This window comes from Pseudophryne corroboree, chromosome 3 (genome assembly GCF_028390025.1).
Source record: "Pseudophryne corroboree isolate aPseCor3 chromosome 3, aPseCor3.hap2, whole genome shotgun sequence".
In the NCBI taxonomy this organism is placed as follows: domain Eukaryota; kingdom Metazoa; phylum Chordata; class Amphibia; order Anura; family Myobatrachidae; genus Pseudophryne; species Pseudophryne corroboree.
Genome location: NC_086446.1, coordinates 629945467 through 630522182, shown reverse-complemented (window position 1 = coordinate 630522182; position 576716 = coordinate 629945467). Strand labels below are relative to the sequence as shown.

Genomic DNA, 576716 nt, shown 5'->3' with positions numbered 1-576716 from the left:
AATAATAATAAATAAATAAAATAAAATAAAAATAAATTAAAATATAAAATATAAAAATTATATATTGAAATTAATATGGTTGATTGAGTGTAAGTGAAGAGATATGGGCATATGTGTGAAAAATTGTTATTCTAGGCATTGTTGGTGTTTCATAAGCGCCAAATGTCAGTAGGGATGTGCAAGAAATGTGTTGAATGATGTATCATCATAGTGATGTGTGAGAGTCTGCTCAGTGCTGACCTAGCAGTACAATTAGACCTAACTAAGTGTGACCAGGTGATTGCTATTGTGTATATAAATAAATGAGTGATGTGCCTCACATCAAAAAAACGGGTGCAAACGTGAGAAAACCAAAACTGAAGGTTATTAACGTGAGAAAAGGTGTGTTGATAATGTGCTAAATTCAGTAATAAAAGAGAGTGTTAATATGCAGTGAAATTAAAAGAACTAAGTGAAGGAAAAGAAGAGGGAAAAAGTGAACCTGATATAAAGGAAAAAGAGGGAAAAGGAATGAGTGGTGAATAACATTGTGATGGTGATCTTACGCATTTATATTAGGTGAGTCATGGTATTATTGTATTGATGAGTGGATGTTGCTTATCTGTCTTTGTAAGTCTAAGGGAGATATCTCCATTAGACACAGAATATGATCATAAGAACACAGTATAGTTTATGTGCTCATTGAGACCTGATGGTGCTAAACTCCCCAATAAATAGGTCCACTGGCTCTCCTTTTTGAGTAATTCCTGCATTGTATCACCCCCTCTGATTCCAAGTTTGACCTTTTCCAAGCCAAACGCTTGCATTCGATGGGTATTATCATTATGATGGAGATGGAAGTGTCTGGCCACCGTCGTTATTTGTCGGAAGTTCTGCATATCTCTATTCACATTCCGAATCGTACCAGCATGTTCCAAGATCCGCTGTTTGAACATTCGTGTGGTTATTCCCACATATCTTTTTCCACACAGGCACTGTAAACAGTACACCACATTCATAGTTTTCCAATTGAAGTAGTCCACAATCCTGTGTTGATTACCAAATTTGTCTGTAATCTCTTGTATTGGCCTCATGTATTCACAGGCCCTGCAGGTCCCACATGGGTATGTACCTCTTACCGAGGGAGAGATGGAAGGATGTCGTAGGTAATGACTCTGTACCCAATGATCCCTAAGGTTTGGTGACCTTCTCCAGCTCATCGAGACTTTGTCACCCAGGTTAATTGCTAAATCTGGGTCTGATAGCAGGACATGCCAGTGTTTCTGGATGCCTTCTTTGAGTTGTCTCCACTCCTGACAAAAGTCTCCCACAAATCTCAATTCTTCTTGATCCCTGACTTTCTTTTCTTGGAAGATGAGCGAGTTCCTATCTGTTTTCAATAAGGAATTACGAGCCCTTTTAATGGACCGATTGCTATAGCCCCGTTCTTTCAAACGGACTGTCACTTCCTCACTTTTATGTCGGTAAGTTGCCTCATCCGAACAGTTCCTTTTCAATCTTAGGAACTCCCCTTTGGGTATATTGGCTATAGTTGGGGGGAAATGTGAGCTAGAATTATGAAGAATGCTGTTAGTCGCAGTCTTCTTTCGATATAATTCTGTAGCCAACATATTGCTCCCATCTCTATAGATTTTAAGATCAAGGAAAGAGATTTCCTGGCTGCTGTGGTTCATCGTCAATCTTAGATTCAGATTGTTGTGGTTCAGATCTGTGAGGAACTCAAAGAGTTCACTTTCAGAACCGTCCCAGATGATGAACACATCATCAATATAACGCAGCCATGTAATGATGTGCTGTGTGTGTCGGTCAGTCCTGTCGGAAAAGACATATTCTCTTTCCCACCACCCCAGGAAGAGGTTGGCATATGTGGGCGCACAGGCCGCCCCCATAGCTGTCCCTCTCACCTGGAGGTAGTAACGGTCATCGAAAACAAAATAATTTTTGTATAGTACAAATTTCAACAAATTCAATAGGAAAATTTGAAAATCACCCATCCCTTTACATGGAAGGGATGGGTGATTTTCAAATTTTCCTATTGAATTTGTTTGAAATTTGTACTATACAAAAATTATTTTGTTTTCGATGACCGTTACTACCTCCAGGTGAGAGGGACAGCTATGGGGGCGGCCTGTGCGCCCACATATGCCAACCTCTTCCTGGGGTGGTGGGAAAGAGAATATGTCTTTTCCGACAGGACTGACCGACACACACAGCACATCATTACATGGCTGCGTTATATTGATGATGTGTTCATCATCTGGGACGGTTCTGAAAGTGAACTCTTTGAGTTCCTCACAGATCTGAACCACAACAATCTGAATCTAAGATTGACGATGAACCACAGCAGCCAGGAAATCTCTTTCCTTGATCTTAAAATCTATAGAGATGGGAGCAATATGTTGGCTACAGAATTATATCGAAAGAAGACTGCGACTAACAGCATTCTTCATAATTCTAGCTCACATTTCCCCCCAACTATAGCCAATATACCCAAAGGGGAGTTCCTAAGATTGAAAAGGAACTGTTCGGATGAGGCAACTTACCGACCTAAAAGTGAGGAAGTGACAGTCCGTTTGAAAGAACGGGGCTATAGCAATCGGTCCATTAAAAGGGCTCGTAATTCCTTATTGAAAACAGATAGGAACTCGCTCATCTTCCAAGAAAAGAAAGTCAGGGATCAAGAAGAATTGAGATTTGTGGGAGACTTTTGTCAGGAGTGGAGACAACTCAAAGAAGGCATCCAGAAACACTGACATGTCCTGCTATCAGACCCAGATTTAGCAATTAACCTGGGTGACAAAGTCTCGATGAGCTGGAGAAGGTCACCAAACCTTAGGGATCATTGGGTACAGAGTCATTACCTACGACATCCTTCCATCTCTCCCTCGGTAAGAGGTACATACCCATGTGGGACCTGCAGGGCCTGTGAATACATGAGGCCAATACAAGAGATTACAGACAAATTTGGTAATCAACACAGGATTGTGGACTACTTCAATTGCAAAACTATGAATGTGGTGTACTGTTTACAGTGCCTGTGTGGAAAAAGATATGTGGGAATAACCACACGAATGTTCAAACAGCGGATCTTGGAACATGCTGGTACGATTCGGAATGTGAATAGAGATATGCAGAACTTCCGACAAATAACGACGGTGGCCAGACACTTCCATCTCCATCATAATGATAATACCCATCGAATGCAAGCGTTTGGCTTGGAAAAGGTCAAACTTGGAATCAGAGGGGGTGATACAATGCAGGAATTACTCAAAAAGGAGAGCCAGTGGACCTATTTATTGGGGAGTTTAGCACCATCGGGTCTCAATGAGCACATAAACTATACTGTGTTCTTATGATCATATTCTGTGTCTAATGGAGATATCTCCCTTAGACTTACAAAGACAGATAAGCAACATCCACTCATCAATACAATAATACCATGACTCACCTAATATAAATGCGTAAGATCACCATCACAATGTTATTCACCACTCATTCCTTTTCCCTCTTTTTCCTTTATATCAGGTTCACTTTTTCCCTCTTCTTTTCCTTCACTTAGTTCTTTTAATTTCACTGCATATTAACACTCTCTTTTATTACTGAATTTAGCACATTATCAACACACCTTTTCTCACGTTAATAACCTTCAGTTTTGGTTTTCTCACGTTTGCACCCGTTTTTTTGATGTGAGGCACATCACTCATTTATTTATATACACAATAGCAATCACCTGGTCACACTTAGTTAGGTCTAATTGTACTGCTAGGTCAGCACTGAGCAGACTCTCACACATCACTATGATGATACATCATTCAACACATTTCTTGCACATCCCTACTGACATTTGGCGCTTATGAAACACCAACAATGCCTAGAATAACAATTTTTCACACATATGCCCATATCTCTTCACTTACACTCAATCAACCATATTAATTTCAATATATAATTTTTATATTTTATATTTTAATGTATTTTTATTTTATTTTATTTATTTATTATTATTTTTATATTTATATATTTATTTTTCTTTTTCTTTAAATTCTTACGCAGGCATTAATATGTATTTAATAGACACAGTATGAGGTAGGGACCTCCCTTTGAGGACATTATAATCACTAAAATGCTAGGTCCCCCTTCATCTTCCTGTTAATAAACAGCAATCTCATCAGTGCTTATCATTTACAATATAGTCTAATTAGGGTATGTACCCGTATCACTGCTCTCATTATTATTCTGATCATTACCATTATCATTATTACTTTTATCACCATTATTACTTTATTTTATTTTCAATTCTATGCCTACTAATAATAATATATATTGTTCTTTATATTTTATTATCAGTTTTTATTCATATCAATTAATTATAGTAAGAAGTTATTATTTCAACACTTCTATTACTCTTTTTATTATCTAAATTTATATAACTTCTTACGGTTTACTTAATTAAATTTATTCTACTTCACTATAGAATTTTCTTATCAAATGAACACATAATAAACTGATATCCCAAACAATAATTTTATTATTTTAAGTTTGTCTGCCCATCAGTTCATCCAATTTAACATTGTCAATATTGTTATTATTACTATAATCAATAGTATAATAATTGGTATATTTGTATACTTGTATTTTCTTTTATCTTCAGTAACTCTGTTTTTCTGATTTAACAACGAATGACCTTTTTAGTGATCAAGTCTGGGCTTTAACCCAGACTGTCGGATAATTAGACCCATATTAGCTGCCTGTCTTTTCTGCTCATTCACTCTAAAAGTCTGTGATGAATGAACGGTATACATGATTAATGTAGTATTAACATGGATCAGTGTGACATCGTTAAGATGTACTTATGCCGTTCCACACGAATCATTTCCGTATATAACCTAAATCCTATATCCACCTCTGCAATGATTACTGGTTAATTGACACGTCCCTTGACCTGTGCAGGATTTGTGGCACGCAAGGGAGAGAACAGCTGAATCTATTCATGCCATAATTGAGCTCATAACACTCTAGAAATCTAATTGGCTAAAGATCCCTTTTTAAGGGAACCATTTGAACACCACTATAGGCTGCTAGGTGAGCAAGCCCAGGTGGTGAAACGTACGTCCTACTAATTACGGCCTCACACACGGTCTCCTCACTGCAGGGGGAGCCGTGATCAGCGGCAGCAGCGATCAGCCATCAAGCGGTGGTAATTCACTGACCAAAAGCCGGCAGCGGGGAAAACCATGACCAGCAGCAGTAGCCTTTAATGACCTAGCGGCTGGGATCTACGGACCGCCATGACCGGCGGTGAGGTATAGTGAGTTACACTTCAGAGACAACGATCTGGTACTCCTCACAATCCCTGTCCTCTCTCCCTGCTTCTTTTCACGGACGGACAGTTGATACCCGGTGGCGCATCCGGACCCTGCAAGGCTCATTAGCATCAGGGCCCACCTAACACCACCTACGGGTTTTCAAGGTACCCTCCGCTTTTTTCCTTAATTCTTGGCACAGCCCACGATCCCACTCTCATCTGTCCTCCGCTCTAATTGATGAGGCCAGACAGCAGATGGGAATAGTGAACTGGAGTGCCTACTATCCTTTTTTCGGTCTATATATGGGTATATCTCTACCAGAATTTTTTCTTAATTTTTTCTTAATTTTTTCTTAATAAATATATACCGCTTTTTGAAAAATATGGCAATTGGCAAGGTGCAACCAAGGTGGTTATATTTACACTAGAGATACCAATATAAGGATTTCTATATCTTAAATTTGATAATAAAACAGATGTATTGATCTTAATACCTATAATCTTTAACTTAATACTCATAATCTTTGTTGAGAGTATATTTCGGCCCCTGGCTCGGGCTCAAGTGGCGCATTTAGACCCTGCAAGGCTCATTAGCATCAGGGCCTATCTAACACCACGACGGGGCCCTTAGCCAGAGTGCCTGTTTCCTCATTTCTACGGCACAGTTGACGGTCCTACTCTCATCTTTCCTCCGCTCTTGGATGAGGTTGGACAGCAGATGGGATCATTCGACTAGAGTGTCTATCTTTTTGTCTCTTTTTCCCCCCTTCCCTCCATATTTGGTATACAACACATCCACTGACTATGTAGCAATGTACTTCCAGATCTTGGATTATTAATTTTTGAACAAATTACAGAATTGCAATGCATACTCTGTTTATTTTGAATGTTACTGAATGTCTATTGACTCATATGATCTTGTTATTTAGTGATTGGAATTTAGCCCCAATACAAGGTGGCTATTTACGCATCCATATCTGCTCCATACAATTATGATACAACATATGCCATAATACTAGATATGGATAATATTTCTGTTACATGATAAAGGATCAGTCCCTTCTTTGTGTATAATTTTGATTAAGGTCGGGGGATTAGCCGATCCAATGAATTCATATAGAAAGAGGTACACCGCTTGATGAAACTCAGACGCATATTAATAGTCTGAACTCACTGGTGATACTCCAATGGCCATGAATCCTCTGACCATATGAGAGTATAGAAAAATCACCACTGCTGTCTGTCTGAATGGTCGGATAGATTACTATCACTTTTATTTTACTATTTGAGCAATCACATCAATATATAATTCACTATTGTTTTTGCTCCTATTTTATATTCTACCACTGTTTATATAGGGATACAATAATTTGAGATATATATACCAATCCCTTTCAAATTTTAGTTAAGTAAGGAATAATAAAAGTTAAGTGTTAATAAATTCAATTTTTCATTTCAATCCACATTTAATGTTTAAAAGAGTGCTCCAAACAAAGGAATTTCTTTTCTTTTGGTGAGATGTGGGTTCTTCCACTCCCACTGAATTAACATGTATCTGGTACATATTCCTAGGAGCACCTCCAACGTCAAAATAGCCGCTGATGCGGGTTTAATTGGTTTTTTTGTTTAGTTGGTTTTCGTTATCAAATTAATTAATCATATTTAGTCTGGTGCAGGATAAACTCTGTTTTGTCCCATTATGTACAATGTAAAACATCATTTTTTATTGGCTTCAGTACCTAAGTTTCACATTTACACTGCCCGCCTCCCAAGCGGACACAGTAAAATAAGTAGTGCTGAACTGCTCATGCTAAAGAGGTGATTAGATATATCTCTGTCATTAGCTCTACATGGTCCCATGTAAGGGAAATAAAAGCCCAGAGCAGAAAGTCTATAGTGTGCCTCGGCTAGCATCTGTATCTCTATGTTAAAGTGTTAGCTATTGTGTGAAGTCAAGCAAGATATGAGGGAAAGTGTAATAACCCACACTGAATTATTCATCCGTCTGCTGAAATCCTGTATGTTCCGCCCTCCGCTTCTAAAACAGGAGTAATGTTAATGGAAGGTGGAGACAGCAGTGATTCCCAGTGGAAGGACTTTCACAGCAGCAAAGTTGGATTGGTGTCCAAACCCTAACACCAATGAAGTTTGAGCTGTGGAAGATGCTAAATAATATTAAAAGAAAAATCATAATATCCAGATTTGAATACATTAGGATGTTACTAATAGTGGAAAAGGCCTTGCAGCTGGTTAAAAAGTCTCTATGATATAAAACTCTCTAAAATGCAGTTAGCAGGCAACGTAATAGCTCTGTAAATCCTTTACTTTTTTTTTTATTAAAAAAAAAAAAAAAAACATTGCTAAATTCATTGAACATTCTGGTTTCCATAATGCAATGTATCGTAGCTTTAATAGTGGTGAAGTGTAGCAATTCATTAAAAAAAAAAAAAAACTTACCTGGGCTTGCAGCAGTGGCTCAGTCTGTCTGTCAGAGTAACATAGTAACGTAGTCGGTGAGGATGAAAAAAGACAAGTAGTCCATCGAGTTCAACCTGAGTTATATTGCATCCCCTAGTCTCTGCTGATTTATAAGGCTATATCCTCGTATTTCTTTTTCCGTTAGGAATGTATCTAACCCATTTTTAAACTCATTGACTGAGTCCGCCATTACAACCTTCTCTGGCAGTGCATTCCATATTCGTATTGCCCTTACAGTGAAGAATCCCTTCCTGCGCAGAGTATGAAATTTCCTCTCTTCAAGCCTTAGCGGGTGTCCGCGCGTTTTGTGTAGAGGTCTCTTAGTAAACAACTCACATGACAGCTCTGCATATTGCCCCTTTATATATTTGTAAATATTAATCATATCTCCTCTTAGTCGTCTCATTTCTAGTGTAAACATATCTAACCTAGAAAGCCTCTTCTCATAGTCCAGTGTCTCCAACCCCTTAATACATTTGGTAGCTCACCTCTGAACCTTTTCAAGTTTTAATATGTCTCTTTTATAGTGTGGTGCCCAGAACGCTACACAATACACAAGATGCGGGCGTACCAATGACTTGCACAGTGGCAGGATTACACTCTCATCCCTTGTCTCAATTCCCCTTTTAATGCATGCTAACACCTTATTTGCCTTTGTTGCTGCACTTTGATATTGTTTGTTGCTGCTAAATCTACTATCAATGAACACCCTCAAATTCTTTTCTAATACAGTTTCCCCTATTTGTTCCCCAATTAATAGGTAGGTTGCATGTTTATTCTTTGTCCCAAAGTGCATAGCTTTCCACTTTTCCACATTAAACCTCATACACCATTTCATTACCCAAACTTCCAGTTTAAATAAAACGCTCTGAAGAGACTCCACATCCACATCTGACTATGATTACCCTACATATTTTAGTATCATCTGCAAAAATTGACACTGTGCTTTCTAGTCCTTCTCCTAAATCATTAATAAATATATTAAACAATAGTGGCCCAGCACAGAAACCTGTGGTATTCCACTAATTATTTTAGACCAGGTAGAAAACATCCCATTAATCACCACTCGCTGTTCCCTGTTATCAAGCCAATTACTCACCCATGTACAAATAGTGTCTCCTATACCGTGCTCCCTTAATTTGAAAGTCAGCCTCCTGTGATGTACTGTGTCGAATGCTTTTGCAAAATCTAGATAAACCACATCAACTGCGTTTCCCTGGTCGAGATTGTCGCCTACCATCTCATAGAAGCTAATCAAATTAGTTTGGCATGACATATTTCTCACAAAACCGTGCTAGTTCTTATTAATAGCATAGGGAGTTCTCCAAGTAATCCTGTATGCTGTCCCTTAGTATACTTTCCAATAGTTTCCCCACTATTGATGTCAGACTAACCAGTCTATAGTTACCAGGATGAAGTTTAATACCCTTTTTAAATATTGGGACTACATCCGCTATACGCTAATCCTTTGGTACCACAACTGATTTAAGTTACTCAGTGAAAATCAGATACAGTGGTCTTCCTATTTCAGCATTTAGCTCCATCAGAACCCTATGATGTAGGCCATCTGGACCAGGACATTTATTAGTCTTAATTTTTTTAAATAATTCACAGACTACTTCCTCAGACAGATAAGTATTAAGCAATGGGCCTTTATCAATACTATTGTTATTGTTACTCACTAATCCCACAATCTAGTCCTCTCTAGTAAACACTGATGAGAATAATTTAATATTTCAGCTTTTTCTTTGTCGTCATTTATCAGGAATCCCAGGTCGCCTTTTAATGGTCCTATATTTTCATTTTTTAGCCTCTTGACATTTATGTACTTAAAGAATTTTTTAGGGTTAGTTTTATTCTCTTTAGCTATTTGCTTTCGTTTTCTATTTTAGCTGCTCTGATTTCCTTTTTGCATTTTTTGTTACATTCCTTGAAGTACTGGAATTACTCTTCCCATCTGATTTGAAAGCTTTGAATGCTCGCCTCATTTTATCCATTTCTTCCTTTACCTATTTGTTTAACCACATTGGTTTAAATTTTATACTCTTATTTTCACTGCCTAAGAGGATGCACTTAAGGGTATATTTGTCTAGCATAATTTTAAAAACATCCCACATTTCAGCAGTGTTCTTTGCCTGAAACAAAGTTCCCCAATCTATGTCCTTTAGTGCATGTTTCAGCATGTTAAAATTTGCTTTTTTAAAGTTAAGAGTCCTAGTTGTACCCTTAGAGTGCTGCTTTTGAATGCTAATGTTGAAAGTGATCATATTATGATCACTGCTACCCAAGGTCTCTCCTACTGCAGTATTCGCTATTATCTCCATGTTGTTAGTACGAGGTCTAGTATAGTTCCTACTATGGTTGGTTCCTCGACTATTTGCGACAAGTAGTTATCCTTTAGCATACTTAAGAACCTTTTACCTCTAGCTGTATTACATGATTCACTGGCCCAATTTATGTCCAGATAATTAAAGTCCCAAATTATTAGGACCTCCCCTAGTCCTGTAGCTTTCTCGATTTGCATCAAAAGTTGTGCTTCCTCAGTCAGACTAATATCAAGTGGTTATTAACATGTCCTTATTAAAAGTTTTTTTGTACATTTCTTTCCCATAGAAATTTCAACCCAAAATGTCTCCACAATATATCCAGTTCCCTACCGTCCTTTAAGTATGGTTTTAGAAATGTCTAACATAAAGACATACACCACCCCCTCTTTTAATAGCCCTGTCTCTCTTGAAAAGAGTATAACCCTCCAAGTTAGCTACCCAATCGTGAGAATCAACCCACCATGTTTCTGTGATACGTATAATATCGTATTGTTCCTTCATTACAAGCATTTCTAATTCCCGCATTTTGCCTGAAATACTTCTTGCATTTGCAAGCATACATTTTAGGTTAGTAATACACTTATCTATTTGTCTGTTCATTGGTATCCTTTCCCTTCTTACTTTAGCATTCCCTGATTTTCCAATTCTTGCTGTTCTTCCCCACCTCCCTGCTCCACTCCCATTATATAGAATACCTCCCCCCTTGCTGCACTCACTAAGAGTAGGACTAGAGAAGTGAGCGGGAAAGGGTTTATTGGCAATCACGCAATATAATGATAACATTATAGAGGCTGACAGTTCTGCGGACACTTCTCTACAAAGAGAGAAGCATGGCAGCTAATGTGACTGGCCGCTAGGCTGTCTGTCACAGGCATGTCTCCATCAAGTCCCGCACCAATTAGTAAGTCCCAACTGTCTTCCAGGGTGGAAAAAAAGAACTGGTAAAGAAAAATGTTTGGGGGTAAAGAAACAAAATATAACCAGCAGGTTGTTGGCCCTGTCACGGTATCCCACTAGAGGGCTGCAGTTTGGGAATGGCTGCAGTAGAGTAACATGTGACCAATCTAAGAAACTAAAGGGTTAAACAGCAGCACATAAAATCAGCACTAGAAAATTGTCACGTTAATATCCAGCTTGCTACACTTTTCATATGACTGGGAGGAATAAAAAAACTTGAACTCCAGGATGATGGTTTTACAGGATAACTTAATCTGAACCACTCAGAACACACTGGCATTTCCGTGCCCACCATGAGAAATGAATAAAGAGTCCACTCAAGACATTCTTGTGCTAATCAAATGCAATTTGTTATATGGTAAGTGGCACTTGAAGTCATCTGCTATGGAAAATGACTCCTTTCCAAGTATCTGGGTTTGTGAAAATAGTTTATAAGCCGTTTTCACCCTTCAGAATTTCCCCAATAAATATACTCAGCTTCAATACACCCAGGCTTGTGTCTGGTTGGGGGGAATTCAATTGTTTTAACACAGTCGCAGCTTCAGTCTAAACTGATGGGAACTATTGTTTATGCCGCTAGGAGAGCAGGAATCCGCCAAAAATCTGATTTTTGGTTGCCCAAGCTGACTTTTGTGTAGTGTGCCCAGTAGTTTGAAGAAGTTTAGCTGCTCTTCCTGGCTAATTCTGGTGCATCTGGGCGCAACATGCCAGTAAGTAAGAAACGTATGCAGCATTCACGTCCAGCAGCAAAACAACTGAATATTGCCCATCACTTTAGATGGAACTAGGGACGCCCAAAAACAACTGTATTCCTCCCCCCTCCCCCCCCCCACCCCCATTGATACTAAACAAAAACAGCCTACAAGGCAAATATGAATTTGGAGACATAGAACTGCCCATGAAAACCTCTTGTACGTCACTTTGTTATATGACAAAATGTTAGGGCTTGGAGCCTTGTAAACAACTAAAAGTCCTTTGTACGCAGGGAAACCAGATATGAAACCTAACCTGCCAATCGAACACATCAGGCATTTTATCAAACAAGAAAGTCAGCTGCCAGTCACAATCATGTGCTAAACATTTGCGTTGTCCATACTGTCGCTGAGAAAGTTACGATGCACAGTGAGCAGTGGGTTATTACGCTGGGTGATGGAACCTGGGCTGTCATGGGGATAATTGGGCTATTCTACTGCATTGTAGGCTATTATGCCAGGCACTGGGGCTTATAAGCTTCCATGTGGCTATTACACTGCGCAACATGCTACAATTCTATACGCTGTGCTGCACATTTATATGAGCTGTTCTTCCATTCAGGTAGTAGTTGGGGCAATAATAGGCTTATTTAATAACCTGGTTCAACATGCACTTATAACTGGTTGTTACCCTTTGATAACTGATTAACCCTACTGTTGTGGAGAATAGCTGTGGGATCTGAGACACTGGTGCCATGTTTTCTGCATACAGCTTTGCAAATATAGGATGAGACACACCTGCATTTTTGCCACCACTCTCCATTATCTCCCCCAAACGTTCCCTGATTGTCAATCACTTTACCAAGAAATGCTCACTGCTAGCGCCATCGCTAAGGTACCTTAGCATGTGCGCAATGCAACCTTTGTCGCATGCACAGCTGGACGATGATCACTTAACTCCTGAAAATATAGGCATTGCGTGCATCTATGAATCAGCCCCAATCTACCATGTTATTAAACAATCACAAAGGAATAATGGGAGGGTTTAAATCAGAGTAGTGCCTTTGCATAAGAAATACTACCTTAGCAATACACTGCTGCTGTTCAACAATCCAATGTCTATGTATACGTATAAAAACGTATGTATGATAACCTCCTATGACGAGTTGGGTATGGGATCCCGTCTGCTAGAATGCCAGCGGGGGGGTCGAGCGCAACGAAGCCCCTTGCGGGCTCGATGGCTTGCTATGCTCGCCACAGATTCTATTCCCACTCTATGTGTGTCAGGATTCCGTCTGGCGGCATTGTCAGTGGTCGGAATTCCGGCGTCTGTATCCTTACCACCGGGATACCGACTGCCGACAATGTAACTACATCCCTCTATTACATGGTATTAGCGCTGTGCTCCTTTCTTTAGCAAATTGCAAATAAATATACATTTTTTTTTAAATAATGTACCGAGCAATCTGATGACGTCTAGATATGAACGGCAACAAAATATTTCGCAGCAGCTCATCAAATTCTATCCAGATAAGAGAGCTGTGACTGTAAGAACCGGGAACGAGCCCCCCATGCTGCATCAGATAAAGTCCCAGCAGGTCTCGATAAGTGAGAGTTGGAAATACAAAGCAGAACTGGGAGGAAAGTTCGGGAACCTGAGGGAGGCATTGGAGATATATAAATACGTAAATCGGCTTGTCTCTTTCATGCAAAGCATTCCTTCCATCTAGAAAAACATTATTTACAGAAACCTATAGTACTTTTCACTCAAACTTTCAGTCACTTCCTTTGCAGGAAAATAATGTACCAGTAGCTTATGCCACAGACATCAACAACATTCAGTATTTATTATCTGGCAGAAGTCACATAGATGTAGATGGAGAATAGCTGAAAATCATGTACCAAAAATAACATCCTTAAACTTATGTAAGATGCTTCCTGAGCAATTAAACAGTTGAGCTCCTTGAAGCAAGCATGATAATTTGGGATGAGTTATTGTTGCACTGTACTATTGCAGTCTACAAATGGTGCTTTATGTCAGCTCAATAAACAAAGTCTAAATACTGCATGTACGTCAGGGTAAGCAGATGTGATCAGCACTCTAAATGGAACAAACAGGTGATTTACAAAATCAGTTATCTTTGGTCACTGCTTCCTAAACAGCCTTTGTTGCCCCATCTGGATTATGCAGGTGCGTTAATTATAAAGATAAGGTGCAAAGTGATGGGATTCTAATTCAAGGGATACAAAGAAAAGGTCATAGAAGGTGAAGTACAGAATATCCGTAAACTTGCAGACTGTTTAAAATTGATCTAGATTAAAATATTAAAAACGGAACACTGGATGCTAATGTTGAGATTTCACCAGGTGGTGTCATATTCGCTGCTGTGCAGATTGTCTCCAGGAGAACAGGCTAAAGGTTTGGCTGCTGCAGTTAGGTGCCCTTATCTGTACAAATATGGATATTAAAAGGCAAGTCTGCGAAATCTGTATATGTCCACTGCAATAATACTCTATAGTAATAGGGACAGAACATATGATATTTTTGCAGTAACTTTAGTGGCAGATAATACACAGATGGGATATGGCAAATTATACTGCCACACTATCAAAAATAACACATGATAACACAGGACTAAATGGAATAGCCTCAGGGCTGGTGAAAGTGCAGATGTTTGAGGCTATTACATTTATAACCTTACAATTAAATATGTAAAGACTGATCATCATGAAAGCCACAAAGGTGAATTCACTTTTTACCCTAAAGGACTAGGGGGCAGATATTTGAAACCTCCTAAAGTAGACAGGTAAAAAAGCTGCCCAGGCCCTAGCTATCATTTTTTTTTTAAATTCAATAACGTTTTTATTAGTTTTTAGATATTTTTACAACAAAACAATGTAAAAGCAGTGCAAAACAAATTACACTAAAACAGATTTAAAAAAAAGGTACAGAACAAAAACAGCAGGCTTACAGTTGTACATTTAGAGCACAGTGGTACATGCGGATATGTCTCCCAATCAGAGTCAGATATCAATAGAGCACTGGTGATATACCATTATTATATATTTAATATCTCGTACCATGGTAATGCAGTGGTACCGACCACATTAACCCGGCTGGCCGCGGGCCACACACCCCACAAACCTCCCACAGAAGACACGTAGAGCAGTTAATTAGATAACTCTAAGTCTCGCAGTATTTATCTATGTAGTAGCGAGAACTCATCCACCTTCCCCATATAGCAATAAACTTTTTTTCCGCATTCCTGGCCAGAAATACAAATTTTTCATGTGAAACAGAAGCATTAATCAGATAGATCCAGGATTTTGGGGCCGGGGCTTCATTAGCCAACCACAATCTGGCTATGCAAACCTTGGCCAAAGCACAGAGGTTCGCAACGTAGCGTCGGCCAGGTGGATCCAGAGCCTCCTCATCTATAGCCGCTAATACGCAAGTTATAGGTGTAAGTATGGAAGAAGGGACACCCGTATCAACTATAGTACGTGTAACCTCCCCCCAAAAGGCCGACACCATAGGACACAGCCAGAGCATATGCCAAAAGTCCGCTCCTAGATTACCACACTTGGGGCATTTTGAACTATGGGATCCCCCTATATGCGACAGCCTCACCGGGGTCATATACACCCTATGTAATATGAACAGTTGAATTTGCTGATATCGGACAGAGGATGTTGATAACCGACAAGATCCCAGAGCCCCCTCCCATATGTCATCCGACAATGGACCCAAATCAGATTCCCACTTAGTCCTAAGGGATACAAGGGGGTCTATAGGATACCTTAGGAGTATATGACCGTATAATTTGGAGACTAAATGTCCAGATCCCACCGTTTGCAGTAGTAATTTAACCGGGGAATCAGCAAGAACCGGGGGGCCATCCGGGAATTGGGCAGAAACAGCATGTCGCATTTGGAGGAAGCGAAAAAAGTACACTCGTGTTGAAACTGCTGAAATGATCTAAAAACCCCATCAGTGTATAATTGTCCTATTGAGGACACTCCCCATGGCTCCCATACCCTCCTGACTTGAAGCTGACACAACTCGGGCAATCCATATTTATTGTCCAATGGAGTGTCAGGGTCAATACCATGTCCCTGCAGTATAGAGTGCACCAGCCTCCAGATAATAATATATTGTTTAATGAGTGGCAGTGATGACATTTTGACATTTCCGCAGAGAAGCAGTCGCAGTGGGGAGCCACCTGGATACTCCTGTAGCACCAGCTGCGAGTGCAAACTCGAGTTATCAGAATCATTAACCCATTCCCAGAGATGCGCTAACTGTGCTGCCAGGTAATAAAAACGAAAGTTGGGAAGAGCCAGACCCCCCAAGGCTTTTGTCCTGGTCAAAGTATCAAGTTTCAACCGTGCCCGTTTACTAGCCCAAATTAATGAAGAAAGCAGACCATCAATACTTTTAAAAATCTTCTGGGGGATGTATACGGGAGATTGCTGCAGAATATACAAAAGTTTGGGCTGAAAGACCATTTTCACCATGTTAACCCTCCCTGTAACCGTCAAAGGTAGTTTCCCCCAGACCTTTACTTTACCCCGGAGATAAGTTATTTGCGGTGTAATATTGAGGGAGGTGAACTGGCGGGGATCATTAGATACCCAAACACCCAGATATTTAAAGGAGTTCACCCATCGTAATGGGAGAGGAACCAACGGGGAGGCAGGGATCTCACCTCGAAGCGGGGTAATAGAGGATTTCTCCCAATTAATCAGGAGCCCAGAATAACACCCAAATTCATTGATTATCTCTAGTATCTTAGGCATAGACTCAGCATAGCGGTCCACAAACAACAAAATGTCGTCAGCATATAGAGCTATTCTCTCCTCCCTGTTGCCTACTTTAAAACCCAAAATCTCCGAACTTGCCCGCAGAAGGCACGCAAGAGGTTCTATGGCCAGAGCAAACAGGGTAGGGGACAGTGGGCACCCCTGACGTGTACCTCTAGACAGGGGGAAGGAGTGAGATACAAAGCCATTCACTGCCACCCTGGCCAGGGGAGAGGAATACATCAACCGAACAAATTTAATAAATTTGGGGCCTATACCAAATTTACTCATTACATTCCACAAGTAATCCCACTCCACGGAATCAAAGGCCTTAGCGGCATCCAATGACACCACAATGGAGGAGGAGCCCTCACGGGGGATCTGCAAATGGGTAAATAAGCGTCTGAGATTAATGGACGTAGATTTATTGGGCATAAACCCTGTCTGATCTGGATGGATAAGCTGCGTAATAACCTGATTCAGTCTAGACGCCAGGATCTTGGCCAGTAGTTTAATGTCGGTGGGCAGGAGGGAGATAGGGCGATAAGAGTCAACCTTCCTGTGATCCTTATCGGGTTTAGGAAGGACAACAATCAATGCCTCTGCCAAAGACAAGGGCAGGGATTCTTGTGCGAATATCTGATTGTATAGCTCCAATAGTTGGGGGACAAAAAAATCTAAATGACTCTTATAGAGTTCAGACGGTATACCGTCCAGTCCTGAAGCCTTCCCGTTGGGAGCTGCCTTAATAGCAGCCACGATCTCCTCCGGCGAAATAGGTGCCTCGAGGAAATCGCGTGCCTCACTAGTCAGTAAGGGGACTTGTACAGTCTGTAAGTAGTCGTCCATTTGCACCGAGGTACAGTTTAATTTGGAGCTATACAGACACCTATAATAGGACACAAATTCCGACGCAATTTGCGGAGTCTGCAATAAAGTGGTACCATCTGAGGTCTCAATTTCAGCCACAATATTAGAAGACCTCTCACCTCTTGCCAGGGAAGCTAAATATGAACTCGGCCTATCCCCAGAAGCATAAAGGGCATGGGAGGAGAAAAGGAGTCTATGCTGAGTCTTTTCCATGAGATAGTCTTTCCACTCCCCCTGGGCCGACAACCATGCCGATCTGGAGCTGTCCAGACCATCCCGCAGATATTGTGCCTCCGCAGCTAAACTTAGGGTTTCCAACTCAGACTCCCGGCGCCTAAAAAAGGATTTTAGGTTAGCCACCCTTTTAATTAAGGTTCCCCTTAAAAAAGCCTTAAACGCATCCCATAAAATAGATATAGACTGCCCAGCCTTATTCATCTCAAAAAATTCCCGCCATGCAGCTACTAAATCAGAACCATTGCCCATATGTGTGAGCCAGAACGGATTAAACTTCCATACGGCCTGGCTTCTAGAGCAGTTAAAATCCAAGACCAGGGTTAATGGGGAGTGATCCGATATACCTCTAGTTTCATATCTACTATCTAGAACCCTGGGGACCAAATCGCTCGACAGGAGGGCCAGGTCAATCCGAGAGAACGAGGAGTGAGAGTGTGAAAAGCAGGAGTATTGCTTAACAGACGGGTGTCTCAGTCTCCAGGGATCGACCAGGCCCAACCCCGACACAATATCAGCAAAACCAGATCCCCCAGATCGCGGACCAGAGGGAATGGTAGAGAGCCTATCCAGCACTGCATCTAGCACATTATTGAAATCCCCCAAACAGATTACAGGTGTTCCCGGTGACGTGGCCATAAACCCTGCAGCTTTTTTCAGGATATCGGAAGAGTATGGGGGAGGTACATATACTGACAACAGAAGCAAAGGGGCGCAATGGATTCTGCATTTTAAAAACACAAATCTCCCCCATGGATCCGATTGTATAGTGTCCAACACAAAAGGAACGGTCTTTTTTATAAGGACAGGGACCCCCCGAGAGGCGGAAGTGTGCATAGAGTGGAATGCCCAACCTACCCACGGTCTCTTAAGGGAAAGGATCCTGCTGCCCACCAGGTGAGTTTCCATAAGGCATACTACGTCAGCGGCATACTGCTTAATTTGTCTAAGCACCAAAGAACGCTTAATCCTATCATTGAGTCCCCGCACATTCCATGATAACAGCCTAAGACCCGCTATAGGAGATCACAATGAAAATAGGGGCCCTAGCCCGCAGCCAGCCAGATCCACCCACACGGTACACATTCGCAAAGCACCAGTGCTCTATGTTTAATTTAGTAAGCCACATATACACAAACCCAAAACAGCCATACAAACGCCAGCCGTAACCTAGAATATAATGGCCTCGAGAAAAGAGAAAAAGGTAAGAAAAAAAAAAAGGGGAACACAAAAAACAAAAGCATACTCCCAGCCACTAAACTAGAGTACCCCTAGAAAAAAGAAAAAAAGGGGGTGAAGCATATGTAATCTCCCCCCGGGGCTAAAGAGTGTAATGCAATCGGATATGGCAGGACAGCAGTAGAAACATTATTAACTTATACAGGATACGGAGAGAACAGACAAAAAATTATCCTTCCTCCCTCCCCCGCCTTCGTGTAACAGATATGCATAAATTCGCAGCATACATAACAAACGACCTATATCCACAGTTCCAGGATATATCAAGGATCTGCGAGGGCCCGCCTCGCTGGGAAACGACAGTCCAGCCAGAGCGATGCCTCACGTGGAGTCGTAAAGAATTTAGTCTCGCCATCAGCCACCACCCGTAATCTGGAGGGGAAGAGCATAGCATATGGCAGGTCAAGCTCACGAAGCCTCCGCTTAACAGGCAGAAATTGAGCCCTATCCTTTTGTACATCCACCGCAAAGTCCGGGAAGACAGATATTGGGGATCCATTCCATTTAAGAGGGCCTTTCGTGCGAGCTAGCTTTAAAACCGGTGGCAACGGGCGCATCGGCACCCTATGGGCTCGTTCCACTGAAAAGTAGGATGAAAATTCCTCAGACCCAAATGCATCCCTAAGCCATGTTTCAAGGAATTCTTCGGGTGACGATCCCTCCTCTTTTTCAGGTAGGCCGACGAAACGGATATTATTACGCCGTAAGCGTCCCTCCATATCCGTTCATTTCCTACGCACATCAGTCATCTGGGATTCTAGTGCATCAGTACGCCTCCCCAGCGGAGTGACAGAGTCCTCAACAGTGGATATACGGGTCTCAACCTCCCCCACTCGCTCCCTCACCCTCTGAAGGTCATGGTGAATAATAGAGAGGTCAGTCTGTACTTGCCCAATCTTATCGGCCAAGCGAGTCTCGCTGGCGGTCACAGCATCCAATACTCTCTATAAAGCAGCATCAGGTATTTCAGAGGAAGTAGAGCTATTTGCGGGAGATGGGGGTGAAGCCTCAGACCGCCCATCCTCTCTTCTCTGCAGCGGAGGAGCAGGATTTCTAACAAACTTTTCTATCGTACCGGCCACGGCGCTCTGCCGGCGGCCCGGCACCATTTTGGATAACACGGTGCCACAGTAGGAGTCCAGTAGCTAATATCAAAGCAAACGCAGGTGTGAGGATTAGCAGAGGTGCCAGCACAGAATTAAAGACTCAAACGGCGTAGCAGATGCATGCACAAGACCCACAGGCAACGAATGAGTGAGACAAATACCTTGATCCTCAGGCCGTGGTCCTTAGTAAGAGGGGACCAGATAGGGTTAATCTCCTCTGTATAAGATCCAGTACATGAGTAGGGATCCCGATCCTTGATACTTAATATGCAGTTGTAGATATGCCAGTTTGTGATGTATATGAGGGCCAGACCAACTCCAGGCACAGATGGGACAGGAAAATCAAAGTAGAATCTATATATGGTGCGCACAATAAGCTCCAGGCACAGAGCTCTTCTGATCTCCCCTTCCACAGCAACAGCCTTAGACCCTGTGACCAGGTATAGGCAGCACAACGAGCAGGGAGCGGGCGGCGGCCGGGTAGTAGGAGAAGGGGGAGCGTACACCCACGGGCAGCGCGGTGGAGGAGGCAGCGGTTGCAGAGAGTGCTCGCTCCGGCGTCACGATCTTGGCTGGCGCCAGTGAGCAGCGGCCGGCAGAGGGACTTCCGGGTTGGAGGAGAGCGCCCTGCTGCAGCATCCCACGTAGGCCCAGCTCCGGAAGTCACAGACAAATGAGCCGCAGCGCGGCAATCCCGGGTCTCACAGCCGCTCAAACGGGGTTGAGGGGAGCACCAGTAGTTCATCCAGCTGTAGTCCAACAGGGAGCCCCAGGGGGGGAATCAGGATACAGATTAAGGATATTGTGGCTGGAGAGCTGCACTAGATACGTGCTACTCCATGCCCGTCTTGGCCACGCCCCCCTAGCTATCATTTTATTTGCTCTTCAGTGCCTTTATTTTTACTACACTGCTATAGTTTAATTAAGCTGGACTTGCTGCAGTGTCATGGTCCTTTGAATGACTTCTTGATTAGGATCTGTTCTATTGGCTATTATCAATAGCACAACCAGCAAAGACTAAAGACTTTTAAGGTGTTTGAAGTGGTACTACAAAGCCAAGACCGTGACTTTTTGCTCAACATGCCTTGTAAATAAGTGATCGACACTAATTAAAAACCATTACAACTTACAACTTACATGGGTAGGGGTCTCAACACCTAACCTCCACCATTCTGCTAGATGTTTGGGAAAGGGGATGTGATGCTATCATTTACTATTCAAAAACAATTAGATTACTATACAGCATGCAGGCAAATGCAGTGAAAAGACTGTTTAAAGCCCTTGGCATTGCTCTGGAAGTAATCCAAGTTATTAACCATTTACTAAATAATGTCTGAGTCAGTGCATGTGCGGCCAAAGTGGACAGAGATCCAGTTACTAAGCAACAAATCTATCAAGGAATGGTTTCAAAGTAATATTTGTAGTTCTTGAGCACTGTATTTGTCATGGTGATGTACTACTAGTTTCCTAAGCCACATACTTGCCCATATGGTCAGCTTCTATTGCTTAATACATACAGTGGGGCAAAAAAGTATTTGGACAGCCACCGATTGTGCAAGTTGACCCACTTAAAAAGATGAGAAAGGTTTGTAATTTTCATCATAGGTATACTTCAACTGTGAGAGACAGAATCTGAAAAAAAAAAACAGGAAATCACATTGTATGATTTTTAAACAATTTATTTGTATATTCTCGCGGAAAATAAATATTTGGACAATCAAAAAGTTTAACTCAATACTTTGTAATATAACCTCGGTTGGCAATTACAGAGGTCAAACGTTTTCTGTAGTTCTTGACCAGGTTTGCACACACTGTAGCAGGTATTTTGGGCCACTCTTACATGCAGATCTTCTCTAGATCTGTCATGTTTTGGGGCTGTCACCGGGCAACACGGACTTTCAACTCCCTCCACAGATTTTCTATTGGGTTGAGGTCTGGAAACTGGCTAGGCCACTCCAGGACCTTGAATTGCTTCTTACGGAGCCACTCCTTAGTTGCCCGGGAGGTGTGTTTGGGGTCATTGTCATGCTGGAAGACCGAGCCACGTTCCATCTTCATGCTCTTACTGAGGGAAGGAGTTTTTTGCCCAAAATCTCACGATACATGGCCCCATTCATCCTCCTTAATACGGATCAGTCGTCCTGTCCCCTTTTTAGAAAAGCAGCCCCAAAGCATGATGTTTCCACCCCTATGCTTCACAGTGGGTATGGTGTTCTTGGGATGCCATTCATCATTCTTCTCCCTCCAAACACGGCAAGTGGAGTTTATACCAAAAAGTTCTATTTTGCTCTCATTTGACCACATTACATTCTCCTAATCCTCCTCTGGATCATCCAGATGGTCACTGGCAAACTTTAGATGGGCCTGGTCATGTGCTGGCTTAAGCAGGGGGACCTTTCGGGCACTGCAGGATTTCAATCCATGACGACGTAGTGTGTTACTAATGGTAACCTTTGTGACTGTGGTCCCAGCACTCTTGAGGTCATTGACCAGGTCCCCCCGTGTAGTTCTGGGCTGATTCCTCACCGTTCTCAAGATCATTGATACCCCACGAGGTGAGATCTTGCATGCAGCCCTAGGTCGACGGAGATTGTCAGTGATCTTGTATTTCTTCCATTTTTTAATAATTGCGCCAACAGTTGATCTCTTCTCACCAAGCTGCTTGCCTATTGTCGAGTAGCTCATCCCAGCCTTGTGCAGCTCTACAATTTTGTCCCTGGTGTCCTTAGACAGCTCTCTGGTCTTGGCCATGATGGAGAGGTAGCAGTCTGACTGTTTGGGTGTGGACAGGTGTCTTTTCTACAGATAACCAGTTCAAACAGGTGCCATTAATACAGGTAACGAGTGGAGGATAGAAGAGCTTCTTAAAGAAGAAGTAACAGGTCTGTGAGAGCCAGAAATCTTACTGCTTGGTAGGTGTCCAAATATTTATTTTCCACACGACTATGCAAGTAAATTGTTTAAAAATCATACAATGTGATTTCCTGTTTTTTTCCTTCAGATTCTGTCTGTTCAAGTGTACCTATGATGGAAATTACAGACCTCTCTCATCTTTTTAAGTGGGTCAACTTGCACAATCGGTGGCTGTCCAAATACTTTTTTGCCCCACTGTATCAAGCACGTGGCCACTGACAGCTTAAGCGAATTAACAATTAAATTATATTTTCATCCTTGGTGGATACAGTGTTCCAGAGAGAAAAGAAAGGGAAACCCTTTTGTAATGCCTGGAAGGCTATATCGATAATATTCCTAGGGATTTATGCACTCTAATATGCATATCAATACCTTGGACATACCACTTGGTATACCATACAAATTTTAGGTATATACCAGCAGCTTGATTTTACCCTAATTTATGGACTGTTGTTCTAATATACAAATAAGCTTTAGATCAACTTAAATGACACATATTTGAGGTCTACGTCATTTTAAAAATGGGAGCTTAGCATAGCAATAAACACAAATATGAATTTGTGCAACCCGGCTCTACTTCCACTGGTCACAGAGGCCACAGATCTGATTGCATGGGCCAAACAATCAGCAAGTGTAGCCAGTTGAGAGTGCAGCACAGTGGAGGACAGTGCTTCCTAATGGTGTTGCCCAGTTTAGTCAACAGCCCCCAGTATAGTAATTCAGTGGATGGTCCTCACCAGTAACTCATTACCATTGCATACCAGCACTGCACACAACTGCCAATCAAAACCTTCAGCTTGAGTTCTGCTGGATTTGTATCTCCTCTGCTCTGTTATCTCCTTCGCTCCCAATTCTCTGTCCCATAATCCAATGTGAACATGAGCTCCTGTTATTGAAAGTAAACTCACTGTAAGACATGAAAATAAACCAAAACTAGTACTTCTGAGATAAACAACGTACCTGAAATAGTTTACAATGCAAACACAATAAGACTGACAATTTTTTTTCTGTGGCAAATTACAACTTTTTTATTTCCCCCCCCACACTAACTATATCCCATAGTAAAACATAATTCATCCAATAAAGGTAGTAACGGCAGTTCTACTGATCATACAGAGATATTGGGCAAGCCCAATAAACAGCTCTAGTTTCTGAAAAGACATCTAACAAACATCCACAAAAAAAACAAGCATGCAGTGCCACCGGTATGCTGTGGGTTAATAAGAGCGTTGAATGCAAAAATATTCATGACTGTAAACCATTCAAATAATGGGTTACTTAACAAATGAGTTGGGAATTGCAGAGCAGTAAACAAGACTCACCATCATTATCATAAAAAGAAAATCTCAAGCGAATAAAATGATAAAGTGTGTGCTAAATCCAATCTGAGAGCATCTTACCTTTATGACGCCATTACTCTCACTACTTGACAATCATAATTAATATACCAATTACCAGGGCCTCTATTTTGTGATTTATTCCTGTCGCCACCTGCAGACTTTGCTGCAACCCTATCCCCGCCGTTAATGCTGCACAACCAAAATACATCAATAGCAGCTGTAAGAATTTCTCTGTTTGCCTACAAAAAAGGTTCTTGAGCTTTTAATACAATCAATATAGAACTGGAGATGGCTTTCTATCTTAAGCTTTCTTTAAAGTCACAGCACCACTATGATAATGTAATACAGGAAAACATTGCACTAGAAAGCAGACTGGGATTCGTTATGCCGACAGCGGGGCGAGTGCTAGAAAGCCCCTTGTTGGCTCACTGCGCTCACCACGCTGTGGGCACGGTGGCTCGCTGCGCTTGCCACAGGTTATATTCTCTCTATATGGGTGTCATGGAGTACAGCCTGGGACGCCGTTATTCTGGCAGCGGCTTTTCACCGCTAGTCGGGATTCTGGTGTTGGCATTATGACCGCCGGATTCCGACTTGTGGTATTTTAACCGCTTCCTGCAGAGTGGGGACGGACTTAAAAAAAAGAGGGTGTTTAAAGGAGAAATTACACAGTTCTCCCCATGTAAGGGACTGCATCATAAACAAACGTAATAAGAAAAATGATGGAAAACAGACGGCAGCTATGATGTGAATGCATCCGGGTGACATCATATTGTGTGTATCAACTTTCAGCAACGCTGCTCAGTGTCCATGGAAAGAAGACCTGTCGTTTTGGATGTACTTTTGGGCCCTACACACTGGCAGATCCGCTGCCGACGGATATGGCCGACGGGAGACCCGGCGGCGGGGGGGGGGCAGTGACGGGTGTAGTGAAGTTTCTTCACTCCCCCCGTCACCCGGCTCCATAGCAGTGCAGGCAAATATGGACGAGATTGTCCATATTGGCCTGCATGCACAAGCGACGGGGCACCAGCGATGAACGAGCGCGGGACCGCGCTTCGTTTATCGCTGCTGCCTCCACACTGAAAGATATTAACGGTATCTCCTTCATTAATAAACAAGATCGTTCATATCTTTCAGTATTATCGCCCAGTGTGTAGGGCCTATGTGATGGATGACTGCAGGGCAGGTAAATCATATTCAATCAAATACAGCGGAGATACATCAAACTTTCTAGAGAGATAAAGTAGAGAAGTTGCCCGTAGCATCCTATCAACTTCTGTCATTTTTAAACTGTGTTAGATAAATGATAGCTTGAAGCTATATGCAACTTCTCCATTTTATCTCTCATCTCCCCTTCAATGTCCATTATGCACGTACACATTAATTTTTTTCTGATGGTTGCCGCACCTTTTTTTGTGGTATAATTTCTAATTCGTACAATTAGTTCCAGAAATGGAAAATATTCTGTGAAATTATTTCAGAAATGAATACAATACGCATCTGAAGACTTGCCCAGAGTACAGAAGCTACTGCAGATCTTGTATCCACTTGTAACTTTGAGAGAGAAAAAAAAGCAAAATTGCACTGAATGTACATTCATACATGAGGAAACACCAACCCAAAGTGTTAAAGGATCCTACTCCTCTCCCCAGCACCCTGGGGGCTATAAAAGGTACGACATTCCCTTACATTTATTCAACTGTATTATTTATTAACAGCTATTTCTACAGCGCGCACACATATTCTGCAGTGCTATAGAGAGAATATTTTGTCAGTAATATCAGTCCGTGCCCCAGTGGAGCTTACACTCTATGATTACCTAGCACATGCAAACAAAATAGGAGAGACAGGGTTATTTCAGCCTGGAAATTTTGGACACAAACACAAAATTTATATATATATATATATATATATAATGTAAAGACTGCTCTATTTAAAAAAAAAGCAATTCAATTAGACTATGTAAAAATGTATTTGTATTCTACTTTACACTTGCTGCAAAATTCCTTTGGATGTAAACATAAACAGCTAGACAATCATTACTAGTATATTCTTGGTATGTGCTACTTTTATTTTAGCGACAGCTTCCAAAGCACTGAGAGCACTGCCCTCTTCTGGCTGTATATAACACTTGCTGCTCAGCCTGTCCTCTCTCCTATCTTGGATTCCTCAGTGAAGAGAAGAGACTCACCCAGAAATGCAGCTGGACTCATAAAACCACCAATTGGTGTGTCTTTAAAGGAACTTTCATTTTTTTTAAAAACCCACACATTTTAGAAGTATATACCTATAATTTGAGCCATGCTTAGTCAACAGGCTTCATGGAAAACAAATATCTTCCAATTCTTTAGATTTTGAGTCAGTATTTGGAATATATTAAAATGTTTACTTTGGTAAAAATAAGAATTTACTTACCGATAATTCTATTTCTCGTAGTCCGTAGTGGATGCTGGGGACTCCGTCAGGACCATGGGGTTTAGCGGCTCCGCAGGAGACAGGGCACAATAATAAAAGCTTTAGGATCAGGTGGTGTGCACTGGCTCCTCCCCCTATGACCCTCCTCCAAGCCTCAGTTAGGATACTGTGCCCGGACGAGCGTGCATAATAAGGAAGGATATTGAATCCCGGGTAAGACTCATACCAGCCACACCAATCACACCGTACAACCTGTGATCTGAACCCAGTTAACAGTATGATAACAACGAAGGAGCCTCTGAAAAGATGGCTCACAACAAGAATAACCCGATTTTTGTAACAATAACTATGTACAAGTATTGCAGACAATCCGCACTTGGGATGGGCGCCCAGCATCCACTACGGACTACGAGAAATAGAATTATCGGTAAGTAAATTCTTATTTTCTCTAACGTCCTAAGTGGATGCTGGGGACTCCGTCAGGACCATGGGGATTATACCAAAGCTCCCAAACGGGCGGGAGAGTGCGGATGACTCTGCAGCACCGAATGAGAGAACTCCAGGTCCTCCTCAGTCAGGGTGTGCCCCTGACCAAGTAGCAGCTCGGCAAAGTTGTAAAGCCGAGACCCCTCGGGCAGCCGCCCAAGATGAGCCCACTTCCTTGTGGAATGGGCTTTTACTGATTTTGGCTGTGGCAAGCCTGCCACAGAATGTGCAAGCTGAATTGTACTACAAATCCAGCGAGCAATCGTCTGCTTAGAAGCAGGAACACCCATCTTGTTGGGTGCATACAGGCTAAACAGCGAGTCAGATTTTCTGACTCCAGTCGTCCTGGAAACATATATTTTCAGGGCCCTGACAACGTCAAGTAACTTGGAGTCCTCCAAGTCCCTAGTAGCCGCAGGTACCACAATAGGTTGGTTCATGTGAAAAACAGAAAACACCTTAAGGAGAAATTGAGGACGAGTCCTCAATTCTGCCCTGTCAGAATGAAAAATTAAGTAAGGGCTTTTATATGATAAAGCCGCCCATTCTGACACACGCCTGGCTGAAGCCAAGGCTAATAGAATCTTCACCTTCCATGTGAAATATTTTAATTCCACAGTGGTGAGTGGATCAAACCAATGTGACTTTAGGAAACTCAAAAGAACATTGAGATCCCAAGGTGCCACTGGGGGCACAAAAGGAGGCTGTATATGCAGTACCCCTTTTACAAACGTCTGAACTTCAGGCACTGAAGCCAGTTCTTTCTGGAAGAAATTCGACAGGGTCGAAATTTGAACCTTAATGGACCCTAATTTTAGGCCCATAGACAGTCCTGTTTTCAGGAAATGTAGGAAACGACCCAGTTGGAATTCCTCTGTAGGGACCTTCTTGGCCTCACACCACGCAACATATTTTCGCCAAATGCGGTGAAAATGTTTTGCGGTTACATCCTTCCTGGCTTCGACCAGGGTAGGGATGACTTCATCTGGAATGCCCTTTCAGGATCCGGCGTTCAACTGCCATGCCGTCAAACGCAGCCGCGGTAAGTCTTGGAAAAGACAAGGCCCCTGCTGGAGCAGGTCCTCTCTTAAAGGTAGAGGCCACGGTTCTTCCGTGAGCATCTCTTGAAGTTCCGGGTACCAAGTCCTTCTTGACCCATCCGGAACCACGAGTATCGTTCTTACTCATCTCCTTCTTATGATTCTCAGTACTTTTGGTATGAGATGCATAGGAGGGAACACATACCCTGACTGGTACACCCACAGTGTTACCAGAGCGTCCACCGCTATTGCCTGAGGGTCCCTTGACCTGGCGCAATATTTGTCTAGTTTTTTGTTCAGGCGGAACGCCATCATGTCCACCTTTGGTTTTTCCCAACGGTTTACAATCATGTGGAAGACTTCCCGCTGAAGTCCCCACTCTCCCGGGTGGAGGTTATGCCTGCTGAGGAAGTCTGCTTCCCAGTTTTCCACTCCCGGAATTAACACTGCTGAGAGTGTTATCACATGATTTTTCGCCCAGCGAAGAATCCTTGCAGTTTCTGCCATTTCCCTCCTGCTTCATGTGCCGCCCTGTCTGTTTACGTGGGCGACTGCCGTGATGTTGTCCCACTGGATCAATACCGGCTGACCTTGAAGCAGAGGTCTTGCTAAGCTTAGAGCCTTGTAAATTGCCCTTAGCTCCAGTATATTTATGTGGAGAGAAGTCTCCAGACTTGATCACACTCCCTGGAAATGTTTTCCTTGTGTGACTGCTCCCCAGCCACTCAGGCTGGCATCCGTGGTCACCAGGACCCAGTCCTGAATGTCGAATCTGCGGCCCTTTCATAGATGAGCACTCTGCAGCCACCGCAGAAGAAAACACCCTTGTCCTTGGAGACAGGGTTATCCGCTGATGCATCTGAAGATGCGATCCGGACCATTTTCCCAGCAGATTCCACTGAAAGGTTCTTGCGTGAAATCTACCGAATGGGATCGCTTTGTAAGAAACCACCATTTTTCACAGGACCCTTGTGCAATGATGCACTGATACTTTTCCTGGTTTTAGGAGGTTCCTGACTAGCTCGGATAACTGGACAAACAATTGAATGGGAGGCATTGAATGGGAGCAGCATTTGGAAGGCATGCTGTTCCTTGTAGTGCCAATGGGAGATCCTGGGGGTGGCTCCCTGGTAAGTTAGCTCTCTGTCTGGAAATGTTTTAGTATTGACCTTTATCATGAGGCGTACTGTGACAAATTACATGGCCCAATGTGGGCACTGCTATTAAGTAGTTAGGACTGCTGTATCAGAGAAGCCGTGAAGTGGCCAGCAGCTTAAACATGTGTTTGCAAACATTTGTGACAAATTCTCTGAATTTTATTACCAGATAGATTCAGGGATGGTTACAGGTAATTTTCAGTGTGCGGAAGGGAATTTGGGGGTGGGGATTTGCACCCCCCTTCCTCCTCTTTGTTTGTCTGTCTATGACCCCTCCCCCTTCCAGCACCTGATATATAATTATCTCCAGGTATGATTGAGCAGCTTCCAAATTGTTTGTCTGCTTGTGAGCATGAGGCATTGAATGGGAGCAGCATTTGGAAGGCATGCTGTTCCTTGTAGTGCCAATGGGAGATCCTGGGGGTGGCTCCCTGGTAAGTTAGCTCTCTGTCTGGAAATGTTTTAGTATTGACCTTTATCATGAGGCGTACTGTGACAAATTACATGGCCCAATGTGGGCACTGCTATTAAGTAGTTAGGACTGCTGTATCAGAGAAGCCGTGAAGTGGCCAGCAGCTTAAACATGTGTTTGCAAACATTTGTGACAAATTCTCTGAATTTTATTACCAGATAGATTCAGGGATGGTTACAGGTAATTTTCAGTGTGCGGAAGGGAATTTGGGGGTGGGGATTTGCACCCCCCTTCCTCCTCTTTGTTTGTCTGTCTATGACCCCTCCCCCTTCCAGCACCTGATATATAATTATCTCCAGGTATGATTGAGCAGCTTCCAAATTGTTTGTCTGCTTGTGAGCATGAGGCATTGAATGGGAGCAGCATTTGGAAGGCATGCTGTTCCTTGTAGTGCCAATGGGAGATCCTGGGGGTGGCTCCCTGGTAAGTTAGCTCTCTGTCTGGAAATGTTTTAGTATTGACCTTTATCATGAGGCGTACTGTGACAAATTACATGGCCCAATGTGGGCACTGCTATTAAGTAGTTAGGACTGCTGTATCAGAGAAGCCGTGAAGTGGCCAGCAGCTTAAACATGTGTTTGCAAACATTTGTGACAAATTCTCTGAATTTTATTACCAGATAGATTCAGGGATGGTTACAGGTAATTTTCAGTGTGCGGAAGGGAATTTGGGGGTGGGGATTTGCACCCCCCTTCCTCCTCTTTGTTTGTCTGTCTATGACCCCTCCCCCTTCCAGCACCTGATATATAATTATCTCCAGGTATGATTGAGCAGCTTCCAAATTGTTTGTCTGCTTGTGAGCATGAGGCATTGAATGGGAGCAGCATTTGGAAGGCATGCTGTTCCTTGTAGTGCCAATGGGAGATCCTGGGGGTGGCTCCCTGGTAAGTTAGCTCTCTGTCTGGAAATGTTTTAGTATTGACCTTTATCATGAGGCGTACTGTGACAAATTACATGGCCCAATGTGGGCACTGCTATTAAGTAGTTAGGACTGCTGTATCAGAGAAGCCGTGAAGTGGCCAGCAGCTTAAACATGTGTTTGCAAACATTTGTGACAAATTCTCTGAATTTTATTACCAGATAGATTCAGGGATGGTTACAGGTAATTTTCAGTGTGCGGAAGGGAATTTGGGGGTGGGGATTTGCACCCCCCTTCCTCCTCTTTGTTTGTCTGTCTATGACCCCTCCCCCTTCCAGCACCTGATATATAATTATCTCCAGGTATGATTGAGCAGCTTCCAAATTGTTTGTCTGCTTGTGAGCATGAGGCATTGAATGGGAGCAGCATTTGGAAGGCATGCTGTTCCTTGTAGTGCCAATGGGAGATCCTGGGGGTGGCTCCCTGGTAAGTTAGCTCTCTGTCTGGAAATGTTTTAGTATTGACCTTTATCATGAGGCGTACTGTGACAAATTACATGGCCCAATGTGGGCACTGCTATTAAGTAGTTAGGACTGCTGTATCAGAGAAGCCGTGAAGTGGCCAGCAGCTTAAACATGTGTTTGCAAACATTTGTGACAAATTCTCTGAATTTTATTACCAGATAGATTCAGGGATGGTTACAGGTAATTTTCAGTGTGCGGAAGGGAATTTGGGGGTGGGGATTTGCACCCCCCTTCCTCCTCTTTGTTTGTCTGTCTATGACCCCTCCCCCTTCCAGCACCTGATATATAATTATCTCCAGGTATGATTGAGCAGCTTCCAAATTGTTTGTCTGCTTGTGAGCATGAGGCATTGAATGGGAGCAGCATTTGGAAGGCATGCTGTTCCTTGTAGTGCCAATGGGAGATCCTGGGGGTGGCTCCCTGGTAAGTTAGCTCTCTGTCTGGAAATGTTTTAGTATTGACCTTTATCATGAGGCGTACTGTGACAAATTACATGGCCCAATGTGGGCACTGCTATTAAGTAGTTAGGACTGCTGTATCAGAGAAGCCGTGAAGTGGCCAGCAGCTTAAACATGTGTTTGCAAACATTTGTGACAAATTCTCTGAATTTTATTACCAGATAGATTCAGGGATGGTTACAGGTAATTTTCAGTGTGCGGAAGGGAATTTGGGGGTGGGGATTTGCACCCCCCTTCCTCCTCTTTGTTTGTCTGTCTATGACCCCTCCCCCTTCCAGCACCTGATATATAATTATCTCCAGGTATGATTGAGCAGCTTCCAAATTGTTTGTCTGCTTGTGAGCATGAGGCATTGAATGGGAGCAGCATTTGGAAGGCATGCTGTTCCTTGTAGTGCCAATGGGAGATCCTGGGGGTGGCTCCCTGGTAAGTTAGCTCTCTGTCTGGAAATGTTTTAGTATTGACCTTTATCATGAGGCGTACTGTGACAAATTACATGGCCCAATGTGGGCACTGCTATTAAGTAGTTAGGACTGCTGTATCAGAGAAGCCGTGAAGTGGCCAGCAGCTTAAACATGTGTTTGCAAACATTTGTGACAAATTCTCTGAATTTTATTACCAGATAGATTCAGGGATGGTTACAGGTAATTTTCAGTGTGCGGAAGGGAATTTGGGGGTGGGGATTTGCACCCCCCTTCCTCCTCTTTGTTTGTCTGTCTATGACCCCTCCCCCTTCCAGCACCTGATATATAATTATCTCCAGGTATGATTGAGCAGCTTCCAAATTGTTTGTCTGCTTGTGAGCATGAGGCATTGAATGGGAGCAGCATTTGGAAGGCATGCTGTTCCTTGTAGTGCCAATGGGAGATCCTGGGGGTGGCTCCCTGGTAAGTTAGCTCTCTGTCTGGAAATGTTTTAGTATTGACCTTTATCATGAGGCGTACTGTGACAAATTACATGGCCCAATGTGGGCACTGCTATTAAGTAGTTAGGACTGCTGTATCAGAGAAGCCGTGAAGTGGCCAGCAGCTTAAACATGTGTTTGCAAACATTTGTGACAAATTCTCTGAATTTTATTACCAGATAGATTCAGGGATGGTTACAGGTAATTTTCAGTGTGCGGAAGGGAATTTGGGGGTGGGGATTTGCACCCCCCTTCCTCCTCTTTGTTTGTCTGTCTATGACCCCTCCCCCTTCCAGCACCTGATATATAATTATCTCCAGGTATGATTGAGCAGCTTCCAAATTGTTTGTCTGCTTGTGAGCATGAGGCATTGAATGGGAGCAGCATTTGGAAGGCATGCTGTTCCTTGTAGTGCCAATGGGAGATCCTGGGGGTGGCTCCCTGGTAAGTTAGCTCTCTGTCTGGAAATGTTTTAGTATTGACCTTTATCATGAGGCGTACTGTGACAAATTACATGGCCCAATGTGGGCACTGCTATTAAGTAGTTAGGACTGCTGTATCAGAGAAGCCGTGAAGTGGCCAGCAGCTTAAACATGTGTTTGCAAACATTTGTGACAAATTCTCTGAATTTTATTACCAGATAGATTCAGGGATGGTTACAGGTAATTTTCAGTGTGCGGAAGGGAATTTGGGGGTGGGGATTTGCACCCCCCTTCCTCCTCTTTGTTTGTCTGTCTATGACCCCTCCCCCTTCCAGCACCTGATATATAATTATCTCCAGGTATGATTGAGCAGCTTCCAAATTGTTTGTCTGCTTGTGAGCATGAGGCATTGAATGGGAGCAGCATTTGGAAGGCATGCTGTTCCTTGTAGTGCCAATGGGAGATCCTGGGGGTGGCTCCCTGGTAAGTTAGCTCTCTGTCTGGAAATGTTTTAGTATTGACCTTTATTATGAGGCGTACTGTGACAAATTACATGGCCCAATGTGGGCACTGCTATTAAGTAGTTAGGACTGCTGTATCAGAGAAGCCGTGAAGTGGCCAGCAGCTTAAACATGTGTTTGCAAACATTTGTGACAAATTCTCTGAATTTTATTACCAGATAGATTCAGGGATGGTTACAGGTAATTTTCAGTGTGCGGAAGGGAATTTGGGGGTGGGGATTTGCACCCCCCTTCCTCCTCTTTGTTTGTCTAGCTCGGATAACTCCCTGGCCTTCTTCTCCGGGAGAAAACATCCTTTTCTGGACTGTGTCCAGAATCATTCCTAGGAACATTAGACGTGTCGTCGGAAAAAAGCTGCGATTTTGGAATATTTAGAATCCACTCGTGCTGTCGTAGAACTACTTGAGATAGTGCTACTCCGACCGCCAACTGTTCTCTGGACCTTGCCCTTATCAGGAAAGCGTCCATATTTCTTTTAGGAAGAATCATCATTTCGGCCATTACCATGGTAAAGACCCGGGGTGCCGTGGACAATCCAAACGGCAGCGTCTGAACTGATAGTGACAGTTCTGTACCACGAACCTGAGATACCCTTGGTTAGAAGGGCATAATTTGGACATGTAGGTAAGCGTCCCTGATATCCAGTGACACCATATCGTCCTGGTTCGCTATCACTGCTCTGAGTGACTCCATCTTGATTTGAACCCTTGTATGTAATTGTTCAAATCTTTTAGATCTCACCGAGCCGTTTGGCTTCAGTACCACAATATAGTGTGGAAAAATACCCCTTCCCTTGTTGTAGGAGGGGTACTTTGATTATCACCTGCTGGGAATACAGCCTGTGAATTTTTTCCCAATACTGCCTCCCTGTCGGAGGGAGACGTTGGTAAAGCAGACTTCAGGAACTTGTGAGGGGAAGACGTCTCGAATTTCCAATGTACACCTGGGATACTACGTGTAGGATCCAGGAGTCCACTTGCGAGTGAGCCCACTGCGTGCTGAAACTCTTGAGATGACCCCCCACCGCACCTGAGTCCGCTTGTATGGCCCCAGCGTCATGCTGCGGACTTGGCAGAAGCTGTGGAGGACTTCTGTTCCTGGGAATGGGCTGCCTGCTGCAGTCTTCTTCCCTTTCCTCTAACCCTGGGCAGATATGACTGGCCTTTTGCCCGCCTGCCTTTATGGGTACGAAAGGACTGAGACTGAAAAGACTGTGTCCTTTTCTGCTGAGATGTGACTTGGGGTAACAAAAGTGGATTTTCCAGCTGTTGCCATGGCCACCAGGTCCGATGGACCGCCCCTTTATACGGCAATACTTCCATGTGCCGTCTGGAATCTGCATCACCTGACCACTGTCGTGTCTATAAACATCGTCTGGCAGATATGGACATCACATCTACTCTTGATGTCAGAATGCAAATATCCCTCTGCGCATCTCGCATATATAGAAATGCATCCTTAAAATGCTCTATAGTCAATAAAATATTGTTCCTGTCAAGGGTATCAATATTTTCAGTCAGGAAATCCGACCAAGCCCCCCCCAGCGCTGCACATCCAGGCTGAGGCGATTGCTGGTCGTAGTATAACACCAGTATGTGTGTATATACTTTTTAGGATATTTTTCAGCTTCCTATCAGCTGGCTCCTTGAGGGCGGCCGTATCTGGAGACGGTAACGCCACTTGTTTTTATAAGCGTGTGAGCGCCTTATCCACCCTAAGGTGTGTTTCCCAACTCGCCCTCACTTCTGGCGGGAAAAGGTATACCTCCAATAATTTTCTATCGGAGGAAACCCACGTATCATCACACCCTTTAATTTATCTGATTCAGGAAAAACTACAAGTAGATTATTCCCACCCTACATAATACCCTTATTTGTGGTACTTGTAGTATCAGAAATATGTAACACCTCCTTCATTGCCCTTAACATGTAACATGTGGCCCTAAAGGAAAATACGTTTGTTTCTTCACCGTCGACACTGAAGTCAGTGTCCGTGTCTGTGTCTGTGTCGACCAACTGAGGTAAATGGGCGTTTTTACAAGCCCCTGACGGTGTCTGAGACGCCTGGACAGGTACTAATTTGCTTGCCGGCCGTCTCATGTCGTCAACCGACCTTGCATCGTGTTGACATTATCACGTAATTCCTAAATAAGCCATCCATTCCGGTGTCGACTCCCTAGAGAGTGACATCACCAATACAGGCAATTTGCTCCGCCTCCTCACCAACATCGTCCTTCTACATGTCGACACACACGTACCGACACACAGCACACACACAGGGAATGCTCTGATAGAGGACAGGACCCCACTAGCCCTTTGGGGAGACAGAGGGAGAGTTTGCCAGCACACACCAAAAACGCTATAATTATACAGGGACAACCCCTTATACAAGTGTTTTCCCTTATAGCATTTTCACATATGTAGTCATATCGCCAAATAAGTGCCCCCCCTCTCTGTTTTAACCCTGTTTCTGTAGTGCAGTGCAGGGGAGAGCCTGGGAGCCTTCCTCACAGCAGAGCTGAGCAGGAAAATGGCGCCGTGTGCTGAGGAGAATAGGCCCCGCCCCCTAAAACGGCGGGCTCTTCTCCCGGAGTTTGTGAGATCTGGCAGGGGTTAAATACATCCATATAGCCTCAAGGGCTATATGTGATGTATTTTAGCCATAAAAAAGGTATAATACATTGCTGCCCAGGGCGCCCCCCCCCAGCGCCCTGCACCCTCAGTGACCGCTGGTATGAAGTGTGCTGACAACAATGGCGCACAGCTGCAGTGCTGTGCGCTACCTTATGAAGACTGAAAGTCTTCTGCCGCCTGTTTCTGGACCTCTGGACCTCTTCAACTTCGGCATCTGCAAGGGGGGTCGGCGGCACGGACCTGTGTTCCCTGTGTTCCGACTCCCTCTGGAGCTAATGGTGTCCAGTAGCCTAAGAAGCAAATCCATCCTGCACGCAGGTGAGTTTACTTCTCTCCCCTAAGTCCCTCGTAGCAGTGAGCCTGTTGCCAGCAGGACTCACTGAAAATAAAAAACCTAACTTAAACTTTTATTCTAAGCAGCTCAGGAGAGCCACCTAGATTGCACCCTTCTCGGCCGGGCACAAAAATCTAACTGAGGCTTGGAGGAGGGTCATAGGGGGAGGAGCCAGTGCACACCACCTGATCCTAAAGCTTTTATTATTGTGCCCTGTCTCCTGCGGAGCCGCTAAACCCCATGGTCCTGACGGAGTCCCCAGCATCCACTTAGGACGTTAGAGAAACATATGATTAAACTTCCCACTCAAAAATGAATACACAAAAAACTAAAGCACTGTGCATAATAACTGCATTACAGTGGGTTACCCTAAATACTATAGATGCAAATTGCAAACAACTGACTGAATTTTGTGAATGGTTTGTACTGCACAAGTATGTTATACTAGGTGCTTCATCGCGCCCTACGGGCGCTCTTCACACCGTCGTAAGGGGCTACGCCCCCTTAACCCCTGTACGCCATTCACTATATGTATTATATTAAGTATTACCTGCATTCCTAGTTTTGTGAGTGGTTAAATATTGCACAATGAAAGGGCGTTGGATGGTGAAGAGGGCGTAGGCCTTTGCGACGGTGTGAACAGCGCCTGCAGGGCACACTGTACAGAATGCAGTGGGTGTGGGGGGGAACGCGGATGGGATCGTGAGGCGCTGCGGGTGGGGATGTGCGGGGAAGTGGGATCCGGAAGCGGTATGGGTGGGGGAGGGCGGGGGGTTTGGTGGGTAGGGGAGGGGCAGGTACGGGGATCTGGGGGGTGAGTGAGGGGGTTCTGGAGGCACTGCAGGTGGGGAAGGGGCGAGTGCGCCGCAGGTGGGGTAGGGGGTCTGGAAGCGACGCGCGTGGGGGAGGGGCAGGTGGGGGGGTGCGGCAGATAAGGTCGGGAGGAGCAGCGGGTAGTGGAGGAGCGGGTGCAGTGGGGCCGTGCGGGTGGGGTAGGAGCGAGTGCGCTGCGGGTGGGGTAGGGGGTTCAGAAGAGATGTGCGTGGGGGAGGGGCAGGTGGGGGAGGGGGTCCGGAGGCGGTGCAGGTGGTTGAGAGGCGGGTGCAGTGGGGCAGCGGGTGGGGTAGGGGGTCAGGATGTGCTGCGGATGAGGGAGGGGCGGTTGCGGGGGTTGACGGCGGATGGGGGAGTGTGTCTGTAGATGCTGTGGGTGGAGGGGGGGTGGATGGGGGGGCTGTGGTTGGGAGGGTCTGTGGTTGAGGGATGGGCAGGGGAGTGGGGGCCGTGGCTGGTGTAGGAGGTCTGGAGGGGCCGCATGTGAGGGAGGGGTGGTGATGCGGCGGATGGTGGAAGGATTCAAAGGCGCTACAGGTGGTGGATGGGTAGGTGCGGCGGGTAGGGGAGGGGCAGGTACGGGGATATGGGGGAGGGGGTTCCGGAGGCGCTGCAGGTGGGGAAGGGGCGAGTGCGCCGTGTGTGGGGGATGGGAAGGTGCGGCACATGGGGGAGGGGGTTGTGAGGCGCTGCGGGTGTTGGAGGGGCGGGTGCAGTGGGGCAGGGTGTTGGGAGGTGGTGCGGGTGGGGAGGGGGCGAGTGCGCTGCGGGTGGGGTAGGTGGTCCATAAGCGACGCGTGTGAGTGGAGGGGCAGGTGCGGGGGTGGGGTCTGGAGGCGCTGCGGGTGGTTGAGGGGTGGGTGCAGTGGGGTCGCGGGTGGAGTAGGAGGTCAGGAGGTGGTGCGGATGGGGGTGTGCGGTTGGGAGGTTCTGTGGATGAGGGAGGGGCAGCGGAGTGGGGGGCGTGGGTGGTGTAGAGGGTCTGGAGGCGCCGCGTGTGGGGGAGTGTCGTGTGGTGGAGTGGCAGGTGCGGCGGATGGTGGAAGGGTCCGAAGGCACAGCGGTGGTGGATGGGCGGGTGCGGGGGTGCTGCAGGTGCGGTATGGGGTGAGGAGGCGCTGCGGGTGGGGGATGGGAGGCTGCGGGGGTTGACGGTGGATGGGGGAGGGTGTCTGTACAGGCTGTGGGTGGAGGGGGGGGGGGGGGGGAGTATGGGGGCTGTGATTGTGAGGGTCTGTGGTTGAGGGAGGGGCAGGGGAGTGGGGGCAGGGGAGTGGGGGCCGTGGGTAGTCTGGAGGCGCGGCATGTGGGGGAGGGGTGGTGGTGCAGCGGATGGTGGAAGGAGCTGCAGGTGGAGGATGGGCGGGTGCGGGGGTGCCGCAGGTGGGGTAGGGGGTCAGGAGGCGCTGGGGGTGCTTGTCCATCAGCAGGGCCGCAGGTCACCCGGGTGCAGTGTAAGGGTAACTGTATTGCGGGCACCCGGGGAGCACACCAGAGTGGGGTGTCCCTGCGTGAGGCGCTCTGCCTCACATTCCCCCCCCCCCCCAGCCAGGCACATGTCCCCCTTCCCCCAGCCAGGCACATGTCTCCCCCCCCCCCCCCCAGCCAGGCACATGTCCCCCTTCCCCCAGCCAGGCACATCTCTTCCCCCAACAGGCACATGTCCAGCCCCCCCAGGCCAGGCACATGTCAACCCCAGCCAGGCACATCTCTTCCCCCAGCCAGGCACATGTCCCGCCCCCCCTTCGTCAGGCACATCTCCCTCGGAAGCCGGGGGGGAACACACCAGTGTGCACTGTCCCCGCTGCCACACATCTCCCCCCCCCCCCCCCCGCGCGAGGCACATGTCCCCCCGCCAGGCACACCTTCGCCCTCTGCAGGCACATCTCCCCCACAGGGCACCAGGCACATTTCCTCCCCCCCCCCAGGCAGCCGGGGACCCGCTGTACCTGGAGGACCGGACCGAGGGCTGTGCCGACAATAGGAGCGCTGTGCAGGGTTGCCTCTCTCCTCGCTGGGGCAGACGGCAGGGGAGAGGCGCCGGGGCTCAGGCGGGGAGCGGGAGTGACAGGCGCTCGGCTTCAGACAGAGAGTCGCCTCCCGCCCTCACATCTTCGGCGCGGGACGATGGAAGACTGGGGAGATGTGCGCCGAGAAGGTGCATGGTGTGTGACGTCACTGATTTGCATACAGTAGCTTAGCCCATCTGTGACTCCACCCAGCGTTACGGCCAGGCACAGAGTCACAGATGTAGGCAAATATATAGGAGATTATACTAGTTACCAGCCCATCAAAATGACAGAACATCATAACAGTAATGTCAGAGGCACTGAAGTGAGCGCCCAAATGGAGGAACACAGAAATTGCTCTGTTGGGCACCATCTAGTGGCCGCCGGTGCACAAAATACTTGAATTTCCCTCAGAGATGAGGAGCAGTGTTAGCCCTTTACTATATAGGATATTCTTTATTTGCATCTTCTCCACTCCAAGCCTTGATATATCTCTGTGATTGTCTTTAAGGTTTAATTGTCTGTTTCGTTGAAAAGCACAAAACAACCTATTAATATCATCCATAAAGCCCATTGCCAGGGCCGGCGACAGGGGATACAAAGGGGACAACTGTACCGGGCTCCAATGATCAGAAGAGACCCAAGTATATGCTCATAAGTACCTCGGAGGGATGTGAGCCGTCTTGTCCAAATAGGGCAGCGAGCTGTAGGAGGTGTGGGTTCTGCCTCAGTGTATCAGAAGCCTCTCATACACAGTAATTGTGGGCCGTGAGAGTAGGTCCGCTCTTCCGGGTACTGCTCTGTTGCAGGCAGTTACGGGACATGGCAGCAGCTTCGCTGGCCAGGATTCCCATGCCCTGCACTTGCCTCTTCTGGTAGAGTCTGCTGTGCAGTGTTCGGGTCTGGGGAGTGCAGCACAGGTGAGTCTCTCCCTGGGGTAAGAGTGGCTTGGTGAAGGGATACAGGGCTTTGGGATGTGCTGGAGGAGCTGGGAATGGTAATGGAGTCATTGGGGAGAGACAGACTGTGGGGTGTGTGGGAGGAAGGAAAGAGGGAGACGCAGACTGTGGGGTGTGTGGGAGGAAGGAAAGAGGGAGACGCAGACTGTGGGGTGTGTGGGAGGAAGGAAAGAGGGAGACGCAGACTGTGGTGTATGGGAGAGGAAGATATATATTTCAACAGTTTCTTATGTAGCGCACATTCTGTTGCACATATATATATATATATATATATATATATACACACACACACAAACACACACACACACACACAATATATCACTGTACAAGGCCCCAAGATTTCTGTTGACGGCCCTGCCCATTGCTACAACCTTTGAAACCATTCGCAAAAGGCATCTCAAAGTCAATAAAGGAAGATATGTACACTGCTCAAAAAAATAAAGGGAACACTTAAACAACACAATGTAACTCCAAGTCAATCACACTTCTGTGAAATCAAACTGTCCACTTAGGAAGCAACACTGATTGACAATCACTTTCATATGCTGTTGTGCAAATGGAATAGACAACGGGTGGAAATTATAGGCAATTAGCAAGACACCCCCAATAAAGGAGTTGTTCTGCAGGTGGTGACCACAGACCACTTCTCAGCTCCTATGCTTACTGGCTGATGTTTTGGTCACTTTTGAAAGCTGGCGGTGCTTTCACTCTAGTGGTAGCATAAGACGGAGTCTACAACCCACACAAGTGGCTCAGGTAGTGCAGCTCATCCAGGACGGCACATCAATGCGAGCTGTGTCAAGAAGGTTTGCTGTGTCTGTCAGCGTAGTGTCCAGAGCATGGAGGCGCTACCAGGAGACAGGCCAGTACATCAGGAGACGTGGAGGAGGCCGTAGGAGGGCAACAACCCAGCAGCAGGACCGCTACCTCCGCCTTTGTGCAAGCAGGAACAGGAGGAGCACTGCCAGAGCCCTGCAAAATGACCTCCAGCAAGTCACAAATGTGCATGTGTCTCCTTAAACGATCAGAAACAGACTCCATGAGGGTGGTATGAGGGCCCGACGTCCACAGGTGGGGGTTGTGCTTACAGCCCAACACCGTGCAGGACGTTTGGCATTTGCCAGAGAACACCAAGATTGGCAAATTCGCCACTGGCGCCCTGTGCTCTTCACAGATGAAAGCAGGTTCTCACTGAATACATGTGACAGACGTGACAGAGTCTGGAGACGCCAAGGAGAACGTTCTGCTGCCTGCAACAGCCTCCATCATGACCGTTTTGGCAGTGGGTCAGTAATGGTGTGGGGTGGCATTTCTTTGGGGGGCCGCACAGCCCTCCATGTGCTCGCCAGAGGTAGCCTGACTGCCATTAGGTACCGAGATGAGATCCTCAGACCCCTTGTGAGACCATATGCTGGTGCGGTTGGCCCTGGGTTCCTCCTAATGCAAGACAATGCTAGACCTCATGTGGCTGGAGTGTGTCAGCAGTTCCTGCAAGACGAAGGCATTGATGCTATGGACTGGCCCGCCCGTTCCCCAGACCTGAATCCAATTGAGCACATCTGGGACATCATGTATCACTCCATCCACCAACGCCACGTTGCACCACAGACTGTCCAGGAGTTGGCGGATGCTTTAGTCCAGGTCTGGGAGGAGATCCCTCAGGAGACCATCCGCCACCTCATCAGGAGCATGCCCAGGCGTTGTAGGGAGGTCATACAGGCACGTGGAGGCCACACACACTACTGAGCCTCATTTTGACTTGTTTTAAGGACATTACATCAAAGTTGGATCAGCCTTTAGTGTGTTTTTCCACTTTAATTTTGAGTGTGACTCAAAATCCAGACCTCCATGGGTTAATAAATTTGATTTCCATTGATAATTTTTGTGTGATTTTGTTGTCAGCACATTCAACTATGTAAAGAACAAAGTATTTAACAAGAATATTTCATTCATTCAGATCTAGGATGTGTTGTTTAAGTGTCCCCTTTATTTTTTGAGCAGTGTATATGTTGCCACTGTCAGAAGGTATGACAAGTAAATTTGATTTTTATGTTGTATAGGTGTATTATTGTCAGATTCCAAAAACAGCGCTAAAGGCAAAAAATGGATATGTAACAATCTTCCTCTGTACTGAGAACAAGTATCAACAATGGTGGTCATTCCGAGTTGATCGCTACCAGAAAATGTTCGCTGCGCAGCGATGATGGAAAAAAATGGCACTTCTGCACATGCGGCGCAGTGCGCACGCGCGACGTACTTTCACAATGGCCGATGTAGTTTCACACAAGGTCTAGCGAAGCTTTTCAGTCACACTGCTGGCTGCAGAGTGATTGACATGAAGTGGGCGTTTCTGGGTGTCAACTGACCATTTTCATGGAGTGTTCGAAAAAACACAGGCGTGCCAGGAAAAACGCAGGCGTGGCTGGGCGAACGCAGGGCGTGTTTGTGACGTCAAATCCGGAAATAAATGGTCTCAAGTGATCGCAATCGCTGAGTAGGTCTGAAGCTACTCAGAAACTGCACAATATTTTTTTGTAGCCGTTCTGCGATCCTTTTGTTCGCACTTCTGCTAAGCTAAGATACACTCCCAGAGGGCGGTGGCTTAGCGCTTGCACGGCTGCTAAAAACTGCTAGCGAGCGAACAACTCGGAATGACCCCCATAGTACAGTAAACAGCTAAAATGGATTATATTTAGATATCAATATTAATTAGAAATGGGAGAGCCACAGTTACATTATTCCAACATGAAAACAATGATACTTACAAAACCATCTCTAATGTTTTAAAAGGCCACAGTAATTATATTTAGGGAGAACGAGCTGGTCAGACAATCTGATATCTTTAGGCTGATGGACAGCAAAGCTCCAATATCAAACTTAATAGTTTAGGACCCTAATCATGATCTATAACCAGGCGGCATTTCAAAGTGACTTGATAGTTCCCATTAAAAATGCTTCAATGGATATTTCAGGTCAGTAAAACAAACAAACAAAAAAAAAAAAAAACCCCATAACAAATCCGGTAGGCACAGATAGTTTATTGCCAACAAAGGATATTAAATTGCTTGAAACTGTAGATTAAACTCACGATATGCTATGTGACTAAATTTACCATTATTTATTTTTTATACGAAACTTATACAGCATTACACACACTTTGCAATCTTCATATTGAGAGATGTACAGGGTAAAGCAATGCTCGGGGAAAGGTGCGCAAAGTCTACCTAACCACGGGGTGGGGGAAAACTGGGATAAGGGTGACAAATGTTATCCTTGGTAATGATCTTTACAATATTTTAGACGAGCTCTTCCTTAATATAATAAAACTGTAAAGGTTGGGTCTGTACATGGCAATTTTTTTGAGAAAGGAAAAACCAGACGATTGACACTCAGCGCGTGCATTGTGCAGGCTCCTGAAGGCCATAATGAATATGTATATAGATATGACTATATATCCACCACTAATCGGGCATGTTATCTTCACTTATGACGTTTCAGTTTACACATCAATTCAGTAGACTGCGCACCAATATAAATGCTACACGCTATGGTTACACACGATGCAAGTTGATCTATATCATAGAATCGTTGGTCATGTTACTTGCGATCTCTCAGTGTTGGGTTAAGTAGCAACTGATTGGTACTATTGACTTTGTAAAATTAATTCCGCTGAGCAATAACAGACATCAACGCAAGCAAAACCGCAAGCAAACACTAGTGTATGTATGTATATGAAGTGAAAATATCTATATATGCAGTTTTGTTCCTCATAGGGCCTAATTCTGACCTGAACGCAAAAGCTTTCTCTAATGGGTAAAACCATGTGCATTACAGGTGGGGTAGAGATAACATTTGCAGAGAGCGTTAGATTTGGGTGGGTTATATTGTTTCTGTGCAGGGTAAATACTGGCTGCTTTATTTTTACACTGCAATTTAGATTTCAGTTTGAACACACCCCACCCAAATCTAACTCTTCCCCACCTGCAGTGCACATGGTTTTGCCCATTAGAGATAAAGTTTGCTGCTGCGATCAGGTCTGAATTAGGCTCATAGGCCCCTACATGGCTTGATAGATCTGGACCAAACTTGGTGCACATACCCTTCATTATCCAACTTGAAATACTGGCAGGGTTTCAACTAAAAAAATCCACCCCTTTTAGGGCCAGGCCCATATATTTAAAATATATAAATTGATTGGTCTGTTCAATTATGCATTCGAACACCCCTGCACTGATGGGGATGAAACCAATATGAGGTGGTCCAGTTGGACCCTGGCCAGGTTTTAGGGGGGTTAGTGTCCTAGGCAAACCTCCTGTTCGTGTATACTGGCCAGAACTTTGACCCAAGAAGCCTGTTCTGGGCCTTTCACTGGATGGATTTGGAAGACAATTTCACAGTGTCACGGTCCGGCGGATCGGGTTCCGGGACCAGCGGTACTTACCTGTCCGGATGCTCTGGCGCGGTCCCTCCGGTGGGGGTGCGGGCTGCTGGCGAGGGGCACAACTTGCAGGCATGTCTGGGAGGAGAGGTCTCAGAGGCAGCTGGCGAGGGGCACAACTTGCAGGCATGTCTGGGAGGAGAGGTCTCAGAGGCAGCAGCAAACATTCGTGCAGCTTCCAGATGCAGAGGTCCGGGATGGGCGTCGACGCCTTGGAAGGGTCAGCTAATCTAAAACACTCAGTCACCTGCAAGGTTTGCAAAATCAATGGGAAACAGTCTGCAGGTATAAATCTAGGGATTTCTGGGTAAGCAAATTGCCAGTGCAACGTCTCTCACACAGCCTTGTGTGTGCTAGTTCCCTGTGCTCCACAGCATTGCTTCTAAAGCATCCTGTTCCCTGAGTTCTCACCTGGATTGCTGGATCTACACCCGGTTATTTCTCCTCGCATGCTGACCTCTCCGAGTCACCATCTCTCTCAGCGAGTCTCAGTTACCCCAGTCTACAGTCTTCCTATCCGGGTTTCCGCCAGACGTTCGTCCACAGACGTACAGGTCCTGCCGACGCAACCGCTCTAACAAGTAAACAGCTAGGGCACCTGTGGAACCTCCTTTAAAGCTCTATGAAAAGACTTTCATTCAACCTGCTCGGCTAATCCTGCCTAAAGTCACCGATACCAAACCGCACGCCACAATTCCGGATTCACAAAACCCAGTCCCCGTGACAGTTTGCACTGGCCATATGGATCCAGAGGGTGCTCATGGTTCCGGTACGGATCTTCTGCAGGGCATAGCAGCTCGTCTGGAGAGTCTAGAGGAATCCCAGCGCCAATTAGCTCAATTTATTCAAGGGATTGCTACCCGCCAGGATTCCATGCAAGCCGACATTGCTCATGTCGCCACTGGTCGACGCCCAGAGACTCAGCAAGTGCCGACCGCCCCAGTTCCTATGGTAGCTTCCCCTTCATCCCTGCGACTACCGACGCCCACCAAATTCGACGGGAACCCGAAGATGTGCCGCTGGTTCTTAAACCAGTGTGAGATTCATTTCTCTTTACAGCCCTTTAACTTCCCATCACAGAAGGCAAAGGTAGCATATATCGTCTCCCTCCTGGCCGGTCCAGCCCTGGATTGGATGTCACCCCTGTGGGAGAGAGCTGATTCTCTATTTGACAAATATGATGAATTCATCGCTACCTTCCGAAAAATTTTCGATGAGCCCGGAAGAACCACGTCGGCATCAATCGAGATAATGCGTCTCCGGCAGGGAAACCGGTCTGTGGGACAGTATGTAGTACAATTCCAGACCTATGCTTCAGAATTACGGTGGAATGAGGAGGCACTAGTATCGGCCTTCTGGAAAGGTCTGTCTGACAAAATCAAGGACGAGTTGGCTACCCGGGACCTTCCGCCCAAATTAGACGACTTGATTTCCCTTTGTATCAAGATTGACCTTCGTTTTAGAGAGCGCCAGTTAGAGAAGAATCGTGGGGAGCGCCCAAGGTTCCGTCCTCCTCCGCCTTCTTCCTCGAGTGTGTCAGCTGAAGCGTCCCAGGATGAGTCTATGCAGATCAATAGGGCTCGTCTCTCGCCAGAGGAGCGTCAGAGAAGGCGCAGGGAGAACTTGTGCCTATACTGCGGAGGTTCAGGACATTTGGTAGCCTCTTGCACCCAGCGTCCAGAAAACTAGCGCTCCTAACCAGAAGAGGAGACATTAGGTTAGGAGTGGTGACATCGTCTCCATCTCGTTCTGAGCCTGTCCTAGAGGTTTCTTTGGGCCTGCCACAGGGTTCTAAAGGGTTTTTCTCTCTCCTAGATTCGGGAGCTGCTGAAAACTTTATCACGGCAGATGTGGTACAGCGACTACGGATTCCTACAGTTGAGCTTTCCCGACCATTTGCCCTTTCCGCTGTAGATGGAAGTCGAATCTGCAGTGGAGTAGTTACCCACCAGACTCTTCCCCTTCAGCTATGTGTAGGAGCTCTCCATAAGGAGTTACTTAATTTCTTAGTCATTCCAATAGCTACTCATTAAATTGTTTTGGGACTTCCTCGGGTCCAGAAGCACAACCCAAGAATCGATTGGGTGAATATGCAAATTTTGGCCTGGGGAGAGTCGTATGCTCAAACTTGTCTTACCAGTGTTAAACATGTGAATAAGAGCCAACTGGAGATCCTACCACAAATTCCGTCTCAGTATTCCTCCTTTTCTGATGTCTTCAGCAAACAGGCAGCAGAAGTCTTACCACCCCACAGACCCTGGGACTGCCTTATTGACCTGATTCCGGGAAAGATTCCTCCTAGAGGGCGAATATATCCTCTCTCGGCCCCCGAGACCGACTCCATGTCGCAATACATCAAGGAAAATCTAGCTAGAGGATTTATTCGGCCTTCTACTTCTCCAGCCGGTGCAAGGTTCTTTTTCGTCCAAAGAAAGGATGGTGGTCTTCGTCCCTGCATCGCTAACCGAGGTCTGAACGACATAACAATAAAAAATCGTTACCCGTTGCCCTTGATCTCAGAGCTATTTGACCGGGTGCCTCTGTCTTCACCAAGTTGGACCTCAGGGGAGCATACAACCTGATCCGGATCAGAGCGGGTGACGAATGGAAAACGGCGTTCAACACTCGTGATGGGCACTTCGAGTATTTAGTCATGCCCTTCGGGCTTAGCAACGCACCAGCAGTTTTCCAAAATTTTGTAAATGACATTTTCAGTGATTTACTCTATAGTTCTGTAGTAGTCTATTTAGATGACATACTAATTTTCTCGACCAACCTGAAAGATCACCGTTCTCAAGTCCAAGAGGTGCTGCGGAGGCTTCGCCAACATCATTTGTACTGCAAATTGGAAAAATGTCTTTTCGAACAATCCTCCATGCCCTTCCTGGGCTACATAATATCTGGTTCAGGATTAGAGATGGATCCAGCCAAGGTACAAGCGGTTCTAAATTGGTCCAAACCCACCACCCTTAAAGCAATCCAACGCTTTTTGGGTTTTGCAAATTTCTACCGGAGATTTATCAAAGGATTTTCTTCTATAGTGACACCCAGTCTACAGTCTTCCTATCTGGGTTTCCGCCAGACGTTCGTCCACAGACGTACAGGTCCTGCCGATGCAACCGCTCTAACAAGTAAACAGCTAGGGCACCTGTGGAACCTCCTTTAAAGCTCTATGAAAAGACTTTCATTCAACCTGCTCGGCTAATCCTGCCTAAAGTCACCGATACCAAACCGCACGCCACAATTCCGGATTCACAAAACCCAGTCCCCGTGACACACAGTGTGGTAACACTGTATCCCATAGTTGGAGGTTGGGGTCCCAGTCAGACCTTCCATTGATGTACGCTGGCAAGAACTTTGACACAGAGAGCCTGTTCGGGTGGGTCTGTCACTGGGTGGATTTGGAATTAAACTTCACAGACTGGTAACATTGGATAATAGAAGACATACTAGACATACTAGGGGGTTGATGTCCCAGTCGGAACTCCCGTTGATGTACTTCAATGAACTGTAGTAACTGACACAAATAATAAGAATTTACTTACCGATAATTCTATTTCTCGGAGTCCGTAGTGGATGCTGGGGTTCCTGAAAGGACCATGGGGAATAGCGGCTCCGCAGGAGACAGGGCACAAAAAGTAAAGCTTTACGATCAGGTGGTGTGTACTGGCTCCTCCCCCTATGACCCTCCTCCAAGCCTCAGTTAGGTACTGTGCCCGGACGAGCGTACACAATAAGGAAGGATTTTGAATCCCGGGTAAGACTCATACCAGCCACACCAATCACACTGTACAACCTGTGATCTGAACCCAGTTAACAGTATGATAACAGCGGAGCCTCTGAAAAGATGGCTCACAACAATAATAACCCGATTTTTGTAACTATGTACAAGTATTGCAGACAATCCGCACTTGGGATGGGCGCCCAGCATCCACTACGGACTCCGAGAAATAGAATTATCGGTAAGTAAATTCTTATTTTCTCTATCGTCCTAGTGGATGCTGGGGTTCCTGAAAGGACCATGGGGATAATACCAAAGCTCCCAAACGGGCGGGAGAGTGCGGATGACTCTGCAGCACCGAATGAGAGAACTCCAGGTCCTCCTTAGCCAGGGTATCAAATTTGTAGGATTTTACAAACGTGTTTGCCCCTGACTAAATAACCGCTCGGCAAAGTTGTAAAGCCGAGACCCCTCGGGCAGCCGCCCAAGATGAGCCCACCTTCCTTGTGGAATGGGCATTTACATATTTTGGCTGTGGCAGGCCTGCCACAGAATGTGCAAGCTGAATTGTATTACACATCCAACTAGCAATAGTCTGCTTAGAAGCAAGAGCACCCAGTTTGTTGGGTGCATACAGGATAACAGCAAGTCAGTTTTCCTGACTCCAGCCGTCCTGGAACATATTTTCAGGGCCCTGACAACATCTAGCAACTTGGAGTCCTCCAAGTCCCTAGTAGGTGCAAGGCACCACAATAAGCTGGTTCAGGTGAAACACTGACACCACCTTAGGGAGAGAACTGGGGACGAGTCCGCAGCTCTGCCCTGTCCGAATGGACAAACAGATATGGGCTTTTTTGAGAAAAAAACACCAATTTGACACTCGCCTGGTCCAGGCCAGGGCCAAGAGCATGGTCACTTTTCATGTGAGATGCTTCAAATCCACAGATTTGACTGGTTTTAAACCAATGTGATTTGAGGAATCCCAGAACTACGTTGAGATCCCACAGTGCCACTGGAGGCACAAAAGGGGGTTGTATATGCAATACTCCCTTGACAAACTTCTGGACTTCAGGAACTGAAGCCAATTCTTTCTGGAAGAAAATCGACAGGGCCGAAATTTGAACCTTAATGGACCCCAATTTGCGGCCCATAGACACTCCTGTTTGCAGGAAATGCAGGAAACGACCGAGTTGAAATTTCTTTGTGGGGCCATCCTGGCCTCACACCACGCAACATATTTTCGCCACATGTGGTGATAATGTTGTGCGGTCACCTCCTTTCTGGCTTTGACCAGGGTAGGAATGACCTCTTCCGGAATGCCTTTTTCCCTTAGGATCCGGCGTTCCACCGCCATGCCGACAAACGCAGCTGCGGTAAGTCTTGGAACAGACATGGTACTTGCTGAAGCAAATCCCTTCTTAGCAGCAGAGGCCATAAGACCTCTGTAAGCATCTCTTGAAGTTCCGGGTACCAAGTCCTTCTTGGCCAATCCGGAGCCATGAGTATAGTTCTTACTCCTCTACGTCTTATAATTCTCAGCACCTTAGGTATGAGAAGCAGAGGAGGGAACACATACACCGACTGGTACACCCACGGTGTTACCAGAACGTCCACAGCTATTGCCTGAGGGTCTCTTGACCTGGCGCAATACCTGTCCCGTTTTTTGTTCAGACGGGACGCCATCATGTCCACCTTTGGTATTTCCCAACGGTTTACAATCATGTGGAAAAAACTTCCCGATGAAGTTTCCACTCTCCCGGGTGGAGGTCGTGCCTGCTGAGGAAGTCTGCTTCCCAGTTTCCATTCCCGGGATGAAACACTGCTGACAGTGCTATCACATGATTTTCCGCCCAGCGAAAAGTCCTTGCAGTTTTTGCCATTGCCCTCCTGCTTCTTGTGTCGCCCTGTCTGTTTACGTGGGCGACTGCCGTGATGTTTTTCCCACTGGATCAATACCGGCTGACCTTGAAGCAGAGGTCTTGCTAAGCTTAGAGCATTATAAATTTACCCTTAGCTCCAGTATATTTATGTGGAGAAAAGTCTCCAGACTTGATCACACTCCCTGGAAATTTTTTCCTTGTGTGACTGCTCCCCAGCCTCTCGGGCTGGGCTCCGTGGTCACCAGCATCCAATCCTGAATGCCGAATCTGCGGCCCTCTAGAAGATGAGCACTCTATAACCACCACAGGAGAGACACCCTTGTCCTTGGATATAGGGTTATCCGCTGATGCATCTGAAGATGCGATCCGGACCATTTGTCCAGCAGATCCCACTGAAAAGTTCTTGCGTGAAATCTGCCGAATGGAATTGCTTCGTAGGAAGCCACCATTTTTACCAGGACCCTTGTGCAATGATGCACTGTTTTTAGGAGGTTCCTGACTAGCTCGGATAACTCCCTGGCTTTCTCTTCCGGGAGAAACACCTTTTTCTGGACTGTGTCCAGAATCATCCCTAGGCACAGCAGACGTGTCGTCGGGATCAGCTGCGATTTTGGAATATTTAGAATCCACCCGTGCTGTTGTAGCAGTATCCGAGATAGTGCTACTCCGACCTCCAACTGTTCCCTGGACTATGCCCTTATCAGGAGATCGTCCAAGTAAGGGATAATTAAGACGCCTTTTCTTCGAAGAAGAATCATCATTTCGGCCATTACCTTGGTAAAGACCCGGGGTGCCGTGGACAATCCAAACGGCAGCGTCTGAAACTGATAGTGACAGTTCTGCACCACGAACCTGAGGTACCCTTAGTGAGAAGGGCAAATTTGGGACATAGAGGTAAGCATCCCTGATGTCCCGGGACACTATATAGTCCCCTTCTTCCTGGTTCGTTATCACTGCTCTGAGTGACTCCATCTTGATTTGAACCTTTGTAAGTGTTCAAAAAATTTTTATTTTATTTTTTTATTTTTTTTTTAGAATAAGTCTCACCTAGCCTTCTGGCTTCAGTACCACAATATAGTGTGGAATAATACCCCTTTTCTTGTAGTAGGAGGGGTAATTTAATTATCACCTGCTGGGAATACAGCTTGTGAATTTTTTCCCATACTGCCTCCTTGTCGGAGGCAAATATTCCTCTGTGCATCTCGCATATATAGAAATGCATCCTTTAAATGCTCTATAGTCAATAAAATACTGTCCCTGTCAAGGGTATCAATATTTTTAGTCAGGGAATCCGACCAAGCCACCCCAGCTCTGCACATCCAGGCTGAGGCGATCGCTGGTCGCAGTATAACACCAGTATGTGTGTATATACTTTTTATGATATTTTCCAGCCTCCTGTCAGCTGGTCCTTGAGGACGGCCCTATCTATAGACGGTACCGCCACTTGTTTTGATAAGCGTGTGAGCGCCTTATCCACCCTAAGGGGTGTTTCCCAACGCGCCCTAACTTCTGGCGGGAAAGGGTATACCGCCCATCATTTTCTATCGGGGGGAACCCACGCATCATCACACACTTTATTTAATTTATCTGATTCAGGAAAAACTACGGTAGTTTTTTCACATCCCACATAATACCCTCTTTTGTGGTACTTGTAGTATCAGAAATATGTAACACCTCCTTCATTGCCTTTAACGTGTGGCCCTAATAAGGAATACGTTTGTTTATTCACCGTCGACACTGGATTCAGTGTCCCTGTCTGTGTCTGTGTCGACCGACTAAAGTAAACGGGCGTTTTAAAACCCCTGACGGTGTTTTTGAGACGTCTGGACCGGTACTAATTGTTTGTCGGCCGTCTCATGTCGTCAACCGACCTTGCAGCGTGTTGACATTATCACGTAATTCCCTAAATAAGCCATCCATTCCGGTGTCGACTCCCTAGAGAGTGACATCACCATTACAGGCAATTGCTCCGCCTCCTCACCAACATCGTCCTCATACATGTCGACACACACGTACCGACACACAGCACACACACAGGGAATGCTCTGATAGAGGACAGGACCCACTAGCCCTTTGGAGAGACAGAGGGAGAGTTTGCCAGCACACACCAAAAACGCTATAATTATATAGGGACAACCTTATATAAGTGTTTTCCCTTATAGCATCTTTTTTATATATTTCTAACGCCAAATTAGTGCCCCCCCTCTCTGTTTTAACCCTGTTTCTGTAGTGCAGTGCAGGGGAGAGCCTGGGAGCCTTCCCTCCAGCCTTTCTGTGAGGGAAAATGGCGCTGTGTGCTGAGTAGATAGGCCCTGCCCCTTTTTCGGCGGCCTCGTCTCCCGCTCTTAACGGATTCTGGCAGGGGTTAAATATCTCCATATAGCCTCCGGAGGCTATATGTGAGGTATTTTTAGCCAAAATAGGTTTTCATTTGCCTCCCAGGGCGCCCCCCTCCCAGCGCCCTGCACCCTCAGTGACTGCCGTGTGAAGTGTGCTGAGAGGAAAATGGCGCACAGCTGCAGTGCTGTGCGCTACCTTTAGAAGACTGAGGAGTCTTCTGCCGCCGATTCTGGACCTCTTCTTACTTCAGCATCTGCAAGGGGGCCGGCGGCAAGGCTCCGGTGACCATCCAGGCTGTACCTGTGATCGTCCCTCTGGAGCTGATGTCCAGTAGCCAAGAAGCCAATCCATCCTGCACGCAGGTGAGTTCACTTCTTCTCCCCTAAGTCCCTCGTTGCAGTGATCCTGTTGCCAGCAGGACTCACTGTAAAATAAAAAACCTAAGCTAAACTTTTCTAAGCAGCTCTTTAGGAGAGCCACCTAGATTGCACCCTTCTCGGCCGGGCACAAAAATCTAACTGAGGCTTGGAGGAGGGTCATAGGGGGAGGAGCCAGTACACACCACCTGATCGTAAAGCTTTACTTTTTGTGCCCTGTCTCCTGCGGAGCCGCTATTCCCCATGGTCCTTTCAGGAACCCCAGCATCCACTAGGACGATAGAGAAATTTATAATTCAATTACCTAAAATAACTGATTGAAATAGAGGTGGGAAGACAAAAAAAGTTGCCTGTCACGCTCGGGGCAAGTTGGGGATCCGACAACCAAGTTTTGGCTGAAGGGGCAGCTACCTGTGAGGAGAGTAAATGAGGTGGCTGAATGTAATTCCTCTTCATGGGTTGGAAGCCAAACTAAGTGTTAACGTTGGCCGGAGGGCGTAAAGAAATGGAGGACTTCGTAGGAAGATAACTGTAGTTTTAATGAATAATCAGGCTGTACACGAATATTGTATACCAAAGCTCTAGAACGGGCGGGAGAGTGCGGATGACTCTGCAGCACCGATTGACCAACCATGAGGTCCTCATCAGCCAGGGTATCAAACTTGTAGAACTTCGCAAAGGTGTTTGAACCCAACCAAGTAGCCGCTCGGCAAAGTTGTAATGCCGAGACACCCCGGGCAGCCGACCAGGACGAGCCCACCTGTCTGGTAGAATGGGCCTTCACCGATTTCGGTAACGGCAATCCAGCCGTAGAATGAGCAGACTGAATCGTATGACAGATCCAGCGCGCAATAGTCTGCTTGGAAGCAGGAGCCCCAATCTCGTTGTGAGCATACAGGACAAACAGAGCCTCCGTTTTCCTAAACTGAGCCGTTCTGGCCACATAAATTTTCAAAGCTCTGACTACGTCGAGAAACTTCGATTCCAGCAAGGCGTCAGTAGCCACTGGCACCACAATAGGTTGGTTCAAGTGGAACTACGAATCCACTTTCAGCAGAAACTGCTGACGAGTCCTCAACTCTGCTCTATCTTCATGGAAGATCAAATAAGGGCTCTTGTGAGACAAGGCCGCCAATTCAGACACCCACCTGGCGGATGCCAAGGCCAATAGCATGACCACTTTCCAAGTGAGGAATTTCAACTCCCCCTTTTGTAAAGGTTCAAACCAATGAGATTGAAGGAATTGCAACACCACGTTAAGATCCCACGGTGCCACCGGGGGCACAAAGGGATGTGCAACACACCTTTCACAAAAGTCTGAACCTCTGGAAGGGAGGCCAATTGTTTTTAGAAGAAAACAGATATGGCTGAAATTTGTACTTTAATGGAGCCCAACTTTAGGCCCGCATCCATACCGGCTTGTAGAAAATGGAGAAAACGTCCTAAATGAAATTCTTCCGTAGGAGCCTTCTTGGATTCACACCAAGACACGTATTTTCTCCAAATACGGTGGTAATGTTTAGACGTTACCCCTTTTCTGGCCTAAATAAGAGTGGGGATGACTTCCTTGGGAATACCCTTTCGGGCTAGGATCCGGCGTTCAACCTCCAAGCCGTCAAACAAAGTCGCGGTAAGTCTTGGAACACACACGGCCCCTGCTGTAACAGATCCTCCCACAGAGGAAGAGGCCAGGGATCTCCTATGAGTAATTCCTGAAGATCTGTATACCAAGCCCTGCTTGGCCAGTCTGGAACAATGAGGATCGCTTGAACCTTTGTTCTTCTTATGATCTTTATTACTTTTGGAATGAGTGGAAGCGGAGGAAACACGTACACTGACTGAAACACCCACGGTGTCACTAGGGTGTCCACTGCTATTGCTTGAGGGTCCCTTGACCGGGAACAATATCTCTGAAGTTTCTTGTTGAGGCAAGACGCCATCATGTCTATTTGAGGAATTCCCCAAAGACTTGTCACTTCTACAAAGACCTCTTGATGAAGACCCCACTCTCCTTGATGGAGATCGTGTCTGCTGAGGAAGTCTGCTTCCCAGTTGTCCACTCCTGGAATGAAGATCGCTGACAGAGCGCTTGTATGCCTTTCCGCCCAACAGAGCACCTTTGTGGCCTCGGCCATTGCTGCACTGCTCTTCGTTCCGCCCTGGCGGTTTATGTACGCTACTGCTGTTATGTTGTCCGACTGAATCAAGACGGGCCGATTGCGAAGAAGATGCTCCGCTTGCAAAAGGCCGTTGTGAATGGCCCTTAACTCCAGAACGTTTAGGTGTAGACAAATTTCCTGGCTCGACCATTTTCCCTGGAAGCTTTCCCCCTGCGTGACTGCTCGCATCCGTGGTCACCAAGATCCAGTCTTGGATCCCGAACCTGCGTCCCTCTAGGAGGTGAGAGCTGTGCAGCCACCACAGGAGTGAGATTATGGTCTTGGATGAAAGGGTTACCCTTCGGTGCATATGCAGATGGGACCTGGACCACTTGTCCAACAGGTCCCACTGAAACACTCTGGCATGGAATCTGCCAAACTGAATGTCCTCGTAGGCCGCCACCATCTTCCCCAGCAACAGAGTGCATTGATGGATCAATACACTTGCTGGTTTCAGCATTTGTTTGACCAGGTTCTGAATTTCCAGAGCATTTTCAACTGGAAGAAAAACTCTCTGTAATTCTGTGTCCAGAATCATTCCCAAAAACGACAGCCGTCTCGTCGGAACCAACTGTGATTTTGGCAAGTTTAGGAGCCAACCATGTTACTGCAGAATTATCAGGGAGACCGTAATGTTCTGCATTAATTGGTCCCTGGATCTCGCCTTTATCAGGAGATCATCCAAGTACGGGATAATTGTGACTCCTTGCTTGCGAAGGAGAACCATCATTTTGGCCATTACTTTGGTGAAAACCCTCGGAGCCATGGATAGACCAAACGGCAACGTCTGAAATTGGTAATGACAATCCTGAACTGCAAACCTCAGGTAAGCCTGATGTGGGGGATAAATGGGAACATGTAAGTAGGCATCATTTATGTCTACCGACACCATAAAATCCCCCTCCTCCAGACTGGAGATCACTGCCCGGAGAGATTCCATCATGAAATTGAATTTTTTTAGGTAGAAATGGAGGGATTTGAGGTTCAGGATCGGTCTGACTGAGCCGTCTGGCTTCGGGACCACGAACAGGCTCGAATAAAAGCCTTCTCCCTGTTGCGACGGGGGAACCCTGACAATGACTTGATTGTGACACAATTTTTGTATTGCGGCGCATACCACCTCCCTGTCCGGAAGAGAAGCTGGTAAGGCGGATTTGAAAAATTGGTGAGGGGGAACGTCTTGAAACTCCAGTTTGTACCCCAGGGACACTATTTCTAAAACCCATGGGTCCAGGGCCGAACGATCCCAAAACTGACTGAAAATCTTGAGACGTGCCCCCACTGGTGCGGACTCCCGCAGAGGAGCCCCAGCGTCATGCGGTGGATTTGGCAGAAGCCGGGGAGGACTTCTGCTCCTGGGAACCGGCCACCGCCGGTGATCGTTTACCTTTTCCCTTTCCTCTAGTAGCAAGGAAGGAAGACCCTCGGCCCTTTCTGTATTTATAGAGCCGAAAGGACTGCATCTGATAGTGGTGTGCTTTCTTTTGTGCAGGCACATAAGGTAAAAATGATGACTTACCCGCGGTAGCCGTAGATACCAAATCAGCGAGGCCTTCACCAAACAACACACCACCTTTATACGGTAGAGACTCCATAGCTTTCTTAGAGTCAGCATCAGCATTCCATTGATGAATCCACAATGCTCTCCTAGCTGAGACTGCCATGGCATTGGCCCGTGATCCCAAGATGCCAATATCGCTCGCAGCTTCCTTTAGGTAGACTGCAGCGTCCCTGATATGACCTAGTGTCAAAAGAATGCTATCCCTATCCAGGGTATCCATTTCAGATGACAAGTTATCTGGCCATTTTTCGATAGCACTACTCACCCACGCCGATGCAATGGCTGGTCTGAGTAGCGTACCCGTGGTGACATAAATGGATTTTGTATTTTCCTGTCTACGATTCGCAGGATCCTTTAGGGCTGCCGTGTCAGGGGACGGAAGAGCCACCTTTTTGGACAGCGGTGACAGAGCTTTGTCCACAATGGGGGGTGACTCCCATTTTTCCCTAACTCCAGAGGGAAATGGATACGCCACTACAATCCTTTTGGGAATCTGAAACTTTTTGTCAGGATTTTCCCAAACCTTTTCACAAAGCGTGTTCAGTTCATGAGAGGGAGGAAACGTTACCTCAGGTTTCTTCCCCTTATACATACAGACCCTAGTATCAGGAACAGTAGGGTCCTCAGTGATATGTAATACGTCTGTTATTGCCACAATCATGTACTGAATGCTCTTTGCCAGTTTTGGATCTAATCTGGCATCACTATAGTCAGTGTCCGTGTCGGTATCCATGTCTGCCAGCTGGGCAAATGAACGTTTTTGTGACCCCGAGGGGGTTTGTACTTGAAACAACACATCCTCTACGGATTTCTTCCATGCCTGGTTCTGAGACTCAGATTTATCCAATCTTTTATTTATCAGAGCCACATTAGCATTCATAGCACTCAAAACATTCACCCAATCAGGTGTCGGCGATGCCGACAGGGTCACTCCCACGGCCGTTTGTGTCCCTAACAGTCTCCTCCTGGGAAGAGCACTCCGCCTCAGACATGCCGACACACGTGCACTCCAACACACGCAGACACACTGGGCCTATAGGGGACAGACCCACAGTAAAGCCTGTCAGAGACTATGGGGGAGTTTTTACCAGCTCACACCCCAGCGCCCAAACCCGGTCTGAAAACACCACAGAAATGCCCCAGACCTGCAGTGCTTTTATAATTCACATATAATGCACCAAAATAACTGTGCCCTCCCCCCCCCCCGTTTTTCACCCTGATACTTATTCAGCAGTGTGAGGAAGGACCAGCATCTCTGCAGCCTTGTGTAGAGAAATGGCGCCGGGCTGTGTGCTGTGAGGGCTAAGCTCCGCCCACGTAATGGCGCGCTTCAGACCCGCTCTTTTTAAACAAATTTTTATACTGGCAGGGGTCCGGACAGTGCCCTGGCACTTAGTCCACGCGCCCTGCACCCTGTAGTGCCGCTGTGTAGTGGGAGCATGGCGCGCAGCGTGCGATTGCTGTGCGGTACCTCAGAGCCGTCACTGAAGTCTTCTGATCGTCTTCTACTCACCTGTCTTCTGACTTCTGGCTCTGCAAGGGGGGTGATGGCGGGCTCTGGGAACGAGCATCTAGGCGTACCTAGCGATCAGACCCTCAGGAGCTAATGGTGTCCTGTAGCCAAAGAAGCAGAGCCTTTAAACTCACAGAAGTAGGTCTGACTTCTCTCCTCTAAGTCCCACGAAGCAGGGAGACTGTTGCCAGCAGTACTCCCTGAAAATAAAAAACCTAACATAAAGTCTTTTCAGAGAAACTCAGTAGAGCTCCTCAATGTGCATCCAGTCTGCCTGGGCACAGATTATAAACTGGAGTCTGGAGGAGGGGCATAGAGGGAGGAGCCAGTTCACATCCCTTTGAAAGTCTTAAAGTGCCCATGTCTCCTGCGGATCCCGTCTATACCCCATGGTTCTTGAAGTGACCCCAGCATCCTCTAGGACGTATGAGAAATTAAAGTGGAAAAACACACTAAAGGCTGATCCAACTTTGATGTAATCTCCTTAAAACAAGTCAAAATGAGGCTCAGTAGTGTGTGTGGCCTCCACGTGCCTGTATGACCTCCCTACAACGCCTGGGCATGCTCCTGATGAGGTGGCGGATGGTCTCCTGAGGGGTCTCCTCCCAGACCTGTACTAAAGCATCCGCCAACTCCTGGACAGTCTGTGGTGCAACGTGGCATTGGTGGATGGAGCGAGACATGATGTCCCAGATGTGCTCAATTGGATTCAGGTCTGGGGAACGGACGGGCCAGTCCATAGCATCAATGCCTTCGTCTTGCAGGAACTGCTGACACACTCCAGCCACATGAGGTCTAGCATTGTCTTGCATTAGGAGGAACCCAGGGCCAACCGCACCAGCATATGGTCTCACAAGGGGTCTGAGGATCTCATCTCGGTACCTAATGGCAGTCAGGCTACCTCTGGCGAGCACATGGAGGGCTGTGCGGCCCCCCAAAGAAATGCCACCCCACACCATTATTGATCCATTGCCAAACCGGTAATGCTGGAGGATGTTGCAGGCAGAACGTTCTCCTTGGCGTCTCCAGACTCGGTCACGTCTGTCACATGTGCTCAGTGAGAACCTGCTTTCATCTGTGAAGAGCACAGGGCGCCAGTGGCGAATTTGCCAATCTTGGTGTTCTCTGGCAAATGCCAAACGTCCTGCATGGTGTTGGGCTGTAAGCACAACTCCCACCTGTGGACGTCGGGCCCTCATACCACCCTCATGGAGTCTGTTTCTGATCGTTTGAGTAGACACATTCACATTTGTGGCTTGCTGGAGGTCATTTTGCAGGGCTCTGGCAGTGCTCCTCCTGTTCCTCCTTGCACAAAGGCGGAGGTAGCGGTCCTGCCGCTGGGTTGTTGCCCTCCTACGGCCTCCTCCACGTCTCCTGATGTACTGGCCTGTCTCCTGGTAGCGCCTCCATGCAAACCTTCTTGCCACAGCTCGCATTGATGTGCCATCCTGGATGAGCTGCACTACCTGAGCCACTTGTGTGGGTTGTAGACTCCGTCTCATGCTACCACTAGAGTGAGAGCACCGCCAGCTTTCAAAAGTGACCAAAACATCAGCCAGAAAGCATAGGAGCTGAGAAGTGGTCTGTGGTCACTACCTGCAGAACAACTCCTTTATTGGGGGTGTCTTGCTAATGGCCTATAATTCCCACCTGTTGTCTATTCCATTTGCACAACAGCATGTGAAATTGATTGTCAATCAGTGTTGCTTCCTAAGTGGACAGTTTGATTTCAAAGAAGTGTGATTGACTTGGAGTTACATTGTGATGTTTAAGTGTTCCCTTTATTTTTTTGAGCAGTGTATGTATATATATATATATATATATATATATATATATAGTTTTTGGTTTTTTTAAATTAATATTAACTTGCATGGTGCCCGGCACTCCCTCAAAACAATTAATAATTACCTGGGTGCCCTCTTCAGTAGAAAATAGTACAAAGTAGGCAATGAAACAGTCAAGCTGTGATGCACTTTGTTCACACCTTGACAAAGGGCCGACAGGCCCCCGAAACATTGGCTGTAATTTGTACCAAAATCCTGTTTTCATCCTTAAAGACAGACACTACAGTTGGTTGATTTACGTGAAAAGCCGAAACCACTTTCGGCAAAAAGGTCGGTCGGGTCCTCAATTCTGATCTGTCTGCATGAAAAATCAAATAAGGAGAGCGGCAAGACAATGCTCCCAATTCAGAAACTGTCCGAGCCAAAAGAAGCACCACCTTCCATGACAGAAATTTGAAATCTTGGTCTCCAGAGGTTCAAATAACGGAGACTTAAGGAATTGAAGCATCAATTTTAAGTCCCATGGTGCCGTAGGAGGTACAAAATAAGGTTGCAACCGCAACACCCCCTGTAGGAAAGTCTGAATCTCTGGGACAGTGGTTAAACGCTTCTGGGGAAAAAACAGACAAGGCAGATATCTGTACTTTTAAAGATCCTAATCGTAAACCAGCCTACAACCCTGACTGTAGAAAACGGAGGAACCGGCCTAGATGGAAAACCCATACCAGGACCTGGCGTCATTCACACCAGGTAATGTAGGATTTCCAAATCCTATAATAATGTTGCGACGTAACTTCCTGCCTAGCTCGCAGCATAGTAGAGATGACTGCTTCTGGAATACCCTTTCTCTTCAGCAGCTTCTTCTCAACAGCCACACCGTTAAACGCAGCCGCTGTCAATTTGGGTAAATGAAGGGACCTTGCTGAAGAAGGGATTCTTGCAGAGACAAAGGATATGGGTCGTCTATGAGAAGATGTACATACTATGTTCTGCGTGGACAATCTGGAGTCACCAGGATTATCGCTACATCCTTGCATTTTATCCGCTTGAGGAGACGTGGGAGTAGAGGGAATGGCGGAAGAAGATACACCATCTGAAAATGTCAGGGAGCCGTCAGCGCATCTACCGCCTTCGCCGCAGGATCTCTGGTTCTGGAAAAGTAGCACTGAAGCTTCTTGTTGTGACGGGACGCCATGAGATCTATCTGTGGATGTTCCCAGTGGGATACCAGAAGCTGGAAGACCTGGGGATGAAGAGCCCATTCCTCCAGATGTAGTTCTTGCCTACTGAGGAAATCTGCCTCCCAATTGTGTACTCCTGGAATGAAAATAGCAGAGATTGCCTCCAGATAGTGTTCTGCCTAGCGAAGAACTTTGGATACTTCTCTTATCGCCACCCAGTTCCATGTCCCGAAAGAACGGTCTGCCAGGAGATGAGGATTGTGTAACCACCACAGGAGCGCTACCATGGACTGAGGGGAGAGGCGAACCAGCCTGTGCATCTGGAGATGAGATCCCATCCATTTTGAGAGTAGATCCAACTTGAATGGCCTGGAGTGAAATCTTCCATATTGGATTGACTCGAATTTGGCCACCATCTTGCCTAGAAGACGAATACACAGATGGATGGAAAACCTGTGAGGCTTTAACACTTGTCAGACTAGAGCTTGCAGTGTTTGGGCCTTGTCCAATGGGAGAATTACCTGTTGTTCCACCGTGTCAAGGATCATGCCGAGGAGTTGGGAGTCTCTGAATAGGCATCAGGTGAGATTTTTGAAAATTCTAAATCCAACCGTGCTGGATTAGTAAATTCTGAGTCAAGGCAATACTGTTTAGAAGTAGATCCCATGACTGGGCTTTTATCAGTAAATCGTCCAATTAGGTAACAATATTTACTCCCTGCGTCCAGAGATGTCTCATCATCTCTGCCATTACTTTCGGATATACCCGCGGGTATATAGGCCGAATCGCAGGGCTTGAAATTGATAATGAGAATACCGAAGAGCAAAACGTAGAAAAGCTTGATGTGGTGTCCAGACCGGATTATGAAGATATGCATCCTTGATGTCCAAGGACACTAGGAACTCCTTTGGTTCCAGTCCGGCAATCACTGCTCTCAGAGATTCCATCTTGAACTTGAAGACTCTTAGGTACAGATTTAAGGACTTCAAGTTAAGAATCGGCCTGACGATCAGTCTGGCTTTGGGACCACAAATAAGTTTGAATAGAATCCCTTCTTTTGTTGCTAATAAGGAGCTTGAACAATTACGTTTGCCTGAAGCAACTGTGAATTGCTTCCTGTAAAATGATCTGTTTTTCTGAGGAAACTGGTAAACTGTAGGTGAAAAATCGAAATGGGGGTTGTATCTCGAAGTCTATTTTGTATCCTCTAACAATGAGATCCCTGAACCAGGCGTCTTGACATGTCTGTTCCCAAACACACCTGAAATTTCTGAAACGCGCTCCCACTCTGGGGTCCCCCAGGTGAGAGGATAGGCTGTCATGTGACAGACCTTTAGTTCAGGCGAGATCGGCTGTGATAAATTAATATAATATTTGTTTAGTCTGGCCAGACAGTTCAAATGCAAATAATCTCCCCACTCCCCACAGCACTCTACTGCTATATGTCCTCCCCGGCTGCTGGTGCTTGATAACCTTTATATGCAGTCATCTCTGGGAGATCGTAGATGGAAAGTTTCCAATATAGAGGTGCTGCGGCCAGTAGTGGAAAGCTCCGATCACAGTGGTTAGAGATCAGGTAATTGGAATCTTAACGCGTTTTTTTTGTTTCTTTTACTTAGCTGGTTGTATAATGTAATAATAATGAGATGTACTCTATGACTACCAACAATGAATATTTTTAGTTTGATACATACCAAACAAAAATGCAATTCTATGTACAATCAACGATGAAAGATTGTTTTTTTCTTCTACTTAACCGGAATGGAATCTCCTAATTAACCTTACTGGGCCTAGTTTTCGAATACAGTGTATCAGTGATATTGTCAACAGTTCACTTTTATACTCAAAAGGGGGGTATTCAATTAAGTCCGTTTTTTTGCCTAGGCAAAAAAATGCTGTTTTCACTATTTTTTAGGGTGAATGGGGATTCACCCTATTCAATAGCAGGGCCATTTTTTAACCTAGGCAAAAAACATTTGGATTAGGGAATCCACGTGTTTTTCAACCTGCGCCGGTGAAAACGCAGGCTGTTTTTGCCAATTTTGAGGCACTTTTTCGCCAATGCCTTTTCATTAAAAAAGGTGAAAAGACATTGGCAAAAATGCCTTAAAAACAGGTGACAACGGCCCACAATTGAATACGCAGGGGCGAATTCAATAGCTCTGAAAGATCGGTGCTAATTAAATACCCCCCAAAGGTTTCCTCTTTAGAGTACATACTGGATGGATCTTAAGCAATGTAACAGAGATGTATCATATACTTTCAGTAGATGAGAAATTAATAGGACCCAAAAATATAACAATATAATTTGTCTATTTCTTCATTTCTGACAATTATCATTCATTTAAAAGTTTATAAGGTTTCTTCTGATTAGAATGACTTCTATATTTTATAAGGTCACTTCTGGTTACAAAGACCCATCAACATAAGTGTTAAAGATATTTATTTGAGGCTAATTATATACACGTGGTCATACTTATTTGAGGCTAATTGTATAAACATGGCTATTATCCTTTATTATTAAATTGATATAAGTCTTAAGGTGCATACTCACGGTGCGATGTTTGCTTACGATTTTGACTATATAGTCAAAATTGTAAGAAAAGTTAGCACATATCGCGCCGCGTGTACACAGCTTGCGATACCGATGCGCATTCCCATGGGGTCGGTATCGCAAGAAAAGATAGACTGTGCAGGCAAGGCAATTTTGACTATATTGTGTATAATCTAGTTTCTAGTATAGTCAAAATTGTATATAGTCAAAATTGCAGATAGTCCGTAACGGTGGTTCTGGACCTCGGGGAGTTGCCCCCTTGATTTCAAAGGAAGGAAATAATTTATTATTGTGCATATATACTGGTTATCACTGTTTATATGGCAGTTCTGAGAAAGTGTGTGTGTGTGTGTGTGTGTGTGTGTGTGTGTGTGTGTGTGTGTGTATATATATATATATATATATACACACACACATATCTACATACATACATACATACACACACACACACACACACACACACACACACACACACACACACAGTATCTCAGAAATCAGAGATTGGATGAACCGGCACTCCTGAGTAAACTTGTAGTGCTCCAGTGCCCTCCAGGAGAATATGCACTGGAAATGGATGAAGGCGGCACTCGGAGACGGCATATATAGTAAAGATTGCTCAATTTAATGTTCTCATTAAGCCGACGTTTCGGGGCCAGACATGCCCCTTTGTCACGGTGAGGTGAAGGTGAATATATATGCAGTATCCGAGTGCCGCCTTCTTCTATTTACATTATATATTATATATATATATATATTTTTTTTTTTTTATTATTATCTTCGCCAATTATTTTTTGGCAATGAATGGGTTCATTAACATTTTCTCCCCAAAACACCAGAATGAATGTAAGAAAGATGGATGAGGGGGGAAGGGGGAGGGGGGACACGACTTTTAGGAGACAGATGGTCACATCCTCACCTCAGTAATCTCAGTGGGAATTTCCCACTGTTATGTGGGCCACTGTCTGATCCTGCGGAACTCCGTCAGCGGTCAGCCACAGAAAACTTCAAATTCTGTGTGTGGGTTGGCGGGCTGCGGGCGGGAGGACAGGACAGCGCAGGATGGGCGGGCATGAGGGAGCGCGGTGTGATGTCAGCACGTCACACCACGACCAGGAACACAGCACAGGGCGGGCAGGGGGAGCGCGATGTGACATCAGCACGTCACATCGCGAGCCGGACGGAGCTGTGTCTCGGCAGCACGCCGTCCATTACCCCCAGGAATTTCATTTTTACCCCATTTGGGGTCATTTACCCCTGTTCCCTGACTACTGCCATAGCACTATTCATCCTCATGTGCATCTTACAAAATATAAACACAAACAAAAACAATTTCTGCGCACTAATCAAGGGTATAGGACACTGTATTAGATGTCAATAAATGAAAAAATTAATGAAAAAACCATCTGTGTTAAATGTTCAGAATGGGTATACGAGAATAGTCTCAGTGGATCGATTTCAGAGACGTCTAGAGTTCAAAAAAGTGTATATGTATACTACAGTCAATCCTTTCGCAGATCTTCTCTAAATATAGAGGATCAGGCGAAATGAACCCATTTTCACAGAGAAACACGTCAAGGATTTGCCACGCTACCTACATCTTTTGCCCTGAATTCACACCAGCACTTTACCACAGGCCACAACAATACAGCGGCTTTTGCCACAGCCTGACAGTCGTGAGCTGCGCCCTCCCTCTCCAGGCACTGAGCTAAGCACCGCCGCTCCCACACATCATCTTGGACCCTGCATGCTGACGGCCGGTCTCGCTGAGACCTCCAGGAACCAGTGCTTGAGGACAAAGACAAAGAATTGAAAAACGGTTGGGTTGACTGAATTCAAGTTTTATCACGTTTACTGTTTGGTTGGAGGACCAAGAACGAGGCCAGATAAGAGAATCTACATTTGACTTTTGGAATTAATTTATTGGGACATTGCTTCAAATCATTTCGCCTGATCCTCTATATTTAGAGAAGATCTGCTAAAGGATTGACTGTAGTATACATATACACTTTTTTGAACTCTAGACGTCTCTGAAATCGATCCACTGAGACTATTCTCATATACCCATTCTGAACATTTAACACAGATGGTTTTTTCATTCATTTTTTCATTTATTGACATCTAATACAGTGTCCTATACCCTTGATTAGTGCGCAGAAATTGTTTTTGTTTGTGTTTATATTGTGTCCTAGTGATTGGTGCGAGTCACGTTTAATTTCTGCAGCCAGACTTTAAGCAAGGAGCGCAGTTGATTATCCATTTCTTTGTATCTTACAGAATATACCCCATAGCACTGTTTATCCTCCTGTGCATTTTACGGAATATACCCCATAGCACAATTCATCCTCATGTGCATCTTACAGAATATAACCCGTAGCACTATTCATCCTCATGTGCATTTTACAGAATATACCCCATAGCACTGTTTATCCTCCTGTGCATCTTACAGAATATACCCCATAGCACAATTCATCCTCATGTGCATTGTACAGAATATAACCCATAGCACTATTCATCCTCATGTGCATTGTACAGAATATAACCCATAGCACTATTTATCCTCATGTGCATGTTACAGAATATAACCCATAGCACTATTCATCCTCATGTGCATCTTACAGAATATACCCCATAGCACAATTCATCCTCATGTGCATTGTACAGAATATAACCCATAGCACTATTTATCCTCATGTGCATGTTACAGAATATAACCCATAGCACTATTCATCCTCATGTGCATCTTACAGAATATACCCCATAGCACTGTTTATCCTCCTGTGCATCTTACAGAATATACCCCATAGCACTGTTTATCCTCCTGTGCATCTTACAGAATATACCCCATAGCACTATTCATCCTCCTGTGCATCTTGGTATCTGGATGATACTTTGTGAGTAAAAAGGTTGACAGACAATAAGCCGACCCCAAATGGTCGACATGCATAAGGTCCACAGGTACAAAAGGTAGACAGGTTCAAACGTTGACATGAGAATGGTCGACAAAAGTTTTATGAAAACATTTTTTACTTTTTTTCATCTTTTTCATCCACATAGAGTACAACTGTGAAGCTTGTTTCCAAAAGGTACCAAGTCCCAAAAAATGTTACATGAGTTCTAGATGGCAGCACATTGTTGGATAAGTGTAAATTACTTCCAGACCCAAACTACCAATTTATTCCAAATCACTTTGGTACAGAGTTTGGGAAATTACATTTTATAGCAATAATTACCACATCCAGTCAGTGTTTCATAGCAAAAGGTACCAAATCGAGTTTCAGTTTCATTTAAGGAATTGTCACCCTCCCAGCACCCATTAACGCTTTCATCCACCCTATCAGCTCCCATAAAGATCTTCCCGCACAGCACCCACCAACTTATTTACCCATTAACACCCCCACTCAGCACCTAATAATTTCCCCCCACACACATACATACATACATACATACATACATACATACATACATCAATTCTCCTCAGCGGGAAGAAGTAATTTGGCAGCAGCTCCTCCTTTGTATAGCCTGGAGGGGGCGGAGCTTTTTATGTGATTGACAGGCTGAAACTAGGACCTCAAAGAAGAAAAGGGTGTCCATCACAGTGCCTGTATGTTCCATGTCACTGAAATCCAGATAACTGACAGTCAGAAAGGCTTTTTATAAGCCTCCAACCCTCCCCTAGCCCCCTGCCAACACAGCACTGCAGTCAGTGACATGGTACATGCAGGCAGTGTAGTGGCCAACCTTTGCTTTTTCTCAGGTCCTCTCCTCCTCTCCTGCTCAGAGTCCCCGACCCTGCCTGTAACAGAAAGCCGGACCCTTCTGTCATTGCCGGCGCCTGGAGTTCATGCACCATTTACTCCGCCCCTGCGGAGGAACAAGCTGTTCCTAATGATAAACCTCAGAAGAGAAACAGGTTGGTGGAGTCATTGAAACGAAATAAACAAAAAAGGAAGAAATGTACAGTAAACATGCTTTGAAGAAACCAATGATAGACTCTACTCAAATACAGACTTTTGGTGGTTTTAAAGCGGACTGATCAGCATTTCAGTAATAGAATTATGGAATACTCAAAAAACAAAGATGCTGTTAGTCAGCGAATATTTATAATATCTCTAATTCTTGTCAAAACACCAGAAAGATGAAGACCAAATCAAAGCAACAGAGAGAGCCTCTAAAACAATACCTTATCCTGTTCCAACTACTGAGGGAAATGTGCCGGTCTGTCAAAAGACATTTTTTGTCAATTTTAAATGTTGGCAGAAGAAAAGTAGAAAACGCAGCCAAAGAATAAAAGACGTCATGGGATTGCAGTTCCAGAAATTTGCTGTGGAAGAATTCAGTGAGGAATTCAAGGTTTTTGGTGTAGAGAACAGCACTGGGGACGTGATAAGACACCGCTAAAGAAATACCTGCTTTCGACTTTGAATGTTCGTCACATGGGGAGTTGGTCTTGTGTTCAGAAAGCAACACCTGCTAGTGGAGGTTGTCCTTACTCCACCTATTCACCTTACTACAAGGTATTTGTCACAAAATGTAAACTAGGATTTGGGACTGTAAAGCAGATTATCTGCAATCACTGCCATGCCTTATCAGTGCATTTGAAAGCCTCAACAGAAGAGGAGCAGAAGAAAAGCACTGTGTAGACCAACCTCTACATAAACAGAGCGAAAGATTTCTTTCAACATCTGAATCAATGTCCACCAGATTCAGTAACTATTAACTTTAAGTTAATGCTAAATCAGTTAATGCTAAATCAGGCCCTTCCCAAAATTCAGATAAGCCAAGCATACTATTCTAGGCAACTATGGTGCTACACTTTGGGTATCATATTTCATGGGGAAGACAAGATTACTCCTGAAACCACTCATTTTTATATGTGGTTTGAGAGTGAAGGGGGTAGAGGTCCTTCAGAAATTAGTATTTGTTTATGGCATTTCTACAATACAAATCTGAAACCATACTGTGATGCTTTGAAGTCGGATCAGCATTGTCGAAAATGGGCCAAAAAACTGTCAGAATTGTCCACTAATTCGACAAAACACGTGGATCCGCGGCTAATCCACCGATCCATGTGTTTTCCGACAAGTCGGAAAAATGGCAGCTCCATTGAATAGGTCGAATCCTGATTCGACCAAAAAAAGTCGGAAACTGGCGTCTTTCCGACATGATGGCAATTTCGACTTCAATTGAAAAGACCCCTATGAAAATCACATACATTAGGGTGTTTTGTGATAGTTGTGTCTCTCAGAATAAGAACCACTGTATGTTGTTCATGTTTTGTGTACTTGCGTCTTAGTATGGTTTTAACATTTAGTGGGGTTTTTTTTGCTGTCCGTGGACATTCCTACAGTATATGCCTGTAGTCAGATTATTTGGCATTGTGGAGAAAAAGTTTAGAAAAATTAAAAATATCCTTTTTCCATGGAAAGTATGATGCAGTATTTGCAAATGTTGGGACAGTTCACATTCTAGGATCAGATTTTGAATGGCTCTACTGGCAAGAAGTAGCAATATTCAATAACCAAACACAAAAAGGTTCAATATCAGAGAGGCTGAAAGACTGACAATTCAGGCAAAGTCAGGTTCGATTGGACTTTTTTCTGCTTATAGTGTGGAACACGAAACCTAAGGCAGGGATTGAGGTATGATCCTGTGATAGCAAACAAAGGAAATAAAGTCTAAAACTGGGTACACTCTTATTCGATCCCCAGCTGATCGGGTAAACGCTCCCTATCAGCCAGTCTGTGTGTGTATCCAGCTGTGACTCCCTGTGACCTCTTGTGAGGTGGGGGCAGCAGCAGGGGGGGGGGGGGGGGGCAGGCGGTTGCATGTGCAGCACATAAGATGTGGCCTCCTGGCCCTGACCATTGCAGAATCGTTTTAAAGCCATTTATCACCTAACACTCCTGCATCGGCACTGCATACACACCTATTCAGTCAATGGCCATTCACATCGGGAGAATGGGCAGACAATTGTGTAGGTGCGTATCCAGCTTCCCAACCTATTTGCAGGAGGCTAAAAGGAAAGATACAGTGGCACTGCTGGCGGTCATAGGGTACAAAGATTTAAACCAGTTGCCATTTTACAAAAACATTGTAGAGGCTATGGGGTATATGCAATTAGCGGCGAATCGCGGCAAATTATCGCCGTTTTTTAATTCGACACAATTCGACAGGTGAATTCCGGCAGGTGGCTACCGGAATTCACCATATTCAATGAAAAACGGATTCGACAGTCCCGCGGGCGAAAAACGTGCGATTTGCCGGATTTTGCCGCGATTTAAAACAACGGGGAAAAATCCGTAAAAAAATGGCGTGGGGTCCCCCCTCCAAAGCATAACCAGCCTCGGGCTCTTCGAGCTGGTCCTGGTTCTAAAAATGCGGGGGGGAAATTGACAGGGGATCCCCCGTATTTTTAAATCCAGCACCGGGCTCTGCGCCTGGTGCTGGTGCAAAAAATACGGGGGACAAAAAGAGTAGGGGTCCCCGTATTTTTTACACCAGCATCGGGCTCCACTAGCTGGACAGATAATGCCACAGCCGGGTGTCACTTTTATACAGTGCCCTACGGCCGTGGCATTAAATATCCAACTAGTCACCCCTGGCCGGGGTACCCTGGGGGAGTGGGGACCCCTTCAATCAAGGGGTCCCCCCCCCAGCCACCCAAGGGCCAGGGGTGAAGCCCGAGGCTGTCCCCCCCATCCATTGGCTGCGGATGGGAGGCTGATAGCCTTGAGTAAAATGACAGAATATTGTTTTTTCCAATAGTACTACAAGTCCCAGCAAGCCTCCCCCGCAAGCTGGTACTTGGAGAACCACAAGTACCAGCATGCGGGAGAAAAACGGGCCCGCTGGTACCTGTAGTACTACTGGGAAAAAAATACCCAAATAAAAACAGGAGACACACACCGTGACAAGTACAACTTTATTACACACTGCCGACACACATACATACTTACCTATGTTGACACGCCGACTGCCACAGTCTCCGACGATCCGAGGGTACCTGTGAAAAAAATTATACTCACCTGCCAGTGTCCAGAGATAAATCCACGTCCAGAGATAATCCTCGTACTTGGCAAAAAAAAAAAAAAAAACACGAACACCCGAACCACCGGACTGAAAGGGGTCCAATGTTGACACATGAGCACCCTTTCCCCGAATGCCGGGACATCACGTGACTCCTGTCACCTAGGTCCCTTCAGCCAATCAGGAAGCGCTACTCCGTGGCGCTCACCTGATTGGCTGTGCGCGTCTAAGCTCAGACAGCGCATCGCACAGCTGCCTCCATTACTTTCAATGGTGGGAACTTTGCCGTCAGCGGTGGGGTTACCCGCGGTCAGCCGCTGACCGCGTGTGACCCCACCACTAACCGCAAAGTTCCCACCATTGAATATAATGGAGGGAGCTGTGCGATGCGCTGACAGCTCAGACGCGCACAGAGCCAATCAGCAGAGTGCAAGGACGTTGCGCTCGCTGATTGGCTTACGAGACCTTTCAGTGACAGCAGTCACGGGGGGGTTTCTCTGCATTCTGGGAAAGGGGTACCATGTGTCAACATGGGAACTTTTTCAGTTCGCTGGTCGGGTGTTCGTTTTCTTTTTTTGACAAGTACGTGGATTTATCTCTGGACCATGGATCAGGGGAGTATAATTATCTTTTATTTTCAGGTACCCGTGGATTCTACTTGGAGAAGAGGACAGACTGCTTTGTGTCAACATAGGTAAGTATGTGTGTGTCGGCAGTGTGTAATAAAGTTGTACTTGTCACGGTGTGTGTCTCCTGTTTTTATTTGGGTATTTTTTTCCCAGTAGTACTACAGGTACCAGCGGGCCCGGTTCTCCTCCGCATGCTGGTACTTGTGGTTCTCCAAGTACCAGCTTGCGGGGGAGGCTTGCTGGGACTTGTAGTACTATTGGAAAAAACAATATTCTGTCATTTTACTCAAGGCTATCAGCCTCCCATCCGCAGCCCTTGGATGGGGGGGGGGGGGGGACAGCCTCGGGCTTCACCCCTGGCCCTTGGGTGGCTGGGGGGGGGGGGGGGACACCCCTTGATTGAAGGGGTCCCCACTCCCCCAGGGTACCCCGGCCAGGGGTGACTAGTTGGATATTTAATGCCACGGCCGCAAGGCACTGTATAAAAGTGACCCCCGGCTGTGGCATCATCTGTCCAGCTAGTGGAGCCCGATGCTGGTGTAAAAAATATGGGGGACCCCTACTCTTTTTGTCCCCCATATTTTTTGAACCAGCACCAGGCGCAGAGCCCGGTGCTGGTTTAAAAAATACAGGGTATCCCCTGTCAATTTTTTCCCCGCATTTTTAGAACCAGGACCAGCTCGAAGAGCCCGAGGCTGGTTATGCTTTGGAGGGGGGACCCCACGCCATTTTTTTTCTGAATTTTACCATTCCATCTAAAAAATAAAAAAAATATATAAATAATACTTGTGCCTCCAAAAAAGACAAACCAAGTACCTAATCCCTTCTAATATAAATAGATATGCTATTATCAATAAAAAAAAACACAAAAAAAAACATGTTTTAAATTTTTTTTATTAGTTTCACCCACCAAAGTGTGGAGGATTGAAAATGTTGAATTTACTGTCTAAAAGCACTGTTGTCGAATTTCCAAACTTCAATTGAATACACTTTGGTCGAATTGCAGCACTTGTATCATTGCAGAAAAGTCGAATTTGACAAAAGTCGAATTTCAAAAAGTCGAATTTTGAAAGTCCGTTTTTTGGACGGAAAGCACTGAATTGCATTGACGATTTTTTTTTGGGGGCGAAAAATTCCCGAAATTGTCGAATTCGACCGCAATTGCATATACCCCTATATGTAAAAGGAGAGATATTGTACACACAACTACAGCGCTCACCAAATACCATGACACCACATGTGTATGACAAAAAACATAGTGGTATGAAATGAATACATTCACCCTATAATGGATGATAGTCCTCAATGATTGAGAAGGCGAAATGGAAGAATTAGTTCTCTAAAAGATCTTTCCTTCGCATGTAGAACACAGGCAGAACTGATTAATCCTTAACAGCACCTGAAAGATAAGTACCTCTTTTCCCAATATGAATGGAAATAATAAGAGGTAAGGATACATAAAAGAAAACAGCATATCATCAAATCACACCACGGATATATCACCAGGGGGATCCTTAAAGCCACAGAAGTTGGTAATGTGGAATGCTGTCAGGCTTTCCGGATGCCTAAACAGTGTACAGGATCAATCCTCAGGCAGATGGTCAGAGTCCGTGTGTATCAGAGTCAATGCAGATTAAAAACAGGAGCGTGGCTCTGATACACACGGACTCTGACCATCTGCCTGAGGATTGATCCTGTATATTATACACCATAGCAATATCAATCCTCCTATTCATTTTACAGAATATACACCATAGGGGTTGGGTATAATATGCCAGCAGTCGATATGCTGGCGGTCAGACTGATCGTGGCTTCCCAATGGTGAAAAGCCAGACAGGGGCTAGGTTAGTATACTTACCTTCCCCTAACGCCCCACTAACTCTCCATTTACGCAGCCTAAACCTAACCTTTTCCCTCCAGCAGCATAAAACTAACCATCCCTGGTGGTGCCTAAACCTAACAACTTCCCCCCCACCCCTTCCAGCAGCCAAAACCTAACCCTATCTCTCCCGCAGTTTAAACCTAACCCTCCCCCTGGGGGTTGCCGAAACGTAAACCTCTCCCACGGCTTACCTGTCTGCAGGCCCGAGAAACCCTTGTTCCAGATCCTGGCAGTTGGGATTCCGGCACCGCAATTGTGATCCTTGTGGGGATGCCGGCGCCAGCATTTCCAGCTGTGTCAGGATTCCGATGTTAGTACAGGTTGAGTCTCCCTTATCCAAAATGCTTGGGACCAGAAGTATTTTGGATATCGGATTTTTCCGTATTTTGGAATAATTGCATGCCATAATGAGATATCATGGTGATGGGACCTAAATCTAAGCACAGAATGCATTTATGTTACATATACACCTTATACACGCAGCCTGAAGGTCATTTTAGCCAATATTTTTTATAACTTTGTGCATTAAACAAAGTGTGTGTACATTCACACAATTCATTTATGTTTCATATACACCTTATACACACAGCCTGAAGGTCATTTAATACAATATTTTTTAATAACTTTGTGTATTAAACAAAGTTTGTGTACATTGAGCCATCAAAAAACAAAGGTTTCACTATCTCACTCAAAAAAGTCCGTATTTCGGAATATTCCGTATTTCGGAATATTTGGATATGGGATACTCAACCTGTATTTTGACTGACCGGATCCCCACCATAGCAATACTGACAATATATGTGACGAGACACATATGGAGCAAAGAATATGGCAACAAGAGTCTGTGAAGCTTTCCGCGTCACAACTTCTACAACACTCACAAGCAGCGTTCTCAGAAATGTATTGCCTTCTTGTTATTTCCTCCTTATAATTTGATTTAAGTTGAAAGACAAAACTCTTCTAGAAGTAGAGCAGAAAATCTTATTTCCTGTAGAAGGAGCCCACTAATGACATTATTGCTATATACGTGAAATAATAAGATTTTAAACCTACCGGTAAATCTTTTTCTCCTAGTCCGTAGAGGATGCTGGGGACTCCGTAAGGACCATGGGGAATAGACGAGCTCTGCAGTAGACATGGGCACTAAAAAGAACTCTAGATATGGGTGTGCACTGGCTCCTCCCTCTATGCCCCTCCTCCAGACCTCAGTTAGAGAAACTGTGCCCAGAGGAGACGGACAGTACGAGGAAAGGATTTTTGTTAATCTAAGGGCAAGATTCATACCAGCCCACACCATCCACACCGTATAACATGGAATATACGAACCAGTCAACAGTATGAAACAAAACAGCATCAGCCCGAGACTGATCAAAACTGTAACATAACCCTTATGTAAGCAGAAACTATATACAAGTCTTGCAGAATTTAGTCCGCACTGGGACGGGCGCCCAGCATCCTCTACGGACTAGGAGAAAAAGATTTACCGGTAGGTTTAAAATCTTATTTTCTCTTACGTCCTAGAGGATGCTGAGGACTCCGTAAGGACCATGGGGATTATACCAAAGCTCCAAAACGGGCGGGAGAGTGCAGATGACTCTGCAGCACCGATTGAGCAAACATGAGGTCCTCATCAGCCAGGGTATCAAACTTGTAGAACTTTGCAAAGGTGTTTGAACCCGACGAAGTCGCCGCTCGGCAAAGCTGTAATGCCGAGACACCTCGGTCAGCCGCCTAAGAAGAGCCCACCTTCCTAGTGGAATGGGCCTTTACAGAATTTGGTAACGGCAATCCAGCCGTAGAATGAGCCTGCTGAATTGTGTTACAGATCCAGCGAGCAACAGTCTGCTTAGAAGCAGGAGCGCCAACCTTGTTGGCTGCATACAGGACAAACAGTGCCTCTGTTTTCCTAACCCGAGCCGTTCTGGCCACATACATTTTCAATGCCCTGACCACATCAAGGGACTTGGAATCCTCCAAGTCCCGTGTAGCCACAGGCACCACAATAGGTTGGTACATTTGAAAAAAACACCTTGGGCAAAAATTGAGGACGAGTCCGCAACTCCGCTCTATCCACATGGAAAACCAGATAGGGGCTTTTGTGAGACAAAGCCGCCAATTCCGATACTCGCCTTGCCGATGCCAAGGCCAACAACATGACCACTTTCCAAGTGAGATACTTTAATTCCACCGTTTTAAGAGGCTCAAACCAGTGAGACTTAAGGAATCACAACACCACGTTAAGGTCCCAGGGTGCCACTGGAGGTACAAATGGAGGCTGGATATGCAGCACTCCCTTCACAAAAGTCTGTACTTCTGGAAGAGAAGCCAATTCCTTCTGAAAGAAAATGGATAGGGCCGAAATCTGAACCTTAATGGAGCCTAATTTTAGGCCCAAATTCACTCCAGTCTGTAGGAAGTGAAGGAAACGGCCCAGATGTAATTCTTCCGGAGGAGCATTCCTGGACTCACACCAAGATACATACTTCCGCCATATCCGGTGATAATGTTTTGCTGTCACGTCCTTCCTAGCCTTTATCAGAGTAGGAATGACCTCATCCGGAATGCCCTTTTCCGCTAAGATCCGGCGTTCAACCGCCATGCCGTCAAACGCAGCCGCGGTAAGTCTTGGAACAGGCAGGGCCCCTGTTGTAACAGGTCCTCTCTGAGAGGAAGAGGCCACGGATCTTCTGTGAGCATTTCCTGCAGATCCGGATACCAGGCCCTTCGAGGCCAATCTGGAACAATGAGAATTGTCTGTACTCCTCTTCGTCTTATGATTCTCAATATCTTGGAGATGAGAGAAAGAGGAGGAAACACATAGACCGACTGGAACACCCACGGTGTCATCAGGGCGTCCACTGCTACCGCTTGAGGGTCCCTTGACCTGGCGCAATACCTCGGTAGTTTTTTGTTGAGGCGTGATGCCATCATGTCTATCTGAGGCAGTCCCCACTGACTTGCAATCTCTGCGAAGACTTCCTGATGAAGTCCCCACTCTCCTGGATGTAGATCGTGTCTGCTGAGGAAGTCTGCTTCCCAGTTGTCCACTCCCAGAATGAAGACTGCTGTCAGAGCGCTTACATGATTTTCCGCCCAGCGAAGAATCCTGGTGGCTTCTGCCATTGCCACTATGCTCTTTGTTCCGCCTTGGCGGTTTACATGAGCCACTACTGTGATTTTGTCTGACTGAACCAGAACCGGTAGGTCGCGAAGCAAATTGTCCGCTTGACGAAGGCCGTTGTATATGGCCCTTAATTCCAGTACGTTGATGTGAAGACAAGCCTCCTGGCTTGACCAGAGACCTTGGAAGTTTCTTCCCTGTGTGACTGCTCCTCAACCTCGGAGGCTCACGTCCGTGGTTACCAGAACCCAGTCCTGAATGCCGAACCTGCGACCCTCTAGAAGGTGAGCACTCTGCAGCCACCACAGGAGAGATACCCTGGCCCTGGGGGACAGGCTGATCATCTGATGAATCTGTAGATGTGACCCGGACCACTTGTCCAGAAGGTCCCACTGAAAAGTCCTCGCATGGAACCTGCCGAAAGGAATGGCCTCGTAAGAAGCCACCATCTTTCCCAGAACTCGAGTGCACTGATGCACCGACACCCTTTTTGGCTTCAAGAGGTCCCTGACCAAATTCATGAGTTCTTGGGCCTTTTCCATTGGGAGATAAACCCTTTTCTGGTCCGTATCCAGAATCATGCCTAAGAAAGGCAAACGGGTCGTCGGAACCAACTGTGACTTCGGGATATTGAGAATCCAGTCGTGCCGCTGCAACACCCTCAGGGAAAGTGATACGCTGTTCAGCAACTGCTCTCTTGATCTCACTTTTATTAGGAGATCATCCAAGTACGGGATAATTATGACACCCTGCTTGCGCAGGAGCACCATCATATCCGCCATTACCTTGGTGAAAATCCTCGGGGCCGTGGAAAGCCCAAACGGCAACGTCTGAAATTGGTAATGACAATCCTGTACAGCAAATCCTAGGAATGCCTGATGAGGCGGATATATGGGGACATGAAGGTATGCATCCTTTATGTCCAGGGACACTATATAATCCCCCCCTTCCAGGCTGGCGATGACCGCTCTGAGCGATTCCATCTTGAACTTGAACCTTTTTAAGTATAGGTTTAAGGATTTTAAATTTAAAATGGGTCTGACCGAACCGTCCGGTTTCGGGACCACAAACAGGGTTGAGTAATACCCCATCCCCTGCTGAAGCAGGGGAACTGTGACCACCACTTGTTGAAGACACAATTTTTGAATTGCATTTAAAACTATCTCCCTCTCTGGGGAAGAAGCCGGTAGGGCCGATTTGAAAAACCGGCAAGGAGGCACCTCTTCGAATTCCAGCTTGTAACCCTGGGAAACAATTTCTTTATGCGACTGAAAGGACTGCATCTGATAATGTGGCGTTTTCTTAGGCTGTGAGGAAACATAAGGCAAAAAAGTTGATTTACCTGCAGTAGCTGTGGAAACTAGGTCCGTGAGACCTTCCCCAAACAATTCCTCACCCTTGTAAGGCAAAACCTCCATATGCCTCTTCGAGTCGGCATCACCCGTCCATTGGCCCTCATTCCGAGTTGTTCGCTCGCAAGCTGCTTTTAGCAGTATTGCACACGCTAAGCCGCCGCCTACTGGGAGTGAATCTTAGCTTAGCAAAATTGCGAACGAAAGAGTCTCAAAATTGCGAATAGAAATTTCTTTGCAGTTTCTGAGTAGCTCGACACTTACTCTGCCACTGCGATCAGTTCAGTCACTTTCGTTCCTGGTTTGACGTCACAAACACACCCAGCGTTCGCCCAGACACTCCTCCGTTTCTCCAGGCACTCCCGCGTTTTTCCCAGAAACGGTAGCGTTTTTTCACACACTCCCATAAAACGGCCAGTTTCCGCCCAGAAACACCCACTTCCTGTCAATCACATTACGATCACTAGAACGAAGAAAAAACCTCGTAATGCCGTGAGTAAAATACCAAACTTCTTCGCAAATTTACTTGGAGCAGTGCGAACATTGCCCATGCGCAATTAGCGGAAAATCGCTGCGATGCGAAGAAAATTACCGAGCGAACAAGTCGGAATGACCACCATTGTCGGGTCCATAGGGCTCGTCTAGCAGAAATCGCCATAGCGTTGGCTCTGGAACCCAATAGGCCAACGTCTCTCTGAGCATCTCTCATATATAGGACAGCATCCTTAATATGACCCAGGGTCAATAAAATGGTTTCCTTATCCAGCGTATCTATATCAGCAGATAAGGTATCTGTCCACGCTGCTACAGGGCCACAAACCCAAGCCGACGCTATCGCCGGTCTGAGTAATGTACCAGTATGTGTGTAAATTGACTTCAAGGTAGTCTCCTGCCTGCGATCAGCAGGATCCTTGAGGGTTGCGGTATCTTGAGATGGCAGTGCTACCTTTTTGGATAAGCGTGTCAACGTTTTGTCAACCCTTGGGGAGGATTCCCACCGTATCCTGCCCTTAGCCGGGAAAGGATACGCCATAGAATCCTTTTGGGAATCTGCAGTTTTTTGTCTGGAGATTCCCAAGCCTTTTCAAATAACTCGTTCAGCTCATGAGATGGGGGAAACGTTACCTCAGGTTTCTTTTCCTTATACATGCGCACCCTCGTGTCAGGGACAGAGGGGTCATCTGTGATATGCAACACCTCTTTTATTGCAATAATCATATAATGAATACTTTTAGCCAATTTTGACTGCAACTTCGCATCATCATAGTCGACACTGGAGTCAGAATCCGTGTCGGTATCCGTGTCTACAACTTGGGATAGTGGGCGCTTTTGAGACCCAGAAGGTCCCTGCGACATAGTAAAAGGCAGGGCTAGACTCCCTGTACATTCCCTGGACTCTGCTTTGTCCAACCTTTTGTGTAATAAATTCACATTTGCACTTAAAACATTCCACATATCCACCCAGTCAGGTGTCGGCGCTGCCGACGGAGACACCACACTCATTTGCTCCACCTCCCCCCTAGAAGAGCCTTCCGCTTCAGACATGCCGACACACGCGTACCGACACCCCACACACTCAGGGAAATCTCTAATCTGGAGACAGTTCCCCCACAAGGCCCTTAGGACAGACAGAGAGAGAGTATGCCAGCACACACCCAGCGCCAATGACTTTGGAAAAAATTCCCAGATACCGCTTTTTATATATATATATTGATTGCGCCTTATGTGCCCCTCCCCCCTTCTTTAAACCCCTCTGTCACCGTGTTCAGCAGGGGAGAGTCCGGGGAGTCAGCTTCTCAGCGTGTGCTGTGGAGAAAATGGCGCTGGTTAGTGCTGAGGGAACAAGCTCCGCCCCCTCAGTGGCGGGCTTCGGTCCCGCTCGAATCCATTCAAAAACTGGCGGGGGATACTCATATACAGCCCACAGAGCCAATATATCTATTTTTACCAGTCCTAGAGGTGTAAATTGCTGCCCAGGGCGCCCCCCTGCGCCCTGCACCCATCAGTGCCGGCCGTGTGTGTTCTGTGTGGGAGCAATAGCGCGAAGCGTTACCGCTGTGCGTTACCTCAGTGAAGATCTGAAGTCTTCTGCCGCCTCTGAAGTCTTCTTATCTTCTTATACTCACCCGGCTTCTATCTTCCGGCTCTGTGAGGAGGACGGCGGCGTGGCTCCGGGACGAACAGCGAGGAGAGACCTGCATTTCGACTCCCTCTGGAGCTAATGGTCTCCAGTAGCCTAAGAAGCAGAGCCTAGCATTTAAGTAGGTCTGCTTCTCTCTCCTCAGTCCCTCGATGAAGGGAGCCTGTTGCCAGCAGGCTCCCTGAAAATAAAAAACCTAACAAAATACTTTCTTTCAGGAAATTCAGGAGAGCTCCCTGTAATGCACCCAGTCTCCTCTGGGCACAGGATCTAACTGAGGTCTGGAGGAGAGGCATAGAGGGAGGAGCCAGTGCACACCCATTCTAAAGTTCTTTTTAGTGCCCATGTCTCCTGCGGAGCCCGTCTATTCCCCATGGTCCTTACGAAGTCCCCAGCATCCTCTAGGACGTAAGAGAAAATTAACTTAGCGACTTTGTTTTTAAGGGCAAATACTATTATTGCTAAAAAACCATTATGAATTCTGCAACTACTAATTATTTTGTTTCTATTTCTCCCTTTCTGCAAACTGATAATTACAACGAAGACCTGGTGAAATGATAGAATAAAACCACTGGCAAACAAATATAACAAAAGATGAATACAGTGATAACAATGTATGCAGATGTATTGCAATATCACTAGGAAAATAGCATGGTACATGGACCGATATTACAGACACACAACGCAGGGTGTAACGGTGCAGCACTATTTCCTTGTGGTCACCTTTGCACTATAGGTCACTACGGGCTGTGTGGACAGCGTGTAAGGCAAAAGAGAGACAAAGTGATTAATACTCTGTACAGGTGCCAGAATGTCTATCATGAGGTTTTCCATTGACTGATGTATCCCTAAATGCAGCCAAAACTAATCCTAACATCATTAAATAAAATAATCGTCTATCGACAAACAGGCTATGAAGACTTTCTGACCGTATACCGTCTGTACTATGGGGCTAATTCACACCTGATCACTGCTGTACATGTTCGCACAGCAGTGATCAGGTCTGAAGTGCGCATGCGCCGGCACCACAGTGCACCAGCGCAGCGGCATCTGGGCGCCATTTAGGGGACACGGTATGGGTAATGCAGGCATGCCCGGACCATCGAGGGAGGGGGGGCGCGGCAGCTGCATGATGTCACACGCAGCCGCTGCGACCCGTGTAGTGTCGAGTAGCTCCCTGCCAGCGCGCAGGAACTGCGCTGGCTGGGAGCTACTCCTACAGTACAAAAGCATCACCACTGTGTGATGCTTTTGTACTTGTACGACGGGCTAGGGCCTGACATGCGGGGCGTACTAGCCCTGTGCTGGGCGTCCCCCTGCATATCAGGGAAGCTGATCGTAGACGTGCTAAATTTAGCACATCTACGATCAGGTCTGAATCACCCCCTATATCCCTCCACAATTCTACCATGTTATGTTCAAAACAGGACAATTATGTTTTCCTGGTGGATCCCTAAAAAGCAGAGAGAGAAACATCCCCGAACAGTGTTTACAATAAGTACCCCCCCTTACACCCTATCCAGGGCCGTCTTAGCAGCAGTGTAGGCCCCTGGGCACACCAATGCACTGGGCCCCCTACCCATCCTCCAGCGGTAGGGGTGCGGGGTACTATCAGCGGCAGCTTTGATGTCCGGCAGGCGGTGGGGGGTGTTCTATCTTTCGCTCAGCTTGTAGGACCTGGAGCAGTAATTTCTGCTAATTACTCCTTTACTGCACAGATGGGGAGGGAGGGAGAACACTAATCTGTAGAAGGGGGCATTGGGATGAATGAAGGGAACCAGGTACATGACTTCCAGGGTGGTAGGGGGTGTTTAATACATTGGGGAGGGGTGGATAGTGGAGTGGGCTTAATATTTATAATTTTCTGATGGGAGAGCAGCTTGCTTGACTGCAGATATCTCAAATTCCTGGAAATAGATTTCTTAGCTTTGCATGGGATAAAAAAAAAATCTATAGATTCCCATCTTTCAGGAGGTACTGGGGACTTGGGGATCAGAGTTCAGGAGCCAGAGTAATCTACCAATGAAAATATAAAACTGCACACCAGGCGTGTGGAGATGGAGCAGGGACCAGCTGCTGGAAGGCTGATACAGTATCTCTGGTTCTGGTCATATTAGAGACAAGCTGCCAGTGTCCACCGAAAGAGGAGAGAGGAGTCCCAGCATTTGGATTATACCCTCAGAAAAACTCTATGTCAGACAGAACCTGTGATATCTGGCTGGGAAGAGCAATTAACAGGCTTGGATGGGGACCACTGCTTTCAAGTCAGATATCTCCGGTTCCCCAGGGCCGATTTTCAAAAATTCTGGTACCACTGGAAAGAGGGGACGCTCGGCTATCAGCCTAGGACCCTTACACTCCTGAAGCCCTTGGGCAAGAGCCCATTGAGGCCATACGAAAAGACGGCCCTGGCCCTATCCTTTGCGTGACATCTCTATCGCTACCTTTATTATAAACCCCACCATTCAAGCGCGGTGTCCAGGTGTTAATTTGACCCCATCTTGTCCTTTTTATACATAATCTACATTGTGCTGCTGACAAAAGACAAATATTCCTGAAACTACCCCATTACACATGACACAGATAGGCTTCCTATCCATGCACTTACAGTATGCTGTATTCCTGTGTCACAACCTCATTTTACAGATGTATCCACCGTTATCTTGAGTAGTTTTCTATGCCTAGTCACAACATGATTTATTAGCATAAACCCTTCAGCTATTGTTCTCAACTGCAATACAATACACAAGATAAATGTAGATACATCTGTACATCATACTATAAGGCTTATAATCCGGCTTTACAAGACTTTGGGCAGTATTCAAATTATATATCATGCCCAATGTCCTTTCTAAAGTGATCCCCGTTATCGTGCATATCACACACACAGTAATCAGATTTAACTGCATAAAGGGTTTGGGCGCCTCGATACCCCGGGGGTAGTGGGCTGAAATGAGGATACCACGACCTTCAACAGAAACAGAACGGGTGTGGAAGGGGGCAGAAACTATTGAATACCCTATGTTTTCTCTGCAGCACTCCATGCATCCTCTTGTGCTATATCAGGTCATAAAACGCTACTGTTTGGGGGCCTCTCAGTGAGGTCAGGCAGGTTTCAGTTCCCTTCTTCCAAATGAATTTTTGTTCTGCCAAATGTAAAGTCTATGCTTTCCAAAGTGTGCATCTCGGTTTCATTACTGGGAGGTACTACAAGGTTTGCCCTCCAGGTTAAAGTAATTGGCCTACTACTGGAAGCTGACGGGCCATTACCACAAGTCCTGATTTATCATGTTCTAAAAACAAAGGTAACCAGACATCATTAAGTGAAAACACTTCCTCGTGGATCACTCACAAATAGTACGTTTGAGAGCAGGGCCCTGTGTCATCCATAAGTTTTCCCTGTTTGCCTGTCTGTCATATTGTAAAGAAATATGGTATACAAAATAAATATAATACAGAAACGTTGCTAATATACACATAAAGTTGCATAGAAATCGAGTTGTGATATAGAAGTCAGCACTCATCAGGAAAACTCAGGTACCACGAGTATCACAAATCCAATTGTAAATGGTTATAAATGATAGATTAATAAGGCTGGTAGCACTCTGAAGTAACCTGTATGAGAATGAGTTAATACATAAAAATGCAGACAATTGTTTTGTCAGATAACATCAAGCAGATCATCTAGACAGATATCTGGATCTGAGCCATGGAGAGCAATCATATAGCAGACAGCGCTCGTTGCCACTAATCCAAGGGAGGTGGCTCATTAATGCAGCTTGGAAATCCCGGTCCTGCCTAACATTAAGACAGCTCATTAATATTCCCACAAATACATTTGAATATGTTCCCAGAATGTAATTGAAGCTTTGTTTTAATGTATTCAATTGTAGAAGTTCCTTGTAGAGCTTGAATTGATTTATCTTTCTGCACTCTGCTTTTCAGCCATTGGGTGTAACTATTCACTTTTGCTATGGCCCGACATAAATAATCCAGTGCGATACAAAGCAAAATGTAGGTGGAGCATCTACATTCTAAAACATTCATCTGATGGGGAATTCACTTTTAGCGTTTGTATTTACTGTTCATTGCTTCCATTTATCATTAAACATGAATATAAAACAGCTTTGTGGGGCTGTTCTTGTGAAATAAAATAAAAATATTTCAAGGCCTGAGAAATAAGATTAGTTTTTATGCTATTGTTTTATAAAGGCAAAAGGGTTTTCAACCATATTTGTTCCTTTTGGGGAAAACTTACTTTGTAGTAGAAATCAGGCATTTTCATTTTAAGTTGGCAGAGGCATAAACCCATTGACACAACGTAATTACAAAAAATGGGGTGTAGTATTGTATGCCGGCGGCCGGGCTCCCGGCGACCAGCATACCAGCGCCGGAATCCCGACTGTCAGCATACCGACAGCGTGGCGAGCGCAAATAAGCCCCTTGCGGGCTCGCTGTGCTTGCCACACTATTTATTCTCCCTACAGGGGGGTCGTGGACCCCCAAGAGGGAGATAAAGTGTCGGTATGCCGGCTGTCGGGATTCCGGCGCCGGTATGCTGTGCGCCGGGATCCCGACAGCCGGCAAACTAAAGACCACCCCAAAATATGATATTTACTTATTTTTTGAGTGTCAACGGCAGTACGTAGCTTTACTGCTTGCCCAAATCAATGGTGAACGGTAAACATATGGGCACACATTTCAGTTTCATAATATACTTCATTGGAACAAAAAAAACATTAAATATGTGTGTATCTCTAATAAGTGATGACAGCATTTTTCCTGATGAGCTTGTCTGAAACTAGTATTCCAACAAAAAAGTGCACTCCATGCCCAAATGCACCACGCGGGAGCCCCAGTCATCTAGAACGGAGTCACAAGCTATGCAAATAGTCACATAGCTGAGCAATTATTTGCATCTGCACATGCGCAAATAGTTCTGAAAATCCCTATGGTGCAGGCACAACAGCATCTGACTCAGTGCAATCACCAAAAAAAGTACATAAACTCCGGGATTAGGAGTTTATGGATAAAGGCGTTCCTAATAAATAACCTTATCTACACACATAGGTGTATATTTAATAAAAGTCGGATCCATTCCGTCATGCATTTGTCGGAATGGATCTGACAACCCCTATTCAATGGCCGGCCAAATCCGACTGTGCTGTTCTGCCACTGCTGTCAGCTGTCGGGTGCGCTGACAGCGGTGGCGGGGGGAGCAGACAGCGGTGGCTGGCAGGAGGTAGGTGACGGCGGCGGGAGCTGGACGGTGGTAGTGGGAGCTGAATGGCGGTGGGGGGAGCTGCTCACATCCCCGTAGCCTGCTGCAGCGCTCCCCGTCTCCTCACCTCAACCCGACTTGTTTTCAAGCTGGATTGAGTTTGTCGGATTTGGCCCCATTTTCGACAGAAGCACGCGGATCGGCGGCTATTCCGCCGATCCGTGTGTTTTCCGACAAGTCAGGAATTCACGATTTGTCGCAAAAAAAAAATGCATTTTTAGAATTGGTCGGAACCCCTTCCGACCGAAATCTGTCGAAGCTGCTGCCTTTCCGACAAGACGGCAGCTTCCGACAGTTATTGAATATACCCCATAGGAGAGAAAGTAATAGGGTGTGAGAATCAGAAAGTGAGAGATTTTGGGAGATTTCTCCAGGTTTTTTAAAGTGGCAACCATTTAAATGGCAAAAGCAACCTGGTTTTGTCATGTAAATGATTTCCACTTTAAAATAACAGGAGAAATCTCCCAAAATCTCTCACTTTCTGATTCTCACACCTTATTACATTCCCCCCTAAGTGGGAATCATCCTCCTATGGTTACACTGCACTGACAGATATTAACAAGTTTCAGTGACTTTTTTTGAATACTCAAACACACAACAGAAACTTTTGAATTTTTCTATTTTTTAGCTTGTTTTTTTTCTACATCCTTTTTCTCTTTGCATTTGACCCCACATAACAGGGAAATAAAAGTAACATTTTATGAACTCATAATCCCTCTCATAGCTTCCTTTTCTGCATATAATTTTCATCATACCACATTTCACCCTTTACCTCCAAATACATCCCCCCCCCCCCAACATATATTCCTTTCTTCCTACCCCAGTGAAGCACAGTATCTCCATTCTCAATACTTAACAGGAATGTAAGTTGGCATCCCAACGGTCAAGATGCCAGAGGTCAGAATACTTGTGCCAGAATCTCGCCACGCTGCTCAGAATCCTGATGCCTGAATCCTGACAGTCAGCATCTCAAACATAAGTATGCCGGTGAGATTTAGGTTTAGGCTGCAGGTAGGGAGGGTTAGGTTTAGGCTGCAGGTAGGGAGGGTTAAGGTTAGAGGGAGGGTAAGGAGGAGGGTTAGCAGACATAAGGGACCCATACACTAGAGCGATAATGCCGGATTTCATCCGATTTCGGCCCGATATATCGGATGAAATCAGGCATTTTGGAGGTGTTTCCGATCCGATGCGCGTTCCCGTGAGCATCAGATCGGATCCTCCAGATTGAATGTGCTGCACATTCAATCAGGTCCGACCTGGGGGCATGGCTGGGATCGCCCAAGATACATCGTATGCAAAAGGACAGCATACGATGTATCTTGGGCGATCCTGCCCACCGGGAGGCTGCCGGGATGATCGCCTGCGACATGTGGCCGCTTAAGTGTACGGGGCCCTTTAGTCTTCATGCTAGGCTGTTTTAGCAGGGTGCTGTGCCCTGCCCGATTTTTAAACGCCAAAATGCGCCCTGGCCTGTTGTTTGTCTGTCTGTCTGATTATGCATTCCGCCACCCTATACCGATTGGGATGAAACCAACGAGAGGTGGTCCAGTTACATCCTGGCCAGTTTTTAGGGGGGACAAGTTACTATAATACTGGTCGCACAGGTAAATTCATATTTAGTAAATGACCCCCATTTTTCAAATTATCAAAGATATTCTTTATATTCTTCCAGAATTTGGGGGATGCTACCACAGGCAAGGTAGGGCGCCTAATATATTTAGGTACCTGGTGTAAGATTTACTATTACACACACACCCCGTAGGCTTAACATGATACATTAATGAACCATGTTTATAATAAGAATTTACTTACCGATAATTCTATTTCTCGGAGTCCGTAGTGGATGCTGGGGTTCCTGAAAGGACCATGGGGAATAGCGGCTCCGCAGGAGACAGGGCACAAAAGTAAAGCTTTTACAGGTCAGGTGGTGTGTACTGGCTCCTCCCCCTATGACCCTCCTCCAGACTCCAGTTAGGTACTGTGCCCGGACGAGCGTACACAATAAGGGAGGATTTTGAATCCCGGGTAAGACTCATACCAGCCACACCAATCACACCGTACAACTTGTGATCTAAACCCAGTTAACAGTATGATAACAGAGGAGCCTCTGACAGATGGCTTCCTAAACAATAACCCGAATTAGTTAACAATAACTATGTACAAGTATTGCAGATAATCCGCACTTGGGATGGGCGCCCAGCATCCACTACGGACTCCGAGAAATAGAATTATCGGTAAGTAAATTCTTATTTTCTCTATCGTCCTAAGTGGATGCTGGGGTTCCTGAAAGGACCATGGGGATTATACCAAAGCTCCCAAACGGGCGGGAGAGTGCGGATGACTCTGCAGCACCGAATGAGAGAACTCCAGGTCCTCCTTTGCCAGGGTATCAAATTTGTAAAAATTTACAAACGTGTTCTCCCCTGACCACGTAGCTGCTCGGCAGAGTAGTAATGCCGAGACCCCTCGGGCAGCCGCCCAAGATGAGCCCACCTTCCTTGCGGAATGGGCCTTAACAGATTTAGGCTGTGGCAGGCCTGCCACAGAATGTACAAGTTGAATTTTGTTACAAATCCAACGAGCAATCGACTGCTTAGAAGCAGGTGCACCCAACTTGTTGGGTGCATACAGTATAAACAGCGAGTCAGATTTTCTGACTCCAGCCGTCCTTTAAATGTATATTTTTAAGGCTCTGACAACGTCCAACAACTTGGAGTCCTTCAAGTCGTCTGTAGCCGCAGGCACTACAATAGGCTGGTTCAGGTGAAACGCTGATACCACCTTAGGGAGAAAATGCGGACGCGTCCGCAGCTCTGCCCTATGTCGAATGGAAAATTAAATAAGGGCTTTTATAAAACAAAGCCGCCAGTTCAGATACTCTCCCGGCCGAAGCCAGGGCCAGTAACATAGTCACTTTCCATGTGAGATATTTCAAATCCACCTTCTTTAGTGGTTCAAACCAATTTGATTTGAGGAAATCTAAAACTACATTTAGATCCCACGGTGCCACCTTAGGCACCACAGGAGGCTGTATATGCAGTACTCCTTTGATAAAAATCTGGACCTCAGGGACTGAGGCCAATTCTTTTTGGAAGAATATTGATAGGGCCGAAATTTGAACCTTAATAGATCCCAATTTGAGACCCATAGACAATCCTGATTGCAGGAAATGTAGGAAAACGACCCAGTTGAAATTCCTCCATCGGAGCACTCCGCTGCTCGCACCACGCAACATATTTTCGCCAAATACGGCGATAATGCTTCGCGGTGACTTCCTTCCTTGCCTTTATCAAGGTAGGAATGACTTCTTCTGGAATGCCTTTTCCTTTTAGGATCTGGCATTCAAACGCCATGCCGTCAAACGCAGCCGCGGTAAGTCTTGAAAAAGACAAGTACCCTGCTGAAGCAGGTCCCTTCTCAGAAGTAGAGGCCACGGATCGTCCGTGACCATCTCTTGAAGTTCCGGGTACCAAGTCCTTCTTGGCCAATCCGGAGCCACTAGTCTTACTCCACTTTGCCGTATAATCCTCAATACCTTTGGTATGAGAGGCAGAGGAGGAAACACATATACCGACTGGTACACCCAAGGTGTTACCAGCGCGTCCACAGCTATTGCCTGCGGATCTCTTGACCTGGCGCAATACCTGTCCAGTGTTTTGTTGAGGCGAGACGCCATCATGTCCACCATTGGTTTTACCCAACGGTTTAATAGCATGTGGAAAACTTCTGGATGAAGTCTCCACTCTCCCGGGTGAAGGTCGTGTCTGCTGAGGAAGTCTGCTTCCCAGTTGTCCACGCCCGGGATGAATACTGCTGACAGTGCTATCACGTGATTCTCCGCCCAGCGAAGGATCCTGGCAGCTTCTGCCATTGCCCTCCTGCTTCTTGTGCCGCCCTGTCTGTTTACATGGGCGACTGCCGTGATGTTGTCCGACTGGATCAACACCGGTCTTCCTTGAAGCAGAGGTTCCGCCTGGCTTAGAGCATTGTAGATTGCTCTTAGTTCCAGAATGCTTATGTGAAGAGACTTTTTCAGGCTCGACCACACTCCCTGGAAATTTCTTCCCTGTGTGACTGCTCCCCAGCCTCTCTGGCTGGCACCCGTGGTCACCAGGATCCAATCCTGCATGCCGAATCTGCGGCCCTCCAATAGATGAGCCTCCTGCAACCACCACAGAAGGGATACCCTTGTCCTCGGCGACAGGGTTATCCGCAGGTGCATCTGAAGATGCGACCCTGACCATTTGTCCAACAGATCCCTTTGCATGGAATCTGCCGAAAGGGATTGCTTCGTAAGAAGCTACCATTTTTTCCCAGGACTCTTGTGCATTGATGTACAGACACCTTTCCTGGTTTTAGGAGGTTCCTGACCAGGTCAGATAACTCCTTGGCTTTTTCTTCGGGAAGAAAAACCTTTTCTGAACTGTGTCCAGAATCATCCCCAGGAACAGCAGACGAGTTGTCGGCATTAATTGGGATTTTGGAATATTCAGAATCCATCCGTGCTGCTTTAGCACCTCTTGAGATAGTGCTAAACCCATCTCTAGCTGTTCTCTGGACCTTGCCCTTATTAGGAGATCGTCCAAGTATGGGATAATTAATACGCCTTTTCTTCGAAGAAGAAATATTATCTCGGCCATTACCTTTGTAAAGACCCGAGGTGCCGTGGACAAACCAAACGGCAGCGTCTGAAACTGATAGTGACAGTTTTGTACAACGAACCTGAGGTACCCCTGGTGTGAGGGGTAATTGGAACGTGGAGATACGCATCCTTGATGTCCAAGGATACCATAAAGTCCCCTTCTTCCAGGTTCGCTATCACTGCTCTGAGTGACTCCATCTTGAACTTGAACTTCTTTATGTACAGGTTCAAGGACTTCAGATTTAGAATAGGCCTTACCGAGCCATCCGGCTTCGGTACCACAAAAAGAGTGGAATAATACCCCTTCCCTTGTTGTAGAAGAGGTACCTTGACTATCACCTGCTGAGAATACAGCTTGTGAATGGCTTCCAAAACCGTCTCCCTTTCTGAGGGGGACGTTGGTAAAGCAGACTTCAGGAAACGGCGAGGTGGCTCTGTCTCTAATTTCAACCTGTACCCCTGAGATATTATCTGCAGGATCCAGGGATTTACCTGCGAGTGAGCCCACTGCGCGCTGTAATTCTTGAGACGACCGCCTACCGCCCCCGAGTCCGCTTGCGAAGCCCCAGCGTCATGCTGAGGCTTTTGTAGAAGCCGGGGAGGGCTTCTGTTCCTGGGAAGGAGCTGCCTGTTGCTGTCTCTTCCCTCGTCCTCTGCTTCGTGGCAGATATGAATAGCCCTTTGCTCTCTTATTTTTAAAGGAACGAAAAGGCTGCGATTGAAAGGTCGGTGCCTTTTTCTGTTGGAGAGTGACTTGAGGTAGAAAGGTGGATTTCCCGGCCGTAGCCGTGGCCACCAAATCCGATAGACAGACCCCAAATAACTCCTCTACGCATCGCCTGTCCACTGTCGTGTCCATAAAGCTCTTCTGGCCGAAATGGACATAGCACTTACCCGTGATGCCAGTGTGCAGATATCTCTCTGTGCATCACGCATATAAAGAAATGCATCCTTTATTAGTTCTAACGACAGTAAAATATTGTCCCTGTCCAGGGTATCAATATTTTCGATCAGGGACTCTGACCAAACTACCCCAGCACTGCACATCCAGGCAGTCGCAATAGCTGGTCGTAGTATAACACCTGCATGTGTGTATATACCTTTTTGGATATTTTCCATCCTCCTATCTGATGGATCTTTAAGTGCGGCCGTCTCAGGAGAGGGTAACGCCACTTGTTTTGATAAGCGTGTTAGCGCTTTGTCCACCCTAGGAGGTGTTTCCCAGCGCTCCCTAACCTCTGGCGGGAAAGGGTATAAAGCCAATAACTTCTTTGAAATTAGCAGTTTTTTATCGGGGCACCCCACGCTTCATCACACACGTCATTTAATTCTTCTGATTCGGTAAAAACTACTGGTAGTTTTTTCACACCCCACATAATACCCTGTTTAGTGGTACCTGTAGTATCAGCTAAATGTAACATCTCCTTTATTGCCAAAATCATATAACGTGTGGCCCTTTTGGAAAATACGGTTGATTCGTCACCTTCACTACCGGAATCAGTGCCTGTGTCTGGGTCTGTGTCGACCGACTGAGGCAAGGGGCGTTTTACAGCCCCTGACGGTGTTTGAGGCGCCTGGACAGGCACTAAGTGAGTGTCCGGCCGCCTCATGTCGGCAAACGACTGCTTAAGCGAGTTGACGCTATCCCGTAATTCCACAAATAAGGCATCCATTCTGGTGTCGACCCCCTAGAAGGTGACATCCTCATATTTGGCAATTGCTCCGCCTCCACACCAATAACGTCCTCATACATGTCGACACACACGTACCGACACACAGCAGACACACAGGGAATGCTCTATACGAAGACAGGACCCACTAGCCCTTTGGGGAGACAGAGGGAGAGTCTGCCAGCACACACCAAAAAGCGCTATATATGACAGGGATAGCCTTATGATTAAGTGCTCCCTTATAGCTGCTTTTATATTAATATATTGCCATTTATTTTGCCCCCCCTCTCTGTTATACCCTGTTTCTGTAGTGCAGTGCAGGGGAGAGACCTGGGAGCCTTCCTGACCAGCGGAGCTGTGACAGAAAATGGCGCCGTGTGCTGAGGAGATAGGCCCCGCCCCTTTTCCGGCGGGCTCGTCTCCCGCTATTTAGTACATTTAGGCAGGGGTAAATATCTCCATATAGCCTCTGGGGCTATATGTGAGGTATTTTTAGCCTTTTTAAAGGTTTACATTTGCCTCCCAGGGCGCCCCCCCCCAGCGCCCTGCACCCTCAGTGACTGCCGTGTGAAGTGTGCTGAGAGGAAAATGGCGCACAGCTGCAGTGCTGTGCGCTACCTTAAGAAGACTGCAGGAGTCTTCAGCCGCCGATTCTGGACCTCTTCTTGCTTCAGCATCTGTGAGGGGGCCGGCGGCGTGGCTCCGGTGACCATCCAGGCTGTACCTGTGATCGTCCCTCTGGAGCTTCATGTCCAGTAGCCAAGAAGCCAATCCATCCTGCACGCAGGTGAGTTCACTTCTTCTCCCCTCTGTCCCTCGTTGCAGTGATCCTGTTGCCAGCAGGAATCACTGTAAAATAAAAAACCTAAGCTAAACTCTCTAAGCAGCTCTTTATGAGAGCCACCTAGAATTGCACCCTTCTCGGCCGGGCACAAAAATCTAACTGGAGTCTGGAGGAGGGTCATAGGGGGAGGAGCCAGTACACACCACCTGACCTGTAAAAGCTTTACTTTTGTGCCCTGTCTCCTGCGGAGCCGCTATTCCCCATGGTCCTTTCAGGAACCCCAGCATCCACTTAGGACGATAGAGAAATAGATATTTTGAGCCTACATTCATATAAGAATGTGCTGAGCCTTTAATATTCCTATAATAACACATTGGAATAAACTACTCTTATGATCTTAAATAGATCACTAACATCTATTTGAGTATAAGGATCTCAAGGGAATGAATATGATGTACAGTAATATCTTGTTAAAAGATTTCTGACCATTTATTACCATTAATTGTCACAGCTCTCTATGAGCCATAGTGATCCTATGATAAAATCTTGTGACAACTAAAAGATTGGATACTGTCAGAGCTTAACAACTGTTTCCCTTTAGTGGATACATTTGTATCCGAATGTTTCACATGCTCCTTTATCAGTGGATACAACACTGCTCATGAAACCAGAACACACAGATATTATTGAGACCTTATAATAGAGCTTGTATATTAACTTTGAGATATAGAGAGACACAGTACACATTCAGCAATTTGATCAGTTTATTGAGAGACATTTTAGCAAAACATATAGTAAACCATTAGTATTATTATACAAGGTGACATCTGGAATTTGGCTCCAACGATCCTACATTTGGAATCCTGGGAAGGAATATATTTAATTTGTGGGACACCTATCCTTGGAGCCTTTTCAGCTGTCTAAAAAGTGTAATATAACACATATGGAATATTTCTGATACACTCTTGAGCATTTATAGATTTTGCTAGTAATATATGAGCGAATCCGGTGACATCTAGTGCGCAGCATTTTTATTTTAAGACACTATTTCTTTTCTATTTACACGACTCTACTTTCCTTTTAATATTCGCTGGTTTTAACATATATTTCAATAAAAGTTATATCTTAATACAAGATTGTGTGCACCACCTTAGGGCATTTCGAATTCTTTCTTCTTTTTTCCAGTTTTTAGGGGGGTCAGGGTCCCAGTCAGACCTCCCATTGGTGTACACTGGCCAGAATTTTGACCCAGGGAACCTGTTCTGAGCCTTCCACAGGATGGATTTGGACGAGTGGTAACATAAGATCCCAGAAGACATAATAGGGGGTTGGGGTTCTGGTCAGACCTCTTGCTGGTGTATACTGGCCAGAACTTTGACTGGGGGAGCCTGTTCGGGGGACTTCCACTGGATGGATTTGGATGAAAACTTCACAGAGTGGTAACATTGGTTCCCGGATAACTTTTAACCCATCTCGTAATGTAAAAGTAATTATAAAACTAAACAGAAAGGAAAGCTGGGGATTAGGGCATCTGGTGACACCCTAAAAAAAGAAAAAGAAAAAAAGACACTGGGCAGCACCCTCATGGGTGTGTTGGAAGACCTACTAAGCTACTACTTAGTTTAAAAATGTTCACAGTTACATCCAACTCACTGATAACTTCATAACTTGCGATATAAACCCGGGCAATGCCGGGTACTTCAGCTAGGACTGTATACCGGGAGAAAGTGTGTAACTTCTCTAGGCTCATCCGCAGCCTGTTTAACTTTTCTGCATTCTCACTGTAAAGGCCCATACACACTAGAAGATTTTGAGCTCAATGCAGTTCACTTTTGGCGTTTTGAGCTCAAAATCTACTGGTGTGTATGGGCGGGCGATTAGCGCTGATGCACGCTCGCGCATCATCGCCAGTGAGGTGGGCAATTGTGTGTTTTGCACACAATGTTTTGCCCACCTCGCTCCTTGTTCATCCATCATCGCTCAGTGTGTACGGCGCCGAGAGATGATGGATGATGTCCTCGCACTCCGGCCCCATCCCGCTCCCTCCCTCTCCCCAAGCCCCAACTCACGGAGCAGCAGCAGCTGCCAGACCCGCCCCAAGCCTCAGCTCACAGAGCAGAAGCAGCCACCGGACCCACCCTGCTCCCTCTCCAAGCCCGAACTCACGGAACAGCAGCAGCCGCCGAACCCGCCCTGCTCCCTCCCCAAGCTGCAAGTCACGCATGGAGCAGCAGCGGCACTGGCAGTCACAATACATTGTGTCCACTTCCACCAATGATTACAGTATGTATGCCAGCAATATATACATTGCTGGCAGAGGCCAGCAATGTATATATATTGCTGGCACCACTGCCCACCAATGTTTACGCATAATATATATATATATATATATATATATATATATATATATATATATATATAAACAAGAAGGTTCTGCACTCTCATCAAGGTTCCAATGGTGGGTGCTCCCGACAGACAAGGTCCGCAAATGTAGACGAGATTTCCACGTGGTGGAAGGTGCACTCTCACTGAATATAGAGTCCAAACATATCTTCACGACAAAAAGTTTTATGAGGCTACAATAAAACTTTTTGTCGTGAAGATATGTTTGGACTCTATATTTAGTGAGAGTGCACCTTCCACCACGTGGAAATCTCGTGTATATATGTATATATGTATATATATATATATATTAAAAAAAAAGATAATATTGCGTCACTTGTGTACAACAATAGTAAACAATTTAATAATCGAAGGTATGAATATACCTGAAATTAAATGACACTCCCTAGAGGCTCATGCAGGGCGTCAGCTGTCCCCCAAAAACAGGGATGGTGGTTCCCTGTAGCAAATCTAAGAAAAAACACAGGGGGGGGGGGGGGATATAGCGACCAGTGGTGTCTAAGAGAGATGCAGTAAAAATAGTTGGATAAAAATATATAATATATAGTATATAGGTGGGCAACAATAGATGTGCAATCGTTATACACATGTATAGACCACGAGAAAGGTGTAACAGCATGCAGAGAATTTATGGAAAATGACACCTCAATAACAGCCATCCATAAAGATTTTATATGTGATGTCATGTATTTTATTCTTCAGCACAATTATTTTAAGTTTTTAGATCATTTTTATTTACAACTCTGTGGGACTGCAATGGGCACGATTTTTGCACCGAGTTTCGCAAATCTTTTCATGGGTAGCTGGGAGAAGGATTTTATCTATGGTGACCATGATTTTAAGAATCACATTATCTTTTATCGTCGTTACATAGATGACATTTTAATTGTGTGGGACGGCATGGAAGAATGTTTTTATAAATTCCTGGAATTCCTGAGCACCAACAAGATGAATCTTATTTTCACATCCAAGATCAACAAAGAATCGATTGAAGTCCTCGATGTGATTTTAATGGGGATGGAAGGAAGAGTTGAAACTAAGAACTACATCAAGCAAGTTGACACGAACAGTTACCTGCATTATAAAAGTAACCACCTGAAGAAATGGAAAAAAAATATCCCCTTCTCCCAATTTAACAGAATAAAGAGAAATTGCAGCAATCAGGAATAATGTGATACCCAAATGGAGACATACAAAAAGAGATTCAAGGACAAAGAATACCCGGCAAATATTGTGGAAGAAGCAGCCATCAGAGCAAAGGCTCTAGATAGATCAACACTGCTAGAGTATAAAACTAAAGAAACCAAGAAAGACTCCGTCCCGTTTATTACTACCTATAACCGTCATGAGAAATCCATCAGAGACTCACTCAGTAACCACTGGGGAATCCTATTAATGGATCCTGTCCTTAAAGAAATCCTGCCCCCTCGCCCCGACATCGTCTTCAGGAAATCAAAAAATCTGAAAGATATGCTGGCTCCAAGCATGCTACGTAAGGAATTAAAAGAGGAGTCACGGATGCCAAAGTGCACTGGATCCTTCAAATGTGGCCGATGCAACATCTGTAGGTACCTACACCCAGTAAGGAAAACATTTACGGACACAGAAAAGAAGAAGGAGTACAAGATTAAAGACTTCATAAACTGTAACACACAATCCGTGATTTATTTATTAGAATGTGAGTGCGGAAAACAATATGTGAGAAAAACAAAGAGACCACTGAAAATAAGGATACAAGAACATGTCCGTAATATAAAGAATAAAATGGAGAATCATACAGTATCCAAACACTTTAACATTGCACATAATTCCAACCCGGAGGTATTGACTTTCAAAGCAATTGAACTTGTTAAGCAGGGAAAGAGAGGTGGCGATCTTGCCAATAAACTCTCACGTAGAGAAATGTATTGGATTTTTCAACTGCAAACACTCCATCCGAGGGGATTTAATGATTATTATAAAATTGCTCCGTTCCTGTGAATTTACACGGCCGTGGTGTCATCACGGTTTGGATCCTCAACATTTCTAGCACACACCTTTCCCTAGCCCCCCCGCCCCTCCCCCACCCCTATATTAGTGTCACTTTAGTTCTAATATCACACCCCGTATAGCACCCCGCCCCTCCAACCCCCCCCACCCCACAAACCCCCCCCCCCCTTTTTCTAAACTCCACATCACTTTATGTTCATAGTGACGGTAGAATTATGACACATGTATGGTAAGTATTAATTATTACAGTCAAACCACACTGGAAAGGCCCAATCTCGCCCGATCTTGGAAGCGAAGCAGTGTCGGGCCTGATCAGTACCAGAACAGGGAGACCACCTGGGAAGATCAGGTACTGTAACCAAACTGATTATAAAAGCCTACATGAGCATGTCATAGTGATCACTGCTGTACCATTAAGGATTCATATATCTGCACCTTATATTATTCATATGCGCAAGAATCTTGCACTATGCACTTTAAAATAAATTTATTTTGCACCTTGCACCTTAATGGTAATATATTCACATTTATATCCATGCAACCATTTATTTATTTAATATCTATTCCATAGTGGTCTATTTGATCAAAAACTTATTGTCACCAGCCTGATATAATTCATTTACTGATTAACCCCCTTTCTGATCTATTTTTATGTCTAACAAACCGGAGGATCAACAATAATGTCCCTGGACATGAACTTCATAAGCATGGCCGCCGTATGAAGAAGTCAATGTAAAAATCTATACAAAGATGGCCGCCGCAATGAATTCCCTGGGAGAAGTCTGCATAAGTGCTGCTGGTCTCTAAGAATTAGTGGAAGCCGCGGGTGCATGCGCGGTCGCGTCCCGGAAGTGGGGCGGAAGTGACGCGACGACAGAAAACTGGAAGTGGGGCGGAAGATCCGCCGGCGCATCTTTATGAGTTTTTCAAAGCTCTCATACAACAAACCTGCCTTATAAACACTGTTTTTACATCATATACATATATACTACGAAATAAGACTATTGATTAATTGTAACTAAATGCTCTTAGTCTGTTTTACATCACCATGGTCAAACTAACAGGAAATGATGTCAGAATTACTATAAGATTAGTACTGGTATAAATAGAAGCCTGTCCCATTCTACCTTTACCCCTTGATGAAGTCTGAATGACGAAACGCGTTGGACAACTTGGCAGTGACCTCATACCAAGTTAAGCAAAAATCTTTTTATTTTTTAACTGGTATTATATTGTATTGTGTATATTGTTTTTATCCCAATTTTTAAAAAAAAGTTTCTTCTGCTCAAATTTTATCTTAATTCAATTTTTATGTTTTAAAATTGTACTTAATACATTTTTTATAGATCTACCCTTTCTGATTATTCTTTTAGCACAAATACTATATACTATATATTATATATTTTTATCCAACTATTTTTACTGCATCTCTCTTAGACACCACTGGTCGCTATATCCCCCCCCCCCCCCCTGTGTGATATAGATATATATATATATATATATATACACATACACACACACACACACACACACACACACACACATATAATTATATATATACATATGCATACAGTTGTGCTCATAAGTTTACATACCCTAGCAGAATTTGTGATTTTCTGGCCATTTGTCAGACAATATGAATGATAACTCACAAACTTTTCTTTCACTCATGGTTAGTGGTTGGGTGAAGCCATGTATTGTCAAACAACTGTGTTTACTCTTTTTAAATCATAATGACAACAGAAACTACCCAAATGACCCTGATCAAAAGTTAACATACCCTGGAGATTTTGGCCTAATAACATGCACAAAAGTTGACACAAACGGGTTTGAATGGCTACTAAAGGTAACCATCCTCACCTGTGATCTGTTTGCTTGTGATTAGTGTGTGTGTATAAAAGGTCAGTGAGTTTCTGGACTCCTGAAAGACCCTTGCATCTTTCATCCAGTGCTGCACTGACATGTCTGGATTCTTAGTCATGGGGAAAGCAAACGAATTGTCAAAGGATCTGCGGGAAAAGGTAATTGAACTGTATAAAACAGGAAAGGGATATAAAAAGATAGCCAAGTAATTGAGAATGCCAATCAGCAGTGTTCAAACTCTAATTAAGAAGTGGAAAATGAGGGATTCTGTGGAAACCAAATCACGTTCACGTAGACCAAGAAAAATTTCAGCCACAACTGCCGGGAAAATTGTTCGGGATGCAAAGAAAAATCCACAAATAACTTCAGCTGAAATACAGGACTCTCTGAAAAAAATAAGAATTTACTTACCGATAATTCTATTTCTCATAGTCCGTAGTGGATGCTGGGGACTCCGAAAGGACCATGGGGAATAGCGGCTCCGCAGGAGACTGGGCACAAAAGTAAAAGCTTTAGGACTAGCTGGTGTGCACTGGCTCCTCCCCCTATGACCCTCCTCCAAGCCTCAGTTAGGATACTGTGCCCGGACGAGCGTACACAATAAGGAAGGATTTCGAATCCCGGGTAAGACTCATACCAGCCACACCAATCACACCGTACAACCTGTGATCTGAACCCAGTTAACAGCATGATAACAGAGGAGCCTCTGAAAAGATGGCTCACAACAATAATAACCCGATTTTTGTAACTATGTACAAGTATTGCAGACAATCCGCACTTGGGATGGGCGCCCAGCATCCACTACGGACTATGAGAAATAGAATTATCGGTAAGTAAATTCTTATTTTCTCTAACGTCCTAGTGGATGCTGGGGACTCCGAAAGGACCATGGGGATTATACCAAAGCTCCCAAACGGGCGGGAGAGTGCGGATGACTTTGCAGCACCGAATGAGAGAACTCCAGGTCCTCCTCAGCCAGGGTATCAAATTTGTAGAATTTAGCAAACGTGTTTGCCCCTGACCAAGTAGCTGCTCGGCAAAGTTGTAAAGCCGAGACCCCTCGGGCAGCCGCCCAAGATGAGCCCACTTTCCGTGTGGAATGGGCTTTTACAGATTTTGGCTGTGGCAGGCCTGCCACAGAATGTGCAAGCTGAATTGTACTACAAATCCAACGAGCAATCATCTGCTTAGAAGCAGGAGCACCCAGCTTGTTGGGTGCATACAGGATAAACAGTGAATCAGATTTTCTGACTCCAGCCGTCCTGGAAACATATATTTTCAGGGCCCTGACTACGTCCAGCAACTTGGAATCCTCCAAGTCCCTAGTAGCCGCAGGCACCACAATAGGCTGGTTTAAGTGAAAAGCTGAAACCACCTTAGAGAGAAATTGAGGACGAGTCCTCAATTCTGCCCTGTCCGTATGAAAAATTAGGTAAGGGCTTTTATAGGATAAAGCCGCCAATTCTGAGACACGCCTGGCTGAAGCCAGGGCTAACAGCATTACCACTTTCCATGTGAGATATTTTAAGTCCACAGTGGTGAGTGGTTCAAACCAATGTGATTTTAGGAATCCCAAAACTACATTGAGATCCCAAGGTGCCACTGGAGGCACAAAAGGAGGCTGTATATGCAGTACTCCCTTGACAAACGTCTGAACTTCAGGAACAGAAGCCAGTTCTTTTTGGAAGAATATTGACAGGGCCGAATTTTGAACCTTAATTGACCCTAATTTGAGGCCCATAGACAGTCCTGTTTGCAGGAAATGCAGGAAACGACCCAGTTGAAATTTCTCTGTAGGGGCCTTCCTGGCCTCGCACCACGCAACATATTTACGCCAAATACGGTGATAATGTTGTACGGTTACATCCTTCCTGGCTTTGATCAGGGTAGGGATGACTTCATCCGGAATGCCTTTTTCCTTCAGGATCCGGCGTTCAACCGCCATGCCGTCAAACGCAGCCGCGGTAAGTCTTGGAACAGACATGGTCCCTGCTGGAGCAGGTCCTTTCTTAGAGGTAGAGGCCACGGGTCCTTGAATTTCCGGGTACCAAGTCCTTCTTGGCCAATCCGGAGCCACGAGTATAGTCTTTACTCCTCTCCTTCTTATGATTCTCAGTACTTTTGGTATGAGAGGAAGAGGAGGGAACACATACACTGACTGGTACACCCACGGTGTTACCAGAGCGTCCACAGCTATTGCCTGAGGGTCCCTTGACCTGGCGCAATATCTGTCCAGTTTTTTGTTGAGGCGGGACGCCATCATGTCCACCTTTGGTTTTTCCCAACGGTTCACAATCATGTGGAAGACTTCTGGGTGAAGTCCCCACTCCCCCGGGTGAAGATCGTGTCTGCTGAGGAAGTCTGCTTCCCAGTTGTCCACTCCCGGAATGAACACTGCTGACAGTGCTATCACATGATTTTCCGCCCAGCGAAGAATCCTTGCCACTTCCATCATTGCCCTCCTGCTTCTTGTGCCGCCCTGTCTGTTTACGTGGGCGACTGCCGTGATGTTGTCCGACTGGATCAACACCGGCTGACCCTGAAGCAGAGGTCTTGCCTGACTTAGGGCATTGTAAATGGCCCTTAGTTCCAGGATATTTATGTGAAGTGACGTTTCCATGCTTGACCACAAGCCCTGGAAATTTTTTCCCTGTGTGACTGCTCCCCAGCCTCTCAGGCTGGCATCCGTGGTCACCAGGACCCAATCCTGAATGCCGAATCTGCGGCCCTCTAGGAGATGAGCACTCTGTAACCACCACAGGAGAGACACCCTTGTCCTTGGAGACAGGGTTATCCGCTGATGCATTTGAAGATGCGATCCGGACCATTTGTCCAGCAGATCCCACTGAAAAGTTCTTGCGTGGAATCTGCCGAATGGAATCGCTTCGTAAGAAGCCACCATCTTTCCCAGGACCCTTGTGCATTGATGTACTGACACTTGGCCTGGTCTTAGGAGGTTCCTGACTAGGTCGGATAACTCCTTGGCCTTCTCCTCCGGGAGAAACACCTTTTTCTGTACTGTGTCCAGAATCATCCCTAGGAACAGCAGACGTGTCGTCGGAATCAGCTGCGATTTTGGAATATTTAGAATCCATCCGTGCTGTCGTAGTACTACTTGAGATAGTGCTACTCCGACCTCTAACTGTTCTCTGGACCTTGCCCTTATCAGGAGATCGTCAAAGTAAGGGATAATTAAGACGCCTTTTCTTCGAAGAAGAATCATCATTTCGGCCATTACCTTGGTAAAGACCCGGGGTGCCGTGGACAATCCAAACGGCAGCGTCTGAAACTGATAGTGACAGTTCTGTACCACAAACCTGAGGTACCCTTGGTGAGAAGGGCAAATTGGGACATGGAGGTAAGCATCCTTGATGTCCAGAGACACCATATAGTCCCCTTCTTCCAGGTTCGCTATCACTGCTCTGAGTGACTCCATCTTGAACTTGAACCTTTTTATGTAAGTGTTCAAGGATTTCAGATTTAAAATGGGTCTCACCGAGCCGTCCGGCTTCGGTACCACAAACAGCGTGGAATAATACCCCTTTCCCTGTTGTAGGAGGGGTACCTTGATTATCACCTGCTGGGAATACAGCTTGTGAATGGCTTCCAATACCGCCTCCCTGTCTGGGGGAGACGTTGGTAAAGCAGACTTCAGGAACCGGCGAGGGGGAGACGTCTCGAATTCCAATTTGTACCCCTGAGATACTACCTGCAGGATCCAGGGGTCCACTTGCGAGTGAGCCCACTGCGCGCTGAAATTCTTGAGACGGGCCCCCACCGTGCCTGAGTCCGCTTGTAAGGCCCCAGCGTCATGCTGAGGACTTGGCAGAAGCGGGGGAGGGCTTCTGTTCGTGGGAAGAGGCTGTCTGCTGCAGTCTTTTTCCCCTTCCTCTGCCCCGGGGCAGATATGAGTGGCCTTTTGCCCGCTTGCCCTTATGGGGACGAAAGGACTGAGCCTGAAAAGACGGTATCTTTTTCTGCTGCGAGGTGACTTGGGGTAAAAAGGTGGATTTTCCAGCCGTTGCTGTGGCCACCAGGTCCGATAGACCGACCCCAAATAACTCCTCCCCTTTATACGGCAATACTTCCATATGCCGTTTGGAATCCGCATCCCTGACCACTGTCGCGTCCATAATCCTCTTCTGGCAGAAATGGACATCGCACTTACTCTTGATGCCAGAGTGCAAATATCCCTCTGTGCATCTCGCATATATAGAAATGCATCCTTTAAATGCTCTATAGTCAATAATATATTGTCCCTGTCCAGGGTATCAATATTTTCAGTCAGGGAATCCGACCAAGCCACCCCAGCACTGCACATCCAGGCTGAGGCGATTGCTGGTCGCAGTATAATACCAGTATGTGTGTATATACTTTTAAGGATATTTTCCAGCTTCCTATCAGCTGGTTCCTTGAGGGCGGCCGTATCAGGGGACGGTAACGCCACTTGTTTTGATAAGCGTGTGAGCGCCTTATCTACGCTAGGGGGTGTTTCCCAACGCGCCCTAACCTCTGGCGGGAAAGGGTATAATGCCAATAACTTTTTAGAAATTAGCAGTTTTTTATCGGGGGAAACCCACGCTTCATCACACACCTCATTTAATTCATCTGATTCGGGAAAAACTACGGGTAGTTTTTTCACACCCCACATAATACCCTTTTTTGTGGTACTTGTAGTATCAGAAATGTTCAAAACCTCCTTCATTGCCGTGATCATGTAACGTGTGGCCCTACTGGAAAATACGTTTGTTTCCTCACCGTCGACACTGGAGTCAGTGTCCGTGTCTGTGTCTGTATCGACCTGAGGTAACGGGCGCTTTAGAGCCCCTGACGGTGCTTGAGACGCCTGTACAGGTATTAACTGATTTGCCGGCTGTCTCATGTCGTCAACAGTCTTTTGTAAAGTGCTGACACGATCACGTAATTCTTTCCATAAGACCATCCAGTCAGGTGTCGACTCCCTAGGGGGTGACATCACTAACACAGGCAATTGCTCCGCCTCCACACCATTTTCCTCCTCATACATGCGACACAACGTACCGACACACAGCACACACACAGGGAATGCTCTGATAGAGGACAGGACCCCACTAGCCCTTTGGGGAGACAGAGGGAGAGTTTGCCAGCACACACCAGAGCGCCATATATATATATAGGGATAACCTTATATAAGTGTTTTTCCCTAATATAGCTGCTGTATATATTTATATGCCAATTTAGTGCCCCCCCTCTCTTGTTTTACCCTGTTTCTGTAGTGCAGGACTGCAGGGGAGAGTCAGGGAGCCTTCCTCCAACGGAGCTGTGTGGAAAAAATGGCGCCAGTGTGCTGAGGAGATAGGCTCCGCCCCTTTTTCGGCGGCCTTTCTCCCGCTTTTTTATGTAAAATTAGGCAGGGGTTAAATACATCCATATAGCCCAGGAGCTATATGTGATGTATTTTTTGCCAAAAAAGGTGTTTTTATTGCGTCTCAGGGCGCCCCCCCCCCCCCCAGCGCCCTGCACCCTCAGTGACCGGAGTGTGAAGTGTGCTGAGAGCAATGGCGCACAGCTGCGGTGCTGTGCGCTACCTTAGTGAAGACAGGACGTCTTCTGCCGCCGATTTTCCGGACCTCTTCAGTCTTCTGGCTCTGTAAGGGGGATGGCGGCGCGGCTCCGGGACCCATCCATGGCTGGGCCTGTGATCGTCCCTCTGGAGCTAATGTCCAGTAGCCTAAGAAGCCCAATCCACTCTGCACGCAGGTGAGTTCGCTTCTTCTCCCCTTAGTCCCTCGATGCAGTGAGCCTGTTGCCAGCAGGTCTCACTGAAAATAAAAAAACCTATTTAAACTTTTACTCTAAGCAGCTCAGGAGAGCCACCTAGATTGCACCCTTCTCGTTCGGGCACAAAATCTTAACTGAGGCTTGGAGGAGGGTCATAGGGGGAGGAGCCAGTGCACACCAGCTAGTCCTAAAGCTTTTACTTTTGTGCCCAGTCTCCTGCGGAGCCGCTATTCCCCATGGTCCTTTCGGAGTCCCCAGCATCCACTAGGACGTTAGAGAAAAGTGGTGTGGTTGTTTCAAGATGCACAATAAGGAGGCATTTGAAGAAAAATGGGCTGCATGGTCGAGTCGCCAGAAGAAAGCCATTACTACACAAATGCCACAAAGCATCCCGCTTACAATACTCCAAACAGCACAGAGACAAGCCTCAAAACTTCTGAAACAAAGTAATTTGGAGTGATGAGACCAAAATTTAACTATTTGGCCACAACCATCAGCGTTACATTTGGAGAGGAGTCAACAAGGCCTATGAAGAAAGGTACACCATTCCTACTGTGAAACACGGAGGTGGATCGCTGATGTTTTGGGGATGTGTGAGCTACAAAGGCGTTGGAAACTTGGTCAAAATTGATGGCAAGATGAATGCAGCATGTGATCAGAAAATACTGGAGGAAAATTTGCACTCATCAGCCCGGAAGCTGCGCATGGGACGTACTTGGACGTTCCAACATGACAATGATCCAAAACACAGGGCCAAGTCGACCTGTCATTGGCTACAGCAGAATAAAGTGAAGGTTCTGGAGTGGCCATCTCAGTCTCCTGACCTCAATATCATTGAGCCACTCAAGGGAGATCTCAAACGTGCAGTTCATGCAAGACAGCCCAAGAATTTACAGGAACTGGAGGCTTTTTGCCAAGAAGAATGGCCAGCTTTACCATCTGAGAAAATAAAGAGACTCATCCACAACTACCACAGAAGACTTCTAGCTGTCATTGATGTTAAAGGGGGCAATACACGGTATTAAGAACTGGGGTATGTAAACTTTTGATCAGGGTCATTTGGGTAGTTTCTGTTGTCATTATGATTTAAAAAGAGTAAACACAGTTGTTTGACAATAAATGGCTTCACCCAACCACTAACCATGAGTGAAAGAAAAGTTTGTGAGTTATCATTCATATTCTCTGACAAATGGCCAGAAAATCACAAATTCTGCTAGGGTATGTAAACTTATGAGCACAACTGTATATATATATATATATATATATATATATATATATATATATATATACACACACACACACACATATATATATATATACACACACACTATATATATATATATATATATATATATATATATATATATATATAAAATGCAGGCAGTGTCCACATCTATACACATTAAGGCAGCAGTGTCCCCCGGTTTACACACATTACGGCAGCAGTGTCCTCCTTTTTACACACATTACGACAGCAGTCCCCCTTTTTACACATTACGGCAGCAGTGTCCCCTTGGAATTTAAACCCAGATTATTATGTAAATAGCCTTTCTAATGAAAGATTTTCAGCAAAGTCTTTCGCCTCCTGAAAATCTCTTGCGCTATGGGAAAATAGCTCAGTGTGTGTGCACTACTTTGGTGAAAGATATATCTTTCAGAGATGTAGTCAAAGTGTCTACTAGTGTGTATGGACCTTAAGCCTTACATTAGAGATAATGTTATACTCACACAATCAGAGCACAAAGGTAGACTAGTGAACAGCAGCAATGACAGCATTAAGAATAGGCTCGGAGACAGGACAACAGACAGGCTGTGTATAAAGGCCCATACACACTGGGCGATTTTGAGCTGAAATCAGGTCACTTTTGGTGTGTTGAGCTGCTTTCAGCTCAAAACCGCCCAGTGTGTATGTCCCGGCGATGAGCAATGAGCGCTGATGCGCACTCACACTTCATCGCCGGTGGCCGCCGTTCATCTGCTTGTATTACTAGTAGATGAACGGCGGGGTGAACGGCTTTCCATAGCGTCCTACTATGGAAAGCCGTTCACCCCCGCTGACATCGCTAGGCAGGGGGAAAAACGCCCAGTGTGTATGCACCTTTAGAGCTATCTCTTAAGAGATGCTTTGGAAGTAACGTGCAGTTAAGCAGAGCACCGGGAACAGGACATCTCCCTGAATTACGGATATAACTGTACAGTTATTGGAAACTCATACCCCTGTCACATCGCTATGCCTGGTTGCACCCAGAATTTTGTACACAGGTCCTTCCCGGGTGCGACGTGGCCTAGACCCCTGTCCGACCCGGCTTATTGTCGGGTTGGTGATGTCACCACTGCCACGCTCCGAGCCAGCGATAGGAAATGAGATCATCTCCGAGCGTCGACTCTTCCTAAAGTGTGAACTGGTGCCGGATCGCATCGACACTGCACCGCAATCCGGGTTCAACCTGTGTTCAACCCTGCTCACTAACCAGGTTGAAATGCCAGCTCGCTCGACTTGGATAATTTCAACAGGGTGCTATCACACTGCACAATGGGCCTAATTCAGACCTGATCATAGCACCAAATTTGTTAGCAGATGGGCAAAACCATGTGCACTGCAGGGGGGTCAGCTATAACATTTGCAGAGAGAATTAGATTTGGGTGGGTTATTTTGTTTCTGTGCAGGGTAAATACTGGCTGCTTTATTTCTACACTGCAATTTAGATCTCAGTTTGAACACACCCCACCCAAATCTAACTCTCTCTGCACATGTTGTATCTGCCCCTCCTACAGTGCACATGGTTTTGCCCATCTGCTAACAAATTTGCTGCTACGATCAGGTCTGAATTAGGGGGTCATTCCGAGTTGATCGCACGCTAGCTATTTTTTGCAGCGCTGCGATCAGGACAAAACTCGCCAAAACTGCGCATGTGTATGCACCGCAATGCACAGGCGCATCGTACGGGTATAAAGCGGATTGGTGCTGGGTGATGGATTTAACGAAGAATCCATTCACATAGCCGATTGCAAGCAGATTGACAGGAAGAAGACGTTTATGGGTGTCAACTGACCGTTTTCAGGGAGTGGTTGGAAAAACGCAGGCGTGTCCAAGCGTTTGCAGGGCGGGTGTCTGACATCAATTCCGGGACTGGATAGGCTGACGTGATCGCAGTGGCTGAGTAAGTTCAGACCTACTCAGAAACTGCACAAACTGTTTTTGTACCACTCGACTGCACAAGCGTTCGCACACTATCCCATAGGCGGCGACTATCTGATCGCAGCGCTGCAAAAAATAGCTAGCGATCAACTCAAAATGACGCCCTAGGTCCAATATCCTGGGTTGCTGTGACTAGTTCTACATGCTGTTATTATACAAAAGTAGCATTTAGCAGAGTGAAAGTTACCCCGTTTTCTCCCTTCTTTATAATGATGTAATTTTCCTTTCAGACTATACACTCATCTAAACTCAGCCGGATCTACCAGGTGTGCAAGCCAAGCATGGTTTATTTATTGATACGTCACAATCTGTTATGTTCCTATTTTTAGAAAGAAACACCTATTGCATTTTATCTATATAAATGATGAGGATAATAATAATAATAATGCTGATTGGCAAATATAATCATAAATAACAAATTACTGAGGACTATTTACAAACACTGCTGTGAGTTGCAAAACCATTCTAAAATCATAGTAACATATAAGCAATTAATATAAAAATACTGGGGCTGATTTATCAACGAGTGTATCATATGCAACGCGTTTTAAAACTCTGCATATGATAAATCGACAGTTCTCCATGTGTTTGAAAAATGATAGTTGGGAGTTGATTGGCTGGAGATCCATTTACATATGCAACACGTTTAAAAACTTGCTGTGTATGATAAATCAGGCCCAATATTTTATAAAATTCTCAATGGATAGAATAGTATTCTCATATCAGAGAGGGGCTTGGTTCGGAATCATTTCTTAGATGAAGCCAAGTACATACAGTATGTAACCATTAAAAAAGTGAACCTGTGGAGAAGTTGCCCAGCTGTTCCGTACAATTGTATAGTATGCAAATTATAAAGGTTACTTCAATGCTGATTGGTTGCCATGGGCAACTTCTCCACTGGCTCACTTCTCCACACTTTCACTGCTTCATGAATAGACCCCTAGACACTTTAAATCAGGGTAGTAATCAGTTTGGCATCTTCACAGTAAGCAGTGTAACAGATCCAAATGAGACATCAGTGCAAGGGCAGGATCAGGATGAAGCAGAACGGTCCAACATAAAAATGGAAGCTAGAGACTTCAATGCAGACCTTGGAGAAACAAATGGACCGCATACCCAGGTATGTATACCCTTGAAAGAAATACAGTCACCAAATAAAAAACACAGTGGAATATGGTGTGCTATACATTAAAATGATAACGGTGTTTGTATCTTTATGGCATTATGACCACCATTACATTTTCCATGGAACCCTAAATGCAGGAAGCTACATACTGTACATTTAGAATGACAAAAAACAAAAAGACACTTTGCTCTTCCTTCCGAGTGTGCATTGTTAGCCGACTTTGTCACATATGCAGCTGGACGGCATTTCCCAATGCTGGGATGTCACATTGTCATACTGAGGCGGAGGGTGGTTTTGGAGGGGTGGGGGCATGTAATACAGTGCACATGATTAGCGAAACGGGTTTCTTGACTTCCACATATGTGGAAATAAAATATACATACATATATATATATATATATATATATATATATATATATATATATATATATGTTGTGCATCTGCGTCCCATATTAAACCACTTCAAGCTGGTTTTTATGGCCTGCTAATTCAGTGCATGATGACTTACAGACAGCCTGATTACAAAAATTTGATACAGTGGCTAATAAAAAGTAATCACACAATGATTTTTTTTTTTTTTACTTTTGGTTTTGTTTCATGGTGGAATCCAAATGGATTGGTTTAGGGATTCTTAACCCTAATCAACAAAAAATAAGATTTTACTCACCGGTAAATCTATTTCTCGTAGTCCGTAGTGGATGCTGGGACTCCGTAAGGACCATGGGGAAGAGCGGCTCCGCAGGAGACTGGGCACAACTAAAGAAAGCTTTAGGACTACCTGGTGTGCACTGGCTCCTCCCACTATGACCCTCCTCCAGACCTCAGTTAGGATACTGTGCCCGGAAGAGCTGACACAATAAGGAAGGATTTTGAATCCCGGGTAAGACTCATACCAGCCACACCAATCACACCGTATAACTCGTGATACTATACCCAGTTAACAGTATGAAATATAACTGAGCCTCTCAACAGATGGCTCAACAATAACCCTTTAGTTAGGCAATAACTATAAACAAGTATTGCAGACAATCCGCACTTGGGATGGGCGCCCAGCATCCACTACGGACTACGAGAAATAGATTTACCGGTGAGTAAAATCTTATTTTCTCTGACGTCCTAAGTGGATGCTGGGACTCCGTAAGGACCATGGGGATTATACCAAAGCTCCCAAACGGGCGGGAGAGTGCGGATGACTCTGCAGCACCGAATGAGCAAACTCTAGGTCCTCCTCAGCCAGGGTATCAAACTTGTAGACTCTTACAAAAATGTTTTAACCCGACCAAGTAACAGCTCGGCAAAGTTGTAAAGCCGAGACCCCTCGGGCAGCCGCCCAAGAAGAGCCCACTTTCCTTCGTGGAATGGGCTTTTACAGATTTATGGTGCGGCAGTCCAGCCGCAGAATGTGCAAGTTGAATCGTGCTACAGATCCAGCGAGCAATAGTCTGCTTAGAAGCAGGAGCACCCAGCTTGTTGGGTGCATACAGGAGAAATAGCGAGTCAGTTTTCCTGACTCCAGCTGTCCTGGAAACATATACTTTTCAGGGCCCTGACTACGTCCAGTAACTTGGAAGCCTCCAAGTCCCAAGTAGCCGCAGGCACCACAATAGGTTGGTTCACATGAAAAACTGATACCACCTTAGGAAGGAATTGGGAACGAGTCCTCAATTCCGCCTTATCCATATAAAATACAGATAAGGGCTATTGTATGACAAAGCCGCCAATTCTGATACATGCCTGGCCGACGCCAAGGCCCACAGCATGACCACTTTCCACGTGAGGTATTATAGCTCCACGGATTTAAGTGGCTCAACCCAATGCGACTTCAGGAAATCCAACACCACGTTGAGATCCCACGGTGCCACTGGAGGCACAAACGGGGGCTGACTATGCAGCACTCCCTTAACAAAAGTCCGAACTTCAGGCAGTGAAGCCAGTTCTATTTTGGAAGAAAATCGATAGAGCCGAAATCTGGACCTTAATGGAACCCAATTTTAGGCCCATAGTCACCTCTGACTGTAGGAAGTGCAGAAATCGACCTAGCTGAAATTTCTCCTTTGGGGCCTTCCTGGCCTCACAGCACGCAACATATTTCCGCCATATGCGGTGATAATGGTTTGCGTTCACTTCTTTCCTAGCTTTAAATAGCGTAGGGATAACTTTCTCCGGAATGCCCTTTTCCTTCAGGATCCGGCGTTCAACCGTCATGCCGTCAAACGCAGCCGCGGTACGTCTTGGAACAGACAGGCCCCCTGCTGCAGCAGGTCCTGTCTGAGCGGCAGAGGCCATGGGTCCTCTGAGATCATTTCTTGGAGTTCTGGTTACCAAGCTCTTCTTGGCCAACCCGGAACAATGAGTATAGTTCTTACTCCTCTCCTTCTTATTATTCTCATTACCCACGGTGTTACCAGAGCGTCCACAGCTATCGCCTGAGGGTCCCTTGACCTGGCGCAATATCTTTGTAGCTTTTAGTTGAGGCGGGACGCCATCATGTCCACCTGTGGCCTTTCCCAACGGTGTACAATCATTTGGAAGACTTCTGGATGAAGTCCCACTCTCCCGGGTGGAGGTCGTGTCTGCTGAGAAAGTCTGCTTCTCAGTTGTCCACTCCCGGAATGAACACTGCTGACAGTGCTAACACATGATTTTCCGCCCATCTGAGAATCCTTGTGGCTTCTGCCATCGCCATCCTGCTTCTTGTGCCGCCCTGTCGGTTTACATGAGCGACCGCCGTGATGTTGTCTGACTGGATCAGCACCGGCCGGTGTTGAAGCAGGGGTCTAGCCTGACTTAGGGCATTGTAAATGGCCCTTAGTTCCAGAATGTTTATGTGTAGGGAAGTCTCCTGACTTTTCCATAGCCTTGGAAGTTTCTTCCCTGTGTGACTGCCCCCCAGCCCCGAAGGCTGGCATCCGTGGTCACCAGGACCCAGTCCTGTATGCCGAATCTGCGGCCCCCTAGAAGATGAGCACTCTGCAGCCACCACAACAGCGACACCCTGGCCCATGGAGATAGGGTTATCCACCGATGCATCTGAAGATGCGACCCGGACCACTTGTCCAACAGATCCCACTGGAAAATCCTTGCATGGGACCTGGCGAATGGAATTTCTTCGTAAGAAGCTACCATCTTTCCCAGGGCTCGCGTGCATTGATGCACCGACACCTGTATTTGTATTAGGAGGTCTCTGTCTAGAGACGACAACTCCTTGGACTTCTCCTCCGGGAGAAACCCTTTTTATCCTGTTCTGTGTCCAGAACCATACCCAGGAACAGTAGACGCGTCGTAGGAACCAGCTGCGACTTTGGAATATTCAGAATCCAGCCGTGCTGTTGTAGCACTTCCCGAGATAGTGCTACTCCGACGAACAACTGCTCCCTGGACCTCGCCTTTATAAGGAGATCGTCCAAGTACGGGATAATTATTTCGGCCATTACCTTGGTAAATACCTCGGTGCCGGGGACAGACCAACGGCAACGTCTGGAATTGGTAATGACAATCCTGTACCACAATTTTGAGGTACTCCTGGTGAAGAGGGTAAATAGGGACATGCAGGTAAGCATCCTTGATGTCCAGTGATACCATGAAATTCTCCAGGCTTGCAATAATCGCCCTGAGCGATTCCATTTTGAACTTGAACCTTCGTATATAAAAGTGTTCAAGGCTTTCAATTTTAGAATGGGTCTCACCGAACCGTCTGGTTTCGGTACCACAACATTTTGGAATAGTAACCCCGGCCTTGTTGAAGGAGGGGTACCTTGATTTCACCTGCTGGAAGTACAGCTTGTGAATTGCCGCCAGTACTACCTTTCTCCGAGGGCAGCAGGCAAGGCTGATGTGAGGTAACGGCGAGGGGGAGTCGCCTCGAACTCCAGCCTGTATCCCTGTGATACTATTTGCAGAACCTAGGTATCCACCTGTGGGCAAGCCCACTGGTCCCTGAAGTTCCCGAGACGCGCCCCCTACCGCACCTGTCTCCACCTGTGGAGCCCCAGCGTCATGCGGTGGACTCAGAGGAAGCGGGGGAAGATTTTTGATCCTGGGAACTGGCTGCTGGTGCAGCTTTTTCCTTCTTCCCTTGTCTCTGTGCAGAAAGGAAGCGCCTTTGACCCGCTTGCTTTTCTGAAGCCGAAAGGACTGTACCTGAAAATACGGTGCTTTCTTAGCACCTGTGGCGGGAAAGGGTACGCCATCAGTAACTTTTTAGAAATTACCAGTTTCTTATCGTGGGAACCCACGCTTCTTTACACACTTCATTCACTCATCTGATGGGGGAACAAAACACTGGCTGCTTTTTCTCCCCAAAAATAAAACCCCTTTTATGTGGTACTTGGGTTCATGTCAGAAATGTGTAACACATTTTTCATTGCCGAGATCATGTAACGGATGTTCCTAGTGGATTGTGTATATATCTCAACCTCGTCGACACTGGAGTCAGACTCCGTGTCGACATCTGTGTCTGCCATCTGAGGTAACGGGCGTTTTTTTGAGCCCCTGATGGCCTTTGAGACGCCTGGGCAGGCGCGGGCTGAGAAGCCGGCTGTCCCACAGCTGTTACGTCATTCAGCCTTTTATGTAAGGAGTTGACATTGTCAGTTAATACCTTCCACCTATCCATCCACTCTGGTGTCGGCCGCACAAGGGGCGACATCCCATTTATCGGCCTCTGCTCCGCCTCCACGTAACCTTCCTCATCCAACATGTCGACAGCCGTACCGACACACCGCACACACACAGGGAATGCTCTGACTGAGGACAGGACCCCACAAAGTCCTTTGGGGAGACAGAGAGAGAGTATGCCAGCACACACCAGAGCGCTATATAATGCAGGGATTAACACTATAACTGAGTGATTTTTCCCCCAATAGCTGCTTGTATACATATATTGCGCCTAAATTTAGTGCCCCCCCTCTCTTTTTAACCCTTTGAGCCTGAAAACTACAGGGGAGAGCCTGGGGAGCTGTCTTCCAGCTGCACTGTGAAGAAAAAATGGCGCCAGTGTGCTGAGGGAGATAGCCCCGCCCCTTTTCGGCTGACTTTTCTCACGCTTTTTTATGGATTCTGGCAGGGGTAATTTATCACATATATAGCCCTGGGACTATATATTGTGATGATTTGCCAGCCAAGGTGTCTTATATTGCCCTCAGGGCGCCCCCCCCCCCCCCCAGCGCCCTGCACCCATCAGTGACCGGAGTGTGAGGTGTGCATGAGGAGCAATGGCGCACAGCTGCAGTGCTGTGCGCTACCTTGTTGAAGACAGAAGTCTTCTGCCGCCGATTTTCCGGAACACTTCTTGCTTCTGGCTCTGTAAGGGGGCCGGCGGCGCGGCTCCGGGAACGAACACCAAGGTCGGGTCCTGTGGTCGATCCCTCTGGAGCTAATGGTGTCCAGTATCCTAAGAAGCCCAAACTACCACCTGTTAGGTAGGTTCGCTTCTTCTCCCCTTAGTCCCTCGCTGCAGTGAGTCTGTTGCCAGCAGATCTCACTGTAAAATAAAAAACCTAAATATACTTTCTTTCTAGGAGCTCAGGAGAGCCCCTAGTGTGCATCCAGCTCAGCCGGGCACAAGAATCTAACTGAGGTCTGGAGGAGGGTCATAGTGGGAGGAGCCAGTGCACACCAGGTAGTCCTAAAGCTTTCTTTAGTTGTGCCCAGTCTCCTGCGGAGCCGCTATTCCCCATGGTCCTTACGGAGTCCCAGCATCCACTTAGGACGTCAGAGAAACGTCTATTTAAGCTGCCAGATAGAAAAATCTTCAGTTCTTTTTTTTTATTGAATATAAATCAAACACAGAATACACAAATATCCACTCAATTATTTCTCTTCAGAGGCCACACAATTACTTGATTGGATTCCACCAGTGTACAACTGCAGCATTTAAATGAATTTCAAGTAAATGTACCCATATGTGAGAGGTCCCATAGTTGGTTACGGTTTTTCCAAGCAAGAGCTTCATCATGAGTATCATAGCGTTCAAAGCAAAATTATTTTGAAACTTACAGATAAGTGAAAAGATATAAAAAAGATTTTATAGACCCAGTATCCCATTGAACACTGTGAGGTACATCATAACGAAATGGAGATCAAATAGCTCAACTGTGAATTTGTTCAGAACAGGCCGTTCTTTAAAGTGACAAGGCAGAAGAGGTTTATGGAAATGTATGTAGTCTTCTATGGTGAAGATGGAAAACACTCTCCAAGAGACAGCAATGGTATTTCTAAAATATGTGTTTATGGCTACAAAAGAAAGACCTTGGGCCCGTATGGGGGGGGGGGGGGGGGGGGGGGGCTAGGGCTAAATTACACAAACTGACACATTTTAGCCCTGCCCCCACCCCACAGACCTGCAAATCTCAGCTTATGACATGGAGAGCCAGTACCGTCCCCACAGCGCATTACAAAGTAGGTACACTGCAAGAATGGCGTGTAGCGGCTTTGTGACATATTTTAACTGATATTTGCTCACAGCCTATATGATTGAATTCACGAGCGCTACATGAATTGCGGGCAACAGCATCTGAAAAGCATGCCTACCAAGTATTGAATGAGAGATGGGATCAATACTAATGTAATAAATTATTAGAGTAATCAATTAACTTCTAGGTTTGTTTATTTGTTTTATTTAATTTAATTATAAATATTTTGAGTTTGTGTTAATTTCCAAGTAAATTAATATTAACTATTAGGAGTCAAATCAATTCTCATTTTCAAAAATAATGAGGCAATTTCAGAAATGATGTCACAGTTAACTATTAATAACATTAAAATCACAGTCCCAATTTCATTAGTACAAATGTATGATTAGGAATCAAAACTTACAATGGTAGGTTCATTTGCTCCTGACAAAAATGAACCCTACTGTGTGTCTACATGTGGTAGGGGATATAGAGTGTAAGCTCCACTGGGGCAAGGACTTATGTGAGTGACAAAATATTCTCTGTATAGCGCAGCAGAATATGTATGCGCCATATAAATTGCTGTTAACAAACAAATACTCTTTAAAGGACAAAAATAAAAACCATGCCTAATTGTTATGATAAAGTGTAATAGTGTCATTATTTTTATTGGGTTTACACTAATAATAAACATACAATTCTAAACATAGGATCATTTATATGAAAGTATTACCATTCCCTACTGTTCAGTGACATAAGTAAGCAAAACTGAAGCGCGCAGCTTTGTATGTTCAATGTCGGCACTGACCCCACATAAACACACTTCAGATCACTTTCTTTATGTAATGCATGCCCCCGTGTACAACGTTGTAATAGAAACTCAGAACGCTCTTCATGCATCTGGATAACTGCCAAATACACCATAGTACCAGCAACGTGCTGCCACGATCACTCCCAGGAGAAGGCTACGTGAATGCATCTAACTAGCACGGGAGTTCACAGTGAAAGACAGTTTGAAAATAAACTAAATCATAAACAAAATATCAGCTATAGCAGATAGGACACACACACACATGATAAACTGATATATACTAAGAACTGACACTAAAATTAGGCATATTGGGTAGTTTGTAATTATAATAAGGAACTATCAAAAATATTGGTCACTTGTTAACAATTGTTTTGTGCTATAGTAAATTTTGATGAAGTGATTTCACTGTAACAGTGGGGGTAATTCCAAGTTGATCGCAGCAGGATTTTTGATAGCAATTGGGCAAAACCATGTGCATTGCAGGGGGGGCAGATATAACATTTGCAGAGAGAGTTAGATTTGGGTGGGTTATTTTGTTTCTGTGCAGGGTAAATACTGGCTGCTTTATATTTACACTGCAATTTAGATTGCAGATTGAACTCACCACACCCAAATCTATCTCTCCCTGCAGTGCACATGGTTTTGCCCAACTGCTACAAAAGTTCCTGCTGCGATCAACTTGGAATTACCCCCAGTGCTATTCATTTTGCTAAGCAACCATACATTTTTCTTAGTAGCCTATAGTTTTAGATAAAAAACACATAGTAACAGCAGTTGTATCACTATGGTGAATCATTTGCATTTCACAATAAATGCTGAAGAAGTTACTCCAAGTCATTTCTTAGGTCTAAATATTTTGAAAGCATAAAAATATCTTGTCCAAGGAGCACTGTCAGACTCTCCAAGCATGAACACAGCAGCAACGCCAGCTTCCCCAGTCTGATCGGAGGAGCACTGCCAGCCTCTCCAGCTTGCACCCAAGAGCACTGCAGGCCCCTCCAGCTTGCACCCAGGGGTACTGACTGACTCCCCAGAATGCACCCATAAGCACTGCCAGCTTCTCCAGCATTAACGCAGCAGCACTGACAGCTTCCCCTGCCTGATCCCAGGAGCACTGCCAGCCTCCCCAAGCCTGATCCCAGGAGCACTGCCAGCCTCCCCAAGCCTGATCCCAGGAGCACTGCCAGCCTCCCCAAGCCTGATCCCAGGAGCACTGCCAGCCTCCCCAAGCCTAATCAGATGAGCACTGCCAGCCTCACCAAGCCTAATCGCATGAGCACTGCCAGCCTCCCAAAGCCTGATCACAGGAGCACTGCCAGCCTCCCCAAGCCTGATCACAGGAGCACTGCCAGCCTCCCCAAGCCTGATCACAGGAGCACTGCCAGCCTCCCCAAGCCTGATCACAGGAGCACTGCCAGCCACCACAAGCCTAATCAGATGAGCACTGACAACCTCACCAAGCCTAATCGCATAAGCACTGCCAGCCTCCCCAAGCCTGATCACAAGAGCACTGCCTCCCCAAGCCTGATCACAAGAGCACTGCCAGCCTCCCCAAGCCTGATCACAGGAGCACTGCCAGCCTCCCCAAGCCTAATCGCATAAGCACTGCCAGCCTCCCCAAGCCTGATCACAAGAGCACTGCCAGCCTCCCCAAGCCTGATCACAGGAGCACTGCCAGCCTCCCCAAGCCTGATCACAGGAGCACTGCCAGCCTCCCCAAGCCTGATCACAGGAGCACTGCCAGCCTCCCCAAGCCTGATCACAGGAGCACTGCCAGCCTCCCCAAGCCTGATCACAAGAGCACTGCCAGCCTCCCCAAGCCTGATCACAGGAGCACTGCCAGCCTCTCCAAGCCTGATCCAGGGAGCACTGCCAGCCTCCCAAAGTCTGATGTTAGGAGCACTGCCATCTGCCCCAATCCTGATCCTAGGAGCACTGCCAGACAGATTCAAGGAGCATTGCCATGCACCCAAAAGCACTGCCAGCCTGCACCCATGAGCACTACCAACCTCCCCAGCCTATTCCAAGAAGCACTACCCTCCTCCCCAGCCTGATCCAAGGAGCCTGCAACCAGTAGCACCTCCAGCACTGCCAGCCTGCACGCATGAGCACTGTCACCCTCCCCAACCTGCACCCAGGAGAACTGCCAGCCAATACAGCCTGCACCCAGCAGCACTGCCAGCAGAGCCGGCCCTAGGCATAGGTGAACTAGACAAATGCCTAGGGGCACAAGAACCTTCTGCTGATTAAAATGATATGCAGCATGCCTATATTCTGTGTGCGACTGCGGCTGTATCTGCATACGAAATGCTACATTACAGTGTATTCCTGGAAATAACTGTAACGTAGCAAATCGTATGCAGATACAGCCACAGTCGCACACAGAATGTAGGCATGCTGCATATCATTGTAATCAGCAGAAGCTGCCTGTGTGTCCTAGTCACATAGCAATGCAAAAACAAGCATTTACGGCAAAAAAGGCGTTCAAAGTTAGCAGAGCTGCCAGCTGACTCACGCCAGGCATCTCCTGCTGCATGGCGTATTAAGGCAAGATGTATGAGGACACATCTCTATCCAGGCAGAGGTCACAGCGTTAGCAGCCGTGTGAGTGCTTTGTGCAGGTTGGTTGTGCAATAGTGTTCGGCATATGTGTAAGGGGCATTATGTGCGTCATTATGTGCATAACTGCTTTAACAGTGTTTGGCATATGTGTAAGGGACACTATGTGTGTCATTATGTGTATAAGGGCATTAATAATGTGCGACGTATGTTTAAGGGACACTATGTGCGTCATTATGTGTATAAGGGCATTAATAATGTGTGGCATATGTGTAAGGGACATTATAGGGTATATGCAATTGCGGTCGAATTCGACCGTTTTTTAATTCGACAGTCAGACACCCTGCCGCCGGGACCCGAATTAGACATATTCAATAAAAAACGGATTCGACAGTCCCGCTGTTGAAAAACGGACCAATTGACTGATAGTGTGCGTCCTGGATTCGACTTTTTGGACGGCACAAAAGTGTTTAAAAAACCCAGAAAAAAATTGCGAGGGGTCCCCCCTCCTAAGCATAACCAGCCTCGGGCTCTTTGAGCCGGTCCTGGTTGTAAAATTATGAGAAAAAAATTGACAGGGGATCCCCTGTATTTTTACAACCAGCACCGGGCTCTGCGTCCGGTCCTGGTGCTAAAAATACGGGGGGGGAAAGCGTAGGAGTCCCCCGTATTTTTAACACCAGCACCGGGCTCCACTAGTCAGAGAGATAATGCCACAGCCGGGGGACACTTTTATACCGGTCCCTGCGGCCCTGGCATTAAATCACTAACTAGTCACCCTGGCCGGGGTACCCTGGAGGAGTAGGGACCCCTTAAATCAAGGGGTCCCCCCCTCTCCAGCCACCCAAGGGCCAGGTGTGAAGCCCGAGGCTGTCCCCCCCCATCCAAGGGCTGCGGATGGGGGGGCTGATAGCCTTGTGTCAAATAAAAGAATAGTTTTTTTGTAGCAGAACTACAAGTCCCAGCAAGCCTCCCCCGCAAGCTGGCACTTGGAGAACCACAAGTACCAGCATGCGGGGGGGAAACGGGCCCACTGGTACCTGTAGTTCTACTGCAATAAAAATACCCAAATAAAAACAGTACACGCACACTGTGAAAGTAAAACTTTATTACATACATGCATGCCGACACACACATACTTACCTATGTTCACACGCCGACTCTGTCCACTTCTCCATGTAGAATCCACGGGGTACCTGAAAATAAAATTATACTCACCAAAATCCAGTGTAGCATCTGTCCTCTTCTCCTTATAATCCACGTACTTGGCAAAAAAACAAACCGCATTACCCGGACCACGCACTGAAAGGGGTCCCATGTTTAACCTCACCGCTGACTGCAAAGTTCCCACCATTGAAGATAATGGAGCGGCATAGTGCTATGCGCTGTCTGACAGCTCAGACGCGCACAGCCAATCAGGAGAGTGCCACGACGTGGCGCTCCCTGATTGGCTGAAGAGACCCTCTGTGACAGGAGTCACGGGGGTCCTGGTATTCGGGGAAAGGGGTCCCATGTGTAAACATGGGACCCCTTTCAGTGCGTGGTCCGGGTTTTGCGTTTTATTTTTTTGCCAAGTACGTGGATTCCAAAAAAGAAGAGGACAGATCTACACTGGATTATGGTGAGTATCATTTTATTTTCAGGTACCCCGTGAATTCTACTTGGAGAAGTGGACCGAGTCGGCGTGTCAACATAGGTAAGTATGTGTGTGTCGGCATGCATGTATGTAATAAAGTTTTACTTTCACGGTGTGCGTGTACTGTTTTTATTTGGGTATTTTTTTGCAGTAGAACTACAGGTACCAGCGGGCCCGTTTCCCCCCCGCATGCTGGTAATTGTGGTTCTCCAAGTACCAGCTTGCGGGGAGGCTTGCTGGGACTTGTAGTTCTGCTACAAAAAACAATATTCTTTTATTTGACACAAGGCTATCAGCCCCCCATCCGGAGCCCTTGGATGGGGGAGGGGGGGGGGGGGGTAGCCTCGGGCTTCACCCCTGGCCCTTGGGTGGCTGGAGGGGGGACCCCTTGATTTAAGGGGTCCCCACTCCTCCAGGGTACCCTGGCCAGGGGTGACTAGTTGGGGATTTAATGCCACGGCCGCAGGGACCGGTATAAAAGTGTCCCCCGGCTGTGACATTATCTCTCCAGCTAGTGGAGCCCGGTGCTGGTGTTGAAAATACAGGGGACCCCAACGTCTTTTGTCCCCCGTATTTTTTGCATCAGGACCGGACGCAGAGCCCGGTGCTGGTTGTAAAAATACGGGGGATCCCCTGTCAATTTTACCCCCGTATTTTTACAACCAGGACCGGCTCAGAGAGCCCGAGGCTAGTTATGCTTAGGAGGGGGGACCCCACGCATTTTTTTTCTTGATTTTTAACCCATTCCCACTGAAAAACATGCTCTGATCTCTCCATATTATTTTAGTCAGTAAAAAAAAAAATATATATTCTTTTAAAAAATATATAAATAATACTTGTGGCTCCTAATAGACAAACCATGTAGATAATCCCTTCTAATATAAATAGATATGCTATTAGCAACAACAAAAAACACGAAAAAAAACATGTTTCTAAAAATTTTTATTAGATTCCGCCACCAAAATGAGGCGGACTGAAATTGACGAAATGACTGTCGAAAAGCGCTGTTGTCGAATAGACATTCTTCAATTGAATATACTTTTGTCGAAAAGCCGCATTTTTACCATTGCAGACATGTCGAATTTGACAACTGGCGAATTTCAAAAAGTCGAATCTGAAACGGACGTTTTTTTTGTCGAAAAGTACTGTATTGCATTGTCGATTTTTTTTTTATTTGTGTCGAAAATGCCCCGTTTTTCGACATTTGCGGCAATTCGTCCGCAATTGCATATACCCCTATGTGTGTCATTATGTCTATTTATGTGTAAGGGACATTATGTGTGTCATTACGTGTATAAGAGCATTAATAATGTGCGACATAAGGGACATTACTGTATGTGTATAAGGCCATTAATAAAGGCTGGCATAATGTGTAAGATGCATTATGTTTATAAGGACATTAATAATGTGCGGCATATTTGTAAGGGACATTATGTGTATCATTATATGTATAAGGGTATTAATAATGTAATAATGTGCGGCATATATGTAAGGGACATTATGTGTATAAGGGCATTAATAAAGGCTGGCATAATGTGTAAGGCGCATTATGTTTACAAGGACATTAATAATGTGTGGCATATGTGTAAATGACATTATGTGTATCATTATATGTATAAGGGCATTAATAATGTACAGCATATATGTAAGGGACATTATGTGTATAAGGGCATTAATAAAGGTTGGCATAATGTGTAAGGCGCATTATGTTTATAAGGACATTAATAATGTGTGTCATATGTGTAAAGGGCATTACTGTGTGGTATTATGTGTATAAAGGCATTACTTACACTACTTGTGGCAGTATGTGTATAATGTGCTCTACTGTGTGGCGTAACATATAGAAAGGGCACTACTGTGTGGTCTAATGTGAATAAAGAGCAATATGGTGCGGTGTAATGTGAATAAGGAGCAATTCAGTGTGATGTAATATGAATAAGGGGCACTACTGTGAAGAGTAAAGTATATAAGGTAAAATGGTACTACTGTGTGATGTAACGTGAATAAGCGACACTATCGCATGATATAATGTTAATAAAGTTGCACTACTGTGTGGTGTAATTTGAATTGGGGGTACTAATGTGTGGCCATGCCCCTTCCCAGTAAGAACACGCCCCTTTTTGGGCATCACGCTGAATGTTCGCACTGTTTCTATGTACAATATAGGGGGTAGGAGCACCAAAATTAGGATTGCTATGGGCGAGTGATGGTGCTTGGAAAGGGGTTCAGTGTCAGAGGTGGAACTAGCGGTGGTGCTAGGGGGGACCAGCCAAAATCTTTTCTAGGGCATCATATTGGTTATGGCTGGCTCTGACTACCAGCCTCCAGAGAATGCTCCCAGGAGAACTGGCAGCCTCCCCAACTTCCATGCAGCAGCACTGCCATCCTCCCCAAACTGCACCCAGGAGTACTGACAGCCTCCCTAGTTTGCACCTTGTAGCACTGCCAGCCTCCAGAGAATGCACCATGGAGAGCTGCCAGCCTCCAGAGAATGCTCCCGGGTGAACTGCCAGCCTCCCCAACTTCCAGGCAGGAGTACTGCCAGCCTCCCCAAACTGCCCCAGTAGCACTGCCAGCCTCCAGAGAATGCACCCGGGAGTACTGCCAGCCTCCAGAGAATGCTCCCGGGAGAACTGCCAGCCTCCAGAGAATGCTCCCGGGAGAACTGCCAGCCTCCAGAGAATGCTCCCGGGAGAACTGCCAGCCTCCCCAACTTCCACGCAGTAGTACTGCCAGCCTTCCCAGTTTTCACCTGGGAGTAGTGTCAGCCTTCCCAGTTTGCACCTGGGAGCACTGACAGCCTCCCCAGCCTGCACCTGGGGGTACAGCCAGCCTCCCCAGCCTGCACATGGGAGCACTGCCAGCCTCCCCAGTTTGCACCCTGTAGCACTGCCAGCCTCCCCAGCCTGATCACAAGCACACTGACAGCCTTCCCAGCCTGACCCCAGGAGCACTGCCAGCCTCCCCAGCCCGCACACAGTCCCTGCAACCTGATCACACCATCCGTGGCCACTGCCAGCCGTGCTTATGTACTCACTTGTGCAAGGAGGAGCAGGTCCCGTGAATCGGCTGCAGTGATGCCAGTTCTGTGCTGCCCAGCGGGCAGACGCTTGGAGGAGGCGGCTGTCCCCGGCGCGCTGCTGCTGGGCGGGTGACTCGAGAATGTCTCCCAAGGGTTCCCGGAGTGTGGGTGACAGAGAGGGCGGCGATGATATCTCCTGCCCACAATCCACAGCGTTACTATAATCACACAGGGAGACTCCAGTGATGGCAGCAGCGAGATGAGCTGAGCAGCAACATGCCAGACGGGAAAAGTCTGGCGCCATCTAGCGGACAACGCCCTCCCCTACAGCCTCCCTGGCAGCATATTGCCAGAGCCCAACTGTGTACACAGCGCAGTCACTGTACCAGGGGAATCTGGGCTGGGAAAGTGGCAATAAGACACCTGCTGTATGTACATTATTACATGCAAGATTCCCCTAACATGAGAATGATTTCTATATACTACTGTAACAAACATTACTTGTTCTGTAATTTTCCACAGTGACTGCACTTCTCATATTTGCTCTTTCTAGATTAGTGGATCTCAATCACAGTCCTCAAATACCCCAAACAGGTCAAATTTTCAGGATTTATTTGCAAAGGTGAATGTATCTAGCTTGCTGGGTCAGTGATTATGCAACTTGCTTCCAGACAGAAATCCTGAAAAAACATGACCTGACCTGTTGGATGGAGATGCTTGTGAACCACTGTTCTAGACTAAGCTGATATTTACTGAAGATGATTATTCATTAATGAGCCATATATGCTATTAGAACCATAGGCAGTGAACATCTCCCCCTCTGGGAATGAGATGTACATACTGTAATGTGCTGAAATGCTTTCACCCTGCAGCAAAGTGGCCATGCAAATTATATTTAAAATGTTGGCAATTAATATGGTACGCTGTGTACATTTGTTGGTACTCTGTATGTAAAAATCACTACTGGGAAACTGCATGTGTGGATCTAAGGGAAAGACTAGGGTGCCTAGTTATCACCATCCGCATCCAGGATGCGGATGACAGGTGATAAAATTGCCCCAACTCGCACTGCGATAATTGATTACATCGCAGGGATGTATCAATTATCGCATGCAGGAACAGAGCTTGCGGTCAAGCTCTGTCCCTGCGATGCCTCTTCACAGCATCATCGGGTATTTTTCGTAAAAAACAACCCGATGTCCTGCTGCGCATGCACCACCCCCACCGACATCGCCACTACCGTCGCCGCCGCCCGGTCAACCCCCCTCCCCGTCGCGACTACCCCCGCAACCTTTCCCTGGATGGTGCTTTTATCAGGAAATCGTCCAGGTACGGAATTATGTTCATTCCCTGTTTGTGGAGTAGAAACATCATCTCTGCCATCACCTTGGTGAACACCCTCGGTGCCGTGGAGAGACTAAACGGCAGGGCCTGGAACTGGTAGTGACAGTCCTGCAATGCAAACCGTAGGTAAGCCTGATGAGGCGGCCAGATCGGAATGTGAAGGTACACATCCTTGATATCCAGAGACACTAGAAATCCCCCCTCCTCCAGACCTGAGATCACAGCTCTCAGAGACTCCATCTTGAATTTGAACACTCGTAAGTACGGGTTCAACGACTTGAGGTTCAAAATTGGTCTTACCGAACCGTCCGGTTTCGGTACTACAAACAAGTTGGAATAGTACCCCTTGTTTAGCTGAGGAGGTAGAACTGGAACAATGACTTGAGTCTGTACCAATCTTTGGATGGAATGTTGTAAAGTTATACTTGCCTCTTGTGAAACTGGCAAGCCTGATTTGAAGAATATGTGAGGTGGGAGCTCTTGGAACTCCAGTCTGTAGACCTGAGAAATAAGATTTATGACCCAGGGATCCTGAACTAATTTGACCAGATTTGACTGAAGAATTGTAGGGGAACTCGCACCTGACAGCCTTCCAGGCATTGCGGTCCACCATCATGCTAAAGTTTTTAAGGAAGCAGGGCCTGAGCTCTGTTCCTGAGCACCAGCTGTTGCTGGTTTGCGTGGTTAACCTCTTGTGCCGCTGGAGGACGTAGAAGCACCTCTGGATTTGCCCTTGAACTTGGCCGTCCGAAAGGACTTTGACTTAGAAGCTGAATAAGTCTTCTTGGTTGGGGGGGGGGGCTGCGGAAGGAAGATACGTAGACTTACCCACAGTAGCTGTGGAGATCCATTTGTCTAATTCATCTCCGAACAAGGCCTCTCCTGTGAATGGTAGGCCTTCCACACCTTTCCTGGAATTCGCGTCGGTAGTCAACTGGCGTAGCCACAAGCCTCTGCGTGCCGACACTGCCATAGCAGTGGTGCGTGCGTTAAGCACGCCTATTTCCTTTATGGCTTCCACCATATAGTTCGCAGAGTTCTGTATATGCTGTAGGAGTAAGACAACATCCCCCCTAGATAAGGAATCTAACCCATCAATTAGGTTTGCTGACCATTTTGCAATGGCACACGCAGGGGGGGGGGGGGGGGGGGGGGGGGTTCTGAGTACCCAGAAACCCCCCGATAGCCCAAGTTTATTTTATTTTTTGTGAACAGAGGCAGGTCTGCCCTTTACACACTGCCGTCTGCTGCTCCACTTATTGAGAGCTCAGCTCATTAGAGCTCGCTGTGCTTTACAAAGCACAGCAGATGACCGAGGCAGGGAGCTGCAGGCACTCAGCAGCGGCGGCCACTCGGAAGCAGCAGTCAGCACTGGCAAGGGAGGGAGTCCCCGTCAGCGGCGGTTGGCAATAGTGGAAGCGGCGGGCGGAGGCAGTCAGCATCAGCGGCGGAGCTGCAGGTGTCAAGACATCGGCAATGATGGAAGCGGCGGATGGAGGCAGTCACCATCAGCGGCAGAGTTGCAGGATCTCGGCAAGCGTGGAAGTGTCAGGAAGGCAGATGTGAGCATGTATATTTATTTTTTACAGTTTGTGAATACAGCTATACTATATATGTACATGTATAAACCGGCGGTTTAGAGTATCAATTACTTGAATAGTCCTGGTTTAACCCTCCCCCTACCCTACATAACACTCCCTTTTAGGTGCATAACCCTAACCCCCCACCACCACCACAGCCTATCCCTAACCCCCCCTTCCCCTGGGTGGCACCTAAACCTAACTCACCCTCCCCACACACCCTAAACAGTCTCCCCCCGAGCCTAACTCCCCCCCTTCATGGTGGTGCCTAACCCCCCTCTCCCCGAACCAAACCCCCCCACCCTAACTCTAAGTCCACTGGAAGTCAACTAAACCTACCCCCCCCCCCCCCCCTCTATCCCCAGTGTAATACTTACCCACCCCACTGTCTCGACGGTCGGGATACGGCGTCATGTCCTGGCCCCTTTTGGGATTCCACTACGGACTACGAGAAATAGAATTACCGGTGAGTAAATTCTTATTTTCTCTGACGTCCTAGTGGATGCTGGGGACTCCGTAAGGACCATGGGGATTATACCAAAGCTCCCAAACGGGCGGGAGTGCGCGGATGACTCTGCAGCACCGAATGAGAGAACTCAAGGTCCTCCTCAGCCAGGGTATCAAATTTGTAGAATTTTGCAAACGTGTTTGCCCCTGACCAAGTAGCAGCTCGGCAAAGTTGTAAAGCCGAGACCCCTCGGGCAGCCGCCCAAGATGAGCCCACCTTCCGTGTGGAATGGGCTTTTACAGATTTAGGCTGCGGTAAGCCTACCGCAGAATGCGCCAGCTGAATAGTGCTACAAATCCAGCGCGCAATAGACTGCTTAGAAGCAGGAGCACCCAGCTTGGCGGGTGCATACAGGATAAACAGCGAGTCAGTCTTTCTGGAAATATAAATTTTTAGGGCCCTGACTACGTCCAGCAACTTGGAATCCTCTAAGTCCCTAGTAGCCGCAGGCACCACAATAGGTTGGTTCAAGTGAAAAGCTGAGACCACCTTTGGGAGAAACTGAGGACGAGTCCTCAATTTTGCCCTATCCATATGGAAAATCAGATAAGGGCTTTTACAAGACAAAGCCGCCAATTCTGAAAGCCGCCTGGCCGACGCCAAGGCCAACAGCATGACCACTTTCCACGTGAGATATTTTAAATCCACAGTCTTAAGTGGTTCGAACCAATGTGATTTCAGGAATGCCAAAACCACATTGAGATCCCAAGGTGCCACTGGGGGCACAAAAGGAGGCTGAATATGCAGAACTCCTTTGAGAAAAGTCTGAACTTCGGGCAGTGAAGCCAGTTCTTTTTGGAAGAAAATCGACAGAGCCGAAATCTGGACCTTTATGGACCCCAATTTGAGGCCCAACGTCACCCCTGCTTGCAGGAAGTGCAGGAATCGACCCAGTTGAAATTCCTCCGTCGGGGCCTTCATGGCCTCACACCAAGCAACATATTTTCGCCAAATGCGGTGATAATGTTTTGCGGTGACATCCTTCCTGGCTTTGATCAGGGTAGGGATGACTTCCTCCGGAATACCCTTTTCCTTCAGGATCCGGTGTTCAACCGCCATGCCGTCAAACGCAGCCGCGGTAAGCCTTGGAACAGACAGGGTCCCTGCTGCAGCAGGTCTTGTCTGAGCGGCAGAGGCCAAGGGTCCTCTGTAAGCATCTCTTGAAGTTCCGGGTACCAAGCTCTTCTTGGCCAATCCGGAACCACGAGTATGGTTTTCACTCCTCGCCTTCTTATTATTCTCAGTACCTTGGGTATGAGAGGTAGAGGAGGAAACACATAAACCGCCTGGTACACCCATGGTGTCACTAGAGCGTCCACCGCTATCGCCTGAGGGTCTCTTGACCGGGCGCAATATCTTTTCAACTTCTTGTTGAGGCGGGACGCCATCATGTCTACCTGTGTTTTTTCCCACCGGTTGACCAGCATTTGGAAAACTTCTGGATGAAGTCCCCATTCTCCCGGGTGGAGGTCGTGCCTGCTGAGGAAGTCTGCTTCCCAGTTGTCCACTCCCGGAATGAACACTGCCGTCAGTGCTAACACATGATTCTCTGCCCATCTAAGAATCCTTGTGGCTTCTGCCATCGCCATCCTGCTTCTCATGCCGCCCTGTCTGTTTACATGGGCGACCGCCGTGATGTTGTCTGACTGGATTAGTACCGGCTGGTTTTGAAGCAGGGGTCTTGCCTGGCTTAGGGCATTGTAAATGGCCCTTAGCTCCAGGATATTTATGTGAAGAGAAATCTCCTGATTTGACCACAGTCCCTGGAAATTTCTTCCCTTTGTGACTGCCCCCCAGCCCCGAAGGCTGGCATCCGTGGTCACCAGGACCCAGTCCTGTATTCCGAATCTGCGGCCCTCTAGTAGATGAGCCCTCTGCAGCCACCACAGCAGCGACACCCTGGTTCTGGCCGATAGAGTTATCCGCTGTTGCATCTGGAAATGGGACCCGGACCATTTGTCCAACAGGTCCCACTGGAACGTCCTTGCGTGGAACCTTCCGAATGGAATTGCTTCGTACGAAGCTACCATTTTTCCCAGGACTCGTGTGCATTGATGTACCGACACTTTTCCTGGTTTTAGGATGTCTCTGACCAGAGATGACAATTCCTCGGCTTTTTCCAGTGGAAGAAACACTCTTTTCTGGTCTGTGTCCAGAATCATTCCCAGGAACAGAAGACGTGTCGTCGGGACCAGCTGTGACTTTGGAATGTTTAGAATCCAGCCGTGCTGTTGTAGCACTTCCTGAGAAAGTGCCACCCCCCCTATCAACTGTTCTTTGGACCTCGCCTTTATCAGGAGATCGTCCAAGTACGGGATAATTAAAACTCCCTTCTTGCGAAGGAGTATCATCATTTCGGCCATTACCTTGGTAAAGACCCTCGGTGCCGTGGATAATCCAAACGGCAGAGTCTGGAACTGATAGTGACAGTCCTGTACCACAAATCTGAGGTACTCCTGGTGCGGAGGGTAAATGGGGACATGCAGGTACGCATCCTTGATGTCCAGGGATACCATGTAATCCCCCTCCTCCAGGCTCGCAATAACCGCCCTGAGCGATTCCATCTTGAACTTGAACCTTTTGATATAAGTGTTCAAGGCTTTTAAATTTAAGATGGGTCTCACCGAACCGTCCGGTTTCGGTACCACAAACATTGTGGAGTAGTAACCCTTTCCTTGTTGAAGGAGGGGTACCTTGGCGATCACTTTCTGTGAATACAGTTTTTGAATAGCCACCAACACTGCCTCCCTGGCAGAGGGAGTTGCCGGCAAGGCAGATTTTAGGAAACGGCGGGGGGGAGACGTCTCGAATTCCAGCCTGTACCCCTGAGATACTACTTGAAGGACCCAGGGATCCACTTGTGAGAGAGCCCACTGTGTGCTGAAAAACCTGAGACGCGCCCCCACCGTTCCCGATTCCGCCTGGGCAGCCCCAGCGTCATGCTGTGGACTTACCGGACGCAGGGGAGGACTTCTGCTCCTGGGAACTAGCTGTGCGCTGCAGCTTTTTCCCCCTTCCTCTGCCCCTCGGCAGAAAGGATGAGCCTCTAGCCCGCTTATTTTTCTGGGGCCGAAAGGACTGTATCTGATAATACGGTGCTTTCTTTTGCTGTGGGGTAGCCTGTGGCAAAAAAGTCGATTTCCCAGCAGTAGCTGTGGAAACGAGGTCTGAAAGACCTTCCCCAAAAAGTTCCACCCCTTTATAGGGTAAAACTTCCATGTGCCGCTTGGAGTCGGCATCACCTGACCATTGCCTAGTCCATAACCCCCGTCTGGCGGCAATGGACATAGCGCTTATTTTTGATGCCAGCCGGCAAATATCCCTCTGTGCATCACGCATGTATAAGACCGCGTCTTTAATATGGTCAATCGTTAGCAAAATATTGTCCCTATCCATGGTATCAATGTTTTCCGACAGGGAGTCTGACCACGCAGCAGCAGCACTGCACATCCAAGCTGATGCAATAGCGGGTCTCAATATAATGCCAGTGTGTGTGTATATAGCTTTTAGGGTACTTTCCTGCTTTCTATCAGCAGGTTCTTTTAGGGCGGCCGTATCCGGAGACGGTAGTGCCACCTTCTTTGATAAGCGTGTCAGCGCTTTATCTACCCTAGGGGGTGTTTCCCAGCGTGACCTATCCTCTGGCGGGAAAGGGTACACAGCCATTAACCGTTTAGAAATGATCAATTTCTTATCTGGGGAAGACCACGCTTCCTCACACACCTCATTTAATTCGTCAGATGCAGGAAAAACTACTGGTAGTTTTTTCTCACCAATCATAATACCCTTTTTTGTGGTACCTGGGGTATCAGAAATGTGTAATACATTTTTCATAGCCTCAATCATATAACGGGTGGATCTATTGGAGGGTACACTCGTCTCATCATCGTCGACACTGGAGTCGGTATCCGTGTCGACATCCGTATCTGTCATCTGAGGTAGCGGGCGTTTTATAGCCCCTGATGACATTTGAGACGCTTGGACAGGCACAAGCTGAGTAGCCGGCTGTCCTATGTCGTCAAACCTTTTATGTAAGGAGCTGACACTGTCACGTAATTCCTTCCATAAGTCCATCCACACTGGTGTCGACCCCGCAGGCGGTGACATCACATTCACAGGCATTTGCTCCGCCTCCACATCATTATCCTCATCATACATGTCGACACAGCAGTACCTACACACAGTAGACACACAGGGAATGCTCTTACAGAGGACAGGACCCCACAAAGCCCTTTGGGGAGACAGAGGGAGAGTATGCCAGCACACACCAGGGCGCTATATAACACAGGGATATCACTATACAGAGTGTTTTCCCCTATAGCTGCCTATATATTATATACATTGCGCCTAAATTGTGCCCCCCCTCTCTTTTTTACCCTTTCTGTAGTGCAGGACTGCAGGGGAGAGCCAGGGAGCTTCCTTCCAGCAAAGCTGTGAGGGAATAATGGCGCCAGTGTGCTGAGGGAGTTGGCTCCGCCCCTTTTTCGGCGGGCTTTCTCCCGCTATTTTATCGTTTCTGGCAGGGGTTAATATACACCTATATAGCCTCTGGGGCTATATATGGTGTAAGTTTTGCCAGCCAAGGTGTTACTATTGCTGCTCAGGGCGCCCCCCCCCCAGCGCCCTGCACCCATCAGTGACCACAGTGTGTGGTGTGCATGAGGAGCAATGGCGCACAGCTGCAGTGCTGTGCGCTACCTTGGAGAAGACAGAAGTCTTCAGCCGCCGATATTCCGGACCACCTTCTTGTTTCTGGCTCTGTAAGGGGGACGGCGGCGCGGCTCCGGGAACGGACGACGAGGTCGGGTCCTGTGTTCGATCCCTCTGGAGCTAATGGTGTCCAGTAGCCTAAGAAGCCCAAGCTACCACCACTTAGGTAGATTCGCTTCTTCTCCCCTTAGTCCCTCGATGCAGTGAGCCTGTTGCCAGCAGATCTCACTGTAAAATAAAAAACCTAAAATAAACTTTCTTCCTAGGAGCTCAGGAGAGCCCCTAGTGTGCATCCAGCTCAGCCGGGCACAGAAATCTAACTGAGGCTTGGAGGAGGGTCATAGGGGGAGGAGCCAGTGCACACCAGATAGTCCTAAATCTTTCTTTAGATGTGCCCAGTCTCCTGCGGAGCCGTCTATCCCCCCCATGGTCCTTACGGAGTCCCCAGCATCCACTAGGACATCAGAGAAAAAAATAAAAAATAAAATAAAAAAATAAATAAATAATAAATAATAATAATAATAATAATAATAATAATAATAATAATAATAAATAATAATATTATTATATATATATATATATATATATATATATATATATATATATATATATATATATATATTGCTAATCTGCTAATCTAGATACTCCCACATACATTTATATGGATTATACTGTGCAACGTAATTGAAATATTCTTCTCTAATGTTGGGTATACACTAGGCCGACGTCTGTCGACCTGAGAATTGGCAAGCACATACACACTTGCCAATCGTCTGCCCGATGTGATGGGCCTGACGCCACAAATGGGTAATCATTTACATGTACCAGCCCCGTTGAGAAGTCAGTCACCAACGGCTGTTGCAGTAAGTGTTCAGGCAAGCTGTAGACTGCCCATTCACACAGCACGATGAGCCAACTCATCCAAAGTCACTCCTAGATCTTCTAAATGGCACTGCAATAACCAGCATGCCCTTCAAACGCTGCATCAAGGTGACTACAGGTGGGTTGACTCTCAATTTAGATATATTTTTGTATGTGTTATCATGTAGCTTAACAATAAGCAATTATATGACCCATAGTGGGTGCTATTATCATGCAGCATTAGGGACCACCAGTATCAGAGAAACCTTGCCGTGGCCTGGCGGCTTAACTATATCTTTGCAAGTATATGCACCATAGAACGCAAAATTTTCTATCATGTTGTGTTGAAGTCTTTTGCTCATAGTTTGGTGTGCGAGTGGAATACTTTTCTCTTTTTCTTGTTTACAGTGGAATCCCAAGTAAATTTTGCACACAATACACTGTTCCCATTTTGATACCACTTCACCCTCACCAACCGCCGAGTACTTTCTCTGCACAACACAGGGATATTTGACCTCATTTATAAGGCTATAACACTAGTTGTGTCCCCAGTTTCAAGCTTTGTACATTACCTGTTGATATAGTCACAGACATAAAAGTATGTACAGCTTGTCAAAAATAGCATCTGACCTGGTAATTTGTTTTTCAGGCAGCAGATAAGACATGCAAATACCCCAGCGGCTACTCTGCCGTATTATCTACAAGGTCAGCTCTTACAGTAATACTGCACAAGGACAGTGTTCAAATACATTTCCATTTACTCTCATTTTCAATTCCTTTAGGGTTTTCCATATAAGTAATCAGAAGGACTAGTAAAGCTGGCCATATGGATGGGAATTGTACACACAATCAGAGTCAACCATCGTCCTGCAATGCATCTACCATTCATCCTATTGAAGTGATTTATTAAGTTATTTATATAGAGCAGACATTTCCCAGCACTTTACAGAGAATATTTCTATTATTCACATCTGTCCTTGTCCCAGTAGAGCTTACAATCTATGTTCCCACCACATGGACAAACACAGACACTAGAGTTAATTTTCTTTGTCAGCAGTCGATTAAGGTAATATGTTTTTTTAGGTTTGGGAGAAAACCGGAGCACCCAGAGGAAACCCATGCAAACACAGGGAGAACGTACAAACACCATACAGATGACTGGGAATTGATTCACCCAACTGGGTATAAAACAACCTAATACCATCCAAACTGCAATGTCACTGGGCACTTACACAGATGTGTCTTCAAACACATAGCCTCAATATTATTTTTATCATTATTACATTTTACTTATAAAGGCGCCACAAGTGTTTCGCAGCGCCGTACAAATACAGCACAAGGCGCCAGCAGGACAGAGCCGCTCCGAGAGGTGTAGTGTACAGTCTCTTTAAAGTTTGAGTCATTCACATTGCAGACGCATTGAAACATCAGTCACAGTATACTAGAAACGCGGGGCTGCGACTAAAACCGTACAGGAATATGTTTTAAACACGTACAAAGTAGCAGGTGAAGCACAATGGAACTTAGCATGAGAAAAAGCAGTGGTCGCTTCACCGTAGTATGTTGTATACAGAATCAGACTCATTCACACAAGGGTACAAATGTTGCACATAAAATTGGTAAGTGCAAAATAGTTTTTTCACTTCCAGTTTCTGCGAAATAAGATGCACATTTTGAGTGAAAAAGATGTAAAGCACAAAGGAATTTGCTGCGCTATATAAGAAACGTAATAAATAAATGCTTGGAGCAGCCACATAGCCTGGGTCCTGACATGCCGAGAGGGGCTCTTTGATGCAACTGAAGCAACCGTGTATGAGGACACATCTGTACATCACAATCAAATACTCATTTTGATAGAATTTTATCCAAGTACTGTATTACATAAATCTTGACACATCTGTGTAGATAAACAGATAAAGGGGGTTATTCAGGTTGGATTGCCGATTCTAATAAAAAACAGAATCTGCAATCCTTTCTTCTGCATGCTGGGGGCCGCCCATTGCAGGGCAGGGCCGCCCAGCGGCTGCAGTTGCACATTTTCCATGGGAAAAAGTCACACGCAGCTGCCCTGAAAATGCCACTCCCGCAACAGTCCTTTGCCACCCCGCCCGCCTGGTGAGCGCCTCTACCTTTCAATCCGGTAGAGTCGTTCACAGCTGAATGGGCAGAGCGGAACCTGCGCATGCGCACTGGCGCCACCAACAGGGAATTGCTGAATAACCCCAAAGTAGAGTACTCAGCCCACCCCTATTGGGAATGTGAACATCAGGATGGCGGCATCTGTATTATGATCGCCTGTCTGCCGGGGTCACATACCGATCACCTTTCAAGCCATATTTGTCTAGTATTGGTAAAAAAATAAAATATTGATTGAAAACATACCTCTACATCTTAAACCCGACCAAATATAGGTAAGAAAATTTGGTTTGTAGGAGTCAATGGAGTTTCATCAATGTTCTTTTCAGAAGGCTCTTAGAGTAGAATATGTGTCTAAATACCCATCCATTGGTCTTTCTTCATTATGTACCATAAACTGCTCTGCAGTATGGATTACCTAATGTACTTGTACATAGAAAGACAGCGATCCCATATTTTGTACACATGGTCATACGGTCTACAGGCTTGATGAAATAACAAAATGTTCTGGTGGTCTATCAGGGATTACCGGGTACAGCTCCCACGTTGGCTGCTGGATCTGGTGGCGATGTCACAAGGGCATCCAAGTCATCTTCCAGCAGTCTTGGCAGTGAGTATCCCTAACTGTGTACGTTCAGGATCCCGGCTGTCGGGATCCCAGCAACCGTAATACCGAAACCGGAATCCAGACAGCTGTCAGAACAGACAAAGGAATCTCAAAAGGATCAGGATCCAGACAGTCAGGATCCCGAAGGTAAGTATTAATGGCCTGACTTAGGTTTAGGCACATTCCAGGGGGGGTTGGGGTTAGGCTGCAGACAGGCGGGGTTAGGGATAGGCAGAACTGGGGGGGGGGGGGGGGGGGTTAGGTTTAGGCAACAATAGGGGAGGCTGCGGACAGGGAGGGTTAGGGGGTAGGGAGGTTATCGTACCTAATGCACCCCTGTCGGCATTGCCACGATCAGGATGCCGGCATCTGGATACTGACCACCGGCTTCTCATGCGGAATCCTCCCTAACCCTTCTCCCTCTTACCTAATTCTACCCTCCGTCCCACATCCTAACAATAACCCTCCTCCAGTCTGTGCAGAGTGTAACATTTCACATGTCTACATTCTGTAGATACCAACATTTCAACAATGTTGACATCATAACTGTTGATATTATGAATGTCAATATATTGGCTGCATCCCATTGAAACACAATACCTGAATCATATGCTTCTAAGACAAATAGAAATTCAACGAATCTCAACTATGTGACGTTATAAAAGAGATGTCCACTTCTAACAGCGCTGCTGCCTCCTGGCTACTAAAGTAGAATGACTCCTTCCTCTATGATCCTATCTGCAACCTACATACTGTAAAATGTATGAACCCACACAACAAATATTATACAGATCAAAAACTGCAGAAAATAATTAAGGGCATAGGCACAAGCAGACTTCCATATTTATTCCAATTATATAAAAGAAACAATATATTTTTTTTTTATAAATAACACAAAGCATCACTTATAAATAATTATCCTACATAACCGTACATGTTGTTAAGCATGAAACAATGGGGGTAATTCTGAGTTGATCGCAGCAGTTAGTTTGTTAGCAATTGGGCAAAACCATGTGCACTGCAGGGGGGGCAGATATAACGTGCAGAGAGAGATAAATTTGGGTGTGGCGAGTTCAATCTGCAATCTAAATTGCAGTGTAAAAATAAAGCAGTCAGTATTTACCCTGCACAGAAACAAAATAACCCACTCAAATCTAACTCTCTCTGCACATGTTATATCTGCCCCCCCTGCAGTGCACATGGTTATGCCCAACTGCTAAAAAAATTCCTGCTGCGATCAACTCAGAATTACCCCCAATATGTACTAATCAACTGAGCGGCAGCGGTGAGCTGTTGTGGTATAATTGTAATATACAGATCCTCATACACCATTGCTGCAATCACACCAAACAGCTCTTTTCGCATGCCAGGTCTTGTGGGGTTTCTTTTTCACCTGAAAATGTGAAGATGTTATCGCATCCATTTACGACTAAGACTGGGTATACCCTAGATAGAGCATTGTGTACCCAGACGATTTGGCGGCCAACATATCATATCCATAGTACACATCAGAACGATTTAATAAAGGACGGAATGAGCCCTCGCTCAGGCCTTCATTGCACTACATGGCCCCGCATGCGATATTGTCCGGTCAGCTGTGCAGCACGGCCAACTGGATCATAACGCTAACTGTTGCGGGCAGATTGGCCGGATATACTAAACCATCTGACCGATCGGTTGCTCTGGTTTGGCCAGAAACTACATAAATCGGGCCGATATCGCTCCTGTGTGTACCCAGCTTAAGACACATTTTTGGATGAAAAGGATGCAAAAAAGAGGCGAAAGCCAAGTCACACAGAACATGGCCACTCAATCGCTCCAGGCATCTCATACTGCATGGAATATGGAGTCTAGATGTATGAAGTCACATTTGTCGTATGCGAGATAATGGAGGAGATGCATCAATCATCCTAAGTAGTGAAGAAGTGGAATACATTTTATAAAATGATAGGTAGAAGCTGAATGCTAGAATCAATTTCAGTCTCAATAAGGCTCGATACATCTCCCCCAATTTCTCTAACAATATTAAGTAACCATAGTCCTAAATTAGTATTTTTTTAAAATAGGATTTTAATTACCTACCGGTAAATCCTTTTCTCGTAGTCCATAAGGTATATTGGGCGAATCTAGTACGATGGGGTACCGGCTCCTTTGGACCCCATCTATACCCCATTGTACTAGATTCCCCCAATATCCCTTATGGATGCTAGAGAAAAGATCTTAATCATACAAGCAGACCAGAAATATGCCGGAGTTTAGACAACATAGAAGTCAGTCCAAGTCAATCCCCCACGGCAGTCCACACTACCAAGATGCGACCTACATACTTTATTTTCTCCATTAACTCTGTACAGGGGACAAGAAAGGCGGCAACTGATGGGGTGGATGCAGTACATATCCAAGTGCCTGATCATACAGTCCAACAATGGTGCCTAGAGTACAAACATTTCAGATCCACAATCCTGTAATGTCAGTGATCATAGGGGAGCCAAGACTGCATTTACCGATTTACCAAATTGTCTCAACTCCTGACTCAGCCTGTGACCAAGAAGTCGTAGTTCTATTTTATAATGCACATTTTGTCACAATCTCTATGCATGGACTAGTAGCGAGTCACTCTTATGAAACCATCTGACCCTGAACTCCTCAACAGTTGGCATTGTAAAAGAGCTCAACGTCTGAGTAGTTTTTATGTCAATCTGTCCATCGTCCTTTATTCTTTCTGCTGAAAGATCTTCACCCATGACCTAAAAGGAAAAGAATATGCTGGTAAACATCAACGCACAACTCAATGTTACTATTATCTTTTATAAAATGCAGATTCTGTGAAGGGCAAACTAAGCGCCTTGAGTACTGTTGGAAAAAGAGCGCTATATAAATACAATTTTTTAATATTATTATATATGGCGTAACCAAAGTGGAGTAGTTGCCCATAACAACCAATTACATTCTAGCCATCATTTATCTAGTACATTCCATAAAATTACAGTAACCAGACTTATTTTGTAGACTGTACTAGGTAAATGATCGCTAGAATCTGATTGGTAGTTATTGGCAGCACCTCCATTTTTACCTTTTAAAATATTTAGCAGATCTATCCCTACATGTTCTTCAGAGTACACACTGGCACAGTTACAGAAACTGGTTTTGGATTGGAAATTATTGTACCAGTAGTGCTACTAAAGGAATTGCTAATAGCTCTTTTTCAGAAAGCATGAACGGAGCATCAGAGAAGATAAATGCAGACATTGAGCATATAAACTCAGTGCCTACATCGCATTAGGGACCGATTTTGTTTTGTCAATACCTGTATTTACCTACTTTCCCATTACAGTGCAGGTTTTAAGGATATCCAAGCCCAGATTGTTAAATCATATTGAGTGAGGTACTATATATATCAGCTGTGCTCATGCATGGATATCCTTAAAACCTGGACTGTAATAGCAGAGCTTGGGATTTGCAAATCCTTTAGTAGCACTAATAGGGCTTACATTTGTAGTAAGACTTGGTACTTTGTATTGGATCACATAGGCACGTTGGAGAGATCTGGCTATTCTTTATGCTTCCCAATTACCTATCTGTTTATGCTACATTTTGACCAGGAACCTGTGGTAAGGTAAATAGCTGAGGTAGCGCTGGCAAGTATCAGAGCCAGATTTATACACACATATATGTTCATATGGGAATTAAAAGTGTGGCAGTTTTCCTTGCTTGTCTACCTATTAGCTGATTGGATCTACATTAAAATTACCTTGGTGAGTGTCTAGGATGTTTTTTCTGGATTGCTTTTGGTGTAAAGTTATTACTCAAACATTCATAAGGCTGAATAAATGTGGTAAAACAAATCTGGTTATTCACCATTACCTCAATGTGACTGCTGGAACTGCCTGCACATTAGTTTAAATGGCACAAGTGTTGAAGCAGTGCTTTAAGTAAAGGCGCCACCTGATTGGTTCATCACAATGTCAGCCCAATCAGCTACCACTTTTACTTAAAGCTCTAAACTCAGGAAATTTGTGGGTCAATACGGGTAAAGTCACGCCATTTAACCTCACCTCAGCTAAGACCATTTTAGATTCTTCTACTATTCCAAACTTGTTCAGTTGAATTTCTATTTGATCTTGTGTGTTCAGATTATTTTCCAATACAAACGATGCATGTTGTGGCTGTACAAACTGCAAGAGAAGCCTGTAAAATGAAAACACAGGTAAAGCATATAGCGCATAAAATAGCATAACCCATTTTGTTCCTGCAGAACCGTGTTGTGGTTGTTCTTTTGTTCTCTGCAGCAGATCTGGTTGCATAACCCGTGCGGAGTAAATCCCATTTGTGGAAAAATAAGAATTTACTCACCGGTAATTCTATTTCTCGTAGTCCGTAGTGGATGCTGGGAACTCCGTAAGGACCATGGGGAATAGACGGGCTCCGCAGGAGACTGGGCACTCTAACAGAAAGATTAGGTACTATCTGGTGTGCACTGGCTCCTCCCTCTATGCCCCTCCTCCAGACCTCAGTTAAGGAAACTGTGCCCGGAAGAGCTGACACAACAAGGAAAGGATTTGGAATCCAGGGTAAGACTCATACCAGCCACACCAATCACACCGTACAACTCGTGATAACCATACCCAGTTAACAGTATGAACAACAACTGAGCCTCAGTAACAGATGGCTCATACCAATAACCCTTTAGTTAAGCAATAACTATATACATGTATTGCAGAGAGTCCGCACTTGGGACGGGGGCGCCCAGCATCCACTACGGACTACGAGAAATAGAATTACCGGTGAGTAAATTCTTATTTTCTCTGACGTCCTAGTGGATGCTGGGAACTCTGTAAGGACCATGGGGATTATACCAAAGCTCCCAAACGGGCGGGAGAGTGCGGATGACTCTGCAGCACCGAATGAGCAAAGGCAAGGTCCTCCTCAGCCAGGGTATCAAACTTGTAGAACTTAGCAAATGTGTTTGAACCCGACCAAGTAGCAGCTCGGCAAAGCTGTAAAGCCGAGACCCCTCGGGCAGCCGCCCAAGAAGAGCCCACCTTCCTTGTGGAATGGGCTCACACTGATTTAGGATGCGGCAATCCTGCCGCAGAATGAGCTTGCTGAATCGGGTTACAGATCCAGCGTGCAATAGTTTGCTTAGAAGCAGGAGCACCCAGCTTGTTGGGTGCATGCAGGATAAACAGCGAGTCAGTTTTCCTGACTCCAGCCGTCCTGGCTACATAGATTTTCAAAGCCCTGACTACATCTAGTAACTTGGAGTCCTCCAAGTCCCGAGTAGCCGCAGGCACCACAATAGGTTGGTTCAAATGAAACGCTGATACCACCTCAGGGAGAGATTGGGGACGGGTCCTCAATTCTGCCCTGTCCATATGGAAGATCAGATAAGAGCTTTTACAAGACAAAGCCGCCAATTCTGACACACGCCTAGCCGGAGCTAAGGCCAATAGCATGACCACTTTCCACGTGAGATATTGTAGCTCCACGGTCTTAAGTGGCTCAAACCAGTGGGATTTCAGGAAACCCAACACAACGTTAAGATCCCAAGGTGCCACTGGAGGCACAAAAGGGGGCTGAATATGCAGCACTCCCTTAACAAACGTCTGAACTTCAGGCAGTGAAGCCAGTTCTTTTTGAAAGAAAATAGATAGGGGGCGAAATCTGGACCTTTATGGATCCTAATTTTAGGCCCATAGTCACTCCTGACTGTAGGAAGTGCAGGAATCGACCCAGCTGGAATTCCTCTGTAGGGGCCTTCCTGGCCTCACACCAAGCAACATATTTTCGCCATATACGGTGATAATGTTGTGCTGTCACGTCTTTCCTAGCCTTTATCAGCGTAGGAATCACTTCATCTGGAATGCCCTTTTCCGTTAGGATCCGGCGTTCAACCGCCATGCCGTCAAACGCAGCCGTGGTAAGTCTTGGAACAGACAGGGCCCCTGCTGTAACAGGTCCTGTCTGAGAGGCAGAGGCCATGGTTCCTCTGAGATCATTTCTTGTAGTTCTAGGTACCAAGTTCTTCTTGGCCAATCCGGAACGATGAGTATAGTTCTTACTCCTCTCTTTCTTACTATCCTCAGTACCTTGGGTATGAGAGGAAGAGGAGGGAACACAAACTGAATGGTACACCCACGGTGTCACTAGTGCGTCCACAGCTATCGCCTGAGGGTCCCTTGACCTGGCGCAATATTTTTTTAGCTTTTTGTTGAGGCGGGACGCCATCATGTCCACCTGTGGCCGTTCCCAACGGTTTACAATCTGCGTGAAGACTTCTGGATGAAGTCCCCACTCTCCCGGGTGTAGGTCGTGCTTGCTGAGGAAGTCTGCTTCCCAGTTGTCCACTCCCGGAATGAACACTGCTGACAGTGCTAGCACGTGATTTTCCGCCCATCGGAGAATCCTTGTGGCTTCTGCCATCGCCATCCTGCTTCTTGTGCCGCCCTGTCGGTTTACATGGGCGACCGCCGTGATGTTGTCCGATTGAATCAGCACTGGTTGGTTCTGAAGCAGGGGCTCTGCTTAACTCAGGGCGTTGTAAATGGCCCTTAGTTCCAGTATATTTATGTGTAGTGAAGTCTCCTGACTTGACCACAGTCCCTGGAAGTTCCTTCCCTGAGTGACTGCCCCCCATCCTCGGAGGCTTGCGTCCCAGTCCTGTATGCCGAATCTGCGGCCCTCGAGAATATGAGCACTCTGCAGCCACCACAGCAGAGACCCCCTGGCCCTTGGGGACAGGGTGATCAACCGATGCATCTGAAGATGCGATCCGGACCATTTGTCTAACAGATCCCACTGAAAGATCCTTGCATGGAACCTGCCGAAGGGAATTGCTTCGTAAGAAGCCACCATCTTTCCCAGGACTCGCGTGCAGTGATGCACCGACACCTGTTTTGGTTTCAGGAGGTCCCTGACCAGAGATGACAATTCCTGGGCCTTCTCCACCGGGAGAAACACCTTCTTCTGTTCTGTGTCCAGAATCATGCCTAGGAAGAGCAGACGCGTCGCAGGAATCAGCTGCGACTTTGGGATATTCAGAATCCAGCCGTGCTGTAGCAATACTTCCCGAGAAAGTGCTACGCTGACTAACAACTGCTCTCTGGACCTCGCCTTTATGAGGTGATCGTCCAAGTACGGGATAATTATAACTCCCTTCTTCCGAAGGAGTATCATCATTTCGGCCATTACCTTGGTAAATACTCTCGGTGCCGTGGACAGACCAAACGGCAACGTCTGGAATTGGTAATGACAATCCTGTACCACAAACCTGAGGTACTCCTGGTGAGGTGGGTAAACGGGGACATGCAAGTAAGCATCCTTGATGTCCAGCGACACCATAAAATCCCCCTCTTCCAGGCTTGCAATAACCGCCCTGAGCGATTCCATTTTGAACTTGATCTTCCTTATATAAGTATTCAAGGATTTTAAATTTAGAATGGGTCTCACCGAACCGTCTGGTTTCGGTACCACAAACATTGTGGAATAGTAACCCCGTCTCTGTTGAAGGAGGGGAACCTTGATTATCACCTGCTGGAGGTACAGCTTGTGAATTGCCGCCAGTACTAACTCCCTTTCCCTGGGAGCAGCTGGCAAGGCTGATTTGAGGTAACGGCGAGGGGGAGTCGCCTCGTACTCCAGCTTGTATCCCTGAGATACAATTTGTACAGCCCAGAGATCCACTTGTGAGCGAACCCACTGGTTGCTAAAGTTTCGGAGACGCGCCCCCACCGCACCCGGCTCCGCCTGTGGAGCCCCAGCGTCATGCGGTGGACTTAGAGGAAGCGGGGGAGGATTTTTGTTCCTGGGAACTGGCTGCCTGATGCAGCTTCTTTCCTCTACCCCTGCCTCTGGGCAGAAAGGATGCGCCTCTGATCCGCTTGCCTTTCTGAGGCCGAAAGGACTGTACATGATAATACGGTGCTTTCTTAGGCTGTGAGGGAACCCGAGGTAAAAAAAGTTGACTTCCCGGCTGTTGCCGTGGATTCGAGGTCCGAGAGACCGTCCCAAAACAATTCCTCACCCTTATAAGGCAAAACCTCCATGTGTCTTTTAGAATCAGCATCACCTGTCCACTGCCGAGTCCATAATACTCTCCTGGCAGAAATGGACATTGCATTAATTCTAGATGCCAGCAGGCAAATGTCCCTCTGTGCATCCCACATATATAAGACGACGTCTTTTATATGTTCTATGGTTAGCAAAATAGTATCCCTGTCGAGGGAATCAATGTTGTCTGACAGGGTATCAGACCATGCGGCTGCAGCACTACACATCCATGCTGAAGCAATAGCAGGTCTCAGTATAGTACCTGAGTGTGTATACACAGACTTCAGGATAGCTTCCTGCTTTCTATCCGCAGGCTCCTTTAAGGCGGCCGTATCCTGAGACGGCAGTGCCACCTTTTTTGATAAGCGTGTGAGCGCTTTGTCCACCCTAGGGGATGTTTCCCAACGTAACCTATCCGTTGGCGGGAAAGGGTACGCCATCAGTAACCTCTTAGAAATCACTAGTTTCTTATCGGGGGAACTCCACGCTTCCTCACACAATTCATTTAATTCATCAGATCTCCCCAAACATAATACCCTTCTTGGTAGTAACCGGGTTAATATCAGAAATGTGCAATCCATTTTTCATTGCAGTAATCATGCATTGGATGGCTTTAGTAGACTATGCATTTGTCTCATCCTCATCTACACTGGAGTCAGACTCCGTGTCGACATCTGTGTCTACCATCTGAGCTAGCGGGCGTTTATGAGCCCCTGATGGCCTCTGAGACGCCTGGGCAGGCGCGGGTTGAGATCCCGGCTGTCCCAAGGCGGCTGCGTCATCGAACCTTTTATGTAAGGAGTTGACACTGTCGGTTAAGACCTTCCACATATCCATCCAATCCGGTGTCGGCCCCGTCGGGGGCGACACCACACTTATCTGCCCTTGCTCCGCCTCCACGTAACCCTCCTCATCAAACATGTCGACACAGCCGTACCGCACACACACAGGGAATGCTCAGACTGAGGACAGGACCCCACAAAGTCCTTTGGGGAGACAGAGAGAAAGTATGCCAGCACACACCACAGCGCTATATAACACAGGGATTTTCACTATAATGAGTGATTTTTCCCAATAGCTGCTTAATATATATTATTTGCGCCTAAATCTATGTGCCCCCCCTCTCTTTTTTACCCTTCTTGTATCAGGAATACTGCAGGGGAGAGCCTGGGGAGCTGCTTCCAGCGGAGCTGTGAAGGAAAAATGGCGCTGGTGTGCTGAGGAAGAAGGCCCCACCCCCTCAGCGGGGTTTTACACATATACAGTCACAGACTGTATTATGTGTATTTTTATGCCAAAAGGTATTTTATTGCTGCCCAGGGCGCCCCCCCCCAGCGCCCTGCACCCTACAGTGACCGGAGTGTGTGGTGTGCAGTGGGAGCAATGGCGCACAGCTGCAGTGCTGTGCGCTACCTTAATGAAGACAGGAGTCTTCTGCCGCCGATTTCATCTCCTTCTCTTCTGACTTCTGGCTCTGCAAGGGGGACGGCGGCGCGGCTCCGGGAACGGACGATCGAGGTCAGGCCCTGTGTTCGAACCCTCTGGAGCTAATGGTGTCCAGTAGCCTAAGAAGCACAAGCTAGCTGCATGCAGGTAGGTTTGCTTCTCTCCCCTCAGTCCCTCGTAGCAGTGAGTCTGTTGCCAGCAGATCTCTCTGAAAACAAAAAACCTAACAAATACTTTCTTTCTAGCAAGCTCAGGAGAGCTCACTAGGAGCACCCAGCTCTGGCCGGGCACAGATTCTAACTGAGGTCTGGAGGAGGGGCATAGAGGGAGGAGCCAGTGCACACCAGATAGTACCTAATCTTTCTTTTAGAGTGTCCAGTCTCCTGCGGAGCCAGTCTATTCCCCATGGTCCTTACGGAGTTCCCAGCATCCACTAGGACGTCAGAGAAATAAGGATGTGACTCGTCTGTTAGACCCCATGATTCAGTGATCAGTATTAGATTTTTTTATTTATTTAATAAATTCTTAAATTTAGTAGTACTGACAGACTATAGATAAGCTAATCATTTGTTTCAGATGTGCTACCCCCTCACTAGCTTCTCATAACCTCTACAAAGGCAGTGTAGCGTATGAGGTGATGACAGATTTTCTTATATTCCATCAAACCCCACAGTGAAGAAATGTCCTTTCCACAGTCATTCCACAGAGCTGCACATCCAAAACATTTAAACATCCAAAATATGTAAAAAAAAAAAACAAAAAACACACACGCACGCACAAAAAAACCCTGGCTTTTGGTTCCGGTAAATTTGCAACGATCTATACAATAGCCAATATATTTTTATTATAACTAATGTTCAACACAACTAAGGTCTTGAAAGTTGTGTTGGTTTCACACAGAATGTTCATAGCTGATGCTTTTTCATTATCTGAGGCTGGCAGAGATCATGAACGGAAAGCTGCCAACTTAGTGGTTGAGAATGGGTAACGCTTTATTGGATGACTGATTCCCTCTGCTGCACCCATCTTTTGCAGATGCTCTCAGGTAACGTGATGTTTTGAAATGGATCCAACTTCCAGCGTTGGAAATTACATCAACATGTTCTTAAGACTAAGGAGAGGGCATAGGACCCATTTATAAAAAAATAAGAATTTACTCACCGGTAATTCTATTTCTCGTAGTCCGTAGTGGATGCTGGGAACTCCGTAAGGACCATGGGGAATAGACGGGCTCCGGAGACTGGGCACTCTAAAGAAAAGATAAGGTACTATCTGGTGTGCACTGGCTCCTCCCTCTATGCCCCTCCTCCAGACCTCAGTTAGGGAAACTGTGCCCAGAAGAGCTGACATTACAAGGAAAGGATTTTTAAAATCCAGGGTAAGACTCATACCAGCCACACTAATTACACCGTACAACTTGTGATAACCTTACCCAGTTAACAGTATGAACAACAACAACTGAGCCCCACTCAACGGATGGCTCATAACAACAACCCTTATTTAAGCAATAACTATATACACGTATTGCAGAAAGTCCGCACTTGGGACGGGCGCCCAGCATCCACTACGGACTACGAGAAATAGAATTACCGGTGAGTAAATTCTTATTTTCTCTGACGTCCTAGTGGATGCTGGGAACTCCGTATGGACCATGGGGATTATACCAAAGCTCCCAAACGGGCGGGAGAGTGCGGATGACTCTGCAGCACCGAATGAGCAAACACAAGGTCCTCCTCAGCCAGGGTATCAAACTTGTAGAACTTTGCAAAGGTGTTTGAACCCGACCAAGTAGCCGCTCGGCAAAGTTGTAAAGCCGAGACCCCTCGGGCAGCCGCCCAAGAAGAGCCCACCTTCCTTGTGGAATGGGCTTTTACTGATTTTGGATGCGGCAATCCAGCCGCAGAATGAGCCAGCTGAATCGTGCTACAGATCCAGCGAGCAATAGTTTGCTTTGAAGCAGGAGCACCCAGCTTGTTGGGTGCATGCAGGATAAACAGCGAGTCAGTCTTCCTGACTCCAGCCGTTCTGGAAACATACATTTTCAAAGCCCTGACTACGTCCAGCAACTTGGAGTCCTCCAAGTCCCGAGTAGCCGCAGGCACCACAATAGGTTGGTTCAAATGAAACGATGATACCACCTTTGGGAGAAATTGGGGACGAGTCCTCAATTCTGCCCTGTCCATATGGAAGATCAGATATGGGCTTTTACATGACAAAGCCGCCAATTCCGACACACGCCTAGCCGATGCTAAGGCCAACAGCATGACCACTTTCCACGTGAGATACTTTAGTTCCACGGTCTTAAGTGGCTCAAACCAGTGGGATTTTAGGAAATCCAACACAACGTAAAGATCCCAGGGTGCCACTGGTGGCACAAAAGGGGGCTGAATATGCAGCACTCCCTTAACAAACGTCTGAACCTCAGGCAGTGAAGCCAGTTCTTTTTGAAAGAAAATGGATAGGGCCGAAATCTGGACCTTTATGGACCCCAATTTTAGGCCCATAGTCACCCCTGACTGTAGGAAGAGCAGGAATCGACCCAGCTGGAATTCCTCTGTAGGGGCCGTCCTGGCCTCACACCAAGCAACATATTTTTGCCATATACGGTGATAATGCTAGCCTTTATCAGCGTAGGAATAACTTCATCCGGAATGCCTTTTTCCGCTAGGATCCGGCGTTCAACCGCCATGCCGTCAAACGCAGCTGCGGTAAGTCTTGGAACAGACAGGGCCCTTGTTGCAGCAGGTCCTGTCTGAGAGGCAGAGGCCATGGGTCCTCTGTGCGCATTTCTTGCAGTTCCGGGTACCAAGTCCTTCTTGGCCAATCCGGAACAATGAGTATTGTTCTTATTCCTCTCTTACTTACTATTCTCAGTACCTTGGGTATGAGAGGAAGAGGAGGAAACGCATATACCGACTGGTACACCCACGGTGTCACTAGGGCGTCCACAGCTATCGCCTGAGGGTCCCTTGACCTGGCGCAATATCTTTTTAGCTTTTTGTTGAGGCGGGATGCCATCATGTCCACCTGTGGCAGTTCCCATCGCTTTGCAATCTGTGTGAAGACTTCTTGATGAAGTCCCTACTCTCCCGGGTGGAGGTCGTGTCTGCTTCCCAGTTGTCCACTCCCGGAATGAACACTGCTGACAGTGCTTGCACGTGATTCTCTGCCCACCGAAGAATCTTTGTGGCTTCCGCCATTGCCATCCTGCTTCTTGTGCCGCCCTGGCGGGTTACATGGGCGACCGCCGTGATGTTGTCTGACTGAATCAGCACTGGCCGGTTTCGAAGCAGGGGCTCTGCTTGACTCAGGGCGTTGTAAATGGCCCTTAGTTTTAGTATATTTATGTGTAGAGAAGTCTCCAGACTTGACCACAGCCCTTGGAAGTTTCTTCCCTGAGTGACTGCCCCCCATCCTCGGAGGCTTGCATCCGTGGTCACCAGGACCCAGTCCTCTATGCCGAACCTGCGGCCCTCGAGAAGGTGAGCACTCTGCAGCCACCACAGAAGAGACACCCTGGCCCTTGGGGACAGGGTGATCAGCCGATGCATCTGAAGATGCGATCCGGACCACTTGTCCAACAGATCCCACTGAAAGATCCTTGCATGGAACCTGCCGAAGGGAATGGCTTCGTATGAAGCCACCATCTTTCCCAGGACTCGCGTGCAGTGATGCACCGATACCTGTTTTGGTTTCAGGAGGTCCCTGACCAGAGATGCTAATTCCTGGGCCTTCTCCACCGGGAGAAACACCTTCTTCTGTTCTGTGTCCAGAATCATGCCCAGGAAAAGCAGACGCGTCGTAGGAATCAGCTGCGACTTTGGAACATTCAGAATCCAGCCGTGCTGTTGCAACACTTCCTGAGAGAGTGCTACGCTGATCAACAACTGCTCTCTGGACCTCGCCTTTATGAGGTGATCGTCCAAGTACGGGATAACTATAACTCCCTTCTTCCGAAGGAGTATCATCATTTCGGCCATTACCTTGGTAAATATCCTCGGTGCCGTGGACAGGCCAAACAGCAACGTCTGGAACTGGTAATGACAGTCCTGTACCACAAACCTGAGGTACTCCTGGTGAAGTGGGTAAATGGGGACATGCAAGTAAGCATCCTTGATGTCCAGCGACACCATAAAATCGCCCTCTTCCAGGCTTGCAATAACCGCTCTGAGCGATTCCATTTTGAACTTGAATTTCTTTATATAAGTGTTCAAGGATTTTAAATTCAGAATGGGTCTCACCGAACCGTCCGGTTTCGGTACCACTAACATTGTGGAATAGTAACCCCTTCCCTGTTAAAGGAGGGGGACCCTGATAATCACTTGCTGGAGGTACAGCTTGTGAATTGCCGCCAGTACTACCTCCCTTTCCATGGGGGAAGCTGGCAAGGCTGATTTGAGGTAACGGCGGGGGGGAGTCGCTTCGAATTCCAGCTTGTATCCCTGAGATACAATTTGTACAGCCCAGAGATCCACCTGTGAGCGAACCCACTGGTTGCTGAAGTTTCGGAGACACGCCCCCACCGCACCTGGCTCCGCCTGTGGAGCCCCAACGTCATGCGGTGGATTTAGTGGAAGCAGGGGAGGACTTTTGTTCCTGGGAACTGGCTGCATGGTGCAGCTTCTTACCTCTACCCCTGCCTCTGGCATGAAAGGATGCGCCCCTGACCCTCTTGCCTTTCTGAGAACGAAAGGACTGCATTTGATAATACGGTGCTTTCTTAGGCTGTGAGGAAACCTGAGGCAAGAAAGTCGACTTTCCAGCTGTCGCTGTGGACACGAGGTCCGATAGACCGTCCCCAAACAATTCCTCACCCTTATAAGGCAAAACCTCCATGTGTTTTTTAGAATCAGCATCTCCTGTCCATTGCCGAGTCCATAAGACCCTCCTGGCAGAAATGGACATAGCATTAATTCTAGAGCCCAGCAGGCAAATGTCCCTCTGAGCATCCCGCATATATAAGACGACGTCTTTTATATGGCCCAGGGTTAGCAAAACGGTATCCCTGTCGAGGGAATCTATGTCGTCTGACAGAGTATCTGTCCATGCTGCTACAGCACTACACATCCAGGCTGAAGCAATAGCAGGTCTCAGTAGAGTACCAGAGTGTGTATACACTGACTTCAGGATAGCTTCCTGCTTTCTATCCGCAGGCTCCTTTAGGGCGGCCGTATCCTGAGACGGCAGGGCCACCTTTTTAGATAAGCGTGTCAGCGCCTTGTCCACCCTAGGGGATGTTTCCCAACGTAACCTGTCCGTTGGCGGGAAAGGGTACGCCATCAGTAACCTCTTAGAAATCACTAGTTTCTTATTAGGGGAACTCCACGCTTCTTCACATAATTCATTTAATTCATCAGATGGGGGAAAAGTCACTGGCTGCTTTTTCTCCCCAAACATATAAACCCTCTCGGTATTAACAGGGTTAATCTCAGAAATGTGTAATACATCTTTCATTGCAATAATCATGTATCGGATGGCCTTGGTCATTTTAGACTGTAAATGTGCCTCATCATCGTCGACACTTGAGTCGGACTCCGTGTCGACATCTGTGTCAACCATCTGAGATAGAGGGCGTTTATGAGCCCCTGACGGTTTCTGAGTCGCCTGGGCAGGCGCGGGCTGAGACCCCGGCTGTCCCAAGGCTGCAGCGTCATCAAACCTTTTATGTAAGGAGCTTACATTGTCGTTTAAGACCTTCCACATATCCATCCAATCAGGTGTCGGCCCCGACCGGGGCGACACCACACTTATCTGCCCTTGCTCCTCCTCCACGTAACCCTCCTCATCAAACATGTCGACACAGCCGTACCGACACACCACACACACACACACACAGGGAATGCTCAGACTGAGGACAGGACCCCACAAAGTCGTTTGGGGAGACAGAGAGAGAGTTTGCCAGCACACACCACAGCGCTATATAACAGGGATTTTCACTTATAATAAGTGATTACCCAATAGCTGCCTTATATGTTTTATTTGCGCCTAAATTTATGTGCCCCCCTCTCTTTTTTACCCTTCTTGTACCTGGATACTGCAGGGGAGAGCCTGGGGAGCTGCTTCCAGCGGAGCTGTGAAGAGAAAATGGCGCTGGTGTGCTGAGGAAGAAGGCCCCGCCCCCTCAGTGGCGGGCTTCTGTCCCGCTTTCTGTGTAAAAAAATGGCGGGGGTTTTTACATATATACAGTTCCAGACTGTATATATGTATTTTTATTGCCAAAAGGTACTTCAATTGCTGCCCAGGGCGCCCCCCCCCAGCGCCCTGCACCCTACAGTGACCGGAGTGTGTAAGTGTGCTGGGAGCAATGGCGCACAGCTGCGGTGCTGTGCGCTACCTTAAATGAAGACAGGAGTCTTCTGCCGCCGATTTCGTCGTCTTCAAGCTTCTGTTCTTCTGGCTCTGCGAGGGGGACGGCGGCGCGGCTACGGGAACGGACGATCGAGGACAGGTGCCTGTGTTCGAACCCTCTGGAGCTAATGGTGTCCAGTAGCCTAAGAAGCACAAGCTAGCTGCAAGCAGGTAGGTTTGCTTCTCTCCCCTTAGTCCCACGTAGCAGTGAGTCTGTTGCCAGCAGAAGCTCACTGAAAATAAAAAACCTAATAAATACTTTCTTTACTAGTAAACTCAGGAGAGCCCACTAGGAGCACCCAGCTCTGTCCGGGCACAGATTCTAACTGAGGTCTGGAGGAGGGGCATAGAGGGAGGAGCCAGTGCACACCAGATAGTACCTAATCTTTTCTTTAGAGTGCCCAGTCTCCTGCGGAGCCCGTCTATTCCCCATGGTCCTTACGGAGTTCCCAGCATCCACTAGGACGTCAGAGAAATAAAAATAAGTAAAAATAATCAAGCTTTAGCAACAGAACTTGGGTTGAGTAGGATATGTCGAAATGTAAAAAGTGGACACCATCTAGATACTCAGAATATTAACAAATTACATGTTGCCAGTACTATTTTAACCTAAAACTAACTAACTGCAACCTAACTCTAAAGCTACCAACACACTTTGATTTTTTTGTTTGTCCTGACAATCGGGGGAAATTTTCTGCCAGTGACAGGTACCAATATTGGCAGCACACACTAAGCGATTTTTTTATATTTTTAATTATAGTGCGTGGAAAGCCAGAACTCACTGCAACCTAGTTCCATGCCTGGGTGCGTCCTCAGTACAGCAGTGTAAGTCCAGTGCTTATTTAAACATTGAAGGAAGGAGAGAGCCCTATACATTCTTTATAGAAGCAAGAAAAGTTAGTTCTTTAATCATCAATGTTCCACTTCACTGGTGTGTAAGGAACTGTGCGGCAGATGTATTAACCAGGAGACGGCATAAGGAAAATAAGATTTTACTCACCGGTAAATCTATTTCTCGTAGTCCGTAGTGGATGCTGGGGACTCCGTAAGGACCATGGGGAATAGACGGGCTCCGAAGGAGACTGGGCACTCTATAAGAAAGATTTGGTACTATCTGGTGTGCACTGGCTCCTCCCTCTATGCCCCTCCTCCAGACCTCAGTTAGGATACTGTGCCCGGAAGAGCTGACACAATAAGGAAGGATTTTGAATCCCGGGTAAGACTCATACCAGCCACACCAATCACACCGTATAACTCGTGATACTATACCCAGTTAACAGTATGAAATATAACTGAGCCTCTCAACAGATGGCTCAACAATAACCCTTTAGTTAGGCAATAACTATATACAAGTATTGCAGACAATCCGCACTTGGGATGGGCGCCCAGCATCCACTACGGACTACGAGAAATAGATTTACCGGTGAGTAAAATCTTATTTTCTCTGACGTCCTAGTGGATGCTGGGGACTCCGTAAGGACAATGGGGATTATACCAAAGCTCCCAAACGGGCGGGAGAGTGCGGATGACTCTGCAGCACCGAATGAGAGAACTCAAGGTCCTCCTCAGCCAGGGTATCAAATTTGTAGAATTTAGCAAATGTGTTTGCCCCTGACCAAGTTGCAGCTCGGCAAAGTTGTAAAGCCGAGACCCCTCAGGCAGCCGCCCAAGCTGAGCCCACTTTCCTCGTGGAATGGGCTTTCACTGATTTAGGATGCGGCAATCCAGCCGCAGAATGCGCCAGTTGAATTGTGCTACAAATCCAGCGAGCAATAGTCTGCTTAGAAGCAGGAGCACCTATCTTGTTGGGTGCATACAAGACAAAAAGCGAGTCAGTCTTCCTGACTCCAGCTGTCCTGGAAACAAAGTTTCAAGGCCCTGACTACATCCAGTAACTTGGAATCCTCCAAGTCCCTAGTAGCCGCAGGCACCACAATAGGTTGGTTCAAGTGAAAAGCAGATACCACCTTAGGGAGAAACTGGGGACGAGTCCTCAATTCTGCCCTATCCATATGAAAAATCAGATAAGGGCTTTTACAAGACAAAGCCGCCAATTCTGACACACGCCTGGCCGAAGCCAAGGCCAATAACATGACCACTTTCCACGTGAGATATTTCAGATCCACAGTTTTAAGTGGTTCAAACCAATGTGATTTTAGGAAACTCAACACCACATTGAGATCCCAAGGTGCCACGGGAGGCACAAAAGGGGGCTGAATATGAAGCACTCCCTTTACAAAAGTCTGAACTTCAGGCAGTGAAGCCAGTTCTTTCTGGAAGAAAATCGACAGGGCCGAAATCTGGACCTTAATGGAACCCAATTTTAGGCCCATAGTCACTCCCGACTGTAGGAAGTGTAGAAAGCGACCCAGCTGAAATTCCTCTGTTGGGGCCTTCCTGGCCTCACACCACGCAACATATTTTCGCCAAATACGGTGATAATGGTTCGCGGTTACTTTCCTGGCTTTTATCAGCGTAGGAATGACTTCCTCCGGAATGCCTTTTTCCTTTAGGATCCGGAATTCAATTGCCATGCCGTCAAACGCAGCCGCGGTAAGTCTTGGAACAGACAGGGCCCCTGCTGCAGCAGATCCTTTCTGAGCGGTAGAGGCCATGGGTCCTCTGATATCATTTCTTGAAGTTCTGGGTACCAAGCCCTTCTTGGCCAATCCGGAACCACGAGTATCGTTCTTACTCCTCGCCTTCTTATTATTCTCAGTACCTTTGGTATGAGAGGCAGAGGAGGGAACACATAAACCGACTGGTACACCCACGGTGTCACTAGAGCGTCCACAGCTATCGCCTGAGGGTCCCTTGACCTGGCGCAATATCTCTTTAGCTTTTTGTTGAGGCGGGACGCCATCATGTCCACCTGTGGCCTTTCCCAACGGTTTACCAACAGTAGGAAGACTTCTGGATGAAGTCCCCACTCTCCCGGGTGTAGGTCGTGTCTGCTGAGGAAGTCTGCTTCCCAGTTGTCCACTCCCGGAATGAACACTGCTGACAGTGCTAGTACGTGATTTTCCGCCCATCGGAGAATCCTTGTGGCTTCTGCCATTGCCATCCTGCTTCTTGTGCCGCCCTGTCGGTTCACATGGGCGACTGCCGTGATGTTGTCTGACTGGATCAGTACCGGCTGGTTTTGAAGCAGGGGTCTTGCCTGACTTAGGGCATTGTAAATGGCCCTCAGTTCCAGAATATTTATGTGTAGGGAAGTCTCCTGACTTGACCATAGTCCTTGGAAGTTTCTTCCCTGTGTGACTGCACCCCAGCCTCGAAGGCTGGCATCCGTGGTCACCAGGACCCAGTCCTGTATGCCGAATCTGTGGCCCTCTAGAAGATGAGCACTCTGCAGCCACCACAGTAGAGACACCCTGGTCCTTGGAGACAGGGTTATCAGTTGATGCATCTGAAGATGCGATCCCGACCACTTGTCCAAGAGGTCCCACTGGAAGGTCCTCGCATGGAACCTGCCGAATGGAATTGCTTCGTATGAAGCCACCATTTTTCCCAGGACTCGTGTGCAGTGATGCACCGATACCCGTTTTGGTTTTAGGAGGTCTCTGACGAGAGATGACAGCTCCTTGGCTTTCTCCTGCGGGAGAAACACTTTTTTCAGTTCTGTGTCCAAAATCATCCCCAGGAACAGTAAGCGAGTGGAAGGAACCAGTTGTGACTTTGGAATGTTTAGAATCCAGCCATGCTGTTGTAGCACTTCCCGAGATAGTGCTACTCCGACCAGTAACTGCTCCCTGGACTTCGCCTTTATAAGGAGATCGTCCAAGTACGGGATAATTAAAACTCCCTTTTTTCGAAGGAGTATCATCATTTCTGCCATTACTTTGGTAAACACCCTCGGTGCCGTGGACAGTCCAAACGGTAGTGTCTGGAATTGGTAATGGCAATCCTGTACCACAAATCTGAGGTACTCCTGGTGAGGAAGGTAAATAGGGACATGCAGGTAAGCATCCTTGATGTCCAGGGATACCATGTAATCCCCCTCGTCCAGGCTTGCAATAACCGCCCTGAGCGATTCCATCTTGAACTTGAATTTTGTTATGCAAGTGTTCAAGGATTTCAAATTTAAAATGGGTCTCACCGAACAGTCTGGTTTCGGTACCACAAACAGTGTGGAATAGTAGCCCCGGCCTTGTTGAAGTAGGGGTACCTTGACTATCACCTGCTGGGAATACAGCTTGTGAATGGCCTCTAGCACAGCCTCCCTGCCCGATGGAGTCGTCGGTAAGGCTGATTTGAGGAAACGGCGGGGGGGAGGCGCCTCGAATTCTAGCTTGTACCACTGAGATACTACTTGAAGGATCCAGGGATCCACCCGTGAGCGAGCCCACTGATCGCTGAAATTCTTGAGGCGGCCCCCCACCGTACCTGGCTCCACCTGTGGAGCCCCACCGTCATGCGGCGGATTTGGAAGAAGCGGGGGAGGACTTTTGGTCCTGGGAACCTGCTGTGTGTTGCAGCTTTTTCCCCCTTCCTCTGCCTCTAGACAGAAAGGACCCGCCTTTTCCCCGCCTGTTTTTCTGGGGTCGAAAGGACTGTACTTGGTAATACGGTGCTTTCTTAGGCTGTGAGGGGACATGGGGCAAAAATGCAGACTTCCCAGCTGTTGCTATGGAAACAAGGTCTGAGAGACCGTCCCCGAATAACTCCTCACCCTTATAAGGCAAAACTTCCATGTGACTTTTAGAATCTGCATCTCCTGTCCACTGCCGAGTCCATAAGCCTCTCCTAGCAGAAATGGACAAAGCACTTATTCTAGATGCAGCCGGCAGATCTCCCTCTGTGCATCTCTCATGTATAAGACTGAGTCTTTTATATGCTCTATGGTTAGCAATATAATGTCTCTGTCTAGGGTGTCAATATTTTCCGACAGGGAATCTGACCAAGCAGCAGCAGCACTGCACATCCAGGCTGAAGCAATAGCTGGTCTCAGTATAACACCAGTGTGTGTGTATATAGATTTTAGGATAGCCTCCTGCTTTCTATCAGCAGGTTCCTTTAGGGCGGCCGTATCCGGAGACGGTAGTGCCACCTTTTTAGACAAACGTGTGAGCGCTTTATCCACCCTAGGGGGAGTTTCCCAACGTGACCTATCCTCTGGCGAGAAAGGGAACACCATTAGTAATTTTTTTGAAATCACCAATTTTTTATCGGGGAAAGCCCACGCTTCTTCACACACTTCATTCAATTCCTCAGATGGGGGAAACACTATTGGTAGTTTTTTCTCCCCAAACATAATACCCTTCTTTGAGGTACCTGGGTTTATATCAGCAAGGTGTAACACCTCTTTCATTGCCTCAATCATGCCACAAATGGCCCTAGTGGACATTAAATTTGACTCATCGTCGTCGACACTTGCATCAGTATCCGTGTCGACATCTGTGTCTGCCATCTGAGGTAGTGGTCGTTTCAGGGCCCCTGACGGCCTTTGAATCGTCTGGGCAGGCACGAGCTGAGAAGCCGGCTGTCCCGCATTTGGCATGTCGTCAAATTTTTTATGTAAGGAGTCGACACTTGCACGTAATTCCTTCCATAAATCCATCCACTCAGGTGTCTGCCCCGCAGGGGGTGACATCACATTTATAGGCATCTGCTCCGCCTCCACATAAGTCTCCTCATCAAACATGTCGACACAGCCGTACCGACACACCGCGCACACACACACACACACAGGGAATGCACTTAAAGGAGACAGGACCCCACAAAAGCCCTTTGGGGAGACAGAGAGAGAGTATGCCAGCACACACCAGAGCGCTATAATAATACAGGGACTAACTGAATTATGACCCTTTATAGCTGCTTATTGTATTAAACTGCGCCCAAATTTAGTGCCCCCCTCTCTTTTTTACCCTTTCTGTAGTGTAGACTGCAGGGGAGAGTCAGGGAGCTTCCTTCCAGCGGAACTGTGAGGGAATAATGGCGCCAGTGTGCTGAGGGAGATGGCTCTGCCCCTTTTTCGGCTGCCTTTTCTCCCGCTTTTTTCTGTATTCTGGCAGGGGTAATTACCACATATATTAGCCTCTGGGGCTATATATTGTGGTTATTTTGCCAGCCAAGGTGATATTATTGCTGCTCAGGGCGCCTCCTCCCAGCGCCCTGCACCCTCAGTGACCGGAGTGTGAAGTGTGTATGAGGAGCAATGGCGCACAGCTGCAGTGCTGTGCGCTACCTTGGTGAAGACTGAAGTCTTCTGCCGCCGATTTTCTGGACCATCTTCATGCTTCTGGCTATGTAAGGGGGACGGCGGCGCGGCTCCGGGAACGAACACCAAGGACGAGTCCTGCGGTCGATCCCTCTGGAGCTAATGGTGTCCAGTAGCCTAAGAAGCCCAAGCTAGCTGCAAGCAGGTAGGTTTGCTTCTTCTCCCCTTAGTCCCTCGATGCAGTGAGCCTGTTGCCAGCAGGTCTCACTGTAAAATAAAAAACCTAATTTAAACTTTCTTTCTAGAAGCTCAGGAGAGCTCCTAGTGTGCAACCAGCTCGGGCACAGAAATCTAACTGAGGTCTGGAGGAGGGGCATAGAGGGAGGAGCCAGTGCACACCAGATAGTACCAAATCTTTCTTATAGAGTGCCCAGTCTCCTGCGGAGCCCGTCTATTCCCCATGGTCCTTACGGAGTCCCCAGCATCCACTAGGACGTCAGAGAAATGATAAACCTGTGATAAGTGCAAGGTGATAAATGCACCAGTCAATCAGCTCATCTTAATTTACATATTGGAGCTGATTTGCTGGTGCATTTATCACCTTGCACTTATCACAGGATTATCACTTCCTTATATCTTCTCCAGGTTAATACATAGACCCCTGTGCACCTTGACATGGGTCCAGTATGGGACCGAATTGTCGGCTTGTATACTGACACTGGTGGTACGTAGCTTAAAGGACTAACTTTTGTTGAATTAATCTTTTCTTTTAATATATTTTTGTACACTTTTTTTTTTTGCAATACCACACCAGTTTTCATATGTCCACCCACAAGAAGTATAAGGTAATGAAGGTAAACCACAGGAAATATGGGCAGATTATCGAGAATGCACACATATCAGGAATTTTTGCCCGATATCTTTTGTAAAGACAATCGAATCTGAGCGTTTCTGGCTGTTTTAAGTACTGTTTGGACAAAAGCTTACACACTACACAATAAAACAGGCAAATCACCTATTATTAGCAAATCAGCCCAATAATCATTTAGAGTGTAGTTAGTACTACCCTGTCTAAGTCGAAAAATATTGCAGTACACACATCAAGTACAAACTACACACCGATGGCCTCCGTGCGCGTAATTATTCTGCCGTGCGTGCACATATTCGCAATTTGCGTATGGTTGCTCCCGCGGTCCTGCGTATTAGAGCGTGGTATGAGTATTTACGGTAGTGTTTGTAGTCGCATGGAAAAGCCATAAAAACACATTACCTATTTAATCCAAATAGTGCACAATGTACACAGTCTCCCTGCATCACACCAGCAAGTTACAACAGTTTAAATGGTATCAGAACAAAGGGATTCACCTTTACAGGATAGGAGGGGACAGAACAAGGTTATAAGGTGGTGTTTGGTATCCAGCTGTAGGGTATTTTAAGGGCAATATTCCAGTGTTGGTTTGCAGAAGATCGCACGCTCCTGCGAATAGTTATGCGCAGGAGCAGAATATAAATATTAACTGTGTTTACATTAGGTATGCGGCGGGAACCCAGAGGAGACCACCTGCAAGGGCACCTTGAACAGACATCGCCCACCTATTCAAACCAACCTATGACCTTTCCTGTACTGTAAATGACCATCCCTGTGTCCAATGGACAAAGATTACAGTATCCATTGTGTTAGGTTTTGGAATATTGTATAAGAGAGCCAGCTGCATGCCCGGCCAGTACACAGACTCTGAAGGTCATCTACCTTGATGACTGAGGACCAGACTGGGAAGCGCAGGCGAAACCAAACACGTATGTACCATTGATTGTAGCCATTCGTCTATTGTATTGTATTGTTTATATTGTAACCCCCTGCAAGTAAAGAACCGTTGGTGGGTTAGACCCCAACCTAGTTTTGAATTACAATTGGTGTCGTGTTCCATTTCCTTGCTAAGGTTTAAAGTGTATTTACAGCCACTCGGGCTGCTGCATTGTGCTAACAGCGTGTAGGCTTGTGTACGCAAACTGTGTAGTCACTACGCCCTTTCGGCGTACGTACGCAGAGTGCGGACACTGTACGATCGTGTACGTAAGGTTTGTGAAAAATATAAGGGTGAAAGGTTAATTACAGCGGCCGCAGCGGCTCAATATTAAAGTGTATCAAGTGTGTTTAAAGTATAAGCTTTTTAGTCCTGTAAGTAAACCGACGTTTACAACCCTAAATGCAGATAATCCTAAACATGGAACACTTAGCACTAGCACACAGTGTGAGTATGCAACAGAGAAGGGTGTCTACTGACAGACACAAGGAAAGGATAAGATGACGTGGAGAAGAAGCTGCATCAGATTGTAATAACAGATGGAGTTATATACCTTGCTCTAATGAATGATGCACATGACCACATCCACAGTTGTTTTGTAGTTACGCAGTCTTTTGTTGAAGAAGGACACTCATCATTTTCATTACAGTGTCCCGGTTTTATTTTGGCATCTCTGCAGTTTAATATGTCCATGGTCCTGAGAGGGCCTTTTAAAGAATCTGAACTCTCTGAAGATACATTATTCTTGGAACACTCTGATATAGCTCCACAGTCACTGGCAGCAAGGAAAAGACTCATGTAGGTTTCCGCTAGACCTATCCAGAAGTGTGGATTCAATGGGTGCAAGGAAATCAGCTGTTGCAAACAGGACACCACTTCTTGTAGGTTCCCCATACAGCTGTAAATGGTTGCATGGAGATTCAAGGACCCTGTCAAGTGATCGGTGTTACTTACTCCTTTTATCTATAACAGACAAAAAATTAAACATTATATCCTGGCAGTTCAGATGAGGTTCACATTGCGATGAAGCAAAATATGTTTGGAAAAATCCACTACTCCATAAACAGAACTATGAATGTGTTTTAGCTTGTTATAAAATGTCACAATATTATGCTCATCTTGCAAAACAAGCCAGGTAGAGGAAAATAAAAGCATTTTCTGTAATAACATCTACAGTATAACCTGCTTCTCCGTTTTAGCAATAGCCCCTACACTAAAAGTATGCATTAGCTGGTATGAGGCATGTGCTAGTGGTTCTGTAATTAAATTTACCTTGAACACCAATGCTAAACAAAAGAAAAGTATGAGAAAAACTATAAGTTGTACCTAAAATACAAACTGCTTGTCTGAGTGACATTCACAGATATGTGTTTAAGTTTCCCTACAAAAATGCAGATATTATAGGTACTACTCATCACTGCTTCAATCTTTTGAGCCAGTTTGATACATATGAATGCTTAAAGGTATATACAGTTTTTTTAATGTTTTCCTTTAATGACCCAGATCTGGTGAAGATATATCCGCATATAGAAATGCATTACACAAATGTATGTACATGAATGTAAGTGATGCAGGGGAAAGAGAAACAACAGTGTTTCCAATTACAGTCCTAAAGGGTTAACAATGCATGTTTTCATGATCTCCTAGCTGGTGCACAAGTGTGTTCATTATTGGCTAATACCATTTCAAACACAAAGCCCTGGGTCCGAGACCCTTTCACTCCTTACCTGTGCCTGTCCTGCAGAACACAGTCCTCTGGGTACTACATCATTAAAGTGCTTCCGATCCACCAATGAGATTTTTCTACCATAACCCCTGTAGAGTAACCTGGTGGCCAATTTTTTATTTTTAAACAGCAGCTCATTTGGCTTAGACCCCAGAAAATCCCAGGTCATGACCAGGGGAGCAGATCTAGGTCAGATAACACAGGTTGAACCATTTACACCAACACACAACCTGAGTTCTACCCGGGCCCTTGCCTTTGTAAGAAAGGGGTATTCGCTATCTTAATAGATCCACAGGTGGAGCTAACTATTTCAAATGTGATACTGAGGAGAACTGTAAAACATGCACTGTTGGGATGGAGTTGGGAAACTCTGCTTCAGAAGCATTTGCCATCCAGATAGAAATATGTCCACAAAGCAGGCCACTGGTTCTTAAACTGTGTCCCGTGGCACCCTGGGGTGCCTCGGGACACTTGCAGGGGTGCCCTGGGTTGGTGGTCAAGGACAAATTCTAAATTATTTATGGTCAATGTAATAGGTAACCACTGCTGGTGTCTGCGAAACATAACATATGTAGACAAAAGCAAATCTTGTCCCTTAACACACAACTGAACCTTAGGATAACATATAAACGCAGTGTCTGTCCAAATCAGGATATCCGCCATAAAGGGAAGCTATCAAAAAGTTTTAGCTTAAAATAAAATGTGAGTAATATTTATATCAATATCAATTTAGATAAAAGTAACGGTATTTAAGAATTGATAAAAAAAATAAAATAAGAATTTACTTACCGATAATTCTATTTCTCGTAGTCCGTAGTGGATGCTGGGGACTCCGTCAGGACCATGGGGAATAGCGGCTCCGCAGGAGACAGGGCACAAAAATAAAGCTTTAGGATTAGGTGGTGTGTACTGGCTCCTCCCCCTATGACCCTCCTCCAAGCCTCAGTTAGGATACTGTGCCCGGACGAGCGTACACAATAAGGAAGGATATTGAATCCCGGGTAAGACTCATACCAGCCACACCAATCACACCGTATAACTTGTGATCTGAACCCAGTTAACAGTATGACAAACGTAGGAGCCTCTGAACAGACGGCTCACAACAATAACAACCCGAATTTGTTTGTAACAATAACTATGTACAAGTATTGCAGACAATCCGCACTTGGGATGGGCGCCCAGCATCCACTACGGACTACGAGAAATAGAATTATCGGTAAGTAAATTCTTATTTTCTCTAACGTCCTAAGTGGATGCTGGGGACTCCGTCAGGACCATGGGGATTATACCAAAGCTCCCAAACGGGCGGGAGAGTGCGGATGACTCTGCAGCACCGAATGAGAGAACTCAAGGTCCTCCTCAGCCAGGGTATCAAATTTGTAGAATTTTGCAAACGTGTTTGCCCCTGACCAAGTAGCAGCTCGGCAGAGTTGTAATGCCGAGACCCCCCGGACAGCCGCCCAGGATGAGCCCACTTTCCTTGTGGAATGGGCCTTGACAGATTTAGGTTGTGGCAAGCCTGCCACAGAATGTGCAAGCTGAATTGTGCTACAAATCCAACGAGCAATCGTCTGCTTAGAAGCAGGAGCACCCATCTTGTTGGGTGCATACAATATAAACAGTGAGTCAGACTTTCTGACTCCCGCCGTTCTTGAAATATATATTTTCAATGCCCGCACCACGTCCAACAACTTGGAATCCTCCAAATCGTTAGTAGCCGCAGGCACCACAATAGGCTGGTTCAGGTGAAACGCTGACACCACCTTAGGCAGAAAATGAGGACGCGTCCGCAGTTCTGCCCTGTCCGTATGGAAAATCAGATATGGGCTCTTATATGATAAAGCCGCCAATTCTGATACTCTCCTGGCTGAAGCCAGGGCCAGTAGCATGGTTACTTTCCATGTAAGATACTTCAACTCCACCGATTTGAGCGGCTCAAACCAATGGGATTTGAGAAAATCCAAGACTACATTAAGATCCCACGGTGCCACTGGGGGCACAACCGGGGGCTGTATATGTAGTACTCCTTTTACAAAAGTCTGGACTTCAGGAACTGAAGCCAATTCTTTCTGGAAGAAAATCGACAGGGCCGAAATTTGAACCTTAATGGACCCCAATTTGAGGCCCATAGACAATCCTGTTTGCAGGAAATGTAGGAATCGACCCAGTTGAAATTCCTCCGTGGGGGCCTTCCTGGCCTCACACCACGCAACATATTTCCTCCAAATGCGGTGATAATGTTGTGCAGTCACCTCCTTCCTGGCTTTTACCAGTGTAGGAATGACCTCTTCCGGAATGCCTTTTTCCCTTAGAATTCGGCGTTCAACCGCCATGCCGTCAAACGCAGCCGCGGTAAGTCTTGGAATAGACACGGTCCCTGCTGAAGCAGGTCCCGTCTTAGAGGTAGAGGCCACGGATCCTCCGTGAGCATCTCTTGAAGTTCCGGGTACCAAGTTCTTCTTGGCCAATCCGGAGCCACTAGTATCGTTCTTACTCCCTTTTGCCGTATAATTCTCAGTACTTTTGGTATGAGAGGCAGAGGAGGGAACACATACACTGACTGGAACACCCACGGTGTTACCAGAGCGTCCACAGCTATTGCCTGAGGGTCTCTTGACCTGGCGCAATACCTGTCCAGTTTTTTGTTGAGGCGGGACGCCATCATATCCACCATTGGTTTTTCCCAACGGTTCACAATCATGTGGAAGACTTCTGGATGAAGTCCCCACTCTCCCGGGTGTAGATCGTGTCTGCTGAGGAAGTCTGCTTCCCAGTTGTCCACTCCCGGAATGAATACTGCTGACAGTGCTATCACATGATCTTCCGCCCAGCGAAGAATCCTTGCAGCTTCTGCCATTGCTGTCCTGCTTCTTGTGCCGCCCTGTCTGTTTACGTGGGCGACTGCCGTGATGTTGTCCGACTGGATCAACACCGGCTGACCCTGAAGCAGGGGTTTTGCCAGACTTAGAGCATTGTAAATCGCTCTTAGCTCCAGTATATTTATGTGAAGAGACATCTCCAGGCTTGACCATACTAACTGGAAGTTTCTTCCCTGTGTGACCGCTCCCCAGCCTCTCAGACTGGCATCCGTGGTCACCAGGACCCAGTCCTGTATGCCGAATCTGCGGCCTTCTAACAGATGAGCACTCTGCAACCACCACAGAAGAGACACCCTTGTCCGTGGCGATAAGGTTATCCGCTGATGCATCTGCAGATGTGATCCGGACCATTTGTCCAGCAGATCCCACTGAAAAGTTCATGCGTGGAATCTGCCGAATGGAATCGCTTCGTAAGAAGCCACCATCTTTCCCAGGACTCTTGTGCATTGATGCACAGACACTTTCCCTGGTTTTAGGAGGTTCCTGACAAGTTCGGATAACTCCCTGGCTTTCTCCTCCGGAAGAAACACCTTTTTCTGAACCGTGTCCAGAATCATTCCCAGGAACAGCAGACGTGTCGTCGGGGTCAATTGAGATTTTGGAAGATTCAGAATCCACCCGTGTTGTTGCAGCACTAGTCGGGTTAGTGCTACTCCGTCCTCCAGCTGTTCTCTGGACCTTGCCCTTATCAGGAGATCGTCCAAGTAAGGGATAATTAATACGCCTCTTCTTCGCAGAAGAATCATCATTTCGGCCATTACCTTGGTCAAGACCCGAGGTGCCGTGGACAATCCAAACGGCAGCGTCTGAAACTGATAATGACAGTTTTGCACCACGAACCTGAGGTACCCTTGATGTGAAGGGCAAATTGGGACATGCAGGTAAGCATCCTTTATGTCCAGGGACACCATAAAGTCCCCTTCTTCCAGATTCGCTATCACTGCTCTGAGTGACTCCATCTTGAACTTGAATTTTTGTATGTACAGGTTCAAAGATTTCAGATTTAGAATAGGTCTTACCGAGCAGTCCGGCTTCGGTACCACAAATAGCGTGGAGTAATACCCCTTTCCCTGTTGTAGGAGGGGTACCTTGACTATCACCTGCTGAGAAAACAGCTTGTGAATGGCTTCCAATACCGTCGCCCTGTCTGAGGGAGACGTTGGCAAAGCAGACTTTAGGAACCTGCGAGGGGGAGACTTCTCGAATTCCAACCTGTAACCCTGAGATACTACCTGCAGGATCCAGGGGTCCACCTGTGAGCAAGCCCACTGTGCGCTGAAATTCTTGAGTCGACCCCCCACCGCTCCTGAGTCCGCTTGTAAGGCCCCAGCGTCATGCTGAGGGCTTTGCAGAACCCTGAGAGGGCTTCTGTTCCTGGGCAGGGGCTGCTTGCTGCCCTCTCTTACCCCTTCCTCTGCCCCGAGGCAGATATGACTGTCCTTTTGTCCGCTTGTTCTTATAGGACCGAAAGGACTGCGGCTGAAAAGACGGTGTCTTTTTCTGTTGGGAGGGGGTCTGAGGTAAAAAGGTGGATTTTCCGGCAGTTGCCGTGGCCACCAGATCCGATAGACCGACGCCAAATAATTCCTCCCCTTTATACGGCAATACTTCCATATGTCGTTTGGAATCCGCATCACCTGACCACTGTCGCGTCCATAAACTCCTTCTGGCAGATATGGACATCGCATTTACTCTCGATGCCAGAGTGCAAATATCTCTCTGAGCATCTCGCATATAAAGGAAAGCATCCTTTAATTGCTCTTTAGTCAATAAAATACTGTCCCTATCCAGGGTATCAATATTTTCAGTCAGGGAATCCAACCAGACGACCCCAGCACTGCACATCCAGGCTGAGGCGATGGCTGGTCGCAGTATAACACCAGTATGTGTGTATATACTTTTTAGGGTAGTTTCCAGTCTCCTATCAGCTGGATCCCTGAGGGCGGCCGTATCAGGAGACGGTAACGCCACTTGTTTTGATAAGCGTGTGAGCGCCTTATCCACCCTAGGGGGTGTTTCCCAGCGCGCCCTAACCTCTGGCGGGAAAGGGTATAATGCTAATAACTTTTTTGAAATTAGCACTTTTCTATCTGGGTTAACCCACGCTTCATCACATACATCATTTAATTCCTCTGATTCAGGAAAAACTACAGGTAGTTTTTTCACCCCCCACATAATACCCCTTTTTGTGGTACTTGCAGTATCAGAGATATGCAAAGCCTCCTTCATTGCCGTGATCATATAACGTGTGGCCCTACTTGAAAATACGTTTGTTTCATCACCGTCGACACTAGATTCAGTGTCTGTGTCTGGGTCTGTGTCGACTGACTGAGGTAAAGGGCGCTTTACAGCCCCTGACGGTGTCTGAGACGCCTGGGCAGGTACTAACTGGTTTGCCGGCCGTCTCATGTCGTCAACTGATTTTTGTAATGTGCTGACATTATCACGTAATTCCATAAACAAAGCCATCCATTCCGGTGTCGACTCCCTGGGGGGTGACATCACCATTATCGGCAATTGCTCTGCCTCCACACCAACATCGTCCTCATACATGTCGACACACACGTACCGACACAGCAGACACACAGGGAATGCTCTTATCGAAGACAGGACCCCACTAGCCCTTTGGGGAGACAGAGGGAGAGTTTGCCAGCACACACCCAAGCGCTATAATATATATGGGAACAACCTTATATAAGTGTTGTTCCTTATAGCAGCTTAAATATATCAAAATATCGCCCAAAAATGCCCCCCCTCTCTGTTTTACCCTGTTTCTGTAGTGCAGTGCAGGGGAGAGTCCTGGGAGCCTTCCTCACAGCGGAGCTGAGCAGGAAAATGGCGCTGTGTGCTGAGGAGAATAAGCCCCGCCCCCTATTTCGGCGGGCTTTTCTCCCGGAGTTTTAGATATCTGGCATGGGTTAAATACATACATATAGCCTCAATGGCTATATGTGATGTATTCTTTTGCCATAAAGGTATTAAATATTGCTGCCCAGGGCGCCCCCAGCAGCGCCCTGCACCCTCCGTGACCGCTTGGTGTGAAGTGTGTGACAACAATGGCGCACAGCTGCAGTGCTGTGCGCTACCTTCATGAAGACTGAAGAGCCTTCTGCCGCCTGTTTCCGGACCTTCAATCTTCAGCATCTGTAAGGGGGGGTCGGCGGCGCGGCTCCGGGACGAACCCCAGGGTGAGACCTGTGTTCCGACTCCCTCTGGAGCTAATGGTGTCCAGTAGCCTAAGAATCCAATCCATCCTGCACGCAAGTGAGTTGAAATTCTCTCCCCTAAGTCCCTCGATGCAGTGAGCCTGTTGCCAGCAGGACTCACTGAAAATAAAAAACCTAAAAACTTTTTCTAAGCAGCTCTTTAGGAGAGCCACCTAGATTGCACCCTGCTCGGACGGGCACAAAAACCTAACTGAGGCTTGGAGGAGGGTCATAGGGGGAGGAGCCAGTACACACCACCTAATCCTAAAGCTTTATTTTTGTGCCCTGTCTCCTGCGGAGCCGCTATTCCCCATGGTCCTGACGGAGTCCCCAGCATCCACTTAGGACGTTAGAGAAAATATATATATATAAAAATGGTATTCAAAGCAGTTTCCTTCTATAACACTAGGTCCCCCTTCCACATTAATACGGTTTATAAAGTCATTTTAGATTAATGTACCTAAACTAAGCCTCTTTCTAAGTGTGTGTGCTATTGTTGTTACTTTACATTGAACCTCAAGGCCTTAAAATGCTTTTAGATATTTATACCAGTATATCTGCAATATCCAAAGCTTCTTTGTATCTCCCCAAGCGAATTAAACAGCGCGCCTGACTCTCCTGGACATCTCTTCTCATGGCGTTGTTAGCTGGCGGCAATAGCACATAGCAGTCACTGTACTCATTAAGTGCTCTCTAAAACAGAAGGGCAAGTTACTAATCATTGTTGCTGAAATGTCCAAGCAGATGAGAACCACACCATAATTAATGTCAGTTCATATTTAGAAAAAGCTTTCATTTAAATGATTTCGCTCAAAGTACATATGTCAGAAGTTCACAAGATAGTATTGTAAGGACATAAAAATTCTAAGGTGTATTAATAAAATATACACAAGGAAATAGTATCTGAAATAAATAAAAGATAAGTCGTTTCTTTAGGCATATGTAAACTGTGACTGAAAGGGATCAGTACTAAATGCCGCCGGTCGGAATCCCGGCGGTCGAAATACCGACGCCGGAATCCCGACCACACAATCCCGACAGGGGTGGCGAGCGGAACGCAGCCCCTTGCGGGCTCGCTTCGCTCGCCACGCTGCGGGCACGGTGCCTCGCTACGCTCGGCACACTATTATATTCTCCCTGTATGGGTGTCGTGGACACCCACGGAGGGAGAATATGTCGGGATAGTGGCGGTCGGGATTCCGGCGTCGGTATTTCGACCGCCGGGATTCCGGCCGGCGGCATCTTGACTGCATCCCGACTGAAACATGTAGACATGAAAGCAAACGTGATTCTGCACCTGAAACGCTTCCTGTCTGTAAGATAAATCGGCTCTGAATTTCAGTGTTGTGGGCACATCAATAAAGTCATCATTATTCACATCTTCTGTAAACCACTGGGAAGAAACAGAAACATATTTTAACACGGAGAAGAAAGAGGATCCCTCTTCCTTGAAGCATGCTCCCACATTAACCTCCTGGTGAACTTATGACTCTTCCCTTTATCCTTCAAGCATGTCATATGCGCCCTACACACTGGGCGATAACACTAAGATATGAACGAGATAACGTTCATATCTGTCAATGTGGAGGCACCAGCGATGAACGATGCGCGGCCCTGCGCTCGTTAATCGCTGGTGCACTGTCAGCTGTGCATGCAGGCCAATATGGACGAGATCGTCCATATTTGCCTGCACTTCTACGGAGCCGGGTGAAGTAACTTCACTCCCCCCGTCACTGCCCCCCCTTCCCCCGCCACCGGGTCGCCCGTCTGCCGGATCGGCGGTCGGGCAGCTCGGCGGCATATCGCCGTGTCGGTAGGGCCCACTAGTCTACCCCATTCTTAAGACTCCCTTACTTGCCGCCCCCCCCCCTTGCTAACTACCATACCATTTCTCTGGTCCCCTTTTTCCTCCAAGCTACACCAGCAGGTAGTTTAAAACCACCTCACTTCCTTTCTCACCTCCCACTGACTACTAGACCCTCTTTAATCTTGCATTCAGTCTCCTCATTCCACAGAAAATACTCTTGCAAATGACATAGCACTATCAAATCCAAAGGCCAGTTCTTTTTTCTTCTATTCTTAATATTTTAAAAACAATTAATTATATTTCCACCGGCCAATAATAGTTGCCAACCTGATATCTGTATCACTGTTGATAACTTTCCAATCAGCCCTACCCCACAATCTCGCTGCCTAGGTGTCGTACTTGACTCTGAACTCTCCTTTGCTCCCTACATTCAATCTGTCTCTTTATCATGTTACATGCACCTAAAAATCATATCCAAAATATGACCTTATCCTACACAAGACATTGCAAAAATGTTAAACCATGCACTCATCTCCAACATACATTGCATTATGCTGCTTAACGGTCTTACCAAAAAGAGACTCACCACTACAATGCATTCTAAATGCAGCTGTGAGGCTAATCTTCTTTGCTAGACGTTCATCGACTGCGGATCTACTCTGTCAGTCTTTCCACTGACTACCTGTATTTTGCTGTATTCAATATAAAATACTTTTACTCACACACAAGACCATTAACCAATGTCAAAGTCAAAAATATTACATAGAGAGAACATACAGACTCCACACATTATGAGTAGCTAAGCTTGCAAATACGCGCAGCGAGCACAGCAATATACGGTACCATACGCATTTACACAGACATGCCACAGAGATAGATTCGACACATATTTCATACAGCACATAATTATAACATATCAAGCGCCAGACATCATAATGTTTTAAATGTATTTAATGGAGTAACGTCATGTATGTGTATTATTGGAGCAGAGCAAGATAGACATGTCGTGTTTGGTATTAAAGCAACCAGATTAATGTGTATATCAATTTGATGCCTGTTATTAAGTTGTAGCTCATTGCAACAAGTAGATATGATTAAATGTATGAAAGCTAAAGTCACTCTTATTAAAACAATGGACATTCCAAGCATGTGATGGACAGGAAACTCAGGCTGAACCTGGTTTGCATATGAATTGACCAGTGACTCATCATGAATGAGAAAGTTCCCTCCCTTAGACTAGTCTGTGCACTCCCCCAAACTACATAGTGTATTGCTGAACAGACACACAGAAGTTGCTGTTTTGTCCCAGACGATGGTGGAGATGCTGCCAGTCTGGTGCCTACATGATTTTACAGAGAGAGAGTGTGATATGGAGGGGAGACTTTATACGAGAAAGATATGGTGATGTATTTGCTGGCCTGTAACTGTATGTATTTGATTTAGTTTATATTAAACTGCTTACTGTATAAATTGTAACCATGTAACTATATATATATATATATATATATATATATATATATATATATATATATATATATATATATAAAATATATTGTACATTGTGATATATTGAATACATATCCTTTTAATAACAAATATATACATCAATGAGCTTTGGAACTCAGATAATGTGTGGGTGTATTGTTTTCTCTTAAGGGATGTAGTGTTTTGCAACGTACAGCTCACTTTTATCGTATATGGTAATAAGATGCGCCTGGTGTCCACAGTATATATTAGAGCGGGCATTTTAAATATTTGTTAGAAAGCATTTTGGTATTTACACCAAACTATACCAACATACGTGATAAACAAATTTGGAATTTGATATTCCATTTTCTGATATTAAATTTTTTTGGGGGGGGGAAAAAAAAAAAAAAAAAAAAAGGGTTTTGGTTACCCCCCAGTAAATCCTGGTGGACCCGTCTATACCCCATGGTACTAATGTGGACCCCAGCATCCTCTACGGACTACGAGAAAAGGATTTACCGGTAGGTAACCAAAATCCTATTTTCTCTTACGTACTAGTACCAAGCACATTAGTACCATGGGGATGTACAAAAGTTCCCAGAACGGGAGGGAGAGCGCGGAGGCTCCTGCAGAACTGATTGGCCTTTGATGAGCTGAATTTCAGTCAAAGTATCGAACTTGTAGAACTTTGCAAACGTGTTGGACTCGGACCAAGTTGCTGCTGGACAAAGTTGTAATGCCGAGACACCCCAGGCAGCCGCCCAGGAAGACCTCACCTTACGAGTAGAGTGGGCCTTAACAGACGTAGGACACGACAAACCTGCCGTAGAATACACATGCTGGATAGTGAATCTGATCCAGCGAAAAATTGACTGCTTAGAAGCAGAAGCAGGATACCCAATTTTCTTGGGATCATACAGGACAAACAGAGTCCGATTTTCTGTGACGAGCAGTCCTCTTCACATAGATTTTCAGAGCCCTTATAACATTCAAGGACTTTGAAGAAATTGAGGAATCAGTAGCAACTGGCACCACAATAGGTTGGTTGATATGAAATGCCGACACAACCTTCGGAAGGAACTGCTGACACGTTCGGAGCTCAGCTCTATCTTCATGGAAGATCAAGTATGGGCTTTTACATGACAAAGCACCCAACTCCGACACACGTCTAGCAGAAGCGAAGGCCAACAAAATGACAGCCTTCCACGTGAGAAACTTGAGCTCAACCTCCTGTAGAGGTTCAAACCAGTCCGACCAGAACTGCAACACCATGTTAAGGTCCCAGGGCACCGTAGGCGGTACAAAGAGAGGCTGGATGTGCAGAACTCCCTTCAAAAAAGTCTGAACCTCAGGGAGGGCAGCCAAATGTTTCTGGAAGAAAATGGATAAGGCCGAAATTTGGACCTTTATGGATCCCAACCTCAGGCCCATATCCACACCTGCTTGCAGGAAGAGGAGAAAATGTCCCAGTTGAAACTTCACCGTAGGGAACTTCTTGGACTCACACCATGATACATATTTTTTACAAATACGATGGTAATGTTTAGACGTTACTCCTTTCCTAGCCTGTATCAGGGTAGGAATAACCTTGTTTGGAATGCCCTTCTGAGCTAGTGTCTGGCGTTCAACCTCCATGCCGTCAAACTCAGCCACGGTAAGTCTTGATAGGCGAACGGCCCCTGCTGCAGCAAGTCCTTTCGAATAGGAAGAGGCCTCGGCTCTTCTAGCAGTAGATCCAGAAGATCTGCGTACCAAGACCTTCTTGGCCAGTCTGGAGCAATGAGGATCGCTTGAACCCTTGTGCTCCTTCTGAGCTTTAGCGCTTTTGGAATGAGTGGGAGTGGTGGAAACACGTACACAGACTGGAAAACCCACGGAGTCACTAGGGCGTCCACCGCCACTGCTTGCGGGTCCCTCGACCTGGAACAATATCGCCAAAGCTTCTTGTTGAGACGAGAGGCCATCCTGTCTATTTGAGGTACACCTCAAAGATCTGTTACCTCCTTGAACATCTCCGGATGGAGATTGTGTCTGCTGAGGAAGTCCTCTTCCCAGTTGTCCACTCCCGGAATGAAGATTGCCGATAGTGCCAACGCGTGTTTTTCTGCCCAGAGGAAGATTCTTGTTACCTCTGACATTGCAGCTCTGCTCTTCGTTCCGCCCTCTCGGTTGATATAAGCCACTGTCATTACATTGTCCGACTGCACTTGAATGGCCCGATTTCTCAGAAGATGGGCCGCTTGGAGAAGACCAATGTAGACGGTTCTTAGTTCTAGAATGTTTATTGGCAGGCCGGCTTCCAGACTTGACCACCTTCCTTGGAAGGTCTCCCCGTGAGTGACTGCGCCCCAGCCCTCAGAGACTTGCATCCATGGTTAGAAGGATCCAGCCCTGAATCCCGAACCTGCGGCCCTCCAGAAGGTGAGGTAGTTGCAACCACCAGAGGAGTGAAATCCTGGCCCTTGGTGACAGACGTATTCTCTGGTGCATCAGTAGATGAGATCCCGACCCCTTGTCCGGGAGATCGAGTTGGAAGGACAGAGTATCAAACCTCCTGTACTGTAGAGCCTCGTAAGAGGCCACCATCTTTCCCAGAAGTCGAATGCAGTGATGAACCGACACCCGGGCTGGCTTCAGGACATCCTGGACCATTGTTTGCATCACCAACGCTTTTTCCTGTGGAAGAAACACCCTCTGCACTTCAGTGTTGAGGATCATTCCCAGAAAGGACAACCTCCTGGTTGGTTCCAAATGTGATTTTGGAAGATTCAGGATCCAACCGTGTTCCCTGAGCAGGTGGGTCGTGAGAAAAATGGACTGTAACAGCTTCTCCTTGGACGACGCCTTTATCAGCAGATCGTCCAGATATGAATTATATTCACCCCCTGTCTGCAGAGGAGAACCATCATTTCCGCCATCACCTTGGTGAATACCCTCGGTGCTGTGGAGAGGCCAAATGGCAGGGCCTGGAACTGATAGTGACAGTCCAACAGTGCGAACCGGAGATAAGCTTGATGCGGCGGCCAAATTGGAATGTGGAGGTGGTACGCATCCTTGATATCCAGGGATACCAGAAATTGATATCACCACCCTTAGAGACTCCGTGGGTAATTCCAAGTTGATCGCAGAAGGAATTTTTTTTAGCAGTTGGGCAAAACCATGTGCACTGCAGGGGGGGGGGGCAGATATAACATGTGCAGAGAGAGTTAGATTTGGGTGTGGTGTGCTCAATCTGCAATCTAAATTGCAGTGTAAAAATAAAGCAGCCAGTATTTACCCTGCACAAAAACAAAATAACCCACCCAAATCTAACTCTCTCTGCAAATGTTATATCTGCCCCCCCTGCAGTGCACATGGTTTTGCCCAACTGCTAAAAAATATCCTGCTGCGATCAACTTGGAATTACCCCCTCCATTTTGAACTTGAACTCCTTCAAAAAGGGATTTAGCGATTTTAGGTTCAGAATGGGCCTGACCGAACCATCCGGTTTCGGCACCACGAAAAGGTTCGAATAGTAACCTTTGTTTTGCATATGAGGGGGGACCGGTACAATAACCTGTGCCTCCACCAACTTCTGGATGGCTGCCTGCAGGACCTTCCTGTCTGCCAGCAAAGCTGGCATGCCTGATTTGAAGAATCAGTGAGGAGGGAGATCTTGAAATTCCAGCCTGTACCCCTGGGACACAATATCTTGCACCCAGGGATCCAGGCCGGACGACACCCAGACGTGACTGAAATGTCTGAGTCTCGCTCCCACCGACCCCACCTCCGGGGCGTGCAGTCCACCGTCATGCGGAGGACTTTGGTGTACCTGAAGCAGGTTTCTGTTCGTGGGAACCTGCAGCAGCAGGTTTCTTGGATTTGGGCTGACCTCCCCGAAAGAAGGTGTTGGACGGCTTGGCCTTTCTGGGCTTGGCAGGCCGAAAGTGCTTTCTTCGGAGCAGGTGTAGTTGAGGGAAGAAAAGGTGACTTACCCGAAGTAGCCGTGGATATCCACGCATCTAACGCTTTCCCAAAGAGAGCCTGACCTGTGTAGGGTAGGGTCTCCACACTTCTCCTGGATTCCGCGTTGGCAGACCACTGGCGCAACCACAGTCCTCGACGAGTTGAGACAGACATGGAAGAAATTCCCGCAGCCATGGAACCCAGGTCTTTCATGGATTCTACCAGAAATCCTACCGAATCCTGAATGTTATGTAAAAACAATTTAACATTACATTTCTCCATAGTATGCAAATCCTCAAGTAACATGCCTGACCACATTACTATAGCTTTGGCAATCCAAGCACTGGCAATAGTGGGACGTAGTATTGCCACAGAATCCGTGTACATGGATTTGAGCGTATTATCAATTTTACGATCAGCCGGCTCTTTCAAGGCGGAAGATCCTGGAACAGGTAAAACCACCTTTCTTGAGAGTCTGGATACTGACGCGTCAATAATGGGCGGGTTTTCCCATTTTTTTCTATCCTCTACCGGGAAAGGAAATGCCACCAGAACCCTTTTAAGGATCTGGAATATTTTATCCGGGTTTTCCCAAGGTTTTTCAAAAATAGCATTTAATTCCTTTGACGCAGGGAAGGTTAGCGAGGCTTTCTTAATCTCAGTAAAGTAAGCCTCCTCAACCTGCCCCAGTGTTGTATCAGCAATATTCAACACATTTCTAATAGCCTTTATCATCAACTGCACCCCTTTAGCAAGAGATGCTGCGCCCCGCAACACATCCCCATCACAGTCTGCAGTGTCAGTATCGGTATCCGTGTCATCCTGCATGATCTGTGCAAGAGCACGTTTCTGGGAATATACAGCGGGGAGCTCTGAGGTACCAGAACTGGGTCAGACTGCCATAGAGTTCTGTAAAGCCTGAGTTGCAGATTCATTTTGTGCAACCCTATTTGAAATCTGAGAAATCATAGATTTGATAGAGGATAACCATTCAGACTCCCTTGCTGGTATCTGTGCTAAATCAGAGCAATCCTGACTACATAGAATAGGACATATCCTCTGCAGCACATGACACAGAGTCCCTGGACATTGCTTAATGGATACCACAGACACTCTACACACACACACACACACACACACACACACACACACACACACACACACACACACACACACACACACACACGGGAGGGCAGACAGAGTTTCACCCCCAAGGATGGCAAGAGAGACACAGAGATTAGAGCGTAAAAGGTGATCCCCTATCAGCGCCGACTGTGCAGCTTAATAAATTACCCAGTCTGTATTTTGTCTCCCCCCTCTTCTACAACCCCCTGGTACCGTGACAGATAGCTGGTGTTGCTGCGGAGGGACTTGCTCTTCCTTGACAGCGCTGTGCAGGCAGGAAAATGCCGCTGAACACTGATGGGTCTGCTCTGAGAAGCTCCGCCCCCAAAATGGAGCCGTCTTCCCGCTCTTCACAATGATTATACTGGCCTGAGGATAATGCTGGCTGAGATCGACGGAACCCGACAGGCTTTCTGACCAGTGCAGGGTTTAGGCGCCGTCTCAGGGCGCCTCCTCACAGCGCCACACAGTGTGCCCCTGAGCTCCGGAGCGCGGTTAATACCGCGCTCCCTACCCTATTGCCGCCATCTTCACACCGGCCCCCACTTGCAAGGGGGAATTGGTGACTCACTCGCCACCGATTTTCTGGCTCTGCAAGGGGGTGGCGGCATGCTGCTGGGGTGAGTGATCCCCTGTGGCAGGGAACGATCTATCCCCTCAGGAGCTCAGTGTCCTGTCAGTGGAGATAGTGGCTCAGACCCCGCAGGGCGGACACTACTCACCCTCTTAGTCCCACAAAGCAGGTAAGCTGTTGCCAGCAGCCTCCATGTAAAATAATAAACTCTTAAAAAACTTTTTTCTAAAGAAGCTCTGTAGAGCTCCCCTAGCTGTGACCGGCTCCTCCCCGGCACAATTTCTAAACTGAGTCTGGTACGAGGGGCATGGAGGGAGGAGCCAGCCCACACTCTCAAACTGCCAATGGCTCCTGGTGGACCAGTCTATACTCCATGGTACTAATGTGGACCCCAGCATCCCCTAGGACCCAAGAGAAAAATGGAATCTCAAACTCCAAATTTTTTCAAAGTGCTCTAATAAAAAAAGTAGACAAGATAGATAACTCAAAATTTGTTTGGCAAATCTTTGAGTATATATCTATTTCCAAACAAATTAACTTTTTTTTTTTTTTTTTAAATCTGACAATTAAATTTGGCCTTAAATTTTAGCCATAAGGAAGTTAGCGGCAGCCGAGCAACTTTTTCCCGCATCAAAGTGCTGAATAATTTTGCCAGGTGGCCCGCCCCCCAAAAATAAAGTGTATGGCAAACACTGTAGAGTACAATTTAAAACTTATCGCCCTCGTACACTAGCAACATACTGCCAATGTTTCCCGATGCCCCAACATCCTGGTCAGGGAATTGGGTATATTTAACAAATTTAAAAATGGTCAGGATCTGCAAATCGGGGATTTTTAAAATGAAGAATTTCCCTGATAGATCAGCAGTCATTGAACGCTGGCAGTTTCAGGAAACGGGACTCAGATCTATGGATGCCTTAAGGGTAATTAAATCTGTGCAATACAGGATTTCATTAAGGTTCAAATAGTGTAGTTTGTAAGATGGAAGAATAATACATGAAATTTGTGACAGCAGGTTGCTTAATAATATTGCAATGTAATGTGTGATGGCTGCATGTGGTAACTGATAATTATAGCATTGTAGTGGGTGATGAGACATGTGCTAATTATTACAATCTTGTCGGGGGTGACCGCTATAGCATGGGGTAATTAAAATTGCATAATATTTGGTTTAGCCATACCATTTTTTAGACAAAAATAGCTCTAAAGATATTAACAATAATTAAATTCCTTCAAAAAAATTGAACCACTTCTGCCAACAAGTGATTGATAATTATTACTGTAGAGTATATGGCAGTTAATGCAATACACGAGATCACGGCCATGTGTTCTCCAGCAACTACTGCACAATGCTGCTACCCCTCACCCCTGCTTAAAGGCGTTTTAAAAGGATTTTGGTACTCACCGATAAATCCTTTTCTCCTAGTCCGTAGAGGATGCTGGGGACTCCAAAAGGACCATGGGGTTTATACCAAAGCTCCAGAACGGGCGGGAGAGTGCGGACGACTCTGCAGCACCGACTGGGCAAACGCAAGGTACTCATCAGCCAAGGTATCAAACTTATAGAACTTAGCAAAAGTGTTTGAACCCGACCAAGTAGCTGCTCGGCAAAGCTGTAACGCCGAGACGCCTCGGGCAGCCGCCCAAGATGAGCCCACTTTTCTGGTAGAATGGGCTTTTACTGACTTCGGCACCGGTAGTCCGGCCGAAGAATGAGCCTGCTGAATCGTACTACAAATCCAGCGTGCAATAGTCTATTTTGAAGCAGGATGACCAATTTTGTTGGACGCATACAAGACAAAAAGCGCCTCAGTTTTTCTGGCAACAGCTGTCCTAGTGACGTAGATCTTCAACGCTCTTACAACATCCAGAGATTTGGAATCGCCACAGCCTCCGTAGCCACCGGGACCACAATAGGTTGGTTAATGTGAAATGAAGAAACCACCTTCGGCAGAAATTGTTGACGAGTCCTCAATTCCGCCCTATCCGAATGAAAAATCAAGTACGGGCTCTTATGAGACAAGGCCGCCAACTCTGACACCCGCCTGGCAAACGCCAGCGCCAACAGCATAACTACCTTCCAAGTGAGAAATTTCAATTCAACCTTACGCAAAGGTTCAAACCAGGAAGACATGAGAAACCGTAAGACCACATCCAGCTCCCATGGAGCTACAGGAGGCACAAACGGAGGATTGATATGCATTACTCCTTTCACAAAAGTCTGAACCTCTGGGAGAACAGCTAATTCTTTTTGAAAGAAAATAGACAAAGCCGAAATCTGCACTTTGATGGAACCTAATTTCAGGCCTGCATCTACTCCCGCCTGTAAAAAGTGGAGAAAGCGCCCCAAGTGAAAATCTTCCGCAGGAGCCATTTGAGACTCACACCAGGAAACATACTTCCTCCAAATACGGTGATAATGTTTCGCCGTAACCTCCTTCCTAGCCTAAATGAGAGTTGGAATGACCTCCCTGGGGATACCCTTACGAGCTAAGATCTGGCGCTCAACCTCCATGCCTTCAAACGCAGCAGCGGTAAGTCTGGAAACACGCATGGACCCTGCAACAGGTCCTCTCTTAGAGGAAGCGGCCAAGGATCTTCCACCAGTAATTCCTGAAGATCCGGGTACCAGGCCCTTCTTGGCCAATCTGGGACGACGAGAATCGCCTGAACCCTTGCTCGTTGAATGATCCTCAGTACCTTTGGAATGAGAGGAAGTGGAGGGAACACATACACCGACTGGAACACCCACGGAGACACCAGGATGTCCACTGCACTGGCTTGGGGGTCCCTTGACCTGGAACAATACCTCGGGAGCTTCTTGTTGAGATGCGACGCCATCATGTCTATCAACGGAATTCCCCAACGCTTTGTCACCTCTGCAAATACCTCTTGGTGAAGAGCCCACTCTCCCGGATGGAGATCGTGTCTGCTGAGGAAATCTGCTTCCCAGTTGTCCACTCCCGGTAGGAAGACTGCAGACTCATGTGTTGTTCCGCCCAGCGAAGGATTCTTGTGGCCTCCGCCATTGCCGCCCTGCTCCTTGTTCCGCCTTGACGGTTTATATGTGCCACCACTGTGATGTTGTCTGACTGTACCAGGACAGGTCGACCCTGAAGAAGGCTTCTTGCTTGCAGCAGGCCGTTGTAAATGGCTCTTAACTCGAGAACATTTATGTGGAGACAAGCTTCCTGGAGCGACCATTTCCCCTGGAAGTTCCTTCCTTGGGTGACTGCGTCCCAGCCCAGGAGACTTGCATCTGTTGCCAGAAGCACCCAATCCTGGATACCGAACCGGCGTCCCCCTAGGAGGTGAGGACTTTGTAGCCACCACAGGAGAGAAATTCTGGCTCTGGGAGATAGACTTATCTTCCGGTGCATGTGCAGGTGAGACCCGGACCATTTGCTCAGCAAGTCCCACTGAAACACCCGGGCATGAAACCTGCCAAATGGAATGGCTTCGTACGCCGCAACCATTTCCCCCAGAACCCGAGTACAGTGATGGATCGACACACTCGTCGGCCTCAGAAGTTCCCTGACCATCGTCTGCAGTTCCAGAGCTTTTTCTTCTGGAAGAAACACTTTCTGTAACTTCGTGTCCAGAATCATGCCCAGAAAAGGCAGCCGAGTGGTCGGAATCAACTGAGATTTTGGCAAATTGAGTACCCAACCGTGCTGTCACAGAACAGACAGTGACAAATTTACACTTCTCAGTAACCATTCCTTGGACCTCGCCTTTATTAGGAGATCGTCCAAGTACGGGATAATTGTAACCCCTTGTTTGTGATAAAGCTAAATATTTATCGTATATAATACCCTTTATGAGGTCTAAGAACACTGTACGCTATCTACGTATGAAGTACCGTAAGGGTACGCTAGTTGCGTAATAATCGCTTTGCCGTGATCGAGACGCTCAAGCGTCAAGTTCGCTCACGGCCAAGAGATCACAGGCAGGCACGTTATTGGCTGTTGACTAACGTAATGATTCGCTATAGCGTAGCGGACGCTCGGGACCACGAGGAGATCACCAGCGGCGCTGACGCTCACTATATTAAACCTTTGTATCTAAACCATAAACAGTGTATTGTGCAGTAAAACCTTAGTGTAATGTTAGAGTGTAAATGCAACACAGTATAACCTTATTACCTTAAAAGCTGTTTGAGCGTCACCGACGCTCTGAGAATACTAGACACTATAAGAAATACACAGATACCTGGGCTTAGGGTCCAACGCCTAATATGTATATATTTTGAATGATAAACTTGCAAAAGAATTAATACAAATACAAATCATACACTACAATATAACATAGACTACCTAACCAGATAACTACACAGGAAATATAATACAATTACTATTTAAAGGAAAATAAGAGAGAAAGAGGAGAAGGGAGAGGGAGAGAGAGAAATTGGCCCACAATAACAAGAAGATCAATATAGTTGCGGAGAAACACTTACGCACAAGGGGAAACGATCGCATGCGCCTCGATATCCAGCTCCCGATTATCAGCAATGAGAACCGTTGAAGAGAGTGAACTGGATATGGTCGGCCTGCCTATTTATGCCCCACACACAATACAATTCAATGGTCCCTACAATCTCATTGTTCATTGGACACAGGAATTCGGCTTCGCATTATAACAAAAGGTCATAGGTTGATTCATACAGGTGGGCTGTGACTGCTTCCAACTGTTCAGGTGGGTGGGATACTGAGTTTCCCGCCGCATGACTAAATAAGAACAAATAATAGTAAATGGACATAAACTTCTTATGTCCATAACTATTCGCACGAGCGATTAATCCGCTCCAAACCAACACCGGAATATTGCTATTTAAATACTCTTCCGATGGGTACCAAACACCACTGTATGACCCCTGTTAGACCCTTCGTACAATACAAAGAGGGATCTCTCTGTTCAGGAACATGCTATATTAACTAAACTTTCAGAATCTATCAAAGGGACCATGATCTACAAAATACATTATTACTGAAAATATGTAACGATTGAGTCGCACGCTACGATCACATATACTCTACCGTAAATACGCATACCGTGCGCCTGCGGGTGCCCGCGACTGAGTATGCGCACGCACGGGAGAGCGCACGCATGCGCAGCGCGGACCAGAATGAGGTGCAAATATGGCAGTGTGTATAGAGATATTTTTCTGACTTTGACATTTGCGAAGGAGAACCATCATTTCCGCCATGACTTTGGTGAAAATCCTCGGAGCCGTGGAAAGCCCAAACGGCAACGTCTGAAATTGGTAATGAGAATCCTGTATCGCAAACCTGAGGAAGGCCTGATGTGAAGGACATATCGGGACATGTAAGTAGGCATCCTTTATGTCGACTGACGCCATAAAATCCCCCCCTTCCAGGCTGGCAATTACCGCTCGAAGAGATTCCATCTTGAACTTGAAAACTTTCAAGTATGGATTGAGGGATTTTAGATTTAGAATTGGTCTGACTGAACCGTCCGGTTTCGGCACAACAAAGAGGCTCGAGTAGAACCCCTCCCCCTGTTGGGACGAGGGAACGGGAACAATGACCCTCTGTAGACACAATTTTTGCATCGCTGCCAGCACCACCTCCCTGTCCGGAAGAGCTACTGGTAACGCCGAAATGAAGAACCGGTGAGGGGGTATCTCCCGAAACTCCAGCTTGTATCCCTGAGACACAATCTCTAGGACCCAAGGATCCAGGTCTGATTGAATCCAGACCTGACTGAATATTTGTAGACAGCCCCCCACCGGTCCGGACTCCCCCAGGGAAGCCCCAGCGTCATGCGGTGGACTTGGTAGAAGCAGGGGAGGACTTTTGGTCCTGGGCGCCTGACACTGCAGGTGGTTTCCTTCCCCTTCCTCTACCTTTTGAAGCGAGGAAGGACGAACTTTTTCCGCGCCTGTATTTATTGTGACGAAAGGACTGCATCTGCTGATGTGGTGCCCTTTTCTGTTGTGTGGGTACATAAGGAAGAAAAGAGGACTTACCCGCAGTCGCAATCGAGACCAAGTCAGCCAAGCCATCCCCAAACAAGACCGTACCTTTGAAGGGTAACGCTTCCATCGCCCTCTTGGAGTCGTCATCAGCATTCCATTGATGGATCCACAACGCCCTCCTGGCTGATATCGACATGGCATTGGCTCTTGATCCCAAGAGACAGATATCCCTCGCCGCATCCTTCAGGTAATCTGCAGCGTCCTTGATATAAGCAAGAGTCAAAACAACATTATCTTTATCAAGGGTATCCATATCATTAGCTAAATTCTCAGCCCATTTAGCAATAGCACTACTCACCCATACCGACGCCACAGCAGGTCTGAGCAATGCACCCGAATCAGTGAAAATGGACTTCAGAGACGTCTCCAGCTTGCGATCCGCCGGATCTTTGAGAGCTGCCGTATCAGGAGACGGAAGCGCCACTTTCTTAGACAAGCGAGATAGAGCTTTATCAACATTTGGAGACACCTCCCATTTTTCCCTGTCATCAGAGGGGAAAGGATACGCCATGTAAATCCTCTTGGGAATCTGCCACCTCTTATCCGGCGACTCCCAAGCCTTTTCACAAAGAGTATTCATTTCATGAGAGGGGGGAAACTTCACCTCAGGTTTTTTTCCCTTAAACAAGCAATCCTTGTTTCCTGTACCGCAGGTTCATCAGAAATGTGTAAAACATCTTTTATAGCCACAATCATGTACTGAATACTCTTAACTAATCGTGGATGTAAAACAGCCTCAGTGAAATCGACTTCGGAATCAGAGTCCGTGTCGGTATCCGTATCCACCACTTGAGTAAAATAAGATTTTACTTACCGATAAATCTATTTCTCGTAGTCCGTAGTGGATGCTGGGGACTCCGTCAGGACCATGGGGATTAGCGGCTCCGCAGGAGACAGGGCACAAAAATAAAGCTTTAGGATCAGGTGGTGTGCACTGGCTCCTCCCCCTATGACCCTCCTCCAAGCCTCAGTTAGGATACTGTGCCCGGACGAGCGTACACAATAAGGAAGGATTTTGAATCCCGGGTAAGACTCATACCAGCCACACCAATCACACCGTACAACTTGTGATCTGAACCCAGTTAACAGTATGACAAACGTAGGAGCCTCTGAACAGACGGCTCACAACAATAACAACCCGATTTTTTTGTAACAATAACTATGTACAAGTATTGCAGACAATCCGCACTTGGGATGGGCGCCCAGCATCCACTACGGACTACGAGAAATAGATTTATCGGTAAGTAAAATCTTATTTTCTCTGACGTCCTAGTGGATGCTGGGGACTCCGTCAGGACCATGGGGATTATACCAAAGCTCCCAAACGGGCGGGAGAGTGCGGATGACTCTGCAGCACCGAATGAGAGAACTCCAGGTCCTCTTTAGCCAGGGTATCAAATTTGTAGAATTTTACAAACGTGTTCTCCCCCGACCACGTAGCTGCTCGGCAGAGTTGTAATGCCGAGACCCCTCGGGCAGCCGCCCAGGATGAGCCCACCTTCCTTGTGGAATGGGCCTTGACAGATTTAGGCTGTGGCAGGCCTGCCACAGAATGTGCAAGTTGAAATGTGCTACAAATCCAACGAGCAATCGTCTGCTTAGAAGCAAGAGCACCCAGTTTGTTGGGTGCATACAGGATAACAGCAAGTCAGTTTTCCTGACTCCAGCCGTCCTGGAAACCTATATTTTCAGGGCCCTGACAACATCTAGCAACTTGGAGTCCTCCAAGTCCCTAGTAGCCGCAGGTACCACAATAAGCTGGTTCAGGTGAAACGCTGACACCACCTTAGGAAGAAACTGGGGACGAGTCCGCAGCTCTGCCCTGTCCGAATGGACAATCAGATATGGCTTTTGTGAGACAAAGCCGCCAATTCTGACACTCGCCTGGCCGAGGCCAGGGCCAACAGCATGGTCACTTTTCATGTGAGATATTTCAAATCCACAGATTTGAGCGGTTTAAAATGTGATTTGAGGAATCCCAGAACTACGTTGAGATCCCACAGTGCCACTGGAGGCACAAAAAGGGGGTTGTATATGCAATACTCCCTTGACAAACTTCTGGACTTCAGGAACTGAAGCCAATTCTTTCTGGAAGAAAATTGACAGGGCCGAAATTTGAACCTTAATGGACCCCAATTTGAGGCCCATAGACACTCCTGTTTGCAGGAAATGCAGGAATCGACCGAGTTGAAATTTCTTCGTGGGGCCTTCCTGGCCTCACACCACGCAACATATTTTCGCCACATGTGGTGATAATGTTGTGCGGTCACCTCCTTCCTGGCTTTGACCAGGGTAGGAATGACCTCTTCCGGAATGCCTTTTTCCCTTAGGATCTGGCGTTCCACCGCCATGCCGTCAAACGCAGCCGCGGTAAGTCTTGGAACAGACCTGGTACTTGCTGAAGCAAGTCCCTTCTTAGCGGCAGAGGCCATGAGTCCTCTGTGAGCATTTCTTGAAGTTCCGGGTGCCACGTCCTTCTTGGCCAATCCGGAGCCACGAGTATAGTTCTTACTCCTCTACGTCTTATAATTCTCAGTACCTTGGGTATGAGAAGCAGAGGAGGGAACACATACACCGACTGGTACACCCACGGTGTTACCAGAATGTCCACAGCTATTGCTTGAGGGTCTCTTGACCTGGCGCAATACCTGTCCAGTTTTTTGTTCAGGCGGGACGCCATCATGTCCACCTTTGGTCTTTCCCAACGGTTCACAATCATGTGGAATACTTCCCGATGAAGTCCCCACTCTCCCGGGTGGAGGTCGTGCCTGCTGAGGAAGTCTGCTTCCCAGTTGTCCACTCCCGGAATGAACACTGCTGACAGTGCTATCACATGATTTTTCGCCCAGCGAAGAATCCTTGCAGTTTCTGCCATTGCCCTCCTGCTTCTTGTGCCACCCTGTCTGTTTACGTGGGCGACTGCCGTGATGTTGTCCCACTGGATCAATACCGGCTGACCTTGAAGCAGAGGTCTTGCTAAGCTTAGAACATTGTAAATTGCCCTTAGCTCCAGTATATTTATGTGGAGAGAAGTCTCCAGACTTGATCACACTCCCTGGAAATTTTTTCCCTGTGTGACTGCTCCCCAGCCTCTCAGGCTGGCATCCGTGGTCACCAGGATCCAGTCCTGAATGCCGAATCTGCGGCCCTTTAGTAGATGAGCACTCTGCAGCCACCGCAGAAGAAACACCCTTGTCCTTGGAGACAGGGTTATCCGCTGATGCATCTGAAGATGCGATCCGGACCATTTTTCCAGCAGATTCCACTGAAAAGTTCTTGCGTGAAATCTGCCGAATGGAATCGCTTCGTAAGAAGCCACCATTTTTCCCAGGACCCTTGTGCAATGATGCACTGACACTTTTCCTGGTTTTAGGAGGTTCCTGACTAGCTCGGATAACTCCCTGGCTTTCTTCTCCGGGAGAAACACCTTTTTCTGGACTGTGTCCAGAATCATCCCTAGGAACAGCAGACGTGTCGTCGGAAACAGCTGCGGTTTTGGAATATTTAGAATCCACCCGTGCTGTCGTAGAACTACTTGAGATAGTGCTACTCCGACCTCCAACTGTTCTCTGGACCTTGCCCCTATCAGGAGATCGTCCATTTTCTTTGAAGAAGAATCATCATTTCGGCCATTACCTTGGTAAGGACCCGGGGTGCCGTGGACAATCCAACCGGCAGCGTCTGAAACTGATAGTGACAGTTCTGTACCACGAACCTGAGGTACCCTTGGTGAGAAGGGCAAATTGGGACATGGAGGTAAGCATCCCTGATGTCCCGGGACACCATATAGTCCCCTTCTTCCTGGTTCTTGATTTGAACCTTTGTATGTAAGTGTTCAAATATTTCAGATTTAGAATAGGTCTCACCGAGCCGTCTGGCTTCAGTACCACAATATAGTGTGGAATAATACCCCTTTCCTTGTTGTAGGAGGGGTACTTTGATTATCACCTGCTGGGAATACAGCTTGTGAATTGTTTTCACTACTGCCTCCCTGTCGGAGGGAGACGTTGGTAAAGTAGACTTCAGGAACCTGCGAGGGGGAGACGTCTCGAATTTCCAATCTGTACCCCTGGGATACTACTTGTAGGATCCAGGGGTCCACTTGCGAGTGAGCCCACTGCGTGCTGAAACTCTTGAGACGACCCCCCCACCGCACCTGAGTCCGCTTGTACGGCCCAAGCGTCATGCTGAGGACTTGGCAGAAGCGGTGGAGGGCTTCTGTTCCTGGGAATGGGCTGCCTGCTGCAGTCTTCTTCCCTTTCCTCTATCCCAAGGCAGATATGACTGGCCTTTTTCCCGCTTGCCCTTATGGGGATGAAAGGACTGAGGCTGAAAAGACGTTGTCTTTTTCTCCTTTATACGGCAATACTTCCATGTGCCGTTTGGAATCTGCATCACCTGACCACTGTCGTGTCCATAAACAACTTCTGGCAGATATGGACATCGCACTTACTCTTGATGCCAGAGTGCAAATATCCCTCTGTGCATCTCGTATAGAAATGCATCCTTTAAATGCTCTATAGTCAATAAAACACTGTCCCTGTCAAGGGTATCAATATTTTCAGTCAGGGAATCCGACCAAGCCACCCCAGCGCTGCACATCCAGGCTGAAGCGATCGCTGGTCGCAGTATAACACCAGTATGTGTGTATATACTTTTTAGGATATTTTCCAGCCTCCTATCAGCTGGCTCCTTGAGGGCGGCCCTATCTGGAGACGGTACCGCCACTTGTTTTGATAAGCGTGTGAGCGCCTTATCCACCCTAAGGGGCGTTTCCCAACGCGCCCTAACTTCTGGCGGGAAAGGGTATACCGCCAATAATTTTCTATCGGGGGAAACCCACGCATCATCACACACTTCATTTAATTTATCTGATTCAGGAAAAACTACAGGTAGTTTTTTCACACTCCACATAATACCCTTTTTTGTGGTACTTGTAGTATCAGAAATATGTAACACCTCCTTCATTGCCCTTAACAAGTAACGTGTGGCCCTAAAGGAAAATACGTTTGTTTCTTCACCGTCGACACTGGAGTCAGTGTCCGTGTCTGTGTCGACCGACTGAGGTAAAAGGACGTTTTAACGCCCCTGACGGTGTTTGAGACGCCTGGACAGGTACTAATTGGTTTGCCGGCCGTCTCATGTCGTCAACCGACCTTGCAGCGTGTTGACATTATCACGTAATTCCTTAAATAAGCCATCCATTCCGGTGTCGACTCCCTAGAGAGTGACATCACCATTACAGGCAATTGCTCCGCCTCCTCACCAACATCGTCCTCATACATGTCGACACACACGTACCGACACACAGCACACACACAGGGAATGCTCTGATAGAGGACAGGACCCCACTAGCCCTTTGGAGAGAGAGGGAGAGTTTGCCAGCACACACCAAAACGCTATAATTATACAGGGACAACCTTTATATAAGTGTTTTTCCCTTATAGCATCTTAATATATATATAATCATATCGCCAAATAAGTGCCCCCCCTCTCCGTTTTAACCCTGTTTCTGTAGTGCAGTGCAGGGGAGAGCCTGGGAGCCTTCCCACCAGCATTTCTGTGAGGGAAAATGGCGCTGTGTGCTGAGGAGAATAGGCCCCGCCCCCTTTTCGGCGGGCTTCTTCTCCCGTTTTTCTGAGACCTGGCAGGGGTTAAATACATCCATATAGCCCCAGGGGCTATATGTGATGTATTTTTTAGCCAGAACAAGGTATTCTCATTGCTGCCCAGGGCGCCCCCTGCAGCGCCCTGCACCCTCCGTGACCGCTGGTGTGAAGTGTGTGACAACAATGGCGCACAGCTGCAGTGCTGTGCGCTACCTCATGAAGACTGAAAAGTCTTCTGCCGCCGGTTTCTGGACCTCTTCACTTTTCGGCATCTGCAAGGGGGTCGGCGGCGCGGCTCCGGGACCGGACTCCATGGCTGGGCCTGTGTTCGATCCCTCTGGAGCTAATGGTGTCCAGTAGCCTAAGAAGCCAATCCATCCTGCACGCAGGTGAGTTCACTTCTTCTCCCCTAAGTCCCTCGTTGCAGTGAGCCTGTTGCCAGCAGGACTCACTGTAAAATAAAAAACCTAAAAACTTTTTCTAAGCAGCTCTTTAGGAGAGCCACCTAGATTGCACCCTGCTCGGACGGGCACAAAAACCTAACTGAGGCTTGGAGGAGGGTCATAGGGGGAGGAGCCAGTGCACACCACCTGATCCTAAAGCTTTATTTTTGTGCCCTGTCTCCTGCGGAGCCGCTAATCCCCATGGTCCTGACGGAGTCCCCAGCATCCACTAGGACGTCAGAGAAATGGCCGCTTTTGCGACCCCGATGGGGTCTGTACCTGAGACAAAGGGGGTCATTCCGAGTTGTTCGCTCGCATGCTGCTTTTAGCAGCTTTGCACACGCTAAGCCGCCGCCTACTGGGAGTGAATCTTAGCATAGTAAAATTGCGAACGAAAGATTCTCAAAATTGCGAATAGACACTTCTTAGCAGTTTGAGTAGCTCCAAACTTACTCGGCATCTGCGATCAGTTCAGTGCTTGTCGTTCCTTGTTTGACGTCACAAACACACCCCTCCGTTTCTTCAGCCACTCCCGCGTTTTTCCCAGAAACGGCAGCGTTTTTCCGCACAAACCAATAAAACGGCCTGTTTCCGCCCAGAAACACCCACTTCCTGTCAATCACATTACGATCACCAGAAAGAAGAAAATACCTCTTAATGCCATGAGTAAAATACCTAACTGCATAGCAAATTTACTTGGCGCAGTCGCAGTGCGGACATTGCGCATGCGCACTAAGCGGAAAATCGCTGCGATGCGAAGAAATTTACAGAGCGAACAACTCAGAATGACCACCAAAGTCTCTTCCATGGACTTTTTTCACAGCTGTGTCTGTGACTCAGACTTATCTAACCTCTTTGATAAAGAAGCTACATTTGAATTTATCGTACTGAGCAATGTGAGTAAATCAGGTGTCGGCTGCGTCGACAGTCCCAAATCTAGCCCCGCATCCGCTCCCCCAATAACCTCCTCTGGTGAATAACATTCAGCCTCAGACATGCCGACACGTAGTACCGACACTCAGATACACACCAAACGTCCCAGCTAGGTGACAGGCCCACAATGAAGCCCAGATAGAGGATAAAGAGGGAGTATGCCAGCTCACACCCCAGCGCGCATATATCCTGACAAAAGATATATGTACCCAGCGCTGCTTTTATAATGACAATAAGCACCACACTGCGGCCCCCCCCTTCTGAATATGTCCCAGTTACTTGATAGAGGAATTGTGGAGGTCCCGGCAGTGTCTCCTTCAGCCATGTGTTAGAGGAGAAATGGCGCCTGTGAGCTGCGGGACGAAGCTCCGCCCCTTCCCGGTGCGCTTCGGCCCGCCAAATTTGAAAACTAAAAGATGCCGGCGGGGGTTTAGAAACGGTGCCGAGGCACCGAAAGCCTTCTGCCGGTCGTCTAACTTCAGTAACATGCTGCCTAGGGCGCCCCCCCCCACCCAGCGCCCTGCACCCTGTAACTAGCGTTGGTTAAGTGTGTGGGAGCATGGAGCACAGCGTTACTGCTGTGCTGTACCTTCCGTCACTGAAGTCTTCTGATCTTCTCATACTCACCCGACTTCGGTCTTCTGGCTTCTGTGAGGGGGCGACGGCGTGGCTCCGGGAACAAGCAGCTAGGCGCACCAAATGATCGAACCCTCTGGAGCTAATGGTGTCCAGTAGCCGAGAAGCAGAGCCCTTAACTAAGAAGAAGTAGGTCTGCTTCTCTCCCCTCACTCCCACGAAGTAGGGAGCCTGGAGCCAGCAGGTCTGCCTGAAAATAAAAAACCTAACCAAAAGTCTTTTCCAGAGAAACTCAGGAGAGCTCCCCTGTGAGTGTCCAGTCAGTCCTGGGCACAAAGTCTAACTGAGGTCTGGAGGAGGGGCATAGAGGGAGGAGCCAGTTCACACCCAGATTAAGTCTTTTCAGTGTGCCCAAGATCCTGCGGATCCAGTCTATACCCCATGGTCCTTTTGGAGTCCCCAGCATCCTCCAGGACGTAAGAGAAAAGAGATTAGGTGGCCCATGTGCAGTCAGCTCTCTTACCACGCAGCAAGGCCCCCTCCCCATGTCTGCGCTGTTAGGAACCAGTAGTGGTTGCGCCCAGTCGGCTGCCCCCACATCTATTCCAAATTAGTGACATTGCCATCTTTCCAGCTATGTAAAGTTGGCGCCTCACAGCACATAGCAAAGGCCATCTTTACAGCTATTTACTTGGAAATATGGCACATGCTCAGAAGAAAGCAAAGTGGTGTGCCATCTTTCCAAATACACAGCCAGAAAGGTGTCCTTTGCCTGTTTTGTAACCACTGATATGCGCCCTGCCTGTTTTGAGACTACATACTGATCCCTACACTTTTCTGGAGGACGCAAGCCACTTACTGAGTCTGGGAGCGACCATGGAGCATAAGTAGATGGGCTTCGCAAAAGGACGGTTGCCTTGCTAAGCCCAGTCCAGAGGAGGCAAACAGATGAGGACTCCGGAACTCCCTTACAATGTTGCTGGAAGCCCCCACCGGTCACCCCACACAAGTCACTCGGGAGCCACGCAGACACCCTAGGGGCGTGCAACTGCGAGCCACCCATAGCTTGCTGACACAGATGCCAAATGGCAAATTAACTGTGAAGTAATGCACATACAGTAATAAGTTGGTGCATTTCCAGTTTGAGCACAGCCAAACCATATCATATTCTTAATAATTTTACATTATACCATGTCTGTCAGGTGTCATATCTATTCATATTAGTACAAACGGGTGTGGTATGGAAGGTAGGTAGTAACTAGGCCAACAGTGTCTAGGTCGACCACTATTGGTCGACAGGTCAAAAGGTCGACATGAGTTTTTTAATTTTTTTGGATGTCGTTTTCTTCATAGAGTGACCAGGAACCCCAATTAGTGCACCGTGTCTCCTCGCATGGCTCGCTTCGCTCACCATGCTTCGGTTAAAAAAAAAAGAAAAAAAAATTGTGAAAAACTCATGTCGACCTAGAGACCCTGTCGACCTAGAGACCGGATACCAGTGCAAACGCATTATCTAGCATTTGCTTGTTACCATAGTACAGTCTAAGCATATTTTTTCAATGGGGCCAATTAAAATTTTATTTTCTGGATGCCTAATAACTCCACCCACTGTTTGTGCATCATTCATGTCCGTTCCAGCGTCCCTGATGGGCACAATTCAAAAATTTTTGGTGCTGCGTTTGGGCATTCAAACACACTATCCCTGTCCAAAAGATGTGTCGAGTGTGTGCTGTTTGGGCGCTGAATCTGGTGTTTGGGCATACGGAGTGCAGAGCTGAGCGTCTGCTGCTCTCTGTATCTGACTGTAGGTAAATGCACTCCAAACAATTTACATCTTTAAACCAACACACATTTCACTATATTCACATACTCCTATACAATGTTACATATATAATTAGCTTTTGCAATCTGTGGCTTCCACCCCCCCCACCCCTTCCGGCTGCTGCGGCCCTCACTGTGCCCCCCCCCCCCCCCCCACACACACACACACACTCCCACCCGGAGCCTGCGGCTCTGTGCCCCCCACATTCTCCCACCCGGCAGCTGCAGCTCTCATTGTGCCCCTCCCACCCAGCAGCAGTGACTTACACAGTGCCCCCCATCTGTGTGTCAGTATGTCAGCAACAGTGTGACAGCAATTGTCAGCAACAGTGTGACAGCAATTGTCGGTGTACCGGGGTCAGTGTGTCACAATCTGTCTGTGTCAGTGTCACTTGGTGTGTCAGCATCTGTCTGTAAGTCTGTGCAAGACATGAGATTTTAGACCTTTTCATATGGCAAGATATGCACTACTTAGTGGCATTATGTGAATTCTGGGTACTACTGCATGAAAAGTTATTTGGGGGGCATTGCTGTGTGGCATATGTTGAATTGGGCTCAATATATTACAGTACATATAATATTGATTATAATAATGTACAATGATAACTGAAAACAGCATTAGCGACAGGTCCAGCATTTTGCCCTCCTCAAGTGGTCAGCACTTAGCCCATAAAAATCCTAAAGTGAACTCTAGCCATCTTTTCAAATACATAGCTAGAAAAAATAAGATTTTACTCACCGGTAAATCTATTTCTCGTAGTTCGTAGTGGATGCTGGGAACTCCGTAAGGACCATGGGGAATAGACGGGCTCCGCAGGAGACTGGGCACTCTAAAAGAAAGATAAAGGTACTATCTGGTGTGCACTGGCTCCTCCCACTATGACCCTCCTCCAGACCTCAGTTAGGATACTGTGCCCGGAAGAGCTGACACAATAAGGAAGGATTTTGAATCCCGGGTAAGACTCATACCAGCCACACCAATCACACCGTATAACTCGTGATACTACACCCAGTTAACAGTATGAAATATAACGGAGCCTCTCAACAGATGGCTCAATAATAACCCTTAGTTAGGCAATAACTACATACAAGTATTGCAGACAATCCGCACTTGGGATGGGCGCCCAGCATCCACTACGGACTACGAGAAATAGATTTACCGGTGAGTAAAATCTTATTTTCTCTGACGTCCTAGTGGATGCTGGGAACTCCGTAAGGACCATGGGGATTATACCAAAGCTCCCAAACGGACGGGGGAGTGCGGATGACTCTGCAGCACCGAATGAGAGAACTCAAGGTCCTCCTCAGCCAGGGTATCAATTTTGTAGAAATTAGCAAACGTGTTTGCCCCTGACCAAGTTGCAGCTCTGCAAAATTGTAAAGCCGAGACCCCTCGGGCAGCCGCCCAAGAGGAGCCCACTTTCCTCGTGGAATGGGCTTTTACTGATTTAGGATGCGGCAATCCAGCCGCAGAATGCTCCAGCTGAATTGTGCTACAAATTCAGCGAGCAATAGTCTGCTTAGAAGCAGGAGCACCTATTTTGTTGGGAGCCTACAGGATAAAAAATAAGATTTTACTTACCGATAAATCTATTTCTCGTAGTCCGTAGTGGATGCTGGGGACTCCGTCAGGACCATGGGGATTAGCGGCTCCGCAGGAGACAGGGCACAAAAATAAAGCTTTAGGATCAGGTGGTGTGCACTGGCTCCTCCCCCTATGACCCTCCTCCAAGCCTCAGTTAGGATACTGTGCCCGGACGAGCGTACACAATAAGGAAGGATTTTGAATCCCGGGTAAGACTCATACCAGCCACACCAATCACACCGTACAACTTGTGATCTGAACCCAGTTAACAGTATGACAACGTAGGAGCCTCTGAACAGACGGCTCACAACAAGAACAACCTGATTTTTTGTAACAATAACTATGTACAAGTATTGCAGACAATCCGCACTTGGGATGGGCGCCCAGCATCCACTACGGACTACGAGAAATAGATTTATCGGTAAGTAAAATCTTATTTTCTCTAACGTCCTAGTGGATGCTGGGGACTCCGTCAGGACCATGGGGATTATACCAAAGCTCCCAAACGGGCGGGAGAGTGCGGATGACTCTGCAGCACCGAATGAGAGAACTCCAGGTCCTCTTTAGCCAGGGTATCAAATTTGTAGAATTTTACAAACGTGTTCTCCCCCGACCACGTAGCTGCTCGGCAGAGTTGTAATGCCGAGACCCCTCGGGCAGCCGCCCAGGATGAGCCCACCTTCCTTGTGGAATGGGCCTTGACAGATTTAGGCTGTGGCAGGCCTGCCACAGAATGTGCAAGTTGAATTGTGCTACAAATCCAACGAGCAATCGTCTGCTTAGAAGCAGGAGCACCCAGCTTGTTGGGTGCATACAGTATAAACAGCGAGTCAGATTTTCTGACTCCAGCCGTCCTTGAAATATATATTTTCAATGCCCTGACAACGTCCAGCAACTTGGAATCCTCCAAATCGCTAGTAGCCGCAGGCACCACAATAGGCTGGTTCAGGTGAAACGCTGACACCACCTTAGGCAGAAAATGAGGACGCGTCCGCAGTTCTGCCCTGTCCGAATGGAAAATCAGATATGGGCTTTTATACGATAAAGCCGCCAATTCTGACACTCTCCTGGCTGAAGCCAGGGCCAGTAGCATGGTTACTTTCCATGTAAGATATTTCAAATCCGCCGATTTGAGTGGCTCAAACCAATGGGATTTGAGAAAATCCAAAACTACATTAAGGTCCCACGGAGCCACTGGGGGCACAACCGGGGGCTGTATATGTAGTACTCCTTTTACAAAAGTCTGGACTTCAGGAACTGAAGCCAATTCTTTCTGGAAGAAAATCGACAGGGCCGAAATTTGAACCTTAATGGACCCCAACTTGAGGCCCATAGACAATCCTGTTTGCAGGAAATGTAGGAATCGACCCAATTGAAATTCCTCCGTGGGGGCCTTCCTGGCCTCGCACCACGCAACATATTTTCTCCAAATGCGGTGATAATGTTGTGCAGTCACCTCCTTCCTGGCTTTAACCAGTGTAGGAATGACCTCTTCTGGAATGCCTTTTTCCCTTAGAATTCGGCGTTCAACCGCCACGCCGTCAAACGCAGCCGCGGTAAGTCTTGAAATAGACACGGTCCCTGCTGAATCAGGTCCCGTCTTAGAGGTAGAGGCCACGGATTTTCCGTGAGCATCTCCTGAAGTTCCGGGTACCAAGTTCTTCTTGGCCAATCCGGAGCCACGAGTATCGTTCTTACTCCCCTTTGCCGTATGATTCTCAGTACTTTGGGTATGAGAGGCAGAGGAGGAAACACATACACTGACTGGAACACCCACGGTGTTACCAGAGCGTCCACAGCTATTGCCTGAGGGTCTCTTGACCTGGCGCAATACCTGTCCAGTTTTTTGTTGAGGCGAGACGCCATCATATCCACCTTTGGTTTTTCCCAACGGTTCACAATCATGTGGAAGACTTCTGGATGAAGTCCCCACTCTCCCGGGTGTAGATCGTGTCTGCTGAGGAAGTCTGCTTCCCAGTTGTCCACTCCCGGAATGAACACTGCTGACAGTGCTATCACATGATCTTCCGCCCAGCGAAGAATCCTTGCAGCTTCTGCCATTGCTCTCCTGCTTCTTGTGCTGCCCTGTCTGTTTACGTGGGCGACTGCCGTGATGTTGTCTGACTGGATCAACACCGGCTGACCCTGAAGCAGGGGTTTTGCTAGGCTTAGAGCATTGTAAATCGCTCTTAGCTCCAGTATATTTATGTGAAGAGACATCTCCAGGCTTGACCATACTCCCTGGAAGTTTCTTCCCTGTGTGACCGCTCCCCAGCCTCTCAGACTGGCATCCGTGGTCACCAGGACCCAGTCCTGTATGCTGAATCTGCGGCCTTCTAACAGATGAGCACTCCGCAACCACCACAGAAGAGACACCCTTGTCCGTGGCGATAAGGTTATCCGCTGATGCATCTGCAGATGCGATCCGGACCATTTGTCCAGCAGATCCCACTGAAAAGTTCGTGCGTGGAATCTGCCGAATGGGATTGCTTCGTAAGAAGCCACCATCTTTCCCAGGACTCTTGTGCATTGATGCACAGACACTTTTCCTGGTTTTAGGAGGTTCCTGACAAGTTCGGATAACTCCTTGGCTTTCTCCTCCGGAAGAAACACCTTTTTCTGAACCGTGTCCAGAATCATTCCCAGGAACAGCAGACGTGTTGTCGGGGTCAACTGAGATTTTGGGAAATTCAGAATCCACCCGTGTTGTTGCAGCACTACTTGGGTTAGTGCTACTCAGTCCTCCAGCTGTTCTCTGGACCTTGCCCTTATCAGGAGATCCAAGTAAGGGATAATTAATACGCCTCTTCTTCGCAGAAGAATCATCATTTCGGCCATTACCTTGGTAAAGACCCGAGGTGCCGTGGACAATCCAAACGGCAGCGTCTGAAACTGATGACAGTTTTGCACCACGAACCTGAGGTACCCTTGATGTGAAGGGCAAATTGGGACATGTAGGTAAGCATCTTTTATGTCCAGGGACACCATAAAGTCCCCTTCTTCCAGATTCGCTATCACTGCTCTGAGTGATTCCATCTTGAACTTGAATTTTTGTATGTACAGGTTCAAAGATTTCAGATTTAGAATAGGTCTTACCGAGCCGTCCAGCTTCGGTACCACAAATAGCGTGGAGTAATACCCCTTTCCCTGTTGTAGGAGGGGTACCTTGACTATCACCTGCTGAGAAAACAGCTTGTGAATGGCTTCCAATACCGTCGCCCTGTCTGAGGGAGACGTTGGCAAAGCAGACTTTAGGATCCGGCGAGGGGGAGACTTCTCGAATTCCAACCTGTAACCCTGAGATACTACCTGCAGGATCCAGGGGTCCACCTGTGAGCAAGCCCACTGCGCGCTGAAATTCTTGAGTCGACCCCCCACCGCTCCTGAGTCCGCTTGTAAAGCCCCAGCGTCATGCTGAGGGCTTTGCAGAACCCGCGGAGGGCTTCTGTTCCTGGGAAGGGGCTGCTTGCTGCCCTCTCTTACCCTTTCCTCTGCCTCGGGGCAGATATGACTGTCCTTTTGCCCGCTTGTTCTTATAGGACCGAAAGGACTGCGGTTGAAAAGACGGTGTCTTTTTCTGTTGGGAGGGGGTCTGAGGTAAAAAGGTGGATTTCCCGGCAGTTGCCGTGGCCACCAAATCCGATAGACCGACGCCAAATAATTCCTCCCCTTTATACGGCAATACTTCCATATGCCGTTTGGAATCTGCATCACCTGACCACTGTCGTGTCCATAAACTTCTTCTGGCAGATATGGACATCGCACTTACTCTCGATGCCAGAGTGCAAATATCCCTCTGAGCATCTCGCATATAAAGAAAAGCATCCTTTAATTGCTCTAAAGTCTGTAAAATACTGTCCCTATCCAGGGTATCAATATTTTCAGTCAGGGAATCCGACCAGACCACTCCAGCACTGCACATCCAGGCTGAGGCGATGGCTGGTCGCAGTATAACACCAGTATGTGTGTATATACTTTTTAGAGTAGTTTCCAGCCTCCTATCAGCTGGATCCTTGAGGGCGGCCGTATCAGGAGACGGTAACGCCACTTGTTTTGATAAGCGTGTGAGCGCCTTATCCACCTTAGGGGGTGTTTCCCAGCGCGCCCTAACCTCTGGCGGGAAAGGGTATAATGCCAATAACTTTTTAGAAATTAGCCCTTTTCTATCTGGGTTAACCCACGCTTCATCACATACATCATTCAATTCCTCTGATTCAGGAAAAACTACAGGTAGTTTTTTCACCCCCCACATAATACCCCTTTTTGTGGTACTTGTAGTATCAGAGATATGCAAAGTCTCCTTCATTGCCGTGATCATATAACGTGTGGCCCTACTGGAAAATACGTTTGTTTCTTCACCGTCGACACTAGATTCAGTGTCCGTGTCTGGGTCTGTATCGACCGACTGAGGTAAAGGGCGTTTTACAGCCCCTGACGGTGTCTGAGACGCCTGGGCAGGTACCAACTGGTTTGACGGCCGTCTCATGTCGTCAACTGATTTTTGTAAAGTGCTGACATTATCACGTAATTCCATAAACAAAGCCATCCATTCCGGTGTCGACTCCCTAGGGGGTGACATCACCATTACCGGCAATTGCTCCGCCTCCACACCAACATCGTCCTCATACATGTCGACACACACGTACTGACACACAGCAGACACACAGGGAATGATCTATTGAAGACAGGACCCCACTAGCCCTTTGGGGAGACAGAGGGAGAGTTTGCCAGCACACACCCAAGCGCTATAATATATATGGGAACAACCCTATATAAGTGTTGTATCCTTATAGCAGCTTAAATATATTAATATCGCCAAAAAAAGTGCCCCCCCTCTCTGTTTTACCCTGTTTCTGTAGTGCAGTGCAGGGGAGAGTCCTGGGAGCCTTCCTCACAGCGGAGCTGAGCAGGAAAATGGCGCTGTGTGCTGAGGAGAATAAGCCCCGCCCCCTATTTCGGCGGGCTCTTCTCCGGAATCTGTGAGATCTGGCAGGGGTTAAATACATCCATATAGCCTCAAAGGGCTATATGTGATGTATTTTTAGCCATAAAAAGGTATTATATATTGCTGCCCAGGGCGCCCCCCCAACGCCCTGCACCCTCCGTGACCGCTGTGTGAAGTGTGCTGACAACAATGGCGCACAGCTGCAGTGCTGTGCGCTACCTCAGGAAGACTGAAAAGTCTTCTGCCGCCTGCTTCTGGACCTCTTCCATCTTCGGCATCTGCAAGGGGGGTCGGCGGCGCGGCTCCGGGACGAACCCCAGGGTGAGACCTGTGTTCCGACTCCCTCTGGAGCTAATGGTGTCCAGTAGCCTAAGAAGCCAATCCATCCTGCACGCAGGTGAGTTCACTTCTCTCCCCTAAGTCCCTCGATGCAGTGAGCCTGTTGCCAGCAGGACTCACTGAAAATAAAAAACCTAAAAACTTTTTCTAAGCAGCTCTTTAGGAGAGCCACCTAGATTGCACCCTGCTCGGACGGGCACAAAAACCTAACTGAGGCTTGGAGGAGGGTCATAGGGGGAGGAGCCAGTGCACACCATCTGATCCTAAAGCTTTATTTTTGTGCCCTGTCTCCTGCGGAGCCGCTAATCCCCATGGTCCTGACGGAGTCCCCAGCATCCACTAGGACGTTAGAGAAATAAGAATTTACTTACCGATAATTCTATTTCTCATAGTCCGTAGTGGATGCTGGGAACTCCGTAAGGACCATGGGGAATAGCGGCTCCGCAGGAGACTGGGCACAAAAGTAAAAGCTTTATGACTAGCTGGTGTGCACTGGCTCCTCCCCCTATGACCCTCCTCCAAGCCTCAGTTAGGATACTGTGCCCGGACGAGCGTACATAATAAGGAAGGATCTTGAATCCCGGGTAAGACTCATACCAGCCACACCAATCACACCGTACAACTTGTGAACTGATAGAAAAAAAAAGAGAAAATAGGGAGGGTCTACAAGTTTGGCGCACAGCAGCCCGTCCACTGACAAAATACCTATGTAAAAATCACCGATTTTACCAAAACAATATATAGAAGAAGCAAGTGTTGGTATTTATCTGTGTCCAGGGCGCGTAAAAAAAGAAAAAGGTAATGAAACTTAACACATCCCTTGTCAAATGGGTATACGATGTCTTCTCCAGGTTATGCAGGCCTATGAGTCCTTTCGTTCAGGTGAATCTTCTCGTTATAAATGGCTCCCAGTTCATGTCAAAATGGAGAGAAATAAGAGAGAAAAGAAATGTGTAGCACCGTTTACAACAGCTAGAATCGAGAATTCCACACAATGAAAGTTTTTAAGGGCGTACCCCACTCACACAGAAACAAGTAAGTGGGTTCCCGTAAAGGTATCTTTATTGCTAGTTTTTTTCACCAATCCCCTCAGGTTAAGTTCACGTAATTAAGCGTGCCTGAATCTCACACCACATGGGGTACTGTAAACACGTAGGGGTAGCGTCTGAGGCAATTTCAATGCGTACCCTCACTTACACAGAGCAAAGCCAGAACATTCATATAACGGTTTCTTTATATCAACAAAAATCCTTAGGTGCGTACCCCAACTCACTCAGTAAACGATGAATGACTCCTATAAAGGTTTCTTTAAATAGATTCACTGGTATCCCTTTGGTGGATCCACAAGAGGAAAAGGAACTCTTTCTCCCAAATGCCAGACCAGAGTCATGAAAAAAAATCCTTCTTTCTAAAACAGGTTTTTTATTCCAGACATAGTCCAAATTCATACAAAGAAATCACCACACATGGTGACAGAAAAAATAAAAAAGTAAAAATTTAAAAGTACAATAAAAATTCCAAAGGCAAAATTTGAGATAATAATCGGCGTGATTATTCCCTTTTTCCAGAAAAACTACTCACAGTACAGTCGGCCGACGCGTTTCGGTCTCGAATGGACCTTAATCATGAATTCATGATTAAGGTCCATTCGAGACCGAAACGCGTCGATATAAAGAAACCGTTATATGAATGTTCTGGCTTTGCTCTGTGTAAGTGAGGGTACGCATTGAAATTGCCTCAGACGCTACCCCTACGTGTTTACAGTACCCCATGTGGTGTGAGATTCAGGCACGCTTAATTACGTGAACTTAACCTGAGGGGATTGGTGAAAAAAAATAGCAATAAAGATACCTTTACGGGAACCCACTTACTTGTTTCTGTGTGAGTGGGGTACGCCCTTAAAAACTTTCATTGTGTGGAATTCTCGATTCTAGCTGTTGTAAACGGTGCTACACATTTCTTTTCTCTCTAATTTCTCTCCATTTTGACATGAACTGGGAGCCATTTATAACGAGAAGATTCACCTGAACGAAAGGACTCATAGGCCTGCATAACCTGGAGAAGACATCGTATACCCATTTGACAAGGGATGTGTTAAGTTTCATTACCTTTTTCTTTTTTTACGCGCCCTGGACACAGATAAATACCAACACTTGCTTCTTCTATAACTTGTGAACTGAACCCAGTTAACAGTATGATAAACGTAGGAGCCTCTGAAAAGATGGCTCACAACAATAAACAACCCGATTTTTGTAACAATAACTATATACAAGTATTGCAGACAATCCGCACTTGGGATGGGCGCCCAGCATCCACTACGGATTATGAGAAATAGAATTATCGGTAAGTAAATTCTTATTTTCTCTGACGTCCTAGTGGATGCTGGGAACTCCGTAAGGACCATGGGGATTATACCAAAGCTCCCAAACGGGCGGGAGAGTGCGGATGACTCTGCAGCACCGAATGAGAGAACTCCAGGTCCTCCTCAGCCAGGGTATCGAATTTGTAAAATTTAGCAAACGTGTTTGCCCCTGACCAAGTAGCTGCTCGGCAAAGTTGTAAAGCCGAGACCCCTCGGGCAGCCGCCCAAGATGAGCCCACCTTCCTTGTGGAATGGGCTTTTACAGATTTTGGCTGTGGCAGGCCTGCCACAGAATGTGCAAGCTGAATCGTACTACAAATCCAACGAGCAATCGTCTGCTTAGAAGCAGGAGCACCCAGCTTGTTGGGTGCATACAGGATAAACAGCGAGTCAGATTCTCTGACTCCAGCCGTCCTGGAAACATATTTTCAGGGCCCTGACTACGTCCAGCAACTTGGAGTCCTCCAAGTCCCTAGTAGCCGCAGGCACCACAATAGGCTGGTTCATGTGAAACGCTGAAACCACCTTAGAGAGAAATTGAGGGCGAGTCCTCAGTTCTGCCCTGTCTGAATGAAAAATTAGGTAAGGGCTTTTATATGATAAAGCCGCCAATTCTGAGACACGCCTGGCTGAAGCCAGGGCTAACAGCATGACCACTTTCCATGTGAGATATTTTAATTCCACAGTGGTGAGTGGTTCAAACCAATGTGACTTTAGGAGACTCAACACTACATTGAGATCCCAAGGTGCCACTGGAGGCACAAAAGGAGGCTGTATATGCAGTACCCCTTTGACAAACGTCTGAACTTCAGGCACTGAAGCCAGTTCTTTTTGGAAGAATATTGACAGGGCCGAAATTTGAACCTTAATGGACCCTAATTTTAGGCCCATAGATAGTCCTGTTTGCAGGAAATGCAGGAAACGACCCAGTTGAAATTCCTCTGTAGGGGCCTTCTTGGCCTCACACCACGCAACATATTTTCGCCAAATGCGGTGATAATGTTTCGCGGTTACATCCTTCCTGGCCTTGATCAGGGTAGGGATGACTTCATCTGGAATGCCTTTTTCCTTCAGGATCCGGCGTTCAACCTCCATGCCGTCAAACGCAGCCGCGGTAAGTCTTGGAACAGACAAGGTCCCTGCTGGAGCAGGTCCTTTCTTAGAGGTAGAGGCCACGGGTCCTCCGTGAGCATCTCTTGAAGTTCCGGGTACCAAGTCCTCCTTGGCCAATCCGGAGCCACGAGTATAGTTCTTACTCCTCTCCTTCTTATGATTCTCAATACTTTGGGTATGAGAGGCAGAGGAGGGAACACATACACTGACTGGTACACCCACGGTGTTACCAGAGCGTCCACCGCTATCGCCTGAGGGTCCCTTGACCTGGCGCAATATCTGTCTAGTTTCTTGTTGAGGCGAGACGCCATCATGTCCACCTTTGGTTTTTCCCAACGGTTTACAATCACGTGGAAGACTTCTGGGTGAAGTCCCCACTCCCCCGGGTGGAGGTCGTGTCTGCTGAGGAAGTCTGCTTCCCAGTTGTCCACTCCCGGAATGAACACCGCTGACAGTGCTGTCACATAATTTTCCGCCCAGCGAAGAATTCTTGCAGCTTCTGCCATTGCCCTCCTGCTTCTTGTGCCGCCCTGTCTGTTTACGTGGGCGACTGCCGTGATGTTGTCCGATTGGATCAATACCGACTGACCCTGAAGCAGAGGCCTTGCTTGACTTAGGGCATTGTAAATTGCCCTTAGTTCCAGGATATTTATGTGAAGAGACGTTTCCATGCTTGACCACAAGCCCTGGAAATTTCTTCCCTGTGTGACTGCTCCCCAGCCTCTCAGGCTGGCATCCGTGGTCACCAGAATCCAGTCCTGAATGCCGAATCTGCTGCCCTCTAGAAGATGAGCACTCTGCAACCACCACAGGAGAGACACCCTTGTCCTTGGAGATAGGGTTATCCGCTGATGCATCTGAAGATGCGATCCGGACCATTTGTCCAGCAGATCCCACTGAAAAGTTCTTGCATGGAATCTTCCGAATGGAATCGCTTCGTAAGAAGCCACCATCTTTCCCAGGACCCTTGTGCATTGATGCACTGACACTTGTCCTGGTTTCAGGAGGTTCCTGACTAGCTCGGATAACTCCCTGGCCTTCTCCTCCGGGAGAAACACCTTTTTCTGGACTGTGTCCAGAATCATCCCTAGGAACAGTAGACGTGTTGTTGGAATCAGCTGCGATTTTGGAATATTTAGAATCCACCCGTGCTGACGTAGCACTACCTGAGATAGTGCTACTCCGACCTCTAACTGTTCCCTGGACCTTGCCCTTATCAGGAGATCGTCCAAGTAAGGGATAATTAAGACGCCTTTTCTTCGAAGAAGAATCATCATTTCGGCCATTACCTTGGTAAAGACCCGTGGTGCCGTGGACAATCCAAACGGCAGCGTCTGAAACTGATGACAGTTTTGTACCACAAACCTGAGGTACCCTTGGTGAGAAGGGTAGATTGGGACATGGAGATAAGCATCTTTGATGTCCAGAGACACCATATAGTCCCCTTCTTCCAGGTTCGCTATCACTGCTCTGAGTGACTCCATCTTGAATTTGAACCTTTTTATGTAAGTGTTCAATGATTTCAGATTTAAAATCGGTCTCACCGAGCCGTCCGGCTTCGGTACCACAAACAGCGTGGAGTAATACCCCTTTCCCTGTTGTAGGAGGGGTACCTTGATTATCACCTGCTGGGAATACAGCTTGTGAATAGCTTCCAATACTGCCTCCCTGTTCACGAGCCCTTTGGGGAGACAGAGGGAGAGTTTGCCAGCACACACCAGAGCGCTATATATATATACAGGGATAACCTTATATAAGTGTTTCTCCCTTCTATAGCTGCTGTATTTGTATTATCTGCCAATTAGTGCCCCCCCTCTCTTGTTTTACCCTGATTCTGTAGCAGGACTGCAGGGGAGAGTCAGGGAGCCGTCCTTCCAGCGGAGCTGTGAGGGAAAATGGCGCTTGTGTGCTGAGGAGATAGGCTCCGCCCCCTTTTCGGCTGCCTTTTCTCCCGCTTTTTTTAGGAAAACTGGCAGAGGTTAAATGCATCCATATAGCCCAGGAGCTATATGTGATGCATTTCTTTAGCCATATAAGGTTTAAAACGTGTTTTATTGCGTCTCAGGGCGCTCCCCCCCAGCGCCCTGCACCCTCAGTGACCGGAGTGTGAAGTGTGCTGAGAGCAATGGCGCACAGCTGCAGTGCTGTGCGCTACCTTATTGAAGACAGGAACGTCTTCTGCCGCCGATTTTTCCGGACCTCTTCGCTCTTCTGGCTCTGTAAGGGGGCCGGCGGCGCGGCTCCGGGACCCATCCAAGCTGAGCCTGTGATCATCCCTCTGGAGCTAATGTCCAGTAGCCAAGAAGCCCAATCCACTCTGCATGCAGGTGAGTTCGCTTCTTCTCCCCTTAGTCCCACGATGCAGTGAGCCTGTTGCCAGCAGGTCTCACTGAAAATAAAAAACCTATTTAAACTTTTACTCTAAGCAGCTCAGGAGAGCTACCTAGCATGCACCCTTCTCGGCCGGGCACAAAAATCTAACTGAGGCTTGGAGGAGGGTCATAGGGGGAGGAGCCAGTGCACACCAGCTAGTCATAAAGCTTTTACTTTTGTGCCCAGTCTCCTGCGGAGCCGCTATTCCCCATGGTCCTTACGGAGTTCCCAGCATCCACTAGGACGTCAGAGAAAAGCGAGTCAGTTTTCCTGACTCCAGCCGTCCTGGAAATATAAATTTTTAAGGCCCTGACCACGTCCAGTAACTTGGAATCTTCCAAGTCCCTAGTAGCCGCAGGCACTACAATAGGTTGGTTCAAGTGAAAAGCTGATACCACCTTAGGGAGAAACTGGGGACGAGTCCTCAATTCTGCCCTATCCATATGGAAAATCAGATAAGGGCTTTTACATGACAAAGCCGCCAATTCTGACACACGCCTGGCCGAAGCCAAGGCCAATAACATGACCACTTTCCACGTGAGATATTTCAAATCCACAGTTTTAAGTGGCTCAAACCAATGTGATTTTAAGAAACTCAACACCACGTTGAGATCCCAAGGTGCCACAGGAGGCACAAAAGGGGGCTGAATATGTAGCACTCCCTTTACAAATGTCTGAACTCCAGGCAGTGAAGCCAGTTCTTTCTGGAAGAAAATCGACAGAGCCGAAATCTGGACCTTAATGGAACCCAATTTTAGGCCCATAGTCACCCCTGACTGTAGGAAGTGCAGAAAACGACCCAGCTGAAATTCCTCTGTCTTCCTGGCCTCACACCACGCAACATATTTTTGCCAAATAATGGTTTGAGGTTACTTCTTTCCTGGCTTTTATCAGCGTAGGAATGACTTCTTCCGGAATGCCCTTTTCCTTTAGGATCCGGAATTCAATCGCCATGCCGTCAAACGCAGCCACGGTAAGTCTTGGAACAGACAGGGCCCCTGCTGTAGCAGATCCTGTCTGAGCGGTAGAGGCCATGGGTCCTCTGATATCATTTCTTGAAGTTCTGGGTACCAAGCTCTTCTTGGCCCATCCGGAACCACGAGTATCGTTCTTACTCCTCGTTTTCTTATTATTCTCAGTACCTTTGGTATGAGAGGCAGAGGAGGGAATACATAAACAGACTGGTACACCCACGGTGTCACTAGAGCGTCCACAGCTATTGCCTGAGGGTCCCTTGACCTGGCGCAATATCTAGTTTTTTGTTTAGGCGGGACGCCATCATGTCCACCTGTGGCCTTTCCCAACGGTTTACCAACAGTTGGAAGACTTCTGGATGAAGTCCCCACTCTCCCGGGTGTAGGTCGTGTCTGCTGAGGAAGTCTGCTTCCCAGTTGTCCACTCCCGGAATGAACACTGCTGACAGTGCTAAGACGTGATTTTCCGCCCATCGGAGAATCCTTGTGGCTTCTGCCATCGCCATCCTGCTTCTTGTGCCGCCCTGTCGGTTTACATGGGCGACTGCCGTGATGTTGTCTGATTGGATCAGTACCGGCTGGTTTTGAAGCAGAGGCCTTGCCAGACTTAGGGCATTGTAAATGGCCCTCAGTTCCAGAATATTTATGTGTAGGGACGACTCCTGACTTGACCAAAGTCCTTGGAAATTTCTTCCCTGTGTGACTGCCCCCCAGCCTCGAAGGCTGGCATCAGTGGTTACCAGGACCCAGTCCTGTATGCCGAATCTGCGGCCCTCTTGAAGATGAGCACTCTGCAGCCACCACAGTAGAGATACCCTGGTCCTTGGAGACAGGGTTATCAGCCAATGCATCTGAAGATGCGATCCCGACCACTTGTCCAAGAGGTCCCACTGAAAGGTTCTTGCATGGAACCTGCCGAATGGAATTTTGCTTCGCAAGAAGCTACCATTTTTCCCAGGACTCGTGTGCAGTGATGCACCGATACCTGTTTTGGTTTCAGGAGGTCTCTGACTAGAGATGACAGCTCCTTGGCTTTCTCCTGCGGGAGAAACACTTTTTTCTGTTCTGTGTCCAGAACCACCCCCAGGAACAGTAGGCGTGTGGTAGGAACCAGCTGTGACTTTGGAATGTATAGAATCCATCCGTGCTGTTGTAGCACTTCCCGAGATAGTGCTACTCCGACCAACAACTGCTCCTTGGACCTCGCCTTTATAAGGAGATCGTCCAAGTACGGGATAATTAAAACTCCCTTTTTTCGAAGGAGTATCATCATTTCTGCCATTACCTTGGTAAAGACCCTCGGTGTCGTGGACAGTCCAAACGGCAGTGTTTGGAATTGGTAATGGCAATCCTGTACCACAAATCTGAGGTACTCCTGGTGAAGATGGTAAATGGGGACATGTAGGTAAGCATCCTTGATGTCCAGGGATACCATGTAATCCCCCTCCTCCAGGCTTGCAATAACCGCCCTGAGCGATTCCATCTTGAACTTGAATTTTTTTATGTATGTGTTCAAGGATTTCAAATTTAAAATGGGTCTCACCAAACCGTCCGGTTTCGGAACCACAAACAGTGTGGAATAGTAACCCCGTCCTTGTTGAAGTAGGGGCACCTTGACTATCACCTGCTGGGAATACAGCTTGTGAATTGCCTCTAGCACAGCCTCCCTGCCTGAGGGAGTTGTCAGCCAATGATTTTATTCTCTGCATCTACAAAAATCCGTAATGGATATTAATCGCAGAATGAATGATGGTCACTTATTTCATTAGATATATCACATAGAATTATGGTGACAAAAGCATCACAGAAATTTGCTCCTGGCGATTTGCTAATCGTGAGTATTGGAGATCACGAATAATTTATTAATATTCTCGCTAAGCTACTTTAATTTCATAGGTAGTCACTCCCTGAATTTGATTTTTGTTAACTATCATTGTTTCTATTTAACAATTTATAAATTACACTAATAACCTCTGAATTAGAGTGCTCCCACAAAAGAGTCTTTTCCAAATCTCTCCTTTTGGCTTTCTATGGAGTTGTCGGCAAGGCAGATTTGAGGAAACGGCGGGGGGGAGATGCCTCGAATTCCAGCTTGTACCCCTGAGATACTACTTGAAGGATCCAGGGATCCACCTGTGAGCGAGCCCACTGATCGCTGAAATTTTTGAGGCAGCCCCCCACCGTACCTGGCTACGCCTGTGGAGCCCCCGCGTCATGCGGTGGACTCAGAGGAAGCGGGGGAAGAATTTTGATTCTGGGAACTGGCTGACTGGTGCAGCTTTTTCCCTCTTCCCTCGTCTCTGTGCAGAAAGGAAGCGCCTTTGACCCGCTTGATTTTCTGAAGCCGAAAGGACTGTACCTGATAATACAGTGCTTTCTTAGGCTGTGAGGAAACCTAAGGTAAAAAATTTTCTTCCCAGCTGTTGCTGTGGATACAAGGTCCCAGAGACCATCCCCAAACAATTCCTCACCCTTATAAGGCTCTATGTGCCTTTTAAAGTCAGCATCACCTGTCCAGTGTCGGGTCTCTAATACCCTCCTGACAGAATGGACATTGCATTAATTCTGGATGCCAGCCGGCAAAATATCCCTCTGTGCATCCCTCATATATAAGACGACGTCTTATGTTCGCAAAATAGTATCCCTGTTTGACAGGGTTACAGACCACGCTGCAGCAGCACTATCTGCAGGTCTCAGTCTAGTACCTGAGTGTGTAAATACAGACTTCAGGATAGCCTCCTGCTTTTTATCAGCAGGTACCTTCAAAGTGACCGTATCCTAAGACGGCAGTGCCACCTTTTTTGACAAACGTGTGAGCGCCTTATCCACCCTAGGGGATATCTCCCAGCGTAACTTATCCTCTGGCGGGAAAGGGTACGCCATCAGTAACTTTTTAGAAATTACCAGTTTCTTATCGGGGGAACCCACGCTTTTTCACACTTCATTCACTCATTTGATGGGGGAACAAAACACTGCCTGCTTTTTCTCCCCAAACATAAAACCCTTTTTTAGTGGTACTTGGGTTAATGTCAGAAATGTGTAACACATTTTTTATTGCCGGGATCATGTAACGGATGTTCCTAGTGAATTGTGTATATGTCTCAACCTCGTCGACACTGGAGTCAGACTCCGTGTCGACATCTGTGTCTGCCATCTGAGGGAGCGGGCGTTTTTGAGCCCCTGATGGCCTTTGAGACGCCTGGGCAGGCGCGGGCTGAGAAGCCGGCTGTCCCATAGCTGTTACGTCATACAGCCTTTTACGTAAGGAGTTGACACTGTCGGTTTATACCTTTCACCTATCCATCCACTCTGGTGTCGGCCCCACAGGGGGCGACATCACATTTATCGGCATCTGCTCTGCCATCACATAAGCCTCCTCATCAAACGTGTCGACACAGCCGTACCGACACACCGCACACACACACACAGGGAATGCTCTGACTGAGGACAGGACCCCACACAGCCCTTTGGGGAGACAGAGAGAGAGTATGCCAGCACACACCAGAGCGCTATATGATTTTGGGATTAACACTATATTGAGTGAATTTTTCCCAATAGCTGCTTGTATATACAATATTGCGCCTAAATTTTGTGCCCCCCCCTGTCTTTTTAACCCTTTGAGCCTGAAAACTACAGGGGAGAGCCTGGGGAGCTGTCTTCCAGCTGCACTGTGAAGAGAAAATGGCGCCAGTGTGCTGAGGGAGAAGCCCCACCCCTTTTTCAACTGACTTTCTCCCGCTTTTTCTGGAATACTGGCAGGGGTCATTTTACATCTATATAGCCTCTAGGACTATATATGATGTAGATTTGCCAGCCAAGGTGTCATATATTGCCCTCAGGGTGCCCCCCCCAGCGCCCTGCACCCTCAGTGACCGGAGTGTGAAGTGTGCATGAGGAGCAATGGCGCACAGCTGCAGTGCTATGCGCTACCTTGGTGAAGACCGAAGTCTTCTGCCGCCGATTTTCCGGACCTCTTCTTGCTTCTGGCTCTGTAAGGGGGACGGCGGCGCGGCTTCGGGAACGAACACCAAGGCCAGTTCCATGCGGTCGATCCCTCTGGAGCTAATGGTGTCCAGTAGCCTAAGAAGCCCAAGCTAGCTGCAAGCAGGTAGGTTCGCTTCTTCTCCCCTTAGTCCCTCGATGCAGTGAGCCTGTTGCCAGCAGGTCTCACTGTAAAATAAAAAACCTAAAATAAACTTTCTTTCTAGGAGCTCAGGAGAGCCCCTAGTGTGCATCCAGCTCGGCCGGGCACAGAAATCTAACCGAGGTCTGGAGGAGGGTCATAGTGGGAGGAGCCAGTGCACACCAGATAGTACCTAATCTTTCTTTTAGAGTGCCCAGTCTCCTGCGGAGCCCGTCTATTCCCCATGGTCCTTACGGAGTTCCCAGCATCCACTAGGACGTCAGAGAAATGGCCAAGCAGCTGTAAGCTGTCTGGGGAACTCTTCATCAGGATACCCCAAAGTTCTGTCCTTGGCTCTCTATTGTTTTGGCAAGCAAGCTTATCACTTCCTTTGGACTTTGCTACTACCTCTATGCTGACAATACCCAAATTTACTTCTCTTCCCTAGACCTCTCTTCCCTCTGTGTTCTCCCATAATGTCTCCTGTCTGTCAGCCATCTTATCCTGTATGGCACAATGCTTCCTGAAACTCTATATTTCAAAATGTATCTCATAGTCAAGACCACCTCTACACTATCTGATAATGTTGTCTAGGTGCCACCCTCATCTCTAGATTGGACTACTGTAACATCCTCCTATCGGGCCTCCCTGACTCCCACCTCGCTCCACACCCAATCTGTCCTCCATGCTGCTGCCTGGTTCATCTCCTTCCCCTCTCCTACAAGTGCTACACTGGCTCCCCTTCTTCTCAAAATCCAATTTAAGCTTCTCACACTCCCTTATAAGGTTCCCCCCTCTCCCATTTACACCTCTGACCTAATCTCCCTTAACACCACAAATGCATGCTGCCTCTCCTGCCAACTGATAACTTCCACATCCAACATTTCGCTCCTGCTGCTCGCTATCGCTGGAATTCTCTATCTAATACTCTCCACAAAACCTCAAACAGGCCCTCAAGACCCACTTCTTGACCAAAGCCATCCATCTCTCATCCTTACCCACTGGTCTACCGGGATGTAGTTGTTATGTGACTGCCAGTCATCCCGCCCCTTGAGAATCCAGACAGTCGGCATACCGACTAGCAGGGACTATTCCCACTCATGGGTGTCCACAACACCCATAGAGTGGGAATAGAACCTGTGGCGGCCGCAGGTGGCCACCGAGCCCGCAAGAGGCTTGTTGCGCTCACCCCCACAACTCCCCTCCTGTGACATTCCGCTGCCGGGATACCAGCAGAGGTATGCTGACCAGTGGTCATGCATACCCAACCCGCTCTACCCCATCTATGTCACCCCTGTCTGCCAATACCCTTTAGAATGTAACCTTTCACAGGCAGGGCCCTCTCCCCTCATGAGCTTTTCCTTCTCTTATTTATACTATCATTTACTCCACACTCTCTACAATGACACCGAGCCCTCAGAGTCTGCCACCCTGATGTTTGAGTGTCATAACCGCTGAAGCAGCAATGTATATACCATGTGCTTGTCCTATATAGTAAGTCTTGTACTGTAAGTCACTGTTTACTTGTACTGCACATATGAACTTTGTTAGGCGCTGCGGAACCCTTATGGCAGCATACAATAACATTACTATATAAGCTAGGGAGGAGGACTGTGTAAGACGGCTGGGAAGAAGAAGAAACATACGGTACATAGAAGTTAGGGAGGGACATGTATATACAAGCAGGACACAGAGACACGTATTTCCCTTCCAGCCACGCTGCTCGGAGACATTACCTGGGGCTCACACCGCTTGGCTGTGTACGGCCGCCCTGTCTCCGCCGTTCGATCCTTGGTGTCCGAGAACAATGAGTCCTCGAAGCAGAAGTCACACTCCATTCTCCTTCCGACTAGCCTAACCCATAGCAACACAACAACGTTGTCCCTCTACCGTACTTGCTACTTCCGCACGGCCTCAGAGTATCGGGAACACGCATGCGCCGGCCCTCACGCTGCTCGACGCTCGCCCCGCCGCGCCTGCGTCCGTGTAAGGTTGGTTCTATATCGGAGTGGCTGAAGGGACCTTGTGACGTACCTAGGGGAGGAGCTACGTCACCAGGGGGAGGAGCTACGGGCGAACAGGGTACACGAAAAGTACGCTCGCCACGCTTCGGGCACGGTGGCTCGCTCCGCTCCGCTTCGTTCACCACCTAATTACTAAAGGTAATAGTTGGTGGCGTGTATAGTAGAGGAACTATCCCGCTGGCCCAGCTCCTCCCCCTTGCGTCGTAACTCCTCCCCCTTACGGAAAAGGTCCCTTAGCCCACTTGATTCTAGCATCTACCGTCCGTGTAATGCTGAGGCTGCGCTCTGTGTACGCATGCGCGGCGCTCCGGCACAGAGTTGCAGGGCTGTCTGGCAGCGGCATCAGCAACCTCAGCAATGCTGACTGCGGGACAATGAGCTGCGAGTGCGTGGTGTGAGCTGTTACCACTGCATCCAGCTCTTACCTTGGTGACTGATATTATACTACGCAGCTAGCTAGCTAGCCCACAGGGCAGCTGCTCCGAGCCTGCACCCTGGGAGAGAAACATCTAGATCCAGGATAAAGTAATCACTCATTGCACCTTATTGGGTACAGTATGTTGGTAGTATGTACACATTTGTCTGTTACATTAAAAGCACCATTTTTTTTCCACTTATTACAAGTCTTGGAGGGCCATTCCCATCTCTGACTACTCTACATTAGGGGTGCGCCATCCATTATATGGTGTGCCGGATTTGCGCTTTGCAAAGTGTATGTATGGCATACTGTAGATGTACTGTCATTTTACAATGTATTTGATCGGCTGTTAGATACAGTAAAGTCATATAGACTTGTCCATTATATGGATGTGTTGCATGAGTGTTTTGGGACACTGTTCATTATGCAGTTTGCTTAAGCTTAATATTAACTGGAAATAACCACGTTTACATTATTTCGCCATCAGTGTGGATTTAGTAAGCATAGAGGCAGCTGCTCTTAAGCAGGAGGCGCAGTCAGGCAGCTTTGTTGGCGCGAGACGATACTAGCCGAGCTACAGCACCTAGTTTTCTCTAAAATAAATAAACTGATTCCATGTTTTTTAAATGTTGCTGAGTATACTTGTATCTTTGATTAGTCTAGTAGCATGCCTGAGGTACAGGTATTATTTAGGGAATGGAAATGCGGATTCCTTAGCAGCCTCAACTTTATGTGAGTATTATCTTGGAATTTGCTAATTGATAGTTCACTTATTTCAAGCACAATCCTTCCCTACCCACTTGCACCTTTGTTTTGGCAGAGATGTCACCACTTGCCTACCTTCTTTAAAATTTCTTGACACACCCTAGAACCAGTTAAGCGAAGGACAATAATTTATGTATAAAGTCGCCTCTGTTTAGCTGGTTCTGATCTTCCCCACTTTATCTTCTTTGGGGTGGGATATCCCAATAATTACACATTATTGGGGGGGTACTCACAAATAACAAGTATCTCCCTAAAATCAGTCACCATAGGTTTCTGGACCTTGGCCCTTGTAGGTAACGCAATCTGTAGATGGCGTTGGCTATTGTAGTCATCGGGCTACACTCTGCAGCGTTTACCGGGAGAGGGATTTGCAGTATCCATCCCCAGCAATGGACACCCACACATGCGTGATCATTAGGCTGCACATGCGCCATAGCATTGCAGGGTCTAAAAGAAGAGGTGAATGGATAGCATTAGTGTCACTTCTAACACATTGCAGGGACAGGCTAAACATAGAAACATAGAATGTGATGGCAGATAAGAAACACTTGGCCCATATAGTCTAATTACCTCAAATCCTATTTGATCCTTAGTTCTTTGTAAGAATATCCTTATGTCTATCCCATGCATGTTTAAATTGCTCTACTGTTGCTCTGATGGGAGGCTATTCCATTTGTCCATTACCCTTTCTGTAAAGTAATTTTTCCTCAAATTTCCCCTGAACTTGCCTTCCTCCAGTCTCAGTGCATGTCCAGTGTTCTAATACTTATCTTCCTTTTGTAGAATGTTTCCCTCCTGGACTTTGTTAAAACCCTTGATATATTTGAAAGTTTTTATTAAATCCTCCCTTTCCCCTCTCTGCTACTTTCAGCGACTCTATCCCTGCATATATTTGTACCTACATTTGGGTGAACAATAATTTGTTATTGCCACAAATAGCAGTACTGGTTGAGTCTCCCTTATCCAAAATGCTTGGGACCAGAGGTATTTTGGATATGGGATTTTTCCGTATTTTGGAATAATTGCATACCATAATGAGATATCATGGTGATGGGTCTAAGCACAGAATGCATTTATGTTTCGTATACACCTTATACACACAGCCTGAAGGTAGTTTTAGCCAATATTTTTTATAACTTTGTGCATTAAACAAAGTGTGTGTACATTCACACAATTCATTTATGTTTCATATACACCTTATACACACAGCCTGAAGGTCATTTAATACAATATTTTTAATAACTTTGTGTATTAAACAAAGTTTGTGTACATCGAGCCATCAGAAAACAAAGGTTTCACTATCTCAATCTCACTCAAAAAAGTCTGTATTTCGGGATATTCCGTATTTCGGAATATTTGGATATGGGATACTCAACCTGTAATAAGAAATTATAATTATCAGGTTTAGAATCCATTAATAAATATGCCCCTTATCTCTGTCATTTTCCCTAGAGATAATACCTTTCGGAAAACACATCCCCTGCCTGACAATAGCATAACACAGGGCGCTCTGCATTTATAATTTATATGTCCGCTATAAATCCCAAGAACTTCATAAAATGATAATAATGTAGTTTTAGGTGGAGGTCACTGTGTATTATTTTATGTTTTAATTACCTGTGATATTTATTAGTTGCAAAAAATCCCATGATTATTAATAGATTAATTTAAAAGGTAATGGTATGTTATTTATGTTTTAATTGTCATCATTATTTGCAGGACTGTCCATAGATGAGAGGAATCTTTGCACATTTAAGTGCTGTTGTGAAGGCCTAAATTGTACAAGTAGTTGGCTAACTCCAGACTATCCTTGCTTCCCTATTCAGTATATAGCTGTAGCACCAGCTTTCCCTGACCATTCCACCATGAGATTTATATCCTGCACCTACAGAAAATGTGCCCCTAGAGCTGCCCAGATCTTTCTCATTTGTGCCACATGGTTCTGCAGCGTTGGTAGATCGACCTCTGTAACTAACGAAGCTCCAAGGTTAGCCTTCTACTTTGGGACCAAGACCAGATATGAAGAAGTGAATCCCTTTCTTCTGACAAATCCGCTTTTGGTTACCAGAAAACAGGATCTTCTGCCCAATACTTGCACTCCACTCCAGGTAGTCTCTGTGATCAGGCATGGCACAAGATATCCGACCAAAAAGCAAATTATGAAGCTGAAGAAAATGTATAGCCTAATCCAAAAAAGCGAGAGCAAATCTGAGCTGGTGAAGGAGCTGCAGAGCTGGGATATGTGGTATGAAGACTGGATGGATGGACAGCTGGTGAAGAAAGGCGAGGAGGACATGAAGAATCTCGCTTACAGGCTGGCTTCCCTCTTCCCTGCTCTTTTCACTGTTGACAAGTTCCTTAAATATAAAATGTCTTTTATCACCAGCTCTAAGCATCGCTGTGTAGACAGCACTAAAGCTTTTATCAGAGGTCTGGCACACAGTTATTTCCGACTTCCTCAGCCCACTGAAGATGAAAAAACAGGTAAGTCATACTGTATTTTCTACAAATTGGTTTTATCCTGGTGGGTTATTCCATGTCAGTTCAACCAGATGTGTCCACCACCCAAATTTTTCTGAATTTTTTTTTTTAGTTAAGAGAGGATGTCAGAAAAACAATTTCTGCCAAATATCTCGACTGTTTGACAATTCGTTTATAAAATATAGATTTTTCAATTTATTAAATTATTTACTAATCGCGGCATCTTTATACAGTTTATTTTAAGTATGACGGTTGTTTATTAAGGAATCACCACAAAATTTGCTCCCCTAAGGTTACTCTTCCTCCTGATTCAAAAATCCAAACCAAATCACTTTTTCTCTATCGTCCTAGTGGATGCTGGGGTTCCTGAAAGGACCATGGGGAATAGCGGCTCCGCAGGAGACAGGGCACAAAAAGTAAAGCTTTTCCGATCAGGTGGTGTGCACTGGCTCCTCCCCCTATGACCCTCCTCCAGACTCCAGTTAGATTTTTGTGCCCGGCCGAGAAGGGTGCAATCTAGGTGGCTCTCCTAAAGAGCTGCTTAGAGAAAGTTTAGCTAGGTTTTTTATGTTACAGTGATTCCTGCTGGCAACAGGATCACTGCAGCGAGGGACTGAGGGGAGAAGGAGTCAACTCACCTGCGTGCAGGATGGATTGGCTTCTTGGCTACTGGACATCAAGCTCCAGAGGGACGATCACAGGTACAGCCTGGATGGTCACCGGAGCCGCGCCGCCGGCCCCCTTGCAGATGCTGAAGACAGAAGAGGTCCAGAATCGGCGGCTGAAGACTCCTGCAGTCTTCTAAAGGTAGCGCACAGCACTGCAGCTGTGCGCCATTTTCCTCTCAGCACACTTCACACGGCAGTCACTGAGGGTGCAGGGCGCTGGGAGGGGGGCGCCCTGGGAGGCAAAATGAGTACCTATAAAGGCTAAAAATACCTCACATATAGCCCTAGAGGCTATATGGAGATATTTAACCCCTGCCTGATTTCTCAAAATAGCGGGAGACGAGCCCGCCGGAAAAGGGGCGGGGCCTATCTCCTCAGCACACGGCGCCATTTCCTCTCACAGCTCCGCTGGTCAGGACGGCTCCCAGGTCTCTCCCCTGCACTGCACTACAGAAACAGGGTAAAACAGAGAGGGGGGGCAAATTTATGGCGATATTTTTATATAACAAAGCAGCTATAGGGGAGCACTTATTATAAGGCTATCCCTGATATATATATAGCGCTTTTGGTGTGTGCTGGCAAACTCTCCCTCTGTCTCCCCAAAGGGCTAGTGGGTCCTGTCTTCATTAGGAGCATTCCCTGTGTGTCTGCTGTGTGTCGGTACGTGTGTGTCGACATGTATGAGGACGATATTGGTGTGGAGGCGGAGCAATTGCCAAATATGGGGATGTCACCTCCTAGGGGGTCGACACCAGAATGGATGCCTTTATTTATGGAACTACGGGATAGTGTCAACACGCTAAAGCAGTCGTTTGACGACATGAGACGGCCGGACAATCAATTAGTGCCTGTCCAGGCGACTCAAACACCGTCAGGGGCTGTGAAACGCCCTTTGCCTCAGTCGGTCGACACAGACCCAGACACAGGCGATGACTCCAGTGGTGACGGTGACGAATCAACCGTATTTTCCAGTAGGGCCACACGTTATATGATTTTGGCAATGAAGGAGGCGTTACATTTAGCTGATACTACAGGTACCACTAAACAGGGTATTATGTGGGGTATGAAAAAACTACCTATAGTTTTTCCTGAATCAGAAGAACTAAATGACGTGTGTAATGAAGCGTGGGTTGCCCCTGATAAAAAGCTGATAATTTCAAAGAAATTATTGGCATTATACCCTTTCCCGCCAGAGGTTAGGGAGCGCTGGGAAACACCTCCTAGGGTGGACAAGGCGCTAACACGCTTATCTAAACAAGTGGCGTTACCCTCTCCTGAGACGGCCGCACTTAAAGATCCATCAGATAGGAGGATGGAAAATATCCAAAAAAGTATATACACACATGCAGGTGTTATACTACGACCAGCTGTAGCAACTGCCTGGATGGGCAGTGCGGGGGTAGTTTGGTCAGAATCCCTGATTGAAAATATTGATACCCTGGACAGGGACAATATTCTACTGTCGTTAGAACAAATAAAGGATGCATTTCTTTATATGCGTGATGCACAGAGGGATATATGCACACTGGCATCACGGGTAAGTGCTATGTCCATTTCGGCCAGAAGAGCTTTATGGACGCGACAGTGGACAGGCGATGCGGATTCAAAACGGCATATGGAAGTTTTGCCGTATAAGGGGGAGGAGTTATTTGGAGTCGGTCTATCAGATTTGGTGGCCACGGCTACAGCCGGGAAATCCACCTTTCTACCTCAAGTCACTCCCCAACAGAAAAAGGCACCGACTTTTCAACCGCAGCCCTTTCGTTCCTTTAAAAATAAGAGAGCAAAGGGCTATTCATATTTGCCACGAGGCAAAGGTCGAGGGAAGAGACAGCAACACGCAGCTCCTTCCCAGGATCAGAAGCCCTCCCCGGCTTCTACAAAAGCCTCAGCATGACGCTGGGGCTTCTCAAGCGGACTCGGGGACGGTGGGCGGTCGTCTCAAAAATTACAGCGCGCAGTGGGCTCACTCGCAAGTAGATCCCTGGATCCTGCAGATAATATCTCAGGGATACAGGTTGGAATTAGAGACAGATCCACCTCGCCGTTTCCTGAGGTCTGCTTTACCAACGTCCCCCTCCGAAAGGGAGACGGTGTTGGAAGCCATTCACAAGCTGTACTCTCAGCAGGTGATAGTCAAGGTACCTCTTCTGCAACAAGGGAAGGGGTATTATTCCACTCTTTTTGTGGTACCGAAACCGGATGGCTCGGTAAGGCCTATTCTAAATCTGAAGTCCTTGAACCTGTACATAAAGAAGTTCAAGTTCAAAATGGAGTCACTCAGAGCAGTGATAGCGAACCTGGAAGAGGGGAACTTTATGGTATCCTTGGACATCAAGGATGCGTATCTCCACGTTCCAATTTACCCCTCACACCAGGGGTACCTCAGGTTCGTTGTACAAAACTGTCACTATCAGTTTCAGACGCTGCCGTTCGGATTGTCCACGGCACCTCGGATCTTTACAAAGGTAATGGCCGAGATGATGATTCTTCTTCGAAGAAAAGGCGTATTAATTATCCCATACTTGGACGATCTCCTAATAAGGGCGAGGTCCAGAGAACAGCTAGAGATGGGATTAGCACTGTCTCAAGAAGTGCTAAAACAGCACGGGTGGATTCTGAATATTCCAAAATCCCAGTTAATGCCGACAACTCGTCTGCTGTTCCTAGGGATGATTCTGGACACGGTTCAGAAAAAGGTTTTTCTCCCGGAGGAAAAAGCCAAGGAGTTATCCGAGCTTGTCAGGAACCTCCTAAAACCAGGAAAGGTGTCTGTACATCAATGCACAAGAGTCCTGGGAAAAATGGTGGCTTCTTACGAAGCGATTCCATTCGGCAGATTCCACGCAAGAATTTTCCAAAGGGATCTGTTGGACAAATGGTCAGGGTCGCATCTTCAGATGCACCTACGGATAACCCTGTCTCCAAGGACAAGGGTGTCTCTTCTGTGGTGGTTGCAGAGTGCTCATCTATTGGAATACAGGATTGGATCCTGGTGACCACGGACGCCAGCCTGAGAGGCTGGGGAGCAGTCACACAAGGAAGAAACTTCCAGGGAGTATGGACGAGCCTGGAAACGTCTCTTCACATAAACATTCTGGAACTAAGAGCAATATACAATGCTCTAAACCAGGCAGAACCTCTGCTTCAGGGAAAACCGGTATTGATCCAGTCGGACAACATCACGGCAGTCGCCCATGTGAACAGACAGGGCGGCACAAGAAGCAGGAGGGCAATGGCAGAAGCTGCAAGGATTCTTCGCTGGGCAGAGAATCATGTGATAGCACTGTCAGCAGTGTTCATCCCGGGAGTGGACAACTGGGAAGCAGACTTCCTCAGCAGACACGATCTTCACCCGGGAGAGTGGGGACTTCATCCAGAAGTCTTCCACATGCTGGTAACCCGTTGGGAAAGACCAATGGTGGACATGATGGCGTCTCGCCTCAACAAAAAACTGGACAGGTATTGCGCCAGGTCAAGAGATCCGCAGGCAATAGCTGTGGACGCGCTGGTAACGCCTTGGGTGTACCAGTCGGTGTATGTGTTTCCTCCTCTGCCTCTCATACCAAAAGTATTGAGAATTATACGGCAAAGAGGCGTAAGAACGATACTAGTGGTTCCGGATTGGCCAAGGAGGACTTGGTACCCGGAACTTCAAGAGATGATCACGGAAGATCCGTGGCCTCTACCTCTAAGGAGGGACTTGCTTCAGCAGGGTCCCTGTCTGTTTCAAGACTTACCGCGGCTGCGTTTGACGGCATGGCGGTTGAACGCCGGATCCTAAAGGAAAGAGGCATGCCGGAAGAAGTCATTCCTACTTTGATTAAAGCAAGGAAGGAAGTAACCGTGCAACATTATCACCGAATTTGGCGAAAATATGTTGCGTGGTGCGAAGATCGGAGTGCTCCGACGGAGGAATTTCAACTGGGTCGATTCCTACATTTCCTGCAATCAGGATTGTCAATGGGTCTCAAATTGGGATCTATTAAGGTTCAAATTTCGGCCCTGTCGATTTTCTTTCAAAAAGAATTGGCTTCAGTCCCTGAAGTCCAGACCTTTGTTAAGGGAGTGCTGCATATACAGCCTCCTGTGGTGCCTCCAGTGGCACCGTGGGATCTAAATGTGGTTTTGGACTTCCTAAAATCTCATTGGTTTGAACCACTAAAAAAGGTGGATTTGAAATATCTCACATGGAAAGTGACCATGCTTCTAGCCCTGGCTTCTGCCAGGAGAGTGTCAGAATTGGCAGCTTTATCTTACAAAAGCCCATATCTGATTTTCCATTCGGACAGGGCAGAACTGCGAACTCGTCCGCATTTTCTCCCTAAGGTGGTGTCAGCATTTCATCTGAACCAGCCTATTGTAGTGCCTGCGGCTACAAGTGACTTGGAGGACTCCAAGTTACTGGACGTTGTCAGAGCATTAAAAATATATATTGCAAGGACAGCTGGAGTCAGAAAATCTGACTCGTTGTTTATATTGTATGCACCCAACAAGATGGGTGCTCCTGCGTCTAAGCAGACGATTGCTCGTTGGATCTGTAGCACAATCCAACTTGCACATTCTGTGGCAGGCTTGCCACAGCCTAAATCTGTAAAGGCCCACTCCACAAGGAAGGTGGGCTCATCTTGGGCGGCTGCCCGAGGGGTCTCGGCATTACAACTTTGCCGAGCAGCTACGTGGTCAGGGGAGAACACGTTTGTAAAATTTTACAAATTTGATACTCTGGCTAAGGAGGACCTGGAGTTCTCTCATTCGGTGCTGCAGAGTCATCCGCACTCTCCCGCCCGTTTGGGAGCTTTGGTATAATCCCCATGGTCCTTTCAGGAACCCCAGCATCCACTAGGACGATAGAGAAAATAAGATTTTACTTACCGATAAATCTATTTCTCGGAGTCCGTAGTGGATGCTGGGCGCCCATCCCAAGTGCGGATTATCTGCATAAGTTGTACATAGTTATTGTTAACTAATTCGGGTTATTGTTAAAGGAAGCCATCTTTCAGAGGCTCCGCTGTTATCATACTGTTAACTGGGTTTAGATCACAAGTTGTACGGTGTGATTGGTGTGGCTGGTATGAGTCTTACCCGGGATTCAAAATCCTCCCTTATTGTGTACGCTCGTCCGGGCACAGTACCTAACTGGAGTCTGGAGGAGGGTCATAGGGGGAGGAGCCAGTGCACACCACCTGATCGGAAAAGCTTTACTTTTTGTGCCCTGTCTCCTGCGGAGCCGCTATTCCCCATGGTCCTTTCAGGAACCCCAGCATCCACTACAGACTCCGAGAAATAGATTTATCGGTAAGTAAAATCTTATTATCTGCCTTACTTTTTGAGTTACATCAAACATCAACATGAGATATCCCAAAAAAATTTTAGGCGCTTAACAAAGGTATAAACTATTATCCACAAAACATCAGCATGGTACTCTGTTTCATAGTGGAGAAAAAAAATAATGTTCAAATACTGTAGTACCGCATACATAATTAATTCAAGAAACCATGAAATTTAAAAACTTTAACATAACTTGAGTCCATAGTTGAGTCAACAATGACATTATCTTTCCCTTGTTTGGAACCTGTTGTAACTTTCTGTAATTTCCCTTAAAGTGTCAGCAGAAAGTGTATACTGCCTTCCAGGACTTCCTTGAATAGTGGGCTCTTCTATTATACAGGGGATGTGAATAAAAGGAACAAAACACTGAAGGCCAGGACAACACATTTGTTGATTGGTTTTGTTTCATGAAGTGTTCAAGCATATCTTGTTCCTCCTCATTACATTGAATGATATAGCCAATGTACCAGATGTTATTGTACACTGCTGCTATGTATGTTCCAGGTTGCAGATCACTTTTGTCTAAATATTTTGTGACTGTGGTCATAGTGACACTAAAGGGGTTATGCAATTAGCCACTGTAAATTAACGCGGCTAATTATCCCGCCGAGGGCTATCCAGTTACCCCTAGTAAAGCCGCGGCTCATGCTAGATTATCAGGAGTTTTGTTTCACCTTCCTCAGGCAGGCGAAACCAAATCCACAGAGACGGGGCTGTTTCTACCAAAAACACACAGGGTTCACTGAACCTGTGTGTTTTTGGGAGATAATGTTTTTTTTTTTTACAGGCAATCAAATTGGATTGCCTGCAAAAAAAAAAAAAAAAATTGGTGAAACATCGGGAAAAATCACCCGATGTATCTTCACGTGTAATTGGATACCACCAAACTGTTGTTCCTGCTGTCTTCATGTCGTCTGATGACAATCGGAATATGTGTAGTTCATCATAACTAATAGGCCGAAATTGGTGATGAGCAAGTGTTCCTACCACCGTCTTTGCTGTTTCTAGAAGGCTATGCAGCTTGGTTTTGCAGTCGTGTATTTCATTTTGTGACACGTAGAAAAACTTTATGCCATGTATCTTTTCAGCCCAGCTAATACAGGTCAAGATGTGATGAGTTTCCACTGCATGCAGACTGGTGCAGGTGGCTAGACGTTTCCTAGCACCATCATTAAAGTAGTGAACATACTCCAATTTTAGTAATAGTGCCGCTAAGTGTTTTATAACTACCGTAATGAAGGTATGCACAGTTATGGCTACATGGTCACGGGTATCACTTATAACACACAGACTCACACAGTTTAAAGTGTCGCACAATCATCTTGCCTAAAAAGCAGATGTAGCCACGCTAATCGTTGCACGCCAATGGAAGCCTATGGAGCGAATGCCAGCTGTGATCAGTTGTAGCACAGCGCATTCGCACTATGCCGCGATGTGTATGCTGTGCGCATGAATTGCTGCATAGATGAGCGTGGCTCTGTCTGTATACAGCAAATAGGTGAAGTGTTGCTTGTGGAGTGTCCCAATGGATTCCTTGCATCCTGACACACAAATTAATAATTTTCTGCACGGATTTGTTCCACAGTACTAGTGATTGTAACCAATGTACTTTGGTCAGTGTGGACCCACTGCTTATAAACAGGGACGGATCTAGACTTTTCTTTAGGGGGGGCGGTTTACTGTTTAATCTTGACTCCTCCCTCTACAGTCCCAACTCCTCCCATCTGCAATCCTAACTCCTCCTCTCAATTCTGACTGAACTTTTTCAGTGAGACTGAGATAGGGCTTTGTGATTGTTCTATGTACATGTGACTGTGCTATGGGGTAATTGTATTTATTAGCCCTAGTACCCACACACTAGCAAGTGAGGGGCAAATGCTCTGTAACCCTTGCTCTCCTGGCATCTCTGTGCTGCTGTGGTATAAGCTGCAGCACATCGTTCTGCCTCAGGCTCTCCCCGGAGAGCTCTCTTCTGCTCAAAAGTGGGCGTGGCTATGATCCGGCCCTGCTTATAAACAATTGTGTCCTCATCATCCATGTCACTGTCATGATAAAGTTTTTCAACTTTTTTTTCTGAAGTGCTTCCAGACATGGGCATTTATCACATCGATAAAGCATACAAGTTTTTTAGACTGAAGAACAAACAAGGATTTTAGTTAGGTGTTTGTAGTCCATCTTTAATGGTAAAGCAAGAACCAATATTTTTTTACGTTTTGGTGCCCACTGTACCTCAGAATGCATACCTCTTGCAGCACTGCTAACACACCATGTAGGTCCTAAGGAACAAACCTGCTTAGACAATCCAACTTGAATGTCTGGAAAACAGTATTTGAAAGCAAGATAAAGCTCTTTCAAGTTTAGTAGGAGTAGCCTTTTCTGTGTCATGATCCGGGTGTCTGGTCGCCATTTTCTACCAGTTAGGTGTCTCCTGAGATTGGCTCAGCGTGCCAGGCCCGGGTCATAAGTGTTTTGTTTTACATTTAATTTTTATGTTACCTGCAGTGCCGGCTCAGCGGCCTTCTTAGTGTTTCCACTCAGCTGGGTATGGCGCTCTTAGCCCCGTCGCGGCCGTCACCGCCGCACCCGCATCTTACCGCATGGAGTCTTAAGTGTGGCGTCCTCTGTGAGCCACGGCCGCCGCTGTCATCTCTGTGGCCGCTGTGCGTGTGTAGGAGAGCGTGGAGTCCTCTGCTGCCGCGTCCTCCGCCGCCATTGTTGTTTGGCACATGGTTCTTTCCCCTTCAAAACGCTGTCATGGGCGCAGCCTTGTTGGACAAAGTCACATGTCATCATTCTTCCAATCCGCAGCGCTGCTGGAGCCTGTGTCAAGTTGTCAGCCAATGTCTGTTCACCAGTGGGTATAAATATCCTGTCTCAACACCCAGGAAGTTGTCAGTGCTTCAATTGTCTTTTCAGTGATTCCAGTCTTCAACTTCACTAGAGCCTCTCCTGTGTTATACTGTGCAGTACAGCCTGACTCCCCTGCGATAACTCTCTGCGGTGCAGCCTGCTTCTCCTGCGATAACTCTCTACGGTGCAGCCTGCTTCTCCTGCGATAACTCTCTGCGGCGCAGCCTGCTTCTCCTGTGATAACTCTCTGCGGCGCAGCCTGCTTCTCCTGTGATAACGCTCTGCGGTGCAGCCTGCTTCTCCTGTGATAACTCTCTGCGGTGCAGCCTGCTTCTCCTGCGATAACTCTCTGCGGCGCAGCCTGCTTCTCCTGTGATAACTCTCTGCGGCGCAGCCTGCTTCTCCTGTGATAACTCTCTGCGGCGCAGCCTGCTTCTCCTGTGATAACTCTCTGCGGCGCAGCCTGCTTCTCCTGTGATAACTCTCTGCGGCGCAGCCTGCTTCTCCTGTGATAACTCTCTGCGGCGCAGCCTGCTTCTCCTGTGATAACTCTCTGCGGTGCAGCCTGCTTCTCCTGTGATAACTCTCTGCGGTGCAGTCTGCTTCTCCTGTGATAACCCTCAGTGGTGCAGCCTGACTTTCCTGCTATTTGCACACTGTGTCAGCAGAGTATATGCTTTGGTTATCAGTAGCTTCTCTAGCTGAACTTTGTTCACATTAACCTCAGTATTCAATAGTACAGCTAAGCGCTGTTCCTACGATCTCTAGCATCATTCTACTATTTCACCAACGATCTCAAGCATCATTAAACACCCTAAATTGTTCCCAAGATACTGGTTTCAAACCAGTAGGAATCCAGAGACTCTCCTAATAGTTCTTGTTTTGTTGCACTTTTTCATGACTTTTATTATTTAATAAAACACCTCAAAGATACCTTTTGCTGTCGTCGTCACGCCTTCGGGCTTTTGTGCTGCAGCCTCTGCGCTTGTCTAGGAGTCCCATCTCACCTCCTAAGTTTAAGTACCCGTCAGCCCCTACAACTGAGGCTTCATGCTACCAACACCAGCCCTCAGTTGTGACATTCTGTTTGTGAATTATTTTTCCTCCTGGAACTTTTACAGAAACAGACTTTCTTTCCAGGGCACATCCGAGAATGTTCATCATCTTTGTACCTGATGAACCTTTTGTACAGGAAGGGCCTTCCCTTTATATTTTTCAGGTTCTGCCAGTATGCCATGGGTTTCTTTAAGTTTTCTTGATTGTTTTACCATGTATACTATGACATTAAATAAGTTAAGGACTTAAGTTATGTTTAGGTTTTTAAATTTCATGATTTCTTGTGTTAATTATGGATGCGGTACAACAGTAAATGAACGTCCGCTTCATGATATTTTTTCTCCTCTATGATACAGAGTACCATGCTGATTTTTTATGTGGTAATAATGTATACCTTTGTTAAACACCTAAAAAAATTGGGATTTCTAACGTTGCTTGAACCTAGCGTTTTTAAGTCTTTTAGAAAAACATGAATGTTTACCGTTACTTGAATTGTAAAGCGGATAATGTAATTTGGTTTGGATTTTTGGATTCGGGAGGATGAGTTACCTTATAGGTTCAAATTTCATGGTGAATCCTTAATAAACAACCGTCATTCTTCAAATAAACTGGATAAAGAAGCTGCGATTAGCAAATAATAGAATACATTGAAAAATCAATATTTATTAAACAAATTGCCAGACAGTCGAGATATTTGGCAGAAATAGTTGTTTAGACATCCTCTCTTAACTAAAAAAAAAAAAAAATCGTAAAAATCTGAGACGGGTGGTGGACATTTCTTTTTTTTTTTTTGGGTTGATTTGCTGTGGAATGACCCTGGTATTAAGCATACATCCACATAAACGCACCAAAAGACTTACAACAGTGGGTGAAAGGGCAGCAGAACAAAAACAACTGGACAACAACTAACAATATGAAAGAAGAGAGGCATCAAATCAGATCTGCACCAACTTAAACACCAGCATTGCAGTTTGTATCTGTGGGCCTGATTTAGATGCGGTTGCAATACCAATATGTACACAGTGGAATGATTATCAGCCAATTGTGCATACATTACGATTGCAGGTACTTTTGCGATGCCGTTTGCAGTGAAATAGTAATCGCAAAAGTGATTGACAGGAAGGGACTGTTTGGGGGAGAAAAATGGGAGTTGTAGCAAAAACGCAGGTGCGTAGTGACCGTTTTCGGGGTGTATCTTGACATCCCACTGCAATCTCGTATGCAGAAAATGTGGTGCTAGTGTTGCAGCTCCCACGGCCATTCTGCAACACCATAAACACACTTTAGGGGCCAAATGTAATAAAGTGAGAGTTTCAGAAAGTAAGAGATTTGGTAAGGTTTTGCAGTTTTTAAAAAAAGTGGCAATCATTTACAAAGCGAGATCAACCTGGTTTGATCGTGGACACCCATAGAGGGAGAAAAGCCTGTGGTGCCGATATTCTGGCAGCGGCATTTTGCCGCCTGTCGGGATTCTGGCAGCGGCATTGTAACCGCCAGGATCCTGACAGGTGGTCTGGTGATTGCCTCCCCTCAAACATGTTAGATTAATTGGCTTTTGACAAAATTAATGTGTCTGTGGTTGGACTTTCACGCTGTAGGAATCTTCTCTATAATATATTGGTGCTATATAAATAAAGTTTACTGGTAATTGCCTGGTAATATAAGCTATGATGATGCTACAGGTGTGTATCGGGATGCCGAGGGGGGTGTTGAGCCTAGAAAGCCCCTTGCGGGCTTGCTGCGCTTGCCACACTGCAGGCTCGGTGGCGACCTGCAGTTGCCATGGGTTCTTTTCCCACTCTATGGGTGTCCTAGACATCCAAAAGTGGGGATTGTGAGGGGGCGGGATGTAGGGGGAGGTCATGTGACCGGCGGTCTTCTGACCGCTGGTCGCATAACTACATCCCACTGCTACATATGACCAGTTTTACACCGTGATATGCTGGTGCTATGTAAGTAAAGGCTAATAATAATTACCCAGTATCGGCTGTAATACCACATCGTGCGGCCAGGTTTAGGCACTGATACATATCGGTGTGTCCGGACAGACTGTCATGCGGGATGGGGTGTGGTATGTTACGTAGATTAGATTTAGGTCGACAGTGTCTAGGTCGAACACTATTGGTCAACAGTAAGTAGGTCAACCTGGTTTGTAGGTCGACAGGGACTCTAGTTTGACATGTACTAGGTCGACATGCGTTTTTGGGGTTTTTTTTACCTTTTTTTTTGGTGTTGTTTTCTCCATCCAGTGACCGGGAACCCCAATTAGTGCGCTGTGTCCCCTCGCATGCTTCGGGCAAGGTGCTTCGCTGTGCTCGGCACAGGTTACAGTTCCCAATTGTAGTCCGCGTGGATCGTAAGGTATGAAAAAGTAAGTTTAAAAAAATGTGAAAACCTCTTGTCATGTCAACCTAGAAACCATGTCGACCTACTTACTGTCGACCAGTAGTGGTTGACCTAGACAGTGTCAACCTACTTACTGTCGACCGGATCACTGCTTGATGTGTCCCAGGAATTGAGTGGGTAACTTGAAAGCTCTTAAAATATATGCAATGCAATATCAAATCTTGTTTTTGTTTCACCAGATATAACATGCAGAGAACCTGTGGTCAATGACACTCTAATGCGTTTCTTTGATCACTGTGAGAGGTTTGTAGTCCAGGTGGAAGATAACGACACAGCAATGTATGAATTGGACAAGTTTAAGGAAGGTCCAGAAATGAGGAGAGTTCTGCAGAAAATTTCTACTCTCTTAGATATTCCAGTACATGAGTTAAATGCAGGTAATGTATATCAACTTCACTATTTAACACTAAAGTGTAGTATGATGGCCTTATCCTATTTATACGACATTCATTTGTGCACAACTTAAAGGGGGGCATTCAATAGTTTGAAAAGACGGTTGGGTGTCTGTTTTTTCCTGTCTATTAGACACCCAACTGACTTTTCAAACAATTGAATATCCCCCAATGTGTCTTATATTCATTTTATTTCATATAGACCCAATGTCTGTATGAAATAAAATGTGCTTATTCTTTCTTACTTTATGTGCTTATCCTTTTCTTACTTTAATAATCTTTGACTGCACCAAATCCCGCAGTTTTCTGCCACCTGATACTTATTCCAGTGTCATCTGCAGTGATCGCGCTGATCCAAAAAAAAAGTGGGTCCCAGGGACCCCTCACTTTCAAAAATTGGGGTCCTACCGTTCTTTTTCTGGGTCCCATCGGAATAAAGGTTCTTATTAATCTTAATCTTGTTTGGACATTACAAAAGTTTTGCAAGGTGGGGGGATGGGGTGACAGTGCTGCTGGGCTGTGTAGCATGCAGGACACCCTGCACCAGAGCTGTAAGTAGACATTTTGGTGCCCTAGGCATGAAGTGAATTGGTGTTCCACCTGCGAGATAGGAAAGGGTAGGCAGTGCGCGCCGAAGGCGCGCTGCAAAATTTAAGGGGCGTGGCTTCATGCGGAAGGGGCGTGACTACATAATAGTGCCAATTCACATTACACCACACAGAAGTGCCGCTTATACACATTGCACCAGGTAGAGCACGTTATACACAATGCGTCCGGTAGTGCATGTTATATACATTGCACCAGGTAAAGCAAATATAAACACTGCACAAGGTAGAGCACGTTATACACAATGCGCCAGGTAGAGCACGTTATACACATTGCGCCAGGTAGAACACTTAGACACACTGCACCAGGTAAAGCACATATAAAACATTGCACCAGGTAGAGCACGTTATACACATTGCGCCGGGCAGAGCACGTTATACACATTGCGCCGGGCAGAGCACGTTACACACAATGTGCCGGGCAGAGCACGTTATACACATTGCGCCGGGTAGAGCACGTTATACACATTGCGCCGGGCAGAGCACGTTACACACAATGTGCCGGGCAGAGCACGTTATACACATTGCGCCGGGTAGAGCACGTTATACACATTGCGCCGTGCAGAGCTCGTTACACACAATGCGCCGGGCAGAGCACGTTATACACATTGCGCCGGGTAGAGCACGTTATACACATTGCGCCGTGCAGAGCTCGTTACACACAATGCGCCGGGTAGAGCACGTTATACACATTGCAACAGGTAGAGCACGTTATACACATTGCAGCAGGTAGAGCACATTATATACATTGCGCCGGGCAGAGCACGTTACACACAATGCGCCGGGTAGAGCACGTTATACACATTGCAGCAGGTAGAGCACGTTATACACATTGCAGCGGGTAGAGCACGTTACACACAATGCGCCAGGTAGAGCACGTTATACACATTGCGCCAGGTAGAGCACGTTACACACATTGCACCAGGTGACCACTTAGGGACATTGTAGCCACCATCTTGGACCCCCAGTTGTCGTCCCCAGACACAGTGATCACGGGTGTCCGTGGAGGGGGTGTCAGATGGGTGTGTGTATAATGGGCAGTGTGAACACGTTGTGGGGAGTGTGTATGATTGGCACTGTGTGTGTATGATTGGCACTGTGTGTGTATAATGGGCAATGTGTGGGTATTGGGGGTGTGTATGATGGGCACTGTGTGGTTGGTGGGGTGCATGTGATGGCACTGTGTGGCTATGGAGGGTGTATGGAGGGTGTGGGTATATGGGGGTGGGGCTGGCCAATGTGTGCATTTGTGTTGGTGTATGCTGGGCACTGCCCCCACCCCCAGTGTTTGAATCGTTAGCTGCTGCCATCCCAATTACCCATATGTTTATTACTAACATGAATCCTCCATGCCAGGTGCTGCTTGAAATTCTTCTCTTCAGATCCTTACTGCTGTGGGCGGGATGTAGTAACCTCTTCTACAGCATTAACAGGCTTTCTCTGCGGCCACCCGTCTCCTCCCCGTCCCAGCCCTGCTATTCGCTTTTACCCCCCACCGCCGCGGGCACTCAGGACTCAGCGTTGTAAGTGCCGCGCTGAGCCTTTGAATCCACCGGCGCATGACCCCGCATCCTGAGTGGCCGCGGCGGTGAGGGGGGAGAAGTGAATAGCAGCGGTGGGACGGGGAGGAGACGGGAGGCTGCAGAGAGAGCCTGTTAACGCTGCAATTCGAGCCGCCTTCTGAGTACGGGTGCCGGCGCTGCATACAGGAGTAAAAGGCACCAACAGCTCCTCCTCCCCGTCTACTAGCCCTCCCGGAAGCCCGGCTATTGGAGGGGTTTGAGAGGGAGAGCTCTGTGTATACATGTGATTGGCCGCTGGACCTGGCACCACAGGATTGGCCGCTGGACCTGGCACCACAGGATTGGCCGCTGGACCCAGAGACATCAATGAAGCCACAAGATTGGCAGCGGGACCCGCGGAGAGATCAAAGGAGCTACAGGACGGCCTACAACGGAGCGCGTCCCCAGGGACGCACTCATTTTGTAAAAGAGAGTCCCCGATCCTCATTATGGGGTAAAATACGCGCTATAGCGCGTTTTTGCGATCACTGATCTGCTGTTGTAGCTGTGTTTATTTACCCTGTACTTGTCCTATATTGTCTTCAACTGTAAGTTACTATTTTCCTGTTTTGATTATTTGTATATGTACTCTGCGCTGCGGATCATTTGTGGCGCCATAATAATAAAGGATAATAATATTAATTTCTCTTACGTCATAGAGGATGCTGGGGTCCACATTAGTACCATGGGGTATAGACTGGTCCCTTGGGAGCCATGGGCACTTTGAGTTTAATAGTGTGGGCTGGCTGCTCCCTCTATGCCCCTCCTACCAGACTCAGTTTAGAAAATGTGCCCGATGGAGCCAGTCACAGCTAGGGGAGCTCCTAGGAGATTTTCTAGTTTTATTGTTTTTTAAAAGAGTTAGGTACAGGGTGGCTGCTAGCAACAGCCTCTCTGCTTCGTGGGACTAAGGGTGTGTACACACGGTGAGATAAATCTGTGAGAGTTTGACTATATAGTCAAAATCTTATGAAAAGTTAGTGCATATCTCATGGTGCTAGGCAGCTTGCGATACAGATTCGATCCCGATGCGCGCTCCCGTGGGGTCGGTATCGTAAAGGTGTGTACACACGGTGAGATCCCTACTATGTTCGATTTTGACTATGCGATTTCCCTTGAACTCCCCCAGAGCCCAGATAGCACAGATAGTACAGATTTTGACTTTCTGTGCTTGAGATTTTGTCTATGTACGATTTTGACTAAGTGCCAATTTTGACTATACTTTGTACTAGATTGTACACTAGATAGTCAAGATTGACTTGCCTGCACAGTCTATCTAACCTTACGATACCGACCCCACGGGAGCGCGCATCGGGATTGAATCTGTATCACAAGCTGCCTAGCACCATAAGATATGCACTAACTTTTCATAAGATTTTGACTATATAGTCAAAATCTCACAGATTTATCTCACCGTGTGTACACACCCTAAGGCTAGATAGACTGTGCAGGCAAGTCAATCTTGACTATCTAGTGTACAATCTAGTACGAAGTATAGTCAAAATTGGCACTTAGTCAAAATCGTACATAGACAAAATCTCAAACACAGATAGTCAAAATCTGTACAATCTGTACAATCTGTGCTATCTGGGCTCTGGGGGAGTTCAAGGGAAATCGCATAGTCAAAATCGAACATAGCAGGGATCTCACCGTGTGTACACACCCTTAGGGTGGGAGTAGGATCCAACCCTGGAGGTCAATGGCTCCTATCTCCGCTGACAGGACACTGAGCTCCTGAGGGTGTTGATCGCAAGCCCCCAAGGTGACCGCTCACTCACGCAGAACTGCCGCCACCCACTAACAGAGCCAGAAGATGCGGTGGTGAGTATGACGCTGGCGCTCCGGTAAGCAGGGTGCCGGCGGGAATGGTGGCACAAGAGTGGGAGCGCAGCGCTGATGCTGCGCTCCGGAGGGCTCAGAGGTACAGTTGTGCGGTGCTGTGAGGGGCGCCCTGGGCCAGCCCAATACCCTAACACTGGTCATCTGAGCTAACAGGGGCTAATCCCACTGTTAGCAACAAGCACACCTCAGGCCAGTATAAAATAATAAATGCAGGAAGACGCGCATTTACAGGCGGTGGGGATTTTCCTCAGAGCGGATCCAGGACTCACCAGTGTCATTTACTCCCTGCAAATCACACTACAGAGATGCTGACGGGGAGCGCTGCCCTCCACTTCACTCCAGTTATCCTCTGCGGTACCAGGGTGTTATAGAAAGGGGGGGGGGGGGGGAAAGTGTTTTTTTGCTGTTTAATCTATTAAGGTTACTCAGTCAGCACCAGGCATTTATCATAATAACTGCCTACTGGGGCGCTGTGTGGTTGGCTCCTTACTCTCTGTGTCTCTCTGAAGGTACTTTGGGGGAAACTGTGTCTGACATTTTCGTGTGTGTATGTTATATATCTCTAATTACCATGTCTAGGGACTCTGTATCTTGTGCTGCAGAGTGTGTGTCCTTTCCAGAGGAATCTATTCCATGTACTCAGGAATGCAATATACAGTCTCAACCTTCTAAATCCGAACCCCCATGGGTGGATTCTATTAAGGGAATGAAATCCCAGATTGCATCTAGGATAGCTCATAATGAGGCTGAAACACAGGTTTTGAAAAGACCTGTAGAGGTTTTGTCGTATTCTGCTCCCGCTACCTCATCCAAAACCCCTGATAATCATCCTAAAAAGCGTGCTCTTGCCCAATTAATGCAAGTCGACACGGATACCGACTCTGATACAGGAGACGGTGAGGGGGATATACTGGGGGGTGAGGCATCCCTTGCTAAGGGGGTGCAACTCATGATTGAGGCTATTAGGGACATTTTACACATTACTGATAAGGTACCCGAGCAAGGAGAGGAGGCTTGCTTTACTGACAATAAGAAATCCTCCCTTACATTCCCTGCATCTAAGGAACTAAACGCATTGTTTAAAAAATCCTGGGAACACCCAGAGAAAAAAATTCCAGATCCCTAAAAGGGTTCTCATTGCTTTTCCTTTCCCTGAGGAGGATAGGAAAAAGTGGGAAAACCCGCCGATAGTAGACGTTTCTGTTTCTAGGTTGTCTAAGAAAGTGGTTTTGCCTGTCCCTTGGTCCACCGCTTTGACCACTTAACTGACAATTTATTTTGCCGAAAACCGCTCCGAAATTGTCGTGTTTTTTTTAAATGAGTGAATTCGGTGAAGAACGTGACTTTAACCCTATCCTAAATGATTTTAGTTAAAAAATGTATTTTTTTTTCCCTTCAATATTTTCCCCCCAAACATCGAATCATCGATCAGGAGCATTGCGACCATCGCGGCTTTCGTTTTGAAAGCCGGGACAGCCTGCAGGTATACAGGGGGGGTCTGGGGGTGGCTTGGGAGGGTTAATTTTTTCTCCCCAGCGGCTGCCATTGTCTGCAGCCGCTGGAGGGGGGGATCCTGCCGTGCTGACCGATCAGCAGTGATTGGCAGCACGGCAGACGCAGGGGGAGAGTGCAGGGAGGCAGAGGGACCTTCTGGTCCCTCTGACAGTAGCAGCGGTGGGAAGATTATCTTCCCTGCTGCTGCTAACACTCTCTATCTGACTGGTCGCATCCTGTGCGACCAGGTCAGATAGAGCACTTGCAGGCATGGTCGCATCTGATGCGACCGTGCCAGGCAAGTGGTTAATAGAGCCGCCCGACCACAAGATTGAGAATACACTAAAATCTTTATACACAGCAAATGGCGTAGCTTTAAGACTTACTATTGCTTGTGCATGGATTTCTAAAGCCATAGTAAAGTGGTCAGGCACTTTACTAGAGGAGTTAGATTCTATGGATAGAAGTGACATTGAATTGTTTTTACGTCACATACAGGATTTTGCAGGTTTCATGGTGGAAGCCATGAAAGACCTTGGATATCTGAACGCGAGGGCTTCTTCCATGGCTGTCTCGGCACGCAGGGGCCTCTGTCTGCGCCAATGGTCTGCGGATGCGGAATCCAAGAAGAGTGTGGAGAACCTACCCTTCACAGGTCAGGCTCTGTTTGGGGAAGCGTTAGATGCATGGATCTCCACGGCAACTGCGGGTAAGTCAACTTTTCTTCCCTCTGCTACACCACTGACTAGGAAATCATATCCTACGTCTGCGATGCAGTCCTTTCGGACCACTAAAGTTAAGTCCAAATCCCCCTCCACTTTCTTTAGAGATGGTCGGGGGAAATCCCGAAAATCTGCACCCACAGGTTCCCAGGAACAGAAACCTTGTTCTGTTTCCTCAAAATCCTCGGCATGACGGTGGACATCCCAGCCTGGAGATCGGGCAGGTGGGAGCAAGACTAAGAAATTTCAGTTATGTCTGGGCGTCCTCATGCCTGGATCCCTGGGTACAAGATATTGTTACCCAGGGGTACAGACTGGAGTTTAAAGAACTCCCACCTCACAGATTCTTCAAATCAGGCTTGCCAGCTTCGATGACAGAAAGTGCTATCCTACAGGAAGCCATTCAAAATTTGCTAAGGTCAAATGTCATTGTTCCAGTTCCACCTCTCCTACAACACAAGGGTTATTACTCAAACCTGTTTGTGGTGCCGAAACCGGACGGTTCGGTAAGACCGATATTCAACTAAAGTCATTGGATCCCTACTTGAGGGAATTCAAATTCAAGATAGAATCTCTGAGAGCGGTGATCTCCGGTCTGGAGGAGGGGGAATTCCTGGTATCCCTGGATATCAAGGATGCGTACCGTCACATCCCAATCTGGCCGCCTCACCAGGCTTATCTCAGATTTGTACTGCTGGACTGTCACTATCAGTTCCAGGCACTGCCGTTTGGGCCTCTCCACGGCACCAAGAGTGTTCACCAAGATAATGGCGGAGATTATGCTACTCCTCCGCAAGCAGGGTGTGAACATAATTCCTTATCTGTACGATCTACTAATAAAAGCATCTTCCAGGGAAAAGCTGGTACAGAGTATTGCTCTCTCAACTCAACTGCTCCAGGATCATGGATGGATCCTGAACTTTCCAAAGTCGAATTTGGAGCCGACAAGGAGGCTGTCCTTCCTGGTGATGATCCTCGACACGGAAGTTCAGAGGGTGTTTCTGCTGGAAGAGAAGGCATTGGTGATACAAGCAATAGTCCGGGATATCTTGACGCCAACCCGGGTATTGGTTCATCAGTGCATTCGCCTTCTGGGGAAGATGGTAGCCTCCTACGAAGCTCTACAGTACGGAAGATTTCATGCACGATCTTTTCAACTGGATCTCCTGGACAAATCCTCAGGATCTCATCTTCACATGCACCAGGGGATCCGTCTGTCACTGAAGGCCAGAATTTCGCTCCTCTGGTGGTTGCAAACCTCGCCTACTAGAGTTCCGCAGGTTCGGGATTCAGAACTGGATCCCAGAGGTTGGGGGGCAGTCACCCAAAGGGAAAACTTCCAAGGAAGGTGGTCAAATCTGGAATCCTTCCTTCCGATAAACATTCTAGAACTAAGAGCAGTGTAGAACGGTCTTCTACAAGCATCACATCTTCTGAAAGATCAGGCCATTTAGGTTCAGTCAGACAATGTAACGACAGTGGCCTACATAAACCGACAAGGCGGAACGAAGAGCAGAGCTGCAATGTCAGAGGTAACAAGAATCATCCTCTGGGCGGAAAAGCACGTGGTGACGCGATCAGCAATCTTCATTCAGGGAGTGGACAACTGGGAAGCGGACTTCCTCAGCAGACACGATCTTCATCCGGGAGAGTGGGGCCTCCACCCAGTGGTGTTCGCAGAGGTGACAAGTCTTTGGGGCGTACCTCAAATAGACATGATGGCCTAACGCCTGAACAAGAAGGTTCGAGGAAATTGTTCCAGGTCGAGGGATCCACAGACAGTGGCAGTGGACGCCCTGGCAACTCCGTAGGTGTTCAAGTCAGTGTATGTGTTCCCTCCACTTCCACTCATCCCAAGGATTCTCAAAATAATCAAAAGAACAAGAGTTCAGGCGATCCCCATTGCTCCGGACTGGCCAAGAAGGGCTTGGTACGCGGATCTTCTGGAGTTACTGCTGGAAGATCAGAGGCCTCTTCCTCTTCGAGAGGACCTTCTGCAACAGGGGCCGTTCGCATATCAAGACTTACCACGGCTACGTTTGACGGCATGGAGGTTGAACGCCAGATCTTAGCTCGGAAGGGCATTCCGAACAAAGTTATTCCTACCCTGATACAGGCTAGGAAAGGAGTTACGTCAAAACATTACCATCGGATTTGGAAAATCCAGGAAGAATTTGGAAAATCCATTTGGTGTGAATCCAAGAAGTTTCCTACGGTGGAGTTTCAACTTGGATGGTTTCTCCTCTTCCTGCAAGCAGGGGTGGATGTGGGCCTGCACCTGGGCTCCATAAAAGTCCAGATTTCGGCCTTGTCCATTTTCTTCCAGAAACAATTGGCTGCCGTCCCTGAGGTTCAGATTTTCTTGAAAGGGGTTCTGCACATCCAATCTTGTGCCTCCTACGGCACCTTGGGATCTTAACGTGGTACTGCAGTTCCTGCAATCGGATTGGATCGAGTCTTTACAGGAGGTTGAGGTCAAGTTTCTTATTTGGAAGACTGTCACACTGTTGGCATGGACATCTGCTAGACGTGGGTCGGAATTGGGGTCATTGTCCTACAAGAGCCCCTCTTTGATTTTTCATGAAGATAGAGCTGAGCTCAGGACGCGTCAGCAATTTCTTCCGAAGGTTGTGTCGGCTTTTCATGTCAACCAACCTATTGTGGTGCCAGTGGCTACTGACTCCTCAATTACCTCAAAGTCCTTGGATGTTGTGAGGGCTTTAAGATTTATGTGAAGAGAACTGCTCGTCGGAGAAAGTCGGACGCTCTATTTGTCCTTTATGACCCCAACAAGGTTGAGTGGCCTGCTTCTAAGCAGACGATTTCTCGCTGGATCAGGTTTACTGTCCAGCATGCTTTACTATTTACTATTCTACGGCAGGATTGCCGTGTCCGAAATCCGTTAAGGCCCACTCTACTCGTAAAGTGGGTTTTTCCTGGGTGGCTACTCAGGGTGTCTCGGCTTTACAGCTTTGCCGAGCAGCTACTTGGTCAGGGTCTAACACTTTTGCTAAGTTCTACAAGTTCGATACTTTGGCCTCTGACAACCTAAAGTTTGGTCAATCGGTTCTGCAGGAGCCTCCGCGCTCTCCCTCCCGTACTGGGAGCTTTGATACATCCCCATGGTACTAATGTGGACCCCAGCATCTTCTAGGACGTAAGAGAAAATAGGATTTTAATTACCTACCGGTAAATCCTTTTCTCGTAGTCAGTAGAGGATGCTGGGCGCCCGCCCAGCGCTTCGTTTTCCAGCAGTTGTTACTTGGTGCAGTACTGCATTGTTACTTGGTTAAGTACTGTATTGTTACTTGGTTAAGTACTGTTGTTCAGCCGTTGCTGACTTTTTTTTTCAAGCTGGTTGCTTGATTTTCTGTTATGTGTGAGCTGGTGTGAATCTCACCACTATCTGCGTATTTCCTTCTCTCAAAGTATGTCCATCTCCTCGGGCACAGTTTCTAGACTGAGTCTGGTAGGAGGTGCATAGAGGGAGGAGCCAGCCCACACTATTAAACTCTTAAAGTGCCCATGGCTCCCAAGGGATCTGTCTATGCCCCATGGTACTAATGTGTACCCCAGCATCCTCTACGAACTACGACAAAAGGATTTACCGGTAGGTAATTAATATCCTATTAATGTCCTATACATCTCTTTCTGGCAACTGCAGCACCGCTCCCCGTCACCTAAATCCATGCTCAAAAATGCTTGGACTCTGCCATCATCTCCTCTGTTATTTCCACTTGTTGCCCTGGCTTGCCCCAGTCAGGCTGTCTACCTTAACAACCCCAACCTTAGCATCCATCCATAGCACTCCAAACAGAATGTTATTGCACTGCACTTTCATGCTGACTTCCTCAACGTCAAATTCATTATTTTATCCTAATGCTTTCCAAGCTGTCTCTGCCACTTTTTATTCCATTCTACCCCTTTCTCTCCACCCATGATGTTACTATACATTTCACTTCCAGAATTGACACCATCAAAAATTCTACTTCTGTTGGTGCCTACCGTTCTACCCTCGCCCTCTCATCAACCCACCGTGTGCGCTATACGACAAACCTTCCTTTGAACCTACCTCTTATTCTAACTTCTACCAAATCTTTCCCCTCCCATTTTGTCTACAACCACCATCATTCTCTCCTTACCACACTTCAATCTGACTTCCTACCTTACAGAGACTGCCTTAATAAAAGTGCCAAACGATCTCCAGTCAGCCAAGGGTTGTTTGTCCTTGCTCACCCTTCAGGACCCTTCTGTAGCTTTCAACATTGTGGACCACTGCACACCTTTCCCATCTCATCTTGGTTCACCTCCAACCTTTGCAACAACTCCTTTTCTGTGTATACTTTCAGCTCATCCCCCACCAACTCTGTCTATGGGGCCCCACAAGAGTCCGACCTTTGCCCTCTTCTCTTTTTATTGTATACATCCGCCCTAGGTGAATTAAATATCTCCTCTAGCCTTCAGTACTAACTCTATACCAATGACACACAATTTTACCTCTCCTCTTCCATCCAGTTTCTCATGTTCAGCTGTCTCTAGTGCAGGCATTCCTGACCTCGGTCCTGAAGGCATAGTAACAGTGTAAGTTATAATGATATCCAGGCTTCAGCACAGATGGTTAAATCAAAATAACTGAGGCACTAATTAAGTCACCTGTGCTCAAGAATGGATATCACTAAAACCTGGACTATTAGACTACGACCACACAGAGACCAAGCGGGTCCCATTCCTTGGCCGGGAGGGGGGGGTGGGGGGTTTGTGTGCACACGGATCCTGTACTGCGGGATCCCGCAAAACATTGAAATGTTGAAACATTGAAACATTCAAAACATTGAAATGTATGTGTTCACTATGAAATCCCGCTATCCTATCATCCGACCAGACCGCAACATGCTGTGGTTGGAGCTGGCCGCGGCGGGACTGCCGCACATGTGTGGGCGCCTGCATAGGCGCCAATGTGCAGTCTCCTGGCCCAGCACTTAGTGTGCCTTGGGGACTTGGGAATCCCTACTCTAGTGCTTTCTCAAAGTCAGCATTTCCAAAGTCAACTCATTGTCTTCCCCCACTCTATAGTTCGCACACCACCCTGCGATCTCTGCCTCAGCACTGTGCATTCATAAGTTCCTCCAAACACCTGAGTATTAGGGGTATATGCAATTGCGGTCGAATTCCCGAAATTGTCGAATTTCGGGAATTTTTCGCCCAAAAAAAAATTTTGTCAATGCAATTCAGTGCTTTCCGTCCAAAAAACGGACTTTCAAAATTCGACTTTTTGAAATTCGACTTTTGTCAAATTCGACTTTTCTGCAATGATACAAGTGCTGCAATTCGACCAAAGTATATTCAATTGAAGTTTGGAAATTCGACAACAGTGCTTTTAGACAGTAAATTCGTCATTTTCAATCCGCCACACTTTGGTGGGTGAAACTAATAAAAAAATTTAAAACATGTTTTTTTTTGTGTTTTTTTTTATTGATAATAGCATATCTATTTATATTAGAAGGGATTAGGTACTTGGTTTGTCTTTTTTGGAGGCACAAGTATTATTTATTTATTTTTAAAAATAATATTTTATTTTTTATTTTTTTTTAGATGGAAGGGTAATATTCAGAAAAAAAATGGCGTGGGGTCCCCCCTCCAAAGCATAACCAGCCTCGGGCTCTTCGAGCTGGTCCTGGTTCTAAAAATGCGGGGGGGGAAATTGACAGGGGATCCCCCGTATTTTTAAAACCAGCACCGGGCTCTGCGCCTGGTGCTGGTGCAAAAAATACGGGGGACAAAGAGAGTAGGGGTCCCCCGTATTTTTTACACCAGCATCGGGCTCCACTAGCTGGACAGATAATGCCACAGCCGGGGGTCACTTTTATACAGTGCCTTGCGGCCGTGGCATTAAATATCCAACTAGTCACCCCTGGCCGGGGTACCCTGGGGGAGTGGGGACCCCTTCAATCAAGGGGTCCCCCCCCCAGCCACCCAAGGGCCAGGGGTGAAGCCCGAGGCTGTCCCCCCCCCCATCCAAGGGCTGCGGATGGGGGGCTGATAGCCTTGAGAAAATTCAGAGAATATTGTTTTTTTCCAGAAGAACTACAAGTCCCAGCAAGCCTCCCCGCAAGCTGGTACTTGGAGAACCACAAGTACCAGCATGCGGGAGAAAAACGGGCCCGCTGGTACCTGTAGTTCTACTGGAAAAAAATACCCAAATAAAAACAGGAGACAGACACCGCGAAAGTAAAACTTTATTTCATACGTCGACACACACATACTTACCTCTGTTCACACGCCGACATCGGTCCTCTTCTCCAAGTAGAATCCAGGGGTACCTGAAAAGAAAAGATAAATATACTCACCTCATCCATGGTCCAGAGGTAAATCCACGAGCTTGTCAAAAAAACAAACCGGACACCCGTACCACACGGACTGAAAGGGGTCCCATGTTGACACATGGGACCCCTTTCCCCGAATGCAGAGAGACCTCTCCGTGACAGCTGTCACTGAAAGGTCTCTTCAGCCAATCAGCGAGTGCAACGTCCTTGCACTCTGCTGATTGGCTCTGTGCGCGTCTGAGCTGTCAGCGCATCGCAAAGCCTCTCCATTATATTCAATGGTGGGAACTTTGCGGCTAGCGGTGAGGTCACCCGCGGTCAGCGGCTGACCGCGGGTAACCCCCCCCGCTGATGGCAAAGTTCCCACCATTGAATATAATGGAGGGCGCTGTGCGATGCGCTGTCTGAGTTCAGACAGCGCACAGCCAATCAGGTGAGCGCCACGTAGTAGCGCTTCCTGATTGGCTGAAGGGACCTCAGTGACAGGAGTCACGTGGGGTCCCGACACATTCGGGGAAAGGGGTCTCATGTGTCAACATGGGACCCCTTTCAGTCCGCTAGCACGGGTTTGTCGTTTTCTTTTTTTGACAAGTACGTGGATTATCTCCCGGACCCTGGATCAGGTGAGTCTAATTTTTTTCACAGGTACCCCGGATCGTCGGAGACGAGACGTGCCGGTCGGCGGGTCAACATAGGTAAGTATGTATGTATGTCGGCAGTGTGTAATAAAGTTGTACTTGTCACGGTGTGTGTCTCCTGTTTTTTTTTGGGTATTTTTTTTCAAGTAGAACTACAGGTACCAGCGGGCCCGTTTTTCTCCCGCATGCTGGTACTTGTGGTTCTCCAAGTACCAGCTTGCGGGGGAGGCTTGCTGGGACTTGTAGTACTACTGGAAAAACCAATATTCTGTCATTTTTCTCAAGGCTATCAGCCTCCCATCCGCAGCCCTTGGATGGGGGGGACAGCCTCGGGCTTCACCCCTGGCCCTTGGGTGGCTGGGGGGGGGGACCCCTTGACTGAAGGGGTCCCCACTCTCCCAGGGTACCCCGGCCAGGGGTGACTAGTTGGATATTTAATGCCACGGCCGCAGGGCACTGTATAAAAGTGACCCCCGGCTGTGGCATTATCTGTCCTGCTAGTGGAGCCCGATGCTGGTGTAAAAAAATACGGGGGACCCCTACTCTTTTTGTCCCCCGTATTTTTTGCACCAGCACCAGGCGCAGAGCCCGGTGCTGGTTTTAAAAATACGGGGGATCCCCTGTCAATTTTTCCCCCGGATTTTTAAAACCAGGACCAGCTCGAAGAGCCCGAGGCTGGTTATGCTTTGGAGGGGGGACCCCATGCCATTTTTTTCCGGGTTTTTCCCGTTTTTTTAAATCGCAGCAAAATCCGGCAAATCGGCCGTTTTTCGCCCGCGGGACTGTGGAATCCGTTTTTCATTGAATATGGTGAATTCCGGCAGCCACCTGCCGGAATTCACCTGTCGAATTGTGTCAAATTAAAAAAACGTCGATAATTTGCCGCGATTCGCCGCTAATTGCATATACCCCTTATTCTCCACTGCTCCCTCTCCTTTACTTGCCAGTATCTGTCTTCTCCTGAAGCGGCTGGTTACATATCCACTCTCTCATTCTCTCCCCTTGTGACTATTGCAACCGCCTTTTGGCTGTCCCTTCTCTCGTTCACCTCTCCTTTCCTGGTGGGTTTCCTGGTATCCCAATTGTAAATTGCAATGTAATATCCCCTATTTAAGTAACTGTTCATAGTTATATGTTTAATGTGCCATAAGTTCTTTCCAGTTGATGGGAATTGACAAAACTGCTGCTTATCTGAAAGAAGCAAGCAGTGCATGACTAAAAACACCACAGCTCTAATATGCAGTAGGTTGCTTTAAGCCCTTCAATGCTGAGCACATTTTTTGGATACAAATTAGTTTGCTTATTTCTCCTCACATGATGAAGACCACCTATCCAATCGTGGTGGGCAAAACATGTTTTGTTTTTTATCTGATTTTCAAGAAAGGGAATGAAAAGCAAATATGAGTATTTTTTATATTATTTAATTTATTTGGTGGCTCCAAACACAAATCTAGATTCTGCACACACGTTTTCATAATAAAATCTGCATTGTAAAATGTGTTTGACATGCATATAATTCATAGAAATAATATAGGGGCTTATTTTGAAAAGTATACAACCTACCACATCGAGTGAGGGGATCACTGTGTTTATTGACCCCAGGATGGGGGAGATCTGGGGATTATAATCCCTCCATCTCTGGACTTTTTAATGCTTACTTTAGTATTATTGTTTGCTGGTCACCATACAGTACGATGGAGCTCCCCTCTTTCAAATAATGGTGTCCTTTTATGTAAATTACCTCTCCAAATGTATACCCCTGCTGTATTGAGGACTTGTCCTTGTAGCACATCATACGAGAAGGGGGGGGGGGGGGGGGGGGGACATAAACCGCCAGAATGTAGTAGGGTTGGGAACTCGGCTTACAGTCGAGGAACACAAAACGACCGTACTGGTCAGTCTTGACCGACACCAACTCAGAGTGTATAGACTTTCTTATCGGAATCGACACACCCCTGGAAGAGGAGGGTCTTCTAAGTGACAGCAACCTATTCCCCTCCAAGTGAGTCTCGCAGAGACATGTAACATCCAGGCCATATTTCCGAAGTGTAGTCAAAACTAAGGAACGTTTTATCTTATTATTCAAACCTCGAACATTCCATGTCAGAAATTTCAAATTAGCCATAAACCAGGTAGGGTTCTATGTAGCACAGTAGATAAACGACCCAGCAAATATTCCTGGAAGACGTCAGGAAAGGCAAGAACAGTGCTTATTCTACTTAATCCCTGAATCATAATCCACAGTATCCAATGCATCAAACATACTTCCCACAGCAAAGAAAATACACACAAAAACAAATTCAAACATGAGAAAAATAACAAACTATAGAAAGAAAAAAACATGTAGAAGGAACAGCATCCCCCCCCCCCCCCCCCCCCCGTATACCACCCCTAACTTCGGCATACTTATATCCCAAACAACCGTTCCTAACTCTCAAGGGCTAAATTCTCAACAAAACCCTTAACCAAAATCAAGTGAGCAAGAGAAAGAAAAGTCCTGAGCCACCAACGCCAAGGGGGGGCTCCCTGGACAATGGGTGGAGACCCCTGGTGAGCCCAAACAAACATTAAGCAGTGCAGGACATCAGTCCGGGGCCAGCTGGCGGGCACCCGGTGCATATCTGTCCAGCCATTGGGCCGCCTCTCTAGGGGAATTAAAGAACTTGGTTTCCCCGTCCGCCACCACCCGGAGTCGAGATGGGAACAGCATAGAGTAGGAGAGGTTCAGGTCCCTAAGGCGCCTCTTAATAGGTATAAACTGGGCTCTGTCTTTCTGGACGTCCGCGGCAAAATCAGGGAAAGCTGACACGGTAACCCCATTCCTGACAAGGGGGCCTTTTGTGCGTCCCAGACGGAGGACCGAGTCACGATCTTTATAATGCAGAAATTTGGCGATGAAGGTGCGCGGAGGAGCGCCAGGAGGTAGAGGACGGGATGGTATCCGGTCTGCACGCTCCACCGTAAACTGTGCCGTGAAGGATTCAGCGCCGTACATTTCCTTTAGCCACGATTCAAGGAAGTCCTCAGGCTGAGAGCCCTCCTCCCTCTCCGGCAGGCCAAAAAACGCACATTATTTCTACGTATAGCCGACCCTCCATGTCTAATAGCTTGGATTGAAGGGATGAAACCTGCTGGGTCACCGTGGAAACGGATTGTTTCATAGGACTGCACATATCCTCCAGATTCGAGACACGGGTTTCCGCCTCACCCACTCTGTCTCGTATGCGCTGGACATCCTGTCGAAGCAATGAAAGATCACACTGCACTTTCTCCATCTTATCTGAAAGACGCTGTTCCGTCCCTGCAATTGCTTCCAGCACTTGTTTAAGGGATGGAGCTGAGGGTGTGGTAGGGGAGTCAGTGGCTGTTGCAGATGGGGAATAGGAGTGAGACGGAGAGGCCCCCTGCGAAGTGGCCTGCGAGGCCCGTGGGTTAGGTTGTCTGGCAAACCTCTCCAGCTTAGCCGTAGCCGTGCGCTGGCCGTCCCGAACCATGACGGACAATAGGTAGTGACAAACACTCCGGCAAATTCACAGGTCAGAAGCGTAGAAGGAGTTAACGGCAGTGGAGTTTTTTAGGGTTTCAGTATGCAGAAATGTAACCGCAGCTGGTTGTCAAAGTAGTAGGCAAATATAAAAGAAGGTACAGGCAGCGTCCCAGAATATAGGTGAGCGCAGGAGCAATGCAATAGTTAGTATGTAAAATGAGAGAGCAGATGAAGTCAGATTGCAATATGGTCCCAGTAGGCAGAATTCACTCACCGGACACAGACAAGCAGGCCAGGCAGCCCTTGAATGAAGATATCCCTTCCAGGCTAGGATGACAGTCCAAAGCAATGGGGCCGTCTGTGCAGCTGTAGGTAAAATGGCCGCCGATCTCACAGTGCCCTCTCTCCTTCTCCAGGAGTATCTGGGTTCTCTCCGGGAGTCAGGGCCCCGAATTTCAGCCTGCCAGGAGGAGAAGGACCAGCCGCCGTCCCCTCGCTGCTCCACGGCGTCCAGCGGTGATAGCGGCCCGCCGTTCGAGCTCCGGGCCCAGCGCGGCCGGGAGCCGCCAAAATTGAGGTCGGGGATCCGGAGGAGGCACAGGCCGCAGATCCGGAAGTGTGCCGCCGCGGCCATACGGACCTCTGGGAGAGCGGAGAAAGATGCCTGCCGGTGCCCTGCAGTGTGGGGAAAGGAAGCAGGCTAGTCAGGCACACCAGAGGGGGTCAGGATTATGTTGCAGGATAAATTAGCCAGGGAGCTCCCGGGATCTGCTGCCTACTCCTGTGCTGCCGTGGCCACAATATCAAAGATATTTAATGACAGCGGTGTCTTAAGGAAATTGGTTATATTCAATATCCGCAGAAAGTCATGAATGGTAGAGCACAGTATCATTTAATTCTTTCCTAAAATATCCAAATACTGATCCTACTGGCACTTGTTATATATTTAGTTGGCACATTGTTGTCTAGGTACTGTATAAATTGTATAATATGCTTTATGTCTTGTGTGTATAACAATATTAATTTTCCCATTGCAGATTTAATTCAAGTGGCCTTTTTTACGTGCTCCTTTGAACTTGCCATTAACAATGTCATTAATTCCTCATGGTGCAGCTTGTTTGATGAAGAAGATGCAAAAGTGAGTTTTAGTGCAGAGACTTTATTAAAACCTCTTCAGCCATCCTTTTACCTTTTTTCCCTGTGTGTGTTTAATTAATCTGTTATACACTCAGTAGCCACTTTATTGGATACACATGCTTGTTAATGCAAATATCTAATCATTTATACCCCTTTTACACCAAGCCAAAAGCCTGGGTTATTGCCTGGTCGATTTACCCTGCAATCGTACTCATGAGTGCGGCGTCATTTTCCACACAGATGGAGGCTGGGGGCAGCCCAGCAGCTGGTAAGCGCGCCGGGCTTCCCAATCTACGGATTTCCCAGTGCTTGGAGAAGATGTCATCTCCAAGCTCTGGCCTTAAAGACACTGCACCCGTGTACAGTGTGAACGATGCCGACTAGGGTAAATCCAGAGTCTGACCCAAATTGGAACTGTGTTCCAAATCCCTGGTCAGATCTGGGATTTTGGTGTAAAAGGGATATTAATTTTCTAGGAGCAACTTAGTGCACTAAAGCATTCAGATATGTCCAGAAATTTAAGGTAAAACACCAGAATGTGGAAGGAGTGGAATCTAAGTGGCTATGACAGTGGAATGATTGTTGGTGCTAGAGGGGATGGTTTGAAAAAATAAGTTTGTATGGTTTGCGATCAAGTGTAGCTCATTACTGCTGTCATTAATACCGTAGCTCATTACTGCTGTTATTAATACAGAGAAATGCCATTTCTCTTACGTCCTAGAGGATGCTGGGGACTCCAAAAGGACCATGGGGTATAGACGGGATCCGCAGGAGCTTGGGCACACTAAAACGACTTTGACTAGGTGGGAACAGGCTCCTCCCCCCATGCCCCCCCTCCAGACACCAGTTAGACTTTGTGCCCAGGAGTGACTGGACACACACTAGGGGAGCTCTACTGAGTTTCTCTAGAAAAGACTTTTGTTAGGTTTTTTATTTTTAGGGAGACCTGCTGGCTACAGGCTCCCTGCATCGAGGGACTGAGGGGAGAGAAGTCAGACCTACTTCTACTTAGTTAAGGGCTCTGCTTCTTAGGCTACTGGACACCATTAGCTCCAGAGGGTTCGATCACTTGGTTCGCCTAGCTGCTTGTTCCCGGAGCCGCTGCGTCACCCACCTCACAGAAGCCAGAAGAAAGAAGCCGGGTGAGTATGAGAAGATCCGAAGACATCATACGGCAGAAGACTTCAGTAACGCGGTAGCGCTGCGCTCCATGCTCCCACACACTTCACCAATGGCACTTGCGGGTGCAGGGCGCTGGGGGGGGGGGGAGCGCCCTGGGCAGCATGTTACTGGGGTCATTGTGAGCTGGCAGACAGGCATATTTGGTGCCCGTGTACCGTTTTTCATACTCCCGCCAGCATGAGATATTTGAATTTGTGTGGGACTGAAGCGTGCCGGGAAGGGGCGGGGCTTAGCCGCACATCTCACCAGCGTCATTTTCTCTCATTCACAGCCGCTGCATGAGACGCTGGCCCGGGACCTCCAGGCTCCATTCACGTAAAAGGGAGCAAAACGGTGGGGGGCACAGATAAATTGGTACTTGTTTATAATTAAGGGCAGCGCTATCATATATTATATTGGTGCGATATATGGGCGCTGGGATGTGAGCTGGCATACTCCCTCTGTGTTTCTCTCTCCGGGCTTCCCTGTGGGTCTGTCCCCTGGTTTGGGCAGTGGGTGTGTCGGTACTACATGTCGGCATGTCTGAGGCTGAGTGTTCCTCCCCGGAGGAGGATACTGGGGGCGCAGAAAAGGGGATGGAAATGGCTCTGTCGGCAAAGCCGACACCTGATTTGGTTACTATGTTAAGTACACTTAATGCAAATGTGGCCTCATTGTCTAAGAGGTTGGATAAATCTGAGTCTCAGACACAAGTGATAATGTCAATTATTATCTTTAAACATAAAGCTATACACTATTACCGTATTGCCGCTAGAACACGTGCACGTGCTACGCACTTTGTACGCTATTTGCGTACAGAGTCCCGCACGTGGTACGCACTTGGCGTACACACGCTGCGCTGGGTGTACGGAATACACACAGCGGGCGCACACACAGTAGATAACCTTTAAACCTTATTTTTTTTTTAAAATAAAGTATTTTTATTTCGAAGGAGAGTAGTTTGCATACAGACATTGCATAACAGGAACACATTAAACACGTAATGACATGTCCTCATCGGGGAACAGCATTCACTTTCGACTTATTTTCAAACTATGTCATTTGCTCATAGGCGCATAGGAATGTACAGTTATATATACCATTATTTTGCATTATCCGTACACTCTAGTATTCATGAAATCACATTATACTTTGTTATGTTCCCCCCCCCCCCCCCCCTCAAATATAACTCTTACGGACAATCCGTCCGAGTAAAACCCTTTAAAAGAGAAGAAAACAATCAGAAACCAAACACAGAGAACCCCAGAAATAAAAAAAATTAAAAAAACAAAGAGACAAAAAACATTATGGGGAAGAGGACGCATTGGGGGATACTAGCACTCTAAATTCTACCCTGTCCAGATGGGCACAGAGCCACTCTCTCATTCACAACCCATTGGGTGAGAGGGAAGCCTATGGCCCTAGAAGATCATAACTTGGCAAATCCAGGACCTGTTAGTAACCCTATCACCATTAAGTTGTAGGGTCTGGGACGGAGTATATGGATTCCAGCCATGGAGACCAAATTCTTTCAAATTTAGCGGAGGCATTGTGTTTCATATAAATGTTCCTTAAAAACAGTGTCGTTTATTAGTGCCTTGAGAGCGGGGAGTGTAGGGCCCTTAGGGGCCATCCATAGCCTCGCAATGCTCACCTTCGCCATTGCACATATGTTGCGAGCATATAGGCCCTCTGGATCAGACACAAAGTCAGAGCTACCCATTCCCAGGATGCAAAATTGCGGAGTAAGCATGGCCTCGTCCACCCCTGTGTTCCCCAGAATCGATCCGACCCCCGCCCAGAAAGCCCGCAACACCGGACAATCCCAAATGAGGTGCCAAAAAGTACCTGCAGTCATCCCACACTTAGGGCAGTCACCCACACGACCCGTCCCGAATTTGGCCAGTCTGGCCGGGGTCATATATATTCTATGCAAAAGGAAGTATTGTATCTGTTGATACCTGATGGATTTGGTAACCGTGCACGGAGTTTCCAAAGCAAGGGCCCAGTTCTCTTCATCTATGGGGCCCAGATCCTGCTCCCATTTGACACGGAGACGTGTCAAAGGATCTATATGGAGTTTGGCGAGTAGATAACCATAAGCATGGGAAATCATCTTAACTCGACCCAGCATACTTGCAAAGGTCTTAATGGGAAATGGTATAATTTTAGGGGGGGAATTGGCGAATTGGGACTGCAAGGCATGTCTGAGCTGGAGGTATCTAAAAAAATAGGAGTTAGGCAAATTAAACTCATCTTTTAGTTGTTGGAAGGATTTGAGCGTATTATCCGTATAAAGGTGATTTATGGAAATCACTGATTTAGGGGCCCAAACTTCCCTCCCCTCGAGGGCATACAGTTCAGGGAGCCATTTAGAATACCAGAGGGGGGTGTCCGGGTCCAATCCATCAAATTTCAAAAGAATTTTTAGTGCCTGCCACACCTTCATGGCTTGGTATATAAGAGGAGGGAGGAACCGGGCCAAGCTCCCACTCAGCAACACCTGCAGGGGGGATAAGTCGGGGAAGTAGCATCGGACAAATACCCAGTGTAGAGAAGTGACGCCAGTATCCTGCACCCATGCACTAATATGAGACAGCTGAGCGGCATAGTAGTACATCTGAAAGTTTGGCAAGGCCAGACCTCCGTCGCTGCGCAGCCTGGTGAGAGTGTTCAGTTGTATTCTAGGACGTTTGCTAGCCCATATTAAAGAAGACAGGACACTATTCAATTTTCTAAAGAAGGATGGATGAATATATACAGGGGATTGCAGAACCACATATAGAATCTTAGGTAGTATTATCATTTTTACGAGGCTGACCCTGCCAGATACAGTCAATGGAAGCTTACACCAAGTCTTGGATTTACGAGTAATTTGTTGCATGATCGGATCAAGGTTCAAAGGTGTAAAGTCAGAGGGGTCATTGGTTACCTGAATCCCAAGATATTTAAATTTTGCCGTCCAACATAGCGGTAGGGAGATTTTAGGAGCAGCAGGGGGGGGGGGGGGCAATCACAGGCATAATAGAGGACTTAGACCAGTTAATATGAAGGCCTGAATATACACCGAACTCCTCAATCAATTGCAACACTGTAGGCATAGACCTGGTGTAATCCTGCAGAAACAACAGCATGTCGTCAGCGTAAAGGGCAATCCTATCCTCACGAGGGCCGGTATGAATGCCCACCACGCCTGGGTGGGACCTTATTAGACAGGCCAAGGGTTCGATGGCCAGGGCAAACAAGGTTGGGGACAGAGGACATCCCTGCCTGGTCCCGCGAAACAGGCGGAACGAGGGAGAGATATAGCCATTCACTGAGATCCTGGCAGTCGGGTGCTGATAAAGCAATTTAATCCATTTTATAAAATTAGGCCCGAAACCCATAGCTGTCATGACCTCCCATAGATAGGACCGCTCGATACTGTCAAATGCCTTGGCGGCATCCAGTGAGACCACTACCGAGTCAGAGGGGAAGTCATATGGGATTTGTAAGATGGTATATAATCTACGTAGGTTAATAGAAGTGGACATCCCTGGCATAAAGCCGGTCTGGTCGGAGTGGATAATGGAAGTAATTACGGTGTTGAGTCGAACTGCTAAAATCTTTGCCAGGATCTTAGCGTCAGTGGGAATCAATGATATCGGTCTATAGGATTCTGGGGATCTAGGGTCTTTTCCGGGCTTCGGGATCACTATAATAATCGCCTCCGCCATAGAGGGGGGAAGTTGATCATTAACAAAAATATCAGAATACAGGGCGTGAAGCCTAGGACCGAAGAAATCAATGTGGGTCTTGTATACTTCTGAGGGGATGCCGTCATAGCCCGGTGCCTTGCCGCTGGGAGACAAGCCAATAGCCGCCGTTACCTCTTCCAGAGTTAATGGTGCCTCCAGCATCTCAGAGGCCTCCGGGGGGAGTGTGGGTAGGGGAATATTACTTAAATAAGCGGAGAGGTCTGATGTCGAGTCTACCAGTTGTGAACTGTAGACCTCAGCATAGTAGGAGCGGAATAGCTGCGCAATTTCCGGCGTGGTGTTCACAAGGGCGCCATCGCTACCGGTCATCTGAGCAATTGTAGAACCTGGGCGGTCACTGTGCACCAATCGAGCCAACAGGCCACCTGGCCTATCGCCCTGCATGTAAATATTAGTAGCCTGAAATAGAAGCGAGCGCGAGTTTTTATCAGACAGATGAGCCACCCATGCCGACTGGGCCGCCAGCCAGCGTACCTTCAGCGCAGGGGTGCCATCCACCAAGTATCTAGATTCCAAATCCCTGGCGTCACTCTCAAGGGCTCGCTCTCTCTCCCTGCAGGACATTTTGAGGGCAGAAATACGTCTAATATACGTTCCCCTTAGGAATGCCTTAAATGAATCCCAAACCACTGTTCCGGGGGCCGAGCCTACATTGTCAGTAAAGTATCCCTCCCACTGAGTCACCTGGTCAGAGCAGTCACCTATTTGCAGCAGCCAGGAAGGATGCAGTTTCCAATAAGATTGACCCCTCTGGCTCACCATAGCGAGAGTCAACACCATAGGGGAGTGATCAGATATACCCCGGGCCTCGTATTGGACGTCAACCACCCTAGGGAGAAGAACGGGGGAGAGTTGGGTCAGATCGATCCCGGAGAACGAACCATGCGTGCCAGAGAAGCATGAAAACTGTCTAGTCGTAGGGTGCCGAGCTCTCCACACATCCACCCACTGCAAATTATTCAGAAAATCAGCAAATTTAGTAGGACTAGAGCGGACCCCAGCAGCCTGCGGAGAGCGCCATCTGTCTAAAGCTAAATTCATGACATTGTTAAAGTCACCCAAGCAGATTACCGGGGTGTCCGGAGAGGAGGCTATGAATGAAGCGGCTTGCTGTAGTACATCGTACGAGAATGGGGGGGGGGATATAAACCGCCAGTATGTAGTAGGGTTGGGAACTTAGTCTACATTCAAGGAACACAAATCGACCGTATTTGTCAGTCTTGACCGATACCAGCTCAAATTGGACCGATTTCTTTATCAGGATTGACACACCCCTGGAGGAAGAGGAGTGAGAAGCGTAATAGGCCCAGCCCACCCAGGGTCTTCTAAGTGACAGTAACCTATTCCCCTCCAAGTGAGTCTCGCAGAGACATGCAACATCCGGACCATATTTCCGAAGTGTAGTTAATACTAAGGAACGCTTTATCTTATTATTTAAACCTCGAACATTCCATGTCAGAAATTTCAAATTAGCCATAGATCTGGTAATATTCTATGTAGTAACCTAAAGATACAGTCCAGCGAATATTCCTGGAAATTGTTAGTGAGGGTAATAACAGTGCTATACTACTCAATCCCTGATTCTTAATCGACAGTATCCAATGCATCAGACATACTTCCCACATCAAAATGAATGTACTCCAAAACAAATTTAAGCATGAGAAAAATAACAAACTATAGAAAGAAAAAAACTTGTGTAAGGCACAGCAACAAGCTGTTCGCTGAACTCTCCCCCCCTCCCCGTATACCACCCCTAACTTCGGCATACTTAAATCCCAAACTATCGTTTCTATCTCTCAAGGGCTAAATACTAAACAAAACCCTTAACCAAAGTCAAGCGATCAAGAGAAAGAAAAGAAAAGTCCTGAGCCACCAACGCCAAGGGGGGGCTCCCTGGACAATGGGTAGATGCCTCTGGTGGTCCCAACCGATCATTAGACAGTGCAGGGCCTCAATCCGGGGCCATCTGGCGCGCTCCTGGAGCATATCTGTCCAGCCATTGGGCCGCCTCTCTAGGGGAATTGAAGAATTTGGTTTCCCCGTCCGCTACCACCCGGAGTCGGGAGGGGAATAGCATAGAGTAGGAGACGTTCAGGTCTCTGAGGCGCCTCTTGATAGGCATAAACTGGGCTCGATCCTTCTGGACTTCCGCGGCAAAATCAGGAAAAGCAGACACGGTAACCCCGTTTCTGGTAAGGGGGCCTTTTGTGCGTCCCAACCGGAGGACCGAGTCACGGTCCTTATAATGCAGAAATTTGGCGATGAAGGTGCGCGGAGGGGCGCCAGGAGGTAGAGGACGAGATGGTATCCGGTGTGCACGCTCCACCGTAAACTGTGCCGTGAAGGATTCAGCGCCGTACAGTTCCTTAAGCCATGACTCCAGGAAGACCTCAGGCTGGGAGCCCTCCTCCTTCTCCGGCAGGCCCACAAATCGCACATTTCTACGCAGCCGACCCTCCATGTCTAGTAATTTGGATTGAAGGGATGTTACTTGCTGGGTTACCGTGGAAATAGATTGTTTCATAGGACCGCACATATCCTCCAGATTCGAGACACGGGTTTCTGCCTCTCCCACTCTCTCTCGTATGCGCTGGACGTCCTGCCGAAGCAGTGAGAGATCACACTGCACTATCTCCATCTTATCTGAAAGACGCTGTTCCGATCCAGCTATTGCCTCCAGCACTTGTTGAAGAGATGGAGCTGCGGGTGTGTTAGGGGATTCAGCAGCTGTTGCAGATGGGTAGTAGGAGTGGGACGGAGAGGCTCCCTGCGAAGCGGCCTGCGAGGCCCGTTGGTTTAGTGGGTTAGGTTGTCTGGCAAATTTCTCCAGCTTCGCCGCAGCCGTGCGCTGGCCGTCCCGAACCATGACGGACAATAGGTAGTAACAGACACTCCGGTATAATCTCAGGTCAAAAGCGTAGAAGGAGACTTCAGCAATGAGTGAATTTTAGGGGTGTAATAAGCAGAAACACATCTGCAGCTGGTCTCCAAAGTAGTAGGCAAATGTAAAAGAAAGTACTGGCAGCGTCCCAGAATATAGGTGAGAGCAGGAGCGATGCAGTTATTTAGTATGTAAAATAAGACAGCAACTGAAGTCAAAGTGTAATTTGATCCCAGGAGGTAAAAGTCACTCACCAGTTACATATCAGTCAGCCTTTAAGTGAGAGTGTTCCCTCTATGACTGGAAGCAGCAGTCCAGAGCAGTGGGGCCGGGAATCTCCAAAATTGAGGCTGGGGATCCGGAGGAGGTATAGGCCGCAAATCCGGAAGTATGTCTCCTCGGCCGTACAGACCCCGGGGAGAGCGGGGAAATCGCCTGCCGGTGCCCTGCAGCGTAGGGAAGAAAAGCAGGGTATTCAGGCACACCAAAGGGGCCAGGATATTACAGGAGGATGTTTAATCCAGGGAGCTCCCGGGATCTGCTTCCTACTCCTGTGCTGCCGTGGCCACGCCCCAACCTTTAAACCTTGTTAATAAAACACAGTAAGAATATACTTATACTCTAAACCTTAGTAGTCAAATACTGTAATGATGTAACGCTTAAAAACCTTAACAATGTGTATGCTGTTTGAGCGATTGAGACGCTAAGAGAGCCCTTTGCAGGAAAGTGAAAACACAACACCAGGTTTGGTTATAACCGCAGCAGCTCTAACACTGCCGTGGATTATTCAGAGTAAAAGGGGAAAAACAGTACAAATCATACACTACAAACTAACATAGAAATCTAACATAATAACAGAATAAAATTAACAATGGCGAACAATGGCTACAGAGAAGATACATACGTGGGGAATCTTTCGCATGCGCGACCTGGAATCCAGTCCTCAGCTATCAGGTAGAAAGCCTTCAGAGACATGAGGCTGGCCAGGCAACAGTGGTCTTTATATACACAACATACATTCACAATACAATGGTACCTGTATCTCATTGTTCATTGGACACAGGGATGTGTCTCTACATTACAGCAAAGGTCATAGGTGGATTTGAACAGGTGGTCTGTGTCTTTCCCCAACTGCTCTGGTGGGAGGTATCCTCAGGATTCCCGCCGCATGTGTAATTTACAGCAAATACAGTTAATGTTCATAATCTACTTCTGTACATAACTATACTCAGGAGCGAGCGATCCTTTCCTAACTAACACCGGAATGTTACTCTTAAAATACCCTACAGCTGGATACTAGACACCACCTTTCAACCTTTATCTAACCCTTCCTATCATGCAAAGAGGAATCTCTCTGTCCAGGAACAGTTTAAACTAATCATACTCGCTGACATGGTCTAAGGGAATATTAACTACAAAATGCACTATTTGGGTTAAATATGCTATGATCGAGTCACACGCTACACGCTCATAAACTCCGCCGTAAATACTCATCTCATGCGCACGATCGCCGGAGCGATCCTACGCAACTTGCGGGGATGTGCACGTATGGAGGAACAAGTGCACGAGCAGCGTGCATGTGCATGAGGGGTTAGTACAAGGGGCATGCATCATGATATTTTTCGACTTTGACAGTCCACCCTTTGGCAGTCAACAATAACTGCCACTATCTAAACAATTAAGCAGAAAAATATTCAATACAATGAAATACCTATAAATGATTGGATGGAGGGAGGAGAGGAGAAGGAGGGAAATGTATAACCTAGTGGGATAGTAAAAGCATGTATGTATGAAATTCATGTCTGAGGGGTCAGGTATCATCGTGCCGTACATGTTCTTAGACAAGCTTCGAGGTATTGCGAAGTATACATTAAATCCTTCTTATCCCGTATTAAGGGTCTGTAAGTGGGCTAACAAACTCTACCGAGCTCTTTTCAGCTTTTAGTTCCAACAAATGGGGTGCACATTAGTTGATGATACATGGAGGGGGAAAATATGTGAGTGCTAATATATGTACCTATATCACCTGTCGACTATGTGTGTCACTACCTGAAGATCGCAGAGATGAAGATAAGAAACGTGTTATAAATACATTCATATGATAATGTGTGTAATTGTCCTTGGATGTCTTGTTGAAGTCTTGTCCGGATAGGTGTATCTTTGCTGTAAGTGGTAAGCAAAGTTTTTCAAGTGTCCATAGAAAGTTAAAGTCTCTAAAGTGTCTTGCAAAGTCTGTGGAAAAGTTCATCAAAGGTCTGTGGAAATGTTCATCAACGGTCTGTAGAAATGTGCATCAAAATCTACTTCCGAGTGGATGTCTTTTTACCTTGGAGAAAAACAAAGGAGAAACGGGTGAAAGAAACGGACCGTGGAATCACGTCTTATCACAACATTGTTTCGATTGATGGGTCATAAATTAAACCAGTTGTTGTAACAATGCCCTTGCTCCTTAAACTCATCAATTTGGTACTGCGCTTGCAATGCATTAAAATCCGAACACATCTGAATATCAATCCAATCATTATGACAACTCCTAGGATACAAAGGAGAAATTTCCCTACATTCACGATAACATGTTGAGCCCATTCTCCTAAACCTGAGAACCAATTGCGTGGGTTCAACCATGAAACCCAGCCGGTCAGTTCTTTACTCACAGCAGTAAGGGTAAGGTTGTGTCTCCTTCGGAACTCCCACTTCAATTGCAAGATATCGTCCATCTTTTGATCTATGACCTCGGTTGGGTCATCGGTGCTGTTTGTTATTTATGTACAGCACTTCACGCCATACTGAGTTGCTAGGGTGACACAATACCCGCCTTTCACCGCTGTGAGGTAATTGAGAACCATCCTGTGCTGGATCAGTTCCGTTTTGTAAGCTTGCAATTCCCTCCCAGTATACCTGAAGGTGTCATCATACATCTCGGTGATATTGTCTATCAGGTTCGCTAGCGCAGTAATATACCTAAAATGTATAATTCCTCTGGCGGTACAGGTGATATCTAACGCGAGTAGGAATTGAATCCCCGTGGATTCGTGGATCAAATCAGAGGCTGCGTGCTCTGTCCTATCTATAAGGTGTCTCTTAACAATGTGTTCGTAGTGAGTGTGAGTGTAAGGAGCTTGAGCATTGCGGTGAACGTCTTTCATCTTATCATGGGTAATGGTCATTACTTCTGGCAACACTCTTCCAATGTAACACAATCCCTCTGAGTTTGGGGCAAGCCACTTATACGCCTTCCTCCCACATATGAAATATGCATCATCGGGGAGGACATATGGGACTGAATATGACATCACCATATTACAAACTTTCCAGGTGAAAAATCCTATTCCTAACTCTCTCATCTGTTCAGTACACGTATCCGGCTGTATGATATGCGCACAGTATCCTGGTGATACTTCTCCAACCCGCATGGTCCTACTTCCTAGAGTGTACCTATACTGAAAATATCTCCCACCGTTGGCTATTTGGCGTATAAGTTCTGAGTCTACGGGCATTCTATCGGCTCTGTGTGAAAATGCCATGGTTTGGTTGTTCCATGTCACTTCCCAATTTCCCGGCTTTCGGGGATTGGAAATGTTAAAACATACTAAGGACCTATCCACATGATACTGGTGGAGCTTCAAACTAGGAGGCCTAGAAATATAAAATTTCTTGTCCACCGGTCTCCCACCCCTTAATTCAAGTACGTCACCTATTGTTAAAGAGTATGGCACTAGTCCTGATTTGCTCTGACCTTGAGGTACTTGTGAGCACACCCAGCATTCCGTTTGGTTTAAAACCTTACCCACTAATGAGTGACAGTCACTCAATGGATGACGGTCCATGTTGATATTAAGGCTGGACTGACATCTCTGGATGCACCCGTCCTCAACTATGTTTTCACAATTCCTACAGATACAATTTTCCTCAGCTAACAATCCTTCACAATGTCTCCTAGTGTCATGACTACCAGATTGTTTTCTGATACTCGCCTTTGCTCGGTGATTGTGTTGCTCTTGGAATTCTACGAATCCATCCTTGTCATCAAAACCCATTCCAGATCCTTTCTCGACCTCTCTGGTACTCTCACCGAAACAGACTGTTCTGGTCAACAACAGGGTCAACGGGAAAACCCGGAACGCAGTCTCTTGGGGTAAGTCCATCTTGCAGGAGGAGAAAGAAAAAGTAGTAATGGGAGGTAAAGAAAATAATTAGAAGGGAAAGAAAACTGGTGCGACAACCGCCTCTGATCCTGTAGTTCTCTGTGCTCAGGTGCCGTGACAACAGTCCTGCCTCTCAACCTTCCCAGAACAGCCACTCCAGTGATATGGTTTCCTCTATACTCTGCTCTTTGTCACGGGCTTTCTCTGGGTCAGCGACCTTCTTACAGTGGGACGAGTGGACCCAAGTCTCTCGGCAACCTTTAATGCTGTCGTGCTGGTCAGTAAGACTTGGTACGGTCCTTCCCACCGGTCAATCAGGCAACCTGAGCGTAGAAAATTTCGAATCATTACATAATCCCCAGGTTCAATGTCATGACCATTACTGTCCGGCAGATCAGGAATTACTAGCTTTAAATTGCTGTTTTGATTCCTCAACTGCTTGCTCATCTTAACCAAATACTTTACAGTTACTTCATTGTTGCATTTCAAATCATCCTGGGGGTCAATCATGACATGGGGTTGTCGACCAAAAAGAATCTAAAAGGGTGACAGGTTAAGAGGGGACCTGGGAGTGGTTCTGATGCTGTACAATACAAGTGGCAAAGCTTCTGGCCACAACAATCCAGTTTCAGCCATCACTTTGCTCAACTTGTTCTTAATAGTGCTGTTTACTCTTTCCACTTTCGCACTCGCCTGTGGGCGGTACGGAGTATGCAGCTTACTATTAATTCCCATTAATTTGCACATTACCTGAAAGACTTCACCTGTAAAATGGGTACCCCTATCACTTTCAATTATCCTAGGGATACCATACCTGCACACAAATTCCTGCACAATTTTCTTTGCAGTAAACACACCAGTATTTGTGGCAGCGGGGAACGCTTCTACCCAATCTGAAAACACATCAATACAAACCAATACATACTTTAAGTTTCTACAAGGTGGCAATTGTATGAAATCAATTTGTATTACCTGAAAAGGGCCGTCCGTTGGCGGGATATGGGATGGTTCTGTTGGTATTGCCTTTCCAATATTCTTCCTCAAGCAGGTGAGGCATGTCATTGCTCTCTTACCCGCATGAGAAGAAAATCCTGGCGCGCACCAGTAGGCTCTTACCAACTTGCACATACCTTCTTTGACTAGGTGTGTCAGACCATGTGCCGCCTCAGCTAAACTTGGAAGGTATGCTCTGGGTGCCACTGGCTTACCCTGTCCTGAGGACTCGTGGCCATATCCTTTTGACCTCCAGACTACCTTTTAGTGTGGGGAACACAAATTTTGCATTTCACTTAATTTCTGTGTATTTACAGTATTGAATACCATCAGTTGTGTGATGTCTGTCTGTATGGGGGTGCTGGCTACTGATTTAGCAGCTTCGTCTGCTCGGCTGTTGCCAAGTGACACTGGGTCTTGGCTGTACGTGTGGGCTTTACACTTGATAACAGCCACTCTGTCAGGTTCCTGTATTGCTGCTAGAAGTCTTGTGATGTGGGTCGCATGCGCCACGGGTGTGCCAGCTGCCGTCATGAAATTTCTGAGGCGCCATAGGGCCCCGAAATCATGCACTACTCCAAAGGCATAACTAGAATCCGTGTAGATATCGGCTGACTTACCCTTAGCCAATTCACACGCTCTGGTTAGGGCGACCAGCTCAGCAACTTGTGCTGAGTGTGGTGGGCCCAGGGGTTCCGCTTCTATGGTGCCTTTGTCATCTACGACTGCGTATCCAGTGCACAAGTCTCCCGAGTCCGTCTGTCTGTGGCAACTACCGTCAGTGTGAAAAGTAAAATCTACACCTTCCAGTGGGTTGTCACTGATGTAAGGCCTTGCAGTGAAATTTTGGGTCAAATATTCCATACAATCATGTGTGTCAGTGTCTGTACTAAATCCTCCTTCACCATCACTCTTATCCCCCACCCTCTGTGCCTGTCCAGGCACACCTGGGAGATACGTTGCAGGATTTAGTGCGCTGCATCTCCTTATGGTGATGTTTACAGGGGCCATTAGTGCTAATTCCCACCTTGTAAACCGTGCAGATGAGACGTGTCTGGTTTGGGCAGAATTAAGTAAGGCCTGACACTGCATGAGGTGTATGGATGGTCAGGTTGTGACCTAACACTACATCTTCGCTTTTACTCACTAGCAATGCTATCGCTGCAACGCTTCGCAAGCATGTGGGGAGGGATCGCGCTACGGTGTCTAGCTGAGCGCTGTAGTAGGCTACCGGCCTGCTGGCATCACCATGTTTCTGGGTTAAAACACCTGCCGCACACCCAGCACTCTCCGTACCGTACAATTCAAAGGGTTTCCCATAATCTGGCATACCTAATGCTGGTGCCTGCGATAGGCACTGTTTGAGTCTCTCAAATGCCAGTTCGGACTCATCTGTGTGCGAAATCCGATCTGGTTTGTTTGATGAGACCATCTCTTGCAAAGGTAAGGCTAGCATGGAAAACCCTGGGATCCAGTTGCGGCAATATCCACACATTCCTAGGAAAGTGCGGATCTGTTGCTGGGTTTGTGGCAGAGTCATGTCGCGAATCTCCTGTATTCTATCAGCGGTGAGGTGTCTCAGTCCTTGTGTCAAGCAATGTCCCAAATATTTTACTTTGGTCTGGCATAACTGCAACTTATCCTTTGAAACCTTGTGTCCCGTATCAGAAAGATGAAACAGAAGCTGTTTCGTGTCTCTCAAGGACGTTTCTAGTGAATCAGAACACAGCAGTAAGTCATCTACATACTGTATTAATACTGATCCGCTCTCAGGTTGAAAGGATTGTAAACAGTCGTGCAAAGCCTGTGAGAAAATACTTGGGCTGTCAATGAAACCTTGTGGTAAGCGAGTCCAGGTGTACTGTACTCCTCTGTATGTAAATGCAAACAAGTATTGGCTGTCAGGGTGCAGAGGTACCGAGAAGAAGGCGGAGCAGAGGTCAATAACAGTGAAAAATTTTGCAGTGGGAGGGATTTGCATAAGGATGACAGCTGGATTTGGCACTACGGGGAATTGGCTCTCGACTATTTTTTTGATCCCCCTTAGATCCTGCACTAGCCTGTAACCCCTCCCCCCACTCTTTTTCACAGGGAAGATGGGACTATTGGCAGTGCTGGACATCCTAACTAGGATGCCCTGTTGCAGCAAGCGCTCTATGACTGGGTACACTCCTAACTCCACCTCTGGCTTCAGAGGATACTGTGGGATTTTTGGAGCTATCCTACCATCTTTTACTTGAACTACTACAGGAGCTACATTTGCCATCAATCCAGTGTATTGTCCATCTTTGGTCCAAAGTGATTCCGGTATCTGGGAGATCATTTCCTCTACCTTGGATGGACACCTGTCTGTAACAGCAGTGTGTGACATTAACCTTTGAGGGGAGTCTAGCATATCCTGCACTTCCTGAGCGTGATTCTCGGGTATATCTAAGAAAACACCTTCAGGAGTACAATATATGACACACCCCATCTTACACAGTAAATCTCTCCCAAGTAGATTAGTCGGAGCCGATGCAGCTAGCAGAAAAGAGTGCTTGGTCTGCAAAGGCCCTATCGTAATCTCTGCTGGTTTACTTAAAGGGTAGTGTTGTACTACTCCTGTTACTCCTATTGCTGGAATTGTTTTACCCGTGGTTTTCATACCCACCGTTGAATTTAACACTGATTTGGCCGCCCCCATATCTACAAGGAAAGGTAGTGATCTGCTAGCTACATCAATTGTGACCTCGGGTTCACTTCCAAGGCTCGCAATTAATATCACTGGCTGCAGACTACAGGTGTGGCCTGACCCCTATTGTAAGTTGTGACCATCCCGCAGCACGTTGGCAGCTACAATATGTGAGGGGGGTAACTAAGAATTTTCAGAGACCTGCCAGTCTCTCTTTGATGGGTACCTCTTTGATTCCCCTGCATGTGGCTCATAACTCCTCCTCTGCGGTCCCTGATCCCATTTGCGTGCGCCATACTGTGTGTCATGTTCTGGTCTAGGGGGTCGATATACCTTATGTGGGTCTCTAAATCTGCAACTCCGTGCAATATGCCCTTCTTTATGGCAGTTATAACATTTTACCACATACGACTTACCATCAGGGGTCTTGGGCTTAGGCTGAGGTGGCCTTGTTGTAAGGGCCTGTATACTTACTGCCATCAGCTTATCCCCCTGTGACTCCCTGTGTCTAACGATGTTCCGATCATGCCCAACAGCGGACTCTTAATGCAGCCACCGAGATACCTCTCCAGTTGGGTTGAGTGGTCTGTACCCTTGTTCTCAACACTTCCTTTAAACCGTCCATTAATACGGACAAAGCTACCTCCCTATGATGCATATTTTCCTCAATGTCCACGACCCCAGTGTATTTAGCCATTTCCTGCAGTGCTCAGTGGAAATAGTCAGAAGCAGTTTCACCTTCTTTTTGTCTAATGGAGAAAATTTTGTTCCACTTGACAACAGTTGGGAAATATACTCCTAACTGCAGATTGATCTGTTTAACATTCTCCTGAATGTATTCATCAGTGAGAGGTACCTCTTCATCTAATTTACAATCAGTAATGAATTTCACAGGGTCAATACTAGAGGGCAAACATGCCCGCAGCACTGTCCGCCAATCTTTGTTATTGGGTTCGGCGGCGTTACCTAGTTCTTTAATAAACCTTTGACATGCGGCTAGATCTTTCCTGGGATCGGGAAATTCAGACATAATTGTCCTTAATTCTGTCCGGGACCAGGGACAATGCATTGCAATGTTCCTGACGGGAGTGACTCCCTGTGCGTCAGTCTTTCCATTGGGGACTGCGATCACCCTGAGAGGATTAAGTTCAATTACATCACTCTGGGTTGATTCTACAATGTGAGGTGTGATTGTTTCTGCATAATGTACAGTTCCGTACTTACCTGTGGACACGACCTCACCTGTCCCTCCACTAGGGGCCTTCGCTACTGCTCTTACTGGTTGGGCCGTGCCCACTGTAGTATCTTGTATGGTGGCTGCTAGAGAGAGTGCCGATATTGTGGTGGGCTCATCTTCCTGGTCGCAGTCCTGAGGGAAGTTTAAGATAGGATACAACTTGCACGGGTTAGCATTAGCATCAATACACTTATCTACTTTACTCTTATTACCATTAATACATTTATTAAGTGCACTTTTATCGTATACCAGTATGCCATTCTCTGTAGCCATTTTCTCTCCTGTTATGTATGGTGGTGGTGGTGCTGTTGCTATCAGTTTCCTGCCAGGGTTGGAACCAGCTGCTTGAGCTAATCCCTGTTGTGTCTCACCCTCCTGTTGCCATAACTGTAAATAATCATAATGTCTAATCCTTTGTTTCTTGGATTTTATCAGACATATCCTACTCCTTAGATTTTGCAACACCTCAGGATTAAAACTGCCTACCCTAGGGAACGGTTCCCTATCGTCCACAGTCATACGTTCCCACTCATTGCATAAGACCTCTGTGTGTGATCCATATTTCTCACACATTATGTACCTCGCCGACCCTTTGGGCCGCTGAATATCAACCTGAACCCTGGTTGATCGTCCCTTACTTGAGCAACTGGCCCCCATTCTTTGCAGGTATTGCCTTCTCAGCGAATTCCTACAAAAACCAAATTACTCAATATAAGGCAACGGTGAAAGTTCTCAGAGTGCTCTCACCCACCCACGCCCCTGCTGGCCAATACACCGAACACTGTGCACAGTGCCGGTTGTACCCAACCTCGGGCTCCTGTGTAACCGTTATTTACTGAGAGCGTGTGGGAGTATGCTACCCCTCCCAGTAAATATCAGTTGTTGGAGATTTCCTGAGTGACCAGCGAAACTCCCTTAAAATAAAAAACTGTTACACAAATCACGTTAAGTGTACAATTAGCGTCTATGATCCCGCAATTTGAGTGGGTATCAAGGTGAACTAACTAATGCACACAGTAACGTGCGGTACAGTCGCACTGCGTATAAATAACTATTACTTATCCGCCGAACGACCAGCGGAATCGATTGTTTAGGCTGCGAAACCTCAGCCGGAGCGTGTTCTCAAAATGGGCCTATATGGGTATCTCGCCAACCCCCCGGGGCTGCGATATCTCTCTGCTGACCTCTCAGGCCGCAGTATTCAGAGCTTCACCGACCTGCTGGTCTGTGGTAAACTTGCTACCTTGCTCCTTTGTACTCTTATACAATGTTAACGTGAGCAAGCCAATCTCACGCCACCAAGTGTTCACTTCACTGGTGTCCTCCCCTGGGATCCCGGATCCCGAATTCCCTTGGGTCCAAAACCTTTATTGTTTGCACACTCACTCTTGCTCACTCATACACTTCGATTTTTCTGTAGAGAAAATTACTTTCATTCAGGTAAAACAGGCTAATCCCAGAGGTGATGCAATAAGAGAAGGATCTTTTAAACTAAAATTTTGGAAACTGAACAAATTTGTGCTATTATCGCGTGGCTACCGTATCGCCTAAACTAAAACAATGCTAACGTGTGATTTGTATTTAGTGGGCGTATCTGTACGCACGTAGCGTAAACACGCCACGTGTGTAGGCCTTTGCGTTGCGTACGCAGTCCCGTACGCTGTCCGAGACACGTGTAGAAAGGTCGGATACGCCCGCAGTAACACAAATAACACGTTTCTATAAATGTAAACGATATTTAACTATAATCGCTTACTAACACCACACAGTATCTCCTGTATAAACCTTTATAACTGGGTCAGGCTGCGTGTGTGTTTTACAATTACTCCTTTAAATATTACTCTTTACTTTTAATTAGAATAGCAACAAATCTTCTCAGCACGTGATCAATGCTAATGGCAAACGAGGGTAGATATGCGAAAATACACAAATGAAATACAGGTGTGTGGGTGTGTTACGTGTGTTGCGTGCGCAGTTGGCACCAAACAGAAATTTCACAGATTTAAAACCAAACAATAGCTTTTACGTACTTACCTTCCGGATCCCACCAGCATCCCTTCAAACCAAGCGGAGCAGACGCTTATCTAATCAGCACTGATGTATCCCCGACCACAAAAACGGCTAACAGGGGATACTACCTTCCCGCCCTTTGCTGATAGATAAAAGTCTGCCTTGTCCTGCTAGGCTGCGGATATGAGGAGAACCGGACGAGCCCCCAATTGATAATGTCAATTATTATCTTTAAACATAAAGCTATACACTATTACCGTGGAGCCGCTATGGCCGCTAGACCACGTGCACGTGCTACGCACTTTGTACGCTATTTGCGTACAGAGTCCCGCACGTGGTACGCACTTGGCGTACACACGCTGCGCTGGGTGTACGGAATACACACAGCGGGCGCACACACAGTAGATAACCTTTAAACCTTGTTAATAAAACACAGTAAGAATATACTTATACTCTAAACCTTAGTAGTCAAATACTGTAATGATGTAACGCTTAAAAACCTTAACAATGTGTATGCTGTTTGAGCGATTGAGACGCTAAGAGAGCCCTTTGCAGGAAAGTGAAAACACAACACCAGGTTTGGTTATAACCGCAGCAGCTCTAACACTGCCGTGGATTATTCAGAGTAAAAGGGGAAAAACAGTACAAATCATACACTACAAACTAACATAGAAATCTAACATAATAACAGAGAATAAAATGAACAATGGCGAACAATGGCTACAGAGAATATACATACGTGGGGAATCTTTCGCATGTGCGACCTGGAATCCAGTCCTCCGCTATCAGGTAGAAAGCCTTCAGAGACATGAGGCTGGCCAGGCAACAGTGGTCTTTATATACACAACATACATTTACAATACAATGGTACCTGTATCTCATTGTTCATTGGACACAGGGATGTGTCTTTACATTACAGCAAAGGTCATAGGTGGATTTGAACAGGTGGGCTGTGTCTTTCCCCAACTGCTCTGGTGGGAGGTATCCTCAGGATTCCCGCCGCATGTGTAATTTACAGCAAATACAGTTAATGTTCATAATCTACTTCTGTACATAACTATACGCAGGAGCGAGCGATCCTTTCCTAACTAACACCGGAATGTTACTCTTAAAATACCCTACAGCTGGATACTAGACACCACCTTTCAACCTTTATCTGACCCTTCCTATCATGCAAAGAGGAATCTCTCTGTCCAGGAACAGTTTAAACTAATCATACTCGCTGACATGGTCTAAAGGAATATTAACAACAAAATGCACTATTTGGGTTAAATATGCTACGATCGAGTCGCACGCTACACGCTCACAAACTGCGCCGTAAATACACATCTCATGCGCACGATCGCCGGAGCGATCCTACGCAACTTGCGGGGATGTGCACGCACGGGGGAACAAGTGCACGAGCAGCGTGCATGTGCATGAGGGGTTAGTACAAGGGGCATGCATCATGTTATTTTTCGACTTTGACACAAGTATGGAGGAAATCCATGGAGGATGCTTTGACTCGGGTGCAGACCCCTTCAGGGTCACAAAAGCGTTCGTTTACCCAGATGGTAGATACGGATACCGACACGGATTCTGATTCCGATGTCGATTTCAATGAGGCTACTTTACACCCAAGGCTAGTTAAGAGTATTCAGTACATTATTGGGGCTATTAAAGATGTTTTACGTACAAAGAATTAAGGTTCAAAAAGGGTTGAGATTACCTAAAGGATAAAAAAAAGGGGCAGGCTAGATGGGCCAAGTGGTTCTTATCTGCCGTCAAATTCTATGTTTCTATCTCTGACGAATCTGCGGTGCAGGAAACAAGGATTTGTTTATTTAAAGGGAAAAAACCTGAGGTGAAGCTTCCCCCCTCTCATGAAATGAGTGCTCTTTGTGAAAAGGCTTGGGAGTCACCAGACAAGACTTGGCAGATTCCCAAGAGAATTTTCATGGCGTATCCTTTCCCCTCTGATGACAGGGAGAAATGGGAGTCGTCTCCGAATGTCGACAAGGCTCTATCCCGTTTGTCTAAGAAGGTGGCGCTTCCGTCTCCCAGGATGGCAGCTCTCAAGGATCCGGCGGATCGCAAGCTGGAAACGTCTTTGAAGGCCATTTTCGTTAATACGGGTGCATTGCTCAGACCTGCTGTGGCGTCGGTATGGGTGAGTAGTGCTATTGCTAAATGGGCTGATAATTTAGCTTCTGATATGGATACCCTTGATAAAGATAATATTCTTTTGACTCTTGGTTATATCAAGGACGCTGCAGATTGCCTGAAGGATGCGGCTAGGGATGTTGGTCTCTTGGGATCAAGAGCCAATGCCATGGCGGTCTCGGCCAGGAGGGCGCTGTGGATCCATCAATGGAATGCTGATGCCAACTCCAAGAAAAATATGGAAGCTCTTCCCTTCAAAGGTACTGTCTTGTTTGGTGACTGCCTGGCTGACCTGGTGTCTACCGCGACTGCGGGTAAGTCATCTTTTCTTCCTTATGTACCCACACAACAGAAAAAGGCACCCCATCAGCAGATGCAGTCCTTTCGACCCAATAAATAAAGGCGAGGAAAAGGCTCGTCCTTCCTCGCTTCAAAGGGTAGAGGAAGGGGAAGGAAGTCGCCTGCAGTGTCAGGCGTTCAGGACCAAAAGTCCTCCTCCGCCTCTACCAAGTCCACCGCATGAGTCCGGGCCGGTGGGGGGCCGTCTACGGATCTTCAGTCAGGTCTGGGTTCAATCAGGCCTGGATCCTTGGGTCCTAGACATAGTGTCTCAGGGATACAAGCTGGAGTTTCAGGAGATGCCCCCTCACCGCTTTTTCATTTCAGCCTTGCCAGTGTCTCTTCCGGAAAGAGATGTGGTAAATGCTGCGATACAAAAGTTGTGTCAACAGAGGGTCATTGTTCCCGTTCCCCCGTCCCAACGGGGGGAGGGGTTCTATTCAAGCCTCTTTGTCGTACCGAAGCCGGACGGTTCGGTCAGACCGATTCTGAACCTAAAATCCCTCAATCCATACTTGAAAGTTTTCAAGTTCAAGATGGAATCTCTTCGAGCTGTGATCTCCAGCCTAGAAGGGGTGATTTTATGGCGTCAGTCAACATAAAGGATGCCTACTTACACGTCCCGATATATCCTCCGCATCAGGCCTTCCTGAGATTTGCGGTGCAGGATTGTCATTACCAATTTCAGACGTTGCCGTTTGGGCTTTCCACGGCCCCGAGGGTTTTCACCAAGGTCATGGCAGAAATGATGGTTCTTCTTCGCAAGCAATGGGTTACAATTATCCCGTACTTGGACGATCTCCTGATAAAGGCGAGGTCCAAGGAACAGTTGTTAAGTTGGATCTGTCTCTGTCGGTTCTGCGACAACACGGTTGGGTTCTAAATTTGCCAAAGTCTCAGTTGATCCCGGCCACTCGGCTGCCCTTTCTGGTCATAATTCTAGACACAGAGTTACAGAGAGTGTTTCTTCCGGAAGGCAAAGCTCTGGAAATACAGACAATGGTCAGGGAGCTTCTGAGACCGAAAAGTGTGTCGATTCATCAATGTACTCGGGTTCTGGGGAAGATGGTTGCGGCTTACGAAGCCATTCCGTATGGCAGGTTTCATGCCCGGGTGTTTAAGTGGGATCTGCTGAACAAATGGTCCTGGTCTCACCTGCACATGCATCAGAAAATAAGTCTATCTTCCAGGGCCAGGATTTCTCTCTTGTGGTGGCTACAAAGTTCTCACCTTCTAGAGGGACGCCGATTCGGAATCCAGGACTGGGTCCTGCTGACAACAGATGCAAGTTTCCGAGGCTGGGGCGCAGTCTAGGAAGAAATTTCCAGGGAAAATGGTCAAACCAGGAATCTTGTCTCCACATAAATGTTCTCGAGTTAAGAGCCATTTACAACGGCCTGCTACAAGCAAAGAGCCTTCTTCAGGGTCGTCCTGTCCTGATCCAGTCGGACAACATAACAGCGGTGGCGTACGTAAACTGCCAAGGCGGAACAAGGAGCAGGTCGGCTATGGCGGAGGCCACAAGAATTCTTCGCTGGGCGGAACAGCACGTGAATGCTCTGTCAGCAGTCTTCCTCCCGGGCGTGGACAACTGGGAAGCAGACTTCCTCAGCAGACACGATCTCCATCCGGGAGAGTGGGCTCTTCACCAAGAGGTATTTGCAGAAGTGACGGGGCGTTGGACAATTCCTCTAAGAGACATGATGGCGTCTCGCCTCAACAAGAAGCTTCCGAGGTATTGTTCCAGGTCAAGAGACCCCCAAGCCAGTGCAGTGGACGCCCTGGTAACTCCGTGGGTGTTTCAGTCGGTATATGTGTTCCCTCCACTTCCTCTCATTCCAAAGGTGCTGGGGATCATACGACGAGCAAGGGTTCAGGCGATTCTCGTCGTTCCAGACTGGCCACGCAGGGCCTGGTATCCGGATCTTCGGGAATTGCTTGGCCACTTCCTCTAAGAGAGGACTTGTTACTGCAGGGGCCCTGCGTGTTTCTGGACTTACCACGGCGTGGAAGTTGAGCGCCAAATCTTAGCTCGAAAAGGTATTCCTGGGGAGGTCATCCCCACACTCCTTAAGGCTAGGAAGGAGGTTACGGCGAAACATTATCACCGTATTTGGAGAAAGTATGTTTCGTGGTGTGAAACCAAAGCTGCTCCTGCGGAGGAATTTCACTTGGGTCAGTTTCTCCATTTTTTGCAGGCAGGCGTCGATGCAGGCCTGAAATTGGGTTCCATCAAAGTGCAGATTTCGGCTTTATCTATTTTCTTTCAAAAGGAATTGGCTGTCCTTCCAGAGGTTCAGACTTTCGTGAAGGGAGTGCTGCATATCCATCCTCCATTTGTGCTGCCTGTGGCGCCGTGGGATCTTGAAGTGGTGTTGCAGTTTCTTATGTCTCACTGGTTTGAACCTTTTGCGTAAGGTTGAGTTAAAGTTTCTCACTTGGAAGGTGGTCATGCTTTTGGCTCTGGCGTCTTCCAGGCGAGTGTCCGAGTTGGCTGCCTTATCTCACAATAGTCCATATTTGATCTTCCATTCGGATAGAGCAGAATTGAGGACTCGTCAACAATTTCTGCCGAAAGTGGTTTCTTAGTTTCACATTAACCAACCTATTGTGGTTCCTGTGGCTACAGATGCTGTGGCGGTTCCAAAGTCTAATGATGTTGTAAGAGCTTTGAAAATTTACGTCGCCAGAACGGCTCTTACCAGGAAAACAGAGGCTTTGTTTGTCCTGTATGCTTCCAACAAGATTGGAAATCCTGCTTCTAAGCAAACTATTGCACGCTGGATTTGTAATACGATTCAGCAAGCTCATTCTTCGGCTTGGCTACCGTTGCCGAAGTCAGTAAAGGCCCATTCTACCAGAAGAGTGGGCTCGTCTTGGACGGCTGCCCGAGGGGTCTCTGCACTTCAGCTTTGCCGAGCAGCTACGTGGTCGGGTTCAAACACCTTTGCTAAGTTTTACAAGTTTGATACCCTGGCTGATGAGCACCTCATGTTTGCTCAATCGGTGCTGCAGAGTCGTCCGCACTCTCCCGCCCGTTCTGGAGCTTTGGTATAGACCCCATGGTCCTTTTGGAGTCCCCAGCAACCTCTAGGACGTAAGAGAAAATAGGATTTTAGTACCTACCGGTAAATCCTTTTCTCCTAGTCCGTAGAGGATGCTGGGCGCCCATCCCAGTGCAGACTGTTACTTGCAGTGTATTACTGTTTAAAATTGTTTACACGTGGGTTGTGTATTAGTTATATTCAGCTTGTTGCTGTTGTTAATTCATACTGTTATCTGGTTTCCTGATACTCTGGTTGTACGGTATGTTTGTGGTGTGGGCTGGTATATTTGTAGCCCTTAGTTTAAACAAAAATCCTTTCCTCGAAATGTCCGTCTCTCCTGGGCACAGTTCCTATAATTGAGGTCTGGAGGGGGGGTATAGGGGGAAGAGCCAGTTCACACACAGTCAAAGTCTTTTTAGTGTGCCCAAGCTCCTGCGGATCCCGTCTATACCCCATGGTCCTTTTGGAGTCCCCAGCATCCTCTACGGACTAGGAGAAAAGGATTTACAGGTAGGTACTAAAATCCTATTATTAATGATAGAGGTCATAGAATGGCTAGTGGTATGCAGAAGAGCCTTAAACCTTGATGAGAATGGGCTACAACAGCGGAAGTCCACATTGGGTTCCACTCCTGTGAGCTTAGAACCAGAAACTGAGGTTACAATGGGCACATGCCCTGGCCTGTGTCAGCGATTCATACTGGTGGTGGTTTTATAATGGTGGGGGGAGATTTTTTCTTTGCAAGCATTAAATGAAACAGTCTACCTGAGTATTGTTGCTGATCATTAGGCTTTTTCTGTCAGCCACTAGGGGACACTGGCACAAAGTCAAGGCTGTGGGGTGATGATGGTGGCTTACAGGGAGCTGACACTTCAAATAATCGGAAAGTGAAACAGGCTCCTCCCCCATCATCCCTCAGTTTTTAATTTGTGCTGAGGGAGTCCGTCACAGCTGACTGAGCTCCAGCTCCGTTTCTACTTTCCTTTGATTTTTGGTTTCTTTTCTTGTTATGCAAGAAAGTACTTTAGTCTCCCTCATCCTCAGGAGCACTTTCGAAACTTAAACGAGAAGTGGGCTCCGGGTCTAACACAGCATCATACTTTGCTGTTAGCAGAGTACAGCGCTTAACTGAGAAGCACTGTCTCTGCACTATGGTCGCAGTCTCCTGAGGTCTCCATACTGGTGGGTGTAGCTGCTGGCACCGCGGAGCGTTGAGAACCATGAGTGTTATCACTGCACAGCTCCAGAATTCAGCGCTCACAGCAAAGCGGCCAGCCCCTCTGCCTATGCCCTACACTAACAGAGCTCGCCATCCCAAGCTGCCGCTCTGTAGTTATGTTGGCCGTAGCAGCAGCGGCACAGTCTCCCTGCACAGCCGCGCTAACCGCGAGTAGAGCTTCTGCTTCACAAAAATGTTAACGGCAGCGAGGTCTCCCGGCACAGCCGTGGGAGGCGGGGTTGACGGGCTTTGTTTATTGTCAATCACTCCTCAGCCAGGCAGTACTTCAATGGAAACAATATTCTACTCTCTACACAGTCATAGACAGGTGCACATTCAGACTGCCAGGAACAAAAGCCTGCACAATAAAAATACAGGCTGGTGGCTGAAGGGGTTTTAATTATATAGGGCAGAGGTTCTCAAACTCGGTCCTCGGGGGCACACACAGTGCAGGTTTTGCAGGTAACCCAGCAGGTGCACAGGTGTATTAATTACTCAGTGACACATTTTAAAAGGTCCACAGGTGGAGCTAATTATTTCACTTGCGATACTGTGAGGAGACCTGCAAAACATGCACTGTGTGTGCCCCCGAGGACCGAGTTTGAGAACCTCTGATATAGGGAGTAGTAAAAAGATTATTCCTCCCTTTATCCTTTTGAATTCCTCACTCTGTAAGTGTTGGTGTTACGTGTCTGTGTCTCCTCTGTATGTTGCAATGGCAGACAAGGGACCAGCGAGTAAGGCGTCTCAAAAACATTTTTTGTCTGTGTGTGAAGTGTTAAAAAGAAAGAAAAAATAGTGCAGACTGGTTAGCTCAGTTGGTAGAGTGCTGGTCTTTCACCATCAAAGTAAGAAAAAGAGCACACACAGACGATTCCTCCTCGTGTGAATCATATACTTCGGAGGTTGCATTAGTCAGTCCCAAGATGCTAATTTCCCCCTGGGAGGTAGCTCTTACCGGAACCATCGCACTATTACAGACTGTTGGCTGCTTTGCGGAAGAATCATGAGACGATTATGGAGATTCCTTTAAAATAGTTTACCTCCCCCATTTACTTCTACACCACCTTGGGAGGCCGGGTTAGCCAAATCGGTAGAGGGTCTCACAAAACGCTTTGTACATACTATAAACAACCGCAGACAGTTTCTAGAGCTAAGAAACGGACATTACCACTAATTCTTCAGTCAGATGAATCAAGAAAGAACCTGTCTCTCAGGATGAGTCTGAAGATGATGAGTTTTCTCCAGAATCATCTCAAGGGGTTGAACCGCTTATTTTAGCAGTAAGACGAGTTTTAAACTCCTTAAGACTAAGTCTCCATATTTGCCAGTTACTGCTTTATTTAGTAGAAAACGGCGGTCATCGGTCACTTATCCCTTTTCAAATAAACTGAATGATCAGTAGGAGGCTTGGAAGAACCCAGATAAGCGGTTTCAAGGGCCTAAAAGATTCCTAAGTATTTATCCATGTACATCGTCTATTATGGATAAGTGGGAAAAGTCTCCTCAAGTGGACTCTTCTCTCTCCAGGTTGTCAAAGATGACTGCATTACCTGTTCCAGGTGCGACGTCTTTGAAAGACCTGTCTGATAGGAAACTGGACACCATTTTGAAATCCATTTACTCAACAGCAGGTGACTCACTTAGACCAGCTTTTGTGAGGTCTTTGGAGAACAAAGCAGTGGCGCATTGGGCCACTAAGTTGATTACAGACCTGCAAGATGGGGTTCCAGTAGAAGAGGTAATTATCTTAGCGGTACATATTAAGGAATCTGTTATATATTTAGGATAAGCTGCTAGAGCTATCGGTCACTTTAATTCACGGATCTGAGCGTTGGCTAAGGTTATAGCAAGTAGACACGGAGTCTAAGAGAGCGGTGGAAGCACTTCCATTCACAGGTGACATTCTTTTTGAACCCCCCCCCCCCCCCCCCACAAAAAAAAAAAAAAAAACTGGATGTAACTAATTTCACAGGCTACTGGTTGAAAATCGACCTTCTTGCCGACTCTTGCTTCACCGTCTGAACATTCTTACACGGGAACATTATTTTGCTCCTTTTGTACCACTCAACCCTTTCGAAGACTAAGAAGAACTACACCCTTGAGAGGAAGAGGTTGCGGCAAGCAACCAGCCATTGCTCGTTGTTGAGACCCAAAACCTACAGAAAAGACAGTGGCATGACTGTCTCCCTTCCCACCGGGGTCCAAATACGGTGGGAGCGTGGTTTCCAAAGTTTCAAAATGCCTGGTTCAAGATATCCGACAATGCGTGGAGTACAGTTTAGATTTCAAAGTTACCGCCCAAGAGATTCTTTACAACGAGCCTTCCTAATCTTGTGGAAAAACGTTCAGCCCTTCAAGGTGTAATACAGACCTTAGTGTAATTGTCAGTTCTAATGCCAGTACCACCGCTTCAACGAAAGAAGGGTTACTATTCCAATCTTTTCATAGTTCCAAAGCCAGATGTATGGTAAGACCAATACTGAACCTACAGTCACTGAATCAGTTTCTGGCTTATTACTGATTGAAAATGGAGTTGATCAACTCAGTGATTTCGAGCTTGGAACCCGGGGAATTTATGATGTCTTTAGACATCAAAGATGCATATCTCCACATTCTGTTTGGAGAACGGCACCAGGCGTTTCTTAGGTTCGCGATAAAAAAAGATCATTTTCAATTCAGAGCTTTACCATTCGGATTAACCACAGCACTCAGAGTGTGACGATTGCTCACTCAAGTCACTGGGAGTTTCAATACTACCATACCTAGACGACCTTCTCCTGGAAGCTTCATCCGATTTCATACTCTAGGACAGACCTGGCCAACATGAGGCTCTCCAGCTGTTGTGAAACTACACAACCCAGCATACCCTGCCAGAGTTTTAGCATTCCCTAATAGAAAACTGTTGCAGGGCATGCTGGAACTTGTAGTTTTACAACAGCTGGAGAGCTAGCGCTGCTAACATACAATGTATTAGTAGAACACGGATGGATAATCAACTTTCGGTAATCCAACCTTCATCCGTCACAGCGTATCCAGTTTCTCAGGATGATCCTGGATACCAAAGTACAGAGAGTCTTCTTACAACAAGACAAAGGACAGCCTGGACCAGTGTCTGTATACTCAGAGCTTTGTCTTGTTGTAAGAAGACTCTCTGTACTTTGGTATCCAGGATCATCCTGAGAAACTGGATACGCTGTGACGGATGAAGGTTGGATTACCGAAAGTTGATTATCCATCCGTGTTCTACTAATAGACACTGGTCCAGGCTGTCCTCAAGCCATGTCTAGTGTCCGTCCATTTATGCATTCGTTTGTTAGAATAGATGGTAGCAGCTTCCGAGACCCTGGAATCCGGACGTTTTCAACTCACGCCCTTTTCACCTATTACATCAATGGTCGGGGTCACATCTGCACCTTCAACAGTTGGTCTGTTTAACTCCCAGGACACGAGTATCGTTTTTCTGGTGGATCCACCAGAGACTCCCACTGCGGACAGTTCTGCGTTTGGAACTGGACGTTTTTACGACCATCACCAGCCTCAGAGGCTGGGGCGCGGTTGTGTTGGATTCTCATCTTCAGGGCCGCTGGTTTCTGCAGGAATCACGGTTGCTGATAAATGTGTTGTAACTGAGAGCGATCTACAAAGCTCTGGTACAGGCTGCTCACATTCTTTGATCCAAAGCAATAAGGGTTAAATCAGACGATGCAACGGCTGTAGGGTCTGCCAAAAAACTAGGTGTACTCGTGGTCGCATGGCGATGCAGGAGGTGTCGCGCATTCTCCAGTGGGCAGGACGCGATGCAGTAATTCTCTCAATAGTATTCATTCCGTTAGTGGACAGTTGGGAAGCCAACTATCTCAGTCATCAGGAGATCCATCCAAAAGAATGGGCACTTCAACTGGAGGTTTGTTAACTCTGACAGAACGGTGGGGTTGTCCGGAGGTGGATCTCATTGCGTCCCGACTCAATTATCGACTTCCTCATTACATGTGCAGGACACAAGATCCTCAAGCAGAAGTGATGGACGCGTTGGACGTGCCTTGACCGTATGACCTAAGGTACGTTTTTCCTCCATTCCCTCTGTTATCTCGTATACTCCAAGAGAATCAAACGGGAGTTAATCACAGTAATTCTGGTAGCACGAGATTGGCCTCGGAGGGCTTGGTTTCGGATCTGCAACCTCTTTTGGTGGACGAGCCGTGGCTTCTTTCTCTGCGTCTGGATCTCCTACAGCAAGGACTTTTCGTGCACCCAGACTTACCATGACTACGTTTAACGGGATGGCTGTTGAGGCAGACATCTTAAAACGTAAAGGGATTCCAGAGGCCATGATTCTTACGATGATGAGAGCATGTAAACCTGTTACAGCGTCTCAGTATCATCGCATTTGGCGGTCTTATGTCTCTCTTGGTGTGAGCAAGAGGGTTTACCATCAGACCCCTTTTTGTTTATCATGTCTTTTGCTGTTTCTTCAAGCTGGTTTGGACTCTGGACTTCGCCTGGGGTCCCTGAAAGTTCACGTATCTGCATTCTCTATTTCTCTGACGTCCTAGTGGATGCTGGGAACTCCGTAAGGACCATGGGGAATAGACGGGCTCCGCAGGAGACTGGGCACTCTAAAAGAAAGATTAGGTACTATCTGGTGTGCACTGGCTCCTCCCTCTATGCCCCTCCTCCAGACCTCAGTTAAATTTCTGTGCCCGGCCGAGCTGGATGCACACTAGGGGCTCTCCTGAGCTCCTAGAAAGAAAGTATATGTTAGGTTTTTTATTTTACAGTGAGACCTGCTGGCAACAGGCTCACTGCAACGAGGGACTAAGGGGAGAAGAAGCGAACCTACCTGCTTGCAGCTAGCTTGGGCTTCTTAGACTACTGGACACCATTGGCTCCAGAGGGATCGACCGCAGGACCCGTCCTTGGTGTTCGTTCCCGGAGCCGCGTCGCTCCAGAGCCAGAAGCATGAAGATGGTCCGGAAAATCGGCGGCAGAAGACTTCAGTCTTCACCAAGGTAGCGCACAGCACTGCAGCTGTGCGCCATTGTTCCTCATACACACTTCACACTCCGGTCACTGAGGGTGCAGGGCGCTGGGGGGGGGGGGCGCCCTGAGCAGCAATAAAAACACCTTGGCTGGCAAAATAATCACAATGTATAGCCCCAGAGGCTATATATGTGATAATTACCCCTGCCAGAATCCATAAAAAAGCGGAAGAAAAGTCAGCGAAAAAGGGGCGGAGCTATCTCCCTCGGCACACTGGCGCCATTTTCTCTTCACAGTGTAGCTGGAAGACAGCTCCCCAGGCTCTCCCCTGTAGTTTTCAGGCTCAAAGGGTTAAAAAGAGAGGGGGGGCACTAAATTTAGGCGCAATATTGTTTATACAAGCAGCTATTGGGGAAAATTCACTCAGTGATAGTGTTTATCCCTACATTATATAGCGCTCTGGTGTGTGCTGGCATACTCTCTCTCTGTCTCCCCAAAGGGCTGTGTGGGGTCCTGTCCTCAGTCAGAGCATTCCCTGTGTGTGTGCGGTGTGTCGGTACGGCTGTGTCGACATGTTTATGAGGAGGCTTATGTGGAGGCGGAGCAGATGCCGATAAATGGGATGTCGCCCCCTGTGGGCCGACACCAGAGTGGATGGATAGGTGGAAGGTATTAACCGACAGTGTCAACTCCTTACATAAAAGGCTGGATGACGTAACAGCTATGGGACAGCCGGCTTCTCTGCCCGCGCCTGCCCAGGCGTCTCAAAGGCCATCAGGGGCTCAAAAACGCCCGCTCCCTCAGATGGCAGACACAGATGTCGACACGGAGTCTGACTCCAGTGTCGACGAGGTTGAGACATATACACAATCCACTAGGAACATCCGTTACATGATCCCGGCAATAAAAAATGTGTTACACATTTCTGACATTAACCCAAGTACCACTAAAAAAAGGGTTTTATGTTTGGGGAGAAAAAGCAGGCAGTGTTTTGTTCCCCCATCAAATGAGTGAATGAAGTGTGAAAAAGCGTGGGTTCCCCCGATAAGAAACTGGTAATTTCTAAAAAGTTACTGATGGCGTACCTTTTCCCGCCAGAGGATAAGTTACGCTGGGAGATATCCCCTAGGGTGGATAAGGCGCTCACACGTTTGTCAAAAAAGGTGGCACTGCCGTCTTAGGATACGGCCACTTTGAAGGTACCTGCTGATAAAAAGCAGGAGGCTATCCTGAAGTCTGTATTTACACACTCAGGTACTAGACTGAGACCTGCAGATAGTGCTGCTGCAGCGTGGTCTGTAACCCTGTCAAACAGGGATACTATTTTGCGAACATAAGTCGTCGTCTTATATATGAGGGATGCACAGAGGGATATTTTGCCGGCTGGCATCCAGAATTAATGCAATGGCCATTCTGTCAGGAGGGTATTAGAGACCCGACACTGGACAGGTGATGCTGACTTTAAAAGGGAGCCTTATAAGGGTGAGGAATTGTTTGGGGATGGTCTCTGGGACCTCGTATCCACAGCAACAGCTGGGCAGAAACATTTTTACCTCAGGTTTCTTCACAGCCTAAGAAACCACTGTATTATCAGGTACAGTCCTTTCGGCTTCAGAAAAGCAAGCGGGTCAAAGGCGCTTCCTTTCTGCACAGAGACGAGGGAAGAGGGAAAAAGCTGCACCAGTCAGCCAGTTCCCAGAATCAAAATTCTTCCCCCGCTTCCTCTGAGTCCACCGCATGACGCGGGGGCTCCACAGGTGTAGCCAGGTACGGTGGGGGGCCGCCTCAAAAATTTCAGCGAATAGTGGGCTCGCTCACAGGTGGATCCCTGGATCCTTCAAGTAGTATCTCAGGGGTACAGGCTGGAATTCGAGGCGTCTCCCCCCCGCCGTTTCCTCAAATCTGCCTTGCCGACAACTCCCTCAGGCAGGGAGGCTGTGCTAGAGGCAATTCACAAGCTGTATTCCCAGCAGGTGATAGTCAAGGTGCCCCTACTTCAACAAGGATGGGGTTACTATTCCACACTGTTTGTGGTACCGAAACCGGACGGTTCGGTGAGACCCATTTTAAATTTGAAGTCCTTGAACACATACATAAAAAAATTCAAGTTCAAGATGGAATCGCTCAGGGCGGTTATTGCAAGCCTGGAGGAGGGGGATTACATGGTATCCCTGGACATCAAGGATGCTTACCTACATGTCCCCATTTACCATCCTCACCAGGAGTACCTCAGATTTGTGGTACAGGATTGCCATTACCAATTCCAAACACTGCCGTTTGGACTGTCCACGGCACCGAGGGTCTTTACCAAGGTAATGGCAGAAATGATGATACTCCTTCGAAAAAAGGGAGTTTTTAATTATCCCGTACTTGGACGATCTCCTTATAAAGGCGAGGTCGATGGAGCAGTTGTTGGTCGGAGTAGCACTATCTCGGGAAGTGCTACAACAGCACGGATGGATTCTATACATTCCAAAGTCACAGCTGGTTCCTACCACACGCCTGCTGTTCCTGGGGATGGTTCTGGACACAGAACAGAAAAAAAAGTGTTTCTCTCGCAGGAGAAAGCCAAGGAGCTGTCATCTCTAGTCAGAGACCTCCTGAAACCAAAACAGGTATCGGTGCATCACTGCACACGAGTCCTGGGAAAAATGGTAGCTTCTTACGAAGCAAAATTCCATTCGGCAGGTTCCATGCAAGAACCTTTCAGTGGGACCTCTTGGACAAGTGGTCGGAATCGCATCTTCAGATGCATCGGCTGATAACCCTGTCTCCAAGGACCAGGGTATCTCTACTGTGGTGGCTGCAGAGTGCTCATCTTCAAGAGGGCCGCAGATTCGGCATACAGGACTGGGTCCTGGTAACCACGGATGCCAGCCTTCGAGGCTGGGGGGCAGTCACACAGGAAAGAAATTTCCAAGGACTTTGGTCAAGTCAGGAGTCGTCCCTACACATAAATATTCTGGAACTGAGGGCCATTTACAATGCCCTAAGTCTGGCAAGGCCTCTGCTTCAAAACCAGCCGGTACTGATCCAATCAGACAACATCACGGCAGTCGCCCATGTAAACCGACAGGGCGGCACAAGAAGCAGGATGGCGATGGCAGAAGCCACAAGGATTCTCCGATGGGCGGAAAATCACGTCTTAGCACTGTCAGAAGTGTTCATTCCGGGAGTGGACAACTGGGAAGCAGACTTCCTCAGCAGACACGACCGACACCCGGGAGAGTGGGGACTTCATCCAGAAGTCTTCCAACTGTTGGTAAACCGTTGGGAAAGGCCACAGGTGGACATGATGGCGTCCCGCCTAAACAAAAAACTAGATATTGTGCCAGGTCAAGGGACCCTCAGGCAATAGCTGTGGACGCTCTAGTGACACCGTGGGTGTACCAGTCGGTTTATGTATTCCCTCCTCTGCCTCTCATACCAAAGGTACTGAGAATAATAAGAAAACGAGGAGTAAGAACGATACTCGTGGTTCCGGATGGGCCAAGAAGAGCTTGGTACCCAGAACTTCAAGAAATAATATCAGAGGACCCATGGCCTCTACCGCTCAGACAGGATCTACTACAGCAGGGGCCCTGTCTGTTCCAAGACTTACCGCGGCTGCGTTGGACGGCATGGCGGTTGAATTCCGGATCCTAAAGCAAAAGGGCATTCCGGAGGAAGTCATTCCTACGCTGATAAAAGCCAGGAAAGAAGTAACCGCAAACCATTATAACCGTATTTGGCGAAAATATGTTGTGTGGTGTGAGGCCAGGAAGGCCCCAACAGAGGAATTTCAGCTGGGTCGTTTTCTGCACTTCCTACAGTCAGGAGTGACTATGGGCCTAAAATTGGGTTCCATTAAGGTCCAGATTTCGGCTCTGTCGATTTTCTTACAGAAAGAACTGGCTTCACTGCCTGGAGTTCAGACATTTGTAAAGGGAGTGCTACATATTCAGACCCTTTTTTGTGCCTTCTGTGGCACCTTGGGATCTCAACGTGGTGTTGAGTTTCTTAAAATCACATTGGTTTGAGCCACTTAAAACTGTGGATTTGAAATATCTCACGTGGAAAGTGGTCATGTTATTGGCCTTGGCTTCGGCCTGGCGTGTGTCAGAATTGGCGGCTTTGTCATGTAAAAGCCCTTATCTGATTTTCCATATGGATAGGGCAGAATTGAGGACTCGTCCCCAGTTTCTCCCTAAGGTGGTATCAGCTTTTCACTTGAACCAACCTATTGTAGTGCCTGCGGCTACTAGGGACTTGGAAGATTCCAAGTTACTGGACGTAGTCAGGGCCTTAAAAATGTATATTTCCAGGACGGCTGGAGTCAGGAAAACTGACTCGTTTTTTATCCTGTAGGCACCCAACAAAATAGGTGCTCCTGCTTCTAAGCAGACTATTGCTCGCTGAATTTGTAGCACAATTCAGCTGGAGCATTCTGCGGCTGGATTGCCGCATCCTAAATCAGTAACAGCCCATTCCACGAGGAAAGTGGGCTCATCTTGGGCGGCTGCCCGAGGGGTCTCGGCTTTAAAACTTTGCCGAGCTGCAACTTGGTCAGGGGCAAACACGTTTGCTAAATTCTACAAATTTGATACCCTGGCTGAGGAGGACCTTGAGTTCTCTCATTCGGTGCTGCAGAGTCATCCGCACTCTCCCGCCCGTTTGGGAGCTTTGGTATAATCCCCATGGTCCTTACGGAGTTCCCAGCATCCACTAGGACGTCAGAGAAAATAAGATTTTACTCACCGGTAAATCTATTTCTCGTAGTCCGTAGTGGATGCTGGGCGCCCATCCCAAGTGCGGATTGTCTGCAATACTTGTATATAGTTATTGCCTAACTAAAGGGTTATTGTTGAGCCATCTGTTGAGAGGCTCAGTTATATTTCATACTGTTAACTGGGTATAGTATCACGAGTTATACGGTGTGATTGGTGTGGCTGGTATGAGTCTTACCCGGGATTCAAAATCCTTCCTTATTGTGTCAGCTCTTCCGGGCACAGTATCCTAACTGAGGTCTGGAGGAGGGGCATAGAGGGAGGAGCCAGTGCACACCAGATAGTACCTAATCTTTCTTTTAGAGTGCCCAGTCTCCTGCGGAGCCCGTCTATTCCCCATGGTCCTTACGGAGTTCCCAGCATCCACTACGGACTACGAGAAATAGATTTACCGGTGAGTAAAATCTTATTTTTCTTCCAAAACCATCAGGCGCTCCTGCCGGATGTTCAAATGTTCTTACAAGGGGTACTGCGTGTAAAGCCTGCATTTGTACTGGCCACAGCTCCTTGGTATTTAAGTCTGGTACTCTACTTCATCCAGTCTAATTATTTTAAGCCTCTGGAAGATGCAGACCTTTAAATATCTTGCTTAGAACGCTGTTTTTTTTTTTTTTTTTCTTTCTACTAGCCATAGCTTCAGCCCGGACTGTATCTAAATTCAGTGTTTTGTCTTGTAAGCCTTCATACTTAATTTTCCATCCTACATAGGGCCTAATTCAGAGTTGATCGTAGCCGTGCAAAAGCTGCGATCATTTACTCTGACATGTGGGGGGACGCCCAGGACTGGGCTAGTCCGCCCCGCATGTCAGGCCCTCCCCCCGCCGCACAAGTACAAAAGCATCGCACAGCGGCGATGCTTTTGTACTTTACGAATAGCTCCCTACCTGCGCAGCTCCTGCGCGCTGGCAGGGAGCTACTCGTCGCTGTCTGGGTTGCAGCGGCTGCATGTGACATCATGTAGCCGCTGGTTCCTGCCCCCCGCACGGTCCGGGCTCGCCTGCATTGCCCGGACCGCGCCCCTAAAACGGTGGTCAAATGCCGCCGGCCCGCCCAGCGACCGCCTCTGCCTGTCAATCAGGCAGAGGCGATCGCAAGGGTAAGATTGCCATCTGCTCTCTGCCTTGCACTGTGCGGTCCCGGCGCATGCGCAGTTCAGACCTGACCGGCTGCTGTGCGAAAACGCACAGCAACGATCAGGTCTGAATTAGGTCCATAGTGCAGAGTTGCGGACGCAGGCCTCAGTCCTTCCAAAGGTTGTGTCTGTTTTTTTCAAATCAACCTATTGTGGTTCTGTCCTTGCAGGACGATTCTAGAACACCTTCTACTATGGATGTACTGTAGTGTGGGCTTTGAAAGTCTACGTGGATCAGACAGCAGCAACAGAAATTTGATGCTTTATGATGTCCCTCATCGCGAGTGACCTGCTACTAAGCAGACCCTAGCCGTTGGGTTCGTTTGACAATTCGTCAGGCCTATCTTAAGTCTAGACCCCCTCCATTGGGCGTTGTGGGCCTCTAGTTGGGGAGCTACTATGTCTCAGCTTTGCAGGGCAGCCACTTGGTCTAGTATTCACAGGTTTTCTACGTTTTACGAGTTTGACACTTTTACAGCTACATTTTTACGGTTTGGCGTCTAGCTTTGCAAGTTCCACAGCGCTTTCCCGCCCAGGGGGGTAACTTTGGGACGTCCCCAGCATCTTGACTTTGTGCAAGTGTCCCCTAGTGGTTGACACAAAAAGGAGGAATTTGTTACTTACCGATAAATCCCTTTTTCGGAAGCCATAGGGGACACTGGCCACCTGCCCAGCGCTATACTCTTGCCTTCATGGTTGTTTAGTTGTGTTTCATTTTTATATGCTCTCATCCTTCGTTTAGTTCTGTTATCTTGTTCCCTTCTCTTCTCGGCTCATTCTTAACTGAGGGACGATGGGGGATAGATGGGGAGGAGCTTGTTTCACTTTTCGATTATTTAAAGTGCTAGCTCCCTGTAAGCCACCATCATTTCCCCCAGCGTCTTGACTTTGTGCACCCTATGTCTTCCGAAAAAGGGATTTATCAGTAAGTACCAAAATCCTCCTTTCAAATATATGCACAGTATAAATAATATCAAAATTTAATAGGCCAAGGAATGTTTTCAGTAGAGAAATACAGCTCATTGGGGCTTTCCAGGCAATAAAGTGGGTCTGAGTCTTCAGTTTGGTCTCACTACATGGGAAAATAGCAGGCGATAGTAGCCTGCTGGAACTTAAAATACAGTGTTGCTAGAAAAGTTTGTGAAACCTTTTAGAGTTTCTTCATAATATGCCTTCTTTTAAGTCATAATAATAGAAAATAATCCAATAAATAACATAACACAGAAAAATGAACATTTATTGATCAGAATGATCGAATATTAGGTTTCATTGTGTGAAAATAAGTATGTGTAGCTCTACGATTCAGTAACTGGTGTGATCACTTATGCCACTTATGTTTACAGTCTTTGTTGATCAGTGCCGCACATAGGCTTGGAGAAATGTTGGCCCTTTTAACAGAATTGCTTTACCCATGGGTGTTGGTGGAATTTCTTACGTGAACACCCCACTTTAGGTCCTGCCTCAACATTTCTATTTGATTAAGGTCTGCACTTTGATTCCATGATTTACCCCATGTAGGATTTGCTGATACAATCCAAAATTCAAAGTTCCATCAATGAAAACAAGCCGTCCTGCTCCTGTGGAAGCAAATCATTCCTAAACCATAATCCTGCCGCTGCCATGTTTCACGATTAAGATGAAGCTTTTCTGTCAGAATGCAGTGTTTGGTTTTCTTCAGGCTAACCTAACCCTCCTAATCTGGAAAACACTGTAACATAGCATTTCATATGCAGATATAGCCACAGAGACACATGGAATATAGGCATGCCGCATATCATTTTGAATCAGCAGAGGCCGCTTGTTCATCTTATTTGCATATTGATGCAAATAAGACGCTGGGCACACAAAGACGCCCAGCATTAGTAAATGTGTTCACAACTAGCGCGACTAGAAGGGCTGTTTAACATGACTGCAGCAACAATGAGGGAGGACACATCTCTCTGCCTTGTTCTTGGGGTGATTTCTGTAGGTCGACCACTCTGTGAGAGTAATAAGAGTATTGAATTTTCTAATTTTGCCTTACAGCAAATTGGTGAAGGCCAAAGTACTTGGAAATTGGTTTTTAGCTTGATGACCAGTTATAACTTTTTTTTTGAGGTCCTGAGAGATTTTCCTTGATTGACGCAAGGCATACATTCACAGGCTTTAGTAGTAAAGACCCAGGTTTAGGTTTTATAAATAGAACATGGTCACCCAAACTCACTCCTGATGCCATCACATTGATTGTTCCTCCTGACTAATTATCCCCTTAACTGAACCAACCATCTTAGAGGTTTACATACTTTTTCTGATATTAAAGTTGGCTGATTGTGACTAATAAATGAATACTGTACATAGCATATATGCTTTAGTGTAGCATATATGCTTTAGTGGGTTGTTTGATTTATTGGGTTCTCTTTCGATGAAGATCTGAATACATTTAGGGCGGGATTCAATTGTTTTTTAAGGCGTTTAAATTAATGAGCGTATATCTGAGCTATTCAATTATTGTTGCGATCAGACGCCCATTGGTCGCGGCAATCACATTTCAACTGGCACTCCTCGAAGGTAGCGAGCTGAAATGTGCAAAAGGTCGGCTGTTTGGGTGCCCAAACAGCACTTTTCCATTATTGCCCATTAGTTTACCTGCTTTACACGGCTAAACCCTGACTAAGGGGTGTATGCAATACGGAAAGGATCCGACAGGTCAGTATTCAATGCCGGACCAAACCCGACAGGTTTGGCCCGTTCCCGACAATGGTATCTGACTTTCTTTAAAGTCAGATTGACATTGTCGAAAACGGGGCTAAAACCTGACGTGTTTGGCCACGCTTCCGACAGCTAACGTGGATTCAAACGATTCATGTGGTTTCTGACAAGTCGGGAACTCCCGACTTGTCAGAAAAAATCAGCTGGCATTGAATAGGTCTGAACCCCTTCCAACCTAAACCTGTCGGAAGCTGCCATCTTTCTGACAAGATGGCAGTTTCCGACAGGAATTGAATACACCACTAATTTGCCAAGATAATTATTGCGCCTTTAAAAATCAAGTCTTATTTTATGCAGAAATTCAGAAAATTCCAAGGGTTCCCAAACTTTCTAGCTCCACTGTAACAAATGTATGCAGTACCAGTGAGTTCCATGAGATACACAAGTATATCCATATATCAGCAAGTGTCATGAAATGTATTAATCTAACATCATTTTTAATTTAGTCATTTTTGCACTACTGTAAAATATGGTGCTGCTACAGTAACATTTTTCGATACAAATACATATCTAGTGACGTATTACCAGTCTCCCTGTTTGGCATGAGCTGATAATCATTTTGCACTTTGTAAAGTAGATAGTAATATATTTTAGAAATTGACATCATGGCACAAATGATTCCTCTGCTTGTTTTTTGTTGCACAGGTTTTGGAATACCTCAATGACCTGAAGCAGTATTGGAAGCGTGGCTACGGGTTTGATATCAACCGCAGGTCCAGCTGTAGCCTGTTCCAGCATCTCTTCCACCTTTTGGACACCACAGTCTCTGAAAGCAAAAGGTATCTTGGGGTTTCATGAGCTGATACATGTTCATTTTCTTAGCTATCCATATATTTTATGTTTAATCCTATTTGTTTTATCTGGTAATTTATACACTTGTTTCTGTTAATTTTATTCTGTGAAACACTGGAACAGGCAATTAACAAGCTATCCAATGACAAGGGTAACAATGGGACTAAGTGTGCTGGACACTATTAACAGTAATATTATTTTCTCTTACGTCCTAGAGGATGCTGGGGACTCCAAAAGGACCATGGGGTATAGACGGGATCCGCAGGAGCTTGGGCACACTGAAAAGACTTTAACTGGGTGTGAACTGGCTCCTCCCTCTATGCCCCTCCTCCAGACCTCAGTTAGACTTTGTGCACAGGACTGACTGGACACTCACTAGGGGAGCTCTCCTGAGTTTCTCTGGAAAAGACTTTTGTTAGGTTTTTTATTTTCAGGGAGACCTCTGGCTACAGGCTCCCTGCAGCGAGGGACTGAGGGGAGAGAAGTCAGACCTACTTCTACTTAGTTTAAGGGCTCTGCTTCTCGGCTACTGGACACCATTAGCTCCAGAGGGTTCGATCACTTGGTGCGCCTAGCTGCTTGTTCCCGGAGCAACGCCGTCACCCCCCTCACAGAAGCCAGAAGACAGAAGCCGGGTGAGTATGCAGAAGGCAGAAGACTTCAGGACGGCAGAAGACTTCAGTAATGAGGTACTGCGCAGCGGTAGCGCTGCGCTCCATGCTCCCACACACTTCTCCAACGGCACTCATAGGGTGCAGGGCGCTGGGCGGGGGGCGGCCTGGGCAGCAGTTACTGAGGTCTGGGAAGCCGGCAGAAGCCTTTTCGGTGCCTCGCCACCGTTTTTCAGACCCCCGCCGGCATTTTAATTTCTCTGACGTCCTAGTGGATGCTGGGAACTCCGTAAGGACCATGGGGAATAGCGGCTCCGCAGGAGACTGGGCACAAAAGTAAAGCTTTAGGACTAGCTGGTGTGCACTGGCTCCTCCCCCTATGACCCTCCTCCAAGCCTTAGTTAGATTTTTGTGCCCGAACGAGAAGGGTGCACACTAGGTGGCTCTCCTGAGCTGCTTAGTGAAAAGTTTAGTTTTAGGTTTTTTATTTTCAGTGAGACCTGCTGGCAACAGGCTCACTGCATCGAGGGACTAAGGGGAGAAGAAGCGAACTCACCTGCGTGCAGAGTGGATTGGGCTTCTTAGGCTACTGGACACCATTAGCTCCAGAGGGATCGAACACAGGCCCAGCCATGGAGTCCGGTCCCAGAGCCGCGCCGCCGGCCCCCTTACAGAGCCAGAAGCAAGAAGAGGTCCGGAAAATCGGCGGCAGAAGACATCCTGTCTTCACCAAGGTAGCGCACAGCACTGCAGCTGTGCGCCATTGCTCCTCAGCACACTTCACACTTCGGTCACTGAGGGTGCAGGGCGCTAGGGGCGGGCACCCTGAGCAGCAATAAAAACACCTTGGCTGGCGAAAATACATCACATATAGCCCCCAGGGCTATATGGATGAATTTTAACCCCTGCCAGAATCCATAAAAAAGCAGGAGAAAAGTCCGCGAAAAAGGGGCGGAGCCTATCTCCTCAGCACACTGGCGCCATTTTCCCTCACAGCTCCGTTGGAGGGAAGCTCCCTGGCTCTCCCCTGCAGTCACTACACTACAGAAAGGGTTAAAAAAGAGAGGGGGGCACTAATTAGGCGCAGTATTAACTATACAGCAGCTATAAGGGGAAAAACACTTATATAAGGTTATCCCTGTATATATATAGCGCTCTGGTGTGTGCTGGCAAACTCTCCCTCTGTCTCCCCAAAGGGCTAGTGGGGTCCTGTCCTCTATCAGAGCATTCCCTGTGTGTGTGCTGTGTGTCGGTACGTTGGTGTCGACATGTATGAGGAGGAAAATGATGTGGAGGCGGAGCAATTGCCTGTAATAGTGATGTCTCCCCCTGGGGGGTCGACACCTGAGTGGATGAACTGTTGGAAGAAATTACGTGACAGTGTCAGCTCTTTACAAAAGACAGTTGATGACATGAGACAGCCGGCTACTCAGCTTGTGCCTGTCCAGACGTCTCATAGGCCGTCAGGGGCTCTAAAGCGCCCGTTACCTCAGATGGCAGATACAGACGTCGACACGGATACTGACTCCAGTGTCGACGGTGAAGAGACAAACGTGACTTCCAGTAGGGCCACACGTTACATGATTGAGGCAATGAAAAATGTTTTACACATTTCTGTTAATACAAGTACCACTAAAAAGGGTATTATGTTCGGTGAGAAAAAACTACCTGTAGTTTTTCCTGAATCTGAGGAATTAAATGAAGTGTGTGATGAAGCGTGGGTTTCCCCCGATAAAAAAACTGATAATTTCTAAAAAATTATTGGCATTATATCCTTTCCCGCCAGAGGTTAGGCTGCGTTGGGAAACACCCCCTAGGGTGGATAAAGCGCTCACACGCTTGTCAAAACAGGTGGCTCTACCCTCTCCTGAGACGGCCGCCCTTAAGGATCCTGCTGATAGAAAGCAGGAGAATATCCTAAAATGTATTTACACACATACTGGTGTTATACTGCGACCAGCAATCGCCTCAGCCTGGATGTGCAGTGCTGGGTTAGCGTGGTCGGATTCCCTGACTGAAAATATTGATACCCTAGATAGGGACAGTATATTACTGACTATAGAGCATTTAAAAGATGCATTTCTATATATGCGTGATGCACAGCGGGATATTTGCCGACTGGCATCAAGAGTAAGTGCGCTGTCCATTTCTGCCAGAAGAGGGTTATGGACACGACAGTGGTCAGGTGATGCGGATTCCAAACGGCATATGGAAGTATTGCCTTATAAAGGGGAGGAGTTATTTGGGGTAGGTCTTTCAGACCTGGTGGCCACGGCAACAGCTGGGAAATCCACGTTTTTACCCCAGGTCGCCTCTCAACATAAGGGCAAGCGGGCAAAAGGTTCCTCTTTTCTGCCACGTGGCAGAGGGAGAGGAATAAGGCTGCAGCAAACAGCTAGTTCCCAGGAACAGAAGCCCTCTCCCGCTTCTGCCAAGCCCTCAGCATGACGCTGGGGCTTTACAAGCGGACTCAGGCACGGTGGGGGCCCGTCTCAAGAATTTCAGCGCGCAGTGGGCTCACTCGCAAGTAGACCCCTGGATCCTTCAGGTGATATCTCAGGGGTACAAATTGGAATTCGAGACGTCTCCCCCTCGCCGTTTCCTAAAGTCTGCTTTACCGACGTCTCCCTCCGATAGGGAGCCAGTATTGGAAGCCAGTCACAAGCTGTATTCCCAGCAGGTGATAATCAAGGTACCCCTCCTGCAACAGGGAAAGGGGTATTATTCCACACTGTTCGTGGTACCGAAGCCGGACGGCTCGGTGAGACCGATTTTAAATCTAAAATCTTTGAACACTTACATACAGAGGTTCAAATTCAAGATGGAGTCACTCAGAGCGGTGATTGCGAACCTGGAAGAAGGGGACTATATGGTGTCTCTGGACATCAAGGATGCTTACCTTCATGTCCCAATTTACCCTTCTCACCAAGGGTACCTCAGGTTTGTGGTACAGAACTGTCACTATCAGTTTCAGACGCTGCCATTTGGATTGTCCACGGCACCCCGGGTCTTTACCAAGGTAATGGCCGAAATGATGATACTCCTTCGAAGGAAGGGAGTTTTAGTTATCCCTTACTTGGACGATCTCCTGATAAGGGCAAGATCCAGGGAACAGTTGGAGGTCGGAGTAGCACTATCTCAGGTAGTGTTGCGGCAGCATGGTTGGATTCTCAATATTCCAAAATCGCAGCTGATTCCGACGACCCGTCTTCTGTTCCTAGGGATGATCCTGGACACAGTCCAGAAAAAGGTGTTTCTCCCGGAGGAGAAAGCCAGGGAGTTATCCGAACTAGTCAGGAACCTCCTAAAACCGAGCTAGGTCTCAGTGCATCAATGCATAAGGGTCCTGGGGAAAATGGTGGCTTCCTACGAAGCAATCCCATTCGGCAGATTCCACGCAAGAACTTTCCAGTGGGACCTGCTGGACAAATGGTCCGGGTCGCATCTTCAGATGCATCAGCGGATAACCCTGTCACCAAGGACAAGGGTGTCTCTCCTGTGGTGGTTGCAGAGTGCTCATCTTCTAGAGGGCCGCAGATTCGGCATTCAGGACTGGGTCCTGGTGACCACGGATGCCAGCCTGCGAGGCTGGGGAGCAGTCACACAGGGAAGGAATTTCCAGGGCTTGTGGTCAAGCCTGGAGACATCACTTCACATAAATATCCTGGAGCTAAGGGCCATTTACAATGCTCTAAGCTTAGCAAGACCTCTGCTTCAAGGTCAGCCGGTGTTGATCCAGTCGGACAACATCACGGCAGTCGCCCACGTAAACAGACAGGGCGGCACAAGAAGCAGGAGGGCAATGGCAGAAGCTGCAAGGATTCTTCGCTGGGCGGAAAATCATGTGATAGCACTGTCAGCAGTGTTCATTCCGGGAGTGGACAACTGGGAAGCAGACTTCCTCAGCAGGCACGACCTCCACCCGGGAGAGTGGGGACTTCATCCAGAAGTCTTCCACATGATTGTAAACCGTTGGGAAAAACCAAAGGTGGACATGAAGGCGTCCCGCCTCAACAAAAAAACTGGACAGGTATTGCGCCAGGTCAAGGGACCCTCAGGCAATAGCTGTGGACGCTCTGGTAACGCCGTGGGTGTACCAGTCAGTGTATGTGTTCCCTCCTCTGCCTCTCATACCCAAGGTACTGAGAATTATAAGACGGAGAGGAGTAAGAACTATACTCGTGGCTCCGGATTGGCCAAGAAGGACTTGGTACCCGGAACTTCAGGAGATGCTCACGGAGGATCCGTAGCCTCTACCTCTAAGAAGGGACCTGCTCCAGCAAGGACCCTGTCTGCTCCAAGACTTACCGCGGCTGCGTTTGACGGCATGGCGGTTGAACGCCGGATCCTGAAGGAAAAAGGCATTCCGGATGAAGTCATTCCTACCCTGATCAAAGCCAGGAAGGATGTAACCGCAAAACATTATCACTGCATTTGGCGAAAATATGTTGCGTGGTGCGAGGCCAGTAAGGCCCCGACGGAGGAATTTCAACTGGGTCGATTCCTACATTTCCTGCAAACAGGAGTGTCTATGGGCCTGAAATTGGGGTCCATTAAGGTTCAAATTTCGGCCCTGTCAATTTTCTTCCAGAAAGAACTAGCTTCAGTCCCTGAAGTTCAGATGTTTGTAAAAGGGGTACTGCATATACAGCCTCCTTTTGTGCCTCCAGTGGCACCTTGGGATCTCAATGTAGTTTTGGGGTTCCTAAAGTCACATTGGTTTGAACCACTTAAATCCGTGGATTTGAAATATCTCACATGGTAAGTGGTCATGCTATTGGCCCTGGCCTCGGCCAGGCGCGTGTCAGAATTGGCGGCTTTATCCTGTAAAAGCCCTTATCTGATTTTCCATTCGGACAGGGCGGAATTGAGGACTCGTCCTCAGTTTCTCCCTTAGGTGGTTTCAGCGTTTCACTTGAACCAACCTATTGTGGTGCCTGCGGCTACTAGGGACTTGGAGGACTCCAAGTTGCTAGACGTTGTCAGGGCCCTGAAAATATATGTTTCCAGGACGGCTGGAGTCAGAAAATCTGACTCGCTGTTTATCCTGTATGCACCCAACAAGCTGGGTGCTCCTGCTTCTAAGCAGACTATTGCTCGTTGGATTTGTAGTACAATTTCAGCTTGCACATTCTGTGGCAGGCCTGCCACAGCCAAAATCTGTAAATGCCCACTCCACAAGGAAGGTGGGCTCATCTTGGGCGGCTGCCCGAGGGGTCTCGGCTTTACAACTTTGCCGAGCAGCTACTTGGTCAGGAGCAAATACGTTTACAAAATTCTACAAATTTGATACCCTGGCTGAGGAGGACCTGGAGTTCTCTTATTCGGTGCTGCAGAGTCATCCGCACTCTCCCGCCCGTTTGGGAGCTTTGGTATAATCCCCATGGTCCTTACGGAGTTCCCAGCATCCACTAGGATGTCAGAGAAAATAATATTTTACTCACCGGTAAATCTATTTCTCGTAGTCCGTAGTGGATGCTGGGCGCCCATCCCAAGTGCGGATTATCTGCAATACTTGTACATAGTTATTGTTAACTAAATCGGGTTATTGTTGTTGTGAGCCATCTTTTCAGAGGCTCCTCTGTTATCATGCTGTTAACTGGGTTCAGATCACAAGTTGTACGGTGTGATTGGTGTGGCTGGTTTGAGTCTTACCCGGGATTCATAAATCCTTCCTTATTGTGTACGCTCGTCCGGGCACAGTATCCTAACTGAGGCTTGGAGGAGGGTCATAGGGGGAGGAGCCAGTGCACACCAGCTAGTCCTAAAGCTTTACTTTTGTGCCCAGTCTCCTGCGGAGCCGCTATTCCCCATGGTCCTTACGGAGTTCCCAGCATCCACTACGGACTACGAGAAATAGATTTACCGGTGAGTAAAATCTTATTTTTTTTAAATTTGACTGAAGCGCGCCGGGAAGGGGCGGAGCTTAGCCGCGCGGCTCACATGCGCCATTTCTCCTCAACACGCGGCTGCAGGAGACGCTGGCCCGGGACCTCCAAAGCCCCACTAACAGTAACGGGGAGCTAATCGTGGGGGGGGGCACAGTTTTGTGGTGCATATTATTGTCCTTTAAGCAGCGCTTTTCACATATATTCTTTGGCGGGATATATGGGTGCTGGGGTGTGAGCTGGCATACTCCCTCTGTGTTTCTCCTTCCAGGCTTCCTTGTGGGCCTGTCCCCTAGCTGAGACATTGTGTGTGTGTGAGTCGGTGGGTAGATACTCCATGTCGACATGTCTGAGGCTGAATGTTATTCACCGGAGGAGGTTATTGGGGGAGCAGATGCGGGTCTGGAATTGGCTCTGTCGGCGCAGCCGACACCTGATTTACTCACATTGTTAAGTACAATTAATACAAATGTGGCTTCTTTGTCAAAGAGGTTAGATAAGTCTGAGTCACAGACACAGGTGTGGAAAAAATCCATGGAGGATGCTTTGTCTCAGGTGCAGACCCCATCGGGGTCGCAAAAGCGGCCGTTTACTCAAGTGGTAGATAGTGATACCGACACGGATTCTGATTCCGAGGTCGATTTCACTGAGGCTGCTTTACATCCACGATTAGTTAAGAGTATTCAGTACATGATTGTGGCTATAAAAGATGTTTTACGCATTTCTGATGAACCTGCGGTGCAGGAAACAAGGATTTGCTTGTTCAAAGGGAAAAAACCTGAGGTGAAGTTTCCCCCCTCTCATGAAATGAATACTCTTTGTGAAAAGGCTTGGGAGTCGCCGGACAAGAGGTGACAGATTCCCAAGAGAATTTACATGGCGTATCCTTTCCCCTCTGATGACAGGGAAAAATGGGAGGCGTCTCCAAATGTTGACAAAGCTCTATCTCGTTTGTCTAAGAAGGTGGCGCTTCCGTCTCCTGACACGGCAGCTCTCAAGGATCCGGCGGATCGCAAGCTGGAGACGTCTCTGAAGTCCGTTTTCACTAATACGGGTGCATTGCTCAGACCTGCTGTGGCGTCGGTATGGGTGAGTAGTTCTATTGCTAAATGGGCTGAGAATTTAGCTGCTAATATGGATACCCTTGATAAAGATAATGTTATTTTGACTCTTGGTTATATCAAGGACGCTGCAGATTACCTGAAGGATGCGGCGAGGGATGTCGGTCTCTTGGGATCAAGAGCCAATGCCATGGCGATCTCGGCCAGGAGGGCGCTGTGGATCCATCAATGGAATGTTGATGCCGACTCCAAGAGAGCTATGGAAGCTTTACCCTTCAAAGATACGGTCTTGTTTGGGGACGGCTTGGCTGACTTGGTCTCTACTGCGACTGCGGGTAAGTCCTCTTTTCTTCCCTATGTTCCCACACAACAGAAAAAGGCACCACATCAGCAGATGCAGTCCTTTCGTCCAAATAAATACAGGCGTGGAAAAGGTTCGTCCTTCCTCGCTTCAAAGGGTAGAGGAAGGGGAAGGAAGTCGCCTGCCGTGTCAGGCACCCAGGACCAAAAGTCCTCCCCTGCCTCTACCAAGTCCACTGCATGACGCTGGGGCTTCCCTGGGGAAGTCCGGACCGGTGGGGCCCCGTCTGCTGATCTTCAGTTAGGTCTGGATTCAATCAGGCCTGGATCCTTGGGTCATAGAGATTGTGTCTCAGGGATACAAGCTGGAGTTTCAGGAGGTGCCCCCTCACCGGTTTTTCATTTCGGCCTTACCAGTGTCTCTTCCGGAAAGGGAGGTGGTGCTGGCAGCGATACAAAAGTTGTGTCAACAGAGGGTCATTATTCCCGTTCCCCAGTCCCAACGGGGAGAGGGGTTCTACTCGAGCCTCTTTGTTGTACCGAAACTGGACGGTTCGGTCAGACCGATTCTGAATCTAAAATCCCTCAATCCATACTTGAAAGTTTTCAAGTTCAAGATGGAATCTCTTCGAGCTGTGAATGCCAGCCTAGAAGGGGGGGATTTTATGGCGTCAGTCGACATAAAGGATGCCTACTTACACGTCCCGATATATCCTCCGCATCAAGCCTTCCTCAGGTTTGCGATACAGGATTCTCGTTACCAATTTCAGACGTTGCCGTTTGGGCTTTCCACGGCCCCGAGGATTTTCACCAAGGTCATGGCAGAAATGATGGTTCTCCTTTGCAAGCAAGGGGTTACAATTATTCCGTACTTGGACGATCTCCTGATAAAGGCGAGGTCCAAGGAACGTTTGCTGAGAAGTGTGAATTTGTCACTGTCGGTTCTGCGTCAGCACGGTTGGGTGCTAAATTTGCCAAAATCTCAGTTGGTTCCGACCACTCTGCTGCCTTTTCTGGGCATGATTCGGAAACGGAGTTACGGAGAGTATTTCTTCCAGAAGAAAGAGCTCTGGAACTGCAAACGATGGTCAGGGAACTTCTGAGGCCGACAAGTGTGTCGATCCATCACTGTTCTCGGGTTCTGGGGAAAATGGTTGCGGCGTACGAAGCCATTCCATTTGGCAGTTTTCATGCCCTGGTGTTTCAGTGGGACCTGCTGAGCAAATGGTCCGGGTCTCACCTGCACATGCACCGGAAGATAAGTCTATCTCCCAGGGCAAGGACTTCTCTCCTGTGGTGGCTACAAAGTTCTGAACTCCTAGGAGGGCGCTGGTTCGGTATCCAGGACTGGGTACTTCTGACAACAGATGCAAGCCTCCGAGGCTGGGGCGCAGTCACCCAAGGAAGAAATTTCCAGGGGAAATGGTCGCTCCAGGAAGCTTGTCTCCACATAAATGTTCTCGAGTTAAGAGCCATTTACAACTGCCTGCTGCAAGCAAGAAGCCTTCTTCAGGGTCGACCTGTCCTGGTACAGTCGGACAACATCACAGCGGTGGCGCATATAAACCGTCAAGGTGGAACAAGGAGCAGGGCGGCTATGGCGGAGGCCACAAGAATCCTTCGCTGGGCGGAACAACACGTGAGCGCCCTGTCAGCAGTCTTCCTTCCGGGAGTGGACAACTGGGAAGCAGATTTCCTCAGCAGACACAATCTCCATCCGGGAGAGTGGGCTCTTCACCAGGAGGTATTTGCAGAAGTGACGAAGCGTTGGGGAATTCCGCTGATCGACATGATGGCGTCTTGCCTCAACAAGAAGCTTCCGAGGTATTGTTCCAGGTCAAGGGACCCCCAAGCCAGTGCAGTGGACACCCTGGTGACTCCGTGGGTGTTCCAGTCGGTGTATGTGTTCCCTCCACTTCCTCTCATTCCAAAGGTACTGGGAATCATTCGACGAGCAAGGGTTCAGGCGATTCTCGTCGTTCCAGATTGGCCAAGAAGGGCCTGGTATCCGGATCTTCAGGAATTACTTGTGGAAGATCCTTGGCCGCTTCCTCTAAGAGAGGACCTGTTATTGCAGGGACCATGTGTGTTTCCAGACATACCGCGGCTGCGTTTGACGGCTTGGAAGTTGAGCGCCAAATCTTAGCTCGTAAGGGTCTTCCCGGGGAGGTCATTCCCACTCTCATTAAGGCTAGGAAGGAGGTTACGGCGAAACATTATCACCGTATTTGGAGAAAGTATGTTTCGTGGTGTGAGACTAAATCGGCTCCTGCGGAAGAATTTCACTTGGGTCGGTTTCTCCATTTTTTGCAGGCAGGCGTCGATGCAGGCCTGAAATTAGGCTCCATCAAAGTGCAGATTTCAGCTTTATCTATTTCTTTCAAAAGGAATTGGCTGTCCTCCCAGAGGTTCAGACTTTTATGAAAGGAGTGATTCATATCCATCCTCCGTTTGTGCCTCCGGTGGCACCATGGGATCTTGAGGTGGTCTTGCAGTTTCTTATGTCTTCCTGGTTTGAACCTTTGCGTAAGGTTGAGTTGAAGTTTCTCACTTGGAAGGTAGTCATGCTGTTGGCTCTGGCGTCTGCCAAGCGAGTGTCGGAGTTGGCGGCCTTATCTCACAAGAGCCCGTACTTGATTTTCCGTTCGGATAGGGCGGAATTCAGGACTCGTCAACAATTTCTGCCGAAGGTGGTTTCTTCGTTTCACATTAACCAACCTATTGTAGTACCCGTGGCTACGGATGCGATGCTGTGGCAGTTCCAAAGTCTCTGGATGTTGTGAGAGCGTTAAAAATCTACGTCGCTAGAACGGCTGTTGCCAGGAAGACAGAGGAGCTGTTTGTCCTGTATGCTTCCAACAAGATTGGTCATCCTGCTTCTAAACAGACTATTGCACGCTGGATTTGTAGTACGATTCAGCAAGCTCATTCTTCGGCTGGGTTACCGGTGCCGAAGTCAGTAAAGGCCCATTCTACCAGGAAAGTGGGCTCCTCTTGGGCGGCTGCCCGAGGGATTTCGGCACTTCAGGTTTGCCGAGCAGCTACGTGGTCGGGTTCAAACACCGTTGCTAAGTTTTACAAGTTTGATACCCTGGCTGAGGAGGACCTCATGTTTGCTCAATCGGTGCTGCAGAGTCGTCCGCACTCTCCCGCCCGTGTTGGAGCTTTGGTATAGACCCCATGGAGTCCCCAGCATCCTCTAGGACGTAAGAGAAAATAGGATTTTAGTACCTAGCGGTAAATCCTTTTCTCTGACGTCCTAGTGGATGCTGGGAACTCTGAAAGGACCATGGGGAATAGCGGCTCCGCAGGAGACTGGGCACAACTAAAGAAAGCTTTAGGTCACCTGGTGTGCACTGGCTCCTCCCACTATGACCCTCCTCCAAGCCTCAGTTAGATTTTGTGCCCGGCCGAGGTTGGATGCACACTAGGGGCTCTCCTGAGCTTCTAGAAAGAAAGTATAGAATTAGGTTTTTTATTTTCAGTGAGACCTGCTGGCAACAGGCTCATTGCAGCGAGGGACTAAGGGGAGAAGAAGCGAACCTGCCTGCTTGCAGCCAGCTTGGGCTTCTTAGGCTACTGGACACCATTAGCTCCAGAGGGATCGACCGCAGGCCCAGCCTTGGTGTTCGGTCCCGGAGCCGCGCCGCCGTCCCCCTTACAGAGCCAGAAGCAAGAAGAGGTCCGGAAAAGCGGCGGCAGAAGACATCAGTCTTCACCAAGGTAGCGCACAGCACTGCAGCTGTGCGCCATTGCTCCTCATACACACTTCACACTCCGGTCACTGAGGGTGCAGGGCGCTTGGCCCCCCCAAGCGCCCTGAGCAGCAATAAAAACACCTTGGCTGGCAAAAATACCACAATATATAGCCCCAGAGGCTATATATGTGGTAAATACCCCTGCCAGAGTCCATAAAAAACCGGGAGAAAAGTCCGCGAAAAAGGGGCGGAGCTATCTCCCTCAGACACACTGGCGCCATTTTCTCTTCACAGTGCAGCTGGAAGAAAGCTCCCCAGGCTCTCCCCTGTAGTTTTCAGGCTCAAAGGGTTAAAAAGAGAGGGGGGGCACTAAATTTAGGCGCAATATTGTATATACAAGCAGCTATTGGGGAAAATTCACTCCGTTATAGTGTTAATCCCCACATTATATAGCGCTCTGGTGTGTGCTGGCATACTCTCTCTCTGTCTCCCCAAAGGGCTTTGTGGGGTCCTGTCCTCAGTCAGAGCATTCCCTGTGTGTGTGCGGTGTGTCGGTACGGCTGTGTCGACATGTTTGATGAGGAGTCTTATGTGGTGACGGAGCAGATGCCGATAAATGTGATGTCGCCCCCTGTGGGGCCGACACCAGAGTAGATGGATAGGTGGAAGGTATTAACCGACACTGTCAACTCCTTACATAAAAGGCTGGATGACGTAACAGCTGTGGGACAGCCGGCTTCTCAGCCCGCGCCTGCCCAGGCGTCTCAAAGGCCATCAGGGGCTCAAAATGCCCGCTACCTCAGATGGCAGACACAGATGTCGACACGGAGTCTGACTCCAGTGTCGACAAGGTTGAGACATATACACAATCCACTAGGAACATCCGTGATTTGATCCCGGCAATAAAAAATGTGTTACACATTTCTGACATTAACCCAAGTACCTCTAAATATGGGTTTTATGTTTGGGGAGAAAAAGCAGGCAGTGTTTTGTTCCCCCATCAGATGAATGAATGAAGTGTGTGAAAAGCGTGGGTTCCCCCGATAAGAAACTGGTAATTTCTGAAAAGTTACTGATGGCGTACCCTTTCCCGCCAGAGGATAAGTTACGCTGGGAGATATCCCCTAGGGTGGATAAGGCGCTCACACGGTTGTCAAAAGGTGGCACTGCCGTCTTAGGAACGGCCACTTTGAAGGTACCTGTTGATAAAAAGCAGGAGGCTATCCTGAAGTCTGTATTTACACACTCAGGTACTAGACTGAAACCTGCAGAGCGTGCTGCTGCAGCGTGGTCGGTGACCCTGTCAAACATACTAGTTTGCTAACATGAGAACATATTAAAGACATCGTCTTATATATGAGGGATGCACAGAAGGATATTTTGCCGGCTGGCATCCAAAAATGAATGTAATGTCCATTCTGTCAGGAGGATATTAGAGACCTGTCACTGGACAGGTGATGCTGACTTTAAAAGGCGCATAGAGATTCTGCCTTATAAGGGTGAGGAATTATTTGGGGATGGTCTCTGGGACCTCGTATCCACAGCAACAGCTGGTAGAAATATTTTTACCTCAGGTTCCTCACAGACTAAGAAAGCACTGTATTATCAGGTACAGTCCTTTCGGCTTCAGAAAAGCAAGCGGGTCAAAGGCGCTTTTCTTTCTACACAGAGACAAGGGAAGAGGGAAAAAGCTGCACCAGTCAGCCAGTTCCCAGAATCAAAATTCTTCTCCCGCTTCCTCTGAGTCCACAGCATGGCGCGGGGGCTCCACAGGTGTAGCCAGGTAAGGTGGGGGGCCGCTTCGAAAAATTTCAGCGATCAGTGGGCTTGCTCACAGGTGTATCCCTGTTTCATTCAAGTAGTATTTCAGGGGTACAAGCTGGAATTCGAGATATCTCCCCCCCGCCGTTTCCTCAAATCTGCCTTGCCGACAACTCCCTCAGGCAGGGAGGCTGTGCTAGAGGCAAATTAACAAGCTGTATTCCCAGCAGGTAATACTCAAGATGCCCCTACTTCAACAAGGACGGGGTTACTATTCCACACTGTTTGGGGTACCGAAACCGCATGGTTCGGTGTGACCCATTTTATATTAAAAATCCTTGAACACATACATAAAATAATTCAAGTTCAAGATGGAATCGCTCAGGGCGGTTATTGCAAGCCTGGAAGGGGGATTACATGGTATCCCTGGACATCAAGGATGCTTACCTGCATGTCCCCATTTACCATCCTCACCAGGAGTACCTCAGATTTGCGGTACAGGATTGCCATTACCAAGTCCAGACACTGCCGTTTGGACTGTACATGGCACCGAGGGTGTTTACCAAGGTAATGGCCAAAATGATGATACTCCTTCGAAAAAAGGGAGTTTTAATTATCCCGTAATTGGGCAATCTCCTTATAAAGGCGAGGTCCAAGGAGCAGTTGTTAGTCGGGGTAGCACTATCTCGGAAAGTGCTACAACAGCACGGTTGGATTCTAAACATTCCAAAGTCACAGCTGGTTCCTACGACACGTCTGCTGTTCCTGGGGATGGTTCTGGAAGACCAGAAAAAAGTGTTTCTCCCGGAGGAAAAAGCCAAGGAGCTGTCATCTCTAGTCAGAGACCTCCTGAAGCAAAACCAGGTATCGGTGCATCAGTGCACGCGAGTCCTGGGACAAATGGTAGCTTCCTACGAAGCAATCCCATTCGGCAGGTTCCATGCAAGAACTTTTCAATGGGACCTGTTGGACAAGTGGTCCGGAGTACATCTTCAGATGCATCGGCTGATAACCCTGTCTCCAAGGACCAGGGTATCTCTACTGTGGTGGCTGCAGAGTGCCCATCTTCAAGAGGGCCGCAGATTCGGCATACAGGACTGGGTCCTGGTAACCACGGATGCCAGCCTTCGAGGCTGGGGGGCAGTCACACAGGAAAGAAATTTCCAGGGACTTTGGTCAAGTCAGGAGACTTCCCTACACATAAATATTCTGGAACTGAGGGCCATTTACAATGCCCTGAGTCAGGCAAGGCCTCTGCTTCAAAACCAGCCGGTACTGATCCAATCAGACAACATCACGGCAGTCGCCCATGTAAACCGACAGGGCGGCACAAGAAGCAGGATGGCGATGGCAGAAGCCACAAGGATTCTCCTATGGGTGAAAAATCACGTGTTCGCACTGTCAGCAGTGTTCATTCCGGGAGTGGATAACTGGGAAGCAGACTTCCTCAGCAGGCACGACCTCCACCCGGGAGAGTGGGGACTTCATCCAGAAGTCTTCCAACTGATGGTAAACCGTTGGGAAAGACCACAGGTGGACATGATGGCGTCCCGCTTAAACTAGAGAAATATTGCGCCAGGTCAAGAGACCCTCAGGCAATAGCTGTGGACGCTCTAGTGACACCGTGGGTGTACCAGTCGGTTTATGTGTTCCCCCTTCTACCTCTCATACCAAAGGTATGGAGAATAATAAGAAGGAAAGGAGTAAGAACGATACTCGTGGTTCCGGCTTGGCCAAGAAGGGCTTGGTACCCAGAACTTCAAGAAATTATATCAGAGGACCCATGGCCTCTGCCACTCAGACAGGACCTGCTGTAGCAGGGGCCCTGTCTGTTCCAAGACTTACCGCGGTTCCGTTTGACGGCATGGCGGTTGAACGCCGGATCCTAAAGGAAAAGGGCATTCCGGAGGAAGTCATTCCTACGCTGATTAAAGCCAGGAAAGATGTAACTGCAAAACATTATCACCGCTTATGGCGGAAATATGTTGTTTGGTGTGAGGCCAAAAAGGCCCCAACAGAGGAATTTCAACTAGGTCGATTTCTGCACTTCCTACAAGCAGGAGTGACTATGGGCCTGAAATTAGGCTCCATTAAGGTACAGATCTCGGCTCTGTCGATTTTCTTCCAGAAAGAACTAGCTTCTCTACCTGAAGTTCAGACATTTGTAAAAGGAGTGCTGCATATTCAGCCCCGTTTGTGCCTCCAGTGGCACCTTGGGATCTCAACGTGGTGTTGAGTTTCTTAAAATCACATTGGTTTGAGCCACTAAAAACCGTGGATCTAAAATATCTCACGTGAAAAGTGGTCATGTTATTGGCCTTGGCTTCGGCCAGGCGTGTATCAGAATTAGCGGCTTTGTCATATCAAAGCCCTTATCTGATTTTCCATATGGATAGGGCAGAATTGAGGACTCGTCCCCAGTTTCTCCCTAAGGTGGTATCAGATTTTCACTTGAACCACCCTATTGTAGTGCCTGTGGCTACTAGGGACTTGGAGGATTCCAAGTTACTGGACGTAGTCAGGGCCTTGAAAATTTATGTTTCCAGGACGGCTGGAGTCAGGAAAACTGACTCGCTGTTTATCCTGTATGCACCCAACAAACTGGGTGCTCCTGCTTCTAAGCAGACTATTGCTCGCTGGATTTGTAGCACGATTCAGCTGGCGCATTCTGCGGCTGGACTGCCGCATCCTAAATCAGTAAAAGCCCACTCCACGAGGAAAGTGGGCTCATCTTGGGCGGCTGCCCGAGGGGTCTCGGCTTTACAACTTGCCGAGCTGCTACTTGTTCAGGGGCAAACACGTTTGCTAAATTCTAAAAAATTGATACCCTGGCTGAGGAGGACCTGGAGTTCTCTCATTCGGTGCTGCAGAGTCATCCGCACTCTCCCGCCCGTTTGGGAGCTTTGGTATAATCCCCATGGTCCTTTCGGAGTTCCCAGCATCCACTAGGACGTCAGAGAAAATAAGATTTTACTCACCGGTAAATCTATTTCTCGTAGTCCGTAGTGGATGCTGGGCGCCCATCCCAAGTGCGGATAGTCTGCAATACTTGTACATAGTTATTGTTAACTAAAGGGTTATTGTTGAGCCATCTGTTGAGAGGCTCAGTTGTTTTCATACTGTAAACTGGGTATAGTATCACGAGTTATACGGTGTGATTGGTGTGACTGGTATGAGTCTTACCCGGGATTCAAAATCCTTCCTTATTATGTCAGCTCGTCCGGGCACAGTGTCCTAACTGAGGCTTGGAGGAGGGTCATAGTGGGAGGAGCCAGTGCACACCAGGTGACCTAAAGCTTTCTTTAGTTGTGCCCAGTCTCCTGCGGAGCCGCTATTCCCCATGGTCCTTTTGGAGTTCCCAGCATCCACTACGGACTACGAGAAATAGATTTACCGGTGAGTAAAATCTTATTTTCTCCTAGTCCGTAGAGGATGCTGGGCTCCCATCCCAGTGCGGACTGTTACTTGCAGTGTGTTATTTCTGGTTAAATTAGTTTATACACGGGTTGTGTATTTATTGTTTTCAGCTTGTTGCTGTTATTTCGTACTGTTATCTGGTTTACTGTTACTCCGGTTGTACGGTATGTTTGTGGTGTGGGCTGGTATATTTGTAGCCCTTAGTTTAAACAAAAATCCTTTCCTCGAAATGTCCGTCTCTCCTGGGCACAGTTCCTATAACTGAGATCTGGAGGAGGGGTATAGAGGGAGGAGCCAGTTCACACCCAGTTAAAGTCTTTTCAGTGTGCCCAAGCTCCTGCGGATCCCGTCTATACCCCATGGTCCTTTTGGAGTCCCCAGCATCCTCTACGGACTAGGAGAAAAGTATTTACCGGTAGGTACTAAAATCCTATTTTCTCTATCGTCCTAGTGGATGCTGGGGTTCCTGAAAGGACCATGGGGAATAGCGGCTCCGCAGGAGACAGGGCACAAAAAGTAAAGCTTTAGGATCAGGTGGTGTGCACTGGCTCCTCCCCCTATGACCCTCCTCCAAGCCTCAGTTAGATTTTTGTGCCCGGCCGAGAAGGGTGCAATCTAGGTGGCTCTCCTAAAGAGCTGCTTAGAAAAGTTTAGCTTAGGTTTTTTATTTTACAGTGAGTCCTGCTGGCAACAGGATCACTGCAACGAGGGACTTAGGGGAGAAGAAGTGAACTCACCTGCGTGCAGGATGGATTGGCTTCTTGGCTACTGGACATTAGCTCCAGAGGGACGATCACAGGTACAGCCTGGATGGTCACCGGAGCCTCGCCGCCGGCCCCCTTGCAGATGCTGAAACGAGAAGAGGTCCAGAATCGGCGGCAGAAGACTCCTCAGTCTTCTTAAGGTAGCGCACAGCACTGCAGCTGTGCGCCATTTTCCTCTCAGCACACTTCACACGGCAGTCACTGAGGGTGCAGGGCGCTGGGAGGGGGGCGCCCTGGGAGGCAAATGAAAACCTTTTTTGGCTAAAAATACCTCACATATAGCCTCCGGGGGCTATATGGAGATATTTAACCCCTGCCAGAATCCGTTAAGAGCGGGAGACGAGGCCGCCGAAAAAGGGGCGGGGCCTATCTCCTCAGCACACAGCGCCATTTTCCCTCACAGAAAGGCTGGAGGGAAGGCTCCCAGGCTCTCCCCTGCACTGCACTACAGAAACAGGGTTAAAACAGAGAGGGGGGGCACTAATTTGGCGTTAGAAATATATAAAAAAGATGCTATAAGGGAAAACACTTATATAAGGTTGTCCCTATATAATTATAGCGTTTTTGGTGTGTGCTGGCAAACTCTCCCTCTGTCTCTCCAAAGGGCTAGTAGGTCCTGTCCTCTATCAGAGCATTCCCTGTGTGTGTGCTGTGTGTCGGTACGTGTGTGTCGACATGTATGAGGACGATGTTGGTGAGGAGGCGGAGCAATTGCCTGTAATGGTGATGTCACTCTCTAGGGAGTCGACACCGGAATGGATGGCTTATTTAGGGAATTACGTGATAATGTCAACACGCGCCAAGGTCGGTTGACGACGTGAGACGGCCGACAAACAATTAGTACCGGTCAAGACGTCTCAAAAACACCGTCAGGGGTTTTAAAACGCCCGTTTACTTTAGTAGGTCGACACAGACACAGACAGGGACACTGAATCCAGTGTCGACGGTGAATAAACAAACGTATTCCTTATTAGGGCCACACGTTAAGGGCAATGAAGGAGGTGTTACATATTTCTGATACTACAAGTACCACAAAAGAGGGTATTATGTCGGATGTGAAAAAACTACCGTAGTTTTTCCTGAATCAGATAAATTAAATGAAGTGTGTGATGATGCGTGGGTTCCCCCCGATAGAAAATATGGGCGGTATACCCTTTCCCGCCAGAAGTTAGGGCGCGTTGGGAAAACACCCCTTAGGGTGGATAAGGCGCTCACACGCTTATCAGAACAAGTGGCGGTACCGTCTATAGATAGGGCCGTCCTCAAGGAGCCAGCTGACAGGAGGCTGGAAAAATATCATAAAAAGTATATACACACATACTGGTGTTATACTGCGACCAGCGATCGCCTCAGCCTGGATGTGCAGAGCTGGGTTGGCTTGGTCGGATTCCCTGACTAAAAATATTGATACCCTTGACAGGGACAGTATTTTATTGACTATAGAGCATTTAAAGGATGTATTTCTATATATGCGAGATGCACAGAGGGATATTTGCACTCTGGCATCAAGAGTAAGTGCGATGTCCATATCTGCCAGAAGATGTTTATGGACACGACAGTGGTCAGGTGATGCAGATTCCAAACGGCACAAAGGTGTATTGCCGTATAAAGGAAGAGGAGTTATTTGGGGTCGGTCCATCGGACCTGGTGGCCACGGCAACTGCTGGAAAATCCACCGTTTTTACCCTAAGTCACATCTGCAGAAAAAGACACCGTCTTTTCAGCTTCAGTCCTTTCGTCCCTATAAGAGTCATATCTGCCCAGGGATAGAGGAAAGGGAAGAAGACTGCAGCAGGCAGCCCATTCCCAGGAACAGAAGCGTTCCACCGCTTCTGACAAGCTCTCAGCATGACGCTGAGACCGTACAGGACCCCTGGATCCTACAAGTAGTATCCCAATGGTACAGTTTGGAATGTCGAGACGTTTCCCCTGCGCAGGCTCCTGAAGTCTGCTTTACCAAGGTCTCCCTCCGACAAGGAGGCAGTATGGGAAAAAATTCACGAGCTGTATTCCCAGCAGGTGATAATTAAATTACCCCTCCTACAACAAGAAAAGGGGGTATTATTCCACACTATATTGTGGTACTGAAGCCAGAAGGCTAGGTGAGACCTATTCTAAATCTAAAAAAATTTGAACACTTACAAAGGTTCAAATCAAGATGGAGTCACTCAGAGAAGTGATAACGAACCGGGAAGAAGGGGACTATCTGGTGTCCCGAGACATCAGGGATGCTTACCTCCATGTCCCAAATTTGCCCTTATCACTAAGGGTACCTCAGGTTCGTGGTACAGAACTGTCACTATCAGTTTCAGACGCTGCCGTTTGGATTGTCTACGGAACCCCGGGTCTTTACCAAGGTAATGGCCGAAATGATGGTTCTTCTTCGAAGAAAAGGCGTCTTAATTATCCCTTACTTGGACGATCTCCTGATAAGGGCAAAGTCCAGGGAACAGTTGGAGGTCGGAGTAGCACTATCTCGGATACTGTTACAACAGCAGGGGTGGATTCTAAATATTCCAAAATCGCAGCTGATCCCGACAACAAGTCTCCTGTGCTTAGGGATGATTCTGGACACAGTCCAGAAAAAGGTGTTTCTCCCGGAAGAGAAAGCCAGGGAGTTATCCGAGCTAGTCAGGAACCTCCTAAAATCAGTGCATCATTGCACAAGGGCCATGGTAAAAAAATGGTGACTTCCTTCGAAGCAATTCCAGTCGGCAGATTTCATGCAAGAACTTTTCAGTGGGATCTGCTGGACAAATGGTCCGGATCGCATCTTCAGATGCATCAGCGGATAACCCTATATCCAAGGACAAGGGTGTCTCTCCTGTGGTGGTTACAGAGTGCTCATCTTCTAGAGGGCCGCAGATTCGGCATTCAGTTTTGGATGTTGGTGACCACGGAGGCCAGCCCGAGAGGCTGGGGAGCAGTCACACAAGGAAAAAATTTCCAGGGAGTGTGATCAAGTCTGGAGATTTTTCTCCACATAAATATAGCTAAGGGTAAATTTATAATGCTCTAAGCTTAGCAAGACCTCTGCTTCAAGGTCAGCCGGTATTGATCCAGTGGGATAAAACATCACGGCAGTCGCCCACGTAAATAGACAGGGCGGCACAAGAAGCAGGAGGGCAGTGGCAAAAACTGCAAGGACTTTTCGCTGGGCGGAAAATCATGTGATAGCACTGTCAGCAGTGTTTCATTCCGGGAATGGAAACTGGGAAGCAGACTTCCTCAGTAGGCACGACCTCCACCCGGCAGAGTGGGAACTTCATGGGGAAGTTTTCCACATAATTGTAAACCGTTGGGAATTACCAAAGGTGGACATGATGGCGTCCCGTCTGAACAAAAAACGGGACAGGTATTGCGCCAGGTTAAGAGACCCTCAGGCAATAGCTGTGGACGTTCTGGTAACACCGTGGGTGTACCAGTCGGTGTATGTGTTCCATCCTCTGCTTTTCATACCTAAGGTACTGAGAATTATAAGACGTAGAGGAGTAAGAACTATACTCATGGCTCCGGATTGGCCAAGAAGGACTTGGTACCCGGAACTTCAAGAGATGCTCACAGAGGACTTATGGCCTCTGCCGCTAAGAAGGGACTTGTTTCAGCAAGTACCATGTCTGTTCCAAGACTTACCGCAGCTGCGTTTGACGGCATGGCGGTGGAACGCCGGATCCTAAGGGAAAAGGCATTCAGGAAGAGGTCATTCCTACCCTGGTCAAAGCCAGAAAGGAGGTGACCGCACAACATTATCACCACATGTGGCGAAAATATGTTGCGTGGTGTGAGGCCAGGAAGGCCCCACGAAGAAATTTCAACTGGGTCGATTCCTGCATTTCTTGCAAACAGGAGTGTCTATGGGCCTCAAATTGGGGTCCATTAAGGTTCAAATTTCGGCCCTGTCGATTTTTCTTCCAGAAAGAATTGGCTTCAGTTCCTGAAGTCCAGAAGTTTGTCAAGGGAGTATTGCATATACAACCCCCTTTTGTGCCTCCAGTGGCACTGTGGGATCTCAACGTAGTTCTGGGATTCCTCAAAACACATTGGTTTAAAACCAGTCAAATCTGTGGATTTGAAGCATCTCACATGAAAAGTGAACATGCTCTTGGACCTGGCCTGGACCAGGCGAGTGTCAAATTGGTGGGTTTTTTCTCAAAAAAGCCCATATCTGTTTGTCCATTCGGACAGGGCAGAGCTGCGGACTCGTCCCCAGTTCTCTCCCTAAGGTGGTGTCAGTGTTTCACCTGAACCAGCTTATTGTGGTGTCTTGCGCCTACTAGGGACTTGGAGGACTCCAAGTTGCTAGATGTGGTCAGGGCCCTGAAAATATAGGTTCCAGGACGGCTGGAGTCAGGAAAACTGACTTGCTGTTATCCTGTATGCACCCAACAAACTGGGTGCTCTTGCTTTTAAGCAGACTTTTGCTAGTTGGATGTGTAATACAATTCAGCTTGCACATTCTGTGGCAGGCCTGCCACAGCCAAAATATGTAAATGCCCATTCCACAAGGAAGGTGGGCTCATCTTGGGCGGCTGCCCGAGGGGTCTCGGCTTTACAACTTTGCCGAGCGGCTATTTAGTCAGGGGCAAACACGTTTGTAAAATCCTACAAATTTGATACCCTGGCTAAGGAGGACCTGGAGTTCTCTCATTCGGTGCTGCAGAGTCATCCGCACTCTCCCGCCCGTTTGGGAGCTTTGGTATAATCCCCATGGTCCTTTCAGGAACCCCAGCATCCACTAGGACGATAGAGAAAATAAGAATTTACTTACCGATAATTCTATTTCTCGGAGTCCGTAGTGGATGCTGGGCGCCCATCCCAAGTGCGGATTATCTGCATTACTTGTACATAGTTACAAAAATCGGGTTATTATTGTTGTGAGCCATCTTTTCAGAGGCTCCGCTGTTATCATACTGTTAACTGGGTTCAGATCACAGGTTGTACAGTGTGATTGGTGTGGCTGGTATGAGTCTTACCCGGGATTCATAAATCCTTCCTTATTGTGTACGCTCGTCCGGGCACAGTACCTAACTGAGGCTTGGAGGAGGGTCATAGGGGGAGGAGCCAGTGCACACCACCTGATCCTAAAGCTTTACTTTTTGTGCCCTGTCTCCTGCGGAGCCGCTATTCCCCATGGTCCTTTCAGGAACCCCAGCATCCACTACGGACTCCGAGAAATAGAATTATCGGTAAGTAAATTCTTATTATCTTTTAGTTATATGACGCTAAAAGGGTCTTTGCATCGCTTTATAAAACACATATGCAGGAGCAGTGCAAACAAAACAAGAGTTAAAAACAATCCAAAAGTCTTAAGTACGAAACATTGCAGAACACTGGGATACAGTTTATAGAAATATTATTTCATATGAAGTCTGGTGCCATTGTGGGGTGATGGTATAAGTGAGGGAAGGAAAAGCACATAAGGAAAGATGGCCATGCTCGTTAGAGCTTACAATCTAAGGGCGGAAGGGGTGACACTAACATTTTTAGTAGTTTCCCTTCCTGCACTAGCTCTTTGCATTGTAAGTGTGCCTTCCACCACGAAAATTAAGTATATATAATATGCACCCTTTTCTTTGGCTGTAATTACAGTATGCGTTCCTTCTTATGGAATCATTCGGACAGGAGAGATTGTTACAATCATATCTGCATATCATTGCAATCATCATAATCTAACATTTGCTTATCAAAAACTTTTAGCTTTAAAAAACAAAACCAATTGAAGGTAGTTAGTGCTCACCCTTGAATAATAAAATAAATGTGCTGGTGTTCGCTATATCCGCTTAGCTTGTATTGTTTGTTTGCTGCTAAACATCATTATGGTGCGAGGTTCCTGACATCAGAAGTAGTTTATGTTCATGCTGTCCTGGCTACTGGGCCTCGTTCTCTGTTTTTACTGGACCAGAGATGATGTTGAATTAGGCCCTGTAGAGAGGATCAGACAAACAACAGTGCACAAAATAACAAAACACATACACCTGCTTCCTCCTGTAAATCAGGACCTTAAAATGCAATCACTACGGGCAACCAACAACATTTATTTTTATTTTTTTGCACCATTTTTATAAATGTCTCACACTGTGTTGCATCTTTTAATGTAGAGCTCATTCTTTAACGTACATTGACTTCAATGATGCAGTTATTGCTGCGAGAAACCAGTCATACCAGTGGGAGGGAATAATTATCATCTGCTGATTGAATTAGTGAATATCATATGTCTGTTCTCTGCTGTAACTACATTCCCTGTTGAGTTGTGTAATCCCGTATGATTTTACCTAGCAAGAGTGCATAATAATATTAACCCTGGCTTCTAATTCCATCTGTAAACAGTTTACAAAAATATATTTTATTTCAGACTGCCATTAACTCTCAGTATAGCATAAATGTACTATATTTATGTTACCGTCTTTACAACTTAAGGTTGGGTTGAACAGCAAATCAAAATGAAAAATGTTTCCTGCATTGTTCAGTGATTGACGTCCACAACATCTAGACTGATATGAGGTTAAAATGCTTTATAGACCATTTATGATGAAGGGACAGAGTGCTGATTCAAACGTTGCCAGTTCGATGGACTTGAACTTGTTTGCTGTACGATTGTGATATTTAGGCCAGGTTGATTTGGACTTCTGCAGTTCAATGTTCAAATTCACAGCTCACAGTTAAAACAGACTAACAAATGGTTATAGTTTCATTAATGTTTTTTTTTTTTTTATTGAAAGAGTTAATATTAGTATGAATTTGAAGTGCAAGTTAGGTTTTTATGTGGAAACCAATAAAAAAAGACATTCCAGTGTAACCATATAAGCATGTACCTGTTCTCCTTTCTCAAATGTAGCTCCAATTTTTTCCTAAATTATAGTTTTTCTAAAGTTCAAGAATTTGTCACAAATTTCTGGACTTTGCACCAGATTTGACAAGATGGAACCACTGTAAAACTTACGTGCACATTTCTACTGGTCAACTAGGGAGAGTCCTTGCAGTGTGGGTGCAGAAACATATATGGAAGTTACCCCGCACCCTAGCAAAATGGGGGTGTTATGTATGGAGAAGCAGATCAATAAAGACAAACAAAAAGCAGGTGTTGTTGAACATACAGTAGTAGCTGGAAACGATTCAGCTTCCAGAACATATAATGGCACTAAAGTGCCATTAAATCAGCCAGTATGTTCATGAGTCATCATTTGTAGCCAGGGTTAACATACTTATATTCAAATTTAGTATTCATTAAATGTAAAGATAAATAATAAAAATGTACTTCTGGGCAGCACGTACGGTGTAATGGTTAGCGTTACTGCCTCATAGCACTGAGGTCATGGGTTCGATTCCCACCATGGCCCTAACTGTGCGGAGTTTGTATATTCTCCCCGTACTTGCGTGGGTTTCCTCCGGGTACTCCGGTTTCCTCCCACAATCCAAAAATATACAGGTAGGTTAATTGGATCCCACAAAATTAACCATAGCATGAATGTGTGTGCGTGTACATATGGTAGGGAATATAGATTGTAAGCTCCACTAAATAGGGACCAATGTGAATATACAAATTTCTCTAACGTCCTAGTGGATGCTGGGAACTCCGTAAGGACCATGGGGAATAGCGGGCTCCGAAGGAGGCTGGGCACTCTAGAAAGATCTTAGACTACCTGGTGTGCACTGGCTCCTCCCACTATGACCCTCCTCCAAGCCTCAGTTAGATTTCGTGCCCGGCCGAGGTTGGATGCACACTAGGGGCTCTCCTGAGCTCTTAGAAAGTTATAGTCTTAGAATTTGTTATTTTCAGTGAGACCTGCTGGCAACAGGCTCACTGCAGCGAGGGACTAAGGGGAGAAGAAGCGAACTCGCCTGCTTGCAGCCGGATTGGGCTTCTTAGGCTACTGGACACCATTAGCTCCAGAGGGATCGACCGCAGGCCCAGCCTTGATGTTCGGTCCCGGAGCCGCGCCGCCGTCCCCCTTACAGAGCCAGAAGCAAGAAGATGGTCCGGAAAATCGGCGGCATGAAGACTCTGTCTTCACCAAGGTAGCGCACAGCACTGCAGCTGTGCGCCATTGCTCCTCTCACACACTTCACACTCCGGTCACTGAGGGTGCAGGGCGCTGGGGGGGGCGCCCTGAGGCAGCAATAAAAGCACCTTGGCTGGCTAAAATACCTCAATATATGGCCCCAGGGGCTATATATGAGGTAAATACCCCTGCCAGAATTCCATAAAAAACGGGAGAATAGGCCGCGAAAAAGGGGCGGAGCCTATCTCCTCAGCACACTGGCGCCATTTTTCCCTCACAGCTCGGCTGGAGGGAAGCTCCCTGGCTCTTCCCTGCACAGTAAGAGGGAAAAGAGAGGGGGGGCATTAAATTTGGCACTGTATACAGTATATTATATAAAAGCTATTAGGGACATAACTCAGTTAGTCCCTGTATATATATAGCGCTCTGGTGTGTGCTGGCATACTCTTACTCTGTCCCCCCAAAGGGCTTTTGTGGGTCCTGTCCTCGTTTAGAGCATTCCCTGTGTGTCTGCGGTGTGTCGGTACGGCTGTGTCGACATGTTGAATGAGGAGGCTTATATGGTGACAGAACAGAGGCCGATATATGTGATGTCACCCCCTGTGGGGCCGACACCAGAGTGGATGGATAGGTGAAAGGTATTAACCGACAGTGTCAACTCCTTACATAAAAGGGTGGATGACGTAACAGCTGTGGGACAGCCGGCTTCGCAGCCCGCGCCTGCCCAGGCGTCTCAAAGGCCATCAGGGGCTCAAAAACGCCCGCTCTCTCAGATGGCAGACACAGATGTCGACACGGAGTCTGACTCCAGTGTCGACAAGGTGGAGACATATACACAATCCACTAGGAACATCCGTGACGTGATCCCGGCAATAAAAAATGTGTTATACATTTCTGACTTTAACCCAAGCACCTCTAAAAATGGGTTTTAGGTTTGGGGAGAAAAAACAGGCAGTGTTTTGTTCCCCCATCAGATGAATAAATGAAGTGTGTGAAAGCGTGGGTTCCCCCGTTAAGAAACTGGTAATTTATAAAAAGTTACTGATGGCGTACCCTTTCCCGCCAGGTGGATAAGTTACGCTGGGAGATATCCCCTAGGGTGGATAAGGCGCTCACACGTTTGTCAAAAAAGGTGGCACTGCCGTCTTAGGATACGGCCACTTTAATAGGTACCTGTTGATAAAAAACAGGAGGCTATCCTGAAGTCTGTATTTACACACTCAGGTACTAGACTGAGACCTGCAGATAGTGCTGCTGCAGCGTGGTCGGTGACCCTGTCAAACAGGGATACTAGTTGGCAAACATAAAAACATATTAAAGACGTCGTCTTATATATGGGGGATGCACAGAGGGATATTTTGCCGGCTGGCATCCAAAATAAATGTAATGTCCATTCTGTCAGGAGGGTATTAGAGACCTGTCACTGGACAAGCGCATAGAGAGCCTTATAAGGGTGAGGAATTATTTGGGGATGGTCTCTGGGACCTCGTATCCACAGCAACTGCTGGGAAGAAATAATTTTACCTCAGGTTTCCTCACAGACAAAGGTACAGTCCTTTCGGCTTCAGAAAAGCAAGCGGGTCAAATGGCGCTTCCTTTCTGTACAGAGACAAGGGTAGAGGGAAAAAAGCTGCACCAGTCAGCCTGTTCCCAGAATCAAGATTCTTCCCCCGCCTCCTGTGAGGCCACACCATGACGCGGGTGCTCCACAGGTGTAGCCAGGTACGGTGGGGGGCCGTCTCAAAAATTTCAGCAATTAGTGGGCTCGCTCACAGGTGGATCCCTGTTTCTTTCAAGTAGTATTTCAGGGGTACAAGCTGGAATTCGAGATGTCTCCCCCCAGCCGTTTCCTAAAATATGCCTTGCTGACAACTCCCTCAGGCAGGGAGGCTGTGCTAGAGGCAATTAATAAGCGGTATTCCCAGCAGGTAATACTCAAGGTGCCCCTACTTCAACAAGGACGGGGTTACTATTCCACACGGGTTGGGGTACCGAAACCGCATGGTTCGGTGTGACCCATTTTATATTTAAAATCCTTGAACACAAAAATTCAAGTTCAAGATGAAATCGCTCAGGGCGGTTATTCCAAGCCTGGACGAGGGGGATTACATGGTATCCTGGGACATCAAGGATGCTTACCTGCATGTCCCCATTTACCATCCTCGCCAGGAGTACCTCAGATTTGTGGTACAGGATTACCATTACCAAGTCCAGACACTGCCGTTTGGACTGTACATGGCACCGAGGGTGTTTTATCAAGGTAATGGCCGAAATGTTGATACTCCTTCAAAAAAAAAAAAAAGGGAGTTGTAATTATCCCGTACTTGGACAATCTCGTTATAAGGGCGAAGTCCAAGGAGCAGTTGGTAGTCGGGGTAGCACTATTTTGGAAAGTGCTACAACAGCATGGTTGGATTCTAAACAGTCCAAAGTCACAGCTGGTTCCTATGACACGTCTACTGTTCCTGGGGATGGTTCTGGACATAAACCAGAAATAGTGTTTCTCCCGGAGGAGAAAGCCAAGGAGTTGTCATCTCTAGTCAGAGACCTCCTGAAGCCAAAATAGGTAGCGGTGCATCATTGCACGCGAGTCCTGGGAAAATGGTAGCTTCCTACGAAGCAATCCCATTAGGCAGGTTCCATACAAGAACTTTTCAGAGGGACCTGTTGGACAAGTGGTCCGGATCGCATCTTCCGATGCATAGGCTGATAACCCTGTCTCCAAGGACCAGGGTATCTCTACTGTGGTGGCTGCAGAGTGCCCATCTTCAAGAGGGCCGCAGGTTCGGCATACAGGACTAGGTCCTAGTGACCATGGATTCCAGCCTTTGAGGCTGGGAGGCAGTCACACAGGGAAGAAATTTCCAGGGACTTTGGTCAAGTCAGGTTATTTCCCTACACATAAATATTCTGGACCTGAGGGCCATTTACAATGCCCTGAGGCCGGCAAGGCCTCTGCTTCAAAACCAGCCGGTACTGATCCAATCAGACAACATCACGGCAGTCGCCCATGTAAACCAACAGGGCGGCACAAGAAGCAGGATGGCGATGGCAGAAGCCACAAGGATTCTCCGATAGGCGGAAAATCATGTGTTAGCACTGTCAGCAGTGTTCATTCCCGGAGTGGACAACTGGGAAGCAGATCTTCTCAACAGACACGACCTCCACCCGGGAGAATGGGGACTTCCTCCAGAAGTCTTCCAATAGGATTGTACACCATTGGGAAAGGCCACAGGTGGACATGATGGCGTCCCGCCTCAACAAAAAGCTATAAAAGATATTGCACCGGGTCAAGGGACCCTCAGGCGATAGCTATGGACGCTCTGGTAACACCGTGGGTGTACCAGTCGGTTTATGTGTTCTCCCCTCTGCCTCTCATACCAAAGGTACTGAGAATAATAAGAAGGCGAGGAGTAAGAACGATACTCGTGGATGGCCAAGAAGAGCTTGGTACCCAGAACTTCAAGAATTTATATCAGAGGACCCATGGCCTCTGCCACTCAGACAGGACCTGCGGCAGCAGGGGCCCTGTCTGTTCCAAGACTTACCGCAGCTGCGTTTGTCGGCATGGCGGTTGAACGCCGGATCCTGAAGGAAAAGGGCATTCCGGAGGAAGTCATTCCTACGCTTACTAAAGCCAGGAAAGAGGTTACAGCAACTCATTATCACCGCATATGGCGAAAATATGTTGCATGGTGTGAGGCCGAAAGGGCCCCAACAGAGGAATTTCAACTAGGTCGATTTCTGCATTTCCTGCAAGCAGGAGTGACTATGGGCCTTAAATTGGGTTCCATTAAGGTACAGATCTCGGCTCTGTCGATTTTCTTTCAAAAAGAACTAGCTTCAGTACCTGAAGTTCAGACATTTATAAAAGGAGTGCTGCAGAGTCAGCCCCCGTTTGTGCCTCCTGTGGCACCTTGGGATCTCAACGTGGTGTTGAGTTTCTTAAAATCACATTGGTTTGAACCACTAAAAACCGTGGATCTGAAATATCTCACGTGGAAGGTGGTTATGTTATTGGCCTTGGCTTCTGCCAGGCGAGTATCAAAGTTGGCGGCTTTGTCTTGTAAAAGCCCTTATTTGATTTTCCATATGGATAGGGCAGAATTGAGGACTCGTCCCCAGTTTCTCCCAAAGGTGGTGTCAGCGTTTCACCTGAACCAGCCTATTGTGGTGCCTAGGCTACTAGGGACTTGGAGGACTCCAAGTTGCTAGACGTTGTCAGGGCACTGAAAATATATGTTTCCAGAATGGCTAGAGTCAGAAAATCTGACTCGCTGTTTATCCTATATGCACCTAACAAGCTGGGTGCTCCTGCTTCTAAGCAGACTATTGCTCGTTGGATTTGTAGTACAATTCAGCTTGCACATACTGTGGCAGGCCTGCCACAGCCAAAATCTGTCGATGCCCATTCCACAAGGAAGGTGGGCTCATCTTGGGCGGCTGCCCGAGAGGTCTCGGCTTTACAACTTTGCCGAGCAGCTACTTGGTCAGGGGCAAACACGTTTGCAAAAATTCTACAAATTTGATACCCTGGCTGAGGAGGACCTGGAGTTCTCTCATTCAGTGCTGCAGAGTCATCCGCACTCTCCCGCCCGTTTGGGAGCTTTGGTATAATCCCCATGGTGCTTACGGAGTTCCCAGCATCCACTAGGACGTTAGAGAAAATAAGAATTTACTCACCGGTAATTCTATTTCTCGTAGTCTGTAGTGGATGCTGGGCGCCCATCCCAAGTGCGGTTTATCTGCAATACTTGTACATAGTTATGGTTAACTAAATCGGGTTATTGTTGAGCCATCTGTTGAGAGGCTCTATTGTTTCATACTGTTAACTGTGTTTCATATCACGAGTTGTACGGTGTGATTGGTGTGGCTGGTATGAGTCTTACCCGGGATTCAAAATCCTTCCTTATTGTGTACGCTCGTCCGGGCACAGTACCTAACTGAGGCTTGGAGGAGGGTCATAGTGGGAGGAGCCAGTGCACACCAGGTAGTCTAAGATCTTTCTAGAGTGCCCAGCCTCCTTCGGAGCCCGCTATTCCCCATGGTCCTTACGGAGTTCCCAGCATCCACTACGGACTACGAGAAATAGAATTACCGGTGAGTAAATTCTTATTATTCTCTGTAAAGTGCTGCGGAATATGTGTGCGCTATATAAATAACTGGTAATAAATAAATAATACTTCTGCATTACTGCAAACTAGTGTAAACCTTGCCACTGGATAAACATTGTAAATGCAGTGTTCAGACATGACCTATGATCAGAGCCGGCCCTAACCAATATGATGCCCTAGGCAAGATTTTGGCTGGTGCCCCCTAGCACCACCGCTGGTTCCGCCTCTGACCTTGCACCTCTACCACCCCTCATCCATAGCAGTCCTTATTTTGGTGTTTGTACCCCCTATATTTTAAATAGGAACAGTTCGCACATTTGGCGCACAGCCCAAAAAGGGGTGTGTTTTTGCTGGCAAAGGGCATGGCCACACAATAGTAACCCCAATTCCAATTACTCCACACAGTACTGCAACTTTATTCACATTTGGTCATGCGATAGTGTCCATAATTCATATTACATCCCACAGTAGTATCACTTTACCTTATAAACGTTACTCCTCACAGTAGAGCCCCTTATTCACTCTACTGTACATCACACTGAATTGCTCCTTATTCACATTACACCACACCTTATTGCTCTTTATTCACAGTAGACGACACAGTAGTGCCCTTTCTATACGCAATGCGACATAGTAGAGCACCTTATACACATGCCACACAGTAATGCCCCTTACACATGAGACACATTATTAATGTCCTTATAAACATAATGCACCTTACACATTATGACAACCTCCCTTACACATATGCTGCACATTATTAATGCCCTTATACACATAATGACAGACATAGTGCCCCCTACACATTTGCTGCACATTATTAGTGCCCCTATACACATAATGACACACATACTGTAGTACCCTGTTACACATATGCCGCACATTATTAATGCCCTTACACACATAATGACACATAGTGCCCCTTCACATATGTTGCACATTATTAATGCATTTTTACATGACACACATAATGCTCCTTACACATATTTTCCGAACACTACTGCACAACCAACCCACTCACATGCACACAGCAATCACACTTCCACTAACACTGTCACCTCTGCCTCTGCTTGGATACAGATGTGTCCTCATAAATCTTGCCTCAATGCTAACGTCAGGCACTTTTTTTTTATGAAAATGCATCTTATTTGCATTGCTATGTGGCTACGATGCACAAGCAGCTTCTGCTGATTAAAATGATATGTGGCATGCCTATATACTGTGTGAGACTGTGGCTGTATCTGCATATGAAATGCTACACACAGAATATAGGCATGCCGCATATCATTTTAATCAGCAGAAGCTGCTGATGCCCCTAGGCATATCAAATGCCCTAGGCAATTGCCTAGTTTGCCTATGCCTATGGCCGGCTCTGCCTATGATGGTAAATGACAAAAGTATCATCTCACTGTTTTACCGACAGGTGACGCCCCTCCTACATCTTTGGGATAGTGCTCTAAAGGGGTCTGATAGAGGTCTAAAAGCTGGTATTGAAGTTTCTGACCCTGCCCCAATATATCCATCCCCAAATCCATGCAGGGCTTCATATTTATTATTATTATCATTGAAATCCAGTATACACAAACTCAGATACGTATATAACACAGCAATTTTGTGGAAATCAGTAATAAAACCCCCCCAACAAAGATCACATTAAACAGCACACTTTGGGAGTAATTCAGACCTAATCGCTGCTGTGCATTTTCACACTGTGGGCGATTAGGCAGAAACTGCGCATGCACCACAAAGTGCAGGCGCGTTGCATGGGTACAAAGCGAATCGCCGCTCAGCGATGATGGGTTTGTGCAACGGATCCGTTCGCACGGGAGATTGCAAGTAATTTGACAGGAAGAAGGCGTTTGTGGGTGTCAACTGACCATTTTCAGGGAGTGGTTGGAAAAACGCAGGCGTGTCCAAGTGTTTGCTGGGAGGGTTCCTGACGTCAGTTCCGCTCCGGGACAGGCTGATGTGATTGCAGCAGCTGAGTAAGTCATGGGCTGTGCAAAGACTGCACAAGATTTGTTTGTACAGCTCTGCTGCACATGCATTCGCACACTTGCACAGCTAAAATACACTCCCATGTAGGTGGTGACTACCTGATCGCAGCGCTGCAAAAATCGCTTGCTAGGGATCATGTGTGAATTAGGCCCTTTGTCATAGGATAATGCAAATTATATATCCCTCAGTTACCAAAAATAACTCCTGATGCCTTTTATATTTATTGAGACTATATAATTCACCACACATTCCAGCTGGTTGCTCTTCACATTTCTATAGAATTCAAATTTTGTTTCCATCTCGTTATTTTAATGTTTTAACTATTCTGTATTGTTTTCGTATATTTATTCCCTCTTCTTCACTTTTATGTATTGTTCATGTTAATACAGCACAACACAACATGCTGGCGCTATATCAGTACATATACTGAGATGGTCACCTCTAGGGTCTGTTAAACAAAATCTTTCCATTCAGTGTTGCAAAGATATATTACCTGGTGGGGTTCCTGCCGACATCCAGAATGTCAGCATTTTATGATTGTTGACCTTCAAGATGTCGACGTGTTTAAAATGTTGACTGATAATATGTTGACATCTACAATGTTGATGACCACATAATGTCAGCATGTTCAAAATGTCAACATTTTTTATTGTCGACATTAACAATATCAACATATGGAATAAGGGTTAGGGTTAGGCTGCAGTTAGGATTAACAAGTGAGAGAGGATAGTTGGAAGAGTGTCTGTCTACAGGATGTGATGATAATGTAAATTATTAATACCCCTTTTACACCGCCAGCTTTGAACACGGGTTATTGCACATGAGCACGCATAACCCGTGTTGCTGTGCGGTGTAAAAGAGCCCAGTTGGAATAATCCGGGACGAGCGCATCTGGTATTCCAACTCGGTTAGCAAGCAGGGTTGAAAACGTGTTCAACCCGGTTCGCTGTGCTGTGTAAACGTGCGACCCGTTTCCCGTTCACTCTGTGTGGACTGGCAGTGCTTGAAGCTCATGTGATCATTAAGCACCGCCCCCACTGCATCACCGATGATAATGTCAATTATTATCTTTAAACAAAGCTATACACTATTACAGACTGAGTACGCTATTTGCATACTGAGTACCGTAGGGGTACGCACTTAGCGTAACAGACGCTAGGCCGTGGGCGCGACGCACGAGCGACACGTACGCTCACGGATTCACGCTTCGTATCGAGCACGTTATAGGCGTACCGAGTACCGTACTGCTACGCTATTGGCGTAGCGGACGCTGCTCCGTGAGAGTGAGACACGAGCGGCGCAGACGCTCACAGAATGATACATAGTAAACCTTATTAATAAAACACAGTAAGAATATGCTTATTCTCTAAACCTTAGTAGTCAGATACTACAATGATGTAACGCTTAAAAACCTTAACGATGTGTATGCTGTTTGAGCGATTGAGACGCTAAGAAAAGCCCTTTGCAGTAAACAGTGAAAACACAAGACCTGGTTTGGATTTAAAAACCACAGCAGCTCTAACACCGCCGTGGATGGTTTAGAGAAAAAGGGAAACACAATACAAGTTATACACTACAAACTAACATAGAAATCTAAACAGAATAACAGAAAATAATGTGAACAATTGCAAACAAGAGCGAACAAATGAGAACATAAATGGCGAACAGAATGGCAAACAAAATGGCTACAGAGAATAATACATACGTGGGGATGATTCGCATGCGCGACCTGGATCCAGTCCTCAGCATTCAGGGAGAAAGCCTTCAGAGTCTTGTGTGTCCAAGCCTGCTGCAAGCTCTATTTATTCACTAGCTCAAGACATAATACAATAGACACTATGTGCTCTTCTTCCATTGGTTAGGGGGTGGGACATGTCCTGCATCGGGGACCATTGGTTAGTTCAAGAAGTGGGCGATGGCTAGGACTTGGGATGTGGAGTTCCCGCCCCATAATCAGTTTAAACCAATCACATTAAACATAAATCTGGTATTATTAATATCTTAATGAGGTAAGTTTTAACAATGTTCTTATTCCCACCAGATTAATGTTCACGTGACTCTGAACAATATGAACCCACATATGATATTACTATCTATTTCAATCTTCAAGATATTCATATATCCACATATATATATATACACACACACACACACACACTCCTGCTATTACAATTTGTTAGGAATTCTATATTTATTGACATATATATATATATATATATATATATATATATAAAAATAAATGAATACCTCTATCTCCATGGATTTTGGGCTAGGGCTTGTTAGTATTCTAAATTCCTCTCTGTCTGGGTATGTTGTGGAAAGCTATTGTTTCTGATCTTCCAAACATACTCTGCTCCTGATTATTTGGTCACTCTTGTTTTTGTCTCTTTCTTTGTTGAGACAATGGCAACTCAGCACTCATTATTCTGGGGAGAAACCTGGCCCTATTCATAAACAAAGGTGTATGCCCTCTTCATAGAATCTCAAAGCTTAGTGTAAATAAGGCCATTGTATCTCAGTCTGTGGGAAATTTATGTGTGTCTGTATTCCATTCTCGTCCCCTCCCCATTTGTAATATATTTTAAAATACAATTTATCCATTTTCTACTTCTGCGCATAACTATACGCAGGAACATGCGATTCTTTCCTAACTAACACCGGAATGTTACCCTTAAAATACCCTACAGCTGGATACTAGACACCACCTTTCAACCTTTATCTGACCCTTCCTATCATGCAAAGAGGAATCCCTTTGTCCAGGAACAGTTTAAACTAATCATACTCGCTGACATAGTCTAGGGGAATATTTACTACAAAATGCACTATATGGGTTAAATATGCTACAATCGAGTCACACGCTCACAAACTCCGCCGTAAATACCCACATTATGCGCACGATCGCCGGAGCGATCCTACACAACTTGCGGATGTGTGCACGTACGGCGGACTGAGTGCACGAGCAGCGCGCACATGCATGAGGTTAGTACATGGGGTATGCATCATGATATTTTTCGACTTTGACACCGATGACGTCACCAACCTAGCAATATGCCTGGTTGGAAACAGCGGCGGAGAGGGGCCTGAGGCGGCCCGCAGCCAGGAAGCACCCGTGTCAGTTTCCCGGGCGCATCCCGCCTCAGGCAGTATAAAAGGGGTATTAATGAGTTTTTGTCTGTGACGCTACTTAAACATGGGCCAACAGTGTAATTTGACTGAGATGTCAAGTGGGTAGCTTGTTCATCAACATACGTACATTTTACCATATCCTTTGCAGCCGGTAAGACTAAGCCTTCACTAATCGTATAAGGTTTCCTGCATTGGGCAAATTTTGAGGCTAAACCAAAAAAGATGGCCTCGGCTGCTTTTTTGTAGTTCCAGTAAATTCTTATTGCTTTTTTACGTGCGTGAATCTCTGACATTTATCTAACAAAGAATTCCGGTGACTTTGTACTAAGAGGAGATCTTAAAAATGTGGGTTCCATGAATTCGTTTGACGGACCTTCAAAGCAAATAACGCACTGAGGTCGTGGGTCACTCCCTTCATCATAGTTTCTAAAAACTTAGTTTTTTAAGAACCAACATCTTCAGTCTTGCTTAGGTGGGCTCCGGTCAGGATCCCAGCGCCGGCATTCCAACAGCCAGAATCCCGATCAAGTCACTGCCAGGTTGGTGAAGAGGTAAGCTGCAGGGGTGGGTTGGTTAGGTTTAGGCAGCGGGGGGAGGTTTAGCGTTAAGCTGCGGCAAGGGGGAGATTAGGTGTAGGCTGGGGATTTCAAACATCGGAATGCTGCAGTCGGTATTTTGACCACCGACATTCCAACCACCGGCATTTTATCCCCATCCTGCTTAGGTTTGTAACATCCTGTGAAAAAGTGATGGGGTCTCTTCTTTCTCCATAGAGTTAGTAGACAGATCATTTACTTTTTTAAGCCGCTTATTCTGCTTTAGAACTACTGTGCAAATCATACACAGTATCAGGGTTATCCGCTCCGAAATGGGAAAAGCAGCAAATCAGTCAGCCTCATCTACAGCACATTTACAAATTTTATGTTACCATAGTTGTCATAGCTTGGGTGACACATTGGGAACTTGTAGAGTTAGGTGCAAAATTTGAGTAAATTGAGTATTTTTATTTCAATTGTTCTTTCCCTACTTCCCTCATTACCCAGTGGCGCACATAAATGTATATGTGCTATCTATATATGTGATTTTTACATACACACACATTATACACCCATATTACACACATACTGTACATGGAAACCTCCTCCTATGAATCCTGCCTTTGCCCCTTTTACCGTAGATAAAAACATATCCTGTACGCTATCCTGTTTTGTAATGATGTTAGTTCCCAATTAAAAAGCACAGTGGCGTATAAGAGAGCTTTGCTAAGTAGCGAAGCGCTCGCATGAGGAGGGTAACCCCCTGCAGCAGACAGAGGCCCGCCATCTTTTGGGTCGCCCGCTCTGCAAACGGTTCGGACACTTCTGCGTTGTCCGGACCACACACCCCCAACGCTGCCCCTTCCTGCCCCGCGAACACCTCTATCTGTCATTCAGGCAGAGGTGTTCGCATATGTGAGATGCCGTCACATCCCTCTGTGTGCGCACTTGCAGTTTGGCTTCTGCGCATGTGCACACTGCAGAAGGGCTTCAGCGTGGTTTCATGCTGAATCGGGCCCAAAGGCCCTATCTGTGTGGAATTTGTGTTTTCCCCCCATGTATGTGTGGGTTTCCTCCCACACTCCATAAACATATCGGGATTCATTAATGTCTGGCAAAATATTAATTATTTATTAACAGTTTCTTATATAATGCAGCAAATTCAATTGTGCTTTACAATTGGGAACAGTGATAACATAAAACAAAACAATTGCAAACGGGAAAAACAAGACTGGATAATAATAACAACGTAGGAAAGCCTTGCTCACAAGCTTACAATCTATAGGGATGTTTGGTGTGTGTGTCATGTAATAGATATTGGAATTGCCATCACAAGGTTAGGGACTGATTTTCGAACGATATATTCTCTCTAAATCGATACATAATGTCTGTGCTTTATATAAATAATCAATATAGAAGATATATATATACAGGTTGAGTATCCCTAATCCAAAATTCAAAGACCCACTATTTTGGGTCCCCTACACAGGAAATATACTGTAGTATTTAGGATTGGCCACTAGAGGGAATGCATTGCAAGCAGCAGAGTGTTGGCACTTTAAATGAAACTGGATAATGAAATGTTTTATTAGAAAGTACTAGTACGCAATCCTTTTCCACCTAGGTGCCCCGATAAAATGTTTGTGCCAATAGATAGATGGATTGATATAGGTTCAGCATATTAGGTCTAATAAAAACAAATATATTGAACAAATGCGCTGCCTGGACCAATGCAGCCTGCTTGAAAAACACAGGAATCCTCATAAAATTCCAAAAGAAACAATATAACAAATAGAAGTTTACAAGTGGGCGCAAAGGACCTACATAAATAATGTCCTCTGAATGATAGATGTTCCAGAAGTGTCACAGTCTGTGTTCTTAAGTTCCAAATCCACCGTATGATCAATCAAATGGCTTTCTTTATCTCAATGGAAAAAGAATAGATCGTGGTGCAGATCAAATTTAGAGGGACAATACGTTTTATTTTACACAGGACACTCACAATTGACATAAAAAGAAACAGCATGTAACCAATCAAATGGTATAGGTGGGGGTGTAGGTCTCTAACATCATCACGTTACTCTCCCAGAATGGTATTGGGACACCACTGGCGGTTCCGGATAGCACACCAGTTTGGAGTTATTGATCAGGAGGATTTTTATTTATTTAATTCTCACGTCCAATCCACTGTATTACGGCATGGAACGCATGATGAATTTCCGGTGGAGACGCTGGAACGCATGACGAACTTCCGGTAGAGACGCTGGAACGCATGATCACTTCCGGTTACGTAACTTACTTCCGCGAACGGCCGTCCGGCGTTGCTGTGTGGCGGGAGAATGCCACACACATGGACTGCATCATGCAATTATGTTTAGGATATATATATAAGTGCTCATTTACCACCAAGCTTCTGAGGAAGGACAGGTACTGTCCGAAACGCGTTAAGCTGGTGGCGTTCTTCGTTTTACTGTGGATGCTGTGTGACCTTTGACTTCAAAGCCTACTCCAAACTGGTGTGCTATCTGGAACCGCCAGTGGTGTCCCAATACCATTCTGGGAGGGTAACGTGATGATGTTAGAGACCTACACCCCCACCTATACCATTTGATTGGTTACATGCTGTTTCTTTTTATGTCAATTGTGAGTGTCCTGTGTAAAATAAAACGTATTGTCCCTCTAAATTTGATCTGCACCACGATCTATTCTTTTTTTATTGAGATAAAGAAAACCATTTGATTGATCATACGGTGGATTGGGAACTTAAGAACACAGACTGTGACACTTCTGGAACATCTATCATTCAGAGGACATTATTTATGTAGGTCCTTTGCGCCCACTTGTAAACTTCTAATTGTTATATCAGCATATTAGGTCGTCAGACAACATTTTCAACATGCACGGAATCTGAGTGTGGAAGCTACTATAAATCTTATATCGAATTGTAACTCTAATGGTATTAGTGGTATCTTTTTGTGATGGGAAAAAAAAACATGAAGTGGTCTTTATATTAGTAAATATATCCAGAGGAGATAAATCTTGCTCCATATTGCCACTACTTGTAAACATTGACATTTCTGCTCCTACAGAATTTATTAATATCTGGCAGCGAGAATCAACAAAAAACCCTTCACAATGTAATTCTCTGTCTCCCCTTGCTATACAGACAGCCGGAAACCGGTATAATAATCACTTCTCCTGTAATGCGCCCACAGTTTAATGGTAGCTGGTTAAATAGGTGAGTTTGGGCTTTTCTTTGACACCCGCATTCAGAAGCCAGAAAAATGATGCTCAAAATACATGTGTGTGTGTGTGTGTGTGTGTGTATATACACAAATTGTCAGATGGCACAATGTTTTTAGACCTGTCCAGCCTCATTTTCAAGCCACTGCATAGGATGCAATGTGATCCTCGTAAAGTCAAATAGGTGTTGCATCTAAACACACACATGTACAGTATTAGTTCACTACACAAAGATATCCAGGAAAAGACTCTAAAGATGACTACACACTTGTCCAAACCTCAGGAGATAAGCCTCCAGATCAGACTCTTTATACAATCCTACTGCAGACCTGGTCATACATTCTCCAACAAACAGCACCAGGCTGAAACAGCCAGGGGGATAATGCCACAGCAAGGGGGAACTCAGTATGAGGTCCCACTGCAATCACATTAACCACCCCCAAAACTGGTCAGGCCAGGCCTGGAATTACTGAAAAAAATGGAGACCCCCAAACATAAAATCTAATCCCCCTCACCCGAGCAACACCCATGGGGTGGTGGGTGCAGGGTTTGTTAATATTGTTCTTTACAGGCGCCCTACAAGTTTCTCCAAGTACCAGCATTTCCAATCATTGAGCACATGTAGTCCACCTGTAAAGAACATAATAAAGACAGAACACAGAATATTTTAATAATTTATTACACAGCATTTTTACCTGGCGGTGCTGGCTTTTAAGCTCTTCTGCTTGGACACTGCCTCCCCAGGACTTGTGGTGTCTTCTTTTTCATCTTCAGATGGGTGGTGGTGGCCTGTAAGCTCTTTTGCATGGCCGCCACCTCCCTAGGGCTACTTCTGTCTTCTGGAGCTCTTGTTTGCCTCTCGTCTGCCATCGGACTGACAACTGCTGTCAATCACTGGCAGATATTAGCGAGCACAAGGGGCAGGATGATGAGACTGCTCGCTGCGGCCATCTTTAATGTTAAAAATAACACTTGTCGCCATAGTATACCTGCTGTTGAACTCATCAGTAATGTCCCCTGGGTACCACTGTATCAGTGGATGATGCCGAGATCCATCCGGATCTAGCACCCACCGCCATGCTGATAGTGTGCAGAACTGCCAGGACCGGTACACCCAGTCCGAGAAATCACAAGTCTCACGGTGGGTGGGATTGGGGGTGGGGGAGGCTGCCTATTAAAACAGTGAGAAGGCCAGGGAAGAGGTAAAGTAAACTGAAAAGCCACACTTGTATATCTGTGTAAAAAGTAGCATATACAGTTTTTGTCTTAATTTAGCTGGATATCTGTGTGCATGTCTGAGTCTGTATATGAAGCACAACAGAGCTTATTTTGGGGGGGGGGGGAACAAAAAAACTGTGGCTGCTACTTTTTACACAAATATACAATACAAGTGTGTCCTTTGCAGGAATCGTACCATAGCTAACTGATTTTCGAACTACATATTCTCTCTAAATCGATACATAATGTTTGTGCTTTATATAATCAATATAGAATATATATATATATATATATATATAGATATATATATATAGATATATATATATACAGTATGTGTGTGTGTGTGTGTGTATATATATATATATATATATATATACACAAATTATACACACACACACACACACTATAGTATTTAGGATTGGCCACTAGAGGGAATGCATTGCAAGCAGCAGAGTGTTGGCACTTTAAATGAAACTGGCTAATGAAATGTTTTATTAGAAAGTACTAGTACGCAATCCTTTTCCACCTACGTTCCCCGATAAAATGTTTGTGCCAATAGATAGATGGATTGATATAGGTTCAGCATATTAGGTCGTCAGACAACATTTTCAGCATGCCCGAAATCTGAGTGTGGAAGCTACTATAAATCTTATATCGAATTGTTACTCGAATGGTATTTGTGGTATCTTTTTGTAATAGGAAAAAAAACACTGAAGTGGTCTTTATATCAGTAAATATATCCAGAGGAGATAAATCTTGCTCCATATTGCCACTACTTGTAAACATTGACATTTCTGCTCCTACAGAATTTATTAATATCTGGCAGCGAGAATCAACAAAAAACCCTTCACAATGTAATTCTCTGTCTCCCCTTGCTATACAGACAGCCGGAAACCGGTATAATAATCACTTCTCCTGTAATGTGCCCACAGTTTAATGGGAGCTGGTTAAATAGGTGAGTTTGCGCTTTTCTTTGGTGAGTTTGCGCTTTTCTTTGACACCCACATGGTAACCATTGGTGATACCACTATGCCAAGAGAGCCATGGAGACAGGTGACTGACACCTGCAGTGATGTTGCTCATTGTAATTTTCTCTAGCATCCATAAGGGATATTGGGGACACATTAGTACGATGGGTATAGACTGAGTCCACCACAGGAGCCAGTGCACTTTAAATTTCTTCCACTGGGTGTGCTGGCTTCCACCCCCCCCACCCCCCCTCTATGCCCCCTTCCACAGGCAGTATAGAAAAAAGTGCCTTCAAGAGAGGATGCACACTCTGCTAGCTCCAGAGTTTTCTTCAGTTTATTTTAAAACGTATTTTTCTTTCGGTATGCTGTTTGGGCAACAGCATACCTGCACCGTGGGAGTTGGGGGAAGGGGGGGAAGTTGGGGGTCACTGGCCTCGCGAGGTGTAGAGCCACTTCCCCGCTGCAGGACCACCGTTCCGAGGGGCAGTTTGTTCAGCGGGACACTGCGCCTTGACTGTCACAACCGCAGCATGCCGCACACCCCTAACACTGCCTGAAGGTTATCGTCGGTGGTGGGCACAAACCGGGGGCCCAGCTAGGGGGGTCCCCCGGTTCCTGGTGCGGCAGAAGTGCGGGTGAGGCATACGAGTCCCTCCAGGTGGGGGGCCCATATAGCCCCTGCGTGAGACTGGCTAGCAATGGCTGTACTAATCATTTATGTGAGGCTACAGCATGGTTAGGAGACATGACCAGTATAAATATATATCTGTAGCTCCGGTGCCATTACGGGGGATGGAGCTACATCAGAGCAGGCTCAGCGGCAGTTTGGCGCCTTCCTCTGCATAAGCAGCAGCAGCCTACAGCGTCTCCAGACTGTCATATGCTGGATCACTGGTACAGGGTGTTGATTAGGGGGAGAGCCGCTATTTGTGCACAGATAATATTATTATTATTATTATTATTATTAGGGAATTCATTGTATAAGCAGTTTTCACTGTTATGTAAAAACGCTGACAGCCTCACTGGGGCTTTGCAGCGTTGGGTGTGCTCGTGTCCTTTCTTCCTCTGTGTCTCCTCTCACATGCAATAGGGTAGGCTTGCATTGTAAATCAGTCTGTGTGGTAGGTGTATTGAGTGTACTTCATAATGGCAAAACACAAGTTATGCAGTGTATGTAATACCAGATTCTCCCCTCTTTCATATGGTTCCTTATGTGAGCAGTGTAGTCAGTCCTCACAAAATGCTGAGGACAATGTGGGGGAGAGTCATGAGCCCACCTGGCTGGAGGCTATCAAAACTATGATGTCTGATATGTCATCTCAGCTCACTGCAAATGCCAACAAAACACAAGAACTGCAAAAAGCAGTAGCAGATCTAGCTGCCAGGGCTGATATTCCCCATCCCCTCCTGTCTAATACAGGTGCACAAAAACATGCTTTACCTGCACTTCTATCAGATTCGGATGGTGGGGATCCCTTAGGTGGGGATTCCACTCCTACACAGGGTATTGAACCCCTCATTTTAGCTATAAGGGATGTGCTAAAGCTCCCCCTAGAGGACGCTGCAAATCAGCAGTTGTTTTTCGTACCTCAAGACAAACTGACTGTCACATTTCCTGATTTTAAAGAATTAGATTAATTATTTAAGCTAGCCTGGAAGAATCCAGATAAGAAATATCAGGTGTCAAAAGTTTTTTGCATACATTCCCCTTTGCCACTGAGGGTAGAAAGTTCTGGGATCAGTCTCCAGCTGTAGATGTCTCAGTCTCTCGCCTCTCTAAGAAGGCGGTACTCCCACCTCCGGGCTCCTTTACGGTAAAGGACCTGGGGGATAGGAAAATTGAGACCACACTGAAATCTATCTACATTGCTGGAGGTGTATCTCAAAGACCGGTCATTGCAGGTTGCTGGATGACACATGCAATTCACTCCTGGGCTACTCAAATTCAGGAGGGTCTTTCGGGTGACATGACCCTAGTTACTACAGTGACTTTCCTAAAACACATTCATAACACGGCAAGAGTCCTCTGTTACTCCCTAAAAGAGTTTGGCAATATTAATGCTAGAACCACTGCTATGGCTGTGTCAGCACGCAGAGCCATGTGGTTGTGTCAGTGAATTGCAGATGCTGACTCCAAACGCAATGTGGAATCTCTTCCCTTTACAGGTGAATGGCTCTTCAGAGGCGAATTGGACTGAAGGATCTCCAAATCTACTGCTGGGAAAACCGCGTTTCTTCCCTCGGGGGCTCCGCCTGCTAGACGTACCTACCCGGGACCATCTACTCAGTCCTTTCGGTCCACTAGATTTCGATCTAGGGCTGGAGGTGCATCAAATGCAGCTAGAGGCACCAGGGGTAAACCTAAGAAACCAGTTGTTGCCGGCTCTCAAGAACAAAGCACCAGTTCAGATTCCACAAAGACCTCAGCATGACGGTGCCCGCCCACCCTAGGAGGATCTCGAGGTGGAAGCCAGGTTACGTCACTTCAGCCACATCTGGGAAAGTTCCTGCCAAGATGCCTGGGTAAGGGACTTTATTTTCCAGGGTTACAAGCTGGAGTTCAGTGCTCCTCCCCAACGATTTTTCAAATCAAGCTTACCAGCTTTGGAAAACACTACTGCAGGCCATCACAAAGTTGGTCCAGTCCCAAGTCATTGTTCCAGTACCCCTGCAACAGCAAGTACAAAGTTACTACTCCAGTCTGTTCCTCGTGCCAAAACCAGACAGGTCTGTGAGGCCAATTTTGAATCTGAAGTCCTTGAATCCTTACCTAAAGGTTTTCAAATTCAAGATGGAATCTTTGAGAGCAGTGATCACAGGTCTGGAACGTCAGGAATTCCTTGTGTCCCTGGATATCAAAGATGCCTACCTCCATATCCCAATCTGGCCTCCTCCTCAGGCCCATCTGAGGTTTGCCCTGCTGAATGATCACTACCAGTTCCAGGCATTACCCTTTGGCCTAGCTACAGCTCCGAGGGTGTTCACGAAGGTGATGGCGGAAATGATGTTCCAGTTCAGGGTCCAGGGGGTCAATGTGGTCCCTTAACTGGACGATCTTCTGATAAAAACGAGTTTCAGGGAGCTCCTACTGCTCCATATAGATCGCACTATACACCTTCTGTCACACCACGGGTGGATCCTCAATCTACAGAAGTCCCACCTGGAGCCATCTCAGCGGCTCCTGTTTCTGGGAATGCTACTGGATACTGTAGCGCAGAAAGTATTCCTCCCTGAGGACAAAGTGAGAACTCTCCAGGAAATGGTTTGCATAGTTCTCCGACCGACTCGAATTTCCATTCATCTTTGCATAAGATTGCTCCTATTGCTCGCGAATCAGAGAACCTCAGGCGTGCGCAGTGGATGCACTGTCGTCGCCTTGGCCTTACCAGCTGGTCTACATATTTCCTCCGATTCAGTTGATACCAAAGGTGCTCAAGAGGATCCGGCATCAAGGTGTACAAGCAATTCTGCTTGCCCCAGAGAGCTTGGTACGCGGATCTTCTGGACGTGTCTGTCGAAGACCCTTGGCCTCTACCACTAAGAAGAGATCTTCTTCTTCAACAAGGACCGTTCGTCTACCTGGACTTGTGGCAGCTTCGTTTGACAGCACGGAAGTTGAGCGAAACATCCTAGCTCACAAGGGACTTTCCAAAAAGATCATTGCCACTATAGTGCAAACCAGAAAACCTGTGACGTCAAAACACTATCATAATTTCTGGCGGAGATACGTCTCCTGGTGCGAGGAACGCACATATCCATCTGCCGATTTTCACTTGGGAAGATTTCTTCGTTTCCTGCAGGCTGGAGTGGATCAAGGCTTACGTCTGGGATCCATTAAGGTTCAGATTTCAGCTCTTTCCATCTTCTTCCAAAAGAAGTTGGCTATACTGCCTGAAGTTCAGACCTTCTTGCAAGGGGTGCTACACATCCATCCTCCGTTTGTGCCGCCTACGGCTCTTTGGGATTTGGGTGCGGTATTACAATTGCTACAGTCCTCCTGGTTTGAACCTCTGATGACGGTAGAAGACGAGTACCTCACGTGGAAGACTGTGATGTTACTGGCCCTGGCTTCTGCTAGACGTGTCTAGGAAATGGGGGCCTTATCGCATAAAAGTCCGTATTTGGGGGGTAATTCTGAGTTGATCGCAACAGGAACTTTGTTAGCAGTTGGGCAAAACCATGTGCACTGCAGGGGAGGCAGATATAACATGTGCAGAGAGAGTTAGATTTGGGTGGGTTATTTTGTTTCTGTGCAGGGTAAATACTGGCTGCTTTATTTTTACACTGCAATTTAGATTGCAGATTGAACACACCACACCCAAATTTAACTCTCTCTGCACATGTTATATCTGCCTCCCCTGCACTGCACATGGTTTTGCCCAACTGCTAACAAAGTTCCTGCTGCGATCAACTCAGAATTACCCCCTGTCTTTTACGAGGACAGGGCTGAGCTCCGGACTAGACAGCAGTTCCTGCCGAAGGTTGTTTCCGCGTTTCATCTGAATCAACCTATTGTGGTTCCATCTTGTTCTGACGCATCTGCTGCTCCGGAGTCATTTGATGCTGTGCGTGCCTTGAGGATCTATGTCAAGTGTACAGCTTGGATCAGAAAGACTGATTCCTTATTCGTGCTCTATGATGCACAAAGCAGTCGATTGCTCGTTGGATTAGACTTACTATCCAACAGGCCTATGTGTCGGTAGCCTTACCTGTTCCACAGTCTCTAAAGGCCCACTCTACTAGATCGGTAAGCGCTTCCTGGGCAGCTGCCCGTGGAGTCTCGGCCTTGCAACTATGCCGAGCCGCTTCCTGGTCGGGGAAGAACACCTTTCTGAAGTTATACAAGTTTGATACACTGGCCAAAGAGGATATCCAGTTTGGGCAGGCGGTGCTGCAGATGTCTCCGCACGTTCCCACCCGTTCTGGAAGCTTTGGGACATCTCCATCATACTAATGTGTCCCCAATATCCCTTATGGATGCTAGAGAAAATAGGATTTTAAATACCTACCGGTAAATCCTTTTCTTGTAGTCCATAAGGGATATTGGGTGCCCGCCTCTGTGCGGTGACTTTCTGCAGGTTCTCTGTAAGGTGTTACCTGTTCAGCCATTGCTGTTTATGTTGCCAGCTGTTGCTGGCCCAGTTATGTTATGGTGTGCTGGTGTATAAATCTCCCTACACTTCTCGTTGTTATGTTCCTTCTCTCAAGTATGTAATTTCTCCTTCGGGCACTGTTTTACCTATAACTGCCTGTGGGAGGGGGCATAGAGGGGAGGAGCCCGCACACCCAGTGGAAGAAATTTAAAGTGCACTGGTACCTGTGGTCCCCGTCTATACCCATCATACTAATGTGTCCCCAATATCGCTTATGGACCTCGAGAAAAGGATTTACCGGTAGGTATTTAAAATCAATTTATATATATATATATATATATATATATATATATATATATATATAGTTCTGTGTTTCCCAACTCTATCGCTAATAGAAATATTTTTTCTTCTTTCAAACCAGGGGTGGGGAACCTTTTTTCTACCAAGGGCCATTTGGATATTTATAAAATCCTTCAGGGGCCATACAAAATTATCAACTTAAAAATTAGCCTTACCCCAGTAAATGTGCCCCGAGTAGTTATGCCGCCAGTAGAACTTTGAACTGTGCTTTTCTTTTGTGTGTATTGGAGACACTGAGCAAAACTTTTTCTGTGTTTGCTTTTCTACTTGTTTGTAGGAATCATTTTATACAGTGCACCAGGGGAACTTTCAGTTGTAAGGCATGTTGTCACTGGGTGCTTGCCGTTTTGGTGATTTCATACTCTGCCCTGCAGTATTATTGTATTAAAAACTATTATTTTCTGTGCACTGGCCTGCTTGTCAGAGCTTGCTACTTTGCTCAGAATTCTGTAGTACCGTATCCACCCACTGCTATTCAGCACTGTACTGTAGTTTTCGTTAGTGGAACAATAGCCACCCAGTGGTGGCGCTGTGTATTGCATTCTGTTGATCCTCTTGTGCCTTACTTTGTCTACCTGCGCTATTTGTATGGCACAACTAGGATGCCTGTATGGTGCAGTAGCAGCAACGATGAGTGTTGCTACATCTGTAGCAAAGGTGGTAATTCAGCCATATGTAAATCATACTAAACATGGCATACTAATAATGTGGAAAAACCTACCCCATGCATGTTAGTTAAAAAATCTCAGTCAAGAAGTTGCCAAACCCAACAAGAGTCATGCACAGCAGGAAGGGGATTGCAGTCCTTATGACTGTTGTCAAGTAACGAGTACAGTATAACGTAATAAAACCAGTTCTAGACTGTTAGAGCATTAAGAGACTTTTTTTATTGCACACATTTCCCCAGAGAACCCTACAGCAACGCCAATTTCCACATAAATGAAGTGACTTTTCTACTTATGTAGAGCCTAACGTATCTCCTGCAATGGTCCTAATTATTCTCGATAGAGACTGAAGTCAGGGACAATTTTCCAAGCTCCAGATACAGTAGCTTAACCCCATCTTCAGATTGCTATAGCCACTTTGTTTCTATGGAGGCATTATTGCTAAATAGGAGTTTTCTCAGAGCTGTAATGAGACATTGTTGGTGCTCTGTGCCAGAAAGAATGTTGGTGCCCCTCTCCCCTATTTTTTTTTTTTTTTACTAAGCACATTAGGTGTGCACCGAAGGCATGTCCATAACACTGACATGGCTCAGTGGGCAACAAGCTTGAATTACTAGATTGGAAGGGGTTGGGTATGCGTGACCGCCGGTCACCATATCTGCACCGGTATCCCGGATGCGGAATGGGGGGTGGGGGATCGAGGTGGCGTGAGTGCAACAAGCCACTTGGGGGCTTGGTGGCTCACTGCGCTCGCCACAGGTTCTATTCCCACTCTATGGGTGTCGTTTACACCCACGAGTGGGAATAGTCCCTGCATGCCGACCAGCGGGATTGTGAGTGGGCGGTATCCAGGGGTCGGTATTCTGGCCGCCAGTCTCCTCATCGCCGGTTACATAACTGTATCCCAATCGGAAGGTGTTGTCAGAAACACAAGAGAAGCCTTTTGGATATACTGTATGTGAATTCCATTAATATCTGTGTGGCTGTGAAATGGTGTATTACTGGTGTCCTATATTGAATCACGGTTGCTGCTGTCCAACGTTTGCAAAGGTGGAGCTTCAAATATTAAGGACTTGTTATTATATTATTTGCACTGGGTAGAGCTATTTTTTACGTAATCATTTTTTGTTGAGTCACACATACGTAACACACACACACACACACACACCTTGTTTTCTTTTCCTGTTTCTAGGATATTTGTTTGTAATATTTGCAGTAAATACTGTCTTCACTCAGCTGCATTTTTCTATTCTTATTATATACTATACTGTACTGTGTTCTAATCGGTTGTCATTGCTTAGTCTCACTAGATTGCATATGCTCTTACACTATGGGGGGGATTTACCGTGGCTAATTGTCCCCAGTAGTATTATTGGGGATTTTAATTTTTTTCTTTCAGACGAAAAATTAATGGTAACAGTTCACTTCCCCCTATATGTTTTTGTTACATTCCCTCACTCTTGCCTTTTTTTCTCTTTCTTCTTTGTCCATTCTCTCATGCACTACACTACACTACAGTACATCACTCTTTTTCTGCTTGCACATTATATGCTCTCTCCTTTATTTTATCCTATTATATATTATTCTTAATCTCTTTACTCTTCTTCCTTTACTTCCTCCACTACTCTCTTCATTCTTTGTTTTCTTCAATTCCTATTTATTTTTTCCACGCTCTCATACCTTATACCTCCTTCTTTACACTCTCTGCTCTCTGAAGCCTCACTTTTCCCTTTAGTCTTTTATACCTTATTTCTTATTTCATTCTTGCCTTTCTTTTCTTTATTATACAGATGTGTCCTCATACATCTTGCCCTAATACGCCACGCAGCGGGAGATGCTTGTCGTGAGTGAACGGACATATCCCGTCTTTTTTTTGCCACAAATGCATCTTATTCGCATCGCTATGTTAATAAGATATGCTAAGTTACAGTGGGATGAAGTTGGAATCCCGATGGTCAAAATACAGACGCTGGAATGCCAGCAGTGCCACCACAACTATTCCCACTCCTGAGTATCCATGACACCCATGGAGTGGGAATAGAACCTGTGGCGAGTGAAGCGAGCCGGAAGCGTGGCGAGCATAGCGAGCCCGCAAGGGGCTTCATTTCACTCGGCCCCCCTGCTGGCACTCTGACGGTCGGGATTCCGGCGTGGGTGTTTTGAAAGCCGGGCCCGTTACAGTGTTACCTAGGAAAACACTGTAGCGTAGCATTTTGTATGCAAATACATCCACAGTCGCGCATAGAATATAGGCATTCCACATATCATATTGATCAGCAAAAGCTGCTTGTGCATCTTATCTGCATCATTTTACGAATAAGATGCATTTTAATAGAAAAGACACGCCACGATGTTGTATGACTAGAAGACTGTTTGACGTGCAAGGAGGCTAGATGCAAGTGGACACATCTGTTTCTCACTTTTGTATAACCCTTCCTTATCGTTTACATACTGTCTTTTCTTATCTACCTCGCCTTCTTTTCTCTCTCACATTCCTTACTCCCCTCCTTTTCTTTACTCGCTCAGTGGTGCCTTACACATTTTTCACTCTACTCTCATTTTCCAAATGTCTTTCTTTACTATCCCTAATAGCTTACTCTACTTTTTCTTACTTATTTGCAATGCTTTAGTCTCTTCTCTCTCATACCTTGCTGTTCTATGTACTCTGCTAGCTAGAAGCAAGGGTTGTTACGGCCCTGAATTTTCTGATCCCTCCTCAACAGCCTACGTGCTCCTCCCTTCCAAGCATTGCATTTAGCATATGTACATGTGTGAGTGTAGCGATACCTCTTCACCATGATAAACCACTTCGATTGTGAACTTTTAACAAATTAAAAACTTTAGTTTAGATTGTTGTCCTTTCTGTCTGAGCAATCTTCTAAACTACTAGAGATGAACAAAATCAAGATTGTGGCAGGCCACACTGATTGCTAGGCAACCAAAACTACAGATGTCCTCATACAACTACACAAGTTGCTATACACAAGTGCCTTGTTAACTCCTCTGCTGATGCTTGGAGATGACATCATCTCCAAGTGCCGGTGAGCTAGATCCCCATGGGGTTTGAATGTGACCTGGGTTGGATGATCTAGATTACCCATTCACACTGTCACATAATCCAGGTCCTTCCTCTGTTTAAAAACTGTCTCACTGGATCTGGATTTTTTTTATGGGAACCCTTTCACACCAAGCCATGACTTGAATTAACCTAGCAATAACCTGGGTTGAATTGACAGTGTTACCTGCATGAACGTGGCGTACAATTTCAGATAAAAAAATGAAAACACAAAATCGAAACAATAATTCTCTCAAGGTCTGTCCCGTCTCCTACATGAATCCACAGTGGGAGCAAGTACAACCCTTCCAACATGTCCATTACACTAATTAAAAATATATACATTCTTTGTTGCATATAGATTGCACTTTAACAAAGTGGATGCAGTAAACTTTTTTAAAATTCTTATCCTATTTCATATATATATATATATATATATATATAGAATAAACAGCTGCTCCGGCACTCCATATAGTCTGATGCTAGACTAGTCTTGCTCTGGTGCCCTCCCCGACCGGGAACCTGAAGAAGGGGAACATGTCCCCGAAACGTTGATTTGATTTGCACTATTTGCACAAATACATGAATGCTGTTACAAGTCTCTGAGTGCCGCCTCAATTCTTTCCTTATATATATATATATATATATATATATATATATATATATATATATATATATATACATGTATACACAGTGGGGCAAAAAAGTATTTGGATAGCCACCGATTGTGTAAGTTGACCCACTTAAAAAGATGAGAGAGGTCTGTAATTTCCATCATAGGTACACTTCAACTGTGAGAGACAGAATCTGAAAAAAAAACCTAGGAAATCACATTGTATGATTTTTAAACAATTTATTTGTATATTCTTGCGGAAAATAAATATTTGGACACCTACCAAGCTGCAAGATTTCTGGCTCTCAAAGACCTGTTACTTCTTCTTTAAGAAGCTCTTCTATCCTCCACTCGTTACCTATATTAATGTCACCTGTTTGAACTGGTTATCTGTATAAAAGACACCTGTCCACACCCTCAAACAGTCAGACTGCTACCTCTCCACCATGGCCAAGACCAGAGAGCTATCTAAGGACACCAGAGACAAAATTGTAGAGCTGCACAAGGCTGGAATGAGCTACTCGACAATAGGCAAGCAGCTTGGTGAGAAGAGATCAACTGTTGGCGCAATTATTAAAAAATAGAAGAAATACAAGATCACTGACAATCTCCCTTGACCTGGGGCTCCATGCAAGATCTCACCTCGTGGGGTATCGTTGATCTTGAGAACGGTGAGGAATCAGCCCAGAACTACATGGGGGGACCTGGTCAATTACCTCAAGAGAGCTGGGACCACAGTCACAAAAGTTACCATTAGTAACACACTACGTTGTCATGGATTGAAATCCTGCAGCACCCGAAAGGTCCCCCTGCTTAAGCCAGCACATGTCCAGGCCTGTCTAAAGTTTGCCAGTGACCATCTGGATAATCCAGAGGAGGATTGGGAGAATGTAATGTGGTCAGATGAGAGAAAAATTTAACTTTTTGTTATAAACTCCACTCGCCGTGTTTGGAGGGAGAAGAATGATGAATGGCATCCCAAGAACACCATACCCACTGTGAAGCATGGGGGTGGAAACATCATGCTTTGGGGCTGCTTTTCTGCGAAGGGGACAGGACGACTGATCCGTATTAAGGAGAGGATGAATGGGGCCATGTATCGTGAGATTTTGGGTAAAAACCTCCTTCCCTCAGTAAGAGCATTGAAAATGGAACGTGGCTGGGTCTTCCAGCATGACAATGACCCCAAACACACCGCCCGAGCAACTAAGGAGTGGCTCTGTAAGAAGCATTTCAAGGTCCTGGAGTGGCCTAGCCAGTCTCCAGACCTCAACCCAATAGAAAATCTGTGGAGGGAGTTGAAGGTCCGTGTTGCCTGGCGACAGCCCCAAAACATGACAGATCTAGAGAATATCTGCATGGATGAGTGGGCCAAAATACCTGCTACAGTGTGTACAAACCTGGTCAAGAACCAGAGGAAACATTTGACCATCTGTAATTGCCAACCGAGGTTATATTACAAAGTATTGAGTTAAACTTTTTGATTGTCCAAATATATATTTTCCGCCAGAATATACAAATAAATTGTTTAAAAATCATACAATGTGATTTCCTAGTTTTTCTCTGTTTGTTTTTTCCAGATTCTGTCTTTCACAGTTGAAGTGTACCTATGATGGAAATTACAGACCTCTCTCATCTTTTTAAGTGGGTCAACTTGCACAATCGGTGGCTCTCCAAATACTTTTTTGCCACACTGTGTGTGTGTGTGTGTGTGTGTGTGTGTGTGTGTGTGTGTGTGTGTATATATATATATATATGTATATGTATGTATGTATGTGTGTGTGTGTATATATGTATATATATATATATATAATTTTTGCTAGTATCAGACTTTTCGTTGTAGCTTGTGACAATCGGAAAAACATTTTCCTTATTTTTCACAGATTCAATATTTTTATAAAATAATGTCCCAAGAGAGTGACACAACCTCTACTATTGATGTTTGTATGAGATTCCAGCAAAAACCTCAAAATAAATATCACACCTATCTTGTAGGGTGAGCAGTGTGGTCACTGGGAGGAGGAGAGGTTGGTGCTGGTGAGGAAGAGGCATATAACCGGTTCAGCAGCTTTATATATACTGCACGTCGAGAGAGGGGCAGTTTCCTCTACCCGCAGACTGGCCGGGAGGTGTGCGGGGATTGGTGAGCTTTACGTGCCAGCACTGGTGTATATAGTGTAGCATCATTTTAGCCTGCCTACTGCAGATATACAGCATCTATATATCAGCATGACAGAGCCCCGGCTCCCAGCAGCAGAAACCCGTCAGTTCCTGTGTGATTGGCAAAGCCCCCCTATAATTCGCCCCTGGTGTTCGTTATTTTTGACAGGCTGTTAACTAGTAGATATATAAAAGACAGGGGGTGCCAATGCGCAGACATATACAATACTTATAGGCAGTGAATGCTTTCCTTTTTGTATACCGTAACTCCTGTCCCAGGCCCCTGATGTACCTGTTTCTTGGAGAGCCAACCGGTGCATCCTAAGGGCTAAAACACACTACCCGGCTTTTGCCGGCCGGGAAAAAGCCGGATGGCTTTTTACCGTGCCGGCATTGTAATGAACAGTGTGAGGTGTAGTGTCCTTACACACTGCACGGCCCCAGCCCGGCTGCCGGGTTGCAGCCGGAACTATCTACTGGAAGGTCCGGCTGCCGGGCAGTCTTTGCAGCCAGTAAACCGTGTGTGTGAAGGGAAGCTTTCACACACAACTTTTTTTCCCGAGCCATGTCTAATGCTGCGCATGCGCACAGCATCACACACGGCTCAAAGCCGTCGTGTGTCAGACTCTGCCGGTTTCTCCCGGATGGCAAAAAGCCGGACAAAGTTTGTCCGTCTTTTTGCCATCCGGGAGAAACCGGCCAGTGTGTTACAGCCCTTAGGGTGTGCCCAGCATATAGCTTAGTGGTCTCTACGGCCCATGCCCCCCCTTCCATGATATCACATGTGACTCTAGGGGACATTTACTAAGCAGTGATAAGAGTGGAGAAGTGAGCCAGTGGAGAAGTTGCCTATGGCAACCAATCAGCACTGAAGTAACATGTATAATTTGCATACTATAAAATTATACAGAGCTGCTGATTAGTTGATGGGGCAACTTCTCCACTGGCTCACTTCTCCGCTCTTATCACTGCTTAGTAAATGTCCCCCTAAGTCAGCCAGCACAGGATGCTTGCTTTCCTGCTACAATTGTACTTAAAATGACGATTTTATAACTACAATTATTCATTAAAAATACTGTTTGCTGTTTTATCTGCAACAGAAGCTAGAGGTAAGAGAAGTCTGCAAACTGCTGATAAAGTGTAGAGCTGTGATAAGATAAGGATCAAATACTAAGCTGAAGCAAATGATATGAAACTGTGTGACTTCTTAAGTAGCTAAGTGAGTTCATATAAAATTCTGCTGATAATATTTTTGGTTTAGTACACACAACTCTATGCAGTAATCCATGCTTGGTGCATGGACCAGTTTCAGGACACAATGCAGTTATTTTGCACTGATACAAGAGGAATGCTGCTCACAAATGTGCACGGCACAGTGGAAAAGTCAGTTATGGATGCAGGTGCACAATTCTTGAACTTATATATGGAATTTGCACTACCAGCAACACGGGTGTGGAGTACAATGCACTGGTGGAATTCACCAATTACACTTGCATCCAGAATGTAGGCCACACCCCCCCCAAGTTGATCCCAAGCATGGCATATTGGTCTGGTAACAGAACTGACTCACCAATGCCAGGAGGAAGAGACTGTGCAGTGGGCAAGTCACAAGCCAGTGTCAAAAATATCGCTGTAAGATAGCCACTAAGAGATGCTGGGTGACGTGAGCAGTTTTCTGACACAGGGTGTTGTGACACAGCATTCCCTTAACTTGTGGGCCTGTGTGCACTGCACATCCTACATCTGTTATATATACAACACTGGATCCATCATTTCCTGCCTCCAATTTGGTCCTTTTTTTTTTAAATATGAGCACAATATCTGCTTTACATGGGCTGCACCTTGCTTTGAGGGTGTCCTTAAAAAGGTATTAAATAATTTTCAAAAGTTACAATAGTTGGCAGTCTTGCCTGATTTGTAAATCTGAATAAGCCTACACTAGGTATTTTGAACACCTTAAAAAGAAACACAAGTTTTGCAGCTTTGTCAGTACCCAAGCGTTTTCTCAGTTTTGACTGCACCAAAGCAAATGTTGAAAATAATCTTTCTACTGAAGCTGATGATGCTGCAGCTGTTAATAATTGCTTTACTGCTACCATGATATTTTCATTACCAGCTACAGTTTCTGAACCAATGTGTATTTTCCATCAATCGGTTGGTGACACTGTTGACACAACTTCGCTGTCAAAAAAAGGTCATTAAACGTGGTTGCTTTTGCTTGGAACTTGTCCAGTGTTCTTAGAAGGGTAAAAAGTGGGAAAATTACCCTAGGGTAATTAACTCCAGGCGCTGAATAGGGAGGTTCAACACAGCAGCTAAACAAAGAGGTTGGTCAGACCTCAAATAAAAATGTACACACAATAAAACATATAGCGCTTTAAAAGTCACAAATGAGATGAGTATGTTATTGCAATGCACATATTTAATTAGCTCAGAATAAAATTCAATATAGCATCCATTTAAAATTAAAAAATAAAAATATATAGAAAATACATAAAAAATTGGTGCAAATAGTGTTACTCCCAACCAGATTTGCGTGTGGATCAGGATGATTAATGAGACCTGTTCCTGAATTATAGTCCCTTTTTTTTAGGCTCGTGTGGACCCAAATGTTTGTCAAACGTGAATGATAGTTACCACCTTGGATACATCTGTGGTAACTATCATTCATGTTTGGCAAACATTTGGGTACACATGAGACTAAAAAAAGGGGACTATAATTCAGGAATAGGTCTCTTTAATCATCCTGATCCACACGCAAACCTGGTTGGGAGTAACACTATTTGCACCAATTTTGTATGTATTTTCTATATATTTTTATTTTTTTATTTTAAATGGATGCTATATTGAATTTTATTCTGAACTAATTAAATATGTGCATTGCATTAACTTATCTCATTTGTGACTTTTAAAGCGCTATGTTTTATTGTGTGTAAGTTCTTAGAAGGGTATTTGAATGTGGATATTTTTCTTTGGAAAACTTAAGAGCTTTTAATGTTACTTCTACAGTTAGACAACTACCACAGTAACTTGGGTCCATCAAGTTTGCAAGAAAATGTGCAGGTCCCAATGCTTGATTATAGCAGTCCAAAAATGTCTTCATGCTTGGTTTGTCCAGATTTAGGCCCAGATTTATCAAGTTTTGGAGGGTAATAAATTGCACTGTGAAAGTATCAGCGAGCTCCTAACTGCCATGTTACAGGCTGTGTTTGAAAAATGACAGGAGCTGACTGGTACTTTACTACCGTGCAATTTATCACTCTCCTGGGCTTGATGAATCTGAGACTTAATTCCTTCAAACTATCCTCTAATTCTTTTCACACATGTACAGCATTGGAAAAAAAAAACACCCTTTGTTTTAAATCGGCACACCCTGGTATGAGGTAGGGGAGTAAATCCCACAGTAAGAGGCAAGGGGCTTGTTGATGAGCCCTACTGTGATGAGGAGGAAACTGCTCATATGGCGTGAGGTTCTGATTGTGATAGACCAAAACCTTTTTCCAGATGGCAATCTCTGAAAGAAGTGGTGACTGTGGTGAGAAGGGTCGGCGATGATCTTTCCTGTCCTCTTCCTTGTACTGGAGTGGTATAGGTCCAGGAGAGATGGCAGGTCACAGCCGATAACCACCTCAGCTGACTGTATGATCTGCTGCAGTCTGCCTTTGTGATTGATAAGCTGAGGATGGATGCAATGATGGCTGTGTAGAACTGGACCATTATTTTCATTGGCAGGTTGAATTTTTTCAGCAGGAAGAACATCCTCTGCTGTGCATTCTTAGTGATGGAGGTGATGTTCTCCTCCCACCTAAGGTCTTTGGAAAGTATTGTCCCCAAGAATCCAAAATACTCCCAGAGTTAACCGGGAAATCATACATGAGGGGGACAGTCAGCAGTTGGCTCATCTTTAAATCTGCTACTAACTCCACAGTTTTTGGAGCATTTTGCTCCAGCTGTTTCTGGCTGCACCAAGAAACCAAATAATCAGCTTCCCTTCCGTAGGCAGACTTAACCTTATTTGAGATTAATCCAATTAGGGTTGTGTCATCTGCAGACTTAAGAGTTTGACTGATAGGTGGCTAAAGGTGCAGCTGTTAGTATAGAGTGAAGAGAGCAGGGGAGATAACACAGCCTTATGGGGCTCCAGTGCTGATAGTCCGGGGCTCCAAAACTAACTTACTCAGCCTCATGTTCTGCTTCCTGTCTGTCAGGAAATCAGTGATCCACTTGCAGGTAGGCTCAGGCACGCTCAGCTAGGATAGTCTGTCTTGGAGAAGTACTGGTGCACTGGTGTTGAATGCAGACCTGAAGTCCACAAACAAGATCCCGGCATAGGTGTCGGGAGAGTCTAGATCAGGGGTGGGCAATTATTTCAGCTGGGGGGCCGCTTAACACTTCCAGTGAATATTCGAGGGCCACACACAAGGGCAGGGACTAATATGAATGACAAATATTTGTAGGAGTAAGTCCTGGGCTGCGCAGAGACTGCACAAAGTAGATTTTTGCAGCTCTGCGTACACATACGATCGTACACTTGCACGGGTGAATTTACACTCCTCCTGGGGGCGGCGACTACCTGAACGCAGGACAGCAAAATTTGCAGCACAGTGATCAGGTCTGAATCAGCCCCTTAGTCAGCAGTTGTTGCAAAATGAGACCCATTATAGGGCCCAATTCAGACCCGGTCGCTGCTGTGTATTTTCGCACAGCAGGTGATCGGGTCTGAACTGCGCATGCATTGCAGTGCGCAGGCACATCGGTCCGCCGCGCTGGGGAGCGTCAGGCAGTGATGGGATGGTGCGAACAAAGCGATCGCACAGGTGATCGCAAGGTGATTGACAGGAAGAGGCCGTTTGTGGGTGGCAACTGACCGGTTTAGAGGAGTGCACGGAAAAATGCAGGAGGGACCAGGCGTTTGGAGGGAGGGTTTCTGACGTCAGCTCCGGCCCCGATCATCGCACTGGAAGAGTAAGTCCTGGGCTGCGCAGAGACTGCACAAACTTCTGTTTCTGCAGCTCTCCTGCACATGCGATCACTCCCCTGCACAGCGATTACCCCCTCCCCCTGTAGGCGGCGACTACCTGATCGTAGCAGTGCAAAAATCACACCCTAGCGATCAGGGCTGAATTAGGCCCATAGTTCTATTTATTTATTTATATATATATATATATATATATAAAACTATAAAAACATAGTATTAATATATATATATATATATATATATATATATATATAAAACTATAAAAACACACACACCACAATATACATTACACCGCATACGTAGTTTTTTACAGGCAAAATACAAATGTCTAAAAAACACATCCAGTAATAAAAAAATAAAAATAAAAAACTGCTGAAAACAAACAGCATCCTGTGTAATGCTGTTATCAATCATATTCACAGCTGGTTACTAGCTCCCCCCACCCGCTTCCCTGAACCCACATAGCAGTCTCAAACCTCCCCTCTCCCTTAAACCCATATAGCAGTCTCCACCCCCCTTCCCCCACCCCTGAACCTATACAGCAGTCTCTACCCCCCTTCCCCTGAACCTATACAGCAGTCTCTACCCCCCTCCTCTCCTCCCTCCTCCCCCCCCCCCCCCCCTCCCCCCCCCGGGACCCATATAGCAGCTTTACCTTTGATGCATTTTTTCACAGTGGCAGATCTGCTGACCAGATTATCCACCGCCTTCTGCCAATTCCGCTGCCCGCTGCGCTGCGCAGAGCCGCTGCTGCTACCCGCTGCCCTCTGCACGCTCCTGCCGTGGCTCCGCCCCCTATGCCGCCCAGCGCCTGATGTCACAGAGGAAATACCGGTCAGCAGACCGGGTATTTCCTCAGCGGCGCAGCATCTCGGTGCTTCGTAGCGCAATGACAAGCGGCTCAGCCGGGCCGCTTGTCATTGCACAGTGGTATGGGACAGCGGGCCAGGCAGAATCGGTTCGCGGGCCGCATGTTGCCCACCCCTAGTCTAGATGCTGGAGTTTGTAATGGAGTCCCATGTTGACTGCATCATCTACTGACCTGATGGCTCTGTAGGTGAACTGCAGTGTGCTGAGAGAGGATTTGGTGGTTTCCATGAGGTAAGTCAGCACAAGGCGCTCAAAAGTCTTCATGACCACAGAGGTAAGAGCGACTGGTCTATAGTCATTAAGGCTTGTGATCTTTGGCTTTTTAGGATCTGGAATAATGATAGATGTTTTGAAGCAGGCAGGTACCATGCAATCAACCAGTGAAGTGGGAGACAGCAACCGGCGCAGCTCCCTTACATGGGTCTCTTAAAAAGTTTAACGTCTCTTTCCCAAGTTTAAAGAGGTGTAATGAGATAGAGAAGGTAGCTTTTGAGTCCATTATGTGGAAAGGGGTATTGTCTATGGGGGTAATTCAGACCTGATCGCTCGCTAGCGTTTTTTGCAGTGCTGCGATCAGGTCAGAACTGCGCGTGCGTATGCGTCGCCCGGTTACAAAGCGGATCGTTGCTGTGCGATGGGTTTTACTAAGAATCCATTCGCACATCTGATCGCAAGAAGATTGACAGAAAGAAGGCGTTTGTGGGTGTCAACTGACCTTTTCCTTGGAGTGGTTGAAAAAACTCAGGCGTGTCCAAGCATTTGCAGGGCAGGTGTCTTACGTCAATTCCGGTCCCGGACAGGCTGACGCGATCACAGCAGATGAGTAAGTCCTGGGCTACTCAAACTGCAAAATATCTTTTTGTACTGCTCTGCTGCACATGTGTTCGCACACTTGCACAGCTAAACTACACTCCCCTGTAGGCGGCGACTATCTGATCGCAGCGCTGCAAAAAATTGTTAGCGAGCGATCAGGTCTGAATTAGGCCCTATGTCCAGACTGGAATGAAAGGTTGTGATATCTGTGGGGATATAGGCATAGTATTTGGATCAAAGTCAAAGCTATTCCATTGTCTGTCAAATCTACAATAGCACTCATTCAGATTGTTTGCCAGTTTGAGGTCATTCATAGAGTGGGGGGTTTGCTTTTGTAGTTTCTATTTTCCCTAAGTCAGTGGTTCCCAAACTGTGTGCCGTGGCTCCCTGGGGTGCCTCGGGACATTTGCCAAGGACCAATTCAAATTATTTATGGTCAATATAATAGGCAAAACCAGTGCTGGTGGCTGTCAGTAATACAATATGGGGACAAACAGAAGCAAATCTTGTCCCTCATCACACAATTGAGCCTAAGGATGACATATAAATACAATTTACCTAAATTAATATTTCTTTCTAAATTTCTCAATAAGAAATTTTTGGCCAAGGGGTGCCGTGAAAAAAATTCTGATACTCTAGGTCGCCGTGATTCAAAAAAGTTTGGAAACCACTGCCCTAAGTCCTTTCCTGACTGTAGAAGAGTCGTTGGCTGAGAATTGTTGTTCCAGCTTCTCAGAGTACTGTGGTTTGGCCTCCTTCTTGCAAAACGTACTTCTTACTGACCTTGTACTTAGCTAATAAAAACCTGTCCCTGTCTCCACTCTTGAATGCTATATCCTTCTCCAAACGAAGCTGTTTGAGTCTTGCTGCGAACCAGGGTTTGTCATTAATAAAAAATGTGGAGACTATCTCAAACCACCAATTACCTGCCAACCAGAAAGTATAAGTAGCCACGACCGGAAGTGGCCGCTGGGGCAATCTCTGCCAACCCCCTTGTCATACTGCCAACCATGGTCCACAGGACATCTAAGATGAAGTCACTTCTGCCAACCAGCGCTGCAGGGAATCTACATACAATGCAGCCAACAAACTACCTTCGGTACCTGTGACCGGAAGTATATGAACGTCACTTCCGCCAACAACTTAGTGTTCTCCCCACGCTTTAAATTACTGGCGGTCCATCCGGCAGGCGTCCCCTTGTTGACCGGCAGCCAAGACCCCTGTTGCTCGTCAGCTCTTACTGCCACTGTGTCCTCTGTTGTTAGCCTGGTTCCCCTCTCCAACGTTAACATGTTTCCGGCAGAGAGGGAAGCTGGACGGAGCTCCGGATGTGACATTGGCTTCAGTCACCTAATCGCTGTAGCGATCTTTCCGGCATCCAGGGACATGTACACTGTGATGCTGATGGAGGGCAGAGATCCCTCCCGCTGCCTAAAAGGAAGAGGCGCGCTGTCTGGGCGAAACAAGCCTGAGCATATTGAAGAGAGTTGTCGCCCAGCGTCCACTCTCTGTTCTTTATATCACTGTATTTTGGGTCAGGAACAGTAAAACCAACTTTGTGGAGCTAGCAAGTGGGGGCAAAGACTTGTTTAAGTATCTGAGAACTGTTTGTGGTGGCAATTAGTATTTTGAAAAGCTGTTTAAAAAACAATTGTGCGAACAAGTGTTGGGCAGTATCTAAAAAGCTAATTAAAAAATAATTGTGCCAGCAAGTGAGCTCAGTATCTGAAAGCTAATTAAAAAATAATTGTGCCTGCAAGTGTAACATAGTAACATAGTATCTGAGGTTGAAAAAAGACAATTGTCCATCGAGTTCAACCTATTTGTGGTCTCCTATGCATGATGATTTGACTAAAATTTCTGACTGATGCTGCTGTCAGCCGTTGCATTTTATCCCTATTTATAGTAACTATAATGCATGACTATGCACCATACCCCTGGATATCCTTATCCATTAGGAATTTATTTAACCCATTCTTAAAGGTGTTGACAGATTCCGCCATTACAACTCCCTCAGGCAGGGAATTCCAAACACGTATTGTCCTTACCGTGAAAAAGCCTTTACGCCGTATTGTGCGGAATCTCCTCTCCTCTAACCTGAGCGAGTGTCCACGAGTCCTCTGTGTTGATCTAACCAAAAACAGGTCCCGCGCAAGCTCTGTGTATTGTCCCCTTATATATTTGTAGATGTTGATCATATCCCCTCTTAGTCTCCGCTTTTCCAATGTAAACATGCCTAGTCTTTCAAGCCTTTCCTTGTATTCCATCGTCTCCATGCCCTTAATTAGTTTGGTCGCCCTCCTCTGAACCTTTTCTAGCTCCAGGATATCCTTTTTGTAGTACGGTGTCCAGAATTGTACACAGTATTCAAGGTGTGGCCTCACTAGTGATTTATATAATGGGAGTATAATACTCTCGTCCCTAGCATCAATACCCCGTTTTATGCATGCTAATATCTTATTAGCCTTCTTTGCTGCAGTCCTACTTTGGGTACTACTGCTTAGTTTGCTATCTATGAGGACACCCAAGTCCTTTTCCAGTACAGAATCCCCTAATTTTACCCCATTTAGTAGGTAGGTGTAATTTTTGTTCTTGTTACCACAGTGCATTACCTTACACTTAACTAAGTCGTTCTGAAGAGACTCGGCATCCTCCTCTGTATTTATAGCCTTACACAATTTGGTATCATCTGCAAAAATTGACACCATGCTCTCTAGACCTTCTGTTAGGTCGTTAATGAAAATATTGAACAATAGCGGTCCTAATAATGAGCCTTGCGGAACACCACTTAGCACTTCAGTCCAAGTTGAAAAAGATCCATTAACTACAACGCACTGCTCCCTATTATCTAACCAGTTTTTGACCCAAGTGCATATTGTACTTCCTAGCCCTGATTCTTGTAGCTTGTAGATAAGTCTCATGTGTGGTACAGTATCGAACGCTTTGGCAAAGTCTAAAAAGATTACATCCACGTCTTTACTCTGATCTAGGTTTGCGCTTACTGTTTCATAAAAGCCAAGTAAGTTGGTTTGACAGGATCTGTCCTTCATAAACCCATGTTGATTCCTTTTAATGACCTTATTGACTTCAAGGAACTTCTGAATACTATCTCTTAGAATACCTTCCAATACTTTCCCCACTATAGATGTAAGACTAACTGGTCTATAATTACCTGGTTCAGCTTTACTTCCCTTTTTGAATATAGGCACTACTTCCGCTATACGCCAGTCTTTGGGAACCATACCTGATATAACTGAATCCTTAAAGATCAAAGATAGCGGTTTGCCAGTTCAGAGTGAAGCTCCATTAGAACCCTTGGGTGAATACCATCGGGCCCTGGTGATTTATTAATCTTTAAATGTTTTAATCGGTCACAGACTACTTCCTCGCTTAAATAAGTACCTATCAGTGGGATATTCTCATTATTGAGATTGTGTGTCAGTCCCTGAATTGGGTCCTCTCTAGTGAATACTGTTGAAAAAAACTAATTTAGTGTGTCCGCTATGTCATTATCATTTTTGCTTAAGACTCCCAACTTCTCTTTTAAAGGGCCTATACTCTTCTTCTTTAATCTCTTGCTATTAATGTATTTAATGAATTTTTTGGGATTCGCTTTGCTTTCCTTTGCTACTAGTTTTTCAGTTTCTGCTTTAGCCGCTCTTATTTCCTTTTTGCAAATTTTGTTACATTCCTTATAGTGCTGAAATTACTCTGCTTCTACGTCAGATTTGTATTTTTTAAATGCTCGCCTTTTTTTGCCCATAAATTCCTTAATCTATTTGTTGAGCCACATGGGTTTATGATTTTTATTCCTTTTTTTGCTGCTCATAGGAATAAATTTGAGTGTATTTTTAGCTAGCAGGAATTTTAGTACCTCCCATTTCTCCGTAGTATTTTTTCCTAAAAACAAACCTTGCCATTCAATATCCCTGAAAAATACCCTCATCTTTTCAAAATTTGCTTTGCTAAAGTTTAGAGTCCTAGTTGAGCCAGTATAGGGCTGTTTATGGAAACTGATATTGAATGTGACCATATTGTGGTCGCTGTTTCCTATGGGTTCCCCTACTATAATACCTGATACCAAATCCCCATTGTTTGTTAATACCAGGTCTAAGATTGCATTGTACCTAGTTGGTTCCTCAATTAGTTGGACTAAGTAGTTATCATTAAGTGTGTTTAAAAACATATTGCCCCTAGCAGTATCACATGAATCGTTTTTCCAGTTTATCTCTGGATAGTTAAAATCTCCCATCACTACTATGTCTCCTACTCCTGCTGCTCTTTCAATTTGCTTTAGTAACAATTCCTCATCAGATGCGTTGATACCAGGCGGCCTATAGCATACACCCAATACTAACTTTTTTATTCCTTTTTCACCGCATGCAATTTCTACCCATAATGTCTCGACAGTGTCTACAGTCCCCTCCTGAATATCTTCCCGTATATCAGGTTTTAAAAACAGCTTTACGTAAAGACACACCCCTCCACCCTTTTTATTTAGTCTGTCTCTCCTAAACAGTGTATAGCCCTCTAGATTGACTGTCCAATCATGAGATTCATCCCACCAAGTTTCAGTAATGCCTATAATATCATACTGTTTGCTTGCTGCAAGTATTTCTAGTTCACCCTTTTTACCAGTAATGGTTCTGGCGTTTACATACATACAACTAAGATAAGTATTTTCCCTTGCGTTAGGGACATCTTTCACCTTATGTAGCAATGATGACCTGTAATCGTCATTGGTTAGTGCTTTGGTAAAATCTCTTTTAGTACCCATGTTAGTAACCTTACCGCCTGCTCTTACACTCCCCCCAACTTCTCCCCCATTTCGTTTACTACCGCCATCCCCACTATTCTCACTGCATGACCCGTAGTTTCTAGCTAAACCCTCCCCCAAGGCTCCTAGTTTAAAATCTCCTCCAACCTTCTAACCATCCTTCCCCCCAGCACCGCTGCCCCCTTCTCAGTCAGGTGCAATCCGTCACGACAAAAGAGATGGCGCCTGACTGAGAAGTCCGCCCAGTGTTCCAGGAACACAAACCCCTCTTTCCTGCACCAATCCCTAAGCCACACATTTACCTCCCTAATCTCCCTCTGCCTCCCTGGACTAGCGCGTGGCACGGGTAATAATTCCGAGAATATTACCTTAGATGTCCTTGCCTTCAGTTTCTTTCCTAAGTCCCTATAGTCTTTCTTAAGGACATCCCACCTTCCGCTAACTTTGTCATTGGTGCCAACGTGCACCAAGACCGCCGGGTCTTTCCCAGCCCCTCCCAACAATCTATCTACCCGGTCCGCGATGTGCCGTACCCGAGCACCCGGGAGACAACAGACTGTACGGCGATCACGGTCCCGGTAGCAGATTGCCCTATCTGCCTTCCTGATGATAGAATCCCCTACCACCATCATCTGACTAGGTACCTCTTTCTTTTATCCCAACCGCGCCAAAGGGACCGCTCCTCTGAATGCTAGAGGGAGCAGTCTCCTCCGGCACCGTCATTTCTTCACTATCATCCTCCGATTCCTCGTCCAATCGGGCAAATTTGTTCGGGTTTGATAGTTCGGAGATGTCGAACCTCCCCTCTTTTTCTTCCTTCTAACTGTGACCCAACTGGCTACCTGATCATCATCCTCTTCTACCAGTGACTCCTCCCGCAACTCCTCCACCGTTCTGTCTAAACTACGCTCGAGATTGTGAATCTCCCTCAGTCGCGTAACGGTTTGCTCTAGATCAGTTACCTGGGCTTCCAGGGCAACCGTTCGCACACACCTCGTGCAAGTGTGGCAAGTATCTGCAGACTTTTTATTATGAAAAAGCTGCAGACAGCTGGGCCTCTAAGAAGAAGAGGAGAATTAATATATAAAAATCTCCTACGACCGGAAGTAAACAAATGCTGCACTTCTGCCCGGTCAATACTCTCTTCCGTTTTTATAAACCCCATCAGGACAACTAACAGGTATCAGCCTTGAGGAAGAGCTCAAGAGGGACTCGAAATGCGTTGGCCTACTACCTGTACCTTGTGGACATACTTAACTGGGATAGCCTTGGAGCCGATACAGGGCATTGTCTAGACATACTCTAATACCACCTGTGGCTCCAACAACTCCAGTTTGGTAGGACGTTCTGTTTTTATGCTTTTATTTGGACAAAACCAGAGGAAATTATCCTGTCTCTATTATACTGAACATCTTCGAGAACTACTCTTGTTTCCATTGTGCATGAAACAGAAATAGTCTAAAGACTTGCATATGGTCTTTTTATATTTTTTACCTTTTTATTTTCTATTGTTTTTATTTTGTGCATTTTTCAGGGTGTTCTCCCCCTTTTTGTGCAATATTTTGTTTTGTATTCATTTTATACTATTCATTGAAATAAACGGTAGATTTTTTAACCATTTTTTTTGTATTACATATCACTCAGTGCCCGTAATACAGTTCACCTCTATTTTAGTTTTTGTCATTGTTGTAACTCACCTTGGTCCGTGTTGGAATATAAGCATCCTCACTAAACCTGATGTATGAGGTAACAGCCTCTGTATATTCGCCCAGTCTATTGGAAACAGTCCTAAACACTTTCCAGTCTGTGTTTTCAAAGCAGTCACGCAGTTCCTCCACTACTTCTCTGTTGCTCCAATTCTTGGATCTCCTCATGACAGGTGTATAAAGTTGTAGTTGCTGCCTATACGTTGGGATCAGATAAATAAAAGCGTGGGCGGGTAGTCATAGAGCCACTCGGGGGAATGCACGATAGTGCTATAACATTGATCCAAAATCTTTTCCTCCCTGGTTGGACATTTAATTAGCTGTTTATATTTGGAGAGATTGTACGTAAAATTTTTCTTGTTAAAGTCTCCAAGGACAATAACTGGGGAAACCGGGTCCCCTCTCTCTATTCTTAATATTTGGTTAGCAAGCTGGCGTTGCGCCTTGCGCACATCGGCTTGCGGGTTAGTGTAGACTTCGCCCACTATAACGCAAGTGAATTCACGGCATGGGGGAGAAATAATATGATCTGCAGATAATAAAAAAGGATTCAGTTCAGGAGAACAAGTTTGCAAAATCACCCTTTATTTGTATAAGAACAAATCACTCCGCCGGGAAGTTGCACGGCCGAGTCCAGTGTTTATTCACAAAGCCACCATGGATGGAAGGTCGACAGGGTTTCTAGGTCGACATGTGCTAGGTCGACATGTCTAAAGGTCGACATGAGTTTTTCACATTTTTTTTTTATTTTTTCATACTTAACGATCCACGTGGACTACGATTGGAATGGTAAAGTGTGCCGAGCGAAGCGGTAGCGGAGCGAAGGCACCATGCCCGAAGCATGGCGAGCGAAGCGGTGCACTAATTTGGGATTCCGGTCACTTTACGAAGAAAACGACACCAAAAAAAAATAAATCCTCATGTCGACCTTTAGACCTGTCGACCTAGAAACCCTGTCGACCTTCCATCCATGTCGACCTAGTGACTGTCGACCTATAGTGGTCGACCTAAACATTGTCGACCTAGATACTGTCGATAAAACGAACCACACCCTAAAACACAAAGCCAAAGAGAGAGAAAAGACTCTTTGTCCTAATAAGAAGACGCAATTCATGTATTTTATTGCACAGTGAGCAGACATTTGAGGGGGAAAAGTCCAGATAGAGGCGTATTTAATCCTCTCTTCCTGAAGTACACCAGAGCCATGGCCCGCTTTCTCTATATCCCTGCCGCAGTGCTTAGCCAAGGGTCAGAGCACCTTTGACCAAAATGTTCACTAAATCCACAGATGAAGCGAAAAAATTTGGATAGAAGTCAGATGGTGTTGAGTCCCTGATGTTTAGCATCTCATCTCTCGTGAATATAATCCAAGTTGAACCGCCATTAACAGAATTAAATACTTAAAACAAGCAAAAAAGTGCACACCAACACACTGAGGTGGCCATCTGCGGAGCCTTCTGTATCACAGGCAATCTTGCCTTCCCAGCGTGCACACGGTCCCCAATGACTGCAACTCTCAAAATGCGCAGGGTCACCGGCAGCGCACCATATCCCTTCTGGGTTCTGAGCGGGAGATGGGTGCACTCTCTCCCTTCTGGGTGTCTTAGTTCATTCCTGTTGTACCTGGGATCAGGGCTCTAGACAGCATGTCACTACTCTGATTAATTTCAATGAAGTTCTCTCCAGCCTGGGCAGGAGGGGAAATAATGAGTGATGATGTGGCGTTTAGTAGCAACCGCCTTTTCCTCGCCTTTAGGTGTCTCTACCAGCATCATGCCTAGGTACTTCAGGTTAAAGATAACTCTATTTAGAAGTGATTCCCGCAAGTCCGTCCATTTCTCCATTAGCTTGTGGTGCCAGGTGACTCGGCGGTTGTGCTGGATGATACTCAGGCTTCGGAGAATGCGCAGGTCCTCCATTCACAGGTCTAGGCTAATGCTGTCATAAGATGGCAAGTTTACACTGCTGTAGGTGAGCACCAGATAAATCTTTGGTGTTAATCTTTTATTAAATTTGTTAAAGTGCCAGAGAAAGGGCTTTTTCTTATAAATACTGTACACCCCTTAACCACCTGAAGTTTGTCGAAGGTGTCAAATTGTGAAAATGCGATATTGAAGTAGATCATTGCAGTACAAGATTATAAAAAAATATCTTGCATGGAAGAGCACACCTATCAAAGATGTGTGGCCTATTAGAACATATAAATGTATGCCATCTGAGACAGGCAACTTGTTTGTTTTAATATTGTTAAAATGTGCCTACTGTACGTGTCCTCATTCATGTAATATTTGTTTCCATACTTTTTTATTACTGCACAACTTTGTTTAGTCTATTTTTGTGTTTACTAATTTATTATAAATTTAATCTGTTAAGGGTACATTTTAATACTTAAACAGAAAGATTTACTATGGTTAAACTGTGTTCTGTTTCCCAAGAAAACTATGATAAAATTGCTGTATACAACTGGTAGTCAATTTATTGCAGCAAACTTTTATTGTATTTTATATTAAAAATGAAGAAAAAATACGACTTTACTGTAAGCTGAAATTGAAATTTGGTACCTTTTTATGTGAAAGGGTTCTGATTCTTAATGGTGATAAGCTAAGACATCACTAAATGGCCTTCTTTAAATGTTCAGTTGAGGAGCATATTCAAGCATTCGATAGCATTATATAATTGACAATGATTTATGTACAGTGGTGTTGCAGTGTTATTTAAACCTGTTGGGTAACTTCTTTGTACAGCGCCTTGCTAAAGTATTCACCCCCTTTGCATTTTTCATGTTTTGTTGCCTCACAACCTGGAATTAAAATGGATTGTTTGAAGGGTTGCATCATTTCATTCACAGAACATACCTACAACTTTGAATATTTTTTATTTATTTGTGAAGCAAACAACTAGGACAAAATAACAGAAAACTTCAGCTTGCATAACTATTCACCACCCTAAAGTCAGTACTTTGTAGAGCCACCATTTGCGGCAATTACAGCTGCAAGTCGCTTTGGATAAGTCTCTTAAGAGCTTCCCACATCTTGCCACTGGGATTGTTGCCCATTCCTCAAGACAAAACTGCTCCAGCTCCTTCATATTGGATGGTTTCCGCTTGTGAACAGCAATCTTCAAGTCTGACCACAGATTCTCATTTGGATTGAAATCTGGGCTTTGACTAGGCCATTTTAATACATTTAAATGTCTCCCCTTAAACCACTCGAGTGTTGCTTTAGCAGTATGCTTCGGGTCATTGTTCTGCTCAAAGGTGAACCTCTGTCCCAGTCTCAAATCACAGGCAGACTGAAACAGGTTTTGCTCAGAAATATCCCTGTATTTAGCACCATCTATCTTTCCCTCGACTCGAAACAGTTTACCAGTCCCTGCTGCTGAAAAACATCCCCACAGCATGATGCTGCCATCACCATGTTTCACTGTGGGGATGGTGTGCTTGGGGTGATGGGATGTGTTGGGTTTGCGCCGGACATAGCGTTTTCTTGGTGCCCGAAAAGTTCAATTTCTCTGACATCCTAGTAGATGCTGGGAACTCCGTAAGGACCATGGGGAATAGACGGGCTCCGCAGGAGAATGGGCACTCCAAAAGAAAGATTAGGTACTATCTGGTGTGCACTGGCTCCTCCCTCTATGCCCCTCCTCCAGACCTCAGTTAGAATCTGTGCCCGGCCAGAGCTGGATGCACCTAGTGGGCTCTCCTGAGCTTGCTAGAAAGAAAGTATTTGTTAGGTTTTTTATTTTCAGTGAGATCTGCTGGCAACAGACTCACTGCTACGTGGGACTGAGGGGAGAGAAGCAAACCTACCTGCGTGCTGCTAGCTTGTGCTTCTTGGGCTACTGGACACCATTAGCTCCAGAGGGTTCGAACACAGGGCCTGACCTCGATCGTCCGTTCCCGGAGCCGCGCCGCGGTCCCCCTTGCAGAGCCAGAAGAAGGAGATAAAATCGGCGGCAGAAGACTCCGGTCTTCATTAAGGTAGCGCACAGCACTGCAGCAGTGCGCCATTGCTCCCACTGCACACCACACACTCCGGTCACTGTAGGGTGCTGGGGGGGGGGGGGGGGGGGGGGGCGCCCTGGGCAGCAATAAGTATACCTTTTGGCAATATATACACATAATACAGTCTGGAAAACTGTATATGTGTAAAACCCCCGCCATTTTTAGTCAGAAACAGGACAGAAGCCCGCCGCTGAGGGGGCCGGGCCTTCTTCCTCAGCACACCAGCGCCATTTTCTCCTCACAGCTCCGCTGGAAGGAAGCTCCCCAGCCTCTCCCCGGCAGTATCCTGGTACACAAAGGGTGAAAAGAGAGGGGGGGGCACATAAATTTAGGCGCAAAAATTTGTATATACAGCAGCTACTGGGTAAACACTGAGTTGTAGTGTAATCCCTGGGTTATATAGCACTGGGGTGTGTGCTGGCATACTCTCTCTGTCTCTCCAAAGGGCCTTGTGGGGGAACTGTCCTCAAATAGAGCATCCCCTGTGTGTGTGGTGTGTCGGTACGCGTGTGTCGACATGTCTGAGGTAAAAGGCTCCTCTAAGGAGGTGATAGAGCGGATATGTGTGTGAGAGGGTGTCTCCGTCGACAACGCCGACACCTGTTTGGATATGTGTAAGTGCTAAGGTGAATTTATTGCACAAAAGGTTAGGGAACAGACAGGAAATCTACCCATGTCTGTCCCTATGTCACAGAGACCTTCAGAGTCTCTCAATGCTCACTATCCATAATAACAAACACTGGTATCGACATGGAGTTCAACTCCACTGTCGACTACGATAATGCAAAGTTACAGCCAAGAGGGCTAAAAGATATTCAATATATGTTTATTGGAATAAAAGATGATTTGCATATCACTGATGACTCATCTGTCCCTGACACGAGAGTACACATGTTAAGGGGAAGAATGCTGAGGTAAATTTCCCTCCTCTCATGAGAAAAAAGAGCGGGAATCTCCAGACAAGAGATGGCAGCTTCCCACAAGAGAATTCTCAGGCTGTATCCTTTCCCCACTAGGGCCAGGATATGTTGAGAATCTTCCCCTGGGGTGTCCTGTTTGCACAGATGGTAGCACTAGCTATTCTCAGGGATCCTGCAGATAGCGTGCACATTCTAGTATACTACCCAGACCAGCGATTGTGTCGGCATGGGTTTATAGCGCTGTGGCAGCGTGGACAGGTACCTTATCAGCAGAGATGAGACCCTAGTATGCAATATAAATATATTAAAGATGCTGTCTTAAGTGATAGATATATAGTTACAAAGCATGCCCAAAGAGACATGAGTATACTGGGTCCTAGAGTCAAAGCTATGTCGATCTCTGCTTGACGTGTCCTGTAGAATATGCATTGGACAGATGATGCCGACTTAAGAGGCATATGGAAGGCTGAGGATTGTGTGGAGAAGGGTTCTCGGGCCTGGTCTCCACAGCTATAGCTGGTAATTCTGCTAGTTTGCCTTATATTCCTGCACAGCCTAAGAAAGCACGACATTATTAAATGCAGCCTTTCGTATAAAGAAACAAGAAAGTCTGGGGGGCGTCCTTTCTTGTCAGAGCCGGGTAGCTAGTTCCCAGGAACAGAAGTCCTCCCCGGCCCCTACAAAAATCCACCAATGTCGCTGGGGCTCCACAGGGGGAGCTAGGCCCGGTGGGGACACGCCTTCGTAAGTTCAGCCACAAGTGGGTTCACTCCCTATTCGATCCCTGGGCAATAGATATTGTGTCTCAGGGATACAAGCTGGACTGTGAGAAGATGCCCCCTCACCGACGGCCCTGCGAGCTTCCCCCCAAGAGAGGGAGCCAGTGTTATCTGCAATTCACAAATTGTAACTTTAACAGGTGGTGGTCAAGGGTCCCCTCCTTCAACAAGAGGGTGTTATTATTAGACCATGTTATAATCCCGAAACCAGACGGTTCGGTCAGACCCATATTGAATTAAAAATCCCTGAACATATACCTGAGAAGGTTCAAGTTCAAGATGGAATCGCTAAGAGCGGTCAGTGCAAGCCTAAAAAGGGGGAGACTTTATTGTGAATCGGGACATAAGGGATGCATACCTTCAGGTCCCCATTTATCCACCTCATTAGGCGTACCTCAGAATTGCGGTACGGGATTGTCATAACCAAGGTAATGGCGGATATGATTGTGCTCCTGCGGAAGCAAGGTGTCACTATTATCACGTACTTGAACGATCTCCTCATAAAAGCGAGATCAAGAGAGCAGTTGCTGAACAGCGTATCACTTTCTCTGGAAGTGTAACGGCAACACGGCTGGATTCTATATATTCCAAAGTCGCAGTTGTTTCCTACAGCTCATCTGCCTCTCCTAGGCACGATCCTAGACACAGAGCAGAAAAGGGTTATCTCCCGATAGAGAGAGCTCAGAAGCTCATGACACTGGTCAGGAATCTATTAAAACCAAAACAGGTGTCAGTGCATCACTGCGCTCGAGTCCTGGGAAGGATGGTGGCATCATACGAGGCCATCCCCTTAGGCAGGTTCCATGCGAGGACCTTCCAATGGGACTTACTGGACAAGTGGTCCGGATCACCTCTTCAGAGGCATCGGTTAATCACCCTATCCCCCAGGGCCAGGGTGTCTCTTCTGTGGTAGCTGAAGAGTGCTCACCTTCTCGAGGGGCGCAGATTCGGCATTCAGGACTGGATCCTGGTGACCACGGATGCAAGCCTCCGAGGGTGGGGGGCAGTTACACAGGGAAGAAATTTCCAAGGTCTGTGGTCAAGTCAACTGACTTGCCTTCACATCAATATCCTGGAACTAAGGGCCATATACAACGCCCTAAGTCAAGCGGAGATCCTGCTTCGCGACCAACCGGTTCTGATCCAGTCAGACCACAGGGGTTCATGTAAACCGCCAAGGCGGCACAAGGAGCAGGGTGGCGAGGGTAGAAGCCACCAGAATTCTTCGCTGGGCGGAGAATCAAGTAAGCGCACTGTCAGCAGTGTTCGTTCCGGGAGTGGACATCTGGGAAGCAGACTTCCTCAGCAGACACGACCTCCACCCGGGAAAGTGGGGACTTCATCAGGAAGTCTTCACGCAGTTTGCAAATTGATGGGAACTGCCTAAGGTGGACTAGATGGCGTCCCACCTCAATAAAAAGCTAAAAAAGATTTTACGCCGGGTCAAGGGACCCTCAGGTGATAGCTGTGGTCGCACTAGTAACACCGTGGGTGTTCCAGTCGGTCTCTGTATTCCCTCCTCTTCCTCTTATACCCAAGGGCTGAGAATTGTAATAAAAGGAGGAGTGAAAACAATATTCTTTGCTCCGAATTGGCCAAGAAGGACTCGGTACCCGGAGCTGCAGGAAATGCTCTCAGAGGACTCAGGGCTTCTGCCTCTCAGACAGGACATGTTGCAACAGGTGCCCTGTCTGTCCCAAAATTTACCGCGGCTGCATTTGACAGCATGGCGGTTGAACGCCGGATCCTAGCGGAAAAGGGCATTTCGGATGCAGTTATTCCTACGCTGATAAAGGCTAGGAAAGACGTGACAGCAAGACTTTTTCACTGTATATGGCGAAAATAGGTTGCTTGGTGTGAGGCCGGGAAAGCCCTACAGAGGAATTCCAGCGGGGTCGATTCCTGCACTTCCTACAGTCAGGAGTGACTATGGGCCTAAAATTAGGATCCATAAAGGTCAAGATTTCGGCCCTATACATTTTCTCTAAAAATGAACTGGCTTCACTGCCTGAAGTTCAGACGTTGTTCCGGGGGTGCTGCATATTCAGCCTCCTTTTGTGCCACCGGTGGCACCTTGGGATCTTAACGTTGTATTGGATTTCCTGAAATCCTACTGGTTTGAGCCACTTAAGACCATGGAGCTAAAATATCTCACGTGGGAATTGGTCATGCTATTGGCCTTAGCTTCGGCTAGGCGTGTGTCAGTATTGGCGGTTTTGTCATGTAAAAACCCTTATCTGATCTTCCATATGGACAGGGCAGAATTGAGGACTCGTCCCCAATTTCTTCCTAGGGTGGTATCATCGTTTCCTTTGAACCAGCCTATTGTGGTGCCTGCGGCTACTAGGGACTTGGAGGATTCCAAGTTGCTGGACGTAGTCCGGGCTTTGAAAATTTATGTTTCCAGAAAGGCGGGAGTCAGAAAGTCTGACTCGCTGTTTATTCTGTATGCAGCCAACAAGGTTGGCGCTCCTGCTTCGAAGCAGACTATTGTTTGCTGGATCTATAGCACGATTCAGCTGGTTCACTCTGCGGCTGGATTGCCGCATCCAAAATGGTGAAAGCCCATTCCACAAGGAAGGTGGGCTCTTCTTAGGCGGCTGCCCGAGGGGTCTCGGCTTTACAGCTTTGCCGAGCTGCTACTTGGTCGGGGTCAAACAAGTTTGCTAAGTTCTACAAGTTTGATACCCTGGCTGAGGAGGACCTTGAGTTTGCTCATGCGGTGCTGCAGAGTCATCCACACTCTCCCGCCCGTTTGGCAGCTTTGGTATAATCCCCATGGTACTTACGGAGTTCCCAGCATCCACTAGGACGTCAGAGAAAATAAGAATTTACTCACCGGTAACTCTATTTCTCGTAGTCCGTAGTGGATGCTGGGCGCCCGTCCCAAGTGTGGACTCTCTGCAATACATGTATATAGTTATTGCTTAACTAAAGGGTTATTGTTATGAGCCATCTGTTACCGAGGCTCAGTTGTTGTTCATACTGTTAACTGGGTATGGTTATCACAAGTTGTACGGTGTGATTGGTGTGACTGGTATGAGTCTTACCCTGGATTCCAAATCCTTTCCTTGTTGTGTCAGCTCTTCCGGGCACAGTTTCCTTAACTGAGGTCTGGAGGAGGGGCATAGAGGGAGGAGCCAGTGCACACCAGATAGTACCTAATCTTTCTTTTGGAGTGCCCAGTCTCCTGCGGAGCCCGTCTATTCCCCATGGTCCTTACGGAGTTCCCAGCATCCACTACGGACTACGAGAAATAGAATTACCGGTGAGTAAATTCTTATTTCTCTGACGTCCTAGTGGATGCTGGGTACTCCGTAAGGACCATGGGGTATAGACGGGCTCCTCAGGAGACTGGGCACTCTTAAAAGAAAGATTAGGTACTATATCTGGTGTGCACTGGCTCCTCTCTCTATGCCCCTCCTCCAGACCTCAGTTAGTATCTGTGCCCAGCCAGAGCTGGATGCACCCTAGGGGCTCTCCTGTGCTTCCTAGAAAAGAAAGTATTTGTTAGGTTTTTTATTTTCAGTGAGATCTGCTGGCAACAGACTCACTGCTACGTGGGACTGAGGGGAGAGAAGCGAACCTACCTGCTTGCAGCTAGCTTGGGCTTCTAAGGCTACTGGACACCATTAGCTCCAGAGGGATCGAACACAAGCCCAGTCCTCGGTCGTCCGGTCCCGGAGCCGCGCCGCCGTCCCCCTTGCAGAGCCAGAAGAACGAAGAGAAGTTGAAAATCGGCGGCTGAAGACTCCGGTCTTCATTAAGGTAGCGCACAGCACTGCAGCTGTGCGCCATTGCTCCCTTAGCACATCACACACTCCGGTCACTGATGGGTGCAGGGCGCTGGGGGGGGGCGCCCTGGGCAGCAATTAGATTACCTTACTTGGCGAAAAGCACATAATACAGTCTGATAAACTGTATATGTGCATTAACCCCCGCCATTAAAGTACATAAAAGGACAGAAGCCCGCCGCTGAGGGGGCCGGGCCTTCTTCCTCAGCACACCGGCGCCATTTTCTCTTCACAGCTCAGCTGGAAGGAAGCTCCTCAGGCTCTCCCCTGCAGTATCCTGGTACACAAAGGGTAAAAAAGAGAGGGGGGGGCACATAAATTTAGGCGAAAAACTGTGTATATAAGCTGCAATAGGGGAAAAATCACTCAGTATAGTGTACATCCCTGTATTATATAGCGCTGTGGTGTGTGCTGGCATACTCTCTATCTCTCCAAAGGGCCTGGTGGGGGAACTGTCTTCAAATGGAGCATCCCCTGTGTGTGTGGTGTGTCGGTACGCGTGTGTCGACATGTCTGAGGTAAAAGGCTCCTCTAAGGAGGTGATAGAGCGGATAAGTGTGTGGGAGGGTGTCTCCGTCAACAACGCCGACACCTGTTTGGATATGTGTAAGTGCTGAGGTAAAATTATTGCACAAAAGGTTAGGGAACAGAAAGGAAATCTACCCTGGTCTGTCCCTATGTCACAGAGTCCTTCAGAGTCTCTCTATGTTCACTATCCAAAATAACAAAGTATCGACACGGAGTTTAACTCCACTGTCGACTACGATAATGCAAAGTTATAGCCAAGAAGGCTAAAAGATATTCAATATATGATTATTGGAATAAAAGATGATTTGCATATCACTGATGACTCATCTGTCCCTGACACGAGAGTACACATGTTAAGGGGAAGAATGCTGAGGTAAATTTCCCTCCTCTCATGAGGAAAAAGAGCGGGAATCTCCAGACAAGAGACGGCAGCTTCCCACAAGAGAATTCTCAGGCTGTATCCTTTCCCCACTAGGGCCAGGATGTGTTGAGAATCTTCCCCTGGGGTGTCCTGTTTGCACTAGCTATTCTCAGGGATCCTGCAGATAGCGTGCACATTCTAGTATACTACCCAGACCGGCGATTGTGTCGGCATGGGTTTATAGCGCTGTGGCAGCGTGGACAGGTACCTTATCAGCAGAGATTGAGACCCTAGTATGCATATAAATATTTTAAGATGCTGTCTTAAGTGATAGATATATAATTATAAAGCATGCCCAAAGGGACATGAGTATACTGGGTCCTAGAGACAAAAGCTATGTCGATTTCTGCTTGACGTGTCCTGTAGAATATACATTGGACAGATGATGCCGACTTAAGAGGCATATGGAAGGCTGAGGATTGTGTGGAGAAAGGTTCTCGGGCCTGGTCTCCACAGTTATAGCTGGTAATTCTGATATTTTGCCTTATATTCCTGCACAGCCTAGGAAAGCACATTATTATTAAATGCAGCTTTTCGAATAAAGAAACAAGAAAGTCTGAGGTGCGTCCTTTCTTGTCAGAGCCGGGGGCAGAGGAAAGAAGCTGTACAACACAGCTAGTCCCCAGGAACAGAAGTCCTCCCCGGCCTCTACAAAAATCCACCGCATGTCGCTGGGGCTCCACAGGCGGAGCTAGGCCCGGTGGGGACACGCCTTCGTAAGTTCAGCCACAAGTTGGTTCACTCCCTGTTAGATCCCTGGGCAATAGAAATTGTATTGCAGGGATACAGGCTGGACTGTGAGAAGATGCCCCCTCACCGAGGACTCGGCGGGCTTCCCCCCAAGAGAGGGAGCCAGTGTTAACTGCAATTCGTAAATTGTATCTTCAACAGGTGGTGGTCAAGGGTCCCCTCCTTCAACAAGAGGGTGTTATTATTCGACCATGTTATAATCCCGAAACCAGACGGTTCGGTTAGACCCATATTGAATTAAAAATCCCTGAACATATACCTGAAAAGGTTCAGGTTCAAGATGGAATCGCTAAGAGCGGTCATTGCATGCCTGAAATGAATCGGGACATAAGGGATGCATACCTTCGTGTCCCCATTTATCCACCTCATCAGGCGTACCTCAGAATTGCGGTACGGGATTGTCATTACCAATTTCACCAAGGTAATGGCGGATATGATGGTGCTCCTGCGGAAGCAAGGTGTCACTATTATCACATACTTGGATGATCTCCTCATAAAAGCGAGATCAAGAGAGCAGTTGCTGGACAGCGTATCACCTTCTCTGGAAGTGAAACGGCAACACGACTGGATTCTATATATTCCAAAGTCGCAGTTGGTTCCTACAGCTCATCGGCATGATCCTAGACACAGACCAGAAGAGGGTTTATCTCCCGATAGAGAGAGCTCAGGAGCTCATGACACTGGTCAGGAATCCATTGAAAACCAAAACAGGTGTCAGTGCATCACTGCACTCGAGTCCTGGGAAGGATGATGGCATCATACGAGGCCATCCCCTGCGGCTGGTTCCATGCAAGGACAATGGAACTTACTGGACAAGTGGTCCGGATCACATCTTCAGATGCATCGGTTAATCACCCTATCCCCCAGGGCCAGGGTGTCTCTCCTGTGGTGGCTGCGGAGTGCTCACCTTCTCGAGGGCCGCAGATTCGGCATTCAGGACTGGGTCCTGGTGACCACGGATGCAAGCCTCCGAGGGTGGGGGGCAGGTACACAGGGAAGAAAATTCCAAGGTTTGTGGTCAAGCCAACAGACTTGCCTTCACATCAATATCCTGGAACTAAGGGCCATATACAACGCCCTAAGTCAAGCGGAGTTCCTGCTTCGCGACCAACCGGTTCTGATCCAGTCAGACCGCAGGGGCTCATGTAAACCGCCAGGGCGGCACAAGGAGCAGGGTGGCGAGGGTAGAAGCCACCAGAATTCTTCGCTGGGCGGAGAATCAAGTAAGCGCACTGTCAGCAGTGTTCATTCCGGGAGTGGACACGACCTCCACCCGGGAAAGTGGTGACTTCATCAGGAAGTCTTCACGCAGTTTTGCAAATTGATGGAAACTGCCTCAGGTGGACTACATGGCGTCCCACCTCAATAAAAAGATAAAAAAGGTTTTACGCTGGGTCAAGGGACTCTCAGGCGATAGCTGTGGTCGCACTAGTAACACCGTGGACGTTCCAGTCGGTCTATATATTCCCTCCTCTTCCTCTCAGACCCAAGGGCTGAGAATTGGAATAAACGGAGGAGTGTGAACAATATTCTTTGCTCCGGATTGGCCAAGAAGGACTCGGTACCCGGAACTGCAAGAAATGCTCTCAGAGGACCCATGGCCTCTGCCTCTCAGTCAGGACATGTTGCAACAGGGACCCTGTCTGATCCAAGACTTACCGCGGCTGCGTTGGACGGCATGGCGGTTGAACGCCGGATCCTAGCGGAAAAGGGCATTCCGGATGCAGTTATTCCTACGCTGATAAAGGCTAGGAAAGACGTGACAGCAAGACTTTTTCACTGTATATGGCGAAAATAGGTTGCTTGGTGTGTGGCCGGGAAGGCCCTACAGAGGAATTCCAGGGGGGGTCGATTCCTGCACTTCCTACAGTCAGGAGTGACTATGGGCCTAAAATTAGGATCCATAAAGGCCAAGATTTCGGCCCTATCCCTTTTTCTCTCAAAAAGAACTGGCTTCACTGCCTGAAGTTCGGACGTTGTTACAGGGGTGCTGCAGCCCCTTTTGTGCCTCCAGTGGCACCTTGGGATCTTAACGTGTGTTGGATTCCTAAAATCCCACTGGTTTGAGCCACTTACGACCGTGGAGCTAAAATATCTCACGTGGAAAGTGGTCATGCTTTTGGCCTTAGCTTGGACTAGGCGTGTGTCAGAATTTGCGGCTTTGTCATGTAAAAGCCCATATCTGATCTTCCATATGGAAAGGGCAGAATGGAGGACTCGTCCCCAATTTCTCCCTAAGGTGGTATCAACGTTTCATTTGAACCAACCTATTGTGGTGCCTGCGGCTACTAGGGACTTGGAGGATACCAAGTTGCTGGATGTAGTCCGGGCCCTGAAACTTTATGTTTCCAGGACGGCTAGAGTCAGAAAAACTGACTCGCTATTTATCCTGCATGCACCCAACAAGCTGGGTGCTCCTGCTTCAAAGCAGACTATTGCTCGCTGGATCTGTAGCACCATTCAGCTTGCACATTATGCGGCTGGACTGCCGCATCCTAAATCAGTAAAAGCCCATTCCACGAAGAAGGTGGGCTCTTCTTGGGCGGCTGCCCGAGGGGTCTCGGCTTTACAACTTTGCCGAGCTGCTACTTGGTCGGGTTCAAACACTTTTGCAAAATTCTACAAGTTTGATACCCTGGCTGAGGAGGACCTTGAGTTTGCTCATTCGGTGCTGCAGAGTCATCCGCACTCTCCCGCCCGTTTGGGAGCTTTGGTATAATCCCCATGGTCCTTACGGAGTACCCAGCATCCACTAGGACGTAAGAGAAAATAAGAATTTACTCACCGGTAATTCTATTTCTCGTAGTCCGTAGTGGATGCTGGGAGCCCGTCCCAAGTGCGGACTCTCTGCAATACATGTATATAGTTATTGCTTAACTAAAGGGTTATTGTATGAGCCATCTGTTGAGAGAGGCTCAGTTATTGTTCATACTGTTAACTGGGTATGGTTATCACAAGTTGCACAGTGTGATTGGTGTGGCTGGTATGAGTCTTACCCTGGATTCCAAATCCTTTCCTAGTAATGTCGGCTTATCCGGGCACAGTTTCCCTAACTGAGGTCTGGAGGAGGGGCATAGAGGGAGGAGCCAGTGCACACCAGATGTAGTACCTAATCTTTCTTTTTAGAGTGCCCAGTCTCCTGCGGAGCCCGTCTATACCCCATGGTCCTTACGGAGTACCCAGCATCCACTACGGACTACGAGAAATAGAATTACTGGTGAGTAAATTCTTATTTTTTAGTCTCATCTGACCAGAGCACCTTCCTCCATACATTTGGGGAGTCGTCCGCATGCCTTTTTGCAAACTCTCAAAATGTGCCTTCTTATTTATAACACTAAGGAATGGCTTTTTTTCTGGCCACTCTTCCATAAAGCCTAGCTCTATGGAGTGTACGGCTTATTGTGGTCACATGTGCAGATACACCAGTCTCTGCTGTGGAACTCTGCAGCTCCTTCAGGGTTACTTTTGGTCTCTGTGCTGCCTCTCTGATTACTGCCCTCCTTGCCTGGTCTGTGAGTTTTGGTGGCCATCCCTCTCTTGGTAGGTTTGTTGTGGTACCATGTTCTTTCCATTTGAAGATGATGGATTTGATGGTGCTCCGGGGGATCATCAAAGATTAGGATATTTTTTTTTATAACCCAACGCTGACTTGTACTTCTCAAAAAGTTTGTCCCTGACTTGTTTGGAGAGCGCCTTGGTCTTCATGGTATGATGCATCTTGTTTAGTGGTGTTGCAGCCTCTGGGGCCTTTCATAAAAGTTGTGTTTATACTGACAGATCATGTGACGCTTAGATTGCACACAGGTGGACTTCGTTTCACTAATTATGTGACTTCTGAAGATAATTGGTTGCACCAGAACTTATGAGGTGCTTCATAGCAAAGGGGGTGAATACATACGCATATGCCAATTTTCTAATTTTTATTTGTAAAAATTTATTTTTTAATATAAATTTTTCTCATTTCACTTCACCAACTTAGACTATTTTGTGCAGGGGTGTAGTACGTTATGCCGGCGGCCGGGCTCCCGCTCCCGGCGACCAGCATACCGGCGCCGGGAGCCCGACCGCCGGCATACCGACAGTGTGGTGAGCGCAAAGGAGCCCCTTGCGGGCTTGCTGCGCTCGCCACGCTGCGGGCACGGTGGCTACGCGCGCCACCCTATTTATTCTCCCTCCAGGGGGGTCGTGGACCCCCACGAGGGAGAATAGCTGTCGGTATGCCGGTTGTCGGGATCCCGGCGCCGGTATACTGTGCGCCGGGATCCCGACATTTGGCATACTGAAGACCACCCTTGTGGTCAAATTTCAAATAAAAAAAAAAATTAATTACAGGTTGTAATGTAACAAAATATGTAAAAAGCGAAGGGTGGTAAATACTTTAGCAAGGCACTGTAACTGCACTGCATCCCTATCTCTTACATCCTTATGGGACACTGGGGAAGGTCCTTAGATCGATGGGGTATAGATGGGTCCAAAGGAGCCGGTGCACTTAAACTTTAGTTAGTGTGTGCTGGCTCTGCCCCCTCCCACAAGCTAGTTTAGAAAAAAGTGCCCTCAGAGCCGGTCACTTCTCTGGAGTGCTCCAGAGTTTTCTTTCAGGTTAGTTTTTTTTATTTATTTCTTTATTTATTTTACAGCCAGACAGTGTGGCACACTGTCTGTGCTGCACCGTGGGAGCTCAGGGCAGGGGTTTGAGACAACCTCTCCCACGGTTAATGTCCATTACCCCGGCTACAGGATTCACCTTGAGGGTACTGTACCGCAGTGACAATGTCACTTGCGCACAGCCCCGGAGCCATGCCGCCATCCTGAGCAGCCGAAGAGTCATCAGAGGGATGAAGATTGGTGAGTGTGCCAGGGACCCCGATAAGCGGGGTACCCGGAGGTTTTGGCGGCATTAGGCAACCCCCGGCGCACGGCTTTGCAAACATGGGGCCGTTGCTCTGGGGGGTGGAGGCACTGATATAAGGCTACAAGACGTCCTTAGAGGGCAGAGGGGCCATTTTACACATAATTCTTTGTCAGTGCAGCAGAAGAGCAGGAACGCCATTATGGGGGCGGAGCGTCTCCTCAGAGCGGGACCAGCAGCACAGGGCGCCTTTTACAGCCCTGACACAGCAGTGCAGCACGCACACAGGTCCAGAGCCTCCAGGAGTCCTTCAGGCTACGGTTGTGGTATAGAGGGGATGTTTAGGGGGGAATGCTCTCAGAAAATGGGTCTTTATTAAGGGCTGCTGGATACCTGCTGGATAGCCAAACAAGAAGGTCTGCTACTGAGGAGTCCACAGGAGAGATCTAAAGAGGACCTTACTTTGGTTTTAAAAATTTGTCTACAAAAGCCGGGAACCCTAGTGGAATAGATAGTAAAGGGCCAATGGAAGAATAGGTACAATGGGATTAACAGTCAGTCACTAAGGTTGATTTGTGACATTGGGCCTAATTCCAAGTTAATCGCAGCAGTTGGGCAAAACCATGTGCACTGCAGGGGAGGCAGATATAACATGTGCAGAAAGAGTTAGATTTGGGTGGGTTATTTTATTTCTGTGCAGGGTAAATACTGGCTGCTTTATTTTTACACTGCAAATTAGATTGCAGATTGAACACACCACATCCAAATCTAACTCTCTCTGCACATGTTAAATCTGCCTCCCCTGCAGTGCACATGGTTTTGCCCAACTGCTAACATAATTCCTGCTGCGATCAACTTGGAATTACCCCCATTAACATATATGGGCCAACCAATTCCATAACAGTTACAACCCAGAGGGACAATTATACGGAAAGATCTACATAGTATTCCAAAAAACTAATGAACATCAATGTTTTTTGTATACCCCTGATGAAGTCTTGAATGACGAAACGTGTTGGGTGTTTATGGATTGACTATATATCATGAATAAAAAGATATACAGTTTATTGAGTGATATTATGTATTTTTACATGTTTTTAACAAATATGTTTACATTGTGGAAATATTAATTTCTTGGTTGTACTCAACAAATCACATAATTTGGACCAGGTATGGGACTAGAACCTGTACCCAAGGTCCAATTGACTGGGAAGGGAATTTTATCCATAGAAAGTTATACAAATTAGGCACCCCCAAAGAAACCATCTTTTTATATCCTTTCGCTCGGCCCATCCAAGCAGAGGGCCCTTTTTGGGAAGCTGCAACGTATAAATAAAAAGAATAATTGGTAGAGGGAATTATCTTAATTGAACATCAAAACATTAAAAGTGACTAAAGCGCAGTACTAGTTATTTAATATATATGTGTGTGTGTGTGTGTGTGTGTGTGTGTGTGTGTGTGTATATATATATATATATATGTGTGTGTGTGTATTATTCATCATAAACACCAAGCGCAGTGATCATTTCCATTTGTGTTTCTACAACTTTGATTACCTGCTTCTCATACTTGCCTACTTTTGCAAAAGCATTTCAGGGAGATTGTGAAAGTAACACCTGTAAGTGCGGTGTTAAAGTGGACGTGTACTGCTACACATGAGAGGCGTGTCCTAAAAATGACTTCCATCCAAATGTAAATTAGCCCCAAAGGAGTTGAGGCCAGTACTGTTGTGAGAGATGTGTGCTGAGCAGTCTTAACACAGACCGCTCAGCACATATCTCTCCCCCCCGCTCAGCACAGCGCGATGTGCTGAGCGAGATGGGACGACAACGGGGGGCCGCTTACTTCACACAGCGCTGAAGTGAGTGACCCGCTAGATTGAGCCTGCATGCAGGCTCAGTCTAGCACCAGCGATAGCCCCGCGCATCGCTATCGCTGGGGTCATACACACAGCAGATCCGTGCTTAAAATCTAAGCAATCTAGTCAGATTGCTTAGATTTTAAACCGTGATCTCTCCGTGTGTACCCCCCTTAAGTAAGAGCTATTTGTTGATGAAAAGACACTGATCCAGGGCTCTTTCGTGTGTTGTATTTTACAAGTGATTCCAAGTTGCCACGAAAACCCTTATTTGAAACTGCATGTAGCCATAGGGTTGACTGTACGTTATAACCAATGCAGGGAAAGGGCACCAATGATCCCATTTTAATGTATCTCTAATTTCCTTTTTTTACACAGAATATAACTGCTACTCTGTGGGGAGTCAGGGAGATTGCTACTATTCAGGGAGTCTCCCTGACTTGGGGGGGATGGGGAGTAAGAACCAACTTCCTGAAGAGTTAATGGTTCTCTATCTCCGCTGACAGGACACTGAGCTCCTGAGGGTGCTGATCGTTAGCCCCCGAGGCGACCGCTCACTCCTGCAGCACGGCCGCCACCCCCTAACAGAGCCAGAGGATTGAAGATGTGGTGAGTACAGCGCCGGCATCCCGTTTAGCGGGTCGCTGGCGGGTATGGCGGCACAAGAGTGGGAGCGCAGCTCTGACAGGCTGCGCTACGGGAAGGCTCAGCAACACACTGTGTAGGCACTGTTAGGGGCGTCCTGAGCCAGCGTGAATACACCCTACACTGGTCCAGCAGCTAACGGGCTAATCCCGCTGTTAGCACTAACAAAACCTCAGGCCAGTTTAAACATTAATGCGCCATTACAAGGGCGGGGCTTCCTCTCAGAGCAGATCCAGCACTCTCCAGCGCCATTTTCTCCATGCAGATCGTAGGAGACGCTGACAGGGAGCGCTGCCCTCCACATTCTTCCAGCTATACCTCTGCGGTAACAGGGTGTTATAGACAGGGGGGAGTGTGATAATACAACTAAGTACCCTATTAAGGGTAGTTAGTCAACGCCAGGCTTTTATCATAATAATTGCCTACAGGGGCGCTGTGTGGCTGGCTCCTTATACTCTGTGTCTCTTTGAAGGTACTATGGGGGAAACTGTGGCTGACATTTTACTGTGTAAGTGTGTATATCCCACATTACCATGTCCAAGGATTCCGTGTCCTGTGCTGCAGAGTGTTTATCTTCTCCTGAGGAGTCTCTTCCATGTACTCAGGAATGCAGTATACTGTCTCAGCCTTCTGAATCCGAACCCCCATGGGTGGATTCTTTAAGGGGGATGATACCCCAGATTTCAACTAGGATGTCACATACTGAGAGGACGACGCAGTTTTTTAGAAAATCGGTAGAGGGCTTGCAGGCTTCAGCCCCCACTACTTCGTCTAAAAGCCCACCTACATACCCACAAAAACGTCCACTTACCCAGATAATGCAAGCTAACACGGATACCAACTCTGATACAGGGGACAGTGATGGGGATATGCAGGGTGGATGCGTCCATTACTAAAGGGGTGCAACTAATGATTGAAGCCATTAGGGATGTTTTACATATTACTGAGAAGGTACCTGAGCAGGAAGAGGAGACTTACTTTACTGTAAATAAGACATCCTCGCTTACCTTCCCTGCTTCTAAGGAATTAAACTCCTTGCTTGAAAAATCCTGGGAAAACCCAGAGAAAAAATTCCAGATCCCTAAAAGATTCTCATTGCTTTTCCTTTCCCTGAAGAGGACAGGAAAACGTGGGAAAATCCACCTGTAGTAGACACTTCTGTATCTAGGTTGTCAAAAAAGATGGTTTTACCTGTCCCCGGTTCAACCGCCTTAAAGGAGCCGGCTGACCGCAAGCTACAGACTAAGCTCAAATCACTATACACGGCTACAGGCGTGCCCTTAAGGCCCACTATTGCTTGTGCGTGGATTTCTAAAGCCATAGTAAAGTGGTCAGGCACATTACTAGAGGAATTGGATACTATGAACAGGAGTGACATTGACTTGTTTTTACGTCACATACAGGATTCGTCAGGTTTCATGGTGGAAGCCATGAAGAACATTGGCCTGCTTAATGCAAGGGCTACTTCCATGGCAGTCTCGGCACGCTGAGGACTCTGGCTACACCAATGGACTGCGGATGCAGAATTCAAGAACAGCGTGGAAAATCTACCCTTCACAGGTCAGGCCCTGTTTGGGGAAGCACTGGATGCGTGGATATCCACGGCAACTGCGGGTAAGTCGATCTTTCTTCCCTCCGCATCTGCACCGTATCAGAAATCTTATCCTATGCTGCAGTCCTTTCGGAACGCGAATTTAAAAATTCCAAAGGTCCCCCCACCTTCTTTAGAGGAGGTCGGGGAAAGTCCATAAAACCTGCACCAACAGGTTTCCAGGAGCAGAAACCAGGTTCTGCTTCCTCCAAGTCTTCAGCATGACAGTGTACCTCACAGCCTGGGGATCGGGCAGGTGGGAGCAAGACTAAAAGATTTCAGTTACGTCTGGGCGGCGTCGTGCCTAGACCCCTGGGTAAAAGATATCGTTACCCAGGGGTACAGACTAGAATTTCAAGTACTCTCACCTCACAGATTTTTCAAAATAGGCTTACCAGCTTCACTGACAAAAAGTACAATTCTGCAGGAAGCCATTTAAAAATTGGTACAAACAAATGTCATTGTTCCAGTTCCACCTCACCTAAAAAAACAAGGGTTATTACTCAAACCTGTTTGTGGTACCAAAGCCGGACGGTTCGGTAAGGCCAATATTGAACCTAAAGTTCTTGAACCCATACTTACAAGTGTTCAAGTTCAAAATGGAGTCTCTGAGAGTGGTGGTCTCAGGTCTGGAGGAGGGGGAATTCGCATACCTTCACATTCCGATCTGGCTGCCTCACCAGGATTATCTAAGGTTTGCACTAAAGGACTGTCACTACCAGTTCCAGGCCCTACCATTTGGCCTCTCCACAGCACCGAGGGTGTTCACCAAGGTCATGGCGGAGATGATGCTCTTTCTCCGTAAATAGGGAGTGAACATAATTCCATATCTGGACGATCTGCTGATAAAAGCATCTTCCAGGGAGAAGCTACTCCAGGATCATGGGTGGATCCTGAACCTTCCAAAGTCACATTCGGAACCGACAAGGAGACTAATTTTCCTGGGGATGATACTCGACACGAAAGTGCAGCAGGTGTTTCTACCTCGGGAGAAAGCGTAGGTGAGCCAATCAATGGTTCATCAGTGCATTCGCCTTCTGGGAAAGATGGTGGCCTCCTACGAGGCTCTACAGTACGGAAGATTCCATGCACTGTTCTTCCAGCTTGATATCCTGGACAAGTGGTTGGAATCGTATTTTCACATGTAAAAGCGGATACGCCTGTCACCGAAAGTCAGGATTTCACTCCTCTGATGGCTGCAAACTCCTCACTTGCTCAAGGGCCACAGGTTCGGGATTCTGAACTGGATTCTTCTAACCACGGATGCAAGCCTCAGAGGTTGGGGAGCAGTCACCCATGGGGAAAACTTCTAAGGTAGGTGATCAAGTCAGGAATCTGTCCTTCCAATAAACGTTCTGGAACTAAGGGCCATATACAACAGCCTTCTACAAGCGGCACATCTTCTGCAAGATCGGGCACTTCAGGTTCAGTCGGACAACGTCACAGCGGTGTCCTAGATAAACAGGCAGGGCGGAACGAAGAGCAGAGCTGCAATGTCAGAGATAACAAGAATCCTCCTCTGGGCAGAAAGGCATGTGCTGGCGGCGATCTTCATTCCTGGAGTGGACAACTGGGAAGTAGACTTCCTCAGCAGACACGATCTCCATCCAGGAGAATGGGGACTCCACCCGGAGGTTTTCGCAGAGGTAACAAGCTGGTGAGGCGTACCTCACATAGACATGATGGCCTCTCGCCTCAAAAAGAAGCTTCAGAGGTACTGTTCCAGGTGAAGAGACCCGCAAGCAGTGGCGGTGGACGCCCTGGTAACTCCGTGGGTGTTCCACTCGGTGTATGTATTCCCTCCACTTCCATTCATCCCAAGGATTCTCAAACTAATCAAAAGAACAAAAGTTCAGGCGATCCTCATTGCTCCGGACTGGCCAAGACGGGCTTGGTACACGGATCTTCTGGAATTACTGCTGGAGGATCCGAGGCCTCTTCCTCTTCACGAGGACCTTCTACAACAGGGGCCGTTTGCCTATCAAGACTTACCGCGGCTACGTTTGACGGCATGGAGGTTGAACGCCAGAACTTAGCTAGGAAGGGCATTCCGAACTAGGTCATTCCTACTCTGATCCAAGCTAGGAAGGGGGTAACATCTATACATTACCATCGGATTTGGAGAGTTAGATTTGGGTGGGTTATTTTGTTTCTGTGCAGGGTAAATACTGGCTGCTTTATTTTTACACTGCAATTTAGATTGCAGATTGAACTCACCACACCCAAATCTATCTATCTCTACACATGTTATATCTGCCCCCCTGCAGTGCACATGGTTTTGCCCAACTGCTAAAAAATTTCCTGCTGCGATCAACTTGGAATTACCCCCTAGATTGGGTGTCCTGCTTCTAAGCAGACCATTTCTCACTGGATCAGGCTTACTATCCAGCATGCTTATTCAACAGCAGGTTTGGCTTGTCCAAAATCTGTTCAGGCCAACTCTACACGTAAAGTGGTTTCTTCCTGGGCGGCTGACTGGGGTGTCTCGGCTCTTCAGCTTTGCCGAGCGGCTACTTGGTCGGGGTCGAACACATTTGCTAAGTTTTACAAGTTCGATACTTTGACCTCTGAGGACCTAAAGTTTGGTCAATCTGTTCTGCAGGAACCTCAGCACTCTCCCTCCCATACTGGGAGCTTTGGTTCATCCCCATGGTACTAAATTAGAGCCCAGCATCCTCTAGGACGTTAGAGAAAACAGGATTTTAATTACCTACCGGTAAATCCTTTTCTCGTAGTCCGTAGAGGATGCTAGGCGCCCGCCCAGTGCTTCGTATTCCTGCATTGTTACTTGGTTACGTTTGTTGGTTCAGCCATTGCTGACTCGTTCCAAGTTGGTTAGCTTGGCTTTCCTTTTTGTCATGTGTGAGCTGGTGTGAATCTGACCACTATCTGTGTATTTCCTTCTCTCGAAGTATGTCTGTCTCCTCAGGCACAGTCTCTAGACTGAGTTTGGTAGGAGGGGCATAGAGGAAGGAGCCAGCCAACACTATTAAACTCTTAAAGTGCCAGTGGCTCCTGGTGGACCAGTCTATACCCCATGGTACTAAATTGGACCCCAGCATCCTCTACGGACTACCAGAAAATAATTAATTACCGGTAGGTAATTAAAATCCTGTTTTCAGGTCACTGTTTTTAACAATAACAGGCATTTATTTAAAAGGTAAAAAAGCATGGTTAAAAAAATAACATAAAATTTCAGCTTGAGACTTGGAAAATCTACACAGAAAACCAAATCACAGTATGTGCATATAAATGTCTTATTACAACAGTCCTTATAAAACTCCTCTAATCTATACATGCACGAAGTCCATAAAAACATTGGGCATAATGCAGGTCCCAAAGCATATGCAGTGCATACTGCAAAGTACTGATGTTTGGTACTTAGCGCATGTGCAGGATCAGTACTGCACATGTGCAGTATGGGTCTACAACGACGGACGCAAGACGGCATTAGACTGTCAGTGATTGACAGTCTGATGCCATTTGAGGGTGGAGGGGCGACAGCTTTTGTTTCTCAAAACAGAGGTGTGTCGCCATTGCGTGGAAGGTATGAGACCAGGATCTAAGACAACAGAGATTTCCTGGATTCTAGGCAGCTCATGTGGGTCACGCAGCCTGCTGATGTTGTCACAGATGATCTAATATTATGTCCTTGGATGCTGCTCGGATCAGTAATACATACACCCCCTGTTGCATTACCGTATTAGTCCTATCACTGCTGCTTCTATGTAACCCCCTGCTGCGTTACCATATTAGTGTTATCACTGCTGGTTCTATGTAACCCCCTGCTGCATTACCGTATTAGTGCTATCACTGCTGCTTCTATGTAACCCCCTGCTACATTACCATATTAGTGCCATCACTGCTGCTTCTGTGTAACCCCCTGCTGCGTTACCATATTAGTGTTATCACTGCTGGTTCTATGTAACCCCCTGCTGCATTACCGTATTAGTGCTATCACTGCTGCTTTTATGTAACCCCATGCTGCATTACCGTATTAGTGCTATCACTGCTGCTTTTATGTAACCCCCTGCTACATTACCATATTAGTGTTATCACTGCTGGTTCTATGTAACCCCATGCTGCATTACCGTATTAGTGTTATCACTGCTGCTTCTGGGTAACCCCCTGCTGCATTACCGTATTAGTGCTATCACTGCTGGTTCTATGTAACCCCCTGCTGCATTACCATATTAGTGCCATCACTGCTGCTTCTGTGTAACCCCCTGCTGCATTACCATATTAGTGTTATCACTGCTGGTTCTATGTAACCCCCTGCTACATTACCATATTAGTGCCATCACTGCTGCTTCTGTGTAACCCCCTGCTGCATTACCATATTAGTGCTATCACTGCTGGTTCTATGTAACCCCCTGCTGCATTACCGTATTAGTGCTATCACTGCTGCTTCTATGTAACCCCCTGCTGCATTACCATATTAGTGTTATTACTGCTGCTTTTATGTAACCCCCTGCTGCATTACCATATTAGTGTTATTACTGCTGCTTTTATGTAACCCCCTGCTGCATTACCGTATTAGTGCTATCACTGCTGCTTCTATGTAACCCCCTGCTGCATTACCATATTAGTGCTATCACTGCTGCTTTTATGTAACCCCCTGCTGCATTACCGTATTAGTGCTATCACTGCTGCTTCTATGTAACCCCCTGCTGCATTACCATATTAGTGTTATTACTGCTGCTTTTATGTAACCCCCTGCTGCATTACCATATTAGTGTTATTACTGCTGCTTTTATGTAACCCCCTGCTGCATTACCGTATTAGTGCTATCACTGCTGCTTCTATGTAACCCCCTGCTGCATTACCATATTAGTGTTATCACTGCTGCTTTTATGTAACCCCCTGCTGCATTACCATATTGGTGCTATCACTGCTGGTTCTATGTAACCCCCTGCTGCATTACCATATTAGTGCTATCACTGCTGCTTTTATGTAACCCCCTGCTGCATTTCCATATTAGTGCTATCACTGCTGCTTCTATGTAACCCCCTGCTGCATTACCATATTAGTGTTATCACTGCTGCTTCTATGTAACCCCCTGCTGCATTACCATATTAGTGCTATCACTGCTGGTTCTATGTAACCCCCTGCTGCATTACCATATTAGTCCTATCACTGCTGGTTCTATGTAACCCCCTGCTGCATTACCATATTAGTGCTATCACTGCTGCTTTTATATAACCCCCTGCTGCATTTCCATATTAGTGCTATCACTGCTGGTTCTATGTAACCCCCTGCTGCATTACCATATTAGTGTTATCACTGCTGCTTCTGGGTAACCCCCTGCTGCATTACCATATTAGTCCTATCACTGCTGGTTCTATGTAACCCCCTGCTGCATTACCATATTAGTGCTATCACTGCTGCTTTTATATAACCCCCTGCTGCATTTCCATATTAGTGCTATCACTGCTGGTTCTATGTAACCCCCTGCTGCATTACCATATTAGTGCTATCACTGCTGCTTTTATGTAACCCCCTGCTGCTTTACCATTTCTCTTACGTCCTAGAGGATGCTGGAGACTCCGTAAGGACCATGGGGATAGACGAGCTCCGCAGGAGACATGGGCACTTTAAGAAAGACTTTAGATCTGGTGTGCACTGGCTCCTCCCTCTATGCCCCTCCTCCAGACCTCAGTTTGATACTGTGCCCAGATTAGATGGGTGCACTTCAGGGAGCTCTCCTGAGCTTCTTGACAGAAAGTATATTTGTTAGGTTTTTTATTTTCAGGGAGCCTGCTGGCAACAGACTCCCTGCATCGAGGGACTGAGGGGAGAGAAGCAGACTTACTTCTGTGAGTTTCAAGGCTCTGCTTCTTAGGCTACTGGACACCATTAGCTCCAGAGGGAGTCAGAGCACAGGTCTCAGCCTGGAATTCGTCCCGGAGCCGCGCCGCCGTCCTCCTCACAGAGCCGGAAGATAGAAGCCGGGTGAGTATGAGAAGAAAAAGAAGACTTCAGAGGCGGCAGAAGACTTCATGATCTTCACTGAGGTAACGCACAGCAGTGCAGCTGTGCGCCATTGCTCCCACACACCTCACACACGGCAGTCACTGTAAGGGTGCAGGGCGCAGGGGGGGCGCCCTGGGCAGCAATATAAACCTCATTTCTGGCAAAAGAGATATATATACAGCTAGGCACTGTATATATAAAGAGCCCCCACCAGTTTTTATTATATTTAAGCGGGACAGAAGCCCGCCGCCGAGGGGGCGGGGCTTCTCCCTCAGCACTCACCAGCGCCATTTTCTCCACAGCACAGCTGAGAGGAAGCTCCCCGGACTCTCCCCTGCTTATCCACGGTGAAAGGGGGTTTCAGAGAAGAGGGGGGGAGGGGCACATAATTGGCAGCAAATAATAGTATTACAGCGCTACTGGGTAAACACATTGTGTGTTTTTCCTGGGGTATTAGCGCTGGGTGTGTGCTGGCATACTCTCTCTCTCTGTCTCTCCAAAGGGCCTTGTGGGGGAACTGTCTTCAGATAAGAGGATTCCCTGAGTGTGTGGTGTCGGTACGTGTGTGTCGACATGTCTGAGGTAAAAGGCTCTTCTAAGGAGGAGATGGAGCAAATGTGTGTGTGTGGTGTCTCCGTCGACAACGCCGACACCTGACTGGATATGTGGAATTAAGTGCTGATGTAAATTTATTGCACAAAAGATTAGAGAACAGACAGGGAATCTACCCATGTCTGTCCCTATGTCGCTGGGACCTTCAGAGTCTCAAAACGCCCACTATCCAAAATAATAGACACTGATACCGACACGGAGTCTGACTCCATTGTCGACTACGTTGATGCAAAGTTACAGCCAAAACTGGCAGAAAAGTATTCAATATATACGATTATTGTAATAAAAGATGTTTTGCATATCACTGATGACCCATCTGTCCCTGACACGAGGGTACACATGTTTAAGGGGAAGAAAGCTGAGATAACATTTCCCCCCTCTCATGAACCAAATGAATTGTGTGAAAAAGAGCGGGAATCTCCAGACAAGAAACTGCAGTTTCCCAAAAGAATTCTCATGGCGTATCCTTTCCCTGCTAGGGCCAGGATACGATGGGAATCCTCCCCTACGGTGGACAAGGCGTTGACACGTTTACCCAAAAGGTAGCGCTGACATACCAAGATACAGCTACCCTCAGGGATCCTGCAGATAGCATGCAGAAAAGTACTTTGAAGTCCATTTACACACATTCTGGTACACTACTCAGACCGGCGATTGTGTCGGCAGGGGTTTATAGCGCTGTAGCAGCGTGGACAGGTACCTTATCAGCGGAGATTGAAACCCTAGATAAGGATACCATGTTATTGACCCTAGGATATATAAAAGATGCTGTCTTATATATAAGACATGCTCAAAGAGACATTGGTCTACTGGGTTCTAGAGTCAACGCTATGTCGATTTCTGCTAGACGTGTCCTGTGGAACATGCAATGGACAGGTGCCGACTAAAAGAGGCATATGGAGGTTTTACCTTACAAGGGTGAGGAATTGTGTGGAGAAGGGCTTTTGGACCTGGTCTCCACAGCTATAGCTGGTAAATCTGATCTTTTGCCTTATATTCCCTCACAGCCTAAGAAAGCACGATGTTATCAAATGCAGTCCTTTCGGTCGCAGAAAAACAAGAAAGTACGAGGAACGTCCTTTCTTACCAGAGGTAAGGGTGCAGGGCACAGCTAGTTCCCAGGAACAGAAGTCCTCCCCGGCCTCTACTAAATCCACCGCATCACGCTGGGGCTCCGCTAAGGGAGTCCGCCCCAGTGGGAGCACGCCTTCGACTCTTCAGCCACATCTGAGTTCACTCACAGGTGGATCCCTGGGCAATAGAAATTGTTTCTCAGGGTTACAAGCTGGAATTCGAAGAGGTGCCTCCTCGCCGGTTTTCCTTATCGGCCCTACCGGCTACTCCCCCAGAAAGGGAGATAATATTAAATACAATTCACACATTGTATCTCCAACAGGTGGTGCTCAAGGTTCCCCTCCTTCAACAAGGAAGGGGATATTACTCAACCTTGGCTGTAGTCCCGAAACCGGACGGTTCGGTCAGACCTATTTTAAAATTAAAATCTCTGAACCTATACTTGAAAAGGTTCAAATTCAAGGTGGAATCGCTCAGAGCGATCATCGCCAGCCTGGAAGGGGGGGATTTTATGGTGTATCTAGACATAAAGGCTGCATACCTTCATGTTCCCATTTATCCACCCCATCAGGCGTACCTGAGAATTACGGTACAGTATTGTCATTACCAATTTCAGGGTAATTGGCGGAAATGATGGTGCTCCTACGCAAGCAAGGAGTCACAATTATCCCATACTTGGACGATCTCCTAATAAGGGCGAGATCAAAAGAGCAGTTGTTGAACAGCGTGTCACTTTCGCTGAAGGTGTCACAGCAACTCGGCTGGATTCTCAATATCCCGAAGTCACAGTTGGTTCCTATGACTCGTCTGCCCTTCTTGGGTATGATTCTGAATACGGACCAGAAATGGGTTTATCTTCCGATAGAGAAGGCCCAGGAACTAATGACTCTGGTAGAAAACCTATTAAAGCCAAAACAGGTGTCAGTGCTTCACTGCACTCGGGTCCTGGGAAAGATGGTGGCATCTTACGGGGCCATTCCCTTCGGCAGGTTCCATGCGAGGACTTTCCAAGGGGATCTACGGAACAAGTGGTCCGGATCACATCTACAGATGCATCAGTTAATCACCCTGTCCCCTAGGGCCAGGGTGTACTCCTATGGTGGCTGCAGAGTGCTCACCTTCTGCAGGGTCGCAGGTTTGCCATCCAGGACTGGATTCTGGTAGCCACGGATGCGAGCCTCCGAGGTGGGGGAGCAGTCACACAGGGAAGAAACTTCAAAGGTCTTTGGGTCAAGTCAAAAAACTTGTATTCAAATCAAAATCCTGGAGCTGAGGGCCATATACAACGCCCTTCGGCAAGCAGAAACATTGCTTCGCGACCTACCGGTTCTGATCCAGTCAGTCAGACAACATCACCGCAGTGGCTCATGTAAACCGCCAAGGCGGCACAAAGAGCAGAGTGGAAATGGCAGAAGCCACCAGGATTCTCCGCTGGGCGGAAAATCATGTAAGCGCATTTTCAGCAGTTCATTCCGGGAGTGGACAACTGAGAAGCAGACTTCCTCAGCAAACACGACCTGCATCCAAGAGAGGACTTCTTTATTAAGCCTTCGCACAGATTGCAAGTCAGTGGGAACTGCCATAGATAGACATGATGGCGTCCCGCCTCAACAAGAAGCTACAGAGGTATTGCACCAGGTCAAGAGACCCTCAGGCAGTAGCTGTAGATGCCCTAGTGACACCGTGGGTGTTCCAGTCGGTCTATGTATTTCCCCCTCTTCCTCTCATACCCAAGGTGTTGAGAATGGTAGGAGGGAGAGGAATGAGAACAATCCTCATTGTTCCAGATTGGCCACGAAGGACCTGGTATCTGGATCTGCAGGAAATGCTCACAGAAGATCAGTGGCTTCTTCCTCTAAGACAGGACCGGTTGCAACTGGGGCCATGTTTATTCCAAGACTTACCGCGGCTGCGTTGGACGGCATGGCAGTTGAACGCCGGATCCTAGCGGATAAGGGTATTCCGGATGAGGTCATTCCTACGCTAATAAAGGCTAGGAAGATCATGACATCTAAACATTATCACCATATATCGCGAAAATATGTTTCTTGGTGTGAGGCCAGGAATGCTCCTACGGAAGAATTCCATCTGGGCCGTTTCCTTCACTTCCTGCAAACTGGAGTGAATTTCGGCCTAAAATTAGGATCTATTAAGGTTCAGATTTCGGCCTTCTCCATTTTCTTTCAAAAGGAATTGGCCTCTCTCCCTGAAGTACAAACTTTTGTGAAGGGAGTACTGCATATTCAGCCTCCTTTTGTACCTCCGGTGACGCCTTGGGACCTTAACATGGTGTTAAGTTTCATTAAGTCACACTGGTTTGAACCACTTAAAACGGTGGAGTTGAAAAATCTCACTTGGAAGGTGGTCATGTTATTAGCCTTGGCTTCGGCTAGGCGAGTGTCGGAATTAGCGGCTTTATCACATAAAAGCCCCTATCTGGTTTTCCATATGGATAGATCGGAATTGCGGACCCGTCCTCAATTCCTGCCAAAATTGGTTTCATCCTTTCATATGAACTATTGTGGTGACTGTGGCTACGCGTGACTTGGAGGATCCCGAGTCCCTTGATGTGGTCAGGGCTTTGAAAATTTACGTGGCCAGATCGGCTACAGTCAGAAAAACAGAAGCACTGTTTGTCATGTATGCTACCAACAAGATTGGTGCCCCCGCTTCAAAGTAGACTATTGCTCGCTGGATCTGTAACACGATTCAGCAGGCGTATTCTACGGCGGGATTGCCGTTGCCTAAATCGGTCAAGGCCCATTCCACTAGGAAGGTGGGCTCTTCTTGGACGGCTGCCAGAGGGGTCTCGGCGCTACAGCTGTGCTGAGCTACTACTTGGTCGGGTTCAAACTCCTTTGCAAAGTTCTATAAGTTTGATACCCTGGCTGAGGAGGACCTCTTGCTTGCTCAATCGGTGCTGCAGAGTCATCTGCACTCTCCCGCCGTTTGGGAGCTTTGGTATAATCCCCATGGTCCTTACGGAGTCCCCAGCATCCTCTAGGACGTAAGAGAAAATAAGATTTTAAACCTACCGGTAAATCTTTTTCTCGTAGGCCGTAGAGGATGCTGGGCGCCCGTCCCAAGTGCGGACTACTTCTGCAAGACTTGTATATAGTTATTGCTTAAATAAGGGTTATGTTATAGTCTCATCGGTCTTGGACTGATGCTATGTCGTTTTCATACTGTTAACTGGATAGTATATCACAAGTTATACGGTGTGATTGGTGTGGCTGGTATGAATCTTGCCCTTGGATTAACAAAAATCCTTTCCTCGTACTGTCCGTCTCCTCTGGGCACAGTTTCTCTAACTGAGGTCTGGAGGAGGGGCATAGAGGGAGGAGCCAGTGCACACCAGATCTAAAGTCTTTCTTAAAGTGCCCATGTCTCCTGCGGAGCCCGTCTATCCCCATGGTCCTTACGGAGTACCCAGCATCCTCTACGGACTACGGGAAAAAGATTTACTGGTAGGTTTAAAATCTTATTATTAGTGTTATCACTGCTGGTTCTATGTAACCCCCTGCTGCATTACCGTATTAGTGTTATCACTGCTGCTTCTATGTAACCCCCTGCTGCATTACCATATTAGTGTTATCACTGCTGGTTCTATGTAACCCCCTGCTGCATTACCATATTAGTCCTATCACTGCTGCTTTTGTGTAACCCCCTTCTACATTACCATATTAGTGTTATCACTGCTGCTTCTATATAACCCCCTGCTGCATTACCATATTAGTGTTATCACTGCTGGTTCTATGTAACCCCCTGCTGCATTACCATATTAGTCCTATCACTGCTGGTTCTATGTAACCCCCTGCTGCATTACCATATTAGTGTTATCACTGCTGCTTCTATGTAACCCCCTGCTGCATTACCATATTAGTGCGATCACTGCTGCTTTTATGTAACCCCCTGCTGCATTACCATATTAGTCCTATCACTGCTGGTTCTATATAACCCCCTGCTGCATTTCCATATTAGTGTAATCACTGCTGCTTTTATATAACTCCCTGCTGCATTACCATATTAGTGTTATCACTGCTGCTTCTATGTAACCCCCTGCTGCGTTACCATATTAGTGTTATCACTGCTGCTTCTATATAACCCCCTGCTGCATTACCATATTAGTGCTATCACTGCTGCTTCTATGTAACCCCCTGCTGCATTACCATATTAGTGTTATCACTGCTGCTTCTATATAACCCCCTGCTGCATTACCATATTAGTGCGATCACTGCTGCTTTTATGTAACCCCCTGCTGCATTTCCATATTAGTGCTATCACTGCTGCTTCTATGTAACCCCCTGCTGCATTACCATATTAGTCCTATCACTGCTGCTTTTGTGTAACCCCCTTCTACATTACCATATTAGTGTTATCACTGCTGGTTCTATGTAACCCCCTGCTGCATTACCATATTAGTGCGATCACTGCTGCTTTTATGTAACCCCCTGCTGCATTTCCATATTAGTGCTATCACTGCTGCTTCTATGTAACCCCCTGCTGCATTACCATATTAGTCCTATCACTGCTGCTTTTGTGTAACCCCCTTCTACATTACCATATTAGTGTTATCACTGCTGCTTCTATATAACCCCCTGCTGCATTACCATATTAGTGCGATCACTGCTGCTTTTATGTAACCCCCTGCTGCATTTCCATATTAGTGCTATCACTGCTGCTTCTATGTAACCCCCTGCTGCATTACCATATTAGTGTTATCACTGCTGCTTCTATGTAACCCCCTGCTGCATTACCATATTAGTGTTATCACTGCTGGTTCTATGTAACCCCATGCTGCATTACCATATTAGATTAGTGCGATCACTACTGCTTTTATGTAACCCCCTGCTGCATTTCCATATTAGTGTAATCACTGCTGCTTTTATATAACTCCCTGCTGCATTACCATATTAGTGTTATCACTGCTGCTTTTATATAACTCCCTGCTGCATTACCATATTAGTGCTATCACTGCTGCTTCTATGTAACCCCCTGCTGCATTACCATATTAGTGTTATCACTGCTGGTTCTATGTAACCCCTTCTGACACTTGGGGTAAAGTTAGGCTGCAGGAGTGGGGGAGGCTAGAGTTAGGCTGTGGGAGTGGTTAGGGTTAAGCTGCGGGAGGGTTGGGTTATGGGTAGGGTTAAAATACTTGCCGATATGCGTCGGGATTCTGCTATCAGCCTTCTGAGTGTCGGGATTTCAACTTCTGGGATATTGTAACCAACCCATTCAGTGTTTGTCTGCATTGATAAGGTCATTTGGAGCCAATCGCAGCTTTGTCACACTGTGCATGCACGTCTGGGTCCGAACCCAAAAGTAAAGTGATTGTGTAAGTCAGAGGTTCCCAAACAAAGTCCTCAAGGCACCCTAACGGTCCAGGTGGTTACATCAAATTGACAGGTACTAATTAAGTATATCCATTCTTCTGGTTAAGCATGGATATGCTGAAAACCTGGACCATTTGGGTGCCTTGAGGACCGCGTTTGGGAACCTCTGGTGTGAGTGATCCTTTTTACTCATTGCTGTTAAGACTTTTATCGCAGCTTGTCGTGGTGATGGAACCTTGATACATACGACTAAAAAATATTCCTTATTGCTGTTAGAATTTTATGGGTCACAACAATTTTTAATAAATATGGGCCTGATTCAGAGTTGTACGCTAATGGTGCTGTAGCTGCGAATGTGTACGCAGCGAATTTGCGAACATATGCAAATGCCGCAGCTGCATGGATTTGTACTGAGACACCCACCAGTGGATTTATCAGTCCCAGCAACTGGGTACAAAGACGCATCGTCAGTCTATTATGAAATATCTGAGCATCCCTGTGGTGTCGCAGCATGGCGCCAGAGTCACTGTTCTGTTTATGGCATTGCACATGCAGGCTGAGACATGCCCTGATAACGGCCATGAGATGCCTGCATTGTTACCAGCGCTTCCTGTTACCTCCCCCAAACACTACCTGACTGTCACGCACTATGTGAATAAACCCCCTGTGACTACTGTCGCAGGACCAACAAGGCACATGCCCAGTGTGTTATCATCCAGGGACAGTAGAGAAAAGTTATTTTACATTGCACATTTCTCATGTGTGTGGTTTTTTTTTTAAAGGGGCATGGTTGTGCCTTGTAAATGAAAAAAAAAGTTTGAGATCGGACGGCATCTCACACCTCTGGCAAACTCGAAACCGATTACATATGCCCTTATACCTTGTTAGGGGGCCATCCAATTAGCCCCGGTAAAACATTGGGTGCAAAAATCTTAGATTTTTCACGATGTTTCCCTGATACCTCTAATTAGATAGCCCCCTGCGGGACAATTAGCCCTGGTAAATTACCGGGGCTAATTGGATATCCCCCTTAGTAACCCACTCTTGGTTTGAGTCATTCGGGTCCAGCAGCGCCTGCGACTTTATGCAAACAGCACTACAAGCCCTTGCTTGGTGTACAAGTGTGTGTCTAAATTAGATTTACAGAGTGCTCTTTCTTGTGTAGGACTCAAGACGCTATGATCGTCTTTAGGTGCTCGTATACTGATTGATGTGTCGAAACGCAACCATTGGTCGCACCATGGTAACTTGCAGCAGCCCCATGCTAGGTGCAGATTCTTCCTCAGAGTACGAGCTACAATGTGAGAAAAATTTGATTGCGGGGGCGGATGCTGTCTCCCTATGGGAAGGAGGATCCCCCACGTACTCTGCACCAGTGTGCACATTGGAATTGCACAGAACTGCTCCAGTAACTTGTGCTGAGTCAGCTACCTAATTATTGGGAATCAGTTAGTATACAGGCCTAAGTGTATTAAGCCTTAACAAGAGATAAAGTGGAGACAGATAGATGTGATAAATGACCAGCCAATCAGCTTACTGTCATTTTTCAAACACATGACCATTTTAGGAAGCTGATTGGCTGGTACTTTAACCATCTCCACTTTACCTCTTGTTAAGGCTTAATACACTTGGGCTATAATGATGAATATGTCTCTGTGACTGTTGTCTGTTGTACGGAGTTAAACGAGGACAAATAGAACTGTGGGTAAGACTTATTACAGTGCTGCTGCCCGGCTGCAGGCAATCTCACTCAAATCAAAATTCCTTTGATATACGTGAGGTGCCTATAATTTATTACATTATAATCACACTCTGTATGTGTAATGCTGGGTAAACACTATGCGATATTATGGACAATTTATCATTACAAGGTGATTTGTAACGATAAATTGTTCACATCGTATAGTGTGTATGCACTAGGTCTTTGAAGATGCACGCTCTCGCGCGTCATCAACGACATTTGAGACGTGATGCCACGCATGCACAGAGGAGCGGTCCGGGCAGGGAGACACAGCGCGTCAGCGCTAAGCTGATGCGCTGTGTGCTCAGGGGGGCATTGTCGGAGGGGGGGAGCTTTCCCTCCCCCATTTTGGCAGACAAGATGTTTATGCTTCTTGTCGATGTCCCTTCCTGCTTCGCCTTGGTAATGAGGTACAGCAGTAAGTGTCATAGCGGCATATTCCGTGCCGCTATTATACGTTTACCCCCTATATTTCTAAAGCGCAGTGTCTTAGTAAGTAAAAATTTGAATTCATTGGCATGGCTAGGATGTCTATAATTCCATGAGTAATCCAGTACTTTCCCTTTGTACATACTTGGCACTGGTGTTTTTGCTGACATGACACTGATTGCATGAATTGTTATGGAGAAGAATACTAGTGATGAAAGTGTGTAATACCGGTCAGCCCCAATATCGCATCTTAACCTATGCAAGCATTCCAACATTGTGGGTTATCTGAGTCAGAGAGGTCATCAAGTACATACTATGCTCTCGTGTACAATGTTGTTGGTATAGAATTGTTCTTGCATGACTGATTAATTTTTTGTTATGATTTCATAGTTATCAGTATTTCATGCCAAGCGTTGTGCAAACACAAGGAGCAGCAGGTCTGGGAGGGTCTACCTTGGTAAACAACTTTTACATTGTTTTAGGATGTATGGCACATGATATGGATTAAAACAAATAATATTTATTCACTGTAAATAAGAGGACAGACAAAGGTAAGTAACATAAAAAAGGAAATGCAAGGGGAATACCCCAAATTTCACTAGCAGTAAGGGCCTTTACAGTATATGTTTACACTACTTCATAGAGATATCTTTCATACAGATGTGACAAAGCTCATCCTACCCACGGCTACGGATATTCAAGTCTCATTTTCCAGCATGAGTGCCCATGGATGCGATCCATAGGATTGCAGGGTGAGCATGCTTCCGCAAATGTGTCACACACGGGCACGGATAATCTCGCCAATGATGCATTCGTATGCGGCGTGTGAAATTGTGTAAGATAAGCACTGTCACACCTGTAGTTTTTAGCTATTCTACTGGTGCAGCTGTGCCTGTTACCTATTATACTAATGGGCCCTACACACTGGATGACATTTTAGAAAAATATTGATCAAAAATGAACAATATATCGTTCATATCGTTTAGTGTGGAGGCATCGACGATGAACGATGCACGTCCCCGCAGTCGTTCATCGTTGGTCTATCAAGCCAATTTGGACGATATTCATGTTTGCAATGTCAAATAGTTCAGTGTGTATGCAAAAAATCGTTACTGAAAAATTGTTCATTACTCATATCGTTCATCGTTCAAATCGCCCAGTGTGTAGGGCCCTTTAGACTGAGATATCTACTGAGAGCATCTTTCAAATACTTAGTGCATCTTTAGACAGAACCATTGGTTGCACCATAAAAACATTGACATTGCGTCCGACTCAGAATTAGCACCTATGGGGCCTATTCATTTAGTGTCGGATCCTCTTCGACGGAGAGGATCTGACACTTCACTATACAATGCCGATCCAATTTTTTTAAAGTTGAATCGACATTATCGAAAATGGGCCAAAATGTCGGAAATGCCCACAAATTCAACAAAACAGGTGGATCGGTGGGTAAATTCGCAGATGCACCTGTTTTTCAACATAGAAAGTCGAAAAAACTACTCTTTAATTGAATAGGGCGAATTTAAAAACGGCGATAACGGACGATTTTTCGACCTGTCGGAAATTACGACAGGAATTGAATACCCCTATATATGTCCTATTTGCTGACTTTGGTTACTTTGTACATTTTTTTTAGGAAATTATAAAATACAACAGAATAAACATTTGCCAGCAGTGGTGTTAACTTAAAAAAATTGTAAGGAGGTATTCAAGAAGGAGGATAGGCAGCAGTCATCGGCAGAAAGAAGGGTCTGAGGGGGAGTGTGTCTGGGGTATGAGGTTGGAGAAGTCGGGAGGAGAAGAGCTAAGCACTTTCTAGGTGAGTGAGAGAGGTTTGAACTGAGTGGGGCAGGGAGTCAGTGGAGTGACTGCATGTGGGACAGCAGAGGCGAAGCAGTGAGAAGAAAATGAGACTGGCAGCAGAGTTAAGGAGAGAATAGAGAACTGGAAGATTGGAAAGCCTTTGAATAGCAGATAACGGTAATCAGTGCGTGGGTGAGGGTTTTGGTTGCTAGAATAGATAGCTCATTAAATTTAATTTGTATTAATTTATTCTAAGTATAATTTTGTAATATAAAAATAAGATACCCTACGCCATCCCACTACTGTGCACATTCTATTGTATAAAGAGAATAATTCACCGTTGTTGACGTCTGCAATATACACTGCTCAAAAATGCAAGATAGGTGGAAGAGCTTTATGGAGGTACAGTATGGAAGCTGTGAACTGTCGAGAGAGAGGTTCCAAAGCATTTCATATATAATACACTGCTCAAAAAAATAAAGGAAACACTAAAATAACACATCCTAGATCTGAATGAATGAAATATTCTTATTAAATACTTTGTTCTTTACATAGTTGAATGTGCTGACAACAAAATCACACAAAAATGACCAATGGAAATAAATTTATTAACCCGTGGAGGACTGGATTTAGAGTCACACTCAAAATTAAAGTGGAAAAACACACTACAGGCTGATTCAACTTTGATGTAATCTCCTTAAAACAAGTCAAAATGAGGCTCAGTAGTGTGTGTGGCCTCCACGTGCCTGTATGACCTCCCTACAACCAACACAAGTGGCTCAGGTAGTGCAGCTCATCCAGGATGGCACATCAATGCGAGCTGTGGCAAGAATGTTTGCTGCGTCTGTCAGCGTAGTGTCCAGAGCATGGAGGCGCTACCAGGAGACAGGCCAGTACATCACAAGACGTGGAGGAGGCCGTAGGAGGGCAACAACCCAGCAGCAGGACCGCTACCTCCGCCTTTGTGCAAGGAGGAACAGGAGGAGCACTGCCAGAGCCCTGCAAAATTACCTCCAGCAAGCCACAAATGTGCATGTGTCTACTCAAATGATCAGAAACAGACTGCATGAGGGTGGTATGAGGGCCCGACGTCCACAGGTGGGGGTTGTGCTTACAGCCCAACACTGTGCAGGACGTTTGGCATTTGCCAGAGAACACCAAGATTGGCAAATTCGCCACTGGCGCCCTGTGCTCTTCACAGATGAAAGCAGGTTCTCACTGAGCACATGTGACAGACGTGACAGAGTCTGGAGACGTCAATGAGAACGTTCTGCTGCCTGCAACATCCTCCAGCATGACCGGTTTGGCAGTGGGTCATTAATGGTGTGGGGTGGCATTTCTTTGGGGGGCCGCACAGCCCTCCATGTGCTCGCCAGAGGTAGCCTGACTGCCATTAGGTACCTAGATGAGATCCTCAGACCCCTTGTGAGACCATATGCTGGTGCGGTTGGCCCTGGGTTTCTCCTAATGCAAGACAATGCTAGACCTCATGGCTGGAGTGTGTCAGCAGTTCCTGCAAGACAAAGGCATTGATGCTATGGACTGGCCCGCCCGTTCCCCAGACCTGAATCCAATTGAGCACATCTGGGACATCATGTCTCTCTCCATCCACCAATGCCACGTTGCACCACAGACTGTCCAGGAGTTGGAGGATGCTTTAGTCCAGGTCTGGGAGGAGATCCCTCCGCAGACCATCCGCCACGTCATCAGGAGCATGCCCAGGCATTGTAGGGAGGTCATACAGGCACGTGGAGGCCACACACACTACTGAGCCTCATTTTGACTTGTTTTAAGTACATTACATCAAAGTTGGATCAGCCTATAGTGTGTTTTTCCACTTTGATTTTGAGTGTGACTCCAAATCCAGACCTCCATGGGTTAATAAATTTGATTTCCATTGATAATTTTGTGTGAGTTTGTTGTCAGCACATTCAACTATAAAAGTTTTTAATAAGAATATTTCATTCATTCAGATCTAGGATGTGTTATTTTAGTGTTCCCTTTATTTTTTTGAGCAGTGTATTATATATGAAATGCTTTGGAACCTTTCTCTCGACAGTTCACAGCTTCCATACTGTACCTCCATAAAGCTCTTCCACCTAACTTGCATTTCTGTGCTATTGGACCCTCAGAACAGAGAGCTATAATGCATATACTAACATTCAATGGATTACATATGCTTTACCGGCAGACAGGATGCCAATATCCTGACATTGGCATCCAGCCCACCAGAATGCCGGCAGCGGGTTGAGCGCAAAGAGTCCCCTTGCATTCTCCATGCTGTGGACTCAGTGGCTCCCTGCGCTCGCCATACATCATCTATTCCCATTTTATGGGTGTCGTGGACACCCACGAGTGGGAATAGCCCTGCTGAGCTGGGATTCCGGCTGTCGTTATTGTCGGGATTTCTGCGTCTGTTTCCTTAAAACCAGCATCCTGACAGCCGGCATTTTAACTGCAACCCAATTCAATAAGTAGTCTACGAACTGGTAGAACTAATGAAATAGAATTTAAATGGGACTGTGTACCACATCCTATTGATGGTTGCTTAGTACTCAGTAGTTATATTATATAAGGAGAAAGCAGGTGTGAGATGTGGGCATTGTGCAGAAAGGGTTGGGGTTGTAAGCATGCAGATTGTGCCATCATAGCCCCTTCCCCTTTTCCAGCAAAGTGTATGGAATCCTGGAGGATTGACTATTCTTCCTGGAGCGTGGGAAATTCAGGAACCTCCCAGAAATTCCAGGAGAGTAGAATAGTACAGCCATACAGTATTTGCTCAATTTAAATATTTGGACTATTCTGGGGTCCTAAACATTGTGCATTTTCCACATGCCGCTATCTTAGGTTACAATTTAAAAGTATAACATTTCTTTAAGTTTCTCACTAGTTTCTCATACGTCCTAGAGGATGCTGGGGATGCTTCAAGAACCATGGGGTATAGACGGGATCCGCAGGAGACATGGGCACTTTAAGACTTTGAAAGGGGTGTGAACTGGCTCCTCCCTCCTCCAGACTCCAGTTTAGAATCTGTGCCCAGGCAGACTGGATGCACAACTGAGGAGCTCTACTGAGTTTCTCGGAAAATACTTTATGTTAGGTTTTTTATTTTCAGGGAGGCTGCTGGCAACGGTCTCCCTGCATTGTGGGACTTAGGGGAGAGAAGTCAGACCTACTTCTAGGGAGTTTAAAGGCTCTGCTTCTTGGCTACAGGACACCATTAGCTCCTGAGGGTTTGGAACACTAGGTACGCCTAGGGGTTCACTCCCAGAGCCCGCCGTCACCCCCCTTGTAGAGCCAGAAGACAGGTGAGTAGAAGAAGATAGAAGACTTCAGTGACAGCTTCTGAGGTACCGCACAGCGATCGCGTTGCGCGCCATGCTCCCGTACACAGCGGCACTGTGATTATAAAGAGCTGCAGGGTCTGAGGCATTATATATTAAGATTTCAGAACCGGGACAGGCGCTGGGTTGTGAGCTGGTAAACTCCCTCTGTGTTTCTCTGACAGGCTTTACTGTGGGTCTGTCCCCCTTTTGGCCCAGTGTGTCTGTGGGTGTCGGTACAGGTGTGTCGGCATGTCTGAGGCGAAGTGCACTTCCCAGGAGGAGACTGTGTTGGGGGCAGAAACGGCTGTGGGAGTGACCCTGTCGGCACCGCCGACTCCTGAAGGGGTAAATGTGTTGAATGCTTTGAATGCTAATGTGGCTCTTATTAATAAGAGATTAGATAAATCTGAGTCTCAGAACCAGGTATGGAAAAAATCTGTGGAGGATGTGTTATCACAGGTCCAGACCCCCTCGGGGTCACATAAACGTTTGTTTGCTCAGTTAGCAGACACAGATACCGACACGGACACTGACTCCAGTGTCGACTATAGTGATACCAGATTAGACCCAAAATTGGCAAAGAGCATTCAGTATATGATTGTGGCAATAAAAGACGTGTTGCATATATCCGAGGACCCTGCTGTTCCTGAAACTAGGGTCTGTATGTATAAGGGAAAGAAACCTGAGGTAACGTTTACTCCCTCTCATGAACTGAATGCCCTTTTTGAAAAAATGTGGGAAAATCTTAACAGAAAGTTTCTGATTCCCTAAAGGATTCAAATGCCATATCCGTTCCCCTCTGGGGATAGAGAGAAGTGGGAGTCACCTCCCGTTGTAGACAAAGCGCTGTCACGGTTGTCTTAAAAGGTGGCTTTACCGTCTCCTCACACGGCAGCCCTTAAGGATCCTGCGGATCGTAGACAGGAAAATACGCTAAAATCCATTTACATCACCACAGGTACACTACTCAGACCAGCTATTGCATCTGTGTGGGTGAGTAGTGCAATCGAAAAGTGGGCAGATAACTTGTCATCTGATATAGATACCCTGGATAGGGATACCATCCTTTTAACGCTAGGTTATATTAGGGACGCTGCAGCCTACCTAAAGGAAGCGGCAAGAGATATTGGCCTCTTGGGATCAAGGGCAAATGCCATGGCAGTCTCAGCTAGGAGAGCATTGTGGATTCATCAATGGAATGCTGATGCTGACTCTTAAGAAAACTATGGAGTCTCTACCGTATAAAGGTGGTGTATTGTTTGATGAAGGTCTTGCTGAGTTGGTATCCGCGGGTAAGTCGTAATTTTTGCCTTATGTACCTCCACAACAAAAGAAAGCTCACCACTTGCAGATGCAGTCCTTTCGGCCAAATAAATACAAAAAAGGCAGAGGTTATTCCTTCCTTGCTAATAGAGGAAGAGGGAAAGGTAAAAGATCTCAGGCCGTGGCAGGTTCTTAGGAGCAGAAGTCCTCCCCGGCTTCTGCCAAATCCACCGCATGACGCTGGGGCTCCTCTGCGGGAGTCCGCACCGGTGGGGGCACGTCTCAAGCTCTTCAGTCATTTCTGGGCTCATTCGGCCCTAGACCCGTGGATTCTAGAAATAGTGTCCCAGGGGTACAAACTGGAGTTTCAAGACGTACCCCTTCGACGTTTTTCCAAATCAGCCGTACCAGCTTCTCTTCCGAACAGGGAGGTAGTATGCGATGCAATACAAAAGTTGTGTCGGAATCAAGTCATTGTCAGGGTTCCCCCGTCACAAGAGGGAGAAGGCTTTTATTCAAGCCTGTTTGTGGTCCCGAAGCCGGACGGCTCGGTCAGACCAATTTTGAACCTAAAATCCCTCAATCTTTACCTAAGAAAATTCAAGATGGAATCTCTCCGAGCAGTGATCTCCAGTCTCGAGGAAGGGGATTTCATGGTGTCGGTCGACATAAAGGATGCCTACTTACACATCCCCATATATCCTCCGCATCAGGCTTACCTGCGGTTTGTTACTCAGGATTGTCATTACCAATTTCAGATGCTGCCGTTTTGCCTATCCACGGCTCCGAGGATTTTCACCAAGGTAATGGTGGAAATGATGGTTCTCCTTCGCAGGCAAGGAGTCACAATTATCCCTTACCTGGACGATATCCTGATAAAGGCGAGATCCAAAGACAAGCTGGAGCAGGACATTGCGCTCTCCCTGACAGTTCTGCAACAACATGGTTGGCTCCTAAACCTGCCGAAGTCACAGTTGAATCCGACGAAGCAGCTGTTGTTTTTGGGAATGATTCTGGACACGGAATTACAGAGAGTTTTTCTTCCAGAAGAGAAGGCTCTGGAAATTCAGAGTTTGGTCAAACAAATTCTGAAACCAGCGAGCGTATCAATTCATCAATGCACTCAGTTGCTGGGGAAGATGGTGGCGGCCTACGAGGCCATTCAATTTGGCAGATTCCATGTTAGGGTGTTTCAGTGGGACCTGTTGGACAAGTGGTCCGGATCCCATCTGCACATACATCGGAAAATAATCCTATCCTCCAAGACCAGAATCTCACTCCTGTGGTGGCTGCACAGCTCTCACCTCCTAGAGGGATGCAGGTTCGCGATCCAGGACTGGATCCTAGTAACCACGGATGCAAGTCTCCGAGGCTGGGGAGCAGTCACACAGGGGGAAACTTTCCAGGGAAAATGGTCAAGCCAGGAAGTTTGTCTACACAAACGTTCTGGAGTTAAGGGCCGTTTACAATGGCCTTCTTCAAACGGAACGTCTTCTTCGCAACCGGCCCATCCTAATACAATCGGACAATATAACAGCAGTAGCGCACATAAACCACCACGGCGGAACAAAGAGCATGGCGGCAATGGCAGGGACCACAAAAGTTCTCCGCTGGCCGGAAAGACATACAAGCGCTCTGTCAGCGATCTTCATTTCAGGAACGGACAACTGGGAAGCAGACTTCCTCAGCAGACACGATCTCAATCCAGGAGAGTGGGGTCTTCATCAAGAGGTTTTCACAGAAGTGACAAGTCTTTGGGGAATTCCTCAAATAGACATGATGGCGTCTCGCCTCAACAAGAAACTTCATAGATATTGTTCCAGGTCGAGGCACCCTCAAGCAATAGCGGTGGACGCGCTGGTAACACCATGGGTGTTTTAGTCGGTGTACGTGTTTTTTCCGCTGCAACTCATTCCAAAGGTGCTAAAGATCATAAGAAGAACAAAGGTTCAGGTGATCCTCATTGCTCCGGACTGGCCAAGGAGGGCTTGGTATCCAGATCTTCAGGAATTACTCATAAGAGATCCCTGGCCTCTTCCTCTACGAGAGAATCTGTTACAGCAGGGGCCGTGTGCGTGTACCACGACTTACCGCGGCTACGTTTGGCGGTTGAACGCCGGATCCTAGCCCGAAAGGGTATTCCCTGTGAAGTCATTCCCACACTTCTTCAGGCTAGAAAAGGAGTAACATCTAAGCATTATCACTGTATTTGGAGAAAATATGTGTCTTGGTGTGAATCCAAGAAGGCTCCTACGGAAGGATTTCAGCTAGGGCGTTTTCTCCATTTCCTGCAAGCAGGTGTGGATGCTGGCCTAAAGTTAGGCTCGATGAAAGTACAAATTTCAGCCTTATCGGTTTTCTTTCAGAAACAATTGGCCTCCTTTCCAGAAGTTCAGACTTTCGTGAAAGGAGTTTTGCACATCCAACCTCCATTTGTGCCCCCAGTGGCACCATGGGATCTTAACGTGGTGTTGCATTTTCTTCAATCACATTGGTTTAAACCTTTACAGAAGGTTGAGTTGAAATTTCTCACTTGGAAAGTGGTCATGCTATTGGCCTTAGCATCCGCAAGGCGGGTGTCTGAGTTAGCGGCTTTGTCTCACAAGAGTCCTTATTTAATCTTCCATGAGGATAGAGCGGAGTTGAGGACTCATCAACAATTTCTGCCGAAGGTGGTTTTATCGTTCCACATGAACCAGCCTATTGTGGTACCAGTGGCTACTGACGCCTTCGAGGAGTCAAAATCTCTCAATGTTGTCAGGCCCTTGAAGATTTATGTCGCCAGAACGGCTCCACTTAGGAAAACGGAAGCTCTGTTTATCCTGTATGCTGCCAACAAGATTGGAATGCCTGCTTCAAAGCAGACTATTGCGCGCTGAATCTGTAATACGATTCAGCATGCTCATTCTATGGCTGGATTGCCGTTACCGAAATCTGTGAAGGCCCACTCTACCAGGAAAGTGGGCTCATCCTGGGCGGCTGCCCGCCGAGTCTCGGCATTACAACTCTGCCGAGCAGTTACTTGGTCAGATTCAAACACTTTTGATACCTTGGCTGATGAGGACCTCATGTTTGGTCAATCGGTGCTGCAGAATTATCCGCACTCTCCCGCCCGTTCTAGAGCTTTGGTATAAACCCCATGGTTCTTGAAACGTCCCCAGCATCCTCTTGGACGTATGAGAAAATAGGATTTTAATACCTACCGGTAAATCCTTTTCTCTTACGTCCTAGAGGATGCTGGCGACTCCGTAAGGACCATGGGGTACAGACGGGCTCCGCAGGAGACATGGGCACTACAAAGAACTTTTAGTATGGGTGTGCACTGGCTCCTCCCTCTATGCCCCTCCTCCAGACCTCAGTTGGATTCTGTGCCCAGAGGAGATAGGGTGCATTACAGAGGAGCTCTCCAGAGTTTCTCTGAAAAAGAATTTTGTTAGTTTTTTTATTTTCAGGGTGCACTGCTGGCAACAGGCTCCCTGCATCGTGGGACTGTGGAGAGAGAAGCAGACCTACTTAAATGATAGGCTCTGCTTCTTAGGCTACTGGACACCATTAGCTCCAGAGGGAGTCGGAACGCAGGTCTCACCCAGCCGTTCGTCCCAGAGCCGCGCCGCCGTCCTCCTCGCAGAGCCGGAAGATAGAAGCCGGTGAGTATAAGTAGAAAAGAAGACTTCAAGGCGGCAGAAGACTTCAGATCTTCACTGAGGTAAGCGCGCAGCGGTAACGCTGCGCGCCATTTGCTCCCACACGCTACACACACAGAACAGGCACTGATGGGTTCAAGAGGGGCGCCCTGGGCAGCAATAAACCTCCGGATTGGCATATAAGGGAACATTAGGCTGCTGGGCAGTAAATGCAGAGATCCCCCGCCATTTTTTGAAAATAGAAGCGGGACCGAAGCCCGCCGCTGGAGGGGGTGGAGCTTGATCCCTCAGCACTAACAGCGCCATTTTCTCCACAGAAGCTGCAGAGAAGCTGGCTCCCCAGACTCTCCCCTGCTGAACTCGGTGACAGAGGGCTAAAAAGAGGGGTGGGGCCATTTTAAGGCGCAGTGAGTGTATACACATTGGTTATATATATAAAAAGCGCTGTCTGGGTTTTATTCCAGTGTCAGTTGGCACTGGGTGTGTGCTGGCATACTCTCTCTCTGTCTCTCCAAAGGGCCTTGTTGGGGAATTGTCCCCTTATAGATATATCCCTGTGTGTGGGGGGGTCGGTACGCGTGTGTCGGCATGTCTGAAGCGGAAGGCTCGTCCAAGGAGGAGGTGGAGCAGATGAGTGGTGTGTCTCCGTCGGTAACGCCGACTCATGATTGGATGGACCTGTGGCATATGTTAAATGCAAGTGTGGCCTCATTACATAAGAGACTGGACAAAGCAGAGTCCAGGGAGTCAATCCACGGATTGGACTGGGTCACAGGGCCCTTCTGGGTCTCAAAAACGTCCCCTATCCCCAATAGTAGACACTGATACCGACATGGATTCTGATTCCAGTGTCGACTACGATGATGCTAAATTGCACCCAAGGGTGGCAAAAAGTATTCAGTGTATGATTATTGCAATAAAAGATGTTTTGCATATCACAGATGACCCCTCTGTCCCTGACACGAGGGTGCGCATGTATAAGGAAAAGAAACCTTTCCCCCATCTCATGAGCTTAACGAGTTATTTGAAAAAGCTTGGGAAACTCCAGATAAAAAACTGCAGATTCCGAAAAGGGTTCTTATGGCATATCTTTTCCCTGCACAGGACAGGGTACGTTGGGAATCCTCTCCCAGGGTGGACAAGGCTTTAACACGCCTGTCTAAGAAGGTGGCGCTACCGTCTCCGGACACGGCAGCCCTCAAGGATCCTGCTGATCGCAGACAGGAGACTACTTTAAAGTCTATTTATGCGCATACAGGTGCTTTGCTCAGACCGGCAATAGCATCGACATGGGTATGTAGTGCGATTGCAGCATGGACAGATACCTTGTCAGCTGGCCTTGATACCCTAGACTGGTATACCATTTTATTAACCTTAGCCCACATTAAAGACGCAGTCTTATATATGAGGGACGCTCAAAGAGACGTTGGGCTGCTGGTTCCAGAGCCAATGCCATGGCTATTTCTGCGAGACGAGCTCTATGGACCCGCCAATGCACGGGTGATGCAGACTCAAAGAAGCATATGGAGGTTTTACCTTACAAGGGTGAAGTGTTGTTTGGGGAGGGGCTCGCGGACCTGGTTGCCACAGCTACCGTGGGTAAATCTACCTTTTTACCTTTTGTTCCCCAACAGCAGAAGAAAACTCCACAGTATCAGATGCAGTCCTTTCGCTCGCATAAGTCCAGAAGAGGTCGGGGCTCCTCCTTCCTTGCCAGAGGTAAGGGTAGAGGAAAGAGAACACCTGCTTTGGCTAGTTCCCAAGAGCAGAAGTCCTCCCCGGCTTCTACAAAATCCACCGCATGACGCTGGGGCTCCCCTAAGGGAGTCCGCACCAGTGGGGGCACGCCTTCGACTTTTCAGCCAGATCTGGATTCTTTCAGACGTGGATCCTTGGGCGATGGAAATTGTCTCCCAAGGCTACAAGCTGGAATTCGAAGAGGTGCCCCCTCGCCGATTTTTCAAGTCGGCCTTGCCAGCTTCACCCCCGAAGAGGGAAGTGGTGTTAGCTGCAATTCAAAAGCTGTGTCAACAGCAAGTGGTGGTCAAGGTTCCCCTGGTCGAACAGGGAAAAGGGTATTATTCAACCCTGTTTGTGGTCCCGAAGCCGGATGGTTCGGTCAGACCCATTTTAAATCTAAAATCCCTAAACCTGTACTTGAAAGAGTTCAAATTCAAGATGGAATCGCTCCGAGCTGTAATATCCAGCCTGGAAGGGGGGGATTTGATGGTGTCACTAGACATAAAGGATGCTTACCTTCATGTCCCCATTTACCCCCCTCATCAGGAGTACCTGAGATTCGCTGTACAGGACTGTCATTACCAGTTTCAGACGTTGCCGTTTGGGCTTTCCACAGCCCCGAGGATTTTCACCAAGGTATTGGCGGTGATGATGGTGCTCCTGCGCAAGCAGGGAGTCACAATTATCCCATACTTGGACGATCTCCTGTTAAAGGCGAGATCGAAAGACCAATTGCTGAAGAGCGTGTCGCTCTCCCTGAAAGTGCTGCAACAGCACGGTTGAATTCCCAATCTGCCAAAGTCACAATTGGTTCAAACGACTCGGCTATCATTCCTAGGCATGATTCTGGACACGGAACAAAAGAGGGTTTTTCTCCCATTGGAAAAAGCCCAGGATCTCCAGAACATGGTCAGAGACCTGCTAAAACCAAAAAGAGTGTCTGTTCATCAATTAACTCGTGTTCTGGGGAAAAATGGTGGCAGCCTACGAGGCCATCCCCTTCGGCAGGTTTCATGCGAGGACTTTTCAGTGGGACCTTCTGGACAAGTGGTCCGGGTCCCATCTACAAATACATCAGAAAATATCCTTGTCCCCGAGGGCCAGGGTGTCTCTCCTGTGGTGGCTGCAGAGTGCTCACCTTCTAGAGGGGCGCAGGTTCGGCATTCAAGACTGGGTTCTGGTGACCATGGACGCGAGCCTCCGAGGATGGGGAGCAGTCACACAAGGAAGAAATTTTCAGGGACTATGGTCAAGCCAGGAGGCTTGTCTACACATCAACATACTGGAATTGAGGGCCATATACAACGGCCTACGACAAGCGGAGAATCTTCTTCGCGACCTACCGGTTCTGATTCAATCAGACAACGTCACAGCCGTGGCTCATGTAAACCCAAGGAGCAGAGTGGCGATGGCGGAAGCCACCAGGATTCTTCGCTGGGCGGAAAATAACGTAAGCGCTCTGTCAGCTGTCTTCATTCCGGGAGTGGACAACTGGGAAGCAGACTTCCTCAGCAGACACGATCTCCATCCGGGAGAGTGGGGACTTCATCAAGAAGTTTTTGCAGAGATAAAAAATCGTTGGGGAATTCCTCAAATAGACATGATGGCGTCACGCCTCTACAAGAAGCTTCGGAGGTATTGTGCCAGGTCACGGGACCCTCAGGCAGTAGCAGTAGACGCCCTAGTGACACCATGGGTGTTTCAGTCGGTCTATGTGTTTCCTCCTCTTCCTCTCATCTCAAAAATATTGAGAATCATAAGACAAAGAAGAGTGCAGACAATACTCATTGTTCCAGATTGGCCTCGAAGGGCCTGGTACTCAGATCTTCAGGAAATGCTCACAAGATCCGTGGCCTCTTCCTCTCATGGAGGACCTGTTACAGCAGGGGCCATGTGTGTTCCAAGACTTACCGCGCTTACGTTTGACGGCATGGCGGTTGAACACCGAATCCTAGCTGGGAAAGGTATTCCGGAGGAAGTCATCCCTACTCTGATAAAGGCTAGGAAGGAGGTGACGGCAAAGCACTATCACCGTATCTGGAGGTAGTATGTATCTTGGTGTGAAGCCAAGAATGCTCCTACGGAAGAATTCCATCTGGGCCGGTTTCTCCACTTTCTACAGACAGGAGTGGATATGGGCCTGAAGTTAGGCTCCATTAAGGTACAGATTTCGGCCCTATCTATATTCTTCCAGAGGGAATTGGCTTCTCTCCCAGAAGTCCAGACGTTTGTGAAGGGGGTGCTGCCCATCCAGCCCCCCTTTGTGTCCCCAGTGGCACAGTGGGACCTTAACGTGGTGTTAAGTTTCCTGAAATATCACTGGTTTTAACCTCTTCAAACAGTGGAATTAAAATTTCTCACGTGGAAGGTGGTCATGTTATTGGCCTTGGCATCTGCAAGGCGGGTGTCCGAATTGGCGGCCTTGTCCCACAAGAGCCCCTATTTGATTTTCCATGTGGATAGAGCAGAGTTGAGGACACGTCCTCAATTTTTGCCTAAGGTGGTTTCTTCATTTCATATTAGCCAACCTATTGTGGTGCCTGTGGCTACGGGGGACTGGGAGGACTCCAAGTCCCTGGATGTAGTCATGGCCTTAAAGATTTATGTAGCCAGGACGGCTAGGGTTAGGAGAACAGAGGCTCTGTTTGTCCTGTATGCGGCCAACAAGGTTGGCGCTCCTGCTTCTAAGCAGACTATTGCTCGCTGGATCTGTAACACGATTCAGCAGGCTCATTCTACGGACTGCCGTTACCAAATTCAGTAAAGGCCCATTCCACTAGGAAGGTGGGCTCTTCTTGGGCGGCTGCCCGAGGCGTCTCGGCATTACAGCTTTGCCGAGCAGCTACTTGGTCGGGTTCAAACACTTTTGCAAAATTCTACAAGTTTGATACCCTGGCTGGTGAGGACCTTGCGTTTGCTCAGTCGGTGCTGCAGAGTCATCCGCACTCTCCCGCCTGGTTGGGAGCTTTGTTATAAACCCCATGGTCCTTACAGAGTCCCCAGCATCCTCTAGGACGTAAGAGAAAATAAGATTTTAAACCTACCGGTAAATCATTTTCTCCTAGTCCGTAGAGGATGCTGGGCGCTCGTCCCAGTGCGGACTACATCTGCAAGACTTGTATATAGTTGTTGCTTTTATAAGAGTTATGTTACAGTTAGAATCGTTCTTTGACTGATACTGTTTTTTGTTCATACTGTTAACTGGTTGCATATATTCCAGGTTATATGGTATGATTGGTGTGGGCTGGTATGAATCTTGCCCTTAGATTAACAAAATCCTTTCCTCATATGGGCCCTCATTCCGAGTTGTTCGCTCGCTAGTTGCTTTTAGCAGCATTGAACACGCTAAGCCGCCGCCCTCTGGGAGTGTATCTTAGCATAGCAGAATTGCGAACAAAAGATTAGCAGAATTGCGAATAGAAATTTCTTAGCAGTTTCTGAGTAGCTCCAGACTTACTCCTACATTGCGATCAGTTCAGTCAGTTTCCTTCCTGGTTTGACGTCACAAACACACCCAGCGTTCGCCCAGACACTCCCCCGTTTCTTCAGACACTCCCGCGTTTTTCCCAGAAACGCCAGCGTTTTTTCGCACACTCCCTGAAAACGTCCAGTTTCCGCCCAGAAACACCCACTTCCTGTCAATCACACTACGATCACCAGAACGATGAAAAAGCTTTGTTATGCCGTGAGTGAAATACCTAACTTTTGTGTAAAATAACTAAGCGCATGCGCTTTGCGAACCTTGCGCATGCGCAGTAAGCGACTAATCGCAGTATAGCGAAAATCGGCAACGCGCGAACAACTCGGAATGACCCCCATTGTCCATCTCCTCTGGGCACAGTTCTCTAAATGAGGTCTGGAGGAGGGGCATAGAGGGATGAGCCAGTGCACACTCATACTAAAAGTTCTTTGTAGTGCCCATGTCTCCTGCGGAGCCCGACTGTACCCCATGGTCCTTACGGAGTACCCAGCATCCTCTACGGACTAGGAGAAAAAGATTTACCGGTAAATTTAAAATCTTATTTTCTCTTAGTTCGTAGAGGATGCTGGGCGCCCGTCCCAGTGCGGACTCTTATCTGCAGTTATTAGTTATTTTTACACACGGGTTGTGTTGCGTTATGGTCAGCCTGTTGCTGACGTTGTTCATGCTGTTGACTGGAGTTTTTCTGTTAAATGCCATGTTGTACGGCGTGTTTGAGGTGTGAGCGGGTATATGTCCCACCTTGGTTAACAATAAATCCTTTCCTCGAGATGTCCGTCTCCCTGGGCACAGTTCCTATAACTGGAGTCTGGAGGAGGGGCATAGAGGGAGGAGGCAATTCACACCCCTTTTAAAGTCTTAAAGTGCCCATGTCTCCTGCGGATCCCGTCTATACCCCATGGTCCTTGAAGCGTCCCCAGCATCCTCTACGGACTAAGAGAAAAGGATTTACCGGTAGGTATTAAAATCCTATTTTTATATCTGTAGTAACCTTAACATAAAGTTGTTTCTGCATTATTCTCATAGCTTCTCTCAGAATCTCAGAGACTGCTATTCTGTCTTCCGTATCTTAGAATATAGAACTAAGGACCCCGTTTAACAACGATTCTTATTACCAGCTGTATATTTCTTTTAGTATTGCAGTGATACTAATGAATATGCCAATGGTATTTACCTTTACTTACCTATCTGGCAAGGTCCAGCAATGTCCCCCTCCTAGATCAGCCTAATGCCAGCGGCAGCCTGCTGTGTCATGCACATGTATGATGGCTAGTCTGCAGATGTACATGACATTTTCACCCGGAGGAAGGCTAAAGCCATAAAGGTTATCACCACAGTGACAAACAGATACTGAAAGGACATAACCCTTTAGCTCAGGGGTGGGGAACCTCAGGCCCGAGGGCCGTATAAGGCCTTCAAAGCCACTTGATCCGGCCCGGTCAGGCTCACCTAAACGAGAGGAGATGCTATTTTACCACCAGCGGGCGCCCGGCTCCTCAGCAGCAGCCGGAGGCAGAAGCTCACTCCAGAGCTCCAGCTTCTGGCTCAGGCAGTGTACTTGTGTGGCTGTGCGGTGTTATGGGAGAGACGTCATGACATCTCTCCCCTAGTTTCGAGGAGAGGGAGGGAAGTGATCCGGAAGCAAGAGCAGGGCTGGTGAGCATTGTGGGTTTTTTTTCTTTCTTTTAATGTGTGTGTGTTTAAGCGGCACTACTAGGGGGCATAGTTAATGGGGCATAACTACAGGGGGCACATCTAATGGGGCATATTTAATGGGGCATAACAACTGACGGGGCATATCTAATGGGCCAAAACAACCGACAGTGGCCATATCTAATGGGGCATAACAACCAACTGGGGGCAAATCTAATCGGACATAACAAGTGACTGGGGGCATAACTACTGACTGGGGGCAGGCTAATTTTTAAGTTGATAATTTTTGTATGGCCCCCGAAGGATTTTATAAATATCCAAATGGCCCTTGGTACAAAAAGATTCCCCACCGCTGCTTTAGCTAGTGCTAAAGGGGCTATTTTTCATTGTTAAATGGGCCCCTAAATTGTGAGAATTGCATCTTAACTGGAGAATAACAGCCATTTTATTGTGCTTATGGATATTATTGAAAAAATACAGAAATGTGAAAAAATTGGCAGCATTAATCTTGTTGTAGAAGTATTGCTAGGGTCTGGCATCATACTATGGAAACAGCTGAGTCACAGTGTCTGTGCATTGCCTGGAGCTGGTGAACTTTGGAACAAATTAGGAGACTCGGATAAAAGAATGATGAAGGGCACTCCTATAGGGACAAGCTGTACTGTTGCATAACAAAATGCTCCTTACCATTGGGTGTCATTCAGATGTGGCCAGAGGTGCTATTGCTGCTGCTTTACATAGAAGCAGCAGCCATAGCACTAATATGGAAATGCAGCAGGAAGTGTCTAGCCTCCTGCATTACTGTTCCAAACTGCGTCCAAGCAGTATCGTATCATTTCTAACACCATGGGCCGGCTACGTGGCCCATGGGGTCGTGCAAGCTGGTCGCCACAGCTGCTGCCTAGAGGACAGGAAATCTCCGTCTTCTGAGGAAGATTCTGGCCTCTTCCCTCCTCGCAATAGCGGCGACATGCCTACGTTTGGAGAAACAGAGGCCATCATCTCCCCTCTCCCTGCCCCCATACGGAATCAGACTGTCAATCACTGACAGTCTGATGCCGTAATGCACCTATCGTCACAGTACCTGTTTGCGCATGTGCAGAACAGGTCCTGTACATACCCAAAGGACCGATAATCAGTACTTATGGACGCAGCACCTCCAACCACATCTGAATGACCCCTGTTGTGTTTTACTGCTCTGTGAATGGCAGGTCATGGCATGTGAGAAGACTGAGCAGGGAAACAATCGGCATCTGTGACCCTTAAATATTTGCTACGTGAAAGCTGTCACAGATGTATAATGCATTATTTGTGGTAGACCATGCAATGCTTTCTATAGTACAGTATGTAACAATTGTATAAAGAGGTTAAAATCAGTGCTGTCACTTGTTTAGTTAAAGGTAAGCTAAACTGCCTAAAGTGTACTACGTGAACAATGGCACGTTGGTACCATATGTAACCTTATGTGCAATCTTTAGACATGTTGTCAGCTGCTCTGGATTTACTTCCGCCACAAAGGCATGTAGTCAAAAGGGTGGTAATAACATTCCCAAAATGTCGACATGTGACATGTTGAAATTGTATGTATGTTTATATTTAGGCTATGCTGCAGGGAGGGGTGTTAGGGTTATGCTATGGGTGGGAGGCTAGGTTCGCGGGGGTGGTAGGTTTAGGCTGCGGAGATGGGGGGGGGGTTCGGTTTAGGCACTAGGCAGAGGGATTTGGGATAGGGGAAAAGTGCTCGCCTGAATGGTGGTCACAAGACTGCTGGGACCCGGAAGACATAGCTGAGCCGCCAGGGAGGATATGTCAGCATTCTAACATGTCGACATTCGATCACTGTCTACATAATGAATGGCGACATTATGACCATGCTGACATTCTTATGTCAACATGATAAGTGATGACATTTTGTGCCCAACCCACCACAACAACCCATGCCTAGATTTTAAAAGTCCAGGAGGACTCCCAGAAATCCAGGAGCCTCCTGAACATTCACTGACTGGCACTCTACACTTTTACCTGTAATTAGGAAGATCATTGCAGACAAATATAAGAACATATTGTGTGTGTGTGTGTGTGTGTGTGTGTGTGTGTGTGTGTGTGTGTGTGTGTGTGTGTGTGTGTGTGTGTGTGTGTGTGTGTGTGTGTGTGTGTGTGTGTGTGTGTGTGTGTGTGTGTGTGTGTGTGACACACAGCCTGCCACTTAAATTCTGGTACCCTAATGACATGCCTATCTGCTCTGTCATGCATCAATTCCTGGCTCTGGTGTGTCCTTTTGACATACTGATACTGCAACAGAACTACATATTTTCCAAAGTCCGCAACCAAGTCTGTCTTAATTTAAAAAAGAAAAAAAATATAATAAACTTTACCTTTTAAGTAGTGTGTTTTTTTTTTTTATAATAAAATGAACCATTATCTCTATACTATTTTGTGTGAGATGCTTCTCTGCGGTTGGGCAATGTCTTTGCTAATAAGCAGCCCCCACTCTGTTCTTCTAAGTGGGGACACACCATACTGGAGTTCCATCGCCAGGCCCTCCACTAAATTTTGCTATGGGGCCCAATGTTGCAGTGTGCCACCCATTTACTGCTGCCAATGTCTATGTTCCTCCCTGCAAAATGCTCCAAGGATGATGGCAGGCAGGGCATTAGGCTGTGGTAAAACAGCTGTCAAACCATAGTGCATGCTCAGAATGGGGAGTCTTGGGAGGATGACTTGGTTGTACCAGTCCAAACTCAACCCCGCATTAAATTACTCGTAATGAGAAGGAGACGCAATACGTAAAACAGTCTATGGCTGAGTTTATGAAAAAAGACTCAATATGCAGACCAGCGTCTCAGTCATCTACCATTTGACGGCAAAAACGTACTTTGGCCCATATCCTGCATTCTGACTCTGATAATGAAGGATCAGAAATGGAGGAAGGTGAGGTGGACATAGAGGTAGGGGCGGTACTCTGTCTCAAGGTGTAGTGGCTCTCATAGATGCTATCAGAGGATTCCTACAGTATATATCCCTGATAAGGTAACAGAGCAGAGTGAGGAATCTTACTGTAATATAAAGAAAAAATCCTCAGCTACAGTACTTTTCCTGTGTCAAAGGAACTAAATACCCTGTTTGAAGAACCATGGGTTAATCCAGATAAGAAATTTCAAATTCCTAGGCGGTTGTTATCATCTTTTCCTTTTCCTCCTGAGGATAGGAAAAAATGGGAAAATCCACCGATAGTGGATGCGTCTCCAGGCTCTCACGTAAAATTGTATTACCTGTCCTGGTTGCAGCCTCCCTAAAAGACGCAGCTGGTTGCAAAATTTAGACTACACTGAAATCTTTATATACAGCTGCTGGTGTGGCCCAGAGACCCACTATAGCATGTGGGTGGATTATGTGAGCCATGGCTAAATGGTTGGGTAATTTAGTTGAGGGGTTAGGCACCTTACCTCAAGAGGAAATAGTTTTACTCCTGCAACATATACAGGACTCTGCGAACTTTATGGTGGAAGTCATAAAAGATATAGGTTTGCTTAATGCATGCACCACAGCTATGGTAGTGTCTGCACGCAGGGTATTATAGCTACGTCAGTGGACTGCTGATACGGACTCCAGGAAATAAAGATTTGGAACTCCCTGCCGGAGAGGGTAATAATCACAGACTCTGTAAATTCGTTTCTGATGAGAGGAAATTTTGCATCTCAGTTGGAAACTAAGGTCCCAGAGTATGGAGGAAGAATGGAGAGGCACACAATCCAAGATGCTTGAAGTCCAGTGTGAAGTTTCCACAATCTGTGTTGGTTTGGGAAGCCATGTCATCCGCAGGTGTTGGTCCACTGTACTTTATTAAGTCCAGAGTGAATGCAGCCGTCTACCAGGACATTTTAGAGCACTTCATGCTTCCTTCAGCAGACAAGCTTTATGGAGATGCTGACTACATTTTACAGCAGGACTTGGCACCTGCCCACACTGCCAAAAGTACCAAAACCTGGTTCAATGACTGTGGGATTACTGTGCCAGAATTACCAGCAAACTCGACTGATCTGAACCCCAAAGAGAATCTATGGGGCATTGCCAAGAGAAAGATATGTGCTTGAATAATGCAGAAGAGCTGAAGACCGCTACTGAAGCATCCTGGTCTTCCATAACACATCAGCAGTGCCATAGACTGATAGAATCCATACCACGCCGCATTGAGGCAGTAATTCATGCAAAAGGGGCCCAAACCAAGTACTGAGTACATATGCATGATTATACTTTTCAGAGGGCCGGCATTTCTGTATTTAAAATCCATTTTTATTGATTTTATGTAATATTCTAATTTTCTCGTATGCCCTAGCGGATGCTGGGGTCCATATTAGTACCATGGGGTATAGACGGGTCCCTTGGGAGCCATGGGCACTTTACGAGTTTAATAGTGTGGGCTGGCTCCTCCCTCTATGCCCCTCCACCAGACTCCGTTTAGAAAATGTGCCCGGTGGAGCCGGTCACAGCTAGGGGAGCACCTAGGAGTTTTTCTAGTTTTATTGTTTTTCTAAGAGTGTTAGGTACAGGAAAGCTGCTGGCAACAGCCTCCCTGCTTCGTGGGACTTAGGGTGGGAGTAGGAACCAACTCTAGAAGTTAATGGTTCTCTCTCTCCGCTGACAGGACACTGCCGTAGTACGGCCGCCACCCCTTAACAGAGCCAGAAGATAGAAGAGTGGTGAGTATGACACCGGCGACCTGGTAAGTGGGTCGCAGGCGGGAATGACGGCACAAGGGTGGGAGTGCAGCTCTGACAGGCTGTGCTCTGGAGGGCTCAGCGGTACTTGATGTGCGGCGCTGTGAGGGGCGCCCTGGGCCAGCGCAAATACCCTACACTAGTCACATATGCTAAAAGGGGCTAAATCACCTCAGGCAGTATAATCTGTGAAAGCGGGAAGATGCGCCATTACAGGGGGCGGGGCGTCTCCTCAGAGTGGATCCAGCACTCACCAGCGCCATTTTCTCCCTGCAGATCACACTGAAGAGACGCTGACAGGGAGAGCTGCCCTCCACATAACTCCAGCATACCTCTGCGGTACCAGGGTATTATAGACAGGGGGGAGAGTGTAATAATCACTGTTTAATCTATTTAGGTTATTCAGTCAGCACCGGCCGTTTAGTGTATTAACTGCCTACTGGGGCGCTGTTTGGCTGGCTCCATATACTCTGTGTCTCTCTGAAGGTACTCTGGTGGAAACAGTGTCTGCATTTTCTTGTGTGTGTGTTTGTATAGCTCACATAAACATGTCTAGGAACACTGGGGCAGATGTATTAAGCCTGGAGACGGCATAAGGAAGTGATAAACAAGTGATAAGTGCAAGGTGATACACGTACCAGCCAATCAGATCCTAACTGTTAATTTACATATTGGAGCTGATTGGCTGCTGCCTTTATCACCTTGTACATATCACTGGTTTATCACTTCCTTATGCCTTCTCCAGGTTAATACATCTGCCCCTCTGTATCTTGTGCTGCAGAGTGTGTATCTTCTCCTGAAGAGTCTTTCTGCTGTGGGGTACACTGGGCTCCACAAGTAATGGACAATGGGGGTGTAGAGCAGGATCTTGATCCGAGGCACCAACAGGCTCAAAGCTTTGACTGTTCCCAGAATGCATAGCGCCGCCTCCTATATCACCCCGCCTCCCTGCACAGGATCTCAGTTTTGTAGTTGGTGCTGCAGTAGCAGGCACTTAACAGAGGGGCTGCTCCAGGCAGCCCTAAGAAGAGCTTTTTTTCTGAGGGAAAAAAGTGAAAACTTCAAGGGCAGCAGCAGTGTTACATGTCAGTGGACACTCACAGCTTCAGCTCCGGCTCTCCCCAGCGGCGCTGTACACTCCCGAGCCCTGGTTGCCGGGTAACTACAGCAGGAGGCTCCGGTTTTCTTCTTGTCAGGCACACACGACGGGGGGCTCTCCGGGATCGCGCGGCCGCACTTCGGGAGGTGGTAAGTGGGTCCCGCTTGCGATCCGGCGCGGTCAGTGGGAGGCGGGCCGCCCGCGCTGGCGGTGGACACTGTGGCAGTACAGGCGATCCCACTAGATCACCAGGGCATGGGACAGGTCAGGTTTTCTCTATAAACCATTTTATTAGAGCCCGCAGTACCCGGTGGTTTTGCCAGCAGGGGGATAGAGCTTGGACCTGAAGCCCCTGTTCCCGCCCTGGAGCTGCATATCTGTCTCTCCCTCATTCCCTGGCAGTATTTGCGGCGCCATTATCCCTCAGCTCACTGTTCCTGGGAATGCTTGGGCAAATCCTCCTATGTGAAGCCGCCTGGTTGTCAGTGCTGTGACTTTACAAGACACAAGTATTCTACCTGCCTTTTTTAGTCAGTGTTAGTTAAGAAAGAGTGCACTTAGTCAGGGTTTCCTGGTACAATTACCCTGAGATATACATCCAGTTCTTACTGTGTACTGTTATATCTATTGTTATATAGCTGTGTAAGCTAGTCCAGTGCAGTATTATTGTTAGTAATAACCTCCTGCATTGTATAGACTGTGACTATTTGTGTGTGCATTTGATAGCTGAGTGGTGTCCATTTCGTGTCTTTCACTCAATCTGCTATCCCTATATTCTATAACCTGAGGGGGCTTTTGTGCATTAGGTTTTATCTAATATAGGATTTTCACAAAGATATACTGTATTACGTATTTCTCTAACGTCCTAAGTGGATGCTGGGACTCCGTAAGGACCATGGGGAATAGCGGCTCCGCAGGAGACTGGGCACAAAAGTAAAAGCTTGAACTAGCTGGTGTGCACTGGCTCCTCCCCCTATGACCCTCCTCCAAGCCTCAGTTAGATTTTTGTGCCCGAACGAGAAGGGTGCATGCTAGGTGGCTCTCCTGAGCTGCTTAGAGTAAAAGTTTATTTAGGTTTTTTATTTTCAGTGAGTCCTGCTGGCAACAGGCTCACTGCATCGTGGGACTAAGGGGAGAAGAAACGAACTCACCTGCGTGCAGAGTGGATTGGGTTTCTTAGGCTACTGGACATTAGCTCCAGAGGGACGATCACAGGTTCAGCCTGGATGGGTCCCGGAGCCGCGCCGCCGGCCCCCTTACAGAGCCAGAAGAACGAAGAGGTCCGGTGAAATCGGCGGCAGAAGACGTTCCTGTCTTCAACTAAGGTAGCGCACAGCACTGCAGCTGTGCGCCATTGCTCTCAGCACACTTCACACTCCGGTCACTGAGGGTGCAGGGCGCTGGGGGGGAGCGCCCTGAGACGCAATAAAAACAAAAATACCTTAGGATGGCAAAAGAAATACATCACATATAGCTCCTGGGCTATATGGATGTATTTAACCCCTGCCAGTTTTCCAGAAAAAAGCGGGAGATAAGGCCGTCGTGAAGGGGCGGAGCCTATCTCCTCAGCACACAAGCGCCATTTTCCCTCACAGTTCCGCTGGAAGGACGGCTCCCTGACTCTCCCCTGCAGTCCCTACAGAATCAGGGTAAAAACGAGAGAGGGGGGGCACTATTGGCAGCTAAATTATAAACAGCAGCTATAAAAGGGAGTAACACTTATATAAGGTTATCCCTATATATATATATATATATATAGCGCTCTGGTGTGTGCTGGCAAACTCTCCCTCTGTCTCCCCAAAGGGCTAGTGGGGTCCTGTCCTCTATCAGAGCATTCCCTGTGTGTGTGCTGGGTGTCGGTACGAGTGTGTCGACATGTATGAGGAGGAAAATGATGTGGAAGCAGAGCAATTGCCTGTATTAGTGATGTCACCCCCTAGGGAGTCGACACCTGACTGGATGGTTGTATTTAAAGATACGTGACAATGTCAGCACTTTACAAAAAACTGTTGACGACATGAGACAGCCGACAAATCAATTAGTGCCTGTCCAGGCGTCTCAGACACCGTCAGGGGCGATAAAACGCCCGTTACCTCAGTGGGTCGACACAGACCCAGACACGGATACTGAGTCCAGTGTCGACGGTGAGGAGACAAACGTAATGTCCAGTAGGGCCACACGTTACATGATCACGGCAATGAAGGAGGCATTGAACATTTCTGACACTACAAGTACCACAAAGAAGGGTATTATGTGGGGAGTGAAAAAACTACCAGTAGCTTTTCCTGAGTCAGATGAATTAAATGAGGTGTGTGATAAAGCGTGGGTTTCCCCCGATAAAAAAGTGCTAATTTCTAATAAATTATTGGCACTATACCCTTTCCCGCCAGAGGTTAGGGCGCGTTGGGAAACACCCCCTAAAGTAGATAAAGCGCTCACACGTTTATCTAAACAAGTAGCGTTACCGTCTCCTGATACGGCCGCCCTCAAAGAACCAGCGGATAGAAGGCTGGAAAATATCCTGAAGGGTATATACACACATACTGGTGTTATACTGCGACCAGCAATCGCATCAGCCTGGATGTGCAGTGCTGGAGTGGCGTGGTCGGATTCCCTGACTGAAAATATTGATACCCTGGATAGGGACAGTATATTACTGACTATAGAGCATTTGAAGGATGCATTACTATATATGCGTGATGCACAGAGGGATATTTGCACCCTGGCATCAAGAGTGAGTGCTATGTCCATTTCGGCCAGAAGAGCGTTATGGACGCGACAGTGGTCAGGGGATGCGGATTCCAAACGACATATGGAAGTATTGCCGTTTAAAGGAGAGGTGCAACGGCCGGAAAGTCCACCTTTTTACCCCAGGTCACCTCTCAGCAGAAAAAGACACCGTCTTTTCAAACTCAGTCCTTTCGTTCCCATAAGTACAGGCGGGCAAAAGGCCACTCATTTCTGCCCCGGGGCAGAGGAAGAGGAAAAAGACTGCACCAGGCAGCCTCTTCCCAGGAGCAGAAGCCCTCCTCTGCTTCTGCCAAGTCTTCAGCATGACGCTGGGGCTTTACAAGCGGACTCGGACACGGTGGGGGCCCGTCTCAAAAATTTCAACGCGCAGTGGGCTCACTCGCAAGTGGACCCCTGGATTCTGCAGGTAGTATCACAGGGGTACAAACTGGAATTCGAGACGTCTCCCCCTCGCCGGTTCCTGAAGTCTGCTCTACCAAAGTCTCCCTCCGACAGGGAGGCAGTTTTGGAAGCCATTCACAAGCTGTATTCCCAGCAGGTGATAATCAAGGTACCTCTCCTACAACAGGGAAAGGGGTATTATTCCACGCTGTTTGTGGTACCGAAGCCGGACGGCTCGGTGAGACCAATTTTAAATCTAAAATCCTTGAACACTTACATAAAGAGGTTCAAATTCAAGATGGAGTCACTCAGAGCAGTGATAGCAAACCTGGAAGAAGGGGACTATATGGTGTCTCTGGACATCAAAGATGCTTATCTCCACGTCCCAATTTACCCTTCTCACCAAGGGTACCTCAGGTTTGTAGTACAAAACTGTCATTATCAGTTTCAGACGCTGCCGTTTGGGTTGTCCACGGCACCTCGGGTCTTTACCAAGGTAATGGCCGAAATGATGATTCTTCTTCGAAGAAAAGGCGTTTTAATTATCCCTTACTTGGACGATCTCCTGATAAGGGCAAGGTCCAGGGAACAGTTAGAAGTCGGAGTAGCACTATCTCAGTTAGTGTTACGTCAGCACGGGTGGATCCTAAATATTCCAAAATCGCAGCTGATTCCAACGACACGTCTCCTGTTCCTAGGAATGATTCTGGACACAGTCCAGAAAAAGGTGTTTCTCCCAGAGGAGAAGGCCAGGGAGTTATCCGAGCTAGTCAGGAATCTCCTAAAACCAGGCCAGGTGTCAGTGCATCAGTGCACGAGGGTCCTGGGAAAAATGGTGGCTTCTTACGAAGCGATTCCATTTGGAAGATTCCATGCAAGAACGTTTCAGTGGGATCTTCTGGACAAATGGTCCGGATCACATCTTCAGATGCATCAGCGGATAACCCTGTCGCCAAGGACAAGGGTGTCTCTTCTGTGGTGGCTGCAGAGTGCTCATCTACTAGAGGGCCGCAGATTCGGCATTCAGGATTGGATCCTGGTGACCACAGATGCCAGCCTGAGAGGCTGGGGAGCAGTCACACAGGGACAAAATTTCCAAGGCTTGTGGTCAAGCATGGAAACATCTCTTCATATAAACATTCTGGAACTAAGGGCCATTTACAATGCCCTAAGTCAAGCAAAACCCCTGCTTCAGGGTCAGGCGGTATTGATCCAATCGGACAACATCACGTCAGTCGCCCACGTAAACAGACAGGGCGGCACGAGAAGCAGGAGGGCGATGGCAGAAGCTGCAAGGATTCTTCGCTGGGCGGAGAATCATGTGATAGCACTGTCAGCAGTGTTCATTCCGGGAGTGGACAACTGGGAAGCGGACTTCCTCAGCAGACACGACCTTCACCCGGGGGAGTGGGGACTTCATCCAGAAGTCTTCCAAGAAATGGTAAACCGTTGGGAAAAACCAAAGGTGGACATGATGGCGTCCCGTCTCAACAAAAAACTAGACAGATATTGCGCCAGGTCAAGGGACCCTCAGGCAATAGCGGTGGACGCTCTGGTAACACCATGGGTGTACCAGTCAGTGTATGTGTTCCCTCCTCTGCCTCTCATACCAAAAGTACTGAGAATCATAAAAAGGAGAGGAGTAAGAACTATACTCGTGGTTCCGGATTGGCCAAGAAGGACTTGGTACCCGGAACTTCAAGAGATGCTCACGGAGGACCCGTGGCCTCTACCTCTAAGAAAGGACCTGCTCCAGCAGGGACCTTGTCTGTTCCAAGACTTACCGCGGCTGCGTTTGACGGCATGGCGGTTGAACGCCGGATCCTGAAGGAAAAAGGCATTCCAGAAGAAGTCATCCCTACCCTGATAAAGGCCAGGAAGGATGTAACCGCAAAACATTATCACCGCATTTGGCGAAAATATGTTGCGTGGTGTGAGGCCAAAGAGGCCCCTACAGAGGAATTTCAACTGGGTCGCTTCCTACATTTCCTGCAAACAGGACTGTCTATGGGCCTAAAATTAGGGTCCATTAAGGTTCAAATTTCGGCCCTGTCGATTTTCTTCCAAAAAGAACTGGCTTCAGTGCCTGAAGTCCAGACGTTTGTCAAAGGGGTACTGCATATACAGCCTCCTTTTGTGCCCCCGGTGGCACCTTGGGATCTCAATGTGGTTTTGGGGTTCCTAAAATCACATTGGTTTGAACCACTCACCACTGTGGAATTAAAATATCTCACATGGAAGGTGGTAATGCTGTTAGCCCTGGCTTCAGCCAGGCGTGTCTCAGAATTGGCGGCTTTATCTTATAAAAGCCCTTACCTGATTTTTCACACGGATAGGGCAGAATTGAGGACTCGTCCTCAATTTCTCCCAAAGGTGGTTTCAGCGTTTCACGTGAACCAGCCTATTGTGGTGCCTGCGGCTACTAGGGACTTGGAGGACTCCAAGTTACTGGACGTAGTCAGGGCCCTCAAAATATATATTTCCAGGACGGCTGGAGTCAGGAAATCTGACTCGCTGTTTATCCTGTATGCACCCAACAAGCTGGGTGCTCCTGCTTCTAAGCAGACGATTGCTCGTTGGATTTGTAGTACAATTTAGCTTGCGCATTCTGTGGCAGGCCTGCCACAGCCAAAATCTGTAAAAGCCCATTCCACAAGGAAGGTGGGCTCATCTTGGGCGGCTGCCCGAGGGGTCTCGGCTTTACAACTTTGCCGAGCAGCTACTTGGTCAGGGGCAAACACGTTTGCTAAATTCTACAAATTTGATACCCTGGCTGAGGAGGACCTGGAGTTCTCTCATTCGGTGCTGCAGAGTCATCCGCACTCTCCCGCCCGTTTGGGAGCTTTGGTATAATCCCCATGGTCCTTACGGAGTCCCAGCATCCACTTAGGACGTTAGAGAAAATAAGAATTTACTTACCGATAATTCTATTTCTCATAGTCCGTAGTGGATGCTGGGCGCCCATCCCAAGTGCGGATTGTCTGCAATACTTGTATATAGTTATTGTTACAAAATTCGGGTTATTATTGTTGTGAGCCATCTTTTCAGAGGCTCCTTCGTTTATCATACTGTTAACTGGGTTCAGATCACAGGTTGTACGGTGTGATTGGTGTGGCTGGTATGAGTCTTACCCGGGATTCAATATCCTTCCTTATTATGTACGCTCGTCCGGGCACAGTATCCTAACTGAGGCTCTGGAGGAGGGTCATAGGGGGAGGAGCCAGTGCACACCAGCTAGTTCAAGCTTTTACTTTTGTGCCCAGTCTCCTGCGGAGCCGCTATTCCCCATGGTCCTTACGGAGTCCCAGCATCCACTACGGACTATGAGAAATAGAATTATCGGTAAGTAAATTCTTATTTTTTCTCTGTGATTTAGTCACCATATCTCTCCTTTATCTCTGCTGGTGCTGACTACACTGCGCAGGGGTTTGGGCTAGAGGTATTGTGCTGCTGACAAATTGTACTGTGTTACCTGATACTGCAAGTTATATCATGTCTGCTTCTGAGGGTAACGGTTCTGGGGCTGAACACACTGCCGGTGTTGCTGAAGCCGCAGATACCTATGAGGAGAATATAGCAGCTTTGGGCTCTGGTTCTGGGGGCTCCTTGCCCCCCAGTGGGACGGTGGCAACGGGGGCAAATAATGACCCGCCGTGGGCCGCTTTTTCCACGCTTCTGCATACGCTAGTTCATAAACTAACACCCCCTATGGACCCCCAATGCCGGTGCAACCGTTTGTGGTCCCTGCAGCTAACTTGCCGTGGGCAAACGATTTATCTGCTCAAATAAAGAAGTTGAACCAGTCCCTGACTACTAAAAAGTCTGACCGTCGCTCGCCTACTTCCAAGGGGTCCTCTAAGCGAGCGCTTGTCTCCTCACAATCCACTGCTGTCACTGACACCTCGTTGGATGAAGACGGCACTTACACTGACCCCACAGGTTCTGACTCAGATACGGCTGATGGGGAGGATGGTTCACATGTGGATGTTCCTGATCTTTTGGAGGCTATTAAGTTAATTTTACAGATTACGGATGATCCCGAGCGATCCGTTCCTCCTAAGAAACCAGATAGGTTCAAGCGTCAGAAGGTGATTAAACAAGTTTTACCTCACTCTGACCACCTAATTGATATACGTCAGGAACCCTGGGAAAACCCGGGTACGAAGTTTGTGCCTCAAAAGAAGATGCTGGCTCGCTATCCCCTCGCGCCGGAGCTGTCTAAGAATTGGGAAACGCCTCCTCCAGTGGACTCGCATGTGGCTAGGATGGTGGTTTCCTCAGCTCTACCGGTCACCACCATCACGTCTCTAAAAGAGCCTACGGATAAACGTGTGGAGGGTTGTCTGAAAGCAATTTACACCCTCACGGGTGCTGCACAAAGGCCCACTATTGCAGCTACTTGGGCTGCAGAGGCCATTGAGGCATGGGCCTTGGAGTTAGATGCTGAAATCTCCTCTGACCATGCTAGACAATGCTTGTCTTATATTGTCACAGCTTCTCGTTATATTAAAGAGGCGGCTTCTGATGCCGGTATCCTGGCAGCCAAGGCCTCTACTACGTCAGTCCTGGCTCGACGGATATTGTGGCTGAGATCCTGGTCTGTGGATCTGGACTCTAGAAAAATCCTGGAGGTACTCCCTTTTAAGGGAGATATTCTGTTTGGGGAGGATTTAAATAAGATTGTGGCTGACTTGGCTACTGCCAAAACTGCCTGTCTGCCAAGTACTGCTCCTTCTGTGTTGAAGGCTAAAGGTACTTCCTTTCGCCCCTTTCGTCCTTCAGGTAAAGCAAAAGGTCAGGCGTACAACAAGAAGGCCCGCACTTCCAAACCTGGTAAGCCTAAGCCCAAAAGAGCCTGGGCGGCCCGTCAGCCAGCTTCCAAGACAGATAAGCCTGCCGCATGACGGGGCGGGTCTCCCTCTGGGGGATCCCAGGGTGTGGGGCCGGCTTCTAGGGTATACCCAGGAATGGTTGAAGACCACTTCAGATGCCTGGGTACGGGAAGTCGTCACTCGAGGTTACGCCATAGCCTTCAAAAACCGACCCCTTCATCGATTTTGCCAGACAGATGTTCCGTTGGACAAGACAAAGGCAAACACTCTACATTCGGTGGTACAGACCCTCCTGGATACAGGAGTCATAGTACAGGTGCCTCTTGCGCAGAGGGGCCGTGGGTACTATTCTTTGCTGTTTCTAGTCCCGAAACCGAATGGGTACTCCCGGCCCATTCTCAACCTCAAGGCATTGAACAGGTTTGTGAAGGTTTCCAAGTTCCGGATGGAAACCCTTCGCTCTATAGTTCTGGCCTTGGAACCTGGGGACTTCATGGTCTCCCTGGATATACAGGATGCTTACCTGCATATTCCTATAGCAGTGTCTCATCAGCAATACCTGAGATTTGCGATTGGCAACTGCCATTACCAGTTTCGGGCGTTACCTTTTGGTTTAACAACGGCTCCGCGAGTCTTTACAAAAGTCATGGCGGTGATGACGGTGGTACTCCGCCGTCAAGGGGTCAGGATACTGCCGCATTTGGACGACTTGTTAATCCTGGCAAATTCCCCAGAACTTCTCCTGCGTCATCTAGATGTGACGGTCCGGTTTCTGCAAGCCCACGGGTGGCTCATCAACTGGAAGAAGTCATCCCTGATCCCTGCTCAGAGCATGGTGCATCTGGGAGCAACCAGCGGTTGTTCCTGTCTCAGGAGAAAGTCCTGAAACTTCAGGACAGGATTCGTTGCTTCCTATCTCGTCCGCAAGTGTCGATACATTCGGCGATGCAGGTGCTGGGCCTCATGGTGTCAGCATTCGACATGGTGGAGTACGCTCAATTTCACTCTCGCCCTCTCCAGAGGCTGATTCTAGCCAAATGGGACGGCCTGCCTCACCGGATCAGGTCTCAAATGATCTCATTGACTCCGGAGGTCCGCCTGTCGCTGCTCTGGGACCAACAACTGTGCAGGGGCCGTCCCTTCTGGATATCCGACTGGGTCCTGTTGACTACAGATGCCAGTCTAAGAGGTTGGGGAGCGGTGCTGGAGCAACACTCCCTCCAGGGGCGGTGGACCAAGGAGGAGTCCCTCCTCTCGATCAATATTCTGGAGTTGCGGGCGGTCTTCAATGCCTTGAACCTAGCCAAGCATTTAATTCAGAACCGTCATGTTCAAGTACAGTCGGACAATGCCACCACAGTGGCTTACATAAATCATCAAGGCGGCACTCGAAGCCGCCTAGCAATTTAGGAAGTCTTACGGATTCTACAGTGGGCAGAACGCCATCTACCGGCCATATCGGCAATATTAATTCCGGGAGTCCTGAATTGGGAAGCGGACTTTCTCAGTCGTCAGGACGTGCATGCTGGCGAGTGGGGCCTCCATCCAGAAGTGTTTCAACTCCTAGTGGAAAGGTGGGGCCTTCCAGACGTAGATCTGATGGCGTATCGATACAATCACAAGGTTCCGGTCTTCGGAGCAAGGACAAGGGATCCTCAAGCAGCATTCGTGGATGCTCTGGCGGTACCGTGGAGGTTTCGGCTGCCGTACGTGTTCCCTCCGGTGTCACTCCTGCCCAGGGTAATTCAGAAGTTCCAGCAAGAAAAAGGAATTCTGCTTCTCATAGCTCCAGCGGGGCCCAGACGGCACTGGTTCCCAGACCTGCAAGGCCTATCGTCAGAGCGTCCAATTCTACTTCCACAACGCCCAGACCTCCTCGTTCAGGGCCCCTGTGTCTACCAGGACCTAGCCCGGCTGTCTTTGACGGCGTGGCTCTTGAAGCTTCCGTCTTGAGGGCTAAAGGGTTTTCTGAGGCGGTCATTCAAACTATGTTGCGGGCCCGGAAACCAGCTTCGGCTCGGATTTACTATAGGGTCTGGCATTCTTACTTTGTTTGGTGTGCATCTAACGATTATGACGCTTCCAACTTTAGTATAGCCAAGTTGTTGGCTTTTCTTCAGCAGGGCCTGGACTTAGGCCTGCGTCTGGCCTCCCTCAAGGTTCAAATATCTGCCTTTTTGGTGTGGTTTCAGAGAAAAATTGCGACCTTACCTGATGTGCATACCTTTACTCAGGGCGTGTTGCGTATCCAACCTCTATATGTGCCGCCTGTGGCTCCTTGGGACTTGGTGGTTTTGGAGGCGTTACAAGAGTCTCCGTTTGAACCTCTTGGTTCAGCTGACCTTAAGTCGCTTTCCCTTAAGGTGGTGTTTCTGCTGGCTATTGCTTTAGCTAGAAGAGTGTCGGATTTGGGTGCCTTGTCCTGTAGTTCCCCATATCTGATATTTCACCGTGACCGGGCGGTTCTTAGGACTCGTCCCGGCTATCTACCTAAGGTGGTTTCTTCGTTCCACCTTAATCAGGAGATTGTAGTTCCGGCACTTGTTTTTCCTGATCTGTCTCCCAAAGAGCGGTCTTTGGATGTGGTACGGGCTCTCCTTATCTATGTGAAGAGAACTGCTCCTATTAGGAAATCTGATTCTCTTTTTGTTGTGTTTGGGTTTCACAAACGGGGCTGGCCTGCTCACAAACAAACTCTGGCCAGATGGATTAGAATGGTGATTGCACATGCTTATGTGATGGCTGGTCTCTCTGCTCCTGATCACATTAAGGCCCATTCTACTCTGTCTGTTGGACCTTCTTGGGCCCAACATGGTGCAACCCTTGAACAATTGTGCAAGGCGGCTACATGATCCTCTGTGAACACGTTCATAAGGTTCTATGCCTTCGATACTGCCGCTTCCCAGGATGCTTCCTTTGGACGCCGGGTTCTTGTTCCCGCTACAGTGCGTCCCCTCCCATAAGGAACTGCTTTAGGACATTCCCAGTGTCCATTCCTTGTGGAGCCCAGTGTACCCCGCAGCAGAAAATGAGTTTTATGGTAAGAACTTACCTTTGTTAAAACTCTTTCTGCGAGGTACACTGGGCTCCACAAGGTGCCCACCCTGACGCACTTAGCTTCTTTTGGTTGGTCTGGCATTAGCCGCTGACACGTCTCCTGTCGTGAGATTGCGGTGTTGTGGCTACTAACCGTTGTCGTCTCTTTTCCTGCTACTGCATTGGACTGGTTAACTAAAAACTGCGATCCTGTGCAGGGAGGCGGGGTGATATAGGAGACGGCGCTATGCATTCTGGGAACAGTCAAAGCTTTGAGCCGGTTGGTGCCTCGGATCAAGATCCTACTCTACACCCCCATTGTCCATTCCTTGTAGAGCCCAGTGTACCTCGCAGAAAGAGTTTTAACAAAGGTAAGTTCTTACCATAAAACTCGTTATTCCATTTACTCAGGACTGTAATATACTGTCTCAGCCGTCTGAATCAGAATCCACCTATGGGGGTTCGATTAGGGGAATGATTTCCCGATTTCATCTCGGTTAGCTCAAAAGGAGACTGAAACACAGGTTTTGAGAAAGTCTGTTGAGGTTTTGTTGTATTCAGCTCCCAATACCTCATCAAAGACCCCAACTGTGTACCCTAAAAAGCGTGCTCATGCCCAGATAATGCAAGCTGACACGGATACCGACTCTGATACAGGGGACGGTGATGGGGATATGCAGGGGAGAGGTGCATCCCTTGCTAAGGGGGTGCAACTCATGATTGAGGCTATTAGGGACATTTTACACATTACTGATCTGGAACCTGAGCAAGTAGAAGGGGCTTACTTTACTGACAATAAGAAATCCTCCCTTACATTCCCTGCGTCTAAGTAATTAAACGCATTGTTTGAAAAATCCTGGGAAAACCCAGAGAAAAAATTCCAGATCCCAAAAAGTATTCTCATTGCTTTTCCTTTCCCTGAGGAGGACAGGAAAAAGTGGAAAATCCCGCCTGTAGTGGACGCTTCTTTATCTAGGTTGTCATAGAAAGTAGTTTTGCCTGTCCCTGGGTCCACCGCTTTAAAAGAGCCGGCCGACCGCAAGATTGAGACTATGCTTAAATTACTATACACAGCTACTGGCGTAGCTTTAAGACCCACTATTGCCTGTGCGTGGATTTCTAAAGCCATAGTAAAGTGATCAGGCACATTACTAGAGGAATTAGATTCTATGAATAGAAGTGACATTGAATTGTTTTTACGTCACATACAGGATTCTGTAGGTTTCATGGTGGAGGCCATGAAGGACCTTGGCCATCTTAATACGAGGACTTCTGCATGGCTGTCTCGGCACGCAGGGGACTCTGGCTGCGCCATTGGTCTGCAGATGTGGAATCCAAGAAAAGTGTACAGAACCTGCCTTTCACAGGTCAGGCTCTGTTTGGGGAAGCATTAGATGCGTGGATCTCCACTGTAACTGCGGGTAAGTCAACCTTCCTTCCCTCAGCAACACAGACGACTAGGAAATCTTATCCTACGTCTACTATGCAGTCCTTTCGGACCGCGAAAGTTAAAATGTCCAAACCCCCTTCCACTTTCTTTAGAGGAGGTTGGAGGGAAATACAGAAAACCTGCTCCAACAGGTTCCCAGGAACAGAGATATTTGGTTCTGCTTCCTCAAAATTCTCGTCATGACGGTTGACCTCCCAGCATGGAGATCGGGCAGGTGGGAGCAAGATTAAAGTTTCAGTCACATCTGGGCTTCATCAGGCCTAGACCCCTGGGTACAAGATATTGTTACCCAGGGGTACAGACTGGAGTTTCAAGAACTCCCACCTCACAGATTCTTCAAATTAGGCTTACCAGCTTTGCTGACAGAAAGTGCTATCCTACAGGAAGCCATTAAAAAATTGCTACGGTCAAATGTCATTGTTCCAGTTCCACCTCCCCTAACAAACAAGGGTTATTACTCAAACCTGTTTGTGGTACCAAAACCGGATGGTTCGGTCAGGCCAATATTGAACCTAAAGTCATTGAACCCTTATTTGAGGGAATTCAAATTCAAGATGGAGTCTCTGAGAGCGGTGATCTCAGGTCTGGAGGAGGGGGAATTTCTGGTATCCCTAGATATCAAGGATGCGCGTACCTTCACATTCCGATCTGGCCTCTCACCAGGCTTATCTAAGATTTGCGCTGCTGGACTGTCACTATCCGTTCCAGGCACTGACGTTTGGCCTCTCCACGGCACTGAGTGTGTTCACCAAGGTCATGGAAGAGATTATGCTGCTCCTCCGCAAGCAGGGTGTGAACATAATTCCTTATCTGGACGATCTGCTGATAAGTGTCTTCCAGGGAGAAGCTGTTACAGAGCATTGCTCTCTCAACTCAACTACTCTGGGCTCATGGATGGATCCTGAATCTTCCAAAGTCGCATTTGGAGCCGACGAGACTGTCCTTCCTGGGGATGATCCTCGACACGGAAGTACAGAGGGTGTTTCTGCCGGTGGAGAAAGTGTTGGTGATACAAACGATGGTCTGGGATGTCCTAAAGCCAGCCCGGGTATCGGTTCATCAGTGCATTCGCCTTCTGGGGAAGATGGTTGCTTACTACGAGGCTCTACAGTACGGAATATTTCATGCACGGTCTTTCCAACTGGATCACCTGGACAAATGGTTGGGATCTCATCTTCACATGCAACAGAGGATACGTTTGTCACCGAAAGCCAGAATCTCGCTCATCTGGTGGCTGCAAACTTCTCACCTGCTAGAGTGTCGCAGATTCGGGATTCAGAATTGGATCCTCCTAACCACGGATGCAAGTCTCAGAGGTTGGGGCGCAGTCGCCCAAGGGGAAAACTTCCAAAGAAGGTGGTCAAGTCTGGAATCCATCCTTCCGATAAACATTCTGGAACTAAGGGCCATGTACAACGGTCTTCTACAAGCATGGCATCTTCTGAAAGATCAGGCCATTCAGGTTCAGTCGGACGATGTAACGACAGTGGCCTACATAAACCGACAAGGCAGAACGAAGAGCAGAGCTGCAATGTCAGAGGTAACAAGAATCATCCTCTGGGTGGAAAAGCACGCGGTGGCGCTGTCGGCAATCTTCATTCCTGGAGTGGACAACTGGGAAGCAGACTTCCTCAGCAGACACGATCTCCATCCAGGAGAGTGGGGCCTCCACCCGGAGGTGTTCAAGGAGGTGACAAGTCTTTGGGGCGTACCTCAAATAGACATGATGGCCTCAAGCCTCAACAAGAAGCTTTGGAGGTACTGTTCCAGGTCGAGAGACCCACAGGCAGTGGCGGTGGACGCCCTGGTAACTCCGTGGGTGTTCCAGTCAGTGTATATGTTTCCTCCACTTCCACTCATCCCACGGATTCTCAAACTAATAAAAAGAACAAGAGTTCAGGCGATCCTCATTGCTCTGGACTGGCCAAGAGGGGCTTGGTACGCGGATCTACTGGAATTACTGCTGGAATATCCGAGGCCTCTTCCTCTTTGCGAGTACCTTCTGCAACAGCGGCCATTCGCTTATCAAGACTTGCCACGGCTACGTTTGACGGCATGGAGGTTGAACGCCAGATCTTAGTTTGGAAGGGCATTCCGAACAAGGTTATTCCTACCCTGATACAGGCTAGGAAAGGAGTAACGTCTAAACATTACCATCGAATTTGGAAAAAGTATGTGAATCCAAGAAGTTTCCTACAGTGGAGTTTCAAGTAGGGCGGTTTCTCCTCTTTCTGCAAGCAGGGGTGGATGTGGGCCTGAGGTTGGGCTCCATAAAAGTCCAGATTTTGGCCTTGTCCATTTTCTTCCAGAAACAATTGGCTGTTCTCCCTGAGGTTCAGACTTTCTTGAAAGGGGTTCTGCACATCCAGCCTACCTTTGTGCCTCCTACGGCACCTTGGGATCTTAATGTGGTGTTGCAGTTCCTGCAGTCGGATTGGTTCAAACCTTTTACAGGAGGTTGATGTCAAATGTCTTACTTGGAAGGCGGTCACACTATTGGCATTGGCATCTGCTAGACGTGTGTCGGAATTGGGGGCATTGTCCTGCAAGAGCGCCTACTTGATTTTCCATGAAGATAGAGCTGAGCTCAGGACGCGTCAGCAATTTCTTCCGAACGTGGTGTCTGCTTTTTATATCAACAAATCTATTGTGGTGCCAGTGGCTACTGACTCCTCAATTACTTCAAAATCCTTGGATGTTGTAAGGGCTTTGAAGACTTTTGTGAAGAGAACTTCTCGTCACAGAAAGTCGGACGCTCTGTTCGTCCTTTATGATCCCAACAAGGTTGGGTGTCCTGTTTCTAAGCAGACGATTTCTCGCTGGATCAGGTTTACTATCCAGCATGCTTATTCTACGGCAGTCTTGCTGTGTCCAAGATCTGTTAAGGCCCACTCTACTCGTAAAGTGGGTTCTTCCTGGGCGGCTGCCCGGGGTGTCTCGGCTTTACAACTTTGCAGAGCGGCTACTTGGTCAGGAACAACAGTGAAACGCGCTTCTGACTTTTGACCTTCGGACCCTAGCAGTGCACTGCTTTGTCCCACTGAATCTCGTGCACTATTGTATTCACTCATTGAATAATTTATATGGGTTTGCATCCTCTATTGTTTTGTACCCTCGCTTAGGGGACCAATTTTGGTTAAGTATTCCTATTCAAGCAAACTCTCTCTGATAACTATAAGTATCATTTGAGTGTAATTGTATAATGTTTTGGAAAACCAGTTTGACACATTTGGATTTTAGGCATCTCTTTGTTTTGGATATCATATAACTTCTCTGTCACCTGTTGTGCCACACTAATGTGTGTCACCTACAGATATTTTGTTTAATTGTTGTAAATCTATTGACTAGGTACAGCTACATTCCCACTATGGGGGGTATTCATCTAGTGGCAGTTTTTTCGGCAAATTCGCCAATCCTCGTGGTTTTGTCCATGCTGGTTCTTTCGAGCAGTCGAAAAAAAGTCACGGGCATTGATAAGGTCGAATGTAAATTTGACCTATACACAGCCGAAAAGTCAGCACTAAATGAATACCCCCCCCCTCCCCCCCCATAAATGTCACAATTTGATTTATGCTAACTATTGTTTTCTATAGTGGGACTCTCATTGTGATCCTAGCAGTCTACTACTGTACTGGGTTCACTCCATCAGGAGTAATTTCTGGGCTCTCACAAAAGCAGATTCCATCCCTGCTCTTTTTTCTGCTCAGGCTGGGGCATTTAGTATGCCCTCTGATTGCCAAGGTTCACTGTATTTTGGCAAACACTATAACAGCAGACACAGAACTATACCCAGAACGGCATGTTGCATCTTTCTCTTTTCAATGTATATTTATACATGCATGCTATTGAGCACAATTTTTAGTGCATGCCATCAGATTGTTACTTAATATTGCTGTACTTCTTTCAAGTGGGACTCATTGGGATCTTGGCATTCTACCCCTGGACTAGGTTCCCATCAGGAGCAGTCTCTCGGCTCTCTCAACAGTAGTCTCCACTTCTGTTCTTTCTTAAAGTTCAGGCTGGGACATTCAGTACACCCTCTTGTTTCTGAGATTCAGTGCAAACCCTGCACACAGAGGAACAGTAGAACCAGAACCTGTCCCCGACAAACGTGATACATCTATCTCTACCTCCTTTTCCACTATTTAGTGAAAACAACTACCAGTGTCTTTTACTTTTATTTTGCCGAAAGTGTTTGGAGTGTAAAAACACATAGCTACTATTTGTTTTTTTGACTGGGTATATTCTTACAAATTTATGTCCTAAAATCTGTAGGGCTCTACTATCCGGGCATTGCCTACTAACCTTGATGTAATACCTGGTATCCATGAGCATAATCACATCTACAGCCATACCATACTGGATACGCCCAATCTCATTTGACACTCCTTCTCACCAGTAGCCATCATTATTATTTTTCCTATTCATGAGGTATACCTGTTTAGGCAACTGGCATAACTTAATTAATTATACTACACAAACTATTATTGAAACAGGAGTACTTGAGAAATAATTTAAATTTCAGATACTCACATTTTGTAAAGGGAGTGTCACAACTGAGGGTTTTAGCTGACAGGAGGAAGCCTCAGTTGTAGGGGCTGAGAGGAACTTAAACCGGGGAGGTTTAATCAGACCCCTGGACATGTAAGTGTTAAAGGAAACCCGAAGGTGTGACCATGACAACCAGGTAAAAGTAAATTAAAAGTTTATTGACAAACTCCGTGTAACAACAGACAGCAAATGATGACAATGGCAATTAATATAATTCCTGGAACTCTTTGACCATGGAAGGTGTAACAGAGCACTGGTAGGTTAAGAACAGCTGTTAAAGTCCTTGATGGAAAAACCTTACCAGGCCTGGCTGTAGTAGTGCAGATAACCAAGGAACATGCCAGTAGATGGAATAGATGAAGCTGGTAACTTGAATAAGCTGTTGTATTTGCTGGATAGAACCAGCCAGGTGGTAAGACACGGAGTGGATGCTGAATGGGATCAGCCAGGTGATAAAGTCACTGAGTGAATGCTGGATGGAACCAGCCAGGTGATGATACACGGAGTGGAAACTGTAAGATGCTAGGGAGCGTGGAAACAGAGGAGTAGAAGGATGGTTACCAGTGGTAGTGGATACTGCTGGAAACAGATGAAATGGCTGGAAGCTGGAACAGCCACGGAAGACTGCAGAGTCAGGCTGCACCGCAGGATGGTAGGCAGGTGCGGGTCTCTTAGTGGATGCTGGAGACAGGAGCTGGAACCTGGAGAAACAACCACAGAGGAGAGAGACTGGAACAAGGTATGACAAACAAAGCACTGACGATTTGCTGGCCCAGGCACAGGATACTTATACCTGCAGCAATGCAGGTATTGGCTGGGCAATTATGCAGATTTCCAGAGGCAGTGGATTGGAGGAACTGAAGCATGTGATTGGATCCAACATGGCTGCGCCCATGTTAGAACTTGGAGGGAAAACTGATTTGGGAAACCATGTGGAAACACAACTGCAATGGCGGCGCCGGCCACAGAGGACAGGAGACGCCAGACTGACAAATGCATGCTGAGACTCGTGGATGACAGCGGAGGCCGCGGCAGGCATGGAACACTACACTGACAACCTGCACTTATAACACAGGAGCGGCGGCGAAGGCAGCGGAGGATGGGAGACGCCATGCAGACTTCAAACATTGCGGCGCTGTGACAGCGTCTCAGCGTAACAGGAGGGATGTGCAGCATGTAGAGACAGATGGAATCCGGCTTTGGAACGCTGAGCCAGCCTCAGGAGACATCTGAAAGGCAAGTAATGGCGTCCAGATACCCGGATCGTGACAGGGAGTATTCAGGAAATAATTTAATGTCAGTTGCCAATCTTATTTAGCGATTGTATTTTCACCGGCATATTCTTACTGTCACACTTCAGAGTTTTAAAACTAGTATTTTGCTATTATGATGTCTGTCCTGGCTGGCACAGAGGTCTATCTCAGTATTGATCCTCCATTATATTCACTTCCTGTTGTTTGGGCCTTAGCAGAAGCTCCCTCCAAAAGCGAACCTGGGCGCTGCCATCTTGATTTCTGTCAGCTGACCTTCCAGTAACCAATCCAGGAGCTTCCTTTCGCCAGATGATCGCAGCATCCAACCACAAACGCCTGGCCAAGCCATACCCAACCCTCAGGCGTGACACTTACCCGCATATGTCTGTAATTTGCTTATGACATATCAAATTAAAACCACTGGTCAGGTATATATACATTTGGACAATTTCAGTGATATTTTCTACAAAAGTGACCTCAATTAACCTTGCGGTCTGCAGTATGCTGTGACCGCCAGACTCGCAGATTTTTGTTTTCAGCCCCATATGCCTGTGTTCACAATTCCGCAAGTTCGGGGCAGAGAGGGGCGATTTTGGGTGCTATTACCAGTGTTTCTACGCCGTTGTAACGACTACTCACCCCCTTCGCTCTTGATTGAATTGACACCCACATATGGGAAGTAGCGTGCCAGGTCAGGCATGTGCAAAATCCCCTGATGAAGCAGTTAGTTTAGCCTTACAGTACCTCTCCTGGAAAGTATCATTGAAATAGCTTGCTCATTTTATTAATATATGACAGTGGCTGGTACTCTATCGTTGCAATAAGTGGTGATAGAAAACCAGCCATAAGGCCAATTGTTAGTAAATAGGTCAGTGATTGTCACCAATGGCCATGTAGAATAGAACCTGCAACTGCAGTTTTCATTGACAGTGTAGATACATGTACTGCAGCTGCAGACATGATGTTCTGACCTACTACAACATTCTGAGCCAGTATGATATAGAAGCATTTTTAGGTTCTCAATTTCCTGCACTGGCACCCTCAGATATTTTCATGGAGGCTACTGGTATTGGTGCTGGTTCCATGGGGGCGCTACTGGGGGCTTTTTTTTTCTCAATAGCATTTTTGTAAAGGAGAATAATTTTGTGACTCTGAACAGATGACCACTGCCATCCTAATTTTACGGGAGAATAAAAGATTATGCTTTATGTTTGTGACAAATAGTTTTTCTAATGTTTTTTTAAACACAGGCTTGGGACTGTTATTAGGACACTATAGGCTGTAATATTGAGGGTAATTGAAAAGCAAAGGGACAAATCATCTAGCATCAGTTGAACAACTAATAGAAAATACGTTACAGGGACTTTATTACCAAAATATTTTTTTTTTTGCAGCACCAATACCTAAAAGCGGTTTTAGCAATGGTATTATATATAATAGAGTAAATCGCTAGTTTACAATAGTCATAACTGCTGTTCGTAAATATTAGCGGGTTGGTAGGTATAAGTTTAGAGTGTACTTGCCTACTCTCCCCGGAAAATCTGTGAGCTTCCCAAATCTTTGGGTAGCTTTCCCTGCCCACTTCCCAAATAAATAAGGAGGGACGAATGGCTTGATGGAAGTGTGGGTTAGAGTCCGGCATAAAAATTAGTGCACTCTTTGGGGTCCACTAAACTTAACACTAAGGGGGGATTTAATTAGAGGCGATAAAGTGTTGTTTTTGAGTGTTAACTTATCACACATATTGCCTGTTAATTTCACTTATCGCCTGTTATCGGATGTTAGTTTATCATGCAATCTAGTGAAAAAAAATGTGTGTTAAGCGTTTCTTCAATCATTTTTGCTTGTTTTTCACATGTTAAGTATAGGTGAAAATGAATACATTTGCCTGTACTGCTACCTTTCCCCCCTACAAAGGCAAACTAATATTGGATAACAGTATATAAGTCTATTAGTGGCCATAATAAAAGTATTTGGGGTCCTTAAATTGTGTCAAATGGGCTGTAAGCATTATTCTAAAACAGTGATAAAAAATTATAGAAAGCAAATATTATTTTGCAAAATACATTTTCTACTTAAATTAGGGGTGCATAAAAATGCCTGTAAGTATATATTTGTGTCGTTTTAAGACACTTAAAAAAAAAAAAAAAATAAAGTTAAAAAAACACCTCTAACATGCACCTGCAATCCTAAAAAAAAACCTGTTGCATTCATGCAGAACCCCCTTATGTATGTCCGAACGCGTTTTTCTGTATTCTGCACATTTTTCAACGAAAACATGTCTTTATTGGTTAAATTAAGATCATTTAAAAAAAAAAAACTCTAAGTGACAAATTAATCATTATGTAGGCTGCCCCAGTGGTTCTGAACCAAGTCTCCATATTTTTACCTTAAAATAGTGATTTTGCCTAACTTTTCACATGCTCAGGAGCTGGTGAAAAAAAATTGTGTTAAATCCTGAGAATTATAGCATGTTAACTTTTCCATGCAATTGATTTAGGTGATAACCACTTTTCACGAAAACTGAAAACTTCACGGAAAATTCAATTGAATTCCTTCCTAAGCCTTTTATTAACTTCAAGTTATCCTCGTTCTAGCTGTATAAGGATTTCAGAAAAACTAATGGTCATCTCCTAAGGGTCAAGATCAAACACAAAATGCTTTTAAGGCTGTAGTTTCCAGCTAGTCATTACCAGTTAATTGCTGTACTAAACAAATGCTGTTTCATTCATAATTCAGCTGAGAGTTTTAACGATCACATTCAATAAGACAAGCTGTTCATACTATTAACTAGTATTGTACGTGTGTTACTGTTAAGGGCCGAATAGTCTGTGAGATGTGGAGGGAGATGTGTGCTGAGCGGTCTAGGACAGACCGCTCAGCACACATCTCTCCCCCCACTCAGCACAGCGCAATGTGTGCTGGGTGCGGGGGGACGGACGTGGGGGGGGGGGGGGGGAGTGCTCATTTCACCCAGCGGTGAAATGAGCGACCTGCTAGATTGCTATGCCAATCTAGCACAGGCGATAGTGACGCACGGGACCATGCATCGCTGTCACTGCCACCCCTACACACGGAGCGATGTGTTTCTAATTTCTAAGCAATCTGGTCAGATTGCTTAGAAATTAGGTGAACATCGCTCCGTGTGTACCCCCCTTAAGAAAGGTTTCCATTTGTCATATTAATGATCCTGGAGGACTCCTTGATTAAGACAAATTATATACTATTTTGGTACAGGGCCACTTTAAATATTCACGATTATTATGTTTCACACTTGTGTTTTTTCTGAGTTTTTTTGCACCAGAAAGTGCTTTTGTTAACAAAACACAGCTGTTTGAATCGTTTAGATAACTGTATTTAATTTTAGCTCATAAAACATTTAGTGTAACTTAATCATTAAAATAAGTGAAAAGGTCACCTGGAAATTGCGTTATTTATTACCAATTTTAAACAATCAATATATGATAACGATACCCAGTACAGAGCACAGTTATCAATCATGTTTGATAATATAGAAGTAATATGAACTGTGACAGTGCACAAGTCATGTGCCTGAATGAAGCCTTACAATTTAATGATTCCCTTTAAAAGCACCTATAGCAGTAAGACAGAGCACAACTGGAAATCATACATTTGTTAGCTATTATTATCTTTTACTAGCGACCCGCCCCAACTTCACATAGGAGAAATTTTGAATTTACACGTACTACAAATTATATTTGCTTTCCGCCTTGACATAATGGTAATATAATATTTTGATTATAATTAATGAGCTCCTCAAAAAAAGAGACGTGTTGATGCAACAACAGATGCATTTACTATGGGCAAGTCCCGTGTATTCTCTCACACCGGTTGGCTACGCACGCGCCTTTGATGTTCCATACTCTCAGATGGACATTTCTTCTTCTACTTGCTTCACTAAAATCATCATAGCTTGGCTCCGTTTTGTCATAGATCAATCTCCATACTACTTCTGATCAGTAGCCACCAGCTTTGGGGAGAGGGTAAAGGCACAGTAGGGATAGTGGCCGAGGCAGAGTTACGACGGTACAGATAGGGAGAGAGGGTCAGAGAAACACATGGGGAAAGGGGGTCAGAAAAACACATGGGGAGGAAGAGGCCAGAGGTACACATGGGGAGGGGAGATCATAGACACACCTAGGGAGGTAGGAGGCACAGCTATTAATAGGAAGGAGGGTCAGAGGCAACATTGGGGAGGCAGTGGCAAAGGGCATTCATGGGGATGGGGGTAGAGGTACATATCTGAAGGGGAGAGGATAGGTGCACAAGAGGCCTTACACAACGCCATTCAAATACTGTTACAGACCCAGATCGTTGTTCCAGTTCCACCTCATCTACAAAACAAAGGTTACTTCTCAAGTGTGTTTGAAGTACCGAAACTGGACGGTTCGGTAAAACCGATTCTGAACTTCAAGTCATTGAACCCGTACTTACAAGTGTCCAAATTCACAGATGGAGTCTTTGAGAGCGGTGATCTCAGGTCTGAAGAGGGGGAATTCCTAGTATCTCTGGATATCAAGGATGCGTACCTTCATATTCCGATCTCATCAGGCTTATCTACGGTTTTCACTGAAGCACTGTCACTACCAGTTCCAGGCCCTGCCATTTGGTCTCTCCACGGCACCGAGGGTGTTCACCAAGGTGATGGCGGAGATGCTGATACTACTCCGCAAAAAAGGAGTGAGCATAATTCCGTACCTTGACGATCTGATAAAGGCACCATCCAAGAAAAAATACCAAATGAGAGGAAATGGAAAAGAAGTAGACTCTTGTTTGGGAGCACTCAACCTCAGAGGGACTAAAGTGTATCAATGTCTTATACTGATAAAATCATGATTTTAATAGTTTCTTAGTAAAATATGTAGAATTATCGGAGTTCAATAAATATGTGATTCAAGACTATTATGCGAAAATATTTATATAGATTAGAGTAGATAATTAGCAAAAATTGCTATAATATGATGTAAGCCGGAAAATCTTTTATATTGTCAAAAAGGTGTCACCTTCTAGTCTCAGTAGTGTCCGTCATAGAGAGTATATGACCATCATTCATACTGCAAGAATCCCAAATGGAAAAATGGTTGCAGATAATTAAATCATAGGTCATATGGATCCGAGTACCTATCTGTGACTTAAAATTAGGCAGCAAAATTTATTTGCAGTACCAGGATGTTCCAAGGTGGTCTCCCATCCAAGTACTAGTCCGGCCCTCCACTGCTTGGCTTCCAAGATCGGAAGAGATTGGGCATCTCCAGTGGGGTATGTCCGCAATTTTTTAAGCTAGCCCTTTTGTTTGTCACCTTAAATAGGAAATGGAATTGGTCGTATTTTCCACAAGAAAAGGGGGACGGACACACATGTGACAATTAGGCTCAAAATATACAGATTGGATATAACAATTATATGGCAAGAAAATGTCAAGGCCACTAATATCCAAAGCAGGGTAAATCCTTCCTTATTTATGCAGTACTGTACACCAGTCAAATATGAGTCAATAATAAACTCACTCGTAGTAGTGCTGTCTAAATATGTAAGACTAGGCATGCATTTATCACCAAGAGAAATCCCAAGAGACGTCCTGTGATCAAGCCTATCAGCGAAACGTATGTCAGGACCTTTATGGTCACGTGGTGCGCACACGTGACCTGTAAGCCGGATCATCTCAGCCTGTCACCAGGCAACCACAGAAGCCGCGGAAGTCGGCGGCTCTCCCCACCCGCCGGAGCTCGATTGCGGGCAAACAGTGGTGGATACCCACTGGATCTTCCACAACTCTCTGGAACCCGTTTGCGGGTACAAACGGCGGGACGTAGCGGCGTTCTCCTCACTTGCTTGAGCTCGATCGTGGGCAGGAGCAGCGGGGATCAGCGGCACCCCTCCCGTTATCCACACTCACAATACCTGCACCGGAAAACCTGGGGACACAAAATCCTACACAGCTTGGTATCGTATGAAATACCGGAGTGTCCGGTATAAATATAACAGTACCTGTTATGCTTAAATTTCTAGCAGTCTCTACATAGGGAGATTAGTAAATAGTTACCTGCCAACTTACATATCCCCACAAGCTATATTACTGCTTAGTGGTAGTACTATTCTAAAATGATATGCCATAAAGTTTGCCAGGTTTAGACCTATGTTTCCTGATCACCACAGAATGGTTGAGGATTTATCTGCTATTAAAGCTGACACCTGTTATGTTTTGATCTAATATACAATTACACTCTTCAGCAAGAACAATATACCATATGCTGCGGTAAGAAACCAGCTGCATATCTTGTATAGGTACACACAGATGGTTTATTTATCCATTTACTATGTATTATATTTTATGAAAATGTCATGAATATAAATTTCCATTTGTTTTTGCTGAACCAACTTATGTGCCTGGGTACTCCGGAAGGTGGTGGAGTACATTCTTAGAAACTAAGAATTGTATTGATAAATTCCCTGTTTAAATCTGTACATAAGGCATTATATGCATCCAAGCTTTCTGTTCATACCATTAAAGGGCCACCTATTCTAGAAACTCACTAATTGAAAGTGATTATACTAATCAGTGAAAAGCATACAATTGCGGATGTACCCCACTAAAGGTGCTTAATTGCATCCAAGCACGTTTGCTATATAGTGGTGGGCAGGGTTGGTACTTAGATGGGAGACCACTTTGGAACACCCTGTTACTGTAACATTTGCTTTCATCTGTATACCTCATGTCACAACTGAGGGCCTGAGCTGACGGGAGGCAGCCTCAGTTGTAGGGGCTGAGATATACCGGAACCTGGGAGGTTGTATCAGACCCCTGGACATGTAAGTAACATGAATAATAACTGCCCGAAGGCGTGACCACGTCAACTTGGATAAAAGTCAATGATGGTTATTATGACAACTCCGCAACACAGCAGCAGTAAAAGAAAACGTAAAAGTCAGCAAAGAATAAATACAGTTCCTGGGTACTACAGGATGGCAGGAGCCACAGGGCACTGGTAGTGTGAGATAGTTCTTATGATCTTCTAGATGGAAAGTCCTTACCAGGCCCGACTGTAGCAATGGAGATAACCCAGGATTGTGCCAGCTGGTGTTCCAGGAAAAGCTGGGTTGCTGAAGATAAAACAGCTGCTGTGGATACTGGCTGGAACCAGACTGTTGTTAGCACGGAGTGGATACTGGCTGGAACCAGTTAAATAATAAATGAACTTGGGAGCGATGAAATGTGAACTGAAATGTAGAACTTGAGAGCGGAGAAATAATAATACCGGTGGAGAGTGGTAAAGTGTAGAAAGGACACCGGCCCTTTAAGGGAAGCTGTACTCTGCTGGAAGCTGAGCTGGAAGCAGGTAATGTTGTAGCTGGAAACAGATGAATCCACAATGGATTGGAGAGTCAGGCTACACCGCAGGTGGAATGCTGGTGCGGGTCTCTATGGTGGAAGTCTTGAGACAGGAGCTGGAACCTGGAAGACAATCACAGGAGAGAGACAAACAGGAACTAGGTTTGACAACCAAAGCACTGACGCCTTCCTTGCTCAGGCACAGTGTATTTATACCTGCAGCAAGGAAGGGATTGGCTAGGCAATTATGCAGATTATCAATACTGAGAACAGATTGGTGGAAATGATCAGCTGACAGAATCCAAGATGGCTGCGCCCATGCAGACACTTGGAGGGAAGTTTGGTTTGTAATCCATGTGGTAATGAAAACAGTAATGGCGGCGCCGGCCACCGGAGACAGGAGGCGCCAGGCTGACAGATGCACATCCAACCACGCGAACACAGCGGAGGCCGCGGCTGACGTAATCGCCACTCAGACACTCTGCATGCAGAAGTTCAGGGACGGCGGCGGAGGCCGCGGGAGACGCCATGCCAGGTGTAATATGGCGTTTACTGTGACAGCGTCCCAGAGTGACAGGAGAGGATACAGGAATGTACACATCAGGATAACAGACGGGATCCGGTCCTGGAGCGCTGAGCCAGCCTTAGGAGGCATCTGATGGGTAAGAAATGGCGTCCAGATACCCGGATCGTGACAGCACCCCCCCCTTTAGGAGTGGCCCCAGGACACTTCTTTGGCTTTTGAGGAAACTTGGAATGGAATCTCCGGACCAAGGCAGGAGCATGGACATCAGAAGCATTGGTCCATGAACGTTCCTCAGGACCATACCCCTTCCAGTCAATAAGATATTGTAGTTGACCGTAACGGTGACGTGAGTCCAGGATCTTGGCCACTTCATACTCAACGCCTCGTTGAGTTTGGACTTTCGGAGTTGGAGGAAGTGAGGAATGAAACCGATTCAAGATCAGCGGTTTCAACAGGGAAACATGGAATGTCCTGGGTATTTTTAAGAAGGGAGGCAACTGGAGTCTGTAAGCAACAGGATTGATGACTTGTTCAATCTTGAAAGGACCGATATAGCGAGGTGCAAACTTCATACTGGGAACTCTTAACCTCAAATTCTTCGTGGATAACCATACCCGATCACCCACCTTGAGAGCAGGAACTGCTCGACGCTTCTTATCCGCAAACTTCTTGTACCTGAACGATGCCTTGAGCAGAGCTGATCGTACGCTCTTCCAGATATTGGCAAACTGATGCAAGGTGATATCCACTGCGGGAACAGAAGTTGCTGGAAGCGGTTGGAACTCAGGGACTTTAGGGTGGAATCCAAAGTTAGTGAAGAATGGTGTTGAAGCAGATGAAGAATGATACTGGTTGTTATGACAGAACTCGGCCCAGGGAAGTAATTGAACCCAGTCATCTTGAGAGGAGGACACATAGATGCGGAGGAAGGCCTCCAAGTCCTGATTCACCCTCTCGGTTTGACCATTGGTCTGAGGATGGTAAGCCGTGGAAAACTTTAGCTTGACTTGGAGGACTTGACATAAACTTCGCCAGAATTTGGCTGTGAATTGAACTCCTCGATCTGAGATAATTTCTTCAGGAAGACCGTGGAGTCGGAAGATCTCTTGTATGAATACTTGAGCCAACTTGGAAGCTGACGGAAGACCGGTGAGAGGAATGAAGTGTGCCATCTTGGTGAACCGGTCAACTACCACCCAGATGGTATTGAACTTGTTGCACATGGGTAAGTCTGTAATGAAATCCATCGACAAGTGGGTCGATGGTCGACGGGGAACGGATAGTGGAACCAGTTGCCCCGCAGGCGACTGGCGGGATACTTTATGTTGGGCACACTTTGGGCAAGATGCAATAAACTCCAAGACGTCTTTTTTCAGAGTTGGCCACCAATAGGACCTAGAGATAAACTCCAGGGTTTTTTGGATACCTGTATGTCCGGCAAAACGGGAAGCATGGGCCCAATGCATGAGCTTCTTCCTTAGCATCGGCTTCACAAAACTTTTCCCTGATGGGGGCGTAGAGTCCATCCCTACCGTGGAGAATGCCAACGGATTTATAATAGGATGCTTGTCTGAAGACTCTGACTCATTTTCTTGCTCCCATGAGCGGGAAAGGGCATCGGCCTTGCGATTCTGAGAGCCCGGACAGAACTGGAGTTTAAAGTCGAACCTGGAAAAGAAAAGTGCCCATCTGGCCTGACGAGGGTTGAGACATTGTGCGCCCTTCAGGTATAAAAGGTTCTTGTGGTCTGTAAGTATGGTGATTGAATGAGAAGCTCCCTCCAACAGATACCTCCACTCTTCTAGAGCGAGCTTGATGGCTAGCAACTCCTGGTCGCCAATGGCATAGTTGCGCTCAGCTGGGGAGAACTTCCGGGAGAAGAAACTGCAAGGGTGTAAATGGCCATCTTTAGCCCTCTGAGATAACACTGCTCCTACTCCAACGGAGGAGGCATCCACCTCTAAGATGAAAGGAGAGTCGATGTCAGGCTGTTTCAGAACAGGCGCAGAGATGAACCTTTTTTTTAAAAGATGAAATGCTTGCATGGCTTCTTCAGACCACTTGGACGGGTTAGCACCCTTCTTAGTGAAAGCAATAATAGGCGCCACAATGGTGGAAAAGTCTCGTATAAACTTTCGGTAATAGTTGGCGAACCCTAAGAACCTCTGGACCCCTTTGAGGGTTAAGGGTACCGGCCAATTTTGGATTGCTTGTAGTTTCTCAGGATCCATCTCTAGTCCGGAACCGGACACAATGTACCCTAGAAACGGAATGGACTTGACTTCAAAGACGCATTTTTCTAATTTGCAATAGAGATGATTGACACAGAGACGGGACAGAACCTCTTTAACCCAAAAACGATGTTCCTCTAAATCGTTGGCAAAAATGAGGATATCGTCTAGATAGACCACGACATGACGGTATAGAATGTCTCTGAAGATCTCATTGACAAAATGCTGGAAGACAGCTGGAGCATTGCTCAATCCGAAGGGCATGACGAGGTACTCATAATGTCCGTCACGGGTGTTAAAGGCGGTCTTCCACTCGTCACCCTCACGGATCCGGATGAGATTGCATGCACCTCGCAAGTCCAGCTTTGTAAAGATGGTAGCTCCGCTAACTCTGTCAAAGAGCTCAGTAATCAGGGGTAAAGGATAACGGTTCTTGATGGTAATGTCGTTCAAACCTCTGTAGTCGATGCACGGCCGCAGACCACCATCTTTCTTTTTTACAAAAAAGAAGCCTGCGCCGGCTGGAGAAGAAGAAGGTCGAATGAACCCCTTTGCTAGGTTCTCTTTAATATATTCCTCCATAGAATGCGTCTCAGGCAGAGACAACGGATAAGTTCGGCCTCGAGGTGGAACCTTCCCTGGAACGAGATCAATCGGACAGTCCCATTCTCTATGAGGAGGAAGGATATCAGCAGAAGCTTTACTGAACACATCCGTGAAATCTTGATATGGAGGAGGTGGAACATCAGACGACCTGGGGGAGGAAGAACAGACAGGCAATACTTTAAACAAACATGTCTCAGCACAGGAGGAACCCCATGCCAGGATTTGCGTAGTCGTCCAATCAATTGTAGGATTGTGAAGACGGAGCCATGGAAGGCCCAGGACCACAGGATGTGTGGCTCTTGGAATCACTAAAAAAGAAATAAGTTCGGAATGAAGAACTCCCACTCTCAGACGAACTGGTAGAGTCCTTAAAGAAATAACTGCATCAAAAATTTTGCTGCCATCCACGGCAGTTAAAGAAATGGACGAAGGAAGTCTCTCGGTGGGTAGGGACCACCGTTTAACATAGGCTTCGGTAATAAAGTTCCCAGCTGCTCCGGAATCAAGGAGGGCAATGACGTTCCGATAACGTTGAGCAACTTGAAGCGAGACTGGGAGATTACAATCTTGAGGAGATGGAGAGGAGATCATTACTCCTAGCCGGCCCTCTCCTTGGCGAGCTAGGATTTGGAGTTTCCCGGACGTTTGGGACAGGCATTAATGGTGTGAGACGGAGCTGCACAATAGAGACAGAGAAACTCGGAGAGACGTCTTCGGCGCTCAGCAGGAGTTAAACGGGAACGGCCAAGTTGCATGGGCTCATCTTTAGATGGTGACAGTTGACGAGGAGGAGGAGCAGAAGATTTTGGAGCAGATGATCTTCCACGCTCAGTTGCTCTCTCTCTGAAACGTAAATCAACTTTCGTGCAGAGTGAGATTAGCTCATCTAACTTAGAAGGTAAGTCTCTGGTAGCTAACTCATCTTTAATACGCTCAGATAAGCCATGCCAGAATGCAGCATACAGGGCCTCGTCGTTCCATGCCAGTTCGGATGCCAGGATCTGGAACTGTATCAGATATTGTCCTACAGTACGTGACCCCTGGCGTAAACGGAGAATCTCGGATGAAGCTGAGGTTACCCGGCCTGGCTCGTCGAAGATGCGCCTGAATGTTGACACGAAGGCAGTGTAGGAAGATAGCAGGGTGTCGGACCTCTCCCATTACGGTGATGCCCAATCAAGGGCTGAGCCACTGAGAAGAGAAATAATGTAGGCAATTTTTGTACGGTCACTGGGAAAATTGCCAGGTTGTAGCTCAAACTGAATCTCACACTGGTTGAGAAATCCCCTGCAGAATCTTGGAGATCCGTCAAATTTTGCTGGCATTGGAAGATGAAGACGTGGAGCAGAAATGGGTAAGGTGGGTGGGGTTATAGCTGGAGTCACTGTGGTTGACGCACCAGACGCGCCTGATCCACGGAGAGTTGTCTGAATCCCATCCAGCCGAGTAGAGAGATCCTGGAGACAGCGGATGATGTGGCCCTGTGCAGCCTCCTGATGTTCTAGTCGGGCTGCCAGTTCTTGCATCGGCCTGGCCGCTTGATCCTGGTCTCCGGCTGGATTCATTAGATCAGTGCTTACTGTCACAACTGAGGGCCTGAGCTGACGGGAGGCAGCCTCAGTTGTAGGGGCTGAGATATACCGGAACCTGGGAGGTTGTATCAGACCCCTGGACATGTAAGTAACATGAATAATAACTGCCCGAAGGCGTGACCACGACAACTTGGATAAAAGTCAATGATGTTTATTATGACAACTCCGCAACACAGCAGCAGTAAAAGAAAACGTAAAAGTCAGCAAAGAATAAATACAGTTCCTGGGTACTACAGGATGGCAGGAGCCACAGGGCACTGGTAGTGTGAGATAGTTCTTATGATCTTCTAGATGGAAAGTCCTTACCAGGCCCGACTGTAGCAATGGAGATAACCCAGGATTGTGCCAGCTGGTGTTCCAGGAAAAGCTGGGTTGCTGAAGATAAAACAGCTGCTGTGGATACTGGCTGGAACCAGACTGTTGTTAGCACGGAGTGGATACTGGCTGGAACCAGTTAAATAATAAATGAACTTGGGAGCGATGAAATGTGAACTGAAATGTAGAACTTGAGAGCGGAGAAATAATAATACCGGTGGAGAGTGGTAAAGTGTAGAAAGGACACCGGCCCTTTAAGGGAAGCTGTACTCTGCTGGAAGCTGAGCTGGAAGCAGGTAATGTTGTAGCTGGAAACAGATGAATCCACAATGGATTGGAGAGTCAGGCTACACCGCAGGTGGAATGCTGGTGCGGGTCTCTATGGTGGAAGTCTTGAGACAGGAGCTGGAACCTGGAAGACAATCACAGGAGAGAGACAAACAGGAACTAGGTTTGACAACCAAAGCACTGACACCTTCCTTGCTCAGGCACAGTGTATTTATACCTGCAGCAAGGAAGGGATTGGCTAGGCAATTATGCAGATTATCAATACTGAGAACAGATTGGTGGAAATGATCAGCTGACAGAATCCAAGATGGCTGCGCCCATGCAGACACTTGGAGGGAAGTTTGGTTTGTAATCCATGTGGTAATGAAAACAGTAATGGCGGCGCCGGCCACCGGAGACAGGAGGCGCCAGGCTGACAGATGCACATCCAACCACGCGGACACAGCGGAGGCCGCGGCTGACGTAATCGCCACTCAGACACTTTGCATGCAGAAGTTCAGGGACGGCGGCGGAGGCCGCGGGAGACGCCATGCCAGGTGTAATATGGCGTTTACTGTGACAGCGTCCCAGAGTGACAGGAGAGGATACAGGAATGTACACATCAGGATAACAGACGGGATCCGGTCCTGGAGCGCTGAGCCAGCCTTAGGAGGCATCTGATGGGTAAGAAATGGCGTCCAGATACCCGGATCGTGACACCTCAGATGTATATACCAATGGTGGATTATTGGTTGTCAGAAAAATATAGATACAAACCCATCAACTATAAAGGATTCTTTGTAGTAATCTTGGGATTTCTCTTGGTGATAAATGCATGCCTAGTCTTACATATTTAGACCGCTACGAGTGAGTTTATTATTGACTCATATTTGACTGGTGTACAGTACTGCATAAATAAGGAAGGATTTACCCTGTTTTGGATATTAGTGGCCTTGACATTTTCTTGCCATATAATTGTTATATCCAATCTGTATATTTTGAGCCTAATTGTCACATGTGTGTCCGTCCCTCTTTTCTTGTGGAAAATACGACCAATTCCATTTCCTATTTAAGGTGACAAACAAAAGGGCTAGCTTAAAAAATTGCGGACATACCCCACTGGAGATGCCCAATCTCCTCCGATCTTGGAAGCCAAGCAGTGGAGGGCCGGACTAGTACTTGGATGGGAGACCACCTTGGAACATCCTGGTACTGCAAATAAATTTTGCTGCCTAATTTTAAGTCACAGATAGGTACTCGGATCCATATGACCTATGATTTAATTCTCTGCAACCATTTTTCCATTTGGGATTCTTGCAGTATGAATGATGGTCGTATACTCTCTATGACGGACACTACTGAGACTAGAAGGTGACACCTTTTTGACAATATAAAAGATTTTCCGGCTTACATCATATTATAGCAATTTTTGCTAATTATCTACTCTAATCTATATAAATATTTTCGCATAATAGTCTTGAATCACATATTTATTGAACTCCGATAATTCTACATATTTTACTAAGAAACTATTAAAATCATGATTTTATCAGTATAAGACATTGATACACTTTAGTCCCTCTGAGGTTGAGTGCTCCCAAACAAGAGTCTACTTCTTTTCCATTTCCTCTCATTTGGTATTTTTTCTTTAATACTTTTTTGACTCATGGGAGCACCACTGAATGGTAACAAAACTTAGTGCACTTGAAAAGATACAGTATCTTTCTATATGCACAGTTACCTTAATCCGAAGTAATTCTAAAACATAAATTTCAGTTTCTCAGAGGACATTATTCAGATTTCTATTTATACAAAAACTATTGATAGACCGGTGCGGTTCCCACAAACCCCTTTCTTGAATAAAGGCACCATCCAGGCAGCTGTTGTTGGAGAACTTTGCACTCTCAACCAGACTACTCCTGGATCATGGGTGGATTCTGAACCTACCAAAATTTCACTTAGAACTAACGCAGAAGCTTCCTTTCCTGGGAATGATACTGGACACAGAGTCTCGGAAAGTGTTCCTTCCCTTGGAAAAGACAATGGTAATCCAGTCGATGGTTCGGGCCGTCTTGAAGCCGACCCGGCTCTCTGCATACACCTTCTGGGGAAAATGGTGGCTTCTTACGAAGCAATTCAGTATGGAAGGTTTCATGCGAGGCTCTTCCAGCTGGATCTGTTGGACAATTGGTCCGGATTGCATCTTCACATGTACTAGAGGATTCGTCTGTCACCAAAAGCCAGGATCTTCCTCCTGTGGTGGCTACAGGCGTCTCAGCTAGTTGAGGGTTGGAGGTTCGGGATTCAGAATCGGATTCTGCTAACCACAGACGCGAGCTTCAGAGGTTGGGGTGCAGTCACCCAGGGGGTACAGTTTCAGGGAAGATGGTCAAGTCAGGAAGTCGTCCTTCCAATAAACATCCTGGAACTCAGGGCTATCTACAACGCGCTTCTGCAGGCCTCATCTTTTCTTCAGAATCAGGCCATTCAAGTTCAGTCGGACAATGTGACAGCGGTAACGTACATAAACCGACAGGGCGGAACGAAAAGCGGAGCCGCAATGTCAGAGGTGTCAAGAATTCTCTTCTGGGCAGAAAAACACGCCGTGGCGTTGTCGGCGATCTTCATTCCGGGAGTAGACAACTGGGAAGCAGACTTCCTCGACAGACACGACCTGCATCCGGGGGTATGGGGTCTTCACCCGGAGGTGTTCCAGTGGTTAACACGTCGGTGGGGGTATCCACAAATCGACATGATGACCTCTCGACTCAACAAGAAGCTCAGGCGGTATTGTTCCAGGTCGAGAGACCCACAGGCAGTAGCGGTAGACACCCTGACAACTCCATGGGTCTATCCGAATGTGTACTTGTTTCCTCCCATTACTCTGATCCCAAGAATTCTAAAAAGAATAAAAAGGGAAAAGGTTCAAGCAATCCTCATTGCTCTGGACTGGCCACAAAGGGCCTTGTATGCAGATCTTCTCAAGATGCTGATCGAAGATCCGTGGCCTCTGCCTCTTCGAGAGGATCTTCTGCAGCAGGACTACTTAGTCGGGTTCGAACACGTTTGCTCAATTTTACAAGTTCGATACTTTGGCCTCTAAGGACCTTCAGTTTGGTCAGTCAAATATGTTTTGTTCTTCTATTACTTGGTTAAGTAATGTTGTTTGGTTCAGCTGTTGCTGTCCCTGTTTGCAAGTTTGGTTAGCATGGCTTTCCTCTTGTTCTGGTTGTGCTGGTTCGAATTCTCACCACTTTTTCTTTTTCTTTATCCTTCTCTTAGAGTATATCCGTATCTTCAGGCACAGTTTCCTAGACTGAGTTTGGTAGGAGGGGCATAGAGGGAGAAGCCAGCACATGTAATCAAATTTCTATAGTGCCCATGTCTCCAAGTGGGCCCATCTATACCTCATGGTACTAGCTGGATTCCCAGTATCCCCTATGGACTACGAGAAAAGGATTTACCAGTAGGTAATTAAAATCCTATTTTATTAGCTGCTGTATAGTAAGCTATACTTTCTGATCAGTGAGAAATGTTTTTGGTGGTGTAACATTTTGTTGCCTGGCCAGTATTGTTGCCTGGTTTGACAAAGCTAGAAGAAACTATACTTCTCACTGATCTCAGTATAAATAGTGAACACACAGATTATTAAAAAGCACTGTCTCACTACAGGTCTAATTGATTTGAGTTCTTTCGGAGCTACCTTAAGGGCTGCTTACAGCTGCACTTGCGGACACAAGATGATTGCACCTAATTGAATCCACCCTTTGAGTTCAGTACATAGTAAGTACGCATTCTAAAGGGGCGTACACACGGAGAGATCCGTTCTTAAAATATAAGCACTCTGACTAGATTGCTTAGATTTTAAGCCTGGATCTCTCGTGTGTATGCCCCCCAGTGATAGTGATGCGCGGCCCCATGCGTTGCTATTGCCGGTGCTAGATTTAAATGAGCGCCCCCCTCGCTCATCACACATCGCGCTGAGCGGGGGGGGGTGTTGTGTGGTGAGCGGTCTGTGACAGATCACTCAGCACACATCTCTCTAGTGTGTACTGCCCTTAAGAATTTCACGTCTTCGCTTATACAATAAATTTTAACACCTCAAAAACATAAAGTGTATGTTGACCATTTTATGTGTCGTTCATTTTCATGTCGACCTTATGAAAGTCGACCTTTTGGGGTCGACCTAGACACTGCCGACCTATCATACCCAGATTCAAGGTAGATATTAACCTTAAACCGGTACACACTTGTCCAATTCTCATCCAATCCAACCTCAGACCAACCAGTTAGTCAGACATTGGTAGAGTGTGTACACTCACAAGACCTGTAGTTTTACCCTCATCCAATCTCAGAGCTGTGGTGATTCAGGGTGATTCAGAGCTGATCGAAGATATGCTACGATGTCTACGATCAGATTATCTGAACTGCGGGCAGACGCCCAGCACAGTACTAGTGAGGCCCGCATGTCAGCCTCCCCCCCCCCCCTTTCTTCCACAGGTGTAAAAGCATCGCACGGCAGCGATGCTTTTGCACCCACCAAGTAGCTCCCTGCCTGTGCAGCCTAGCTGCGCTGGCAGGCGGCTACCCACCATGTTTTGGGTTGCACTGGCTGCATGTGATGTCATGTCCTGCATTGTCCCGACCATGCCTCCCCAACGGCGTTCTAACGCCGTTTGCATGCCCCCTCCTGCCCTGCAACCGCCTCTGCCTGATTGACACCAGCGCTCTCCACAAAGGCTTCAGAGTGCGCCAGCGATCGCCTCGGAATTAGGCGCCTTAGTTGTCTGGTCATGCAGAAAGATTTTTTTATCCTGCTGAAAACTGGGAGACAATATCACTAATCACCAGATCAATGTAAAAGTGTGTATGCTTCTGAGTGCGACTGCGGGACACGGGGCTCCAGACACTCTGCCAAATACCAGTGTCTGGTTACCATGATCATCTACCTCAGGTGCTGTACATGCTGTGCCGCAATATCATTCGACAACCAAGGATCCCACATACATATGTGAGTGAATTTTCAGAACTTCCGACTTTAAATGTCAATTTGTGCTTCATCTTAAATCTTTGAGTGACTGCATTATTTACTAAATATCAGCCATGATGATCAGCGCATGACTGTTTCACCTAAAGCACAACTAGTATATGACATATTGAGTACAAATCCGGTTCATTGCTGTGGTGTGTATTTTAAATTTGTTCTCTTTTAATATAGACATTGGCTTAAGGGGTATATTCAATTTAAGTCGGATCCACTCTGACATTCATTTGTCGGAATGGATCCGACCTGGGCTATTCAAATGGCCATCTCAATTCGACTTTTAAAAAAGTAGAATTGAGATGTGGGGTGGGGGAGACGGGGGAGAGCCGCGGGCAGACGGGGTAGAGCAGCGCTACAGCAGCGGCTGCCGCTGCTCTCCCCCGTCTGCCCGCGGCTCTAAACCTTCCCCCGGCTCTCTGCCTCTCCCTGTCAGCGGTGCCCAGGGAGAGGTAACTGCAGCGACCGGGGGACCAGTGAGTGGGGGCCCGGGACGCCCATCAGAGGTATTGCTCTGCAGCCCGCCGCCCCGCTCCCATCCCCGCATCACAGCCGCCACTCCCGGCAGCGTCCACCCGGCTCCAGCAAGCGAGACCTCGCTTGCTGGAGCTGGGTGGACGCTGCCAGGAGCGGCGGCTGTGATACATCCTCCAGCACTGCTCTCTTACCCCCGGCGGCTCTCCCCCCGTCACCCCACAGCTCTCCCCCAGTCTTCCCCTCCCTGTCCTCCACTAAGGTCCCGCATCTCAGTCTGACATCTTTTGATGTCGGACTGAGATGGTCGAAATGGGGGCCAAAACCTGTCGGTTTTGGCCCCGTTTTCGCCAACAAGCACGTGGATCGGCAGCTATTCCGCCGATCCACGTGCTTTTCGACAAGTCGAATTCATCGACTTGTCGAAAAATTTAGGGATATATTGAATAGGTCGAATCAGGATTCGACCTTAAAAAGTCGAAAACTGCCGTCTTTTCGACAGACTGCAGTTTTCGACTTCAATTGAATATACCCCTAAGTGTACATTGTTTGTTGTTCAAATATTGACTCCCGGAAGTTTTGTGCTATTTTTGTATGACATTAATACAGTATATACCTTTTTTTTACTTATAATAAATACAAAAAAAAAATGTATTTACATTTTGTATTATTAAGTGCCACTTGGAACATTTATTTGTGTTGTTTCTTCTTGTCTGGAATTGGCATCTCCAGCTCCAGGTGGCTGCTGATATACAGATTTCATATATAGATTTATTATTACTTACACTACTCACCTTAGCGCCAGAGACGACTTGTTGCCTGTATGCTCCTGAGACTGGTTTGTCAAGTTCTTCTCCCAGTTCATCCCTGTGAGTGATCGATTGTCTGCCAAAGATTTGAAACATATGGACGATGATACAGTTCTTGCAGCAGATTGTTACAGCTGTGGACTCGGACTTAATGGCAGCATACATACAATACAGTTTAAAGTGGTAACGCAGAGATTCCAGACATAGGGGGTTATGCAGAGTTGTTGGCAAACCAAGAAAGTTAGCAATTGGACAAAACTATATTGCACTGCAGGTGGGGCAGATGTAACGTATACAGAGTTAGATTTGGGTGGGGTTTGTTCAAACTGAAATCTAAATTGCATTATAAAAATGAAGCAGTCAGTATTTAGCATGCAAAACAATATATACCACACAAATCTCTGCCCCACCTGCAGTGCAACATGATTTTTCCCAATTGCTAACTTTCTTGGTTTGCTAACAACTCTGAATAGCCCCCATAAAACAGTCTTCCATAACAAACCACAGCATTATAATGAAAATTACTAGTTGTATGGTCCTTTTAACATATTTTACTTTCTACCTCAGGTTCCATCACTCGCATTCACATCATTTGAAGTTCACTCTATCAGGATTTTCACCCCCTTCTCTCTGCATGTTGCAGCTATCTATCGCCCTCCTGGGCAACCCAAACAACAATTTCTAGAAGATTTTTCTGCCTGGCTCCCACACTTCTTATCCTCTGACATCTCCACCATCATTATGGGTGATTTCAGTATAGCTCTTGACAGTCCACAATCTGTTCATGTCTCCAAACTCCTCTCTCTAACCTCCTCTCTTGGCCTCACCCAATGGTCCGACTCCTCTACTCACCAGGAGGGCCACTGCCTTGATCTTGTGTTCACCACGCTCTGCTCCGTTTCCGAATTCATTAACACTCCTTTCCCTCTCTCTGATCACAACCTGATCACCTTCACAATCTCTTCTATTACTCTAAATTCTATGACCCTAAAACCACACAAGCCTCCTCTAACCCGCAGAAATACTGACAATATAAATTTTCAACAACTTTCCACTTCTCTACAACTTCTCTCACCAATCTCTACATTTACCACACCTGACACTGCTGTATCCCACCTGCACCAGACCCTAGAGAGTGCCCTTGATGAAGTGGCTCCAACTACCCATCACACTCCACATAGGCTTAGATGCCAACCGTGGCACTCTAAATCAACAAGACACCTACAAAAACTGTCACGTAAAGTAGAACATCAGTGGCGTAAATCTCAGAATCCAAGTGACTTTCTCACATATAAGACCACCTACCACTCCTCGTCAGGCCCTGGACACTGCCAAACAAACTTATTTTCAATTTTTCATCTCTCATCATGCCACCAACCCCAAGCGACTTTTTAATACATTTAAATCACTTCTTTACCCTCCCTCACCTCCTCCACTAGCTACTATCAGTGCACAAAAACTTGCTTCCTACTTCAAGGATAAGATTGATAAAATACGAGATGAAATGGTATGCTCTAACTCAGCCAGTGACCTGCTCAATTCCCTACCTGAACCCTCTGGCACTTTCTCTTCATTTGATCCCACAAGTGAAGATGAAGTATCAACACTCTTTTCATCCTCCTACTCCACTACCTGTCCTCTTGATCCTATACCCTCACAGGTCAGTAAAACTTTGTCTCCTGTGCTTATCCCAACCTTAACTAAAATCTGTAATCTCTCTCTCTCTCTCTCTACTGGTATCTTTTCTTCTCTTTTTAAACATGCAGTGATTACTCCCATTTAAAAAAAACACAAATCTGACCCAAACACACTCTCTAACTACTGTCCCTTTTCTCAGCTACCAGGTCCTTCCAAGCTACTTGAGAGACTTGCCTACACTCGCCTTACACACTTTCTTAACTCCCACAACTTATTGGACCAACTTCAGCCAGGCTTTCGTGCCCAACACTCCACAGAGACGGCACTGACCAAAGTAGTAAATGATCTAGTCACTGCTAGATCTAAAGGCCATTACACACTACTTATTCTTCTAGATCTCTCTGCTGCCTTTGACACTGTTGGCCACTCTCTTCTTATACAAACACTACAATCCCTAGGTCTTCAGGACACAGCCCTTACTTGGTTCTCATCCTACCTATCTAATCGCTGTTTCAGTTTCACTTCTCTGATTCTACTTCCTCTTCTCTACCTCTATCAGTTGGAGTACCGCAAGGCTCAGTCTTGGGTCCTCTGCTGTTCTCAATCTATACCTCATCTCTTGGTAAACTAATCAGCTCCTTCGGATTTCAGTATCATTTGTACGCTGATGACACTCAAATCTACCTATCCTTCCCAGATTTATCATCATCTGTATTGGCTCGTGTCACTGGATGCATGTCTGCCATTTCATCTTGGATGTCATCTCGCCACCTCAAACTCAACATTTCAAAACAGAATGAATTATCTTCCCACCAGCCAAGAGTAGTTACCAACCTGATATCTCCATAACTGTTGACAATGCAACTATCCACCCTACCCCACAAGCTCGCTGCCTAGGTGTCACCCTTGACTCTGTCCTTTGTTCCACACATTCAATCTGTCTCTAAATCATGTTACATGCACCTAAAAAACATATCCAAAATACGCCCTTATCTTACACAAGACACTGCAAAAACTCTAGTCCATGCACTCATCATCTCCCGCATTAATTATTGTAATTGTCTCCTTACTGCTCTTCCCAAACATAGGCTCTCACCTCTACAATCCATTTTAAATGCAGCTGCGAGGCTAATCTTCCTCGCTAGACGTTCTTCGTCTGCTGATCCACTCTTAGTCCCTCCATTGGTTACTGGTATTCTATTGTGTTAAATATAAAATACTTTTACTTACATACAAGGCTATTAACCAAACTGCACCATCATAAAGGCTATTAACCAAACTGCACCATCTCTTCGCTCATCTCAAAATAGCTCCCTACCAGACCTTCCCGCTCTGCACAAGATCTGCATCTCTCGTCCACTTGTATTACCTGTTCCCACTCAAAATTACAGGACTTTACCTGGGCTTCACCCACTCTGTGGAATGCTCTCCCACGCACAATAAGACTCTCCTCTAGTCTCCAAACCTTTAAACGTTCCCTGAAAACTCATCTCTTCAGACAAGCCTACCAAATTCCAGACCCACCCACATAACCTTCAACGCTTTCCTATCCAGTTACATCCTCTCTGTACAGTCCACATAACCTCACATTTTGTCTTCCAACATTGCTGGGTGATCATATCATACAGCCTATAAAGAACCTAGAAATCTGGTAGACCATTATGCAACAGATAGCATCTATCCTTCTGTATCAATGCCTATTTCCCTATAGATTGTAAGCTTGCAAGCAGGGCCTTCCTACCTCTATGTCTGTCTGTCTTTGCCCAGTTTTGTTCTACAACTGTTGTTCTAATTGTAAAGCGCAACGGAATATGCTGTGCTATATAAGAACCTGCTAATAAATATTACCATGATACTTTGGTTACCCATCACAGGACACCATGTGGAGCTTTGTGTTTTCTTTGAGTGGGGCAAACGTACTAAGCCTTGAAGGGTGATAAAGTAGAGAGAGCTAAAGTACCAGCCAAAAAGCTCCTAACTGCCATGTTACAGGCAGTTATCAGTTAGGAGCTGATTGGTTGAGACCCCCACTTTATCACTCTACAAGGCTTAGTACACCTGCCCCATACTAATGAGATCAAAGGGTATATTCAATGCTTGTCGGAAAGAATCCGATAAGCAGTATTCAATGAGCATGCGGCCAAATCCGACAGGAGGGGGAGGGGCGCAGAGTGAGGGGGAAGCTGTCGTTTCGGATTGCAGAGGCAGCATCCCCATTTCCACCATTGCGGCTCCTGCCTGCGAGACAGCCCCAGCAGCCACAGACAGGAAAGTGATCTATCTGTCCACCGTCCACACACCGGGTAGAAGGGAGAGAGAGACGGCAGCATAAACTTCCAGGAGCACTTGCAGGTACCGGGACACAGGCTGCCTCTGCGCTATTGGGGAGGGCGATTTGTGCTGCCGGAGAGGGGCTGGCTGTGCGCTGCAGTGTCTCACTGTGTCCCCCCTGTGCCGGGCAGACTCTGCTCAAACCCCGTGTTCTTAGTCCGGCAGCCGGGTCCTGTATGCTGAGTGCCGGTGTCCACGTGCTGCTGCTGTTTCCTCACCTGGCCCACTCCTCTGCACTACTCAGTACTCACCCGTCCCCGCACCTCTCCTCACGTCCTCGTTACATGCAGGCCGTCATGACGTGTCCCAGCTCCCCCATCTCCCTGGTTCTGAAAATGTCAATCCGACTTTAAAAAAAAGTCGGATAGACATTGTCGGAACCGGGGGCCAAAACCTGTTGGATTTGGGCGCGGAACAACACGTGATTCCGTGTCTAATCCGACATTCCACGTGTTTTCCGACAAGTCAGGAATTCCCGACTTGTCGAAAAAAAACAGCCGACATTGAATAGGTCGGAAATCCTTCTGACCTAAACCTGTCGGAAACTGCAGTCTTTCCGACAAGACCTTCTTGTCAAAGATAGGCTCTGCTTCCTCGGCTACTGGACACCATTAGCTCCAGAGGGGGTGAACGCAGGTTCTTACTGGGCGTCCACCCCCGGAGCCGCGCCGCCGTTCTCACAGAGCTAGAAGTACAGAAGTCGTCAGGCGGCAGAAGCCTTCAGCTTCAGGGGGGGCGCCCTGGGCGGCAATATAAACCTCTGCATGGCATAAAGACTATGGCCCTCATTCCGAGTTGTTCGCTCGGTATTTTTCATCGCATCGCAGTGAAAATCCGCTTAGTACGCATGCGCAATGTTCGCACTGCGACTGCGCCAAGTAACTTTACTATGAAGAAAGTAATTTTACTCACGGCTTTTTCTTCGCTCCGGCGATCGTAATGTGATTGACAGGAAATGGGTGTTACTGGGCGGAAACACGGCGTTTCAGGGGCGTGTGGCTGAAAACGCTACCGTTTCCGGAAAAAACGCAGGAGTGGCCGGGGAAACGGTGGGAGTGCCTGGGCGAACGCTGGGTGTGTTTGTGACGTCAACCAGGAACGACAAGCACTGAACTGATCGCACAGGCAGAGTAAGTCTGGAGCTACTCTGAAACTGCTAAGTAGTTAGTAATCGCATTATTGCGAATACATCGGTCGCAATTTTAAGAAGCTAAGATTCACTCCCAGTAGGCGGCGGCTTAGCGTGTGTAACTCTGCTAAATTCGCCTTGCGACCGATCAACTCGGAATGAGGGCCTATATACATGTACAGGTGGGCTCTGTACATGTATATAAAAGAGCCCCCGCCATATTTCACTAAGTTTGAGCGGGACAGAAGCCCGCCGCCGAGGGGGCGGGGCTTCTCCCTCAGCACTCACCAGCGCCATTTTCTCTCCACAGCACTGCTGAGAAGAAGCTCCCCGGACTCTCCCCTGCTTACACACGGTGAAAGGGTGCTTAAAAGAGAGGGGGGGGGGGGGCACATAATTGGCGGTTTACATATTATACAGCGCTGCTGGGGAAAAACAATTTGTGTTGGTCTCCAGGGTTATTGCGCTGGGGTGTGTGCTGGCATACTCTCTCTCTGTCTCTCCAAAGGGCCTTGACAGGGATACTGTCTTCAGGAAAGGGGTTCCCTGTGTGTGTGTGTGTGTGTGTGTGTGTGTGTGTGTGTGTGTGTGTGTGTGTGTGTGTGTGTGTGTGTTTGTGTGTGAAGTGTGTCGGTACGCGTGTGTCGACATGTTTGACGAGGAAGGGTCGCTTAATGTGGAGGGGGCGTGCTTGAATGTCAGGTCGCCGTCGGCAACGCAGACACCGGAATGGGTGGATATGCTGAATGTCTTGAATGCAAATGTCAATCTATTGCATAAAAGATTAGACAAAGCAGAAGCTAGGGATCAGTCAGGTAGCCAGTCCATGCCTGTCCCTGGGGCGCCAGGTCCTTCGGGGTCTCAGAAGCGCACCATATCCCAGATCGATGACACAGATACCGACACAGATACTGACTCTAGTGTCGACTATGAAGATGCAAAATTACAGGCAAAGGTGGCTAAGGGTATACGGTACATGATTATGGCCATTAAAGAGGTTTTGCATAATACTGAGGAACCCCCTGTCCCTGACACGAGGGTACACATGTATAAAGGGAAAAAGCCTGAAGTCACTTTTCCATCCTCATTTGAATTAAGTGACTTGTGCGAAAAGGCTTGGGAATCTCCGGATAGGAGACCACAAGTTCTCAAAAGGATTCTCATGGCGTATCCTTTTCCACAAACTGATAGGATACGCTGGGAATCTTCGCCAAAAGTTGGCAAGGCGCTGACACGTTTGTCCAAAAAGGTGGCACTGCCTTCTCAGGATACGGCTTCCCTCAAGGAACCTGCTGATCGCAGGCAGGAAATTACCTTAAAGCACATTTACAATCATTCCGGTACTATTGCTCGACCGGCTATGGCGTCGGCCTGGGTTTGTAGTGCGGTTGTAGCATGGGCAGATTCCTTATCTACGGAAATTGACACCTTAGATAGGGACGTCATTCAAATGACCATAGAGCATATCAGAGATGCTGCCTTGTATATGAGGGATGCTCAGAGAGACATTTGTTTATTAAGCTCCAGAATAAATGCTATGTCTATTTCTGCTAGGCAGCTCTTGTGGACCCGACAGTGGACGGGAGATGCCGATTCAAAGCGGCATATGGAGTCCTTGCCTTACAAGGGGGTGGAGTTGTTTGGAGACGGCCTCTCGGATCTTGTCTCTACGGCTACGGCTGGTAAGTCAAATTTCTTACCTTATGTCCCCCCGCAACATACAAAAAAGGCAGCTCATTATCAAATGCAGTCCTTTCGTTCCAATAAAAACAAGAATGTACGTGGATCATCCTTTGTTGCCAGAGGGAAAGGCAGGGGAAAAAAGCTGCACACAGCTAATTCCCAAGAGCAGAAGTCCTCCCCCGCGTCTGCAAAGTCCACTGCATGACGCTGGGGCTTTCCGGGGGGAGGCAGATCTGGTGGGGGCTCGTCTTTGATTTTTCAGCCACGTCTGGGTTCACTCGCAGGTGGATCCCTGGGCATTAGAGATTGTTTCCCAGGGATACAGGCTGGAATTCGAAGACTTGCCTCCTCACCGATTTTTCAAATCAGCTCTGCCGGCTTCCCCGTCAGAGAGGGAGCTAGTGTTGGCAGCAATCCAAAAATTGTATATTCAACAGGTGATTGTCACAGTTCCTCATCTCCAGCAAGGAGAGGTATATTACTCAACCCTGTTTGTGGTCCCGAAACCGGACGGTTCGGTCAGACCCATTTTAAACCTGAAATCTCTGAACCTGTACTTGAAGAGGTTCAAGTTCAAAATGGAATCACTCAGGGCGGTCATCGCCAGCCTGGAGGGGGGGGATTGGATGGTGTCCCTGGACATAAAGGATGCTTACCTTCATGTTCCGATATTCCCCCCGCATCAGGCGTTTCTGAGATTTTCAGTGCAGGACTGTCACTACCAATTTCAGACGTTGCTGTTTGGACTTTCCAAGGCCCCGAGAATTTTCACCAAGGTAATGGCGGAAATGATGGTGCTCCTGCGCAGGCAGGGGGTCACAATTATCCCATACTTGGACGATCTCCTCATAAAGGCGAGATCTCGGGAGAGGTTGCTGGACAGCGTGTCTCTGTCCATGAAGACGTTGCAGTTACACGGCTGGATTCTCAATATACCGAAGTCCCAGCTAGTCCCTACAACGCGTCTGACCTTTTGGGGGCTGATTCTAGACACAGACCAGAAAAAGGTTTTTCTTCCGATCGAAAAGGTTCAGGAACTCATAGCCATGGTCAGGAACCTATTAAAACCAAAAAGGTTTCATTGCACGCGGGTCCTGGGGAAGATGGTGGCTTCCTACGAGGCCATCCCTTTCGGCAGGTTCCATGCGAGGACCTTTCAATGGGACCTTTTGGACAAGTGGTCCGGGTCCTATTTACAAATGCATCAAAGGATCACACTGTCTCCCAGGACCAGGGTATCTCTCCTGTGGTGGCTGAACAGTGCTCACCTACTAGAAGGTCGCAGGTTCGGCATTCAGGACTGGGTCCTGGTGACCACGGACGCAAGCCTCCGAGGCTGGGGAGCAGTGACACTGGGAAGAAATTTCCAAGGTCTCTGGTCAAGCCTAGAGTCTTGTCTCCACATCAACGTCCTGGAGTTGAGGGCCATATACAACGCCCTGCGTCAAGCGGAGGAATTGCTTCAGAGAAAACCGGTTCTGATTCAGTCAGACAATGTCACGGCAGTGGCTCCTATAAACCGCCAAGGCGGGACAAGGAGCAGAATGGCCATGGCAGAAGCGACCAGGATTCTATGCTGGGCGGAAGGCCATGTAAGCGCGCTGTCAGCGGTGTTCATCCCGGGGGTGGACAACTGGGAGGCGCACTTCCTCAGCAGGCACGACCTGCATCCGGGAGAGGGGGGACTTCATCAAGAAGTCTTCGCACAGATCACGGATCGTTGGGGACTGCCTCAAATCGACATGATGGCATCCCGTCTCAAAAAAAAGCTAAAGCGGTATTGCGCCAGGTCAAGAGACCCTCAGGCGGTAGCGGTAGACGCTCTGGTGACAGCTTGGGTGTTCAGATTGGTCTATGTGTTTCCTCCTCTTCCTCTCATACCCAAGGTGTTGAGAATAATACGAAGAAGCAGGGTCAGAACAATACTCATTGTTCCAGATTGGCCACGGAGGACTTGGTATCCGGAGCTGCAAGAGTTGCTCGCAGGGGATCCGTGGCCTCTTCCTCTAAGGCAGGACCTGCTGCGGCAGGGGCCCTGTCTGTTCCAAGACTTACCGCGGCTGCGTTTGACGGCATGGCAGTTGAATGCCGGATCCTAGCGGAAAAAGGGATTCCGGAGGAGGTAATTTCTACCCTGATCAAGGCTAGGAAAGACAAGACGTTAAAACATTATCACCGTATATGGCGGAAATATGTTTCTTGGTGTGAGGCCAGAGCTGCTCCTACGGAAGAGTTCCATTTGGGCCGTCTACTCCACTTCCTTCAAACAGGAGTGACTTTGGGCCTAAAATTAGGGTCCATAAAGGTCCAGATTTCGGCCTTATCCATTTTCTTTCAAAGAGAATTGGCCTCTATTCCTGAAGTACAGACCTTTGTGAAGGGAGTGCTGCATATTCAGCCTCCTTTTGTGCCTCCGGTGGCGCCTTGGGATCTTAACGTGGTGTTACGGTTCCTCAAGTCACCTTGGTTTGAACCACTCAAAACTGTGGAGTTGAAATACCTCACGTGGAAAGTGGTCATGCTGTTGGAGTTAGCTTCGGCAAGACGTGTTTCCGAATTGGCGGCTTTATCACATAAAAGCCCATACTTGGTTTTTCACGTGGATAGGGCAGAGTTGAGGACTCGCCCTCACTTTCTGCCAAAAGTGGTCTCATCTTTTCATGTGAACCAACCTATTGTCGTGCCTGTGGCTACACGGGACTTGGAGGATTCCGAGTCCCTGGATGTAGTCAGGGCTTTGAAGATTTATGTGACCAGAACGGCTAGAATCAGGAAGACTGAAGCTTTGTTCGTTCTGTATGCGGCCAACAAGGTTGGCGCTCCTGCTTCAAAGCAGACTATTTCTCGCTGGATCTGTAACACGATTCAGCAGGCGCATTCTACGGCAGGAAAGTGGGCTCTTCTTGGGCGGCTGCCCGAGGGGTCTCGGCATTACAGTTGTGCCGAGCAGCTACATGGTCGGGGACAAACACCTTTGCAAAGTTCTATAAGTTTGATACCCTGGCTGAGGAGGACCTCCTGTTTACTCAATCGGTGCTGCAGAGTCATCCGCACTCTCCCGCCCGTTTGGGAGCTTTGGTATAATCCCCATGGTTCTTACGGTGTCCCAGCATCCTCAAGGACGTTAGAGAAAATAAGATTTTACTTACCGGTAAATCTATTTCTCGTAGTCCGTAGAGGATGCTGGGCGCCCGTCCCAAGTGCGGACTTTTTCTGCAAGACTTGTATATAGTTATTGCTTACATAAGGGTTATGTTAGAGTTTTCGTTGGTACCGTGGCTATGTTGTTGTTCATACTGTTAACTGGGTAAGTTTATCACAAGTTATACGGTGTGATTGGTGTGGCTGGTATGAATCTCGCCATTAAATTTACAAAAATCCTTCCTCGTACTGTCCATCTCCTCTGGGCACAGTTTCCCTAACTGAGGTCTGGAGGAAGGGCATAGAGGGAGGAGCCAGTGCACACCCAGAGTCCAAAGCTTTCTTAAAGTGCCCTATCTCCTGCGGAGCCCGTCTATTCCCCATGGTCCTTACGGTGTCCCAACATCCTCTACGGACTACGATAAATAGATTTACCGGTAAGTAAAATCTTATTTTTGTTATCACTGACATGAACCTGTTGACCACAGCTTAGCTAAAATAATGCTTTGTAACAGCTCCTAATGTGGATGGAAAAGCTGGGCCTCCCAGCAAAGTTGCAATCCGTCTACATCGAAAGGGTAATGCACTGGAGAAAGACTTCTGTCTGTTGGCAGTGTTAGATCTCTATACAGATTGTCTGTACAGGTCAAGTGTGAGCCTATGAGGTTGATTTGTCAAGTAGTGAAGAGTAAAGTTGACCTGTACAGAAACTGCATATAGCACCCAATATTTTGTTTATGTATCATTTTATAGAATGTACCTGATAAATGCTACCTCAAAGCTATTTGGTTGTATGGTAAGCTTCTCCACTGGTCCACTTCTCCACTCTTTTCTATGCTTGATGCACTAACCCTTATAAACCATGCTTGCCCAGTAAACCTTTTATACTGAGTATGTGTGAGACCGTTGAACATGCACAGTACTACTTCCAATGGGTGCGGACGTCAGTGGGGCTGGTAAGTATATAAGTATAAATCTATCAAAAATTACGATAAGCAAAGCTTTGTGATTGATGTCCAATTAGGGAATAAGGGGGTTATTCAGAGATGAACACAGATTGCTGCAAACGCAGCCAGATCTGTGTTCATCTCTGCACATGCTGGGGGCCACCCAACATGTGTGAGGCCTCCTCCAGATATGTCCACAATCTAATTGTGAACGCATCGGCTCTAAAGGTTGACCCCTGGCGCTGCCGCCATCGGCAAACTGCACTGCGGCCCGCATTAGCGGCCTGGTCTGAATGACCCTTTAAATCAGAAAATTAAATGTATTTTCTTTGACGTCCTAGTGGATGCTGGGAACTCCGTAAGGACCATGGGGAATAGCGGCTCCGCAGGAGACTGGGCACAACTAAAGAAAGCTTTAGGTCACCTGGTGTGCACTGGCTCCTCCCACTATGACCCTCCTCCAAGCCTCAGTTAGATTTTGTGCCCGGCCGAGGTTGGATGCACACTAGGGGCTCTCCTGAGCCCTTAGAAAGAAAGTATAGATTTAGGTTTTTTATTTTCAGTGAGACCTGCTGGCAACAGGCTCACTGCAGCGAGGGACTAAGGGGAGAAGAAGCGAACTCGCCTGCTTGCAGCCGGATTGGGCTTCTTAGGCTACTGGACACCATTAGCTCCAGAGGGATCGACCGCAGGCCCAGTCCTTGGTGTTCGGTCCCGGAGCCGCGCCGCCGTCCCCCTTACAGAGCCAGAAGCAAGAAGAGGTCCGGAAAATCGGCGGCAGAAGACATCAGTCTTCACCAAGGTAGCGCACAGCACTGCAGCTGTGCGCCATTGCTCCTCATGTACACCTCACACTCCGGTCACTGAGGGTGCAGGGCGCTGGGGGGGGGGACGCCCTGAGCAGCAATATTAACACCTTGGCTGGCAAAAATACCACAATATATAGCCCCAGAGGCTATATATGTGGTAAATACCCCTGCCAGAATCCAGAAAAAAGCGAGAGAAAAGTCCGCGAAAAAGGGGCGGAGCTATCTCCCTCAGACACACTGGCGCCATTTTCTCTTCACAGTGCAGCTGGAAGAAAGCTCCCCAGGCTCTCCCCTGTAGTTTTCAGGCTCAAAGGGTAAAAAGAGAGGGGGGGCACTAAATTTAGGCGCAATATTATATATACAAGCAGCTATTGGGGAAATTTCACTCAGTTATAGTGTTAATCCCCACATTATATAGTGCTCTGGTGTGTGCTGGCATACTCTCTCTCTGTCTCCCCAAAGGGCTTTGTGGGGTCCTGTCCTCAGTCAGAGCATTCCCTGTGTGTGTGCGGTGTGTCGGTACAGCTGTGTCGACATGTTTAATGAGGACGCTTATATGGTGACGGAGCAGATGCCGATAAATGTGATGTCGCCCCCTGTGGGGCCGACACCAGAGTGGATGGTTAGGTGAAAGGTATTAACCGACAGTGTCAACTCCTTACATAAAAGGGTGGATGACGTAACAGCTGTGGGACAGCCGGCTTCTCAGTCCGCGCCTGCCCAGGCGTCTCAAAGGCCATCAGGGGCTCAAAAAACGCCCGCTCACTCAGATGGCAGACACAGATGTCGACACGGAGTCTGACTCCAGTGTCGACAAGGTTGAGACATATACACAATCCACTAGGAACATCCGTGACTTAATCCCGGCAATAAAAAATGTGTTACACATTTCTGACATTAACCCAAGTACCACTAAAAAAGGGTTTTATGTTTGGGGAGAAAAAGCAGGCAGTGTTTTGTTCCCCCATCAGATGAATGAATGAAGTGTGTGAAAAGCGTGGGTTCCCCCCGATAAGAAACTGGTAATTTCTAAAAAGTTACTGATGGCGTACCCTTTCCCGCCAGAGGATAAGTTATGCTGGGAGATATCCCCTAGGCTGGATAAGGCGCTCACACGGTTGTCAAAAAAGGTGGCACTGCCGTTTTAGGAACGGCCACTTTGAAGGTACCTGTTGATAAAAAGCAGGAGGCTATCCTGAAGTCTGTATTTACACACTCAGGTACTAGACTGAGACCTGCAGATCGTGCTGCTGCAGTGTGGTCGGTGACCCAGTCACACATGAGAACATATAAAAGACGTTGTCTTATATATGAGGGATGCACAGAGGGATATTTTGCCGGCTGGCATCCAAAATGAATGTAATGACCATTCTGTCAGGAGGGTATTAGAGACCTGTCACTGGACAGGTGATGCTGACTTTAAAAGGCGCATAGAGACTCTGCCTTATAAGGGTGAGGAATTATTTGGGGATGGTCTCTGGGACCTCGTATCCATTACCTCAGGTTTCCTCACAGACTAAGAAAGCACTGTATTATCAGGTACAGTCCTTTCGGCTTCAGAAAAGCAAGCGGGTCAAAGGCGCTTCCTTTCTGTACAGAGACATGGGGAGAGGGAAAAAGCTGCACCAGTCAGCCTGTTCCCAGAATCAAAATTCTTCTCTTGCTTCCTCTGAGTCCACAGCATGACGCGGGGGCTCCACAGATGTAGCCAGGTACGGTGGGGGGCCGTCTCAAAAATTTCAGCGATCAGTGGGCTCGCTCACAGGTGGATCCCTGTTTCATTCAAGTAGTATTTCAGGGGTACAAGCTGGAATTCGAGATGTCTCCCCCCCGCCGTTTCCTCAAATATGCCTTGCCGACAACTCCCTCAGGCAGGGAGGCTGCGCTAGAGGCAATTAATAAGCTGTATTCCCAGCAGGTAATACTCAAGGTGCCCCTACTTCAACAAGGACGGGGTTACTATTCCACACGGTTTGGGGTACCGAAACCGCATGGTTCGGTGTGGCCCATTTTATATTTAAAATCCTTGAACACATACATAAAAAAATTCAAGTTCAAGATGGAATCGCTCAGGGCGGTTATTGCAAGCCTGGACGAGGGGGATTACATGGGATCCCGGGACATCAAGGATGCTTACCTGCATGTCCCCATTTACCATCCTCGCCAGGAGTACCTCAGATTTGTGGTACAGGATTACCATTACCAAGTCCAGACACTGCCGTTTGGACTGTACATGGCACCGAGGGTGTTTACCAAGGTAATGGCCAAAATGATGATGCTCCTTCGAAAAAAAAGGGAGTTTTAATTATCCCGTACTTGGACAATATCCTTATAAGGGCAAGGTCCAAGGAGCAATTGCTAGTCGGGGTAGCACTATTTTGGAAAGTGCTACAACAGCACGGTTGGATTCTAAACAGTCCAAAGTCACAGCTGGTTCCTACGACACGTCTACTGTTCCTGGGGATGGTTCTGGACACAGAACAGAAATAAGTGTTTCTCCCGGAGGAGAAAGCCAAGGAACTGTCATCTCTAGTCAGAGACCTCCTGAAGCAAAAACAGGTATCGGTGCATCATTGCACGCGAGTCCTGGGAAAAAATGGTAGCTTCCTACGAAGCAATCCCATTCGGCAGGTTTCATGCAAGAGGGCCGCAGGTTCGGCATACAGGACTAGGTCCTAGTGACCATGGATGCCAGCCTTTGAGGCTGGGGGGCAGTCACACAGGGAAAAAACTTCCAGGGACTTTGGTCAAGTCAAGTGACTTTCCTACAGGCAAGGCCTCTGCTTCAAAACCAGCCGGTACTGATCCAATCAGACAACATCACGGCAGTCGCCCATGTAAACCAACGGGGCGGCACAAGAAGCAGGATGGCGATGGCAGAAGCCACAAGGATTCTCCGATGGGCGAAAAATCATGTGTTAACACTGTCAGCAGTGTTCATTCCCGGAGTGGACGACTGGGAAGCAGATCTTCTCAGCGGACACGACCTCCACCCGGGAGAGTGGGGATTTCATCCAGAAGTCTTCCAAAGGATTGTACACCATTGGGAAAGGCCACAGGTGGACATGATGGCGTCCCGCCTCAACAAAAAGCTATAAAAGATATTGCGCCAGGTCAAAGGACCCTCAGGCGATAGCTGTGGACGCTCTGGTAACACCGTGGGTGTACCAGTCGGTTTATGTGTTCCTCCCTCTGCCTCTCATACAAAAGGTACTGAGAATAATAGGAAGGCGAGGAGTAAGAACGATACTCGTGGTTCCGGATTGGCCAAGAAGAGCTTGGTACCCAGAACTTCAAGAAATTATATCAGAGGACCCATGGCCTCTGCCGCTCAGACAGGACCTGCGGCAGCAGGGGCCCTGTCTGTTCCAAGACTTACCGCGGCTACGTTTTGACGGCATGGCGGTTGAACGCCGGATCCTAAAGGAAAAGGGCATTCCGGAGGAAGTCATTCCTACGCTGATTCAAGCCAGGAAAGATGTAACTGCAAAACATTATCACCGCATATGGCGAAAATATGTTGCTTGGTGTGAGGCCAAAAAGGCCCCAACAGAGGAATTTCAACTAGGTCGATTTCTGCATTTCCTACAAGCAGGAGTGTCTATGGGCCTAAAATTAGGCTCCATTAAGGTACAGATCTCGGCTCTGTCGATTTTCTTCCAAAAAGAACTAGCTTCAGTACCTGAAGTTCAGACATTGTAAAAGGAGTGCTGCATATTCAGCCCCCGGTTGTGCCTCCAGTGGCACCTTGGGTTCTCAACGTGGTGTTGAGTTTCTTAAAATCACATTGGTGTGAGCCACTAAAAACCGTGGATCTAAAATATCTCACGCGGAAAGTGGTCATGTTATTGGCCTTGGCTTCGGCCAGGCGTGTATCAGAATTGGCGGCTTTGTCATATAAAAGTCCTTATCTGATTTTCCATATGGATAGGGCAGAATTGAGGACTCGTCCCCAGTTTCTCCCTAAGGTGATATCAGCTTTTCACTTGAACCGACTATTGTTAGTGCCTGCGGCTACTAGGGACTTGGAGGATTCCAAGTTACTGGACGTAGTCAGGCCCTTGAAAAATTATGTTTCCAGGACGGCTAGAGTCAGGAGAACTGACTCGCTGTTTATCCTGTATGCACCCAGCAAACTGGGTGCTCCTGCTTCTAAGCAGACTATTGCTCGCTGGATTTGTAGCACAATTCAGCTGGCGCATTCTGCGGCTGGACTACCGCAGCCAAAATCTGTAAAAGCCCATTCCACAAGGAAGGTGGGCTCATCTTGGGCAGCTGCCCGAGGGGTCTCGGCTTTCCAACTTTGCCGAGCTGCAACTTGGTCAGGGGCAAACACGTTTGCTAAATTCTACAAAATTGATACCCTGGCTGAGGAGGACCTGGAGTTCTCGCATTCGGTGCTGCAGAGTCATCCGCACTCTCCCGCCCGTTTGGGAGCTTTGGTATAATCCCCATGGTCCTTACGGAGTTCCCAGCATCCACTAGGACGTCAGAGAAAATAAGATTTTACTCACCGGTAAATCTATTTCTCGTAGTCCGTAGTGGATGCTGGGCGCCCATCCCAAGTGCGGATTGTCTGCAATACTTGTATATAGTTATTGCCTAACTAAAGGGTTATTGTTGAGCCATCTGTTGAGAGGCTCAGTTATATTCATACTGTTAACTGGGTATAGTATCACGAGTTATACGGTGTGATTGGTGTGGCTGGTATGAGTCTTACCCGGGATTCAAAATCCTTCCTTATTATGTCAGCTCGTCCGGGCACAGTGTCCTAACTGAGGCTTGGAGGAGGGTCATAGTGGGAGGAGCCAGTGCACACCAGGTGACCTAAAGCTTTCTTTAGTTGTGCCCAGTCTCCTGCGGAGCCGCTATTCCCCATGGTCCTTACGGAGTTCCCAGCATCCACTACGGACTACGAGAAATAGATTTACCGGTGAGTAAAATCTTATTATTGCAATGTACTATTTTAGTATTTGGTGGGGAGGACCTTAGACTGCACACCCCAAATCCAAACATAATGAGAGGTGCTATCATGCTCAGATTTGCAGTTGCACACTTTATATTACAAAGCACTGCTAATCAGAATAATTATAACAAACTTTGCCATCTAACAGAGCATATACAGATTGAGTATCCCATGCTTGGGACCAGAAGTATTTTGGATATCGGATTTTTCCGTATTTTGGAATAATTGCATACCATAATGAGATATCATGGCGATTTGACCCAAGTCCAAGCACAGAATGCATTTATGTTACATATACACCTTATACACACAGCCTGAAGGTCATTTTAACCAAAATTTTTAATAACTTTGTGCATTAAACAAAGTGTGTGTACATTCACACAATTAATTTGTTTCATATACACCTTTTACACACAACCTGAAGGTCATTTAATACAATATTTTTAATAACTTTGTGTATTAAACAAAGTTTGTGTACTTTGAGCCATCAGAAAAGAAATGTTTTACTATTTCGCTCTCACTCAAAAAATTCCGTATTTCGGAATATTTGGATATGGGATTCTCAATTTGTATTGGCATATATTTTTTGGACAAAAAAATATGGGCCCACTAACCAATATGCAGTTGAACTAATCTGGTGGTTACCGAACACAAGGTTTATGTCCAGGGAAGCGGCAGCACTACAAGTGGTGCAGCCGGTGCAGTGCACCAGGTCCTGTGTTACTGAAAGGGCCCACTGCTGGCATTAGCTGACAGTACTAATTATGTGTCTGTATGACTCATTATAGTACTCCGGCCGGCCACTGTGGGCTGCAACAATGGAGAAGTAGGCGGTCTGGCTGGGCCCCACCTACCGATCACCTTGACAACAGTGTCAGAGAGCCAATCCCTCCTGTGCCTGCCTCTTCTGCAAAACAATTATATATTTAATAAATATCTGCTAAGATTAAGGCACCAGTATCTGTAATATCGGCTAAGATAAAGGCACCAAGGACAACATATAATGTTGTGTCTTTTTGTACTGCTACACACTGCTTTATTTTCTAGTTGTAGGGAAGTGAATAGATTGTGTTGCCCTTAAATTAGTGAAAGCTGTAGATTTCGTTACATAACACTTACAGTACATCCTTATGCTTACTGTAATATCTCAGGCTTCAGATAAAATCCATGTAAATATATAAAAGGGAATAATGATATCTGGTGTAGCTGTTATATGAATAGGTTTTCTAATTAGAGACTTTTGTAGTACTAATATTTTTAGGCTAGTTGACCATTGACTGGATGCACCTCGCTGCCTGCGCCAAGCGATCACAAACTTGTTGATCGCTGGGCCAATAGGTGATTCCTTCTTACCATCAGTAACCACCTATTACTGACTCCACCCACTGCGCAGTGGGTGGATATTTTGCTACTACCACCAGGTCCTATCACCGGCATCTGGAACTGCTGATTTCCACTCAGGCTTCTGCCACCGACACCTGATACTGCTTGCTGCAGCCTATGCATAGACACGCTGCTGCCACACCTCCTGGTTGGTATCTGCTGGTTCCCACTGGTCACTGTCCACGGACTAAGCCCTGCACGGTATCTGGCAGAGGGCAGTGCTTGTAGACGCTGGTCTCAACCCACAGCAGCTGGAGAACAGGATTACGTTTGTCGCACTCCTGTTGGTCGCAAGGTACTTATCATACAGTTCTGTGGGCTACAGTCCATATGTATATCTATATACGTGGTCACAGACCAATGGCCTTTGAAAAAGCTGTCCACAGACAGCGAAACACGTCAGGCTTGTTCCTCTTTGGTCTATGGGACTCTGTGGACTCCGATTCCATCTGCCATCCATTGGACGATCTGGGTCACCTCTGGTCCAAATCACAAAGGTTAAAGGGTACTCCATTCATCGTGCTGTGAACCATTGCCATCTTGGTGAAATCCTGCTATAAAAGGCTCAACACGAGGAGGACTTTTCCCTTCACAAATACCTTGGGACCGGTAATTATTAAAAAACATCTGACCATTGCCATTGGTCTGTGAACACGTATATAGATATACATATGGACTGTAGCCCACAGAACTGTATGATAAGTCCCTGATAATTGATCGCGGATAAGAGGACATTATATGAATGCTACCAGTCAAAAAATTCTCATGCTGTTTAAACATTGATATGTATGCTTATTATCGTTTGTAAGTGTTCTAGTGACGTACATTTGGGAGTAATTAAACTCCTTTTTATCCTTTTAAAATAAATAAGGGTTGTTTAGAATACCTTGTCACACATGATTCATTTTATCATATACCAAAGGTAGCGCTGTTAATTTTTCTTTTCTACCTTGGCCACTGCCTGGGTGGCTAAGGCAAGTAAACACTGGGCTGATCCTTTGTAGGAAAGACTTCCCTCGAATGTTTCATGGGAGACTCTGTCTCACATTGCTCATATCAGAGAGGCTGCCTCTGGATGCTGGTCTTCTGGCTTCCAAGGCATCTGCTACCTCAGTGGTTGCCGCCGCATCCTCTCGCTACGATCGTGGAAAGCGGACGTATTCCAAGAAAGCTTTGGAATTCTTGCCTTTCACTGGAGATAACCTATTTGGAGCAGAATTGGACAAAATTGTGGCTACACTTTATGCCCTCTGCCCCTACTCCAGGCTCGGGCCCCCACCTCTTGCTCCTTTCGCCCACAAGGTAAAGCTAAAGGTCAGTCATTCCCTAGACCAGGAGTGGGGAACCTCCGGCCCGCGACCCATATAAGGCCCGCAAAGCCGTTTGTTCTGGCCCACCCGCTTGTGTCAGTGAAACACGCCACCGCTCAGTCCGGCGGCGGTGTGTCTCCCCTTTCAGGGCATGGAGCAGAGCGCAGCTACTATGTCTGGATCTTAAACCAGCCACCGGTTCGTGAGCCGAACAGAGCTCGCGGACCGGCAGCCAATCAGGAGCCACCACTGCCGGTCCGTGAGCTCTGATTGGCTCACGAACCGGCGGCTGGTTTGAGGTCCTACATGCCACCGCCGCCCGACATAGCCGCGCTCTCCTCCCTGTCCTGACACCCGAGACACGCCGCCGGATGGAGCAGCAGCAGCGTTGAGCCGCACAGTGAGGTAGGGGGGCACTGTGGGGGCATTTTGTGGATCTGGCATTGTGGGGGCATTTGTATACCTGGCACTGTGGGGGCATTTGTGGATCTGGCACTGTGGGGGCATTTGTATACCTGGCACTGTGGGGGCATTTGTATACCTGGCACTCTGGGGCCATTTGTGGATCTGGCACTGTGGGGACATTTGTATACCTGGCACTGTGGGGGCATTTGTGGATCTGGCATTGTGGGGGCATTTGTGGATCTGGCACTGTAGGGGCATTTGTGTACCTGGCACTGTGGGGGCATTTGTGTACCTGGCACTGTGGGGGCATTTGTGGATCTGGCACTGTGGGGGCATTTGTATACCTGACACTGTGGGGGCATTTGTATACCTGGCACTGTGGGGGCATTTGTGGATCTGGCACTGTGGGGGCATTTGTGGATCTGGCACTGTGGGGGCATTTGTGGATCTGGCACTGCAATATTGGGGGCATATGTATATCACGTCCCATTTTAAATTGACACACCCATTTTTGACGCATGCACTCTCACCTCTAAGGGGGAGACCTACTGGGGGCTTGGTAATTTATAAATTGAGAATTTTTGTATGGCCCTCAAAGGATTTTATAAATATCCAAATGGCCCTTGGTAAAAAAAAAAAAGGTTCCCCACCCCTGCCCTAGACAAACAACTTCGACAAAGACTACCAAACCCAGGCCCAACTAAGCCTAGGCTGCAAGACGTCCACTTTCCAAGCCTGATTAGAAGCCCTCAGCCTGACAGGCGGGCCTTCTCCTGGGGGACCCCAGGGTGCGAGGTCGACTTCTTCAGTTTGCACACTCTTGGCGCCTGACCACCACAGATGCCTGGGTGCAAGAAGTGGTCTCTCACTGGTACACTGTTACATTCCGGAGACGGCCCCGTTAACAGTTCTTTTGCAAACGCCCCCCATTGGACCCATGCAAGGCTTTGGCCATCCAACAGGTTATCCAATCCCTCCTACAGCCAGGAGTGATAGTGCCAGTCTCTTGGTCTCAACGCGGGACCGGTTTTTTTTTTCCACCCTCTTCCTGGTTCAGAAACCTAATGGGTCTCATCGACCTATTCTCAATCTCAAATCTCTCAACAAGTTTATCAGAGTACTCAGGTTTCATATGGAAACGCTACACTTGTCCTAGCTTTGGAGCCTGGGAACTTTATGGTGTCCCTGGACATTCAGGATGCTTATCTGCATGTTCCTATAGCACCCTCTCATCAACATGACACCTACAGTTTGCTATCCTTCAACAACAATACCAGTTTTTAGCACTGCCCTTTGGTCTTTCTGCTGCACACTTTACCAACATAATGGCAGTTATGGTGGCACAGTTACGTTGTCATGGAATCAAACTACTCCCTTATCTGGATGACCTGCTCCTTCTGACGCACTCCTCAGAGGTCCTACACCGCCATCTCCTGCTGACTATTGCCTTTCTTACAGCAATTTGGCTGGCTCATCAACTGGAAAAAGTAGTCCCTCATTAGTTCGCAAGGGATGCTACATCTGAGAGCTTTCCTGGTGTCTCGGGTCCAGAGGCTCTTCCTGCCTGCAGACAAAATTTCAGCACTATAGCAATGAGTGCTCATATTGCACAATCGTTGAGTGTCCATCCACTCGGCCATGCAAGTCCTGGGATCCATGGTCTCCACCTTCAACATGGTGGAGTATGTCCAGTTCCACTTTAGGCCCCTGCAACACCTGATCCTGTCCTGGAACAGACAACCCCATCTGATCAGGTCCCAGAAGTGGTCCTCTCCCTGGAGGTCAGGCTTTCAATAACCTGGTGGCTCCAGACAGCCCATCTTGACAAGGGGTGACCCTCTGTTTTCCAGATTTGGTACTCCTGACCACAGATACCAATTTCTGTGGATAGGGCACGGTGACCAGACAACACTCCTTTCAGGGTCATTGCACTCCTGTAGAAAGCTGCTTACAAATCATCATTCTGAAGCTCTGACCTGTCTACAAAGCCCTTACTCTAGTGCAGAACCTACACTGGGGCACACCGATCCAGATTCAATCCGACAATGCCTCTGTGGTGGCCTACCTCAACAGTCGGGGAGGCAGTCGGTTGGCGATGCAGGAAGTGGCTGACATTCTCCAGTGGGTCGAATGCCATCTTCCGGCCATCCCATCTGTCTTCATCCCAGGGATACTCAACTGGGAAGTGGACTCCCTCGGCTGGCAAGATGCACATGCTGGCGAGTAGTCTCTACACCCAGAAGTTTTGGAGCTCCTTGAGCACCAGTGGGGCTAACCAGACGTGGACCTCATTGCCTCCCAACACAACCACCAGGTTACCGTGTACGAGTCCAGAACAATATATTTCCCGAAGCAGCCTTTGCGGACGCCCTGGCCATAGGTGGAACTTCCATCTGCTATAAGTCTTTCCTCAAGTCTCCCTTCTTTCGCAGGTTCTTCAGAAGTTCAAGCAAGGTAAAGGCACCATCCTCTTGGTAGCTCCAGCATGGCTAAGGCATTATTGGTTCTCCAGTGTACAGAGTCTTTCCATAGATGCTCCCTTTCCTCTACAACCAGACCTGTTGTCTCAGGGTCCCTGTCTCCACCTGGTCCTAGCCCATCTGTCTTTGATGGCGTGGCTCTTGAGTCATCCTTCTTAAGATCCAAAGGTTTCTCTCGCTCTGTGGTTCAGACCATGCTCGGAGCATGGAAGTCAGTCTCCGCCTGTATCTATTACCGTGTGAGGCGTCCATGCTTTGAGTGGTGCACAACAAGACGCTATGACCCTCTGGTTTTTAAAGTCTCAAAAGTCCTTGCATCATTCAAGGTGGATTGGATCTCTGACTCTACCTGGCCTCTCTGAAAGTCCACCTCTCTGCTCTGTCAGTCTGGTTCCAGTGCAGAATTGCTCCACTGCCAAATGTTCTTCAAGGTGTCTCCGTGTTCAACCTCCCTTTGTCCTTCCAGTGGCTCCGTGAAAATTGTCAGTGGTTCTCCAAGCGCTTCGGGAGCTTCCGTTTGGAATCGGTGGATCTCAAGTGGCTAACTGCAAAGACCAAATGGTTCTTATATATCAAACAGGCACTATTAAATAAATGTACCCTTTTCTGACATACTCCATTACTAATCACCCTTTTTTTGTTCTCTTTTTACTCTGCATCGGATGTTGTATGTTGTGAGTGAATGATAGATATAAGCTCTATAGGAAAGCATTCATTTAATTGGTAAGGAGATATAGAAAATGCCTTTGGAACTATTGTATAAATATGTAGCTGGTCAGAGGTTAAATGAATGCAACTTTGTGTCCGAAGATTATGTAAAAATTAGTGATGGTACTATGTATGGATATATTTATAATTTTATTGATGTTAACTATATTCTGAATATATTGTATAAGTTACCATTTAACTATGACTTCGGTTGTGGTGAGAATAATTGAAATACACCTGGGAATAGGCACGGATACCACCAGCCAATCAGAAGAAGGAGGAGGATGGTATTTGTAATCAACCAGGACTTACGGCAACACATCTTGACAAAGGAGATCTGTCTCCGAAACATGTTAATGGTGCAGTGGGAACAGGCAGAGGAGAAGACGAACATCAGTGCTGACCATTAAAGCTTGAGGCTATTGCTGGATCATCCTCTCAGACCACCAGGGAAGTCTCAGTTCAGCGCACAGTCTCTAACATTTGAGGGTACGATATCAATCCACTTCTGTCACTGCAGCTTGTTTTAAATTGAATTGTATCTGTTTTAAATAAATATATGGATACATAAGTCATTGCCACTTTTCCCCTTTTTCTTGATTGGTATATTGGAGCATACACCTTTGAACTGGGCATATATAGCTGGAACGTAAAGAGAAATTTGCATGTGATTGGGATTCACGCACCTTCGTTTGTCTCCCAGATATTTTTCAGTGAAAGTGACAAGTTATTATACTTTAAGTGTCTGTCTAAAAGACAAGTCATTAGTGGTTGCATTAAAGGAACAAGAAAATGAGTGAAGACTGCTATTCTATAAAAGGGATTTTATTCGATCAGTATCCCTAAAGAAGCCGACGCTGTGGTTTACTGCTGTGTTTTTTTTTGTTATTGCTTAATTAGTGCAGGTGTACACCTGCGGTTCACTCAGCAGCAGGCTTCTGTTTAGGCACAAGGAGAGAGCTTTCTCGTTTCTTTTACCAACACTGTCTGTTTCCAAGCACTCCTCCCTCTGTTCTGTCTGTCCATGGCTGAGCATAGTGCAGTGGTGCATTTGGGGTGGTAATATGGTAAGCTTCTCCACTGGTCCATTTCTCCACTCTTTTAACTGCTTGATACATCAACTCCTATAAGTCATGCATGGCCAGTAAGCATTTTAGCTGCAATCTGTACTGCGTATGTTGAGACAGAAAGTTGCATATGCTCAGTACTACTTCCGACGGCTGCGAACATCGCTGGGACTGGTAAAGCATAAGTATAAATCTATAAAAATTTACAATAAGCAGAGCTTTGTGTTTCTTGTAGCCCATCATCCTATCATATGGTCATGTCGTCTGTATGAAATGGTGCTGTTGATTGTGACTGGTGCCCAAGTAGAGAATAAATAAAAAATGAACTATTCTAACTAAGTGGACGTCAATAGGTTTATGTTAGTGATAACAAAATATGGCTGTGCATTTTATTCCAAACAATTATATATTTACTCAATACAGTAATCAATATCTGCTAAGATTAAGGCACCAAGAATAACATATAATGCTGTGTCATCTTGTCATACACACTGCTTTATTTTATGGCTATAGGGAGGTGAATAGATAACGTTGCCCTTAAATTAGATGTGCAAACAAATAAGATATTTAACGAACATTTTATCTTTGTTATACATTTCCAGTGAAAACTGTACATTACGTTACATTGTAATCTGTAGATTACTTACAGTGCATCCTTATGCATACTGTAAAATGGGAAAAATAAGATTTTACTCACCGGTAAATCTATTTCTCGTAGTCCGTAGTGGATGCTGGGTACTCCGTAAGGACCATGGGGAATAGACGGGCTCCGCAGGAGACTGGGCACTCTAAAGAAAAGATTAGGTACTATCTGGTGTGCACTGGCTCCTCCCTCTATGCCCCTCCTCCAGACCTCAGTTAGGGAAACTGTGCCCGGAAGAGCTGACATTACTAGGAAAGGATTTGGAATCCAGGGTAAGACTCATACCAGCCACACCAATCACACCGTACAACTTGTGATAATTATACCCAGTTAACAGTATGAACAACAACTGAGCCTCATTAAACTGATGGCTCAGAACAAAAAACCCTATAGTTAAGCAATAACTATATACAAGTATTGCAGAATTCCGCACTTGGGACGGGCTCCCAGCATCCACTACAGACTACGAGAAATAGATTTACCGGTGAGTAAAATCTTATTTTCTCCGACGTCCTAGTGGATGCTGGGTACTCCGTAAGGACCATGGGGATTATACCAAAGCTCCCAAACGGGCGGGAGAGTGCGGATGACTCTGCAGCACCGAATGAGCAAACTCAAGGTCCTCCTCAGCCAGGGTATCAAACTTGTAGAATTTAGCAAACGTGTTTGATCCCGACCAGGTAGCAGCTCGGCAAAGTTGTAAAGCCGAGACCCCTCGGGCAGCCGCCTAAGAAGAGCCCACCTTCCTCGTGGAATGGGCTTTGACTGATTTAGGATGCGGCAGTCCAGCCGCAGAATGTGCAAGTTGAATCGTGCTACAGATCCAGCGAGCAATAGTCTGCTTAGAAGCAGGAGCACCCAGCTTGTTGGGTGCATGCAGGATAAACAGCGAGTCAGTTTTTCTGACTCTAGCCGTCCTGGAAACATAGATTTTCAGGGTCCGGACTACATCCAGCAGCTTGGAAGCCTCCAAGTCCCGAGTAGCCGCAGGCACCACAATAGGTTGGTTCAAATGAAATGCTGATACCACCTTAGGGAGAAATTGGGGACGAGTCCTCAATTCTCCCCTGTCCATATGGAAGATCAGATAGGGGCTCTTACATGACAAAGCCGCCAATTCTGACACACGCCTAGCCGAAGCCAAGGCCAAAAGCATGGCCACTTTCCACGTGAGATATTTCAACTCCACGGTCTGAAGTGGCTCAAACCAATGTGATTTTAGGAAATCCAACACAACGTTGAGATCCCAAGGCGCCACTGGAGGCACAAAAGGGGGCTGAATATGCAGCACTCCCTTAACAAACGTCTGAACTTCAGGCAGTGAACCCAGTTCTTTTTGAAAGAAAATAGACAGGGCCGAAATCTGGACTTTAATGGATCCCAATTTTAGGCCCATAGTCACTCCTGACTGTAGGAAGTGCAGAAATCGACCCAGCTGAAATTCTTCTGTTGGGGCCTTCATAGCCTCACACCAAGCAACCTATTTTCGCCATATGCGGTGATAATGTTTTGCTGTCACATCCTTCCTAGCTTTTATCAGCGTAGGAATGACTTCAACCGGAATGCCCTTTTCCATCAGGATCCGGCGTTTAACCGCCATGCCGTCAAACGCAGCCGCGGTAAGTCTTGGAACAGACAGGGCCCCTGCTGTAGCAGGTCCTGTCGGAGCGGCAGAGGCCAAGGGTCCTCTGAGATCTCTTGTAGTTCCGGGTACCAAGTCCTTCTTGGCCAATCCGGAACGATGAGTATAGTTCTTACTCCTCTCTTTCTTATTATCCTCAGTACCTTTGGTATGAGAGGAAGAGGAGGGAACACATAAACCGACTGGTACACCCACGGTGTCACTAGAGCGTCCACAGCTATCGCCTGAGGGTCCCTTGACCTGGCGCAATATCTTTTTAGCTTTTTGTTGAGGCGGGACGCCATCATGTCCACCTGTGGCCTTTCCCAACGATTTACAATCAGCTGGAAGACTTCTGGATGAAGTCCCCACTCTCCCGGGTGGAGGTCGTGCCTGCTGAGGAAGTCTGCTTCCCAGTTGTCCACTCCCGGAATGAACACTGCTGACAGTGCTATCACGTGATTTTCCGCCCATCGGAGAATCCTTGTGGCTTCTGCCATCGCCATCCTGCTTCTTGTGCCGCCCTGTCGGTTTACATGGGCGACCGCCGTGATGTTGTCTGACTGAATCAGCACCGGCTGGTTTTGAAGCAGGGGTCTTGCCTGACTTAGGGCATTGCTAATGGCCCTTAGTTCCAGAATATTTATGTGTAGGGAAGCTTCCTGACTCGACCATTGTCCTTGGAAGTTTCTTCCCTGAGTGACTGCCCCCCAACCTCGGAGGCTTGCATCCATGGTCACCAGGATCCAGTCCTGTATGCCGAATCTGCGGCCCTCGAGAAGATGAGCACTCTGCAGCCACCACAGCAGAGACACCCTGGCCCTCGGGGACAGGGCGATCAGCCGATGCATCTGAAGATGCGATCCGGACCACTTGTCTAACAGATCCCACTGAAAGATCCGTGCATGGAACCTGCCGAATGGAATTTCCTCGTAAGAAGCTACCATCTTTCCCAGGACTCGCGTGCAGTGATGCACCGACACCTGTTTTGGTTTTAGGAGGTCTCTGACCAGAGATGACAACTCCTTGGCCTTCTCCGGGAGAAACACCTTTTTCTGTTCTGTGTCCAGAATCATACCCAGGAACAGCAGACGCGTCGTAGGAACCAGCTGCGACTTCGGGATATTCAGAATCCAGCCGTGCTGTTGTAGCACTTCCTGAGATAGTGCTACTCCGACCAACAACTGCTCCCTGGACCTCGCCTTTATAAGGAGATCGTCCAAGTACGGGATAATTATAACTCCCTTCTTTCGAAGGAGTATCATCATTTCGGCCATTACTTTGGTAAATACCCTCGGTGCCGTGGACAGACCAAACTGCAATGTCTGGAATTGGTAATGGCAGTCCTGTACCACAAAACGGAGGTACACCTGGTGAGGTGGGTAAATGGGGACATGTAGGTAAGCATCCTTGATGTCCAGTGATACCATGTAATCCCCCTCTTCCAGGCTTGCAATAACCGCCCTGAGCGATTCCATTTTGAACTTGAACTTCCTTATATAAGTGTTCAAGGATTTCAAATTTAGAATGGGTCTCACCGAACCGTCTGGTTTCGGTACCACAAACATTGTGGAATAGTAACCCCGTCCCTGTTGAAGGAGGGGAACTTTGATTATCACCTGCTGGAGGTACAGCTTGTGAATTGCCGCCAGTACTACCTCCCTGTCCTGGGGAGTAGCTGGCAAGGCTGATTTGAGGTAACGGCAAGGGGGAGACGTCTCGAATTCCAGCTTGTATCCCTGAGATACCACTTGTAGAACCCACAGATCCACCTGTGAGCGAACCCACTGGTCGCTGAAGTTCCGGAGACGGGCCCCCACCGCACCTGGCTCCACATGTGGAGCCCCAGCGTCATGCGGTGGACTTAGTGGAAGCAGGGGAGGATTTTTGTTCTTGGGAACTGGCTGTATGGTGCAGCTTTTTCCCTCTACCCCTGCCTCTGGGCAGAAAGGACGCGCCTCTAACCCGCTTGCCTTTCTGAGGCCGAAAGGACTGTACTTGATAATACGGTGCTTTCTTAGGCTGTGAGGGAACCTGAGGTAAAAAAGTCGACTTCCCAGCTGTTGCTGTGGATACGAGGTCCGAAAGACCGTCCCCAAACAATTCCTCACCCTTATAAGGCAAAATTTCCATGTGCCTTTTAGAATCAGCATCACCTGTCCACTGCCGAGTCCATAATACTCTCCTGGCAGAAATGGACATCGCATTAATTCTAGATGCCTGCCGGCAAATGTCCCTCTGTGCATCTCTCATATATAAGACTACGTCTTTAATATGCTCTATGGTTAGCAATAGAGTGTCCCTGTCAAGGGAATCAATGTTATCAGACAGGGAATCGGACCACGCTGCTGCAGAACTACACATCCATGCTGAAGCAATAGCAGGTCTCAGTATAGTACCTGAGTGTGTATACACAGACTTCAGGATAGCCTCCTGCTTTCTATCTGCAGGTTTTTTTAAGGCGGCCGTATCCTGAGATGGCAGTGCCACCTTTTTTGATAAGCGTGTGAGCGCCTTGTCCACCTTAGGGGATGTCTCCCAGCGTAACCTATCCGTTGGGAAAGGGTACGCCATTAGTAACCGCTTAGAAATTACTAGTTTCTTATCTGGGGAACCCCACGCTTCTTCACACAATTCATTTAACTCATCAGATGGGGGGAAAGTCACTAGCTGCTTTTTCTCCCCAAACATAATACCCTTTTTTGTGGTAACCGGGTTAATGTCAGAAATGTGCAACACATCGGATGGCCCTAGTGGATTGTATATTTGTCTCATCCTCGTCGACACTGGAGTCAGACATCTGTGTCTGCCATCTGAGGTAGCGGGCGTTTTTGAGCCCCTGACGGCCTCTGAGATGCCTGGGCAGGCGCGGGCTGAGATGCCGGCTGTCCCAAAGCTGCGTCATCGAACCTTTTATGCAAGGAATTGACACTGTCGGTTAATACCTTCCACATATCCATCCACTCAGGTGTCGGCCCCGCAGGGGGCGACATCACACTTATCGGCACCTGCTCCGCCTCCACGTAAGCGTCCTCATCAAACATGTCGACACAGCCGTACCGACACACCGCACACACACAGGGAATGCTCTGACTGAGGACAGGACCCCACAAAGTACTTTGGGGAGACAGAGAGAGAGTATGCCATCACACACCAGAGCGCTATATAACAGAGGGATAGACACTATACACAAAGTGAATTTTCCCCCTATAGCTGCTTATATCACAATTTTGCGCCTAAATTTATGTGCCCCCCCCCCCCCTCCTCTCTTTTTTACCCTTTCTGTAGTGTATACTGCAGGGGAGAGCCTGGGGAGCGTCCTTCCAGCGGAGCTGCGAAGAGAAAATGACGCTGGCTGTGCTGAGGGAAATAGACCCGCCCCTTCAACGGCGGGCTTCTCCCGCTTTTTATAATATTAATGGCGGGGGTTTTTGCACATATACAGTGTTATACACTGTATTATGTGCTGTTTTTGCCAAAAGGTATATTTATTGCAGCCCAGGGCGCCCCCAGCGCCCTGCACCCACCAGTGACCGGAGCGTGTGGTGTGCTGTGGGAGCAATGGCGCACAGCAGCAGTGCTGTGCGCTACCTTATTGAAGACCGGAGTCTTCAGCCGCCGATTTTCTCCGGTTTCTTCCGTCTTCTGGCTCTGCAAGGGGGACGGCGGCGCGGCTCTGGGAACGGACGATCGAGGTCGGGCCCTGTGTTCGATCCCTCTGGAGCTAATGGTGTCCAGTAGCCTAGAAGCACAAGCTAGCTGCAAGCAGGTAGGTTTGCTTCTCTCCCCTAAGTCCCACGAAGCAGTGAGTCTGTTGCCAGCAGATCTCACTTAAAATAAAAAACCTAACAAATACTTTCTTTCTAGGAAGCTCAGGAGAGCCCCTAGAGTGCATCCAGCTCAGGCCGGGCACAGATCTAACTGAGGTTTGGAGGAGGGGCATAGAGGGAGGAGCCAGTGCACACCAGATAGTACCTAATCTTTTCTTTAGAGTGCCCAGTCTCCTGCGGAGCCCGTCTGTTCCCCATGGTCCTTTACGGAGTACCCAGCATCCACTAGGACGTCAGAGAAAAGAGGGGGACTTGGACTGCACACCCTATTTTTAAACAGTATAAGAGGGGCTACCATGCTGAGGCATCTAGTACCACACAGGAAAAAGTAAATTGCAGGTGCACACTCTAAGTACTAAGAATACTGATAGTGAAAATAATTTTGATTTACTTTTACAATTAGTATGGAATATAAGTAAAGTTTGGCCAAAAATGTGGGCCCATCCACTGTGTCCAGGTGAACTTTATTAGATGGGTCCCTAACATCCCTAATATTAACATATTATATACATTTTTCCAGGCATTACCTTTTAGTGGAGCCCATTCTAATATGTAGTCAGCAATGTAGGAACCTGTGCTAATTAAAAACACCTATGGGTAGATAGGTAGGGTGCTATTGCCAAAATGAAGAAACCCCTCCTTCAAGTGTACACTATATTGTAATATCTCAGACTTCAGGTAAAATCCTTGTAAATATTTAAAGGGGAATAATGACAAACTGCTATGTGGTGTAGCTGTTATATTAGTATGTTTTCTAATTAGAGACTTTTGTAGAACTAATATTTTGATAATAGTTGTACCATTGTCATCTGGACATGCCTGCACCAGCATGGGAGTCAGTATTCACAAATTAGACTCATGTTGACATCTGTTTGGCCCAGGAAGAATCACCATGCCTGACAATAATCTATCCAGCCATGGAAGTCCTACTAAAGTCATGCAGCATTGAAAATCAAAATTTGCAGCATTCACTTTTCGTACACCGAACTTACTGGGATTTTACAGAGACTGGGGGTTGTGTAATTTTGGATTAAATGGTGCAGTGGTAAGGTCCAGTTCATTCAGGTTTAATCATATATTGGTAAACGGATTACATCTTAGGGAAATACTACCACTACCATATGAGCAGTGTGGGGGCCTCTTGAAGTTGCAGTAGACCCCTGCTGAACGGGGCCTCATGGCAGGATGTGTAGTGAAGCCCCAGTTTATAGGTTTTCTATAACTGTCATAGTACATAGTAATATATTAACTTATTGACTACTTTGTTCCCTGTACACTCCTCCCTCTGATCTGTCTGACCATGGCTGGGCAGAGTCTGTACGGTGCAAATCACTACTGACGTGGATCAGACCAACACTTTGCCTCTGTTATTTAATAGGGAGCAGCTTGTACTGTTCACCAACTACACTGCCTCCCATACCCAAAGAATTCTGCTCTAATCACTGTAAAAGAAGACCAGCCAGATGGATGGCAACTGCACTTGAAAGTTGATTTTTAAATCCAGAATAACCGTAGAATATAAACATTATTACAAGGTGAATTTAGAATGTACTCTTATGATAGATGTAGTGTAGTGATCTCTACTGAAAATAATAAGCATAAGACAATAAACTCTGTGTGTACCAAATGTATAATAAAATAGCACTATAGTTGACTGAGCCAAAGAGGAGTTATACAAATCTAAATGACTCTTTCCAACAAAAATAAATCAAAAGAATCTATTTAAAAACTTTGCTTGGAGTGAACTTCGTGCTATAGGGTTACAAACCAGTATTGTTCTTTCATTTAGTATGTGCAGAGTGAATAAATCTTCCATGTAATGTGATTCATTGGCTCACCTGCCCTTGTAGCATGATGTAAAATACTTGACATGCCCGTGTATGATATTTGATTCTGAGCACGAGCACACGTACTGTACACTGGGACTCATCTGTATTATTCATAATCTAAGAGCTTCAATTGCTAACGACCCAACTACCCAAACTAGTACTATAGAAAGGGTCGTTATTGCGCTGCTTTAAATAATAATAAAAATAGAACATAAGGTTCAGAGTATTTTGTATAGCTTCGGGCAAGAGTTGGAATACTGGGCCCGATTCAGACCTGATCGCTGTTGTGCGAAATTGCACAGTGTCTGATTATCAAACTACTGCATATGCACTGCAATGCGCAGGCGTGACGCCACCCACCACAGGATGGTGCAAAAATTTTGATCGGAAGGCGTTTGCAAGGTGATTGTGGCCTCACTGACAGGGGCGTGCTTTCATGGGTTGAAAGCACGTCCCTGTATGAAAGCGGCACCTCTAATGGTGCCACTTTCCAATGCATTTTCAATGGGCTTTTACTACCCATGGCTTGGCCCCCGCTCCCACACATTTCCCCATTCACAACGGGAGGCACCACGAACGGTGCCTCCCAAACACATTTACAGAGGAGTAATGATTAAATTAATATAAAGGAGATACTTATGACACAGAATATGCCTCCCCTGACTGCACGTTCCTGCCGTGATACATTGTGCCGGTAGTGCAGCATGGGCGATGTGATATATCTGTAAAAGACGCAAATTGCAGGTGTTTTGGATGTACAGTCTTGCAGAAGGCCAGGACGATATACGTTTCAGATATATCATTTAGTGCAGGGGTCGGGAACCAGCAACCCTCCATCTGTTGTTGAACTACAGAACCCAGCATGTCCTGCAACAGTTGTAGCATGGCCAAATAGCAAAACTGCTCCAGGACATGCTTGTATGTGTAGTTCATGTAGTTCAACAACAGCTGGAGGGCCAAAGGTTCCCCACCCCTGGTCTAGTGTGTACCCAGCATAAGGCCTATACTCCATGGAGAAGTCACCAAAGTTTGTGAGTCTCCCACACATTGGCCCTCATTCCGAGTTGATTGCTCGCTAGCTACTTTTAGCAGCCGTGCAAACGCATAGTCGCTGCCCACGGGGGAGTGTATTTTTGCTTTGCAGGAGTGCGAACGCCTGTGCAGCAGAGCGGCAGCAAAGACATTTTGTGCAGAACAAGACCAGCCCTGTAGTTACTTATTCTGTGTGATGATTGCTGCGACGAAGGACCCGGTATTGACGTCAGATACCCACACAGCAAACGCCGGCAACGCCTGCGTTTTTCCAAACTGTCCCAGAAACTCCCACTTCCTGTCAATCTCCTTGCGTCCGCCAGTGCGACTGAAAGCGTCGCTAGAACCTGTGTAAAACCACAAAGGTCTTTGTACTTGTACGACGCGCCTGCGCATTGCGGTGCATACGCATGCACAGATTTGCCCCGTTCTGCCATAATCGCTGCGCTGCGAAAATCCGTAGCGAGCGATCAACTCGGAATGAGGGCCATTGTGAGAGTGGAAGCTTTATGATTTAACCACTTAACTGATGATTTTTCCCTTCAAAACTGTTAATAACATTGTTTCTCTGACGTCCTAGTGGATGCTGGGGACTCCGTAAGGACCATGGGGAATAGCGGCTCCGCAGGAGACTGGGCACAGCTAAGAAAGATTTAGGACTACCTGGTGTGCACTGGCTCCTCCCACTATGACCCTCCTCCAGACCTTAGTTAGAATCCTGTGCCCGGCTGAGCTGGATGCACACTAGGGGCTCTCCTGAGCTCCCAGAGAGAAAGTATATTTTAGGTTTTTTATTTTACAGTGAGATCTGCTGGCAACAGACTCACTGCAGCGATGGACTAAGGGGAGAAGAAGCGAACCTACCTAACTGGTGGTAGCTTGGGCTTCTTAGGCTACTGGACACCATTAGCTCCAGAGGGATCGACCGCATGGAACCGGCCATTGATGTTCGGTCCCAGAGCCGCGCCGCCGGCCCCCTTACAGAGCCAGAAGCAAGAAGAGTCCGGAAAATCGGCGGCAGAAGACATCAGTCTTCACCAAGGTAGCGCACAGCACTGCAGCTGTGCGCCATTGCTCCTCATACACACTTCACACTCCGGTCACTGAGGGTGCAGGGCGCTGGGGGGGGCGCCCTGAGCAGCAATAAAAACACCTTGGCTGGCAAATATATCACAATATATAGCCCCAGAGGCTATATATGTGATAAATACCCCTGCCAGAATCCATAAAAAAGCGGGAGAAAGTCCGCGAAAAAGGGGCGGAGCTATCTCCCTCAGCACACTGGCGCCATTTTCTCTTCACAGTGCAGCTGGAAGACAGCTCCCCAGGCTCTCCCCTGTAGTTTTCAGGCTCAAAGGGTTAAAAAGAGAGGGGGTGCACTAAATTTAGGCGCAATATTGTTTATACAAGCAGCTATTGGGGGAAAAATCACTCAGTTATAGTGTTAATCCCTGCATTATATAGCGCTCTGGTGTGTGCTGGCATACTCTCTCTCTGTCTCCCCAAAGGACTTTGTGGGGTCCTGTCCTCGGTCAGAGCATTCCCTGTGTGGGTGCTGTGTGTCGGTACGGCTGTGTCGACATGTGGGATGAGGAAGGTTACGTGGAGGTGGAGCAGAGGCCGATAAATGGGATGTCGTCCCCTGTGGGGCCGACACCAGAGTGGATGGATAGGTGGAAGGTATTAACCGACAATGTCAACTCCTTACAAGGCTGGATGACGTAAAACTGCTGTGGGACAGCCGGCTTCTCAGCCCGCGCCTGCCCAGGCGTCTCAAAGGCCATCAGGGGCTCAAAAAAGCGCCCGTTACCTCAGATGGCAGACACAGATGTCGACACGGAGTCTGACTCCAGTGTCGACGAGGTTGAGACATATACACAATCCACTAGGAACATCCGTTACATGATCTCGGCAATGAAAAATGTGTTACGCATTTCTGACATGAACCCAAGTACCACATAAAAGGGGTTTTATTTTTGGGGAGAAAAAGCAGCCAGTGTTTTGTTCCCCCATCAGATGAATGAATGAAGTGTGTATAGTAGCGTGGGTTCCCCCAATAAGAAACTGGTAATTTCTAAAAAGTTACTGATGGCGTACCCTTTCCCGCCAGAGGATAGGTCACGTTGGGAGATATCCCTTAGGGTGGATAAGGCGCTCACACGTTTGTCAAAAAAGGTGGCACTGCCGTCTTAGGATACGGCCACCTTGAAGGAGCCTGCTGATAAAAAACAGGAGGCTATCCTGAAGTCTGTATATACACACTCAGGTTATATACTGAGACCTGCAATTGCCTCAGCATAAATAGTGCTGCTGCAGCGTGGTCTGATACCCTGTCAGATAATATTAATACTCTAAGACAGGGATAATAGTTTGCTAACATAGAGCATATTAAAGACGTCGTCTTATATATAAAGGATGCACAGAGGGATATTTGCCGGCTGGCATCCAGAATAAATGCAATGTCCATTCTGCCAGGAGGGTATTAGAAACCCGGCAGTGGACAGGTGATGCTGCCTATAAAAGGCACATGGAGATTCTGCCTTATAAGGGTGAGGAATTGTTTGGGGATGGTCTCTGGGACCTCGTATCCACAGCAACAGCTGGGAAGAAAGATTTTTTACCTCAGGTTTCCTCACAGCCTAAGAAAGCACCGTATTTTCAGGTACAGTCCTTTCGGCTTCAGAAAAGCAAGCGGGTCAAAGGCGCTTCCTTTCTGCACAGAGACAAGGGAAGAAGGAAAAAGCTGCACCAGACAGCCAGTTCCCAGGATCAAAAATCTTCCCCCGCTTCCTCTGAGTCCACCGCTTGACGTTGGGGCTCCACAGGTGGAGACAGGTGCGGTAGGGGCGCGTCTCGGGAACTTCAGGGACCAGTGGGTTTGCCCACAGGTGGATCCCTAGGTTCTGCAAATAGTATCACAGGGATACAGGCTGGAGTTCGAGGCGACTCCCCCTCGCCGTTACCTCACCTCAGCCTTGCCTGCTGCCCTCGGAGAAAGGTAGTACTGGCGGCAATTCACAAGCTGCACTTCCAGCAGGTGAAATCAAGGTACCCCTCCTTCAAGGCCGGGGTTACTATTCCAAAATGTTGTGGTGCCGAAACCAGACGGTTCGGTGAGACCCATTCTAAAATTGAAAGCCTTGAACACTTATATACGAAGGTTCAAGTTCGAAATGGAATCACTCAGGGCGATTATTGCAAGCCTGGAGAATTTCATGGTATCACTGGACATCAAGGATGCTTACCTGCATGTCCCTATTTACCCTCTTCACCAGGAGTACCTCAAAATTGTGGTACAGGATTGTCATTACCAATTCCAGACGTTGCCGTTGGTCTGTCCACGACACCGAGGTATCTACCAAGGTAATGGCCGAAATAATTATCCCGTACTTGGACGATCTCCTTATAAAGGCGAGGTCCAGGGAGCAGTTGTTCGGCGGTGTAGCACTATCTCGGGAAGTGCTACAACAGCACGGCTTAATTCTGAATATCCAAAGTCGCAGCTGGTTCCTACGACGCGTCTACTGTTCCTGAGTATGGTTCTGGACACAGAACAGGATAAAAAGGGTTTCTCCCGGAGGAGAAGTCCAAGGAGTTGTCGTCTCTAGACAGAGACCTCCTAATACGTATACAGGTGTCGGTGCATCAATGCACGCGAGCCCTGGGAAGGATGGTAGCTTCTTACGAAGAAATTCCATTCGCCAGGTCCGATACAAGGATTTTCCAGTGGGATCTGTTGGACATGTGGTCCGGGTCGCATCTTCAGATGCATCGGCGGATAACCCTGTCTCCAAGGGCCAGGGTGTCGCTGTGGTGGTGGTTGCAGAGTGCTCATCTTCTAGGGGGCCGCAGATTCGGCATACAGGACTGGGTCCTGGTGACCACGGATGCCAGCCTTCGAGGCTGGGGGGCAGTCACACAGGGAAGAAACTTCCAAGGCTATGGAAAAGTCAGGAGACTTCCCTACACATAAATATTCTGGAACTAAGGGCCATTTACAATGCCCTAAGTCAGGCTTGACCCCTGCTTCAACACCGGCCGGTGCTGATCCAGTCAGACAACATCACGGCGGTCGCTCATGTAAACGACAGGGCGGCACAAGAAGCAGGATGGCGATGGCAGAAGCCACAAGGATTCTCCGATGGGCGGAAAATCTTGTGTTAGCACTGTCAGCAGTGTTCATTCCCGGAGTGGACAACTGAGAAGCAGACTTTTTCAGAAGACACGACCTCCACCCGGGAGAGTGGGGACTTCATCCAGAAGTCTTCCAAATGATTGTACACCGTTGGGAAAGGCCACAGGTGGACATGATGGCATCCCGCCTCAACTAAAAGTTACAAAGATCTCAGAGGACCCATGGCCTCTGCCGCTCAGACAGGACCTGCTGCAGCAGGGGGCCTGTCTGTTCCAAAACGTACCGCGGCTGCGTTGGACGGCATGGCGGTTGAACGCCGGATCCTGAAGGAAAAGGGAATTCCGGAGGAAGTTATCCCTACGCTATTTAAAGCTAGGAAAGAAGTGAACGCTAACCATTATCACCGCATATGGCGGAAATATGTTGCGTACTGTGAGGCCAGGAAGGCCCCAAAGGAGAAATTTCAGCTAGGTCGATTTCTGCACTTCCTACAGTCAGAGGTGACTATGGGCCTACAATTGGGTTCCATTAAGGTCCAGATTTCGGCTCTATCGATTTTCTTCCAAAATGGAACTGGCTTCGCTGCCTGAAGTTCAGACTTTTGTTAAGGGAGGGCTGCATAGTCAGCCCCCGTTTGTGCCTCCAGTGGCACCGTGGGATCTCAACGTGGTGTTGGATTTCCTGAAGTCGCATTGGGTTGAGCCACTTAAATCCGTGGAGCTATAATACCTCACGTGGAAAGTGGTCATTCTGTGGGCCTTGGCGTCGGCCAGGCGTGTATCAGAATTGACAAAAGCCCTTATCTGTATTTTATATGGGAAAGGCGAAATTGAGGACTCGTTCCCAATTCCTTCCTAAGGTGGTATCAGTTTTTCATGTGAACCAACCTATTGTGGTGCCTGCGGCTACTTGGGACTTGGGGGATTCCAAGTTACTGGACGTAGTCAGGGCCCTGAAAAGTATATGTTTCCAGGACAGCTGGAGTCAGGAAGACTGACTCGCTATTTATCCTGTATGCACCCAACAAGCTGGGTGCTCCTGCTTCTAAGCAGACGATTGCTCGCTGGATCTGTAGCACGATTCAACTTGCACATTCTGCGGCTGGACTGCCGCACCCTAAATCTGTAAAAGCCCATTCCACAAGGAAAGTGGGCTCTTCTTGGGCGGCTGCCCGAGGGGTCTCGGCTTTACAACTTTGCCGAGCTGCTACTTGGTCAGGGGCAAACACGTTTGCAAAATTCTACAAGTTTGATACCCTGGCTGAGGAGGACCTTGAGTTCTCTCATTCGGTGCTGCAGAGTCATCCGCACTCTCCCGCCCGTTTGGGAGCTTTGGTATAATCCCCATGGTCCTTACGGAGTCCCCAGCATCCACTAGGACGTCAGAGAAAATAAGATTTTACTCACCGGTAAATCTATTTCTCATAGTCCGTAGTGGATGCTGGGCGCCCGTCCCAAGTGCGGACTGTCTGCAATACTTGTATATAGTTATCATTAACTAAAAGGGTTATTGTTGAGCCATCTGTTGAGAGGCTCTGTTATGTTCATACTGTTAACTGGGTATCATATCACGAGTTATACGGTGTGATTGGTGTGGCTGGTATGAGTCTTACCCGGGATTCAAAATCCTTCCTTATTGTGTCAGCTCTTTCGGGCACAGTATCCTAACTGAGGTCTGGAGGAGGGTCATAGTGGGAGGAGCCAGTGCACACCAGGTAGTCCTAAATCTTTCTTAGCTGTGCCCAGTCTCCTGCGGAGCCGCTATTCCCCATGGTCCTTACGGAGTCCCCAGCATCCACTTAGGACTACGAGAAATAGATTTACCGGTGAGTAAAATCTTATTTTTTTTTAAATATATTTTATTTACCGTATATACTCGAGTATAAGTCGACCCAAATATAAGCCGAGGCACCTAATTTTACCACAAAAAACTGGGAAACTTATTGACTCGAGTATAAGCCTAGGGTGGGAAATGCTGGGTTTCAAGCTTGTTGCCAGGGGGTAATATTCGTTGCCAGGGGTTTCATGCACTGGGTGTCATGCTCGTTGCTAGGGGGTAATGCTTTTTGCCAGGGATTTTATGAGCTGGGTGTTGTGCTTGTAACCAGGGGGTCATGCTTGCTGCTAGGGCCGTGCTCCCAGTGCCAGATATTCCCCTACAGTGCCAGGTACACACATGCCCCCAGTGCCAAATATGCCCCCCCAGTGCCAAGTACACATATACCCCCCAGTGCCAATATGCTCCCCCAGTGCCACATATGCCCCCCCCCCCAAGTGCCAAATATGCTCCCCCAGTGCCAGGTACAACTTCCCTTCCCCGCTCCCCCGCTGTTTTGTGAAGGAGGGAATATGACAAATAACCCGCACTTATATTAAAAAAATGTGAAGCTGCTCCTTTAAAACTGGTAATAATAGAACATAAGGAAGGGAGCGCTAAAATGAAATAGAAGTTTGCAAACACCTGTGGAATAAAAAGGGTTAAAAAATAATGTTTACAGCACTTTTGTGCTGATGTGGAAGTCCTGTACGTGGCTTCCTTTTCAATTGCCGGAGCTGCGGTCCGTGCTGCGGCTGCAGTCGGGGAAATCTAACTGTCTCTCTACACTGCCTACCTTGAGTCATGTTCAAACTTCGGCTCTCCCGTGTGGATCGCGTCCCTCCGGCTGGTGCCCGATACTCCTGTTAGTTCTTTCGTGCCCTCACCCGTCTGGCGCAGGCTGAGTGACGTCAGGGCTTCACTTGCTGATTGGAAGGAAGGGTGCTGGAACATCACTCGAGTATTAGCCGATGGGGGGCTTTTTCAGCACAAAAAATGTGCTGAAAAACTTGGCTTATACTCGAGTATATATGGTAATAAAGTTTAAAAAGTATTTTTTAAAATATTTAAACATTATATTATGCACATCTGCAGAATGGATCTCCTGATCAAAAACGGGGGGACGGCGCAGTCGCATGAGATCTGACCATGTCAGTTAAGTGGTTAAATCCCCTGGGATGATTAATTGGTCCTAGCGCTTGGTACTGCAGCCTTTGCTATATCAATGTGCCAACCAAGCACAGAAACTATAACAAAGCGGGGAGTGGATGCAGTAACTGGCTCTGTAGAAATATTAAGGAAATTAGAAGAATATCCTCCTTACATTGATTGTCAGAATGAAGTGTTTCCAGTTACTAGGCTTTCCTGTGGTTTTTCTCCTTTTACCCTCTTGCATACTGAATACCACATCTCTTCAACACAAATAAATTATTTGTATCTTGCAGGTCCCAGCAAATCTCCGTCCCTGTGGCCATGCATTTTGGACACGCAGAGACATTGTTGCCACTCCTGGCACTAATGGGGCTGTTTAAGGATGAGAAACCACTTACCGCTGACAACTTTGCCACCAAATATGGACACCAGTTCCGCAGCGGCAGAATTGTACCTTATGCTTCAAACTTGCTATTCGTCCTATACCACTGTGACTTGGCAGAGAGTCCTGAGGAAGAGTACCAAGTGCAGATGCTGCTGAATGAAAACCTCCTTCCTTTTCCCCACTCACAGCAGTCCGTCTGCCTGTTTGATGACTTGAAGAAGCAGTACAGTCACCTCCTTGACAGTTGCCATGTTATAGAAGAATGTGAGCTCACAAAAGCTGCTCATACCTCTGAGGATGAACTATGAAACAGGCTAACTCCATATGAATATTATATCCTCTATATTACCATGCTCCCTATTCTTGTGTGTTCATTTTATATGCTTGTGTGTTTTTTATTGCATTTATCCAGACAACATGCTGATTAGGGAGCAGTGTGCATTGTGGTCCTGTTTGATACACAGCCTCTCATTTTAGCATCCTACATCCACACTGTCCTGTAGGTATCCGGACTCCAGGTCGACAACAAAAAGGTCGACACACCTTAGGTCGACGTCAATTGGTCGACACGCCTTAGTTCGACATGGCCAAAAGGTCGACAGGAACAAGGTCGCCATGGAAAAAGGTCGACATGAGTTTTTTATATATTTTTTTTTCTTTTTTCGAACCTTTTCATACTTAACGATCCACGTGGACTACGATTGGAACGGTAATCTGTGCCAAGCGGAGCGAAGGCACCATGCCCGAAGCATGGCGAGCGAAGCGGTGCACTAATTGGGGTTCCCGGTCACTCTACGAAGAAAACGACACCAAAAAAACATAAAAAACTCATGTCGACCTTTTTCCACGTCGACCTTGTTCCTGACTACCTTTTGTCCATGTCGACCTAAGGTGTGTCGACCAATTGGCGTCGACCTAAGGTTTGTCGACCTTTTTGTTGTCGACCCTGAGTCCCAGACCCGTCCTGCAAGCGGTAAAAATAAAGATCAGATGATATACTGTAAAATGGTAATTACAGACATTACCACATTTTATACTATAGGAAAGAATACCTATCCCAAGCACTACAGAGGTTTATTGCGGAACATCGGTCACTGACTCCTTTTGCCAATAAAATACATTTACTTTTTTCTTTTTCTTTTTTTTATGGGGAACAATTTTCTTCTAGGGGAAAGTCACTGTATTGTTTAATGTTGCTGAGTGTTTTACAGTTTCTTTTATTCTCATAGGCAGATGTTGCATTTGATTTCAGAGCTGATCTCCAGCAAGTGTGTGTGTTTGAGCAGTAACAGTCAGGATTTGTTTGGCACAGATATCATGTTTTATTATATGGGTATAAGGTTATGGAAAATGGTTTATACACATCTCACTGTCACAAGACTAGTTTTACTTCAGTAATTCAGAGTTTGTCTGAACACATTTCTTTTAAATACTTCTACACCTGAAGTTTAATACCCTATTAGTAGCATCAGGTTCTGTAGAACTATAGAATTAGCAATTTAACAATGGGCCTATTTCAGACGTGATCGCTGCTGTGCGTTTTCGCACAGCAGCCAATCAGGTCTGAACTGTGCCAGCGCATGCCAGACAGTCAACAGCTGTCTCAGCCCTCCGATCGCCTCTGCCTGATTGACAGGCAGAGGCGGTTGCTTGGCGGGAGGGTGCGGGCCGGTGGCGTTTGCCCACCGTTTAGGGGGGGCGTGGTCCGGGCAACGCCAGCGTGCGTGGACTGTTGGGGCGGTGGGCTGCAATGGCTGCGTGAGATCACACACAGCGACGAGTAACTCCTGCCAGCGCACAGGAGCCTTGTAGTTGTGCGGGGGGAGGGGGGGTGTCGGGCCTGACATGTGGTGTGGACTAGCCCTGTGCTGGGCGTCCCCCTTCTTGTCTGTGTGATTGATTGTAGATGTGCTAAATTTAGCACATCTACGATCAGATCTGAATTAGGCCCAATATACGGATGAATACATAGTTATGTCTGTGGATTTTTTAACAGTTTTTATATAGTGCTTACATATTAGGCCACACTTGACTCATCGCTCCCTGACCCACCAGACCTTACAGCTTTAATTCTCTTAACGCAACTAAAAGGTTATTTGTAGGAAGAAGATATTTGTCGTACCATTATATCTTTGGATTATAGGAGAAACTGTAGGAATCCAACACAATCAAGAAGAGGACATGGAAACTTTATTTATATGGAAAAGAAAGTTAAGTTTGCGAGTCAGAGTAACTTATCACAATAATTAAAACTATTGGACCAAAACGTATGGTGTGGGAACACAGGGTTTAGTTACAAATTGTACAGCTTAACCCGGATGTGAGCCAGACATGTCTACTCAAAGTTCTGGATCTGATCAAAGGCTTGGCCACATCAAACTACGATACTCTTATAATAACCTAAAAAGTCGGCCAACGCTAATTGGCGTCTTAATTATTTCTTCTTCTCCCGTTGCTCTGCTGCACATGAATAATATAATAATATACTGTAACATCTACTGAAGTTGTAAGGTATTTATTTTATACATAAATGTATTACGTTTATTGTGACTGTACTATTATTTGTGTAAGTAATGGGGCAGCACATTCCCCAAGTAGCTAGTATTGCTGCATCACAGTGCTGAGGGATGGGTACAAAACCAAGTAGGGAGCTACCTCACCACCCGCAAGGGGCTTCGTGCGCTCACCCCCCTACCGGCATTCTGCAGTGTCGGTATACGAACATTTGGTAGCCCATGTGGCGGGATCACATACCGATCCCCTTGTGACATGTTGGTTCAGAAACATCCGATAAACTTCCAATGAGGTTGGAATGGGGATCCAAGTTGCTAAGCAAGAAAGTTACCTCTGAAGTTAAGGCTAAAGTCAAGTATCCCGAATAATATGGAATTGCTCTTTCTGTGTAAAAAGGTTACTGACTGGTCAAGCCAACTAATGCACATTGCTTTGTATTATAATTGCACAGATAGGTGGAGGGGTGCATTTCTTCTTTAAAGACTGTGGCTGAGAACATGTATGATGTAAATGAAAATAGCCTGGTCTTAATGCAGTATGTGTTCCCATTAAAGGTAAAATATCAGTGCATCTTTAGTCTCTCCATGCATTGAAGTTTCAAAGGTTACTGTAATATTTATCTAGATTTCTGCAGCAGGGTACACTGGGTTCCACAGGGAATGACATCGGGGTGTAGAATTGGATCTTGATCTGAGGCACCAACAGGCTAAAGCATTGACTGTTCCCCAGATGCACTGCACCGCCTCCTCTATATCCCCACCTCCAGGCACTGGAGCTCAGTTTGTAAGTAGGTGCCTGCAGTGCTAAAAAGAGCTTTTTTGAGAAGAAAGAAGACTTCAAGGGCTGCAGCACAGGCATATGATGCTATATGTCACACATATCGTGCTGCGGCTCCATCACCTCCCCCAGCAGCGCTGTATACTCCAACGCCCTGGTTGCCAGGTACTTACAGCAGAGGCGCTCCGGTCTCATCAGGCACACATCACCACTGCTGCTCTGTATCGCGTGGCCGCACTTACAGGGAGAAGGCAAGGGGATTCCCCAGGTGGGACCCGCCAAAATTGCGATCTGAACGCGGTCCCTGGAGACGGACCGCACCGCTAGCATGGACACTGTGGCCGTGCAGGGACCCCACTATATCCACCAGGGCAAGGAGCAAAGGTGAGATTTACTAAAATCCGTTTATTACAGGCTCCATAGCACCCGGTGGTGAAGCCCAGCAGAGGGGATAAGGCGCTGACCTGTAGCCCCTCCCCCAGGCACCATCTAAAGCAGATGTTCCCGCCCTGGAGCTACATCTCTCTCCCTGTCAGTGTTTGGGTGCCATTACACAGAGCTGCGCTGATTCTGGGACTGCTGGACACTGTCTCCTCTGTAAAGCCGCCTGCCTCATCAGTGCTGTGCATTTACAGGACACTTAAGTATTCTACATGTCATTTAGAGGGTGTTAGTTAACAACAAGTGCATAACTTAGGGAATATTTAGTACAAGTATTCTGTGATATACATCCAGTGTTTACTGTACATTGTTATATCTGTATACATTCATAGTATTACTAGTTCAGTGCAGTCTTATTGTTGTGTGTAATCATTTCTGCATTGTACATGTGACTGCGTGTGCCTATAGCTGACGTGTGATTTCCATTCCGTGTATCACATCTTGCTATCACTACATTCTGTACCCTGAGGGGGGCTAAGTGCATCAGGGTCCCATAAATTATATAGTGTTTCACAGGATATACTGTTTTGTATTTTTCTCTGTGTATTTCAGTCAGCATATACCAATTAAATCCTGTGTGTTTCTCTGACGTCCTAGTGGATGCTGGGAACTCCGAAAGGACCATGGGGAATAGCGGGCTCCGAAGGAGGCTGGGCACTCTAGAAAGATTTATGACTACCTGGTGTGCACTGGCTCCTCCCACTATGACCCTCCTCCAAGCCTCAGATCTTGTGCCCGGCCGAGGTTGGATGCACACTAGGGGCTCTCCTGAGCCTCTAGAAAGAAAGTATAGAATTAGGTTTTTTATTTTCAGTGAGACCTGCTGGCAACAGGCTCACTGCAGCGAGGGACTAAGGGGAGAAGAAGCGAACCTGCCTGCTTGCAGCCAGCTTGGGCTTCTTAGGCTACTGGACACCATTAGCTCCAGAGGGATCGACCGCAGGCCCAGCCTTGGTGTTCGGTCCCGGAGCCGCGCCGCCGTCCCCCTTACAGAGCCAGAAGCAAGAAGAGGTCCGGAAAAGCGGCGGCAGAAGACATCAGTCTTCACCTAGGTAGCGCACAGCACTGCAGCTGTGCGCCATTGCTCCTCATACACACTTCACACTCCGGTCACTGAGGGTGCAGGGCGCTTGGGGGGGGCGCCCTCAGCAGCAATAAAAACACCTTGGCTGGCAAAAATACCACAATATATAGCCCCAGAGGCTATATATGTGGTAAATACCCCTGCCAGAATCCAGAAAAAAGCGGGAGAATAGGCCGCGGAAAAGGGGCGGAGCTATCTCCCTCAGACACACTGGCGCCATTTTCTCTTCACAGTGCAGCTGGAAGAAAGCTCCCCAGGCTCTCCCCTGTAGTTTTCAGGCTCAAAGGGTTAAAAAGAGAGGGGGGGGCACTAAATTTAGGCGCAATATTGTATATACAAGCAGCTATGGGGGAAAATTCACTCAGTTATAGTGTTAATCCCCACATTATATGGCGCTCTGGTGTGTGCTGGCATACTCTCTCTCTGTCTCCCCAAAGGGCTTTGTGGGGTCCTGTCCTCAGTCAGAGCATTCCCTGTGTGTGTGCGGTGTGTCGGTACGGCTGTGTCGACATGTTTGAGGAGGAGGCTTATATAGTGACGGATCAGATGCCGATAAATGTGATGTCGCCCCCTGTGGGGCCGACACCAGAGTGGATGGTTAGGTAAAAGGTATTAACCGACAGTGTCAACTCCTTACATAAAAGGGTGGATGACGTAACAGCTGTGGGACAGCCGGCTTCTCAGCCCGTGCCTGCCCAGGCGTCTCAAAGGCCATCAGGGGCTCAAAAACGCCCGCTCATTCAGATGGCAGACACAGATGTCGACACGGAGTCTGACTCCAGTGTCGACAAGGTTGAGACATATACACAATCCACTAGGAACATCCGTGACTTGATCCCGGCAATAAAAAATGTGTTACACATTTCTGACATTAACCTCTAAAAATGGGTTTTTATGTTTGGGGAGAAAAAGCAGGCAGTGCTTTGTTCCCCCATCAGATGAATGAATGAAGTGTGTGAAAAGCGTGGGTTCCCCCTGATAAGAAACTGGTAATTTCTAAAAAGTTACTGATGGCGTACCTTTTCCCGCCAGAGGATAAGTTACGCTGGGAGATATCCCATAGGGTGGATAAGGCACTCACACGGTTGTCAAAATAGGTGGCACTGCCGTTTTAGGAACGGCCACTTTGAAGGTACCTGTTGATAAAAAGCAGGAGGCTATCCTGAAGTCTGTATTTACACACTCAGGTACTAGACTGAAACCTGCAGAGCGTGCTGCTGCAGCGTGGTCGGTGACCCTGTCAAACATATTAAAGACGTCGTCTTATATATGAGGGATGCACAGAGGGATATTTTGCCGGCTGGCATCCAAAATGAATGTAATGTCCATTCTGTCAGGAGGGTATTAGAGACCTGTCACTGGACAGGTGATGCTGACTTTAAAAGGCGCATAGAGATTCTGCCTTATAAGGGTGAGGAATTATTTGGGGATGGTCTCTGGGACCTCGTATCCGCAGCAACAGCTGGGAAGAAATATTTTTACCTCAGTTTTCCTCACAGACTAAGAAAGCACTGTATTATCAGGTACAGTCCTTTCGGCTTCAGAAAAGCAAGCGGGTCAAAGGCGCTTCCTTTCTGTACAGAGACAAGGGAAGAGGGAAAAAGCTGCACCAGTCAGCCTGTTCCCAGAATCATAATTCTTCTCTCGCTTCCTCTGAGTCCACAGCATGACGCGGGGGCTCCACAGGTGTAGCCAGGTACGGTGGGGGGCCGTCTCAAAAATTTCAGCGATCAGTGGGCTCGCTCACAGGTGGATCCCTGTTTCATTCAAGTAGTATTTCAGGGGTACAAGCTGGAATTCGAGATGTCTTCCCCCCGCCGTTTCCTCAAATATGCCTTGCCGACAACTCCCTCAGGCAGGGAGGCTGTGCTAGAGGCAATTAATAAGCTGTATTCCCAGCAGGTAATACTTAAGGTGCCCCTACTTCAACAAGGACGGGGTTACTATTCCACACGGTTTGGGGTACCGAAACCGCATGGTTCGGTGTGACCCTTTTTTTATATTTAAAATCCTTGAACACATACATAAAAAAATTCAAGTTCAAGATGGAATCGCTCAGGGCGGTTATTGCAAGCCTGGACGAGGGGGATTACATGGTATCCCGGGACATCAAGGATGCTTACCTGCATGTCCCCATTTACTATCCTCGCCAGGAGTACCTCAGATTTGTGGTACAGGATTACCATTACCAAGTCCAGACTCTGCCGTTTGGACTGTACATGGCACCGAGGGTGTTACCAAGGTAATGGCCGGAATGATGATACTCCTTCGAAAAAGGGGAGTTTTTAATTATCCCGTACTTGGACAATCTCCTTATAAGGGCGAGGTCCAAGGAGCAGTTGCTAGTCGGGGTAGCACTATTTTGGAAAGTGCTACAACAGCACGGTTGGATTCTAAACAGTCCAAAGTCACAGCTGGTTACTACGACACGTCTACTGTTCCTGGGGATGGTTCTGGACACAGACCAGAAATAAGTGTTTCTCCCGGAGGAGAAAGCCAAGGAGCTGTCATCTCTAGTCAGAGACCTCCTGAAGCCAAAACAGTTATCGGTGCATCATTGCACGCGAGTCCTGGGAAAAATGATAGCTTCCTACGAAGCAATCCCATTTGGCAGGTTCCATGCAAGAACTTTTCAGGGGGACCTGTTGGACAAGTGGTCCGGATCACATCTTCAGATGCATCGGCTGATAACCCTGTCTCCAAGGACCAGGGTATCTCTACTGTAGTGGCTGCAGAGTGCCCATCTTCAAGAGGGCCGCAGGTTCGACATACAGGACTAGGTCCTAGTGACCATGGATGCCAGCCTTTGAGGCTGGGGGGCAGTCACACAGGGAAGAAACTTCCAGGGACTTTGGTCAAGTCAGGTGACTTCCCTACATAAATGTTCTGGAACTGAGGGCCATTTACAATGGCCTGAGTCAGGCAAGGCCTCTGCTTCAAAACCAGCCGGTCCTGATCCAATCAGACAACATCACGGCAGTCGCCCATGTAAACCAACAGGGCGGCACAAGAAGCAGGATGGCGATGGCAGAGGCCACAAGGATTCTCCGATGGGCGGAAAATCATGTGTTAGCACTGTCAGCAGTGTTCATTCTCGGAGTGGACAACTGGGAAGCAGATCTTCTCAGCAGACACGACTTCCACCCGAGAGAGTGGGGACTTCATCCAGAAGTCTTCCAAAGGATTGTACACCATTGGGAAAGGCCACAGGTGGACATGAAGGCGTCCCGCCTCAACAAAAAGCTATAAAAGATATTGCGCCAGGTCAAGGGACCTTCAGGCGATAGCTGTGGACGCTCTGGTAGCACCGTGGGTGTACCAGTCGGTTTATGTGCTCCCCCCTCTGCCTCTCATACCAAAGGTACTGAGAATAATAAGAAGGCGAGGAGTAAGAACGATACTCATGGTTCCGGATTGGCCAAGAAGAGCCTGGTACCCAGAACTTCAAGAAATTATATCAGAGGACCCATGGCCTCTGCCGCTCAGACAGGACCTGCTGCAGCAGGGGTCCTGTCTGTTCCAAGACTTATTGCGGCTACGTTTTGATGGCATGGCGGTTGAACGCCGGATCCTAAAGGAAAAGGGCATTCCGGAGGAAGTCATTCCTACGCTGATTCAAGCCAGGAAAGATGTAACTGCAAAACATTATCACCGCATATGGCGGAAATATGTTGCTTGGTGTGAGGCCAAAAAAGGCCCCAACAGAGGAATTTCAACTAGGTCGATTTCTGCATTTCCTACAAGCAGGAGTGTCTATGGGCCTAAAATTAGGCTCCATTAAGATACAGATCTCGGCTCTGTCGATTTTCTTCCAGAAAGAATTAGCTTCAGTACCTGAAGTGCAGACATTGTAAAAGGAGTGCTGCATATTCAGCCCCCGGTTGTGCCTCCAGTGGCACCTTGGGATCTCAACGTGGTGTTGAGTTTCTTAAAATCACATTGGTTTGAACCACTAAAAACCGTGGATCTAAAATATCTCACGCGGAAAGTGGTCATGTTATTGGCCTTGGCTTCGGCCAGGCGTATATCAGAATTGGCGGCTTTGTTATATAAAAGTCCTTATCTGATTTTCCATATGGATAGGGCAGAATTGAGGACTCGTCCCCAGTTTCTCCCTAAGGTGGTATCAGCGTTTCACTTGAACCAACCTATTGTGGTGCCTGCGGCTACTAGGGACTTGGAGGATTCCAAGTTACTGGACGTAGTCAGGGCCTTGAAAAATTATGTTTCCAGGACGGCTAGAGTCAGGAAAATTGACTCGCTATTTATCCTGTATGCACCCAACAGGCTGGGTGCTCCTGCTTCTAAGCAGACTATCGCTCGCTGGATCTGTGACACGATTCAGCAGGCGCATTCTGCGGCTGGACTGCCGCATCCTACATCAGTGAAAGTCCATTCCACAGGGAAGGTGGGCTCATCTTGGGCGGCTGCCCGAGGGGTCTCGGCTTTACAACTTTGCCGAGCTGTTACTTGGTCAGGGGCAAACACGTTTGCAAAATTCTACAAATTTGATACCCTGGCTGAGGAGGACCTTGAGTTCTCTCATTCGGTGCTGCAGAGTCATCCGCACTCTCCCGCCCGTTTGGGAGCTTTGGTATAATCCCCATGGTCCTTTCGGAGTTCCCAGCATCCACTAGGACGTCAGAGAAAATAAGATTTTACTCACCGGTAAATCTATTTCTCGTAGTCCGTAGTGGATGCTGGGCGCCCATCCCAAGTGCGGATTGTCTGCAATACTTGTAAATAGTTATTGCTAACTAACGGGTTATTGTTGAGCCATCTGTTGAGAGGCTCAGTTGTTTTCATACTGTCAAACTGGATATAGTATCACGAGTTGTACGGTGTGATTGGTGTGGCTGGTATGAGTCTTACCCGGGATTCAAAATCCTTCCTTATTATGTCAGCTCGTCCGGGCACAGTGTCCTAACTGAGGCTTGGAGGAGGGTCATAGTGGGAGGAGCCAGTGCACACCAGGTAGTCATAAATCTTTCTAGAGTGCCCAGCCTCCTTCGGAGCCCGCTATTCCCCATGGTCCTTTCGGAGTTCCCAGCATCCACTACGGACTACGAGAAATAGATTTACCGGTGAGTAAAATCTTATTTTTGTATTTGCAGTCACACTCCACAGGGGGTTTTTGTCCGGTAATGCGGCTGGGTATATTGTACTGTTACGCCCTAAGGCTACGTTTCCATATCATGGCTGCTACACGGGGCGGGAGATCCGTGGCTGATCCTGCATCATGCAGTGCTGACGCCACGGATTTATCTGAGGAAAATATTCCAGCTAAGGGTCCAGGTACCGGGGGTTCTGTATACCCCTCAGTCAGTCTGCAGCAGCGGTGGCACACCAAGACCCACCTTGGGCTGCTTTTTCTAATTTACGGACTACGATAGTAACGAGACTTATGCCCCCTGTGGGACCTCCCGTGCCTGTACAATCACATATTGTCCCTGTAGTTAATTCGCCATGGGCAGATACTCTGTCTACTCAGTTACAGCAATTAAATCAGTCTTTGGTTAAACAAAAGCCTAACCCTTGCCCTCCTAGGACCAAGGTGTAATCTAAGCGGGCTATTTCTTCCTCACAATCCACTCATGTTTCGGATACTTCATCCGATGAAGATGCGGTATATACTGACCCATCAGACACTGATGCAGATGCTTCTGATGAGGAATCTACAATGCATGTTGATATTCCTGACCTATTGGAGGCTATCAAACTGATTCTTCAGATAGAGGATGAAACTGATCCTCCAGATACGTTTAAGAAACCTGATAAGTTCAAACGTTAGAAGGTTACTAAGTTAGTTTTGCCACATTTTGACCATTTGGTTGACATACGTCAGGAATCCTGGGAGTCTCCAGGGAAGAAATTCTCCCTGTCTAAAAAGATGCTAGCTCGTTATCCCCTCTGTGCAGCGTTAAGTAAGAATTGAGAAACACCACCACCGGTGGACTCACATGTAGCTCGTCTTGTGGTGTCTTCTACTCTGCCTGTCACTACCGTCACCTCTCTGAAGGAGCCGACAGATAAGCATGTGGAAGGTTGCTTAAAGTTTATTTACACTCTTGTGGGTGCTGTACATAGACCCACTATAGCTGCTCCTTGGGCTGCAAAAGGTATTGAAGCCTGGGTTCAAGCTGTTGAGGCAGAGCTACCTCTGAATTTTTCTGATAATGCCAGACAGTATCTTTCATATATTACCACAGCCTCTCACTACATTCAGGAGGCGGCCTCTGATGCCGGTGTTCTGCGGCCAAAGTGTCTACTACGTCCATTCTGGCTCGCCGCATTCTGTGGTTGCGGTCCTGGTCGGTAGACCTGGACTCTAAAAAGAACTTGGAGGTGATCCCTTTTAAGGGAGACATCCTATTCGGGGAAGATTTGAAAAAGATTGTTGCTGATTTAGCGTCTGCTAAAACTACATGTCTACCAAGTACTAATCCTTCGGCTCCGAAGGCTAAGAGTACCACTTTTCGTTCCTTTCGACCTCCAAGTAAAGCAAAGTCAGGCGTACCCAAAACAGACTTGCACTTCCAAAACCTCTAAGCCCAAGCCTAAACGTTCTTGGGCTGCCGGTCAGCCTGCTTCCAAACCAGACAAGCCTGCTGCATATACAAGCCCTATATGCTCTGAAAGGTTTCTTTTAGATCATCATACACCACACCGTATCCACCGTAATCTGCAGGCACCCTCTCCCTTATTAAGACGCTCACCTTAGGGCATAGCCCTATGTTCCTTGAAAGGTTTCTTTCGCTGCCGCCTTCACTGGATAGATGATAGAGGTAGTATTATCTCCAGTCCCGGATGTATAATTATCATAGACACAGATGAGTATCCAACGTCCAGAGTACAAGTTCAAGGTTTAATTTTCCAAAGATACATACAGTTAAAAAGAAATACATAAAAACACTCCCCAGAAAAAAGGCCGTCTGGGTTTGTCCCTCTATATTCCCCTAGGAAACCGATGGGGGCAATTCCTACCCAAAAACGTTTTTTGCTCTTAAAGCCTCGGTCCCAAGTGGGGGAGAAAAAATGGAAGACAAACCTCTTGACCGGGGTTAAAATGGACCAGTTCCAACGCGTTTCGGATAAAAATCCTACCTCAGGGCATATTGCAGGACCTACCCAGTCGGCCTTTTAAACCCAACTGAGCATCCCTCCCATTTTCTAAATCAATCAGATAATGATAGCATTGGTATACATCAAAAACATGATTATAGTGCTTCAATTTTGAATATATACTTTCCTAAGGATACATGTACAATTCCTTCCATTTCATGTGCAAAACCAATATACAATATAAGAATAAAATCCATTTTAACATTGATTGGTAATATACAATCTCCGTCCTGGAGTACTTAATGAATAGATTTTCAGTTCATTTCATATGAATAAGTCCTCTCCAGTTCGGATTCAAAGATCCACATAATCACATTGTTTTCACGATGTCATTACGGGACGTCACTTCCGGTTCCGGTTTAACGGCGGTTACGTGTGTCCCTATAGGATTACACTCCCCAGCTGGTCCTCCATTAGCGGTGACGTCTTTCCTGTGAGTTGCTATGGAGACCCGTATTGTTAGGCCGCTTTCCCCCACACTCGTGCGTCACCACGTTAGCGTGAAGGAACCATGGAAACGGCTATGCCCTATCAACGTCTATCTGCGGTGACGTATTTCCTGCTCAGTGTCCCGCAGCAAGGAAGTCCTCTTGGAACGCACAGGCCGTTCCCCACGTATACCATATGTTCTTAGCCTTAGCGATGCCAGAATATATATACTCCAAGTGAAGGACAAAACAAACATAAGAAAAATATGTTAGATGATAAATAAAACAATTACATCACACATCTCCATTTCACTTATATATTTTTAACATCCGTTATTGTTTGAAACCCCCATTCCTATCATTGACTATCCATACTTCTATTTTAGACTTTATATGGTGGAATACAACAAAGGTGTTCCACAATTACAGAAACCACTTCATTTCAAATTCCACATTCAACCCTTTTGGGACCAAAGTCTTCAACTCATAAATGGTCCTCATCTCTGTTTTTGCCAACTGTGTTTCCCCATCATTGGTTCTCCAATTAGGGGTGACCAGTTTGATTCCACAAAAACTACTTAGGTGACTAATATTACAATCATGGACCTTATTAAAGTGCAATGATACATTATGGGATTCCAGTCCTTTTTTGATGTTACGGGCATGCTCAGCCATTCTCGTCTTTAGCATCCGTGTAGTCCTACCCACATATTGGGACCCACAAGAACATTTCAGGAGATATACAACGTTCTTAGAATTGCATGTTATAAACTCCCTAATATTGTAGGACTTCTGGGTCTGTGTGGACTTGTACTGAATAATTTTCCTTTCTTTATTCTTACATAACTTACACATCGTGCACAGGCCACATCTAAAAAAACCTCTTGACCTATTTCTGGTGAGCATTTTTGGGGCCGTAACTACACTGCTCACTATACTTTCCTTTAAATTTTTTGCTCTTCTATAGGTAAATTTTGGAACCTTAGAGACCACTTCCTTGAGACATGCGTCCTTTCCCAAAATGGACCAATGTTTTTTTATTATCTGTTCAACCTGTTTGTATTGGCTGTTATATGTAGTAATGAACAACACCTCATCTGTCCTAGCCTTATCCTTAACAGGGATTTTAGTTAACATATCCATACGATTATATTCCTCAGTTGTCTTCATAGTGGATCTAACATTCTCCTGATCATATCCTTTCATTCTGAACTGTTCCTGTAGAGTCTGCCTGCTCCCAATACACATCAATATCAGAACAGTTTCTCCTAATTCGTTGAAACTGGCTAGTCGGAATACTTTTTAGCCAGTTTGAGTGGTGGTTACTACTATGATCTATATAAGAATTACAGTCAGTGGGTTTGACGTGATTACTTGTTTTAAGTACATAATTTTCTACATAAATACGAAGGTCCAGGAAATCAACCTCCAGATCACTAATGTTAAATGTCAAATTAATACCGTACTGATTAGTATTCAGTTGTCCACAAAAGGAATCCAAAGATTGGCGGTCTCCCCCCCATATAAATAAGATGTCGTCAATATAACGACTCCATGACACCAGACTGACACCAAACTCATGGCCACTCCACACTTGTTGCTCCTCCCAATATGCCATGAAGAGATTAGCATAGCTTGGTGCCAGTCTGGTGCCCATGGCGGTACCCATTAGCTGTAGGTAAAATGAGTTGTCAAACCAGAAGAAGTTATTCTGCAGGATCAGAGATGTGCCTTCTATGACAAAATTCTTCCTATCTATAGATGTTCCCTCTTTATCCAAAAAGTACTCCAATGCCTCTAAACCCAATTGATGCTTAATCACTGTATATAGGGACGTAACGTCCGTAGTGACGAGTAAGAAACCAGGTTTCCAATCTACCTTCATAAGTTGATTTATGGTGGCTATTGTATCTTTTAAGTAGGAACGTGTAGTCTTAACAATTGGCTGCAAAATTGGTCAATGTAACATGAAAGATTAGATAGGCTGGAATTAGTCCCTGCCACAATGGGGCAGCCTGGTGGTGCCTCCTTATTTTTATGTATCTTGGGCAGGATGTACAGAACCGGTATGGATGGATTTTCAATAACCATATATTTGTACTCCTCCTCTGTAATAGTACCCTGTGCAAGATACAATCCCAAAAAGACCTCAAATTTTTTGTCTATATTATCACTAGGATTTCCCCTTAATTTTTGATACGTGGAGACATCCATAAGTTGCCTCAAGACTTCCTACTATTACAGAGGAGGAGTACAAATATATGGTTATTGAAAATCCATCCATACCGGTTCTGTACATCCTGCCCAAGATACATAAAAATAAGGAGGCACCACCAGGCCGCCCCATTGTGGCAGGGACTAATTCCAGCCTATCTAATCTTTCATGTTACATTGACCATATTTTGCAGCAAATTGTTAAGACTACACGTTCCTACTTAAAAGATACAATAGCCACCATAAATCAACTTATGAAGGTAGATTGGAAACCTGGTTTCTTACTCGTCACTGCGGACGTTACGTCCCTATATACAGTGATTAAGCATCAATTGGGTTTAGAGGCATTGGAGAACTTTTTGGATAAAGAGGGAACATCTATAGATAGGAAGAATTTTGTCATAGAAGGCACATCTCTGATCCTGCAGAATAACTTCTTCTGGTTTGACAACTCATTTTACCTACAGCTAATGGGTACTGCCATGGGCACCAGACTGGCATCAACTATGCTAATCTCTTCATGGCATATTGGGAGGAGCAACAAGTGTGGAGCGGCCATGAGTTTGGTGTCAGTCTGGTGTCATGGAGTCGTTATATTGACGACATCTTATTTATATGGGGGGGAGACCGCCAATCTTTGGATTCCTTTTGTGGACAACTGAATACTAATCAGTACGGTATTAATTTGACATTTAACATTAGTGATCTGGAGGTTGATTTCCTGGACCTTCGTATTTATGTAGAAAATGATGTACTTAAAACAAGTAATCACGTCAAACCCACTGACTGTAATTCTTATATAGATCATAGTAGTAACCACCACTCAAACTGGCTAAAAAGTATTCCGACTAGCCAGTTTCAACGAATTAGGAGAAACTGTTCTGATATTGATGTGTATTGGGAGCAGGCACAGACTCTACAGGAACAGTTCAGAATGAAAGGATATGATCAGGAGAATGTTAGATCCACTATGAAGACAACTGGGGAATATAATCGTATGGATATGTTAACTAAAATCCCTGTTAAGGATAAGGCTAGGACAGATGAGGTGTTGTTCATTACTACATATAACAGCCAATACAAACAGGTTGAACAGATAATCAAAAAACATTGGTCCATTTTGGGAAAGGACACATGCCTCAAGGAAGTGGTCTCTAAGGTTCCAAAATTTACCTATAGAAGAGCAAAAAATTTAAAGGAAAGTATAGTGAGCAGTGTAGTTACGGCCCCAAAAATGCTCACCAGAAATAGGTCAAAAGGTTTTTTTAGATGTGGCCTGTGCACGATGTGTAAGTTATGTAAGAATAAAGAAAGGAAAATTATTCAGTACAAGTCCACACAGACCCAGAAGTCCTACAATATTAGGGAGTTTATAACATGCAATTCTAAGAACGTTGTATATCTCCTGGAATGTTCTTGTGGGTCCCAATATGTGGGTAGGACTACGCGGATGCTAAAGACGAGAATGGCTGAGCATGCCCGTAACATCAAAAAAGGACTGGAATCCCATAATGTATCATTGCACTTTAATAAGGTCCATGATTGCAATATTAGTTACCTAAGTAGTTTTTGTGGAATCAAACTGGTCATAGAAACATAGAATTTGTCGGCAGATAAGAACCACTTGGCCCATCTAGTCTGCCCCTTTTTTTTTTTTTATATTATTTTTTATCTCTAACCTTATTTGATCCTTATTTCTTTGTAAGGATATCCTTATGTCTATCCCATGCATGTTTAAATTGCTCTACTGTCTTAGCCTCTACCACCTCTGATGGGAGGCTATTCCACTTGTCCACTACCCTTTCTGTGAAATAATTTTTCCGCAAATTTTCCCTGAACCTCCCCCCCTCCAGTCTCAGTGCATGTCCTCGTGTCCTTTTGCTTCTCTTCATTTGGAGAATGTTTCCCTCCTGGACTTTGTTGAAACCCTTGATATATTTGAAAGTTTCTATCATGTCCCCCCTTTCCCTTCTCTGCTCCAAACTATACATATTGAGATTTCTTAGTCTTTCTGGGTATGTTTTGTGATGTAGGCCATGCACCATTTTAGTTGCCCTCCTTTGTACAGTTTCTAATGTATTAATATCCTTTTGAAGATATGGCCTCCAGAACTGAATACAGTATTCTAGATGAGGCCGTACCAATGACCTATACAGTGGCATTATTACTTCTTTCTTTCTGCTGCTGATTACTCTCCCAATGCAGCCAAGCATCTGACTAGCTTTCCTCATTGCCTTGTTACATTGCTTACCTGCCTTTAAGTCATCTGAAATAGTAACTCCTAGATCCCTTTCCTCCTCAGTAGTTTCCAGTATAGTGCCATTAATACTGTATTTAGCTTTAGGATTTTTGAGACCCAAGTGCATGATTTTGCATTTTTGGGCATTAAACTGTAATTGCCAGACTCTTGACCATTCCTCTAGTCTACCTAGATCCTCAATCATTTGTTTTACCCCACCTGGTGTGTCTACCCTGTTGCATACCTTTGTGTCATCTGCAAAAAGGCATACTTTCCCTTTAATGCCATTTGCAATGTCACCAATAAATATATTAAAAAGCACTGGTCCAAGTACAGATCCCTGGGGTACTCCACTGGTAACATTTCCCTCCTATGAATGCACTCCATTTACCACAACTCTCTGTTTTCTATCCTTCAACCAAGATTTTATCCATTCAATAATCCTAATATCCAATCCCAAACTTTCAAGTTTATTTAGCAGTCTGCGATGTGGAACTGTGTCAAAAGCCTTACTAAAGTCTAGATAAGCTATATCCATGGCTCCACCTTTATCCATCACTTTAGTCACACAATCAAAAAAGTCAATAAGATTTGTTTGACATGATCTCCCCCCAGTGAATCCATGCTGTTTGGGATCCATTAAATTGCCGGATTTGAGATAATCTACAACTCTTTCTTTTAAGAGTGTTTCCATCAATTTCCCTACTACTGATGTAAGACTCACTGGTCTGTAGTTGTTTGCCTCTTCCTTGCTTCCACTTTTGTGCAGTGGGACTACGTTTGCTCTTTTCCAGTCCCCTGGAATTACTCCTGTAGCTAATGACTGGTTGAATAATTCTGTCAATGGTGCTACCAGCACCTCTTTAAGTTCTTTTAGTATCCTTGGATGTATCCCATCTGGCCCCATAGATTTGTCCACTTTCAGCTTTGAGAGTTCTGTTAGGACCTTCTCCTCTGTAAATGTACTTGTTTCATTTTCCTGAATATCCCTGCAACTTAACTGTGGCCCCTTCCCCTCTCTTTCAGTAGTAAATACTGAGCAAAAATAATCATTAAGACGATCTGCTATTAAATTGTCTCCTTCAACAAGACTCCCAGTGTCCGTCTTTAGTTTTATAATTCCGCCTTTTGTTTTTCTCTTTTCGCTTATATACCTAAAAAATGTTTTGCCTCCTTTACCCACTGACTGGGCCATTTTCTCCTCAGCTTATGCCTTTGCACATCTGATAACCTTCTTTGTCTCCTTCTGTCTAACAAGATATATCTGTTTGTCTTCATTATTTTGTGTCTGCTTATATTTCCTAAAAGCCATCTTTTTTGCTCTTACAATATTTGCTACTTCTTTTGCAAACCACACTGGCTTCCTTTTCCTTGTGTTTTTCCTAACAGTTTTGATACAAAGGTCTGTTGCCTTCAATATTGCACATTTGAATGTTTCCCACCTCTCCTGCACTGTTTCCAAGTTCCTCCACTCTGCCAAAGAATCGCTTACACATTTTCCCATCCCTACAAAATCAGCCTTCCTAAAATCCAACACCTTTGTTTTTGTATGGGACGAGTCAGTCTCTGTCTTAATGCTGAACCATACTGCTTGATGATCACTGGATCCCAGGTTTTCACCCACTTTTACGTCCGATAATCTGTCTCCATTTGTAAGTATTAAGTCTAATATTGCGTCTTTCCGAGTGGGCTCCCTCACTAATTGGTGGAGGGATGCTCCCTGAAGAGAATTTAAAATGTTCCTACTTCTAGTGGAACTAGCAACAGACACCTCCCAGTTTACATCAGGAAGATTAAAGTCTCCCATGATTATTACCTCTCCTTTTAATGCCATTTTAGTTATGTCCTGCAATAGGTTCTTGTCAAGTTCCTTTTCCTGACCTGGTGGCCTGTATATCACGCCAATACGAATAATCAACTTTTCCCCTGTTTCTATGGTCACCCAAAGGGCCTCAGTTTTTTCTTCAATACTTTGTATTAATGTAGTATTTATGGTCACCTCTAATTGGAGAACCAATGATGGGGAAACACAGTTGGCAAAAACAGAGATGAGGACCATTTATGAGTTGAAGACTTTGGTCCGGAAAGGGTTGAATGGGGAATTTGAAATGAAGTGGTTTCTGTAATTGTGGAACACCTTTGTTGTATTCCACCATATAAAGTCTAAAATAGAAGTATGGATAGTCAATGATAGGAATGGGGGTTCCAAACAATAACGGATGTTAAAAATATATAAGTGAAATGGAGAGATGTGTGATGTAATTGTTTTATTTATCATCTAATATATTTTTCTTATGTTTGTTTTGTCCTTCACTTGGAGTATATATATGCTGGCATCGCTAAGACTAAGAACATATGGTATATGTGGGGAACGGCCTGTGCGTTCCAAGAGGACTTCCTTGCTGCGGGTCACCGAGCAGGAAATACGTCACCGCAGATAGACGTTGATAGGGCATAGCCGTTTCCATGGTTCCTTCACGCTAACGTGGTGACGCACGAGTGTGGGGGAAAGCGGCCTAACAATACGGGTCTCCATAGCAACTCACAGGAAAGACGTCACCGCTAATGGAGGACCAGCTGGGGAGTGTAATCCTATAGGGACACACGTAACCGCCGTTAAGCCGGAACCGGAAGTGACATCCCGTAATGACATCGTGAAAACAATGTGATTATGTGGATCTTTGAATCCGGACTGGAGAGGACTTATTCATATGAAATGAACTGAAAATCTATTCATTAAGTACTCCAGGACGGAGATTGTATATTACCAATCAATGTTAAAATGGATTTTATTCTTATATTGTATATTGGTTTTGCACATGAAATGGAAGGAATTGTACATGTATCCTTAGGAAAGTATATATTCAAAATTGAAGCACTATAATCATGTTTTTGATGTATACCAATGCTATCATTATCTGATTGATTTAGAAAATGGGAGGGATGCTCAGTTGGGTTTAAAAGGCCGACTGGGTAGGTCCTGCAATATGCCCTGAGGAAGGATTTTTATCCGAAACGCGTTGGTACTGGTCCATTTTAACCCCGGTCAAGAGGTTTGTCTTCCATTTTTTCTCCCCCACTTGGGACCGAGGCTTTAAGAGCAAAAAACGTTTTTGGGGAGGAATTGCCCCCATCGGTTTCCATGGGGAATATAGAGGGACAAACCCAGACGGCCTTTTTCTGGGGTGTGTTTTTATGTATTTTTTTTTTAACTGTATGTATCTTAAAATTAAACCTTGAACTTGTACTCTGGACGTTGGATACTCATCTGTGTCTATGATAATTATACGTCCGGGACTGGAGATAAGACTACCTCTATCATCTATCCAGTGAAGGTGGCAGCGAAAGAAACCTTTCAAGGAACATAGGGCTATGCCCTAAGGTGAGCGTCTTAATAAGGGAGAGGGTGCCCTTCAAATTACGGTGGATACGGTGTGGTGTATGATGATCTAAAAGAAACCTTTCAGAGCATATAGGGCTTGTATATGAGGTGAGCGTCTCTAAGGAGAGATATAGGGGCCTTAGAGGAAGAAGGAGAGTATCGGGAGTAATTGAAAAGATACCTTTATGTGTGTACCATCACTTGGGAGGAGGTCAGTTTGGAGGTGCGAACCCCCTGGAGAATATTGAACATCTGATATAGAAGATCATCTTTTTGAACTTAAAGGGAATTTATTAAGAATTTGTAGGATTAATAGCGCTTGTGTACTACTCTATTGTCTGTAACATATATGTATTCTGGGAGTGGTGTTCCCAAAGGGTTATAGTGCAAAGCTGCTATAGGGCGCAAGTCATAGCTCTCTTGTTTGTTGAAAAGCCTGCTGCATGACTGGGCGGGCCTCCCCTGGGGGATCCCAGGGTGGGAGGCCGACTTCTGCGGTTCACCCAAGTATGGTTACAGACCACATCAAACGCCTGGGTGAGGGATGTCGTCACTCGCGGTATGCCATCTCTTTCAGGACACGTCCCTCTCACAGGTTTTGCTCAACGGTTATCCCTTCGGATCGATTAAAAGCAAAAAGTCTACGTTTGGTGGTGCAATCCCTCCTGGACACAGGAGTGATAGTGCCGGTGCCTCTGTCTCAGAGGGGCAGGGGGTACTATTTAACGCTGTTCCTAGTTCTGAAGCCGAGTGTATCCTCCTGGCCCATTCTCCTCAAATCTTTGAACACATTTGTGAAGGTATCCAAATTCCGTATGGAAACTCTTCGTTCTATTGTTCTGGCTTTGGAGCCCAAGGATTATATGGTATCCTTGGACATACAGGATGCTTACCTACACATACCTATTGCCGTATCGCATCAGCAGTACCTGCGGTTTGCTATTGGCAACCTACATTATCAATTCCAAGCCTTGCCCTTTGGACTAACTACAGTTCCTCGGATCTTCACCAAGGTCATGGCAGTCATGACGGCCATTCTCCGTCGGCAATGTATCAGGATCCTGCCGTATCTGGATGACTTGCTGATCCTGGCGAACTCCCCAGAGGTTCTCACCCGTCATCTGGAACCGATGGTCCAATTCCTACAAGCACATGGGTGGCTCATCAATTGGAAGAAGTCCTCACTGGTCCCTGCTCAGAGCATGGTGCACCTGGGGGCATTACTGGACACACACAACCAATGTTTGTTCTTGGCTCCAGAGAAGGTCCTGAAGCTTCAGGACAGGATAAGATGCTTCCTTTCTCACCCACGAGTGTCGATACATTCGGTGATGCAAGTGCTAGGCCTCATAGTGTTGGCCTTCGACATGGTAGAGTACGCTCAATTTCACTCTCGCCCTCTGCAGAAGCTGATCCTTGCCAGGTGGGATGGTCTGCCTCACCGGATTAGATCTCACATGATCTCCTTGACTCCAGAGGTTCGTCTGTCACTGACCTGGTGGCTACAGGACCAACAATTGAGCAGGGGTCGTCCCTTCTGGATCTCCAACTGGGTCCTCCTAATGATGGATGCCAGTCTGCGGGGTTGGGGCGCGGTGTTGGAGCAACACCCTCTCCAGGGTCGGTGGGCCAGGGAGGAATCTCCTGATAAATATTCTGGATTTGCGGGCTGTGTTCAATGCACTGAAACTTGCCCTGCCTCTGGTACAGAACAGGCCTGTTCCAGTACAGTCAGACAATGCCACCACGGTGGCGTACATAAATCATCAAGGCGGCACGCGAAGCTGCATGGCAATGATGGAAGTGTCAAAGATTCTTCAATGGGCGGAACGTCATCTGCCAGCCATATCGGCAGTGTTCATTCCGGGGGTCCTCAACTGGGAAGCGGACTTCCTCAGTCGTCAGAACGTACATGCCGGAGAGTGGAGCCGCCTTCATCCGGAGGTCTTTCAACACCTAGTGGACAGGTGGGGGCCTACCAGATGTAGACCTGATGGCATCTTGACACAATCACAAGGGGCCGGTCCTTGGAGCAAGGACAAGGGATCCGCAAGCAGCGTTCATGGATGCACTGGCAATTCCATGGAACTTTCGGCTGCCGTACGTGTTCCCTCCGGTGTCACTTTTGCCCAGGGTAATAAGGAAGTTCAAGCAAGAAGGAGGAATACTACTTCTAATCGCTCCAGCGTGGCCCAGACGGCATTGGTTCTCAGACCTGCAGGGTTTCTCGATAGAGCGTCCTCTTCTGCTTCCGCAACGCCCAGACCTCCTCGTTCAGAGCCCTTGTGTCTACCAGGATCTGGCCCGACTGGCTTTGACGGCGTGGCTCTTGAAGCTTCACTCCTGAGGGCCAAAGGATTTTCTGAGGCGGTCATTCAAACTATGTTGAAAGCCCGTAAACTAGCTTAGGCTCGGATTTATTATAGTGTCTGTAATTCTTACTTCACCTGGTGTGCGGCTAAGAATTACGATGTATACAAGTTCAGTACTGCCAAACTTTTGGCTTTTCTGCAACAGGGCCTGGACTTAGGCCTTTGTCTGGCCTCAAGGTTCATACATCTGCCTTGTCGGTGTGGTTTCAGAGAAAGATTGCGTCTCTTCCTGACGTTCACACTTTCACTCAGGGTGTTTTACGGATTCAACCTCCCTATGTCCCTGGGATCTGTCTGTTTTTCTGAATGCCCTGCAAGAGTTTCCATTTGAGCATCATGAGTCTGTGGAACTTAAATGGATTACGCTTAAGGTCTTATTTTTGCTGGCTATTGCCTCTGCTTGACGGATTTCAGAGTTGGGTGCCTTGTCATGTCGGTCACCCTTTCTGATTTTTCACCATGACCGTGCAGTTCTTAGAACCCGCCCTAGTATTCTATCTAAGGTGGTGTCATCTTTTCACCTTAACCAAGAGATTGTGGTTCCGGCCTTTATCTCTCCTGGTTTGTCCTCCAAAGAGCGGTCTTTGGATGTGGTATGGGCTCTCCGTATCTATGTGAAGAGAACCGCCTCCCTTAGGAGATCTGATTCTCTCTTTGTCCTTTTTGGTTTTCACAAACGTGGCTGGCCTGCGAATAAGCAAACTTTGGCCAGATGGATTAGAATGGTGATTGCACAAGCTTATGCGCAGGCTGGGCATCCAGCTCCTGCTGCTGTCAAGGCCCATTCTACTCGGTCTATTGGACCTTCTTGAGCGGCCCGCTGTGGCGCGTCCCTAGAACAATTGTGCAAGGTGGCTACGTGGTCCTCAGGGAACACGTTCATCAGTTTCTATGCCTTTGATACCTCCGACTCCCAGGATGTCTCCTTTGGATGCTGGGTTCTTGTGTCCGTTACAGTGTGTCCTCTCCCATGAGGAACTGCTTTAGGACATCCCCAATGTTATTCCCTGTGGAATCCCAGTGTACCCCGCTGCAGAAAAGGAGATTTATGGTAAGACTTACCATGGTTAAATCTCTTTCTGCGAGGTACACTGGATTCCACAGGGCGCCCACCCTGATGCACTTAGTTTCTTTGGGTTTGTGTGGCATTAGCCTCTGGTACCTTCTCCTGTCGTGAGAATGTGGTTCTATGTGGCTAACATCTACCGTCTCTTTTATCTGCTACTGCATTCGACTGGTTAACAAAACTGCGCTCCAGTTCCTGGAGGTGGCGATATAGAGGATTGCGGTGCAGTGCATCTTGGGAACAGTCAAAGCTTTAGCCTGTTGGTGCCTCGGATCAAGATCCAACTGTACACCCCGACGTTATTCCCTGTGGAATCCACTGTACCTCGCAGAAAGATTTAACCATGGTAAGTCTTACCTTTTTTATAAAAGTATATTTTGATGTGATCTGACATGATTGAAATAATAGGATTTTAATACCTACCGGTAAATCCTTTTCTCCTAGTCCGTAGAGGATGCTGGGGTCCACTTCAGTACCATGGGGTATAGACGGCTCCGCAGGAGCCATGGGCACTTTAAGACTTTTCAAGGGTGTGAACTGGCTCCTCCCTCTATGCCCCTCCTCCAGACCGCAGTTATAGGAACTGTGCTCAGGGCGACGTACATTTCGAGGAAAGGATTTACTTTTATACTAATGGTGAGATTCATACCAGCTCACACCTCAACCATGCCGCACAACATGGCATTCAACATGACACACGCCAACAGGCATGAACCATTTACAGCAACATGCTGTGTAACACTTGTGTATCTATAAGAACAAACTGCAGGTAAAGTATGCACTGGGTCGTGCGCCCAGCAACCTCTACGGACTAGGAGAAAAGGATTTACCGGTAGGTATTAAAATCCTATTTTCTCATACGTCCTAGAGGATGCTCGGTTTCACTTCAGTACCATGGGGTTATACCAAAGCTCCAGTACGGGCGGGAGAGTGCAGATGACCCTGCAGCACCGATTGACCAAACTTGAGGTCTCCATCGGCCAAAGTGTCAAACTTTTAAAATTTAGCAAATGTGTTTAACCCTGACCAAATAGCTGCTCGGCAAAGTTGTAAAGCCGAGACCCCCCGGGCAGCCGCCCAGGATGAGCCCACTTTCCAAGTAGAATGGGCCTTTACCGACTTCGGTACCGGCAAACCTGCCGTAGAATTTGCGTGCTGAATTGTCCCTCTGATCCAGCGCGCAATAGTCTGCTTAGAAGCAGGGCACCCAATCTTGCTGGGAGCATACAGGACAAACAGAGCCTCTGTTTTCCGTAACCGAGCTGTTCTTGCGACATAAATCTTCAAAGCTCTAACCACATCTAGAGACTGTGACTCAGTGAAAGTGTCAGTAGCTACTGGCACCACAATAGGTTGGTTTATGTGAAAGGACGAAACCACCTTTGGAAGAAATTGTTGACGAGTTATCAACTCTGCCCTATCTTCATGGAAGATCAGGTAAGGGCTCTTGTGAGACAAGGCGCCCAACTCAGACACCCGCCTTGCGGATGCCAAGGTCAAAAGCATCACCACTTTCCAAGTGAGAAACTTCAATTCTATCTCCTGCAGAGGTTCAAACCAATCTGATCGGAGGAACTGCAACACCACATTAAGGTCCCATAGTGCCACTGGAGGCACAAATGGAGGCTGGATGTGCAGAACCCTTTTCACGAACGTCTGAACTTCTGGAAAGGAGGCCAATTGTTTTTGAAAGAAACTGATAAGGCCGACATCTGGACCTTGATTGACCCCAATCTAAGGCCCGCATCCACACCAGCCTGCAGAAAATGGAGAAAACGTCCCAACTCAAACGCTTCCGTAAGAGCCTTCTTGGATTCACACCAAGACACATATTTTCTCCAAATACGGTGGTAATGTTTAGACGTTACTCCTTTCCTGGCCTGAATAAGAGTGGGGATGACTTCCTTGGGAATACCCTTTCGGGCTAGGATCCGACGCGCAACAGCCATGCCGTCAAACGTAGCCGCGGTAAGTCTTGATACACGGCCTCTGCTGTAGTAGGTCCTCTCGAGGAGGAAGAGGCTGAGTATCTTCTATGAGCAACGCCTGAAGATCTGGATACCAAGCCCTCCTTAGCCAGTCTGATGCAATGAAGATTGCTCGAACACTTGTTGTTATCATTTTGAGAACTTTTGGAATCAGTGGAAGTGGAGGGAAAACATATACCGACCAAAACACCTACTGGGTCACCAGTGCATCCACTGCTATTGCTTGAGGGTCTCTCGACCTGGAACAATATCTCTGAAGCTTCTTGTTTAGACGAGATGCCATCATGTCTACTTGAGGAACTCCCCAAAGTCTGTTACCCAGTTTTCCACTCCCGGAATGAAAATTGCTGACAGAGCTCTTATATGTCTTTCTGCCCAGAGGAGAATCCTTGTCACCTCTGCCATTGCCGCTCTGCTTTTCATTCCGCCTTGCCTGTTTATGTACGCGACTGCTGTTACATTGTCCGACTGGATCTGCACGGGATGATCTTGAAGATGTACCGCTTGTAGAAGGCCGTTGTAAATGGCTCTCAATTCCAGAACGTTTATGTGAAGGCAGGCTTCCTGACTTGACCATTTTCCTTAGAAGCTTTCCCCCTGTGTGACAGCTCCCCAACCTCGGAGACTTGCATCCGTGGTTATTAGGACCCAGTCGTGAATCCCAAACCTGCGTCCCTCTAGTAGGTGAGAACTGTGTAGCCACCACAGGAGCGAAATCCTAGCTTTGGGGGACAGGATTATTTTCCGGTGCATGTGTAGGTGGGATCCGGACCACTTGTCCAGCAGGTCCCACTGGAATATTTTGGCATGAAATCGGCCAAACTGTATGGCCTCGTAGGCCGCTACCATTTTCCCCAACAACCAAATGCATTGATGGATCGACACACTTGTTGGTTTCAATATTTGTTTGACCATTTTCTGGATTTCCAGAGCCTTTTCCACTGGAAGAAATACTCTCCGTACTTCTGTGTCCTGAATCATCCCTAAAAAGGACAATCTTGTCGTTGGTTCCAACTGCGACTTTGGAAAATTCATGATCCAACCGTGTTGTTGGAGTATTGACAGGGAGAGTGCGATGTTCTGCACCAACTGTTCCCTAGATCTCGCTTTTATCAGGAGATCGTCCAGATAAGGAATTATATTGACTCCTTTTTGACGAAGGAGGACCATCATCTCCGCCATCACCTTGGTGAATACCCTCAGTGCCGTGGAGAGTCCAAACGGCAAAGTCTGGAACTGGTAATGGCAATCCTGTACTGCGAATCTCAGATAAGCTTGGTGAGGAGGATTAATGGGAACATGCAAGTAAACATCCTTTTTGTCTACTGACACCATGAAGTCCCCCTCCTCCAGACTGGAAATCACTACCCTCAGGGATTCCATCTTGAACTTGAACCTTTTCAGGTAGAGATTCAGATTTTTCAGGTTTAAAATCGATCTGACCGAGCCATCCGGCTTCAGAACTACGAAGAGGCTTGAATAAAAACCTCCTTGCTGTGACAAGGGTACCAGGACAATGACCTGATCCTGACATACTTTTTGAATTGCCGTTGTTACTGCCTCACTTTCTGGAAGAGAAGCTGGCAAGGTCAATTTGAAAAATCGGCATGGGGGGATGTCTTGAAACTAGTTTGTACCCATGGGACACTATTTGTAAGACCCATGGGTCCAGGTCAGATTGAATCCGGATTTGACTGAAAAGTTTCAGACGTGCTCCCACCCGAGCGGACTCCCGCAAGGAAGTCCCAGCGTCATGCTGCAGATTTGGCAGAAGCAGGGGTGGACTTCTGCTCCTGCGATCCGGGAGACGCTGCGGATTTCTTTTCTTTTCCCCTTCCCCTACCTGCAAAAAAGGGGAAGCTTTGGCCTTTTTGTATTTGTTGGGCCGAAAGGACTGCATGTGAGAGTGAAGTGTCTTTTTCACCGGTGTAAGAGCATAAGGCAAGAATGTCGACTTACCTGCGGTAGCCGCCGAGACTAACGCATCCAGCCCATCACCAAACAAGGCCTCACCTTTATACGGGAGAGCCTCCATATTTCTTTTGGAATCTGCATCAGCATTCCACTGGCGAATCCACAACGCCCTCCAAGCCGATACTGCCATGGTAGCGGTTCTTGATCCCAAGAGACCAATACATTTCATGGTTTCTAGTACGTACGCAGCAGCGTCTTTGATATGACCTAACGTTAGGCGTATCTCGTCTTTATCTATTGTGTGAATGTCTAATGACAAGTTTTCTGACCACTTTTCAATAGCACTACTCACCCACGCACAGACAATGGTAGTCCTGAGTAGTTTCCCATTGGCCACATCAATAGATCACCTCACTCACTTGCGGTCTGTCGGCTCCTTAAGTGAAGCCATTCCAGGCGCAGGGAGAAACACCTTTTCTCTTTTATGACAGGGCCCTGTCTAAAATGTGGGGTGACTCCCACCTTTTGGAAAAGGGTAAGCTGCCTGAATTCCTTTTGGGAATCTGAAATTTCTTTTCAGGTTAAATCAGATTCCCTCCATGAGACTGTTCAACTCATGAGGTGGAGGGAAAATTACATTACTTCTTTACTAAAGTAAACCCTCTCCTTGTGGTAAAAGAGGCGGCTTCGTAACGTCTAACACCTCCTTTATAGCTAAAACATGTTTTGAATGCTTTTTGCTAACTTAGGACCTATTCCCCTGGAATCACTAGTGTCGACACAGGAATCAGAGTCCGTGTCGGTATCAGTTTGTACTACTTGTGTAAATTTGCATGTGACCCAGAGGGGTCCCTGTGGATGAAAGGCAGAACTATTAAAAATTACATCTTCAACAGATTTTCTCTGACGTCCTAAGTGGATGCTGGGACTCCGTAAGGACCATGGGGAATAGCGGCTCCGCAGGAGACTGGGAACAACTAAAGAAAGCTTTAGGACTACCTGGTGTGCACTGGCTCCTCCCCCTATGACCCTCCTCCAGACCTCAGTTAGAATCTTGTGCCCGGCTGAGCTGGATGCACACTAGGGGCTCTCCTGAGCTCCTAGAAAAGAAAGTATATTTTAGGTTTTTTATTTTCAGTGAGATCTGCTGGCAACAGACTCACTGCTACGAGGGACTAAGGGGAGAAGAAGCGAACCTACCTGATTGGAGCTAGTTTGGGCTTCTTAGGCTACTGGACACCATTAGCTCCAGAGGGATCGAACACAGGACCCGACCTCGATCGTTCGGTCCCGGAGCCGCGCTGCCGTCCCCCTTACAGAGCCAGAAGCATGAAGATGGTCCTGAAAATCGGCGGCAGAAGACTTCGGTCTTCAACAAGGTAGCGCACAGCACCGCAGCTGTGCGCCATTGCTCCTCATGCACACCTCACACTCCGGTCACTGATGGGTGCAGGGCGCTGGGGGGGGGGGGGCGCCCTGAGCAGCAATATTAACACCTTGGCTGGCAAATGAATCACAATATATAGCCCTAGAGGCTATATATGTGAAAAATACCCCTGCCAGAGATCCATAAAAAGCGGGAGAAAGTCAGCCGAAAAAGGGGCAGGGCTATCTCCCTCAGCACACTGGCGCCATTTTCTCTTCACAGTGCAGCTGGAAGACAGCTCCCCAGGCCCCCCCCCCCCCCCCCCCCCTGTAGTTTTCAGGCTTAAAGGGTTAAAAAGAGAGGGGGGGCACTAAATTTAGGCGCAAAATTGTGTATTATAGCAAAATCACTGTGGGAAGTGTGAATCCCTGTATTATATAGCGCTTTGGTGTGTGCTGGCATACTCTCTCTCTGTCTCCCCAAAGGACTTTGTGGGGTCCTGTCCTCAGTCAGAGCATTCCCTGTGTGTGTGCGGTGTGTCGGTACGGCTGTGTCGACGTGTTTGATGAGGAAGGTTACGTGGAAGGCGGAGCAGATGCCGATAAATGTGATGTCGCCCCCTGTGGGGCCGACACCAGAGTGGATGGATAGGTGGAAGGTATTAACCGACAGTGTCAACTCCTTACATAAAAGGCTGAATGACGTAACAGCTGTGGGACAGCCGGCTTCTCAGCCCGCGCCTGCCCAGGCGTCTCAAAGACCTCAGATGGCAGACACAGGTTGAGACATATACACAATCCACTAGGAACATTCGTTGCATGAGCTCGGCAATGAAAAATGTATTGCACATTTCTGAAATTAACCCGAGTACCGCAAAACAGGGGTTTTATGTTTGGGGAGAAAAAGCAACCAGTGTTTTGTTCCCCCATCAGATGAGTGAATGAAGTGTGTGAAGAGGCATGGGTTCCCCCGATAAGAAACTGGTAATTTCTAAAAGTTACTGATGGCGTACCCTTTCCCGCCAGAGGATAGGTCACGTTGGGAGATATCCCCTAGGGTGGATAAGGCGCTCACACGTTTGTCAAAAAAGGTGGCACTGCCGTCTTAGGATACGGCCACTTTGAAGGAGCCTGCTGAAAAAAAACAGGAGGCTATCCTGAAGTCTGTATATACACACTCAGGTACTATACTGAGACCTGCAATTGCCTCAGCATGGATAGTGCTGCTGCAGCGGGGCCTGTTACCCTGTCAGGACAGGGATACTATTTGGCTAACCATAGAGCATATTAAAGACGTAGTCTTATATATGAGGGATTCACAGAGGGATATTTGCCGGCTGGCATCCAGAATTAATGCAATGTCCATTCTGCCAGGAGGGTATTAGGGACCCGGCAGTGGACAGGTGATGCTGACTTTAAAAGGCACATCTGCCTTATAAGGGTGAGGAATTGTTGGGGATGGTCTCTGGGACCTCGTATCCACAGCAACAGCTGGGAAGAAATTTTTTTTACCTCAGGTTTCCTCACAGCCTAAGAAAGCACTGTATTATCAGGTACAGCCCTTTCGGCTTCAGAAAAGCAAGCGGGTCAAAGGCGCTTCCTTTCTGCACAGAGTCAAGGGAAGAGGGAAAAAAGCTGCACCAGACAGCCAGTTCCCAGGATCAAAAATCTTCCCCCGCTTCCTCTGAGTCCGCCGCATGACGCTGGGGCTCCACAGGTGGAGCCAGGTGCGGTGGGGGCGCGTTTCGGGAACTTCAGCGACCAGTGGGCTCGCTCACAGGTGGATCCCTGGGTTCTGCAAGTAGTATCACAGGGATACAAACTGGAGTTCGAGGCGACTCCCCCTCGCCGTTACCTCAAATCAGCCTTGCCTGCTGCCCTCGGAGAAAGGGGAGGTAGTACTGGCGGCAATTCACAAGCTGTACTTCCAGCTGGGGATAATCAAGGTACCCCTCCTTCAACAAGGCCGGGGTTACTATTCCACAATGTTTGTGGTACCGAAACCAGTCGGTTCGGTGAGACCCATTCTAAAATTGAAATCCTTGAACACTTATATACGAAGGTTCAAGTTCAAAATGGAATCGCTCAGGGCGGTTATTACAAGCCTGGAAGAAGGGGATTACATGGTATCACTGGACATCAAGGATGCTTACCTGCATGTCCCCATTTACCCTCCTCACCAGGAGTACCTCAGGATTGTGGTACAGGACTGTCATTACCAATTCCAGACGTTGCCGTTGGTCTGTCCCCGGCACCGAGGGTATTTACCAAGGTAATGGCCGAAATGATGATACTCCTTCAAAAATAAAAAAAAGGGAGTTATAATTATCCCTACTTGGACGATCTCCTTATAAAGGCGAGGTCCAGGGAGCAGTTCTTGGTCGGAGTAGCACTATCTCGGGAAGTGCTACAACAGCACGGCTGGATTCTGAATATTCCAAAGTCGCAGCTGGTTCCTACGACGCGTCTACTGTTCCTGGGTATGGTTCTGGACACAGAACAGGAAAAGGTGTTTCTCCCGGAGGAGAAGGCCAAGGAGTTGTCATCTCTAGTCAGAGACCTCCTAAAACAAATACAGGTGTCGGGGCATCAATGCACGCGAGTCCTGGGTAAGATGGTAGCTTCTTACGAAGAAATTCCATTCGGCAGGTTCCATGCAAGGATCTTCCAGTGGGATCTGTTGGACAAGTGGTCCGGGTCGCATTTTTAGATGCATTGGCTGATAACCCTGTCTCCAAGGGCCAGGGTTTCGCTGTTGTGGTGGCTGCGGAGTGCTCATCTTCTAGAGGGCCGCAGATTCGGCATACAGGACTGGGTCCTGGTGACCACGGATGCCAGCCTTCGAGGCTGGGGGGCAGTCACACAGGGAAGAAACTTTCAAGGACTATGGTCGAGTCAGGAGACTTCCCTACACATAAATATTCTGGAACTAAGGGCCATTTACTATGCCCTAAGTTAGGCTAGACCCCTGCTTCAACACCAGCCGGTGCTGATCCAGTCAGACAACATCACGGCGGTCGCCCATGTATACCAACAGGGCGGCACAAGAAGCAGGATGGCGATGGCAGAAGCCACAAGGATTTTCCGATGGGCGGAAAATCATGTGTTAGCACTGTCAACAGTGTTCATTTCCGGAGTCGACAACTGGGAAGCAGACTTTCTCAGCTGGCACGACTTCCACCCGGGAGAGTGGGGATTTCATCCAGAAGTCTTCCAAATGATTGTACACCATTGGGAAAGGCCACAGGTGGACATGATGGCGTCCCGCCTCAACAAAAAGCTAAAAAGATATTGCGCCAGGTCAAGGGACCCTCAGGCGATAGCTGTGGACGCTCTGGTGACACCGTGGGTGTACCAGTCGGTTTATGTGTTCCCTCCTCTTCCTCTCATACCCAAGGTACTGAGGATAATAAGAAAAAGAGGAGTAAGAACTATACTCAGTGTTCCGGATTGGCCAAGAAGAGCTTGGTACCCGGAACTTCAAGAAATGATCTCAGAGGACCCATGGCCTCTGCCGCTTAGACAGGACCTGCTGCAGCAGGGGCCCTGTCTGTTCGAAGACTTACCGCGGCTGCGTTGACGGCATGGCGGTTGAACACCGGATCCTGAAGGAAAAGGGCATTCCTACGCTAATTAAAGCGAGGAAAGAAGTGACCGCAAACCATTATCACAGCATTTGGCGAAAATATGTTGCGTGGTGTGAGGCCAGGAAGGCCCCAACGGAGGAATTTCAGCTGGGCCGTTTTCTGCACTTCCTACAGTCAGGGGTGACTATGGGCCTAAAATTGGGTTCCATTAAGGTCCAGATTTCGGCTCTATCGATTTTCTTCCAGAGAGAACTGGCTTCACTACCTGAAGTTCAGACTTTTGTTAAGGGAGTGCTGCATATTCAGCCTCCTTTTGTGCCTCCAGTGGCACTTTGGGATCTCAACGTGGTGTTGGATTTCCTAAAGTCACATTGATTTGAGCCACTTAAAACCGTGGAATTAAAATATCTCACGTGGAAAGTGGTCATGCTGTTGGCCTTGGCTTCGGCCAGGCGTGTGTCAGAATTGGCAGCTTTGTCATGTAAAAGCCCTTATCTGATTCTCCATATGGATAGGGCAGAATTGAGGACTCGTCCCCAGTTTCTCCCTAAGGTGGTATCAGCTTTTCATTTGAACCAACCTATTGTGATGCCTGCGGCTACTAAAGACTTGGAGGCTTCCAAGTTGTTGGACGTAGTCAGGGCCCTGAGAATTTATGTTTCCAGGACAGCTAGTGTCAGGAAAACTGACTCGTTGTTTATCCTGTATGCACCCAACAAGCTGGGTGCTCCTGCTTCACAGCAGACTATTGCTCGCTGGATCTGTAGTACGATTCAGCTTGCACATTCTGCGGCTGGACTGTCGCATCCTAAATCAGTGAAAGCCCATTCCACGAGGAAGGTGGGCTCTTCTTGGGCGGCTGCCCGAGGGGTCTCGGCTCTACAACTTTGCTGAGCAGCTACTTGGTCGGGGTCAAGCACATTTGCTAAATTCTACAAGTTTGACACCCTGGCTGAGGAGGACCTAGAATTTGCCCATTCGGTGCTGCAGAGTCATCCGCACTCTCCCGCCCGTTTGGGAGCTTTGGTATAATCCCCATGGTCCTTACGGAGTCCCAGCATCCACTTAGGACGTCAGAGAAAATAAGATTTTACTCACCGGTAAATCTATTTCTCGTAGTCCGTAGTGGATGCTGGGCGCCCATTGCAAGTGCGGATTGTCTGCAATACTTGTATATAGTTATTGTTTAACTAAAGGGTTATTGTTGAGCCATCTGTTGAGAGGCTCAGTTATTATTCATACTGTTAACTGGGTATAGTATCACGAGTTATACGGTGTGATTGGTGTGGCTGGTATGAGTCTTACCCGGGATTCAAAATCCTTCCTTATTGTGTCAGCTCTTCCGGGCACAGTATCCTAACTGAGGTCTGGAGGAGGGTCATAGGGGGAGGAGCCAGTGCACACCAGGTAGTCCTAAAGCTTTCTTTAGTTGTGCCCAGTCTCCTGCGGAGCCGCTATTCCCCATGGTCCTTACGGAGTCCCAGCATCCACTACGGACTACGAGAAATAGATTTACCGGTGAGTAAAATCTTATTATTTTCAGTTTTCTGCATGGATTTAGTCCAACCTCTTACTGATATGATTCACACTATCATGTAACCTTTCACCCAGTCAGGCTCTTGGTGTCATATTACCCCTCTGTGTCCCTAACATGTCTCCCACAGAGGAAGAGTTCCCTGCCACAGACATGTCACACACGTGCACAACCACACCACAGACACTCCGGGACTTATAGGGGACAGACCCACAGTAAAATCTGTCAGAGGGACACACATAGGATCTGCCAGTAACACAATGTCTGTGAACACAAAATGCCCACTGACATGCAGCGCTCTTATAATGTTAATCACACAATTATATAGTACCAAATTCACTGCGGGCCCCCCTGTTTTGCACCTTGATACTTGTTCAGCAGTGGAGGAGGACCAGCGTTCTTCTCTGCAGCCTGGAAGGAGAGAAAATAGCGCTGAGCAGTGTGCTTGCTGACTGAGGAGGAAGCTCCACTCTTCAATGGCGTGTTTCTCCTCAGCTATTATGAGGTAATTTTTTATACTGGCGGGGGTAGGACTGTGCCTCAGCAACTTATGCCCCTTATTTATGCCAGTTTCAATAGGTTTCATGCTACCCAGGGTGCCCCCCGCGCCCTGCAGTGCCTGTGTATGTGTGGGCAACATGGCGCGCTGCGCTCCCGCCAGCCGCTAGGGACCTTTAGCCATCACTTTCTTGATTGAAGATCTCTCTTCTAACACTCACCTGTCTTCTGGCTCTGTGAGGGGGGTGACGGCATGCTGTGGGAGTGGGCATCTAGGCACAGCTAGCGTTCCCCTTCAGGAGCTAATGGTGTCCTGTCAGCCAGAAGCAGAGCCATGAAACTCTTTATGAAGTTGGTTCCTACTTCTGCCCCCTGAGTCCCACGAAGCAGGGAGACTTGCCAGCAGTTCTCCCTGAAAATAAAAAACCTAACATAAGTCTTTTCAGAGAAACTCAGTAGAGCTCCTTTGGAGTGCATCCAGTCTGCCCGGGCACATTTCTAAAACTGGGGCATGGAGGAGGGGCATAGAGGGAGGAGCCAGTTCACACCCTTGAAAAGTCTTAAAGTGCCCATGGCTCCTGCGGAACCGTCTATACCCCATGGTACTGAAGTGGACCCCAGCATCCTCTAGGACGTATGGGAAAACTGGTTCAGTCACTTCTGTACATAGGGCCTAAATCAAGTTTGATTACAAAACAACATTTTCCTCTAATGGGCAAAACCATGTGCACTGCAGGTGGGGCAGATGTAACATGTGCAGAGAGAGTTAGATTTGGGTGGGTTATTTTGTTTCTGTGCAGGGTAAATACTGGCTGTTTTATTTTTACACTGCAATTTAGATTTCAGTTCAAATGCAACCCATCCAAAGCTAACTCTCTGTGCACATGTTATATCTGCCCCACCTGCACTGCACATGGTTTTGGGGGTCATTCCGAGTTTCTCGCTTGCTAGTAGTTTTTAGCAGCCATGCAAACGCATAGTGGGCGCGCACGGGGAGTGTATTTTCGCTTTGCAGGAGTGCGAACGCCTGTGCAGCAGAGCGCCTGCAAATGCATTTTGTGCAAAACAAGACCAGCCCCGTAGTTATTTATCCTGTGCGATGATTGCTGCGATGAGTGACACGGTAATGACGTCAAATACCCGCCCCGCAAACGCCCGGCCACGCCTGCGTTTTTCCAAACACTCCCAGAAAATGGTCAGTTGACACCCTTAAACGCCCTCTTTCTGTCAATCTCCTTGCGTTCGCCTGTGTGATTGGAATCGTCGCTTGAACCAGTGCAAAAACACAATGGACTTCGTACCAATACAACGCGCGTGCGCATTGCGGTGCATACGCATGCGCAGATTAGCCGTTTTTTCCACTGATTGCTATGCAGCAAACAACGGCAGCCAGCGATCAACTCGGAATGACCCCCTTTGTCCATTACAAAAAAAAATTTGATTGCAAAAAAACCTTGAATTAGGCCCATAGACCCAGTTCTGTCACATTTTGAAAATGTTGCATAATATAATATGCAACTATCAGTGAAGGAGGCAAACATACGTAACGTTATAAGTGACAAGTTATACAACCTACTTCTACTTCATCTAATAACATGTTCCTCCACAATTCTTTGTAGAATACTGATTAAAATCATGTTTGGCAAAATGCACAAACACATGGTACTTTGAAATATGAAACATGTTGAAGTTTGATTTCATTTTGTTTAGTGAATTTACTGCTTGGAGTTTACTTTTTAAAAATAAATATAATATATAATTTGTGATATTTGCTTGTCGTTATTCTTCTCTAAAATGAATTGTTTTTATCTACTGAAGTATGTTTACAATCACAGGATAGTTTGAAAGTCCTGATTAAGATGACTATGCAATATCCTTATAGGACACTTTGCCTAGCAGCAAATATGTTCTATACCACATAAAGATGCATTTCAAAAATAAAAATCCCTACACGCAGGTGTGTATCTAGGGGTCTGAGCGCCCCTGGCAAAGTAAGGAACTGGTGCCTCCCACCTCTTCCACCCAGAGACACAGGGGGGAGTTACAGATAGGCTGAGGTCAGGGACACTGAGGGAGAATTACAAGGGGGGGAGCGGGTAGGGACAATGAGGTGGAGGGCTTACAGGGAGGCTGAGGTCAGGGACACTGAGGGGCAATTACAGGGAGGGTGTGGGCAGGGACACTGAGGGGGAATTACGGGGAGGGTGTGGGCAGGGACACTGAAGGGGAATTATAGGAGTGTGTGGGTAGGGACACTGAGGGGGAATTACAGAGAGGGTGTGGGAAGGGACACTGAGGTGGAATTACAGGAGGGTGTGGGCAGGGACACTGAGGTGGAATTACAGGAGTGTGCGGGCAGGGACACTGAGGGGGAGTCACAGGGAGGCTGAGGTCAGGAACACTAGAGAATTTCTGGGAGGGTGCAGGCAGGGAGACCGAGGAAATTAAAAGGAGTGTGCAGGCAGGGACAATGAGGGGGAATTACGAGGAGTGTGCAGGCAGGGACACTGAGGGGGAAGTATGGTTAGGGGGTGGGTAGGGACACTGAGGGGGAATTATGAGGAGTGTGCAGACAGGGACACTGAGGGGGAATTACAAGGAGGGTGTGGGCAGGGACACTGAGATGGAATTATGAGGAGTGTGCAGGCAGGGACACTGAGGGGGAATTACGGTTAGGGTGCAGGTAGGGACACTGAGAGGGAATTACGGGGAGGGTGCGGGCAGGGATACTGAGGGGGAATTATGGGAAGGGTGCAGGCAGGGACACTGAGAGGGAATTACAGGAGTGTATGTGTTAAATCTGTTACTTATATTTCAATGAGTTTTTTATGTAACCAGGACACAGTGAGTGTTGCATGCTTCTTTACTGGAGAAGTACAGGAAACCAAAGAACACAGAAAGAGATTCATACGCCAACTAATACAAATACAAAATAAGATCCGTTGTAACCTTCCACCAGAACACATATACAGCAATGGGAACTATATACACCACACTCCTCCCAACTAAGATAAATGCAGACATGAAAATGTTAGCACTAAGCAATGTATATGTTACCCCAGAAGGCTACAAATCAAGCCTTTTAGGTGCCTTACGAACTCTGTCTGGATACCGATGTTTAACTCCCAGAGTGACTGGCTGCTCCACAGAAATCACACTAGAAGGTTCAGGATCAGTTGTTACTAAGGGAACCTCATGTTCAGGTGACTCCATAACAGGTTTGGGAACAGTCTCTGTATCTGACCCAGAGGGGTACATTTTCTCCACAATGTCAGGAACAGTTTCTGTATCAGTTCCAGAGGGGTATACATAAACCCCCACATCACTGGCTTGGCTATGTCCAGCTGTCGATGTACAGTCAGTTTGCCTCCCAGCCTCAATGATTTGATCAATGTGGCGACGCCACAATTCTCCAACTTCAATGACGTACATCAGAGGGCCAGGTTTGGAAGAAATTATTCCCAGTTGCCATTTGTCTCCTCTGTAATCACGGACCAGAACCTCTTGGCCAATGTGGAAGAACCGAGTAGGTGTCTGATAAACTGATTGAAACTGTTTGTTATGTACCTTCCGCCTTACATCCGGTTTTATCAAGTCCCACTGAGACCGTAAGTTCCGTTGCATAAAGAGCACCGCAGGAGGCTGGCCAGTAGTGGAGAGCTCAGTTCTACGATATATAAACAAGAAGTTGTCAATCTTGTATTGCAAAGGTAGATGTTCATGGTGCATGGACTTGATAGCTTTTTTGAATGTTTGGACAAATCTCTCAGCCAAGCCGTTAGTGGCTGGATGGTGTGGAGCTGATGTAAAATGTTTAATTCCATTGTCTTGCATGAACTTTTTGAATTCCATGGACACAAACTGTGGCCCATTGTCACTGCACACTTGCTCCGGTAGACCATTTCTAGCAAAGATGGTTCGCAGCACAGCAGTTGATTTCTCAGAAGTAGTGGATTTCATCTTTATTACCTCTAGCCATTTTGAATGAGCGCCCATTGCAATAAGAAACATACAATCCATGAATGGACCAGCAAAGTCAATATGTACCCGCTGCCATGGAGATGAAGGCCATTCCCAGAGGTGTAACAGGGCTAAAGGTGGTGAATTTTGAACTGTTTGGCATCCTTCACACCCTTTTGTCAAAGTTTCGATTTGACCATCGATTCCTGGCCACCACACATAGCTTCTAGCAAGATTCTTAATTTTTACAGTGCCTAGGTGACCCTCAAGCAAATTTCCAAAACTCTGTTTCGCAGTTTAGATGGTATTACCACTTGGGACCCACACAATAGAGTTCCTTGACAGACAGAAAGCTGATCTCTCCTGCCCGAAAACCCAGAATATTGAGCATCGCCATGTTAAAGCCAACCTTTGAGAGTTAAGTCCATTACTTTTGATAGTACCGAGTCTTTCCTTGTTTCCCGATTGATCGTGGTATTGGTAATAGGTTACTGTTCCATCAACATATTGTGATACACTTCCAGGGGGTCTCCATCACTGTCCTCCTCACTTTGGGGCAAGGGAGAACGCGACAAACCATCAGCGTTGCAATATAGTTTTGTTCCTTTAAACTCAGTCGTATGTATGAGCACCCAGGAATAATGACCTACGTTGAAGCCGAGCAGCAGTCATGGCTGGGACTCCCTTGTGGGGGTTAAAAATTGATACCAGTGGTTGATGATCCGTGATTAATGTAAACCTTTGCCCATACAAAAAAAATTTACATTTCTTCACTCCCCATACTAAACTTAAGGCCTCCCGGTCAATTTGCGCATAATTCTTCTCTGCCACTGTCAAAGACCGTGAAGCAAACGCTATTGGCTTCTCGCTACCATCTCTCAGTTGATGTGATAACACTACTCCTATGCCGTATGGTGACGCACCACACCCCAGCCTGATGGGTAGTTTCGGATCAAAATGAGTGAGGACTTTATCAGATGTAATCAATCCTTTTGTTTCTGAGAATGCTTTCTCACAGTCTTTTGTCCACTTCCATCGTGCATTTTTCTGTAGTAGGGCATTTAGCGGGTGTATTACTGTGGAGAGGTCTGGTAAGAACTTGTGATAATAATAAACTAGGCCCAGGTAAGATCTCAGTTGTGACACAGACTGTGGCTGGGGTGCTTGTAGTACTGAATGAGTTGTTCCTGTTTGCACCCCACAATTGCGCTGTGTCAGCCCACTGGTGCTCCACTGATACCTGGAGCCATGCTGAAGAAGAGTTTAATCCTCATCTCCAGTGTTAAATCTGTTACTTATATTTTAATAAGAGTATTTTATGTAACCAGGACACAGTGAGTGTTGCATGCTTCTTTACTGGAGAAGTACAGGAAACCAAAGAACACAGAAAAAGATTCATACGCCAACTAATACAAATACAAAATAAGATCCGTTGTAACCTTCCACCAGAATACATATATGGCAATGGGAACTATATACACCACAGTATGGGCAGGGTCACTGAGGGGGCAGTTACAGGGATGGTGCGGGCAGGAACACTGAGGGGATATATGCACACATACATACTGTACAGTTAAAAAAACCCTCTCTAGGTGTGATAGCACTACATGTCCCAGCAAATCCAGTTGACAAGGTATGCTGGGACTTATAGTCTCAACACAGCTGGACAGGCAGTCACTGGTCTAGTTACCTCTCCATACAGAGATCTTTGTAACCTGTGATCCAGACTGCCAGGATAGACCATGCAGTGCAGCTACGGTACTGCAGAAAATGTACAGGAATGCTCATGCTGCACTGCTGACTGATACTGATTGTAGTGGCTGGTGTTCGGTGACAGACTGCATGGAACCAATGAGTATGGGAGCGGAAGAGGAAGAGGCGGTGCCTCGCCCCTCCCTATACCTGGAAGTTCCCCGCTCCCCACCGATATTCACCATCATTGTGACTGTAGTCACAGAGAGTGTCAGAGTGCAATACGCTTCTGAGAGTCCGGCAGTGGATGAGCACTGCTAAGGGATGTACTCAGTGAGAACTACTATGTCATTCTACCACCTGGTGCGGGTGGCACTGCTGGGCGGCGTACCCCCCACCCCTACCCCCCTTAGCCGGCGCCCCTGGCAAGTGCCATCCTGGCCAATAGGAAGATACACCCCTGTCTACACGTGTTGCTGGAGCCATTGACCATTTTATTTTCTTCTAGCACAGCTGATAAACATTCATATTATTCCCAACCCAACTTTTTTAGCAACATTTCTCTTACGTCCTGAAGGATGCTGGGGTCCACATTAGTACCATGGGGTATAGATGGGTCCACTAGGAGCCATTGGCACTTTAAGAGCCTGAGAGTGTGGGCTGGCTCCTCCCTCTATGCCCCTCCTACCAGATTCAGTTTATAAAATGTGCCCGGAGGAGCAGGTCACAGCTAGGGGAGCTCTACAGAGCTTCTCTGGTAAACGTTTATTTTTAGAGTTTATTATTTTACAGGGAGGCTGCTGGCAACAGCCTCCCTGCTTCGTGGGACTAAGGGGGGAAGTAGTGTCCACCCTGCGGCGTCTGAGCCACTATCTCCGCTGACAGGACACTGAGCTCCTGAGGGGATCGAACGTTCCCCGCCATAGGGGATCGCTCACCCTGGCAGCATGCCGCCACCCCCTTACAGAGACAGAAGATCAGTGTCGAATTAGTCACCGGCCCCCCTAGCAAGCGGGGAGCCGGTGTGAAGATGGCGGCAACAGGTTATGGAGCGCAGTACTAATTGCGCTCCGGGGCTCAGCGGTACATAATGCGGCGCTGTGAGGGGCACCCTGAGCCAGTGCCTACACCCTACACTGACCTCTAAGCCTGTCAGGGTCCCAGGATCGCTGCCAGCATGATTCCTCAGGCCAGTATAATCTCCAGAAGAGCGCGAAGACTGCGCCATTAAGGGGGCAGAGCTTCAGAGCAGACCCAGCAGCATTCAGTGCCATTTTCCTGCCTGCAGAAATGCTGTCAGTGAAGAGCAGTCCCTACATATCAACTCCAGCTATCTCTTACGGTACCAGGGGGTTGTAGAATGTACAGACAGTGTAACCTATTAAGGTGCACAGTCAGCGCTGGTTGGGGTCTCCCTATACCTCGAAAGTGCTGTGTGTGGGTTGGCTCCAATCTCTGTGTCTCTCTTGCCATTCTTGGGGTTGAAACTCTGTCTATCCTCGTGTGTGTGTGTGTGTGTGTGTGTGTGTGTGTGTGTGTGTGTGTGTGTGTGTGTGTGTGTGTGTGTGTATAGTGTCTGGGGTTACCATTTAGCTCTGTCCATACTGCAGAAAATATGTCCTCTCAGGATGATCTAATTCCATGTAATCAGGATTGCAATGTTTTAGCGCAGATACCAGCAAGAGATCCTGAATGGTTATCCTCTATCAAATCTTTGATTTCTCAGATTTCTACCACGGATGCACAGAATGAATCTACAACTCAGGTTTTACAGAACTCTATGGCAGTTTGGTCCGGTTCTGTTAACTCAGGGCCCCCCTCTGTAGGTTCCCACAAACGTGCTCTTGCCCAGATTATGCAAGATGACACGGATACCGATTCTAACACGGCAGACGGTGATGGGGATGTGCTCAGGTGGCTGTATCTCTTAATAAAGGGGTACAGTTGATGATAGAGGCTATTAGGGATGTGTTGAATTGCTGATACAACACCTGAGAAGGTTGAGGAGGCTTAACTTCGCTAACCTTCCCTGCCTCCAAAGAATTAAATGCTATTTTTGAGAAAGCATGGGAAAACCGGAGAAAAAAATCCATATCCCTAGAAGGGTTCTAGTTGCTTTCCCCTTCCCTGAGGCGGATAGGAAAAAAATGGGAAATCCCACACATAGTGGACGCGTCTGTATCCAGACTCTCGAAAAAGGTGGTTTTACCTGTTCCAGGATCTACCGCCTTAAAGGAGTCAGCTGATCGCAAAATTGATACTACGCTCAAATCCATATACATGGCTTCAGGGGCGATTCTACGTCCCACTATTGCCTGTGTATGGATTTCCAAAGCCTCAAGTAAAGTGGTCAGGTAGTGATGTTGGATTGTTTTTACGTAACATTCTTACGTAACATTCAGGATTGTGCAGGATTTATGGGACCTGGGTTCCATGGCTGCAGGGATATCTTCCATGTCTGTCTCAGCTCGTAGGGGAGTTTGGCTGCTCCAGTGGTCTGCCGACGCAGAATCCAGGAGAGGTGTGGAGACCCTACCCTACACAGGACAGGCTCTCTTTGGGGAAGCGTTGGATGCGTGGATCTCCACGGCTACAGCGGGCAAGTCACCTTTTCTTCCCTCAGCTGCACCTGCTACGAAGAAACCTTTTTCTTCAGCTGCATCACAGTCCTTTCGGGTTGCTAAAACAAGAAAGGTCAAACCGTCCAACACCTTCTTTAGAGGAGGTCGACCAAAATCCAAGAAACCTGCTGCTGCGGGTTCACAGAAACAGAAGTCTGCATGACTGTGGACCACGCGGCCTGGAGGTAGGGCTGGTGGGGTTGAGACTCAGACATTTCAGTCACGTCTGGGTGTTGTCTGGCCTGGATCCCTGGGTACAAGATATTGTGTCCCAGGGGTACCGGCTAGAATTTCAAGATCTCCCTCCTCACCGGTTCTTCAAATCAGGCTTGCCAGCTTTGCCGGCAGACAGGGCTATCCTACAGGGAGCCATCCAGAAGTTGGTGGAGGCACAGGTTATTGTACCAGTTCCTCCCCAGATGCAAAACAAGGGTTACTATTCGAACCTTTTCATCTTTTCGTGGTACCAAATCCGTATGGTTCGGTCAGGCCCATTCTAAACTTAAAATTGCAAAGACCCTTTCTGAGGGAGTTCAAGTTCAAAATGGAGTCTCTAAGGGCGGTGATATCAGGTCTGGTGGAGGGGGAATTCCTGGTATCCCTGGATATCAAGGATGCGTACCTCCACATTCCGATTTGGCCGCCGCATCAAGCTTATCTCTGATTCGCACTGTTGGACTGTCATTTTCAATTCCAGGCCCTGCCATTCGGCCTCTCCATGGCACCGAGGGTATTCACCAAGGTGATAGCGGAAATGATGGTTCTCTTCCACAGACATGGGGTGAACATAATTCCATATCTGGACGATCTGCTGATAAAGGCATCATCCAAGGAGAAGCTGTTACAGTCCATAGCTCTCACGACCCAGCTTCTCATGGAATATGGTTGGAACCTGAATCTTCCAAAATCACATTTGGAACCAACCAGGAGGTTGTCCTTTCTGGGAATGGTCCTCAACACGGAAATGCAGAGGGTGTTTCTTCCAGAGGAAAAAGCATTGGTGATACAAACAATGGTTCAGGATGTCCTAAGCCAGCCCGGGTGTCGGTTCATCAGTACATTCGCCTTCTGGGGAAGACGGTCTTTCCAACTGGATCTCCTGGACAAATGGTCGGGCTCTCATCTACACATGCACCAGAGAATATGTCTGTCACCAAAGGCCAGGATCTCACTCCTCTGGTGGCTGCAATTACCTCACCTTCTGGAGGGCTGCAGGTTCGTGATTCAGGACTGGATCCTTCTAACCACGGATGCAAGTCTCTGGGGCTGGGGCGCAGTCACTCAAGGGGTACCTTCCAAAGAAGGTGGTCAAGTCTGGAAGCAAGCCTGCCGATAAACATTATGGAACTAAGAGCCATCTACAACGGTCTTCTCCAAGCGGCCCATCTTCTGAGAAATCGGGCCATTCAAGTGCAGTCGGACAATGTAATGACAGTGGCTTACATAAACCGTCAGGGTGGAACGAAGAGCAGAGCTGCAATGTCAGAGGTAACAAGAATCATCCTCTGGGCGGAAAAATATGTGTTGGTGCTGTCGGCAATCTTTATTCCGGGAGTAGACAACTGAGAAGCGGACTTTCTCAGCAGACACGATCTCCATCCAAGAGAGTGGTGTCTCCATCCGGAGGTGTTCAAGGAGGTAACAGATCTTTGGGGCATACCCAAAATAGACATGATGGCCTCTCGTCTCAACAAGAAGCTCCAGCGATATTGTTCCAGGTCGACGGACCCGCAAGCAGTGGCGGTGGATGCCCTAGTGACTCCATGGGTGTTCCAGTCGGTGTACATGTTTCTTCCACTTCCATTCATTCCAAGAGTTCTAAAACTCATAAGGAGAACAAGAGTTCAGGCAATCCTCATTACTCCAGACTGGCCAAGAAGGGCTTGGTATGTGGATCTTCTGGATCTACTGCTAGAAGAGCGAGGCCAGGCCTCTTCCTCTTTGGGAGGACCTGCTGCAGCAGGGGCCGTTCGCTTATCAAGACTTACCGTGGCTAAGTTTGACGGCATGGAGGTTGAACACCAGATATTAGCTCGGAAGGGCATTCTGAACAAGGTTATTCCTACCCTGATGCTTGCTAGGAAAGGACTAACGTCAAAGCATTACCATCGCATTTGGAAAAAGTATGTGTCTTGGTGTGAATCCAAGAAGTTTCCTACGGTGGAGTTTCAACTTGGACGATTTCTCCTCTTCCTCCAAGCAGGTGTGGATATGGGCCTGAGATTAGGTTCCGTAAAGGTCCAGATTTCAGCTCTATCCATTTTCTTCCAGAAACAGTTGGCTGCCCTCCCTGAGGTTCAGACCTTTTTGAAGGGAGTTCTGCACATCCAACCTCCCTTTGTGCCTCCTACGGCGCCCTGAGATCTTAACGTGGTGTTGCAGTTCCTCGAGTCGGATTGGTTTGAGCCTCTACAGGAGGTTGAGGTCAAGTTTCTCACGTGGAAGGCTGTCACTTTGTTGGCCTTGGCTTCCGCTAGACGTGTGTCGGAGTGGGGGCTATTTCATGTAAAAGCCCATACTTGATCTTCCATGAAGATAGAGCTGAGCACCGGACACGTCCGCAGTTCCTTCCGAAGGTTGTGTCGGCATTTCATATCAACCAACCTATTGTGGTGCCAGTTGCTACTGACTCCTCAGCGTCATCAAAGTCCTCGGATGTTGTAAGGGCTCTGAAAATCTATGTGAAGAGGACTGCTCGGCACAGAAAATCAGACTCTCTGTCCTGTATGATCCCAAGAAACTTGGGTGTCCTGCTTCTAAGCAGACGATCTCTCGCTGGATCAGGTTCACTATCCAGCATGCATAATCTACGGCAGAATTGCGTGTCCTACGTCTGTTAAGGCCCACTCTACTCGTAAGGTGGGTTCTTCCTGGGCGGCTGCCCGGGGTGTGTCGGCTTTACAGCTTTGCCGAGCGTCTACTTGGTCGGGGTCAAACACGTTTGCAAAGTTCTACAAGTTCGATACTTTGGCCTCTGAGGATCTGATGTTTGGTCAATCAGTTCTGCAGGAGCCTCCATGCTCTCCCTCCCGTTCTGGGGGCTTTGGTACATCCCCATGATACTAATATGGACCCCAGCATCCTCTAGGATGTAAGAGAAAATAGGATTTTACTTACCTACCAGTAAATCCTTTTCTCATAGTCCGTAGAGGATGCTGGGCGCCCGCCCAGCGCTTCGTGATCCTGCAGTGGTTACTTAGTTCAGTACTGCTTAGTTTTGGTAAGTACTGTTTTGTTACTTGGTAAGTAATATTGTTCAGCCGTTGCTAATGTTTCAAGTTAGTTAGCTTGGTTTGCCTTGTGTGTGAGCTGGTGTGAATCTCGCCACTATCTGTGTAAAATCCTTCTCTCGAAGATGTCTGTCTCCTCGGGCACAGTTTCTAGACTGAGTCTGGTAGGAGGGGCATAGAAGGAGGAGCCAGCCCACACTCTCAAACTCTTAAAGTGCCAATGGCTCCTAGTGGACCCGTCTATACCCCATCGTACTAATGTGGACCCCAGCATCCTCTACGGACTACGAGAAAAGGATTTACCGTTAGGTAATTAAAATACTATTTTTCTGACCCCAAATAATCAATCAGCCGATTGTGGCCATTTGTCTGGTATAAGCGGATGGACATATTTAGGCTAATTCAGAGTCAGATGGACTCCAGTGCAAGGACACAAATGGCAGGTTCTTACATACAGCTCATACGAAGAGGATAATTTACGCATTTTTTCTATGTCCGTCCGATTATGAGTTGTGTGTAACTAAGTCATATCTCTTTTTCCGCAAAAGTAGGTGTTTTGGGTTGGCAACAATACAAGTGCACTAAACCGCCTTGACGTATGGGAGGGTTGTGGGCATTTAAAGCTGCATGTGATTCTGAGTCATGCATACGGGGAACGGAGCCTGTTTCTGACAGATTTCTTTCACCTTGCATGAGGAAATCATGACGATTTTGGCGGCTGGCGTAAAACCAATAGGCATCCCCTGCTTCCTGATTACAGACTCCTAAACCGCCGTATTAGCAAAAGGTAGTAAATCAGGCTGTCGCTACAGACGCTTTGCGCGTGACTCAGATTGTACTTTTCACATAGTTTCTAAGGTTGAAAAAAGACAATTTCTCCATCCAATTCAACCTATTAGTTGAACTGGATGGACAAATTGTCTTTTTTTACTTTTCGATAGCGGGTCTACATTACAAAGGAAAAGACACGGGGGTATATTTACTAACATTCGTAATTCTCCCGATTTGGTGGGAGAATAATCACGAATGACATCGAAAGTGTAAAACTGCAACTTTTTGAATTTATTACGACGAATTTACTAAGCTGCCGTATTCTGCATTTTCGGGTTTTCCGATGTCGATGTCATTCGTTTTTTTAGGCAGTGTTTTACGTGAGTGACTTGTAAAACACTGCCGACTTTAATACAATGAATCTCGGCCGGATCTGAGAGATCCGTGCTGGGCTTCATTGTGCACTTTGTTAAAAAAAAAAAAAAAGTTTAAATGTTAAAAAAAAATTGCGTGGGGTCCCCCCTCCTAAGGCAAACCAGCCTCGGGCTCTTTGAGCCGATCCTGGTTGCAGAAATATGGGGAAAAAATGGACAGGGGTTCCCCCATATTTAAGCAACCAGCATCGGGCTCTGCGCCTGGTCCTGGTTCCAAAAATACGGGGGACAAAAAGCGTAGGGGTCCCCCGTATTTTTAAAACCAGCACCGGGCTCCACTAGCTGGACAGATAATGCCACAGCCGGGGGTCACTTTTATACCGTGCCCTGCGGCCGTGGCATCAAATATCCAACTAGTCACCCCTGGCCGGGGTACCCTGGGGGAGTGGGGACCCCTTCAATCAAGGGGTCCCCCCCCCCCAGCCACCCAAGGGCCAGGGGTGAAGCCCGAGGCTGTCCCCCCCATCCAATGGGCTGCGGATGGGGGGCTGATAGCCTTTTTGTAAAAGTGATTGATATTGTTTTTAGTAGCAGTACTACAAGGCCCAGCAAGCCTCCCCCGCAAGCTGGTACTTGGAGAACCACAAGTACCAACATGCGGCGGAAAAACGGGCCCGCTGGTACCTGTAGTACTACTACTAAAAAAATACCCAAAAAAAGACAATACACACACACACACCTTAAAAGTAAAGTTTTATTACATGCATCCACACAAACATACATACATACTTACCTTATGTTCACATGAGGGTCGGTCCTCTTCTCCAGTAGAATCCATGGGGTACCTGTTGAATAAATTATACTCACCAGATCCAGGGTACCAGGCTCCTCGGATAATCCTTTTGTAATCCACGTACTTGATAAAAAAAAAAAAAACGGAGACCCGAGCCACGCACTGAAAGGGGACCCATGTTTTCACATGGGTCCCCTTTCCCCGAATGCCAGAAACCCACTCTGACTGATGTCTAAGTGGGTTTCTTCAGCCAATCAGGGAGCGCCACGTTGTAGCACCCTCCTGATCGGCTGTGTGCTCCTGTACTGTCTGACAGGCGGCACACGGCAGTGTTACAATGTAGCGCCTATGCGCTCCATTGTAACCAATGGTGGGAACTTTGTGGTCAGCGGTGAGGTCACTTTCGGTCAACCGCTGAGCAGAAAGTTCCCACCATTGGTTACAATGGAGTGCATAGGCGCTACATTGTAACACTGCCGTGTGCCGCCTGTCTGGTTAAGAGAAGTTGGACACTACAGACTCCATTTTCCATACCTGGAACAAGCCTAGAAGTCCATATACAAGCCTAAACGGGGATTTGACAGATATCCACTACAAACAAAGGAGACCAAGCTGTAAATAGGACTGGGTTGCTGCTCGGAACAAAGCAAAGGTCTGTCCTTAAAGAAATCTGTGGACTTTTATCTGCCGGCATTGCAAATTGCCCCCAGGACTGTGGCATAAGTTCCTTGGAGTACACGCACCAACTGATTGCTCAACTTCTCGTATGGTAATATACCAAACTATTTTGCTGTGCTTGCCCAACAATTCTATATAAATACTTTTTTTATTTATATTTGATGTACATCTATGAATTTATTTTTTAATTAATTGTTGCAACAAATTTTATTAAATAAAACTTAATTGTTTTTTCCATATCCAGTTTTTCAAGCGCTGTATATATTGTTTTTTCTTGTCACTCTCAGGGGCTAACTACCCCTTTTTTTACAGCAGCTTTAACGAGAAGCATCTTACCTCAACAAGCGCCGAACCTATTACCTTGGTAATTTCTTTGTCACACTCCTAAAGGAACAGTGGTACAGCTGACCTTTATCAAAGTGACATTCATATGGCTGTCCTTTAGGTCAATGCTTTGTATTCTGACAGTACCTAATTTAGAGTAGGATGTAAGTCTATTTGCACAATCTAAAAATGGGACTTGCAGAAAATATGTTGTGCTGTGCAGTAGAAGTTTCAGTATGTAAACTGACCTTAATGATATATATAAATGCATTTATGTTAGAGATGTGCAGGTTTGGATTTACCTGGATCTCAAAATCGCATCTTATTGGCTCTCGGATGTCACATGTTTTGGATATCACATAAGAAAAATCCAGATAAATCCGAACCAGCATTTAATCTGTTGTGAAGAACCAAGTAAATACAAACCCGCACATCTCTAATTTATGTGTGCACAAAAGTCACAATTTGATATTTAACGCTAAATTTGGCCTTAGGTATCTAATTGACTAGATGAATAGATGATTTCTGTTTAGTAATCAAAGCTTTGTAAATATTATCTTACTTAAAAAGATGAAAAATGTAATTCTCAGAAGTTACAGCTCCTGCATATGAAGATAAGTAATATTAACACAGATCTATCAAGAAAATATATAGAGAAAGGGATTCTTATAGTGTAATATATCATCCAACAAACCAAATTTGTGTAATTCGAAAGGGTGGTTTGCATACAAGATAGAATTAGCCTTCATAGCTTATCCTAATAACTTCAGGTCCTACTATAATGAATGGTTATGCAGATGGTATAGATAGAACAAGAAATAAATTAACATACAAAGGGAGATGTATCAAGTCTTGGAGAACGCTAAAGTGAAGTTAGCCATAGAAACTAATCGACTTCTGTCATTTATTTAATATTATTCTCCACTTTATCTTTCTCCAAAGCTTGATACATTTTCACCTCAGTATGGGAGAAAAATGGAAATACATACAATGTCCTGTTTGTTTCATCCTCCCAGAATTACTTTTTATTCTTGTAGTAGTAGTTATAATAATAGTAGTAGTAGTAGTAGTAGTAGTAGTAGTAGTAATAATAATAATATTATTGTATTAAGTAATCTATGCATACAACTGATAAACGTTCAAGGAGAAGTAAGTACATGTATTCACTGAAAGTGCTTGTTTGTTTCCAGTTTGCTAATAAACAATTAAAATGAGAGGAAACAAAATAATTTGACAATAGTCAGCTGGTTTGAACATCTGTATATAATGAATAATTAAGAAATAAAGTGACTTTGTGGCAGATTCAATGAGTAACATCCAGAGGGTGCACCTAATGCAGATTTTTCATCGCAGCCTCAGAGATCGCTGGTACGTATGGATTGATCCGTCCATCAACGGAGCACTTTTCCAGTGAAATGGGTGCTTCTGGGTGGTAACTAGGCAGCGACCATGTAGACGCATGGAACTGTTCCGTCTTGTGGGAGTGTGGTGGACGGGTAAGCCATCTTCCGTCTTGATTGATCTTTGTTAGGATTAGTGTTTTGCAGACATATATGCACCACTATTGTTAAATATGATCCCCGGAGTATATAGGATACCTAAAATGTTAACTAAGTGCCTCCTCTCAAGCTATGTGTGATGATGATAGCTAAGGCTTGCTTGAGTAAGCCTTCAGTTTTGTTATGGTATTATTCTGTGATAATAGAAATACACATTATATACTATACCTATTTCGGTGCAAGATGAATGAAAATTGTCTTCCAGGTGAATGTTAAAGGTAATAGTAACAATTTACTTTATATGTTTCTCCATATAACATACATATTTGTATAAGCACATGAATAGGATATCAATGCACAATATAATAATCCTTCCATATTCTCCAATAAACACCTCCCCTTAAAAAGGCCTATACAGTACAATTGCATGCATTACATAAAAAACTCTCTTTGTATAACACCCAAAAAGTTGTAGAGTAACCCAGGTTCTCTTAGTGATATGGTGCACTGTTGGGGCCCGAATAATTGTATTCCAATAGTAATTTGTTTATACTCAAAATATATATATATATATATATATATATATATATAGGTACAGTGCCTTGCACTGGGGCCCACCGCTGTCAAGGGGCACAAAGGAGCCCAAAGCATAGGTGCCGATTCCAGCCACCACTGCCCCCGTAGTGACTAAATTGAGACGCGCTGGGGGTTGCTGGCAGCGCTTCCGTACTTTACAATGTAAAAAACCAGACAGATGCTAGAAGTCACATTTGACCTCTAGCACCTGTCTCCCCGGCGGCGGGCATTTTAAGATTTTTTTCCACACTGTAATGTACGGAAGCACTGCCGCAGCCCCCAGCGCATCTCAATCCACTGCGGGGGCTGCGGGGCCTAAAATTATACAGCCTGCCCATACACACCCTCCCATACTGGAACAGCGGCCAGGAGACCCCTGGCAACTCGCAGGGGACCCTCATGGCAACGCGAAGGAAGCCCCTGGCAATGCGGAGGAGACCCCTGGCAACGGGCAGGAAACACATAGCAACGTGCTGGAGACTCCTGGCAATGCGCATGAAACCCCTGGCAATGTGCATGAAACCCATAGCAACATGCTGGAGACCCCTGGCAAGGCGCATGAAGCAATATCTAAACTGGCACTGTGGGGGCTTATCTGGCACTGTGAATGCATATCTGGCACTGTGGAGGCATGTGTATCTGGCAATGTGGGGGCATATCTGACAACGTGGGGGAATATGTGAATCTGTCACGGTGGGGTCAAATCTAGTACTGTGGGGGCATGTGTATTTGGCAGTGTGGGGGCATATCTGCAACGTGGCAGAATATGTGTATCTGACACAGTGGGGGCATATGTAGCACTGTGCGGCATGTGTATTTGCAATGTGGGGGCATATCTGGCAACGTGGCGGAATATGTGTATCTGGCACAGTGGGGGCATATCTAGCACTGTGGGGGCATGTGTATTTGGCAATGTGGGGGCATATCTGGCACTGTGGGGGCATATGTCTATCTGGCACCGTGGGGGCATATGTAGCACTGTGGGGGCATATGTGTATCTTGCACTGTGGGGGCATATGTGTATCTTGCACTGTGGGGGCATGTGTGTATCTGGCACTGTGTGGGCATATCTGGCACTGTGGGGGCATATGTGTATCTGGCACTGCACAATTTGGGTCATATGTGTGTTACGCCCACATTTTCAATGGCCACGCCGCATGTGACCACATGTGACCCCATTTTTTGGGGAGCATGCAAAGAATCTCTAATTTGGAGTTGGGGGCGTGGTGGGTGGACTTGTATGGGATGAGAGGGGGGGCCTAAAGCATTTTGTTGCACCTGGGCCCACCGCTCGCTAGTTCTGCCACTGTATAGGTAGTGAGACTGTATTCCAAGGCAAGGAATCCTTAGTCATTATTTGGTATCACTTTAATCATACCTCCCAACTATCCCGATTTTGGCGGGACCGTCCCGTTTTTCACGGTCTGTCCCGCTGTCCCACCCGCGGGTCGCAGTGTCCCGCGGTGGGTGGGGGAGTTGGGAGATCCCCCCTGTCACTCGCTGCTCTGATCAGAGCAGCGGTGAATAAATGCTGTGCGCACAGTGTCTATTCCCCGACAGAGAAGGACAGGGGGCATGGCCAGCAGCTCACTGAGCGCTGTCCATGCCCCCACAGTGACAAATTCGGGCACGCGCCTTCGGCATGCGATACTGTCCATCCTCCTGTCACTCCACAGTTGGGAGGTATGCTTTAATTATAGTCTTGCTCAATGCCCTACTTTCAGAGCAAACTTAAGTTATTGCTTGCTGACTTCTATAGTTATACCATCTTTGTACCTCTGACTATGACAGGGTTAATTTTTCCCCTTTAGAAGTCTCTGTAAGCCCATTGTGGAATGTATCCTTATCCTGCTACACTTGTTGCCTTTCCTCTAAGTAGCAAACAGTTTATTTTAACAGTTTCAAGTTTCACTAGTAAGTATTTTTTCAGTATGCCTACAGGTAATACTTTACAGCACAGGTTCTCAAACTCGGTCCTCAGGACCCCACACGGTGCATGTTTTGCAGGTCTCCTGACAGAATTACAAGTGACATAATTAGCTCCACCTGTGGACCTTTTAAAATGTCTCAGTGAGTAATTAATACACCTGTGCACCTGCTGGGTTACCTGCAAAACATGCACTGTGTGGGGTCCTGAGGACCGAGTTTGAGAACCACTGCTTTACAGCTTTCTTCCTTTATGAATTCACAGTATTTCTCCTTTCAAAACACATAAGAGCTGCCCCTCCTCCACTAAACTTCTGATGGTCAGTCTAATGGCCTTCATACACTTGTGCGATGCCCCGCGATGCGACATCGCATGACATCGCAGCGGCAGTTCAGGTGCGATGAAATCGCACCTGAACTGCCAAAGTGATTACCATGCGATCATGCGATAGATCGCATGGTAATCACGTGATGGGCACGTCACCGCCAAGTGGGAGCGGCCTCTGGCCGCCCCCCGGGGGTGCCCATCGCACATCATAGTGCAATATATTGCATGTGTTAAAAAAAACACATGCGATCGCACTGTGATGCAAGAAATATTATGTGCAGCACATACTATCATGAGACATGACATTCGAACGGCGTGCCCGCGCCTCGCGTCTCATGGTACCTTAAATGTGCATACAATCCTTCAATTTCTCTCACAAATGCGGTCGAAATCGAAGGATAGCACCTAATATCGCATAAGTGTATGGGCAACATAACTATGCTGGTTGCAGATCAGATACAGAGCCCATGGAAGATTGTATTATGAAGATACGTCCCCCAGTTAGGTTGTATGACTGACTAACTTCTAGAATCCATTCATCGCCACAGCTCCACATTTACGGATAATGTTTATATAGTGGCCAAGGATCCACCAGAATCCCATTATTAGATGCTGTCCACCCTTGATAGATCTCTGTACTGCTCTTAGCTTTAATTATACAACTAACAAAGCTAAATATTTATCTTATTAAAAACACGTTAAAGGTTAAAGAACACAGTACGCAATTGGCGCAAAAAGTACCGCAAGGGTACTCCCTTAACTATACCTTAAGGAATGTACTTATACTGTAAACCTCTGTGTAGTGGTAGAGTGTAAATGCAACACAGTATAACCTTATTACCTTTAAAGCTGTTCTAGCGTCACCGACGCTCTGAGAATACTTAACACTATAAGAAATACACAGATACCGTGCTCAGGGTCCAACGCCTAATATATATATTATGAATGATATACTTGCAAAAGAATTAATACAAATACAAATCATACACTACAATATAGCATAGACTACCTAACCAGATAACTACACAGGAAATACAATACAATACAATACTATTTAAGGGAAAATAAGAGAGAAAGAGGGGAAGAGAGAGAGAGAGAGAAATGGCTCATAATAACAAGAAGATCAATATGATTTCAGAGAAGCTTACACATGTGAGGAACAATCGCTGCGCAGTTATTCAATGCTGAGAATCTTTGTGGAGAAAATACTTGACCTTACCCATACTGGCTGTCCCTATATACAACACAACCCTACAATACCGCATGGGACAGAAGCTAGACTCCATTTTGAGAAAACTCCCATGAAGACTGCAACATATGGTTGAAAGGGGGAGGGGAAAATACCCGGCAGCAGCCATTTTAGATTTGCAGGTCCAAACACATGGCACTCTCTACTACACCACAATCACATAGCAGAAGACACAAGACTCCATTTTATTCCAAAATGTCCAAGCCTCAGAACAATGCATATGTTCTGATTTTACAATTCCAAACCATCTAAATCACCTGTTTTACAATTTCAATCCAACTTCCTAGAACCATCTTATTCACTTTCACATTCCAAACAACTTCAGTATCTCAATAACCAGAGCATATTCATCACAAGACCAGATCACAATGTAACCACACATCTCAGCCTGCCATTGCTACCAGCACATGTTCAAACGTAACTGCATGGTGGTATTTATGATTAACAAGATATATTATAACTAACCAGCACAATCTATTTTAAATCACCATAGGCAAACAAATACCACAAATACTATGCTACAGATTGTCTACTGTTCCAATTCATCACAGACTTCACAGAGTGTCAACACAAACACCCAACAATCACACAACCAAGTTACAATATCCTATTTAATCCAGCACCATTGACCTTAAAGCAATCTATCTAGATTTCCTTATCTAGCCATGTGAATTCAATACTTAGCCTTTAGTTTGTAGGTCAGTCCTGGGGATGTAGCCTCCATGCTGCTGGGTGCCAGGTAGCTGTGTGAGTGAGTGAGTGAGCCCTGTGATCTCCAGTGGGTATATCATACTCTCATTCCAGCTCTGGGGGTGTGTCAACAACAAGATGTGTGTGTGTCCCTCACAGCATGTGAGCCAGCTGCATCAGTGGCCTTGGTTATGCAAAACAATGGGTGATGACCAACACATTCCTGTCTTGTGGGAAGCTATTGTTTGGCGAATACTATCTCACTGTCTACTCTCAGTTGAGACAATGACATCTCAGCAATCATTCTTCTGGAGACAAATCCTAACCCATTGGTAAACACAGGTGTTGGCCCTCCTCATTGAGTCTCAAAGCTCAGTGTAATTAAAGGCTATTGTACTCCGTCTGCGGGAAAGATACTGATTTGGAATACAATTAATCTTCAATTACTATTCCTGTGCTTACCTATGCATAACACCATGTGAAGCCCTCACAACATGCAAACTATTGTTTGGGGGATCTCTAAGGTCAAAGAGCCATTTGAGACCCACTGATACCTGTTGGACTCAGGGGGATATTAACTTATAAAATACATTATATGGTTGAATTATGTAACGATTGAGTCGCACGCTGGGCACACAGAAACTCTACCGTAAATACGCATACCGTGCGCCTGCGGGTGCCCGCGACTGTGAGTATGCGCACGTACGGGAGAGCGTACGCATGCGCAGCACGGACCTGTATGAGGTGCAAATATGGCAGTGTGTATAGAGATATTTTTCTGACTTTGACAGTCCACCCTTTGGCAGTCAATAATAACTGCCACCTTCTAAAACATTTCAAAAAGAGAAAAATATATGTCAGGGGTTAATACATTTCCATGGTTGGGTAAGGGAGGAGAGAGGAGAAGGTGTGAAGAGGGTATGACCTAGTGAGATAGCAGAAGCATGTGTGTATGAGTCCCTGTTTGGGGGGTCATGTATCATCGTGCCGTACGTGTGGTACATCAAGCTTCGAGGTATTGCGAAGTATACATTTGAATTCCTTCTTATCCCGTGGTACGGGTCTGTGGATGGGCTGTCAAACTTTACCGAGCTCTTTTCGGCTTTGGTTGTAACAAAATGGGGGAGCACATTTTAGTTGATGATACATGAATGGGGGTGATATGTGATTGCTGATATCTGTGCCTGTATTCCCTATCGACTATGTGTGTCATTACCTGAGGGTTGTAGAAATGAAGAAAAGACATAATTACGGTAAATGCGGTGGTATTCTATGTCAGGTAAATGAACATTCGTCGATTGAGGTCTTGTTTGGTGTCTGTTGAATGCAGTCTTCTTTGTGCTTTTGCCCATAAGGTGCGAGCAAAAGCTGTCAATGTCCATAGATTTACAAAAGTGTTGGGCTAGCGTAATTTTAAAATTTCTAGGGAAACTGGGGATCCATGGCATAGTTCATCAAAAATCTGTGTATCAGGTTGTCAAAACTTCTTCTTTAATCCATCCGTTGTCTGTATACAGGATCATCAAACTCCTCGTCAAAAGTGGGTCTTTTTACCTAGGAGAAACCGGAAAAACAGGTGAAAGAAACGGACCGTATAATCGCATTTTCATCACATCATTGTTTCTACCGTTGGGTCATAAATCAAATCCATTGGAATTACAATTTCCCCACTCCTTAGACTCATTACCTCAGGTAGTACTTTTCCAATATAACACAATCCTTCAGAGTTTGGGGCAAGCCGCTCATACGCCTTTCTCCCGCATATGAAATATGCATCATCGGGGAGAACATATGGGACGGAGTAGGACATAACCATATTACACACCTTCCATGTGAAATCTCCTAACCCTAATTCTTCCATCTGCTTAGTACACGTATCAGGTTGTACGATATGTGCACAGTATCCTGGTGATACCTCTCCAACTCTCGTAATCCTATTTCCTAAGGTATACCTATACCGGAAAGATTTTCCTCTACTGGCTATGTGGCGTACAAGCTCTGTATCTGTCGGCATTCTATCTGCTCTATATGAAAAGGTCATGGTTTGGTTACTCCATGACACTTCCCAATTTCCCGGCTTTCGGGGATTGGAGATGTTAAAACATAATAGGGACCTATCCACATGATATTGGTGGAGCTTCAAACTAGGAGGACTAGAGATATTAAACCTCCTGTCCACCGGTCTCCCACCCTTTAGCTCAAGTACCTCCCCTACCGTTAAAGGAAATGGTACTAGCCCTGATTTGCTATGACCTTGAGGTACTTGAGAGCATACCCAACAATCTGTCTTATTTAACACACTACCCACTAAGGAGTGATAGTCACTCAATGGATGCCGGTCCATGTGGATATTAAAACTGGATTGGCATTTCTTAATGCACCCATCCTCAACTACATTGTTACAGAGCCTACAGATACAGTTTTCTTTTCAGCTAACAATGTTTACAAATAACATGGCTGTTAGATCGTTTCCGGTACTCGCCTTTGCTCGGTGCTTGTGTTGCTATTGGAAATTTACACCTCCGTCTTAGTCATTGGAACCTTTCTGGATCCTTTCTCGACCTCACTGGTACTCTCACCGAAACAGACTGCTCGGGTCAACGTCATGGTCAACAGGAAAATCCATATCACAGTCTCTCGGGGCAAGTCCATCTTACAGGAGGAGAAAAGAAGAAATTTGTAATGGGGTACAGAAAATCAGTTTGAGGGGGAGAGAAACTTGTTACGATAATTAGTTCTCTCGTCTTGTTGTTCTTCTTGTTCTGCTGTCTTCTCAAAGGTGCTGTCTCTCAGTCTTCCAAACGAACATTCTGGTGATGCAATATTCCCTCCAAACCAGCGATCTTTCTGTAAGGAGCAAAAATCTTGCATTACCATTTGTCTAACTGATGGGTGACATGCCATCTTTAAAACATGAAAGCATGAGTGAGAAGAGAGAGGAAACAAAAAAAAAACAAAGAGAGAGAGAACAATTTATATGCATATATAACATAACACATCAATAAACAACAGAAAAAAAAAGAAACATTTTTCAAACATAAACATTTTCTAAAACATTGTCAGATCATCAGGCTGTCATATCTACATGTCCCATGGTTTCCTTGCGCAGTCCCTCTCCCCAGCACTTCCATATTCCATTGTCTGTATCTGGCCAGAATACATTGGTGCGGATAGGTCATGCTGGGGTTTGGTAGACTTCTGCAAAGACCAAGTATATATGCAATGTTTGAATCCTACCAATAATCGTCAGAGGTGGGGAGAGAGAAAAAGAAAACATTTCACAGATACATTTACAACGTTTCACCCGGTCATTCCTGTGTCTTCAGGGAATGACCTCCCAATTTATTAACCGTTACCTCAGGCTTACCATCAGTTCTAATGATCACCTTTCCTGACCACATATCATAGGTGTGGCCCAAAATTCTTCCTATATGGTCCCTGTTTATAATTGTGTGTGTTTTAATTTTGCTCATTTCTGGGTCTAGGGGGTCTGACTTTATGTGGGTTATTACAGCTGCTGGCATAATGCCCTTCTCCTTTACAAAGATAACAAACCCGGGGCTTCTTCCAAGTGTCAGTGACCTGAGGTTTTGGTTGATTTGATGCCTCCTCAAACGCTCGGATGCTCATCACCATCAACCGCTTTCCCTGTGCTTCCCTGCTTCCTTGGATATCATGATTATGTCGTTGTCTAGGGCGTTGATATACATTCTGTGAATCTTTGATCATACACTTAGATCTTTCCTAGGATCTGGGAAATCAGACATGATTGATCTCAATTCTGTCCGGGACCAGGGATGGCGCATTGCACTGTCCTTGACGGGAATGATTCCCTGATCGTCAGTCTTCCCATTGGGGACTGTGATCACCCTGACAGGACTAAACTCAATTACATCACCTTGTTTTGGTCGTACAATATGGGGTACATTTGTTTGTGCGTGATATAAAACATTGTACGTACCTGTGGACACGACCTCACCTGACCCTCCGTTAAGGGGTTTGATTATTGCCTTTACCAATTTGGTCGCGTCCACCTGGATGTCTTGTAGGCTGGCTGCTGGAAGAGATGCCGACATCGTTCTGGGCTCACTTTCTTGTTGGTAATCCTGAGGGAAGTTTAACATGGGGTGCGACTTGCACAGGTTAACATTTGTGATTTTTATACATTTATTTTTATAAACATTATTACATTTGTTACTTTCGTTCTTAATACAGTTACTAAGTGCATTTTTATCATACAACATTGTGCCATTTCTCTGCAACCATAATCCTCTCCATTGCCATGTCTCTCCTCTCAAGATGAAAGTTAGGTATGTAAGTTACATTTCTTTGCATTTCACTTTCCTGTTGCCATAACTGCAAACAATCATAATGCTTGATTCGTCTCTTTGCTGATTTAATGAGACATATCCTTCTCCTTAAATTCGTTAACACTTCTGTGCTGAAGCTACCTACTCTTGGGAATTTCTCCCCGTTATGTACTGTCATTCTCTCCCATTCATCACATAAAGCTTCTGTGTGACTTCCGTATTTCTCACACATTACATACCTTGCCGACCCGACTGGTCGGTTCACTGAATCAACCCGAACCGAGGTTGATCGCCCCCTACCTGAACAAGTGGCCCCCATAGTTCGAAGGTGTTGCTTTATTCAGCCAACCCTTACGCAAACCAAAATGTTCAAAATAGGCTGACGGTGGCGGTTTACCGAGTACCCCACTCACTCGCCCACGCCGACCAATACGACCTGATCACACCGATATGGTGCTGGCGTACTCGACCCAGGGCCCCTGCGACCTGAACCTCTATTTACTGGAACCTGTGAGGGTGATCCGAAGAACACTTACTCTTTCCAGTAACTATTGGTTGTTGGATAGTTCCTGAGTGAGCAGCGAACCTCCCTTAAAATAAAAAAAATTACACAAATCACGTTAGAATGTACAAATAGCGTTTATGACCTTCGTACACAAATAGTACCGGTCAGGTTTACTAATGTACACAATTACGTGCGGTCCAATCGTTCAGCACATAAGCAACTAATCTTATGTACGGAGCGACCAGTGGAATCGAAAATTACGGCTGCGAATTCCTTCAGCCAGAGCTTGTATGGCCTATATGGGTGTTGCACCAACCCTTTCTTGGTGTTGTGCCTGTGGACTGTATAGCGGACTTCCTTGTCTGCTGTACCTAAACCTGCTGGTCTGCTATGACCTCCTGGTCTGTTACAGTATGACCTCCTGGTCTGCTACACTCTAATGCTCAAATTGTATGTTTTAACCAGGGATGCCTCCCTAGCCACCATGTACGTCACTTACACGCATGTACCTCACGAGAACTCGACTTTTCTTGTGGTTCAACCTCAAAAATTGTAAAAACAAACACTCACTCACCACATATACACTTTTGTTTCTATTTCTATTTCTGCGCAGAAATTTCTCTTTAGACCAGATGTGTTACCAATTAGGAGAAGGATCTGTTAATTTAAATTTCGAATGTTAGAATAGATTTGCGCGATTTATCGCCTTGCGTTATTTATCGCGTTGCGCTATTTATCGCGTTGAAAAAAATTAACACTTGTGATTTGAGTTACGTGGGCGTACCCGTACGCTCCGTTGCGTAATATACGCTGCGTGCGTCGGCCTTTGTGTTGCGTTCGCGAGTCTCAGTCTTTTGTTAGAGACACGTGTACGCTGGCCACAAAAATACAATTAGCACGTTTATCAATGTAGATGATCTTTAACTGTAATCATCTACCAAGCACCACACAGGTCTTTCCTTGTATCTCAGGTAAAGCTGTGCGTGTGTCTTACAATTTACCCCTTAATGTATTACTTTTACACTTTAACTATTTAAATAGCGACAAATCTCTCTTAGCACGTTTATCAATTCAAATGGCAAACAGGAAGGTGAGATATGTGAAAGTACACAGATGAAAATGCAATTCTAAATTTAATCTAATAACATACATTGATGTAAGCACACGCATATAGATTTTACATATAAGTACCAATCACTATTACTTATAATTGACTATGATATAGATTAAATAAATGCATTAAAAAACTCATTAAATGGTGATTTCTTTTTGACAGTGGATGGCTGATTATTTCCTGAGTCAACTGAAAATCAGCCGTTCAAAAAAAAATAAAAAAATTTGACCTTCCCAAAATGGCCGCTGCTCCTCCCCCTTCCACCTCCATGAGGGTCACACAAAATGGTGGACAGACCATGCGGCCTCTCCTGCCATAAAGAAAATCACCATGCTAGCTCCCAAAGTAACTTTTAAATGTACTTTTAAACCTACTTAAACAAATAAACAATCTAATCTTAATCAAACACGATATGATCCATTTGAACCTGGTTTTGCGACAATAAAAATACATTTTAGCATCTTAAATATTATGAGAAACGCCTTGTCCCTTAAAATTTCCTATCAGCGTCTTACTGATACCACAATACATTAACGTGGATGTTTTTTTTTTTTTTCAGCATTTTGCGAGATGTCCATCATTAGCCGGTCAATTACAGCCGCGTTTGTAATGTACAGTGCATCATTAAGATCGTGATATCGCGGACCAGAGCCCCCATCTAACAAAGCTAAATATTTATCTTATTAAAAACACGTTAAAGGTTAAAGAACACAGTACGCAATTGGCGCAAAAAGTACCGCAAGGGTACTCCCTTAACTATACCTTAAGGAATGTACTTATACTGTAAACCTCTGTGTAGTGGTAGAGTGTAAATGCAACACAGTATAACCTTATTACCTTTAAAGCTGTTCTAGCGTCACCGACGCTCTGAGAATACTTAACACTATAAGAAATACACAGATACCGTGCTCAGGGTCCAACGCCTAATATATATATTATGAATGATATACTTGCAAAAGAATTAATACAAATACAAATCATACACTACAATATAACATAGACTACCTAACCAGATAACTACACAGGAAATACAATACAATACAATACTATTTAAGGGAAAATAAGAGAGAAAGAGGGGAAGAGAGAGAGAGAGAGAAATGGCTCATAATAACAAGAAGATCAATATGATTTCAGAGAAGCTTACACATGTGAGGAACAATCGCTGCGCAGTTATTCAATGCTGAGAATCTTTGTGGAGAAAATACTTGACCTTACCCATACTGGCTGTCCCTATATACAACACAACCCTACAATACCGCATGGGACAGAAGCTAGACTCCATTTTGAGAAAACTCCCATGAAGACTGCAACATATGGTTGAAAGGGGGAGGGGAAAATACCCAGCAGCAGCCATTTTAGATTTGCAGGTCCAAACACATGGCACTCTCTACTACACCACAATCACATAGCAGAAGACACAAGACTCCATTTTATTCCAAAATGTCCAAGCCTCAGAACAATGCATATGTTCTGATTTTACAATTCCAAACCATCTAAATCACCTGTTTTACAATTTCAATCCAACTTCCTAGAACCATCTTATTCACTTTCACATTCCAAACAACTTCAGTATCTCAATAACCAGAGCATATTCATCACAAGACCAGATCACAATGTAACCACACATCTCAGCCTGCCATTGCTACCAGCACATGTTCAAACGTAACTGCATGGTGGTATTTATGATTAACAAGATATATTATAACTAACCAGCACAATCTATTTTAAATCACCATAGGCAAACAAATACCACAAATACTATGCTACAGATTGTCTACTGTTCCAATTCATCACAGACTTCACCAACACAAACACCCAACAATCACACAACCAAGTTACAATATCCTATTTAATCCAGCACCATTGACCTTAAAGCAATCTATCTAGATTTCCTTATCTAGCCATGTGAATTCAATACTTAGCCTTTAGTTTGTAGGTCAGTCCTGGGGATGTAGCCTCCATGCTGCTGGGTGCCAGGTAGCTGTGTGAGTGAGTGAGTGAGCCCTGTGATCTCCAGTGGGTATATCATACCCTCATTCCAGCTCTGGGGGTGTGTCAACAACAAGATGTGTGTGTGTCCCTCACAGCATGTGAGCCAGCTGCATCAGTGGCCTTGGTTATGCAAAACAATGGGTGATGACCAACACATTCCTGTCTTGTGGGAAGCTATTGTTTGGCGAATACTATCTCACTGTCTACTCTCAGTTGAGACAATGACATCTCAGCAATCATTCTTCTGGAGACAAATCCTAACCCATTGGTAAACACAGGTGTTGGCCCTCCTCATTGAGTCTCAAAGCTCAGTGTAATTAAAGGCTATTGTACTCCGTCTGCGGGAAAGATACTGATTTGGAATACAATTAATCTTCAATTACTATTCCTGTGCTTACCTATGCATAACACCATGTGAAGCCCTCACAACATGCAAACTATTGTTTGGGGGATCTCTAAGGTCAAAGAGCCATTTGAGACCCACTGATACCTGTTGGACTCAGGGGGATATTAACTTATAAAATACATTATATGGTTGAATTATGTAACGATTGAGTCGCACGCTGGGCACACAGAAACTCTACCATAAATACGCATACCGTGCGCCTGCGGGTGCCCGCGACTGTGAGTATGCGCACGTACGGGAGAGCGTACGCATGCGCAGCACGGACCTGTATGAGGTGCAAATATGGCAGTGTGTATAGAGATATTTTTCTGACTTTGACACAACCCTGATATGCACTCTCCCTTAATAGCAGTGATGAGATTCCCCTACTTATCACTTAACTTATTCTCAGTCAAAGTTATTAATTAAAAGGGATTCTGAGAGCTCTGTAGATACCCAGTAATTATGTCTATGGGTAAGTGATTACTGTATCCTGATAGCTGCCGTGGATGCTGGTGTAGTATATTGTGTCAAACTGCACTTACACCTCCCATTGGTTCCATTGCAGCTAGGTGACACTCCCCCCGACTCCTCCTCAATTGTCCGCCCTGTGCTCGGCTGACTGGATGCGCTCCGCCTAGAGCAGGGGTCAGGGAACTTTTTTACCTTTTACCCCAAAATATATTTAGATAAGTCGAAGTTACCCCCTTGATTTGAAAGAAAGAAAATTATATATTATGGTGCATATATACTGGTTATCACTGTTTATATGGCATTTCTGAGATACTGTATGTATATATATATATATATATATATATATAGATAGACAGACAGACAGATAGAAATTGAATTATTGTGTTCGCCAATTATTTTTTGGCAATAAATGGGTTAATTAACACTTTCTCCCCAAAACACCAGAATGAATGTAAGAAAGATGGATGAGGGGGGAGACATGACTTTTAGGAGACAGATGGTCACATGCTCACCTCAGTAATGTCAGTGGGAATTTCTCACTGTTATGTGGGCCACTGTCTGATCCTGCGGAACTCCGTCAGCGGTCAGCCACAGAACACTTCAAGTTCTGTGTGTGGTTTGGCGTGCCGTGGGCAGGAGGACAGGACAGCGCAGGAGGACGGGCGGGCATGAGGGAGCGCGGTGTGACATCAGCACGTCACACCGCGGCAAGGAACACAGCACAGAACGGCCAGGAGCACAGCGCAGGGCAGGCAGGAGGGAGCGCGGTGTGACATCAGCACGTCACATCGCCACCGGCCGGTGCTGGATGGGGCTGTGTCTCGGCAGGGCAACCATCCATTACCCCCAGGAATTTCATTTTGACCCCATTTGGGGTAATTTACCCCTGTTCCCTGACCACTGGCCTAGGGTCATGGTCCCGGCGCCGCCTATTCGGACTTAGTCGCGGCCCCTCAGCACTTCCAGATGTCCGCACTGCCCAGTATAGGTGAGTGCGGCACCCCCTCCTCCTCACAGCAGGGAATACAGTCACCCTCCTCTGCTGTATCCCTCGATTCGCCGCTAAGCTGCCCTGCCTGGCTGCACTATCGGAGCCTCTGCCGCCAGTGAAATGTTCACAGCCCAGCTCTTGACAGCGGCGCTGAGGTCTCAGATGTGAGCACTCATAGGGGGATCTGCATTCTGGCACTCCGCTAGCAGGGAGTGCCTTATATACTATATCCTATAGTGGCACGCGATCATCCTCAGCCTGTCGTGCCAATGTTTTCCCGCTCCCTGAGCGCGGATCTCCTCAGCCCCCGAGACCCTCTGGAAGCTTCTCAGACTATAATACCAATAAGTGAAACACAGTTAACCCTCCATACCACTACCTATATAGGCTTCAATTTTACACTACATTGTAAACACATATTAACAACGTATAGCACAAACAAATATCTTTGGTGACAAATTATTTTATCTGCAGTGAGTTAACAGACATATAGATATAGCATTACATACATAATATAATAAATCTCAATACATATAGGTACAAGTATGTATAATCATTTAAGGGGCTACACTATTATCAGTATCTCAGATGAAAACTGTCTAGTAAGATGTTTGTAGTATTGTATTCATAAGTGGGACAAGTATAACATAAATTATGGTATGTGTATGACTACTGCACCCAGCTTCACAGACCCTGAATGTAATATCTCTTAAGACAATGTAAAGGCCCATACACACTGGGTGATTTTGAGCTGACAGCAGGTCACTTTTGGTGTGTTGAGCTGCCTTCAGCTCAAAACCGCCCAGTGTGTATGTCCCGGCGATGAGCAATGAGCGCTGATGCGCGCCCCCGCTTCATCGCCGGTGGCCGGCGTTCATCTGCTGGTATTACCAGTATATGAACGGCGGGGTGAACGGCTTTTCATAGCATCCTGCTATGGAAAGTCGTTCACCCGCACTGACATCACTGGGCAGGGGGGAAATCGCTCAGTGTGTATTCACTAAGCGATTTTCAGTCAATCATCGCTGTGCATGCCCAGTGTGTATGCACCATTAGCGTATTCTTGCGGGAATACTATAAAGCTTAGAGACTTACACATAGCAGATCAGTTCCGATTGAAGTTAGGTCTGTCTGCAGCGCATATAGGGCCTAATTCAGACCACACACAGCAGCGATCAAGTCTGAACTGCGCATGCCCGCAGTGCGCCCGCTCATGCCAAACAGCCAGCGGCTGTCTTAGCCCTGCAATCGCCTCTGCCTGATTGACAGGCAAAGGAGGTTGCTGGGTCAGAGGGGGCAGGCCGGCGACGTTTGGCCGCTGTTTAGGGGGCACTGTCCGGGAAACGCAGCTGCTGCGACCCTCACAGCAACAAGTAGTTCCTGCCAGTGCACAGGAGCTGCGCTGGTTGGGAGCTACTCCTAAAGTAAAAAAGAATTGCCGTTGTACGATGCTTTTGTACTTGTGCGGGGGGGGGTCAGGCCTGACATGCGGGGCGGACTAGCCCTGTGCTGAGCGTCCCCCCGCAATGTCTGTGTGACTGATCGTAGATGTGCTAAATTTAGCATATCTACGATCAGGTCTGAATTGGGGCCTAATTCCGATCTGATCGCAGCAGCAAGTTTGTTAGCTAATGGGCAAAACCATGTGCACTGCAGGTGGGGCAGATATAACATGTGCAGAGAGAGTTAGATTTGGGTGGAGTGTGTCCAAACTAAAATCTAAATTGCAGTGTAAAAATAAAGCAGCCAGTATTTACCCTGCACAGAAACAAAATAACCCACCCAAATCTAACTCTCTCTGCACATGTTATATCTGCCCCCCCTGCAGTGCACATGGTTTTGCCCAACTGCTAAAAAATTTCCTGCTGCGATCAACTTGGCATTACCCCCTTTGTCCATTAGTTAACAAATTTGCTGCTGCAATCAGATCTGAATTGGGCCCATAGACTTCTATAAACTCACCTCAGTGTAATAAATTCAAATATAAAGAGGGGCCCTCGGGGCGACTGGACAACATTATTTATACTACTTAATCACTGACCATCATCTGGGACAGATCATAAAACATCTGAGATGGGAGCTGAGTATTCTAATTTGTTCTTGCTATTATTGTAACTGAGTATAACTTGTTACTCACTTGCATGTTTTCATTATTGTAACTTTTATAAATAAATGCTTATCCTTTTTGAAATGTCCTGTGTCAGTCTACATATTTAACACATTGTATCCTAGAAGCTGGTCGATTGAGTTTTCAATTGACAACATTTTGGCGTAGTCTGTGGCAGGGGGTTCAGTAGAGGAAGCTGATGCCCCAGATACCGACGTACGAAATACAGACATCGGGATACCAATTGCAAAGAAGCCGACAGGAGTGAGTAAGGGGTGTTATACCCTCTCCCCTACCCCCCTAACCCTCCCTACCAACTGCCTAACTATAACCTCCCCCTTAGGGGCTAACCCTAAATTTCCCCCGTAAGAACCTAAACCCACATCCCCGCTGCATAAACCTAACCCTCCCACCCCGCAGCCTAACCCTATCCTTCGGAGGGGGGTGCCTAACCCTAATCCCTCCCCTCCCTGCAGCCTAACCCTATCCCTCCTAGGGGGGTGGTCTTTAGGTTGCCGGCGGCCGGGCTCCCGACGACCACCATACCGGGGCCGGAATCCTGACCGCTGGCATACCGACAGATTTTCTTCCTCAATGGGGGTCCACGACCACCCTGGAGGGAGAATAGATAGCGTAGCATGCCACCGTGCCCGCAGCATGGTAGTGCAGCGAGCCCGCAAGGGGCTCATTTGCGCTCGCCCAGCTGTCGGTATGCCGGCGGTCGGGATTCCGTCACCGGTATGCTGGCTGCCGGGAGCCCGGCTACTGGCAAACAGAAGACCACCCCTACACCCCTCCTAGGGTACAGTCTAACTGTAACCTTTCCCCCGCAGCCTAAACCTAACTGCTGCCGCCCCATGTGGCTTACCTCTGCAGTGCCATGGTATGTGGACATTTGGCATCCCAGCTGTCGGGATTTTGACACCAGGATGTGTACCTTATCAGGATGCCTGTGCCGCCATTCCAAATAGTGTCGGGATTCTGGCGTTGGTAATCTGACTGCCGGGATTCCGACAAGCGGGATCCTGACAGCATCCCATGGCAGGATACAAGGGGTTAAATTAAGACTGTATTTAAAATGGGTATGTTTGAAAAAGGTCTCAGGGGAGCTGCTTTTAGCAACTCCAGACATCCATCATGGTTTGTGAGACCACTGGTGGCAACCATTGTTTGATGGGTGTAGTAAATACATTGAGAAGCATGTGGTCAAGAAAACCAGACGTAGTGAGAAGAGAGAAAAAAAGTCTGCCTCAGTACATACTTTGAATTTATAACAATGCAAAAAAATATAAAGTTATTTAATATTGAATGTTCTGATGAGGATGACACTGTTGAATATACTGTGGAATTTGCAGGGCAGTAGTTACTCTTAGTCACAGAACATGGGGCCTAATACAGACCTGATCGCAGGTGTGCTAAATTTAGCACATCTATGATCAGCTTCCCTGACATGCAGGGGGACGCCCAGCACAGGGCTAGTCCACCCCACGTCAGGCCCTACCCCGCCACACAAGTACATAAGCATCGCAGAGCGATAATGCTTTTGTACTTGAAGAGTAGCTCCTAACCAGCGCAGCTCCTTCACGCTGGCAGGGAGCTACTCGTCGCTGTCCGGGTCGCAGCAGCTGCGTGTGACGTCACGCAGCTGCCGCGGCATGCCCCCGCACGGTATGGGCGGACGGCAACCCGGCGGGGGAAGGGGGGGGATTGATGGGGGAGTGACATTTCTTCACTCCTCCTGTCACCTTGCTCCATAGCAGTGCATTCTAATTAGTGATGAGCGGATTCGGTTTTACTCGGTTTTACTCGGTTCTCAAAACCGAATCTTATTGGCTCACTGATGTCACGTGTTTTGGATAGCCAATAAGATTCGATATGGAAGAGATTATCTATGTTGGCTTGCATGCATAAGCGACCCGGCACCGACGATGAATGAGCGCGGGGCCGCACATTGTTCATCATTGGTGCGTACACAATGAACGATATGAACTGAAAAACTGAATCTCAACTTGCTGAAGTGCATATTTCAATTGTACAGCAAGCAAGATTCAATTATGAAAATACGTCAAACAATGGGTCTCAATACATTGAGGAGACCGGGGATATTGGTCATGGTTTAACTGCATGCAGTATAAAAGAGGATTTGTTTGAAGTTGGATTTCAAATCTCACAGGCAGAGAGACAGCGCAGCTGTGATTATTACAAATCAGAGGTTGAGTGAGATTGTCTAAAGTCATGTGCACAAAATATTGATCCACAGTTGAAATTGGTGCCGAGAGGTACTGATATGATGCAAATAACACCATGCATGATTAGTTATTCTGTGAAAAATTTACCATCTGGGGTATCTGTTTACGAGATACCCCTGTTCACTGAACAGGAAGAGCCAAAGAGAGTGTTGCACGTGTGCAAGTCTGTGGAACTTGCAGCTTTAAGTGAACAAGAGGAGTGTGGTGACAGAACATATCAGGGACAGGTTACACAAAAGTCAGGCAAAGACCTTGTACATTATGAGACACCAACAGGCTAAAGCTTTAGGCTGTCCCAGGATGCATTGGGGCCTCCTCTGTAACCTCGCCTCCAGGCACTGTGAGCTCAGTTTCATTAACCAGTCCAATGTAGGAGCAGGTAAGAGAGAAGGCAGATGTTAGTAACATAGAACCACATTCTCATGACAGGAGAATGGACCAGTGGCTAATGCCATACAAACCCATAGAAGTTAGGTGTGTCAGGGTGGGCGCCCTGTGGAACCCAGTGTACCTCGCAGAAAGAGAGGTAACAATGGTAAGTCTACCATAGCTCTCCTTTTCTGCATCGGGGTACACTGTGTTCCACAGGAAAACATCGGGGATGTCCTAAAGCAGTTCCTCAAGGGAGTGGATGCGCCTTAGCGGGTATGAGAACCCGGCATCCAAAGGAAGCATCCTAGGAGGTGGAAGCATCAAAGGCATAGAACCTAATGAACGTGTTCACTGAAGACCACGTAGCCGCCTTGCACAATTGTTCTGCGGACGCGCCATGGCAGGCCGCCCAAGAAGATCCAACAGACTGAGTAGAATGGGCTTTAATAGCAGCAGGAGCTGAGAGTCCAGCCTGCACATAAGCTTGTGCAATCACTATTCTAATCCATCTGGCCAAGATTTGCTTATTCGCAGGCCAGCCATGTTTGTGGAAACCAAACAGTACAAAAAGGGTATCTGACCTACTGATAGAGGCAGTCCTGTCCCCATATATATATATATACGGAGAGCCCTTATGACATCCAAAGACCGCTCTTTGGGGGACAAATCCGAAGAGATAAAGGCCGGGGGCCACAATCTCTTGGTTAAGGTGAAAAGATGATACCACCTTAGGTAAATAACCTGGGTGTGTTCTAATAACTGCCTGGTCATGATGTAATATTAGAAAAGGTGTTCAACAGGACAAAGTGCCTAGGTCCGACACCCTTCTAGCAGAGGCAATAGCCACCAGAAACAGGACCTAGGCTGGGAGCCATTTAAGGTCCACTGACTCAAGAGGTTCAAATGGAGACTCTTGCAGGGCATTCAGGACAACAGACAGATCCCATGGAGCCACCAGAGGGCCATAGGGAGGCTGAATCCTTAACACACCCTGAGTGGATTCATATAACGAGCGCTATGAAATTATAAGAAAGTGGCACCTGTAAAGAAAAAGACTGTTAGTATAAACCGTGTTTACAGCTCCTTTTGGAGAATTTGAGCTCAGTCCATTCCGATTCACAGAATGTGAAAGTTCTAACTGTCCCTGACTACTAACCGGTACCATGCAGGGTTCTAAGAGGTGGTGTGTTGAATCCTTCTCTCCCGTACCGCTGCGTCCAGCGGTAGGAGATCGCGGCTAGTTGTTAGGTCGCGGCTCGATGACGTCACACTGCGGCTCGGCGTCAGGGAGTTCGGGCCGGTCAGATGGTAGACTATAGCTCTGTGCCTCCAACGCGTTTCGTGCGTCACCGCGCACTTAGTCATGGATGGCAATTGTGTTTCCTGGTCCTTCCTTTATACTAAAAAAACTTTATTGTTCATTTTTGAAAACAGAAGTGCACACAGGAAGTTAACGTCAAACAGGCGGCAAACATGTGCTCCTATTTAAACAATGGAAATATTATTATAAACAGGAAAAAAAAATGTGTTTAAAAATTAGGTGCCACTTAAAATACTTGTCAAAATAAAAGTGTATTCTATGTACTATAAAAATGCATTTAATTCGATGTCAATATTAAGTCCATGGGGTAATAGAGTTTTCATTTCAAAGATCCATCTTGTTTCATTTTTTAATAGGTCTGTGACAATGGAGGTCATTCCGAGTTGTTCGCTCGCAAGCGGATTTTAGCAGATTTGCTCATGCTAAGCCGCCGCCTACTGGGAGTGAATCTTAGCATCTTAAAATTGCGAACGATGTATTCGCAATATTGCGATTACACACCTCGTAGCAGTTTCTGAGTAGCTCCAGACTTACTCGGCATCTGCGATCATTTCAGTGCTTGTCGTTCCTGGTTTGACGTCACAAACACACCCAGCGTTCGCCCAGACACTCCTCCGTTTCTTCTGCCACTCCTGCGTTTTTTCCGGAAACGGTAGCGTTTTTTCCCACACGCCCATAAAACGGCCTGTTTCCGCCCAGTAACACCCATTTCCTGTCAATCACATTACGATCGCCAGAACGATGAAAAAGCCGTGAGTAAAAATTACTAAGTGCATAGCAAATTTACTTGGCGCAGTCGCAGTGCAAACATTGCGCATGCGCATTAAGCGGAAAATCGCTGCGATGCGAAGATTTTTACCGAGCGAACAACTCGGAATGAGGGCCAATGTTTCCTCCTCTCCAGTTGTTTTGAACTTGTTTTATTGCTAGGAATTTTAGTTCATGTGGGTCCTTATTATGAGAATCTAGGAAATGTTTTGACACACTATGATTCTCATAATAAGGACCCACATGGACTAAAATTCCTAGCAATAAAACACACCACCTCTTGGAACCCTGCATGGTACCGGTTAGTAGTCAGGGACAGTTAGAACTTTCACATTCTGTGAATCGGAACGGACTGAGCTCAAATTCTCCAAAAGGAGCTGTAAACACGGTTTATACTAACAGTCTTTTTCTTTACAGGTGCCACTTTCTTATAATTTCATAGCGCTCGTTATATGAATTTTATTAGTGTCCATTTTAAACAGAGCAGCTTAGACACGTACAGCGCAGTTGTTTACAAATTCTAACACCCTGAGTGAATGTATGAACGTCAGGTGGAGACGCAATTTTTCTCTGAAACCACACCGACAAGGCAGATATGTGAACCTTGAGGGAGGCCAGACGAAGGCCTAAGTCCAGGCCTTGTTGCAGGAAAGCCAGGATTCTGGTACCCTTTGCCTTCTGAGCAGAAGGATTAGTATTTGGGAGAATGGCTGTCTTCGCAGCCACCTGTTCCGACACAATTTTATTCAGGTCTTCCCCAAACAATATGTCTCCCTTAAAAGGGAGTACCTCCTAGGTCTTTTAGGAGACCAGGTCCACCTTCCATGACCTCAACCACAGAATACGGCAAGCCAGGACAGACGTAGCGGACGCCGTGGCTGCCAACATACCCGCCTCGGAGGACACCTCTTGAATATAATAAGCGGTGGTGATGTGAGTCAGGTATTGTCTAGCATTGTCAGATATATCCTCGGGCAGCTCATCCTCTAATGCCTGAACCCACGCTTCAATACATTTAGCAGCCCAGGAGGCAGCAATAGTGAGTCTATTTACAGCACCTGTCAGGGAGTAAATAGATTTCAGGCATCCCTCCACATGCTTATCTGGCGGTTCTTTCAGTGAAGTGACAGTGGTGACAGGCAGAGTTGATGACACCACTAGGCGGGTGACATGAGAATCCACCGGCGGTGAATTTTTCCACTTGTCACATAACTCTGCAGGGAGAGGGTAGCGAGCTAAGGCCCGTTAGAGAGAGGGAATTTCTTCCCTGGATTAGACCAGGGTTCCTGCCTGATGTCCACCAAATGGTCAGAAAGGGTTAACAGATTTTTAGCCACCTTCTGCCATTTAAACATGTCAGTTTTCTTGGTGACAGTAGTGGGTTCCTCATCATCAGTGATTTGTAGATTTTGCTTAATAGCAACCACTAGAGCAGGGACGTCAATTTGCATTGTAGAATCCTTGTCAGAAACGCCTGATTCAGTGTCTGACAGGACAGTATGTTCCCCCTCCTCTTCAGATGAAACATCTGAGAGATTTGTGGATTGTGAGGAGGAAGCAGTCCGCTTAGATGACCCAGTGACACAGGAATGACCGGAGGTAGATTTTTGTCTGACCAAGGAATGAGTCAACTGCTGCAACTGGTTAGACAAGTTTTCCGCCCAAGGCGGATTAACCATAGGGACTATTTGAGGCTGTAATGGTACAGGCGGTCCCATAGGAGGCGTTAGGCATTCCACTAGAGTACACATTAGGCTTGAGAATGCTGCCCATGGTGGCTCCTGATTGGACACAGTAGTTGCAGACTGACTGGAGGGTGTATGACACATGATACACAGACCATCATACACAGCTTCCCCCTCTGGTAAATCCTTGGCGCATACTCTGCATGATGCAGGAGCATCCATAGATTTACTGCTCTTCCTGAAAGACCTTGTACACAAATGCAACAGAGAGCAGTTTAGTACGATGAAGCAAGACAGAGTATAATACCTGTGAATAAATCCGATAGTATGTGACTGAGTCCCCAGTACACAACACCTGTGGATAAATCTGGTATTATGTGACTGAGTACACAGTAGAATACACTGAATAGGTAAATACTGTGACATACTATATAAACGACCCTAGTCCCTTAGGGTACAGAATATAGTGATACCTGTAGATCTCTGGGAAACACTGAAAGTGAAACCTCACAGCAGATACAGGCACACACATTCACATTAGCAATGCAGATAATTATTAGTATGACAATAAAACTCTAAACTGACTAACTCAATAAACTGAATATATATGTATGTATATATATATATATATTAACAATACAGAAATAGCTGCGCATCCACATCCACCTTAAGTTCAAATGTCAATCAGTCCTTTACAGTCTGAGTCCATATATCACTGATTGTTTCTAAGGTGTATCCTGCCGCTTCCTCCTTTTTGGGACCAGAACCACTGGATCCAATGTACATGCAAGTAAAAGAAGAATGGAGGGCGCAGGTGTGAGTAAAATCTTACAATTCCATTTATTGCACAATAAAGCTCACATACATCTTAGCTTCTGTAACTCCGCATGATCAGCCGTCTAGCTGCAGGCGTCTAGGGGTCTCTCCGTCTCGTCTCAGTTCAGGACGGCACACCGCCAAGGCTGTCAGACGCTGCCTGTCCGACACACCAGGACCAGACTTCCAGACGTTAACACGTCTACCGCTCCACAAGCCACGGCCAACGCGTTTCGTCAATGGACTTCGTCTGGGGGTGTGGCTATGATCTATCATGGGGTGGATTTATACCTCCCAACACACCTGTGTTGCATTTATCAACCAAAATGCTGTTACAAAGTTAACATAATAAAAAACACACATACACCTTTACATAAAAAGCAGCACTGCAACTGATGATTTCTCCACATATTAAAAATAGAACACACAATTCGTGAACCATATTACATATAATATTTCATAATAAAAATACTACTAATACTAATTATAATATATACATAAAACAATATATCTTTCTATCTAAAAACTCCATAAATCATGGACAAATGGTCATAATCTGCATGGGAACAAAAATTATTATCATTGGCGGTCTTCACCACAATTCATAGCAGCTGTTATAGCCATTCACTACTTACGTAATACGAAGTTTTTTGTATATATTACACCACATATTTATATTATTTAAATAGAAGTATCAGTAACCTCAATGATATCATTAACTACACACCGGCTGCCCTACATGTATCCGCCTTATAGTGCAGCAAAGGGATCAATGATCCAATCTACAATGCCGCTCAGTGCGGTTACCAAGGGCAACCATTAGTGCAGAAACGGAGTGATATCGTAATTTTCATTTAAACCCAAAGGACTAATAGTTTCTAAAGTGTGAATCCAATATACCTCTCGTTTGCTTAACAATTTGAGAATATCCCCACCTCTCTCATCCAATTTAACATGTTCTAATGCTTTAAAACTGAATTTACTCAAATCGCCATTATTGCACTTTAAAAAATGTCTTGGTACGCTATGTTCATTATTTTTCTTGATTATACTACGTGTATGTTCTAACATCCTAATTTTTAAGGGCCGTTTTGTTTTTCCTACATACCTAATGCCACATTCACATTCCACTAAATATATTACAAATGTGGTCTGGCAATTAATTAATTCTTTTATATTCCAATATTTCGTTTTTTCTTTATTCCAGGTTTTTCTTCGTTCTTTACTGACATAAGCACACATTTTACACTTTCCACAGGGAAAACAGCCAGTCGTTTTATTCAACCAGGAATTATCTTTTGCTTGTGCTAGGTTACTTGGGGCTAAAACACTTTTTAGACATTGTGCTTTCCTAAACACAATTTGCGGTCTCCTAGGTAACACCTCTTTCAAAACGGGATCTACTGTCAGGACATCCCAATGTTTCATAAGAATACTCCTGATATTCTTATTTTTAATATTATATCCTGTAACAAAGGGCATCAAGGCATGATTCCTAGTTTCCTTCTTTTTATATGTCAGCAAGCTACTCCTTTCTATTTTATCCGCCTTTTTCTTACACTTTTCAACTAGTTTCAAGGGATATTTCTTATCTAAAAATCTATTCTCATATAGTTTTGTTTGTTGATCGTACATTACCTCATCTGTACAATTCCTTTTCACTCTTAAAAATTGTGAAGGAATATCTTAGGAAGATGAGGTTGTGTATAACAATAACCCATTTTCAGAGTTTCTTCACTCTTATAATAGGAATTGTACAGATGAGGTAATGTACGATCAACAAACAAAACTATATGGTAACCGCACTGTGCGGCATTGTAGATTGGATCATTGATCCCTTTGCTGCACTATAAGGCGGATACATGTAGGGCAGCCGGTGTGTAGTTAATGATATCATTGAGGTTACTGATACTTCTATTTAAATAATATAAATATGTGGTGTAATATATACAAAAAACTTCGTATTACGTAAGTAGTGAATGGCTATAACAGCTGCTATGAATTGTGGTGAAGACCGCCAATGATAATAATTTTTGTTCCCATGCAGATTATGACCATTTGTCCATGATTTATGGAGTTTTTAGATAGAAAGATATATTGTTTTATGTATATATTATAATTAGTATTAATAGTATTTTTATTATGAAATATTATATGTAATATGGTTCACGAATTGTGTGTTCTATTTTTAATATGTGGAGAAATCATCAGTTGCAGTGCTGCTTTTTATGTAAAGGTGTATGTGTGTTTTTTATTATGTTAACTTTGTAACAGCATTTTGGTTGATAAATGCAACACAGGTGTGTTGGGAGGTATAAATCCACCCCATGATAGACCATAGCCACACCCCCTGACGAAGTCCATTGACGAAACGCGCTGGGCGTGGCTTGTGGAGCGGTAGACGTGTTAACGTCTGGAAGTCTGGTCCTGGTGTGTCGGACAGGCAGCGTCTGACAGCCTTGGCGGTGTGCCGTCCTGAACTGAGACGAGACGGAGAGACCCCTAGACGCCTGCAGCTAGACGGCTGATCATGCGGAGTTACAGAAGCTAAGATGTATGTGAGCTTTATTGTGCAATAAATGGAATTGTAAGATTTTACTCACACCTGCGCCCTCCATTCTTCTTTTACTTATATATATATATATATATATATATATATATATATATCCTTGGAAAGTCCTGCACTCTCATCAATATATGGTAACGACGGCGGGTGCTCCTAATGACCAAAGAGGCCACCAATATACCGCAACTACCACCTGGGTGGAAGGTGCACTCACGCCCAGAAATCAGTCTCTGAATTCACTTGTAAATTCAATATAATTTTATTCAGGTTCACTGTTGATGCCGTTTTTCATCGACGTTTCGGTCCATGTGAGGACCTTTATCAAGATTGGCACTTAAAACACCTATACAATCAGAAACAATTAAAATTAATATGTATAAGAACCCAGATTATTCAACACCAGCACCACCAGTGCCTCCCAGGCCCTAAGGACTGTCACCAAACAGCAAAATCGTGCTTTAAAAAATATCTCAATCCATGTGTGATTTAGAGACGCCTCCACCCTTAGATATCACCTTACACTGAGTAAATATTCTTTCTCAACAAGTAGTTACCTGGACAACATACCAGATCACACTGATGTACTAGATAGCTTTTTCAACATAGTGAAGATGCTGCAAGAAATGATAACCTATTAGATAAATTACAAATAACTAAATGGTATAAGGCAAACACCTAAGGCCACCCATTGAAAATCATACCTAGTCATTTATAGGAACAGCACATGGCAGCTGAAGGCTCAAAGCATATTTCAAACACTAAATCTGTAATTAAAAGGCAAAAAAGAAATGATCACCAACCATAGTCCTATGTCAGAGAGTAGCTGCAGGAGAACCATACTCACTGTTCAAGTGTCCAGAGCCAAATGAGAGCTGCATGTAGTTCAGCCTCAGCTGACAGCTATTTAAGGATCAACCACAGGAAGTGCCAATTAGAAAAATTAACATAGACTAAACCACGCTTCAAAAGATTGCTGCTCAGAGATCACAACCAGACCCACTGAGTAAATGCTACAAAGCCTACAAGACAGGCTAATGATGTATCGCTAGGATAAGCGACTTAAATATGGGAAAATTTTGTAGTTTAACGTGGCAAAAGCCGGAGACGCGTCTTTTGCGTTCCACCGGCAGGAAGTCCCTGCGTTCCACTCAGCGGAAGTACCGCTACTCTGCGTTCCACCGGCGGGAAGTCCCTGCGTTCCACTCGAAGGAGAAGCCGTTGCTCGGCTCACCAACGGACTACATACTCATAGAAAAAATGTGTAACTAGATGAGGGGTGCTCACAAATGGCGAACATCCACCCGGGTTAGAAGTTCAATAATCCAGTCCGCACATAACTTGAGAAAACGTGGGGATCACAACTACTATCCGCTTAGCCGGAAGTGACATCATACACTATACTGGGCTAGCCCATGTGGAGGCTGTCAATCACCAGAAACGTCACGTATATGTCAATAAGAAAATAGGATAATAAGAGGGCCCCAGATCCAATGACCACACTCACCCAATACATCTAAACCGACATACATCTAGTCAATAGAACATATTGAATACTACATTAGTATAATATTATAGCAAAAAAGTTTTAGTGATAATAGGTGGTCAAGGGTACAGGGGGTGGTGCGATCATTGGATTCAATGAGCCCTCATGACATGTCAAGGACCTGGGATGGCTCCGGGAAACATAAAAAACATATAAAACATAAGCAAAGACACATAAATAGATGCCCTTACTTTCTTAATCACTATACATAGAAAAAACATACATAAAAAACATAAAACATAAAACATAAAAACACAAGTTCAGACCCACTCCTTATATGATAATCATATCAGAATGCCCTTCGTCCTCAAAACACAAGACATCTTCAATAGAATCCAACACCCGAAAAGGAATTGGACTCTAAAGAAAAATGTTAAGGGGGTTGGCCTCATTGAGGCCCCTTGGAGACACCGTGTTGAGTTTGTGTATCCAAAAACTTTCCCTCTGTTTGAGCAATAGGGTATGATCACCTCCACTTGTGGGTGGAGGTACCCAATCGATAAGCTGGCACTTCAGGGCAGATACTTGGTGTCTAACTGACACGAAATGTCGTGCTACGGGTTTATCAGAAGAACCCACATTAAGGGCCGTATGTATAGATGACCGATGGTTGGCCATCCGGTCGCGAAAAGGACGCGTCGTCAATCCGACATAACATAACCCACATGGGCATTTTAGAAGATAAATAACGTGGTCCAATCGACAGTGTAGATGATACCTGATAAATATTTTTTTCCCTGTGTGGGGATGATACAAAAAGGAACCAGTGATCATAGATCTGCACGTAGTGCACCCCCCGCAGGAAAAGCTGCCAGGTTTGGCCTGCATAAGCTGGATGTGGGACTTGTTCTGTTCGGGGAATGTCGTGGGTCTCATTAACAATTGTTTTAGGTTAGCCCCTCGTTTATATGCAACCATGGGAGCTGGTGTTTTTAGGAACGGCAAATTGCTGTCAGTGGCTATTATTGGCCAATGTTTCCGTAGGGCTTTTCTAGTGGCATTTGTAGAACTATCAAACTGAGTGGAACAGATCATACGATTATTGCGAGTAGCATTTCTAACCTGTTGTCCGTTAAAAATGCTATTCGCTTTATTGAGGCAACGTGTAAGAATACCTCTAGAGTACCCTCGCTCAAGAAAGCGAGAAGTAATTTCAGTACATTGCTGGTCTTTGAGTGTTGGGTTGGAATTGATCCTAATAGCTCTGAGATACTGGGATATGGGCAATCCCTCTTTAAGAGCTGGGGGATGGTGGCTATTTGCGTGCAGCGTCAGATTGCGATCCGTAGGTTTACGGTACATGGAGGTGTCCAGTCGATCACCAGTTCTGGTGATGCTGACATCCAGGAAATTGATATTAGTGGCAGATACAGAGTATGTGAACTTGATGGGACTATCTAATGCATTCAATTGGTTCACCATGTCAAGAAATTCAGACTCTGTGCCTTCCCAAAGCAAAAAGACGTCATCGATGAACCGTTTAAAGAAAGCAATCTTGTGCCCATATCTAGGCAGCAAATGAGTATTTTCATAATGCGCCATGAACAAATTTGCGTAAGCGGGGGCCAAATTAGACCCCATCGCAGTTCCGGCAATTTGGAGAAAATAATCATTTTTATACATAAAGTGGTTGCACGTCAGAACCAGTGAGGTCAATTCCAACACAAACTCGGTGGGGTAATCTTTGCAGGGAGAGCTGGAAAGGAATTTGCGTATAACTTCCATACCTTGATGGTGTGGTATGACGGTATAGAGGGAACCTACATCCATTGTAGCCAAAAGAGTATGTTCACTAAGTTTGGTAAACTTACGTAGATGTGTGAGGAAATCCCCAGTGTCCTTTAAGTAACTGTCAGTTTTTAGTACCAAAGGCTGTAAGATACTGTCAACAAAGATAGCAATCGGCTGTAACAAAGAGCCTTCCGCGGCAATAATGGGTCTGCCGGGAGGATGAACTAATGTTTTATGAATCTTAGGCAGTGTATATAGGATAGGACACCTTGGTGAATTAGTAGTCAGATAATTTAATAGGTCCTCACTAATATACCCCTGCTCAAAACCTAACTTCAGAAATTGGTCGATCCTAGATTTAATTTTGGGAACCGGATTGGTGGTTAATTTCTGGTAGGTCATATCATCTGATAATTGTCGGTTGATCTCAATGTCATAGTCTGTCCAATCTTGGACGACTATTGCTCCTCCCTTATCCGCGGGACGGATGACTATATTAGGAGAATCTCTTAGTGTTTTAAGTGCTTTCCTCTCAGCTGTGGAAAGATTATCAAACATTTTTTTAGGAGGCGAGATCTCGGAGTCTCTTTGGACTAACCGTAAATAGGTTTTGATGCTAGGGTTAGAGGATGGAGGATCGAATGTCGATTTAGGCCTGAATTCTGATTTCTCTTTATTAGTGGGTTTATTAGCAAAGAACTCCCGCAAACGGAGGGAACGGCCAAATTTATACTGATCTATTGTTTTTTGAAATGAATTAATTCTGCACGTAGGAACGAAAGATAAACCTCGTGCAAGGAGTTTAGTTTCAGCTGGACTCAATTCTACACTAGATAGGTTAAAGACATTGTTACTTATTGTCTCCTCCTCCCTCTTCTCTTGGTACCCCCCTCTCCTCGGGTGCGGTCTGTGCCGCTTCTTAGTACCCTGGAGCGGGTGGAGGAAGCCTCTCCTCCTCGATCTAAAAAACGAGTAGAGTCATTATTTCCTTCGTAATAATCAGTATCTGAGGTAGAGGCGGAGGAAGCAAAATCATGGGCGAATGGTTCCCTCCGTTTGCGGGAGTTCTTTGCTAATAAACCCACTAATAAAGAGAAATCAGAATTCAGGCCTAAATCGACATTCGATCCTCCATCCTCTAACCCTAGCATCAAAACCTATTTACGGTTAGTCCAAAGAGACTCCGAGATCTCGCCTCCTAAAAAAATGTTTGATAATCTTTCCACAGCTGAGAGGAAAGCACTTAAAACACTAAGAGATTCTCCTAATATAGTCATCCGTCCCGCGGATAAGGGAGGAGCAATAGTCGTCCAAGATTGGACAGACTATGACATTGAGATCAACCGACAATTATCAGATGATATGACCTACCAGAAATTAACCACCAATCCGGTTCCCAAAATTAAATCTAGGATCGACCAATTTCTGAAGTTAGGTTTTGAGCAGGGGTATATTAGTGAGGACCTATTAAATTATCTGACTACTAATTCACCAAGGTGTCCTATCCTATATACACTGCCTAAGATTCATAAAACATTAGTTCATCCTCCCGGCAGACCCATTATTGCCGCGGAAGGCTCTTTGTTACAGCCGATTGCTATCTTTGTTGACAGTATCTTACAGCCTTTGGTACTAAAAACTGACAGTTACTTAAAGGACACTGGGGATTTCCTCACACATCTACGTAAGTTTACCAAACTTAGTGAACATACTCTTTTGGCTACAATGGATGTAGGTTCCCTCTATACCGTCATACCACACCATCAAGGTATGGAAGTTATACGCAAATTCCTTTCCAGCTCTCCCTGCAAAGATTACCCCACCGAGTTTGTGTTGGAATTGACCTCACTGGTTCTGACGTGCAACCACTTTATGTATAAAAATGATTATTTTCTCCAAATTGCCGGAACTGCGATGGGGTCTAATTTGGCCCCCGCTTACGCAAATTTGTTCATGGCGCATTATGAAAATACTCATTTGCTGCCTAGATATGGGCACAAGATTGCTTTCTTTAAACGGTTCATCGATGACGTCTTTTTGCTTTGGGAAGGCACAGAGTCTGAATTTCTTGACATGGTGAACCAATTGAATGCATTAGATAGTCCCATCAAGTTCACATACTCTGTATCTGCCACTAATATCAATTTCCTGGATGTCAGCATCACCAGAACTGGTGATCGACTGGACACCTCCATGTACCGTAAACCTACGGATCGCAATCTGACGCTGCACGCAAATAGCCACCATCCCCCAGCTCTTAAAGAGGGATTGCCCATATCCCAGTATCTCAGAGCTATTAGGATCAATTCCAACCCAACACTCAAAGACCAGCAATGTACTGAAATTACTTCTCGCTTTCTTGAGCGAGGGTACTCTAGAGGTATTCTTACACGTTGCCTCAATAAAGCGAATAGCATTTTTAACGGACAACAGGTTAGAAATGCTACTCGCAATAATCGTATGATCTGTTCCACTCAGTTTGATAGTTCTACAAATGCCACTAGAAAAGCCCTACGGAAACATTGGCCAATAATAGCCACTGACAGCAATTTGCCGTTCCTAAAAACACCAGCTCCCATGGTTGCATATAAACGAGGGGCTAACCTAAAACAATTGTTAATGAGACCCACGACATTCCCCGAACAGAACAAGTCCCACATCCAGCTTATGCAGGCCAAACCTGGCAGCTTTTCCTGCGGGGGGTGCACTACGTGCAGATCTATGATCACTGGTTCCTTTTTGTATCATCCCCACACAGGGAAAAAAATATTTATCAGGTATCATCTACACTGTCGATTGGACCACGTTATTTATCTTCTAAAATGCCCATGTGGGTTATGTTATGTCGGATTGACGACGCGTCCTTTTCGCGACCGGATGGCCAACCATCGGTCATCTATACATACGGCCCTTAATGTGGGTTCTTCTGATAAACCCGTAGCACGACATTTCGTGTCAGTTAGACACCAAGTATCTGCCCTGAAGTGCCAGCTTATCGATTGGGTACCTCCACCCACAAGTGGAGGTGATCGTACCCTATTGCTCAAACAGAGGGAAAGTTTTTGGATACACAAACTCAACACGGTGTCTCCAAGGGGCCTCAATGAGGCCAACCCCCTTAACATTTTTCTTTAGAGTCCAATTCCTTTTCGGATGTTGGATTCTATTGAAGATGTCTTGTGTTTTGAGGACGAAGGGCATTCTGATATGATTATCATATAAGGAGTGGGTCTGAACTTGTGTTTTTATGTTTTATGTTTTATGTTTTTTATGTATGTTTTTTCTATGTATAGTGATTAAGAAAGTAAGGGCATCTATTTATGTGTCTTTGCTTATGTTTTATATGTTTTTTATGTTTCCCGGAGCCATCCCAGGTCCTTGACATGTCATGAGGGCTCATTGAATCCAATGATCGCACCACCCCCTGTACCCTTGACCACCTATTATCACTAAAACTTTTTTGCTATAATATTATACTAATGTAGTATTCAATATGTTCTATTGACTAGATGTATGTCGGTTTAGATGTATTGGGTGAGTGTGGTCATTGGATCTGGGGCCCTCTTATTATCCTATTTTCTTATTGACATATACGTGACGTTTCTGGTGATTGACAGCCTCCACATGGGCTAGCCCAGTATAGTGTATGATGTCACTTCCGGCTAAGCGGATAGTAGTTGTGATCCCCACGTTTTCTCAAGTTATGTGCGGACTGGATTATTGAACTTCTAACCCGGGTGGATGTTCGCCATTTGTGAGCACCCCTCATCTAGTTACACATTTTTTCTATGAGTATGTAGTCCGTTGGTGAGCCGAGCAACGGCTTCTCCTTCGAGTGGAACGCAGGGACTTCCCGCCGGTGGAACGCAGAGTAGCGGTACTTCCGCTGAGTGGAACGCAGGGACTTCCTGCCGGTGGAACGCAAAAGACGCGTCTCCGGCTTTTGCCACGTTAAACTACAAAATTTTCCCATATTTAAGTCGCTTATCCTAGCGATACATCATTAGCCTGTCTTGTAGGCTTTGTAGCATTTACTCAGTGGGTCTGGTTGTGATCTCTGAGCAGCAATCTTTTGAAGCGTGGTTTAGTCTATGTTAATTTTTCTAATTGGCACTTCCTGTGGTTGATCCTTAAATAGCTGTCAGCTGAGGCTGAACTACATGCAGCTCTCATTTGGCTCTGGACACTTGAACAGTGAGTATGGTTCTCCTGCAGCTACTCTCTGACATAGGACTATGGTTGGTGATCATTTCTTTTTTGCCTTTTAATTACAGATTTAGTGTTTGAAATATGCTTTGAGCCTTCAGCTGCCATGTGCTGTTCCTATAAATGACTAGGTATGATTTTCAATGGGTGGCCTTAGGTGTTTGCCTTATACCATTTAGTTATTTGTAATTTATCTAATAGGTTATCATTTCTTGCAGCATCTTCACTATGTTGAAAAAGCTATCTAGTACATCAGTGTGATCTGGTATGTTGTCCAGGTAACTACTTGTTGAGAAAGAATATTTACTCAGTGTAAGGTGATATCTAAGGGTGGAGGCGTCTCTAAATCACACATGGATTGAGATATTTTTTAAAGCACGATTTTGCTGTTTGGTGACAGTCCTTAGGGCCTGGGAGGCACTGGTGGTGCTGGTGTTGAATAATCTGGGTTCTTATACATATTAATTTTAATTGTTTCTGATTGTATAGGTGTTTTAAGTGCCAATCTTGATAAAGGTCCTCACATGGACTGAAACGTCGATGAAAAACGGCATCAACAGTGAACCTGAATAAAATTATATTGAATTTACAAGTGAATTCAGAGACTGATTTCTGGGCGTGAGTGCACCTTCCACCCAGGTGGTAGTTGCGGTATATATATATATATATACTAGGTGCTTCATCGCGCCCTACGGGCGCTCTTCACACCGTCGGAAGGGGCTACGCCCCCTTAACCCCTGCACGCCTTTCTGGGGTTCAATATATGGAGTATTACCTGCATTCCTAGTTTTGTTAGTATTTGAATATTGCACAATGATAGGGCGTCCGATGGTGAAGGGGGCGTAGTCCCTTGCAACAGGAAGGGGTTTGGGTAGTGGGGACCGCGGATGGGGGAGGGGGTATGAAGGCGCTGTGAGTGGGGTAGGAGCAGGGGTGTCGCAAGTGGGGGATGGCAGCTGCAGGGCTGTTGCGGATGGAGGAGGGGTTCCGAAGGCGCTGCAGATGGGGAAGGGGTGGGTGCGGGTGTGCAGTGGATGGGGGAGGTGTCCAGGGGGCGCGGTGGGTGGGGGAGGGGTGGAGGGGTGGATGCGGGGGTAACATGGGTGGGGGAGTGGCAGGTGCGGTGCTGTTGCGAATGGTGTAGGCGATGCGGATTGGGAAGGGCCTGCTGCGTGGGTGGGGTAGGGGATTCAAAGGTGCAGCGGGCGGGGGAGAGCCAGATGCGGGGTGTGGCGGATGGGGGAGGGGCTGCTACAGATGGGGGAGAGGTTTGGAAGACACTGCGGGTGGGGTAGGGGGTCCGAAGGCGCAGTGGGTGGGGGTGCCACGGGTGGTGGAGGGGCAGGTGCGGGGGTTTGCGGGGGATGGGGAGGGGTCCAGGGGCGCTGCGAAAAATGGGCGTGGTCACACACCAGAAGGGGTGTGGCTACGCTCCAGAAGGGGTGTGGCCACTGAAAATGGCCCACAGTGCCAGTTACATTGCCCCACGGTGCCAGATACATTGCCCCACGGTGCCAGATACATTGCCCCACGGTGCCAGTTACATTGCCCCACTCAGTGCTGGATACATTGCCCCACTCAGTGCCGGATACAATGCCCCACTCAGTGCCGGATACAATGCCCCACTCAGTGCCGGATACAATGCCCCACTCAGTGCCGGATACATTGCCCCACTCAGTGCCGGATACATTGCCCCACTCAGTGCCGGATACAATGCCCCACTCAGTGCCGGATACAATGCCCCACTCAGTGCCGGATACAATGCCCCACTCAGTGCCGGATACATTGCCCCACGGTGCCGGATACAATGCCCCACGGTGCCAGATACATGCCCCACGGTGCCAGATACATGCCCCACGGTGCCAGATACATGCCCCACAGTGCCAGTTACATGCCCCACTGTGCCAGATACATGCCCCACATGCCCCACTGTGCCAGATACATGCCCCACAGTGCCAGATACATGCCCCACAGTGCCAGATACATGCCTCACAGTGCCAGTTACATTCCCCACAGTGCCAGTTACAGTGCCCCACAGTGCCAGATACATGCCTCACAGTGCCAGTTACATTCCCCACAGTGCCAGTTACAGTGCCCCACAGTGCCAGTTACAGTGCCCCACAGTGCTGGATAAAATGCCCCACAGTGCTGGATACAATGCCCCACAGTGCCAGTTACATGCCCCACAGTGCCAGTTACAGTGCCCCACAGTGCCAGTTACAGTGCCCCACAGTGCTGGATAAAATGCCCCACAGTGCTGGATACAATGCACCACAGTGCCAGTTACATACCCCACAGTGCCAGTTACAGTGCCCCACAGTGCCAGTTACAGTGCCCCACAGTGCTGGATACAATGCCCCACAGTGCCTGTTACATGCCCCACAGTGCCAGGCCCCCCGTGCCGCCGCCGGACCCCCGTCACTAACCTCTTGTGAGGGGAGGAGAGCGCAGCGCAGCGCCTCTCCTTCCCCTTGCTGCTCCAGGTCTCTGGACGCCGGCGGCTGTCTGGCGCCGGTTCGCTAGCCAATCAGAGCTCGCGGACCGGCAGCCAATCAGGAGCCGGTCCGCAAGCCCTGATTGGCTAGCGCCGGAGACCGGACACGGCAGCGCTGCTGGCAGCGCTGCTAGTGCTCCCAGCGGCGGTGAGGGGAGGGAGAGACGCTGCGCTCTCTCCTCCCCTCACATTTAGGGTTATCGGGGCGAGTGGGGCATGATGCCCTGGACGCCGGCGGCGCCCCCCTCTCCTGGGCCTGCCAGGGCGCCCAGGGCACGTGCCCCACTCGCCCTACCCTAGTTACGCCTCTGGTGAGGTATATGTGAGGTATGTGTGAGGTATGTGTGAGGTAAGGATGTGCGGGTCGTGGTGGCCACTAACCTCCAGGCTGCTGCTGTGAGATGGTGACTGCAGAGGGAGGGAGCTCAGACCCAGCAGCAATGGGTCGTGGTCAGCATTCCCTCCTGGCCCCGTTCCGCCGCACACTGTCCGGCCCGTCTGACGGGCGTCATTCCTCCATCCTGCATGGCAGCGTCAGCTGCTGTGATCGTGGAGCATAGGTAAGCGCCCGGAGCCCTGTGGGCGGGCAGGCATGGTGTTTCCCTGGAGAGGTGCGGCGCGCATCCTTAGGCTGCAGACGGAGGGAGCTCCGGCCCAGCAGCAATGTTGATTAGTGCGTGTCCCGTCCTGGCGCTGTCCCGCTGCACATGCTCCGCACCGCTTGCCGCTGAGCATGGCAGCCCTTGTCTGTATGCTGCAGATGCTGATCTAGCGGTGCCCGAGCTAGCGCCCTCTCCCTGGGGTGTGGGTGTCAGGCGGCAGGTATGGTGTGTAGGTGGGAGAGGAGCTGTGTGCGGCGACTCGCTGCCTGCAAGTACCCTCCATATCAGCGCTGTTCCCCTCCCTGCAGATAGTGTCAGTGGCCGTGGTGTACTTTTGCTACTGATGGCCAGGGCCGGTGCTAGGGTGTTCGGCGCCCCCCTGCCAACTATGAATTTTGCGCCCTCCCATATTCCTTTGTTGTGCATCGGGAAAAGTGGTGTGGTCTCACAACTAAGGGGCATGGCCACACAATAGTACCCCCATTTAAAATTACGCCACAATGTAGCACAATCTTATTCATCTTATACGTAATGCCCCACCCGTAGTAGTAGCGTCCTTATACGTAATGCCCCACCCGTAGTAGTAGCGTCCATATACGTAATGCCCCCCCAATAGTAGTAGTGTCCTTATACATAATGCCCCCCCAGTAGTAGTAGCAGTTATATGTAATGCTCCCCAACAGTATTAGTAGCGTCCTTATACATAATGCCCCCCCAGTAGTAGTAGTAGCATCCTTATACATAATGCCCCCCCAGTAGTAGTAGCATCCTTATGCATAATGCCCCCCCAGTAGTAGTAGCGTCCTAATACATAATGCCCCCCCAATAGTAGTAGTGTCCTTATACATAATGCCCCCCCAGTAGTAGTAGCAGTTATATGTAATGCCCCACAACAGTAATAGTAGCATCCTTATACGTAATGCCCCACCCGTAGTAGTAGCGTCCTTATACGTAATGCCCCCCAGTAGTAGTAGCAGTTATATGTAATGCCCCCCAACAGTAATAGTAGCGTCCTTATACGTAATGCCACCCCTGTAGTAGTAGCATCCATATACATAATGTGCCCCCAGTAGTAGTACCGTCCTTATACATAATGCCCCCCCAGTAGTAGTAGCATCCTTACATGTAATGCCCTCCCAGTAGTAGTAGCACCGTCCTTATACATAATGCCCCCCAGAAGTAATAGAGTCCTTATACATAATGCCCCCCCCAGTAGTAGCGTCCTTATATGTAATGCCCCCCAGTATTAGTAGCCTCCTTATACGTAATGTCCCCCTATAGTAGTAGCGTCCTTATACGTAATGCCCCCCTAGAGTAGTAGCGTCCTTATACAAAATGCCCCCCCATAGTAGTAGCGTCCTTATACGTAATGCCCCCCCATAGTAGTAGCGTCTTTATACGTAATGCCCCCCATAGTAGTAGCGTCCTTATACGTAATGCCCCCTATAGTAGTAGCGTCCTTATACATAATGCCCCCCTATAGTAGTAGCGTCCTTATACGTAATGCCCCCCCTATAGTAGTAGCGTCCTTATACGTAATGCCCCCCCTATAGTAGTAGCGTCCTTATACGTAATGCCCCCCTATAGTAGTAGCGTCCTTATACGTAATGCCCCCCCTATAGTAGTAGCGTCCTTATACATAATGCCCCCCCTATAGTAGTAGCGTCCTTATACGTAATGCCCCCCTATAGTAGTAGCGTCCTTATACGTAATGCCCCCCCTATAGT

General features: G+C 46.7%; 3 protein-coding genes, 1 long non-coding RNA gene and 3 pseudogenes across 10 annotated transcripts in view; 3 read left to right on the top strand and 4 right to left on the bottom strand.

Annotated features, from left to right (window-relative positions):
- Positions 1–123335, bottom strand: part of SGMS1 (sphingomyelin synthase 1) — a 622085-nt gene extending 498750 nt beyond the window's left edge. The window contains exons 1-2 of one of the 2 annotated variants that reach the window (XM_063961726.1): positions 123105–123335; positions 23662–23831 (exon numbers count right to left, since the gene is read on the bottom strand). The gene's annotated coding sequence lies outside the window, so the exon portion shown is untranslated. The remainder of the gene's footprint in view (positions 1–23661; positions 23832–123104) is intronic. The other variant, XM_063961727.1, reaches the window with a different exon arrangement.
- Positions 96963–97082, top strand: LOC134897311 (5S ribosomal RNA; annotated as a pseudogene).
- Positions 123336–135666: 12331 nt separating the features above from the next.
- On the bottom strand, positions 135667–210582 carry C3H8orf76 (chromosome 3 C8orf76 homolog). The gene is made up of 6 exons (XM_063961724.1): positions 210303–210582; positions 167752–167847; positions 167004–167147; positions 159197–159606; positions 138891–139023; positions 135667–137582 (listed from the first exon to the last, which is right to left on the bottom strand). Exons 1-6 carry the CDS (start codon positions 210402–210404, stop codon positions 137427–137429), a joined length of 1041 nt encoding a protein of 346 aa, XP_063817794.1. The 5' UTR covers positions 210405–210582; the 3' UTR covers positions 135667–137426.
- Positions 210583–210611: 29 nt separating this feature from the next.
- MINPP1 (multiple inositol-polyphosphate phosphatase 1) lies at positions 210612–488651 on the top strand. 6 transcript variants are annotated; one of them, XM_063961723.1, is made up of 6 exons: positions 210612–210728; positions 213493–214257; positions 226745–226942; positions 244668–244768; positions 284645–284778; positions 487431–488651. In XM_063961723.1, exons 2-6 carry the CDS (start codon positions 213639–213641, stop codon positions 487828–487830), a joined length of 1452 nt encoding a protein of 483 aa, XP_063817793.1. In that variant the 5' UTR covers positions 210612–210728; positions 213493–213638; the 3' UTR covers positions 487831–488651. The 6 variants fall into 6 exon arrangements, with proteins under 6 accessions (XP_063817793.1, XP_063817788.1, XP_063817789.1 ...); XM_063961718.1 differs by lacking the exon at positions 210612–210728 and adding an exon at positions 210869–211115; XM_063961719.1 differs by lacking the exon at positions 210612–210728 and adding an exon at positions 210869–211140.
- LOC134895172 (5S ribosomal RNA) lies at positions 433046–433165 on the bottom strand (annotated as a pseudogene).
- LOC134895470 (5S ribosomal RNA) lies at positions 441861–441980 on the top strand (annotated as a pseudogene).
- A 76002-nt stretch (positions 488652–564653) lies between the features above and the next one.
- Positions 564654–565177, bottom strand: LOC135058101 (uncharacterized). Its single transcript, XR_010244600.1, has 3 exons — positions 565115–565177; positions 564968–565027; positions 564654–564756 (listed from the first exon to the last, which is right to left on the bottom strand). It is a non-coding gene; the product is annotated as an uncharacterized LOC135058101 (long non-coding RNA).
- Between the last annotated feature and the right edge of the window lie 11539 nt (positions 565178–576716).

Bases quoted from the DNA above. Each gene is read 5' to 3' on its own strand.
- C3H8orf76 (XM_063961724.1), bottom strand. From the start codon at position 210,404: ATGGAGTGTGACTTCTGCTTCGAGGACTCATTGTTCTCGGACACCAAG. The intron at 167,148-167,751 runs GTGCAGAATCAC...CTTCTGTTTTAG, and splicing joins ACAGACAGGAAGCGTTTCAG to AGAGCACTTAATGAGTACAG. The intron at 139,024-159,196 runs GTATATAACTCC...TTCATTTTACAG, and splicing joins GCATCATTCATTAGAGCAAG to GCTTCTCTTGCAGTTTGTAC.
- MINPP1 (XM_063961717.1), top strand. From the start codon at position 212,163: ATGGACACCCACACATGCGTGATCATTAGGCTGCACATGCGCCATAGC. The intron at 212,233-213,492 runs GTGAATGGATAG...CATTATTTGCAG, and splicing joins TGCAGGGTCTAAAAGAAGAG to GACTGTCCATAGATGAGAGG. The intron at 284,779-487,430 runs GTATCTTGGGGT...TGTATCTTGCAG, and splicing joins ACAGTCTCTGAAAGCAAAAG to GTCCCAGCAAATCTCCGTCC.